Source organism: Balaenoptera physalus, assembly GCF_965194825.1.
Source record: "Balaenoptera physalus genome assembly, chromosome: 1".
Taxonomy (NCBI): Eukaryota; Metazoa; Chordata; class Mammalia; order Artiodactyla; family Balaenopteridae; genus Balaenoptera; species Balaenoptera physalus.
The window spans coordinates 183,899,031-184,446,205 of NC_138882.1; the positions used below are offsets into that span (position 1 = coordinate 183,899,031).

The 547,175-nt window shown below is 48.3% G+C and overlaps 16 protein-coding genes, 3 long non-coding RNA genes and 1 pseudogene across 71 annotated transcripts; 10 read left to right on the plus strand and 10 right to left on the minus strand.

Moving 5' to 3' along the window:
- The first annotated feature begins 1,018 nt into the window (after positions 1 to 1,018).
- On the plus strand, positions 1,019 to 28,752 carry EPHA2 (EPH receptor A2). Of its 6 annotated transcripts, none has more exons than XM_082423595.1 (17): positions 1,029 to 1,433; positions 6,107 to 6,174; positions 7,928 to 8,597; positions 16,868 to 17,023; positions 17,129 to 17,461; positions 17,999 to 18,114; positions 18,586 to 18,739; positions 19,221 to 19,320; positions 19,805 to 19,860; positions 20,107 to 20,232; positions 20,328 to 20,513; positions 20,607 to 20,746; positions 20,847 to 21,056; positions 21,261 to 21,410; positions 22,155 to 22,348; positions 22,952 to 23,107; positions 27,800 to 28,752. In XM_082423595.1, exons 1-17 carry the CDS (start codon positions 1,349 to 1,351, stop codon positions 27,903 to 27,905), a joined length of 3,006 nt encoding a protein of 1,001 aa, XP_082279721.1. In that variant the 5' UTR covers positions 1,029 to 1,348; the 3' UTR covers positions 27,906 to 28,752. The 6 variants fall into 6 exon arrangements, with proteins under 6 accessions (XP_082279725.1, XP_082279724.1, XP_082279726.1 ...); XM_082423596.1 differs by having other exon boundaries at positions 1,036 to 1,433; positions 20,685 to 20,746; XM_082423599.1 differs by lacking the exons at positions 22,952 to 23,107; positions 27,800 to 28,752 and adding an exon at positions 22,721 to 22,942 and having other exon boundaries at positions 1,019 to 1,433.
- A 33,834-nt stretch (positions 28,753 to 62,586) lies between these two features.
- FAM131C (family with sequence similarity 131 member C) lies at positions 62,587 to 82,958 on the plus strand. 3 transcript variants are annotated; one of them, XR_014253108.1, is made up of 8 exons: positions 62,587 to 62,951; positions 76,803 to 76,918; positions 77,813 to 77,848; positions 78,120 to 78,213; positions 80,722 to 80,904; positions 81,172 to 81,282; positions 82,096 to 82,419; positions 82,592 to 82,958. XR_014253108.1 is itself a non-coding variant. In XM_082423951.1 (7 exons), the coding sequence occupies exons 1-7, from the start codon at positions 62,930 to 62,932 to the stop codon at positions 82,365 to 82,367; spliced, it is 834 nt and encodes a 277-aa protein (XP_082280077.1). In that variant the 5' UTR covers positions 62,588 to 62,929; the 3' UTR covers positions 82,368 to 82,958. The 3 variants fall into 3 exon arrangements, 2 of the variants coding, with proteins under 2 accessions (XP_082280077.1, XP_082280078.1); XM_082423951.1 differs by having other exon boundaries at positions 62,588 to 62,951; positions 82,096 to 82,958; XM_082423952.1 differs by lacking the exon at positions 62,587 to 62,951 and having other exon boundaries at positions 76,801 to 76,918; positions 77,659 to 77,848; positions 82,096 to 82,958.
- A 490-nt stretch (positions 82,959 to 83,448) lies between these two features.
- Positions 83,449 to 96,245, minus strand: LOC309642405 (chloride channel protein ClC-Ka). The gene is made up of 20 exons (XM_082423978.1): positions 96,113 to 96,245; positions 95,458 to 95,564; positions 94,689 to 94,817; positions 93,828 to 93,956; positions 92,660 to 92,799; positions 92,241 to 92,318; positions 92,071 to 92,149; positions 91,398 to 91,523; positions 90,934 to 91,021; positions 90,721 to 90,822; positions 90,068 to 90,152; positions 89,632 to 89,805; positions 89,098 to 89,167; positions 88,818 to 88,928; positions 88,241 to 88,454; positions 87,216 to 87,349; positions 85,470 to 85,558; positions 85,239 to 85,322; positions 84,392 to 84,478; positions 83,449 to 83,905 (listed from the first exon to the last, which is right to left on the minus strand). Exons 2-20 carry the CDS (start codon positions 95,555 to 95,557, stop codon positions 83,858 to 83,860), a joined length of 2,067 nt encoding a protein of 688 aa, XP_082280104.1. The 5' UTR covers positions 95,558 to 95,564; positions 96,113 to 96,245; the 3' UTR covers positions 83,449 to 83,857.
- A 4,381-nt stretch (positions 96,246 to 100,626) lies between these two features.
- Positions 100,627 to 103,462, plus strand: HSPB7 (heat shock protein family B (small) member 7). The gene is made up of 3 exons (XM_082423977.1): positions 100,627 to 100,849; positions 101,319 to 101,452; positions 102,619 to 103,462. Exons 1-3 carry the CDS (start codon positions 100,666 to 100,668, stop codon positions 102,796 to 102,798), a joined length of 498 nt encoding a protein of 165 aa, XP_082280103.1. The 5' UTR covers positions 100,627 to 100,665; the 3' UTR covers positions 102,799 to 103,462.
- On the minus strand, positions 102,737 to 123,530 carry SRARP (steroid receptor associated and regulated protein). Its single transcript, XM_082423974.1, has 2 exons — positions 112,780 to 123,530; positions 102,737 to 111,473 (listed from the first exon to the last, which is right to left on the minus strand). Exons 1-2 carry the CDS (start codon positions 112,871 to 112,873, stop codon positions 111,043 to 111,045), a joined length of 525 nt encoding a protein of 174 aa, XP_082280100.1. The 5' UTR covers positions 112,874 to 123,530; the 3' UTR covers positions 102,737 to 111,042.
- Positions 123,531 to 123,637: 107 nt separating this feature from the next.
- ZBTB17 (zinc finger and BTB domain containing 17) lies at positions 123,638 to 155,035 on the plus strand. 6 transcript variants are annotated; one of them, XM_082423773.1, is made up of 16 exons: positions 123,638 to 123,774; positions 125,922 to 126,008; positions 148,721 to 148,927; positions 149,797 to 149,985; positions 150,624 to 150,764; positions 151,098 to 151,217; positions 151,834 to 152,072; positions 152,152 to 152,294; positions 152,379 to 152,679; positions 152,983 to 153,070; positions 153,152 to 153,268; positions 153,358 to 153,478; positions 153,703 to 153,833; positions 154,157 to 154,366; positions 154,485 to 154,574; positions 154,651 to 155,035. In XM_082423773.1, the coding sequence occupies exons 3-16, from the start codon at positions 148,723 to 148,725 to the stop codon at positions 154,932 to 154,934; spliced, it is 2,379 nt and encodes a 792-aa protein (XP_082279899.1). In that variant the 5' UTR covers positions 123,638 to 123,774; positions 125,922 to 126,008; positions 148,721 to 148,722; the 3' UTR covers positions 154,935 to 155,035. The 6 variants fall into 6 exon arrangements, with proteins under 6 accessions (XP_082279899.1, XP_082279901.1, XP_082279898.1 ...); XM_082423775.1 differs by lacking the exon at positions 148,721 to 148,927 and having other exon boundaries at positions 123,639 to 123,774; XM_082423772.1 differs by lacking the exon at positions 125,922 to 126,008 and having other exon boundaries at positions 123,644 to 123,774.
- Positions 155,036 to 156,449: 1,414 nt separating this feature from the next.
- SPEN (spen family transcriptional repressor) lies at positions 156,450 to 250,340 on the minus strand. Of its 5 annotated transcripts, none has more exons than XM_082423524.1 (15): positions 249,689 to 250,340; positions 213,172 to 213,492; positions 209,593 to 210,069; positions 184,663 to 184,823; positions 182,483 to 182,683; positions 179,074 to 179,225; positions 175,876 to 176,001; positions 175,414 to 175,527; positions 174,187 to 174,300; positions 173,111 to 173,211; positions 159,869 to 167,981; positions 158,972 to 159,445; positions 158,611 to 158,805; positions 158,115 to 158,273; positions 156,450 to 157,637 (listed from the first exon to the last, which is right to left on the minus strand). In XM_082423524.1, the coding sequence occupies exons 2-15, from the start codon at positions 213,369 to 213,371 to the stop codon at positions 157,506 to 157,508; spliced, it is 10,719 nt and encodes a 3,572-aa protein (XP_082279650.1). In that variant the 5' UTR covers positions 213,372 to 213,492; positions 249,689 to 250,340; the 3' UTR covers positions 156,450 to 157,505. The 5 variants fall into 5 exon arrangements, with proteins under 5 accessions (XP_082279650.1, XP_082279648.1, XP_082279652.1 ...); XM_082423522.1 differs by lacking the exon at positions 249,689 to 250,340 and adding an exon at positions 237,983 to 238,820; XM_082423526.1 differs by lacking the exons at positions 209,593 to 210,069; positions 249,689 to 250,340 and adding an exon at positions 237,983 to 238,823.
- On the plus strand, positions 230,038 to 307,701 carry LOC309642420. The gene is made up of 5 exons (XR_014253184.1): positions 230,038 to 238,025; positions 239,675 to 239,746; positions 277,056 to 277,186; positions 297,285 to 297,429; positions 304,987 to 307,701. It is a non-coding gene; the product is annotated as an uncharacterized lncRNA (long non-coding RNA).
- Positions 260,114 to 267,374, plus strand: LOC309642381 (dehydrodolichyl diphosphate synthase complex subunit NUS1 pseudogene; annotated as a pseudogene). The gene has a single exon. The product of its transcript is annotated as a dehydrodolichyl diphosphate synthase complex subunit NUS1 pseudogene (transcript).
- Positions 283,342 to 286,393, plus strand: LOC309642438. Its single transcript, XR_014253202.1, has 2 exons — positions 283,342 to 283,683; positions 285,833 to 286,393. It is a non-coding gene; the product is annotated as an uncharacterized lncRNA (long non-coding RNA).
- On the minus strand, positions 291,605 to 312,263 carry FBLIM1 (filamin binding LIM protein 1). 8 transcript variants are annotated; one of them, XM_082423853.1, is made up of 9 exons: positions 312,138 to 312,233; positions 308,392 to 308,508; positions 307,709 to 307,978; positions 303,534 to 303,709; positions 302,854 to 302,971; positions 300,385 to 300,554; positions 297,774 to 297,952; positions 296,832 to 296,949; positions 291,605 to 293,213 (listed from the first exon to the last, which is right to left on the minus strand). In XM_082423853.1, the coding sequence occupies exons 2-9, from the start codon at positions 308,408 to 308,410 to the stop codon at positions 292,833 to 292,835; spliced, it is 1,431 nt and encodes a 476-aa protein (XP_082279979.1). In that variant the 5' UTR covers positions 308,411 to 308,508; positions 312,138 to 312,233; the 3' UTR covers positions 291,605 to 292,832. The 8 variants fall into 8 exon arrangements, with proteins under 8 accessions (XP_082279979.1, XP_082279986.1, XP_082279983.1 ...); XM_082423860.1 differs by lacking the exon at positions 308,392 to 308,508 and adding an exon at positions 308,663 to 308,860 and having other exon boundaries at positions 291,605 to 293,128; positions 312,138 to 312,226; XM_082423857.1 differs by lacking the exon at positions 308,392 to 308,508 and adding an exon at positions 308,663 to 308,860 and having other exon boundaries at positions 312,138 to 312,226.
- A 10,120-nt stretch (positions 312,264 to 322,383) lies between these two features.
- On the minus strand, positions 322,384 to 326,866 carry TMEM82 (transmembrane protein 82). The gene is made up of 6 exons (XM_082412683.1): positions 326,149 to 326,866; positions 325,934 to 326,006; positions 325,559 to 325,733; positions 324,524 to 324,941; positions 323,122 to 323,309; positions 322,384 to 322,792 (listed from the first exon to the last, which is right to left on the minus strand). The coding sequence occupies exons 1-6, from the start codon at positions 326,234 to 326,236 to the stop codon at positions 322,703 to 322,705; spliced, it is 1,032 nt and encodes a 343-aa protein (XP_082268809.1). The 5' UTR covers positions 326,237 to 326,866; the 3' UTR covers positions 322,384 to 322,702.
- Positions 326,867 to 326,968: 102 nt separating this feature from the next.
- On the minus strand, positions 326,969 to 331,280 carry SLC25A34 (solute carrier family 25 member 34). Of its 3 annotated transcripts, XM_082412691.1 has the most exons (5): positions 330,644 to 331,258; positions 329,949 to 330,014; positions 329,696 to 329,848; positions 329,160 to 329,294; positions 326,969 to 328,514 (listed from the first exon to the last, which is right to left on the minus strand). In XM_082412691.1, the coding sequence occupies exons 1-5, from the start codon at positions 331,061 to 331,063 to the stop codon at positions 328,332 to 328,334; spliced, it is 957 nt and encodes a 318-aa protein (XP_082268817.1). In that variant the 5' UTR covers positions 331,064 to 331,258; the 3' UTR covers positions 326,969 to 328,331. The 3 variants fall into 3 exon arrangements, with proteins under 3 accessions (XP_082268817.1, XP_082268818.1, XP_082268819.1); XM_082412692.1 differs by lacking the exon at positions 329,160 to 329,294 and having other exon boundaries at positions 330,644 to 331,280; XM_082412693.1 differs by lacking the exon at positions 329,696 to 329,848 and having other exon boundaries at positions 330,644 to 331,266.
- A 1,559-nt stretch (positions 331,281 to 332,839) lies between these two features.
- PLEKHM2 (pleckstrin homology and RUN domain containing M2) lies at positions 332,840 to 371,692 on the minus strand. Of its 3 annotated transcripts, XM_082412650.1 has the most exons (20): positions 371,489 to 371,692; positions 349,285 to 349,391; positions 348,779 to 348,888; positions 348,101 to 348,200; positions 347,468 to 347,555; positions 346,426 to 346,612; positions 344,989 to 345,048; positions 341,675 to 341,903; positions 339,006 to 339,851; positions 338,625 to 338,694; positions 338,387 to 338,477; positions 337,996 to 338,060; positions 337,573 to 337,661; positions 336,838 to 336,970; positions 336,423 to 336,613; positions 335,996 to 336,061; positions 335,147 to 335,306; positions 334,623 to 334,802; positions 334,418 to 334,534; positions 332,840 to 333,770 (listed from the first exon to the last, which is right to left on the minus strand). In XM_082412650.1, exons 1-20 carry the CDS (start codon positions 371,546 to 371,548, stop codon positions 333,633 to 333,635), a joined length of 3,087 nt encoding a protein of 1,028 aa, XP_082268776.1. In that variant the 5' UTR covers positions 371,549 to 371,692; the 3' UTR covers positions 332,840 to 333,632. The 3 variants fall into 3 exon arrangements, with proteins under 3 accessions (XP_082268776.1, XP_082268777.1, XP_082268778.1); XM_082412651.1 differs by lacking the exon at positions 344,989 to 345,048; XM_082412652.1 differs by lacking the exons at positions 348,779 to 348,888; positions 371,489 to 371,692.
- Positions 371,693 to 381,028: 9,336 nt separating this feature from the next.
- On the minus strand, positions 381,029 to 424,147 carry DDI2 (DNA damage inducible 1 homolog 2). 13 transcript variants are annotated; one of them, XM_082423644.1, is made up of 10 exons: positions 423,845 to 424,115; positions 414,718 to 414,847; positions 411,886 to 412,122; positions 409,608 to 409,734; positions 406,364 to 406,491; positions 402,506 to 402,634; positions 397,504 to 397,607; positions 394,002 to 394,191; positions 389,117 to 389,337; positions 381,029 to 381,096 (listed from the first exon to the last, which is right to left on the minus strand). In XM_082423644.1, the coding sequence occupies exons 1-10, from the start codon at positions 423,980 to 423,982 to the stop codon at positions 381,052 to 381,054; spliced, it is 1,449 nt and encodes a 482-aa protein (XP_082279770.1). In that variant the 5' UTR covers positions 423,983 to 424,115; the 3' UTR covers positions 381,029 to 381,051. The 13 variants fall into 13 exon arrangements, with proteins under 13 accessions (XP_082279770.1, XP_082279769.1, XP_082279775.1 ...); XM_082423643.1 differs by having other exon boundaries at positions 381,029 to 382,672; XM_082423649.1 differs by having other exon boundaries at positions 387,805 to 389,337.
- Positions 423,861 to 434,176, plus strand: LOC309642431. The gene is made up of 3 exons (XR_014253195.1): positions 423,861 to 423,971; positions 425,377 to 425,609; positions 425,877 to 434,176. It is a non-coding gene; the product is annotated as an uncharacterized lncRNA (long non-coding RNA).
- Positions 434,177 to 442,853: 8,677 nt separating this feature from the next.
- Positions 442,854 to 487,965, plus strand: AGMAT (agmatinase (putative)). Of its 4 annotated transcripts, none has more exons than XM_082423917.1 (7): positions 442,854 to 443,167; positions 444,155 to 444,357; positions 446,853 to 446,901; positions 447,956 to 448,151; positions 448,590 to 448,769; positions 450,292 to 450,376; positions 451,122 to 451,323. In XM_082423917.1, the coding sequence occupies exons 1-7, from the start codon at positions 442,869 to 442,871 to the stop codon at positions 451,193 to 451,195; spliced, it is 1,086 nt and encodes a 361-aa protein (XP_082280043.1). In that variant the 5' UTR covers positions 442,854 to 442,868; the 3' UTR covers positions 451,196 to 451,323. The 4 variants fall into 4 exon arrangements, with proteins under 4 accessions (XP_082280043.1, XP_082280045.1, XP_082280046.1 ...); XM_082423919.1 differs by lacking the exon at positions 451,122 to 451,323 and adding an exon at positions 450,893 to 451,106; XM_082423920.1 differs by lacking the exons at positions 450,292 to 450,376; positions 451,122 to 451,323 and adding an exon at positions 484,755 to 487,965.
- Positions 452,309 to 490,115, minus strand: DNAJC16 (DnaJ heat shock protein family (Hsp40) member C16). Its single transcript, XM_082423844.1, has 15 exons — positions 490,004 to 490,115; positions 487,998 to 488,182; positions 483,771 to 483,837; positions 482,416 to 482,749; positions 472,689 to 472,873; positions 470,789 to 470,893; positions 469,944 to 470,102; positions 461,877 to 462,007; positions 460,025 to 460,208; positions 458,861 to 459,043; positions 458,642 to 458,718; positions 457,115 to 457,195; positions 456,925 to 457,023; positions 456,182 to 456,352; positions 452,309 to 455,677 (listed from the first exon to the last, which is right to left on the minus strand). The coding sequence occupies exons 2-15, from the start codon at positions 488,162 to 488,164 to the stop codon at positions 455,278 to 455,280; spliced, it is 2,343 nt and encodes a 780-aa protein (XP_082279970.1). The 5' UTR covers positions 488,165 to 488,182; positions 490,004 to 490,115; the 3' UTR covers positions 452,309 to 455,277.
- Positions 490,116 to 492,583: 2,468 nt separating this feature from the next.
- CASP9 (caspase 9) lies at positions 492,584 to 522,765 on the plus strand. 10 transcript variants are annotated; one of them, XR_014251831.1, is made up of 10 exons: positions 492,585 to 492,785; positions 496,462 to 496,858; positions 507,070 to 507,104; positions 508,028 to 508,204; positions 508,633 to 508,722; positions 509,900 to 510,047; positions 517,983 to 518,162; positions 518,797 to 518,906; positions 520,495 to 521,270; positions 522,158 to 522,765. XR_014251831.1 is itself a non-coding variant. In XM_082417346.1 (10 exons), exons 1-9 carry the CDS (start codon positions 492,654 to 492,656, stop codon positions 521,244 to 521,246), a joined length of 1,278 nt encoding a protein of 425 aa, XP_082273472.1. In that variant the 5' UTR covers positions 492,585 to 492,653; the 3' UTR covers positions 521,247 to 521,270; positions 522,158 to 522,765. The 10 variants fall into 10 exon arrangements, 9 of the variants coding, with proteins under 9 accessions (XP_082273471.1, XP_082273473.1, XP_082273474.1 ...); XM_082417346.1 differs by having other exon boundaries at positions 521,238 to 521,270; XM_082417345.1 differs by having other exon boundaries at positions 492,584 to 492,785; positions 509,900 to 510,076; positions 520,495 to 522,765.
- A 501-nt stretch (positions 522,766 to 523,266) lies between these two features.
- LOC309658823 (chymotrypsin-like elastase family member 2A) lies at positions 523,267 to 544,148 on the minus strand (the record flags this gene model as incomplete). The annotated part of the gene is made up of 9 exons (XM_082457846.1): positions 523,267 to 524,953; positions 525,935 to 526,080; positions 528,248 to 528,384; positions 532,019 to 532,147; positions 533,296 to 533,393; positions 538,595 to 538,683; positions 539,696 to 539,804; positions 541,033 to 541,166; positions 544,124 to 544,148. The coding sequence occupies 9 exons, from the start codon at positions 544,146 to 544,148 to the stop codon at positions 524,744 to 524,746; spliced, it is 1,077 nt and encodes a 358-aa protein (XP_082313972.1). The 3' UTR covers positions 523,267 to 524,743.
- Between the last annotated feature and the right edge of the window lie 3,027 nt (positions 544,149 to 547,175).

Below are 547,175 nucleotides of genomic sequence, written 5' to 3' on the forward strand. Positions count from 1 at the left end.
AAGGGAGATGTCTGGACCCGCTTCCCAAGGGCTGGCGCCAAGGCCGAGGGGCCAAGATGTCCACATCTGGCAGGGAGGACCTGGGTACCAGAGTAACTCAGTGTGGCTGTCTGGTGAGCAGGTCCAGGAGAGTCAAGAAGAGGATGGGGTGAAAGAGAACAAGGTGGGCAGAGGGGGTTGTAGCCTCTCAGGAAGCCAGGCTTGCTACAGCTTCTCCTCCTGGACTGGACTGGCCAAATGGCGATTGGGCAACAGGCAACCGTGGGTGGCCAGGCAGGCAGGAGAGAGGACATTTCCTGTTTGTTTCACTAGCACCAGCCACTTCTGTCAGGAGGGGAGATGAGCTCATGTCTGAGGAACCGTTGGGGAGAGGCCCCTTGAAGGGGCAGGTGGGAAGCAGGTGTCCTGTCCTCCAAAGTGTCAAAGCAGACCAACTGGTTCTACCATGCCAGGGTTGGGGCATAGGGGTGCTCTACCCAGCAGCCTCTTGCCCACCCTTTCCCAATATGGGCAGTGGTTAAAGCAGAGACTACCCAGATTCAAATCCTGGCTCTACTACCTTGAGCTGTGCAAACTTTGGGCATATTGTTTAAGCTGTTGGAGCCTCGGTTTACTCGTCTGTAAAATGGGGATAATGACATCTACCTCCCAGATGAGAATTAAAGGAGATCATGCATGTCTGACTCGTTTTTAGACGAGGTTGCTCTCAGATTACTGTATTCTTAGAGGCCCCTGAGCAGAGAAGCTCTCCCTGACCTCCGATGGTTTGGTGCACAGTTTAGAAATCCCAGGAAGAGGGGCATCTGGGTCTATTTTGGAGCTCTCTTTCCAGGCAAGCTGCTAAGCAGGCAACTGCTTCTTGACCCTCCAGGCCATTTCAGTTCAAGCCTTCGGGCCAACGTTGAGCTCGGTCCCAGAGTGCAAAGGGTGAGAGTGGGGGATGGCTCAGCGCAAAACCATCCCCACGTCTGGGCCGAGGATTCCCGGCTCAGAGATCCTCGAGGACTAGCCCTGGTTACACTGGCGCTTGGAGGCGCTCAAACTTGGAAGGACCTGGGGGGCGCCAGCGAGTCCAGCGGGCCCAAAGAGCCCCTCCAAACCCCTCGGGACTTCCCTTCCCTTCTCGCCGGGTGCCAGCCCGGCCCCTTTAAAGACATTCCTGAGGGCGTGGCTTCGTTGACGTCAGCGCGGGGCATGAATGAACAGGAGCCGGTTCTCACTCAACTTCCATTAAGCACTCGGGGCAGAAGTTACGCGCAGGCGGCAGGAGGGAGACGGACATCGAGGCCTGCGCGCGGGCGTGCGGGAGCCGGGCACGGAGAATCGGGCTGAGAGCGAGGACCGCGGCATGGAGCGTCTGGCACCCCGCGCCTGCCTCGCCCTCCTGTGGGGCTGCCTGCTGGCCGCGGCTGCCGCGGCGCAGGGCAAGGAAGGTGAGTGTGCGCGCCGGCGGCCACCCGGCCCGACCCAGCCGCGGCGGCCGGACCCCCGGACCCCCGCTCCTCCCGGAGCCAGGCGCTCCTGGACGCGCGCAACTTTGGAAACTGACCTGGCGCCGCCCAGTCCCGGAGTGCTGAGGTCGGGAGGACTTGCTGGCTGCGATCGGGATGAATCTGGGACCCCCCCCCCCCACCGGGGGTTATAGGGGCTCCGGGGACTAAGAGGTTGGGGCCCGGGCGCGCGGGGTTCAGAGGCCGCAGAGAAGGGGACCCGGAACTCTACTCAATGCTCTGTGGTGACCTAAATGGAAGGAAATGTAAAAAAGAGGGGATATATGAACCTATAACCGATTCACTTTGCTGTACAGCAGAAACTAACACAACATTGTAAAGCAACTATACTCCAATAAAAATTTACAAAAAGAAAGAAAGAAAGAAAAGGAGGACTCAGGGCGGCCACACGGTTGCAGCCAGGGTGGCGGTTTCAGGAACGCGTCCCGGTGGGGGCTCGGGGTCCCTGGGAGAATGGGCTACCTGGGGGCCTTTCCGCCGGCTCAGCTTCACGGTGAATTCGCTAAGCTGCTTGCCCCGATTTTGTGGAGAAGGCGCTTCTGTGGAGGCCCCTCATTTTGGGGAGGGGTCTCTTCGACAGGCGAGGAGACAGACCCCTGAAGAAGCCCCAGCTCCCTGAGATTTTCTCCACGCCCCCTTATGCCTCCAGTCGAGCAGGAGAGCTTGCGGGGAGTTTCGGGCCAAGCTGTCCACGCACAGCCTTCCCTCCTTCCCTCCCCGCACTCCCAGGCTCGGGGGGCAGGCTCGGGGCCGCGAGCGTGGACAGGAAGTCCCAAAGTCAAGCGTTCTGAGCAAGGGGTGACTCAGAACGAGGAAATGCGGCAGGTGGGGGCGCGGCCTCCCAAGGTGTGGAGCCGTCACCCCAGGGCCACCAGGGAGTCCGGGCACCCGGGGGTGGGGGACTGCATCACCCACCCCCGCCCCGGCGCTCCCGCTGCCGCGCTGGGCGAGGGGCCGCGGACTTTGCCCTGGGCGGGGCGGGTGGTGGGTGGGGACGTTGCCCCTCGGCTAGGGTCGCGGAGAGGATGGGGGCTCTTGCCCTTGGCCGAGGACCTTCCTGTCCACCCAGCCGAGGCCGGTTTCAGTTTCCGACTGAGAACGAGTTTTGCCCGCTCTCCGGGGCCGAGGGAGGTTTCCGCAGGCTCCACCAGGGGGAAGTGCGGAGGAAGCCCTGGCCCGGTGAGAAGTTTCCTTGAGCCTTGCCTTCCTTTTCCGCCTCCCAAACTGGGGTTGGAGGTTTTGCTGTTCCAAGTTGGGAGGAAAAGAGGCCAGAGCTGGAACTCTTGGAGGGTGGAGGCGGGGGTGGCATCCTGTCGCCGTCCCTGAATCACTCAGGGTTTCTAGTCCCAATGTGCTGGAGGAGTGGGCGGCAGGGATTTCTGTGATCCTCAATACCCGCCCCCACCCCCCAGCTTTTCGTCCTCCCCCTTCCTGGGGGATTGCGGTTGGAGAGAACGGGAGAGACAGCTGGATTCACTACAGGCCTTTCTTGAAGGCTGCCCGTGGCGGGTGGGGGGGATTAGGCAGGAGGGATGCTACTGGGCGATTGTTGTGCTGCAGGCTTGTCCTTGTGCCCCTCTGCCGAGCCCTCCCCAGCCTAGATGACTAGTGCCCCCCCATGGAACGGGGGAGGAAAAGGACAGGGGAACATTCTTCCTTAGGCTTCAAGAGTCCCTGTGAAGGACTCCCTAAGGAGGTGTGCCTGTAGTGGGGGGGTGGGGGAGTGATGGCCCAGCTGCCGGGATTCTGGCTGGATGTGCTGGATCTGCCTGGGGCTGGGTTTCGGGGTGCAGAGACGCAAGTCCCTTCAACCCTTCACCCAGGCTGCTCTTCGCTTCCCTTCTCCTTCCCCGTGAGTGGAGGAGCCAGGCTGCCTTGGGAGACCCAGATGGAGCCTGTTAAATTCTCAACAGCCACTGAATCTGTCCTCCTTTTACAAATGGAGAAACAGGGAGGCCCAAGCCCTCCCTCAGTAGGGCCCTCTGTATAGGGAGGGTTAGGTCTGAGCATCTGGCTTCTTGGGCTGCCAGAGCCCAGGGCCGCCGCACCCGGTTGTGTGGTGTGTTTTTCTGAGAAGTGAGAATAGCTGGGCAGGGGTGCAGGGCTTGCTGACTTGAGGTGCAGCTGGGAGGTGGGCTGGAGAGCACTCAGGAGGCCTGGAAAGTCCTTGGCTTCTTGATTCCGTAAGAGCCCAATGTGCCCTCTGTCCCCTTCCCTTTTTCTTCTTCATTCTTCCCCCTCCCCGCCCCCCAGCCCCCTGCCTCCCTGCTTCTGTAGGAATTAGCTGGTCTTGGTTCAGTAGGGATGTGGGGAGCAGGGAGGTGACACTAGGGGAGTGGGTGGTCGCACTGCCTTTGAGTAAAGAGCCCTAAAATAATATGGACCCAGAAGGATGACATTTATGATGGAACTTCAGACTGAGAAGGAGGTTTTCCTGGGGGTGGGAGGAGGGACGGGGGGCTCCTGGATGAGCCCTGCTTAGCCCAGGCTTCTCAGTGAAGCCTTTGGGGCCAGCCGAGGGGCTGTTGGCCCCCGCCCCTTCCAGGGGAGCAGGAGCCTCAGACCCTGGAAGCCGCACCCGTGCGTCAGGGTGGAGGGACCCGGGCTGGGCGCCTGTTCCTGGTGATCGGTTCTAGGGAATTTCCCTGGGAGGGGGCTCCTTCCTGTGTGAAGGCTTCTTTTCTTCTCCGATGAGCCCTGTGATATTTCTAGAGCCAGGCCTGGGTCTGGAAGGGCAACGAGCTCTGGCAGGGGTGGTGGGGGTCCCTCCGTGCCAGGTTAACCCTTCAGAGCCTAGGAGCCATGAGCCCCCATCCCCAGGGGCGCAGACTGCAGCTTCCCACCCCTCTAAGGAAGGGGGATGTGCAGGACCTTGAGGAACACTCACCTTTGTCCGCCTACATACCCAGCTGGAGCCAGGAGCCCCCAGATTCCTTCCTGTGTAGCCAGAACATTCCATTTGCTAGTGGGGTTAGTGAGTTTTCCAAGCCTGAGCCTTGGGCATGTCCGAACAAATCCCGGCCCCTACCAACCCCCCAGCCACCCTCCCCTGTCCCCTCAGCCTTGGGGCCGGTGCCACATCGGATTTCCTCTCCCTGTCTGGGCTGTGAGGCCCTTCCTAGAGAGACTTGGCCCGGGTCAGCAGCGGTCAGGTGGCAGTGCTTCATCCCCAGGCCTGGGGGCCTTCAGCCCAGGGGAGCAGGGCAGTCTGTCCTCAGGAAAGGGTTTCTCAGACTCTACTCAGGCCCCTCTCCCCCTCCCCTCCCCATCTCTCTAAATCAGGCCCATCTCTGCCTGCCCGGGATTCCACCCTTAGAGTCATTCTTCCAGGCCTAGGCCTTGAGGAATGCACCTTCTTGAGGCCGTATTCCTCATGCTCCAGAGTCCAAAGGAAGTAAGGACTTGGTCCCTTCCCCCCTCCACCTTAGGGCTTTACTCTCGGAATCCAGGGACCTTGTGTAGGGTTCATGCCTCAGTTTCTCCAATCTCGTTATCCTCCAGGGAGGGTAGCTTCTATTGGCAGCTACCTGGACCTTACTTGGAAATGGAGGAGGGGGCCATAATGGGGTCTTGGGTCTTGGGTCTTGGCTGTAGCCCCTGAGCCTGGCAGAACCCGGGGTGGACCAGTGGGAGGTGTCCAAGGGGAGGGCTGGATCTAGGGAAGCCCCTGGCAATGTGTCCTTCCCTCAGGCTCCAGATGCCTCTCTGGGGATAGTGTGGTCCTGGCACCTGGTTCCTCTGGGCCTGGAAGTCCCCTTTAAGGGTTTCCATCCCCGGTCCCCTAGCACCCCTGGCAGGGCAGTGGCCAGGGTGTGAGGGACGGGGGCAGCGGGAGCGATTTTCCCAGGGAGGGGACCTCGCCAGCTGTGTGTATCTTTGGGTCCCTCCTAAAGGCCCCTGTGGGTTCAGGGCTTTATCCTGCCGGCTCTGTGGCTTTTGTGGTGGGAAGATGGGTTTCCAGACACCCCCCACCGATCCTGCTCCCCTCCCTGGAGCTGTTCCCACCTGTGAACAGCTCTCTCCTCTTGGAGGGCCGTGAGACATGTGTGTACATACGTGTGCTGCATAGGCATGTGCTACGTGGCCTGGGTGGGGCTGAGGGTGTTTTGTGCTGTGTGTGTGTGGAGGGGACGTGGCAGGAGCGGACCAGAGTGCCTCCAAGGCCCACGTGCATGTGAAGTGCTGCGGAGGGGCCCCGTTTCAGGAAGCAGATGGGGCAGCGTGGTGTCACTTAATAGCCCTGCTCACCCCAGCTCTCTACCCAGCTGTTGTTCCCCTGCTGGGCCGAGCTCTGTCCTGCTCTGCCCAGCTGGGGGCTGCTGAGGGGGCGGCGTGGGCTGGGAGACGTGAGGCCTCACCCAACCTGCTCTGTGACTTTGACTAGGTCCCATCCCTTGCCTGGAGCTCTGCTTCCCTGTTTCTGGAGAGACGGGTCTCTTGGACATGGTGACCCTGCGTGGTGGGGTCTCTCTCTGAGAGCTGAGGAAGCCTTCAAGGCTTCTTGGGATTCCTGGGGGACTCTCATCTTTTCCACCATGACCTGACCCCTGAAGATACCCCCAAGCTCACCCAGTGCCCTCTCTCATCTCTTCCAGTCGTCCTGTTGGACTTTGCTGCAGCTAAAGGGGAACTCGGCTGGCTCACACACCCATATGGCAAAGGGGTAAGCCTTCAGGGTGCGGGTGTGGGCATGAGGAAGCTGAGACCCAGGGAGGATGGGGCCTGGCCCAGATCAAACAGCTCAGCCAGGGTTCAAACTCAGGTTCCTGCTTCTCACACCAACTGGGCAGGCTGGGGTTGGAAGGTGGGGAAGGGGCCCGAGAGGTGGAAAGAGCTGGGGAGACAGCTGAAGGCCCTAGCAGAGCAGGACCCTTGCTTGGATGCCCCAGAAGGCTGATGGTCAAGAGGGATCCCCTCTCGCTCCCTTCATTCCCCTCTTGGGTGGGAAGGGGTTAAAGGCTCCCCCTGCCTTTGAGGTCCCAGCCCAGGAAGTGAGGGGTGAGGAAGAGACAGGGAATGTGGGCTCCCAGGTCCCCACAGCCCCGGGAAACCAGATCAGGTTCCTTCCTGCTGGGCCCTCTCCCTGCTCCTCCAGCTGTTGTTTCCCTTTCCTGCTCGGGGTTGAGTTTGTTTTGCCTCCTTCCCACCCAAGTTCATTCCCTCCCCCTCCCTCTGCCCTGCCCTGCTGTGACCTGGACTGGTGGGCAAGACCCCAGGGTCCTCTCCCTGGCTTTGCCTGTGCCTACCGTGTGGCCTTGGGGAGGATACTGCTGCTCTCTGGGCCTCAGTTTTCCCCTTGTTGAATTTGTTCTGGGGCCTTAGCTGGGGAGAGCGGTGTCTCCAGGGGGATAGCTGGGGACAGTTTCTATTGCTGGCCAGATCTGCGGAGTCAGGCACTAGTCCCTGGTCACCTTAGCTCCGAGGAGGCCTGGAGTCCACTCTAGTGGACTTCCAGAATCCTGGAATGTTCAGCTGGGAGAGAACACAGATCACCTAATGCAACCAGTCATTATATAGAGTGGGAAACTGAGGCCCAAGGGCATCTGAGGCCCGTGTGACACAATGCAGCCCAGGTCTTTTTCCTTGGCCCCTTCTGGTTTTTTCATTCATTTGCTCATTCATTCAACAAATACTTTCCTGTGTACCTACTCCATTTCGGGTAGGCCCTGGGGATACAGAAATGAACTAGATGCAGTCTCTGCCCTAAGGAGCTCAGAATCTCGTGTGGGAGCCAGGTGTAGTTGTCACCACTTAGGTGCTAAGATAACAGAGACTGTGGGAGCCAGGGGGAAGCACTTGCCCCAGTCTTGGCCCAACCTGGGCAGTCTTCCTGGAGGAGGCTGAGCAATGTTCTGAGGAGTGATGGGGGATCATCCATTGTTTCTGACTTAACCTCTTCCCCGCCACTCACACACATCTACACAGTGAATTATAATGATAATAATAATAAGGATAATAATGATAATGATACCCGCTGCCTTGTATGACTGTCACCCACGCCAGGCAATGTGCTCAGCATTCGATAGACATTCTGTCATTTATCTTCACAGCAGTTCTGTGAGGTAGTTCTTGCCCCCATTGTACAATGGGGACTTTGAGGCTCAGAGCATTTAAGTGATCTGCCTGAGGTCACATGGGACCCCCAGCCTCCACCCTCAGCTCACTGTCTAATATATGGGTTCAGCACTGCAACACTGGGGTCAGGGACACCAGGGGGTCAGATCCAGCTCAGCCACTTGTAGTGTGTGACGGTGACTTGAAGCCCCTCCCTGGGCCTCAGTTTCCTTCCCTGTAGAATGAGGACAGCAGGAGCCATAGAGCAGCCTCCTGATGCCTAGCTCTGTCACCTGGGCAATGCCTCTGGGCCTCAGTTTCCCCCAGGCACCTGCCCACACTAACCTGTCGGCCCTGTGCAGTGGGACCTCATGCAGAACATCATGGACGACATGCCCATCTACATGTACTCCGTGTGCAACGTGGTGGCCGGCGACCAGGACAACTGGCTCCGCACCAACTGGGTATACCGCGGTGAGGCCGAGCGCATCTTCATCGAGCTCAAGTTCACCGTGCGTGACTGCAATAGCTTCCCTGGGGGCGCCAGCTCCTGCAAGGAAACCTTCAACCTCTACTACGCTGAGTCTGACGTGGACTATGGCACCAACTTCCAGAAGCGCCAGTTCACCAAGATTGACACTATCGCGCCCGACGAGATCACGGTCAGCAGCGACTTCGAAGCACGCCACGTGAAGCTGAACGTGGAGGAACGCTCCGTGGGGCCGCTCAGCCGCAAGGGCTTCTACCTGGCCTTTCAGGACATTGGTGCCTGCGTGGCGCTGCTCTCTGTCCGCGTCTACTACAAGAAGTGTCCCGAGAAGCTGCAGGGCCTGGCCCACTTCCCTGAGACCATCGCGGGCTCCGACGCGCCCTCCCTGGCCACCGTGGCTGGCACCTGCGTGGACCACGCTGTAGTGCCGCCCGGGGGTGAAGAGCCCCGCATGCACTGTGCAGTGGATGGCGAATGGCTGGTGCCCATTGGCGAGTGCCTGTGCCAAGCAGGCTACGAGAAGGTGGAGGACGCCTGCCAGGGTGAGTGACGGTGCTGGGGTGGCAGAGAAAGGGGGTACTGGGGTGGAGGCTGTGGTCCGGGATCTGGTCTCAGCTCTGGGATGTGGGGATCTTGGTAAGGTTGTCCCTGCTCAGACATGGAGTGGTTCTGTTAGTGAAAATCTCGGAGGCTTCCTGGCCTTATGATTGGATTCACTCATTCACCGAGAATGAATACATTGAGAAACAGTATGGAGGTTACGAGTGAAGACTCTCGGAAAGAATACCTGGGTTCAAATCCCAGGTCTACATTTAGCTGTGTGACTTTAAGCCAGTTCCTTAACCTCTCTGTGCCCGGGTTTCCTCATCTGTAAAATGGCGATGAACATAGTGCCCATCTTGTAGAGTTGTTATGATAATCAAATGACTTAATATTTGTAAAGTTCTTAGGTCAGTGTCTGACACATAAGCGTTTTTTTTTTGTTATTTTTGATTCATCCCACAAGTATATCTTGAGTATCTATTATATACCAGCACTGTGGGCACATAGCACAGTCCCAGGAGCTAGTACCATCTCTGTTAACTCCCTGTGTGACTTTAAGCAAGTCACTTAACCTCTTTGGGTCTCAGGCTCCTCTTTTGTACATGGAGGTGAGTGAATTGAACCCAGGATTCGCATCCCCTGGCTGCACATGACAGTCACCTGGGGAGCTTTTTGAAAAATGCCTTCGTGGAGGGGATACTCAGGATCTGCCCTCCCTACCTGACCCTCCCCAGGGCCATAGCCTCAGATCCTCCCATTGGGGCTTCTACTGATGACAGACTGAGCCCAGAGAGGGGGCCAATTAAATCAGACTCTCTCTGGGAACAGGGCCTGGGCATTAGTGAGCTCACACTGGGAGGCTGTGGCTTGGCCCGGCCAGGACCTGTGACAGCGGAAAGCTCTAGAGCAACGTGGAGTTTTTCAATGGGTGACTTTTTCTGGAAATGGCTGTGGGGCAGGGCATTTGTGAAATGTAGGCTGACCTTTGGAAAGCCAGCTCATCCCCCCTCTCTGGGAGCTTCTTTGCTGAGATAAGCAGGGTGTTGAGAAATTGGGGCGTTAGGCCCTATAGCTATACATACTGACTGAGTGACCTTCAGTAAATCTCTCTTCATCTCTGGCCTCAGGCTTCTTGTCCATAAGACAAGAAGTTCAACTATACTAGCAGACTGTATACTTGGTTTTTAGCCATGGATCCTGCAACCCGTGAAAGGGTTTCAGGTGTTGGAGGAGCCTGAAGCCCTTTCTCATGGGCTCCACTTGCCTCTTAAAACAAATCCTCAGAACCCTGCTTAACACAGTCTGCAAACCCCTGAATGAGACGTCCCCTCAGAGCCTTTCTGTGCCTGTGGTGCAGTCTCTGCTCTGGCCCTTCCCACCACCCTGTTGTCCTCCCAGCTCTCCTCTGCTCTTCGGGCGGCCCCTGCTTTAGGGGACCTCAAGTGCACACTCCCAGTTTCAGACAATGACTGGGGGGGTTGCGAGGGAGCCCAGTGGGTTGAGCAGACTCCTCCCACATGACATCCTCACACAGGAATGCAGGGGTGGGGGGTGAGGGGCAGCTGAAAACTTTCCACAGGCTGGTGATTCAGGCCCTGCAGAGATAAGTGGACAGTTGAGGTTGGGGAGGGGTGTCTCTCTCCAGGAAGGGGGGCAGGCTTCCCTCCTCAGGAAGTGGGGGGTCAGGGCCTCGCAGGCTTTGTTTGTGAAGAGTTGAGCCACCCCAGGGTAGGGAGGACGGTTTCCAGGAGCGAAATCTTTGACTTTGCTTGTGAGACCCTCTCCACTGCCGGCCACCTGTTGCCTTGGTTTTTCCTCCTTAGGATCCCTCTCCCAAAATTCCCTTCAACGTGGTTTAGGGACCCTCTGTGTGGTTGGGAACCCCCAGCCTGGCTACTCTTTATCTCTCCAGACCTTCCCCAGCACACCTGACTGGGATGCCAGTGGAGATAATAACAGTAATTCCCGTAGAAAAGTGATCTTCAAAAAAAAAAAAAAAGAAAGAAAAGAAAAGTGCTCTTCCAGGGCAGGCACGAGCTCGGCAAGCGCTTTATCTGGCTGTTCCTGCTGAATCTGCACCACCTTTCGTGAGAGGCAGGGACTGTTATCAGTCCCACTTAACAGACAGGAAACTGAGGCTCAGAGAGGTGAAGAGACTTGCCTGGAGTCACACAGCTAAGATTTAGTTGCATCAGGATTGAATCTAGGCGATGCAGCAGCGTCCAAGCTGGAGGATGGGTCAGGAAACGGGGTGGGAAATGACCAGTTCCTTTGGAATCCCTGACTCAGCTCCTGGCCCTGGGACAGACTCTCAGGGCAGGCCCGGGATGGTGGGTCCTGGCGCAGGATGTGAGGTGGTTGAGGGGCTCTTACTGAGCATGTTAAGGGAGAAATGGAGAGAGATTCAGGGTCTGCCCCCCCCTCCCCCCGCCTCACCCTCCACAGGGCCATGGACCCAGATTCTCCCATTGTGGCTTTTATTGATGACAAACCAAGCCCAGAGAGCGCACTGGGCAGGCCAAGGTCACCCAGCACCTGGTCCAGGTTATTCCCAGTGTTTGTTTCTCCTGAGAGTTCTTTCCCCAGGAAGCTCGCAGCTCAAGAAAGGGTTAAATGGACAACGGAAGAGAGGCACCTCCCAGGTGCTGTGCGGACAGGTGGGCACACTGCCCAGAGAGCTCTTGTGAGCTATGTCAGGAATGAGCCAGCTTCCCTCCAGCTCCGCCCCCCCACCCCACCCTCCCTCCCCAGGCCTGCCTAGGGGACAGTGGAGTCACTCAGGCTGACCGTCATCTCCCCCGGGGCGGCTTTGTCTCCCTGTTTGTCTCTGCTTCCTGTGCTGGCATCGGCAGCTGAGCTGGTGGGGCCCCGGCTAGCGCCTCAGCCGTGGGGACTGCCGGCCAGGTGAGCAGGTGGCCAGCGGCTTTGGCCAGAGGCTCAGCCCAGCAGCTGGGAGGCCAGAGCTGGAGGTGGGGCTGCAGGGTCAGGAATTCCCTCCTTGGAGGCTCCTCCTCCCTCCAGGGGCTCAGCCCCTCGCTCCTGCAGCTTCTCTGTCTCCCCCAGTTCATGGACACCTCATCCCACGCTGAGCATTTCCCAAGCGAGGTTTCCTTCTGTCTTCACAAACAACCCAGAGAACCTGAGGACTTTATCCTCATTTTACAGATGAGGAAACTGAGGCCCAGAAAGAGGAAACAGTGACCAAAAGAGCTGGGGCCTAGCATGGGGAGAGCTGTCCCCAAGTGCCCCTGGCATATATCTTTCTACCCACAAGCTGTGTGACCTTGGTGAGTCCCCTCTGGGCCTCATTCTCCCCACCTGTAGAATGGGTAGGTTGGAGCCTTGCTGACTTAGCGATCAGAGCCTACCTCCTGTGACTTTCTGCCGTGGTTCCTTTTGAGAATCTGGGTTGCTCTGGCAAGCTGCAGACTGGGTGACCTCACTGTGTGTGCAAGGAGCCGGGTCCTAGTGCTGGCATCCTGAGTGGCCCAGGCCTCTCCCAGGGTCCAGAGTTGAAGGGGAGGAGCTGGTTGAGGTGGTCCTTAGGCAGGGTGTCCCTGAGCCATGGCAGGGACTGTTCCAGGCAGGGAACTCTGTGAGCTGTGACTCTTGGGCTTGTCCCCTCCCTGGGGAGTGCCACCGGGCCTTATTTCTGTGGAGTTTCCTCTGGCCTGAATGGGGGGTTGGGGGTGGCAGCTCCCACCTCTGTGCCCTGCTCACCCTGCCCTCAGCTCACACTGGGGGCAAATTCAGACGCTGGCAGCTGCATGGGGCGACCCCTCCCTCCCTCACTGAGGTGAGTGAGTCCCCAGAACGGAAGGAAGGAGGCAGGGAAAGCAAACAGAAGATAAAAGGCTGGTGGTAGGGAGACAGCGGGAAGCAGAGGCTGTGCTTATCACAGCTTGGTTGAGGAATGCGCACAAAGATAATTCCCCAGGGTGTGTGGGAAAAGGGCAAGGTGCTAGCAGCAACTGGGCCACTGGGACAACTGCTTCCGTGGGGGCAACAGGGCCTGCTGGGGACTGAGAAGCTGCCGGGGTCTGGAGTTATCAGTTCCCCTCATTTGCAGGGTCAGTAACTTACGGGGTCGCCTTTTGCTGCCCGTCAGGGCACCAGACAAAGTCCAGGCTTCGCATCCTTGGGCCGAGGGGGTGCATGTGGTCGTCAGCTGGGCATGGCTTGGGGAGGTGACTGGCTGCAGGGAATTGTCACTGCGAACTCTTGACCCTGTGACCTCGCCACCGCCAGCCCGGGAGGTTGTTGGGCCTTGGGGGAGGGGCTCTGCCAGGGGCTGGATTTGAGTCATGCCAGAGGGTGTATGTCCCTGAGTCACACCCCATGCTGCCACCTGAGGGGTGGGCATCGGGAACTGGAAGAGCTGGGGTGCAGCCCTGGGTGCAGCCACCATGCCCCAGTTCCCCTGCTCGGAGTGGCCCGGGCCTGCCGGACGACCGGGGTCAGAGGAGTTCTCTGCAGGTGTGTCAGAGTCAGCCTCCGGTGCCAGGCAGGTGGTGTCCCGGTGCACCGTCCTCGCAGGGTCTCCCTGGGGACTGAAACGCCGCTCATTTCTGTGGCCCTAGAGCTCGTGTTTAATGAGCACGTGGGTTTTGTCTTTACTCACATATTCATTCATCCATCCAGTCAGCAAACACTAGCTGAGCACCTACTGCATGCCAGACCCTGTGCTGGGGCACGGGACACAGATAATTCTTGCTCCCCACGAGCTGCCAGTCTCATAGAGGATCCTAATATGTGCAGAAATCATTTCCAATGAAGGATGAAAGCCAGGCTGTGAATTCCCCTGGAGCAGAAACAGTGTTTATCTTGCCATGGTCTCCCAGCACCCAGCACTGTGCCAGACACGTAGGAAACGCTCAATTTCTATTTGGTAAACATAAGATTGAGTAATAGATGCCCTAATGGTTAGAAGGGGACCAGAAATTGGGCAGTCTGGGAGGGCTGCATAGAAGAGCTCAAGCTGAGTATTGAAGGATGCATAGGAGTTTGCTGGTTGGCGAAGGGACCATGGGTATTTTGTGTATGTGAGTATGTTTGAGAATGTGTGAACACCAAAAGTGTGACCCCTGTCCCCACTTGCCTGCCCAGCATGCCAGGAAATCCAACCAGGCTAAGTCAGGAAGACACAGGGGCCTGCTGGTGTCAGACACATGATCTCTGGGGCCCCTGAGCACGGGCACACTCTGGCAGGGCCCTGGGAAGGCCCCTTGAAATTCTGTGGTTGGAGGAGGGGGCACCACATTCTCGTCAGGCAAGTACATGCCTTGTTGGTGCTGCCTCTCCACTGTAATATCTGGCACATCCGCAGCGGAAATCTCTCCAAATTCCCTCTTTCCTGCCGGCAGCAGGCGGGCCACCCCCGGGCTCTGGGACCAAAGAATGGAACCCGCCTCTTCCCCCACTTCCGCCTCTTGGCATAGGGCTGGAGGCTGGGGAGCAACCACGTGGTGGGGAGTGGGGACATTGTGGGTTTTGCAGGTGGCTAAAACCTTGTGGGGGCTTGTGGTCCCTCCTGAGCCTGAGAGCCTGAGCGGGGAAGATGTGATCGTGTTCTAGGGGCCCCTGAGCACGCCTACTCAGTGGGGCCTGGACCACCTGGAGCCAGCACTCACCCAGAGTGTAAGCCCCTTGGGCGGACAAGTCAGGGCATTTGGGGGAATTGAGATCCCAGGATAAACATAGCCCAGCTTTCTGAAGTCTCATTTTTACTTGAAGATTTGGGGGAGGAGAGAGCTATTTTTGTATTGTAACAGATAAGTTATGAGGAGGAATGCAAAATACACATGGATTTCTTAAATACAATAGGAGACTTGAAAGACCTTTGGGCCTTGAAGGAGGCCACGTTGGCGGCCCCAACAAACCTCCACCCACCCCCCCGGGCTTGATTCTAGGCTTTTCTCCCCATAGGACATAAATGTGCCCAGTATGAGAAGACGTATGTTAAGAGGTGGCACAGCCCCTCACCCCGCCCCCCAGCTGCTCTGAAATTAGTCTTGGGATTTTCTGGCTGTTGAAGCGGGTCAGACCTCCTCTCCTCTCTCTTCGGGCTTGTTTCAGAACATTGATTTCTCTTTGCTCCAAACTGAAATGTTTGTGAGAAAGGGGGGAGGTTCGAGGTCAGGCATCCTGGGTTTAGGTTTTGGGTTCGTGTCTTAGGAGCTTGTTGACCTTGGCCAAGTTCTTCTGCCTCTCTGAGCATCCGTTTCCTCACCTCCAAGGTGGAATGAATGATAACAGTGCCTAGTATAACAGACTTATTGTGAGGACTAAATGAATGTCAAGTGCGTGGCCCAGGAACTGCACACAGCAGCTGCTGAATCAGTGGTCGCTGTTTGTAACTGGGGCTCCAGGCTCTGCACAGAGCAGGAGTCGGGTCCCAGGTCCCTTCTGTCCTGGACAAGCCCCCTTCCCTGCAGCATGTGCCTGAGCTCTTTCAGGGCCTGTGCTGACATTCTGAAGTGGCAGGACAGGCAGAGGAGATGAGAGAGACTTCTGGGATGGTCCCCCTGGGGCCTCCAGCAAGCAGTCATTAACGGGAAGTCACTATCCAAGACCTTAGGAACTGGGTGTCCTTTGAGTCCTGTCCCTTGACTCCCCACCTCTGCTGGCATAGAGGACTAAAGGAGGGAGACTGTCCACAAGTTTTTCTTGATAGCATAGATCTGACTGTGCCATTATTCTCTACATCAAACCTTCAGTGGCTCTCACTGCCCCCAGGCTAAAGTCCTTGACCTGGCATTAAAGTCCTTCCTCCATCTGGTCCCTGGAGATGGCTCAGCTTTATTGCCTGCCGCTCCCCTGATTTCCGACCACAAAGGCACTCATACTTCCTGTGTTAGTCTTGCTCTTTCTCACCCCCAACTCCTCCTCCCAGTATTTCTGCCCTGCTGAACTCCTACTCGGCCTCTAAACCCCAGCTGAAATAGCTCCTCTATGACTCCACAAACCTCTAGCCAAGGTTGTCTCTACCCCCTGAGCCCTTTGCCCACCCCTTTATTTATTTATTTATTTTAACTTTTTATTTTCTATTGGAGTAGAGCCGATTAACAGTGTTGTGATAGTTTCAGGTGCACAGCAAAGCGACTCAGCCATACGTATACATGTATCCATTCTCCCCCAGACTCCCCTCCCATCCAGGCTGCCACATAACATTGAGCAGAGTTCCCTGTGCTATACAGTAGGTCCTTGTTGCGCACCCCTTTATGGTGGACATTGTCACGTGCTCCTGCTCCCAGAGGTCAGGGGCTTTGTCTCATCTCGAGGTCCATGCACTGGGCTGGACGCAGAGTTGAGGATCAGTGTTTGATGAACGTGACACTTAGGGTGGATGTATCTCAGGACCCTCTCCAGAGTAAGCTGAGGGCGGGAACGATAATTGTAGGGTTGGGTAAGGGGTCCCTGGGTGACCCCACCCCATCTTGGCCACTTCAGCAGCTGCCCAGTCCCTGGACAGCCCTGCACAGTGTCTGGGTAGCTTCCTGTCTGTGGGACCAGGAAAGGGCTTGGGGCAGGGGCAGGATAGGGTGGTGGGAGGAAGGAGCCTCTGGAATCAGGTGTCTGAGCCCCGCCCGGCCTGGCCAGGACAGGACCTGCCACCGGGGGAGGGAGAGCTGCTTCCTGGCCACGCTTGTGAGTGGCGGAAATGACTGGGTCCCTGAAAGCAGGTCCAGAGAAAATGCTGGGGGCCTGGCCTTTCCTGCCTCCTGGTCAGCCAGCCCCGGAACAGGAAAGCGGTCAGGTCCCAGGGTGGGGGGAACACCTGCAGAGGTGGCATCCTGATGCCCCTGTCTGATCTGTTAGTCAGCAAACACAAATGGCGAAGAAGAAGCAGACACTGCCCTGGGCAGCTCGCAGTTCAGGTGGGGGCCTGCCAGGCAGGTCCGCACAGACTAAAGGAGATAAGGCAGGTGGGCAGCATGCTCTGTCCAATGCTGAGCCGGCTGTGAGATAGGATTCTTAGGAAGCTGGAAGGTGAGATGTGGGCCTTGAATGCCAGGCTCAGGGGCATGGAGCTTCTTGCAAGAGCCACTGGGGAGGGCTGCAAAGGTTTGGAGCAGGAGGGCAAGGCACTTCGTGGGTGCCTGGCCTGAGCTATGTGCTTAGCATGCATTTTCTCATCCCAAGACATTTTACCAATGACAAAACAGGCCCATAGAGGTTTAGTGACTTGCCAGGGGTCCCAGGGCCAGGGAGTGAAAGGTCGCTGGGGGTGAGAACAGGCTGAGCTGACGTCTGTCCCTGTGCCTGCCAGCCTGCTCGCCGGGGTTCTTCAAGTCCGAGGCATCCGAGAGCCCCTGTCTGGAGTGCCCCCAACACACCCTGCCATCCTCCGAGGGGGCCACCGCCTGCGAGTGTGAGGAAGGCTACTTCCGGGCCCCGCAGGACCCACTGTCACTGCCCTGCACACGTGAGTCTCACAGCGGGTCAAGGAGGGGTGACAGAGCTGGGCGTGGTGATGTTGACATGTCCAGGCCTACCGGGATCCGAGCTCTGACCTCTGCCCTCTGCACAGGCCCGCCCTCCGCCCCGCACTACCTCACGGCTGTGGGCATGGGCGCCAAAGTGGAGCTGCGCTGGACGCCCCCTCAGGACAACGGGGGCCGCGAGGACATCACCTACAGTGTCACCTGCGAGCAGTGCTGGCCCGAGTCAGGCGAGTGCGGGCCCTGCGAGGCCAGCGTGAGCTACTCGGAGCCACCGCACGGGCTGACCCGCACCAGCGTGACAGTCAGTGACCTGGAGCCCCACATGAACTACACCTTTGCCGTAGAGGCCCGCAACGGCGTCTCGGACCTGGTGGCCAGCCGTAGCTTCCTCACTGCCAGCGTCAGCATCAACCAGACAGGTGAGGGCCCAGGGGTGGCAGCTGTACCCTTGGGGCCCGCCCAGGTGGGGCTTCATGAGGATGGCCACTCAGGGTTTGGCTAGGTTCAGAGAGAGACAGCAGCAAGTGGTTAAAGGCACAGTCCCTGTAATCACTTCCAAGCTCTGTGACTGTGGGCGGGTTACTTAACCTCTCTGAGCCCCAGTTACCTCACCTGTAAAATGGGCGTTCTAGGGCTTTTGAGAGGATTTAATAAACTCTTGTATATAAGGCTCTTAGAACAGTGCCTGGTCCATAGAGAGGTTATAGCAAGAGTCAGATATTGTTTTGTTTTTATTATTTATGCACTCATAAGTACGCACAGGGTACCCCCGATGTGCCAGCCTGTGGTGGGGCCCAGCCTGGGGCTTTGTGCTCTGGAGCTGGAAGTTGAGAATCCCAGGTCGGGATCTAAGGAGCCTGGGCTGTGGATGGGAATGCGTCTGGGTGCATCCCCACTACTCCGCTTCCCCCGCGTGGCTTTTCACACCCCTCCCCTCCCCCCACCGCCCTGCCCAGAGCCCCCCAAGGTGAAGCTGGAGGACCGCAGCACCACCTCGCTGAGTGTCTCTTGGAGCATCCCTCCACCACAGCAGAGCCGCGTGTGGAAGTACGAGGTCACCTACCGCAAGAAGGTAACTCTCAAAGGGTTGGGGCTGTCCCCGCTGGGCTTCGAGCAGAGGACCAGCTGGTCACATAGACGCTCACTGCACAACACAGCCATCTGAAGAAGCGCTGTTCTGCAGATAAGGAAACTGGGGTCTGGGGTCTTCCTGAGAGTTGCCTCTCCCAGGCCAGCCCAGCAGAGATTTGTGGGAAAGAAGACATAGTGTTCTGGAATCCCCAGAATAGATAGTCTTGGGTGGTGGGGAGCCAGGTCTTGGGGATCAGACAGACCTGGGTTTGAGTCCTGGGTCACACATTTGCTGGTTATGACCTGGAGTGAGTCGCTTCACTTCTCTGAGCCTCAGCTTCCTCCTCTGTAAGGAGAGCATCGAGGTTGCTAACGTAGCTTGTCACCTTGCTAAGCTGGGGTTGCTCTCTGGTGGGCTAAGCTGATGGCCCTGCCCTCACTGTCTGTCCCTCCACCCGCCAAACACCCACAGGGGGACTCCAACAGCTACAACGTGCGCCGCACTGAAGGCTTCTCCGTGACCCTGGATGACCTGGCTCCGGACACCATCTACCTGGTCCAGGTGCAGGCGCTGACGCAGGAGGGCCAGGGTGCTGGCAGCAAGGTGCACGAGTTCCAGACGCTGTGTGAGTCGGGGACCAGGGTGTGGGCCCGGCCAGAGTCCTGAAACAACCGGGACATCGTGGGCAGAGGGAATGGCTCAAAGAACTTAGAAGTGTCCCCTTCCTGGTCGGCCAGGGCCTAGGACAGCCCAGTGTGGGTCGGCCCCAAGTCTGGGGAGGGGGCAGAATTGAGGGCTGGGGGTGTGGGAACCAGCTGTGTATCCGGGGCAGTGTTGTGAGAAGGAAGGATGTGGGCTCTGGTATCGGTGGGCCCAGTTCAAATCCTGCCTCGTGGAGAGAGTCCCACACACCTGAGACTACCTGCTGTATTCCCTGGGGAAGCCCTCTCATTTGCCATCTATGAAATGGGAATAAATATCCTCATGGACCATCACTAGTAAAGGCACCCGGCAGGTGTCTTGGGGCCCTAATATACAACCGGGGGTATTACCATGATTTGAAGTGTGGGGGGCTCCCTTGTCATCTGCTGGTCTCTCCCTGGCAGCCACGGAAGGATCTAGCAACATGGCAGTGATTGGTGGCGTGGCCGTTGGTGTGGTCTTGCTTCTGGTGCTGGCAGGAATTGGCTTCTTCATCCACCGCAGGTTCGTTGGAGCCTACGCCCCGGCTCCCCAAGGGCTTAGGTGGGACACAGGGGCGGGAACCTCAGTTTCCTGTATGGGAGATGGGGCTGATAGGAATCTAGTCCCTGCCTCCCGGGGGGGCTGTAAAGATGTAATGATCTGTAAAGGGCTCAGCACAGCACCTGCGAGGCTCAGGGCATGGTGGTCATTATGACAGTGCGTCCACACTTCCTCGGGACACGCGGGCAGGAAGCTCTGGGGAGCTCTAATGAGGAGAGCCTTCATTACAGCCACTTAAGGGGCCATTACGGGGTGTAGATCCCAAGGAGTGAGCCCGGCTTGCTCATTTCCTCTCCCCCTGGCCTTCCCCATGCCCTCTGCCTGACTCAGCAGAGGGCTGAGCACACCAGGCCCGCACGCCGGACCAGAGTCGGGTCAGGAAGCTCCCCGGCTGGGGCGGGTCACTGACCTCCCTGCGTGTTTGGTTTCCCATGGGGTCTCTCAGGAGGAAGAGCCTGCGGACGCGCCAGTCCTCAGAAGACGTTTACTTTTCCAAGTCAGGTGAGATGCAGCACCGCCTCCGTGCCTGGCCTGCTGTCCCCACGGGCCTCCCCAGCTCTGTGGTAGAGATGGGGGCAGCCAGGGCACTCCCTGGGCGTCCTCGGGCAGCTCAGAGGGCTGAGCCAGAAGCTCCTGAGGCGTCCGGACTGTTGCCTACTCCCCCTCGCCCTCCTCCAAGACAGCCCCTCGTAGGGACCCCTCCCCTCCCCAAACTGTCTATGACCCTGCCCTTCCTTCCCCTCCCAGAACAACTGAAGCCCCTGAAGACATACGTGGACCCACACACATACGAGGACCCCAACCAGGCTGTGCTCAAGTTCACCACCGAGATCCATCCGTCCTGTGTCACACGGCAGAAGGTGATCGGAGCAGGTGAGGTTAAGCGCTGGCCGAGGGGCCCGGTACGGGTTGGGAGCACCTGACGCCCGGGCTGACTGCGGTGTGTCTCCCCCGTCGCCCGCCTGCAGGAGAGTTTGGGGAGGTGTACAAGGGCACGCTGAAGGTGTCGGGCAAGAAGGAGGTACCCGTGGCCATCAAGACGCTGAAAGCCGGCTACACAGAGAAGCAGCGGGTGGACTTTCTCAGCGAGGCCAGCATCATGGGCCAGTTCAGCCACCACAACATCATCCGCCTGGAGGGCGTTGTCTCCAAGTGTGAGGCCCGGCTCCAGAGTGGGGTGTGGGGGACCCACGTGGGGAATGGGGGGGACTGCCCCCCGGGGCCTCTGATAGAGCCTCTGTTCATAGATGTGCCCACCCCAGCCCCGCCTGTGCCTCTTCCCTCCACCCATGGCCATCCCCTCACACCTGTGCTCACCCCTGCAGACAAGCCCATGATGATCATCACCGAATACATGGAGAATGGGGCTCTGGACAAGTTCCTTCGGGTGAGGACGTGGGCCGGGGTGGGCCGGGATCTGTGGCCGGCGCTTAGGGGCCCTGGTGGGCACGGGGCTGGCTGGCAGCTGAGGGCCTGTGCTCTGGCAGGAGAAGGATGGCGAGTTCAGCGTGCTGCAGCTGGTGGGCATGCTGCGGGGCATCGCGGCCGGCATGAAGTACCTGGCCAACATGAACTACGTCCACCGCGACCTGGCTGCCCGCAACATCCTCGTCAACTGCAACCTGGTCTGCAAGGTGTCTGACTTCGGCCTGTCCCGTGTGCTGGAGGACGACCCCGAGGCCACCTACACCACCAGTGTAAGGGCTGGGGCGGCTGTCACCTGGGATGGGGGCCTCAAGGTGAAGCAGCCTTCGCTCTGCTCCGGGGTCCTCTCCCCTACACACCTGGGGCGTGGGCCTCAGGAGGCAAGAATGCCTCTGGGGAGCATGGAGGAAGGGCCCTGACTGCGATCGTCCTGGGGGTGGCCTAAGGGACAGTAGTGACTGGCCAGGTCCCCACAGGGTGGCAAGATCCCGATCCGCTGGACGGCTCCGGAGGCCATCTCCTACCGCAAGTTCACCTCCGCCAGCGACGTGTGGAGCTATGGCATCGTCATGTGGGAGGTGATGACCTACGGCGAGCGGCCCTACTGGGAGCTGTCGAACCACGAGGTAGGCCCCCTCGCCCTGCCCAGCCCCATCCGGATTTGAACTGAAACCCTTTACTCATTCTCAAACCCCGGGGGCTGGGCAGAGAAGAGTTTTGGGGGCTAATCTTCATCTGGTACAGCCCTTCATTGGTTCGTTCAGTGAATGTTTATTGAGGGCCTACCATGTGTCAGGCCTTGTGCTAAGCTTCAGACCCAGTCCCTGCTTACACTCAGCAGAAGGACGAGGAAAGAAGTAGTGGGTGTGGGGGAAGTGTGTGCGTGCATGCATGTGTGTATCTGTGTGTGTGTGTGTGTGTGTGTGTGTGTGTGTGCACAAGTGCCTGGTGCCTCATGCAGCCTGGAGGCCTGGAAGGCTTCCCAGAGGAGGCCACGTCTCAGCTAGGACTAAGGCACAATAAAGCAGCAGCCAGGTGAAGACAGGGAGGGGGAAGAGCGCTCTGGCTGAAGGGAGCAGAGCGTATAGGCGCCCAGAGACCTCAGGGAGGCTGGTTGCAGGGCACAGAGCATGGCTGCTGCCCGGGGTACCCTGTGAGGGAACGAAGTCAGGAGACCCTTCCTCCTCTGGAGACACCCTCTTAGCACTCGTCCTTCGTGTAGCGCTGAAGGTTGTGTGTCGTGCCCAAGGAAGGAGGCCCAACCCCTCTGTTTCGGGGGCTCCCCTTCTCTCCTCTGCCAACCCCTGTGTATGGGGGAGTTTGGGGGCTGTGAAGGCACCCCTGACCATCCTGCTCGCCCCCTCCCCCAGGTGATGAAGGCCATTAATGATGGCTTCCGGCTTCCCACACCCATGGACTGCCCCTCCGCCATCTACCAGCTCATGATGCAGTGCTGGCAGCAGGAGCGTGCCCGCCGCCCCAAGTTCGCCGACATTGTCAGCATCCTGGACAAGCTCATCCGAGCCCCCGAATCCCTCAAGACCCTGGCTGACTTTGACCCCCGGTGGGTTCCATACCCTCTGTCCAGGGTGGCCCCCAGTTTTACTCCTGAGCCACTTCAGTGTAATGGACAGCCAGGGGTGGTGGGCAAGGGGCTCAGAAATTACACGTGGGCTTTACTTAGACTGGACCGGCTTGGCTCAGGTGGCACTAACGGAACCAATCTGCATATACGTTAAACGTGCCAGCGCGGCACTCAGCGCTTAACGTGTTTTAACTCATTTAAACAACTTAGGAGTTGGGTCCTGTAATCATCCCCCATTTGTAGATGAGGAAACAGACGTAGGGCAATTAAGTGTCTTATGTGCTGGCAAGTGGCCAGGCTGGGTCTGTGACTCTGAAAACCTGACTCTCTTAACATTTGGTTATTTTGTAGTAACTGGTGGTGGTATCGTCAGTAGAAGCAGAGGGGCAGCAGGAGCTATAAACACTGAGTGCTCCCGACACATCAGGCAGACTCCCGGAAGCCTACCTGACTTGGCTGCCCCGTTGCCCAGATGAGGAAACCGAGGCACAGGGCAGCTGAGTGAATTGCCGGGGTTAGGGAGCAGCATCATGGGCTAGGTGCTGCAGCCCCTCACTCGCGGGCCGGTATCTCCTGTTTCAGGGTGTCCATCCGGCTGCCCAGCACCAGCGGCTCAGAGGGTGTGCCCTTCCGCACGGTGTCCGAGTGGCTGGAATCCATCAAGATGCAGCAGTACACTGAGCACTTCCTGGCGGCCGGCTACACGGCCATCGAGAAGGTGGTGCAGATGACCAACGAGTGAGTCTGCGCTCAGGTCCCACCCGCGCCTGCCCTCTCCCGCCTCCTGCCTCCCCAGGCTGCCTCTGGCTCCACCACCCATCTGCTCTTCTCTCTACCTTCCCAACGCTCCCCTCTCTTCTCTTTCTCTCTCCTTCTCTTTTGGGGAGAGTGGCTTTGCAGGAAGGGCAGAACCAGGCTGGCAGCCAGCAATTCTGGTCACTTACTCGTGGCTCCGTCCTCTTCCTACATCTTTTTTCCACAGCGAGAAAATAATAGTAATTGTGATCATAACTGTAGCATTGATCGTGGGGCTGTGCCAGCTCTGTGCCTGAGCACTTTGAACCAGCCCTCGTGACAACTTGGCAGGTGGTCCCCGTCAGTAGTCCCACTGGGCGGGTCAGAAACAGTACAGCCCAGGGTCCATGGCCATCTGGGGGATTCCAGCCCTGGTCAGTCAGGGTCCAGAGCTCAGGGACCATGGAGGTCATTAGTGGAGAAACGGAGGCTCAGAGAGGTTACATGGCTTACTCCAGGTCCCACAGTTTGTAGCTGAGAGAAGAAAGGCTTCACTTCACAGCCATCACCTGGTTGAATTCCCTATTTGCCTTGTGAATAGGTGCTATTATTACTTCCCTATTTAAGTAGGGAAACTGAGGCTGAAAGGTTACATAGGTTGCCCGAGGTCACGCAGCCAGTTAGGGGCAGCGTTCCTCTCCAGGGTGCTGAGAAGAAATGGGCAGAGCCCTTGGACTTTCCTGGCTGATGCCGAGGAGAGAGGGCACCAGGCCAGCCCATCCCAGGCACCTCTCCCCGTGTGGTTGACTCAGCCCTGAGGTCCAGCTTGGCAAGAAGTGCCAGTTACCCCTTGCCCTGGCCCTGGGTTCTGCCTTTTGTCAGGCTGCCCCATGGGAGCTCTTCTCTCCTCCCAGCCCCAGCATCAGGGACCCTTCCCGGCATGGCCTTGGCGTGGACACCTCCTCCCACCCCAGGAGGGAGAAGACATTAGCCTCTTAGCCTTTTGTGCTTCTAAAAATACTGTTAGTTCCCAATAGCCCAGCTTGTGTAAGGTCCAAGGTCATGGTGGGAATGAGGCTTGGGGCTGAGAGGTTTTGGGAATCACATGGGAAGGGATGACCCAGGCGTCCCACAGTTCTGGGTCACAGTTCTGGGATTTGGGCCTGTGTCTGAACGTTCTCCAAGGCCTCTGAAAACTGCTCAACTGGGCTTCTGACCTGCTGCTCAAGGCCTCTCAGACCAGGCCCCGGCCTGTCCCAGGGGAAGGCCAGGATGAAAGTCAGGCAGGGACAGAGCTGACCAGAGGGCGGCCCGGAAATGTGGAGAGAAGAGACGGGCCCCAGGATATCTTTTGTTTCCAGCCAACTGCAGGGTCCAAAGCTTGGGCTCTGCAGTCACACCTGGGTTTGAGTCCCACACTGGCCACTCCCTAGCCGGTGGTTTTGGTCAAATTAGGTTCCATCTTTGAGCCTTGGTTTCTGTTTCCCCGTTGTGGGGATTGCATGGGTGTAATACAGATGATATGCCTGGTACGCAGTAAGGGCTTAACCCACGTCACTCTTCCCTTTTCCTCCATGCCCTTGCTTTCCACCCATAGCCCATGGGCAAATACCAGGGTTCCTCGGCTCCCTCCTCTAACCTGGGAACCTGGAACAGCCCCCTTTGCCCCTCCAGGAGCTCCCACCGAGGACAGTACAGTTTCTCTTCTGGGTGAGCAGAGCTGAGGGCACGGAGAAGTGCATACAGGAAACATATGTTCGTAGAAGCTTCCCGAAATAGCCCGGGGTGCTCCTCGGCCAATTCCTTTCCCACGAGCAGGAGCAGGGACAGGGCTGTCTTGGATCGGTGGAGGGTGTGTGTGCTGTGTTTTGAAAAGGCCTGCATAAAGGCAGGAAGTCGTTCCACGCTGCTTCTCCTCCCATCAGCTCCACTGGTGCTCAGATCTGGGGCCTGTGTGACTCACGCCACTGCCTCCTTCATTATTTCAATTAAATGAAAGAAAGGGGGGTCTCAAAGTGCTTTTTCACCCCGAGAGTTGTGTCTACACATGCTGTGGATCCCAGCGCGAGGCTCTGAGCCACTCTCAGAATTCAGCCCTTCTGGGATGGGGTCTGGGTTTCGGCTTCAATGCCCTTACCCCCACCTTTGCCTCCCTGCTTCCTTTGCCCCCTCCCAGGGGGCTGGCTGCTCGGTTCCCTGTGGTCCCACAGTGGCCACCTTTTCTCGTCTTGAGCATTCACCGTGTTATTTTGGAGTCACTTGAGTTTCTAGCTAGAGTAGTGAGTGGTTCTAAATGTGTTTCGAGGAGCTAATGAAAGCAGTGGATGTTACACCCCAGAAAAATACCCAGTCCAACAAAAGGCCCGTCCAGTGTGCGAGGCTGTGGCGTACAGCGTCCTGAGAGGGCGTGGGGACACTGGCTGATAGGTCTTCTGGTCTCCGAGTGCCCTCAGCACAGGCTTGGCTCTGATGGGATGTTTGCTGAGAGGATGAATGATCAGGCCACCTCTCCCTCCACTCTCCTTGCGCCAAGGGCCAGCGCACTGTCCGTGCTCACCGGGGAGGTTGTGGCCTTTGAATTCCCTCAGGCCAGGGCTGGCCTGGCGAGTGCTCAGGAAGAAGGTGGCCTCAGTCATGTGCTTCCCCACCCCTATGATGGGAGTTGATCCAAGGAAGTGACTGCCCTGGATCTCTGAGTGAGGAACTGAGGCTGGGGCAGGAACAGACTTGCAAGAGGCCGCAGGCATTGGCCGGTCTGGGAGCCTCATCCTGTGTGTGTCTCTGCTTATAGTTAGGAAATGAGGCAGGGAAGGTTTGGGGGGCTTTGTGTTGGAAGAGAATGGGGCTGGGGCAAGTGGCTTAGAAGCATCTAATCAGAGCCTCCTATTTTACGTATAAAGAAACTGTGGCCCAAAGACAGGACAGGACCCACCCGAGGCTCTGGTGGAATCCAGGACTAGAATTTGGCCTCCTGCCTCCCAGCCCAGGACTTCTCCTCCTAGATGGACCTCAGAAGCACCCTCAGTTCCCGCCCTGTCAAGTTAACTTCACCAACCTGGGAGAGGGGCCCCAGGCAGCCTGGGCAATGGCTCAGTCGCCACTAAAGTATTCATTCATTCATTCATTCATTCAGCAGACACTCCTTGAGGGCCTACTGTTTACCAGGCCTATCCTGGACCTTGGGAGGGGCTGGGGGTGAGGGGATGAGCCTGGGCACTAGGCCCGGCCGTTGCTCTGCTATAGCTAACATAACCCACTGGTCCTTAAACCATACATCAGGGTCTTTGGGATCTGATCAAATGCAGACTCCCTGCCCCACCTTCAGAACTTCAAAGTCAGTGAGTCTGGAGTTGGGCCCAGGATCCTGCCTTTTCAGTAAGTGCCTCCTTCCCTTCTGGTCCGAATACTTATCTGGGAGCCACACTTAGAGACCTACAGGTATGGGGAAAACAGTGCTTCTTTTCCAACACCCTCAACTGTATAGGTTAGAAATGGCACTGTAGTGTTAGGTTAGGAAGTTCTCCCAGATGTCTGACTTCTGGCCTTCCTGCTTCAATCCCTGAGCCACCCTCCCACACACCTGCTCTTCTGTGCTCAGCACTTCTCCAGGGGCTCCCAGAGCCTGTGGGAAAGTCATGTCTCCGGAATTGCAAATAGGAGCTTGCACCATATAATTAGCTCCCTTTACAGCCAGGAGAGGGCCCATAAAAACCTGGGTGTTTTCATGGGTTTGGGCTGGTGGACGAGGATGGTGAAAGAGGAAACTCCCAGAGTAAGCAGTAAGGTCTGCTCCAGGGCTCCTGGAGTGTTAGTGGTTTTACAAGGGGATGGAGGGGCATGGAAAGGAGGGGCAGGGAAGAGCTATGGGCTCCTTCTATCTGGTACTAATGCCTCTTTCTATCTGGTACTAATGCCGCCTTACCCCTCTGCCACCAGTATCTGGGATCTCCCACTTTCCAGTTAGGCACTGTTATCCCATTTTACAGGTGAGGAAATTGAGGTCCCTAAAGGGAAAACCCCTACCTCAGGGTAACCTAGTCACTGGATCTGGTCACCTGAAAGCCCCTCCCATTAGAGACCAGCAGAACTTTAACCTCTGATGGCCCCTCAGCAAGGATTTCCTGAGTCCTTCCTCCGTTATGAGAACTTGGAGGGAGTGGAGGTGAAATAAGGCGATGGCTGTGAAGAGACCTTGGGCAGAGAGCTTTGAGCGACACCCCCAGAGGGTCCCTGGCATCTGGTGATGGCATCAGTGCTGCCTGGGGAGGAGCCTTACCTGGGGACAGACCCCAGGGTGGGGGAGGGAAGCCTTTGTTCACAGCTGGCTTGATTCAGCTCCTCCACCTCTTAACCTGGGTCACTTTGGGCAAGTCACTTCACCTCTTTGAGCCTCAGTTTTCTAGTCTGCAAAATGGGGGCAAAAACAGCACCTACCATAGAGATTTGGTGCAGATTAGATTTTAAAAAAAACAAAGCTGCTCGCATTCAGCACTTCAATCATTTTCCAAATTTTGTCGGCGTCGGCAGGCTTTCAGGATAAGGATCCTCTCATCAGACCTCTGCCTTACGAGCTCTCTGCCCCCCAGGTGCCCAAGGCCCCCTCCCCGGTCCCTCTTCTCCCCCCGCACCTCCCTCCCGTGGCTGCCCACCTCTCCAGAGCAGGCCCCTCACTCTCCCTCTCCCCCTCCCCCGCAGCGACGTCAAGAGGATCGGGGTGCGGCTGCCCGGCCACCAGAAGCGCATTGCCTACAGCCTGCTGGGCCTCAAGGACCAGGTGAACACAGTGGGGATCCCCATCTGAGCCCTGACAGACCTCGTGACCCCCTCAGCTAAGAATACTTGAAGAAACAGACTGGCTTCCCTGCCAGCTCCGTGCTGGGCCACTAGGGACCTTATTTATTTCTAGTCGTTCTTTATTGATGCCACCCTGAGGGCTCTGCTGGGGGGTCTCGGACGATACCTTGGCCTGAGCTGAGGAGACGCTCAGGGACCTTGGGCAGGGGGGCCTCTTCACCTACAAAGGACAGACAGCCAAGCACTTAGCAGTCACCATCGTGTTCCCAGCATCCCCTGGGGCAGGAGCCCCGCCAAGACCTTTGGACACACACGTGGGACATTGCTAAACTGACCTCCTCTTCGCCGTCTCAGGAGGTGGGGCGGTCAGCCTGCAGCGGTCACAGGAGCAGGGTACCTCACGAGAAGAGGACAAACAGCAAAGTCCGCTGGGCAAGACCCACAGTGGTTCTCCCGTCCCTCTAGTGCCTTCCTCAGCCCCCCAGGCCCCATCCTCAGCCCCCACGGGCCAAACTCTTGCTTCCTCGGGGCCCTCACAGGATGCTTGGTTGTGTGGAGGGTTTTTTTTTTTTTTTTAAATATATATTTTGTACTTTGTGGAGAGAATGTGTGTGTGACGGAGGCCCGGCTAGGACTGGGGGCAGACAACGGCCTGTGTCAGACATTCCCAGGCTGGGGGCTGGCCCATCCGGCCTCTCACCCCTTTAGACAACATTTTCTACTCTGTCAGTATTAATGATTTTGTTCTGTTGGGTATTTTTTTTCGAACCTTAATTTATTATTATTTTTTTTATATTTATTGTTAGGAAATGACTTATTTCTGCTCTGAAATAAAGTTGCAGATTGTTCAAACAGTGGGGTTGGAGAGGCTTTGTGTCAGCAGTGGGTGGGGGAGGGCTCACCCCACCCAGAGTGTTTAAACAGAGCTTCTTACGCAAGGCACACATGTCATGGAACCATGGGAATGGGGTGGGTGGGAGGTGGGTGGAGGGCCAGGGAGCGGGCCCTGCCGAGTCCAGCTTCCATGCCAACAGGCCTCTGTCACCTTTGATCTCAAGGCTTCTGGAGGGCTTGGTGGGGAGGCAGGGGGAGAACGGTGAGAACAGCCATCAGCCTCCCTCCCACACATCTCCATGGAGTTGCTGAAATAGATTCTTCATCCATGTAGGGCTCTGAGGTTTACAAAACTTTTCACAAGTTTGGGCTTGTTGGAGCCTTAGCACTCCGAGTTTTGTGGGTAGCCCCATTTTACAGAAGAAGAAAACTGAGGCCGGGCCCAGTGACAGGGCTTGCCGAAGGCTACACAGTGAGTTAGAGGCAGAGGCCAGACTTGAAAGCAGGGCCTTGAATCCCAGTTAGATGCTTTTCTCACAGAGGGGCGACTGAGACTCAGAGATGTGCAGTGACTTGCCCGAAGTCACACAGCAGGAAGGAGCAGAGGCTTTGAGGGAAGCCAAAGCCCGGATATTACACCCCAAACCTTCTCCACTGTACCAGGTTGCTGCCCGGTATGCCAGAGGTTGTTCACAGTGGGCCTTAGGAAGGTGTCATACACGGGTGACCAGAGACAGGACCAGATGAGCAGAAGTGGTCTGGGGCACAGGAGGAAGCCTTCCTGGAGGAGGTGATCCAGAGCTAAGAGCTCAGGGACAAGTAGGAATTAACCAGTGAAGCACTGGGAGAGGGTGATGCAGGCAGAGTAAACTGTGGAGGTATGAAACCGAGTGATGTTGTAAGGAGGAACCACAAGCAATTTGGTGTTATTAGGGCGTGACGTAGGGTGCTGAAGAGGTCTACAGGGCCTTGTAAGGCAGTTCCAGGAATGGGGATTTTAAGTTGAGGGCAATGGGGTGACACTCAAGATTTGAAATAAGAAGAGACGTGATTACAGTGCCCCAAACAGGAGTCACTGGTAGAGGCAGGCCCAGAACTCGGGCCTCTTGACTCCCAGCCTAGAGCTATGGGGAGACAGGAGACATTCTGGCAAAGTTGGGAGGGCGCTCAGCTTGCCTTGGGGCCTCAAGATGCCTACTCTGCCCTGACTCCCTACAGCTGCAGGAGAGCTGTCTCCATGGGGAGCTCTGGGTCCTGGCCCACTGAGCATCAGTGTTTCCTGAAGTGTTGGGCAGGGCTGGGGCTGGGAAAGGTAAGGGAGGACAGGGACCAGCTCACCAGACCTTTCTCCCATTAGCACTGGGCCACCTGGGTGTGCTGGGCATGGCGGCTGAGTCAGGCCTTCCTGGGACCTGACCCTTGCCTGTCGTGCCCCAGGTGGCCACCGTGGCTCTGTTGCTGGGCTGTGGCAACTGCCACCACTGTTGACAAAGCTGTTGGTCCAGCAAGGAGCAAGCCTATAATCCCCCAGCGGTCTGGGCTGTGAGGGCACCTGAGACCAGGCTCAGTCCCATTCCCAAAGCGACTCAGCCACCCAGTGGCCCCACTGGTGAGCAGGAGTGGACACAAGAGGTGGCTCAGCATGGTGGGGAGGTGACAGCCTGTGTTCCCTCACTCACTCTCTCACAGCCCCAGTGGACATAAGGCCTACTAAGGGCATATGACATTGCACAGGCCTGTGGCCTACAGACTGGGTCAAAGGCCAGTGGGCAGCCATCTGGAGCCTCCAACAGACCCCACGATTGGCAAGAGGGGAAACTTAATTTTTTAAATGAGGGCAAACCCAGTTCTCCCCTCCAAAGGGCCTAGAAGCTGTGACATCCTGGTAGCAATAAGCACGTCCAGCCCCCAGATCTTGGTTCCTAAACACCACTCTCTAATAAAAGGAATCAGAGCTCCTTAGAGAAATGACTGATTCCAGGGCTGAGGCAGGGAAAAATGCAAGATGAGTCTGGAGCATCTTGCAGTGCTAGAGAGTAGGGAGATGCTCAAAAAATAAATAGATGGTGGGATATCAGAACAGGAGCCAACCTGAAAGAGATCCCAATGGCCAAACCTAAACCAGGATGAGCAACAGAGCAAATAACAGAATTAGATTATCATCCAAAGTATAAAATAAATATCCATGAGTCCATACTGATATAATGATTGAAGAAATAAATAAATGGGGGAGACTAGACGAATCTCCCTTACAGAAGAATTTCAAATAATTCATGTAGGTTTTCCCCCTCCAGGAGGCGGAGCTTAATCCCCGACTTCTCTGAGTGTGGACTGGACCTAGTGAAACCCTCCAAAGAAAGGAAGTATAAAAAGGGTTTAAAAAAAAAAAGAAAGAAAAAGAAAAAATTTTTACAGTAGAGAAACCTGGCAAACACCACCATAACCAAGTTAACACCATCAGTGAAAAAACAAACAAACCCAGGAATATGTTGCTTGAATTTGATTGGGTGTCAGCAAACACACAGGAGTTACCAGGTGCCGCCCACTGCTCCAAGTGCTTTGCCCATATTTACTCATTTAATCTTTCCAACAACCCTTCGAGGTAGGTACCATCATTATCCCATTTTATAGATTTGAACAGTGAGGCACAGGGAGGTTAAGTAACTCGCCAGAGCCACTGGCTCAAGCACAGAAGGAGCAGGAGTTGAGCCCAGGCAGTCCGGGGCCTTGATAAAGTGGTTTTCCGTTTGCCACCTTCAACTGCCAAGACAGGACATTCTCCTCTCTCTGCTATAATGGGCACCTCTGGAAACTGAGGCCACATAACCTGCCCAAGGTCTCCAAATACCACAGGGCCCCAACGCCCCAGGCACCCAGATTGGAGTGGGGAGGGGAGAGGATGGAGACTGCTTGCTGCTTCCTCCTGCTCTGGGCCATGCTGGGCATTGGGCCGGTAGGGATGAATAAGGTCCTTCTCTGCCCTCAAGGAGCTCTTAGCCAGGCAGGGGCAGCAGTGGCAACACAGCAGGACTCAGGCCAGGAAGGAGAGGAGCTGGGTATCATAGGAGCCAGAGGGGGGCACCTGACTCAGCCTGGAAGGTTCAGGCAGGCTTTCTGGAAGAAGAGAAACCATCCAAGTTGAGGCCAAGGTCAAGAGGGAGTCCATCAGGTGAGGGGGAGAGGAGGGTCCCCAGAAGAGCTTGTCCCTGCCCTCCATACTCCAGACCTTTGTGAGTGGGGCCTGAGTCTCCCTCATTTGACCAGGACAAGCCCTGCTCTGGTTCCAATGCCACCCTGGCCCCTGGCTGTTGCGCCATGAGCAGCCCTATGACGCCAGCCCTGCTCTCATTCCCACCCCACACAGAACCTTCATCTCTGGCCTCAGTCATCTCAGCTGGGAAGTGGGCCTGCAGCCCACTGCCCTCCCTGGGCTCTGAGCTGCAGGGGCCTTGGCAGCCCTCTGATGCACCCAGCAAAGCCCTAAAGGAGGCAAAGGCAGCAATTACAAGGATGCTGGGTGGGGAGTTGCCCTCTTTCTCTTCTGCTCCCGGTCTGGGTGGCAAGTCAAAACAGTATCACCAGGCACCGGCCTTGGGTCTTCTAGCAAACTAATAAATCATAAAGTAGTGGGCGAGCTCTCTGCCCCTCCTCCTCACCCCATTCCCCACCTCTAGCTGTGGCCCAGGGCTGAGGGTAGGGCCTGGTACACAGCAGATGCCACTAGAACAGGGGTTGGATGCTTGTGATGTGTAAAGTGCTTGCATTCTCAGCTCTGGTCTTCTGTGCCTTTGCACATGATCGCCATGCCTCCATGGCCCCCTCCCCAGAGCAGTGTTTGGCACCCACTAGGCCCTCAATAAATATTTGCTCAATAAACAAAGAATGAAGGAGAGAGGGGCCACGCTTTTGGGATCTGGGGGCTCAGTGGAGCCATATGGAGCCAGATTATTCAATATCCCCACATGTGGGTTGTGTCCGGGAGGCATGCTATGCCGACGGCCTCAGCTCTCGCTGGCTGGCCAGGACCACGCACGCAAGCAGTAAAGGAGAAGGGATTGAGCATTTCTGAGCACCCACTATGTGCCAGTCAGTGTGCTAAGCCCGAGACCCACATTGTCTTATTGAAAGATCACAATGACTCTGCAAGGCATGGATTATCCCCATTATACAGATGGGGACACTGAGGCTCAGCGAGGTTATGGTATCAGACCAAGATCCCACAGCCAGGAGGTGACACAGCAGAATATGAGACAAGGGCTATCTCATCCCACTGCCTGCTGCTGAGTGACATCTGGGAGTTGTGGGGTTCTTAGGAAGCAGGGCAGCAGGAAGACCCTTGACTGGAAGAAGAAGGGGGCTCTGTCACCTCCTGACGACCTTGCTGTGGGACCCTGGTCGTGTCCCACATGCTGCATCTTGGTTTGTCCATTTGTCATATGGAGGGTGTGAGGAAGTCCATCCAGGCTGGGCTGAGGGGCTCCTGCCCCCCAACCATAGATTGCTCCCCCCCACTCCTGGCACCCTCTCCCCAGGCAGCTCCAGGCAGCAGGCCCCACTCCAGCCCCTCGGGGTCTGGCTTTCTAATGCAAACCTTATCAGCTATTCTCTGTTGGCAGAACCAGACCGGGGTTTCTGGGAAGCCGCGGCTGCATCCCCCCTGCCAGGGGCCCCATTTCAGCAGCCTCATCACATTCCCCAGCAGCCTCGGCAGCCTGGATGGACGGATGCAGTTTCCACTCTGGTCTGGCAGCCAGGCAGCTGCATGACCAGGTCTCCTGCTGGGCAGAGGGGTCCTTCCCTCAGGGACCAAGCCTCGGGGCCAGGCAAACCAATCCCAGCATCTGGGCCCAGACAGTTACACTCCAAAGCCCCAGGACGTCTCCACACGCCTCTTCCCCCAAACTCCACACCTCTCCCATTGCTCCTTCCAGACACCCCAACCTGCTCTCAATTCCCCATCTGAGCCCTCCCCCATCTCCGCACAGACTCCCCTCCTTTAGTTATGCTTGAGGAAACTGCACTCACTCTTCCAGGCCCAACTCAAGTTCTCTATCCTCCAGGAGACCTCCAGAACCATTCCTGCTACCAACTGATTTGGAAAAAACCAGCCCCATTCTCCCATGTGGCTTCAGCACATGGACCACAACGGGGCTGGAATGACATTCAAGGTGGGTCCTTCTGTCCCTCACTCGCTCCTCTGAGCAAGTGAGGGACAGAAGTTCCCTCCATATCCCTTTCTTCAAGAACTCCATGAACTGGAACTGTTATCATCTACCCCATGGGCAGGGGGACTGTGTACCCCATTTGCCCATGATAACTTACTTGGTCACCCTACCGTGGGGTATACAGAAGGGAAAGGCTTGCCCAAAGCTCCGCAGCTGGCAAGTGGCAGAGTCAGGATCAGAACTTGGCACATTGGCCCAGAGCCCTGCTCCCCACTGATGGGTTTCTGAGTGAACGAGACTAGGCTTTCTCCAGGGCCTACTCTGTGCCACCCACTGCCTGGACCTCTTTCCCACACACCCTTGGCATGGCCCACCAGCTTCCTCTGACCTTTCAGCGCATGCATCACAACCTCAGAGAGGATCCCCCATCACCCAACTTAAAGGTACCCCTGACCCCCACCATATCTCCTTCATGCACTTTTGACTCTTTGCAGCTACAGGCTCACATGATATGATAATCGTCTGTCATAGACGCCACCTCCTGCCTGCCAGCCAGTTCCATGAGGGCAAGGACAGGCCTGTTTTGTGGCTCCTGGATCCCCAGACCTGACTCCTGTGGGCTGCCCTCACATATTTAATGTCGGAATCGGTGAATGGTTCTTGGTACTAGGGAAAGGGTGGGGAGTGGGAGAATCCAAGTGGTCCCCTCACAGAACCCCCCAACCCCCGGGCTGCCTGGGGAGAGACACTCATGGAAACTAGAATACTCAAAAGTTCAGTGCTGTGTGCTATGACCCAGAGAAAGAGCAACTTGGTCATTCTGGAGTGGGTCAGGGAAGGCTTCCTGGAAGAGGCAGCCTCTAAGCTGACTTGAAAGATGAGGTGGTAGGTTCATCTCAGAAGCCAAAGGACAGCCAGTGTGGCTGGCCTTCCGAGATGGTCTCGTTGCCCTCCTGGGGATTTAATTTTGATCCCGAGGGTGGCACCAAGGAGCAGATTCTTAACATGGGGGAGGGGGATGGGCAAGAAAAATCTCAACTTTTTTTTTTTTCAGGATTGTGTTGTCCCCTTGTAAAATTTTTTGCCTGCCGTTTGTAAGACCAGAGCCACTGCCTGCCTGGCCCTGCAGGGCCTGCTCTCCAGAACAGGACTGAGCCCCGGAGGATGCAGGTGTCCCGGTCCCACACCCTTCCCACCACATCTCCAGCCATCTGTGTGGGAAGGTCCATTGTGGTGGCCTCTGACATCACGGCGGGGGGCAGCATGATGTCACAGGGCCTCATTGTGGCCATGGAGGGGGAGGTGCCCCCCACCAGAGGCCCGCTCCCCAACCCCTGCCCAATCCTATTAAGCACGGGCTGGGGACAAAGGAAGTCGCTTTGTGCTTTAACCCTGTCTGAAGTGAGTCACTGGCTGCAGAGGGAGGGGACAGCAAGAGGTTGTGCATTCCAGAGCCTGCCACCTCCCCCGGCTGGGCCTCCAGGTCGGGCTGGAGGCCCTGCTGCCACCACCAGTCGCTGCCCCCATTGGGCTCCCAGCAAGTAGGACAGCAGAGATAGAGTCCAGGCCCTGCACCTCCTGCCCCAGGTCGCCCTCAGATCTGGGGCCAGAACCTGTGATGGGGAGGCTAGAGGCAGAAACCCCTTTTGGACCCCTGACATGACAATCAGCCTTGAGATGAGGACGGGAGGCCCTGGGGGCTCCAGGGGGCCCTGGGCGGGGAGAAGGAGCAGAGTCAGCTGGAGTCAGAAGGCAAAAGTCCCCGAAAGACGGACCTGGGGGAAGCAGCCTCTGTGCACAGATGGGGGACCGAGACCTAGAGAGGGACAGAACTTGTCACCCAGCAGCATCCGTGAACATTTATTAAATACCTACTGAGAGCCATACTAGTCTGTGCTGTGGGTTGGTCGTCTAATCCTTGAAACCCTGGACAGTGGTGGCCAGCACCAACCCCAGGCCTGGCCACTTTGGACAGGGACTCAGGGGTCCCTGAGGGAAGAGGGGCAGGACTCCTGAGGCTCAAGCTCTGGGGTCAGAGGACCAGGTTTGCAGTTTCTCCTCGGCCTATGCACTAACTTGCATACTCTCCCTCACTGAGCCTCCGTTTACACATCCATAGACTGGAACTAACTGTACCCCTCTCAGGAGTTGTCCTGAGGACCGGACGAGATAGTATGAGCACCCAGAACGCTCCTCCAAATCATTAGCCCACCCTCACCGCCCCCTCAGCTGGAGGTGGGGGCAGGGAGTCTCCTAGTCCTGGCACCCCAGCCCCACCTCCATCTCTCCTTGGGTTTCAACCCTCCGCCAGGCTCTTCCAGGCTGGCATCTGGAACCTGTCTGGGGCCTCGACTGCCGGCTGGGGACACCTAGGTGGGGGGAGGTACAGCTCCAGGAGAGGCCTCGGCACCACCCCTACCGCCTCCCAAGTAGGCTTCTCCATCCTTGGCAGAGTGCCTGGGCATGCAAAGAGGCCAGGGGTAGCTTGGTTTCGGACAACAAAGTCCTGTTTCTCCCCAGCCTGAAGAATGCCTGGCACCCCCTCCTGCCCCCGCCCCATCAATATCTATTACCTAGGCCTAGCGTTCACTCCATGGGGCCCAGGCTGGGCACTGGCTCTGCCCTGAGCCTCTGGGCAGCGCTGGCCCTTTACAGTGTGAGTGCCACTCCTGCCCCTCAGCAGCCTCCCCTGCCCACCATCACACACACACACTCGCACGTGCACACACACACACATACACGCGCACGCGCACCAAACAGCCCAGCCCTTGGGTCGGAGCCCTGAGACCAGCCCAGAATCCGAGGCAGTCTGGGGCAAAGATGTCTGCAGCAGGCTACGAAGGAAGAAAGGCCCCCAGAGTGTGAGCGCCCTGCCTCACCTTGCTGTTCCTGTGTCTTTGCACTTGATGATGTTGTTAAAAATATCCAAACTTGGCAAAGCAAAAAGTCACAGCCCCACCCACGCCTGCCCCTATTTTTTGAATTGGTATTGACATGTGAAATCCCAGGGTCTGAGCCCCTGATTCTGTTCAAGCCCCTTATTTTTACCAAGGAGGATGCAGAGGACCAGGATGGGCAAGAGGTTTGGCCAGGGCCACAGAGCCTTGTAGGCTGGGCCTAGAGGGAGCGTAGGGACTGGTGAAGGCCACACACACTCTGGTGGGATCTCATTCTGAGCCTAGCCAGGGGCAGTGGGGAGAACTGGCCTCCCTGGTAATGACTGCACCCTTTGTACAGGTGAGAACACTGAGGCTTGGAGGGGAGTGGCCCAAGGTTACCCAGTGAGGGGCAGAGCGAGGATTTGAGCTCCAGCCCTGGGGCCCTACGGTTGGGACTGGGACGGATTGTCAGAGATGCTGAGCCCCCAGGTCCCCTCCCTGGCCACCGCAGACCCCAGTACAGCCCCAGGCCTCAGCTAGGGCAGGTCTATAACTGGGAGGAGCGAGGCGGGTGTTCAGGCCCAGGCTGCTGCCCTGGTCTTGACCCCTGGGCGGGTTCTGCCCTCCTGCCACAGCCCTGGCCAGATTCTGCCCAGACACCTCAGGAATGTGGGGGGAGGGGGACTCAGGGGAGATGGGGCCTGGGGTCCAGGGGTGGACAGAACAAAGAAGCCACGTGTCTGGACTCTCCCTGCACCCTGGGCTGGACCATAGCTGGCAGAGGGGGACCCCCGAGGGTGGCTCAGGCATGTGTCCCTGAGTGCTGTGTGACCCTTGGAATGCAGCTACCCGTCTCTGGTTTCCCGGGCTGCAAAATGGAGTGCAGGAGCAGGGGCCTGCAGGCCGAGGAGCCTGCTGAAGGGCTGGGGCTGGGGCTTCTGGCAGAGGGGTAGAGAGAAGAGGGGGCCAGCCCTGCGGTGGGCTCCTCTCCCTGCCTCCTGCCGCAGCCTCAGGAATTGCCTTAATTACAGCGTCAGCCTCACTGTGCTTCCTGCCATAAACCCAGGAATCTAAATTAGAAGGCAGGAGGCTGGCTCCCCCTTCCCTCCGACCCCTCAAGTCTGCCGGGAAGTTCTCCTGGAGACAGACCGCTGGTGGGGGGCTAACTACAGAGGTGCCCAGGGCTTAGACTGGGGTGGGGGCCAGGCAGGCGGGCGGCTGCCCCCAGAATCCTCGTGTCTGTGTCTGCGAGTGCCTGCTGTGTGCCAGGCACGGGGCTGAATTAGCACATTTGATCCTTCCAGCAGTACTGCAAGACGGACGTCAAGGTCCATTTTACAGAGGAAGAAACTGAGGCACGAGCTTACGGTCACCCAGGGTGTTGGAGGCTAAGCCAGCTGGACCCAGGTTTCCAGCTCCCAGGCCAGGGCTGGTCCCTTTGTAGAAGGCAGAGGGGAGGGTGGGGGACAGTGGAGATGGCTAGTCCTTCCTGGGGAGTGGAGGGGGTACCCTGAACCGTGAGCCTGCCCCCGCAGCCCCAGGGGGAGATGGGAGGGAGGTGGCTGGGCGGGGGTTGAGGGACTGCTGTGCAGGGACCAGGCAGGGTGCAGGCCAGGCGCAGGGCATGTGAAGGGTTCTCCACCACCCTTGGACCTGGCCAGGTAGACCAGCGCTGGGGCTGGGGTCCTTCCGATTCTGACGGAAACCCAGCCAGGGACCAGGGTGCGTGCATGTGTGTGTGTAGCTTGTATTTGTGTGTGACAGTGAGTGTGTGTGTGCCTGCGTGTGGTGGGGTAGTGAGGTCATCTGGGCAGAAGGGAGCTGAGCTTGTCCAAACCACTGGAGCCACTGGGGGAGAGAGAGACAGACTCGGGGTGGGGGGAGGCAGGGAGTAGGGGGTGCTGAGGGAGGGAAAGAGACCAAGGCAGAGAGGAGAGAAACAGGGAAGGACAGAGCCAGAGCCAGAGGGATGAGGTGGGGTGGGAGGCAGACAGACAGACAGGATGATGGCGGGTGTCGGGTTGGTGGAGGGGAGACAAGAGATGCCCAGAAAGAGGGCGAATTGGAGAAAGAGGGAGCCAGAGCGCAGAGATGGGGGAGGGGTGGGACTCCCCTGGAGGGAAGGGGGCCGTAGTCTAGGCAGCTTCCCACCCATGCCTCCCCTGAGTGGGGGACCAAGGGAGGACCCCTTATGTCTGCTTTTGTTCTGGTCAGTGGGTCTAAGATCACCCGTCCATAAGGCAATATTTTTTTGGGGGGGAATATAACAACCATGATTTTTATTTTATTTTATTTTGAATCTTATTTTATTTATTTTTTATACAGCAGGTTCTTATTAGTTATCTATTTTATACATATTAGTGTATACGTGTCAATCCCAATCTCCCAATTCATCCCACCACCACCCCCCGCCCACCTTCCCTCCTTGGTGTCCATACGTTTGTTCTCTACATCTGTGTCTCTATTTCTGCCTAAGGCAATATTTTGAGGACCTGTTATCTGTGCATGCCAGGGTGTGGTCTACCTAAAGGAGCAAAAGCTCAGAGGCTGAGGAGGCCAGGGAGTGGTCCCAGAGTGTGCCCCGAGAGCATGGGGGGACAAAGAGGGGAGGCTGGCAGAGACAGGAGGGGCAATTCAGACGGAGGAGCAGCAGGGGGGTCGTCCAGGAGGCTGTGCAAAGCTGGGTCCGGGCCACACCCTGGCAGGGCTAGGGCAGGGACCAGGCGTCCGCTTCTCACCAGCCACGTCCCACACTGGGAGGGGCCTCCCAGTTTTTGGCTCTCCCACCATCCAACACCCCCTAAGTGGCTTATGAGGCGCCATGGGCCCGGCAACCTGGCTGACTTCTCACTGTGCGCACCCTAACCCAGTGGTTCTCAAGCGTGGTGATTTTGCCGCAACGGGACATCTGACAATGTCTGAAGACATTTTTGTTTGTCACAATTGAGGTGTGTGTGTGTGTGTGTGCGCGCTACTGGTGTCTAGTGGTAGAGGCCAGGCATGCTGCTAAACATCCTATAGGACAGCCTGTACAACCGAGAATTGTCCAGCATGCCCACCACCCTTCTGTTCCCAGGCATGCCACAGTTCCTGCCTCGGGGCCTTTGCACGTGCTGTTGGCCCTGCTTGGAATTCACTGTCCCCAGATCATCACGTAGCTGCTTCCCTTCTCATGCTTCCAGAATCTGCTTAAATATTCCCTCCTTAGAGTGGTTTTCCCTGACACCCCCATTCCCTCCTGCACTCTCCGTCATAAACCTCTGAGTATTTCCCTCCCAGCACTTATCCCCAAATCCTGAAGATCTTGTTTATTTATTCAAATCCTTATTTATAGTTTGTCTTCCCTCCACTTGGCTGTGCGCTCCACGAAGGCTGGGGACTTTGGCTCCCAGCGGGACCCAGATGCTGAGCACTGGGTGAAAGGATTGAAAGCTCACTTAGAACAGCAGGGGCTGTTTTAAGAACTTTGCTTAGCTCAGTCCTATGAGGTAGGCACCATTGTGATGCCCATTTCACAGAAGGGGAAACCAAGGCTCAGGGATATCAAGTGACTTGCCCAAAGTGACACAGCTAGCCAATGCCCAAGCTGGGATTTGAACCCCCAGGCAGTCTGGCTTTAGAGTTCATGCCCTGAATGGCACCAGGCTACAGCCTCTCTGCAAATGTGAGCTGAGTGGCTGTGTGAACTGGTCACCAGGATGCATGCCCCAGCAATCCAGGTCCCCTTCTCTCTCTCTTCCTGAGAAAGCCTCCCCCACCATCCCCTCGCTCCCCACCCCAGGTCTAGGGTGCTGCTGTCAGTGGAGCTGAGGCTTCTGAAAAGGAGGAGGTCAGGGAGCTTTCTCTCCACTCCGAGTCAGCAGGGAGATAAGGCTCATCTTTGCAGATTCCTACAGTGAGGAGACTTGGGGACCCAGACAGGAGGGCTCCACACCGTGGGGATCCCCCCCCGTAGTCACCACATGGGGGCCACATCCACTACCCCGAGTCACTGTGGACTCTGCCAGGCCCTCCTGGGCGCTGGAGAGGAGGTGTCCCCCTTCCTCGTGCCTCCCTGGCAGGGCAGGTTGGGCTGAGCCCAGGCTGAGTCTGAGGGCTGTGCTGAGCTCCACACTGGGGCCCTCCCTGCCCCAGCTGGCAGCCCCTAATGAAGAACTACAACCACGAGGGGCCATCACGGCAGGGAGAGGAAGAAGCTCTCACCAGCAAGCTGTGGGTGCCCTGGTCTGTCGGGGACGGGGAGAGGAACTTGGAAGGCTGCCCAGAGCTGTTTGCTGCCCAGATTCCTAGCAGGAGGCCCCTCCCAGTCCAGAGCCCACTGACTGCCCCTCTTCTCATATTGCTGGGCCCTCTCTGCCAGGCACTGGTAACTCTTGACTCAACCAGCAGCTGCATTGTCCTGTCCCATCTCCCCAAAACTTCTTTCCCTGGTCCTGTCCCCTCCCCCAACATCTGTGATGACAATCGAGTGACACTCTGGGCCTCGGATCTGCCAGGGAACTCCTTAATTCTCATTCATTCATTCGTTCATTCATGCATTCTTTCATCGTGTGGTAATTAGAGCATGGACGCTAATCCCAAGGGCTGAGTTGATATTTTGCTTCACCACTTACTAGCTGTGTGATCTTGGGAAAGTCCCATCATCTCTCTGAGCCCCCAGTTTGCAACAGTAAAAAGGGGGAAGAGGGACTTCCCTGGTGGCGCAGTAGTTAAGAATGTCCTGCCAATGCAGGGGACACGGGTGCAAGCCCTGGTCCGGGAAGATCCCACATGCCGCAGAGCAACTAAGCCCGTGCGCCACAACTACTGAAGCCCGTGCACCTAGAGCCTGTGCTCTGCAACAAGAGAAGCCACCACAATGAGAAGCCCACGCACTGCAACGAAGAGTAGCCCCTGCTCACCGCAACTAGAGAAAGCCCGCGCGCAGCAACAAAGACCCAACACAGCCAAAAAAAAAAAAAAGTGGGGGAAGATAAACAGGGGTTTTGGAGGTTTCACTGGGATGAGGCATAGAGCGTTAAGCATAGTGCCTGGCTTATGGTAAGTGTTCCAGCCTCAGGAGCTGTTCTTTTTTTTAATCCTTTGCAAAAACTTTCCTGGGGCATCTAGGGGCACACAGACCCCTAATGGCAACCCCCAGCCCGAACAAGACCTGATTCTGAAGGCCTCCTGAAGGAAACCAGGCAGGAGCCCTGGGTTCTGGTCCTGAGTTTGCCATTACGTTGCTGTGTGACCTGGGTGAGTCATCGCCCCTCTCTGGGCCTCAGGTTCCCTGTTTGAACAATGACCGGTTGACTTGGATGACCTTAGGCAAGTGACCTCTCTCCATCTGAGGTTTTGTCTGTAAAATGGAGCAGTAACAGTACCCACCTACAGGAATGCTGAGAGGAATAAGTGAATTAATACATGTAAAGTGCTTAGAACAGGTCTGATACATAGTGCTTCACAGATGTTAACCCTTATTATTAGCTAACATGATCTCTGAGGATCTTTTTAAAAATTGAGATATAAGTTACATCCTATAAAATTCACCCTTTTCAAGTATACAATTTAGTCACTTTTACTATATTCACAAGATTGTGCAATCATCAACACTGTCTAATTCCGGGACATGTTCATCACCCCAAAATGAAACCCTGTACCTGTCAGTTTTTCCCCATTCTCTCCCGTCCCCCACCCCTGGCAACCACTAATCTACCTTCTTTTTTTTATTTAAAAAAAATTTTTATTGAAGGATAGTTTATATACAACATTATATGTTATATGTGTACAATATAGTGATTCATGATTTTTAAATGTTATACTCCATTTACAGTTATTATACAATATTGACTATATTCCCTATGTTGTACAATATATCCTTGTAGTTTATTTTATACATAATAGTTTGTACCTCTTAATCTCCTACCCCTATCTGGCTCCTCCCCCCTTCTCTCTCCCCACTAGTAACCACTAGTTTGTTCTCTATATCTGTGAGTCTGTTTCTTTTTTGTTATATTCACTAGTTTGTTGTATTTTTTAGATTCCACATATAAGTGATATCATACAGTATTTGTCTTTCTTGTCTGACTTATTTCACTTAACATAATACCCTCCAAGTCCATCTATGTTGTTGCAAATGGCAAAATTTCATTCTTTTTTATGGCTGAGTAGTATTCCATTGTGTATATGTGCCACATCTTCTTTATCCATTCATCTGTTGATGGACATTTAGGTTGCTTCCATATCTTGGCAATTATAAATAATGCTGCTATGAACATTGGGGTGCATGTATCTTTTCAAATTAGTTTTTTTTCAGATATATACCTAGGATTGGAATCACTGGATCATCTGATAGTTCTATTTTTAGTTTTTTGAGAAACCTCCATACCATTTTCCACAGTGGCTGCACCAATCTACATTCCAACCAACAGTGTACAAGGGTTCCCTTTTCTCCACATCCTGGCCAACATTTGTTATTTGTGCTCTTTTTGATGATTGCCATTCTGACAGGTGTGAGGTGATATCTCACTGTGGTTTCGATTTGCATTTCCCTGATGATTAGCAATGTTGAGCATCTTTTCATGTGCCTATCGGCCATCTGCATTTCCTCTTTGGAAAAATGTCTATTTAGGTCTTCTGCCCATTTGTTAAATCAGGCTTTTCTTTTTTTGATGTTGAGTTGTATGAGCTGTTTATATATTTTGGATATTAACCCCTTATCAGTCATATCATTTGCAAATATTTTCTCCCATTCAGTAGGTTGAATTTTTCATTTTGTCAATGGTTTCCTTCGCTGTGCAAAAGCTGTTATGTTTAATTAGGTCCCATTTGTTTATTTTTGCTTTTATTTCCTTTGCTTTAGGAAACAGATCCAAAGAAATATTGCTCTGGTTTATGTACCACTAATCTACTTTCTACCTCTATGACTTTGCCTATTCTGGACATTTCATATAAATGGAATACACAGTTTTGTATCTGGCTTCTTTCACTTAACATAATGTTTTCAAGGTTCATTTACAATGTATCAGTACTACATTCCTTTTCACAGCTGAAAAATATTCCATTGTATGAATATACCATATCTCTTGATGGACATTTGGGTTGTTTCCACTTTTTGGCTATTATGAATAATGCTGTTATAAACATTCAGGTAGAAGTTTTATGTAAACGTATGTTTTTCATTCTCTTGGGTATCTCTGTTGGAATGGAATTACTGGATCACATTTAGCTTTCTGAGGAATTGCCAAACTCTTTTCCAAAGTGGTTGCACCAGTTTATATTCCTACCAGCAATGTATGAGGATTCCAATTTCTCTGTACGCTTGCCAACACTTGTTAATGTCTTTTTTATTGTAACCATCTTAGTGGGTGTGAATGGTGTCTCCTTGTGGTTTTGATTTACATTTTCCTGTGACTAATGATGTTGAACACCTTTTCATGTACTTACTGGTCATTCATATATCTTCTTTAGAGAAATATCCGTTCAAATCCCTTGCTCATTTTTAAATTGGGTTGTTTGTCATTTTTACTGTTGCGTTGTAAGAAATCTTTTTTTGGGGGGGGGGTCTGGCTTCAGAGCACTTGGTCTTTTTTTTTTTTTTTTTTTTTTAGCTTTGGTTGCGTTGGGTCTTCGTTGCTGCACACGAGCTTTCTCTAGTTGCGGTGAGCAGGGGCTCCTCTTCGTTGCGGTGCACGGGCTTCTCACTGCGGTGGCTTCTCTTGTTGCGGAATACGGGCTCTAGGCGCGCAGGCTCAGTAGTTGTGGCCCGCGGGCTCTAGAGCACAGGCTCAGTAGTTGTGGCGCACAGGCTCAGTAGTTGTGGCGCACGGGCTTAGTTGCTCTGCGGCATGTGGGGTCTTCCCACACCAGGGCTCGAACCTGTGTCCCTGCATTGGCAGGTGGATTCTTAACCACTGCGCCACCAGAGAAGTCCCTGAACCTGTGATTCTAAGGCCATCATTTTTGATAATTCCAATATATGAAGTCATTGTGGTCTATTTCTGTCATATTTTTTCAAACTTATTGAAATATATTTGACATATAACATTGTATAAGTTTAAGGTGGACAAGATGTTGGTTTGATACATTTATATATTGCAATACGATTACCACCATAGTATTAGTTAACACCTCTATCATGACACATAATTATTATTTCTGTTGTCTTCTGTTTGTGCTGATTCTTGCTCATAGTGTCTTGTTCCTTATGTACCTAATTATCTTTGATGGTGTTCAGCTCACTGTATTTGAATATTATTTGTGAAAAATAACATGAGGCCTAAGATGATGACACCTCCCTCCAGACAAGTGTTTTGTTTGCTTCTACCAAGCACCTGGAGACACTGCTAATCTAAGGCCACTGTAATTCAAGTTCAAGTCTTGAGTTTCATGAGTCACCCAGGTGACTGGGCTCAAGGCTTGGTTTTCTTCTGGTTCACCCTTATTCTGAGGATGTCTCTGGTTAAAGAAGATGTGGGATATCAGGCTCCCCATCTTGGACAAAAGGCTAGGCTTACCTTTTATTCTTCCTCCTTCCCTGCCCCCCTTGTGGCCATCAAAACCACAGCTCAGTTTCAAAGCTTTTTCTTCCAGATTGGCAAATGCCCTCAGGGCAAATGTGATCTCCACACTGGGCTTTCCTCTCTGGATTTTTGCCTTCTCCTAGAGTCTTACTAGGGAATTCTTGTTAATTGTTCGATGGTCTTAAGAACATGATCTTTGGGTTGGATCTAGGGACTCGTATCTTCAGCAGGAGGGTTGGTCCAAATTACATATCCCACCATTACTGGAGGCAGAAGTCTCTGCAAATCCATAATTTCCCACTGGCATTTCCTTACCTTTGCCCAGGCTGTGCCCAGGATATACCCCCTCCCTGCTCATCTCAGGCACTCCTACTCTCAAAGCCCTACTCAGAATTTTGCCACCAGAGGCTCTCCCAACTCAAGGTACCATGCTCTCAGCCCTGGTGCCCAGAGTCCACATCTCCATCACTGTATTTATTTACCATCAAACATTTATGTGGTACCCCCAGTTTGCCAAGCCCATCCCAGTCCCTGGGGATTCAACTGGGAACAACACAGAGGCTGCCCCTTACCCTCGAGGAGGGTAATAAACATTTGTTCGCAACCCAGTGGGATCAAGGTTGGGAGGAAGAAGCAGAGGGAGCCACGGAGTACATTGCAAGGAGGCTCAATCAGGGGAGGCTTCCAAGAGGAAGTAATATTTAAGCTGAGGCTTGAGGAGTGTGTAGCAATTACCCAGCAAATACAAGTGGAGCAGAGAAGGGCACTGCAGGCAGAATGATCATCTGTGAATGTGCAGAGTGGAGTTGGTGAATCAGAATGGGGTGCGAGGGAGGAGGAGACAGGGTAAAGCTGGGAGGTGGGTCCAGCACCCCTGCCTGCTTTATGGATTCTCCTTTTCCCTCTTCCCCTCCCAAAGACGGGGCTGCAAAGATTAGAGGACCCCACACTTGTGGGAAGGCAAACTCCCTTGACCTTCTGCACCAAACGATCCCTTTCAGGAAAGGTCACCCATCCTTGGCTCGCCCCAATCCCTCAGCTTTGGCCTCCTTCCTCTCTTCCTGCCTGGGGCAGAATGGGGAATGGCCACATCCCCTTGTCGCAAGAGAAGCAGGATATAGAGCTGAATGAAGCTACACAGACTGTCTTCCTCCACTGCCTCTGCCAGAGTCCTCCGTACAGGCCCCGAGGCCCTTCCTGCGGCACCTCCGGCTCCATCCTCCCGTCCTGTTTGGCTTGGATGTGGTCCCTGATCTAGGGAACTTGGAGGGATGGGGGTGACGGGGTGCAGAGGCCAAACCCTGAGCCCTCAGAAACGGTCACGAGTAATGCTCTTCTCTATCCAGCCAGAATTCTAGTGACTGGGGACATATAGGAGCCCCAGTCCCTCACCTGCCGCCAGGTCACCCAAACATCAAGCCTGGAAGGGAAATTTGGTTAACCCTCAGGGAACCAGGAGTCTAGAGGGGAGACTAGGAGATCTCTGTCCTGACCACTGAAGGGTTATAGCAGGGAGTTGTGTAATTGATCATACCTGGAGAGGGGTTCCTTTGTCCCACTCAGACCCACCCCCACCCTATTGTCCAGATGGATAAACGGAGGCTCAGGTCACATGGCCAATGAGAGGCAGAGGCAAGAGCTGAACCCAGGTCTCCTGCCCCTGGCCCAGTGCTCATTCCCTTCTCTGGTCGCCCCCAGCACAAATGTCTGACACCTGCCAGGGTGGGGCGTGGGGAGGGGAGGTTTCAAGGCTCACATTTGGGCTGTGGTGGATGGGATGGCAGGAATTAACCAAGGAGTTAACTGTTCTCCAGCCCCAGAGCCTGAAACTCGGCCTCCTGGGAACAGATGGTGATTACGGGCTCCTCTCCCACCCCGTCATGCTTCATCGGAGGCTGACACACTCCTGGCCTGCGGCTCTAGGGCCATCAACAAAATGGGCTGAACAAAACATGTCTTGTGCAGTTTTTCTAAGACTTTGTCAATGCCTTCCAGCCAGAGACCACCAGAAACACACCTGAACAAAGTTGGCTTTACTGCTCATTGCAACAAGGGAAGAAACCGAGGGACAGCTCCATGAGAGGGAGTTAGGCAGGACTTGGGACGGGATCTGGGCTGGTGTTAGGAGCTTTGGGGAGGGCTTGAGGGAGTGGAGCTTTGCTCTGGGTTGGATGCGTCAGGAAGTGGGGGTGATTCTGTGATTGGGTATCTTAATGGTTTTAATCTGGAAGGGAAGAGGGATGAATTGAAGCTCAAGCTGTGACTGGCAAAGAAGCAGTCGTCACTCATTCAGCTGGGATGTTTGGTCATTTTTGTGGTTTGGACCACATTCACTTTTTGTCTGTGTTCAGACATGATTACGGAGTGGTCTTGTTTTTTGTCTTGATCCATCGTGGTCCTTGAGGGGCCTTGTCTGATGCTGGTGATCTATGAAATTGCTTATGCTTAACAGGAGTGCACGGTGGCCTAGCCAGGAGCACCGGGCCAGCTCCTGGCTGTCAGGGGCTGCTTTTCTTTTTCTCAGTGTGAAAGGAAACAGCGCGGAGCCTTGGAAAGCTGGCCACGTCACACAGGAGACCCATAATGGGTAAATGTCAGCTATGCCTTGTGTGTGGGTCCCAAGGCTGCCGAGGAAGCTCAGTTGAGACAGGGAAGCCAAGAGCCTTTGGAGTCAGACCTGGGTTCAAATTCTGCCTCTGTTCATGCTCTTAGACAAGCTGCCTCCCCCTCCCTTGCAACTGCATCCACTCAACAAATACGTAGCAAACGCCTACTGTATGCCAGGGATGGGGGAACTTGGGCAAGATCCTTAACACTCTGGGACTCAGTTTACCCCTCTAGAAAATGGGAATGAGACTGGTCCCTGTCTATCTCCCAGGGTTGCTGTGAAGTTCAGTGAAAACTCGTGTGGAGCATCTCTAGCACAGTGTGGCAAGTGCCATCTGTTCTTCCCAGGGGTCCCTGACTCTCCCTGACCACCCCTGCCTTGTGGGCCCTGTTTTAGTGGGGAAGAAGGACAAGGGGCCCATTCCAGGTTCAGCCTGCTTTGGAGAGTGAGTCCCAGGGACCCGAGATGCCAGCTGGTCACCAAGCGGGTCTGGGGCTGCACAAAGCAGGAGAAGGTCCTGGTCCCTCCGGTCTGCATGTTCAGCTGCTTCCTGGGGCTGAACCATGTGACACCGCGGGGAGGTGGCCCCAAATCTTGGAATTGCCCTGAAGGAAGCCGAGCCCCCAGCTCTGCCCAGGTACCAGCTCTGGATGTTGCCCATTCTTTGGCCCAAGTCTGACCATCTGTACACTATGGGGTGCCCTCCCAGCACCAATGTTCTGTGGTGCTGATGTGGTTACTGGGACCTGGAGAGGCAGAGAGTGTGCCAGGACTGCGGAGGTAGAAGAGGGCATGCACCATCCTGCCTTCTCCAGGCGTGGAGGAGTGGGTGGTGACAGAGGAGGGTGTGAGGCCCGCACAGAAGGAATTTTACCTACCTGCCGGAGATGGCATGGGGAGGGCCCCTCACATGGGCTTAAGTGACATGGCAGGTGGGGTCTCTTAGCTGAGGGTTGTGTGTGTAGGTGTGTGGATGTGTGTGGGCAGGACTCTGACAGCAGGGGAGGTGCACCTGCCTGTGTGCCTGTGTGATGCCCCCACCGTGGTAGGTGGGTCTCAGAAACAGCCTGGGTTTAGGGCTCAAACTAGCCGGGGTCAATTCTCAGTTGAACGACCTTCTGGCTGTGTGACCTTGGCCAGATCACTTGCCTTCTCTGAACCTCATTCATTCATTCACTCCACAAGTATAACTTGCTCTCTTGCTGTGTGGCTGCCATTGGGGAGACAGGGACAAACAAGGCAGAGAGAGTCCAATCCCTCATGCAGTTGCTGGTCTCACCTGAGCTTCCCCATCTTTAAAGTGGGGGTGACAATACCCACCTTCCAGATAGTGTCTGTAAAGCACAGGGCATCGGGTCTTAGTGCTCTGTGGAGATTTGTTTTCTTCCTTGTTCTGGAAACCTTGGAGCTGCACCCCTCCTTCCAAGGGACACAGCTCTCAGCTGGTGGGAACGGGAGCCAAGGGGCCCCCTTCAGGGCACGATCCAGCTCCCAGATGGCACTTGTTCTGCCCTGCTGGCATGGGCCATGGGAGTGAGTGGCAAAGGCATCTGGGCTGGGGTGGATGAGATGGGGGGCCTCAGCATTCCAAGAACCCTGGAGCCTTCCCAGCACCAGCTGAGAGAAGATGTGGGGTTGGGACAGGTTAGGAGGAAAAAGATTCTCTGTGGGCCCCCTTCAGTCACCCCACACACCCACCCAGTATGGGCACAGGTGTGGGATGGGAACTCCCCCAACAAGTTAGGACACCCTCTTTTCCCTGGGCAGGGCTCCCGGGGAGGGGGCTGGGGAAAGGGCAGAGGAGGTGGTTGCCAACTTCCCGCTGGGCTGCTGTTTACACCCAAGCAATGAGCTGGCTCTTGGCTTGACTGTCTGCTCACCTGCAGGTATGCCAGGAGAAACTGGCTGGCTTCTGCCCAGCGCCAATCGGCATTCAATGCTCTGGCCCTGCTGGATTTGGGCACCAGAATGGACAGCCGGAGGAGGATGACTCCAGACTCTTGCTTAGAACTAGATGTCTGATTTTTCTCTCTGCCTGATTTCTGTCCTGAGCCCACAGCAACTCCTCTGAGTCTGAGGAACTGCAGATCCTCCTCCTGGGGGAGGCTGGTAGTGCTTCAGGGCACGCCTGGGCCAGAAAGGACGATGCCCCCGGGAAGGGGTTGATGACTTCTCTTCCACACCAGTAGACTGGGGGTGCATCTCAATAAGGGTGGCTGCAATTGCCAGCCCAGAGGCAGGTGAGGAGGAAACAGGCTGTAGCTAAAGTGGGAAAGATTCAACTTAGACCCAAGAGTCAGTGTAGCCCAAGGAGGCATGCTGGACTCAGCAAGGGAGGCTTATGGAGCTGCTGACCTGACCCCTCTAGGGTCTGCCTTTGGCAGGATTGGGAAGATGGGCCAGGAGAGATGTAGGTTGCGACTGAGGAGCCAGGTCACCTCTCCTGATACCAGGTGAAGGGCATGTGGATCCCGTCCCAAACCTACCCACCCACCCATTCCTTTCCACGTTGCCTGCCATCACCATGGAGAGAACCAGGGTTGGGAGTTGCTTGGTTAGAATTGCAGGGCAAATCGTTTTAACCTCTCTGAGCCTCAGTTTTCCTCTTCTGTATGATGGGCAGAGTGTATCTGCCTCTCAGGGTCTATGTGAGGCCACACCATGTCACACCAGCAGCCAGATGTGCCAGGCAATTTGTATCTGCCACGCATGGTTTAATTTATTCCCCCCATCGGCACCCTGAGGCAAGCATCACTGTAGCCCCATTTTACAGATGAGGAAACTGGGGCTTAGAGAGTCCAAGGCTGGTAAGCTGGGAGATATGCGTCCTGTGGCGGCCCCTGTTCTCTCTCAGAGAGCAGACAAGTGAGGCAGGGTCTCGGATTGTGGCCTGGATGTGTGGCAGTTTGCAGAAGGAGAAGAGACCAGCAGCTCCGTTCAGGGTTGCAGCTGGCCCCATCACAATGGGCTTCTCGTCATCCAGACAGGGTGTTCCCTTCCAGTCGCCTCCCTGAGTTTCATTTCCTTCAGCAATGGGTCCCAGCTGCACAGCTGGCTCCCCTAATGACACTGGCATCCAGACCCCACCAGCTGAGGTTCTACCCAACGCCCACCACCCCAGCTCACGAGGCCACCCTTGGCTTCTTGGACCTGCCCCATGGGACATTAGTTTCCTCGCCAGCCCCTCTGCTGTCCAGGCCAGAGCTCTGCCTCCCATCCTGTGCCGGTTCCCACTTCTTTATTCCCCCTTGTCCTGCTCTAGGCATCCTCTGGTCGGGGCGTTTGTGCTGGGGCGTCCAGAGAACGAGGCAGGGGGGTTTTCTGTTCTGACGCAGTTCCAAACTCACTTTTGTTTTACGTGCAAAGAACAAGGTGCAGGGGACTTAATACACCATCAATATGCCGCCATGTGTTACACAGCAGGAGGAGGAGCTGGGAGTGGACCCCAGGCAGCCCACTCCGGCACCCACACTTCCAACCTCATCCACTCGGCCTCTGTGAAACCTTGTTTCCCTCCATCCTTTTCCAGATCCCTGCTGCTGCCCACACTGTGGCCTCGCCTCTGGCCTCCCATCCTCCAGTCTGGCCCTTCCAGCAGCCTCATCTGACCACCACCCACCTCTGTGCTGGATCCTTCAGTGGCTCCACTGTGCTTCCTGGTAGCGTGCTGGCTGCTGGGTCTGGCCTCCAGGGCCCTCCCTGTGGTGACCAGCCCGGCCATGAACCAGCTGGGCCCACAGGGCCTTCTCCTCAAGCTGGGTTCCTGGTCCCGAGTCAGCCCTGCGTCCAGAGTGAAGGATGCAACTGTCCCCTCATGAGTCGCCAGGAGAACTGAGGCCCAAAGAGACACTCCACCATTCTCTGAACCCCACCCGGGGCCGCCCATCAGAGGCCCAGCCCAGGGCCGAGCCCTCCCCCTCTTGCCCCCCAAATCCCTGTAAACCAGAGCTGATGAGCAGGTGGGCAGCCTGTGCAAATCACCCCCAGGTGCCACAGGTGCCCACTCGCCCTGCTGCCCGCCTGCGTGCCCTCTCCTCCCCCAAGCAGCTGCTCTTCTGGGGAGCAATGAACAGACCAGCTGCCCTCCTGCAGGCAGGTTTGGGGCCCAGGGTAAGGCTGCAGCTCAGCCCGCATCTCCATTTCCAGGCAGGGAGGTCTCCGCCCTGGTGCCCACCCCTCTTGCCCTGCCCAGGCTGCCCCCAGCAGGTTGTTTTCTGGTGCTGGGCCTGGTTCAGCCTCCGGGGCCTGGAGGTCACGTAGCCAAACTCGTTCCTCCTTTCTGCTGCCCAGGCTGCTGAGCACAGCGTTTCCTGCTGGAGAGAGCACAATGGAGCCTGCCACACGGGAAGGCGCAGGCCTAGCCAACTCTGAGTGCTGTGTGACCCGGGACAGGGCCCACACCCTCTCTGAGCCATGGTTTCCCCAGTGAGAAGTGAGGGGGTGAGACAAGGTCATGTGAGGCCATTCTCCAACAAGGATAACAGCAAACTTTCCTTGAAGACTAAGTGCACGCCAGGTGCAGCATCCCCTAATCCTCACAGCCACCCCGGAAGCTTGGGGCAGAGCAAGGTTAACTCACTTGGCCATAGTTGAATCTCCCTTTGCAGTCCAGCATCCCAGAGCTTCTTCCCATCTCCTGCTTGGAGATCTGCTCCGCATTCCCATCTCCACCCTGCAGCCCCCGTGTCTTCCCCCTCCTCCTCTCAGGAGGCACCAAGCCCAGACGCTGGGGTTAAGAATGAGAGGAAGTGTTGGTCCAAATTAGATCAGCGGGCACTTGACCCGAGGTGGTCCAGGCCTGTGGGCCCCAGCTAGCCATGGGGGAGAGGGTTAGGGAGACATGGGAAGAGGAACTGAAAATGGGGGTAAAGTGTGGTAGAAGGGAGAGAGACTGAAAGCTGAAGATGGTCTGCAGGCTGGCCAGGGAGGGAGCCAGCCAGTTTGGGACTGAGAATCCCTTGACAAGTCCCCAGCCAGGGGGTTTCCGAGGCTGGGAGCCTGAAGTCCTGCAGAATTAGCTCCTGCCTCCCCGCCTGTCTTCCCCTCTACCACAGGAGCACCCCCAGCCTGGACAACCTCTTATTCACCTCCAAATTTGAACCAGGCTCTCCGACCCAAAGCCTGGGACCCAGGCCCTGACCGTGAACTAGATCCTCTCAGTGGTGGGGAGAGGGGAAGTGGTTACACTCCCACAGTGATACTTACCCAGGATGGAGCCCAGAGCCCCGCTGCCTGACTCTGCCGTGGATCAGGGTCTGCACAGGTGTGTTCCTGGGAAAGCAGGGCCCCCAGGGAGGGTCTTCCTCAGAGCAGTGCAGAGTTTTCTGGATGAGAATCAGGCAGCGGAGACAGCTTTCAGCCAGGACACTGCGGCTTCCCTGGGGGCAGGGGAAGTAGCTACCGTCTCCGCAGCCATGTCTCCCCCTCCTCAGGTTGTGTCCAGAGCCCGGCAACTCCCTTGATGCCTGCCTCTTCCCTAGCTCTCCAGGATTAGAAGGCTCTGGACCTTGCTGCTGGTCAGCCATGACCTTCATCCTGCCCCCTACCAGGGCTGGAAATGTCACAACTACTCTACTCTGAAGCTCAGGGTCCCCAAAGGGACCAGCCTTAGACAAAGCCCCAGTGACCCATCCTCACCTCCTGCACCCCATCTTCACAGCCTGACATAGAGAACACTGCCTCCTGTGCTCTCCTAGGCAGATAGGATATGGAATCCTCGCACTTGTCTCTCAGAGCCTCAGTTTCCTCATCTGTACAATGGTCCTGAAAATAACCCCCACTTCCTAGGCTGGTGATGAGGACCGAAAGGACAATGTGTAGAAAACCTTCACCCAGGGGACTTCCCTGTCGATCCAGTGGTTAAGACTCTGCTTCCAACGCAGGGGGTGCTGGTTCTACCCCTGGTCAGGGAGTTAAGTAAGACCCTACATGCCAGTGCTGCCAAAAAAAAAAAAACCTTCACACAGTGAGGTGCAGAATCCTAAGAATTTTTATTTTTAATTGAATTTACTTGCCATCCCTCTGTGTGTCTTTTTCCCACCCCGTCTTCTCCTGCACTTCTGACTTCCTTATTTCCGTGGTTGCCATGTCCTCGGCCTCCAAGCCTGCTGGAAGAGTCCCCCGTCCTCAGACAAACCCCACCCCAGGCCCTTCCCCAGATCGGCTTCTGCCTTTCCCAGCAGGCCCAGCTGGGCCTCCTCCATCTAATCCCCCAGGGCTTGGGGTCATCCCAAGGTTAGGGAATCAGGACCTGGGTGGCAGGGTTGGGGGGCAGGGGGCAGCAGGGCTCTGAAAGCTGCATGTTTAACCAGCTTCCCAGTGGATTCTTGTCCTCACTGTCCCACCTGCTGGAACATCTCACCCCTCAGGAGAGTCCTGGGGGCCCTTCCGTCAACTCCACCCTGACCTGGTTACTGCCCCCCCTGCACTGGGAAAAACACTTTCCCAGAGTGTCAGTTTCTCCCCCCACTCACCCCACCCACTTCTTGGGCTGGGAAGGCAGGAGTGGGCAGGGTAGGGCTGGGCAGGGCTGCAGAGACCAGCTGGGCTGTGTTTGTTTCGGGGGTTTTCCTCTTTGGCTGCTTTTCTAAACAAAAGGCCTGGGAGTCTGTGGGGCCAGAGCCAGACCCACCCCTCATGGGACCGGGGGTTACAGTAGAAGATGACAGGGGACATTTCCACTCCTCTCAGAGCCAAGCCATCTTAAGGAAGCCTTGAAGCCCTGTGATGCAGGAGATATTACCCCATTTTACAGAGGAGGAGACTGAGGCTCAGAGAGGCCCAAGGGCATGCCTGAGAGCACACAGCTGGGGGGTGGCTGGGAGGGGGTGACTCAGCAGGGAGTTTAGTTTGGGGCTGCACTGGGTGCTTAGCTACTCTTTCCTCCTCCAAACCCCCTCCTCCCCAATTTTGTGCTCCCCTCCCCCTCTCCGGCAATGCCTCTCTCTCCTTTTCCTCTTTCTTCTCCAGGTGGCTCCATCCTCCGCCCTGTCCTCATCAGTGGAGGCGAACCCCTCGTGGCTTTAGCTGCCAATGCCCAAACTGTCCAGTTCAGGTCACAATAGCAACATTTAAGGAACTTGCACGAGTCAGGCCCTGTTCTAAGGTGTTACCCAGGAGTAGCTAATTTAGTCCTTACAACAGCTCTGTGAGGTGGGTGCAATTATTATTCCCATTTTACAGGTGAGGAACATGAGGCCCAGAGAGGTGAAGTAACTTGCCTATAGGTGACAGAGCCAGGATTCAAGCCCAGGCAGCCCGTATGCCTCACTTCTCTGGCTGTCCAGCTCAGACCTCTGACCTCTGATTTCCCATGAGCCTCCAGCAAGGGGGTCACCATCCCTGCCTGGCCCTGCCATAGTGCCCATCTCAGTATTAAGGCCTGTTTGCTTCAAGTCCCCACCCCAACCCCATCCCTAGATTGGGAGCATCTCGGGTCCCATTCGTTCACAGCCGTGTCCCCACATCCAGCACTGCAGGTTAGGCACACCGGGGGGCCTCGATCTGTGTTGCAGGAGGGACAATGATTCCAGCTCAGGAGCTGGCCATAGCTTCCCCACAGTGCCCTCTGCTGGTCAGATCAAACACTGCCCTGGGGCCTTGGGACCATCAGCTCAGGCCCCATCCCCATCACCCTAATAACCCCCTGGGTTTATACAGCTCCTTTCTTCCCCTGAGCTCAAAGGACTTTCCCATCTGTGATCTGCCTAGCCTGGGCCCAGCCCCAGGAGTGTGAGAGGGCCCAGCATTTCTCTCCCCACTTTACAGAGACAAACCAAGGCCTGGAGAGGAATGGGGCGAGCCCCAGCGTGCTGCTGGCAGATCCAGAAAAGAGCTCCTTTCCCTAACCTTCTCCGTTACAGATGAACAAACTGAGGCCCAGAGGGGAACAGACTTGCCCAGATGATTCCTGGGCTAGAACCCTGTTGTCCTAAATACTGTCCAGGGCTTTCCCACAACATCAAGATCTCTGCCTGCAGCTCAGCAAGACTTGGCCAAGTCATTAAACATAACGAGCCTCTGTTGTCCCATTTGGAAAAGGAACAGTACTTCCCGCTCTGCCTGCCTCCCAGGGGACGAGGAGATGGAGGATGTGAGAGCACTCATGACTGACTCTGAGGCCTGGTGATGTGAGAATGAGGGCAGTGGCCCAAACTGCAGATTTCAGCAGGACCCTCACCTCTGCCATAAACACAACCCAGGAGGAGACTCCAGTCTAAGGCTTGACCTTCAGACGGGCCAGCACATTGTATATGCTGCCCACATCCTGCCTCCACTGACCTGATCAGGGTATCAAGGGTGGGAGGTAAGAAGAAATGGTGACCAGTCTAACCCTAAGTCTGAATTCCTGCCCCTGTTATGCCCCTCCTGGCACTTCTCACAATTTGTCAATTTATTATTTATTCCAGTGGCTTGCTTGTTTATTTATTTATTTATTGGCTGCGTTGGGTCTTCGTTGCTGCATGCAGGCTTTCTCTAGTTGCAGCGAGCGGGGGCTACTCTTCTTTGCAGTGGCTTCTCTTGTTGCGGAGCATAGGCTCTAGGTGCACGGGCTTCAGTAGTTGTGGCTCATGGGCTCTAGAGCACAGGCTCAGTAGTTGTGGTGCACGAGCTTAGCTGCTCCGCAGCATGAGGGATCTTTCCAGACCAGGGCTCAAACCCGTGTCTCCTGCATTGGCAGGCAGATTCTTAACCACTGTGCCACCCAGGAAGTCCCTCCAGTGGCTTGTTAATGTTTGCCTTCTCTGCAAGACTCTAAGCCAGGTGTTGGCAAACTTTTTCTGCAAAGGGCCAGATAGCAAATATTTTCGGCTTCAAGGGCCATAAGATTTCTGTTGCAAGTATGCAATTCTGCCATTGCAAGGCAAAGAGCCATTGAAAATAGGTAAACAAATGAGCATGGATATGTTTCAATAAAACTTTATTTACAAAAATAGGCTGAGGGCCAGATTTGGCGCATGGATCATAGTTTGCTGACACCTACTCTAATCTCCAAGACAGCTGGGACTTGTCTGATTACTCTCAACTCTATCTCCTTATTTGAGCAGACAGCACATTGCAGGTGCTGCTTTGATCAATATTTGATGAATGTAGATGGGAATGAGGAGGGAAACAGGGAAGACCTCTGTGGCTGTGACTTGAGGGATACATGTGACATGGACTAATCGAGGGGAAGCACACAGTCTGTGCAAACGTCCAGAGACAGGAATGGAGGCGATGCTGCCAGGTCCCAGGAGCTACCAGGCTCGTAAGCGCCCCCAAGGTCAAGACAGAGGAGGAATGCTGGGGGTCTCAGGGCTGCCCCAGCATGGCCACAGCTCGGACACACCTCCTAAGGTTACTGGGAGGATTAAACAGGACAGGACCAGAAAGGGTCTCAGCACAGCAGCTGGCACACGGGAAGGTCTCAGCTACCATGATTATTATTGTTGCTATTATTAATCCAAACACCTGAAACTGCGCCCCAAACCCCTACCAATGGCCCCACCAAGGTCAGCAGGGGGTGAGCCTGTAATGACCATGAGAATGTCTGTCTCTCAAGGAGTTGGGGGACATCGGTCCTAATGCTGGAGACACCTCACCACCTGTTTACTCACCAGGCTGGAAGCTTCCCGAGGGCAGGGGCTGGTGTCTCCCCAGTGCCCAGCACAGTAGCTGTGCCTCCTCCATCAGAACAGGGGCTTATTCTCTGTCCCTCCCCATCTAGTCCAGCTGGTTGCCTGGGAGAGACTCTGACCTGTCATCCCACTCCAGCTGGAAGCCCCCAGTCTTGAGCCTGGAGCTGAGAGTGGGCACATTCTGAGGTCAGCCTGTGGCCTTTTTTCTCAGGCTTCCTGAAAGGTCTCAATCCCTGGTTCCCGGGACCCCTAGGCAGGGCCAGGCCTCCAAGAGGTAGCACCTGGCACCTGAAGACTCCAGGGGGAGCAGGCAGTCCTGCTGGCTGTGGGGTTTCAGTCCCAGCTCTGCTACTAACTGGCCTTGGTTCCCTTGGTCTGTCTCCACATCTGTACAGTGGGGGTTAGGACCAGGTGATGTCTGAGCTCAGGAGTGTTGCTGGCCTAGATGGAGACTCTGTGCGAATGTGGGTGGTTGCAACCTTGCAGTACAGAGCATGGAAAGCAGATGACAATTTTGCGCTAAGGAAAAGGCACCCCATACTAGGGCAGACCCAGCCCGTGCCAGAGCTCAGGGCTTGGTGACCAGAGCACAGGCAGGGTTTCAGTGTCCTCCCCCTCGGCTGGGCACCTTTGTGCAGGGCACATGATGCACAGCCTTGAACCGTGGCTGGGTCTGAGTTGCCAAACATGGTACTTTCTGGGTCAATTGGTGAAGAGAGGAAGGAAAATGAAAGCAGTAAAGAATGATGCTGTCTCAGGCTGCCCCCTGGTGGCCATATGACACACATGGCTCAGGAAAAGCATCTCAGGTGAGCCTTACCCAGGGTCTCTACCCTGGTCCTAGCGGGGGGGGGCCTCCTCCCTGCCCGCAGAGATCCTGAGGTCCAGGAGTCAGGGTACCAGCCTCTGAACCCTGAGAAAGGGATTCTTTCATGAAGCAGCCACTGTAGACCAGGCCTGAGTCAGGCATTTTAGAGATGAACTCAGTGTACATGTTCACTCACCAGGCTGGAAGCCTCCCCAGGGCCGGGGCTGGTTTCGCCCCAGTGCCACCAGTGCCTATCACAGCATCTCCTCCAGCAGACTTGGAGGTCCCTGAGGACTCTGTCTTCCCCCGCCCCCCATCAGACTGTGGGCTCACCCTTCTCCCTCTCCCTATCCCACCCAATCCAGCTTGTTTCCTGGGGGAAGACGGGGCACTCTGACCAGTCACCCCACTCTGGCTAGAAGCCCCCAGGCCCAAGGCTGGAGCTAAGAGTGGACACATTCTGAGGTCAGCCTGTGGCCTTCCTTCTCAGGATTCCCAGAAAGGCCCCAAGCCCTGGTCCTTGGGCCCCCCAGGCCAGGCTGGGCCTCCAGAGAAACCGGGAACTGTATTGGGACCCTCATCTGGGCCTCGACAAACCCCCACCCCAAGAATAGTTATTCTTGGAAGGAAGGAAGGTCGGTTTGCAGATGAAGAAACAGAGGATGGGGCTTCCCAGTGCTCTCTGGATAAAGACCAGATCCCAGCGTGAGGCCCTGCAGCAGCCGGCTCCTGCCACCCCCTGCCCCTGGCTCATCCTCTGTGCTCCAGCCACCCTGGCCCTCTCTCCTTCCCGGGAATCGGACACTTCCTCCCTCCCCCACACCATTGCCTGTGCTGTTCTCTCTGCCAAGCCAGGTCCCATTCGTCTTTCAGCTGTGGACTCAATCACTGTCACCTCCCCTGGATGCTCCCTCCACCTGCGAGACCAGATCAAGTCCTTCTCTTCTACCCTCTCAAGAGCTCTTCCCTAGAACTTTCCAGGGCTGTGAGTCTCAATTTGCCTGGGTCATTATTGGGTTAATGCCAACCTCCCCAACCAGTCTGTTGTCCCTCCCCCAGTGAAGGGGGACCTGTCTCAATCATGCCGAAGTTTTAGCACCACTCAGAGCGGGGCATATAGTAGGTGCTCAATAAGTATTTGCTGGGTGAATGGGAGGTTGAATCAGTCCTGGTTGTAACCACTTTCAAGATGTGTGGCCTTGGACAAGTCTCACTTTCTTGCCTTCAGTTAACAAATATTTATTGAGCATCTACTATGTATTATTCTGGGCACAGGAGTTAAACCTAGATCTGTCTGGTTTCCAATTCTGTTCTCTTTCTGCTTATCCAGCTCTGCCTGCCTTTCCTGAGAAAACAAATATTGAGGAGATGTTTGAGGCTGGGAGGTGGGCAACTCCAGTCTGAAGTCTCGTCCTCTCCCGCTGGACCCCCGGATGTTATAGATGCCAGTCCCCCATGGGCTCCTCAGCGTCCCTGCCTCCAAGTCTTTGTGTACACGGAGCCCTCCTCCATCTCCATCTGCCAGCATCCCACTTAACCTTCAAAATTCCATTGCAGGGTCACCGTCGCCTTGAAACCATCCTCATGACCCTTGGCAGAAGCAACCCTCCTCTCACCACACTTGGCTGGCATGGGGAGGCACTGCTGTCCACCCTGACCCGAGTTACTTATGCACGTGGCTCCCCGTGCACCGCACCGTCCCCCCTCCCGGGGCTGCCTAGGCAGGGACTGAGTCTGATTCATCACTGTAATGGCTCCCGTTGATTAATCTCCCTCCGATCAAACCCTGCAGCATCTGCTCTCCACACTCCAGCGCCCAGCCCGGGGCCAGGCACTCAGGACTAGTGGATGTCCATTGTTGAATAGGAGTGAGTGGGGCAGGCCACAGGACAGGGGGCTCTGGCTGGGTCCCCCAAATCATGATGGGAGAGTGAGATTCACAGTGTGAAGGGCATGGCCTGGGCACTCTCCCCTGGTCCCCTCACCCACCAGGAGCCCCCTCTTCCCTCCCCCCGTGGATGGCTGGTGGGAGTGTAGTGGAAGGTCACTGGGCAGATGGGCTGTGGGCTGAGCTGGGAAAGGACGGCCTGCCCCCAGGGAAGGATAACATCTTGGAGCTGTCTGGGAATCGTCCACTTCAGCAGAATTCCAAGGACTGGGAAGGTGAATGTGGGTGTGCAAGGGGAGTTGCCCACCCCACATGGCCCAGTCTCAGGCTGGTGCCAGGGCTGGGCTGACAGGCAGGAGGCCTGGGTTCTAGTCTTCACTCTGCCGCCAGTTTACTGTGTGACCTTGGGCAAGCCCCTGCCCCTCTCTGAGTGCCCATCTGTACAATGAAAGGATTGAGTCAGGGTGGAACTGACCAGCACGAATGCTAGAGGCTAAGATAGCCAGACCCCCACCCCAGACATGTCTCTGAGTTGGTGAGCAAGGGACCCTGGGAGGGGCCACTGCCCAGACTCATTCACCTGTCTCTGTCTTGGGCTGAAGGGGGCACAGTGGGCTCCCCAGGCATTCTCTCCCCTGTGAGCTGCACATCCTCTCTGCCGGGGTCCCCCTCCCCGTCCCCTCTGTCCCCAGAGCTGCCAGGCTGCCAGCTGGGAGCATGTGCAGCTGTGACCAAGCGTCCTGCATCATGGTGAGTCAGAGCCCTCCCTCCAAGCCAGATCCAGTCACTCCATGACAGGAAAAAGAGAAAGGACACCTCTGCCTCCCCAACCCTGGGCCACATAGCACAGGACCCCAGAGCCTGGCTGCAGGCAGGCCAGTCTTTCCTTCTCCACACAAGGGCAGGCACACAGCTGGCACTGAGCAAGGCATTCGTCCCTTCAGAGCTATCCTCCCCCAAACCAGACTTGGGGGGTGGGGGAGGCTCGTCTGATGGGGGCAGAGCATGGAGGGCTCTGAGCACGCATTTCTGAGTACAGCACTGGACTCTAGGACCGGCACATCTGTCTTATTCACACCAGCACATCCACTGAATGGAGTTTCTTCAGGATTCCTGTGGGGGTAGGGACACTTGGTGAAGTAATAGTGTGTCACACCTGTGTTCACCATCACCGTTAATTATTTTTAGCTCTAAGAACCTACTATGTGTCAGTCATTTTGCACAATTATCTCATTGATTCTTACAGCAATCCCATGAGGTAAAATTTTTACCCCCAGTTAACAGACAAAGAAAATATCTGAGGCTCAGAGAAGTGAAGCAACTTGCCCAAGGTCACACAGCTTGTGTGAGGTGAAGCCACATTCACACCAGTTCTGCTGACACCCATGGCCAGGGTCACTCCCCATCAGGACTTTACTCTGAAGAGGGCACCAGGCCTGGGGAAAGAGAAAAACGTCAGCACCCACCCCACTGCTCACCCCACCACCACCCAACAGTCCCACAGGGCCCAGATCCTGCCCTGCTAGAGGCCTCTGGCTCCACCTGCACCCCTGCCTCAAACCTCGTTCATCCTTCAGAGTCCTGCTGGGCCATCACCAGGTTTTGGAAGAGAACCAGTGAACCTGGCTTCTTCCCTTGTAAAAGGGAAACAGTGACACCTGCCCTGCCTGGTGCACAGGTAGGTGTAAAGATGGAGTGAGACAGAAGGATGTGAAAGTGAGCGCTCAGATGCTGAAGAGCTGCGTGCAGGGGAAGGTTTGCTGTGGAGCTGGGGGGCGGGGGGGTGTCTGTGTGTAAATATGAGTGTGTGTGGCTGTTAGTGTGTGGATGTGCACGTGCAAGTGCGTACACGTGTGTGTTCGTGGGTAGGTATGTGAGAGATCAGAGGGGTCACTGTGGCCCCATCGGACGGCAGGTGCAGGGCTGAGGCAGCCCAGGCGGGCCCTCTCACCCGCCTGACCCCGTGGAGTGAAGCTTAACTCTCATCCGTCAGTGAGGCCACTGGCACACCATCCCCGCCCTCTGTATCCCCAGCCTGGGCCGCCGTCCCCCCAGTGAGAAGCTGATGGTCAAAAGTCGCTGTCCCTCACAGCTAAGGGACCTCAGGCAAGGCATCCGACCTCCGTGAGCCTGCTTCTTCCCCTGCAAAATGGATACAATGGAATTGTTGTTACTGCGCTCAGCCAGGTTGTGCCCCAAATGCCGGAATCTCACCGCCCTCTTCCCTGACCTTCAGCCCCTGTCGGCTAGTGGAGCGGGAGGCGGGAGGGCCAGAAGTTTCCCCTCTGGCTCCCCTTCCCCTCCCCCCGCCCCCCCCCGCCGGGCTCCTGCTTACCCCGCCGCCACCCCGCGGCCGGGCTGCTGCAACAGGTCTGCAGGCGGCGGGCGCGCTGGGGGCGGAGCGGCCTCGCGGGCTCCGCGCTCGGGGCTCGGGGCTCGGGGCGAGCGCTCCCCGGGGCCGCCCCGCCCGCCGTGCTGCCCGCGTCTGGCAGGGGCGGGCGCGGCTCGCGAGGCGGCGGCGCGAGGCGAGCCGGGCGCTGCGGCGGCGGCGTTGGCGGGGACGACCCGGCGGGAGCGGCTGCTGAGCCGAGCGGAGCCCCGGCCCCTTCTCCGCTCGTCCGCGCTTCCGCTGCGCCAGCGCCGCGCGTGAGCCCCGAGCCCGAGGAGACATGAGCGCCCGGCGGCCCGGCGCACCCAAGGCGCAGCGGCCCGGCCCCGCGGCCCCGTGATGGGCTCCTGCGTGTCGCGAGGTGAGGGGGCCGCGGACCATAAGGGAAGGAGATCGGGCGCCCGGGGCCCCGCGCCGGGGACGCGCGCACGTCCCCTCGGCCGCTCCGAAGAACCTCGGTGGGGGTCGGGGGGGCGACCCGCCCTTCCCGGCCGGCCTCACCCCACCCCCGCCGAGCCCCAGGGGACACGGTGCCCCGAGGGGGACAGGGCGTGAGGGGGGAGCAGCGCGGAGAGGGAGCGTGGGGAGGTCACCGCATCCCCATCCCCGCTTGGAACCACACCCCACCAGGCGGCAGAAGCAGGGTCGCTTCCTCTCCAGCAGCCAGCCACACACCCCCTGCCGTGTGCCTCGGAAGGGACGGAGGCTTCTACTTGCTCCTGGCTTCTCTGGGGGCACTGCGGGGCACCATGAGAGCAAGCAGACCCTCCTTCCCACACCCTCCAAGACACAGGCCTTAGTAGTTAAGTGTCCCCGCTCTGTCCCCTTACCCCATGCCCCTGTCTTCAGAGTCCCTGAACCCCATTGGCAGCAAGGGGTTAATGGAGATGAACAGGTTATAAAGGAGGTTCCCCTTCCCCCACCCTCATCCCTAACTCCTCAGCCCCACCCCCATCCTCGGTCAGGGGACAGGAAGGGACAGAGACAGCTGATGTTCCCAGTAACCCCTGGGCTTTTGACTGGGCACTCTCCTGCTCTCCTTCTGTGCCTGAGCTCCATGGCTCTCCCCAAGGTGGTCTCCAGGGAGCCGGAGTGAGCTGCCCTGGGGGGAAGGTTTGGGGGTGGCAGGGACTTCTACACAGAGCAGGGGGGATGGGCAGATGGGTCTTTGGAACCCTCCCCCCCATCAGTTTTCCGTCAGGCTGCTGAGCAACATTGTAGAAGAGGCTGGCTCGGTCATTCTCCCACCCTGGTAACTTCACCCCACAGTGGGACCAGTTGGGGGGCGGTGAGGTGAGGGGGTGACTGAGGCCTTGGCTCCAGCTCTGCAGGCTGAAGCCAAATCCACTGACCCCAACCATGGCCTTGGGGGGCTGCCACCTCACCCATCACCCCCAGTAGCTTACTCAGGTGTGGAGGGATGACCAGGCCTTGGGGAGGGGCTGGGCAGGCTCTGGAGGGGACCTTGTCCTGGGAGATGTTTGGGAAGGAGCGCAACCCCTCCCCCCATCCTCTGGCCTCTATGGGGCTCTGCCCACAAGTCCTTGTGGGACATTCAGGTAAGTGGCTCAGGATGTCTCAGGAGGGTGTCAGGGCTGGGATCATGGGTGGGGCTTAGGCTGTGTGAGGTTCATTCACTTATTTATTCATTAAGCTGATGTTGGCATGACACCTACTGTGTGCGAGGCGCTATGTACACGCTGGGCACCCAGAGGCGGTGAGCCCAGCACAGCATGTGCTCTGAGGCCTACAGCCTGGCCAGAGGGGAAGGTAGTGTTAAGAGTGAAGAGTATTTAGTGTTCTTTAGAACCCACAGGCTCAGTGTGTCTCCGGAAACCTCGAAGGCTCTGGGCAGGCTCCAGGTGTTGGGGATCTGGTGTTTCCTTGTTGACTGTGTCCCTCCCCCATCACTTGGCCATCCTGTGCCAGGTGCTGGAGGCCCAGCCCCAGGTGGACTTGCCTGTGACCTGCAGACCAAGGTCAGGCTGCCAGGTGGTGCCAGGATTGGGGCTGGGTCCCAGGTCCTCTGGCTGCTACCCCATACCTGGTGCTGGAACCCTCTGCCCTGCCTGTCTGAGGTCACACTGGCCTGAGGTGGGTCTTCTCCACCCTTCCTTCAGTGGCTTGGGCTCCTCGTTGTGTATTCTGACCTTGTCCCCATCCTGAGGGGTCGGCCTACTTCCAGTCTCAACATGCACGCAGGCGAGTTGGATGCTCGTAAAGAAGGTGTGAGACCACTTCAGCAGAGGACAACCATCGTCCCAGTACTCCGCGTTCTGGGTGGCCAAACCACTAAGTGGAGGCCACCCACCCCTCTAGTCATCACTAATGCTCCCAGAGTGCTTACGGCTTACCAAGTACTGGTGGGAACATTCAAGGCTCAACTAGCTAATTTGGGGTCTATACTATCACAGTCCCCATTTTTACAAACAGGGAAACTGAGCAGAGCCCGAGGCTGCATAGCTAAGAAAGAGTGGGGCTTCCCTGGTGGTCCAGTGGTTAAGAATCCGCCTTCCAATGCAGGGGACATGGGTTCGATCCTTGGTCAGGGAACTAAAGATCCCACATGCTGCGGGGCAACTGAGCCCTCGCGCCACAACTAGAGAGAAGCCCGCGTGCCGAGAAGCCCGCGTGCCGCAGTGAAAGATCCTGCCTGCCGCAACTAAGACCCGATGCAGCCAAAAATAAATATATAAATATTTTGAAAGAAAAAAGGAAGGGAGGGAGGGAGAGAGAAAGAGAGAGAGAAAGAAAGAAAGGAAAGAAAGAGCAGAAGTAGGACTTGAACCCAGTCACGCTGACTCTGGAGCCTGGGCCCTTGTCCTCTGCACCACACAGCCAGCCCTTGGACCCAGGGCCGGGCCATTCTACTCCTCTCCAGCTGCCAGCTGGAGCCCCCACAAGCCTCTGAGTCTCCACACCTGCACCAGTTGCTAACAACAGCCCTGTTACTCGAAGCACTTCCCTGTGTCAAGTGCTCAACCTGCAGCCAGGCCAGGAATTGCTGACCTCCTGCTGATGCCCATACCAAGTCCAGAGCCCGCACGCAACTGGGGCCACCCCAGACAAACCCCAGGTGCAAGCCACACCTGGGAGAGCCACCCCATCCCAGCACTGGGCAGCAGTTAGCTTCTGCGAGCCAGGCCTGGGAGGGTAAGAGTGCGGACTCTGGGAATTCCCTGGTGGCGCAGTGGTTAAGAATCCGCCTGCCAATGCAGGGGACACGGGTTCGAGCCCTGGTCTGGGAAGATCCCACATGCGACGGAGCAACTAAGCCCGTGCACCACAACTACTGAATCCTTCACACCTAGAGCCCAGGCACCACAACGAAGAGTAGCCCCCGCTCGCCGCAACTAGAGAAAGCCCGCATGCAGCAACAAAGACCCAACGCAGCCAAAAGTAGATTAATTAATTAAAAAAAAAAAAAGAGTGCGGACTCTGGAGCCGGCCAGCCTGGGTTCGCATCCCTGCTCCGCCATTCACTGGCTTTGTGACCTCAGCAAGTTACTTAACCTTGTATATGTATCTCAGTGTTCTCGTCTGTAAAATGGGAATAATACTGGTATTGACATCTTAGGGTTACTGGGAGGGGATTAAATGACTTAGTTCACGTAAAGCACTCAGACCAGTACCTGGCATGTAGTAAATACTGTAAGTGTTAGCTGTCACTTTAATTTTTAATTTTTATTATTACCCTTCTGTGTAGACAGCTAATCCAGACCCTCTTGGCTGGGAAGGGGCAAGCTACAGAGGCTTTGAGCACCGTCCTGCCTCATGGGAAAAGAAACAAGCATTTGAGGTGCTGAGAACATGGGGGAAAGTGATTGGGACCAGATTAAGACAACAAACGCTGTTTCTAGAGGCTATTTTGTGTTCATTATCTATTTTTAAGCTACCATTTGTTGGGTGCTTATCCTGAGCTGCCTGAGGCATCACTCGCCTGACCTCGTTAGTCCTCATTCAACCCTGGAGGGGGGATGTAAGGCTCAGAGATGGGAAGGGTCTTACCTGAGGTCACACAGCCAGAACACAGAGAGGCAGGATTTGAATCCAGGACTGTGTGATCCCAGAGCCTGAGCACGGAACACCTGCCCTTTGCTTTCTCATGTCCCCACATGGAGGGAGGTACCGAGCGTGTGGCCAATGCTCAAGAAATTCAGCCCTCTGGAATAACTCCAGTGTTAGCATTCGGTTTGGGATTTGCTACCACCGTTGGTGACAATCTGTACAGAGCAATCTCTGTCTATCCGCCTCTGTCCAGCTCCGGGTCTCTCAGTGCCCATCCCATACCCCTGGCTTCAGAACCTCTCTGCCTGCCCCTTTCCGCCCCAGCCCAATCCTCCAGACCAACCCATCAGCCTCTTGCCCCCCACCCTGGGGTCTAGCGCACCGGGCACTGGCGGGTGGTGAGAGCAGAAGTTGGAGACAGAGGAGTTCCTTCTGGAAGGCCAAGCATCTGATTATGTCTGGGAGAAGGCACAAGCTCTAAAGGAGCCGACCAGAACCACCCCCAGTACTCAGGCCCACTGACTGTGACCCCTCCATTCCCAGCCTCCCAAGGCCCGTCTCGCCTTGGCCCTAGCAGAGTCCGTGAGCAGAGTCCCCCTGGGCACGGTGGAGAGACTGAGGAAGGGGTAGATGGGGCCTTGCCCCCCCTTTTTAAAAAAATTTTTATTGGAGTATAGTTGCTTTTACTTTTATTGGAGTATAGTTGCTTTATTGTTGTGTTAGTTTCTGCTGTACAGCAAAGTGAATCAGGTACACGTATACATATATCCCCTCTTTCTTGGATTTCCTTCCCATTTAGGTCACCACAGAGCATTGAGTAGAGTTCCCTGTCTATACCGTAGGTTCTCATTAGTCATCTATTTTATACATAGCATCAATAGTGTATATATGTCAATCCCCATCTCCCAATTCATCCCTCGCCCCCATCGGCCTTGCCGTTTAGAAGCTCACAGTCTGAGGAGGGAGACACAGCCTTGCCCTTGGAGTTGTCTAGTGGGGGAGGTAGGACACACAGGTGGAAAAACAGCCTGACGACCCTCTCAGGAGATCAGCGCTGGTCAGTGGTTGGAGCACAAGCTTTGGCATTTCAGACTGGCCTAGGTTTGAACCTCATTTCTGCCACTTACCAGTGGGTGACCTTGCAGAGGTGACTTAACCTCTCTGAGCCTCAGTTTCCCCATATGTAAAATGGGCATAACAGTACCTACTTTGCTGGGTTGTTGTTAAGATTGAATCAGAGATAATGGATTGAAAGGCCTAGGATAGTACCTGACACAGTAGGTGTTCAATAAACAGTGCAAGCAAATCACTGTATGCCAGACTTTGCCCATTAGGGCTGCTGGTAAGGTAATAGCCTAATACATCTGAGGACAATCTAGGCAGGCTGCCTGGAGGAGGTGAGGCTAGATCAGGGTGTTCAAAGAAGTTGGGCCACAGGATGGCAGAGGAAGTAAAAAGGAGCTAGGATGTGTGGAAAGTCCTGAAGAGGACATGGAAAGGGACCCCTTTGGGCAGCTCTGAGTTGTACCAACTCACTTATGGAGCTACTGCTGTGGACCTGGTGACCTGTAAATCAGTGTCGTGGGGGGCGGGGGGCACTTTGTCTCCTAAAGGCCAGGCCACTGCCAAGTTCAGAGGGACGGACTGCGGCTGTGGCAGTGACTCACGAGGACTCACCCTTGGTGACCTCCCTCTGCAGAGTCCCCCAGGGCAAGCTCCAGCCCTGGGGAAGGACCAGAGGAGCGCTGCCTGAGATCTGTCCCAGGGTCCAGAAAGAGGATGTGAGGTCTGGGAGGAGAGGGGGACAGAGCCGCTGTCGTTTATGGAGTGCTTGCTGTGGTAGGTGCTTCATCCTCACGGCCACCCGCCAGTATTCTCATTTCACAGATGAGAGCCCTGAGGCTCCCAGGGGCCGCGTCACAGGCCCACAGCCCTGGGGCTGACAGTGAAAAGGCGGGATTTAAACCCAGGACAGGGACTGTGCAAGGAAGGCCTTGCCCGCTGTGCTCTCTTCGGTGCAAGGCAGGAACCTGGCATGTCACAGCTGAGTGGCACACGCCTAGGGCGCAGATGGCTGGAGGACTGCATCGTGCACTCGGCCGCAGGGGTCCCAAGAAGCTTAGGGGGAAGGCCCGTGACTGTCCAGGGAGGGTCATCACGAGGGGCCATCACAAGGGGCTTCGGCTGCTGCTCCGTTTACTGTGTGCTTTCAAGAGGAGGTCTACCCTCTCTGGGCTGCTGAGAAGGAGCAGGGTTAAGCCTGGAACCACTGTGTCCTCCTGGGGTGTGGAGCCCTGGGAGACACTTTGGGGGAGGTGGCAGCCACGATGACAAATGTGCTGGGACATAGGCACCAAGGAACAGCTCAAGGGGCTGGACGACTGGGAAGGAGGTGAGAAGAATCTGGGTGGTAATGTTGCAGACGCACCCAGGGAACGAGCAGAGAAAACCAGTGTGGGAGCGTTGCAGCCAGAGGGGTTTAGGTGAAACATCAGGAGGAGCTGCTTGGGCGGCTGGACTCTAGCAGATTGAGGAGCTGGCATGGGAAGGCAGGAAGCATCCTTGGTACGCAGAGAAGCTCCGGCTGAAGGCAGAGGGATGGAGGGGACATCTAGATGACACCCCTCTCCTTGAAGGATCAGGGTGGCCCCGTCCAGGCTGCCGTGGCAACCAGAGGCCCGTCACTTCTGTGGCCAGGGCAGGTGGGGGAGGGGGGGCAGTCTGAGAAGGAGCCTCAGACCTTGAGTTTGGGAGAGTAGGGTGTGGACTGGGAAAGGGGGTGGTATCCCCACAGCTCCCTTGGGAGAGGAAGGTGCCCACAGGAGCAGAGGCTAGGGGTCTCCTCATGCTATCCCCCAGCCCCCGCCCCACATGAAATGCTGTGTTTTTCCAGTTGCCGGTGGTGACGTGGCTGCCGGTCCCAGCTGGGCGAAAAGCAGCCTATGATTTCACCCTGGGCTGGTTCATTACCTGACGTCTCCATAGCAACCAGCCTGTGACATCACGGGGCCAAAGTCCTCAGGGGAGAAGGCAGCTTTGGCAGAGGCGCCTGCACCCCAACTGAGGTGGGGGGCAGGAAAGCTGGGGAGGGGGCTGGGAGCCAGGAGCCCACGTCCGCCACCGCGTCGAACGATAACTTTGTTCAAGTCACGTCCCTCCAGGCCTTCGACATCACCTGCCAGCTCCCCTTGCTCCCTGGCCTGTGGTTGCAGAGTTGTAAAACAGCTTCGGGCGATGGGCAGGGGCCTGGAGATATTCCCTCACCCTTCAGAGTTCCCAGGGGTAGTCTGTAGCCCGCATTACCCTGTCTGCACCTTGGAGGCCCCAGCTTGTGCATGCTGGCACCTTAAGAGTGTGACTTTCAAACTTTTTTGACTGGACCCATAAGAATAAATTATTTTGCTTCGTAATCCAGTACACACACATGTGCACACATGTGTGTCTGTGCAATTGAAACAGAGGCTTCGTGAAATAAGACTTAGCCTGTCTCTGCAGTGGGTTCTGATATTTTCTATTCTACTCAATTCTACTTCATTCTTTTAAAATGTGACCTAGTAAATTGCTTGCTTGACCCACTAAAGGATGTGCCCCTGGTTTGAACACCACCTTTGAGGGACCTGGAACGTTGCCTTTGTACACATGGAAACTCTGATGCCCAGAGAGGGGCAGGACTCTGTCAGGGTCACACAGCCAGGACTGGGCATGAAGAGCAAGATGTATTGCACACTGTGGGGTGCACGGCTTAGCCCCCATGATCCCATGCTGCCCTCGCTGCTCTTAGCACCCGGGTCACTGAGCTGTGGATTCAGGGGGTGGGGGCTTAACCTGGCTCCACTTCCCTTTTCTCCGGTCCCTGCTCCAGACAGTCTCACTTGAACCTCCCTGACCTGCCCGCCCGTAACAGCCTTCGGGCAGACTCCAGAACTCTCTAGCCTCTTCTGGACACTAACTGGACACCCAGTTTGGATGACAACTTTCATCTCGCATCCCATCTGACCCTCTCCTTCTCCCCTTCGGCCATGGCTGGCTGCTCTTTACTCTGCTGGCCTCCCTCTCCTCTCTGTGCCCCTTTCTTCTCTGACATGGTGGGGTCTGGCATGAGGAACTTGAGAAAAAATGGCCAAGACATTTGTATTTATCTGGAGCTCTAGTGGTCTCCCTTGGCTACCACTGGCTCAGTGATGAAGCCTCTGTGTTGTAGGCATGCAAATATTCATTCCTTCGTTCTTACAACAAATGTTTAATGAGCACCTACTATGTGCCAGGCCCTGGGCAGGTGCTGGGACTAACGTAGCAAATAACACAAGGTCCCAGCCCTCACAGAGCTCATGTTCCAGTGAGAAACCATGAACAAGGAAACAGGCACACACATTGTGGAGTGATGGTTGTAAAACAGGGTGAGGGGATAGAAAGAGTCGGGTGTCATATTAAATAAGATGGTTGGGGAGGCCTCGCTGAGGTTGTAACATTTGAGCAGAGACCTGAACGGAGGGAGGGAGTGAACCTGTAGGTGGCAGGAGAGTCCCAGATGGAGAAAAGGAACGAACGGCCAGTGCAAAGGCCCTGAGGCAGGAGTGTGTTGGAGTGAGAGAGGAGGAGAGGAGGGACATGAGGTGGGAGGGGGGCCAGGGTCTCTCGGGTTAGCACGTGTGAATTCTCCGGGGAGCCATGGCGGGCGGCGGGGAGGGGCTCCCCACTATAGAGCCCATGTCGTGGGAGATCTGACCTGGTTTGACCTCTTCCATTCCCTGCCCAATCCCCTTTTCCCCCTAAAGTGATCCACCCTGCAGCCTCTTGGGGCTGGGGTCCTCTTGCCTGCAAGCAGCCCTCTTAGGCGACTGCTCAAAAATGGAGCAAAAATGGAACCTTGGGTGGAACAAGGCTCAAACCTGGCCCCTTCCTCAGTGTCTACTTGACCCTTGACAACACAATGTTCCCCTTTGCAGGCTTCCCAAATTTCTGCAGGTGAGTCTCTGGGAGCCCCTCATTTAGCCCGTGGGGAGAAATAGGTAGAGTCAGAAGGGGGTTGACGGCTGGGGTAGCAGAGCCGGTTTCAGCCACTTTGAAGAGAGCGTCTGCTCCCCCCATCCCGCCTCCACCCCCTGACAGCGGCTTTCTTCAAAAGCGGGGCCCTCAAGGCTTCCTTGAGGTATTGGGAGTCTGAGCCTTACTTTTCCTGCATTATTCCTGTAGGATCAATTATGGGCAAATTCCTGAAGTTATAATTGTTTCTTTTGTTAAAACACTTGGAATGTTAAAACATTTTGAATGTTCAAAATTAAGTTTTATTGGAATTTGCTATTATTTGGATTACCATATTATTGTATCTTTTGTTTGGCCTTGACTTGGTAGTTTATTTGTAGCAACTAGAAAAAGAGAAACAAAGTTATTCTTAATGTAATTTAGTCGCATTAAATATTTTCTTTGGGTCAGTTTTTTATTGTAACTTAATGAACGTCTCAGTTTTTCCCCTCCAATCAAGATCTCATTTTATTTTGATGAGAAATTTCCTGGTATAATATCAGTTACTTAGTGAAATACTTTGAATTGCTGAAGATCATATGACCTCTTAAAAAAATTCTAAGCTTATTTAGTACCTTTTTTTTTAAAAATAAATTTATTTATTTATAAAAAAAAAAAAAAAAAAAAGCGGGGCCCTCAAAGCGTCTTGGTTCTCAGCTTGGATCCTGGTAGACAATTCTTGAGGAACAGGAGCAGTCTCCCTCAGCTGCCCATTTTACAGATGTGGAAATAGAGGCTTGGAGAGGCGAAGTCACTTGTTCAAGGTCCCACAGTAATAAAGGGCAGACCCAGGATTTGAACTGGGCAATCCGGAACCAAAGCTTCACCCAGCTGTCTTAGGAGCAGTTCCTCAGGAGCAGACCCTGAAACGGGGATGTGGGTACAGCTGGAATGTGAAGGAAATCTTACGGAGGAAACCAGTACAGGAGTGGAGAGAGTGAGGCAGAGGAGATGCAGCCAGGAAAGGGTGTCTGTCGTCCTGCGGGGGGTGGTTTCTGCCTAATCCCACAGGGAACTCTGGGATGAAAGTGAAGCTCAGCGTTTTCCCACCCAAAACAGAGGAGCTGGGGTCCTGCCCCTCCAGTCACGGGCTAAGGGCCGCTCCGGTGGGAGCAGCGTCACTTCTCAGTTTCAGCCCAGTTGCCTGCGGGCAGCCCGCCTAGAAGGAGCCTCAGGTGCTGCCTGTTGGAAGCAAAGTACGTGGGGAGGGGCCTGTGGGTGCACAAACACAGGAGAAACAGATCCACCGGGATCTGGGGGATTGGGTGCAGCAGCCACACCACCCCCTGCCACCCAGTTCTTCCCTCCCTGTTAACCTCCAAAGTCCCCGAGTCTCCAGTTCAGCCCACTCTCCTCCATCCACCAGTGGCGCCCCCAGCCCCGCCTCTGGGGTTGCCTGACGTCTCTCATCTCCAGCCTCAGACCCTCCCTGGCCTCAGCTTCCTCCAGGAAGCCCTGTCGGCTTCCATGCCATCAGCTGCTCCGCCTCTGCCCACGCTGGCCCAAGCCAGAAAGGGGAGGTGGGAGCCAGCGCCCAGGGCTGGATAGGCTGCAGGCTGGGACCAGTGTCCTGCAGAGGGCCCCCCTCCCTATGGCAGCCCAGACGCTGCTGCTCCTTGCAGACTCCTTCCAGACCCCATGGCTTCGTGCAAGCCCCGCCCACCCCACGCCATCCCCACCGTCTTCCCCCACCACCATCCCCACGCCCGCCTAGACCGCCTACCTCCTGGACAGCTCCCTGCCATCAGCTCTCCTGCGCAGCCCCCAATCCCCACCCCGAACTCATCAAAACTCTTTTTGTGCTTTGGAAGAAGGTGAACCTTGGCGTCAGACCCACAGGACTCAGGTCCTGACTGCCGGCGACTGGCTGTGTGCCTGGGGCTAGTGGCTTCCCCATCTGTGCCTCCGTTTCCTCACCTGCCAGGTTGAGCCACAGATTCCTTCCCCTCTAGGTCAAGGTGAGGACTCTGCCGTCACACTGAGAGGAGAATGTAGGAAGCAGAGCAGTCCTCTGGCGCTGCTGTTGCCCTGGCTCAGCCTTGTGTTTGAATGAGGGGCTCTGCGGGGGAGGTGTTCCTGCATCAAACTGTGAGCTCCCCGAGGGCAGGGATGGAGTTAATCCTACCTCGTCCCCTTGCACAGTGTAGACGTCCAGTAGATGGATGCTGAGAGAGTGACGGAATGAATGGCTGCAGGGATGGATGGATGGATGGATGGATGGATGAATGCATGAATGAATGAACGAACGATCATCCCCCAGATCTTCACATAACTGGGCTTTTCCTGATACTCAGGCCTCAGCTCTGAGAAGCCCTCTCCAGCCCCTCCTACTTACGCTGTCATTTTTTTCTTCATAGCTATTACTGTTTCCTAATGGGTCTTACTCATTTGTGAGTTTTTGGTTAATAGTCTCTCTCCCTCACTAGAACATCAGCTCCGTGAGGGCAGAAACCATCTCTGTCTTCATCACCATTGTGTCCCCAGTACTCAGAACAGCGCGAAGCGTGTAGTAGGTGCTCAGCTAATACTTTTCAGTGAATAGAAGAGTAACTAAATGCATTAATCAAATGAATGATAAGGGTGTTCTCCGTCATCCTGGGGGGCGGTGGAGGAGTCCTCTTCAATTTGGCCCAAGGATTCAGTCCAGCAATTCCGGTTGCTCAGGTCAAGGTGTTCATTCCCTCAGCAACGACTGTGAACCTACAGTGTGGTAGGCCCTGGGGATGCATCAGGGGCAGGCCGATCCCTGACCACCCCCCCACAACATAAATAATTTTACCAGACATCCTGTGCTAAATGCTGTAATAAGGGTGGAAATCATCCCCGCAGATGTTTACAGAGCACCTACTAAGTGCAGGCGGGGTTCTATGCTCTGGACACAGAGCACTGAGCAGGGCTGCCATGGTCTCCATACTCATGGTGCTCACATTTGTTGTGGGGAGAGGGGTTGGACTCTTAAATAAACAGAAATATCAGAGGGTGATGACCGTGAGGGGAGTGACTGGTGGCCGGCGTGGGGACAGGGAGGGCCACATTGAACAGCGTGGCCAGGGAAGGTCTCTCTTGAGCTGAGTCCTGGATGATGAGGTTCGGGAAGATCTGGGGAAAGAGTGTTCCAGGTGCAGGGGAGGGGACAGCAAGGACAAAGAACAAGCTTGGACATTTGAGGAGCAGCAAGGAGGCCAGAGTGGCTGAAACAGTGAGCGAGGGGGCGGGCAGAGGACTGAGGCCAGGAGTGGGCGAGCTGACCTGAAGGGCCCTGAAGGCCGAGGTGAGGGGCTGGCTCTTCTCCTAAAGTGCGATGGAAGGAAGCCAGGACACATGAAGACAGTCTGACCTGGAATGCGATGTCCCTGTGCTGCTGGGTGGAGAGTGGATGGCAGGGCCAGGAGGGGAAGCAGGTGACTGTTGGTGAGAGAAGGTGATGGGTCCCACCAGCGGAACAGCGGTGGGTATGGAGAGGGATAAATCTGGATTGGAGCTCTGAGAGAGAGCCAGTGGGACTTGCTGGTTGATTGGATGGGGTTGGCGGGGAGAGGTAGGGAAAGCAGGACTCCGAGAAAGCTCCTGGATTTTTTGTTGGTACAGCTGGGCGGCCCATTGCATCATCTTCTAAAATCGGGGAAGTAAAGGAAGATGGACTCAGGTTTGCAAGTTCCGTTTTGCCCGGGGTTTGCTTGAGATGCCTATTGGGCATCCACGTAGGGAGCTGGAAACTCATTCAAGAGCTCAAGCAAAGAGTCGGGGCTGGAGGTGTAAATGTGGGTGTCAGCCACATACGGGTGAGATCTCTTGGGAGAGAGAGAAGGGAGGCAAGGGGCCCGGGATGGAGCGGTGGGGCAGGCTCAGGGGATGAGCAGTGAAGGAAGATGAAGAAGAGCGCCATGGAGGTGGGAGGGAAGCCAGGAGAAGGGTGTGGCTGGAGAGGGAGGGAGGGATGGGCGACACCCTCGTGCCTCCTGGGTGGCCACCGAAGATGGGGCTGAAGAAGTCACCTCTGAGCTTGGCCCCGTGCAGGTTTCTGGCCACTTGCCAAGGGCTGTCTCATGAAAGGCTGGTTGGAACAGGCATAGGAGAAAATGGGAGAAGATGGGAAGTAGAGGTTGGACAGAAGTCTGGCCACGAAGGGGGCAGAGGAGTGAGCAAGGAGTAGAGGGAAGCAGGGGCCGGGAGAAGGTCTTTAAAGGGGGGAAGAAGGGGGGCTGGGGGCTGACCCAGAGGTGAGGGGCCTCCATGAGGCAGGAGAGAGGAGAGGGGATGCTGGCAAGAGTCCCTGAGCCGAGAGGCATTGCAGCCCGTGCCACGCTGATGGGCTGACTTGGTGGGGAGGGAACACAGGCAACACGAGAAAGAGCGCAGAAGCCCGCCCTGGAGGGAGGGCAGAGACGGAGCCCAGACCCCGGGTGGAGGGACTGGTCTTGGACCGAGGGGGGACAGTTATTCCTTTGTCACAAGAGGGAAAGCAGACGATGTGGCATGCCGGCAGGGCAATGATTTGAGGTGGAGAGAGTGGGGTGATGCCTTCTGAAGCCTCCTGGGTTGCATTGAGGGCTGGAGAGAAGCCAGCAGCAAGGTGCGGGGAGCAGCAGGGGTGTCAGTGTTGGGAGTTCAAGAAGGAAAGAGGATGAGGTAGTCAACCTCGCAGGACGCAAACCAGCAGGAATCAGAGAAACGTAGAAGGATCCTTGGGTTGCGTCCTGTGTGAGGCCGGCGGGCACCGATTTAACATGACGCCCATGACTTTCCCCAGCGACGTGCAGATCGAAGGGTCCAGGCACGAAGCAGGCAGAGGGTTAGACTATACAGGGTTAAGAGAGTCAAGGGTATCTGCAAAGGAGAGCTCGTAGGATACGCCAGGAAGTCTTAGCTGGGCCAGGAGGAAAGTGAGGACATGAGGAGTTAGAGGAAGGTAGAATAAATGGATTGGAGGTCTCTGTGAGGTCAAAAAATTGCTGGAGTGTGGGTACTAGAATTAGTGCAAATGGAGTAACAAGCAGATGGGCAAGTAAACCCCACTGAGGGGATCTGGCTGGACTCCTCACCTGCTGTGAGCTTGAACCTGTTTTCTACGAAATGATGTAATAATAAAGTAACGCCCATCTCTCAGGACTGGCTTGAACAAGCTTCATGAGCAAGAGAGCTCTGGGCTTTTCTAAGTTCCTTCTGTCTTTCTTTTTTCCAGATTTGCTCACAAGTACCCACAAGGACTGCCCCATGCCCCAGGGCACGGCCCCCCTGAACCCAGACTTGCCCTCCAGCCGCCCACCCATTGTGGCTCCAGACCATGTCACTGGCAAGGTAACTGGTCACGCTTCATCCACACCTTCACCCCCACGTATGCCCTGGTTCCTGGGCTGTGCCCTACAGCTCCCCACAGGGAGCAGAAACCATTTCAGCCTCCTCTGTCCCTGCCGAACTTGGCTGCTTCCTGTGGGATCAGGACCCCTCAGGGTTGGTATTCAGCTGGATGAAGGTCTGAATTGGGCTGGGCATCCAGGGACTGAACCAGACCTATTTAGAAAAGAGAGTCCCACGCTGAAGGGCTTCCCACCCAAATTAACTCAGCCTTGCAGATTAGATGTTCTGTTACCAGCCCATGGACTCCTTAGCAGCCTGCACTGCCAGCTGGAGAGTAAAGGAATGGAATTCTCAGTCCAGATAGATCAGGACGATCTTGCTAGGGCCTCAAATCCTGTGCATAATTTCCATCTTTGCCCCAGAGGTTGTGGCTTGAACCTACCAGTTGATATAATTACCTTTTTTTTTTTTTTGAGCACATACCACATGCTAAGCGTCGTGCTAGGCACTTTGCCTACGTTATGTCATTTACGCTTCAGCACAACCTGTGAGATGAATGGCATTGTTACCATTTTACAGAGGACGAAGCTGATGTTCTGAGATGTTAAGTCACTAGTCCAAGGATACCCAGGTAGAAATGGCAGAGTCAAAGGCCAGCCCAGGTCTGATCTATCCCCTAACCCACTGCCTCTCCTGGCAGAGCCATCATTGCACCCCCCGCTCCTCTCTCTGCATGCCAGGGGACGCCAGGGCATGACCCATGAATAGGCAGACCCCGACCTCAGGGACGACCAGAAGGCTGACCCACACCACCAGCCAGGGCTCCAGGATTCGCGCCATCTGCTGGCACAGTGGGCCAGACCCTGCCTGTTCCTCTTTCTCCTCTTGTTTTAGGACAAACAGATGGATTTCTGTTGGGATCCTTGGCAGGTCAGTGCACTTGCCCATCCCCCAGTCTAGCCAGCCTCAGCTGACACCATTGCCTCCCCCCCTCTGCTGGGCCCAGCCTGGACACACAGGGCTGCCAGCCCTGGGGGAGGGGGGCCTGATGGAAACAGGGCTGGGGATGGTCCTGTAGGGGGGTGGCAAGATGGCCAGAGGACGTGGGGAGGGTGCGTAATGGGGATGGGAGGGGTGGGGGGAAATCATCTTGCAGGTCTGCCTCACCCTGCTCACCACCACCCCCACCCCGTTTCTCCAGAGGTGCTTCCAGACCACCAACGGCTACCTGTCCGACTCCAGATCCTGCTCCAGCAACTACAACGTGGCAGCCCTGGCCACCTCGTCCCTTGTGGGTAAGCTCCAGCTGCCCTCTCCTGTCCTGGAAGTTCGCACAGCAACTCCCAGGTCAAAGCTGAATTGTAGCTGGAAGGACTGCGGCCCTGCTGGATTCAGCATTTTCTAAATGCCAGGCTCCGTGCTGGGCTCTGCAGGACTTAGGGCTCCTGCCCTCCCCCAACCCCGCCATGGGTTAAATTGTTGGGCTCTCCACAAGTTCTGAGGGGATGGCCCCAATTTTCCAGGTGTCTGCCAGGTATGGTCTCCCTGCTTCTCTGCAGCACATGAAACCTGCCCTTGTGCCGGCTTGGGTCAGATTCCCTAGAAACAGAGCCCAAGAGGGGAATTGTCGTGCTAGTGATTTCCTGAGAGGTTATTCTCCAAGGAAACCTGTAGGGAGCAAGGGCAGCAGGAAAGGGCAGGGGAGGGAGCTCAGCAGAGGTGTAGTTGCAGAACTCTTGTCTTTCTCAGCCTGATCCCATGGGGAGCACAGGAGCATGACTTGCACCACAGAATTCATGGCACTTTGAGGCGAGGTGGCTGGGTTTTTTTTTATAAATTTATTTATTTGTTTGTTTGTTTTGGCTGAGTTGGGTCTTCATTGCTGTGCACGGGCTTTCTCTAGTTGCGTGAGTGGGGGCTACTCTTCTTTGTGGAGCACGGGCTCTAGGCTCATGGGCTTCAGTAGTTGCAGCATGCGGGCTCAGTAGTTGTGGCTCGCGGGCTCTAGAGCGCAGGCTCAGTAGTTGTGACGCACGGGCTTAGTTGCTCCGCGGCATGTGGGATCTTCCCGGCCCAGGGCTCAAACCCATGTGCCCTGCATTGGCAGGTGGATTCTTAATCACTGCGCCACCAGAGAAGTCCCAAGGTGGCTGGTTTTATATTACTCCTCCATTGGTCCATCACTGGCTGCCACCTTCCGAGCACCTCTGGGTGAGGCAGCTCCCATCAGCTAAGGGCAAGGCTCCCAAGAAAGGCACAGGTGTGAGCCGGCAGCAGCACCTGCAGTGGCAGGGGGTGGGCACGCCGGACCAGCACGGCATCTGCCCCACGTTGACCACAGCACCGGCCCTTCTCAGCCAGCCAGCCTCTGCTCGCAGCTTCGCTCCTTGATCCTCAGGCTCCCATTTCTTTACATCCCTCACAGCTCCCCAGAAGGCCCTTGCTGCCCCCGCACATTTGCCCCTGTCGTTTCCTCCACCTGAAACCCCTTCCCTCCACCTCACCTGCCCTTCGGGGGCCACTGAACCTCCGCCTCCAGAAACCTTCTCTGGTTGCCAGCACTCCCTAACCTGGGTGGGGTCTCCCCCTTCTTTCCACCTCCATCTTTCCCATTTTGCCAGAGTTTTATGTCTCAGTTGCCTTCATGGATGCCTTTCTTTCTTAAATATTGCTGCTCCTCACGTCATGGCTTCTGGGACCAGTGACTCCCAGATCTGTGTTCTCAGCCTGGGTTAAAGGAGATGCCGAATCATTCTTGACGACCTTCTATCTATCGTCTTCCACATCCGACCGGTCTACTCACAAGAACCCCTCCAGGCCCTCCTCCCCATCTGCCCAGCCCTGTCCTGTCTCTTGCTGGATCCCTTCAATGGCCCCTAATGTCCCCCTGTCTCCACCCTTGGCCCCCAATCCTCTAATGAGGATGTTCTTCCTAAACGACAGATCTGGCTTGTCACTCTCTTGCTCATTACCGTGCTGTGGCTCCCCATTGCTCTAAGGAGAACAGTGGCGCCCTCAGTCTGGCTCGCTTAGCCCCCAGTCTGGCCCCTGTTGGGCTTCCCAGCCTCTCCTGCTTCCCTACTCCTGGTGTTGCCCCATGTCTTGTCCCCAGTAGTCCTGGAACCACGCCAGATTCTTCTATGCCTTCATCCTCTTCTCATCTCTGGAATAGCCTCCAGTCTTGCCTCTGTTTATCCAACTCAAGCTGCCTTCAAAGCTGGACTCCAGTCTACCTCTTCCAGGAAGCCTTCCCTGCCTGCTACAGGTCTCACCCTCAGCAGAGCGGGCAGTGTCCTAGGCACAGGGGCTGCTCTCTCGGAACTTGTTAACTAGTGGATACAGGGAGGGTTGGGTGGATCTTGAATGGATCCTTGAGTGAATCTCCTTGAGCAGAAGGGTCTAAACTTGGTCACAAAGGGAATGAAGGGTGTGACAGGTCTGGAGAAGAAGCACCAGGTGGGCAGGAGCATTGATTGGGAGCAGGACACAGTGGGGGTGGGGCATGGGGCCTGCAGATGGGTGGGGAGCATCTACGTGAGAGGGCCTCAGGCTGTGGGAGGGCGTGGGGCAGGCGGGCCACGGGCACGAGGTATTGTCCTGGCGGGAGGAACTGGACAGGTACAGGCACTGAGGGTGTGGGGCTTTGCGGACGCAGGGCACTGGGAGAGGACGGGGCGCTGAATGGATGTGCGGTACAGGCCATTGGATTGCCCTGAGGACCTGGGAGGCCTGGGGTATTGGGGGGGGGGCCTGAGCTGGGCCTTGGGTCAGAGCCATCACTCAGCTGCCCTCAATTGCCCCAGGAGTGGTGCAGAGCATCAAGGACCACATCACAAAGCCCACGGCCATGGCACGTGGTCGCGTGGCCCACCTCATCGAGTGGAAGGGCTGGAGTGCCCAGCGCTCAGGCTGGGAGCTGTCCGCAGCCGAGGACGAGCATTACTGCTGCCTCCCAGATGAGCTGCGTGAGGCCCGCTTTGCTGCAGGTCAGAGGGGGGAGGGGGAGCTTGGGGACGGGGACTGGCCGGGGCTGTAGTCCTTAGGGGACCCAGGGTCACCACCTGGGCATTGTCTGGGCAGGCAAGAATAATGCCATGGGGTGGACGGGGCACCGGTGGGCACAAGCTGATCAGCATGCCCGGGCATGGATGGGCAGCCCCAAGAGGCAGTGTCTGGTGCCAGCCTGACCTGGCACCGGATGCCCCCCACACCCTCTGCCCGTGCCCCTGCTGAGCCGGGTCCGTCCCCCACAGGGGTTGCCGAGCAGTTTGCCATCACGGAGGCCACACTGAGTGCCTGGTCCTCGCTGGACGATGAGGAGCTGCACCCAGAGAACAGCCCCCAGGACATCATCCAGCTACAGGGTACAGCCCGGCGGGCGCCAGGGCGGGCTGGGTGCGGCAGAGCTGGGGCTGCGTGCCTGCTCTGCCCTGTGACCTCAGACACAGCCCCTCTGTCCCTCAGCCTTAGTTTTTCTTCATCTGAAAAATGGGGCTGGTGATCCTTGCCCTGCCCATTGCCCAAGGAGCGCCCCGAGCATAAAGGAGAGAAAGATAGATGACAGACAGACAGATAACAGGAATTAAGTGCTCACTGTGCCAAGTGCTTTACGTGTGTTATTTCACTTTATTCTTATGACAGCTCTAGGAAGTAGATGCTGTTATCTCCATTTTACAAATGAGGGAAACCGAGGCATCCAGAAACTCACCTCAGATTACACAGCTACAGGCATCAGAGACAGGATCTGAGCCTTAACACCAAGCACAGTCAACCACCTTTCTAGGACCCCAGGTTACTACCGAGGGCTTCAGGGAGCCTGGGTCCTGGGTGGCGCCCGCCTACCCACTATCTCATTTGCTCCTCCCTGTGATGGTGAGGGGCGGGAAGGGAGTGGAGGCCTGGGAGGAACGCTGGCTGCCTCACTTCTCCGAGCAAGCCTGCTCTTCACTATTCTGCTCCTGCCACCACCACCCTGTCACTCCCCCAGGGAGAAACGGGCTCAGAGAGGTTCAGTGACATGACCAAGGTCACACAGCTTGGCAGTGACAGAGCCAGGTTTGGAGGCGGGTCTTCTGCCCCTCTCCCTGCCTCACACTCCCGGAGAGGGTGAGGAGCCGGGTCTTCTGAACTTCATTCCTCACCTCCCCCCCCCAACCCCCCGCCTGCTGCTTTTCCAGACCTGGAGAGCATCTACCTTCAGGACAGTCTTCTGAGTGTCCCCTCGCAGGATGACAGTCTTCTGGCCTTCTCCTCCCCCGATGGATGGCCCTCACCTGACGAGCCCCCCACCATAGCCTCTGGCCCGCAGCCCCCCAGCCCCGAACAGCAGCACCGGCAGCGGCTGCTGGGGGCCCCGGGGCCCGAGCGGGGGGCCCGCCTGCAGGGCTCCCTCCCGTCGGTGGACAGCGGCTCCCTCTCAGAGGAGGAGGACGAGGTGTTCTATAACTGAGGCGGGCGCCGGAGCCTGCTCACACCGTGACCTGGCCCGGTGGGCAGCCCAGGTGCATCAGGACGCCAGGGTCTGGCTGGGCATCTCTTGACCCCTCAGGGCAGGCACAGGGTGGGTGCGGCAGGGCTGGGGCCCAGCATTCCTTGGGGACCATTCCGTGCCTCTGTGGACCTGCCCCCCGCAGCGGGAGCCGTAATCCCCTTCTCCCTCTTTACTTGGCTCAGGCGGGCACCTTCCCCTGCAGTTTCGGCCATCAGCGAGCTCAAGGACTCTCAGCAGACACCAGGCAGGCCGCCCAGAGGGGCCAACAGCCAGCTTCCCAGGCAGACAACCAGGGAAGGGCCTGGGAGACCCGCCTCGACCCCAGGGCTCGGTTCCTCGCCCCTCCCCTCTGTGCTTCTGCCCCCCATCAGAGGCGGGGTAGCCTCTTGGGGTACCTAACGTCTGCTCCTTAGTGCTCTTCACGAGGATTCTGTCTGTGGAGTGTCTGTCTGTCCCTCACTCTCTGGATCTGCTCCCTGGTGCCCTGCTCCCCCCTCCCATCTCCCTGAAGGTTCTCTGAAGACATTAAAGTGGTGGATTCACCCTGGAGGAACTTGGCCTGGTCTCTGCTGGGGACGGCATGTCCTCAGGCCCTGGCGGGGGGAGCTCTAGAAGGACTTTGGAGAGGGCCCCTACCCCCAAAGTACACAGACAGCTGGTCAACCTGCTGCCAGCAGCCAGGAGGGTCCCCGTGGAGGATGCTTAGGGATGTGGGCTCTCCAAAGAACCACACGTGGGGACCCCGCTTTGTCAACCCTGGCTCAGCCAAGGAGGAGGCTGAGGCTGCTGGGGTGAGGGAAACTGGGCCACAGGGTCGTGCTTACACATGAGGACAAGCATCATAAGACCTGGTGGGAACCTGCTTTCATAACTCCCTGCCAGGAAGGGAGACGTGAGGAGGCGTGGGAAACCAGGGCCCAGGCCTGCGATGCCCACATGACCACCAGGGGGCCCCCAAGAGCTCACTCAGGGCCGGCGAATGTGGCCTTGCTAAGGAGGCAAGATAACGCCCTGGGTGCTGAGATGAGGGACAGACGGCTCTGGCAATCAGCTTTATTCTTTCTCAGGAGCCTCTGGTTGGGAGTCACACAACCCTCAGAGGGCATCTCTGCGTGCCCTTGGCGACAGAATGTACCAGTGTCTTCATTCGTGAATTTGATTCTTTCATGGAGCACCTACCACGTGCTGGCTTTCTGCTGTCTTGCATTCTGAGTTCTGTCCAGAGGGGGATTTGTCCTTCAAGGCAGGTAGCCCTTGTTTCATGGAGAATGGGACGTGGTGACTATGGGGCCTCTTCAGTGCAAGCTTAGCTGCCTACTTCGCCGAGGAGTTGAGCTGGGCTGGAGGGGAGGGGTGCGTTATGATGGGGAGGGGGGAGAGGCAGCGTCTCTGCCCCATCTCCTTCACCAGGGCAGCTGAGGGGCCCTGTTGCATCTTGCCAGGCTGGCTCACTTTGGGGCCGGAGGGTTTGTCAGGTTGGAAATTGCTTTCTTCAACTAGAACAGAGAACAGAGTGGGGAGGATGTAGAGGAGATTGCAAGTGGGGGGGCGCCAGTATAGTTTGACTCCCCTAAGGGTTGATTCTGGATTGAACTTTAGAGCCAGTGCCTCCCTATTGCATAGATCAGATCATTGAGGCCCAGAGAATGGCAGGGCTGGCCACAAAATAAGGTAGAGGTAGCTGGACCAAGTGTCTGGCTACTCTGGGCCAGGAAGTGAGGCTCATCAGAATCCCATGAGGCCCCTCCGAATTTTTTTTTTCTTTTTTTTTGGCCATGCTGTGCGGCATGTGGGATCTTAGTTCCCCGACCAGGGATCAAACCCACGCCCCCTGTAGTGGAAGAGCAGAATCTTAACCACGGGACCACCAGGGAAGTCCCAAGGCCCCTCCAAATTTGATGGCAGAATTTTGGTGCCCCCCACCTCCCCAGCCTGTTCGAGCATGGCTCCTCCCCTTTGCTCCACCCTCGGGACCATGGTACCTCCACCCAAGACACGAAGCCCACAGCTCTGCCATGAGACGTCACGAAGAGGGACTGAAGTTTCAACAGCTCGAAGAGGTTGTGTGCCTGCAGGGGGGGCAGTTAGGAAACACTGGAGGATAGGTGACACCCACCCCAACCCTCTGGCTTCAGTTTCTTCCTAGCTTGGCAGCTTTGAGCAGAGGTGAAGGCCCGGGCCAGGCTCTGTCCCAGTGGTGCCCACCTGACCTTGTTTCTGAGCCTGGGAGGGCTGGACAGCTGTGATGGTGGGTGGGAGACCAAGACCTGGGCCTGCAATGTCCAATGTGACCACCAGGGGTCCCCAGAGTCCACACAAGGGACTAGGGGAAAGGACCCGTTTTTCAGCATCATCTGGCATCATCCACTGGCACAGAGGGATTGGGGCCACCCTTAGGTCCCCAACCTGCTTCTGTCCCTCCATGACCCATGTGCCAGGCTCTGCGCTTGCAGGGGGGAGAGGATCAGCATTCAGAGTGATTAAGTACTTTGCCCAAGATCACACAGGCAGAATGTGGTGGACCTGAAATTGAAACCCATGTGTGCCTTGATGAAAAGACATATTTTTAACCACTGTTTCTCTCCATCCAGAATCTTCTGTTTCCCAAGCTCTCCCTCTTCCCTAGTCTCTGCATCATCCCAACAGCCCTGGAACTGAGAGATAGAGAGGGCGGGAACTGCATGCCCATTCCACAGGTGAGGAAGCAGGCACAGGAGGAACAGAGAGCCACATAGAATGTCCAGGAAGCTGGAGCCAAGTTTCCCTCTCAGGCTCTTCCCCTCTATCCCAGGGCCCCTGTCTGCCCACAGCCCAAATATTCCCCATTACCTGGTGCAGGGAGGTCTCCGGGGACAGCTTCAGGGTCACTGGCTCCACGGGGCAGCCCCCAGCCAAGATGTCCTGCAGACACTGCTGGGGATGGGGGAAGGGTTATGGGGGCCTGGGACAGCTCCCCCTTCCCCAGGCAGCCCCTCTCAAACCACAGGCTATCAGCTGGCCACTCCCCTCACAACCCTGCTGACTCCCCATCTTCTACTGACACCTCATATGTGCACTCACCTGGTGTCCTGGAACCCAGGAGGATGGCTCAGCCTGGAGGGCCTGCACCAGCTGTGCCCTCTGCACGGTGCCCACCAGTATCTGAGACTCTGGACAAGTGGAGAGGGAGAGGAAAAAAGCCACATTATGAAAAAGAATTTACGTTTACTGGACAGCTACGATGTGCCAAGAACTGTGCTGGGTGTTCTCATGACTCTTGGGAACGTACAGCACCTATGGGTCAGGAACTATTATCACCCATTTTACGGAAGAGGAAACCGAGGCTCAGAGGCACAGAGAGGTTAGTTATCTTGCCCAAGGTCACTCAGCTTCTGACATGGAGTAGTGGTAGCTGAGGGTGGCCAGGTAAGGCTGCCAGGGGGCCGGGAGGTAACCTGCCCACCCCAAGATGCCCCACCTGGCAGGGCCTCAAGGCAGGAGCAGGTCTGGGACACCTGCATGAAAATGTCTGTGCGTCAGGGCTGGGCTTTGTCCCTCATTTCCCATGGGAAGTTTCACTGGCTCAGGCCAGTGAAGGCACGAACCCGGAAGGCCACCGTGTTCCGAGGTCCTCCTGTGTGCTGGAGGCTTGGCAAGCCTCACTCCAGGGTATCACTGGAGTCTGCAGGTATTTAGTTTTGAGGGACAGCCTGATATTTTTGCTTTTTGTCCAGTAAAATAAAAACTTTACAACTGGACATACAAATGCTCCCTGTTTAAAAACAAAAACAATTAAAGCTATTTCTTGGATGAGCAGCAGGGTCCCACAGGCTGGGCCTGTGCTGGTTGGGAACTCTTTGCTTCCTGTGGCTCTAAGGGTAGAAGTGGAGTTTGTCTTGTTCTAGCGGGGCCGGGGGCGGTGGTGAAGCTTCTTGAGGGGTCATCCATGTGCAGGTATTTTCAAATGTGATATTTGGCGTGTTCTATGGGATAATGTTATAGATGTCCCAATTTGGGTGGGGAGAAGGGCCTGGCCTTTGGGATGGGAACGTCTGACAACTCTGTCCTCCCTACTTTCCAGATGTGGCAACTGCAGTTCATAGAGCTTAAGGGATTTATCTACAGTTCTGCTGCTCATAAATAGCTTTATGCCTCTTGGGGTAGGTATGGGGATGACCCATACCGTTGTATGGGTTGCTCACTGCACAAGTTACCTGCCCAAAGGACAAGTGGGGGTCAAAATCCAGCCGTGCTATGCTTGCCAAGTGTGCATTTTGTTTCATTTGCACAAAGGGGACATATGGGCTGACAGTGGCCCTGAGTGGGGCATGGCTGTCCCCTCCCTACCCCCCAGCTTATCTTTCCCACTCATACTGTACTTGTCCGAGAGGGAAATGATGCTCTAGCTAGGTCCTCTCCCAAGATTCAGCTTATGTGTCTTTTAACAAGGGCCCCCACTCATTTTTCTCTAAAAGGATGTCTTTCTCATGGCAACAGGGTTGAGGGAGGTGACTCAGTTGGGGAATGCCTGAAGGGGAGACTGAGGGATGGAGCCTTCTGGGAGGCCCTAGTAGTGTTCCCATCATCCTACCCCTGCTCCCCAAGTAGGATGGCTATTACCTCCATTTTACCAATGAGGAAACTGAGGCTCAGAGAGGTGAAGTGACTTGCCCAAGGTCACACAGTTGCAGAGCCTGGTTTTGGATCCAGGTGCCTGATAGGTACAATGCCCTGCTTACCCATTCCTGGGCCTGACCCTCCCAGGTCCAAGAGGAAGGTAGAGGGAATGCCCCCTCCCCATTCATGCTCCCCCTTCCTGTCGGGCACCTGTGCTCTCCACCAGGGGGTACTCGGCAGTGTCTGTGGCGGTCACGACCTTGACCACCTCCTCCTGCGGTGTGTCCTTGGCCAGCGTGGTGATGGTACGGTTCATGAAGTGCTCCACAGTTACATGGTGAGAGCTGGGGCAGAGGGATGCTCCCATCAGGTCCTGGGGTGGGGGGTTATCCAGACCCCTGGACAAGCTGGGGGGACCCGGGAGGAGTTTTGCCGGTTCTCCAGTGTGGGCAGGGTCTAAGAGATTCCTGGGATGAACAGCTGCTAGCACCACAAGGTGGGGAGGGAGGAACCTGGGGACCAGCTGGCCTATGGCCTGGCTCTGGATTCCCAGCCCTCTGGACCCCTATCTCCCCCCTAGACCAGCTCTACTTTGATCTGTTTTATTCAGAAGCCGTCCCTGGAGAATTTCATTTGAAGAAAAGTTTTATGGCATAAAGGGAAAAAAGAGCTTTAAAGTTTGAAAATCACTGGAGTAACCACCCCCATTTAACAGATGGGGAAACTGAGTCTGGAGAAGGGGGCAACTTGCACATGTTTGCAGCTGGGCCTTGGACCCAGGACTCTCAGACCCTCTTAGTCCTCCTTCTCTGGGGACAGAGGCTGCTCGGCCCTGTCTGGTTGAGTAAGGACCTCAAAGCTCATTTCCACTGCAGTATTCCCGTCCCACCTCCAACTCCCAACGCCCCAGTGAGGACAGCAGAGCAGGAGCAGGGGGAGGGGTGGGACCTCCCAGAGCTGGTGCTGACTCTCTGTGTGACCTGGAACAAGACATGGCACCTCTCTGAGCCCCACCTTCTGACAAATGGGTGATATCTGTCCTCCTGTTGTGGAGACCAACTGATGACCAGTAAGACACTGAGGCCAAGGACTCCCCCAAGGTCACACAGGGAGCTGGAGAGAACGGAGACTAGGGAGCAGCCATGTGTCGGCCCCTCCCACACTCACCCATGTCCAAGGTCAGCCCACCCAGACACCATCACCTCAGTCAGCCAGCCTGAGCAGACACCGCTCACCTAATTTTTCGGCACCGGATCCACGGAAGGTATGGCAGTTTCTTGACAATGATGGTGCCGTCATAGAAGGAGGGCTGGAAACTCTGGGTGATGGCGTTGGCCGCCAGCACCGCCATCAGCACAGGTAGTGCGTGCACAATCTGGCCAGTCAGCTCGAAGGCCAGCAATGCTGTGGAGATGGTGTGGGTCACAGCCCCTGAGAAAGCCGCAGCCCCTGCAGGGGGCAGAGCCAGGGAGCGGGGCTCAGGCCAGGAGACAGCTTCATGCAATGGGCAAGGCTGCTGTGACTATGGCCATGGGCTGGGGTGGGAATTGTCCAGAGGCCACACATTGGCCACTGTTGGAAGTGCCCTATGCCTGGGTTTGGTGAGGGAAAGAGCAGTAGGGAAGAGGTGGCATCAGAGACAAGACAGGAGCTAGAAAAAGTAATGGAGGCTAAGGGGAGGGGCTCAGGGAAGGGTGGGGCTCACTGGGAGGCTCATGACCTCCCCATGCCCTGCAGAACCACTGGCTGATTCTCCGGGTCCAGCCCAGACCCACGATGTTTGCCCATCCAGTGGGAACCCGGTTTACTCACCTGCCAGGGCATACCCCCCAGGCATGATGGGGTTGGTGACCCCTCCAGCCACGATGCCCTCTGGGAAGGCAACAGAGAGGGCTTCCCCTATGAGGCGCCCGATGGCAGCTCCTGGTCACAGATTTAGGGTGAGGACAGGGAGCCAGGCTGACTCGGTCCCCACAGCCCTCCATCCCTGGGGATCAACCTCAGTACCATCCTGGGGAGGTGGGTGGACCAGGAGCCATGACCCTGTCCCGATAACCCCGAGTCTCTCAGACCCTCAACACCCCAGACTTACCGAAGATAAATATGGGCATGAAGTACCCAGAGGGCATGGGGATTGTGGTGGCCAGAATTATCATCCAGAACTGTGGGTGGTGGGAACCGAGGGGGCAGAGGTTACAGGCAGCTGGACAAGAGTAGGCAAGGGAAGGACAAGACAGGGGACAGGGGGGTTTCCCAGGGAGAAGGAGGGTGCCCAGGCACACGCCCATCGCCAGTATCTAGTGTGAGGGAAGGTGTGCCCAGGGGAAGGATCCCCACCCTGACAAAGTGCCTACTGTGTGCCTGGCACTGTGCCAGAGATTCTCCTTTCTTCCCTCTCAACCTTCCTTGATGTGAGCACAGTAACTAGCCCATTTTAAAGATGAGGAAACTGAGGCTCAGAGAGCTGAAGCAACTTGCCCAGGACCACACAGCGGGCAGAGGTCAGGTCAGGGAGTCTGCGTGAAGGCCTAGGCCCTGCGCTACGTACATGCTACGGGGAGGTACCCCCTCCCACCCAAGGCTGGCCTCAGCTCTGTGCACATCCCTGGGGGCCCCGGGAGCCCACCTTCATAACCAGGAAGAAGGTGAGGGTCCCAAAGATGGTGAACCGTGGGTGGTACCATTCGAACCATAGGTTCTGTGGGTCGGGCTCCGAGGGCCAGGGTGGGGACGAGTTCCGGGTCATCAGCGCCCACGAGTTATTGTCGAACAGTGAGTCCAGATGCTCCCTCATGGACAGCTGGAGAGGGGGGCAGCTCGGAGTTCTGCGTGAGGACCGGGCAGCAGTCCCTGCCACCACCCCCCCCCCAACTGCCTGACCCTGCCTCGAATCCTCCTCTGCCACTTCCTGTTGGGGGGAGACCTTGGGAAGGGCTCTGGCCCTCCTGAAGCTGCACAGCCATCCCCGTATAGGCGTTGTGGGGATTAAGGGAGATGATAGGCACCAGTCGGACCACGACTGGGCATTCCCCCCCTGGCCACCCCGGCTCAGCGCCCCTTACCCGAGAAGCCATGAAGCGGCCCACGCCAGGGGGATAGGTGATGGAGGCGAGAACCAAGGCCGCCAGAGCCGAATACAGAGGCTTGCTGTGGGGCAGGGGGGTGGGGGGGGTACAGCGCCAGCTCCAGTGCCAGCCGTCCTCTTCCCCTCCCCCCACCCCACGGAGCGGCCCCGCCACCCTGGGGGCTGATGCTGAGGCAGGAACGGGAGGAAGAGGCACAGGAGCAGGGGACGTGTGGGGGTCAGCCCCACACCGCTCGGGTAAGCAGGGGTCGGGGCTCATAGGAGAGCTTGGGACAGAGGCAGGCTGCCTGCCAGGCAGGTGGGACCAGGGCAGGACCGGCCAAGGTGGAGGAGGGCTGATTCTGAAATGCCAATGCCAGGGGGCAGACAAGGTTGGGAAGGAGAGGGGGCTCAGTAAGGGGCCTGGGGCTCCACGGGGAAGTAGGGGTTCAGTGATGGGGGAGGGGGGTTAGTGAGGGAGGGAGGGCTCAAATATTGGGGTATTGGGGTTGGTAGCCTAGTAAGTGGGGGAGCAGTTACTATGCGGACCTGGACAGGGGTGTTAGTGAGGGGGTGGGGATCTCTATATAAGGCTCAGGAGAGTCTAGGGGCATCACCCTGAGGGGTCCCTGGCCCCCATTCAGAGCCCACCTGGTGGCCAGCAGTTTGGAGAGGACCCGATTGGTCTTGACAAAGCCGAGGAACGTTCGCTGACAGAAGAGGTAAGCACAGCTCAGGATGCCACAGATGGCCCTGCAGGGAGGGGAGGGGAGGGGAGTCCAGAGCCCCTCGCCAGAACCAAGGGCAGCAGTTCAGGCTGGGGGAGGCCCTCAGTTGGGCTCTTGAGGGGCCAGAGGCATCCACTCACCCCACGCCACAAAAAAGAAGATCTCTGGCAGGTCAAAGGGGACATCTACCCGGAAACTGGTCTTGTAGAGGGAGGTGATGGTCTCTGGGGAAGGAGGGGAGTGGGGATCAGGGACCACACTCCTACCCCAGCCAAACCGAAGGCTCAGAATGAACAGGCAGGAGCGGAGGTGCTGCCACGTCCTGCCCCCAAATACCCTTTCCCTGGCCCTGCCTCCCCGGCCAGCTTCATCCTCTCTACCCTCGGGGCTCCCATCCTTCGTGCTCAGTACAGGTCAATTCGTTTCCACACTTCTAGAAGGAGGGGAGTGGAGAGGAAGAAGAGAAGAGAGAGGAGAAAAGAGAGAGGAGGGAGAGGAAAGGGAGGGAGGAGGAAAAGGGAAGAGAGAGGGGAGAAGGGAGGGGAGGAGGGAGGAGGGAGGGAAGGCGGGGCAGGGGGCAGGGTCTAGGGCGGGGCTCACCCTGCTCGCTGTTGAAGACAGCCAGGAGGCGGAACATGAAGGCCCCACAGGTGGCAGCGAAGAAGCCCCTCCAGTAATCCCAGACCGAGAAGTGGGAGGACATGACCTCGATGCTGAACAGGACGCCTGGGGGCGCCACTGAGCTTAGACAGACACCACCACGCCCATCCCAGCGCCCTGACCACTCCCGTCCTGCTCTCCCACAGCCCGGACAGGGCCACCCCTTCTCTTTGGTCCTGAGCTGAGGGGAGGGGAGGGCAGGGCGAGAGCCCCCTGCCCAGGGAACAGGCTTGTAGGCGCTCCTCTCGGCCATCTCAAACCTTACAACAGCCTTTGGGGTGGGGACGATTACAATCCCCATTTTACAGATGAGGAAATGAGGCTGAGAGCTGAACTCACCAGCCCAGGGTCACGCAAGGGGAGCTGAGTTTCAAACCCAAGTCTGTCTAATGTGACCGTGAAGCATCTCGACGCCCACCCCCACCTCCACCCTGGGGCGGCTCTGCCCTCCCGGTAAGACTGAAGTAACAACCAAGACCGGATTAGCCGTCATCCTCCCTGCAGGTTCCTCCGCTGGGCGGGGAGCGAGCTGGTCAGTCTGCCAGGGGAGGGACGGGGGATGGGGGGGTGGAAGCCCGGGGTGCAGGGGGAGGGCCGTGAGGGAGGGCCTCACCGCTGAAGGGCGCTGCGAACACTGTGGCCACGCCCACCGCCGCTGCCGCCACCAGCATTTCGTTCTGCTTGCTCTTGTTCTGGGGGGATCCGGAGTCCCGGGCTGAGAGTCAGCCCCCGCCCTCCCCTCCGTCTCATTCCTCCAAGCGGGGGGGCCCATGAGCCCCTTACCTCAGACTCCCCAATGGCCTTGGTGCGCATGCGGCCCAGGTAGGCAGCGATCATCACAGACAGGTGCACGAAGGGGCCCTGCCAGAGGAGGTGTGCGCACAGGGCACAGGGTCCGCCCCTTGGGGGGAGCCGGGCCCTTGCTCCTCCCCTTCCTCCCCCTCCGGGCCCAGGGTTGGGGGGTAGAGGGAGCCTCATCCAGAGACAGCTCGGCTGCCCCACCCACTCCCTGTGCCTCCATCTCCCCAGTTCCTTTGTCACACTCTGGGGACCTGGCCTGTCTCCTCCCCAAGACTGGGCCCCGCGAAGGCAGGCCCTGGCCTGAGTTCCCCCTGACCTAGCTTCGGTGGGGATGGAGAAAAGGCAGAGGGGGCAGGAGGGCAGGGTGGGGCGGGGTGGGGTGCTCTCATGCCCTTCCATACCACTTTGCCCAGGAAGATGGTGCTGCCCGTGGCCAGGGTGCAGGTGAGGCCCACCACCTTGGCCCCGAAGTTCTTGATATCCAGGTAGTCCTCCAAGACCACGCCCGACAGAATGGTCTTCAGCTCCGGAATTCCAGAACCTTGGCAGGGGATGGATGGACGGGGTGGGGGTGGGAAGTAAGAGGGGGGACAATCTCTAGATAAACCCCTATCACTTTACCCTGCACAGGGTTTCACATCATGATCTTGTCAGGTCTCCTAAACCCTGTGAGTTAGGATTCCTAAATTCATTTTGCAGATAAGGAAGCGGAGGGTTAGAGAGGGGATGTGAATTGCCTACGTTCTTCCAGCTGGTCCTGCCAGTCAGCTATTGCAGGATGGGGGGGATCCTAGGAGAGAATCTCAGGCCACCCAGATGCATCCCTGCAGCTCCCCTGTGCTGCTGGCCTGGAGCTGAAAGCAGAGCTGAGAGGCCTAGAAGAGATGCGCCCCTCCGTGAGCCCCTCCCTGGGGAACCATGGTGCCGGCCCAGAGGAGCCCTCAGAAAGGGAGCAGAGCCAGCAGTGACCCGAGTCAAGCAAGATCTGTCCTTCTGGGGCTTCCCTGGTGGCGCAGTGGTTAAGAATCCGCCTGCCAACACAAGGGACACGGGTTCGAGCCCTGGCCTGGGAAGATCCCACATGCCACGGAGCAACTAAGCCCGTGCGCCACAACTACTGAGCCTGCGCTCTAGAGCCCGCGAGCCACAACTACTGAGCCCACATGACACAACTACTGAAGCCTCCGCGCCTAGAGCCCGTGCTCCGCAACAAGAGAAGCCACGACAATGAGAAGCCTGCGCACCGCAACGAAGAGTAGCCCCCGCTCACTGCAACTAGAGAAAGCCCGCGCGCAGCAACGAAGACCCAACACAGCCATAAATAAATAAATAAATAAATAAATAAATAAATAAATAAATAAATTTATATAAAAAAAAAAGATCTGTCCTTCTCACTGTGTGACTTCAGGCAACTTACACAACTCTTCTGAGCCTGGCTTCTCTGGCTGTGAAGTGGGGTTACTGTTTCCTGCCTCCCCCCATCAGGAGCCCCGAGGGACAGGAAAAGGCTTTGGGCAGTGGGCACTGTGGGGCAAGGCAAACAGATGAATGGCGTGGTGATGGGCTTACCTCCCGAGAAGGGCGTGATGCTCTGGGAAAAGCCTGAGGAGAAGGAGACCAGGGCCACAGGGTACACGGTCCAGGAGAGATACCGGAGTAGGTGGCTGTCCCCAATCTCCCGGTACAGCCACTTGTGTGCTGGGGACAGCAGGGAGTCAGGGAGCCATCCACAGGCTCTGCAGCCCTCAGGCGCCCACTTGCTGGCCAGGAAATGGAGGCTCAGAGAGGAGTGGCCCAGGGCCACCCAGTAAGTGGCAGACCCCCAAGAGGAGGCAAGAGTAGGACCCTGGATCATATCCCAGTGTTGCCACTCCCTAGCTGAGTGACCTTTTGCAAGCCATTCAACATCTCTGAGCCTCTGTTTCCCCATCTGTCAAATGGGCTCTCAGATGAGGTCTGGTGCATGGCAGGTCCTTGTAATGCCACCTGAGCAAGTCTCCCAGAGAAGGTGTGTTAGACACTTCCTGCCCCGTGCCCCCTCTTCCAGGGAGACCTCAGGGTGGAGAGAGCCTGCCGAAGCATGGGGAGAGAATGTTCTATGCCTGGTGGTCTAGACAAGTGTTCTCCCCCACAGTTACTGAGCTGAGAGCAAGGAAGGAGAAGAAGGAGCAGGGGCGGCAGGAAGCGGTGGGCATAGAGCTCAGAGGAAGAAGGAATATTTGGTCTTTCACTCATTGTGCAGATGAGGAGACTGAGGCCCAGAGAGGGGCAGGAGCCTGCCCAGGGTCACCCAGCAAGTCAAGAGCAAAGCCAGGACCAGACCCAGGCCTCCTCCCCACCCCCGCTGCACCTGGCGGCCCATCTGGCATCCCGAAAGCGTGCTCGAAAGCCCCGGGTCCAGAGCAGGCGTGCATGCCGGGGAGGGGTTACCTCGGACCACACGCCCGACAGTGAAGCTCATGGTGTAGCTGATCAGGGCCATGAGCACCCCAAGGGTCATCAGGAAGTACCAGTCCTCACCCATGCGGAACAGCTTCTGCTTCAACCGCTCGAGGCCGCCTGGGGCAGGGGCATCGGGTCGTAGCCCAGGGCCCAGTGAGGGCACGGGGCGGGGGCGGGGGGCAGGGGCTGTGTGGGGCTGGGGCCAGGTGGTCGAATCCAGGGAAGCTGGGAGGGGGCTCTGCCTCACGTGAGAGACAGCAGGATTTGTGCAAGTGAAGGTGGCAGCACGGTGGGCGCCAGGAGGGGGGCTTTGACCCATCTGCCCTCCCCACCCCTGCCCCTTCCTGAGGTACTTATGGAAGAATGACAGAGGGGGCAGGGTGTGGAGGGAGGGCTGGGAGCTACACTTTCTCCAGCATCTCCGCAGGGGCCATAGCTTAGAGGACACGAGAGTCTAGAGAGACTGCTCTGCTGTCCCAGGACCGGTGGGGCTGTCCTGGTGTCAGGCCAGAGAGCACCCACTGGGCCCCTAGCAAGGTCCCCGGCAGAGTGGTCAGGCCTGGGGGCTGCGTTCCCAAAAGGCAGAGAGCAGACATCTAGCACGTCTGACCCACAGACTGGCAGACAGATCCCTTCCCTCCCTGCCGCCCAGGAGGGGGGCAGCTCTTGGGCTCCAAGGTGGGTGGGGAGGCGGACCCGGGGAGGCTGATGTCCCGAGGGGTTTTTGACAGGGAGCGGAAGGGAACCTAGCTGTCACCTCGGATGCCTCGGCGGATGCGGGGACACGGGCCCCATAGCTCCTGAAGTGTCACAGGATTCCCCGAGGAGCCCTCACGAAGCCCTACCAGCTCCTCCATCAGGTCCCTGAGGGAGTGGACAGGCAGACGGACCCTTGGTGAGCTGCTGTAACGCCCTTAGCCAGCCACTGGGCCCTTCCAATACCTACTTCCCAGATAGAAGGGAAAGGTGGCATTTTCAGGAGGGGACATGGGTCTGGTGTGCCTTCATTCCTGAGGGGGTGGCCCCGAGGGTGCGAGTGTGTGTGTTAATGTTTGGGATAAGGGCGGTGGTTCCTAGCTGTCCCCTCCATGTCCAGCAGCAGGTTGATCAAGGCAGGACCCCAGGCTCAGAGCCCCCTTCCCCATCCTGTGGCCACCACTCCTACCCTCCCTGGACGCTTGTCTGCCTCCACTGCTCAGAGCAGTCTCCTTGCCCAGGGGAGTCACTGTCTCACTGTGGGCTCCCCATGGACCACTCTGACTCCCCATGCCCATCCCTGAACCTCCTCCCCCTCGGCTCAGGCCAGAGTCAGGAAAACCCCAGGCCCAGAAGGAGAAGCCGTGAGGGTCAAAAGGAGGTGCTGGCTCCCTGCCCCCCAGCCTCCTGCTCCTGCCCTGCCTGCCCTGCCTTACCCTGGTCCTGGCAGGTTCCATCCAAGTCCCTGCCCCAGCTCTGCACCCGGCGGCCCCTCACCTCTGTCAGTCCGCTCTGCTGTGGCCCCAGGCAGCCCTCCTCTGACAGAGACTCCTTTGCTTGCAGCTCAGGTGCACCTGGACAGGTGTGTGTTCCACCAATCAACATCCTGGCCCCCCCTCCTCCCCGCCCCACCCCGCCGGGGTTTACCCTGGCCATTAAGAATGTCCTTGACAAACCAACTGGAACTGCCCCGGCCAGCTGAGTAGTGCAGGCCAGAGCAGCCAGGAGGGACGAGGGGCAGGGGCTCCCCAACCTACCAGAGCCACACAGAGGTGGGTGGCACCCAACCCAGCTACCAGCTGGGGTACACAGGGCCTGGGAGGGGGAAGCTCATGACACAGCAGGATGGTGAGGGGTCATCTGCAGGGGCTGAAGGTCGGGGCTCTGGGTTCTCAGAGCTGGGCATGGGAGGGGTTTGAAAGAGCAGAGAAGGAAGAGGAGAAGGACCAATAGGGAAGGGGTGCTATTATTACTGCATCTTTGCTGTATGCCCGGCACTGTGCTCAACCCTCCTCCAAATCAGTGAGTGCTCAGAGAAACCCAGCGAGGTGGGCAGTATTAGGCCATTTTAAAGAAATGGAGTTTCAGAACTTCCCTGGTGGTCCAGTGGGTAAGGCTCCACACTCCCAGTGCAGGGGGCCAGTGTTCGATCCCTGGTCACGGAACTAGATCCCGCGTGCATGCCACAACTAAGAAGTCCGCATGTTGCAACTAAAGATCCCGCATGCCACAACAAAGATTCTGAGTGCCACAACTAAGACACGGCGCAGCCAAAATAAATGAATAAGTAATAAATAAATAAATATTTAAATAAAGAAATGGAGTTTCGGAGAATTGAGGCTGCTTGCTTGCCCAGGGTCACAGAGGCTGAGGGACAAAGTCAAAAGTTCCATCCAGGTTTGCCTGACTCCAAAGGCTTCACACCTCTCCGAGGTCCTGCCTTGAAGACCTGCCTTGCTCAGAGCTGGGGAGGGGGCCGACAAGCTGGAGCGGGGGAAGGGAATTGGGCAGAGGGGAGGCACTTGGGCTGGATCTTCATGTCCAGACCCTCCAGTCTGAGAAGACTGCCTCAAACCACAGCACCCAAGGGGCAGTGGCTCTGCTTGGGGCTTCTACGTAAATGCCACAGACCCTGTCCCACCCCAACGGAATGTAGGAACATGCACATTAGGTCTGGAACCCAGTTCATCCTCCCAGCACCCTTGTGGGTCAGCGACAGCATCACCATTTTGCAGATAATAAATGGAGGATCAGAGAGGTGCAGTCACTCATCTAAGGTCACAAAGCAGAGGCTGAACCCAGACTTAGATTCTGTGGCTCTCCCTCTTCCCAGAGCTCCTCCAGCTCCTGTGGCTTAATCCTTCAGGGCAAGGGTTTTGGGCACAAAGCAGAGGATTTGTGCCTGATACCACTTTTAGAAGATTTGGGCAAGAGATCTGGGACAACTCCCCCCCCCCCTTCCAGACAAAGCCCCCTTTCTGAAAATCACGATGGCCCTTCAATGACTTGTTAAAATCCTGAGGCCCTGAGCCACCCTCTGCCCCTAGATGTCAGCCAAGTTAATCCCAAATAGGAGCATGTGTGTGTTGTGAGCGGTGGGGTGGAGGCTTGCTGCTCTGCATGGACCTGGGCCCACCGTTGCCTCGGCGGCCCCAACCTGTGTATAGTAACAGGATAATTGGCCGCCCTGTTGACATCCCAAACCCGTCTCTGGTCTCGGGTAGCTGCTGGCTCCAACTCATAGCCGGCATCGGCCAGCCAGCCAGCACCGCACGTCCACACCCTCACCTCCGGCCCTGTGAGCATCAGGAAACTGGGAAGAGGGAAGCAAAGGGACATGGTGCTGGTGGCAAGTCCCTCCCAAAGCCATTTCCCCCTCATGCCAGCCCCCAACTTCTCCCTCTCCTGCATCAAGCAGTGAAGGGTGAGAGCTTGATGCCAGAGCAGCTCTCCCATCCCTAATGGGTCCTTCACCACTCGGAGCCTCGGTTTCCTCTTCTGTCCAATGAGGGGAGCCTGAGAGCCATGGTGGCAGGGCCCTTTCTCTGCCTCGTTCATCACGAGTCCCCCAGAGCCTCAACGGTGCCCGGCACATAGCAGGTGTTCAGTAGATACCTGCTGAGTGATGAGTGGTTTCCGAACACTGGCCTGTGGGCTGGCTGAGTGGGGACCTGATGGGAGCCGATTCCTGGTCCCTTCCCAAGACCCCAGATCAGAATCTTGGGGTACATGAGAAGAGTCTGTGTTTGTTGAAAGTCCCTCCAAGTGATTGGGATGCCCTGGCAGGTATGGGATTCAAGGCATTGGATCATCTCTGAAGCTCCTTCTGTCCCCGGGATCTGAAAGGAGAGACATGCACAGAGACAGGGGGATGGCCTTGATGACCTTTCAGGGTCCCTCCTGGCCATTGAAGTCAGTGGATCCAGTGCATGTGTGGGTGATGCCTCAGGGATGGGGGGAAGAGGGGGGAGGAATGGTGGGCGGGGGTGGGTAATGAGATCTGACGTCCAGGAGCAGTGACTCAGGCCCTCAGTGCCATGACCTTGTGTCTGCATTTAGCCACTGGCTCCTGTTTCCCTGGCTGGCGGCAGGCTTCTGGGTCCCACACCCCCACCCCCACCCCCACCCTCTTTCCATCTCACCTCAGTGCTGGTAACTTCCTGGCAGCCCTACTGGAACCCCATGGGTCAGGATGGGTGACACAAGCCAGGCAGGAATCTCCACTAGACAGACAGACCCCTTTGGCTCCAGCCACCACCCTGACCCCACTTCACAGACTACCGGCACCAGCGGTTACCCGTATTGATGGACCCCCCAGCCAACCGCCGCAGGGAGGAAGTGTTGTGGGAGCCAGAGAAAAGAGAAACAGTCCCTACCTTCAGGGGCCCCCGATCTAACGGGGAGACAGGCGAACCCCTAACCCAGGGAACTGCCAGTCTGATAGGGGAGAGAGGACCCAGGAAGACCACGTCACACTCAGGTGCTGGGGTGGGCAAAGCCAGTTGGTACAACGGGCATCTGGGCAGGCCCCCCTGTGTGGGCTGCAGCAATCAGAGAGGGCTCCATGGAGGAGGAGGAACCGGAGCTGATCTGGGAAGGAAGGGCAGGATTTGGAGTGGGGAGCAGAGGCCCCACACTGCAACCTGGGCAGCAGAGGACCCCCGGCCTCCCAGAACGGCCTTCCCTGCTTCACCCCCTGATCCCGCATGATCTGTGCGTGGGCAGAGGGGCTTCTCAGGGGTGTTCGGGACCAGAGTGTCTCCATACACGAATGTTCAGGTCACCCCGGCCTCCTGGAGGGTTTGGATCAGATAAGACAGGGTTCAAATCCCAGCTCTGCCACCTGCTCGTGTGCAAGCCCCAGGCTATCTGTGAGGCTGTTTCTCTATCTATAAAATGGGAATACCATCTCCTTCTTGAGCCATGCGGGGATCAAATGAGGCCATGCTGGAGAGCTCACAGCCAGGAGCCGGTGCCCAGCAGGCACCTCAGAAGTCAGAGCTAGAACGATTGTCTTGCGGAGCTCTCCTTTACCTCTGACTGAGACCCTGCCCGATGCCACCCCCAGCATCTCCTCTGAGCTGGAGGTCAAGCAGGCATTTCCTGGGAACATAACCTTCTATATTGTTAAGGACCATTACTAAATTATCTGCTCTCCTCCCCTGAGTCCAGGCCCAAGCCCCAGCCTGGCCTCAGCTTTCTCCTCTTGGGTCCCAAAATGTTCCAGAGTTGGGATGTGGTGGGGGGGGGAGGTAAGTATGAAATCTGGGTCCCCGTGGGAGCTGGCAGGGGAACAGCTGCACATTCTATACCCCCCTCCGGGGCTGTCTCAGTCCTTCCTAAGACATGGCTGTGAACGTTATCTGTCCTGAGGGAGGGAACCCCTTGCCTCACACAGGGGTCCAGCAGGTGGGGGTCCTCCACGCACCCCTGACCTCCTGACCTTGCATCTCCCACTCTCCCCAGAGCCAGGGGCTTGGGCCTTTCTGCTCTGATCACCCACACCTAGATCCCTCTCCCCAAGGGCTGGAACTTTGGGGGAGAGGGGATGGAGAGAGAGAAAACCCTGTCCTCAAGGAGCTTGCAATCTGATGGGGGAGACACAGAAACACCGAACACACACAAGGTCCTGAGGCTGGCCCAGGGGCCTGAGTGGCGACAGGACAGCATGGGTCCCCACCTCGTTGCCATGGGAGGCTCCGGGGCTGGAGTTATCGGCCTGGAATGCCGGGCAGTGAGCTCAGCCTCATGGGCCTGCCTGTGTTGGACTGTCAGCAGTGCCGTCTCACTGGAGAAGATTTCCAGCCCCTCTGGGCCACCGAGAGGACTAAATTTAGCTGGTAGACAAGGGGCTGGCCCCGCGCCCAGGGGCGGTCGGGCCTTATAAAGGGGCGGCAGTCGGGGCCCGGCACGCTCCCTCCGAGCCTGCTGCCCACGCGCCCTCCTGTCTACCCTGCCCACCGGCCAGGGCCCAGCCGCCCGCCCGTGGATGAGCCACAGGACCTCCTCCACCTTCAGAGCGGAGAGAAGCTTCCATTCTTCCTCCTCCTCCTCCTCCTCGGCCTCCCACACCCTTCCAGCCCAGGAGCCACCCATGGAGAAGGCGTTGAGCATGTTCTCCGAGGATTTCGGCAGCTTCATGCGGCCCCACTCGGAGCCCCTGGCCTTCCCAGGCAAGTCCTCCGTGGGGAGGGGAGGTGCACAGGGAGGGGACACCTGCTCCAGGGCACTACCCGACGTGGCTGCAGCTGCCGAGCTGCCGGGAACAGGTGCCGTACAGCTGCAGCCGCGTGTGACCACTGGGACAGATGCGGCCAGAGAGACAGATGTGGCCGTGAGAACAGGCAGGCCTTCAAGAAACAGCTCTGGCCTGGGGGTCAGCTACACTCACCCCCACTCCAGGCCTGGGGTGGGTCACTACAGACATATACACACACCCACCCCACCTGTGCTGGGTAAGGCCCCATCCCCCCAACGGAAAAGGTAGGCTGCAAGAGGGCGGGTGGCAGGGCGGTTGAGGAGGAACAGCCGAGGGGGAGGTCAGGCCCGGGGCCAGCCCCTTCCCTCCGGAGAGGGAGCCGGAAACCTGGGTTCTGAGTGCCAGCCTGCCCTCTGCTCTGCTCACGGAAGCCCTCCCCACAGCCCATCCCGGGGGGCAGGGCAACATCAAGACCCTGGGAGATGCCTATGAGTTTGCCGTGGACGTGAGCGACTTCTCACCTGAAGACATCATCGTCACCACCTCCAACAACAATATTGAGGTGCGAGCTGAGAAGGTGAGCCCACTCCCCGCCCCCAGACCCTGGGCCCCACGCCTGTACCCTCTGCCCCGTGTCCCCACTCTCGTGTCCCATCGCGGCACCCCGCACTCTGCCCAGTACCCCCCAACCCCCAGGACAAACTAGAGGCCTCGCTCCTGTAGCTGGTGGGCCACAGGACCCCCGTCACTGCCTCTATCTGCCCCAGGCTCCCAGATCCTTTCTTCCGGAGTCCAGGGGAGCTGAGGAAGCCACAGGGGATGGGGGAGGTGGGGGAGGGATGTTGCGGGGAGGTGAGAAGGGAGATGAGAGGAGGGAGATCGTGGCTGAGGCAGGATAGCCCTTCCTGTGGGCATCTGGATAGGTGGGGGGCTCACTGGTCCCTCACCTCCGGACCCCTGAATTAGGCCCAAGGTTGCGCAGAAGCCCTGCAGTTCAGGGTCACACACACCCCAAACCCCACACTCCCTCCACCCACAGGTCTCAGGGTCACTTGGTCACTAGGGTCTCTGAGTCCCAGCTCCCAGGAGGCCTGCACCCTGGAGGAGGGTGTGGCCCTGGCTGAACAGGGATGCTGCCCCCAGTGGGACGGAGCCACTGCTGCTCCTTAGGGAAGAGGGTCGGCCCAAGGCTGCCTCTGGATTCCCCTTGGCCTGGCTTTCTCCCCTGAGCACAGGAGGCTGGATGCCCGAGGGGCGCCTCTCAGGGCAGCCAAGGACTGTGGGCACCAGGACCAGTGGGCAGCACGTGCCAGCCCTGCCATCCTCACCAGTGACTCAGCCGCCCCAGGCTCCTCTGGACACTATGTGCTGGCTGAGTCACGCAGGAGGGGCCGCCGGCCGAGCCCTGACGGTGGACACCGTGTATCCGGGTATCCAAGAGGGCTCAGCTCTGCTCTGTGCCATCTCCTTGCTGCTCAGGAGCCCCAGATTCTGCCACTGAGTCTCCTCCCCATCTGAGCTCCCCCACCAAGCCCTTGCCTCTCCCCCGGGACCACTGGAGCTCCTCTAAGCACCTCGGCACCTGTCCCTGCTCAGCCCTGGCCAGCCCCTAGGCCGGGCCTCTGCACCTGAGAGCAGAACCCCTCGGCACATGGGGGTCCAGCTGGGGTTAGACTGGGGAGCAGGGGCTGTGGCTTGACGTGAGCAGGACAAGCCTGCCCTGACCCATTACTCCTTCCCCAGCTGGCAGCTGACGGCACGGTCATGAACACCTTTGCTCACAAGTGCCAACTGCCGGAGGACGTGGACCCCACATCGGTGACCTCAGCCCTGAGGGAGGACGGCAGCCTCATCATCCGGGCTCGGCGCCAACCACACACGGAGCACGTCCAGCAGATCTTCCGGACCGAGATAAAAATCTGAGGGCCTCCCCCTCCCTTCCCCCAACTCCCCCATCTTCTCCCCCACTGGCTGGCCAGAGTGGCTCTCCTGACCCCCTCATGACAGCTTCCGGGACATCTCAGCCCAGGTTCAGGCCCTGACACCTCCACCCCAGGCCCCAGGTGGGTCATCCCCTCCAAATGTGGCCTTCTGCTCTACCCAGGGCAGGCCAGGGTCCCCAGATTCCAGATGTGGCCTCGTTCACTTAATCCAGAATAAAGGGATTGGGATGGGGAACAGGAGATCCCGAAGAACCCAGTTTGGGGAAGGGGGATTGGGACAGGCAGGATCTCTGGGCAAATAATCTGCAGGACAGACAGACAAATTCTGATCTATGGAGTCTCTGCAGGGCAGGGGCAGGGGGACTGGGGACCTGGGGACCTGGGACCCCCTTGGCCAAGGGGAGCGGGAGAGGCAGAGGGCGATCACAGGCAGAGGTGCCCAGCTAAACTGAACTGCCCGGGTACAGGGAGGCCAGAGGAGACAGCCATGATGGTCCGCTTCCCCTCTGCTGCTCTCCAAGCCCCGAACCAGCTGCCAGACTGTCTGCCCACAAGGTGCCCCAGCCAGCCAGCTGTGCCAGCGCAGGGCCACATTGTGTCTGTATATAGATGGGGTTTTTCCAATACAGCTGGTTCGTGATAAACTGTGTGAACCGTCTGTTACCTGCTCATGCCCCCAGGTAAGCCTGAGCCAAGGGGTGGGGCTGATCCTTCTCCCTCCCACCCAGAGACCTGGGCTCCCGGGGCTGCCTCCACTGCAGACAGGTTACCCAACAGAGGAAGCACGGATGGGGCTTTGGGTCCTCAAGGTAGGACCCCAGCTTCCTGCCAACCTTCCCTTGTGGCCATTCGCCTCCCCCATCCTGCCCTCTATAATCTGTGAAGCTATAGGCTTGGTGTATGTATACACACACACACACAAACACACACACAGACAAACAGGCATACACACATGCACATGCACACGTGCACACTTATCTTTGTCCTTCAAATACTAAACATTACCACTGGTTAAAGCCAAATTCGGAACGTTCTAAAATCAGATTTACAATCTCCATTCTTCTCAATGGGGACAGAGTCTGAATAGTTGAGCGCCCAGCTTAACCACTGATGGTTGGATTTGAACCCATGATGTCAGAAGCTGCTCTCAAACCACCCTCCCAGCCCTCCGTGCAATGGGGGTAGCTCCCCTCATTCTGCCTCTCAGCCTGTGCACCCTGCGCCCACAGTTTCCTGCTAGAGAATGTCCTAATCACAGGAAGAGTCCCCAGCCCAGTTCCCTCCTAGTCCCCAGTCCAGGGCAAGGACCTCCCGTCTGCCTTCATTCTGGGGAGCCCCAACTGCCCCCCGTGACCCTGGCTCAGTCTCCCACATACAGAAGCAGGGTGATGGGTAAGGGTGGTTCCCAGTTAGTCGGGGCCCCTGGAGCAAGTGGCAAGGCCAGCCTTGGCCCTCTGCACCTCTTTGGTCAGTGTTCTGTAAGGTGCCCTCTCACCCCTGCCATTCTGGGGCCCTTAGGAAATGACTGGGGGTGGGGGCAGAGGAGGGTCCTGGCATTGTACCCTGCACACACAATAAACAACAGAATCATGGACTTCTGGAGATCACCCGCCTGAAGTTCTCAAACTTGGGATGGGGCTGGAGGTAGCAGAGTGCGAAGGCTGGGGATGAACAGACATACCTTTCTTGAGATTTGGGGGCAGGGGTGGTAGCTCAAGCAAAGTTCAAGACCCCACAGAAATGTGGGTGTCCTTCGGCCTCCTCCTTTGGCTCCCAGGCTCACCAGGGCAATAATCTGGGAATGATTTCTCTGGAAAACCTTGCATCGCCTTCTCTTCCAACTGCCAGCCCCTGCTACTACCTGCCAGGCACTGTCCCAGGCACAGGGACACCAAAGTTGGGCCAGCTGCACTGGGTTGCTCTTGAAGCCTATTTCGTACCAGATGGGTTCTGAGGACCAGAGAGGCCGAGTGACTAGCCTAGGGTCACACAGCCCCAGGGGCATAGCCCGGCTGAAACCTGGCTGGGAAGCTGACTGGTTCAGGGAGTCTGAGTACCCTTTGGAGGGACTCACACACACCCCCAGGCGCTACTGAAATCGGAGATCCAGGCGCTCCTCAGCGCAGCTCGGTGCAGATGGGAGGAGGGGAGGGAAGGGGGGAGCGCGGTATTTCCAGCCTCTGTGACTCACTGATTCCACTGGGCTATTTGCAGCCCGACACTCATCAGCGAGGAGTTGGGGGGAGGAGCCAGACCAACTTTCCCCTTCCCTCGACCCCCACATGGGGTCAGGCTCACCTTGGCGTCCCGACCCCAGCGGCGTCCCTCCCTGGGCCGGGCTGGCAGGAAGCTGGGCTGGGAAAGGGGGCATTTCCCTAGTGGGACCGAATACTCCCCACCCCGCAGGCCCCAGCAGCCCCCTCCCCAGATCCCGGTTTTAGAGGATGAGGGCTGCTCCGCGGACAGAGCGGCCGCTGGGGACGGGGCACGTCTAGAGTGAAGGTGCCCTCCTGCCAAGGTGACCCTGCGGAAGAGGAGGGCGGGGACGTGGGGACTGCAGGCTTTCTTTCGCTGGCTCCGCCCCCTGGCGCCTGGGCTGGCCGCCACGCTTTGTCTCCACTGGCCCCCCACACTTTCTAGGCTAAATATAGGCCTGGCTGCGGGCCCTGGGCCCCGCCCCCGCCCCGTGAAGAATAATTATAACAGCCCCATCCATTGAGCACCTAGTGTGTGCCAAACACATGCTCATCCCCAGAACAATCGCAAACGCAAGGTAGGTACCAAGGAGGACAGGAGGTTCAGAGAGGTCAAGCAACTGGCCCAAGGTCACCCAGCTTGGAAGTGGTATGGTTGGAATTTGAATCATTGTCTGTGACTCTAGAAGGTCCTCTGCTGGGTCACCCCAGATCAGTCCCCCACCACCAAAGGGCCAAGGCAGCTCCCCTGCTCCCTTCCTGTAGAGGGAAGGGGAACTCCTACATCTTAGAGCTTTTAGAGTGGGGGTGGACAGGAGGCCGAGGCGGTTGAAAAGATGCAGCCTTCTAGGGCTAGAGACCTGGAAGAAGGTCCAGGTCAGGTGGTGTCAGAGGGGTGTGGAGGACTTAGGAGGTTCCATCACTTTCAAAGTCCTAGCCCAGGCCAAAAGCCTCCTTCTCCAGAAAGCCCTCCAGAGCTACCAGCTCGGAGTCACAGACAGAGCCCAAAGAACCCTAGGTCCAAAACTTGTCTTTAAAAGAAGCTCAAATTCAGATGAAAGGAGGACACGCCTGGGGGTGAGGGCAGACCCTGAGGCTTGGTTGGCCAGCCCTGTGTCCTCTGGGAGTCACTCCAAACTCCTCATGCTTTGATGGTAGGACCTAGGCCCAGGGAGGGGTAGGATCTTGCCCAGCGTCACACAGCAAGTCAGTGGCAGAGATGAGGTGAAGACCCAGGACTCTAGAACTTCAGGCCAGAGCTTCTCTACCAGACCAAGCCCCCATCCCCAGGCCACCCTTCCCTGACCCACCTCCAACATTGTACCCCTCCATCTCCCCCATGCCCCCATCCTCTTCCCAGTCTGCCTTGGATCCCAGTTCTGCAATGGCAGAAGATGCCTTATTCTGCCCTCTTGCTCCCAAGCCTGGCATGGGAGAGAAGCTAAGTAAATGCTTGTAGAATTTTTTAAAAAGCTAAGAAGCCTCAGTAAAGGGTGGAGGGTCAATTGCGGACTCTGGAGTCACACCGCCTGGCTGCAAATCTTGGCTCTGCTGCTTCTGAGCTTTGTGATCTTGAGTAAGTAACTTAACCTCTCTGTGCCTCCGTTGCACCATAAAATGGTGCTTAATAGGATCTACCTGCTGTGGTTGTTCTGTAGTTCACTTAAGGGGCTTGGCACATGGTGGTTGACTCTAGCCCACATATGCCATGCATTGAAAATGCCCAGAAGGGCTCATTCAGAGGCCTGTTATTTCATTTAGATTTGGATCCTGACACCCCCAGTTCACCCACACTGTCTCTGGCTCCATCAAGACCAAGACTTGGGGGACTTCCCTGGCGGCACAGTGGTTAAGACTCTGTGCTCCCACTGCAGGGGGCCCAGGTTCAATTCCTGGTCAGGGAACTGGATCCCACATGCATGCCGCAACTAAGAGTTCTCGTGCTGCAACTAAGTAGCCCGTGAGCCACAACTTAGGAGCCCTCCTACTGCAACTAAGGAAGACCTCCTGCCGCAACTAAGGAGCCTGCCTGCTGCAACTAAGACCTGGTACAACCAAATATTAAATAAATAAATAAATAAATAAATAAATAAATAAATAAGACCAAGACTTGGGCTGGTAGGGCAGAGGAGCTGCCCTGTACCTGGGGTCTTCTTTCCAGGAAAAGCAGGTGAGGCGGAGCTAGAAGGTAGGTTCCCCAGGGTCCTCTCAGAAGACCTGTCTGGGCCCTGGGGGTAGAGGTGGGGGAGAAAAGCACATGGAAGCCTTAATTTCTCAGCATAAACAAAGATCAGGTAACCCCCTCCCAGGGCTTCTGTGAGCAACCAGAGAGAGATGGTGTTTTAGTATAAGCTCAATAAATGCTAAGCTCCTGTTAAAATCTCTGTGCTTGTTTTCTGAACAGGGAAAACCAAGCTTCTACCCTCTGGCTCTGCCCTCAAACAAGAGAGGGTCCTGAGGGGCATGGTGACTTGAGTCTGCTAGGTTGGTGCCTGAAGCAGGAGCCTCTGGGCAGGGGAGGAGGTGTTGTTTACAGTCAGCACAGCTGGCCTGGGGCTCACCCTGGGCAGCCAGCCAGGCCAGTCCTGAGCTCTGAGGCCCTCCAGGGCCTGGACCCAGGGTCAACCTTCCATGGGAGCCTGAGGGCTGCTAGACTGGGTGGGGGCCCTCTGAGGTGCCTCCCTGAAGGGCACAAAGCGAGGCTGCTGGCCCCAGGGAGCCAGGGAGGAGAGAGCAGGACAGCAAATCTGCCCCTTCAGCCCTGCCTTCCTTCCTCCCTCCCTTCCTTCCTTCTTTCCTTCCCACACAATTCTTGACCACCTATTATGTACCAGGCACTTTTAGGGCACTGGGGACACAGTCCTGATTAGGCATGACTGCCAACCTGGAAACACATTCACTGATTCACACATTCCACTCACTGGTTCACTAAAGTCTTTCATCTCTTTGTTGATTCATTCTCTCAACAGCTTTTCAGTAAGTTCCTGCAGTATTGTGGGTAGGTAAAGCTCGGAGGGCAAACTACCTCCATTTCAACCCTGGCTCTGCCACTTACTATCTGTGTGACCTTGGGCCAGTTGCTTAACCTACCCGAGCCTCAGTTTCCACATCTGTAAAATGGGACAGCACCTCACAGGACTGTGGTGAAGAGACTGAGCTGTTCTCTTCCACCTGTGTGCCCCCAGCTCAGTGAGGGCCTCACTCACGTGTTCGACCCCCAAACACTCCCTACACACTGCCAGGCCCTAGGCTGGGTCCTTGGAGAATGTTCATTCTTCCTTCCTTCACTCATTCAACACACATGAACAGAGCACCTACAGCATAGTACAGGGTTATGATGCTATGACTACATAGTCACACTGCCTGGGATTGGGATTTGGGCTCTGCCTCTTTCTAGTTGGTGACCTTGGGCAAATCATTTCATCTCTCTGTGCCTCAGTTTCTTCCCCTGTAAAATGGCAGCAAAAATTATACCCACCTCATGGGTCTAGTGTGAGAGGAACTGAGTTGGCATGTGGTGCATATAAAAATATCAGTAGCTATTTTTCTAGATGAGAGGGATGCTGGTTAGAATGAAAGTCTGGCTTCTGAAAACTTGACCCCACCGGGTGGCTGGCCCCATGGCGCCAGCCCCTCGGCGCGCAGGTTCCCGCCCTCCCCACCCAGACCAGGAGGTGGTGCCTCCATTCTGATGATAGGGCGACACCTTCTGGCATAAAGCTAGACCTGCAGCCCCACACTTTTCCTTGTGGGTCTAACTCCCTTTGCAGCGACGTCTTTGGGCTCTTCTAGTCCAGTGATTCTCAGCAGGAGGAGGAAAGAGGAGGGGGTATATGTGGTCCAGACTATTCTCTCACCACCTCCCTAATCCTGACTACCACCCCCTTTGCCTGGATTAAGGTGCAGCCTCCTCAGCTTCCTCCCCTGCCTTCCTATCCCAGCGCAAGAGCTAAGGAATTTTTTTAAAGGTAGGTCATGTTGCTGTCTGCTCACAATTTTCAATGATCCTCATCTTAGAATAAAATAAAAAGACCTCAGGAATTCCTGGTAGTCCAGTGGTTAGGACTCCGTGCTCTCACTGACGGGGTCCCCGGTTCAGTCCCTGATCGGGGAACTAAGATCCCACAAGCCAAGCCAAGCCATGCAGCACTGCCCAAAAAACAACAAACAAACAAACAAAAAACAAAGACCTCATCGTGGCCTGCAAGACCTCACATGATATGGTCCCTGTCACTTCTCCAGCCTCTCTGTTTCGAGTGTGTACATGCATTGTCTCCCCCAGCTGGAGAATAAGCTCCTTCATGGCAGGGCCTCGTCTGTCTATCACTGCTCCATCCCAGGGTCGAGCCCAGAGATTAGCACACAGTGGGTGCCCAACAAATACTTGGTGAATGAATGAATACTCCAGCCAGACTGAATAACTTTGGTCCTTCTCCTTGGAACACTCCCCATCCCGGCCCCCTTGCCTTTGTATGACTCACCCACTGGTCAGATTTTAGTTTAGATGCCACTTCCTGCAGGAAGCCCTCCTTGATCTCCTCTCCCTAATGGGCTGGGCATCCTCCTCCAGCCCCAACATCATTCTCTGTGCCCTTACTGTTGCACTTACCAGAAGCTATTGCAATAGTCACCTTCTTCTTGCCTCCCCCACCAGGCTGTGAGCTCGTTGAGGACAGGGTCTGCTCTCTCTAGATCCCCTCTGTTTAGAAGAGACCCTGCCAGGACGAGAGGCCATCTGCTCTACGGTTAAGAGCAAGAACTTGAGCACCAGGCTAGCTTGGGTTCTAATCCCAACTGTACCAGTCTATGGGACCTTGAGTGCATTCCTCAACCTCTCTGTGCCTCAATTCTCTAACCTGTAAAATGGGTACAAAACAGTGCTTCCCGGTACTGACACTTGGAGGATGTCACTTCCCTGGCACAGACCAAATGGTCAGTACATGTTAGCCACTAGTGTTTGTAGGAACCTAGTAAAACAGTCATTGAATAAATGAACATTCAGCAATTTTAATCCAAGAGCCTTGAGACACTCTTCCTCAGATGAATCTCACACAGCTCTGTGCATCTCTTAGACCTACACCTCCACTCACAGCAACCCCCACTTCCTGCTGAGGACAGGACTGCCCTGCGGGGTAGGGACAAAGCCCCCAGCCCCCTTTTCTGTATCCCTAGAGGCCAGTATAAGCCTGGTATGCAGCTCAATAAATAATATCTCTTATTTTCATTCATTCAAACATGATACTCCATTCCCTTTCTGAGCACTTCTGCCCCCTCTTGAGAAGCCAGTTCCCCTTACTTCCCATCCCACCTGGGCCTTTGATTCTCCCATCCTGAGTCCTGTGCCCTCCGGGTGATCCCTAGTGACCTACACACTTGCACGTGAGCTGACAGCAGGCAATGTGCTACCCCTGCCCATTGTGCTGGGAGATTCTGACTCCTGCTCTGGGATGAGATGCCCACCAGGTGACCCTAGGGAGGATGGTTTGCAGTGCTGGCTCCTTCTCATCTTTTAGATCATACTTTGTTACCCACTCAGAGAGATCTTTCCCAATCACTGTATCAGAAAAGCTCTTTGCCCCATCATTTTCCATCCCAGCACCCTGTTTCAGTTTCTACACAGCACTCATTACACTGTTCAAAATCATCTTTATTAGGTTGTTTAACCTTTCTTCCCCACCCCCAAGAGTACAAGCTCCAAGAATGCTGTAGTATCTTCTTTAGTGCTTTGCAGGGCCTGGCATGTGGGAGATGCTCCTTCAGAATTTGCTGTGTTAGTGAATTAGTCTCTTTCTATGTGGCGTTGCCTTATCCTGCTTCCGCTGAAAGGTGAACAAAGATGGAGAGGATGGAGAAGTAGGATACTCGTGGCTGTTTCAGATGTCCTTTAGGGATCTAATGCTCCTTCCTTGGCTCAAGCACAAAAGACTTCTGCTTGGTTGGGGAAGAGGGAGTAAACCCTGGGAACTGCATCTGCTGAACTCTGGAGCTTGGGTTGCCAGCCCTTTCCTCCCTTGGCCAGGCTCTTCCAGTTAATCAGCCTGCCCACAGACACAGGAGGAGAGGGCTTTGAGCGAGACTATGACCGTTCCCCAAGCTGAAGACCTCGAGGACACAGTCTTCACAGGGCCCCCCTTGGCTTCAGGAGCACCCTGGAGGCAGAGTGGGCTGGCTGGGGAGGAAGCTGGGGCCGTAGTCTCTCTGCAGGGTGGCAGGGGGCCCCTGGTCTGGGCAAGGCCTCCCCCACCTAGGGGAGCCTCCTGCGTTACATGGCGGGGCCGGTTTTCCCCGCATAACAAGATGTAAGTCTTCATTGGAGGGATGACAGGTCCTAGGTTGGGACTAGGGACGCGGGGTGGCCCTGGGAGTGCTGCCAGGGAGATCTGTTTCCCATGAGTACAGTCGATAACAAAAGTTAGGTGAGCTTTGGGGATGGCCTTCCGATGGCGGGCCGGCTTTCCACCTAGAAGGAAGGAAAAGACCAAAGATTTGTGTTAGCACTGAAAGGGATATGGTTCCATTAATTCATGTGTTCATTCACTTGTTCATTCATTCAACAGGGATTTTTTTAAATTTAATTTTTATTTTATATTGGAGTGTAGTTGATTTACCATGTTGTGTTAGTTTCAGGCGTACAGCACAGTGATTCAGTTATACATATACATCCATCCATTCTTTTTCAGATTCTTTTCCCATATAGGTTATTACAGAATACTGAGTAGAGTTCCCTTAACAGGGATTTAACTGCGTGTTAGTTGACACACAAAGATGGGAAGACAGTGGGGCCTGAGAGCGTGGATTTCAGCACTGGGGAGACCTGGCTTCCCCCCATATCAGCTCTCTGCCTTCCAGGAACATGGAGGCCACTGCCTCAGAGCCTCTCAACCCCACTGTGCCCACGAGCTGCCTGAGCATCTTGTTGACATGCAGATTCTGGTACAGCGAGTGGGTCTGGGGTGGAGCCTGAGGGTCTGCATTTCTAACAAGCTCCCAGGGAATGCCGGCACAGCTGGTCCACGGGCCACACCGTAGTGAGTAGTAAGGGGAAAGCCCCGGCCACCTCCTACAGGTGAGGAAACTGAGGCTCAGCTTGTACAGATGTTGGTGGTCCTCAGGGAACATCATGCTGCTCTTTTTCCTTCCCCACCCATAATCTTGTCTATCGGTCCCCTCTGCCCTGGGGATCCCTGCTCTGTCCACCCCACCAAACGGGGAGAAGCCAAGAACCAGTCAATCGATTTATCAATGAAGCAAGTGCCAGAGCACGTCTCTCTGAATCCACAGCCTGTGCTCTTCGAAAAGTAACGTTTCAAGTTACCCAAATAATAAACAAATCCATCCTCTTACCTACGTGCTCTTCACTACGACACAGGCTTCAGAAGGAAGCTTCTGTGCTGGTAGGTTAGTAAACACAGAAAATACAGTTGATCCTTGAACAACATGGGTTTGAACTGCGGGTCCACTTATATGCGGATTTTTTTCAATAAATACCAATTACTACACAATCCGTAGTAGGTTGGATCTGTGGATGTGGAAACTCAGATACGAAGGGCTGATTGTAGTTACAGGCGGATTTTCTACTGCGTGGAGGGTCAGCGCCCTTAACCCCCAAGTTGTTCAAGAGTCAACTGTAAATGAAGGCCACCCATGGCTTGAGAATACTGGCGGCCCCGGAGGGGAGGGTGTCTGCCCTCTGCTGCTGGCCCCCCCGCCAAGCCTGCCCAGCCTCCCTCAGCTGCAGGGCTGAGGCACCCTCTGCCACCCCTTACCTGAGCTAGTCTCCAGGTCCGTCTCCAGGCCCCTGACTTGGGGGCAGGCTCTCAGGTCTCTGGGGTCTTCTGTTGGGACTGCTACTGATTCCATAGCGCCTGGCTCAGCACTGGCAGAGGCAGCAGTTGTCAGCAGCCTTTTCCAGGATGCAGCTCCCACCCGAGGACCAGACGTTTTATATTTACCAGCTCCGGATCCGCTGAGCGAATTCCACCACGAGCCACAGGAACTGGCTTGGAGCAGTTGGGGGATTGCTTTGATCAGCGGGGTTATGTCAACAGGATTGCTGTCGGGTCACTGGGAGGTAGGCCTTCTACCAAACAGATACTGTTTCCTCCAATTCCAGCTGCTTCCTCACTTGAGACAAGCCTTGGAACCTTCTCATCCAGGCCTCAGTTTCCCAAACCTCAGTCATTCTCTGGCTGCATTCCCAGTTTTTAGTTGTTTTTAGTTTTGTTTCTTTCCTACCTAAGAACTATATGGAATACTACTGACAATATGTCCATGTCTTAGTCGGTTCGAGCAGCAATAGACTAGGGGAGTTAAACCACAAACGTTTGTTTCTCACGGTTCTCAATGCTGGGAAGTCTGAGATCAAGGCACCTATAGATTTTAGTGTTTGGTAAGGACCTGCCTACTGGTTCATAGATGGCTGTCTTTCCACTGTGTCTTCACCTCACAGAAAGTGCAAGAAAGCTCTCTGGGGTCTCTTTTACAAGGGCACTAACCCCATCATGAGGGCTCCACCTTACCTAGGGCCAGTATCCTGTTTTTCTCCATCCTGAATCCCTTCAGGTTGCACTGTTGGGGTGGCTGCATTGGCTGGTGGCTTGATGGTTGCAACATCCTTTGTTTACTGTTATGGCAGGTGACATTCTTTGTCCACAAGAGGAAACTTGGTATGGCTTCATTAAACAGAAACAGTAGTACTACTATAAATAGTAACTATGTATGGTAGAAGATGGTACCCCAAAGATGTCCATGCCTTAATCCCCAGAACCTGTGAAAAATGTTACCTTACACAGCAAAAGCGTCTTTGCAGGTGTGATTAAGGGTATTCCAATTCTGACACCAGTTCTGATGTGTTTTGTTTTGTTTTGTTCCACATTACCAACCAATTAATTCATTTCTGACATTACCTACCTGGAGATAGCTTCATATCTCACAGGCTAAGAGTTCAGTCCTACAAGACTGCCCCTGCCACAGACATCAATCACAAGTCCTGGTTGTCACCTGTGCTTCTGACCTACAGATGGGAAGGTCCCACAACGCACTCCTTGGATTTGATCAGTTTGCTAGAGCAGATCACAGAACTCAGAGAAACATTTTACTTACTAGATTACTAGTTTGTTATAAAAGAATATAACTCAGGAACAGCCAGATGGAAGAGATGCACAGGCGAGGTATGCGTGGAGGGCTAGGAGCTTCCACACTGTCTGAGAGCGCCACTTTTCCCCAATCTCCACGTGTTCACCAACCCAGAAGCTCTCCAAACCCTGTTCTTTTGGGTTTTAATGGAGGTTCGTTACATGGGCACGACTGATTAAATCACTGGCCTTTGGTGGCCATCAATCTCCAGCCCTGCTCACATCCCGGAGGTCAGTGGGTCGGTGGGACTGACAGTTCCAACCCTGTAATCACGTGGTTGGTTCTCCTGCCCCCATTCTTAGGTGACACAGGGGCTTTCCAAAAGTCACCTCATTTACATAACAAAAGACACGCTTTTCACTCTTCTGACTTGGGAAATTTCAAGGCTGTTAGGAGCTCTGTGCCAGGAGCCAGAAGACCAAATATATATTTGGTCAGAGGTGTGGACTTTGAGATAGGGATATTGTCCTGGATTATCTGAGTGAGTTCAATCTGATCACACTAGTCCTTATAATTGGAGACCTTCTCCTGGCTGGGTTAGAAAGAGATGTGACAGGGACTTCCCTGGTGGCGCAGTGGTTAAGAATCCGCCTGCCAATGCAGGGGACACGGGTTCGAGCCCTGGTCTGGGAAGATCCCATATGCCGCAGAGCAACTAAGTCCGTACACCACAACAACTGAGCCTGCCTGCTAGAGCCCACGAGCCACAACTACTGAGCCCGCACACCACAACTGCTGAAGCCTGTGCGCCTAAAACCCATGCTCTGCAACAAGAGAAGCCACCACAATGAGAAGCCCGTGCACCACAACGAAGAGTAGCCCCTGCTCGCCGCAACTAGAGAAAGCCCACGCGTAGCAACGAAGACCCAACACAGCCAAAATTAATTAATTAATTAATTAATTAATTTTTAAAAAAATGTGACAATGGAACGAGGCCAGAGACCTATGAAGTGAGGGAGACTCAATCTGCCATTGCTGGTGTTAAAAGACAAACTGGTGGTCCAGTGGTTAAGAATCTGCCTAATGCAGGGGACGTGGGTTCAATCCCTGGTCCGGGAACTAAGATCCCCCACGCCGTGGGGCAACTAAGCCCGTGCGCCGCAACTACTGAGCCTGCGCTCTCTGGAGCCCGCGCACCACAGCTAGAGAGAGGCCAATGCAGCCAAATAAATAATTTAATTAATTTTTTAAGAAAAGACAAACTGGGACATAGTAAACATTTTAAGAGTTTATTTGAAGAAAAATGGACTTGAATCAGGTAGCATCCAATCTAGAAGATAGAAAGGAACTCTGAGGAGCTGTACAAAATGAGAGACTTATAGGCAGAAAGGAGCAGGAATAGGAAGTTATACTAGGCAAAAAAGCGGGTTGGTTATCACAAGGTTACTTTCCTTTTTGGGAGGGCAGGGGTCTATCAGGCACCTAGCTAGTGCCAATCAGGTGTTTCCTGATTGAATGGTTTAAGATTCCATTTCTGGGAGAGCCAAAACTGTAATTAAGTTAAATCTTCGTTTGGTGATGTGAGGCTTAGCATAAGCAACTCCATTTCAGGCTTGTTGTCTTGCTTTGTTTTGTTTTTGTTTGTTTTTATTGAAATATAGTTGATTTACAATGTTGTGTTAGTTTCAGGTGTACAGCAAAGTGATTCAGTTATACACACATAATATATATATTTCCTGATTCTTTTCCATTATAGGTTATTATAAGATATTGAATATAGTTCCCTGTGCTATACAGTAAATCCTTGATATTTATATATATATATGTATATATATATAGTTTATATATAGTGGTGTGTATCTGTTAATCCCATACTCCTAATTTATCCCTTCCTCTCTCTCTTTCCCCTTTGGTAACCATAAGTTTGTTTTCTATGTCTGTGAGTCTGTTTCTGTTTTTTAAATAAGTTCATTTGTATTATTTTATTTTATTTTGTATTATTATTTATAAACCAATTTTTTACTGAAGTATAGTTAATTTACAATGTTGTTGCTTTATGGCCGTTGTTGTCTTGTTTTTAACACTGGTTTCGAAGAGGTGGAGGGAGGCCATGAGCCAAGGAATGTAGGCAGCTTCTATAACCTGGCAAAGGCAAGGAAAGGGATTTTCCCCTAAAACCTCTGTAAAGGAACCATCCTGCCAACATCTTGATTTTAGCTCACGTTGGACATCTGATCAACTGATGATAAATTTGTGTTGCTTTAAGCCACAAGACTGGTAATTTGTTACAGCGGCAGTAGAAAACCAATATGCTATATAAATATCAAAGAAAATTTAAAATTACATGCACTCCAATGTTCATAGCAGCATTATTTACAATAGCCAAGACATTGAAGCAACCTAAATGTCCATCAAGAGATGAATGGATAAAGAAGATGTAGTATATATATATATATATATATATATATATATATATATATACACACACACACATACAATGGAATACTACTCAGCCATAAAAAAAGAATGAAATAATGCCATTTGCAGCAACATCGATGGACCTAGAGATTATCATACTAGGTGAAGTAAGTCAGAAAGAGAAAAAAAAAAGAAATAAAGAGATATGATATCACTTATATGTGGAATCTAAAATATGATACAAATGAACTTATTTACAAAAAGAAACAGACTCACAGACAGAAAACAAACTTATGGTTACCAAAGGGGAAAAGAAGTGGGGGAGGGATATATTAGGTGTTTGGGATTAGCAGATACAAACTACTATATATAAAATAGATAAATGACAAGGTCCTACTGGTTAGCACAGTGAACTATATTCAATACCCTGTAATAAACCATAATGGAAAAGAATATGAATATATCTATATCTATATAACTGAATCACTTTGCTGGACACCAGAAACTAACACAACATTGTAAATCAACTAAACCTCAATAAAAAAATTTAAAAAACAAAGAAAATCAAACAAAATTAAATTCTAGCTAGATATTGTTGCCTGTGTTGGATGATTTAAAAAGTGACTGGGCAGTGTATATTTTACCACAATTTAAACCAAAGTGACTGGGTACGTGTGAAGAGTATGCACTCCTGATATCATGTGATGAGAAGGGCACTTCTCATCTGTGTTCTCCTTCCTCAAAACCCATAACCCTGGTCTAATCATGAGAAAAACACTGGAAATATCCAAACTGAAGGGCATTCTGAAAAATACCCACCCAGTACTCTTCACAGTGTCAAGATCATGAAAAACAAGGAAAGACTGAGAAACCGTCACAGACCAGAGGAGGTTAAGGAGACCTGATGACTACATGCCATGTGGGATCCTGGACTGGATCCTGGAACAGAAAAAGAACATTAACGGAAAAACTGGTGAAATCCAAATAAAGTCTGGAATTTAGTTAATAGTCATGTACCAATGTTGTTTCCTCACTTTTGACAAATGTTTCATGGTCAAGTAAGATGTTAACAATGGGAAAACCGGGTGTGGAGTGCACAGGAACTCTCTGTACTATCTTTGCGACTTTTAAATAAATCTAAAATTATTTTAAAATTTAAAAAGTATTTTTAAAAAGTGAGTGGGTCAATGTTCATTGCAGCTCTATTTACGATAGTCAGGACATGGAAGCAACCTAAGTGTCCATCGACAGATGAATGGATAAAGAAGATGTGGCACATACATACAATGGAATTTTACTCAGCCATAAAAAGAAATGAAACTGAGTTATTTGTAGTGAGGTGGATGGACCTAGAGTCTGTCATACAGAGTGAAGTAAGTCAGAAAGAGAAAAACAAATACCGTATGCTAACACATATATGTGGAATCTAAAAAAAAAAAAAAAAAAGGTTCTGAAGAACCTAGGGGAAGGACAGGAATAAAGACACAGACGTAGAGAATGGACTTGAGGACATGGGGAGGGGAAAGGGTAAGCTGGGACAAAGTGGGAGAGTGGCATGGACATATATACACTACCAAATGTAAAATAGATAGCTAGTGGGAAGCAGCCACATAGCACAGGGAGATCAGCTTGGTGCTTTGTGACCACCTAGAGGGGTGGGATAGGGAGGGTGGGAGGCAGATGCAAGAGGGAGGAGATATGGGGATATACGTATATGTATAGCTGATTCACTTTCTTATAAAGCAGAAACTAATACACAATTGTAAAGCAATTATACTACAATAAAGGTGTTAAAAAAAAAAATGAGTGGGTACACACTGCTATATTCAAAATGGATAACCAACAAGGACCTACTATATAGCACAGGGAACCCTGCTCAATATGATGTAACAACCTAAATGGGAAAAGAATTTGAAAAAGAAGAGATACATGTATATGTATAACTGAATCACTTTGCTGTACACCTGAAACTAACACAACATTGTTAATCAACTCTACTCCAATATAAAATAAAAAGTTTTAAAAAAAGTGAGTGGGGAGGACTCTCATTTGATGTTAGTGGACACCTTCTCTTTTCTCTGAAAATTGAAAATTCAAAGGAAATGAACATCAGGAAGAGAGACAATCACAAGTGTTAGTGAGGATCTGGGGAAACTGGAACCCTCTTAGATTACTAGTGGGATTGTTAAATGTTGCAGTCACTTTGAATGGGGGGGATAAATTAGGAATTTGGGATTAACAGATACACACTACTATATGTAGAATATATAAACAAGGACCTACTATACAGCACAGAGAACTATATTCAGTATCTTGTAACAACCTATAATGGAAAAGAATCTGAAAAATAATATATATATGTATAACTGAATCGGTTTGCTGTACACTTGAAACACTGTAAATCGACTATACTTCAATTTAAAAAAATGGTGCAGTCACCTTGGAAAACATTTTGGCAGTTCCTCAGAATGTTAAAGATAGAGTTATCCTAAGACCCAGCAATTTCACTCTTATGTATACACCCAAGAGTGAAAACATATGTCCACCCAAAACTTGTACACAAATGTTCATAGCATCGTCATTCACAATAGCAAAAGTGAAAATGATGCAAATGTCCATCAACTGATGAATGGACAAACCAAATGTGGTATATTTATACAGTGGAGTATTATTTGACCATAAAAAAAGAGTGAAGTACTGATACATGTTACAATGTGGATGAAGCTTAAAATCTAAGTGAAAGAAGCCAGTCGTTAAAGACCACATGTTGTATGATTCCATTTTATAAAATGTCCAGAATAGGCAAAGCTGTAAAAACCAAAAGTAGATAAGTGGTTGTCAGGCGTTGGGGGAAGGGAGGAATGCGGAGTGACTGCAAGTAAGTATGCGGTTTCTTTGGGGAGTGATGAAAATATTCTGAAATTAGATAGCAGTGTTGGTTGCACAACTGTGAATATACTAATAACCACTGAATTGTATACTTTAAAAGGGGGAATTGTATGGTATGTGAATTATATCTCAAGAAAGCTGTTATTTTTAGAAAATGAGCTCTATCCAGTCTTCCCTGAATGAACTATTTTTTTCTAGGTAACCATATGGCCCTAGTTGATGAGGGAAAGTTCTTGTTTATAGAAGAATTCCAGCTAATAAATGTGGAAAGAATGATAGGATCAGAAATGCATCATTTTACAACCTCTAATGAAATTATTGACTCAGACAAGCATCTTCAAAGGAAGAAACTATTACATGGAAGGTTGATGAGGAACTTTCCGAAGAGGGAATCAGGCTGCTGCCACCCAAACCCACCAGCCATCTTAGCAATTTTTTTGAAAAGAAAGGAAGGATAGGGACTTCCTTGGCGGTCCAGTCGTTAAGACTCCGCACTTCCATCGCAGGGTGCACGGGTTCCATCCCTGGTCAGTGGGGAGAACTAAGATCCACATGCCTCACAGTGCAGCCAAAAAAAAAAAAGAAAGAAAGAAAGAAAGGAAGGATATCCTAAGTACATTTAGCAAAAGTTAACTGTTGAATCTGGGTAAGAGGGGTATAGAAAATATTTCGTTATTTTCACTACTCTTGTGTACTTTACAAAGTTTTCAAAATGAATTTAAAAGTGTCAAGGATGTGTGCCGAAGATGTCTGTGAAGAGTAAAGGAAACCATTACATGAAAAGTGAGCAGAGAAAAAAAAAGTAGCATTTATAAATAAATACACTGTTACATAATTCATGATTTTTAAGATGTTTATAACTAAATTGTATAAATAGACATTTGTCAGTTTATCTACAGCACTTCAAGTTTATATCCACAAGTTGGCCAACCAGTTAAAAAAATCTCCTTATTGGGAAAATGCAAGGTAGCCCATGTGTAAATAGTGACTGAGCTTTGGGAAGACTTTAGGGTAGGGGGTGGATGAGGTTTAGGCCGGAGACTTCGGAGATGGTGACGGGCCCTGTGTGTCACTCTGAGGGCTAAGGGGAAGAGGGGGTTAGAGGGGGAGGACCTCGGGGTGAGGGAGCCAGTTAGTAATACACTGGAGGAATGGCCCCTAGTGAGAAACCAGGCAAGTCAGTCCATCACTCATTCAATTAACACATGTATACTTACTCCTGCCCTGTCCCAACCACCCTGCCCAAATTTTTGCATTTCTTCCTCTCTGTTACTCTAAAGAGTTTCTGTCATCTCACCGTTATTTAATGAAGACCACTATGGGGTCCAGATTTTATTCAACCAACTGTGCTGTTAGAACCATTCTCAGCTGGAACATTAAAACACCGAAATCTCTGTAATGTGCATTTGTATTGAGACATTCTGCCAAGTCTAATGTAATCTCCCTTCCTCCTGGACCTAGCACCTTTAGAATCCCTACACCTATATTCCCCAGGTTTCAGCTCATTTATTAGTTAAGGTGCTCTCGCTCTCTCTTTCTCTTCCTCCTTCCCTCCCTCCTTCCTTCCTTTCCTTTCTTCCTTCCTTTCCTTCTATCCCCCTTCCCTTCCCGTCCTTTCCTTCTTTCTTTCTTGTCTGTAAGCCATCTCCATAGTCAGACTCTGTGCTTGTTCCCTGGGGCATTTTGGAATTAGACTCTCTTTATAGATCAGAGACAAATGAAGGATGGTGGAGTGGTCTCTGAAAGGAACCAGCATCTCCTTGCAAAATAACTTCCTACTATGAGGTTATTACATGCTCTCCAGGGAAAGCAGGATCAGCCCATTCGATGGGAGGAGGGGCTGCTTCTGTGGCACGGGAGTTTCATTGAATTCTGGATTTGGGGAGTCAGGGAACTCAGTCATCTGCATCCACTCAAACATCCCCACTTCGATTCCTAAGTGTCCCTTGTTCCCAGTCAATGCATCTGGCCCGTTGCAGTTATACTGCAATTATATTACAACTTACACTGCAATTATATTGCAGTTTAGCAACCCACAGGATCAGTTCCGTCCAATTTTTGACTGCATAAGCCCTGTGGCTACAAGAGATGAGAAAACATATTTAGAGTAGTCAGGAGTGGGCCCTGGTTCTCTGGCTCTGTCTTGAGCTGAGAATTTAAACCCTAAATATTTCTTTTTTGAAACTCTTCAGTGTAATTATAAACAGCCAGTTCACCCCACAGGCCTTATAGCCCTGACTCTCACCATAATGGTCAGTTGCAGCAACTGCTCCATCTACAGCCTTACCTTCATTAGGCACTTTCCTCTAGGCAACAGTACTTATTGTGATGAATGATAACTTATGTAACTATTTTTTGCCTGCGTGAAATAGACTAGATCTGCATCACCTTCAAACTTAGTACCCTGATTTCCATCTTTGAGGGTCAGTTTCCTGCAGAAATAGAAACCTCGCTGGACTTTCTCTTTAATTAAACTTTTTATTTTGATATAATTGTAGGTTCACATGCAATTGTAAGAAACAATACAGAGCAATTCCATCCCCCTCCCCATCCTTTACCCAGTTTCCCTCAATGGTAACATCTTGCAAAACTGTAGTACAATATCACAACCAGGATATTTATATTGACATAGTCAAGGTACAGAACATTTCCATCACTGCAAAGATCCCTCATGTTGTTTCTAAGCTTATTTTAACTAGAAATGGATTTAATACAGAGAATTAAATGTTTATAAACTTATTGGAGGGGCTGAAAGAATGGTCTCTACACTGGGCTTTTATTAATGGCTCCCAGAATACCATAGAACTCACCAATTAGGAGCTATTACTTCTGCCACAATCAGGAAGATGGGGAATTGAGAGGCCACCACTGAGATTATTGCACTCAAGAACATATCACCACAGCAAGGGTCCATGGATCTAAATTTGGGACTAGAAGCTGGTTCCCAGGCACTAGAATGCTGAGTTCGGCTGGCAACATCTCACAGATGCTTCTGAACACTCACGAAGCTGGAGACTGGCCACAATGCACTGCCGCAACCCCCCACATTTGCATGACCTTTCTTGTCAGCAAAAATCAGCTAACATCAGCAGGCCAATGGCTACTCCCTCTCTTCCACCCTCCAAATCTTACCTACTGGCAGAACCATCTGCATCTGGGATTCTAACTGCTGCTGAGTCTGGGAAATAAAATTTTAACTTTTTTAATTCTGGAAGGAATGGATGCCGAGTCTCAATTGACTACGTCCGACACAGATGACTCAGAAGTAGATTTGCATGCTTAGTATTGGGAAGACAGGAGAGTTCCTATCAGATTTGCTATCATTTTCCTGTAAATAAAAGGGTGAAGTCAACTGCTGCTGAGTTTTTTAGTTTCTTTAGTTATTGTGAAGAGAGGAGCAGTCAATTGGCCAGACTGACATTTGTTGAAGTCCCTCTTAAGGCTGGCAGTCATGGATTTGTAGGGAACAGTCTGTCCCACTGGGTACTTTCTCCAACTGTGTTTGGCTGTTTAGGTGTCGGCAAAGGGAAAAGGAGCAGTTGGATTCACCCAGGGTTGAAATTTTTACCAAATCCATGTGACAAAAAGACAAAGAGCAAAGGAGTTTTGGATTGTGGCAAGAGTGTTTTTAAAATTATGGATCATGAAAAATAAACAGGGTCGGAAGTGAAGAAAGTAGAAAGCCGAGGAACTGTTTGGAAGTAGAAAAGTCAACGGCCTGAAGGTGCTGAAACGTTGGAAAGAGGCCACAGAATGGCTGGTCACGTCTGCAGGCAGACTTTTGTTTCCAGGCACCCTCATTCACATCCAGGCTAATCCTGGATCTCCTCTAAACAGGGAAGCGGGTAGTGGTTGGCTCAGAAAGTAGAAAAACATAATCGTGGTTCTGCAGCTTTGATGCCACAACTAGGTTCACATCTCTGCTTCATCACTTGTAAGGTGCGTGACAGCTGGCAATTCATTTACCCTGAGACTCCGTTTTCCCTTCTTCAAAAGGGGGACAAAAACTTTATCGTATGTTGGTGAGAGGACTTGAGATAATGCACGTAAAGCGCTTAACACAGTGCCTGGCACACAGTAAGCGCTGAACACGTAGGAGCTGTTATTGTTATATTTGGAATAGAAAACCAAGAAACGGTTACAAGGCGAACAATTCTAAGTGCAGAAGTACTGTATTACAGTAGGCGCATGCGCCTGTCCACGAGCTACGGCTAGGGGGGACGCTGCGCATGCGCCGGAAGTTGCAGACGGGAAGCCAGCGAGGTCGGTTCCGCCCGACTCTAACATGGCGGCGCCCTTTGTCTGCTCTGAAGTGCTGTCCCCGGCCTCCTCGCGGCCGTGATGCACCTCCCTCTGCGGTGGGGTCCAGGACATGGCAGGTGAGGATCAGCAAGCACCCGGGGCTGGAGGAGTCTCAGGAGTTGGGCAGAGGCGGCGCAGGATGGGGCGCGGCGGGACGCCGGGGACGGTTGTGTGGGGGAGGGGAGGGAAGTGGACTGGGAAGGAAACCCGGACTGAGGGGATCCCACAGGACAAGAGCGTGCGGGGCAAATGGGTGGGGGGCGCCGCCCGGCGAGCGGGCGGGGAGTGGGCGGGCGGACCGGACCCGCCGTCCCGGCGAGGGAGCGCGAGTCGCCTCCGGGCTGGGTGACACCCCAGCTGGTAGCATCTCCGCCCCCGCCGCCCGGCTGTCACCGCCCCTTGACCCCGATGCGCCGCTGCTGGTGGGCGTCCTGAGGCCGCGAGGTGGCGGGGTGCAGGCGCAGCTCACTTTGGCCATCGGGGCCCGATGGCACAAGCCTGTCAGGGCCTAGGAAGGAGCTTGCCGTGTAGGAGGCCGACACTGCCCCCGTATAAGATTATTTCATTCATTCGTTGGTTCCACAGACGGTGGTTCAGCTCCTGATAGGTTCTGAGGATAGAGAGAGCGATCCAGACTGGCATAGCGGTTACAAAGTTTAAACTGTGGAGCCGGGCAGCCAGGTTTGAATCCCGACTCTGTGCTTGCCAACTGTGTCCTTCGTTAGTTTCTCGCTCCCTGTCTCGGTTTCCTCATCCTTAAAGCAGAGTTAAGAATAAAATCTGCTTCCTAAGATGGTTATAAAGATTAAATGAGGTAATAGGTGTAAAGTACCGAGAACGCTTCCTGGCACAAAGTAAACGCTGTATGTGTTCGTTGCTGTTATCTTTCGTATCAGCATCATCACCCAGAGCTCAGAGATTCATGTGGGAGACATACAGATACATAGGCAATTCTGATATGATGGAAGAAAAGCAGAAAAGTTCTTGCTCTGGAAACACTGAGTAGAGGCACCTCACTCAGTCTAGGCGAATCCAGGGAGGCTTCTGTTCCCCAGGAAACTGAGACCTGAAGGATGCTTGGAGAGCGCGGGCAGGAGAGGGGAAGAGTATTCTCAGTTGAAGATAGAATTTGTGAGAAAGCTGGGAAGCCAGTGTAATAATTAAATGAAGTTCTCTGCCTAGAGACAGAGAATAAAGGTAAGACTAAAGAGGCAGTCTGGTCTGGTCCTAGGGGGCCCTCCCCACTTTTCTTTTTTTTTTTGGCCACCACGCGGCATGCAGGATCCTTAGTTCCCCGAGCAGGGATCGAACCCGTGCCCCCTGCAGTGGAAGCCGGAGTCTTAACCACTGGACCACCAGGGAAGTCCCCTAGAGGGCCTTTTAAACTTAGCTGTGGACTTGAAATTTTAGGTTAATGGGACTCCACTTAAAAGTCAGATTTGTGGATTAGAAAGATCACTCTAGTTAAAGAATGTATTAAAGGGAGTGGGCCCAGAGGCCAATTAAGAGGCTACTAGAACTATCAGGTGAGAAATGAGGGTGGACTTGAGTTAGATTAGAGGCAGAAGGTGGGGAGAGATGGTTTGGAGGTAGACCTGACCAAAGTTGGCGGTTACTTAGCTGAGGGGTTTAGAGGCAGGGAGGAGTCAGGTTGACTCCACGTTTTTGGCTGCTGGCTGGTGGTGCTGCTCCGTGGGACAGGGAGCAGGACGCAGAGCCGGTTTGAGGAGGGAAGATAAATTTCGTTTTGAACATGTTGAAAGTAGGTGCCTGTAAAACGTTCAAGTGGAGCTGTCCAGTGGTGATCTAGCATCCAGCGAAGGTCACTAAAGTTGTGGGCAGGGGTGTGTCACCTGGGTGAGGGTCTGGAATGAGAAGCACGGTGTCTGGGACATCCCAGAGGAATGCTAACGCTGTAATAATACTTGGGCACAGCCTCATTGCTTTTGCTTATCGACCTTGTGTTATGTCTTTCGGTCAGCAGGCGTTCCTGAGTGTAGGGAATGGGACTGGGTTTATTGATCTTTGTGTCTCCGGTGTCCGGCACAGGGTCTGGCATGCAGCGGGCCAGTAACAATCCAATTTAACACTTACTGAACACTTTGTGCCAGGCTCTGTGCTCAGTGCTCTGCATTTGCCTGTGTTTGGTGAATGAAAGGGCAGCTCTTAGGGAGCAGGTACCCTACAGTTTCTCATCAGATTTTCCACTTGGTCTTCGATTCAGGTAATGAGCTGGAGGAGGAGCGCCAAGCTGGAGTTGCCCGAGACAAACTGTCAGAACAGAGTAGCCTGGGCTACTTGGAAATCTGAGGTATGTCAGTAATACTCAAAGATGAAACAAACCAGGTCAGTTTGTTTGTCCTTCTTCTCTAGGCTCAATGTGATTCAAATCACCCTTTCAAGATAGCTTTTTCTCTAAAATTATACAGTAATGACAAAATCCTAGTTAGTTTGGTTGGGAGAATGTTGATAATATTATTGTCGTTTTACTAAGAAAGATCATGCTAGGTTAATCCCTGGGCAATGTTGACACCTTGTTTTAAGTAGGTACAAACCAAAATGCTCCAAAATACAGTGGCTGAAAGGAAATAGAAATTTATTCCTCGCTCCTTCACAGAATGGAAGTAGGCAGTCCAGAGCCGGTCAGGGCAGCTCACTCTGTTCCATGAAGTTATCCAGACACAGGGTTTCATTGATCATGTGGCTCTCCTTGCTCAAACCCAGGCTTCCATCTCATGGACTAAGCTGGCTGCTCTAGCTTCTGCCATCATGGATGCACTCTGTCTGGCAGAGAGGGAAAGACAGAGTGGGGAGCACACGCTCATTCCTTTTAAGGTTCTAATGTTTAGAGATACATATTTTTGTACAACGTGTCCCCAAACACAAGCATCTGGTGTACAACCAAAGGAGGAATCATGACTATTCCAATGCTAGAGAGAAAGCTGGCTGACAGAACCTGCTCTGTCCCCAGTGTGACTGGATTGCTGGCTTTGGGGGTTGGGCCCAGCCCAAGGGAAGTCCACTGCACTGGTGAAAGAGGTCGGGGTGTGTTCCCCAGGCCTCTGGGTCCCCAAGGCAGGCTCCCCTGGCTTTGGGTAGTTTGTGCTGCTTGGGCCCAGGGAGTCCAGGCTTGTCTACCCATTCAGTGTTTTCTGTGCCTGACGTGTCAGACACTGCGCCGGGGGCTCGGGATGTGAAGATAAGTGAGACTGGATCCTGGGAGCAAGGAGCTCTTAGCCACATGGGTGATCACAGTACAACACAAGAAACGCCACAGATACCTGTTCAGAAGTGTGAGGTGTACAGAAGGAGGATGACTGATGTTGGAAGGCTGTACTGAGGTGGTGAAGATTCAGAGTACATGACATGTTTTGGATTGATAACTATAAAGGTCCCCTCAGATAGAGGCGGCAAGGACGCTGGAGTTGGGTGTGAATCCCTGCTTCCCTGGTTAGTGGCTCTCTGTTCTGAGGGTCAGTTACTTCATTCCTGTTCCTCAGTTTCCTCATCTGTAAAATAGGGATAACAATGTTTACTTCAGAGAATTGTTTTGAGAATTATGTGAGGTCAAGCATGTAATTCACGGGATCTGCTGTGAACATGTCAGTTGCCTCCTGCTGCAAGGTGTGGGGTGGTTCGAAGCCAGAGAGACCAGTTAGGATTGCAGTTGAAGAACGCCCAGACCGATAGGGAAGCCAGGTTGCGTTCTGTCCCTGTTGAGGCAGGAATTATCCAGGTTGTACTCAGAGGATCAAGGACTGCTCTGTGCACTCCCTGTTTTTCTCAGGAGTTCCACCAACGTTCTAATTAAAGTTGTCAACCTGGATTCTCAGAGACCATACTCTGAAAGCTCTGGTGAGGGGTCCTTTGGGAAGGAAAGGATTCCCTCTGCCTGGTTAACTCCTTCAAGCTCAAATGCTTCTGGGAAACCTTCTCCCAGCCCTGCCCACCCCTGCGCCCCCGCCCCAGCTGAGTTTGGACCCCCTCCTCTGTGATTTCTTAGCATCCTGCAATGACCTTGCAGTACTTTTTTTTTTTTTTTTGGCTGCGTTGGGTCTTTGTTGCTGTGTGTGGCCTCTCTCTAGTTGCCGCAAGCGGGGGCTACTCTTCGTTGTGGTGCGCGGGCTTCTCATTGCGGTGGCTTCTCTTGTTGCGGAGCACGGGCTCTAGACGCGTGGCTTCAGTAGTTTTGGCGTGTGGGCTCAGTAGCTGTGGCTCGCGGGCTCTAGAGCGCAGGCTCAGTAGTTGTGGCGCACGGGCTTAGTTGCTTCGCAGCATGTGGGATCTTCCTGGACCAGGGCTCGAACCCATCTCCCCTGCATTGGCAGGCGGATTCTTAACCACTGCGCCACCAGGGAAGCCCCTTGGAGTACATTCTTACCTCCTATGATGATCATAGGTTTTCTTGCCTGTCTCCCTGTGAGACCACCAGCAGCTCGTGGGCGGGGACAGGGTCTTATTTCTCCTGGTATTCCCACTGTGTAGGTCATTTCCTGGCACGCAGTTGGTGCTCAGTAAACATTGTTGGGTGAATGGGTGATCGGCCAGTGGGGCTGGAGAGACCTCCAGTGTGATGAGGGTTTGGCATGCTATTAATGAAGAGAGGACAACCCAATGGTTTATTTGGTGTCTGGGTGTAATATGGGATGTGGACATGGTGAACTATGACCTAAACTATGAGAGTTTAGTTCAGAGACAGTTTCTCTGTCTTTCTTTTTCCAGTAGAGCAGGGTTCCTCAACATTGACATTATTGCCATTTGGGGCTTAGTGAGTCTTTGTCTTGGGGGCCGTCCTGTGCACTTCAGGATGCGAGTAGCACCCCTGGCCTCTGCCCACAGATGCCAGTAGCCCCCACCTACCTCCAACTATGACAGCTGAAATGTCTCCAGAGGAGGCTGTACGTCTCCTCGGGCAAAATTGCCCCCAGCTAAGAACCCCTGAGGTACAGGGTGCTGGTTAGAAGCATGAACTTCTAAGCCAAACGTACCTGAGCTGGTCCTTATACTTACTAGCTGTGTGCCTTTGGGCAAAGTACTTGACCTATCTAAGCCTCCACTTCCTCGGGTGTGAAGTGGAGATAATGATGACCTCACACTAACTTTATTGGGTGGAATTATTAATGAGGTAATGCATGTAAAATGCTTAGTCAAGTCCTTGACTCCATAATTGGTAACTAGCATTATTATGTGTTAGGAGAGGATGACCCTGTGAGGGTCAAGAAAGAAAGTGTGCAGAGTTGAGGAAGAAAAAAATGTTTAGGACAGGAATACATGCATGAGGTCCAAAAATCAGAAGGTTCTAACAAAAGTACTGGGGAAAGTAAGTCACCCTCCCACGCCTGACCCGGTTCCCCTCCCAGATAACTATTAACAGCGTTTGTGTGTCGTGCCCGGGCTCTTCTGTGCGTATATATGTCTGTATGTATATATAGGGAAGACCATTTTTAAGTGCCAAATGGCTTAATTTTGTTGCACATATACTGAACCTTCCATTTAGAACACTGAAAGGGCAGCCTCTGTGGGCAGAGCTTCAGTTTTAACAGTTTGCCACAGGAGAGAGCAGGTGGCCCACTCTCTACCGTCCTGGAATTCCCCCAAGATGGTGCCGCGTGGGTGGCACGGAGGTACTCAGACATGGTGTCTGGCAGGGTAACAGACACCACAAAAGGGAGGGACCCCAACCTTAGAGGAAACGAAAAACTCCCAGTACATTTTGTGCACAAAGCATATTGTCCTGGAGACCATAATCTACCTCTTTTGCTGGCCACATTTTTAAATGATTGAAATCATAGAGGTCACAAAGAGTAGGCATTTTAGCACCGAGTGCTTTCAGCATTTGCTGCAGATGTGTGTGTTGAGTGTCAGCATAGGTGCCTGGCACTCTCGGAGGTCCTCATGGGTGTCAGTAGCTCAACAGTCCAAGGACCAATTAAGGTTGACCTCAATAATATAGTCACAGATACGTACAGAAAACCAGAGCATGGGCTCTTCCATTCAAACCTGCTTGTTATGAATTGGAGAGATCAGCCTTGAGCTTCAAAGGAAGGAAGCAAAGGGCATGGTTAGAATTGAGAGTTGTTCACTCATGTCTCAACCGCAGAATGCAGAGCCTCAGAGGTGGCAATTCCAGCTGAGAGTGGGGACCTAGCCCGAAGGGAGGCTTGGTGGGTTCATTGTAACATCAAAAAAATACTCAGCTTCTGGTCTTAAAAGGTCTGGCAGCAGAACCTGTTCTCCCCACCCCACCCGCACTACTTCCTGTACTGGCCGATTAATCTAAGCAGTAATTTTCCTGTCCTGAATGGAAGGCTCCAGGGCTCAGTGGGAAGTTATATCTCTCCGGATTCGGAGCCAGCCAGGGTGGTGAAGCACTTCTCATTACTATAGTCTCAGGGCCGGGTGGGCCCCTGTCAGGGACTTTCCTGGCTTAGTGTAACTCAGTCAGCTGCCCAAGTTAATGCTTCAAATCATTGCTTAAAGTCAGAAGGAACATTGTTTAATTTTGTAAATTGTCTTTTTAAATAGTAGATACAAAAGAATACTGTATCATATAAAGGAAAAGGATACAAGGAATACCCACGTGCCCATGTATGCAATTTACAAAAAAGAATGTTACCATTACCTTTGGAGTGCCCCTCCCTGATCCTGTCCCATTCCCACCCCCACCTAATCACTGAATTTGGCTTTTATCATTCTCTTGCTTTTCTTATTTTTACTTTTTTTTTTTTTGGCCGCACTGCGCCTGCTTGTGGGATTTTAGTTCCCTGACCAGGGATTGAACCTGGGCCACAGGAGTGAAAGTGCTGAGTCCTAAGCACTGGACTGCCAGGGAATTCCCACCTCTAGCTTTTCTTTATAGTTTTACCGCATGTGTTTGTATTGCTAAGCAATGTATTGTTTAATTTTGCATGTTTTTGAACTAAATAAATCATTTTGTTATTTTTCAGTGATCTAAATTTTTTCCTTAACATGTGTTCTTGAGATTAATCCACGTTACATATAGGTGTATTTCATTTTTACTGATGAATTATGTTCCATTGTATGAGAACATATCCGTTCTGTTGTTGACGGACATTTGATTTGTTTCCAGTATTTTGCTGAGACAGACAGTGGTGCTGTGACCATTCCTGGGACACACATGTACAGCCTCTCAGGGTACATCCCTGGGAGGAGGACTGGATCACAGGGTGCGTGCATCTTCAATTTGACCAAATAATACCAAATAGTTTCCAAAGTGGTTTCCCCAATTTACACTTCAACTGACAATTCTGTTTGCTTCACATCCTCCAAACAATGGTATTATCACATTTAAAAATTTTTACTAACCTGTTGGAAGGTCAGTGATACCTTATGTGGTTTTTTCTTTTTTAATAAATTTATTTTATTTATTTTTGGCTGCATTGGGTCTTCGTTGCTGCACGCAGGCTTTCTCTAGTTGCGGCGAGCGGGGGCTACTCTTCGTTGCGGTGCATGGGCTTCTCATTGTGGCGGCTTCTCTTGTTGCGGAGCACAGGCTCTATCTAGGCGTGCGGGCTTCAGTAGTTGTGGCATGCGGACTCAGTAGTTGTGGCTTGCGGGCTCTAGAGCACAGGCTCAGTAGTTGTGGCGCACGGGCTTAGTTGCTCCGCGGCATGTGGGATCTTCCCGGACCAGGGCTCAAACCCGTGTCCCCTGCATTGGCAGGCAGATTCTTAACCACTGCACCACCAGGGAAGCCCCCGCTCGTGGTTTTGATTTGCATTTTCATGATTATTAGTGTGTTGAGCATCTTTTTATGCACTAATGGATCATTCAGGTTTCAGCTTCTCTGAAACAACTGCTTAAATCTTTTGCTCTTCTTTTTTATTGAATTGTTTGTCTTTTTATTTATATGTAGACTTTTTTTCTTGTTTTTTGTTTTGATACTAATCCTTTGTCAGTTAGATGTGTTGTAATTATCCACTTCCAGTTTGTGGCTTGTCTTGTCACTCTAGTTTTTTTTTTTTTTAATGAAAATAACCTCTTTTTTTAAAATTAATTATTTATTTGGCTGCGTTGGGTCTTTGTTGTGGTGTGTGGGCTTCTCATTGCAGTGGCTTCTCGTTGTGGAGCACAGGCTCTAGGTGCACGGGCTTCAGTAGTTGTGGCATGCAGGCTCAGTAGTTGTGGCTCATGGGCTTAGTTGCTCCACAGCATGTGGGATCCTCCTGGACCAGGGCACGAACCTGTGTCCCCTGTATTGGCAAGCAGATTCTTAACCACTGCACCACCAGAGAAGTCCCCAGTGAACAGAAATTCTTAATTTTAATGTCATTTATCAATTTTTTAATAGTTAGCACTTTTTGTTTCTTTTTAAGAAGTTCCTACTTCAAGTTTATAAAGGTATTCCCCCATATATTGTCTTCCAAACATTTTATGATTTTGCCTTTTACATTGAGTTCTTTAGTCTGTTTATAATTATTTTTGTGTATGGTGTGAGATAAGGAGCTAATTTCTTTTTCCTTTTTTTTAAAAAATTAATTATTTATTTATTTTTGGCTGTGTTGGGTCTTCGTTTCTGTGCGAGGGCTTTCTCCAGTTGCGGCAAGCGGGGGCCACTCTTCATCGCGGTGCGCGGGCCTCTCACTATCGTGGCCTCTCTTGTTGCGGAGCACAGGCTCCAGACGCGCAGGCTCAGTAGCTGTGGCTCACGGGCCTAGTTGCTCCACGGCATGTGGGATTTTCCCAGACCAGGGCTCGAACCCGTGTCCCCTGCATTAGCAGGCAGATTCTCAACCACTGCGCCACCAGGGAAACCCTTCCTTTTTTTTAAATAAGCACATCAGATTGTCCCAGTACTATTTATTGAAAAAGTATATCCCTTTCTTGTGGGCCTTTAATGTCACCAGTAACCATTATCATACATCAGGTGTCCACAAATGTATGGGTCTATTTCTGGCCTCTTTACCATCTATTCTCTATCTGTGTGCCAGTATCACACTGACTTAATTTCTAAGTTTTCATATAATAATTCTTGGTATCTGGTAAGGCTTTGGCCCTTTGCTTTTCCATCTTCATTTTAGATTGTACTTATCAAATTCATAAAAATTGTTGGGGTCTTTTATTAGCATTGCTTTGAATTTTATTAGAATTGAATTTATTACATATCAATTTGGATAGAGTTGACATTTTTATGATACTGATCTTCTGATCCACGAATATGGTATATCTCTCAATTTACATAACTTACCAAATTCTAACATTAGTTAATGTCTTTACACTTTACTCTCAAGCAGTTAGGACCTTAACGCACTTTAATTCCTAACACTCCCTTCTCAACTTTTATTCTATAGGTGTGTATGTTCTTTTTCAATTTTAGAAGACGTCATTTGTTCAGTATTTGTTTAGATTTACTTATTTCTTACTTACTACTTTAGTTGGTCCTCACTCCTTCTTGCATTTAATACTTTCATTCTGGGATCACTTTTTATCTACCTAAGTGTACCTTTTTTTTTTTTTTTTTTTTTTAATTTAGGGAAGGCTCTTTTATTTATTTATTTATTTTTATATTTATTTTTGGCTGTGTTGAGTCTTCGTTTCTGTGCGAGGGCTTCCTCTAGTTGCGGCAAGCGGGGGCCACTCTTCATCGCTGTGCGCGGGCCTTTTCACTATCGCGGCCTCTCTTGTTGCGGAGCACAGGCTCCAGACGCGCAGGCTCAGTAGTTGTGGCTCACGGGCCTAGTTGCTCCGCGGCATGTGGGATCTTCCCAGACCAGGGCTCGAACCCGTGTCCCCTGCATTAGCAGGCAGATTCTCAACCACTGCGCCACCAGGGAAGCCCTGAAGTGTACCTTTTATAATGTGTGAATTTGGGCTGTAGTCCATTTGGGGGCCATCTAACGGTTACAGATTCTCCCAGGGAGAATTTTATACCCCTCCATTTGGTGCCAAGATTTCATATAGGCTTTTTCTGTGCCATCTTCTTTCCACTAAGATATAACCCTTTGGGGCCAGCGTTATTCTGGAGGGCCCTCCCGAGAGACCTCCCTTCTTGGCGGCAGGGCGAGAACTCGAGCTTGCTCAGTTCTGCAGATGCCTTCGCTGCCCACCCTCAGAGCTCCGCTTGCTCTCTGGATTCCAGCCTTTGCTTAAGTTTGTTTCATCTGTCAGTAGTCCTTACTGACTTGCCGGTTCTTCGATGTATTTTAAAAGATGTCAAACAATTTTTCTTCAGTATTTGTAGCCGTTCGTAATGAGAGCCAGCCAGGGTACCTGGTGTGCCGTGCTTCCAGAAATTAAGATGCTTCAGAGTTTCAATTTTGTGTTTCATTTAGCAGCAACAAACTCTGCAGGTTAGAACTAAGACTTAGTGATGTTCACTTCTGGCTTTTTTTTATAACATGTTTTGTGACACTGATTAGTATAAGGAAAGGGAGTTGGTAAGTGCCAATTAATGACAGAGAATTTGCCCTTTTGGGACAGACTAAGGACCTGGTGAACCCAGAATTCCGTGTCTGTTCACGGAAGTTTCGTCCTTGTTTAAAGTGAAAAGAGGACACCTTATAGAGTGTGGTGGACTTTGGCCTTGAATCTGGGCATGTCGTTGAGACCTGGGTCGGATGACAGCCCCTCTAAGCCTCATTTTGCTCATCTGCGCAATGGGGGTGATCATATTAATGCCCTCCCAGAGGACTATTGTGGGTATGGATGAGGTAGCACGTATACATGAAACACTTTGCAGGCGGGTTGCCACGGCAGCTACTCCAGTTACTCCCTTGGTGGCCCCTGTTAGACGTGTGCTCTCCCCAGGTCGCTGCCCTTGGGAAACAGCGAGCCTACTCTTTCTCTTGGCAGTGACCTCCCCTCAAGCGTTTAGCACGGTGGGACTTACTATTAGCAAGACTGTGTTTTCTCTAGTTGCCGTCCCACAGTCCCACCCACAGTCCTGTACCAGGACTCACGATTTCCTTACAGCTGCGTAATACCCCGTCAGGCTGGGAAACTGTAGCCTCTGCATGGTGGACTGTCTGATCAGTTACTTACATCCAAGCATTAATTTGCACCTAAGCAATGAATGTATTTGGAGTTTACATCGGTATTGACAGGTCTGACCCAGTGTACCACCCTCTGCTCCTGCTCGCTGGGGACGTGCACTGACCTACAGTGGAAACTCAGTCTTTGCCAGTTTGAAACTGGAGGTGGTAACTTGTACTTATTCATATTTCTTTGATTATTAGTGAGGTGGAACATCTTTTTTCTGTATCGAGTATATTGACCACTCGTATTTCTTCTTTTGTGAATTGCCTGTTCATTTCTCTGACTCATTTTTCTGTTGGGAGATTTTCTCTTGTTGTTTAATTTTAATAACAGCTTTATTGAGACAGTCACATACCATACAATTCACCTATTTTTTTTTTTTTTTAATATTTATTTATTTATTTATGGCTGTGTTGGGTCTTCGTTTCTGTGCCAGGGCTTTCTCTAATTGTGGCAAGTGGGGACCACTCTTCATCGCAGTGCGCGGGCCTCTCACTTTCGCGGCCTCTCTTGTCGCGGAGCACAGGCTCCAGACGCGCAGGCTCAGTAATTGTGGCTCACGGGCCCAGCTGCTTCACGGCATGTGGGATCTTCCCAGACCAGGGCTCGAACCCGTGTCCCCTGCATTGGCAGGCAGATTCTCAACCACTGCGCCACCAGGGAAGCCCCACAATTCACCTATTTTAAGTGTACAATTCAATGGCTTTTAGTTTATTCACAGGGTTGTGCAACCATCACCACCAGAACATTTTCATCATCCCCCAAAAGGGACCCACCGCCCATTAGCAGTCACTCCCCATTTACCTCTATCTCCCCCAGACCTAGGCAACCACTTTCTATCATTATGGATTTGCCTGTTCTGGGCATTTCATATAAATGGAATCACGCAACTTGTAGCCTTTTGTGGCTGGCTTCTTTCATGTAGCACAATATTTTCAAGGTTCATTCAGGTTGTAGCACATATCAGTACTTTTCTTATTGTCAAATAATACTCTATTGTATGGATATACCATGTTTTATTTATCCGTTCATTAGTTGATAGACATTTGGGCTGTTTTGACCTTTTGACTGTTATGAATAACGCTGCTGTGAACACTTGTCTACAAGTTTTGTGTGGATGTACGTTTTCATTGTTGATTAATTTTAAGAGCCTTTTATATATCAGGACTATTAACCCTTATTTTCCATATAGGCTGTAAACATTTTCCCCCAGTTTATATTTGCATTTGGGAAGTTGAGAAGATAAGGGTAGAAATGTGAATGAAACAGAACATTTAGGTTTCTGACCAGTCTTTCATACCCCTAAGAATTAAGTTTGTGTACCCTCACTTCCCCACCCTAGTCCCCATAAGCAGCCCCTTGGGGCTGGCCTGCTTCCTTACATGGCCTTGCGGGTGCTGTCTCTGTCTCTCTTTCTCTGTGTCTCTGTCTCTCAGCCTGCCTGCCCTACAACCAGGCAGCACTTAGGGCGCTTTCCAAGTTTCTCTCAGAAGCTCGCACTTCAAAGTAGCTGGCTGAAAACCCGCCAGGGTTGCAAGTCATCCATTAAAAGGCCTCAGGCCGCTGCAGGTGGTGGCTGGGAGGGGCGGGAGGTCCGCAGCGCTGTTTCTTCAAGGGCCAGCGCTGGGGCCTGAGCCGCTTCTAATCCTCCCAGGGCTGCCGTCCAAACACTCTCTTCTGGAGCGACACTCAGCAGCTGGATTTGAGTAGCCTCACAGTTTGAAGAAATCCTTGGAAATTGAGACACTGAATTCTTGACCACTTTGTGTCCAGGCCTATCTTAAGTTTTTGAGGTCTCCTAGAATATTCCTCTAAAATAGCCTCTTACACATTTAGTTTTGCCCAGTCAAGTTTTACAGAATATTAACTTTAGTTTAATCCTATTCGGAATAGTAAATGTACAACTTGATGTTGGCTTATGTAGTTCATAGATGTTCATATACAGTTTGTAGTTGATGTTCATGTCCTGTATATAGTTCACGTTCATAGTTGGAAATCTTAAGATTTCCAATATAGGGAAAGTTTTAGATGAAAAAAAAAAACTCTGCTAAGTGCTAGATAAATATCTCATTTTTATTGTCATTCACATGGTGTCTGTTATACTTCAAATGCATGCATTTGTAATCTGTAATCTTATTAATGAAATCATTTACTCAACGTTTATTAAATCTTAACAGTAGAAGGGACCTTCACAGTTACTAATCGTAATGAGGAAACAAACCCAGAAAAAGTCAGTCACATGAAAAGCATGTGCTACATTGAAGTCCATATACATCTACCTCCTAATAATTAGTATTCAACCTACTTTTTTCTTTTGCTTTGTATTCTTGATCTTAACTAATACCATGGGACAACTAATCCTTCCTTTGGAATTGTCATATTCTATCCTCTTCCTCAATGAAAGCCTCATTGCTCCTCCAAAATCATCGTGTTCTTTGTAGAAAGAAGGTAGCGGGACTTCCCTGGTGGCGCAGTGGTTAAGAACCCGCCTGCCAATGCAGGGGACACGGGCTCGAGCCCTGGTCCAGGAAGATCCCACATGCCGCAGAGCAACTAAGCCCGTGCGCCACAACTACTGAGCCTGTGCTCTAGAGCCCACGAGCCACAACTACTGAAGCCCGTGCGCCTAGAGCCCGTGCTCCGCAACACGAGAAGCCACCACAGTGAGAAGCCCGCTCACCACAACGAAGAGTAGCCCCTGCTCGCCGCAACTAAAGCCCACACACAACAATGAAGACCCAACGCAGCCAAAAATAAATAAATTAATTAATTAATTAAATTTTTTTAAAAATTAAAAAAAAAAAGGTAGCTTTTGCCTTCAGGTACAAAGCACCTCTGCCTTGCCTTCTGGTTACGGTTGAGTGGAATAAGCATTGCAGTTTGCAGGGCCTTTTCCTGATCTTTTTTCAGGTTGAAGCTTTATCTGTCGTGGGTGCCGGGGTTACTGATGAGATTTTACGTCCATTTTTGGAAGATAGGGCCGGGAGGAGAGCATTGGGTTCCCCCTTTTCCTGTAATAGATCGATGTTGCTGGCATGGGTTTATATGTAGTCGTATAAGAATAATGATGGCCAGCGGCACCTCTGTGAAGTGGAAGCTTTTATAATCATCTGCATTTTACAGAAAGGAAATTGAGGTGCAGAGATTTAAGTACTCTTGCCCGAGGGACTTAACCAGCTTTGGCTGGATTCCAAGGCAGGAGTTTTATCCGGGTGTGGGGAGTCAGTCAGCCCCCTGAGTGTGTGTGACTCTCCCAGGAGAGGCCTTCAGTGCCTTCGAAGTGTCGGAGGGGTTCATCTGGGTCTGGAAAAGGCTACCAGCTGCTCTTCTAGGGGATTTTCCATTTTGTCCCCTTAAGGAATTTTTGCTCATCAAGTTTTCCCGAGTGACACATTCTTTGTGCAAATTATCATAATTTTCCATTTCCCTTATGAGAAATTTTTGCTGTTGAGAAGTTTTCAGTCACCAAGTCTTGTAGAAAATGTCTGAAAGGTTTTACGGTGAATAGAAACAAAGAAACTCTGACTTTGTGGACATTTTCTTTCTTTCTCTTTCTTCCCTCCTTGTTTTATTTTCTCAGTTTTAATATTTTAATATTAAAATATCAACATTTACAAATGGTAAAACAAAACAAACAAACAAAAAACCCAGAAAGGATACAGAGTGAAAAGTGTAAGTCCTTTCCACCCTTCCCCTGCTGCTCTGAGGGGATCCCCGTTACCACTTTCTTGTATGTCCCTCCAGAGATGTGGGCGTTTTCTTTGAAACGTGAGTAAGAGGTAGGAATTCTCAGCCTGGGATGTGGTTTTGGACAAGCAGCATGGCCCAGCTTCTCCCAGGAAGGGTCGGGTACTAAATATTAAGGGACGTTGAGGCACTCGAGGAAGAGGTACTTAAAACCTCCAAAGGATGTTATAATATTCAGCAGGAGGGCCGCTTGCACAGGCTGCTCAGAAAGATCCACAGTAATTGCGTTGGATTCTGGGCACCAGCCAGATCCTCCTGGTGCCAGCGGGGGGTGATGTTGTCCCATGCTTCGCGTCCTGAGGGTCCAGCGCTGCGGGACGTCCTGAGTTGTTTTTCTGCTTCTGCTCTTGCCCTCTCAGCCTGTTCTCCATACTCATGCAGCCAGAGTGACCTTTCAGAAATGTGAGTCTAACCGTGGCTCTCTCTTGCTTAAACCCCTGGTGTGACTCCCATCAGCTGGGGATGAAGCTAAGTCCTGGTGTGATAGGTGTGGCCTCCAGCCTGTCCCTCCAGCTGCATTTCTCACCACTTTTTCCACTCACTTGTTACTCTCATGATGTGAAGCGTGCTGTTCGCCGCCGGCCCAGTCCCCAAGCGTGCACACCACTCTTTGTCAGGCATCCACACCATTGCTTGTGATCTTTACCTGGACGCCCTTCCTGCCTTTGTTTGTGTGTTTTCAGATGTACTAGGCACCACTACCTTCCAGGTTGGCACTCACTGGCACCTTTCAGCTCTCATCAGTGGGGAGTGACAGTCTGGGTCTTTCTCTCCGGGGGAAGGTCCTCGAGAGTGGGTGCCCAGACAGCCTTGGCCTTACTCCCCTTGGAGCCGCCAGCTCCCAGCAGGGCACCCGCACTAGGTAGTGCTCTGCAGTTGACTTTAAAGTACTGTCCACTACCCTGTCCCCTCAGCCCACCACATGCAAAGATTGGACCCCGAATCCATCTGTATTTAACCTGAGTGGGTGATTCTTCCCAGGCTTTCTGCCCTAAGTCACACAATCACAAAGACCTGACGGCAGAAGTTTGAAGCCAGGTGGGAACAAAGTCCATGTGCTTTTTTGTCACATTGGACCAGAGTGTGGCTACTTTGGTCTCCAACTGCCTTCCCGAGGCCTTGACCGGCTGCCTTGTCCAAAAGGAGCTATGCGATTCACTGGTAAAGGGACTTCACTGGGATAACCTGGTTTGTTTTGTTTTAATTAATTCATTTTTTCCTTGTTTGTTTCACTGTGTATCAGTCACAGACTTTGTTAGAGAAAAAATATCTAATTCTACTTGTGCCAGTATTTGTGCACTACTCCCTGTTGTTTATCTTCTTTAATCCTCACAGTCACTGTGTATATGGTGGTTCTCCAGTTTAATGGGTGAGCAGTCTAGAACTCAGGGACGCTTGCTTGAGCCCCCCTGGCAATACTGGAGCCAGGATTCAAATGCATGTGCTTGGAGTCTCAGTCCACAGGTCTTGTCTCTTCTTTGTACAGTAATCTCTCCCAGGGTGGTCCCATTCCATCTTGTGGCAAAGACCAGAATGAAGTGAAGAGATCTGTTCAACCACCTCTGCTGTTGACATCTCAACTGTAATTGGCCAAAACAGAACTCTTGCTTTCCTCCCGCTAAACCTTTGCTCCCACAGTCATTCCTCACCTCAGTGAGTGGCACTGCCACTTGGCCAGGCTAAAACCTTGGCCAGGTTTCTCAGGCTAAAAATTTTGGTGTCATCCTTGACTCCTTTCTTTTCTCACAACCCACATCTACTTGATTAGCCATTATGTTGGCTCCACCAAAACGTACCCCTAATCTGACTACTTCTTTCCACCTTCGCCTTGGTGGAGGCCACCTCCCTCTCTTGCTTCTTTCCTGGTGTTCCTGTGTCCACGCCTGCCCGCTTGCAGTCACCCTTCTGCTCTCAACCCTCCTAGGGCGCCCCACTGGCCTCTAAAACCCTGAGGGATCTCAGCCTCTCCTGCTGCCCACCTCAGCGCTTCTCATCCTCCCACTCGCTTCCTCCTTTTCAGGCACGCCAGCCCCTTTTGCCAAGGTCACACCCGTCTTAGGACCTTTGCATTTGCTCTACCTTGTACCTACTGTAATGATCCCTGGGCTTATGGTAGCATGGCTCACTCTTCATTCTGGTCTTTGCTTAAGTGTCACCTCCTCAAGAGAGGTCCTCCTTGACCCTCCTCTTAGATAGTTAATAGCCTCTGCCTCGGCTTGCTTTGGTTTTCTTCACAGCACTTAGTATGTGACATTATGTATTATATTGATTTATTACCTGTCTTCCCCGCTAGGCTCAAAGTGAGAATACTGTCCCTAAGGTGAGCACAGAGTAGGCACTCATTAAATGTTTGAGAAATTCTTTGGTCTTTGTTTATATCTGTTTCTTAATTTATGGACTGAGGACCCCTAGGGGGAATGCAGTAAGTATGAGTAGTTGTGCAGCTGTATCACACCACAGATCTTCTGTATATTAGGGGAGATTTATCACTCGCTTACATAGAACTGTTTCTCAAATACATATTAATGCTGCTGTGATTAATAGACTGGAGATTCATTTTTCATAGTGGTTTTTGTCTATAGTTTTTCAGTTAACAAGCACCAAAAGTGCAATGATCATTTCATGAGGGTCCACAGAATATGTTGACCTTGAGTTGGTCATATTCAACAAGGCCAGGAATTCGTTCTATACCAGGCCTGTTCCCCAACTTGATTTGAGGGCGAAGTCCTAGGGTAGGTGCTGTAAACAGCTGTAAGGAAGAAGCAAGAAGTCGGCGTACCCGGCAATGAGTTTACTGAACTTGGTAGGCGAGTCCACCTACCAGTATAATTTCAGGCTGTGTCCATGTGCCACCACCACTCAGGGAGTGCTGGGCAGAGGGGAGCAGGGCGGACGTTGGAGAATGATCAGACCCCATGCCAGTCCCACATGTTCTGATTTTGTCTTTTTGGTAGCAAGGCCCTTGATTTATCCCGTGTCAAGCTTCAAGAGTCCCCAGAGCAAGTACTAGCATGATGGGTTCTAAACTGGCACAGGGGGGCTTCCCTGGCGGCGCAGTGGTTGAGAATCCGCCTGCCAATGCAGGGGACACGGGTTCGAGCCCTGGTCTGGGAGGATCCCACATGCCGCGGAGCGACTGGGCCCATGAGCCACAACTACTGAGCCTGCGCGTCTGGAGCCTGTGCTCCGCAGCAAGAGAGGCCGCGATAGTGAAGAGGCCCGCGCACCGCGATGAAGAGTGGCCCCCGCTCGTTGCAACTAGAGAAAGCCCTCGCACAGAAACGAAGACCCAACACAGCCAAAAATAAAAATAAATAAACTGGCACAGGTGCTGGGATACAGGACACACTTTCTTCAGGGCCAGCCAGCCTTCCCGCTCAGCCACGTTCCTAGAGCAGTGGGGTCCATCGGGGGTCAGGGAAAGGGATATCCACTCCCTCTTCAGAAGTGTGGTTAAATTTAGAGATAGTACAAGTTGTATAGTTTGAAAAGCAAAGTCAGTAGCACAGTTTAATTTTATATTCAGACATTACTTTTAGATTTAGAAAAAAGTCAGTGTTTTTTATAACACAAACTTCAGCAAAGCAAACGGTACTGAATCTTGGCAGGGTGCATTCTGTAGAAGGAAGCAGTGCTTTTCAGGGTGGGGGCCACTATTCAGGAGAAGATGAAGCGTTTGGGGCTGTTGGGAAGGGCTGAGTCAGGTTTGTGTGTCTCTACAAAGTGGAAATGGACTTTAAAAGTTTGAGAAACACAAGCTTAATAGAAGAGCTGTGTTTGCTGGGCGAGGAGGAAAGTTCCAGTACGGTTGGTTTTGTTGATATTTGCTTCTTTGCCACGTTGCGCTGAAAAGGGACGGGTTGTCACAGCAGGTGGGTTGGTGGAGTTGGGCAGGCAGCTGTCATGTTTGCAGGGCTGGCCTGCTGGGAACTCCGTTCCCTTGGCCTGAGTTGGTGTATGCCAGGCTGTGTACACGAGCCACCAGTATTTCTGGAAAATCAGGAACGCTGATCCCTGTCACCCGCTCTCAGGTGCCTCGAGGCCCTTGGGTGGCTGTCTCCTGTCCAGGCCTGCAGCTGGCACAGCCTGTCCCGGGAGCTGGGGACTGTTGTTCGTCAAGATTGGCGGGCGTCTCCTGGTGGTAGGCCAGTTGTTTCCTGGCTAATGGTTTCCCTCTGTGCAGCAGTTTGGAAATGCATGCAGTTCAGCGCTTGCTAATAACCTGGGCAATATTTCATGTTTGACAGGTGCCCATTTGACTCTGAGATGGAGCGTTGCTCTGTGGACCCACGTAGAGCTCTGGGCAGGCGCTCCAGCCTTCAGCCAGGAGCACCCTTGGGGTTTATGGAACAGTTGTTCAACATGAAGTGCTTCCCTGACAGAGAAAATCGCTCTGAGTGGTTCTTGCCCAGTGCCCCCTGTCTCTTCATGTTAATTGGGCTCCGGGATTTTTCCAGACTGCATTTAGAAGGAATAATGGGTTGTGATTACAACATCTAAACAAGGTTCAAGTCACCAAGTAGTTTTTGAGTATACCCGAGGTGCCCAGCATAAAAGGATACGTAGAAACCATCTGATGTGGTCTTTGGCCTAAAAAAATAGAGAGAGTCAGCATCTCTGCTTCCTGGTAACAGTCGTTTGCTGAGTGCTTACCACATGCCAGGCACTGGGCAGGCCCTCTGCCTATGTTACCTAGCTTGATCCTGTAAAGAACGTGGGAAGTAGTCCCACTGGCTCCACTATGCCAGAGGAGAGCTTTGCTGTAGGTCACCTGCGGGTGTGGTAGGTGGCAGGACCTGGAGGTGAGCCTACTTGGCTTTGGCCCCAGAGGCTCTGCTGCCTCCGCGGTGCCGTGCTGCTTCTCAAGTCCTAACTGTTGGAGGCAGCAGGGCGGAGCTTGGGGCCTGGTGTAGCCATGCTCTTAGTTTTTAGGTGATTGGACCGTGCCACACGTGGTGCCATGCCGCTTGGTGTGTTGAAGACCCGCCATAAATGCCATTTTGTTGTTACTGTGGGGATCTGGGATTCAGGTTTTGTTGAATTGAGCAGAGTGGATTTCACGACCCAGGGAGAAACTTTTCTCATGGCAGCAGTCTGTGTGTGGATGTTTTGGATCCGAAAGGCAAATGAGAGGGATTGTGTTTTCTCCGGCGCTCCCCCACCCCCCGCCCCGCACTCCTGTCCACCTTTGTGGCTCCTTCCCCTCCTCAGGGCAGCCCTGGCCAGAGCGTCTGGGAACATGGTTGGAAACATACCATCTCTGCACGGATTGAGTGTGGCACTTTTACCTCACTTTTTTCTTATTACAAATTTTGTTAAATTTTGAAAAATGTTCCCGTATAAAAGTATATGAAATGCACATATTTAGTTTAAATAATGAATTTAGGTGCATCCAAATAAAGAAATAGAGCACGCCCAGTATCTCAGAAGACCCTAATTGCTCCTCCTCCCATCCAGAGAGAATTGTTACCCTGAAATTTTTTGTTAATCATCCCCTTTTCTTTACAGTTTTACCATCTGTATCAGTTATCTCTTGCTGTAAGCAAACCACCTCGAAACTTAGTGTCTTTAACCATCAGCAGTTTATTATTTCTCCCCATCTCGTGGGTCGACTGGGCAGTTGTTTTTGTTCTACAAGGTGTTGAGGTCACTCGTGTGCCAGCATTCAGCCGGTGGCTGGGCTGGAGCCCTGGTGCTGTCAGCTGGGGCACCTCAGCTCTTCTTCAGGGGCCCGTGCACATTGGTGTCTCCTCCAGGGCCCCTCCATGTGTCCTCTCCCCCCAACAGGAGCGCCCGGGCATCCCTGCAGTGGGGTGGCTGGGTTCCAAGAAAGCAAAGCAGAATCTTCCAGACCTCTTAAGGGCCAGGCCTGGAACTGGCACAGAGTCACTGCATCCTGTTGGTCAGAGTCATCCCAGGGCCACCCCGGTTCAGCTGGAGTCTCACGGCAGGTGTGGTCGGATGGGAGGGATTGTTGGCGGCCGTCCTCAGAGACTGCGCCCACGGTGCCCACACATACACATCCATGTCCGCGTTGCCTGTTTGTATCCACACTGCGGGGCTTCCCCAGGTCCCTCACGTTTTCGCTCCCAAATGAATTCCTTGTGAGGCTGGCCAGGGCTTGTGTCCAGCTAGGCTGCTTGTCCTCAGGGGAGCATCCCACCTCTGACACCGAGGTCTGCCCCGTCAATCAGGGATATGGATCGAGCAGACAGCAGTGTCATGGAAGGTGCCCGCTCGGAGGCCGGAGTTGGTCGGAAACATGAGGGCTTTGGGCTCGATGGGCTCTGCGGTCTAGTTCTGTGTGAGTTTTCTGTTGTGCTAAGTTTAGGGGGTCTTTCTTAGAAGCAGCTTTAACTAAGGCCCACACGTAGCACCCTTGAAGCAAGATGAAACGAGGAGGAAGGGACCCCACTCTCGTGCTTAGCGGAGGGCACCGCACACCACGGGTGGGCCGGCGGAACCGCACTCGATCCCCGCCGTGGGTAATGAGCAGCGGGCTGGCTGCTGATCTTGTTACTGTGTTCAAGTCCCCTCAGACAATGCCCCCTCCTTGCGTGCACTTCGCCGCCCGCCCCTGGGGCCCCCACGTCCCTCTGTGTGGCCCAGGCAGGTGCATCCTGCCCCACGCGCTCACCTCTTTTCCTGGTCCCCTCTAAGCTTGGCCAGATCCTGGTGGGTTCCTTTCACTGTAGAGTATAAAAGAGGAGACAGGAGACAGTCAGAGGACTGCATGCTCATTCTAGAACAACAGTTCACCTAGGTTTGGAGGTGGGGCACGGCCTGCTTCTAGCTCAGCCCCTCTGAGGGGAGGACCGAGCCGGCTGGCCCCTCACCGGCTCACCGCACCGTCTTGGGGAGAAGAGAGGGGCTGTTGGAGCTTTGTAGCAGGCAGGCAGCTGGGGGAGGTGAGTGGGTGAGCACTGGACGACAGCCTGGAGGCTCTGAGCTCCACTGCCCCTGGGGGCTGTGCGGTTATAAGATCCACGGTGCTGCTGACAAGTGACACCATTTAGCACTCGGCAAGCCCCCCAAGGGCCCTCACACCCCCTGGGGGTGCCGATCACAAGATGGGGCTTGTGAGTGCATGTTTAAGCGCTGTTTATCTGTTTGTGGGGATGGCCTTTTTTTTCCTTTTTCCTTCCTTCTAGTTCCTCTCCCTACTTCCCCTGTCCTTCCCTGCTTCCTCCTTCCCTTTTATCCTTGTGTGTTTTCTCTCTCGTCCATTTCTTTCTTTGATTTTGTCAGAACAGATGCTCTTTTAGGACTGTTTCTCTTGTTGGAACAGCTTTGGAGGCTTCAGAGGGATTCCAGAAGCCTCTGGTGTTCTCCCGACACCCACATCTGGGGAGGAGCCCACTTCTGGGCGGGGTTCTCGCATCAGAACACTGCAGTTAGCTTTGGGTGGAAAACATTACTCGTGGCGCGCAGCTGCTCCCCTGTGTGGGGCGGGGAGGGGCTGGGGTGCTGGGCCACCGCCCACCCTCTCACAGGGACCTGTACCAGCCTTCTCCCAAGGCCTCTGGAAGTGAGTACACCCCGCCCCGACGTGTCCCCGCCGAGGGCTCGTCTCGGCCTTGGTCCCAGGCAAGGCCAGTAACCACCTGACCTTGGAGCTGGCAGGTCCCTTCCACCCTGTTGGCCAGGAGTCTTTTCTCATGTTTATCTTCCCAGCAAGTCAGATTGCTTTCTGGCTGGAGGGTTCTGCTCTCAGCAGGCTCCAGCCCAGGGGCCTGGGAACAACTCTGTACCTCTGGGGGGGGCGGGGGGGGAGGGGGCACAGGGCATGGGTGTTCAGCCAGTGCTCCCCAGTTGTTTCTGAGCCTGGGAGGTACTTCCTCCCAGTTCACTTCTTGGGTTGGCTCCTGGTGAAGGTGAGGGAGCCAGGCCCACTGCCAGGAGGGAAGAGTTTGGATCTGATTGGAAAGTTCTGAAGGGGATTATTCTGCAGCTGATTGAGAAGGCACCTGTGGGCCCTGGTGGTCCCTCCCTTTCTGCACTTGGCGGGTATTTCACCTGAGGACAAAGAGGGTGAACTGGTGATTGGAACTCAGGGGCTGCCCATGCACATGTGCACACATTTGTCTGCTCACGTGGCTTTTTCCACAGCAGAGAGAAGACAGCTCAGGTCAGTTTGGCCCAGGCCTCTCCTTGCCACCTGCCTTTGGTTCCATTTACACCTTGCCTGTGTGTACCCCCTTTAGGTCCTAGGCCTAAGTGCCCGGCCCGCCTGTTTAACCCTACAGGCTGGACACTGGTTCTTTTCCATGTCCTCCAAAACTTCTCTGTTTTAGCTTTGACCTGCTCAGGAACAGAACAGCCGAACTTCTCCCTTGCATCCCTTGAGGTCACGAATGACAACTTGCTTTTTCTAGGGACTGAAGACCTAGAGAAGGATGCCTTTATGGGGTGTCCTGGTCAGTAGTAGCCTTTGCTCCGGCGGCTCCGTGCTGTGCCGGCTGGTTTGTCACCGAGCAGGTTGTTCAGCAGACGCAGAGGGCCCAGCCACCTTGCGCCTGACCTCTTGACTCCAGGGCTGGCTTCCGGCTCTCCCCTGCTTATACCTACGAGCTTGAGCCTCAGCCACTTATGATCTGAGCGGTCCAAGAAGCTGTGCCTCTGGCTGGGAGCTTGTGTGTGGAGGCTGGGACCAAAGGACAGTCCTGGGGACGCTGGAGGGAGACAAAGGGTATTTTCAAGTCTCCAGCAGCAGCAACTCTGAACTCATGACTCAGGGGCTGGCACCCCATGGCACACGGCCTGTTGCCACTGCCTGTCCCCCCTTACTTGATGGAGCCCTACCCACCTACTCGGTGACTTCTCCCAGTTCAGCAAATACACCCTTCCACTTGTGAAAAGTTTCCAGACACCATGGGTGGGTGGGCTTTGCATCCTTCAAAGCCGATCTGTGCTGGCTAAGCCACGTGCGCGGGGGCGTGGCTTTCGTTATGTCTCATCACAGCCAGACAGCCATACATGGTCACTGCAGCTCCAGAGCTGCAGCGCGGTGACTCAGCCCCGAGAGGCTGATGTAACGGGAACAGCCGGAGCCAGTGAGTGGCTGCTGAAACCTGGAGGCCGAGAGCCTCCCAGGGTCATGCTCACCTGCCCAGAAACCACCTGGGGCAGCTCTGAGCAGACCCAGGCCTCAGAAGAAAGGTTCTAGAAGAACTGGAAGAGAAACCCCTGCCACTTATCAGATTCCAGGCCAGGGTGTGACAGCCCAGCCCGGTTGGATCTATGTAATGTGGTCCCAGGAGTGGGCGCTGACGTTTACTTAGAAATGGGTCTTTCTTGAAAGGAGAGTCTGCTTCTTTTCCCTAGAAAATGCCGATCCTGAGACTGACTCTGGTGTGGTGTTGAGGGGGAGGGGAGAGCCGTTTTAGATACTTACTTAGTCCTGGCTTGTGCAGTTCAGGACGATCTGGCACCAGGCCTTGGAGTTTTTGTGAGCATTTTTACTTGAGACAGTTGTGGAATTTCCAGGCAGCAAGTGAGGCCTTTGACAGAGAAACTGCAGCAGGCCAGCAGCTCCTGGGCTCAGGATCAGAGTTCATTCTTTCTCCAGGGACAGCCTAGAGAGGTTTCTGGAGGCAGAAGACTCACCAGCTCTTGGGTAGTTCCCTGAGCCCATGAATCAGAGGTGGGGGAAGTGGGGGAGAGATGGCTCCTCACCCCCGAGGGCCAGGCTTTGCCGAGGACGAGGCAACCTGCACAGACCCCTGTGGGTGCAGCGGGAGAGGGGCTGATTCCTGAAATGCTGGATGATGAAACGTCTGCCTTCCCAAGCGCATATTTCACCTGTACGTGACAAACTGAGAAAAATAGAAACACAATAGAAAGGTTTTCATGAAGCCACATGTATCCAATCGAAAGATCTTTTAGTCTAAGATTATGTCATGCATTCTTTTTGTAAAACAGAAAGTTAAGCGACCATGTCTTTTTTTTTTTTTTTTTTTTGAAATGCTGACAGTAATCAGTGTTTTGTGTGTGCTTGGTTTTTGATTTTTTAATGTCATTACCTGGCAAGGCACAAAGGTGGCTGTTTTGTGTTGGTCCCTCCATGCTTTTTGGGTTTTGGAACTTTCCTGACCAGTTAGCCCAGGAATCTAGAAGCCAGCCCCTGGTCGGTCTGGGCCTGCAGAGGCACCTGCCCTTTGTGGATTTGGTTCCACCCTCCCACCCATCCCCCTGCTTCTCGCCTGGGGGTGCTGGGATTGCTGCTGGGGCTGGTTGGTGTCCTCCCTCGTGCTAACTCGAGGGCTCTGTGGCTTTCCCCAGCCATGGATTTTCCCCAGCACAGCCAGCATGTCTTGGAGCAGCTGAACCAGCAGCGGCAACTGGGGCTTTTGTGTGACTGCACTTTTGTGGTGGATGGTGTTGACTTTAAGGCTCACAAAGCAGTGCTGGCGGCCTGCAGCGAGTACTTCAAGATGCTCTTCGTGGACCAGAAGGATGTGGTGCACCTGGACATCAGTAACGCGGCAGGTACCCCACTGGGTCCAGGGCCGAGCTTGTGGCGGGCCCCGTGCCACGCGAGGCCCTCCTTTGAGCAGCACCTTCCAGCTGTGGGGTGCGCCAGACCTCCCACACAAGACTCGGCCATGAGTGCGTGGGTACCAAGTTCTTACCACGTTTGCGGGGCCTCTTTTGACTGGGAGCAGGGTGGAAGGGGAGAGCTGGCAGGAAGGGCTCATGATAAGCTCCGGAGTGAACACAGGACAAGCTCATCAGGAGGGACAGAGAGCGGGAGGGCTCTGAGCCCTGGTCCCTTTCCATTGCTGAGTCAGTCCTCAACCCCCTACCCCAGTGCTCACCTTGATGGGAATGGCAAGGGTTGGGATCGGGAGGGGTGTCAGGAAGGTCTTGGGATTGAGGAAGGAGCTAACTGGTCCTAGATTCAGGTTCCCAACCCAGAATGGCGTGCCATGCCACCAGAAGTTCGGGCAAGGTGTCGTTCCCCCATTTTACACATGCGGAAACTGAGGCCCAGAGAGGTCAGGTGACTGGCCTGGAGGTCAGGTAGAGAGTTTGTGGCAGAGCCCTGATGAAAGCCAGTGGTGAGAGACTCTGTCCTCTGGTGCTGAAGTGCAGTGGATGGGCAGAGAGTGTTCAGGGTGGGCACTCACACCCTCCGCCCTCTATGGGTGTGCTTCTTTTTGGAGGCTGTTGTCTGGGTTGAGAATCCCCAGGTTGCCCGCCTCTCCACCGGCGCAGGAGATGGGGAGACAGTGGGCTGCCACCGCCACTCTGCTTTTCACAAATCCCTGGATCCTGCCACGGAGTGGAGCAGCTGGACAGGCTGCTGGTGCCAGGCCTCGAGGTGGGTCCGTGATGGCTGTCTGTGTCCTTGGCAGGCCTGGGGCAGGTGCTGGAGTTTATGTACACGGCCAAGCTGAGCCTGAGCTCTGAGAACGTGGACGATGTGCTGGCTGTGGCCAGCTTCCTGCAGATGCAGGACATCATCACGGCCTGCCATGCCCTCAAGTCACTGGCTGAGCCGGCTGCCAGCCCTGGGGAGACTATGGAGGCCTCGGCCTTGGAAGGTAAGATTCTTGGCAGGCTGTTCCTGAGCAGGTGGCTTTTGATGGGAGCTCTGCCCCCGCCTCTCTCTGTCACCTCTTTGGCCTCGCCTGTGTTGTGGGGAGCTCGTGGGGAGGAGCCGCAGCAAAGTCTGAGAACGCCTCTCAGTGGGGCCCCGTCTGCCCTCCCTGCCTGAGGGCACCGGCAGCCACGCCTGGCTCAAGGCCTTTGCACAGGACTTCCCTCTTCCGGCAGGTCTCCTCTCCCACACCCTTCCTCCTGCTCCTCTTAGTGCCTCAGGAAAGCCCCCTGAGGCCCAGTGTGGGCCAGATTCCTCGTGGCACACTTTCAGAGAACCACGCTCCTCTCCTTGTAAGCACCGATCTCTGATGAGCGTCATTTCACGTGTGACGACTGTCTCCCCGACCAGTCTGCGAGCCCCATGGGAGCAGCAACCATGACTGTTGTACCCCAGGCCCAGCGGCAGCCTGGTGTGATGTCGGTGCCTATGAATAATCTGTTGAATGAGCAAACCAACAAACCGCTACTTAGATGTATCCCCAGGGAGGTCTGGAAGAGCTGGCAAGCTCTGGGCTACCTCACCCCGCCAAGTGGTGGACACTTGATGGGAAATGGCAGGTCTGTCCTGTTCCATCTCCAGTGGGGGACAAGAGAGCCAAAGAAGAGAAGGCTGCTGCCACTACACTGAGCGAGCTGGACGTGGCCAGAAGCAGGCCGCCCACGGGCCTGGGCCGGGAGCCCAAAGAGGAGCGGGGCGGCCAGGCCGAGAGCACGGCCAGCGGTGAGTTGTGCTGCTGAGGACCTGGCTGTCCGTCACCTGCCGGCAGCGTGGGCCCCAGCGCAGTGAGCAGCTTTCTCAGGAGGCTCCTGGGGGAGGGCGGGAGGGAGGCACAGGCAACTGCATCCCTTGAGCTCAGGTTACCCAAAACCACCGGTTATTTTTTCTGGGGCATCTGTTAAAGCCAGAGCAGAGGCTCAAGCAGCCCGAGCTTGGATGTGCTCCCCCCACCCCCGGGGCCATAGCCGCTTCCAGGGGTCTGGTCCAGGAGAGCCGACCGGCCCCTGGACAGAGGGTGCCAGTCCAGCCCCGGATGCCCCCACACCTCTACCCCAGGTGCAGAGCAGACGGAGAAGGCCGATGCCCCCCGGGAGCCTGTGGAGCTCAAGCCGGACCCCACAAGTGGCATGGCTGCTGCTGAGGCCGAGGCTGCCTTGTCAGAGAGCTCAGAGCAAGGTACCCTCCGCCAGCCGGGGCGCCCGCCCTCACACAGGCATCCCCCACTCACACGTCACCCCCCCCTCCCCCCCCGCCCCCCGCCAGGGGCCCTCTCTTCCTCCCTTAGCTGATCTCACTGTGAGTCACTCACATCAGCTTTTGGGCCGACATCTTTCCTCATTCTTGAATTTTGACATCAGTTTCTTGGTTGTACACCCTGGCCATGCTTCCCTTTAGCACAGAAGTATCCTTGTCGTAGTACTGGCCCTGCTGTTTTTCCCTGGGCTGAGCACCGTGGCGGAACTTGGCCGCCCATGGCACCCACCCCAGCCCCCGCCCCCGCCCCCAGTGCCTGTTGGCTGACAGCACCCTTCCCACCTGTGTCGCCAAATACGGGGCCCCCGTTGGACTGAGGCCCATATGCATCCTCCAAGCGGCAGCTGTCCCGGTCATTGGTCTCCCCGGGGCTTGCCCTGGCGGTGCTGGGGACCATTTATCTGCGGCTCCCAGACATTGCCCTGCCCCTGCGAGGCGCCCACGCAGAGAGCGGGTGTGTGCAGAGATGAGCTGTGCCCAGGCCTCACTTGGCCAGTTGCCAGGTCGGTTTCCTCAGTACTTGCCCTTCTTGTGGCAGAAATGGAGGTGGAGCCAGCCAGGAAGGGAGAAGAACGAGAGGAGGAGGGCGCCGTGCCCGCGGTGGTCAAGGAAGAGGGGCCGCCGCTGGAGAAGGGCGAGGCCCCCGAGGAGAGCGAGGAGTCGGCCAGCACGGACTCGGGCCAGGAGCTCGGCGCGGAGGCGCGGGGCCTGCGCTCGGGCACCTACGGCGACCGCACGGAGTCCAAGGCCTACGGCTCCGTCATCCACAAGTGCGAGGTGCGCCGCGGGCGGTGGCGGCCCCGCCCCGGCCCCCCGCCCGGCGCCGCCCCTGACACCCAGCCCCCTGCGCCCGCAGGACTGTGGGAAGGAGTTCACGCACACGGGCAACTTCAAGCGGCACATCCGCATCCACACGGGCGAGAAGCCCTTCTCGTGCCGGGAGTGCAGCAAGGCCTTCTCTGACCCGGCAGCCTGCAAGGCCCACGAGAAGACCCACAGGTAGGCCCCGCGGCCGCCCCCCATGCCCGCCCGCCCCGGCCCCGCGAGCCCCGCGAGCCTCCTGTCCCCGCGTTCTGCCGCCAGCCCGCTGAAGCCCTACGGCTGCGAGGAGTGCGGCAAGAGCTACCGGCTCGTCAGCCTGCTGAACCTGCACAAGAAGCGGCACTCGGGCGAGGCGCGCTACCGCTGCGAGGACTGCGGCAAGCTCTTCACCACGTCCGGCAACCTCAAGCGGCACCAGCTGGTGCACAGCGGCGAGAAGCCCTACCAGTGCGACTACTGCGGCCGCTCCTTCTCCGACCCCACGTCCAAGATGCGCCACCTGGAGACGCACGACACCGACAAGGAGCACAAGTGCCCTCACTGCGACAAGAAGTTCAACCAGGTGGGGGGAGCCGGCCCTGGGTCCCTGTGCTCCGGCGGCTTCCGTCTCGGGGGCCCGGGGCGCCTGGCGGGGAAGTAGGTGGTGTTGGCTGAGCAGAAAATGACCCTGCCGGGTGGAGCTCTTGACTGCTCTGCCGAGCAAACTGGGAAGGCAGGCTGGGGGGACGGGCGCGGGCCAGGAAGAACTGAGGGGGGTGGTTTTCCCATTTCCCCCGGCCTTGAGGAAAGGGGGAGCCCCGCACAGGCCCCCGGGAGGACCGAGGATCGGTGGTTCCCTGCCGTCTGACCCCCTGCCTGGGCGCAGGTGGGGAACCTGAAGGCCCACCTGAAGATCCACATCGCCGACGGGCCCCTCAAGTGCCGGGAGTGTGGGAAGCAGTTCACCACCTCAGGTAGGGCCCGGCTGGCCCCGCCCCCGGCCCCGCCCCCGGCCCCGGGCGCCCGTGCCAGGCCCACCCTCGGTCTCGCCACAGGGAACCTGAAGCGGCACCTTCGGATTCACAGCGGTGAGAAGCCCTACGTGTGCGTCCACTGCCAGCGGCAGTTCGCTGACCCCGGCGCCCTGCAGCGGCACGTCCGCATCCACACAGGTGGGTGAGCGGCCCGGCGGCGCCCGGGTGCGGGCACAAGGGAGGCGAGCAGGCGCCGACACCTTCCCGTCCCCTGCCTCCATCCCCAGGTGAGAAGCCATGCCAGTGCGTGATGTGCGGCAAAGCCTTCACCCAGGCCAGCTCCCTCATCGCCCACGTGCGCCAGCACACCGGGGAGAAGCCCTACGTCTGCGAGCGCTGCGGAAAGAGGTCCTGCCCTTCCGGCCCCCAGCCGGCGCCCTGTGGGGTCCCGGCACTCGGCGGGTGGAGGGGGTCAGAGAACAAGCCCGGGGCTCGGTTGGTAGCCGGGCAGACTGCTCCAGCGCAGGTCCCGGGGTCCTCTCGGGTCTAGACCCTGAGGTGGGAGGCCCCAGCCCAGCACCCCGGCCCAGGCCTGGGCGGTTCTGTGCAAGCCTTTCCTTCTGGCCCTGCAGATTCGTCCAGTCCAGCCAGTTGGCCAATCACATCCGCCACCATGACAACATCCGCCCTCACAAGTGCAGCGTGTGCAGCAAGGCCTTCGTGAACGTGGGGGACCTGTCCAAGCATATCATCATCCACACTGGTGAGTGCATGCCACCCGCCTCTCTGTCCCAAGCCCTGACTCTGGGGCACATGGTGGGGTGGGAGGTGCCCTGGACCCCAGCCTTCGGTGCCGGCACTTGCTGAAGGCGACCTTGAAAGCAGTTTAACTCCAAGGAGGGCCCCATTTTCTCAGAGCTTCTGGAAGGTGCAGGGGCCACTGGAAGCTTCCCTGTGCCTCAGGTGGCCGCCCCAGAGCTCTTCCTGCTGGAAAAGACAGGGCTGCGGGGGAAGCTGGAGGCCACTGAGGTCCTCCCCCCCTGCACCCCCCCCAATGGCAGGAGAGAACCTTGCCTCCCCCCCCAGGAGAGAAGCCTTACCTGTGTGACAAGTGCGGTCGCGGCTTCAACCGGGTGGACAACCTTCGTTCCCATGTGAAGACTGTGCACCAGGGCAAGGCAGGCATCAAAATCCTGGAGCCAGAGGAGGGCGGTGAGGTCAGCGTGGTCACTGTCGATGACATGGTCACGCTGGCCACTGAGGCACTGGCGGCAACGGCCGTCACTCAGCTCACAGGTGCGGACCATCACTCAGCTCCCAGGGCAGCAGGGGGTGGTCACAGCAGGGGTTGCCTCTGGGGTGGCAGCAAAGGGGCAGGTGAGTCTGGTCTCAGGCCCTGCCGATGCCCCCACAGTGGTGCCAGTGGGGGCGGCGGTGACCGCCGATGAGACAGAAGTACTTAAAGCCGAGATCAGCAAAGCTGTGAAGCAAGTGCAGGAAGAAGGTGAGAGGGGCCGCCTGGGGGAAAGCTGCCGGACCCAGGGGCCCTCCCTGTCCTAACTGCAGCCCCACTCCCACAGATCCCAACACTCACATCCTCTACGCCTGTGACTCCTGTGGAGATAAGTTCCTGGATGCCAACAGCCTGGCCCAGCACGTGCGGATCCACACGGCCCAGGCACTGGTCATGTTCCAGACGGATGCGGACTTCTACCAGCAGTACGGGCCAGGCAGCACGTGGCCGGCCGGGCAGGTGCTGCAGGCTGGGGAGCTGGTCTTCCGCCCTCGGGATGGGGCTGATGGGCAGCCGGCCCTGGCAGAGACACCTCCCACAGCCCCTGAATGTCCACCATCTGCTGAGTGAGCAGGCACCCCCTCCTCCTGTTTATTTAAGGTTGGACGGCACCCTAGAACTGAGAGGGGTGAGCCCATTCCCTAGAGAGAATAAATCTGATTATTTTCTAACGCTGCCTATAGCTCCCTGTGGGGCTGGGGCGGGGAGCTGGCAGCTGTGGCTGATGCCGGGGAAGGGTTGCTCCACCCAGCGACCAGTCGGCAGAGACTTGCTTGTGGGGAAAGCCAGGCTGTCCCTTTGCAGAATGGGACTGGAGCCCCGGGACCCGTCTAGAAGCAAGCTGGTTGCTTTGCCCGAGTTGGGGTGTGGGCAGCACACTCAGGCCAGAGAAACTGCGGCTCCACGAGCCCCATCTGGCCTCCTCTTTGGAGGCTTCTCCTCGGCTCGGCGTGAGGATCGGACCTCCCCTCTCCACCTCTCTCCGCTGTGGAGCCACAGCTGTGACCCTGCGCCCCTGTGTTGGGAACTGGGCCCACAGGGCTTGGCCACAACTGCTTACCAGGATCCAGGCCACCCGTACAGAGTCCAGCTCGGGGGCCCATTCAGCCAGAGCAGCAAGGTAGGCAGAGCACCAGACCCAACAGGCCGCAGGCCTGCTTCTGTTGGGCCTAGGGAAGAGGGAGAGCTCCACACTCGCTTCACGGTAACCCTGGCCGCAAGATCAGGGCCAAGCCAGTGTCATCTTTTGAGAACATTTACTTGCCCTGAATCAGCGGCGTCTCTACAAGGCTGAGAGCCTGGAGGGACAGGAATGAGCGGCCAGGAGCTGTGATGGGGAGGTGGGAGACGGCAGCACTGCTTAAACTAGGAGCAGCAGTGCGGACGGTGAAGCAGCTCATTCTTACCTCTGTCAGCAGGGAGGCATGAGATGCCTTCTCTGCCGCTTTTCCATACAGCTTGTCCCCAGCAGCTGTTAATTCCTCACCCAGAGATGGTACCATCTCGCACCGAAAGCATAGCTCTATTTGGAAGAGCCCCGGGGAACTACAAGTGAGACCAGCAACTTTGTGGTCCTTGTGTTCCCGTCCCCCACGCCCAACTCCCCAGCTTGTGGTGGGTCCAGCTGCTGGGGAAGCTTGGCCCACCAGTGCCATCCTCCTACTGGGAGGCAGCTGCTGCAGGGCCAGCCTGCACCATGCCCGGAGGAGGAAGGGAGAAGAGGCAAGACCCCAAAGCTTCCTTAAGATGTTTCTGAGTTTGAGTGGGAGGTGGCTTTATTCTTTAATCAATCAAATTTGAAGTGCCTTCGACATTACGCAGGAGCCAACTGGGACCTTGAAGTGTCAGATAAACACCACAGCACTGAAAAACAAACAAACAGTTTAAGTTCAGCCTGTGATGAAAATCTTCTTTTGTACAAGATAAAATGATCCTTGGGGAGGATCAGTGGCAGAAAGGAAATAATAGGTTCCATATACAGACTTGGTGGGGGGTTGAAAGCCAAAGGGGGACGAAGGCTAGCTGTTCCCATAAGCCAAGGACCCCTGGTCCTCCCATCCAAGTGACAATCACATCCACACTTGACATGTTCTGTATTTTTTAATAAAGTTTGTAATCCAATGGACACATAAAACAAAACTGCGCTGAGAAAAACAGTTTTCATAAATTAATAAGTGTTTGTTAGGAAGTTGGGGGAGAGGTCAAGGTCACAGGAAGAAGGGAAGCCAGTCTTTTGTACAGTCTTTTTGTGTGTGTGACACTTCCAAGTTGCGGGAGCAGGGCCCGTGCTGTAACGAAGCGCACTTATACAAATGAGTGACAATACAAAGTCTGAGTATGAAAATAAGATTTTCTCTGAAAACACATTTTTGGCACAGATTAAAAAAAATGTATGTCGGGGAATTTTGATTTTTAAGTCAGTATTATATATATTTATATATATTATATATTTATATATACACACATCCCAAGTTCTGCATATTCCACCAAGAGAGAAAATCCTTCCGTTTGCTCTTTTCTGATTGTAAACTGTACATCCTGGGTGAATCAAAGATGGTGGCGCAGGAGAATTAAAGAGAGGTGACATCCAAATGAGCAAGGGGAAGGGACGGGTGGGGACAACACAGCCCAATGAAATGTTCCTTGACCCCAAGGTTTCAGCAGAAGTTTGAAGTCCTCCGTGAGAGTCTGCGATGTGTGTGCCATGTGTGTTCACGTACACCAAGACATCCAGAGTGTCACAGCCTGTCTTCACTGTGCAAAAGTCCAAGTCACTAATTTAGTGCAAAGGCAGTTCTGTTTTGTTTCTTAAAAACAAAAACAAAAAAATTCCACTGCCCTGTTCCTTTTCTCCAAAAAGAGGAGAGAGAAACCCAGCCTCAAGGTGTCTGCAAGTCCATTGGTTGGTGGTCTGTCCTTGGGCTAAATGTCATGTAAACATACGAGTAGCAGCACCACTGCCCAGGGGGGTCTGTCTGACTGAGCCGGGCGGGCGGGCGGGTAGGAGAGCGAGGCTGGCCGTCTGGCAGTGGAGTCTGTCCCCCTCAGCAGCTTCTTCCTCCCCTTGGCTGGGTTGTCCTGTGTTTTATTTTTTGCTGCAGAGCCTCAGGAAGATATGCCGAGTGGTGACCATTCAGTGGCTCACACAGAGGCAATGACGATCATGAGGTGGGGAGAAATGTTGGAGATGCTGGCCAGGAGGTCGGGGGCCAGACGGGACAGGTGACTCTCAGAGAACTCGCAGGGCGGGAAGATCTGCAGCACATAGGCGGGCTGGAGAAAGGGACAAGAGAGAAAAATGGGACCGCCTGTCTTCACATCACCCACCCCACTACCACTCTTCCCTAAAACATTTCCAACTGGGGGCGCAAAGGCCCAACAGAGAGCCAGGCTGAGTCAATTTCCCAACCAGCTAAGGTCTCCAAGACTCTGTCCACCAGAAGAAAACTAGGTATCAGAAAACTAACATGAAACTAACCCCTGAGAACTTCTTCTCTATCATTAAGCTAAAGAAAACCCTCTGCTGCCTCAGCCGTCCATTGACTGTCTCCAGGATGGGCAGCAGTAGTCCGGCCCATGCACTCCGCTGGTTTCCTCTATCCAGAATGCCCCTTTGTCCAGCTCCTCTGGGAAACTGTCCTGACTACTCTAGCTGGCACGGGCAGCCCATGCCACCAGATCAGTCAGACCGCCTGACCAGCCGAGATCAGCCCCAAGTACGTGTGCACCGAGGCAGGACACTGGGCTGACCTGATTGGAGCCGGGGTTGGGAACGTTGATGATGCCTGCCGCCTGCTTGGCCTGCAGATACGTGATGAAGGCAGCCTTGAGGGACTCGGTCTGGCTCACGACGTCCTCTTGGTCACGGCCACAGGGCAGAGCCAGCAGCAGACAGTAATCTGTCTCCACCTGGGGAAGAGGAAGCTGTCGGTGATCCTTGGGGGAGGGGCACCTCACAAAACAGCCCAAGAAGAGGCCTGTCCAACCCAGGTGATTCGGCTCCTAAATCCCCACCTCTACGATGACCCTGAGGGCCATCCATATATTTGCTGAATGAAAAAAAGCCTCATCTCTGGATCTAGAGGCACCTTACACTCCTAGTGGAGACAGAACATGCCCTTCATCATCCACTCCAAGAAAGCCATTACTGCACCCCGTGACAAGCCATGGAGACAGGCAGTGGGGGCCACCCGTGCCTTCCCTTGCTGTGGGCGGGGCACTTGCTCACCTGGGCCCTGAGTCTTACCGTCATCCTTCGGGCAACCCCCTCCAGCTGTGAGGCCTCCAGCCGCATCCTCTGGGCGATCCTTAAGGGGGGCCCTCCTTCAGAGAGCGGCAGGGACCGATGGGCCAGGACATTGTTGCCAGAGACGAAGTGGAGCTGCACAGCAGCTGTGTCGTTCTTGAGGGCCAGTAGGCCCTGCCACACGATGGGGTACTTCTGCTCACAGGGAAACAAACAGAAGTGAGCTCACGGCTGGAGAACACAGCTGTGCTGGCCACGGCCCCAGGCAGCAGCTTGCTGATCTAAGTCAAGTGGGGCTCTCGGGACACTGACAATAGCACAAAGCTCGGAGGGTGGTAGGGAAGGCCCTGCTCAGGCTTACCTTCAGAAGCTGGACCATATCCACAGGTCTCTGGGAAGTCAAATGTGGAGAGGAATCTTGTTTGGAGGCGGGCTGGGCTTCAGTATGCGGCAGAGCCAGTCCTGGAGGGGGGCTGGGGCCTGAGGGTGTAGGGACAAACAACGGCTGCTTTGGGGCAGCCTGGGCAGGAAGAGGGGCCGGGAGGTCAGGCTTCATCGAGACAGACACAGGGGAGGGATACGAGGTCTGGCTTGTTTCCGCCTGCGCCCTGTGGACCTGGGCATGAGGCTCAGCCGGCCTGTTTCCAGGTACATTTGGGAGGCGCGGCTGCTCTACTCCTGTCTGGGTGCCCTTTGCCTCCTGGGAGACTGGAGGCATCTTGCTGCTTGGTGGCTGGCCTGGCTGGCTGAGCTGGGAGGGCTGCGTGGACTGGGCCGGCTGTGCGGACTGCGCAGGCTGCAGAGGCTGCGAGGGCTCGCCTTCAGGAGGGAGGCCCTGGAGTTGGGCGGGAAGAGAAAGGAACAGAGTCAGAGTCTGTTACGCACCAACAACATCCTGCCCCAACCAAGCAGCCGTGAGCCCCTGGGCAGGTCAGCTGCAGGGCATCTCCCGTAGGCCAGGCCCCCGGAAGGGGCTTTAACCAGACGGCCATGCTCTCGGGCATTCAGGATTGAGGGTTCCGGTAAAAGGTCACCCGTTCCCTACCTCCTCACCCCCCGCAGGCAAGAGCCGCCACGCCACCCGCTCCCACAGTGAGCTCCCTCCATGTCCCTGGGCTCTCCGTGCTGTGATTCACTCCTCCATCCTGAAATTTAGGAAGCGCCTCTTTACATCCACAAAAAGGACAACATACTTTAGGGACCTTACTGGCACCTCCACCACTATTCGGACCAGAAGGCAGATTTCTGGTGCTCTCACCTGAGCAGGAGCCTTGGTCCGGGAAGGCAGGCCAATGGAGGCAGCAGCAGGAAACTGCGTGTGCGCGAGCTGAGCTGGGCCGTGGTAGGTGCGGATGTCCCCGTACCTGTACTCCTGAAAGAGCTCCCCGCTGGAGTGCACGATCTGCACCCCGTGGGTCACCACCACAGGCGGGGTCAGAGGCAGCCCCTGCAGCTGGTTGCTGGGGGTGACTGTGAGGATGCGGGCCTCACCGTGGGGGGCGGGGGTGGGGGCGGGGGCGGCTTTGGCATCTGCCATCTTGGTGGCTTCTTTCCCTGGCTGCTGAGGGGCCTTGCTGGCCGGTGGCACTTTCACCACCCCGTCCACTGCCCGGGGCTGCTCGCTGACGGCCGTCACGTGAGGATGCACCATGATCCTCACATCCCGGGGCACGGTGTACGGGTGTAGTCGGTACTCAGACTGCATGACCAGCACCTCCGACTGCACAGGGGCTGCGGCTCGAGCAACGGGGAGGTGATAATGCACTTCTTCCTCTGGAGGGTGCTGGGAGGCCAGGGCGGGCACACCAGCTGCGGCTGGCTGCGGGGTGCCCGCACGCTGCGGGGCCCGGACCTCTATTTGCTGGGGCTGCAGGGGGGCCCGAGGAGAGTGAAGTGTCTCTGGCCGGATGCTGTAGGTGATGCTGGGCAACGTGGGCGTGTTCATCCTCACCTCGCCCTGTGACAGGTGGCTGAGCGACACGGTCTGGGTGATGCTGTGGGGTGGCATGATGACGGACTGCTCTGGGTGGATGCTAGAGATGAACTGCGGCACAGGGATGCCCGCAGCCAGCATGACCGTGGCATTAGTGGAGAGCGCGGCGGACGTGGTGCTGCTGGGGTGGCATGCCCTCGGGAACGGGGACGGAGCCGGCCCGCTAGGTCGAGGGGAATGCACATCGGGCTTGGTGGCTGCCAAATGGGAGACAGTCCGATCTGTCGGGGTGCTGGGCCCCGAGGTGACGTGGTTCACTTCTGCAGGCAGTTTGCTGGGCAGAGCAGGAGGGTGGTGGGGTGTAAGAGTGGACCCCAGGTTTGCTGGCTGAAGGACCTTGGTCTCTATTTTGAGGGTGACAGGGTCAGCAAGCTTTTTGTTAGTGGTGACTATGCTTGGGGTGAGGACCAGCTGGTTGTGAACCAGCACCGGGGGTGTGTTTATGCCCTGGGTGAGGACCTTTACTGTGCCACCCTGGGTGACGGGTGTGGACACAGAGAGGTGAATGGGCTCAGGCTTCTCCAAAGACGGACGGTCGGCCTTAACCGATGAAATCACAGGAGATGCGTTATATGTCTGGGCAGTTAGTACCAGAGTAGAATGGGTGGCCACGTTTGCATAGCCTGAAGGAGCTTGAGGGCCCTTGGGCGGAGGCTGAGACGGCGCGACAGAATCGGGTCTGACCTGGGACTTGGACACCGACTGCTGAAACTCAATGTCCGTCGCACTTGCTGGGGGGACCTGGCTGATCTTGGCACTGATCCGCTGCGGGCCCTCAGTCTTCTGCCCCGAATAGCTCAGCAGCACAACCCCTTCTGAAGTGTTCACACGCAGCCCAGCGCCAGAGCCTGTGTCTGCCGGACGGTCGTCAATCACAGACATGGACCCTGGGTGGAACCGACTGTTGTCATTAGTGCCGGATCTCTGTCGGCACTTTGCGGATGGCGCAATCACCGCACCTGCCACAGTCACTGCACCTGTTGTCGTGGCAGTCACAACCCCAGATGCAGCAGTCACCGCACCCGCGGAAACTGTCACCGCACCCGTGGCAGTGTTCACTGTGCCTGTGGCGGCATTCACTGGAGCCGTAAGAACATTCACGGGCCCCGTCAGAACATTCACTGGCCCCTTTAGGACGTTCACGGGGCCAGCGGGAGTGTTCACCAAGCCTTTCAGTGTGGCCACTGAGCCCTTCACAGGGCCTTTCAGGGCATTCACTGGGCCGGCCAGCGCATTCACTGGAACCAAGGAGACATTCACCAGGCCGGTCAGGGCGCTCACCAGGCCAGTCAGGGTCTGGGGAGCTGGTTTTGCCAGAGTTATCTTTTGCGAATTCTCCAAGTCAATGCTGACAGGCATCCGGCTAATAACAGAAGTAATTTTTGGAGCAATGACTGGAGTCACCTTTTCTTTGTCAGTGGCCACTGGAACCTCTGAGGCCTGTGTGTCGGAGGTGTTAGTTACTGGAGCTGCTGCTTTTTCTTCTAAAAGAGGCTTTTTAGATTCCACTGGAGGGGGCAGTGCCTCATGCAGGCAAGGGGCAGCACTGACAGGCTCTGCAATGGCAGTTGTGACACTTGTGGAAGTGACGCCCGTGGCAGATACGTATTTAGGGTCCATGAGGATCTTCCTCAGCGTACTGGAGCTGGTGTCTATGTCAGAGGCCTTCGTGTCTGGTGGAAGGGCCGGAGATGGGGTGGATTGCGCCCGTGGCTCCTCCTGCCTCGTGATCCACTCTGTCACCTTCGTCGGGGGACTCTGGTGTGGGATCCCCCCAGCAGTGACAGGGGGTGGGAGCTTTGCTATCGTTACAGAAGGAATTGGGGGGGTGGGCATGCTTGAGTCACTGGGCGGGGTCACCGGGTCACTTTCAATGATGGAATGCACCTTGAATCTGGCTCGAGGCTCGTCATCCGCGGGGGCTGGCTGCGAGGCCGGGGGAAGGTCTGGGAGCGCAGATGCTTTGGTTGGAGTCTTTTCTTCAACGCTGCTTTCTTGGGACAAATTTCCCTGGGATGTAGTCTTGCTTGGGTCAGAAGCACATGACTCAGGGGGAGTGGACTGGGGCTTGTCACTCTGCTTTTCTTCCTGTGGAGTTTCTGGGGGCTGTACCGTGGCCCCCTCACTCGTAGCAGGGCTCTTGCTTTGAACTTGGTCAGGTTCAGAGACATGGGTCTCTGTAGCGCCCCCAGTTTTCTTGTTTGTATTCCGTTTGCGGCGTGATCGAGTGGTCTTCTGGCGCCCTTTGTCTTTCCGAGCAAGAGTAACTTCTGCTTCTTTTGATCCTTTGACTTCCGGCACTGGGTGGGAGGTTTCGCTGCTGTTCTCTCTGGCTTCCTTGGTATCTGCTGGGCCTGCTGAGGGGTCAGGTGCACTGCCTGGTGGCCTAGAAGATTCTGTAGCAGCCTCAGTCTCCAAGATGCCAGACACAGCCTCATCGGTCTCAGGCTCCATTCCTTCCTCAGGAGACTGCAGATCTGTCTGAGACTCTGCAGGGTAAGGTGGAGGTGCTGGGAAGTTTTCTGGCTCCCCAGAAATGTCATTGATGATGGAACCGATGGCCGCAGCCAGCTCTGTTTCGCTGGCTTGGTGTGCGGGCTTGTCCCGGTCCTCTGTGGAGAGGCCCTCTGGGGCATCTGCAGCTGCCGCCTTGAAAGCCGTGGGGGTGGAGCTTTCCGCGAGCTTCTCGATGTTCTCCACGGCCTGCTCCAGCTCCATCTGCTTGGCTAACTGATTTGCTTCTGGGGACGGCTTAGAGGCAGACCCATCTTCCTTCTCTGGTTCCTTGTCCAGATCAGCTGGCTCACTGTTCAAACGCAACGGTAAACTACCCTCCTCTTGGGGACTCTCGCTCTTCTCAGGGGAAACTGCCACGACCGCAGCCGCCTCCTCCGCTGGCAGTGCCGCAGGGCCTGCAGCCACGCTGGGACTTACAGCGGCTTCCGCATTTCTCAGATTTGCAGATTTGTCCACCGCTGACCTAGAGTTTCGAGATCTTCCTCTCTTGGACTTGGAGTTTTTCTCAGGGGCTGTTTTTTTCTCCACCACTTCAACTGGGGGGGTTTCGGGTGGATTTCTGTCTGTGCTAATTTCTTTTCTATCACGTTTTTGTTCACTTCCTGCTTCTTCTTTATCAGCCTTGGATTTTGTGCTGTTTTCTTTCACGTTTAATTGGGGACTCACCTCAGTGGTGGCCTCAGGACGTTCAGCATCAACTTTTGGTTCATTTTTCCCCCTTTTCCCTTGCTGGACACCAGCAGCTACTTTTTGGGATCGTGGGGATCTCCATCCCTCAGCTGGTCTGACTGTCTCCACTGGCTCTTTTGCCTCGGTCTCATCATCTTCGTCAGCTCGACGGCGTGTTTTTGGAGGCCTCCCCCTCCTAGGGGTTGTAGGAACCACTGCGGCCTCCTGAAGCTCCCGCTCCAGTCTCTTCCTGGTCACTCGTGGTTGCTCAACGGGCTCCTTGACTGGAGAGCGGCTCTCATGGTCACCCATGGTTGCGTAGACACTCCTTACATTCCGGCGCCTGGTTCGGCTGAGGGGCAAGCTTGGCTCAGGGTGTTCAGGGTCCGCGGATGAGTTTTTAGAGGCAGCCCTTGTGATCTTCTCTGCCTCCATCTTCAATTCTAAAAGCTTCTGTGCCTCTCCCCGAGGAGAACTGGACCGCTTGAGCTTTTCCCGGTCTATCCTCTCACTCTTCCTTGTGACAGGCTTCTCCACGATACTTGGTGCAGCTGCCTGAATGGGGGTCTTGGAACGTTTACTTTTGTTCGGCTTTTTATCTTTTGCAGCAACTGGAGGATCAACCTCTACACCTTCAGTAGCTGGAGGCGGGACCTCGTGAACATCTTCAGCTTTTTGACTTGCATTAGGTTCCACATTAGCAGCTGAGTCTGGCTTCTCCACTTCTGGCTCATCGGCTTCCTCAGGCTTCTGAGTCGGTTTTGAAAGTGTCTGGGTACTGGCAGGCTCTGGATCTACACTGATCTCTACCTGGGAAAATGAGGCCCCAGGAGTTGGAGGCTTGGCATCCAAATAAGGCAGCTGATCGACTGATGAACTTTCTTCAACAACTAAAGGAGTCTCAGCAACGTCTTTCCTGGCGTCCACTCCTGGGGGCAAGTCTACTTGTTCAGGTGGTTCCACAGCGATGGGAGTCAGATCAGATACAGGTTTTGCTTCTTCTGAGACAGAGGCTGGCTCAGTGGTCTTCTCTTCTGTCACCAAAGGCACCTCTCCTGTTTTTTCACCAGCTGTCTTCTCCAGTGATGATGCTGCAGACTCTGGAGCTACAACTGTGACACAAGGAGGCCCAACCGAAGGTGGAGTTTTCAGTTCTGACTCTTTATTTTCAGAAGCAGATTCTGGGGTCTTGGGGTGATCCTCTGTATCCTCCTGTTTCTCGACCTCTTTGGGGTTTTGGTCTTTTTCTTTTTCTTTCTGTTGCATTCGTGTGAGTTCCATAAATCTGCTATGGAAAAGAACTACTGGCTCTTGAATCAAATCAGTTGTGCTATTCACTCCATCAGATGTCTGCCTCCCATATAACCTGCCAGAAACGAAGTCAGATTCTTCATCTTTTCTCTCTAGATGCTGCAATCGCTTGGAATCTTGTTCAAAGATTGAGCTGTGTAAAAAACGAGAAGCAAATAATTCTTGCCTTTCCTGTTCTTCTTCTTTATGGTCATCTTTCTTATCATCCATTTTTCCTTCTGAATCAGTCCGAATTTTCTTCTTTTTCATGTACCAGGATGGAATAGGTCTTGGAGCAGAGTCAACCTTTTCTTTATCTTTGTTGTTTCGAAAATTAGCAAATCGGGAGTCCCAATCAAGAAAAGACCAATTTTCTTCTCGAGATGAAGACAGGGATTTAGCTCTTTCAAGCAAAGCCTTAGTGTCTGGTGTGATTGTCTTATCCAATGCAAAAGAATAAAATTTGTTCCTTTCTAAAGAACTGGAGAGTCTTTCATCTCTCTCACGTAGTTTGTCTTCTCTGTCCCTCAATAAAAAAGACAACCGAGAACTTTCAAATAATGCAGAGGCTCTGGGTGAGTGAGATTTGTGTTCACCATCTTCATCAGAATCAGAAGGCACCTCACCAGGTTCCAAGTCACGTACAGACCTCTTTCGAAGGCTGTCTCTCTTAATTATGCTGTTTGGGAAACTCACATCAAATCTGCTGGCATCTTGTTTCATTTGAGAGTCCCACCGACTTAGTTCATCTTCAGGATTCAAGACAGATAGCTTTATTTTGGCCATGTCTGCCATCTGTTCTCTCCTGCTAGAATCATAAGGATTAAATTTTAAGGACTCTTCTCTGACTGTTATATTAGAATAGGGGAGACCTTTTTCATCTACTTTAGGAGACCCTTTTATTGACATTACCCTAGGGGAACCAACAGGGTCATCTTCCTCATGGAAGGAACCATGTCGGATACTGGGGGAGCCACCAGTCCTTTCAGAATCTTCACTGATTTGGCGTGAACTTCTGTAGTTCCGTTCTCTCTTGGTGCAGATGTCAAAATCAACATGGTCCATCCTTTTCTTTTTGCTGGGAGGAGAGTCGTCAGTGACATCCTGAGGGGGTTTGCCGACCTCGTGAACAAGACTACGTCTTTCATATTCATCCACATCTTTTTTAGGACTGCCAAACTTTTCGGACTTGGCTATTTCCATCTCCATCTGTTGTTTTCTACGACTCTGCTCCATTTGTTTTCGGTAACTCTGCGTGTGATCAATATCAATGCCAATTTTTTCTTCAGTATTTACTGAATGTGGTTTATCTTGGCCTGATTTACATTCAAGTGGTTCATCACGAAGACTGCAATAGTTTTTCCTATTATCTTCTCTCTCTGGTCCTTGATCATCTAATAGCTCCAGCTGTTTGAGTGGTGGTTTTGAAGGAGTGGGTTTTTTTGACTGGATTTCTTGATTTTCCACAGATTCACCTACTGGTTCTCTCAGCCTTGCTTGCAGATCTGAGTTGGGCCTTGATACAGGCCCAACAGAAATACTGGCAAGCTCCTGACAGTCTTTGGGGCTGGGAACAGCATTAAGTCTGTCTAGTTTGATTTTTTTAGATTCTCTTTTAAGAATTTCTTTCCTCACCGTCTTTTTTTCAGACTCTCCTTCCCTCAGTAGAATGACATCTCTAGATGATATGTCAGGCTGTTTCTTTAAAAGCACCCGAGCATCTTCCATCTCTGGGCTACTTTTCTTAACATCTGATTTTTGCCTTTCTGCTTTCAAATTGGAATCTGCAAAACGCCTTTTCCTCGCTTCCAGCTTCTCCAGATCCACAGCACTTACCCCATCAACAGTTTGCTCTGGTTTTAGGTGCTTCCTGGGTTTAGGCCTGCCTTCCTTATCTACCACTTCTACGTGGCTTGAAAGCCCCCTTTCCTTTGGCGCTTTCATTCTAACAGATTCTAGTTTAGACAACTCAGATTTTGCAGGCTCTGTCTGAGAGACCTGAAGTTTCTGATCTAAGGCAGAAGACTTGACAGTGTCATTATCAAGCTTGGCTTTCAGCTTTTCCAAAGGAGTGTGGTCAATCACCTTCCCCTCTTTTTCTTTCACTCGAGTCAAAACCACGCAAGGCATGAGTTCCAAGCGGTTTTTTGCTACTCCTTCTTTGTCAGCTTTCTCTCTGCTCAGTTTATTAGAACTCCTTGATTTTTCAGGGCTTTGTTCTCTCTCATTTTCTTGGTCTGTTTCTGAAGACTGAGAACTAGGGGAATGAACTTTTCCTTTCCGTTTCTGCTTGTCAGTTTTGTCCTTCTCCACCTTTTCCTTCCTTATTAAACGTCTCTCTCTTTCCACTCTCTCAGGATCAAAAGTTCGTTCTTTATCTGTCTTTTCATTTTTTGTATAGCGTTCCAAACGAGGTTTGTCAAGTTTATCGTATCTTGGAGGGGAAAGTGAGCTACAGCTTCCACTCCGGTCTGAGGACCGGCTGTAAATCCTCCTCTCGGAGTCACTGGGCAGCCTCTCGGACTGTGAGGGTGACGCTCCGGGACTCTGCGGGCGTCGCAAGTGAACTGGACTCTGACTGCGTTCCATCGGCCTCCTCTCGTGGTCTCTGTCCCGCTCGGACTCAAACCTTTCACGTTCTCTTTCTCGTTCCCGTTGCCTGTAACTGTATTCCCGAATATCTTGTTCATAAGGATCATTTCTGTAATCCCTATATTCCCGGGGATCATCGTAATATCGTGATTCGTAGTAGTCTCCTTGGTAAGTTTCCCATTCTGAATAAAATTCTCTCCCTCGAGCTGGATAGTCCCGCCTGGAATCCTCAGCGTATGCGCCTGGAGTACGAACATTCTCATAATATGTACGATCTTGGCTATAGTCATACGATCCCCTTCGTTCTTCTCTGCCAGAGACAAAAAAGAATGTATTAGTTTTCTGTTTCCTCGTCACTTACACATTAATCATACATATGAGATTACAAAGTCCTGCTTCCAAAAATCTTTTCCATTTTTTAATCATTAGAACTGCACTGTCCAATACCATAACCACAAGCCACATGTGGCTACTGAGAACGTGAAATTTGGCTAGTCTCAGTTGAAGTGTGAGTGTAAAATATAGACTGGATTTGGTAGACTTAGTTTCAAAAAAAAAACAAAAAAAACCACTTCAATAATTTATTCAGATTGAGTATATGTTGAAACAGTATTTCAGACATATTGGGTTAAATAAAATTAATTTTACCTTTAGTTTTACTAGAAAATGTAAAACCACATATACAGCTTGCATTACATTTCTATTGGACTTGGACAGCAGTGCTTCAGCCCCTTTTTATTCTTTTGGTATCAGTTGTTGTGACTTATGATGAGCACTAGTATTAAACAGTATCACATCGCACATTTCTAAGTTTTTCATAATTACTTTCCTGCTGAAAGATATTCTTACCACAACTTGGGAAACAAATGTACTGTTTGAAAAGACAGATAACAATTTAACTAAAATCTTCCCACCTATGCAACCTGTATATCGGTAACACCTCTACCTCAATTCACAATTTAAAAAAACACACTGGGGACTTCCCTGGTGGTCAAGTGGCTAAGAGTCCACGCTCACAATACAGAGGGCCCGGGTTCAATCCCTGGTCAGGGAACTAGATCCCAGGTGCCGCAACTAAGACCCAGCGCAGCCAAATAAATATTAAAAAAACAAAACAGAAAAAATCCCCACACACACTGGGGGCCAGTCTCCCTGGGCTCAGTCTCCTCACTTACAAAATGATAACTCTTCTTCACAAAGCTCTTAAGAAGATTAAATAAGATAACATTTGTAAAAACTTTCCTAACGTAATACAAGGCACATACTTGGCCTTCAGTAAATGTTACTTTTCCCCAACCTGCCAACTAACAAATTAGGTGATTACAAACTGTGTGAGATAATTCCTTAATTGTAAAAGAATTCACCTCAGATTTTCTCCCACAGTGACACGTCCCAGTGCATTCAAAATAGGATTAAATTTACATGCAAGAACATGTATGGTGTATAAAATGAAATTCACCTGTAAGAGAGGCCAATTCCTTTACTCTTGTTCACTTTCCATTTTTGTCTTTCAAGCAGGTATGGCTTACTCTGTCTTTCAAGCAGGTATGGCTTACTCAGTCTACATAGTACTGTCAATGACGGCTCAATGAAACCATAACGAACCTAGAACTTACACCTCTGAAGGCATGAGCGTTTGTCTTCTTGGCTCACAGCAGGTACTCATTTGTTGAAAAAAAGAACCTTAGAAAAATATGTCAAAGTTGCTATTGGGCAATGTTCTAACCCATTTTCAATAGCAAATGAAGCATCTAGACTTACCATTCAAACACTGGAAGCATCAATAACACATTATTATATACATTTATACTGAGCTTTCTCATTTCAAAGAGAATAGTTTATGACATATCTATGATATCTGACTTAATTGGATTCAAGATGATCCTTCTACAGTTCCACAGGAATCAGATTCTTTGCCTCAATACTGGCCAGCCATCTTGCAAATAGATGTTACTAGGAATGAAATTAGGCTAATTTAACTCATTACCATCATAAATACAAACTCCAAGGAAGCATCACTTTCATATGTAAAGGTGAACACACTACAAGCTTTCTTTTCTCCTTTCGCCACAGCATTGCTTGTGGGATCTTAGTTCCCTGACCAGGGGTTGAACCTGGGCCCCTGGCAATAAAAGTGCCGAGTCCTAACCACTGGACCGCCAGGGAATTCCCTAACTTTCTAATATAAAGTGGTTAAGACACCTAGAATGGCCACTAGTTTGCTGCCTGCATTAAAAGTACATTTAAAAATGGTTTCCAGATATTTTCTAAAATAAGCAAACTAAAACTGTATCCAAAATATGAAAAAAAAAAAGTTACAGAAGTCAAAAGGTATACGTGTAAACATTAGTGCTGCACTGTTCAGTTTAATAGATGATGATTTTGTACATATTTTTCTGGGCTGTACCAAAAGAAATGAGCATTCCTGCCACCAAGGAACTCAACTTATGCAAGAGACAATACAACTGCACACTGGTACTATATACAAAAGGCTCTGGCAGGACCCTGAGGAACTTTGAAATGTCAGGTTTTCAGAGAACTCTGTTCCCATGACTGCACAATATCCAAACTACCGTAAGTAGGTGGGAAACTCATCTAAAGCATAATGTGACCCTATAAATGTCCTGAGAATCACTTTGGTAAACTGTAAGGCTCAATGCATTAGCAGGTAGGAGCCCTGGGTTTACCCCCAGCCCAACCACTTACTAGCCTGTGACCTTATCAGCAAAGTCATCTGATCTTCAGTTCCCACCATAAGTAATATATGACAAGAGCCACGGCCCTATTTCCCTGACACTGTATTTAAAGGAATAAAAGAAATATTACTTTTAAACTGCAGGGCCCTATGTAAATGGGTCATCATTTGCATTCCTGAGCTGAACTGTCATTAGGGGTAAAGCTTTTTTTTTCCCCACTTATTCATCAACTATTTAGTGGGATGACTTCCTTCCACTCTATGGAAAGGGCAAAGATTCTCAAGTTCTACTGCAAGGAATGCATTCCAGAAGCACTGACATCTGAAACCAAATGGGGCAAAACTGGGTCACAGTGAAGTCCCACACCCTCCTGCTTCCCACTTTAGTAGGAGATAAACTCCATTCAACAGAGATAAATAACCGCAGGTAAGAACCAAAGAACAAAGCCAGAGCCAGATCATCAGTAAAGTGAGTGAATTTAAGTGATAATATACAAAAATTAACACCCACACAATATTATCCAACCCTCACAAGATACCGTTCTTTGAAAAATATTTAATGTGCACGCAGAGAATTTTAATGGAATTTTTATGTCTTAAGTGCCACTGGACCATCAACACACTTTCCACTCACTTATAGGTAAGAATTCCTATAAGCACTTAAAGTATTAACAATGACTTCAGACTGCTGGGGTGGGGGATGAGGGCCGCCAAGATGGAGAACCCTCCCTACAGACACATATGTTCTCTTACATATGTTCATTCTCTCTGTCTCACACACACACACACAAACACACAGAGAGAGAGAGAAATTTAGAATGTGGATTCCAATCCACTAGTGAAAAACCATCGAAACCTTAGAAGTTCAACCTTTTGGAAATTTGGCTGTAGGGGACATTTTTCATTAAAAAACCTCTCAAGTATTCAATGATCATTACACTATACTCCATGAGGAAATGAAAAAGAAATATATACCTTCTATGATTTAAACAAAAATGAAGTGGCAAGAAGAGGCAGTAAAAAGGGAATGCATTCAACAGGTTTCTGGTAGCACGATCAGGATTTGCCTCATCCTTGTCATAAAGCCCTTTTATACTTGAACTTGAGTGTCTAAAGGCATTTGTCAAACGGTCTTTTGTCTAACACACATCTACAGGGGTGGAGAACTAGTAGTAACATTCCAGGAGACTTAATCAGAGGCATGTTTGGACAAACAGGTTCTTCAAAAGGATGATAGTTTCCATTTTCAAACGTGATCAGCTACTGAAGAACCTGGTGACACTGTTAGGAGTTTTAATATATTTAGTCTAAAAAAGAATCAATCATCAGTTCTGGGGCAATTTTTAAGCTAACGGAGACAGCCTGATTCAGACTGTGAGACCTTAAACGATTGTGAAATGTTCCCACAAGCTGCAGAAAAAAATACTACAGTCCCATGACTGAAAACATTAACAAGGAGAAGTAAGGTTTACTCTTCTTTTCTTTTTTTTTGGTCGCGCCTCATGGCTTGCGGGATCTTAGTTCCCTGACCAGGGATTGAACCCAGGCCCACGGCAGTGAAATCACCCAGTCCTAACCACTGGACCACCAAGAAATTCCCAAGGTTTACTTTTTACACAGCTAAACTTACCAATTTATATCAGCTTTGGCTTACTGATTCAAATATTTGTACTGATACAAATTTAAGAGATCTGAATTTAAAACAAAGCTCTTGACAGTCTTTTGAAAGTTTGTTTTTGTTTTTTTAAATTAATTCCATGAGCTCATGCATGGTGACAACCTGGATGTTGTCACTACTAAATTCACAGGGCATTTAATAGTTTACAACGTGGGGCTTCCCTGGTGGCGCAGTGGTTAAGAATCCGCCTGCCAATGCAGGGGACACGAGTTTGAGCCCTGGTCTGGGAAGATCCCACATGCTGCGGAGCAACTAAGCCTGTGTGCCACAACTACTGAGCCTGCGCTCTAGAGCCCACGAGCCACAACTACTGAGCCCACGTGCCACAACTACTGAAGCCCACGCGCCTAGAGCCTGTGCTCTGGAACAAGAGAAGCCACCGCAATGAGACGCCTGTGCACCGCAACGAAGAGTAGCCCCTACTCGCCGCAACTAGAGAAAGCCCGCGCAGCAATGAAGACCCAACAAAGCCAAAAATAAATTTAAAAAAAAAGTTTGCAATGCATTTCAACATATTATATTTAATTTAAAACTGTAAGGCAAAATGATTTGTACATAGTTATAATCTGGAAAACAGTAACTCTTTTAACGAGTATTCTCAGGGAGAAAATACCCCAACTCCCATGAGCTGGAGCCATAAAAATCAGTTTTTATGTGTGTTTGTTTTTGTTTTGTTTTTTTAAAATATTTATTTATTCAGCTGCGTCAGGTCTTAGTTGCGGCATGCGGGATCTTTCATTGTGGCACGCGGGCTCCAGAGGATGCAGGCTCAGTAGTTGCGGCACGCAGGCTTAGCTGTCCCACGGCATGTGGGATCTTAGTTCCCAGACCAGGGATCGAACCGGTGTCCCCTGCGTTGGAAGGCGGATTCTTACCCACTGGACCACCAGGGAAGTCCCTTTATGTGTTTTTTATGTGTTTCTTTCTGTATGTGGGGATAAAAGGGATAAGTTTGGGGGGAATGAGAGTAGCAATAAGGGGTAAAAAACAGAATTTAATCCCATCTAAATTTTATGTATTAGAAATTTTAAAATTCAAGCTACGCTGATAGGTTTAAAATACATACCTTCTTTCTGCTAACATTTCATAAAAGTCTCTGATATCTTGACCAGATTTTTCCATACAGTGATAAAATGCCAGCTGACTTTCCCGATTTGCAAAATCCACCTTAAAAAAAAAAAAATACTGCATGCTTAATGCAAGTTTCAGATTTTAATGATGGAAAGTGTTACCAAATTTGAAAAATTCTTCCCAACATAGCCTTCAGGATAAATTTCAAGAAAAAGTAACTTATCTCATTTAAGTGAAACAGTCCTCATAACTAAAACTGTATTTTGTTAACCTGAAATCTCTCTCAAATTCTACACAAATCTTGATAAAGAATTACAATTTAAAGTTCTAGAACCCAATCCTGAGGAGTGGAAAAAGCAATATGGAAAACTGAAACATACCTATCATGATTCTAGGTTGTCAATTAAATAATCAGACCAACTAAATCCAGTAATCTATTGTGCATAATTTGCTGGAACCACAGTTAGAACATAAAATAAAATATGGAAGAACATTTGAACTTTACTCACAGCCAGGCCTCAGAGTCACTAAAGCATGATACCCACCATCTATCAATATCTTATTTCAAAAAAACTGATTTCAATCTAACTGTCATAGTTATTAAGTGCATAAATTCCTTCAAACTATCATAAACAAAAGTTTCTAAACAAAAACACCAGACAAATATCGTGCTTTCAGTGGTTACCCACTTCTTTAGGAGAGGAGGAAAGAAGATGAAGAGAGGATCATTCAAGGAGCTGGAATGACACTTGGAGCTCCAGGGTGTGCAGATACCCACAGGTGACTGTGGGCCAGCCTGCACTAAGAGCACACAAGTGAGCAGCAGGTACCTGGGGCGTAGAGAAGCACACGTCCTTGAATGAGAGGATTTTTAGGGAAGGTTCTATGGCTAATGGTTTAAAAGACACTGTGCCCTTAAGTAGCTAGCCAAATATAAAAAATGTAATATCGCCCTTAGAAACTGAGGCCATATATACTGCATGTCCGGTAAACCAACAAAATGCCAATTATTAAGAGGTTGGGATCTGAACACGATTTTGTTTTGCTTCTGTTTGAAGTTATTCTGCACACCTTAATTTTATTCCCACCGATTTTCCTCCCCTTGGTCTCTTTTACAGCTGCTTGTGCATATTCAATTTCATTGTAGAGAACCAGGGCCATGCCTTTTAAGCGGTCAAACACCACCTGTAAAAAAAAGACAACAAAAAAAAACAAGAGGCTCATCCACTAGACTTAGTGTCAGTCCCAACAAAATCCTAAATCACAAAGACACTGCTAAGAAAAAATATATATATTTTTTTATTCTAGAAAAAATTTCAGGCTTTTCCGATGATGCATGATATACTGAAAACACAACAAAATGTCGTAGGGACCATTTAGAACCATGGAAATTGTGGCTTGAGGTATATTATGCCTTTACTTTGTTTTTCTGTATTTACTTTATTTTACTGTATTTCTTTATTTTATGTTGACTAACTCATTTTGGCTCAAAAACACAACACCCCTGAAAAAAGTAAAGAGTACTGAATCAACATAAATTTCATATTGTACATCCACTGTACTTCAGCAAAAAAAAAGAAAAAGAAGAAAAAACTACACTATAGCAAAGGAAAAATAAGAAAAAAATAGTAAGTTGCAATGAATTTTGGTCATAAGCAGCACTACTGTCTTAAAGCTTCTAGATTTTTTATTTATACTAAAAGTCTTTAAGATGTGCTTCTCCAGACAACAAAAGCTACATTTAAAGAAATGTCAAAGTTATGCAACATACATAACATACATACATATGTAAATCTGCTTTCAAGAAGTTAAAATCTTTACCTTCACATAATGGAATGGGGTCCAGAGACCCTTTTCCTGTTATGTTTGTGAATGTGTTACATAACAAACATTGGTTAGATGAGTATTCTGTTGTTGTGTCCCTTTAAAGTCATCATGGTTTTAAAAAAAATCAAGTCTAATTACATATTAGTGTGAATGTAATTATATAATTAGACTGTCTAATTTTAATGTGAGATAAAGTTACAGAAATCCCTAAGAAACATTCTATTTAACAGTATTATGCAGATTAGTTCCAAAATTAATCATTTTGGCGGGTTCTAGATAGTTTCTCAAAATACTCACAAGCTAATAGATGCAAATGCTCTTCTAAACCCAATTTTGGAAAAGAGAATTTTAATGTATGAGTTACTAAAGAAAAGAAAAAGTCAGTACTAGAAACTGGGACTGAAAGGACAGAATACCAAAAAAAGGGAGTCAGAAGTAACTTTAAACCACACAACCAAACCTCCCACCTACCTTCACCACAGGCCCATATCGGCAGAAATGTCGTGTTAAATATTGATCCGATACGTTTGAAGAAAGCCCATCTAACCACACACAGTTTGTAGGCATGCTCTTTCCAAAACCCAGCTGAATACAAAAGGCAAAATTTCTATTAGTTAAGTCACCAATTATTCAACAACAAAATTCTGAGAAAACTTGTCTTCTATAGGAATCTTATCAAACCAACACCTCAAGTGGGAACCATCAGGTTAAAATCAAACAGAAACTGACACAAAAATTATCCTGCCTGGCTAAGCAAGGATTAACTCAGATTACAGTATAACAGGATAAGGATGCAAAGAAGTTTATCACCTTTATGGTTATCTAACTGTACTACTACAATTTTAAATAATCAGACATATGAACAAAAAACTCCAAATCTTAAAAAAACGTAGCAGCTATTAACAGCACAATTACTTATGTAAATTCCTTTACCTTGAGACGATTATTTCCAAGGTATTCCCCATCCATCTTCTTAATAGCCTTACAAACGCTGGCAATATCACAGTATTGCAAGAACGCATACTGAGGAACTCCATTTACTTTCTTAATATCAATATCCTGAAAAAGCCAATGGATGGATACCACTTAGTGATATGCCAATAAAAAAATAAATCAGAATAAACCAAGTCCATATGAGCTACGTATTTCTCAAAATAGTCATATTCCCCAAAATCATTTTCTTAGTTACAATTATACATCTTAATGCAACTGTAAATTAACAGCCTAAAAAACTACTCAACACAGCATTTGTAGTCACAAACCATGAAATCCTTCTCACGTGAAGCTCTTTGCAGAAGAGCAACTGCAGTGCAACTCAAAACTCAAAATTTTAAATCCACAACACCTGTGTTAAAAGAAATTTATGATAAGAAAAAAAGGCAGCCTATTTAATGAAAATCTAAGAAATAATTCCCTTCTGCAGTATCTAAAATCCTTATTAGGGGTAAGCCATTTAAAATATAGTATCTGGGAAGAGTAAGAATGATAAAGAAATCAAGTTTTCAAAAAGTGATTTATAATATGCAATCCTAAATTAGAAGACTCATTCTATCAGTATATCTAACTGAATCAAACCTGGTGATGATAAATGTGGTAATAATCTCTCATAACCAGAATGAATGGATTATATAAATACCTGAACTACTCCGTGAAGATGCATTAGAACACCATCCCTGGATTAAAGAAACACTCTATAAAGGAATACCCCCCAACTCTTTGGAATGCCCAAAACCTGTAGTCACATCTGACACTCCGGTCCTGCCTACTAAAAGGAGGTAGTGAAAAAACCTGGCTTACACAGGAAAATGGTCCAGAGAAACCAGACACTTGGATGGCAAAACTTGTACTTAAACAATAATGAGCTGGGCCATATAGTGCAGATCATGTATTGTGATTATCTAAGCCTCCTTAAGGGTCACAAGCCAATAATCAAAACCCGAAACAGAGCAAAATGAGTAATGCATTTAAAGAGCTGTTTGATGGGTCTTTAAAAAAAAAAAAGCAATAATTTACACTCAAAATTTTTCTAAGTAATGGTAAACAGAAGCTGTTTTCATCATTATGTAGAATGTAATAACCCAGGATAGGTCTACTTAAGAGAAATGTTTCAAAGAAATATTGGTGGGTAGACTCACTAAATAGGTGCTTCCGGCTATAGCATAATCCGTTATCAATAAGCAGAAGACCATGTTCTCAAAGTTCGTATGTCATTAAAACAGTGACAATCATGAGCAATTGCAAACATGGTAAGATAACAGTTTTCAAACAGAGTACTGACATGTCTACCTTATTGAGAAGCATAGCTCTTAAAACACAATAATCATCCCATTTTTAGCAACCCTGGTGATGAAAATGTATCCATGTGACCAAATAATACAACTTTTATACTCCTCCAAAATTTATAGTAGCAGCTGCATTCAATAAAAGTATGTTCGAAAGTTTTATCAATTCAAAGCCTCATGAATGCCAAACAGCAAATTAAATAACAGATCGTGGTCTAAAGACAGAAGCAGCTGGAGCCCAGATAGGTAACTGAGCATCTAGTCACTCATCCAGGTAGGCAGTAGAGCTGGAATTAAGAGTATACACTACCCTCTGGGCTTCCCTAGTGGTGCAGTGGCTAAGAATCTGCCTGCCAATGCAGGGGACACGGGTTCGAGCCCTGGTCCGCAAAGATCCTACATGCCGTGGAACAACTAAGCCCGTGCGCCACAACTACTGAGCCTGCGCTCTAGAGCCCGCAAGCCACAACTACTGAAGCCTGCGCGCCTAGAGCCTGTATTCCACAAGAGAAGCCACCGCAATGAGAAGCCCGTGCACCACAACGAAAAGCAGCCCCCACTCGCCGCAACTAGAGAAAGCCCACGTGCAGCAACAAAGATCCAATGCAGCCAAAAATAAAATAAATAAAATGAATTACTTTAAATTAAAAAAAGAGTATACACTACCTTCACAAAAATAAGAAACTGAGAAAAGTCGAAATAATTGAAAAAGAAAGATGAATGTTTTGCTGGTATATCTAAATATACAGCTTCTCTGTTTTTTCTTCACTTCTACCAACCACTTCAATCTCTTGCCTCAAGCCCCTAAAGATGAGGTTTAGCTCAGCCACAAGCACAAGTAATGTTTTATTCACAGGACTAGATTATGTCATTAAAAAAATTAAGAATCTTTTGTTTAGAGCATTAGTGTATAAATACAGATGGACAAATGGACATCACACACACCCCTAAAAGATTAACAATAGCTGTTTCTATCCAAAACATTTTTTTACTCTCCAAAGTCCAAATATACTAGAGTACTTTCTTCACTGTTATTAATATAGAGAAAATCTAGGAAAACAGAAGTATTTCCCTGTTTTTTCAAACACAAAACAAAATAGTATATCCTAAGGGTACAAAGCTGCAACCAAACTATTTTCACTATAATTTGACTCAAGTTTTAAGTCATGGGGAATAGAAAAATCCTTCTAACCCTAAATCTAACAACGACTTGCATAATTTAAAAAATGATTCTAATTAGAATTTCAAAATAGAACTGAGTTTCCAGCATGCTATCCACATTCTAGTAATCCCCAAGGTACTTCTGATGTGCATTGTGATAAAAATAATCATACACTAATCTGCTGCTTCTTTCTTCCAAACACGTTTTCTCTTCCAGATTTTCCTTTCAACCCACAGGACTAGAGATGGCATTAAAACAGCACCAGATGGACAAAGATAAGAAAAGTGGAAAGGAAAATATATATGTAAACAAAATACAGACAAATGTATATTATATATGTTTACATACACACATAAAGCAGTCCCTGCTGGGTTTTGCCAGATCATCTTTTAGCAGCAGTTAAAAACACATAGGGTGGGAGATGCAAGAGGGAAGAGATATGGGGATATATGTATATGTATAACTGATTCACTTTGTTATAAAGCAGAAACTAACACACCATTGTAAAGCAATTATACTCCAATAAAAAAAAGTTAAAGAAAAAAACACATAGGGCAAATGGGAAAAACATTCATTACACGATCTAAGTATCGTTTTTCCAAATATAATCTCTGCTATGCTTTATGTTTTATGACAAAGATCTAACACTGTTTTTACTGTAAAAAAACAAAACAAAACAAAACATACCACAATTTCTCCAAAGCGCTGGAAGATGTTGCGAAGATCGTGATAAGTAGTGGTTTTTTCAAGGTTACCAATAAAGAGGGTTCTTGTTGCTTTGGGGTGAAATTCATCTATCCTTTCATCCAAAGGGCGAAATTCATTTTCACTTTCTGTTTCTGTAAGTGGGATGGGGACAGAGAGTGTTTTAATGTATTCATATATCATGGGAAAATCTACTTTAAAAAATTAAATCTCTGAAATACTGGGATTAATTCTCATATAATCTGAAAAATTATACACACCATCAGAAATAGCTCCAAATCAAAAGAGAAATACAGAGGCTAGAGAAACTTGTCCAAAAAATTAAGAGAAAGTTAACACCCTGATCTTTAAAATAGAAAAGAAGACTGAATTTCAATCTAAGTTGATTTGTTTTAAAAAATAATCACTAATACAGAAATAGGTTTTAATCCCCAGCAAAAAATAGTAATTATTTGAGCCTAATCTTAGGTTCTAAAATTATGTGGCAGGCTCTGAATCTGGAGTATAAAACTACAATCTGAAATAAACATAAAATTCAGCTAAAAATAGTCCAGCTTCATTATTTAATTTACATTTCAATATTTTATAAAATAGTTAGCATTTTATGTTTGTCATACCCAATTGTCTAAATGCAGCAATTTTTAAATACACGAATAATACTTGTATGAAAACTGACTGAAGTAACGCTTATGAAATACCTTCTTTTGGTGTTGCATGGTACCCAATGACAAACAGAAAGAGACTAAATGACTCTTAAGGTTTCTATTTCTTATGATCAAAAGCCCTGGTTCAACGTCTAATTCAATCACAGGCTTTCTCTGAAGCTCCATTTATTAACTTCGTCTAGGGCAGGGACATTCAACGTTTTCTGGATAGTAATTATAACAGCCTGTATGTTCTCGCTCTCTTTTTTAATGTAAAACAAACCCATCCCAAAAAGTTAATATTTGATCAACCTGACTAAAACAAAGTGTTTAGTGCCAGCCACTGAAACATTACTGATGATGTCAATGACAACACCGGTATTAAAAAGACTCAACTTCTGAGATGTTGGGTGAACTCAGCCAGAATACATCTCACTCCTGATTCCAGTTTGATAGTTCTAATGGCAGCTCAGCTTAATCTTACCTGTGTCATCAGAGAGTACATACTTTTTCAGTCAGGTGGACCCAGAAACTGCCCAGCGCTCATACACCTATCTCTACATTTTCATCTTATTTCACAGGGGTATATCTCATTTTAAGCTCAACTAGGTCTTCCTAAAATTATGTAACTAATAGAGGGCACATACTTAGGAATATTTCATTTAAAAGGAGAAAAAGAAAAAAATAATTCAGGCACATCTTGAGGTTTGTACTTCAAAAGGCAGAATCAGGGGAGTTCCCTGGTGGCCTAGTGGTTAGGATTCTGGGCTTTCACTGCCATGGCCCACGTTCAACGCCTGGTTGGGAAACTGACATCCTGCAAGCCACGTGGCGTAGAATTAAAAAAAAAAAAAAAGGCAGAATCAGAAGGATGAAGCATGATTTGCAGCCATTAAAATCTGTAATGACTTCATTTCTACCAAATAGCTCACTTAAAATTTCAAAATCAGAAATTCAGTTGGGGGCAGGGAGGGAGTGTCTTTTCCACATGTAATCTGTTCAACCTTCATGACCAGTTTTAAGTCTTACTGTCTACACATCATTGAAAAGACTGTTTTATCCTGCAATTTCATGTTTAGGGGATTGTAATGCTGTGCATAGGAGTAGAAAAGCACAATCTTAGAAGCCACCAGAGGTCTGTCTACAGAGTTAGGTTTCTTGGATTTGGATCTTTTTAATTCCAAGACGTCCTTGACCTAAGGAAGCAATCAGCTCCATACATTTCAATATAAAACATTTATGACAACCATCCAACAGCATAATTCCAACCAAGTGTCCCTACTCAGCTTTCAAATATCCCATTTAAACTGGTGTTTCAATGCTGTCCCATCTGGAAAAGTACCTTCAGCTTTCCGATGCTTGAACCAATCAAACTTCTCAACATCTTCAGTGGCAGGTGGTTAAAAAGCCCAATTAACATCCTGGGTGCTAATTAATCAGGTAAAATGATTTTTTTTTTACAATAAATATCTCAAGCTAAGCCCACTACTTGGAGATTAGAAAGTCACCTATTGATAATGCCCCTGAGTTAGATCCTCACTAGTTAATAATTATATATGGCTCTAAAAACTTATACAGATGATATGACATTCTAAATATTATTCCTCAAAGTCAGTTCTGACCTGTTCCATTTGTGTTAAATAAGAACTCCTGAGTTGCTCTTAGCCCAGTACAAGTTAGGGCAGTACATCTCAAACTTTGTAGAGGAGGGAATGTGAAGGCATAACTTGTAATTCCTTTGAAAAGATAGTATGTCTTTGAATTCCTGTGTTTTATCATAAAATTATGCACACTTTATAGTCTTCACTCTAAAAACCCTGACTGTGCCTGTTTTAATATACAAATGACACATTCTTATCAGGGAAATTCTATTTTTTTCCTCTTAATTGTCACATAAAATGAATATTCCAAGAAAATGGGCTATGTTTACCCTATAAATTCCACTCAAAGTTTTAGTCTTAAAGTTCAACTGTCCCACACACATAATGTGAATGCATAATTTTAACATTTCTATTCATTCTTCTACAGATTTACTCACAAGTAAATCAGGGGTTTTTAAAACTTGAGTATGCAAATTCTGAACCAGTAAGCTGGGGTATGATCAGAGAGTCTGTATTCTAAACAAGCACTGCAGGTGGTTCTGAAACAGGAAAAACACTGACCCAAGTCATGCCTGACAAGACTTCCTGCCTTAGAATAGATATGTCTTACAGGTAGGTTCAAGCAATAAAATGTCCCCTTGAAATTTTCAACGGGTTGCACTCAAAAGACTTAGTCCTGCCACTCTGTCACTATCTTTCAAGGTCATGGAAGCTAGAATAACAGATCCAATTTGTGCTGGGCATAATGGAAAGAAAACTGGTCTAACTAGTTCCTCAAATTGATATAGTCTGTTTTCTAATTCAGAATAATTCTGTTGTCATTCTCCTCGGAACTATCACCTTATCTCAATCAACTCAATCCTTTTGGGAAAGCAGGATTCAACAAGGGACTGTACTTCGCCTTTCACACCTCTTAAAAGTTAGCATGCTCTCTAACAGAAACAGAACAATCTTTAACCCTTCCTAGCCAAAACAACCTATTTTATTAAGTTGAATGACAAAATGTAACCACTCTTTAAAACAGAAGACACTGAAAGTATGTTTTAATAAACAGAGCTGGAATAGTGTCCACGTTCAGGATAACATGTGGCCCTTTCATATAATGGAATAAAAATTACACTAAAACTCAGCTTCTTTATCTCTTACCTGGCCCTATCCATGCTGTTACTTCAATCTGCATGCCAAAGAAAAGTTTTCCTTTTGATGCAGTCAATGCTTTTTCTTGGTCCTCCTGCTGCCGAAAGAATACCAGACCATACCTCTCTTCTGAAGTTCCATGTATCTGCACTGAAGTCACCTTTCCAAATTTCTTAAATTCATGGAAAAGGCCATCTTTAAGGCTTGTATCTAAATCCCCAAACAAAAACAAGTTGCTTATTTTTCTAATTTAGTTACAACTCAAAGTGTAAGCTACTAAATCTTTAGCCTGATTTTTGACCTAATTAGCATTAAAACTTTACTTTTTCAAATAAAATAACTCTAAAAATGCATTTTAGAGACAACCGTACAATTCTGAAAATAAACTGGGGGTTAGAAGATATTACTAGTTATTTGTTAGGTAAGAATGATACCATGCTTATGCAGGAAAATACCCTTATATTTTACAAATAAATACAAAAGTACAGATCTTTTAAGTCAAGTGTGAAATGATGTAACATCAGGGATTTACTTTAGGATAAAAAGGTAACAAGGAACAGGAAAGAAGGAAGATGGAGACGGACGAAGCAAATGTGGCAAAATATTGATGATTTTTTTAATCTGTGGTATGGTATAAGGGGAGTTCATTTTGCTACTCCTTCTACTGTGGGTATGTTTAAAATTTTCATGATAAAAACTATACAAACACACATATATATGCATATATAAAACTTTAAAGACTTAGAAAGAAAGCCATATTTCTAGTTTTCCAAGCATCATGTTGATGATAAAATTGTGTGGGAAATGGCCTGTAACATGCTAAACAATGTTAAGGCCTTTTACAGATGAATTATACTATCTGGAGGTCTTGTGTTAATTTGCTTCCTTATAAAAATTAAATTGTAGAGAAAGACAAGCCAATTATAACCCCTGTCCGTTCCTAAATTACAAAGTAATCTAAATTAAAAGTTCACCAACATTTGTGTCTCAATATCTCTATTCATAAACCTGGTATGTAGGTTTTATAGGCTGTTTTAATAAATAATTTAAGTAATCATTAAAATGCACTTAGCTAAGAAATGCTTAGTTTGGCCTTTGTTGGTTTGACCATCTACTAACTGTTGTTTAGACCATCTACTAACAGTTGTTTACATACTCAATATGCCTGACATAGAAATAAAAATATATTATGGCCAAATGTCAATCAAAAATATTAGGAATAAAAGACAACGGTATAGCTTTTAACTATATAAAGTCATTATTCATGACTTTCCTCATTTAAAATGTTAATATTTTGAAATGGATTTCCTATCATAATTTTTTATATCCAAGTTATTTCACACAGGACTCCAGACCAATATAAATCTAACTGAAAATAGTATTTCTACAATTTCATCGTACCAAATTTTCCCTAATATCAAAATATTTAATCCAGAAAGCATTTTTATTCAAAAATGAACCATGCTTTGGGACTTTCCTGGTAGCGCAGTGGTTAAGAATCCTCCTGCCAATGCAGGGGACACGGGTTCAGGAAGACCCCACATGCCACGGAGCAACTAAGCCCATGCACCACAACTACTGAGCCTGCACTCTACAGCCTGCGAGCCACAACTACTGAAGCCCACATGCCTAGAGCCCGTGCTCCACAACAAGAGAAGCCACCGCAATGAGAAGCCCGCGCACTGCAACGAAGAGTAGGTCCCACTCGCTTCAACTAGAGAAAGCCCATGCGCAGCAATGAAGACCCAACGCAGCCAAAAAGAATTAAAAAAAAAAAAAAGGTACATTCATAATAAAAAATGAACCATGCTTTCTTTACATAACACACACCATAAAGTCTTTATGTGTGTATATGTATATGCATATAATATGCGTAATGTGTATTTATATATGTATGTGTATATAATTAAGTACAAGTAACATGAAATCTTTACATATATAACAATCTAGAAACTACATACAGTTATAATCACTTGCTTTTTATTACATGGCATTAAATATCAATGAACCACAAAAAGAAAAAGCGGGAGAGAGTCAAATTGAAAGACAAATAGAAAATATTACCAACACAGTCAGATAAGAAAGAGAGCTATTTAAACAAATTCTATACAAAGTATAGAATTTAAGTTGCTCAATCTCTCATTCCTCAATAGTAGAAGAGAGGAAAGGAGAGTAACACAAAATTTTACCTGTAGAGCGTACTGGAAGATTCTGGACCTTGATCCCAAAACTTTTACGGGGCTCATCTTTTTCCAGGGATGAAAGCAACTGGGAAGTGGGGGCTGGGACTGCTGCAGATTGAACTGATCGGGCTGGAGAGTCATCACTTGAACTACTGCTGGAATCAGTGCTACAAAAGGGGGGAAAAAAACTTACGTGAAAAATCAAACAGAAAATGAGTCGCATATAAAACTTCTTAAAATTAACAAATGGCAATAATTAAAAGGTCTAAATTTCAGGTCTGGGATTTCTAGACACCCTACCTTCTCCACATCTATTTCATACTCTACCTTCAGAGATGGCAGAAGACAGCAAATACCAGCCTGGGAATGTGGAAGTAAACGTAACAATCTTTTACCACCACATGCCACCGAAAGACAAACGTTTCGTTCTGCGCAAAATGTGAACAATTTTTTCCAAATGAAATATGACTAGTAAACACAACTGACTTAAGGGTAGTATCAATAGAATAGTGGATATATGGGTTTTGGATTCAGAGATCTCGATTCAAATCTTGGCTCAGACATACAGCATGTATCCTTGGACAAGTCACTTAACCTCTTGCTAAGCCTCAGTTTCTACATCTGTAAAATGGAAATAATAACAGCACCTATCTCACAAGGTTAAGAGTTTAATAAAATAACACACAGGCTAACAGAGTTTGGAATATGATAGTAATCCATAAATGAAGTGGCAATGCTCTGTTACTATTACTGTTACTACTACTACCACCACCGCCTCATGGGTAAATTAATCTTTAGGAAAAAACAGACATCCAAAATAATTACCCAGGTAATTTTAATTTTTAAATTTTTGAAGGACTAATAAAGAAATATTACATAAGTTACTTGAGTCTTGTTAGTTTAGGCTCTTTTCTCTGCGAATAATGTGGGAAATGAGAGGCAATGAAATTTAATTTCTCTCTTCAGTTTAATACAAACCTCAAAGGGAGAGACAGTCACAGTTGAAAGACAAGGAGAAAATATTACCAACATGGTCAGAACAAGTTTATTATGCCCAAGAACCATGTGAGAAATATTAAATTATTTCAGTACTGCATGTGCAAGACTGCTATGGTTTTAAGTTCTTTTATAGCATTCTCAAATACATTAATAAAAAGCTATTTACAGGTTTCTGAAATTTTGCTTCATACTCTCCCCTCCTTGCTGCAGAAGACTTAATTCTAAAAGCAAATAACTCGGGGTGGGGGGCGGGGAGTGCAGGCAGTTAATCCACTTTAGGCACACTCCATAGAGGACAGGTTCAACAGTTTTTGTCATTTGCGTCCAGACTACAGCTCTCACATCCAACACAAACTCTAAACCAGCCAGATGAATAAGTCTAACTCCAGGATCTGAGACAAATTTGCTATTGCTTTTTAAAAAAAGAAATACCATAAGAAAACAGAATTTACATAGCATTTTTATTTAGCTCTCACATGATAAGGCAAAAGATAAAAACTTTATGAAGTTACCAGAACTTTCTGCAGTTTGAAACATAAAGAAATAAACCTATGCCAGTAAGAGCCAAAAGGAGATACCTGAGTTACAAAATACAAACTACTATGGATAAAAGCCTCAAGGCAGAACCACAAGTCATCATTGCCAGGTCTCCTAGAAATGACTGGGTTTCAATTTTCCCAACAATAAAAATAAATTTTTTTCCGTATCATTAAGCAAAAGTAGTATTACTAGTACTAAGTGAACAGGACATTGTACTTTCTGAAATTAAGGGTTAACAAAATTAATTTATCTTCTGTTTTTAGCACAGAAAGAAAAAAATGTTCTACATGTGTAACGTACTCCAAGCAATACAAGATTATTCATAAGGCCACCAGATGACTACAGTATAGAATATGTATGTGACTTATCAACTTAATTCCAAGGAATCATAAAATAACCATTAAGGAAAACACTATAATTACAATACCACCAATAATATATACACCAAAATTCCTTAGCAGTAGTGGGTAAAGAATTAAACAAATACAGGCAAGAGCAGAATTTCTGGGTACTAAAATAATGAGCCAACAAAGTTCTGTTTAAGTCCATATTATAAAAATGTAGAGGAATCAATGGCAGTAGTGGGTAAAGAAGTAAACAAATAGGGGCTGCCCTGATGACACAATGGTTAAGAATCTGCCTGCCAATGCAGGAGACACGGGTTCGATCCCTGGTCCGGGAAGATCCCACATGCCACAGAGCAACTAAGCCCGTGCGCCGCAACTACTGAAGCCTGCGCTCTAGAGCCCAAGAGCCACAACTACTGACGCCCGCGCGCCTAGAGCCCATGCTCCGCAACAAGAGAAGCCACTGCAATGAGAAGCCTGCGCACCACAATGAAACGTAGCCCCCACTCGCCACAACTAGAGAAAGCCCGCGCGCAGTAATGAAGACCCAATGCAGCCAAATTAATTAATTAATTAAATTTAATTTAAAAAAAAGAAGCAAACAAATATGGGCAAGAGCAGAATTTCTGAGTACTAAAATAGTGAGCCAACAAAGTACTGTTTAAGTCCATATTATAAAAATGCAAAGGAATCAATGGGAGCAATGATTTTAAAGTATAAAATAGTGACAGAAATTAGTTTTGTTATAAATGTCATCACACTTTTGGTGAATTCCCTGCTACCACACCAATTTTGAAACAAGATGTAAAATTTAACTGGCAGAAATATCTGTTGACCAATTTGAAGTTATAACTAAAAAGAAGGAAAGGTTTTTAAATAAATTATGAAATGATAAAACGATACAACTTTTGAGTTCACATTTTAATATGCTAACCCAAAACTGCAATGTATATTTCCAGTGTAGTCTATTAAATGTACTATGGATTTTAAGGTCCTGAATCAAAACAGGGGCACAAATTTAGACCCCCAAATACCTTTTAGTCCTATAAACTGAAAGAAAATCCAAATGCCCATAATATCTGTGTCAATTTTAACTTTAAAAAATTCTTATTTTCAGAATCTTGTTAAAACTGAAGAATCACAAGAATTCACCAAAACTTATGATATATAGTATTTTAGTTGTTTCTTAAAAGCCAGAAGTAGTTAATAAGAAGCTTTTCAATCTAAATTGTCTAAAGTAGTGGCAATGATGGTGCATCAACTAATAGTTTTAAGAAAGTGAACTTTAAATTTACCTGGCCACAAGAGGCACATGAAAATATCTCCAACATCGCTAATTATGAGAGAAATGCAAATCAAAACTACAATGAGGTATCACCTCACACTGATCAGAATGGCCAACATCAAAAAGTCAACAAATAATAAATGCTGAAGAGGGTGTGGAGAAAAAGGAACCCTTCTACACTATTGGTGGGAATGTTGATTGGTGCAGCCACTATGGAGAACAGTGTGGAGGTTCCTTAAAAAACTAAAAAGAGAGCTACCATATGATTCTACAATCCCACTCCTGGGCATATATGTGGAGAAAACCATAATTTGAAAAAATACATGCACCCCAATATTCATTGAAGCACTATTTACAATAGCCAAGATATGAAAGCAACCTAAATGTCCACTGACAGATGAATGGATAAAGAAGATGTGGTATATTTATACAATGGGATACTACTCAGCCATAAAAAAGAATGAAATAATGCCATTTGCAGCAACATGGATGGACCTAGAGATTATCATACTAACTGAAGTAAGCCAGACAGAGAAAAACAAATATATGACATCACTTATATGTGGAATCTAAAAAAAATATGATACAAATGAATTTATATACAAAACAGAAATAGACCCACAGACACAGAAAACAAACTTATGGTTACCAAAGGGGAAAGGGAGTGGAGGGTTAATTAGCAGTTTGGGATTAACATATACACCCTACTATATATAAAACAGACAACCAAAAGGACCTACTGTATAACACAGTGATCTATATTCAATATTTTGTAATAACCTATAAGAGAAAAGAATTTGAAAAAAAAAGATATATATGTATGTATAACTCAATCTCTTTGCTGTACACCTGAAACTAACACAACATTGTAAATCAGCTTCACTTCAATAAAAAATTTATAGGGACTTCCCTGGTGGCGCAGTGGTTAAGAATCCGCCTGCCAATACAGGGGACATGGGTTCGAGCCCTGGTCCGGGAAGATTCCACATGCTGCGGAGCAACTAAGCCCGTGCGCCACAACTACTGAGCCCACGCGCCTAGAGCCCGTGCTCTGCAAAGAGAGAAGCCACCACAATGAGAAGCCCGTGCAACACAACGAACAGTAGCCCCCACTCGCCACAACTAGAGAAAGCCTGCGTGCGGCAATGAAGACCCAGTGCCGCCCAAAATAAAAATAAATAAATTTTAAAAATAAATAAATAAAATAAAATAAAATAGACTTTGGAGCTTCCTCTCCAGAAGCAGACAACATCTTGAGGTATTTGGCTCTCCCGATATCATGGATGAAGATCTTTGTCTCCAGTATGAAACCTTTATTCCGTTTGCCTTTTTGCCTCTTGCTTTTGCTCTCTGTAAATGCACAGAAAGACAATGTTCCTTAACTCTGGCAACTGCCTCTAAATCTACCACTAAGGCCATAGCTCCACAACAAAGTCCCTAGAATTTCTTGCTAAGGTGGTTTTGGATAATAGCATTGCTTTCGATTACTTACTGGCAAAACAAGCCATAAGTCTGTGCCATAGCAAATATCTCCTGCTATAACTGGATCACACCCTCCGATACTATAGCAAATACAGGAAATTAACAAAGAAGCCTCTTGACTTAAAACAGGTTGATGGCCCTTCGGGTACATTCTTTGCTTTATTTGATAAGAACTTGTTTGGTTCATAGGGAGCCGTAAGGAGCATACTTAGTCTCTTGGTATTATCCGACTGACCGTCATCATTATAATCGCCCTGGTAGGCTATGTTCTCTCAAGGGTCTTAAATTCATGTCTGTAGCCATCACCAATACATCAGATGGTCTCACTGCACTTGCAGAGAAATAAGACAAACAATGAGATGAACAGCAAAAACAATTCTTCCACAGACCAGACTCATAACCTATGAGTTTCACGACGAGACAAAAACAACAACCTGATGGTGACCAAGAGTGGCACTATCACCAAATTTTTGGTTAAACTCTCCGATATGAGAAGAGGGCCAAAAGGAGGGGTTAATGTGTTAAATTAATTAAACAAGGAGACCATTAGACTGAGGTGGTTCTAATACCTTAGCAACCCTACATAAGCAAACAAAAACCTAAGCCTGTAACTGCCTCAAGGCTAAGAAATCACACCTAAGGACAACCAATAACAAACAGCCAATTAGGCTTTTCCAAATAAGGCAAACGCTAAAGCTGTAACTGATCAACTAATTTTTCTGCTTTGCTTTTCTCTCTAAAAGCTTTTCCCCCAGCTCCTGTTGATGGAGCACTCCTAACCATTTCCAGTTTGGCGCTGCCCAATTCAAATAGATATTTGCTCAAATAAACTATTAAAATTTAAAAGGAAAGAAAAAAGTTATGGAGAATTAATAAAATTTTTAAATTAAAGTTTAAATTTCTAATATGGTAAATGTCAATAGATATTACAAAGTAAACAAAAGCTCAATAATTTAAGAATGTAAAAGGGTCCTGAGCTCAGAAAGTTTAAACTAAAAACAAAAACCCCACTAGCTTAGTAGGCATTCTGATGTTATCTTAATTCCATTTTCAACTCTACCACTTCTGATACAACCTGAATTAAGTCTCTGTCTTTTTGGTTTTATAAGAAAATCAGGAAGGAAATACTCAACTGTTCAGTCTGGTAAGGTACCACATTTTGCCTCTCTAAACTTTAATTTCCCTCGTGGGTTATACCAGACCTCATGACCTTCAAAGGTCCTGCTAACTCTAGGGTTCTATGACTCTCCACCTACCTCCAAACCTTCCAGCTCTGACAGCTCCACATTGTTCAACAAGGGAGAGAGGGGACCCTTTACAACTTGGCCCCAAACTAATTTTCTAGTCGCTTATTCTCATTCCCTTGTCACTCTTTATCCTACCCACTAATGATCTATCCACATAAGAGTATACCAGTTTTGGGAATTCCTTGGTGGCCCAGGAATGGCCACCAAGTGGTTAGGGCTCTGCGCTTCCACAGCAGGGGGCACGGGTTCGATCCCTGGTCGGGGAACTAAGATCCTGCATGCCGCACAGCGTGGCCAAAACAAACAAAAAAAGAGTATACCAGTTTCTAATCATGGGCACCCCCCTTTTTTTCTTATTAGATATAAGTCCTTGGTTAAATTACTTCCTCTATAATACTTCACTTTCTTGTATGTAAATGGTGATAATACCTATCACTTGCGAGGGGCTATGGTGAAAATTTAATGAGCTTGTGATTGTAAGGTACTTAGCACTCTGCCTAGCACACAGCAAGAACATGAGAGCTCTTGTCCATACCTATTCCTATTGAAGACGCCTTTCTGTCCCTCCCTGCTTGCCCTGCCTTCAAGGATTAGCTAGCTCCAATGTTAACCTCCTGCTCTGCAGCTGTTCTTGACATCCCCACCCCAACCCATAGCATTCACTGATTTCTTAGTTGTGTATTTCTAAGCCTCTTTTACTACAATGTCTATCTCAAACCCTTTCACTCTGTATTATAACTACTCATTTACCAGCCTCTTAAAAGTCCAAGACTAGATTCATCTTTGTAAACAGAGCCTAGCATGGTGCCCAATATGTAATGGATGTGTGACTCCAGAAAATTATTGATTTGAATTATCCAAGCAACTGAAATTAATGCCTAGGAAAGTACACCAAGCTCGATAAAGTGAAGGTATTAACTACATTCAGTATCTAAGAGTGAAATGAAAATTTCTGAGAAAATATTACTTTGTTGGAAACTGCAAAGTATGTCTTTCTTCTTTAATGTTTGATTAATTATTCAAGAAAAGTAATGGCTGTTCTAGCCAAGACTCTAGGACTTTGACATATATTAATAACCTGACTGAAAAATCACTGGTAACTGTAAAAACAAAAACACTTCATGGAGCCTGTCATCTAGAACTTTGTAGAAGATGATTTTTTTAAATAGACATTTTTCTGGGATGAAAGCAAAAGCACAATTATAACACATAAAACAGTGCTTTAAATATCTGACAAAGTCCAGAGTGTGGATTTTGCACTATTCTATTTCATTCATAAATCCTATAATTGTGAATACCTGCATCAGTGGCTCTCAACTGGGGCCATTTTGCGCCCCAAGGGACATTTCTGGTTGTCCAACCGTGGGTGGGTGGGGAAGCTTACTGCCATTTAGTGAGTAGAAGCCAGGGATGCTGCTAAACATCCTACGGAGCACAGGACAGCCCCTCAACAAGGACTTATCTGGCCTCAAAAGTGAATAGTGGGGGCTCCCCTGGTGGAACAGAGGTTGAGAATCCGCCTGCCAATGCAGGGGACACGGGTTCGATCCCTGGTCCGGGAAGATCCCACATGCCGCGGAACAACTAAGCCTGTGCGCCACAACTACTGAGCCCGCGTGCCTAGAGCCTGTGCTCCGCGACAAGCGAAGCCACGGCAATGAGAAGCCCACGCACCGCAACCCCTGCCGCAACTAGAGAAAGCCCGCACGTAGTAACTAAGACCCAACACAGCCAAAAATAAATAAAATTAAAAATAAATAAATTTATGTTTTTTTTAAAGTAAATAGTACTGAGGTTGAGAAACCCCAGCCTACATTACCTTCTTTGACCGCTTTCCCTTCTTTTGAAAATCCAACATGCTAATTTTAAGCTGCAATTCAAATGCAGGATCCTTACAGTCACTGTTCTTCCTTATTACTAATACATCACTTCATAAAAATCTTTGAATAAGTCCAAAACTTACAGGGGAAAAAAAAAAAAGGTCAACTTCTGAAGATTAGACTGAGAAGAAGCTGGGATCCAAAATGTTCTGATGTCACTCGATTCTGGCAAACATGACAAAAAGAGAAACTGCAAATAGCTTTTTACAGTATGTGTTTTGCCATGTCAATAGCAGGGTCAAAGTATTTGTAGACAAAACTATTTTATAATTTTGAACAAATAACGGGTGAAATATATAATAGTACTGCTACCCCTACTCTAGTAAGGCTTACATCAATGATAACTATTCCAATTCATGTTAAAATTGTTTCTCAGCTCAATAACTTTGTTTACCCTCAAACTAGGGACTTAAGATGGTAGTTTAGTATCACAACTAGATTTTTTCTCATCAAGTACCATGGTCAGAGAATGAATAAAACTTCTATTCTGCATAAAGAGCTTAAGGGGGTATTTTGTCTTATAACTTTAAGACATTTTAAAATTTGCCTTTAAGAATGACAACATAACTCAACAGCAAAAAAAAAAAAAAAAAAAAACCAATCAACCAACCAGGTGCAAAAATGGGCATCTTTGAACCTGAACAGACATTTCTCCAAAGAAGACATAAATGGCCAAGGCACACATGAAAAGATGCTCAACATGACTGTTAGGGAAATTCAAATCAAAACAACAGCAAGATACCATTTCACACTCATTAGGATGGCTATTATCAAAAAACAGAATATAACAATGTTGGCTAGGATGTAAAGAAATTGGAACCCCTGTGCACTGCTGGTGGAAAAGTAAAATGGTGTAGACACTATAGAAAACAGTATGGTAGTTCCTTAAAAACTTACAATTGCCACAATCATTCAGCAATTCCACTTCTGGATATATAACAAAAAGAATTGAAAGCAGGTACTTGAATAGATATTTGTTTACCCACATTCATAGCATGTTTAGCAGCCGAAAGGTAGAAGCAACCCAAGTATATAGCGACAGATGACTGGATAAACAAAATGTGGTATCTATATACAATGCAATATTATTCAGCCTTAAAAGGGAAAGAAAATTCGGCCATATGCTAAAACTTGTATGAACCCTGAGGACATTATGCTAAGTGAAATAAGCCAGTCACAAAAGGACAAATGCTGTATGATTCAGTTTTTTTGAGGCAACTAGAGCAGTCAAATTCATAAAGACAGAAGGAGTGGTGGCATAGCCTGGGGCTGGGGAAGAGGAGAATGGGAGTTGTTTAACGGAAAGATGAAAGGGTTCTAGAGATGAATAGTGGTGACTGCTGCACCACAAGGTGAATGTACTTAATACCACTGAACGGTACACTTAAAAATGGTTAAAATGGTAAATTTTATGTTATTTTAACACACACAAACACACACACATACAAACATGACCTAAGAAGTAAAGTACAAAATGAACTGTTCTTCTTGGGACTTCCCTAGTGGCGCAGTGGATAAGACTCCGCACTCCTAATGCAGGGGGCCCGGGTTCAATCCCTGGTGGGGGAGCTAGATCCCGCATGCATGCCACGACTGACAGTTCACGTGCTGCGATGAACGAGCCCATGTGCCACAACTAAGACCCGGCTCAACCAAGTAACAAATAAATGAATGAATGAATTAATTAATTAAATATTTAAAAAAACAAAAACAAAAATGAACTGTTCTTCTCTTTGCGCCTTAGAAAAAAATGAGATTCCGAACCAGTCAATGTAACAGGCTACCTGCTGGGCTTTGTCAATAAGGCTCTGCTGAATCAAGAGGTCTCACAACCTGGCTTATCAAGGTTAAAAGTTCCTCAGAAATGATTTCAGAGAAATGAGTCAGCTCTAACTGGTGATTCTGCAACTACTGCAAAAGAAACGGGGAAAGCACTTTAGGACTTGACTGTATAAATGATAAATTAAACTCTTTAGAGCCAAAGTTAATGAAAAGTTGTCTAAATTCTTGGTATTTAGGATACCTATTGAGAAAAACTGTATTAATATATTAAACAGTGAAAATGCATTTTTAAATTATGGAACCAATATTTTAACTTCAATTTTGTTTTGGTCCACATATTTCTTCTTCTATCATTAGAAACCACAAAGACTTCTAATGGGAAAAGATTTGATTTAAAAAATTATGACTAAATAAATTAATAGAGTAAAACTGACAACAGAGAAAGTTTTTTTCTCCTTGTTTTTTTCATTTGTTTTTTTCTAATTGAAGTATAATTGATTTACAATGTTGTGTTAGATTCAGGTGTACAGCAAAGTGACTCAGTTATTTATATTCTCTTTTTCAGATTCTCTTCCACTATAGGTTACTACAAGATATTGAATATAGTTCCCTGTGCTATACAGTAGGTCCTATTGTTTATCTATTTTATATATAGTAGTGTGTATCTGTTAATCCCAAACTCCTAATTTATCCCTCCCCCCTTCTTTACCCTTTGGTAGCCATAAGCTTGTTTCTATGTCTGTGAGTCTATTTCTGTTTTGTAAGTAAGTTCACTTGTATCATCTTTTTAGATGCTACACATAAGTGATATCATAAGATATTTGTCTTTCTCTCTCCGACTTACTTCGCTTAGTATAGTAATCTCTAGGTCCGTCCATCCACGTTGCTGCAAGTGGCATTATTTCATTCTTTTTTATGGCTGAGTAATATCCCTAAGTGTGTGTGTGTGTGTGTGTGTGTGTGTAAGTCTTCTCTTAATAGAAACAGGTAGAAGCAGAAAGAGAGCCATAATCCACCAGCAGTACTTTTTCCTTTCACTGCAATCAGTTTTTATTGCTGATATAAAAAAATAATTTATTTCCTAAGGATTTCTAAGTATAACAGAAAATCTAGACCTCAAAAATTAACTTTTCTTGAGTTCTAGTTTCCACCTAGCCTTCCCCTGTGAGCATTTATAAATATCAAGCATGCCTAAACCTTAGACAGGTACTGGCTCCATTTTATAGGTAGATAAGATTAAACATGTTTCGTGTTCATGGTCACTAAAGTGGTGGTAAATTCAACCACAGTAATTAAAATAAATGGTTTTATTTATCTTCCTATTCTAAAGTCCAATAGTTTACATAAATGAAGGAAAAAACAAAATCATTAAAGACAGATTTTTAAAGAGCACCTTATTTTGGTGGAAAATACTGTTTAAAATTGAGCTTAAATATGCTATGTGTGGTTATGCACAAGTAACTCTTTGGGATGCAATTACAGCTACAAGTTAATGTTTTTAAGCTTACTACTATTTTTAGTAGAATTAAACAAAAGGAATATGGAAATAGTTAATCTATAGGATGACTGCTGCATAATTAAAGGTTACCCCAAAAAAAGCCTGAAGGAATATTTTTCAGTCTTAAAAAGGAAGACAGGACTTCCCTGGTGGTGAAGTGGTTAAGAATCCGCCTGCCAGTGCAGGGCACACGGGTTCGAGCCCTGGTCCGGGAGGATCCCACATGCCGTAGAGCAACTAAGCCTGTGCACCACAACTACTGAGCCCACATGCCTATAGCCCGTGCTCCACAACAAGAGAAGCCACTGCAATGAGAAGCCCACGCACCGCAATGAAGAGTAACTCCCGCTCGCCGCAACTAGAGAAAGCCCACACGCAGCAACGAAGACCCAATGCAGCCAAAAATAAATAAATAAATAAATAAAATTATAAAAAAAAAAAAAACCAAAAACAACTTAGATCTAATTTCAAAGAAAAAAAAAGTTAAAATGGTAATTTCACATTATGTATATTTTTACCACAATTTTTTAAAAATTGAAGGCTTACAAGTTTTGGCATTAAAACCATAATTTCGTGGTTTCAAATCTAAGTGTTCTAATAACAATAGCAAAAATGGAAAGCGGCTATGCTCTTATAAATCTATTACTAAGAATCGCGTGGCGTATTTGCTGGTGGGCTTTATGGGACCCTAAAAAAATTCCCTAGTTAACTTTAAGAATTATAAGATGATGGGTTAGCAGAGATCTAGTCACAAAGTGCAGCTTACCTTTTTTTTTTTAAAACAGATTTTTGGGGGGCAGATATGAGATCAGATTCTGCTTCAGACAGATTCTGCTAAGTACAAAATTCACAGAGGATAAAGTGAAAAAATTATTTTTCTACATATTCTGTGTCCAAAACACAGCCCTTACTCTAGGGCCAAGAGTACTTCTGCCTTAAATTCCAAAGAGCCTAGGCCTGCAGTGTCATTACATTCTTGGCAATCCCTTAAGACTCACAAAACCTGCTACTCAGGTAACTCGAAGCAAAAACCATCAAACATGCAGGCGCCCTAGAAGTAATAAGCAGATATAACACACCTGCCTAAGGAACAAGAAATCTTTCTGTACGGCAGCAAAGCCCTTAGAACATCCATGGGATGGATGCCTCACTCAAGGGACAAACTCAGGAGAAATCTAAACTGTTAATTGTAACAGTGGGATTTCTTACTTCCTTAACCACATGCAGTATAAAAACTAGATATATTTCTTATATGAACAACTAAATGGTTTAAAAGGGCATAAACCAAGAAAGCATACAGATCACGTGAAACCATTTTGTTGTTGTTGTTGTTGTTTTTAAGTTCCAAATGGTTATGTACAAATGCCGTAGCCTTTACCACACCTGCAAGTAAATTTGAACTTCGGGTTTTGCCTTTTTCCAATTTAACTTTGGTGCTAATTACATCTCATTACTATCCAGAATAAAAAAGTTTGCTATTTCCCACTTCTGAACTCTTTATTAAGGCAGCTCCGTACTCAAGAGGTTAGAAGGGCACCTAACTCCCCACCAGGAAGCCTAAAGCCACCCACTGTTTGATGCACTTGTTTAATTATTTACAAATGACTTCAAATTACTCACTAAGAAACTCCAGCCTAAAGTCCTTCTACTTAAACAACTCCTCTGCAGTTTCTTCCAGTGGAAACAAACACAAAGCTACACTCCAAATGGCTCCAACCACCATGACACAGCACATTCAGGAAGCTACTGTGCCCCTCCCCACACAATCAAAAATAACATTCAAAGAACCATGGAACTCCCCAGGTGTGGTTACATAAATCATATCTAGAAGCAAGACGAGCATCTATAAAATGTGTGTCTTATTCTAATTCCAACACCGGAACTCCATGCCTGTTAATAGACACATTTTAAACCTCTATCAAAAGTATTAGCCATCGCTTCAAAATTACCTTCAGATTAAGGGTTTGTGTGTGTGTGTGTTTCTTTTTTAATTAAAAAAAATTATTCTGGTTAAGATGACTTAATTTTCTTCTTGGGGGATTAAACTAATTTATTTGGGGACTTGCATATTAAAGTTTTTCAACAGCTGAGACATTCCCTTGGCCACCCTGGAAATCAACATGCATTTTAATATTTTAGCCTGACCAATCCTAAATTTGTTAAAGACAGAATCTGCAAAACAGTTCAATATGTATTTTAAGCTTATAAGTCCCAAGAGCCTTTTCCATTAATCCATAATTTCAAAAGAATAGAAGGGTCTTGAGAATAAAAATAGTGGACTCTATTCTTTAAACAAAATGAAAAGCAGTAAATCAACGCATAAATTACTCCATGACATTCTATCTTGATAGAGCTCATTTCTATTCTGTGCTGTCCAACAGAAATTTAATAGAAGTCAAAAATGTAATTTAAAATGTTTAAATAGCCACACTTTAAAAAGTAAGGGACTTTTACCCACTGGTGGTCCAGTGGGTAAGACTCTGCACTCCCAATGCAGGGGCCAGGGTTCAATCCCTGGTCGGGGAACTAGATCCCATATACATGCTGCAACTAAACATGCCGCAACGAAGATCCTAAGTGCTGCACTAAGATCCGGCACAGCCAAAATAAATAAATAAATAAATAAAATTTAAAAAGTAAGAACAGGTGAAATTTAATGTATTTTATTTAATGTAATATACTTGAAATATTATCTCAACATGCGGTCAACATAAAAACCAGTAATACTTTTTTTTTGTGCTATATCATCAAAATTCTGTATTTTTAAAAATAGTTCTACTGGGGCTTCCCTGGTGGCACAGTGGTTATTAAGAATCCTGCCAATGTAGGGCACACAGGTTCAATCCCTGGTCCAGGAAGATCCCACACACCGTGGAGCAACTAAGCCCAAGTGCCACAACTACTGAAGCCCACACGCTCTAGAGCCCGTGAGCCACAACTACTGAGCCAGTGTGCCACAACTACTGAAGCCCATGCGCCTAGAGTGCATGCTCCACAACAAGAAAAGCTACCGCAATGAGAAGCCCACACACCACAATGAAGAGTAGCCCCTGCTCGCTGCAACTAGAGAAAGCCCGCGCACAGCAACAAAGACCTGATGCAGCCAAAAATAAATAAAATTTTAAAAAATAAAAATATAAAAAATAAATAAAGGTATACAATAGTTTTTAGTATATTTATGGAATTATGCAATCATCACCATAATGTAACTCTGGTACATTTCACTGCCCCAGAAAGACACCTCATACCTATTAGCAGCACTCTCCATTCTCTTCCATCCTCAGCCCTAGGTAACCATTAATCTACTTTCTGTCTCTGTAATTACCTATTCTGGACATTTTACATAAAGAGAATCATATGATTCGTACCATCTTCTTTCACTAAATAAGCATTTTTTTGAGGTTCATCCATGTTATAGTGTGAATCAGTATTGGTGCAGAGACTAGCCAAATTTCAAGTGCTCAATAGCCACATGTGGCTAGTGGATACAGTACTGGACAACCTAGTTCTAGAACCAGAAAGCTGCCCAATAAACAAGCATATCAGCCTTAAATAAGAGACCATGTTAGGAACTTCCCTGGTGGTCCAGTGGTTAGGACTCCAAGCTCCCAATGCAGGGGGCCCAGGTTCGATCCCTGGTTGGGGAAATAAGATCCCACATACCGCAACCAAGGTCAGGTGCCACAACTACTGAGCCCATGTGCCACAACTAGAGAGCCCTCATGCCACAACTACTGAGTCCATGCACTCTGGAGCCCATGCATCACAACTAGAGAGAAGCCCACAAGCCACAACGAAAGATCCCATGTGCCGCAACTAAGACCCAACGCAGCCAAATAAATATTAATAAATAAATAAATTAAATTAAATTAAAAAGAGTGTAACTCAGATTCTTAGGAAAAACCAACTCTGTTTTCGCAAAGTTAATTTTAAAATACATTTCACTATCTTGTCTACCTGGAAAGAGGAAGTTCATTCATCCTACAAAGCAGACTTTTAGGAAGATGTTCCACAGAAGTGACTTTATACAATTTGTAGCAGCAGGACACCCTAACGGCATTTAGATTAAGTAATGACTAATAATTTAAGTAAATAAATTATCAGAGGGTGCTCTTTCCATTTTCTCATAGGAGAAACAATCACAAAACTACCCTTTATAGATAAAGGCAAGCACTTAGTTTGTAGTCTAAGACACAGATTTTTTAAAAAAAATTAAGGAGAGGGTGTGGGTAATGAAATCGTGGCTAATTCTGAGCTTCAGAAAATGCTAATGTTTATTTTAAAATGAGAACACCACATTTTCCTTTAGTTCTGTGCGTGGATGATCCCTTTGTTCAGGGCAGGGTAAAATGATACCATGACTTCTGAGAATGACCATAGAAGGCCTCCAAGTGAAAACAACCCAAAAAGGATAAAAGAGAATAACAAGGTCTCTGAAACTGCTCTGAGTAAACTTTCACCCTAAGTAAAAAAGACTAACAGAGGTTTCGATGTCATTCCAAAAGTTTAAAACATAAGCAAGGTTATAGGAACTTACATTTTCTATATAGCCCTGGTGCTGATAAAGACAAAAATAAATGTACCCCTTTATTTGTGGCTTTAATATTTCTTAGTGACTTCGGAGTGTTCTCTGATCAGGAATTAGGCCATGTTTAACTCCCTTGTCAAAGAGGAAAGCTGACATAGAGGCTATGCACAAAGCAGTCATGACACTAAAAATATGCAATTTAAGCATTTTTTTGTAAGAGTTTGCTTCTAAATCAAACAAATACAATCTAGCATAGCATTTTTAATTTTAAAGTTTGTTGTTTAGGACTTTAATGTGAATTACTTTTTGTTAATTTTTAAGGCAACATTTAAAAAATTTACTTCAAGGTTAAATTAAAACTCACAAGATACCAAGTCACAAGTTTACCCCAGAAACCTATTTTCATTCCTTCCACCTAACAATCAATCAAACCAAAATAAACTCCAGCACAACCCCAGTGGAAAGAATGAAAAGGGGCATGGGAGAGAGTTCTTTACTGCAAACAGACTAACAACTAAAAGCAAGTTCCTGGGGAACTTTGGTAATTAATTAATTTTTTGGTAATAAATTCTTTAATACTAAACGCAGACCATGCTGTGATGTACCCAAGCAGCAGCATGGCAGAAGCTGTTTTTCAAGCCTTAGTTTCTAAGGGGCATAAGACAGAAAGTTACAGTTAAAGCAAGGGAGTAATAACGGAAAGATGCACTGAAAATAGTAGCATTCACACCAGCTTCCAGTCTTCGGCTCCTCAATCCTTTATTTGAAGTGCCTCCTTCGCGTGAACAAACCTGGGTTAACTGGCACCCACTTCACAGCCTCTCCTCCCCTAAGCGGCAGGTCACAGTGCGCAAGCCCCGCCCCCTGGGCTGAGGGCCAGGCAAAAACTCTGGCAAAATAAGGAAGCCTCTGGGAGGTGGCAAGCAGCCAACTCAAACTGGATGATTCCAGTTTAGTCTGGTTTGAGTCACAAACAAGCAGTTCCTAGCTTTCCCCACCATATTCAGAGGCACTGGCTGCTCAGGCTGCGCACAATGAACTCTCCTCATTTATTCTCAGATCTAAGCCTACCTCATTCTCATTTCCCTAGCAGCAGAGGCTCGAAATGAAAGCAAGGTTCCCAATACAGCAAATATGGGTCAGTCCCGCACTTGTTTCCGAAGCCAACTGCCCATTCCGCACAGAACGCTAAAACTGGCAACAACTACACCTCTCAAAAGCCTTACTGAAATGCTGTACTTGACAAAAAAGGAAAAACAGAAAGGAACTAGTCTGATTTATAAATCTCCATAATGAAAGTTAAGCCCACCAGAGCAATTAGAAAGCAAACACGTCCATTTTCCATATTTAGCACAAAAAAAGGCTTGGCTGGCTAACGTGACCCCAAAAGACAGAAGTGTATAGCTTACTGCCCAGTAACAAACTACACAATAGCCTACAAAGGAATGTTGTTTCCAAAATATGGGCTCTTCATTTTGCCTGCCACTGATGAGAATGGAAAAAAATACTACCAATAAAATAAAAATAAAAATAAAAATAGGGACTTCCCTGGAGGTCCAGTGGTTAAGACTCATGATTCCAATGCAGGGGGCGGGGGTTCGATCCCCAGTCGGGGAGCTAAGATCCCATATGCCGTGCGGTGCAGCCAAATAAATAAATAAAAATAAAAATTTATGTATACATTAATATATATGGGGGGTGTATTTCTCTTCAAAGCACACACAGCTAAACAGAAATTATCTACTATTCATTATTATAGATAGGATCACCTTTGATGATAAAACTTCAGACAAATGTGTTTTTATAAGCATTGCAACGATCACCAAAAAACCCACTAATTATTAATTCCTTTAACAACTTTAAGAAACTGACTCTTACTTCATATATGTACTTGTTAAAACTGGTGCCGTATCTGACAGGTTCTAGCACGTAATATATATCATAACAAATTATATAGCCAGGTAATAAAATGAGCATTCCTTCCCCCAATCAACATTCTAAATAAGCATACTTTAAGAGAAATGGAAAGTACACTGTCACTATCACTCTGATACATGCATTGCCACCATATCCAATAACCACTGGGAACTACATTTTCAGCTTCATCCATGTTCTTCCACAAAGCTTCAGAATGACAGCAATTTTGAAAATTTTTCTACATGAATTTGAAAGGAAGTTCTCTCTCATAAACTAAATAAACTGCAAAACTTCCTCATGAAATCAGACAAAAGGATATTTGAATACCAATTCCCCCTCTAAGAAACTGTAATCTAAAACATCTAGATCAGGACTTCCCTGGTGGCGCAGTGGTTAAGAATCCGCCTGCCAATGCAAGGGACACAGGTTCGAGCCCTGGTCCAGGAAGATCCCACATGCCACGGAGCAACTAAACCCGTGCACCACAACTACTGAGCCCACACGCCAGAACTACTGAAGCCCACGCACCCTAGAGCCCGTGCTCTGCAACAAGAGAAGCCACCGCAATGAGAGGCTGCACACCACAACGAAGAGCAGCCCCTGCTCACCGCAACTAGAGAAAGCCTGCGCGCAGCAACAAAGACCCAGTGCAGCCAAAAATAAATAAATAAAAATAAAACGTCTAGATCATTCACAAGATGATTAGCAGAATTGGTCTTTATTAAAAATATATATATATTAGGGACTGTCGTCGTGTTAATACTTATTTAGTTAAAAGGGTCACATTTCTTTTAACTTTAACTGTTGTAAAAATCCAGAATTTGGTCAATATTCTAATTACTATTTAACTATAATTCAGGTAAAATATTCTTATATTGTCTAACAGAAAAAAATTAATATGGTTGTAGACAACTTTTTATATATTTTATTCAAAACATATAAAAGAAATATACAAACAAGTTCTACAAATAATACCAGCAATAAGAAAGACTTTTCATTTCCCTTTCAATAAAAAGTAATATTCTAATGCAAAGCTAATATACTGGACAAGAGATGGGCATAAAGCATGCCATTATCTTAATATGGCATCAGAGTTGAAAAGTCTGATTGCCTGCAGGTCTATGGGCTTTTCTTATTACATTAAACAAACACCACAAAGACTATTTTACATGCTAGTTTTCCTGTCCTGGAACTGATATTGTATGTGTGTCTTTTTCTCCTACTTCCTGTCTCCAAGCATCTTCCTTATATATTCCAACTTATGAACCCAGGCCCTGGGCAGTGAAAGCATGGAGTCCTAACCACTGGACCACCAGGGAATTCCCTACATACAGTTTTTAAATCAACTTATTTCAATTCTTAAAATCTACTTAAGAAGAAAGCTTGCTCTAAAATTCTGATTTTTTCAAACAGGTAAACTAAGCACAATTTAAGGCCACAGGGCTTACTGAAAGCCACAGAGACAAGAGACAATGAGATGTCACCCACTACAGTTATTTTCATGTAGTTTTCTGTGCTTACTCCTACTACATTTATTTTAAGCGTTTCCATCTAAATGCCTATTTCTGTGATTAGAAAGAATAAAAGTCTGTAGGTTACTTGACATATTCTTCTTTAGACAAACCAAAAGGATTCAGAGGAACAAAAAGAAAAAGGCTGACAAGACACCTCCAAAATTTTTAAGGGGGCAGAAGACGGGGTTGCCTTTGATAAAACTGTAAAGATGCACCTAGTCATAGACACCCAGGTTAATTTAATTACATGTTAACTCTTAATTAGACATATGTAGATTTTGTTTTGGATTAGCCACAGCCAATGTTTAATCCAAAATGGCTCTATTCTTGGGACTCCATACAACCAGCTATTTTATTTCATAAATTTGGTGCAAAAAATAAGCAATATATGTTAAACAAATAGATGGATGAATATAAACTCAAAAGTTAACTTTAGGACTTCCCTGACGATCCAGTGGTTAAGACTCCACACTTCCAATGTAGCGGGCGCAGGTTCGATCCCTGGTAGGGGAGCTAAGATGCCACATGACTCACAGCAGGGGCCCCCCCCCAAAAAAAAGTTAACTTTAGCCTGAAAGAAGATTTAGGGAAGTAATCTACTGAGGGGGAAGGGATAAAAAAGAAAAGGTTTTGGATTATCCAAATCTCAACTCCCTCCCATTACTTTTTCATCCATTTCCCCTCATTCATTCTGTAAACCTTTACAGGATATAGAATCAAGGGCTAACTGCAGCTCCAAAGGAGCCAGGACCCCTTTTCAGCAATCTGGTGAAGTCTATGGACTCCTTTTCAGAATAATGTTTCTAAATGCATAAAATAAAATAGGAATTAAATGGAAACAAATTATACTGACATAGTTATTAAAATGTTTTAAATTTTTGTGATATAGTAATGTCTTTATTAACATTAAATAACAATACCTAACACTTGAGTTTAATAACTATTTCCCAGTAATGATTAATATAAGCCCAATTTTGAGATCTCTGCAACTATAATAATCATAAATTACCTGTGTATTTATACTGAGAACAAAGTCAGTCATATACTGTTAATCTACTGTTTTTTTGTTGGCTACTTTCATATAATGGGAGGCAATGCTTAATTCACTTTCAGGTTAGTGAAAAGATGTAATTTTTTCCCCTGCATCTAAATTCAGGGACCAAAAAAATAATAATAATAAAATTTAAAACGGGAATTCCTTGGCAGTCCAGTGGTTAGGACTCCGCACTCTCACTGCTGAGGGTCTGCATTCAATACCTGGTCAGGGAACTAAGATCCCACCACAAGCTGCGCAGCACAGCCGGAAAAAAAAAAGGTTCAGGGACTCTGAGCCAGCCTAATCATCTTTGGTTGTGATCAAAGTAAACAATGGAGAAACAAATCTCAGTTAAAATTACTTTAAGATAGTACGAAAGGATATTATGAACTAACTTAATTTCAATAAATTCTTCAACTCCTTTAGCAAATTCTTACAAGATGATAGAAAAAAAAAAACTGATAGGGAACTACAGAAATAAAATACGTTCAACTTCAATCAAGGACTTTTAAAATAAATGCTTTTGTGGAATTTATGTATTTAAATTTTTATGTTGAAAAGCAAAGGGACTCCCTAAATGACCAAGGCAGAGAAAGAAATAGACATACAGCAGCACAGGGCTGCACACAGGAAAGTGTGTAACATTAAGCCCCCCTCCTCCCCCAAACTTCTCACCAGCTAAATACTGTGAATAGTTTGGCAGAAACATTAAGTGTATCACTTATAAGGACTTCACAACTAGACTGTCATCAATCCCACGTTTAGTCATTTGAAATGCACTGCTAGGAATCTGTTCACCAAAGCTGTAACAATTAAGGGGGATGGAGGATGATTAATTTCCCAGTCAGTCATACAGAAAGAATAGCAACTTGTTTTTATAGATAAAACAAGCTATATTTTGTCTACTATAACATGTTGCTTTTAAACATTTTTAAAGGACTTGGAATGTCACCATTTCACAATCATGTTTTAAAGATTACAAAAAAGATCTTAGTTCTTCCAAAAGGGCATTAAACATTCTGAGTTGACATAACACCTCAAAATATTACATTCTGAAATCAATATAATTATAGAGGAAAAGAGGACATCTGATAAAAGGGGGGATGAACCCAGGGATAATGGATATACTCTGAACCCTAAAGGATTTTATTTCTCTGTACTTGCATCAATCACAATATAATGACCAAATCTTTTAACTATTTACATCAATTTTGTTTTTACCTTCCTACTAGCTAAGAATTATATCTAAGTATTTCAACTATTTGAACATGTACTCAGAGAAGGGCAATAAAAACACTTGGTTGGGCTTCCCTGGTGGCGCAGTGGTTGAGAATCTGCCTGCCAATGCAGGGGACACGGGTTCAAGCCCTGGTCTGGGAAGATCCCATATGCCATGGAGCAACTGCGCCCGTGAGCCACAATTACTGAGCCTGCGCGTCTGGAGCCTGTGCTCCGCAACAAGAGAGGCCGCGATGGTGAGAGGCCCGCGCACCGCGATGAAGAGTGGTCCCCACTTGCCGCAACTAGAGAAAGCCCTCGCACAGAAACGAAGACTCAACACAGTCATAAATAAATAAATAAAAGAACGTGAATTTCTTAAAAAAACACTTGGTTGGCTCTGCAGTGTGCACAAAGGAAGACCTGGCCCTATTCTTAACAGCATGACACCAAAAGGCTCATCATTTGGTCATATCTTCAAAAAAAGTTGATGCTGTTCTTCATAAATCAACATAATCTGATTCTTAATACAATGTCCCTTCCGCTTTTCCCAAGTTAGGCACTCTCATAGTCCAAGTGTGCCTTCTCCAAAATACTGAAAGAGTCTCCTAACTGGAATCTCTGTCTTTCCTATTCTCAGTCCCCAGATGCCTTTCTAAAGCAGATCTCAACAAGGTATTTCCCTTCTCAATCCTTCAACGGCTCATCTCTGCATAAAGAAAAAAACCCAAAAACATGAGCATGGTTAAGTCATACTAAATTATTTGCTGTTCTGAAAACATTCTTCCACCCACTCGTGTCTCTTCAAGTTGTTCCTTCTGCTCACAATGTTCCCTGTCTAGCCTAAAATTCGTCTCTTCTTGTTGAAGAGAAGAATACATACCCTTCACAGCCCTAAATCATAAAAACTGCCAGCCCTAAGTATGGATCAGGCAGCTGACAGAAGAGAAAATATCCTCTATGGTTGTAATTTAGTCCCCATGTAGATTTTCCAAGCTCATCCTGCCTTTGTGGCAGTTATCTTTCTAAATGTAAATATTCAGAAGCATATAACTGTTTCTTTTGATTATGTAAATAGGGAATTAGCTCCATCAAATTCATCAGATCACCTCTGGGTTCAAGCTTCTGAGCCCACAATGCCAAGGGCCAGATCTCAAACCACTGTAACTCCCACCAAAAGTACCATGCCATCCTGAAAGCTGTGAATTATGTTTCACCTCTAACTTCCACACTTCCACAATTGGTTGGCTTCTCAAAAAGGTTTGATCCAGGGCTTCCCTGGTGGCGCAGTGGTTGGGAATCTGCCTGCCAATGCAGGGGACACAAGTTCGAGCCCTGGTCTGGGAAGATCCCACATGCCGCGGAGCAACTGGGCCCGTGAGCCACAACTGCTGAGCCTGCGCGTCTGGAGCCTGTGCTCTGCAACAAGAGAGGCCGCGACAGTGAGAGGCCCACACACCGCAATGAAGAGCGGCCCCCACTCGCCGCAACTAGAGAAAGCCAAAAATAAATAAATAAATTTATTTTTTAAAAAAAAGGTTTGATCCAGTGGAATGCAGTGCCATCCCTTTAATGAGGTAGGTCTGGGGAAAATGACTAAAAACTTGAGTATCTTAGACAATTCTACGCAAAAGAAAGTGAATCATGACAAGATTTTATAATCAGTTTATAAAATTAAAATGAATACTGTCAATCACTTAACTCAATAATACACCAAATGAAATCAAAAGAAGTTATGGGTTTTACCCATGTCACAGAGCTGCAAAGCTGGAGCCAGAAACTAACTGTCCTGACTTCCTAACTCTCCTGACTTCCTAAACTAAGTGCTTGTTTCATTATAATATGCTACATCTTCTAGAATGTTTGAATTATATCTAGATAGACAGACAGATATATAAAATGTTTCCATTTATTATTTTGAATTTGAAAATTTAGGAGGCCTAAAAGGAGCCATTTATCAATTCCATGATCATTTACTTTTCTTAAATTAATTCTAAACAGGCAATACTAAAGGAAAAATAATCTGGGCATTTTTAATCAGGTTGAAGAATCTGTATCTTGTAAATTTAAAACACACACCACCTGGGACTTCCCTGGTGGTCCAGTGGTTAAGAATCGGCCTTGTGGGGCTTCCCTGGTGGCGCAGTGGTCGAGAATCCGCCTGCCAATGCAGGGGACACGGGTTCGAGCCCTGGTCTGGGAGGATCCCACATGCCGCGGAGCAACTGGGCCCGTGAGCCACAATTGCTGAGCCTGCGCGTCTGGAGCCTGTGCTCCGCAACAAGAGAGGCCGCGATGGTGAGAGGCCCTTGCACCGCGATGAAGAGTGGCCCCCGCTTGCCGCAACTAGAGAAAGCCCTCGCACAGAAACGAAGACCCAACACAGCCATAAATAAATAAATAAATAAAATTTAAAAAAAAAAAAAAGAATCGGCCTTGCAATGCAGGGGATGCCAGTTGGATCCCTGGTCAGGGAACTAGGATCCCACATGCCTTGGGGCAACTAAGTCCTCACACGCCCCAACTACTGAGCCTGCGCACTCTGTAGTCTTCGCAACACAACTAGAGAGAAGCCGGCACGCCGCAACGAAAGAAAGATCCCGCGTGCCGAAACTACAACCCGACGCAGACAAAAAAATAAAAAATAAATAAATAATATACACACCACCTAAATTTAAAAGTAGAATATCTGAGATTAACAGATTGAATAACAATCACTAGAAATGGGAAATACTCAAAAGACTATCAACATGTGAAGTACTGAATAGCAGTAATTATAGCTAGCAGTTATTAAAGGTTGTATTTATTTAACATATATGGGTATCAAGCTAAGCACTTTACGTATTTTTTTCATTTTAATATTCAAAATAACTTTATGAAGCATGGTTCTTATAAAAGATGAGAAAGCTGAGTCCTAGAGAGCTTAAGTAACTTGTCCAAAGATTATAAAAGTAGTATACTGTCTACCTTGATCTATTATTTCAAAACCCATATACCTAACTTCTAAGCTGTTTCTTGTTAAGATTATTTTCAATTTATTATTTTCATCTTTGGAATAAAACTCCTTTGTAAAAAAATTCCCAACTAATGAAATGAGCTTACTCAGCCTTAGTGAACAGCAAAGTTACAACCTGAATTTAAAGAAAGCTTTCCTACTTGAGCTTATAAATTGACTACCAGCTTGATGTTAAAATTAGTTAAAATGTACATAAGTTAATTTATACATTGATAATAAACGTGTCAACAATATATTTCACCAATACATCCTTACCCAAACAGTGCTTTTACAAATTTTCAACCAAATAATAGAAATAGTATTATATACCTAAGAAATTAAGAACTTTTAAAAGTTCATTATGTGGCACAAGATTTGCTTCATACAACTAACGTTACCACTTTTCTTCCTTTTTGGCAATTTTAGTATTGAGCAACTGGAGGATGAAACAGTATTTGCAAATCATCATTTAGCTTTAAGTACTTGGGAGAATGGTTAATTCAATGGCCACAATGCTAATCAAAGTTTCTTCATTCATTATATACATGATCCAAGATTACTTTCTTTTAAAAATATTACTATACTAAAAATCAGTACCACTGACAGTAGCAAATTTGCAACAATTTATTCAACAGCTCATCTGTTACAACAAAAGGCTGTTAACCTACCTGTCACTGCTGGTACTACTGCTGCTGCTGATTGAATCACTACTGGAGGATCTACTCCTAGAGCCGCTGCCGCTAGGGGACCTTGTGGGTCTAGACGCTTGGCTAGCCAGCCTCTGAGGAGACTGATTTCTAGACTGGGATGAATGTGGTGAGCGACTTCTGCTGTGCTGGTAATTCCGCTCTGGCCTTCTGCCTCGTACCTCCCGGGTAATATCATCCCTGTAGATATCCCTGTGTACCACACTGGGCAGTGTAAACTGCTCCCGAGCCCTAGGTTCGTATCGGGGGTCATGAGCATCAAAACGGTTTGGACTTCGACTCCGAGAAGTATAATAGAGCCCATGTTGTAAAGTCCGCTCGCGAGGATCTCTATAGTAATCCTGATCGTAATGTCTTGTCCGATCAAATCCTCCCGTCCCCCGTTCATGGTGTCCATAGGCACTATGTTCATAAGCACGCTCCCTGTTATCTGAAGCCCTGCATTTAGGAGGGGGGAAAAATATTTAATCAATCAGAAAGGGGAAAGCAAAACTAAAAGCAAGTCATGCAAACATTCACTTGAGCATTGTCTTTGTCTTTGCAACTGGTCATTTTCTAAACAGCATTAACCTACTTAGTAAGCAAACACTAATAAGCTTAACATTTTACTTGACTCCAAAACTTATTTTCACAGCTGAGAAATCACTGTTGTAATTGTACATTGGACTTTCATGACTAGTGTTCTGCAAGTCAGTTGTTCTTTTTATTAGGGATTTTCTGGCTTATATACAGAAATATACATATGCCATCTCCTTTTTATTTTAAATTTAATGGAACAAGAAGAGACTTTCATTTTAATATGAAAGTTTTCTATACTTTCATCTGATTAAAATATATACCAAACTTTATTTACTTTGCAAGTGTATTTCATGCAAAATTTCCATGATAGATTTTTCACACAGACATGAAAGCCCCATTGCAATGCATGCCCATGTCCCAGCAACAGGAGGGCATTTTCAAAGAAGTACAGAAAAAAATGTTAAGTGTAACTTTTTCTCATTAACTTTCAACTTCTTGGGTAATTATAAAAATTACTAAATTATGTAAATTGTTGTGCCCAAACAATCACATTTAATAATAAAAATGGAACCTTAAAAAAGAAAATCAAACCAAAAAACCACTTGGGATATAAAAATATTGGGCTGCCACATGCTATTCTATGATAAACTTAACTAATTAAAGAATAATGGTTATTTTATCTTCTTGTGCTATCAAATTCCACATAATTTTTAAAATGCCTATTCCATGATTCAGTGTGTTAATGTATTACTTAATGGTTACAGGAAATATATCCTCTTAGGGTTCAGCTATATTCAAATTGCCTCTGATGAAATAAGTCAACTTGGGAAACCGTAAGATATGCTAAAGACTGCTATTAGCAATGGTTTAACTTTAAAAAATCTTCCTGTAGGGCATGAATACTTGTCAATCTAAGAGTACAAAACTGTTGCATGTACAATTACACACATGCAATTATGTGTTAATATTAAAAACCGATTCCAATCCTACAAAGAAATCTTAAGTTCTCTACTTAAGAGAGTTCCTAAAAGACAATTTCACTTGAATCTCAAACATGAGGTTGAGTCTCTTCTCAACCTTACCTTTGGGTCTATCTTCTATCAAAAGTGATTAAGGAATCATGAAAGACATAGAAGAATTAGAATCTCTCCAAGGAAGAATATGTGGCAAAATCTTACAACTAATACTATGTCCCCAGTACGTGCTTAGATTACAAATCTCTCCACTAACCTTCATTTTCACCCACCATTTCACTTAGCAACCATACCTTCTCCTAGGCAGTTTTTTTTTTACTGCTATTATTAAAAGCAACTGGCATGGCAAAAATTCAGTATTATCTTTCCTACTTAAATATATTAAATGACTTTCTCCTTTTTTATTCACTATTTCTGGAATTTTAATAGATATTTCAACGTCTAACAAACAAGAGGTGTTCCTTTGAGACAAGAGAAAATTTCATAAATAATTCCATTAGTACCCTATCAAATGTTAATCAGTAAGAGCTGTTATTAATGATATAACAGAAGCAACAGGCAATAGTTCTAGGAGAATTACTGCTACAGCTGATATTTTATAAATATGCAAAGTTCTTATCCATTAGGAAGATATAGAAGGCAGGCACAAGAGCTAGCAGAGCTGAAATCTAATAGCTATTCTTTGATTCATCTATTAGTACTAAATGATTCTAGAGTTAGTGGGAAAAAAAGAAAGTTTGACTTGGGTTAGGAGAGGGGCTAATATACACAGGTCAGGACATACCAACCTTTTCCAAGTGTGGAAACACGACCTATAATCCCAATTAAATCTAGGGAGAGAATTGTGAACATAACTTCCCCAATTTTGGCCCCTCTTATGGGGGTAATCCACCTTCTTAATGGGTAAGGGTGTCAAATGATATTTAGATGAACCACAAGGAAAAAAAAAATCTTAATGACCAGATAAAATAATTCCACAGGAAGCAAGCAGTCCCAGACAAACTGTAACTCTCAAACCCCCAGACTTCTTTCTTGAGATAGCAGAAAATTATAAATTGATCCACATTCACAAAAATGTCCAGCCCTAAGTATGAATCAGGCAGCTGACAGAAGAGGAAATATCCTCTACGATTCCACAAAATGAGGAAGGCACAGTTGCTGGCCAACAGTTCACCTTTGTAGCCATCCAGCACAGTCAATTTTGATTGCTGTATCCACAACTGATCGTCACCATGTGTTCAAAGCTAAAGTACCTTCAACTGGACAGCAATTTGCTTAAGAAACAAGATAGTAACCCTCTTCTCCTGGGCTAATGGGATCTTGACGGCACGACATCCCATACATTCCAGCAAATAGAAAAGAATGGCTATATTCCAGAATTTAGGAACGTCCATCATCTCAATTTTTCCCCATTCCATCAAAGAGTATAATTCCAACATGGAAACTGTGTAGATCCAAAATGGGAAAATGAAGCACTGCCTTCACTCTTCTTCATCCAAGTACACATTTCCAGGTTAAAGTATTGTTTGTAGAATCCAAGAGGTTGAATCATATGGTCTGCTAGGTTTTTTGGTGACAATCCAATTCGTTTGTACACTTTGTGTAGTGAAAATTGAGAGCAGATATCAAATTCTAAAAGAATCTGTAGGCTCTAATATTCCAGAAATATTCCATATAGTACAACCACAAAATCTGTAGCCAAGGAGCTCCATCAGGTAGAAGGGATATATCCAAGGAAAGACTTAACATTATCCAAGAGAAGGAATAATTAATTCTAGAAGACAGGTAACTCCAAAAATGATGCTGCCATACAAAATCTTCCACCACTTTATATCTCAGGAGTAGATATCCAACCAGCTGCAGGAAATATCCTCTAGGATTCCATAAGATACCAGCCACTGGGATAGAAATCACTTCCGTTTCCAACCCAAATTAGGAAACATTGAGAATGCCCAAAACTTTAAATCCATCTGGGGCCCCTAAATATGAGTTTCTGTTTCACCATATCAAATACAAAATACCTGCCTACAGAAACCTTGGAACTTACCCATCAAGTCTCCGCTCATAACGTCCTTCTCGTGCATGAAGTGATGGTGGGGGGCCATAAGCAGGCCCTCCACCACCTCCTCTGAACCCAGAAACCTCTCTACTACGAGATGCTATGGAAACTGTATCATCCAATCCCCGAGCAGCGCTCGGAATGGTGCCTGGTTCATTATAATCCGTGCGTAGGTCTCTATCTCCCATTTTGTTGACTGAGTTGTGAGCCTTCTGTGCACTTTTGATGTCCACAAAATCCACAAAGGCAGCCACTCCTCCTTCAGAACCCCTCTTGGGGAGAATTTTGACACTTTCCACGCGGCCATATCTGAAAAAAAATAAAGTCAATGTTATTGTTGCATAGTAATAATTTTCCAAAAATAGTTTTATAAACTGTTTGTTATTTTTAAACAATTTACATTATGCATGTACGGGGGAGGGGTTGCGAGTTAACTTAAAATGGCTTTTAAACTCGCATTTTTCTTTTTTGAGGCAAATATTTACAAACATTTTTACCACATCATTTTATGGCTTTCATTTTTTAAATATAGTATTTACTATAAACTGCCTTTTACCTTTCTGGAACACTTAGCTGAAATGACTCTCAGAAGTTTTTAGGAATTTTTACATTCTAAAAAAGGATATTATACCTAAGATAATCAAAGTAACTTACCAATCTTAAGAGATTTTCATTAAAGTAAAAACTGTAGCTAAAAATAGCTATTTTATAGATCTCATTTTAATTTAATTCATTAAGTGAAAATGATCTTAGTGAAAAAATGAGATGACTTCAAACACTCCTTACTGGAAGGCAAAATAAATTCAAATATTTTGTGCATTTGCAAGTGTCAGTCTAGTTTTTAACATAATCTTTTACCGTTTAATTCTCTTTTCCAGGGGATTAAAAGAAAAAGTGTAAAAATTTATAATTTATGTATAATTGTTATTTATATAAATTAATAAATCAGAAAATCTTTTGACAGACTCTTATGTATACTTATAATTTGGCATTTTAGAAAGAAGGGCACAGCACTTTTAAATATAGCACTCTTATATGCTGGCAATCCAAGATCATAATTTTTTTTTTTTTTTAATTTATGGCTGCATTGGGTCTTTGTTGCTGTGCACAGGCTTTCTCTAGTTGTGGTGAATGGGGGCTACTCTTTGCTGCAGTGCATGGGCTTCTCATTGCGGTGGCTTCTCTTGCTGTGGAGCACAGGCTCTGGGCACACAGGCTTCAGTAGTTGTGGCACACAGGCTCAGTAGTTGTGGCACACGGGCTTAGCTGCTCCGCGGCATGTGGGATCTTCCTGGACCAGGGCTCGAACCCGTGTCCCCTGCATTGGCAGGCAGATTCTTAACCACTGTGCCACCAGGGAAGTCCCCAAGATCATAATTTTACACTTCCCCTGAAGAAGCTGACAACATTATCAGAAAGCCGAACTTTCCTTTTATATCCTCCAGTATGATTTAAGTTATTACCTCTCACAAGGGAAACATAATCTTAAAATCCAGTTTCATCAGGCAACTGAACTAGATGTAACGAAATTACTTGGGGTAAATTAACTGATGAAAGGATCTCTTAAATTTGGGGGGAAAATGATAGAAACTGAAATAGTTCTTTCCATACAAACATTAAAAAAAAATACCTTCCAATGTATCTGACAAAGGACTTGTATCTAGAATATAAGAAATCTTACAACTGAACCCATTTTTAAAAAATAGGGAAGATGGGCTTCCCTGGTGGCACAGTGGTTAATACTCCGCCGGCCAATGCAGGGGGCATGGGTTCAAGCCCTGATCTGGGAAGATCCCACATGCCTCGGAGCAGCAGCTGCTGAGTCTGCGCTCTGGAATCTGCGAGCCACAACTACTGAGACCCGCGTGCCTAGAGCCCATGCTCCGCGACAGGAGAAGCAACCGCAATAAGAAGCCCGCGCACAGCAGCGAAGAGTGGCCCGCGCTCGCCACAGCTGGAGAAAGCCCTCGCGCAGCAGCGAGGACCCAATATAGATAGATAGATAGATAGATAGATAGACAGACAAACAGACAGACAGACAGATTCGTAAAAAAAAAAATAAAAATAAAAAATAGGGAAAACACTTCACCAAAGAAGAAATACAGATGGCAGATAAGCACAGAAAAAGATGCTCAAAATCAGTAGTCACAGGGAAATACAAATCAAAACCACAATAAAATACCACTTCACACCCACTAGGATTGCTATTAGAAAAGAGAACAGAACAGAACAAAACAAGTATTGGCAAGGATATGGAGAAATTTGAAACCTCCTGCATAGCTGGTGGAACTGTAAAATGGTGCAGCCACTATGGAAAGTGGCATTTTTCTCCAAAAGTTAAGCACAGAATTACCATATGACCCAGCAATTCCATTCCTAGGTATATACCCAAGAGAACTGAAAACTGGGGCTCAAAAAGATACATTGCACGAATGTTCACTGCATCATTATTCACAAAAATCAAAAGATGGAAACAACCCGACTGTCCACCAATGGATGAATGGATAAACAAACAATGGAATATTACATTAAAACATAAAAAGAAATGAAGTTTCGATACACACTACAACATGGATAAACCTTGAAAACATCATACTAAATGAAATAAGCCAGACACAAAAGGACAATTAGTTTATGATTCCACTTACATGAAGTATCTGGAATAGACAAATTCATGGAGACAGAAAGTAGAACAGAGGTTAACAGGGGCTGGGGAGACATTGCTTAATGACACAGAGTTTTTGTGTGGGATGAAAAAAATTCTAGAAATAGATAGTGCTGATGGTTACATAACATTGTGAACGCACTTTTTTTTGGCCGCGCCAAGCAGCTTGTAGGATCTTAGTTCCCCGACCAGGGATCAAACCTGGGCCCTGGCAGTGAAAGCGCCGAGTCCTAACCGCTGGACCGCCAGAGAATTCCCTGTGAATGCACTTAATGCCACTGAATTGAACACTTAAAAATAGTTAAGATAATAAATTTTGTATATTTTAACACACACACACAACTTATCACTAAGCCCAAGACCACATAGGTTTCTCTATTAGAAAGGAGAAAAAAGAAAAAAGAGGGAAGCATCAGCCAATTCCCCATCAAAAAAGTCAGTCAGCCAAAGCCTAATACGGGGAAAACAAATATTTAAGCTTAAATTCTTAATAACAAAGAGCTAAATGCAATACTGCAAAGAAGGACCAAATACTTAATGCACAGATTATGCGTGTAGAACAAAGTCAAATGGCCCTCCGTCCTCAAAAGGGTGGGCTCACGGTTCCCATAATTTTTACATAAGGAGAATACACTCTGGAAACAAAATATGAATTTATCTCCAAATTTAACATAAGAGAACTTTATCAGGTATTACATTACTCTTCTATACTGAGAAGACTGGAAACTCCCAAATTAAAAAAAAAAAACCTGCTTAACTCCTCACAGCCATGAGAACTCAGCTGGTAAATGTAAATGTGATGTCCTGATTTTATCTACTCTTTCCAAAACAACACAGTTCCTATAGTATTTAAGTATTCAAATGAAACATTTACTGACATCTATTAATTAAAAAAGAAAAAAGAGCAAAAATAATAAAACCACAGTTAAATAGTATTTCTTTTTTTTAAACATCAAGCCTTAGTTACAGGTTTTCAGAGAACCTATGGAACAGTCTCCAGTAATATGCACAAAATATTTTCTTAAATTACATAGTCAAAGGTTGTAGTAATAAGTTAACTCATTTGTAATTTTTAAAGAATCAAGAAAACCTAATTTTTTTTAAATGAGAACATAAAATTAAGAAAGTGTGCTTGATTGCTACAAGCTGCAGTATATAGCAATCTAATGGGTTTGTCTTCAAAAACACAATCAAAAAACAACATTAAATTGGCTTCCGTTTGGTCAAAAATATTCACCATCAAAAAATATTAAATTGATCAACATACACTATAATTCTTCTACGTTTTTAAGAGAGAATTTTAAAATAACCCAAAACAATGCCAGATTTGCTGAGATGTTTGGTCTTTCAACATGTGACTATTTATATAGTTAAATTTATATAGTCCTTAGCATTTCCTTGAAGAATATAATTGCAGTGTATTAATGGCCTCACATTTTACATTTGAGAGCATCATGACATACTCTAATGTTTTTCCTTCACTATGAGAAAAGAGTAGGGTTCTAATCCTGAATCAATTATTTTTAATTTTATGGTTCTTAACAGGTACTGTTGTAGGCACTTGATGCATATCAGGGAATAAAACAAAGATCCCTAGTCTCATGGAATTGATTTATTTACAATTTTCAGCTCCTTGATATGTGAAAAGAAGATTCCTCCTATTCTAAACTTTTCCTCAACTCTACAAGAAACTTACTTTGTTAATTTCCAAAGCAACACCAAATACATAAAGCTAAAGATCATTAGTATGCTAAAACCCAATGAATTCTCTCAATACCCTTTCTTTCTAAAAGTTACTACATTCATCCATTATTAGCTGGTTTATCAATAAGAATGCAATTATTAATTTTAATCCTACCTTTTTTTGCAAGTGACCCTACTAATAATAAGCAATAGCAAAGAATAGCCACTATTCGTTTTCACACAAGTCCTCCTACTACAGAAAACAATCCTCCCCAAGTCATTCTTGCAACATCTACCTGTTATTCAGGATAGACTTACAGAATTGTAATGAGGAGAATATCAGCCTCTTTGAAGACGCATGCAATTAACCTAAAACACCCATTCATCTAAAACCCAACACATCACTTTCCAAAGATTACATATTTTATCAAACTATCAATTCTTTGTGTATTGCCCACTTTTCCACCCTTCCACCCCATCATGGCTAAGCTGTTCCTTATTCAAAAGAAAATGATCAGTAAGTATGAATAGACAGAAAGCGAAAAGCAAATGAGCATGCTGTAAGGGATAAAAAGGCCTAAGAAGGGCTTCCCTGGTGGCGCAGTGGTTGGGAGTCCACCTGCCAATGCAGCGGACATGGGTTCAAGCCCTGGTCCGGGAAGATCCCACATGCCGCGGAGCAACTGAGCCTGCGTGCCACAACTACTGCAGCCTGCGCGCCTAGAGCCCATGCTCTGCAGCAAGAGAAGCCACCGCAATGAGAAGCCTGCTCGCCGCCACTAGAGAAAGTCTGCGTGTAGCAACGAAGACCCAACACAGCCTAAAAAAAAAAAAAGGGCCTAAGAGATGAGTATTACAGTCTGGTTGGGTGACCTTTAATAGTAGAAACAACAAATATTTGTTTTCTTATTTTTTATATTATGAAAATATTGAAAATCATTCCTCTTCCAAACTCAGACAGTTGGGTCATAAATATATCCGTTACAACTACCAAATTATCTCCAATAATGCAGTAACATCAACACTTACTTATATAACCCTTTTATAGTAAAAAATTTTTATGAAGGAATTACTAATTTATAAATCAACCACTTGATCCTATATTTAGATCAAAAGACTGGTTTCCCCTATGTGTTAGACCTTTATTTTATTTCCTATACCAGTGACTACAAATACTTCAAGAATGCCAAAAGGCAGAATCCCCTAGAAACTTAAATAATGCATCATAACAGCATTTAAATTGGATCTGGCCACATTTTTCCTACATAATCACAGGTCAAATTTTTTATTGTGATAAAATATAACATAAAATTAGCTATTTTAACCATTTTTAAGAGTACAATTCCAATCTTTTCAAATTAATCACAGCTATTTCTTGTCATCAACATAGTAGAGGTAGACATTAAAGCTACCTCATTCACAATTACTGATACCCCCCATACTTCAAACCATTAAATGTAGTAAGTAGCTCAGAATCATATAGATGGCAAAACTCCTGCAGTTTGGACATACCCAAATAAGATGGTAATATTTTTAATATGTCATATGTCTCATTAAATCAGTTAAAATAAGTTAAAATCCAAAAGAAGAACTTGTTTTAACAATTATCTAGAATGACAAAGATAAATTTAAATTGTTAGCATGACAATGATAAACTACAAGTTAACAGTTTTACTCTATCCAAAGACAATGATCAAAAATTGATATAAACCCAGAAAATAGAAAATATTTGCAAATTATTTATCTGATAGGAGCTCTTACAACTCAACAATGAAAAAGACATAATGCAATTTAAAAATAGGCAAAGGATATAAATAGACAATTTCTCTAAAAATATATACAAACAACCAATAAACACACAAAAATTTGCTTAACAACATTAGACTTTAGGAAAATAAAAACCAAAACCACAATGAGATACCACTTCACACGCAACAGGATGGCTAGAATATTGATAAAAGCGACAGACAATAACAAGTATAAGGAGAAATCTAAACCCTAATAAATTGCTGGTGAGATTGTAAAATGGTACAGCCACTTTGGAATTCAATTTGGCAGTTCCTCAAAATGTTAAACTTAGAATTACTGTATAATCCAGCAATTCTACTCCTAGGTATAAACTGAAAAGAGAAGTCCACATAAAAACACATACAGAGGGAGGGCTTCCCTGGTGGCGCAGTGGTTGACAATCTGCCTGCCAATGCAGGGGACACAGGTTCGAGCCCTGGTCTGGGAAGATCCCACATGCCGCAGAGCAGCTAGGCCCGTGAGCCACAATTACTGAGCCTGCACGTCTGGAGCCTGTGCTCCGCAACAAGAGAAGCCGTGATAGTGAGAGGCCCGCGCATCGCGATGAAGAGTGGCCCCCACTTGCCGCAACTGGAGAAAGCCCTCGCACAGAAACGAAGACCCAGCACAGCCATAAATAAATAAATAAATAAAAATAAATAATTAAAAAAAAAAAACACATACAGAAATGTTCACAGTATCATTATTCATAATAGCCCAAAAAATGGAAACAAACCAAATGTTCAACTGCTGAGTGGATTTTTTAAAATGTGGTATTATGTCCATACAATGGAATGTCATTTGGCAATAAAAAGGAATGAAGTTCTTATACATGCTACAACATGGATGAACCTCGAGAACACTATAAGGGAAAGAAGCCAATCACATATTTTATGATTCCATATATATGTGAAAGGTCCAAAACAGGCAAATACACAGAAATAGAAAATAGATTAGTGGATTCCAGGAGATGGGGAGAAGGAAGAATGGGGAATGACTGCTAATGGGTATGGGGGTTTCATACTGGAGTGATGAAAATGTTCTGAAATTAGTGGTGATGGCTGCGTAACTCTGCAAATATACTAAAAACAACTGTACACTTTTCAAAGGAAAAATTTTATGCCATGTGAATTATATCTCGTTAAAACTGTTATTAAAAGAAAAGAGACAAAAAATAGTACCTGTCACTGTCTTTTATATTTATTTATTTGGCTGCACCGGGTCTTAGTTGTGGCATGCGGGATCTTTAGTTGCGGCATGTGGATCTAGTTCCCTGACCAGGGACTGAACCTGGGCCCCCTGCACTGGGAGCACAGAGCCTTAGCCACTGGACCACCAGGGAAGTCCCTGTCACCGTCCTTTAATACAACAGATTTTACCTCTCCTTTAGTCACAAGTGTCTGCGTTATCTCAATACAAATCAACTGTCTGCCATGTTTCCTGTAAATGGGCACATTTAAGGAAGACATTTTCTATTTCAAGCATGCCTGCCTGGGAAGATAAGTAACCCATTAGATGACAGCCAAAACCTATCTTCATTTCATGGAGATACAGAATTCTTTCAGGAAATCTACTGTGAAATAAATTTATGTATAAAAGATTTAAAAACTATTCTTAAATAATTAATATATTCCCCTTTAATCACTTTATCTTTGGAGTAAGTACAAATGATTACTAAAGATGAAAAAAACAGACTCAGAATCCGTAAAGCCAGCAAAGGGCAGTCAAACACAGGCCCCTAGCCTCATTTTAGAAAAAGCTAATATCCTAAAATGTTTCTCTACTTGGAGGAATGGGGGAGAGGTGGAAAAAGAAGGGGGAGGGGAGAATGATTTGTAATATTTTGCTGATTTGTGTTCTCTCTCTGCCAAAATATATATATATATATATTAGTTTGTTGTAGTCTTCGGTCTGGAAAAGACACTCAGCCTGAGATAAAAGCTCTATGTCATAAAGGAAAAGACCATATAAATTAAACCATATAAAAATTACAGCTCCTAAATAGCAAAATACAGTCAAAAGACAAATGGGGAAAAATACTTGCACATGAGAAATAAGTGATTTCCTAAATATACAAACTTCTTCCAAATCAAGGGAGACAGAGGTCCAAACAAAACAGAGGCAAAATACCCAAATAGGAAATTTTTTTTTTTAATATTTATTTTATTTATTTATTTGGTTGCATCGGGTCTTAGTTGCAGCAGGCGGGCTCCTTAGTTGTGGCATGCGAACTCTTAGTTGAGGCATGCATGTGGGATCTAGTTCCCGGACCAAGGATCGAACCCAGGCCCCCTGCATTGGGAGCACGGAGTCTTAACCACTGCGCTACCAGGGAAGTTCCAGGAAATTCTTTAAAAATACACCCATACACACAAAATGGTAAACAGAACAAACACACTCAAAAAAGCTGCTCAATTTCCACTCAAAATTTCAAAAATCCAAATTTAAAAAAGTGCCATGCAACACAAAGACCTAAATTTTAATAATACCTAGATATTAGCTAGAGTCTAAGAAAATAGATACTTTCATAACACTGTCTGCAGGAGTATAAATTAGAGAAACCTCTTAGGAAGACAATTTGATAGACTGCTTAGTAAGCAACACTGTTTATAACAGTTAAAAAAAAAAAAAGAAAGAAAGAAAAAAAAAGAAGAAAAAAAAAAAGCAACGCACCATTCCACTTTCTCTATGAATTTGACTGCTCCGGGAAACTAATGTAAGTAGACTCATACAATATTTGTCCTTTTGTGACAGCCTTATTTCACTTAGCATAAAGTCTTCAAGGTTCATCCATGTTGAAGCATGTGTCAGAATTTCCTTTCCTAACATAATATTGTAAATCAACAATACTGCAATTTAAAAAAGAAGAATTTCCTTCCTTTCTAAGGCTGAATACTCCTCCATGATACATATTTTGTTGTCACACATTCTGTTTATCCTTTCATGGGTCATGAACACTTAGATTGCTTCTACCTTTTGGCTATTGTAAATGCTTCTATGAACATAATACATTACTTTTTAAAAATGAAAAACGATTCATTGATTCTAATTAGAAAAGGTTTAAGAAAACTTGAAGACTGAAGATAAGCTTAATTCAACCAACAAAACTATGGTCAGCTGTTTATCAAATCCATGGTTAGCGCCTAGATTCCTGTACATGAAAACTTGATGACTACAACTCTTGGGAAAAGGCAATGTTTTCAGTAAAGCTTTGAATGACAAAATTCTTCAGAACTATTACCGGCACCATTACTTCAGTGAAAAAATACGTATATGCATTATTTTGCACCAATCTAATGGTGCAAAATAACTATTTACTAAGTAAAATTAATTGTTAACAAAAAGATAGTGCGCAACTGATATGTAAACCTCTGAAAGATTATCCAATTATAAGGAGGAAAAAATCCCAAAGATTCTATGATCTTTAGATGTTACTGGTTACATAAAATAGGAAGCCTGAATCTTTTAGACAATCTTAGAAAGAATTCATAAGGTACTTCTTCAGAGAATAGGAGGGAAGAGTTTACACTCTAAAAGTCAAAATATATAGTGCAGGGGACTTCTCTGGCAGTCCAGCAGTTAAGACTCTATGTTCCCAATGCAGAGGGCCTGAGTTCGATCCCTGGTCAGGGAACTAGATCCCGCATGCCGCAACTAAAAGATCCCGCATGCCGCAACTAAAGATCCCACATGCCGCAAAATCCCACGTGCCACAACTAAAACCCGGTGTAGCCAAATAAATAAATAAATAAATAAATACATACATACATACATACATACAGTGCAGGGATACAGACAATGATGGTGGCCACTAAGTTAACATTTGGACATTTCTTCTCACAATAATTCATGAACAACTTCATAAATGTGTCTGATTTACATAGTACTGAGAAAAGCTCAAGTATAATTGTAAAGAGAATGCAAATGACCATGATTAACCATTTCTTAAAGTAATGGCAGTAAATAAAATAGTTAGATGAAGAAAAAAAGGAGCAAGGCAAGTTGATCAGAAGGGGAAGGCTGGAGAAAACAAAGTTGAAGTAGCAGAAGCCAAGAAACTAACAAAAATCCACATCAAGAGTCCGGGGTGTAAATGCAAAGGACTCTTTGAAAATGTGCTTCCTACCTGGCTTAACAGGACTATTACAGTACAACTGCTGAGAAGGAAATTAACTTCTAACCTATGGCTTACTTCTTAGTTAAACAACAGTTTAAAAAAAGACTTTGAGAAATTTATAAATTCCCTCTAATATTTCACTTGATTAGACTTCTATCCTTATTTCACAATATATGGTTACTTAGAATCAGGACAAATGTGATCTTTTTGTAATATACATAAATTCCATATTCTTTTCATCCACCACTGTATTTCTGTAAATCTTTAAAGACTACCTATATATCCAGATTAAGGAAATGGGTCTTCTTTATCACTCTTTAATCTTAAAAGGTCTTTGGGTTTTTCTACTCAATTCCAATGGTTTATAAACTTTTAAATAATCATGCTTCCCAATAAAAACTCTACATGAAATTAAGCCTATTAAATTAAGAAATAAGTCACCAGTCTCTATGCCAATCATTCCTGAAACTTATTAAATATGCAAACTTCTCCAGTCAACACTTTATTCATTAATTATAATCTCTAGAACTAAAAAGCTTTTCTTTACAAGCAAAAACTTTATACAAATTTCCAGTAAGATCAACACAAAGGAAATCAAATGTCATAACCCTGTGAAACCCCAAGCTGTGATGAAAGTTCCTTTCATACATCTACTTTTAGACTGGCACAGCAAACTTATGCTGAAAAGGAATAATCTGTGTCAAAAACCACCATGGAAAGGGCTATTTCATAAAAAAAACAATAACAGAGAGGTATAAGTGACAAGAAAAACTAGAGTATATCCTTATACACCTTAGATTAGTATAACAAAGCACAGACACCATTTTTTTAAATTAACTGCAATATAATTTAAAACTATTTGAAACTTTACAAATGCCACTTAAGTCTGAACCCCAGAAAGACTATTTTTGATTGATGAGCATAGCTGGTTAGGAGAATGATTCATCTGAAAGGAACTGGCACACCAATGTTTTGTATGATGGCTACACAGTATTTCTAGATATTAAGCTCTTTTATAATCCAACTAATCATCAAAATATACTTTTTTAAAATCTTCACAGCATTCCAGTGACCTTTATGCACTATGAAGAATGGGTAGAATGAGATTTTCTTTTTTTTTTTTGCATGAGAGAGCTTTTAATATTATACTTATTCATCTCTCACTTTAGATTTTCAGTTATCAATGGAAACACCATTTGTATCAAAAGCTGACACAGTGAGCATATACAAAGGAGAGTCACGTATAGATTTTCACTGATCCCATAGAGATGTTACATGTCCCATTTTACACCTTGTTTTGTCATTTAGTATTTTTCCATGCCAATAAAGACCCTTTACCAGTTCTAACATGGTGTGCCCTAGAACAAGATTTTCTAAACCAAAAAGACCTTAGAAATCTTTTTTTTTTTTTTTTTTTTTTGGCTGCATTGGGTCTTCGTTGCTGTGCGCGGGTTTTCTCTAGTTGCAGCGAGCGGAAGCTACTCTTCATTGTGGTGCTCGGGCTTCTTGTTGCGGTGGCTTCTCTTGTTGCGGAGCTCTAGGCGCATGGGTTTCAGCAGTTGCAGCACGCGGGCCCTAGAGTACAGGCTCAGTAGTTGTGGTGCACGGGCTTAGTTGCTCCGCGGCATGTGGGATCTTCCCAGACCAGGGATCGAACCCGTGTCCCCTGCATTGGCAGGCGGATTCTTAACCACTGCACCACCAGGGAAGTCCCCTTATAAATCTTATAATCTGACCCATTCAATTTATGGGAGAAAATAAATGTACCTACTTTAGATAATAAATGTGTTACTGGGAACTTCCCTGGTAGTCCAGTGGGTAAAACTCCACGCTCCCAATGCAGGGACCCCGTGTTCAATCCCTGATCAGGGAACTAGATTCTACATGCATGCCGCAACTAAAGAGTTCGCATGCCGCAACTAAGAGTCCACATGCTGCAACAAAGATCCCACGTGCCACAACGAAGATCCCGAGTGCAACAACAAAGATCCAGCACAGCCAAAATAAATATTTAAATAAATAAACAAATAAATGTGTTACTGAAGAGTTAAGGTGTCTTATTTTGTTTTTGTTTTTGTTTTTTTGGCCGCGCCGCACAGCTTGCAGGATCTTAGCTCCCGGACCAGGGATTGAACCTGGGCCTTAGGCAGTGAGAGCACAGAGTCCCAACCACTGGACTGCCAGGGAATTCCCTATCTTTTTTATATACAGCATCACATACTAACTGAATTTTAGATACTCTCTATAAATTGAGATTTTTGCAAATCTAGTTTTCTTTGACTAAGGCTGAACCCACCCATATAATAGAAATTAATATCTATTATGGCATTTAATTCTAACATTGGATGTGCTTGAAATTCATTTCATTGAAAGAATTCAAGCTGACTAAAAGGAACAACTTTTAAAAATCTAAGGATTCCATGATTTATATGATAAAACTGGGGGAGGGGGGCGGTGGATGAAAAAACAGAAAAAAATTCCCACAAGAAAAACAGCAATTCTAATCCTATAAGTTTACAAAGAGGAAAAAGAGGAGGGGAAAAATAAAGCTATTCACAGGACACTAACTTTGTTTTGTTTACTAGTCTTAAAGTTTTTCAGTGATTCTTAACTTTATAACCTCAACCTTTTTATGTCAAAGCTAAAGTAAGTACTTAAATATACTGCTAGCATTCTATTCTTAACATAATGGTTTGCCTAAACCAATATTTCTTACACTTTTTTCCACGGACTGCTTTGACAGCCAGTGAAACCTATAAACCCTTTCTCGGACTATTATTAAATTAATCAAGTAAAATGCACGAATTACAAAGAAACCAATTATATTGAAATACGATTATCAACTTTTGAACATACAGGAAATACAAAGAACAAAAGGTGATGTTAATGTATACCACAGGACAGGCATGTAATCAGCAAAACACACACTGAGAAACTCTACAACTTGGTTTCCAACAAATTAGTTGTAAGCAGAGAGAGAGATTAAAACCTATGGATTAAAAAAGGTTTAAATAGTCCCATGTCCATCAGTAAGTAAATAAACTGTGGTATCCTGACTGTGGTGGTGGTGATTACAAGAATGCCTACATTTCTCAAAATTCAACAAATTCAACACTTGCAATAGGTACATTTTACTGTATGCAAACTATACCTCAATAAAATTTTTAAAATATATCTTATGTACCTTATTTAGAGCCTGGGTGAAAAAAAAAAAGATTCTTAAAACAATTACAAACTCGAGTACTGGCTGGATATTTGAAAATACTGACTGGGTATTTGAAATAAGGATATACCACAGTATTGCTGAATATCTTTAAAAAGTTCTTATCTTCTAGAGATAAACACTGAAATACTTGTGGATTAAATAAGATGTCTGGGATCTACTTAAAAATAATACCAACTATACACATTGTAGGGCTTGTGCAAAGGAATAAGATTCTTAATTCATTAAGGAACTCTTTGGACAGGGGTGAAGAGTAGTGTCTGAGGGAGCAGAAAAAAAAAGTTGATGCAGCCACTACGGAAAGCAGTATGGAGGTGCCTGAAAAAGTTAAAAATAGAATTACCATATGACACAGCAATTCCACTTCTGGGTATATAACCAAGGAAACGGAAAACACCAATTTGAAAGGATATGCATCTCCATGTTCACTGCAGCATTTTATTTACCAAAGCCAAGATACAGAAACAACCTGTGTCCAGGGATTGATGGATGGATAAAGAACATGTGGCATATGTGACACACACACGCACGCACACACACAATGGAATACTATTCAGCCGTAAAAAAGGAAATCTTGCCATTTGCAACAACATGGATAAACCTTGAGGCCATTATGCTAAGTGAAATAAGTCAGAGAAAGACAAATACCATATGAACTCACTTATATGTGCAATCTTAAAAAAAAAAAGTCATTGATACAGAAAACAGATTGGTGGTTGGGGGTTGGGGTGATGGGTGGAATGAAAGGGCTCAAAAGATATAAACTTCCAATTATAAAATGAATAAGTCATGGGGATATAATGTACAGCACAGTGACTACAGTTAATATTGTATTGCATATGTGAAAGTTCCTAAGAGAGTAAATCTTGAAAGTACTTATCACAAGGAAAAAAAAAATGTTTTTTGTAACTATGTATGGTGAGGAATGTTAACTAGACTTATTGTGGTGATCATTTTGCGATATATACAAATATCAGATCATTATGTTGTACACCTGAAACCAATATAATGTTATATGTCAGTTATACTTCAGTTAAGAATTAAATTAATTAAAACTTATTAATTTAAAATTAGTATTAAAATTTTTAAGTTAAAACAAACAAAAAAAGAAATAAGGTTGAGGTCAATAAGCTTGGGGGGAAGTAGGGCGAGGGCAAGATTTTGCTGAGATACCACACAAAGTGAGTGACTGACGCCCAAATAAATGGAGCAATGATGATACCTAAAAAACAAACTCCCTTCTTACTAGCCCCTCTTCTGAATGACTCAGCATATAATACAGCTCATACTGATCCTGTGATTAACCTCATGTCATAAAGTCAGTGGTGGAAGTAAAACCAAAAGTAAAATTTTAAAAGTGGGGTAGCTCTAAATCTGCTTACAAATGGCACCAGAGGCAGGTAATTCATTCATCCACAAGTTGTCTCCTATGAGAGAAAAAACTGAAGATAAAAACATGCAAGTCATTTCCAGCCCCACCTTCCTTTTCTTGCCTTGCCTTCCACCTCCCCCACAATGTTGGTTTCCAAAGAGAAAAGGCAAGAGGGAGGTGATTTGACGCAGAGGCAGCAGGGGCGAGGTGCCCAGAGGTGGCAGGCAGAGGTGGGGGAGGCAGAGTGGTTGGCCTATTAGTTACACTGAGAACATACTGGGCAAGTAAGTAAATATATTGAGAATAATGAGAGGTTTCTCACTGTCTGAGAAGGGATTTATAAACATGGAAATGGGGAGGTTAGAAAGAATCCTCATGTACTGAAACATGTGTGAACACAGTTTCAAAATATATTATATAGAGATACATGTATTATATATACATGTAAACATATATACATGTGTACACACACAATACATATCCTCTTAGCTCTGCAGCAGTGGGTAAACTGTGCACCCAGATCTTGCGTTTCTAAATACCATCCCTCCCTAAAAGGAACCAGAATCTCTTGGAGAATGGCTGATTACAGGACTGGGAAAGGGAAAATACACGATGAGCCTTTGTTGTTGCCAGAAATAAAGAAATGCTTAAAAGAGTAGTGGGGCGATATCAAAAGGACACGGTAGCCAGTTTGAAGGAGCTCCCACTGGTCAAATCTAGAATGATTTCGGTATCAAAATAAGCAAGTCCTGAATTAAAACCCATTGAAAAAAATGGAAATCATATATATGAGTGTGTGTATATATATTTCCAAATATAATTATGGAAAATTCTTACCTACAGCAGAATAAATGTATAAGAAATCACAGTAATAGATTCTCATTTGGCAACAATCACAGCAGTATATAATACAGTCAAGAGTTATCAATGGGGGACTACCCTGGGGGTCCAGTGGTTAAGAGTCTGCCTTCCAATGCAGGGGATGTGGGTTTGATCCCTGGTCTGGGAACTAAGATCCCACATGCCACGGGGCAACTAAGCCCGTGCGCCGCAACTACTGAGCCCGTGCACCAAAACTAGAGAGAGAAGCCCGCATGCTGCAACGAAAGATTCCACATGCCACAACTAAGACACAATGCAGCCAAAAATAAATAAATGAATAAATAAATATTAAAACAAAAGTTATCAATAGATGCTAAGGCTACTGGGTTTAGGGTTGATGATGGAAGAGACTAACAGTGTAATACTGGAATATCTCCCCATAAAATGCTAATCAAATAAAGGGGGGAAAATGGTGAAGACACTAACTTTACTAGGTGATCAAAGTTAACATCACCAGTGGTGGGATGGATCCAGTACTGTCTCCATATTCTGGAAAAGCACAGAATCACTTCTCTGGTATTCCTGCCAAGACTGCAAGACCTGATCTGGTCATGAGGTAATACTGGACAGACCTGGGTACAGGGTCAGCCTGCAGAATGAAAGAATTATGCTCTTGGGCTTCCCTGATGGCTCAGTGGTTAAGAATCCGCCTGCCAATGCAGGGGACACGGGTTCGAGCCCTGGTCTGGGAAGATCCCACATGCCGCGGAGCAACTAAGCCCGTGAGCCACAACTACTGAGCCCGCGTGCCACAACTACTGAAGCCCGCGTGCCTAGAGTCCGTGCTCCACAACAAGAGAAGCCACTGCAGGCTTCCCTGGTGGCGCAGTGGTTGAGAATCTGCCTGCCAATGCAGGGGACACGGGTTCGAGCCCTGGTCTGGGAAGATCCCACATGCCACGGAGCAACTAGGCCCATGAGCCACAATTACTGAGCCTGCGTGTCTGGAGCCTGTGCTCCGCAACAAGAGAGGCCGCGATAATGAGAGGCCCGCGCACCGCGATGAAGAGTGGCCCCCACTTGCCGCAACTAGAGAAAGCCCTCGCACAGAAATGAAGACCCAACACAGCCATAAATAAATAAATAAATAAATAAATAAATAAACCCAAAGTTTAAAAAAAAAGAGAAGCCACTGCAGTGAGAAGCCTGCACACCGCAAAGAAGAGTAGCCCCCACTCGCCACAACTAGAGAAAGCCCGCACGCAGCAACGAAGACCCAATGCAGTCAAAAATAAATAAATTAATTAAAAATAAAAAAAGAATTGTGCTCTTTAAGACTATCAGGCACATGAGAATTAGGGTAAGAAACTGTTCCAGACAGACGACACATGACAACCAAAGGCAATACATGGTACTGGCTAGGATCCTGGACCAAAAAGGAAAGAGGGACATTGTTGGGATGGCTGGCATCATTTGAATGAGGTCTATGGATTGAGTAATAGTGCTATACCAATGTTGATTTCCTTGCCGAAAATACTGTATAGTGCAATGCAGTTTTGGGGAGATATACACTGGAGAATTTAAGGATGTCATGCCAGGAAAAGACAAGAGAAGGTAATGGAGCAAATGGGGCAAAATGCTAACAACTGAGGAATTTGTGTGAAGGGAATGTGGGAATTCTTTGCACTTTTCCTGAACTATTTCAAAATAAATTTTAAATGAAAAACAACAACAACAACAAACAAACACACAGGAAGGCGAGAAGTGGATCTAGGTGTATGGATAGGCCTTCATTCCTGTGTATCAAATGCCATATTTTCAGAGGCCTTCCTTGTCACTCCCACCCACATTACTCTACATCCCCTCCTCTGCTTTATTTTTCCTCATAAGGCAGAATACGTCATGGTTGATGGTCACTGGGGCTGAACGATGGGTACATGAGATTTATTTACTATTTTTCTACTTTTGTGTATGTTCAAAATTCTCCAAGGTAAAGTTTTAAAAGTATATCCACAACACAGATTGATCATACAGTAATATATATATGCATCTTCATTGATGCATTAAGTATTTAGCAGCAGGTCTAATAGCTACTGTCATTTCCAAGTTGTGATGAGCATAAATGAAATATCTGCAACAACTGTAATGTAAAATATGAAAATACATCTGACTGGTGTTGGTGGTGAAATCATCACAGGTACTACTAATACTATCATGTTGGTACTACACCACAATATAGTTATAATTGATGGAAATGCTGAATTCTGATTAAGAAGTTAGTGAAAATAAAGATATACTATTTTCCTATCCAAATTTAAGTACCTCCTCCTAAGTTCTGGTGTAAATAGTAATAGTTTTCATTCTAACATCCTTTTGATATAATAAAGTGATAAACTTTTAAAATCTTTTTTCTTTTCATCCGAGGTTACTTAAATAATCTTAAGTGGGGAATTCCCTGGCAATCCAGTAGTTAGGGTTCCTTGCTTCCACTGCAGGGGGCATGGGTTCGATCTCTGGTCGGGGAACTAAGATCCTGCATGCTGTGCCACGTGGCCAAAAAATTAAAATTAAAAAATTAAAAAAATAAAGAATAAAAAAATCTTGAGTGAAAAAGAGCCTTTATTGCAGACAGCATAAATTTTAAAAATTAATGGTTGAAACAAAAATCCACCACCTACTAATTTATTGACTTACAAAAGATGCAAATCACTATACATCAAATGTAGTTTGTAAAATACAAAGTGTTTTTAAGTAGAGTAAAAATATCCTAGTTTTTTAATCAAAGGAATAAAGTGGGGTATTTTTTTTAAAAATCACTGAGTCAACTTTAAGAATCAAAGAAACTATAAATGTATTACATGTAAAAGTACATATACTGTGTGTAAACATAAGAATGTTACAAAGTCAAAGAAGACATAAACAGAAAAATCATTTCATTTGTCAATGTAACCCAAACTCAGCACCTAATACAAAGATACAAAGACATACACATACCCCCAGAGTTTAATGCTGGACTAAAAATCTAGCACCAAGTACATAACACAAGCAATAATAGGTGTCTTCCATTTGAATTTTCCCAGAAATATTCCTTAGCTGTAAGAGGTGGAGCAGTTCTTATATAATAAAAATCTTTAAACATGCTAGATTTCAATTCATCCCTATACTCAAAATGAAATCCTAAGTAATTAAATCCAAAAATTCACTAAATTTAAGTTAGGGTTTTATAGAGATATCCCGTTGTGGGCTTTTTTGGGGGTTTTTTGTGGGTTTTTTTTTAGATGTTTATAATTTTCAACTTGGCAGACAGTGACACATGTAGAGGGAAAAATCGGAATATTGCAATACTTTAACATTATACCAAGAACATCTTTTCACTGCAAAGCGTATTTCCACACACTAAAAACCAGCTAGACAGCACACAAAATTATATGATTTCTAATAAATTGATTAAACATCCTAATTGGTTTCCAAAATACAGTATGCTATTTTCATTCAAAATATGAGTAGCGGGCTTCCCTGGTGGCACAGTGGTTAGGAATCCGCCTGCCAATACAGGGGACACGGGTTCGAGCCCTTGTCCGGAAAGATCCCACATGCCGCGGACCAACTAAGCCCGTGCGCCACAACTACTGAGCCTGGGCTCTAGAGCCCGTGAACCACAACTACTGAGCCCGCGCGCCTAGAGCCCATGCTCCACAACAAGAGAAACCACTACGATGAGACGCCCACGCACCGCAACAAAGAGTAGCCCCTGCCTGCCGCAACTAGAGAAAGCCCGGGCGCAGCAACAAAGACCCAACGCAGCCAAAATATAAAATAAAAGAAAGAAAGAAAGAAAATTAAAAAAAAAAATTTGAGTAGCTGTAAGACATATAATAATAAAGAAAACATTAAACAAAACAAACAGTAAAGGTTAGAATTTGAACTACAGAAAAGTGTTCCTTTGGGCTTCCCTGGTGGCGCAGTGGTTGAGAATCTGCCTGCTAATGCAGGGAACACGGGTTCGAGCCCTGGTCTGGGAAGATTCCCACATGCCGCGGAGCAACTAGGCCCGTGAGCCACAACTACTGAGCCTGCGCGTCTGGAGCTTGTGCACCACAACAAGAGAGGCCGCGATAGTGAGAGGCCCGAGCACCGTGATGAAGAGTGGCCCCCGCTTGCCGCAACTAGAGAAAGCCCTCGCACAGAAACGAAGACCCAACGCAGCCAAAAAACAAAGAAAAGTGTTACTTTATTTAGTCTCCTTGTTCAGCAGACTAATATGTCAGTTTAAAGTTGATGAACAACTATTTATTTCAAATCATCCAATATCAACATTCAGGAGCACAATCTGAACGAATATACATACTCAAGGTATTTTTCGGCCTGCAGTGTTTACTCTAAATACTGTGACTAGTTAAATACAGCTCAAACACTAGGGAGTCTTAAAAGTAAAAGCAAAAAAATATATAGTCCCCAACTGGAATATGCTAGTTTTCATGAAATATTTCAATTTTTTTTTTTAATTTAGGCAAAATTTCAAACTAAGAGAAAAATGAGACCTGGAAGACTATTTGGAAAAACTTCCACATTACCACTATCTCTATAACTTCTATACAAATCTTTCCAAACCATTAGTGCTTACAGGATTAAAAATGTCTCCTAAATCAAGCCCGAAATCTCTTCATAAGCATACCAAACAATACAACGCCTGAGCAATCAAGAGTCCACAAGAAAGGTAGTTGGGAAAAGGTGCCCTCTACACAAGTCAAACACCATCATTCTTCTTGGCACTGAGCCGTATGTTTTCCTCCAATCTGCCAGAAGCATTCTAACTCAGGAAATAAAATACAACATCGCAAGCATTCTGTATTAGTTTCTAATGCTATTTCTCAAGATAAGTATAAAATTATTTTACTTTACTTTGTTTTAATGTTCAAAAAGCCTGTCATGAAAATAGGTATTCAAAATTATAACATTAAAAAACAGAGGTGTTTCTTCAAAGAAATTGGCTCAGCTCAAAAGAATAAACCATGTAGCAGTGATGCGGGCTAGGGAGTCCAATTTGTTTAAGTCTAAAAGTATCTCTAGTTATAGGAGTATGTAAGGACAAGGAAACTTTACCACAATACTTTATATTGTGTCCCAGAAGTAAACCAAATTCATGTAACATAACATATATTCCAGCTATTTAAACGCAGGAAAACCATTATGATTGGACATGTAAAGTTAGCAAAATGAGGGAGAAGATATGCGGATATATGTATATGTACAGCTAATTCACTTTGTTATAAAGCAGAAACTAACACACCATTGTAAAGCAATTATACTCCAATAAAGATGTTAAAAAAATAAAGTGACTGCAGCAAGATAAAATAAAGTTAACAAAACAAAACACTTTTAAATAAGTTTCATTCTTTGACAAAATTGTTACATGAGCTGCTACCTTGCTCAACCTCTGCATGATCTTTAACTTATTCTCTAGAACTGGAGAATGGATGGGAAGAACCTGAATATGTGATTTACTTCAAACCTGAAAATAAGATACAGAGACTTTTATGTCCTTTAAAGGGTTCTATTCATTTGCTCATTCTAATTCAGGGAGTTGCCTTTGCACACACCTCTCTCCCTCTAACAACTAAGACAGCGACCAATTGTTGTATAACTCCTCCCTTCCCCCTTCAATCCAGCTAACATACCATACAAAGGAAAGGACTTTCTCTATTGTGCAAATTCAGCCCCTGCAATGGATCTTTGTTAACTAAATCTGATTCAGAAATACTCATTTAATTCTTTTCAATCAGCATACTGAATGCTGTTAAAATCATGAGCACAATAGATTACTCTTATTGCAAGAAGGTAAAGCCAAATTTTGAAAATGGTCTGATTACATTTTAAAGGTTTGCTCTTTCTTTGGCACAGAGGGAAAAAAAGCCAAATCAGCCACCTTCCCTCAACCTATTTTCTACCAAAAACACTGATCAAAATATAAATAAAAGAATTGGCTCTGACCCTCCCCCATCCCAAAATGCCTCTTAAACTGCCCTGCTCCCAAAGCTGGCTCATTTAATCATTTTTTAATCCAAATACTTACTACAAAAGCCTAATCACCGTTATGAGAACATTCATTTTGAAAACATTTTATATGATGTATTCCCAGTGTACACCTCTTAATTCTGTAAAACAGTTATTAGTTAATGTTGAAATCAGCTAGGGAAAACGGTAAAAGTAGGCACTTTAACCTCAGTTTTAGTATAGGTATTGCATGGTTTTTCTCATTATGATTTCTAGAAGACATCAGAATTGAATGTTCTTAAATTTTCTTGCAGAACTCTCATTCTGGTACGGAACGGAACTCTCATTCCGTTTTATCCCTTTTACTTAAATTATTCACATTTAGTTTTCCTCCCGGTAACAACCACACACTTTACAAAACATTTTCTACAATAAGGATAAAAGACCTTGAATTTCTCCAAACAAAGTCCATTTAGCTTCACAGCTGGATCAGCAAGAACACTTCTTGTACCCGTTTTAAGGATACACAAGAAGCCAGAAATAGAGATTACCTGTTAGCGGGTGGAGATGGGAAGGGAGAGTGGGAACTGGAATTCCCAGGGTCGGGGTAAAGAGGAGATTTTTCTCTGTAAACCTTTTTACACTCTTTAAACCCACTAAGAATGCACTATCTACCCAAAGAACTAAGCAAACTTGTTTAAAATTTCCAAAAGTCGCTTTTAAAATAAAGGAATTTCAGGGACACTAGGTCTACTTAGTTTTAAGATAATCTTATCAATAGCATCTGCTTTTGCTCTACAATAGGTAACACACTCCTTTAAATGCAGTCGTGAGCAATGTGCCAGCTAAGCCCTCTTTAATACAGCAACGTTCCTCCAGACCGCCGCTTTCCAAGGCAGCTCGCATCCTCTGCCCGCTCCTCCCTCTGTGCATTCTGAGATCTGCTCTGCTGATTCCCACTTAAAGTGGGTCCTGGCCGCCATTTTAGAAAGTCATTCACACAAGCCGGCCGGCAGCACCATCCACTTAAAAAACCTTCCAAAACTCCCTCAGACGATTTCCTCTTTCCTCTTGAACCCCTCATCTTGCAGAGGGGTCAAACTCCCCGCGATAGGCATACAGTGTCTCTAGAATCTGCATAATGCGAAATGACACGTCTAACCACATGATACGGAGGGGGCAAAGCAAATGCTGCAATGCACGTGTTTGCACGTCGGTGCATACGAATTTCCCAGGCAGACACCTACAGAGAAGGTCCACAAGGAGATAAAAGTGAGCACATCTAAGTGGCTTTTCCAGTCCAGTAATCTGCACCTAAATGATTTTTCCACCAAAACACTGAAGATATGGGTCCTCCATATGGGGTAAGGGGTGGAGCAGCGCCACGGAGAGTTCCCATCTGTTTCCCCACTGAGCCCGAGATCTCCCCTTTGTCACAGGCGACAGAGGCGAGTTTTTGCTCCTGCCTTCCCGCTGCCTGATTTCTCAGCACAACGTAGTAAACACCGGGAGTCCCTGGAAGCGCGCCTCCCCCAGTCCTGCCGAGGACAGCTTTAGTGGGTTATGAATGGCCTCACTATTCCAGGCTCCTTTTCACACGCGGACACGCGCAGACGCGCGCTCCAGCGGTGAAGATTTAATACCCCAGTAACAGCAACCACCAACAGAATCAATGATCCTCCATTTGAAAGAGCGGAGCTCCGCTGCCTCTGCTTCCATTTCCTTATGCAAGCTGCTCAAGAGCAAGCGACGAAATCTATTTTTCCCATGGTGACTCACTAATAAGGGCGCTCCATAATTTCCCCTTCACTCACTAGATAGTAAGAGGAATTTAGAGTATACCAAACTTAAAACCTTCCGAAGTCTTTAATATCGCAAGAAACAGTAATTTTCGAGGACAACCACATATCTGCTACAGTCCTTCTCAATTTACACCAGTGTAAGTAAACCGTCATTTTCAGTATTTCACATGGAGAGCTCTATCAGCTATGACCCACATAGATTTCACAAAACAAAAACAAACGGTAAAAGCTACTAAATAAGTAAAATGTATCAAGAACATTCATTCCTACTACGCCATGAACAAAAAAAATATTCTGGGAAGAACCTTTTTAAAAGCTACATCTTTTTTTAAAAGAGCTACATCTTCTAATCTGAAAAGGCATGCATTTTTTAACCACTGATTTAGGAATTCTGGGTGGGAGGGAAACACCATCCTTTTAAAAAAGGCTCTGCAGTGTTAACGCCGGCGCGGCCGCAGCAGCGGAGATTCCCGAGGCTGGGAGCACTGCGCGGTGGGGACTCTGCTACATGAGGTGGCTCCTCCTCTGCGAGCACTCGGTCCCCACCATCCTCCTCACCCAGGGACCCCAGAGCGCTGAAGGGAGGAAGGCGAAAAGAGCCGAAACAGACGCACCAACTTATTTTCAGACACCACCCTCCACCCAACCCCACATAAACAAGGAGAAGAAACCAAAACATTCGCGTTTGCCATTTCCATTTAGTTTCTAGGTCTGTGAACCCTCCGTGAGAGGTCCCTAGAATCCAGCAGGGTCTTCCCAGTTCCGAGACATCCCTACGATACCTACCAAGACTTTTGTTTTTGTACAACCTTTCCTTTCCCACAAAACCCTCTCTAGGTCAGACACGTCCACGCGTTCGCAGGGCGAGGAGCGCGAGTTGCTGCGGGACTCTGGTGTTGGCCGGGCCGGGGGCTGTCGGGGCGGGGTAGGGGTTCGGGTCCCGGCCCGGCGGCGGCTCGGTTCCGCCGCATCTGCCGGGCCGGCGGGGGCGGCTGCTCGGAGCCGGGGCAGCGGCGCGCTAGGACGCGACCCCACCGCCGGCTGGCCAGCCTGAGGGCACGCTCCCGGCGCCGGCTTCGCGGAGGCCGAGCGACAGCCGCCTCCTTATTGGGAACGGAGAGGGCGGCAGCCGGGCCCGCTCCGCCGAGGCCCGAGGCCCAACGCTGCGACACGGGCCGAGCAGCGGCCAGGCAGCCGTGCGCCCCCCGCACCCGTCCGTGGGTCTGGCCCGGGTCTCCTCACCAGTTCCGCGCACGGGGAGGGGCCGGCAACGGGCCGGAGAGGGCAGCGGCGCCCGAGAACAGAGCGCGGCCCCGGGCCTCGTGTCACTCACCGTTTGAAATGCTCGATGATCTTCTCTTCCCGCACATTCTCCGGTAAGTTGCCCACCCAGAGGTGCCTGGTTTCCCGGACCATGCTGGGCGGTGTGCCGGCGACCGCTGGTGCGGGTTCCCCCTCGCCGGCTTCGTACGAGCCCGTCAGCGCTGGGAGGCGGGCGCCGAGGCGGCGGCGGCGGCGGCTGCGGCGGTGGCGTCGGCAGCGGCGGCGGCTCCTCCGGCTCCCCCCCGTGCAGAGACCATCCCTCTCCCCCAGGTTCTGACTCTCGGGCCTCGCAGCTCCGCTCTGCCGCCACCACACACCCGAAGCCGACCCCCGCGCTCCGGCGGCGCATGCGCCCGGGCGGCGGCGGGAGGGGGAGCGGGTAGGAGGGGCGAGCGAGACCCGGGCGGCAGCGACTACGACGGAGCTGGCGCTGTGGCAGCCGGACGCTTCCCACCGGCGCGCGCGACCCGCCTCCCTCACCGCGGGCGCGCGCGCAGCCACCCGACAGACCGCCGAGGCTGAGACGCCGAGTTCCTCCCAGCCGATGCGCAGGCGCGCGGGGGAGGGAGGAACGCAGGGCCTGGAAGGAACGCTCGCGCGCTCGGTCCCGGTGCGCAGGCGCGCAGCACTCTGTTAGGGCGGGCGTACTGTCAGGCCTGGGGTTCAGCGCTTGCAGAGGCAGGCATAGCCTCCAGCCCCTCGAGTAGGGGTCCCAGGCGCTGGCCTGGGGGAATAAAAGAGAGAAAGGGGGTTGGTATTCACAGGGCTGCGTGTCAAAGCGGCTGCCAAGGCTTCTCTCCTAGAAGCCAGGACCTCTTCCCCTGCTCACCTTTGGCCAGCTTCTGGCGTTTCCGGGCACTTAGAGCCGCGCCTGCTTGGGAAAGTGTCAGAACAAGGCCGCCCTTCTCACGGCCCAGCTAAGCTGTGACGGCTTCAGAAACACATCCCTCCCAAGAATCATTAGCTTGTAACATTAAGCAACTTTATTTTATATAGAATCTTGCGAAACCGTTTGCACGTTCTCTTTGCTGATCGTTATGGCATACCAGGAATAGAACTGAATGAAGTGAGACGGTTACATGTCTGATGGTGTTCCCCTCAGAGGATTTGCTATAATTTAATATGTAAGCCGAGGAGGAGATTAGAACTCCAGCCTTTCCAGGCCTAAAAGCTTTTAAATTTTAAAGGCTACTGTTGAACTTTTCAGTTTACAGAACCCCGGGGAAAACCCACAAAATTAAGGCAACAGTACTGAGTCCAGAAAAATGGACTTTTTTAGAACAGTCAGCAACTCAGCTTTCTTTTACATTTTCTATCTACAGAAATAAAATATCACAGGTGTAGTGCTTTAGGTACAGACCAGATTTTAAATATTCAATCTCATTCACTTTCTCCATAAATATTGATACAAGCCAACTTATTATCAAACTGTGCTATTTTGAATTGGAAAATATGGTCACCATAATAAATAGCACTAATATATATGGGGTCACCTGTGCATAAATTGTTTCTTTAATTCCACAGATGGTAAAGCTCCAAGTAGTTTTTTTGTTTGCCATATAGTTTAACATAAGCTTCTTAATGATGTGTCAGAGAGTCACATCAACTTTTCTTGTATTTGGTTTAATAGTCTATACTATACTTAAACTTGATCTCAGCAGGTCTGCTCAACTGAAATCATCTCTCTTCCTTCCTCTCTCAGGATGTTAGAAGGCTAAGCAAGCCCCTGTCTTACACAGTTGCAACAATTACAGAACAAGATGTGCTAGCTCAGGTAATAACCTTACCATCCATTGAAATAATATTTGGAATTTTGACAAGTTACTTCTAAAAATTCTAGATTCTGAGCCAGGTAATTTAATTTTTTTCTATGCTATTTTTCTGGCTTATGTTTACATTTTCTATTTCAACGCACTTTTTTTTGAGGGGGGGGCGGCCAGTAACAGGCAGAAACGGAAAGAGGTGGTTTAGAAAAGTTAGAAAAAGCACCACCACAATAGTGGCACTCATTCATAATTCAGTTAAGGCCTTTAATGCCACCACAGAGGTTGACCTTGTCTTCATGCAAATCAGAGTCATTAAATTATATGGAAATTTTTGTTCTTGAAAATATTATGGAATTGATTCCTCAGTAAAAGTGAAAGCAAATCAACCTACATTCAGATGTAGGATTAGCCATTTACATTTGCCACAACTATCACATAAGGAGTGTCAGGCCAGCACACTGTTAACTAAACTCATGAACTTCATAGTTCTGTATGTGTGGCTGCAGTTAGTGTTGAACCAATGGGCATTTTTCCACGAAGCATAAATTTCAATATTAGCAACCACAATTTGAAACACATTTTAAAATATTATGTAAATTACTCATTTAAAACCTGATAGGCGGGGCTTCCCTGGTGGCGCAGTGGTTGAGAATCTGCCTGCCGGTGCAGGGGACACGGGTTCGAGCCCTGGTCTGGGAGGATCCCACATGCCGCGGAGCGACTGGGCCCGTGAGCCACAATTACTGAGCCTGCGCGTCTGGAGCCTGTGCTCCGCAGCAAGAGAGGCCGCGATGGTGAGAGGCCCGCGCACCGTGATGAGGAGTGGCCCCCGCTTGCCGCAACTGGAGAAAGCCCTCGCACAGAAACGAAGACTCAACACAGTCATAAATAAATAAATAAAAGAACCTGAATTTCTAAAAAAAAAAAAAATACGGTAGCTCTATCTTTAAAAAAAAAAAAAAAAAAAAGAATCCGCCTGCCAAAGCAGGAGACACGGGTTCGAGCCCTCGTCCGGGAAGATCCCACGTGCCGCGGACCAACTAAGCCCTTGCACCACAACTACTGAGCCTGTGCTCTAGAGCCCTCGAGCCACAACTACTGAGCCCATGAGTCACAACTACTGAAGCCCACACACCTAGAGCCCGTGCTCAACAAGAGAAGCCACCGCAATGAGAAGCCCGCACACCGCAACAAAGAGTAGTCCCCGCTCGCCGCAACTAGAGAAAGCCCGCGTGCAGCAACGAAGACCCAACGCAGCCCAAAATAAATAAATAAATAAAATAAATTTTAAAAAATAAAAATAAAGTAAATAAAACCAGATAGGCCCTGAATTAGCTGCATCTTCTTGGTGTCACCAGGAAGAAGAGAAAAGGCTGAGCTCAATCACATTAAAAGGGGCAACAGACAAAGAAGAGGATTCAGAAAACACTACCTTGCAATTAGAGAAATAAAGGGCATATCTCACCTTGAATGCAGCCTTCAGTTAAAATCATGCTGAAGAAAATTCAAGGGCTGAAAAAAGGGGGTGGTGGGGCTTTTAGAGCAAAATCATTAGAAGAGAGCCTAGTTAGAGTCATTATTAAATGTGGTATTTTGTATCCATCTATGACTCCCACAGAACAGTAAAAGGATACGCTAAAACAAAGAACCAATTAAGAGGTATTTATACTTTCTCCATGACACAAGAATAAGGAGACATTAAATGAAAATTAAAAGCAACATGTTTGCCAGCTAAATTTTTTTTTAATGTAGTTCTCTTAGATTATCCTAAAGGTCTTGTTACAGCAGTGCTGTTTCCCCATGTAAAAAGCAGAGTAGATACATAATTTTTATATAAAATTTAATTTGAAATGGACAAAGTTGTTTGCAAATACTTTCAAGCTCCCCACCTTTGGGAGGTAACAGAAGAGAAATTGTGGTGGAAAATTATTAACATACAAATTGTTAAACAAAGTTGAGTTAAAGTTCTCCCAAAGACCTTTAGAGATCACAGGATATCAAAAAGACGATTAGCAAATGCCAAATTAAGTTAATTATCATTTCTCATTTTACCAGAGATTTATCAAACAACTGAGAAACCGTCTCTGTGTAACAATATAAAGGCTAGGGAATTCCCTGGCAGTCCAGTGGTTAGGACTCCACACTTTCACTGCCCAGGGCCCAGATTCAATCCCTGGTGAGGGAACTAAGATCCCACAAGCAGCGAGGCACGCGCCTGCACGCGCACACACACAAACACACACCACACACACTATATATATATATATATATATATATATATATATATATATATATATATATATATATGCTAGCAGAATTCCATTAAACATCATTTGATAGCACCTCATATTCAGATTCTCTTGAAGTGTTACTTTCATCAAAATACTTGTTTTCAGAATTACAAGCACCAAAAATAGCATGCAAGGTGTTCATTTTAGTTTCTTGGGTTTTAAAAAATCTGATACACACTTCTCAAAAGAGAATTCTCAGTTTATAAAATGTCAATACATCAGCTTAAATAGACATGCAGATTATTTAATGTGTAAAACAAATTTCATTTCTGTTCAAATTTTTAATGTGTTCCTATGATGCCCCCAAAAATATTATTCTAATTTCAATAAGGCAGATTCATTTGAAGGAAAAATAGTTCACATTATAGATGCTAAGTTCAAATGAGCAATTCAGGTGGGAATTCTATCCATCTCTATAAAAGTTAATATTTGCAGGTTAAAAGTAATGTCCATGCTCCTTACAGATTCTTTCAGCATAATGCTACTTGACCTTGAACTTTGGGGGATACTGAAAAACACTGATGGTATGAATGAGAGACATTATAGTATAATGGAAGTACCTCTGGGTTAAGAGTCAAAAATTACAGGGGCTTCCCTGGTGGCACAGTGGTTAAGAATCCGCCTGCCAATGCAGGGGACATGGGTTCGAGCCCTGGTCCAGGAAGATCCCACATGCCGCGAAGCAACTAAGCCTGTGCGCCACAACTACTGAGCCTGCGCTCTAGAGCCCATGAGCCACAACTACTGAGCCCATGTGCCACAACTACTGAGCCTGCGCTCTAGACCCCATGCTCCACAACAAGAGAAGCCACCGCAATGAGAAGCCTGCGCACCGCAACGAAGAGTAGCCCCCCGCTCTGAGAAAGCCCGTGCACAGCAACAAAGACCCAATGCAGCCAAAAATGAATAAATAAATTTTTTTTAAATAAATAAATAAAGAGTCAAAAATTCCAGTTCCAATTTTCTCACTGGCTATATGGCCTAGGTAAAATCAATTAAATCCTCAAAGTCTCAATACCCTTATCTGCAAAATGAGGATAAAAATATCTGTTTTCTCTACCTGGTAAGGTTGCTAGAAGTATCAAATGAGATAATATATGTAAAAGTATTTGGAAGTAACACAGCATAAAAGTATCATGAATACTATTAAGTTGACTGCTAATTTCATATGAATATCAAAAGTAAGCATCAAAAAAAAAAAAAAAAGTAAGCATCAGTTGAAGATAAAAACATACCATGATCAATTTATAACATTTTCAGGATTATAGCCAGGTCGTATAATCAAATCAACATGCAGTGATTGCATATCAAGTACGAAGTTCCTTGCACTCTTTTGCTGACTTTTTCTATTGCAAAACTCTTAATAACAACAAAACTGATAACTACATGCCCATTGCACAGCCCCAAATCAAGTGTTGGGTATTCTCAGTGCTTTCATGTTTATTGGCAATGTAACAGGAAACACTGGGAAAGCTTTTTTCTGTTTCTGTGCTTGTTACAAATATTTACAAATTTTTTTCATAAGCGTTTATTTTTGTATGTTTTCAATAGAAATACAACCCACTCTTATTCTGATTTTTTTAATTTAGTTTAACAATTAATAATTGACGCTCACTGAAAACGATCAAAAAGTAGGGTGTGATCTCTTCTCTCATCTATGATAAATGGATGGTGAAGTGAATTTCCCCATTTGAGTGTGAAAGATAATTCAGAAAGGTGACATTAAAGCAGAGGCATTTGCAAAGTGGAATTAAAACAGATGTGTTTTTAATCAGGTCTTACTTTCACACTGTGAAGAGCACCTGTATTTAGCATGCTAGATGTGCTCAAAGAGTTCAGTCATGCATAATGGAAGCCCAGTTGGGGAAAGCATCTGAGCCTCAAACTCAGGCTCTGAATGCTAACCTAGCCAATAGAGCAGATAAATTACTATCACCATTTAAACAGGAGAACAGAATAGTTACCAGATATTTAACAAAAATTTTGTTACCAATCGAGTTCCACACTATTAAAATTGAACTGTTTCATGAGAAAACATATATTTAAAATATAAACACTGTTCCTAAAGGCATCATATAAAAATATATTAACTAGCTCTAAAATGATCAAAGACCCAACCATATGAGAACTTGTCAATACTAACAAGCTCCTATTATTAGAATCAGGGTTTGTTTTTTGTTTTTTGCTTTTTGCTTTTTCCTAAACAGTAGAAAATAAAACAGACAACACTAATATATTATTGTCAAAGAGTGTTTGACATCTTGCTAGTTCTGAGGGTCAACTAGTGAAAAAGACAGACCAGTCTATTTATGGATTTATTTTGATACAGCAGGCTCACTGTAGTGAAATTATGCATACATAAATGATCAAAACTTCAATCAGTTGAATAGTATTAGCTAGCTAGTCCTTCTCGAAATCATTCTTTCAGCATAACACTTCATAATCTACTTTACTGTTCAATTCTCTAAGAAAGCTAAATAATTTATTCCACATTGTTTTTGGTTTTCCAGAAATGAATATAATGGCTGATATTTTCTTTTTTAAAAAATCAATTTTTATATTTCCACCATTTCCTTGGAAAGTTGCTAAAGGTAACTTTCTTCCTTCTATGAGGAAATACTGCTAATATACCTAACATTTATTTTTTATTTTTTTTTAACTTTCTATTTTATATTGGAGTATAGCCGATTAACAATGTTGTGATAGGGACTTCCCTGGTGGAGCAGTCGTTAAGAATCCACCCGCCAGTGCAGGGGACACGGGTTCGAGCCCTGGTCCGGGAAGATCCCACATGCTGCAGAACAACTAAGCCTGTGCGCCACAACTACTGAGCCTGTGCTCTAGAGCCCGCAAGCCACAACTACTGAAGCCCACGTGCCTAGAGCCTGTGCTCCGCAACAAGAGAAGCCACTGCAATGAGAAGCCCGCGCACCGCAACGAAGAGTAGCCCCTGCTCGCCAGGACTAGAGAAAGCCTGCGTGCAGCAACGAAGACCCAACACAGCCAAATAAATAAATAAATAAAAATTTTTAAATAAATAAATTATAACAATGTTGTGATAGTTTCAGGTACATAGCAAAGGGACTCAGCCATACATATACATGTATCCATTCTCCCTCAAACTCCCCTCCCATCCAGGCTGCCACATAACTTTGAGCAGAGTTCCCTGTGCTATACAGTAGATTATACCTAATAGAATTCTGAATACAATTTACTAACGTTTATGGCACTGAATAAAAGATAGACTGGAAGGATACTTGCAAATATTAATGATTGTTGTGCCTATGTGGTAGAATTCAATTTTTTTTAAGTTCTTATTCATCTGTATTTTCTAAACTTTTCTTTGGTTAACATATATTGCTCTTATAATTAGAAAAAGTTACAGTAAAATGAGCTGGAAGTCAGCATCTGGGTTACTTTAGTTTAGGGCTCCTCTGAAATGCTGATACTTCACTACATTAAATGAACATATTTATGTTAACAGATCCCACATGAACAAAACGTTATTATTCTCTATGTTAATTCAGAGAGTTCATTCAACCTTTTAAAATTCTACTACTAATCCTCATGTGAGAAAAAACTTAACCTCTTCATTATAAGTGATATACAATAGCAAAAACACCCCAGGTCTAAGAGATTGTCACTTAAACATCAGGAAGTCAGCAGAATACACATAATGCAAATCAAGGCTACTATTTAATTCAGAGAAGACTATCAAAGTGTACTTGATGGAATCTCAAAAACAATAATACCAAATAAAATATATTTAGTAACTTATTACATGTGTCTTGACATTTTCAGACTTAGGGTGTTAAGCTCCGCTACTACTCCTCTGAAAGCCTTGCTCTAGTTTGAAGTAGAGAATTCAAAACATCATGAACTTGTTCCAAATATGTTTTAAAACTGTTTTTGGGCTTCCCTGGTGGCGCAGTGGTTAAGAATCTGCCTGCCATGCAGGGGACACAGGTTCGAGCCCTGGTCCGGGAAGATCCTACATGCCACAGAGCAACTAAGCCCGTGCGCCACAACTACTGAGCCTGCTCTCTAGAGCCCGCGAGCCACAACTACTGAGCCTGAGTGCCACATATACTGAAGCCCATGCGCCTAGAGCCCATGCTCTGCAACAAGAGAAGCCACCCAATGAGAAGACCGGGCACTGCAATGAAGAGTAGCCGCCGCTCGCCACAACTAAAGAAAGCCCGCGTGCAGCAACGAAGACCCAACGCAGCCAAAAATAAAAATAAATAAATTTTTTTTAAAAAAAGCTGTTTCCATTTTAATTAAATTATTGCTATTTAATAGTTATGTCCTTTATTTATTTATTTTTGGCTGTGTTGGGTCTTCCTTGCTGCATGCGGGCTTTCTCTAGTTGTGGCAAGCAGGGGCTACTCTTCATCGCAGTGAATGAGCGGCTTCTCTTATTGCAGAGCACGGACTCTAGGCACACGGGCTTCAGTAGTTGTGGCACATGGGCTCAGTAGTTGTGGCTCGCAGGCTCTAGAGCGCAGGCTCAGTAGTTGTGGCGCACAGGCTTACTTGCTCCACGGCATGTGGGATCTTCCTGGACCAGGGCTCGAACCTGTGTCCCCTGCATTGGTAGGCAGATTCTTAACCACTGTGCCACCAGGCAAGTCCCAGTAATGCTTCTTTAAATCACGTAACTGCTTCAATATTTTGCTATTAATCTTCAGGATGGTAATGATTGCTAATTTTACATAATATTCCATAATTAGACACTTGAAACCTTTGGCTTAAAATAAAACCACATTCTGTTTAAAGGCTAGGTAGGACATGATGCATTTCTGAGTTAAATGCTGGAATTATTGTTAAATGTATATTTAAAAGTTAAATTTCAGTATTTTGATAAAGGAAGTAATAGAATTTTTTCAGGCTATATACTACAAAAGTCCTAGGAACCATCCCTTACAGTTTTATTTGGAAAATTCTTGGGTTGAAAAGCATTCGCCTCAAGATAATTCTCTCTTATTTATTTATTTATTTATTTTTGGCTGCGTTGGATCTTCGTTGTTGCGCCCGGGCTTTCTCTAGTTGCGTTGAGTGGGGGCCACTCTTCGTTGCAGTGCGCGGGCTTCTCATTGCAGTGACTTTCTTGTGAAGCACGGGCTCTAGGCGCGTGGGCTTCAGTTAGTTGTGGCACGCGGGCTCAGTAGTTGTGGCTCGCGGGCTCTAGAGCGCAGGCTCAGCAGTCGTGGCTCACGGGCTTAGCTTCTCCGCGGCATGTGGTATCTTCCCAGACAGGGCTGGAACCCGTGTCCCCTGCTTTGGCAGGAGGATTCTTAACCACTGAGCCACCAAGGAAGTCCCAAGATAATTCTCTTTGAAGATAGGAGATTAACTTAAAATGTTTTTTTCTAAGAAAACAGAACCAGCAAGAGTCACAACTAAAGATTTCACTGTATACTGTTAGCTGGTGGGAGGGGCGCGGTGAGACGAACTAATAAAAGGGGTTTGTGTTTTGCCCACCCCCACAAGATAATTTAAACACACACCCAAGACTAAACCCTTTACTTAAAAAACATTCACCCGAAAAAGTGGCTTTAAACCAGGTTACTTTTGTTCTCCATAGTTTTCAACTTAAATACATTGTTTCCCTCGAGATCAGTTTCCCAAGATTCTAATTATTAGACAGCACATAAGAACTTTGATTTTATGCCTATCTAAAATTGCAAAACGTACATACTCAAATTTTTCTCCCCCTTTTTTTGTAGCATTATCCTTATTGTAGGAACTTTGTCTTTAAATACTCTCATTAACCATAATTTGTTAAGGCAGAATCTCTAACGGAAGTTCTGCAAATTCAAGGGACTCTTGATCTGGTCATTTCCAAGCCTCAAATGACAGTATAGCCTTGTTAGCAAGAGTAGAATTCTATTGCTTGCTAGAACTTCAACAGCCTCGAGATAGCTAAGAGTTCCTGTTAGTAATCTGGCACCAACTCAAAATTCCCACCAGGAAGAAAGATCTCCCTGAGGTAGGACCCACTGAGTGGCTCCGCCCATAGCGATGACCTGGACTGACCTCGGACTCGGCGTAGCGAGTTAGCAGGTGCTCGCGACGATAAAATGCCAAATTGCAACCACCACGTCAGTCTTTAGGAGCCCCGAGAGGTGCCTTTTTCGCAAACAAGCTCCCTCTTTTAAACCTTACATCTCTGAGGCTTTGAAGGTACGTTACACGGCTAACGAATATAGGAAGACAATTACTCCACTGGGGAAACGAAGGTACTTCAAAAGGAAGAGTGGCAAGGAAACAAAAAGCTCAGACTGGAAAAGTGGCAAGCCTCCATGCTCTGCCAAGACGGCCTTACTTAACCTTTCAAAAACGGGGTTGGGTGGAAGTGGATTACACGGCAAGGTAAAGAGCTTGGGGCGGGAGGGGGGGGCGGGTTAAGAACCTACAACTCTGGCAGTAATTTCCATCACACTCCTAAAGGAAGAGGAAAGGAGAACAAAACAATAGGCACCTTAAGAGAGTAAATGCGGTTACTATGGTTACCACCCTCCAAGCTCAATTCTGCAAATGGAGACAGAGCAGTACGCCAAGGCCCTTTCTTTGTCTGCATCCACACACGGAGAACCAACCCAGCAGCCAGCCCCGCCAGCCCGAGCAGAGGCTGGTGTTGAGGACCAAGGGCAGCGTAACAAATAAAGAACACCTTTATTTTGGCTTAGTAAGCAAGAACTGCAGGCAGTTCCTGATGGAAGCCAGCGCGGCCATCACCCAGTCCTTCGGCCAGGGCTGTTTCCCCCACTTGGGAGAAGGCTCCAACACACTCCAGTCACCGATTCCAGTCTGGGGTCCTGGCACAGGCAGGAGTGGAAGGGGGCCAACGAGACACGGTGCAACCTTAGCCCTGAGACACAAAGGGAAGGCCAATCTCCAGGAAACCCGCGGGACGTAATTAATAACCCCTCAAGAGGCTACAGTTTCCGCGAGGGGGAATAGAGGACACAGTGAGTAGGGCACAACCGAGGTGTTCAGACACACCTCACATCAAAGACACTACCACAAGCTGCGCGGAAAAATCGCGGCCAAGACAACCCAGTGCGCAGGCGCGCGGAGCAGCGACTCGAGAGCTTTGGGCCTGCCCCTCCCCCACTACTCTCAAAAGGCCAGGGGAGTTGGCTCAACGCGCTTGCGCAACGACGGAACGTTGGGGGAGGGGAGGAAAACCTATTCCCTTCATTGTGAGAGAACCGCCCCGCCCCGCAAGGCGAGCGCGCGCGCGCACACCTACGACTCTCACACTCGTACACTCGGGCGTTGAGCTTGCCGCCCAGTACGTCGCGCATGCTCCGGGAGGAAGGTGGTGTTGGAGCCTACGGCTTTTTGCTGAGTGCCCCTGAGAAGTTTCTGGAAAGACGGGGCTCAGGAGAAACTGGGGGATGGGGAGCGCAGGGAACCGAGCGTTTGAGAGAAGGAAAAGCGAAAAATCCAAAGCACACCGCCTCCACCCTGCCTCCATCAAGCCACGACCAAAGCAAACCCCATAGCCCACCGAGACCCTCACGCCAGGGGAAAAAGCATGGGGACCACAGCAGTCGCTCCTTCCTGTACCTGTGCCCAGCCCCCGAGGCCCCTCACCACAGGGAGAAGGGAGAGGGCAGCGGGGAACGATGAAAAACCTAAAACGCTCACTGGATGTTTGCGTGGTGGAGGGAAAGCCGACATCCGCGCTCTGGAGCTGCCCGCGCACGGTGGGCCACCAGCGGCTCTTCGCTGCGCTCTCGGGTGTGGGCTCAGTGCGTTGGGGTTCGACGTGGATGCTGAAGGAGTGGTCTGGGGCTTTCGCCCCTGGTTCCTTAGTTCCCCCTCATTTGGGGGCCTTTTTGATCACCCCTTTGCTCTCTTTACTTTGGTGACCTGGAGCTAAAGTTGCGAGTGTGGAGACCCTAGGAAAGGTTGCTCCCTCCCCGCGCCCGGCCCGAGGGGCGTCCTGGGCGGGCAAGGGTCGCCCGGCAGCTGTGCCACGGTCAGTTCTTTCCAGTTTGTACCCCCTTAAGTAAGAGCCTCCTGAAGAGGGGCCCGTTTGGAAGAGCAGAGGCAGTCCAGGCATAAAGCCGCTGCGTCGTTTGGACTCGAGGCGGGGTGGCGGACGGTGCTGCCTGGCAGGGCGCCGTGGGAAGGCCGTGGTGTCTCCGTGCGGCCACGGAGGCGCGCCGAGGCCCCCGACTGCCATCAGGAGAAAGCTCGGCCTGGCATTGCTGCGCTGTGGGGGAGGGGTCCGCGGCGCCTTTCATTTCTCCGCCTGGGCCCGCTCGGGCTGCCATTTTGTGGTGTGGCCGCCATTTCGCGCAGCCGCAGGGGCGGGGGCGAGGGGCGGGGCCGGCGACAGCGCGCGGGCTGCCTCCGGCAGCGAAGGCGGGCGAGTCCCCTTTGTTCTTCGCCTCTGGGCTCGGGGCTCGGCTCGGGCTGTGCCGCGACCCGCCCCGGACACGCGCCGGGTGCGCGCGGCGTGTGAACCTCTGGAAAGCTCCGAGAGGCGTGCACGGAGTCCCGAATTCTTCCTGCTCTCTAAGCCCTTGAAAAGTGGGATTGCTCACCCCCACCCTTGCAGTGTGAAAGGGATCGATTTTACAAGGCAGTGCTCAGAACTGGAGCGTGGGAAGCTGTAATTTCACCCTGAGAGTGAAGGCGCTTTCTGCAGCCCTGTGCTGCCGGGGGTACTAAGCCCGCTGGAATGCCATGCCTTGAATCACAGTGGCGTTCCGCAAATAGAAGTTAAAACTGCAGAGCTGGGAGACCCAACAAAGGTGCTAAACGCCAGTGTAACCGAGAGGTTGGTCTCTTTAAAAAAAAAAAAAAAAAAAAATAGTGTCTTTGGAGGGCTGTCAGCTGTAGGCGAAGCGAGACATTGCTTTTCATTGGCTGGCTTTGAAGCACGCACTGCGCAACTATTTTCAGATCAGGTTTTATAGCCCATTTATATCTGAACTATAAACTGGAACAATAGATTGGAATGTCTTATTTCTGTCTGTTGAGAATATCTTCCATTTAATTTCTTTTTAAAATCCTTTGTGAGTATGTGAATAACAAATTGACAATAAAATCTCCGTTGTGCCTTACAGTATCATTTGAAATCCTGAAAGAGTTATTTTCCTGATTTCAAGGGACATATTTAAATATGAATCTTGGCATTATTAATCTTAACTTTGCGACTCGAATCAACAAAGCCAGGAAATTCAACAGTAATGCTGCTGAATTTGTCTTCTAGACTTGCTTTGTGTACAAGGTATTTTTGTTTAACTTTTTTTTTTTTCCACAGTAGCCTGAGTTCATAATTTAGCCAGGCTTTTCTGGCTCAAGTTTTTTGGTGTCACAGCTACAGTAGTTTTTTTTTTCTTCTTCTTCTTCTTACTAAGTTTAATTATAGGCGGTTATCTGTTTCAGTAATAGGGGGCTAAGCTATAATGATAGGATGGAAATGTAAAAAATATGTTTGTTGTTGAGGGAACAGATCAGGATTTGATGGCTTCCAGATGAAAGAAGTGTCTGAGGAGTGGATGTTAGATTCCAAATTTTATTTCAGTTCCGGTAAAAGCACTGCATAGAGTTTTGATTTTTTATACCCAAGATTTCTGTAAAGCAGAATACTGTACATTCTTTTGGTTGTGAGAGTTTATGAAACATTTTTTTTCTTTTTTAAATTTAATTTTTATTTTATATTGGGGTATAGTTGATTTACTGAAATGCATATTTTTTAATTAATTTATTTATTTTTGGTTGTGCTGGGTCTTCGTTGCTGCACACGGGCTTTCTCTAGTTGCAGCGAGTGGGGGCTAGTCTTCGTTGTGGTGCGCAGGCTTCTCATTGCGGTGGCTTCTCTTATTGCGGTGCACGGGCTCTAGGCACGCAGGCTTCAGTAGTTGCGGCACGTGGGCTCAGTAGTTGTGGCTCCTGGGCTCTAGAGCGCAGGCTCAATAGTTGTGGCGCACAGGCTTACTTGCTCTGGGGCATGTGGGATCTTTCCGGACCAGGGCTTGAACCCGTGTCCCCTACATTGGCAGGTGGATTCTTAACCACTGCGCCACCAGGGAGGTCCCTGAAATGTGTTATTTTTAAATGCTGTTACTTTTTGCCTACACAACCAAAATTAAATAGTATGAAACTATTAGTTTTATTGGGAAATTAGAATATGGTATCCTAATAATGCAAACAAAATATCATGCCCCTAATTAGCCAAGCAGTTGAAATTCAGAGAATGATTGCACTTCTTTCACTTTGTACAGACATAGAAGTATCTGTTTAAACAATTCTAATTCGAATTTTTTTAATTTATAAAACGAGTACTTATTTCACATCTTTAGCTATTACATTTAACACAAAAGCACATCCTTTTTTACACAAAAATGTTTGCAATTCGTATATTTTTTTTTTTGCACTAATCCGATTCATTTTATTTTATTTATTTATTTTTGGCTGCACTGGGTCTTCGTTGTTGAGTCTTAGTTGCTACACGTGGGCTTTCTCTAGTTGCGGCGAGCGGGGGCTACTCTTCGTTGTGGTGCGCGGGCTTCTCATTGTCGTGGCTTCTCTTGTTGCAGAGCTTGGGCTCTAGGCACGCAGGCTCAGTAGTTGTGGCTCGTGGGCTCTAGAGCTCAGGCTCAGTAGTTGTGGCGCACGGGCTTAGTTGCTCTGCGGCATGTGGGATCTTCCCGGACCAGGGCTCAAACCCGTGTCGCCTGCATTTGCAGGCGGATTCTCAACCACTGTGCCACCGGGGAAGTCCTGCAATTTGTATATTCTTAAGAGTAGGTAGTATCTATGTATGTACTATATGATTCCAACTGTGTCCTAGAAAAGGCAAAACTACGAAGACAGTAAAAAGATTAGTGGTTGCCAAGGGTTAGTGGGGAGGGATGAATGAATAGGCAGAGCACAGGGGCTTTTTAGGGCAGTGATACAATAGTGGATGTGTGTCATTATATGTTTGTCAAAACCCATAGACTTACAATACCAAGAATGAACCCTAATGTAAACTGTGGACTTTGGGTGATGATGTGTCAATGTACGCTCATCAAATGTAACAAATTTACTGCTCTGATGTGGGATGTTGTTAGTTGGAGAGGCTGTGTGTGTTCAGGGCACGGGGTATATAGGAACTCTGTACTTTTCGCTCTATTTTGCTGTGAACCTAAAACTGCTCTAAAAAATAGTTAACTTAAAAAGTGATATCACTTTAAAAAAAAAAAAAGGTAGTGTCTTGCACTGTTCACATCTCCCTTATGACCAATGCCATACATTTGCAAAACAGTCGAACAGAAATTCAGGAATAACTCTCCTCCCCATTCTCCCCTTCTCCTATTGTTGGCCTCAAAACATTTTCCAGCTTTTCATAGTCTCATGATCTGCCTCAGGAGTGAAAATACTTTTGTATATGTAGTCCTGGGTCTCTTCACTTTGTCAAAGCAGGCAGGACTAGTGAATTCCGGGATTAGCAATCCATTGTTCCTTTAGTTTTTCTTTCCTATTCTAAAACAGGTTTTGAATTAATTTGTAGCAGCTTGTGTTCCCTGAAAGAAATTAGGTGTTAACCAAAACCTTTAATTATACCCAGATCCTTAAAACAGCAGTGTAGAATTGAAGTGGTATGCGCTAGGCCCCTTTGGCTCATGCCTTTGATTTTATTTTTTGGCATTTGGTGAAGCTTGTGTGCAACCTTTCTAAACAACATATAGAAATATTGAATATCTCTATTCATTGTTCCAGGAAAGGATAGCTTTTCATGTCAAACTCTGGCATAGAAGCAAATTTAAGACAATAATAACCTTTTCCTAGAAAAGATAAATGATCTTCTTTAAAGACTTTAGTAATATGAGAAGTTTTTCAAAATATTTTTGGCCGTAGTTAAGCACTTCCACATGCTGCAATAGTCTCTTCCCTTCTGAGGCAAAACTGAGAAGTTCAGCACTTCAGAAGTACTGGAGTTCAAAGAACAAATCCTTGCAGCCCACAGTATATTTTTTAGAAAAATAGAAATATATCTCTACAAATTAAAAATACTCCTGAACAACCCAACATTTGTTTGTCCTGCCAGAGTATATATGGTCATCCCTAAAACAAGACAATTGTGCAGATTATATGAAACCTGTAGGCTTATCATTTTGGCATCCCAGTTTAAATGGCCTAGTTAGACAATACATCAAAAAGACTTCTAAAATCAGGGTCTTCACTCAACAAATAATTTTTGAGCATCACCCTTGTGCCAGATCCTATTCTAAATACTTAAGATACATTGCTGAATCAAACAAATACCTGTTCTCATGAAGTTTATTGTGGGGGAGAGGGGAAGAAGAGGCAATAAATATAATAAAAAGGAAATTAAATAATAGCAGTAAGGTGGTGAAATATAAAGATAAGAGAGAGGAAGCATGTGTTGTCATTTCAAATGGGGCAACCAGGGTAGGCCTCAAGAAAATACTGAGACTTGAAGGAGTTAAGGGAGCAAACTATGGATATCTAGGGAAGAGCTTCCAGGGAGAGGGAACAGCAAGTCCAAAGACCCTGAGGTAGAAGCATGACTGGCACATGAAAAACAGCAAGGTAAACCAGTGTGGCTGAAACAGAATGAGCAAGGGAGAGAGTATAAGATATGATGGATGTCAAAGAGGTAAAGGGAGTGAGAGGCAGATCTATACTACTTGATAGGCCATAGCAGGAACGCTTTGGCTTTTAATTGGTGAGGTGTTGCATGATATGACTTAGGTTTTGAGAAGTATTGAGAATAAGAGATCAAGGATAGGGGCTTCCCTGGTGGCGCAGTGGTTAAGAGTCCGCCTGCCAATGAAGGGGACACTTGTTCGAGCCCTGGTCCGGGAAGATCCCACATGCCGCGGAGCAACTAAGGCCGTGCGCCACAACTACTGAGCCCACGCACCTAGAGCCCCTGCTCCGCAACAAGAGAAGCCACTGCAATGAGAATCCCTCGCACCGCAACGAAGAGTAGCCCCCGCTCACCGCAACTAGAGGAAGCCCATGCACAGGAACGAAGACCCAGTGCAGCCAAAAATAAAATAAATAAATTTAAAAAAATAAAAAAGATCAAGGATAGAAGCAGGAACCTAGAAAGGAGGCTCTTTCAGTAACCCAAATGAAAAATAAGAGCGCTTTAATGACTAAGGGATCCTGGATATATTTTGAAGGTAAATCCAAGAGGACTTTTTTTTTTTTTTTTTTAATTAATTTATTTATTTATTTATTTATGGCTGTGTTGGGTCTTCGTTTCTGTGTGAGGGCTTTCTCTAGTTGCGGCAAGTGGGGGCCACTCTTCATCGCGGTGCGCGGGCCTCTCACTATCGTGGCCTCTCCCGTTGCGGAGCACAGGCTCCAGACGCGCAGGCTCAACAATTGTGGCTCACGGGCCTAGTTGCTCCGCGGCATGTGGGATCTTCCCAGACCAGGGCTCGAACCCGTGTCCCCTGCATTGGCAGGCAGATTCTCAACCACTGCGCCACCAGGGAAGCCCCAAGAGGGCTTTTTGATGGATTGAATACAGAGTTCATAAAAGGAGGAGTCAAGGATGAGCCTGAGGTTTTTCACCTGGGCAGCTAGAAAGATCAAGTTGCAATCATCTGAAATAGGAAACACTAGACAGAGCAATTATCCAGGGGAATATTAAGAGTTCAGTTTTGGACATGTTCAATTTGAGATATTTATTAAATATTCAAATGGAGACATTAGGTAGGCTGTTGGATATGAGTCTAGTTCAGGATGAAGTTCTGAAGATATGTTTTACATATATATATATAGAATGCATAATCGTGTGTGCGTGTGTATTTGGGAGTTGTCAGCATATAAATGGCATTTATAGTCTGAAACTGAATGACATCACCAAGAGAGTAAGTGTAGATACAGAAGGAAAGAGAACCAGGAAAGCCCTGAGGCATTTCTCACTTAAGAGGTCTCAGAAGAAAGGAACTTGCAGAGCAACTGAGTAGGAACAAACCAGTTAGGCAGGAGGAAAACCAAGAGATGAGTAGTGTTGTGGAATTCAGGTGAAGAAAATATCTGAAGGAGGAGGAAGTGCTCAACTGTGGAATGCTGCTGAGAGGTTAAGGTGAGGCCTGAGAATTGACTCTTGGAGCAACGTGGAGGTCACTGGTGATCTTGGCAAGAGCAGTTCTAATGGAGCAGAGGGGACAAAAGCTTGATTGGACTGGGTTGAAGAAAAAAAATGAGTATATGAAGTCTGACCTTTGGAAAAGTACTACAGTGGACTTGGAGAGAAAGATGCCAGGGACTATGATGATATAAAGTACTGTCAAGTTTCAGAAACTTCCTGGATCCGTGCAAGAATCAGAAACTCAAAACCTTTAGGCTTTTGGAAGAATTATTACACTCTCAAGATATGGCCTGCTGTTAGCCTTGTATCTGTTCCATAATGATCTGAATAATACACAATTTCTTTGGGAAAGAATACGATCTTATAAAATCTGAAAATTCTGAACTTGGAATTTGGTCAGTACTTAGAAGAATTTGGTTAGCAGGACGAAGAATCTAGCAGAGAGATTTTCCTGGAATTTATACAAGTATTGGTGCTCACCAGTAGTCTGATTCAGCCAGCCAGTCACGCAGTGCTTAGTGATGCAACAAGGCAGACTTCACCCTGCTTTCTCAAGCGTATACTTCAATAATTGTTGATGACCTTGCAACTTCTGTTGGACTTCCTGTAAAAGTATTAGAACAATGACGACAAACTGACTCCATCACAAGAATGGTAATGCCCTAGAAGTTAAGTGCCCAGAAGTTTCCTTTTAACAGGTTTTCTCCACCTGTCATATTGGAGCCTGCTGTAGTTCCCCAATGAACAACAGTTAACTAGTTTTGCTACGTGCTTTATTTGAAAATGTGTCTATCATCCTGGACTCAAGCTCCACCTTCAGAATCTTGTGTTCTGATAAATACAGATGTTAAAATTTTTACCTTCAACTGTATTACTTTATCATTCCTTATTGGAGCTTGTGATAAAATATAAAGTATTATGTATATTTTATCCTGAAACATTTATGCTTAATAATTGTTGAAACAGTTTCTACTTATGAAGCCTAGCTCATTATGTAGTGTATATTTTCTAATTACTCTCTTGTACTAGCACAGACTATATACTTCCATCAATTCATACTGATTTGTACTGGTAAGTGATTCATTCAGGGGTTAAGGGGAGACTGTCTCCCCAGAATGGAATATCAGAATTCCAGGAATTCTGATATGTCTGCTTTGTAGGACTTTTCTCATACCTCCTGAGAATCCCTGATGTGAAACTTAAAATATAACTGAGGAACAAAAGAAAATATAACTGAGGAGCAAAAGACCACTTCCTTAACAAACCAGTTAGTTGACTTGAGATGTATTTCTGATGGTATGAGTGCATCAATTGCTGGTGTGGAGGATATGTCATGAAAAATCGACTTCCTTGGAAGGTCCAAGAATACTATTTTTTTAAAAAAAGATATCTCATTTCTTACCTTGAAAAAGTGTAGCATCCATTGTATTGGAGAAATTGAAACTATATGTGCAAATATTATGCTGGATGTTTCTAACCAATGGTTACAGCTCTCCCTTTTGGAGAAATATAAAACCAGTTTTGGTTTTTTTTTGTTACAAGTTCTCTGAGTATTCAAACTTACTTATCTTCATGTGAAACATTCCTAGTTCATTTATTCTGCATATGTTCCATAAATACTTATTTGACTTATAAATTAAAAGAATGGGAGCAGTTTGCTGTGAGAGAAGAGAAGAAAAATGGAGTGGTCACTGGTAAGGGGAAAGTGGCTGGGGGAAATAGGATTGAGAGAAGTTTGTTTTTATTTTATTTATTCTTTTTCTTTTTGGCCTCACTGCACGGCTTGCAGATCTTAGTTCCCCAACCAGGGATTGAACCCATGCCCTCGGCAGTGAAAGTGTGGAGTCCTAACCACTGGACTGCCAGGGAATTCCCGAGAAGTTTGTTTTTAAGGGGGAAGAAATTACAATACTTTTTTTTTTAAGACTTATTTCATTTATTTATTTTATTTATTTTTGACTGCGTCGAGTCTTAGTTGCAGCATACGGGATCTTTCGTTGTGGCGCGCGGGCTTCTCTCTAGTTGTGGCATGCAGGTTTTTTCTTTGTCTAGTTGTGGCGCACGGGTTCCAGAGCACGTGGGCTCTGTAGTTTGTGACACTTGGGCTCTCTAGTTGAGGCGCGTGAGCTGAGTAGTTGTGGCACTCGGGCTTAGTTGCCCAGCGGTATGTGGGATCTTCGTTCCCTGACTAGGGATCGAACCCACTTTTCTCCTTTGGAAGGCGGATTCTCAACCACTGGACCACCAGGGAAGTCCCAAGGAATTGACTTTAGCTGGAAGTATAAAATAGTTGATCTAGTGGAAGACCAGAAGCTGGAATGTATGGGAGCAAATGCTGGTGAGCAAGTCTATACAAGAAATGCCACTACTGTACTAAGAGACAGAGTCAAGATAAGTAAGTTTTCTTTTTTTTTTTTTTTAATTTATTTATTTTATTTATTTATTTTTGGCTGTGTTGGGTCTTTGTTGCTGGGCGCGGGCTTTCTCTAGTTGCGGCGAGCGGGGGCTACTCTCCATTGCGGTGCACGGGCTTCTCATTGCGGTGGCTTCTCTTGTAGCGGAGCACAGGCTCTAGGCACACGGGCTTCAGCAGCCGTGGCACGCGGGCTCAGCAGCTGTGGCACGCGGGCTCTAGAGCGCAGGCTCAGCAGCTGTGGTGCACGGGCTTAGATGCTCCGTGGCATGTGGGATCTTCCCAGACCAGGGCTTGAATCCGTGTCCCCTGCATTGGCAGGCGGATTCTTAACCACTGCGCCACCAAGGAAGCCCAAGTATGTTTTCCATGCTCCGTTTTTCCAACTGAGGATGGGAACAGTCAAAAGGTTTTGGATTTACTTTCTATGGTCTTGGGCAAATCACAAACATTTTTTGCAGGCTCTTGGTGTGTTTTATTTTCCACTGAATGGTCATTATCTAAAAGAGTGTCTGTACCCAATAATTTTATACTGAATGTACACATTGCCTTCCTTAAAATAATCTCAACATTCAAAATATCCTGGGCAAGCATGTGGGTAGTGAGAAAAGGCATAAAAAAGATTCAAAAGAGCAACAAAGAAAGGAGGACAATAGCAGCTGTTTATGTTAAAATTTGAATTCAAAGTGATATTCCTAAAAGGAAGCCAGTAAAAATTCACTCCAAGTAAACCTTATTAGCAGCTGTGTCTACATTCTGCATGTCAGCTGCTTTCTAACCTATTATCAATGGAGAATCTTCCTAAAAAAAAAATTAAAAAAAAAAAAAATAAAAGAGTGTCTGGCAAACAGTAGCCATTCAATAAATATTCATTGAATTAATTTTTGGAAATTAATCTATTAAAGAACTGTACTATGTATGCCATACCTACCCCACAGGGTTGTTCTGAAGACCCAATGAAATGAGAGAGTGGATGTAAAAGTACTTTATAATCTGAGAAATGCTATTGAAATCCAAGGTATTATGTTAGAAAGAGTTGGAGTAAAGTCCACTGAGTTTTTGACTCCTTAAATGAGAAATACAATATAAATATGGAAACAGAGTCATTGTTAAGTTGGATTTTTTTTTTCCTTTGAGGGATATACCAAGACCTAAAGATTCTGTCAACTGGTTTGAAATTCAAAGGTGGAATACAACCTTTGTATTTGAATTTGTAAAATAGGATTTGATCCTATAAACCATGTAACATTACAGAACTGACAAAAATATACAGGGCTTCCCTGGTGGCGCAGTGGTTGAGAATCTGCCTGCCAATGCAGGGGGCACGGGTTCGAGCCCTGGTCTGGGAAGATCCCACGTGCCGCGGAGCAACTAAGCCCGTGAGCCACAACTACTGAGCCTGCGCGTCTGGAGCCTGTGCTCCGCAACAAGAGAGGCCACGATAGTGAGAGGCCCGCGCACCGCGATGAAGAGTGACCCCTGCTCGCCGCAACTGGAGAAAGCCCTCGCACAGAAACGAAGACCCAGCACAGCCAAAAATAAATAAATAAATAAATAAATTTATTTAAAAAAAAAAAAAAAAAAATATATACAAAGGCCAGAAAACCAAAACCATCTAAGTCAATTAGCTTTATGCAATGTCGTAAATTAAGTTCCAAGTTATATTTACAATACTGGGCACATGAGTGGTATAATACCTCTCTTTTTCTTTTCTTTCTTCCTGTCTTTGTTTTATTTTCTGGTAATTTATAATTTCCAAAGTAAATACAGTATTGGAGTTGTGGATTTACTTTTCTAGGTAAAAGAAAAAAGGTTTAAACATAATGATATTTCTGCTGAGGATTTCTTAACATACTCCAAGTACACCAGACTATTTTCATGATATTTCTGTATGGTCTTCCCACGTTATAGGACTGATTTGGAACAGAGTTGTGACTGAAAAAAAAAAAAATCCCGTTCAGTTCATTTCCATTTTCTTTTCATTCCAGGGACTAAAGTAAGTAATACACTTAATTGCTAGAGTTTGAAAGCAATTTCCTATATGCTGAAGTTTTATTCCTAGGTGAAGCCCTAATCTTTGGTCCTGATGGAATACCTGCAAGGAGAGTGAATCAGCTCATGCCATCATTTTCAATTTTTCATCATTATCTGTGGTGATTAGATATTACATAATTAACCAAGGTCATACAAGAGGATTCAGTGGAGCACTTTAGGATTAAATTTAGGAATTAGACATTAGGAACTCATTGGGATTCCCATAAGTGTTTTTAAGTATTGCAGTATTGGGATGCTTAATTAGGCTACCAGCCTAGTTCCTGCTGTTACCCAGCACCAAGCCTTTTAGGATTACTTAGAAAAAATGCTCAGTTCTCAGAAAATCTCAGAAGTCAAGCTCGGGCTGAGGAAAATATTTGCTGAGTAATACAATTCAGTCCCCTTCCTTGTAAAGTCGGAAGTGCCATATGTGTTTTTCTAATTAGCCCCACCAGATTTCTTCCAGGCATGATTATGTGTCATGAAACTAACCATTCTGCCTCTGAGAAATTATGCATTCTTGGGGAAATTTCTCTACACCACCTGATGTGATAGTCTGCCTATACAGGTTCCTGTGGCCCAGGTCTGGGTCACGTTGAAAGACTGTGCCACCTGGTCTTAACCTACTTTTTCTTCCCCTGACATCTCAGTAAACAACAACAGTGGTGACATCCACTGTTGTGGATGACATCCATATCTGCCCTCACAGTAACACCAGTCCATCTTGCATCTTGCACAGGGTCCCTTTTAATCTGAAGGATCTTACAGCCCACTGCAAGTATTAAAGATACTTCATAAATACCTCATAGATACTAGGCTGTAAGCCTCACTAGACACATTTTATGATTAGACATCCCCCAAATGAAGAGATGGAACCCCTTCTTCAGCCCACTCAGAACAAGGACAAATCTGGGTCATGAGCACAGCTCCACTCGCCTACTTAAAGCTGTCCCTAGGGCTCGAGGAGAACTAATTTCCTCTCCATGTTCCCCCAATACTCAGAAAATAGATTTTTTTTTAATGTGTGGGTGCTTTTCTCTGAAATGCCTACCTTTGTATCGCTGCCGATTTGGCTTTTGTTCTTTCAATTCCAGCTAGATGTGGGGATTTTCTGAGCTTGAACTCACCTTTGGCAATTTGTCCAAAAAAAAAAAAAAAAATTGAAAATGTCTTACATTTGCACTAGTATGTATGCATGTCATCGTCAAAAGCAACTCAGGCCCTTTTTGACCTGCTTTCTTTTTTCCTTTTTTTTTTTTTTAAAGTCGGGACAATGTACTCTATTTTGGTTATTTCTTGGATAAGAGGTTGCACTTTGGAGTCACCTTAACCAGTGCTGCCCTCTCGAGGTTACAGATGCAGCCGCCCCTACTGAAACCTAGGTTAGGCCTGCGGGTGAGAAGGAGCAGATATGCAAGTAAAAGGACCAAGCAGACATTGTCATGATAAACTGAGAAGCTTTTGCTTTTATGTGATGGTGTAGTGAAAAGAACACTAACAGGGCACCGCTGAGTTCTCATTTAAGCCACTGGCGGACTGTGTGATCTCAGGCCTGTCATTTCTTTGTGCCTCAATTCCCTACCAATAGAATGGGAACGACTGGTCAGTGCAGGAGTCAGCCAACATTTCCTGTAAAAGAGCTTGGTGGGTCATTTTGTCATTGTGGCAACTCTCGTTGTAGCTTAAAAGCAGCCGTAGACAAAATGTACGCAAATGAGGGTGGAGGTGTTCTGAAAAAACTATTTTATGGACACTGAATTTTGAATTTCATATAATATTCACGTCATGAAGCATTATTCTTCTTTTAGTTTTTGTTAACCATTTTAAAATGTAGAAACCATTTTTTAGCTCTCAGGCCGCAGAAAAAAAACAGGCAGGGACTTCCCTGGTGGCGCAGTGGTTAAGAATCCGCCTGACAATGCAGGGGACACGGGTTCGAGCCCTGCTCCGGGAAGATCCCACATGCCGTAGAGCAACTAAGCCCGTGCGTCACAACTACTGAACCTGCGCTCTAGAGCCCATAAGCCGCAACTACTGAGCCCACGTGCCGCAACTACTGACACCTGTGCACCTAGAGCCTGTGCTCTGCAACAAGAGAAGCCACCGCAATGAGAAGCCCGCACACGACAACGAAGAGTAGCTCCGCTCGCCACAACTAGAGAAAGCCCACGCACAGCAATGAAGAACCAACGCAGCCTAATTAATTAATTAATTAATTAAATTTAAAAAACAAAACAGGCAGTGAGCCAGATATGGCCCAGGGCTGAAGTTTGCCAACTTCTGGACTAGGTCATCTCAGAGAGCCCTTCCAATACAATCTTTTACAGTTTAAAAAGTTGACTTAGCTATAGTTCCTTTTCATTTCCTTTTCTTGAAGGATGGCCTAGTACATGCTTATTTCTTGTGACATGAGGGATGTTAGAAGACATCTTGTCCCCAAAATGATGTCTGCCAACTTCACACTGGTCAGCCTCAAATACTAGCAATTCTACTTCTAGAACTGCACTGACCAAGACTGTCCAAGCTACAAGTCGAGTTGAGTACTTGAAATATGGCTAGTCCAAACTGAGATGTCCTTAAGTGTAATACGCACACCAGATTCTGAAGACTTAGAATTTAAACTGTCTCATTAATATTTTATATTGATCGTTTTAAAAATATTTTTGATATATTGAATTAAATTAAATATATTAATTTAATCTGTCCCTTTTTATTTATAAAATGTAGCTACTAGAAAATTTAACATACGTGGCTGACATATTTCTACTGAACAGCGCTGCTCCAGAAGGTTACCTGTTTCATTGATTTAAGATTTGTTTCACATTCAAATGCAATATTCTTGCATTTGCAGTAATACATTTAACTATCATCATCATTGTGTGGGTCTGGAAATGGAAGGTGGGGAGTCAAGATACAACTGAAAACATAAAGTTGGGGTGAGACAGAAGTAAGCTTCTCCCCACACATCCGCTTTTTAAAGTCCTGACCCTAATATCTTGGAGTTCACATGACAGTCTTCTTTAAGGAACAAGCACTCGTCTGGGGGTCAGGATAAATGGGTCTCAGCCTAACCTGTAGCTCACTAGGTAAAGGGTAAGGCATTTCACTAAGTTTCCTCATCTACAATATGAGAATAAAAACGATCCTCTGTACCCCACAGAACTAGGAACACGTGTGAGAGTTTGTGAGCTCTACGATATCCCGACAGTGTCCAGAAAGCAAGTAGCAATGACAGGTGGCTGCCTCTAGCCTCCCACTGACTAGCAGGCTGTACTCTTCCTTCAACTGCAGCGCTGCTGCTGCTGCGGCTGCCCTAAAATCCCCACAACCTGATTGGCAGTTACAGACCAAGGATCCACCCTTCCTTGAGTGACAGCTAATCCAAGCCTGCCAACTTTAGTTGTCCCAAGTCACATTCGCTGACTTATTAAACCATACCTGTCAGTTCCAAGGAGTGCCTCAAGGGGTTAAACCCTCACGCCTCACCCAGCTGAAGAATTGCCACCATTCCTTGCAGTGGTAATTCAAATATGCAATGCTTATTCCCGCCTCAGGACGTTCTCTTTGCTGTCTCTTCATCTAGATTTGCACACACAAGTCTCCTTGACATCAATCAGATCTCAGCTAGCACTTCCTTAGGCCCTTTGTGACCATCAAGAACACTCCCACACCATTGCCCTATATCTTTCCCTTATGTTTTTGTTTTTTGTGCTTATTTCTATCTGCGATCTCTTGTTTGTTTTTGTCTACCTCTCCCACTGAAATGTAAGCTCCAGTGCCTAGAAGAAAGTCTGGCAATAAGCACTCAGTAAAGTGAATCTCTCCAGCCTTCTCCTTCTCGACCTAGCCACCTCCCAGAGTATCCCTGCCCCAGCCAGACCAGTCTCAGTGCTATCCCCCCAATGAGTGTTTGTGCCTTACATGGGTCCAGGGCCTCTTCTGGGTGCCCAGTGACTACTTCTATCACCATACAATGCATTTTTTAATTTATTTTTTATTTTTTAATTTTTTGGCCACACAACGCGGCTTGCGGGATCCTAGTTCCCCGACGAGGGACCTAAACAGGGCCCTCAGCAATGAGAGCTTGGAGTCCTAACCACTGGACTGCCAGGGAATTCCCATATTGTGTTTTTTTTAATTATCAATTTGTCAAATGCTATATCAGAACAGTTAGGAAAAACAAAAAATAGTCCAAGTAGTTCAAATAGAAGTGAATTTTATGTAGGCAACTGATAGCAAAAGGGTTGAGAGGACTGGAGGAGCAAATGGAGGAAGGAGCCCAGAAGCCCACTCTTGTCATGATGCTGATGGACCATCCTTGGGTCAGGTTTCCACATACTCCAGTGGATCACTGCCCTGGATCAAAGAACAGCCTACCCTGTTGTCCACAGAACCAACCAGTTTGAAGAGGAAGTCACTCACCTGACACCAAGATGATATTTCAGAATTTCTTCAGGACTAAAAGACTGATTTATGTTTGTATCTGCCCCACAGATGCACTCAGTAAATGGTTGTTGAATTGAATTCCAACCTTGGATAATATCATCCATTGCCACTTGCTACAAATGTATTTTTCTCTTCCCTTTCCCCTTCCCAATCCAACAAACCCCTCCAGCTTCACCTCAAGATTCACCTCCAAGAATGCACCCTTGGCTTCCCTGGTGGTGCAGTGGTTGAGAATCCTCCTGCCAATGCCGGGGACATGCGTTTGATCCCTGGTCCCAGAAGACCCCACATGCCACGGAACAACTAAGCCCGTGTGCCACAACTACTGAGCCTGTGCTCTAGAGCCAGCGAGCCACAACTACTGAGCCCACATGACACAACTACTGAAGCCCACACGCCCAGAGCCCGCACTCTGCAGCAAGAGAAGCCACCACAATGAGAAGCCTGCTCACCACAACGAAGACCCAATGCAGCCAAAAATAAATTAATTAATTAAATAAATTAAAAAAAAAAAAAAAAGAATGCACCCCTCTCCAGCTCCCACTGGTCTCTGAGGTCGTATAGCATTTTCTTCATTGTCACTCATTTTGGCCTTTTTTCTACAACACGTTCATGTTCTTCACGTCTTATCTCCCTAATTAGATTGTATGCTTCTAGAGGCAGGAACTCTTCCATGTAGACCTTTACAGTTGGAAGAGATCTTAGTGTTTATCTGGTCCAACCTCTCACCTAATGTCTGAATCCCCGACATCTCTGGCAACTTCTGATTCGGTTTCTTGAAGACTTCCAGTTCCCGGGCTCTTCTTACCTGAAGAAGTCTGGCTCAGTGTAAGAATATAAGAAGATGCTAAATACAAAGTTGCTGCTGAATTCATGCTACTTCTGCCTTACGACTGAGTCAGTCCTTGGATGGGTGTGGGATGCAAAAGAGGGAGAACACTGAGGAATGAACAACTTTTTAGCTAAAAATGTTGGAGAATGTCTCTAGCAAGCGTTCGTCCAGGCTGTAATTCACGTGTTGTGATTCAGCTCTTGCCCAATGGTATTAGGGTAAGTGAATTACAAAACTTACTCTCAAAAATCTCTTTTTTCTTGCTTAGGAAAGACTATGGAGAGTAATCTTTTGGGATGACGTTCATCCAGAGGTTAGACGGACATCTTACCCATCTGGCTAACATTTGGTAGGAGCTTTAAAATTTACAAAGCCCTTTCCAATACTTCGGCTCATTAGAACTGTCTGACGGAGGCAGCATTATCCTAACTTTATAAAGGAGGAAACTGGGACTCAAATTAAACCCTTAGGCTGGCAGAACCAGTGTGCAAACTCAGGTCTGCGTGGTTCAAACAGTCTGGTGTTGGAGGGAGCTAGCGGCGGGGGCGAGGTGAAGTGCTGGCAGCAGAAAGGGGTTCGGAAAAAAAAGTGTATAAAAAGGGGTTCGGGGGCGGGGGGCGGGGAACGCGGGGCGATGGCCGGATAAGAAGCGGTCTGGCCGCGGGTGTGGGAGGGGGAGGAGAGGACGCCCGGGCGCCACGAGAGTATGACGGGGCTACAGGCTCTCCTCGGCCTGCACCGCACGCTCACCTCCCGGCTCCGCTTGCGGTTCGGCACCCGGAACTGGACCTGGCGGAGCTACTGCTGCGCCGCCTCCGCCGCGGTCCTAGCGCCGCTCGGCTTCGCGCTCCGCCAGCCCCCGGCTGTCGGCGGGAACAGCCTTGACCACAGGCATCCGCGCAGGGGGCCCGCCCCGGTCGCCGCCCACCCGCGGCTGCAATGGCACGAGGACGCCCGTTCCTTGAAGAAGCTGCCTGTGCACGTAGACTTGGTGATCACCGAGGAGCAGGAGCCCAGCTTCTCCGACATCGCAAGCCTCGTGGTGTGATGTATGGCAATGGGCACTTCTTACATTAGCGTCTACGACCACAAAGGAATTTTCAAAAGAAATAACTCCGGATTGATGGATGAAATTTTAGAACAACAGCAGGAACTTCTGGACATAGATGGTTCCAAATACTCACCAGAATTTGCAAATCGTAATGACGAAGATTGCCATTCGGCAGTGAAGGTGCTGTCCCCAGAAGATGAAAAAGCAGATATTGTGAGAGCTGCTCAAGACTTTTGCCAGTTAGTAGCCCAGCAGCAAAAGAAATCCACAGATTTGGATGTAGATATATCAGACCGTTTACTTAGTTCGAATGGTGCCCGTGGTCCTGATTTAGTACTGAAGTTTGGTCCTGAGAACAGCACACTAGGCTTTCTGCCCTGGCACATCAGCCTGACAGAGATTGTCTCTTTGCCTTCCCACCTAAACTTCAGTTATGAGGTATATATATATATATGCAGCCTGTGAACAGCATCTGGGAAAGCAGTGATCCTTGGTTGTGATAGAGACAGAATAAAGGGACAAATTTAGGTAATTAAATAGTCAATCCCACTAGGGGATTGTAAGTAAAGAAAAAAGTATGGGAGACCCTCCCTAAGTTAATGATCACTCAAGAAAGCAGGTTTACTTATCCACGAAACCAAGCAGGCTTGCTTAGCAACAAAACCATGCAACAGAAGCACGAGACATGCCCCAAAACAATAAAACAATGGTGGCATGAGACCCACATCCTGCCCAGTGAGCTCAGTAAGTTAATGACCCCAGGACATGCTCTCTGCACACATAAAAAACAATAATTTATGGAAAGGTGACATTTCAAAGTGAAAGACCCTCATTATACTAAGACCTAAAATAATTTTTCCGTAGTGCCATGACAGCCCTAGCTTGACCATGTAGGGACAAGAAAACTCCCTTGCCCAACCTGGAGAAGGAGCTAATGATGGAAGCATGACATCTACCCAAGAATGAGGCAGAAGGTGGTCTTTTCCTCCTCCCCACTTTTCCTTTGATTAGAAAAGTGTAGCCCACTAATTTCTCCCGGGCAGCACCCTCTCGCTTGCCCACTTGTAAGCCTCATAGCATCCTATTCTAATAAATCACTTCTTATCTATCACTTTGCCCCTCACTGAATTCTTTCTGTGCTGAGACATAAAGGACCAGAGCTCTTCGGAGCCCCCCAAAAGGACACCTAACAGTTTCAGCTGTGTAATTTGATTTCAGGCTTTTGGAGAAAAGGACTCAAGTGACTCATGTTGACAAAGCACCTCTGAAACCCTGTACACACCTAGTTCATAATCCTCATAATTTATCAACAGACACAAAAAAAGCGTCTCACTTGAGACTAAGAGCACGTGTGAGTGAGTATGTGTGGGTGTGTGCATGCATGCATGTATGGAAATAAACTTATAAGTGGGGGAAGTATTGGAGAAGAAAATATGTGGATTTGCACTTTTGAGCAAAGAGCAGCAATGTTTTAGGAGCTGAAATTTCAGATTTCAACCCCAACTACCTCCCTGTTTTTGTGGGGAGAGAAGGAGGTGATTAAAGCTCTTTTGTTGTTGTTTGGGGGGGAAGGGGAATAATTTTTGTTCAGTCTTTCCTAGTGATCCAACTTTAATTTTTAAGAATAATATATCAGGGACTTCCCTGGTGGCGCAGTGGTTAAGAATCTGCCTGCCAGTGCGGGGGACACGGGTTCGAGCCCTGTTCCGGGAAGATCCCACATGCTGCGGAGCAACTAAGCACGTGAGCCACAACTACTGAGCCTGCGCTCTAGAACCCGCAAGCCACAACTACTGAAGCCCGTGCGCCTAGAGCCCATGCTCCGCAACAAGAGAAGCCACCACAATGAGAAGCCCGCGCACTGCAACAAAGAGTAGCCCCCACTCGCCACAACTAGAGAAAGCCCGCACGCAACGAAGACCCAACCAAAAATAAATAAATAAATAAATAAATTTTTAAGAAAGAATAATATATTGACTTATTAAATGGAAGCATTCTGAGTTTGAGGGATCGCCAGAGGAATGGAGTTCTGTGTTGCTCACATGTTAAAAGTTTGCTCACCTTTGGAGCGGAGGGAATACCTCTTTTCAGACATCCGTCCATTTTCATCTCTTCATTGCTGTCAAACAATATGACTTGAAAGTGTTGCTCTTTTGTCTGTGTTCTGAAAATCAATTGAAAAAGAACTCTTACAACATCGAAATGCAGTATTTTTAAAATTTATTTATTTTTTTAATTTTTGGCTGCACTGGGTCTCTGTTGCTGCACCCGGGCTTTTCTCTAGTTGAGGCGAGCCAGGGCTACTCTTTGCTGCGGTGCACTGGCTTCTCATCGCGGTGGCCTCCCTTGTTGCGGAGCGCCGGCTCTAGAGCGCAGGCTCAGTAATTGTGGCGCACAGACCCAGTTGTTCCGTGGCATGTGGGATCTTCCCGGGCCAGGGCTCGAACCCGTGTCCGCTGCATTGGCAGGCAGATTCTTAACCACTGCGCCACCAGGGAAGCCCCGAAATGCAGTATTTTAAAAAATTTAAAAATTGCACGAAGCAGTCAAAAGAAGGTGAAAAGCTTGTAATCTTAAAAGTAAAGGTGGAAAGTTTCCTGAATAAGGAAAGAAAGTTTTGATTTCCTTTTCTGTTTGGTGGGCCTTGTGCTCTGTAATACCCAAAGTTGGTTTACAAAATATTTCCATTAACTATGTTTATTTAAAATAAGTATTTGCAGGAGGTTACCAAGGCAGTTCTTTTCCTCAAAAGTCACCTGTTCCTCTTTGGAATAGAACATTTAGGGCCATGTGAATACCCACGATTTTTACTCAGTAAATCCTGATGGTGACTTTGCATAAAAAGATCTTTAAGTAAGATTGAGGTCTGTGTAGGTAATAAAATATTACCGAAGTCAACAAAAGTAATTTAATTTTGCATGTTCACGGATTCTGTTGTTTTTTAAATGAATAAATGATTTTTTTTTTTTTTGGCTGTGTTGGGTCTTCATTTCTGTGCGAGGGGTTTCTCTAGTTGCAGAGAGTGGGAGCCACTCTTCATCGCGGTGCGCGGGCCTCTCACTCTTCATCGCGGTGCGCGGACCTCTCACTCTTCATCTCACTCTTCATCGCGGTGCGCGGGCCTCTCACTATCGCGGCCTCTCTTGTTGCGGAGCACAGGCTCCAGACACGCAGGCTCAGTAGTTGTGGCTCACGGGCCTAGTTGCTCCGCGGCATGTGGGATCTTCCCAGACCAGGGCTTGAACCCGTGTCCTCTGCATTGGCAGGCAGATTCTCAACCACTGCACCACCAGGGAAGCCCAATAAATGATTTTTTGATAGGTGTTTAATATTTCTTCCCTCATTGCGGCTTGCAGGATCTTAGTTCCCTGACCAGGGATCGACCTAGGCCCACTGCAGTGAAAGTGCCAAGTCCTAACCACTGGATCACCAGGGAACTCCCCCCAGAAGTGTACATTTAGAATGGAGTAGTTTAGCGAATTCCCTGGCGGTTAGGAACTAAGATCCCGAAAGCTGGACAACGCAGCCAAAAAAAAAAAAAAAAATAGAATGGAGTAGTTTAAATATTAGGTCTCAGAGTATGAAAAATAACAAAGAAGCAAGGTCTGGAATAGCTTGTCAAATTCTGAAGATATGAAGAATAAATGTTTTGACTTTGGATTACCAAGCCCCATTTATGTTTTAAAAATACACTTGGGGGCTTCCCTGGTGGTGCAGTAGTTAAGAATCTGCCTGCCAACGCAGGGGACACGGGTTCGAGCCCTGGTCTGGGAGGATCCCACATGCTGTGGAGCAACTGGGCCGTGAGCCACAACTACTGAGCCTGCGCATCTGGAGCCTGTGCTCCGCAACAAGAGAGGCCACAATAGTGAGAGGCCCGCGCACTGCGATGAAGGGTGGCCCCCGCTTGCCGCAACTAGAGAAAGCCCTCACACAGAAACGAAGACCCAACACAGCCATAAATAAATAAATAAATTAATTAATTAATTTTAAAAAAAAGAAAAGATGACTACTATCTTAAAAATAATAATAATAATAATACACCTGGGCTTCCCTGGTGGCACAGTGGTTAAGAATCTGCCTGCCAGTGCAGGGGACATGGGTTCAAGCCCTGGTCAGAGAAGATCCCACATGCCGCGGAGCAACTAAGCCCGCGAGCCACAACTACTGAGCCCGTGTGCCACAACTACTGAAGCCCGCGCACCTAGAGCCCGTGCTCCGCAACAAGAGAAGCCACCACAATGAGAAGCCCGCGCACCGCAACGAAGAGTAGCCCCTGCTCAGCGCAACTAGAGAAAGTCCGCGCGCAGCAATGAAGACCCAACGCAGCCAAAAATAAATAAACAAAATAAATAAATTTATTTTAAAAAAATACACTTGAAATAAAATGATTACACTAAAAGTCTAGTGTTCTGTTTTCAATAAAGTAGACAATTGTTCATCTAAAAACACCTGCCACTCTAAGTAGAGTTCATTTTTGTGCAAAGGCTGAATTTGGCCCTAGAGAAAGGATCAGGGGACTTCCCTGGTGGCACAGTGGTTAAGAATCCGCCTGCCAATGCAGGGGACACGGGTTCGAGCCCTGCTCCGGGAAGATCCCACATGCCGCAGAGCAACTAAGCCCGTGCGCCACAACTACTGAGCCTGCGCTCTAGAGCCCACGAGCCACAACTACTGAGCCCGCGTGCCATAACTAATGAAGCCCGCGTACCTAGAGCCCATGCTCCGCAACAAGAGAAACCACCGCGATGAGAGGCCGCGCACCGCAACAAAGAGTAGCCCCCGCTCACAGCAACTAGAGAAAGCCTGCGCACAGCAACGAAGACCCAACGCAGCCAAAAATAAATAAAATTAAAAAAGAAACTAATCAAAAGATATCTTAAAACAGACGTTCTCAACTCTGGCTGCACATGAGAATCACCTGAGGAGCTTTTTAAAAATCCTCGGGCCACATGCCCTCTGGGGGTGGTTCCCGGGCACAGCCTCATCCCTAACATTTGCAGGACCTGGAACTAGAGTACCACTGGAGATTCATATACCGGAGTCTAAATACTTAAAATTCAAGCAAACAAACTGTTAAGTCAAATATTTTTCTATTCTCCCATCTTGACAAATACAACGTCATAACAGCTTGGAAGTCCAGGTTCAAATGTACAGTTCTTAGACTCTTTGGAGTTCCAAACTAGAGGTGGCAGCTGGAGGAGAGTCGGCTCTTGGCCTGCAGCCTTTCCCCCTTTCTCCTCTTCCCACCTCTACTGCTCTTCCGCACCTAGAGCCTCATGCACACAGGTGTGGGCACCCCAGCCTCCGCGTCTAGGAGCTAGCCATGCTTCCTACAAAAAGAGCCCTGGACTTCCTTGGTGGGTGCAGTGGTTAAGAATCAGCCTGCCAATGCACCACAACTACTGAAGCCTGCACGCCTAGAGCCCGTGCTCCACAACAAGAGAAGCCACCGCAATGAGAAGCCCACACACCGCAATGAAGAATAGCCCCCTCTAGCCACAACTAGAGAAGCCTGTGCGCAGCAACGAAGACCCAACGCAGCCAAAAAATAAATTAAAAATATTTTAAAAAGAAAAGAAAAGGAAGAACCCTCTGAAGAGATCATCTGTGACATTCTTTAAAAGAAAAATAAAAAATAAAAAAGAGCCCTTGACCGCTCCTCTGGCTTAGGGGCCCACACACCAGCAAGACAGTCAATATTCAGAAGAATGGACTCAGGAAGAGTCCGGGGAAGGCCTGGGAAGTTGACTCAGAGTATAGGGGCCAGAAATTCCAGAGTCCCCGGTCCCTGGAACAAGGTGGAGAGGTTGGGCCACGGGCTTTGGGTGGGCTCATCCCCTGGGCTCTGGGGACTTGCCACTAAGCAGGGTCTTCTAAAGCAGAGCCCAGGGCAGGGCTTCCTCCTACACTGGTCTTAGGACAGAACTATCTGAGCACCTGTCCTCTTTTTGTTGTTAACTTTCTTTTTTTTTTTTTTTAATTTTATTTATTTATGGCTGTGTTGTGTCTTCGTTTCTGTGCGAGGGCTTTCTCTAGTTGCGGCAAGCGGGGGTCACTCTTCATCGCGGTGCGCGGGCCTCTCACTATCGTGGCCTCTCTTGCTGCGGAGCACAGGCTCCAGACACGCAGGCTCAGTAATTGTGGCTCACGGGCCTAGTTGCTCCGCGGCATGTGGGATCCTCCCAGACCAGGGCTCGAACCCGTGTCCCCTGCATTGGCAGGCAGACTCCCAACCACTGCGCCACCAGGGAAGCCCTGTTGTTAACTTCTGATGGATGTTCATACATACAGATAGGAAAGTACACAAGTTGTAGGTATACAGCTCGATGAATTTTCACAAATATATTGGTCAAGGATGTATGCATTTATCATAAAAATTATGTTTTATTTTATATTTAAAAAATATTTTTTAGGTAAGAAGTGGATTTATTTAGAGAGATAAACACCCCATAGACAGAATTCGGTCCATCTCAAAAGGCGAGAACAGCCTTGGGAAAAACACACTCCACAGACAGAGTTTGGGCCATCTCAGAAGGGGAGAGGCCAAAAATTATTTTTTAAAAGGGAGTAACAGGGCTTCCCTGGTGGCGCAGTGGTTGAGAATCTGCCTGCCAATGCAGGGGACACGGGTTCGAGCCCTGGTCTGGGAAGATCCCATATGCCGCGGAGCGACTAAGCCCGTGAGCCACAATTGCTGAGCCTGCACGTCTGGAGACTGTGCTCCGCAACGGGAGAGGCCACGATAGTGAGAGGCCCGCGCACCGCGATGAAGAGTGGTCCCCACTTGCCGCAACTAGAGAAAGCCCTCACACAGAAACGAAGACCCAACACAGCCATAAATAAATAAATAAATAAATAAATAAATAAAATTTAAAAAAAATAAAATAAAAGGGAGTAACAATAAAAAGAAAAGAATATTGAACACAAAATTTATTTATTTATTTATTGGCCACGCTGCAGCTTGTGGGAATTAGTTCCCTGATCAGGGATTGGACCCAGGGCCCCAGCAGCGGAAACGCACAGTCCTAACCACTGGACTGCCAGAGAATTCCCTGAACACAAAATTTAGAATAGTGGTTTCCTCTGGTGGGGACTCAGGGGATGGGACAGAGAAAGACACATTATCAGTAATGTTCTAATTCCTAAATTGAGCAGCAAGTTCACAGTTTATTATGCTTCTTGATACATGTTTTCTTTTGTACATCCTAAAATCAACTCAAAGTCCTGCAGTCTGGGGGCATTCTGCTTAAAGACAAATTAATGCTGCATATTTCAAATGCTCCTGGGAGCATTCCTGTAATTGATCATCTTGACTCATTCGGAAACAAAACAACTCTCTATGAAGAAAGGAAAGAGGAAAGCACACGAAACACTGTAAGACAATTCAATGTAAGGTTATTTTTTATCTTTTCTTTACTGATTACAAATATGCATGACATAATACATAAAATTTAAGCACCATATAAACCCAAAGCAAGAGAAGTAAAATCTCCCTAAAATGCTCTTTTCTGCAGAGTCAAGACCATCAACAACATGGTGTGTATTCCTCAACCTTTTCTATAAGTAGTAACATTATTGATTTTTGCAAAAATGGGATCATTTTAGAGAAACTCTTCTGAACCTTGCTTTTTCACTTAGCGATAGTCTCTTGAACAGCCTTTTCCCTCATAATGTCCTTCAGAGAGAAGGGCAGATGGATTTCCCCACAAATCCCCACCCCACTCATCTCCCTAAATCCAGCTCAAATATCACCTCCCTGAATTCACAGGGGGCCAGGGGCCAGGGACACCATTGATCTACTAATCTGTCCTGGGAAATATCATGCCCTAGGGAATTTAGTCTCTTATCACTAAATCCAACTGTGTGTGTGTGTATGGGGTGGGTAGCCTCATTTATGTGAACATAAATGAGTTCTTATAAATGAGGATATCTTATACCCATTCATTTAACCAAAATTTACAGAGTGCCTACCATGTGCCAGTCAGGGGTGAAGTGGACAGAGATCTCTGTCTTGTGGCACTCTTATTCTAAAGGGGGCATTCAGCAAATCAGGAAACAAATGAGACTTTTTTTTTTTTTTTTGGCCGTCCCAGGGACTTGCAGGATCCTAGTTCCCTGACCAGGGATCGAACCTGAGTCCCCTGTATTGGGAGCGCAGAGTCTTAACCGCTGGACCACCAGGAAAGTCCCTCATGTTTTTTTGTTTGTTTGTTTGTTTGTTTTGCCAATAAGACTATTTCTGATGGAGGTAAGTGTGGAGATGAAAACCAGGTGTGTGATGTGACAGAGGACGGCCATTCAGGGGGAGGCACCAAACATTCTCTACTGTGGCTGATATTCCCAGGCAGGAGTGAAAGAAGATATCCATCAGACAACTATGAACTTGTGTCCCATTACCTGGCCATGCAGCCTGTGGCCTCTTGTGCGTGAATATTTTTATAATTCCCATCATATTGTGACTAGCATAATTGCATTGTGATATATGTGTGTTTTAAAAGAGTTTGTTTAGGACTTCCCTGGTGGCACAGTGGTTAAGAATCCACCTGCCAATGCAGGGGACACGGTTTGATCCCTGGTCCAGGAGGATCCCACATGCCGTGGAGCAATTAAGCCCATGCACCATAACTACTGAAGCCCGAGCACTTTAGGGCCTGCATGCCGCAACTACTGAGCCTGTGCTCTAGAGCCCGCGAGCCACAGCTACTGAGCCCGTGTGCCACAACTACTGAAGCCCGCGCACCTATAGCTCGTGCTCCACAACAAGAGAAGCCACCACAATGAGAAGCCTGTGCACCGCAACGAAGAGTAGCTCCCGCTCACCACAACTACAGAAAGTCTGCACGCAGCAATGAAGACCCAAGGCAGCCAAAAATAAAATAAAAAATTTTTTTAAAAGTTTGTTTAATGTAAACATTTAGAACGTACTATAATTTTTGTAAACCTATTTCAGCATCCCTTCATTGGGTAATGAACTGGGAGCCACCCAGAATGCAAGCATTCTAGGGCCCTCTTGGCCTCTACAGAACCCTAAATTGCAGGTACTTATCTCTTTTGAACTTGTAATTATACATTGTCAGGTCCTTGAAGGCAAGAAGTATTCCTAACATTCTATCCACGGCTGAGTTAATATTTGTCTGGGAGATCATTATCAAAGAGAGGTTGGGAATTTGCTGGTGGCCCAGTTGTTAGGACTCCACGTTTCCACTGCAGGGGGCCCGGGTCAGTGATAAATGGAATATTTAAACAAAGGATTCACAGTCATCAATGATTGCAGCCCTCCAGTGTGAGCCGGTGAGCCCTGAGGAAGCTCAGGGCTGAAAAGAATACATGTGGGACTTCCCTGGTGGTGCAGTGGTTAAGAATCTGCCTGCCAGTGCAGGGGACACGGTTCGATCTCTGGTCCGGGAAGACCCCACATGCTGTGGAGCAACTAAGCCTGTGCGCCACAACACCTAAGCCTGCGCTTTAGAGCCTGCGAGCCACAACTGCTGAGCCCATGCACCACAACTACTGAAGCCCTTGCACCTGAAGCCTGTACTCTGCAACAAGAGAAGCCACAGCAATGAGAAGCCACCCGTGCAATGCAACAAAGAGTAGCCCCCGCTCGCCCCAACTAGAGAAACCCTGCAAACAGCAACAAGACCCAATGCAGCCAAAAATAAATAAACAAACAAACAAACAAATAAATAAGTAAAATAAAAAATAAAAACCCTTCCCCCAAAAGCCATCGGGGAGCTTGGGTCTTTAAAAAAATTAAAAATTAAATTAAAAAAAAGAATACTTGCCATCTAGCAGCCATCAGACTGCAGCCCTGTGGAAACTCAGGATGTGAAAACATGGGATACAGGCCCCGAATAGCTGAGGTGCATATCAAAGGAATGATTTCATTGAGCCCAGACTCTTGCACGTCCCCATACATAGAAAACCGCTAAATTCCTTAACTTGAGATATCTGGTTTTCTTTAATTAACAATAATCTTTTGCTATTCAGACTACCTGCTTTTTGTTATAAAACTTCTTTATAACCTGGCTCTCCCCGTCACCTCCTTGGAGCAGTTTCTCAGAGCTATCTGAAATGCTGTCTCCCAGGGTAGAGTTCTCATTTTGCCTCAAATAAAACAACTTGGAACTCTCACATTGTGCTTTTTTTTTTTTTTGTCAACAGTTACGGCGACCACCAAGGGACCCAGAGTGGACTTCTCTCCTTCACCTGAACTCTACGAGGAACTGGAGCCTTGGTACCAGCAGAGGCCCCTTGCACTCGTCTGCTTCCTTGGAGAGAGCAGATGAATTTGGGTAAGTCTCTCCTGGTTCTCGGATCTCCTGTGTTGGTTGATGATCCTGAGTTTTATTTGGTGGTGTATAGAAGGTAACTGCTCCCGATCAGTTGAAAGATACTGTGTGGGGGGGAGGGGGGTGGGGCTTGGTTGAAATGTACCAGGCAAATACCCACCCAGGTGAAAGATACTGGGGGCGCCTGGTTGAAAGATACCAGGGTTTGCTCAGTTGTAGGAGACTGAGTGGTCTTGGCTGAGTGGTTAGGTAAGAGGTTGATCTGACGCTTTTCCTCAATTCAGCTGTCTTAATAGAATTTGTCGGGATAAAAGTGAAGATATTACATGAGAGTGTTGCTCCAAAGAAAAGGGACAAGACTCCTCCCGGCCAGTTATGGCTTTCTCAGGAGACTGATAAATTTACAGGAGTGGTGGAGGCAAAGGCCTCATACCGTGCAGTGGTCCCACAGGGAAACCCACTCATTAATCAAAACACTTACTCGTCCAGGGGTCACAGATAAAAATTGGCCATTCAGTGATCTGAGCACCCACGGTAGTCTTAGACCACCAAAGGGAAAAACTGAGACACATAAGGGGGCTGAAACGACTCTAGGGTTACGCCTAGAGGAGTTAAGCTCACAAGCAGCACACTGGCCGCCACACAATTTCACTAGTAAATTTTATCCCTGACAAATTCAACTTAAAAAGGGAACTAGAACCTCTCAAACACAAAAACGAGGGGTGTCAGAAAAGCAACCTCCAACTAACACCCCAGCCAGATTCATGTACAACACTGTACGGAGCTTATACGTGCAAGTACCTAGTTAATTGCGGAAATTATGCTACAGGAGATCTCAACCTAAAATAGCCAAATCAGGGTTCTTCTGATAGTCCCAAATTGCTATAGTTGCGCACACAGTTAAAAAAAAGCCAGCTGTAAGATCAAACAGACTGAATGAATGCTTACGTTGATTGGTACCTAGAAGCTTCTAAAAGAGAAAATGATAGAGTAACGTTTTGAAACTATGTCGGAACTAAAAAAGGCTGCTAGCACCCTGTCTCTGACTCTGTCTCTCCCTCCGCTCCTCCCACATGTCCTCTTCTATCAGAATTGCCTGGCCCAGAGGCTATCTCTTTTTCTCTTCCAACTCTTCTGCCTCCTGCTGTTCCCTCTTCCCCAGCAAAGGAGGATAAAAAATCAGAAGTGATTATAGCTCCGTTTAAGGAGAAGCCTATTACAGGGAGAAGTGAACCATCCTCTGTGCTTACGTACACACCCTGGACCCAAGCAGAACTTCGAGCCTTGGCTAAGGAATTTCCCGATCCGATTCAGAATCCATTGGGATTTGCTAAGGAATTTGAGTTAACCATCTGGACCTGCAAGCCTGGGTTTTCAGATCTATATCAATTAGTATTTACTTAACTGGAAATTAAAGGAAATCTCGCCCTAAAAATGAGGAGGCTCTTTTATTGCATACACAGTTAAATTAAGGTTAAAAAGCTGGCTGGATAGAAAAATTTTTTCAGAATTCTGACTTTAAACAAAGGCCTTCTGGGGGAAACTTGCATTTCTCTTTCTGTGCCTTTGAGATGTAAGTATCCTACCTGATCTTCCTAAGATGTTCCATGTATGTCTATGTGTGTATGTACGTGTTTTGAAAACTTGACCTCTGCCGTACTATTTTTGAGAGTAAACTCTCCAGATTTTACTTAGGTTACATCCTCCCCTGCTCTCTTATGGGGAAGCCTCTTGCATCTTAATGGTTTGAATCACTATAAATATATATACTTTATTAATGGCCAAGTGATGGATCCTTTTAAAGTTGGAGAAACTAACAAATTGGTGAATCTAGCACTCTCATTATAAACAGTCGTTTTATTGGTACCTATAAAAACAAACAAAAAAATCAAATTAAAGGTGGAAGAAAGAAATATATCAAATTATTAACCTAAGAACTTCTTTAATTTAAAACAAGTAAGAAAAACTGGTTTGGGAAGCTTCATTTGTGGTCTTTACTTTCCCTCAGTGGGTCTCACAGATGCTAATAAAAGCGTTAGAATAATTAATGTTAACATGAAAAATCCTGTAAGGAAAGTCTAGATACTATTTCCAATAAGGTAGAAATTTTAAAGGAATTATGTCAAATGAATAAAGAAGTCTTTAGATGGTTATTTAAAATTGGATAAATAAAATGGACATTTATGTGATTAAAACACAAAGTTTTGATATTACTACACTACCTAAGGTTAAATGGGCCAAAAGGGACCCCCTACTGGTCCCCACCATTAAAAGCCAAACAAGTCTGTTCTATTTACCCCAATTTTAAAAGATATTTAAGGGGCTAGAAAAATTTGTTATAAAACTTCTATATAACCTGGCTCCCGCCTCACCTCCTCTGAGCAGTTTCTCAGAGCTATCTGAAACGACGTCTCCCAGGCTACCGTCCTCATTTTGCCCCAAATAAAACTTAACTCGCAACTCTCACATTGTACATTTTTTTCTTTAGGTCAACATCAGGGAACTAGATCCCGCATGCCACAACTAAGACCCAGCACAGCCAGATAAATAAATAAATATTAAAAAAAAAAAGAGAGGTTCACTACCATGTCTTTGTGGGATAATGAGGCAAGTAAATCTTCCAACAGAGCCAGACATTGGACTTGAGTTTTATTTCCCCAGACTGCTCTGAGAACACAGCCCAGCTCTCTCCCATCCAAGGGTTTTGTTTATGCTGTCCTGAGTGTGTGGTCATTATGGGTTGGTAGCCCATGAAGGCTGAGCCAGAGAGAGAAAACCTAGCTTCCAGAGACAAGCCTGGATGTTGGGAGGTAATGGACTGATCTGAGGGACAAGCCCCTGGCATCAGCAGGGCTTTTGACCTTTGCCCCTAAGGAGACAGCAGTAGAGAGCTGGGCATTTGGTCTCTAAAGCAGATCACCTATTCCCCACTTGTGGTCACAGTTGCTAGATACTATTTCTACTGCTCACATGACACGTGGGAGAAGAAAGAACAACATAGGCTTGGCAGGTGCAGTGGCCCCTGCACTGTGGCCTGGCAGGGAGCCTCTGGCTGGCTGCTCTCTGGGTTATAAGCCAACCAGCCTATACATCACCCTCTTGTTAATTTTTGTTTCAACTGTGCAAGTCCATGTTGGTCTTAGTCCATAGGGGTTGCTATGACAAAACACTATAGACTGGGTGGCTTATAAACAACAGAAATTTATTTTGTCACAGTTTTGGAGACTGAGAAGTTCAAGGTCAAGGCACTGGCAAATTTGGTATCTTGTGAGTTCCTGCTTCCTCTTTCATAGATAGCCATCTTTTTGCTGTATCCTCACATGGTGGAAGGGGTGAGGGATATCTCTGGGGTCTCTTTTATAAGGACACTAATCTCATTCATGAGGGCTCCTAAAGGCCCCACCTCCTAATATCATCACCTTGGGGATTAGGATTTTCAACACATGAATTTTGAGGGAACACAAACATTCAGTCCATTACAAAATTCATTGTAAAAAATTAAAACAATATATATCTTAAAGTGGGCAAATGATAATTTCCTTTTTTTTTTGCCAGTATAAATAGTGCTGGAATAAACATCCTCATACATCCATGCTTGCATACATAGAAAGAAGTCTGGATGATTATTCTTTTAAAAACATTTATTTTTATTATTACTAAAGAAATTCATGTTCGTAGTAAAAAAAAGTCAGAATGAAACAATGGAAAATGAGGATCGCCCACACCTAATCCCCAGTCCCAATCCCCAAGATAATTAATATATGGTCTTAGAGATTTTCCTCTGCCTGCATTCAAACATTTAAAAAAAAAAAAACAAAAAGAATCATCTTGTGCATAACATTCTGCAATGGCTTCTTTACTTGCTATTGCAAAATGCTTAGGTTCATTCATTCCACATTAGGTTCATTCATTCCACAACCCCTGCTCAGAAGTTAGGGACCCAACAATGTTCTTGTTTTCAAAGAATGTACGTTCTAGTGGATGAGACAGACATAGACAAGAAACAAACAAGAAGTAGTAATGAAAGCCAAGAAGGAGATGATAAGTGATACAAGCTAACAGACAGTTTCTATAGTTTTAAGTCATCTTTTAGCAATTCCACTGTGTGCAATGGAATTTCTAGTTCTTCTCTGTTATAAATGCTGCTGCAGGGAACATCTTTGTCACATAAATTTTCATGTTTGTGGGAGCAGCTCCTAGGGCTTAGGTGTCTTTAACCCCTTTTCTATCTAGGGCTAGCAAATATTTCCAAATCCAAGGCTGAATGGCGGCTCCAGAGATGCAGGAGAGAGAGGGAAGTGGGAACCGAGCAGTGTCGGGGAGCGGGCACTACGTTTGGAGTCAGACCGAAGAACAAGCTGTAACTCTGCTTTGTCCGCCCTCTCTGAACACGCCCCCACCCCCCATTTGGGAGCTGATGAATGGATAAACAAAATGTGGTATATTCACACAATGGAATATTATTTGACAATAAAAAGGAATGAAGTATTGACGCAAGCTACAACATGGATGAACCTTGAAAACACGCTAAGTGAAAGAAGCCAGATGCAAAACACCATGTAGTGTATGATTCCCCTGACAGAAATGTCCAAAATATGGGACTTCCCTGGTGTTCCAGTAGTTAAGAATCCACCTTCCAATGCAGGGGACGTGGGTTCGATCCCTGGTTGGGGAACTAAGATCTGCGTGTGCCTCAACAGTGCACCAAAATTTGTGATAGGGGAGAGGTGAGGACGGGTTGGGAGCCAACTAAGATCTGCGTGTGCCTCAACTAAGACCCAACGAAGCCAAATAAATAAATAGATATTAAAAAAAAAAAAGAAAGAAAGAAATGTCCAAACTAGGCAAACCCATGGGAAGTAGATTAGTGACTGCCAGGGGCTGAGGGGATGGGAAAAGGGGGTATGGGGTTTCTTTTGGGGGTGATCAAATGTTCTGAAATTAGATAGTAGCAATGGCTGTACAATTCTGTGAATATACCAAAAACTACTGTTAAAAAAAAACCCAACTTCAAAAGGCTGAATTTTGTGGTATGTAAATTATAGCTCAATGAAGCTGTTATTAAAAAACCACAGTAGAAAGAGGAAAGTCACCCCACCCCAGACTCCCCCAAGTAGCCACTTATTCACTCCATAAATATTCACGGAGTGCCTGTTCCCTGCAGCCTGTGGGATGAGGACACAAAGGGAAGCAAACAAGTCACATCCTGCGAGCAAAGGCTGCCCCGATGTTCAGAGCCCCAGAACCAGGGCCTGCACCGCCTCCATGATTTCCACTGACTGCCCTCTGCCCCTCACCTCCTCCCTTCCCTCTGGTACCCCAACCCCAGCGGTCACGGAGCCCACCCCCTGCTCACTGTTCCTCAGCCCCTCCTTCCTCCCTGCCCTTCCTACCCAGTCACTTGACGCTTCCACCAGCTTCCCCAGCTTCCCCGCTCCTGACCCCAACACTAGTCAAACCCAGCTCTCCGCCCACTCTGCGCCTCCCCTGGGCAGCTGGATGCGCCTGGAGCAAAACACGCCACCTTGCCAGACGCCTCACTTTACTTTTTATTTTTTTGGCGGTGCCAGGCGGCTTGTGGGATCTTAGTTCCCCCACCAGGGGTTGAACCCGGGCCCTCGGCAGTGAAAGTGCGGAGTCCTAACCACTGGACCACCAGGGAATTCCCCCAGCCGCCCCCACTTAAAAAAAATCCGTGACCTGAGTCCCGAGTGGGCCCTCGGGGCTGCCCGGATGTCACAATCCTTCACTCCCCATGACCGTGGCCCACCTTCTCTTCTCCCTGTAAAATGGGGACACTAGTATTTCTGCCTCTTGGGGCTGTTGGCTGCGTTAGCACCTGACACATAGTAGGCCCTCAATCGGTGACAGCCACGGGGGATCATTATCTCTGGTCCTCTGTCCAGGGGCTTCCGGGTGACCTGGTCTCCGAAGAGCCCTACCCTGCAGTCGGTGTTTTGTTCCGCGGGCTGGGCAGCCACGGGTTCTTCGCCGGAGCGGCTCCTCCTCCGGAGAAAAAGGAGGGGGCGTGGCCCCGGGCAGAGGAAGCGTGGCTGAGCTCAGGGTGGGAGCGGGGAGGAGGCACCTTCCTGCGGCCAATGTCCACGTGACGGGCTGAGTCTGAGTCAGACCAGGGGCCAAAAGGGAAACTTACCAGGGCCTCAGAAAGGGAGTGTGCAGGAGTTGGGGATGCAGATGGCAAGGCACCCCAGTCTGGACCTGCCCGGAAGGGGGCCGCCCCCAGGAATTCAGGCTGTGCCTTCTTCCAGGGAACTGAGACCAAAGCCCAAAGGAAGGAGGAAGTGCGAGCCTTGCTCCCCAGTGACTCACTACATCCTTTGGGGCAAGTCAACTCTCACCGGGGCAGGAAGCCTGCCCTCCTTCCCCCAGGGGATCCTCTGCCCTGGGTCAGCCTATTCAAAACACCGGCCCAATTCGCCCACCCACACCCTTCGTTCTTCTACCTCGAGATGTTTGCAGATACCTGCTTGGGTCCACAAGTAAGTCTTGGAAGATAATAGAGACAGTGGGAGGGGCGGGAAAAAACCTGTTGTGGAAATCAGGACACCTGGGCATGGTGCTACCGTGCGTGCGGTGTGAGCCTGGCAGGTCTCACACCCTCTCTGGGCTCCAGTCTCCACTTCTGTGAGAATGGGCAGCTGGATTCCACGTCCTCTGGTTCCCTGGCTCTGGATTTCTACCAGGGCTTGGGGTTTCTCCATCCGGCCATTGCCCTCAGGGATAAAGTCCCATCCTCTCCACACAGCCCAAGGGGCCCTTGCTGACTTGGTCCTGACCTTGGCTGGACCTCATTCCCGCCCCTTGCCATGCCCCCAGCAACATGCAGCTGCCCAGCTCAGAGAGCAAGCACCTGGGATACTCTGGAATAGCAGCTCGCTGGCTGGCCCCCACTCATCCTACAGTGGACGTCACGCTCTCTCCAGCTTTCCTCTCCTGACCTGCCAGTTATGTCTCTGTGTCCCCCAGCAGAGGCTGTTCTGTTTTCTCTCTCCCTCATTAAACTGAGTTCTGTGCCAAGGGCAATGACGGCATACAGAAGGGGTCAAGGAATGTTTGAATGAATGAATGAAAAAATGAATGAAGTGGAAGCTCCAGGCAAGCTGCTGTGGCCATCCCAGAGCTGTGCCCTGCCCAGGAGGTGGGGGTGGGGTGCTGAGAGGGGTGTAGATTTTCAAGGGAGGTTCCAGCTGGGCTCAGCCAGGCCACAGCCCCAAGCTGACTGGCCCATGACTCACAGGCCCCAAACAGAGCTTTCATAACCCTCCCTGGCCTTTCTGCATCTGCCTTCTGATCAGGCCCTCAGGCTAATACCTCTCAGGTTTCTCTCTTGCTCCAGCCAGTCTCTCCCTGTGAACTTGAACTTTGCAAGAGCCCCGCTGGCTTTAAAGGACCAGCTCAAGATTCTTGGGCTGTATTGTATTTTCTTTCCCAAGGAATTCTTGCTCTGTTTACAGAAAGGAAAAAAATTGCCATCCACGCTGGTTAAAGCTCACCCTGATTTTCTGAAACCTCCTCTCCACCCACCCCTCATTTGGCATCTGTCTCCTCGTTGCTGGCGTGGTCCCCCACCACACCCCAGGACTCCCAGGCCATACGGAGACCCCCTGGGTTGGGGAATGACAGCCCCAAAGCTTTGTTTACACTGCCTGCCTGGCCACAGCCATATGGAGCCACCAGGGACTTGCTCTGATCCTGGGAACTATTGAGAACAGAAATCCACATAAATTGGGTTGGGTCCCCCACCTCTCCTTCCCTGCCCTCTCTTCCATCAGTAGATTCCCTCCCCCTTTTGCAGACGTTTCCCCTCCTCCCAGCCAAACAGATTCATTTGCAGAATGGCCTCCTCTTGTCCTCGTGTCTTCCTGTCAGTGATGGGCAGTGCCTCCTGGAGCTCACAGCCTTCTCCTTTGTCCAGTTACTTTTAAAATAATAAACTTTTAATTTTAGAATAAATTTTAGGTTTCCAGAAATGTTACAAAGATCACAAAGAGAGTTATCTTACACATTTCACCAGTTTCCTTTTTGATAACATCTTACGTAACTACGGCACATTTGTCCAAACGAGGAAAACAACAGTGGTACAAAACTATTCACTAAACTCCACACTTTATCCAATTCACTAGTTTTTCCACCAATGTCCTTTTTCCGTTCCAGGATCCAATCCAGAGAACCACATTGCGTTTAGTCATACGCTATTTGTGATGAGGAAATTATAAGTATCTCTGTTTTACAGACAAAGGGAGAAGAGATCGGAGGAGTAAGTGACTTGCTAGGCAGCAAAAGCAGTGGAGGAAAGGGATTTAGAGCTGGAAGCCACTCGTGGTGTGACCTGAGCCTTAGTTTCCTTGTCTGAAGGGTGGGATCACAGGTAATTACTTCATGGCAGGAGCAAGGACTAAAAGAGACCATGTCTATGTGAACCCATGCAACTCAGATTGGGACTTGAACCCACGTGCTGGTGTAACAGGGAAGAGCCAAATCTGACTTCATGTTGGATCTGTTTCTTTCACTTTAACCTTTGCTTCCCATTGCTTTTGTTCACTAAGAGGATACTGTCTATACACAATGGCCTGCCTCAGGGAACCCTGCCCCTCTGCCTGAATGTTAAACCAAAGTGCCTTTGTTCAGGGAAACATCCTGACCCTGTCCACCTGTGGATGGCTGCAAGAAAGAAGAAATTGGGACTTGCCTGGTGGTCCAGTGGTAAAGAATCCGCCTTCCGATGCAGGGGACGTGGGTTCGATCCCTGGTTGGGGAACTAAGATCCCACATGCCATGGGGCAAATAAGCCCGCATGCCACAACTACTGAGCCCGCGTGCCTCAACTAGAGAGAAAAAAATCCCACACGCCACAACTAGAGAGAAGCCCGCGCTACAATGAAAGATCCCAAGTGCCTCAACTAAGACCTGACGCAGCCAAATATAAAAATAAAATAAATAAAAATAAAATAAATAAATATTTTTAAAAAAGAAAGAAAGAAGAAATGAACACATCCCCTCCCTGAGGCTGGCCATTCCAGGGGACATTTGCAAATCTTATGGCCTTTTTACTTGACTTCCTCATCTCCTCCCCTTCTCTGTTCTGTAAAAGAAACTGGCATCCAAACCCCGCGAAGATGGTTCTTCGGAGACATTAGTTTGCCATCTTCTCGTTCTGCCGGCTTTCCGAATAAAGTCGTTAATCCTTGCCTCAACGCCTCATCTCCGATTTATTGGGGGTGAGCAGAGCAAGCTTGGACTCGGTAATACTGGGACTCGAACCCAACCAAAACCCAGATTGGGACTTGAACCCACGTTCTTTTAACTGAGATCACACACCTGGTCTCAGGACTTAATGAAGCTCAGGTTCTTGATGTCTCATCGCAGAAAGAATTCAGTGAGAGCCAAAGTGATGGGTAAGAAGTGGATTTATTTAGAGAGAAGCACACTCCACAGACAGAGCGTGGGCCATCTCAGAAGGTGAGAAAGGCACCAGGGTGCAGGGTTGTCAGGTTTTATAGGGGTGGGTATCATCCCCCAATGAGTGGGAGGAGTATTCCAGCTATTTTGGGTAAGGGGTGGGGATTTCCAGAAATTGGGCCACCACCCACTTTTTGACCTTTATAGTGGGCCTTGGAACTGTCCTGGCGCCTGTGGGTGTGTTATTCAGCTTGCTGATGTGTTACAGTGAGCGTATACTGAGGCTCAAGGTCTAGTGGAAGTCGACTCATCCACTCATCCGACATCTTGGACCTACTTGGTTCTAATCAGTTTATGTCGTGTCCTCGGGCTATGTTATTCCTTTAAAGGTTGTGCCCTGCCCCCTTCCCTCCTGTTTCATACGGGCATTTCCTGCCCACGAGATGGTAGCTGCTGTTATTACTGTCAGCGTAATCATTACTGAGAAGCCCAGATCTCTTCAGCTCCAAGTTCTTGTCAAGGTTTATGTCTAGAGGAGGCCCTGCCCCTCACTCTCTGGGCCCCTTTACCGGGGAAGAGGACAGGCCCTACCGACCTTGCTTCGAGCAGGCCCTAAAGATTGAGTTAGAAATCCCAGGGTATGGTCCCACTGTGGCCGCTGGCTGTGCATGGCATCTCCCTGGACCTCAGCTTCCTCAGCTGTAAGGAGGGGATGTGAGGCGATGTGGGGAGGACTCTGGGGGACAGGGGCCGGCCCCCCAGCATCAGTTAGTGTGGGCCATCCCGGGCCCCCTCGAGTGGCAGGTGGTCACAGCCTGGGCCTCCCAGTCAGGCAGGCCTGGTGCCCATCCCAGGTCCACCTCTGTCTGCTTTGTACCCTTGCTGAAACCCTGTCAGGGATCATCAATCATCCCCAGCTCTCCAGCCTCGCCGCAAACAAGAACTCAGAAAGGCAGCTCCCTCTGCCCTTCCTTACCCTCAGGCCTAAAGAGGTTGTGTTTTCAGATCAAGTAGCTGGTTAGAGGCTTAACCAGAGGGAGAGCCAGGTCTCGCTAAGACCGTGTCCCCGTGTCCCACCCACCGGAGCACGGCCCCCCACCCTGGCGCCACTCATTCAGCGACTGCTCTGGGGAGCAGCTGCCACCTGCCTGCTGCTTCTTAACTACTTAATGAGGATATGCCCGCAAGCCACCCACCACCTCCCCCGGCCGAAAGGAGCGTCCAAAACACCTGATGAAGGAAGTGTTAAAAGATCGTTTTCAAGAAAAAGTAAAATCATGACTCCCATACGGATAAAAAGAAAATGAATACGTGTTAAACATTTTGTTTAACTCAGAAGGCAACCAGGTGGATGTTACAACCGGCAGCAGAAGGACATTCACGTGTATAAGTCAGGAATATTGAAATGAATGGGCAGATGCAGGTGAAACTGATTTTTCCACAAGGGGATGGGGGGGGAACCTCTAAGGACGGGATTTATCAGTTACTACAATTTACAGAGTTGTAAAATAGCTGAAAGACAATGAAAGGCTAGAATCCAATAACCAGGAAGATGGTGCTGCAAGCAGACAGTCTGTAGTTTTCCACTGAAGTGAACATTTTTTTTCTGCAGAAGGAAGGTCATGGTAGGGCACAGTCCAAGGTCTCTAAGCTGATGATCATTCACGAGATTAGTGTGATTCACACACTATAAATGCAAGAGCCTTTCTGAATGCATCCGGGAAAGTACATCTCACTTGCAAAAGGCCTGCAGCCTAAAATCAGCAGCTCTTAAGATAAAGGGCTCAAAACATTTAAGAATATTTTCAGATGGATTTTGGCATCTGTGTTACATGATGGGTTCTGGAACATTCTAGAATGTGGGTGTTTCTGATCTGCGTCTGTAGCACTGGCCTGTAGTTTTTACTGGACCTGGTTTGATCCTGATTCTGATGTGCAGCCCTAGGCAGTTACACCATCTCTCTGATTCTCTGATGTGCAGCTTGTCTTTGAATCGGGATATTAACAGTAGCTACTTTGTAGACTACTATTTTTTAGGAGGAGCTATTCGCCTTATGAGAACTGTATTGTAAACTGATAAAACCATTTCTTTGCAAATGTCCTGTGGCCACTAGGATTCTTCCTTATCAGCCCAGTCTTCTCTTCTCTCCCCAAACTTGATCCCCTTCTGCTCTCCTTTAATCCCTCATTTCCACCATTTGTGTCCCTAGCAGAGTAGAGAGCAGCATTTGGTTGCCCTGGAGGGGTTGGCACGTGCCGGGTGTGGCCTCGGGTTAAGGGGGACTCTCGGGACAGGGTGACAAACTGGAAAGCTCAGGGTTTCCTAGCAACTTCACGGCGTCCCTTGTCCCAATTCTATGCTTACCGAGCCCAGGTTCCCAGATATAGACTTGCAGGGGTGGCAGCATGGGAACTCCCAGGGGACCCTCCTAACAGGTAGGGGTTTGGGCAGATGAGAAATTCAGTCTCTTGACGTGGGTCTCCCTCCAAGACCCATGTTCCGCTTGCAGCAATTCCACAGCCACATCGCTCACTTTCTAGTTTTCCAAGTCGTTTTGTTCTCTCAGCCTCACTGCAACCATGTGCAGTGGGCAGGCAGGAATTATTCCCATTTTGCATCTGGAGAAGCTGAGGACCCCGTGAGGGGCATGAGAACGTTGGCTCCCCAGGGCTCAATGTCTGGTTCGCTGGCCCATGCTGCCCTCTAGTGGCCGTGCACAGCACCTGCCTTCAGGAAGCCCAGGTCAGCCTGCAGCATCTCTCTCACTGGGTTTGCACACAGTAATGGACAGCCTTCCTAGGACCCCAGTGTGGGGCGTGGCACGTCCCCACCTCGGGACTCTTACACCACTTTATCAGCTCCTCACCCTGTCTCCAAGCATCCAATTATGTATACTATTTAACTGTGGTAAAATGTACATAATATAAAATTACCACCATAACCATTTTTTAAAAAATATTAACTTATTTATTTGGTTGCACTGGGTCTTAGTCGCGGCAGGCAGGCTCCTTAGTTGCAGCACGTGGGCTTCCTTAGTTGCAGCAGGCTGGCTCCTTAGATAACCACTTTTTTTTTTTTAAACAGATGTAACTGTATTTATTTATTTATTTATTTATTTATGGCTGTGTTGGGTCTTCGTTTCTGTGCGAGGGCTTTCTCTAGTTGTAGCAAGTGGGGGCCACTCGTCATTGCGGTGCGCGGGCCTCTCACTGTCGTGGCCTCTCGTTGCGGAGCACAGGCTCCAGACGCGCAGGCTCAGTAGTTGTGGCTCACGGGCCCATTTGCTCCGTGGCATGTGGGATCTTCCCAGACCAGGGCTCGAACCCGTGTCCCCTGCATTGGCAGGCAGATTCTCAACCACTGCACCACCAGGGAAGCCCTAGATAACCACTTTTAAGTGTTCAGTGGCATTAAGTACATTCACACTGTTGTGCAACCACCTCCCCCCATCCATCTCCAGACCACTTTTCATTGTGCAAACTCACATTTTGTACTCACTCAACAACTCCCTAACCCCCCTCCCTGTAGCCCCTAACCCACCACCCTTCTATGAATTTAACTACTCTAAGACCTCACATATGTGGAATCATACAGCACCTTGTCTTTTCCTGACTGGCTTATTTTACGTTGCATAAATCTCCCTAGAAGTGTCCCCTTATGGAGTGATTTATGAATGTGCGGCCCAGAAGACAAAGGCACCCCTCAGAATTTCATCCAGACACCACCCTTCCAAACACAAGCAACCAGAAATAGGCTGGGACACGAGGAACCACAGCACAAGATGACAATTTTATGACAAGAAAAACCACACCAAACCAAACTTGGCGACTAAGAGAGAAAAGTGGCCTGACAACTGGGAGCTGCTAGCCTGGCCCTCACCTCTGGGCCTTGGTGAGCTCCAACCTCACAGAGCACTGTAGGCGTGTCCTGGAGCCCAGGACCTCTGGGCTAGATACAAAAATGGCCAATATCCCTCATCCTATGAGCCACTGCTGCTCCCCTACCAACCATAGCTACAGCGCCACATCCTAGATAGAAAAGAATCAAGCTTCTCAACCATAGAACGCCCCTGCTTCCTGACAGCACACATCCGGAGCAAACCCCTGCTTCCTTAAATCCTCCCCAAACCCCTCAATACCTACCCAAGTTCTAGGAGCCCCCCAACTCTCGCTTACTGAGATGCCCTGCCGTTCCCCATGCAGTGCGCCCCGCCCCCTGCAGCCAGCATGATAAACCCAACTTTGCGAACTGCGGGCATGTCCCCAGTGGTCTCTGGTTGATGGGCTTCAAAAGGACCGTGGAGGAACGCTGACAGGAGTTATGGCTAAGAACTGCCAGCCAGCACCAGACGGTACAAGGGACTCACGAGCTTGTCAGAAACCTCACCAGCCCAACACTTCTATCCCAGCAATCTTCTATGATAGATACTAGTGTTGCTTCCATTTTAGAGATGAGAAAAGCAAGGCTCAGATGATTAATAACTTGTCCACACTGTAGAGCAGCAGAGCCAGGTCTGAGACTGGGGTCACCTGCCCCCAGGTCCAGCGCCCTTTCTGGCCCCGTATCCTTCTCTCCGGAGCTGCGCTCACCAAGCCCAGCTGGTGGTGTCCGAGCTGCAGCGGGCGAGCAAGCTCACGGGCAGCGTGGCCCACGTGCAGAGAGCACATCCTGAGGGCGGTGTTGACTCTGCTGAAGGATTTGGTGGCCTTAGAGGGCCTCCTGCAGGGACCACCCTGGTCACCCAGCAGCCACCTCATTGCTGGTGGGTGTGTCCAGGAACAGTGCACCTGTGAGCTGGCCAGTGTAAGTCTTCATTGCTGGGGATGAGGAGGGACAGGAGTTTCTTGACCTGCTGAGAAGAGCCGCAGTTTGGGGGCAGGGGATACAGGCACTTGCTGGACATTCATGCCACACTGAGCAGATGCTCAGACATTTTTCTGGTGCTACTATCAAAGGCCAGCATTTACCTAGGTGAGGTCTTAGTTGGAACACAGACAAACTTCGAATAGTTATGCATTTATTTTCATGTATAACTAGCACATCGACATGTGACTGCATGGATACATTGCTTAGTTAACCTAAGACTAAATCGGTGAGTAAAAAAAAAAAAAAAGGACGTTGAGTTAAAGAAAATATTAAGGAGATAATAGAATAGGAGGTCCTTGTATGATAGAAATTGTGGAGGTATGGGAAGGCCTGGAGTTTGCGACTTGCCGCTCTAAGCTTCGGGCAAGAAGCTGTGCTCTGGTCTGAAGCCCTTAAGGGGCCCTACAGAGAAACTCTCCTGGTACTTGGAGCCCAGGGCACCCTCCTAGGAGCACATGGTACATCGAGACAACCCCAGGGAGGAAAGAACATCTTGTTTAATGTGTTCATGTTCCACAAAATGTCTTAGAAGTTACAAAGCAACAAAAATGATTTTCCTTAAAAGAGAAAAAGAATCTTCTAGGTGTGGCCTTGAGAAGGCAGTGGTCACAGGGCAGCCTGGGCTGGAGGGCCCAGGTAGGGGTTGGGGGACATCCGTGTTGCTGTCCTGGAGGAATGTGTGTGTGTGTGTGTGTGTGTGTGTGCGCACGCGTGTGCACGGCCGTAGTCAAGGCTGCTGCAGGAGGCACACTCAGAGCTCCTGTACTCTGCTCCCCAGCATACAACAGGCACTCAATCCATGTCTGTTGAATCACTGTTGCACACAGAAGGAGGCACCGGAAGCCAGGGTGCAGGTGTTGCTGACTTCCTTGGGTGTCAGTGTGTCATCCTTCGCTCCTGCCTCTGCTGTTCAGGTTCATGCCTGGGCCCCACGTCAGCATGACATGTCCCCAGTGTGGGAAGTCCATGGCCACGCCACCAGTAGGTCACAATCTTGTACATTTATGAACAAAGGAAGGCATTTTCTTTTAAGATTCCCACCTCCCCTCCAAAAAATCTGAAGAATGTTTCTCATCACTTAAACTTCAAATTTTAAAAATAGTGCTTTTTAAGGGACTTTGCAGTTTTCCTGAAATAGTTCAGTCCTGCAAGGCAGAGCTGGTCTCAGCACCCCCAGAGCTAATGTGTCATTGCTAAGGACACAGGGTGCCATCTAGAGACTCACCCCAACTCACCCCTGGAAATGGAGGTCAAGGCCAGTGCTCAAGAGGGGCCAGAGTCGTGGAGATGGGACCCCCAGGCACGATACTCATGGTACGAAAGCCTCCCGGTGCCCAGAGGAGAGAAGGAACAGCTGAGAGTCTAAAGGGCGCTCTGACCTGGGAGGAGGCCTGGGTCCCGGACATGAGGGGCAGGCCTGCAGGCTGGTCCCTGTGTGGCTCGGAAGGAAAGTGTGCAAGAGCAGGTCAGGAAGGGAGACAGGTTGGGGAGGGACCCCCGAGCGGGACTAGTGTGCGACCACGGCCCCCAGCCCACGGGTGCCCTCAGCAGCACCCCGCAGCACTCCGCTTCACGTGGCACGGCTTGCAGAAGAGACGGTTGTTCAGAGGGTAGCAGCCTTGGTCCGTGGGCTCCACAGACAGGAGGACCCTGCAGTCCTGCGGGAACAAGGCACATGCGGATGGACCCCAGGCCCAAGCACTGCGGCGTGGAGTGTGCGCAGGTGGGACTCGCCGGCGTCCACTGAGGAAATTAACGCGATCAGCTGAGGGGAGAACCGAGGACACAGGGAGAAGAGGAGGCCCTCTGGTGGAGAAGCCCCCTGAGGGGCCGTGGAAAGGGCTAGAAGGGCCTTAGCACCCTCCCTGAGGCCCGGGGAGGGGTGCGGCCTGCCCCAGGTCACACAGCTGGTTCCAGAGCTGGGAGGGGACGGGGTCTCCAGGCTCAGAGTTCAGGATTCTTTTTGTTGTTCCACTGCCTGAACAGCTTCAACACTAGCACAAACCTTAATATTTCTAATTTTCTAAATCACCAAAAGATTTTACAATGAGGAGGATGGGGACTTGGGGCCCAAACTTTGCCAAATTCACCGTTCTGCCACAAGCCCGCACCTCATCTGGGCCTCACCCGGGCACACGCGGGAAATAACAGGAACAATTAATGTCCAGAGACCCGGCTCAGGGCACGGCTGGCGTCCCCTGGAAGCTCCATTGATCAGAACAGAGGGGTTGGTCTCCACAGAGACAACTTCGGGGTCACAGGTGCCATCCTGACCCAGCTCGGCCAGCTGGGGAGGACACCCTTGTGTGTCTCTTCCCTGGAACTGCACCTCGAGTGTCTCAAGGGGACTCTGGGCTATTCCTAACAGCCACTCGTTCGGCATTCTGAGAGCACCAAGTGCCAAACCTAAAGTCCCGCAGGGGCACATGTGACCTCTTCTAAATGAGAATCAGCCATGACCGAGTCGCACAGTTTGCGAAGGAGCTGTCAGGTGGCAGAAAGCTGGCCAAACCCAGCCCAGAAGAACACGAGGCAGAACCACTTTTCTCACCCTCAGTTTCCTCATCTTAAATGGAGACGGGAACTCCCATATCGAAAGATCATCATTAGGATTAAATAAGGTGATGTGCATGAAAGCATTTTATATATTAAAAAATACTAGCCGAGGGCTTCTCTGGTGGCGCAGTGGTTAAGAATCTGCCTGCCAATGCAGCGGACACGGGTTCGAGCCCTGGTCCGGGAAGATCCCACATGCCGAGGAGCAACTAAGCCCGCGTGCCACAACTACTGAAGCCCGCACACCTAGAGCCTGTGCTCCGCAACAAGAGAAGCCACCACAATGAGAAGCCCGTGCACTGCAATGGAGAGTAGCCCCCGCTCACCGCAACTAGAGAAAGCTCGTGCGCAGCAACGAAGACTCAACGCAGCCATAAATAAATAAATAAATAAATAAATAAAATAAATAAGTAAGATACTAGCCAAGTATGAAGGTATCGTTACCTTTCCAGCAATAGTAAGAAATAACATGGACCACAAAGTAGGCAGGAATGGGGAATTCCCTGGCAATCCAGTGATTAAGCCTCCGAGCTTCCACTGCAGAGGACACGGGTTCGATCCCTGGTCAGGGAACTAAGATCCCATATGCAGGGCCGTGCAGCCAAAAAAAAAAAAAGTAGGGAGGAATGGTGAAAGGAGCGTGGATGGCATCTTGAAACCCATTTCCCTTCCTAAAGAAACAGCACCCACATCTGCTTAGGCCGCTGTAGTTGGAGACTTACAGCCTGAAATACAGCTGGTGGAGTCCAAACTCTGACTCATGGCAGAGCCTGGGCAATGTTCCTGGTAGCCTCAGCCAAGCTGAGCAAGGAGGAGCAGGGAGGGCTTATTTGCTCACCAGCCAGGCCCGGGCAAATGCCAATCACCACTGGATCTAACGTGGGCTATAGCGATAACAGCACCTGAATTTCACCATTGTTCTTTCAAGATGCATTATCAGCCGGACTTTCAACTAGAACAAATCAACATAATCATGAAGCAATGTGTCAACTTCTCGACTAAACTCCCTGGTCACCCTGAGCGAAAATGCTTCTTGGTTCTACATATCTGTTTTTATTATTATTATTATTGTTTTAATTTTGGCTGCATCACGAGGCTTGTGGGATCTCAGTTCCCTGACCAGGGATTGAACCCGGGCCATGGCAGTGAAAGCGTCAAATCCTAACTACTAGACTACCAGAGAACTCCCTACATATCTGTTTAAATGTGCGTAAATAAATGTTTGGAATCACTCACTGGCTGATTAAGAGATTTACTCTGTTACAAACTATTACAGATAGGATAGATAAACAACAAGGTCCTATTGTATAGCACAGGGAACTATATTCAGTATCTTGTAATAAGCCATAATGGAAAAGAATATGAAAAAGAATATATATATGTATAACTGAATCACTTTGCTGTACACCAGAAACTAACACAGCATTGTAAATCAACTATACTTCAATTAAAAAAAAGAAAAAGAAAGAAAAAGAAAGAAAAAAAGAGAGACTTGCTCTGGAGTCCCCACTTAGGTGACACCTTTGTCACCATCACCAGAGGAGACAGAAACATCGGTGACATGGAGGCGACAGGAAGAGGTAGGGGAGGACTCTTACAGCCTCCCTAGCAGGACTGACTATATAATTTGCAGGGTTCAGGGCAAAATGAAAATGCAGAATCCCTTAGTCAAAAATGACGAATTAAAAGAAAATGACAGCAGAGCTTCAAAGCAAGCACGGGACCCTTCTGAGTGTGGGGCCTGTGAGACTCCCCAGGCATTTCTTGCTACACCAGCTTCTAACCAGCCTCCCCACCTCAGCCTCACCACTCCCTGCAGCCTGAAGTCCAGACTCCTTCGTTTGGCAGAGGGGGCCCTTTCCTTCTCTCTGGCCTCACTGTTAACCACCACCATCCAGCACTCTACACTCCAGACACTCCTCGAAACTTCTACTTCCTCCAATTCTTCAGGCTGTTTGTGCCACAGTAGGATTTCACAGGCCCATACCTCTTTTTGGACTTCATTTCCCCTCTCTGAATACGTGGCAAACTCCTACTCATCCTGCAAAACCCAGGTTAAGCACTGCCTCCTCTAAAAGAGTGCCTTTGATTGCACCAGCCTTGATCACTTGACTTGATCACTGCCTTCTTTGTCCCAAAGCTGATTTATACATGCTCTTTCTTAGCACCTGAAAAGGACATCTGTGGTGTGGGCCTGCCCAGCATCCCCCAGTCTGTTTCATACAGTCCTGCCTGCCTGGCCCCAGAGGTTATCAATCATAGCTCCTGGCCACTGATTGGTCCAGAATGGGCATGTGACCCATGCTGGGTGAATCAGAGGCCTTCTTGGGACTGTACGGGATCCCTAGATGGGGTTTCTAAGTTGGAAGGATATAAACCTGAGCCAACCATGGCCACGCACTGTACCCCCTGCCCCACAGAGGATGCCAGCCCACAGGAAGAGAAAATGAAGCAAACACACAAGAAAGGCAGAACCGAGAGATGGAGAGAGAGCCTTATGATATCATTTGATGTCATCAATGATATCACCATCAAGAGCCTTCCCGTAAGATCCCCTTTCTTGCAGAAAGCAGGTTGAGTTTGGTTTCTATCATTAACTCAAAGAGTTCGGATTAATAGAGCATATTTGTAATTATTTTCATTTTCATTTGTCTCTGCTATTGGATGGTGAGCAATCTGAGAGCAGAGCCCCAGCCTGGACTTGTCCCGGCCCAGGGCCTGGCACACAGCAGGCTTTCAACAGGGCTTGTGCGGTGATTGAACAGGATCAACTGCATCTTACTAAATCAGCACTGCTCTACTCACCTCACACCTGTAGCAATTCTCATGGAAGTTTCTTCCCATGCACTCGATTTTGAAGGCATCCTTCCCGTCTCGGGGGATGATGGGATTCTCACAGATGCTGCACACAGGGGCGAATTTCCTAGAGGGAAAGAAACTTATGCTCAGGAGGCGTTCACGCCAACAACCACAGAAATTAGCTGTCAGAACGCAGGCCAGCTCTGGTTCACCTCCCAGAGCTATTTCAGACCCGTTGCTATCTAACTACACCTGGAGCTACAACCACACACGCCTATTTCTTCCTGGCAGGAGCGGATGGAGAGACCTGTGTAATCAGACCCTGCTTCCCAGGGTATAATTAGCTCAAGGCAAGTTAAGTGATGGGAACATTAGAATTTAAGGAAGCAGAGGGGCACCCATTTCATTTGTCTTGTATTATAGGTCACTGCTTTTCCTTCTTCTTTCCTTTTTTACTAGGCACACCTGTCTCTCCCCTTGGGCAGCGAGCAACTCGAGGGCAGGGACGGGGCCCTGCAGATGTGTGTCGCTACCACTCCATACGGCTCCAGCTCTGAGGGGAGGCACTGCGGTCTGGGGTTTGAGAGCAAGGCCTGGACATCAGGTCAGTGGGGGTTTGAATCGCAGCTTCCATACTTACGATCGGGGAGACTTTAGGTACTTATGTACCGCATGCCTCAGTTTCCACATTTGCTAAAACAGAACCTTTAATAGTGCCTGCCTGTAAGACAGTTTTGAGATTAAATGGCCTAAACCCAAGGGGAATTGCTCAAAAAGTGTCAGCTGCAAGCAGGTGCTAAGTCCAACACAGGGTATGTGGAACAGGCAGTCCTGGATTCTGCAGGCCAGCTCTGACCCAGCCCCCAGCACTCAGGCTCGGTTCCTCCATCCCGCCTGAGCCCCACCCTGTCCTCCGTGCCCCATGCAGTGCATGGACCCCTCTTGTACCTGTAGAAATCGTCCAGGCAGTACACCTCATTCTGACTGTCCAGGGCAAAGCTCTCATCCCCGATGCACCGGGCGCAGGTCACACACGTGAAGCAGGTGGGGTGGAAGGCCTGGCCCAAGGCCCTGATGATGTGCTCCCGGACCACCTCGCCACACCTGCCACACTTCTCCAGGGTGTCCTGGGACAGAGGGCCACTGCCTCAGAGCCATCCCATGGGTGCGCCCACTCCAAGCCACAAGGGGCATCAGACTGGCTACCCACAGGGGCCCAGAAGGCAGAGATACGGAAGAGGTGCTCACATTCATGCAATTGGCCTGGAACTACTACTCCCAAACCTCCACATTGCTTAGAGGGGATCGAGTTTGGCACTATATCCCTGGTGTACAGTCAGGAATCCTGCCATGAAGCTATGACTGCATTTTTTTTGTTACTAGGAAATGCTTGAGGCCAGGGTCCATGAGGGCCCATAGGAGAAATTTCTCTAAAACTTCAGAGCCAGTAAAAGGCATTCCCAGAGGAATTGCTGTGCTTTTTATTTTATGGACGATAAACCTTGAAACTTATTACCTTTTTCCATTTGGCCACTTGGAAGCTCACAGTCCAATTCCATGCTCCACTTTTAGGATGAGTACAGGGGTCTTTCATTCACATATTTTTGGGGTACTAACTGTCTACCTTGATTTTCCTCTGTTTTATCTATTTATTTTATATCTCATGGTATTATATGTATCCTCTAAAAATTTTTTTTTATGTTACTGTGGTAAGAATACCTAATATGAGATCTATCCTCTTAACAACGAAGTTTTAAGTGTACAACATTATTATTATTTTTTGGCTGCACCGTGCAGCATGTGGAACTTCCCCGACTAGGAATTGAACCCATGCCCCCTGCAGTGGAAGCACGGAGTTTTAACCAGTGGACTACCAGGGAAGTCCTACAACATTATTATTGACTACAGGTATATGTGCGTTCTTATAAGCTGCCTCAAATCCTTTCTGGAATGAGGAGGGATGAGAGAGAGAGAGAGACAGAGAGAGAGAGGGAGAGAAAGAGAGAGAAGGAGAAAGAAGGGGGTAGGTATCACTGAGGCAGAACAGAGGGCCTCTTGCTAACCCATCCACCTTTTCCCCTGCATGTCTCTTCCCCTTCCTGTTCATCTTAACCTGATTTCCTCTGGACAGATACGTTTGGTGGGGGCAGCAGTTCCCGCTGCTTCCCCCCTCCACCGTCCTGGGGGCAGCCCTTGTCTCACCAGCACACTGCTGAAGCCCCTCCTGGCTGCTCCCAGCTGTAAGCCCACCCTCACCCCTTCTTCGCCTCAGTGCCTCACCCCTGCCTGGCTCCAAGCTGGGGAAGAGCGTAAGGACACCCCCCACTGTCATGTTGATGGGGTCAGAGGGTCAGGGTGGGATGGGCTGGCTCCCTTCTCCTTCCACAGCACCTTACTGCCTGGGATCAGATCATTTTGAGCTTTCTAAATAGTCCCGATTCCAAATATTCTAACACCTCAAATCAGTAGTTTTCAGACTTCAATGTGTATCAGAATCACCTGAGAGACTTGTTAAAAATGCAGATTGCCAGGTGCTACCAATCTATAAGGACAAGGTGAGATCCACTGTACCCCCAGGTGATGCATACGTGGGAGTTCTGTATACAACCTGGAAAAACGCCACCACATGCCACTGGAGAGTTAGCAATTCTAACACCTTGGCATCCAAACTAGTTCTCTCAGACTGTCTTTGGTATCCAGAGATGCCCCGTCACACCGTGTGGCTCTAGGTGAGGGAGCAGCAAGACCACGGGCAGGATGGGAATTCCCTGGTGGTCCAGTGGTTTGGACGCGGTGCTTTCACTGCCGAGGGCCCAGGTTCAGTCCCTGGTTGGGGAACTAAGATACGGCAAGCCGCGTGGCATGGACAGAAAAAAACAAAAACAAACCACGGGCAGGGTTCAGAACCAGAGAGCTCTGGGGTGACAGTGTAAAAGGCTGAATGATGCCCCCAAAGATATCTGGATCCTAAGCCCTGGAGTCTGCGACTATCTTGCATGGCAAAAGAGACTTTGCAGATGTGACTGAGTTAAGGATCTTGGGATGGGGAGATTATCCCGGGTTATCCAGGTGGGCCCCAAATGTCATCGCAAGTATCTTTACAAGAGGGAGGCAGAGGGAGATTTGACACAGAAGGAAAAGAGGTACTGATGCAAGATGCCACACTGCTGAGTTGGAAGATGGACCAAGGAACCAAGAAATATGGCTTTAGAAGCTGCAAAAGGCAAGGAAATGGATTCTCCCCTAGAGCCTCTGGAGGGAGCAAAACACTTTGATTTTGACTCAGTGAAACTGATTTTGGATTCGGACCTCCAGATCCATAAGAGGATAAATGTGTACTGTTTGAAGGCACCAAGTTTGTGGTCATTCGTTACGGCAGTCACGGGAAATGAACACACCTTGGCTGAGTTCCTTCCCCTCCCTGAGCCTCAATTTCCTCATCTGTAAAATGGGTCACTAGTGCCTACCTCCCCAGATTGTTGTGGAGAAAGAGATGATACCACGTCTTCCAGGTGCCCAGCTCAGTGCCAGGCACTTGGGGAACTGCCCTGGGGCTTACCTGGTAGCAGGGTTCACAGAGGGGCCGCCCATCCTTCTGGTAGAAGCTCTGCCCGGCCAGCTGGCGGCGGCAGATACGGCACGTGAAGCACTGGGCATGGTATTGCCTCTTCATGGCCTCCACAGCCAGCTCTCGAGGGGACACGGTCTTGTGGCAGAAGGCACAGACGTCTGGGGTAGAGGAGATACAGGCCATGACCCGCCCAGCCTGGGAGAACTGTACCCAGTCGCCACCCAGAACCGGCTGGGAGTGCCAGGTCTCTGTCTCAAACCCCCGGGCGTTGTAAATGCAGCCTCAGCTCACGGGCAGGGTCATGAGGGACATTAAAAGGAAGGTGGGGGAACTTCCCTGGTGGCGTAGTGGTTAAGAATCTGCCTGCCAGTGCAGGGGACACGGGTTCGAGCCCTGGTCCGGGAAGATCCCACATGCGGCAGAGCAACTAAGCCTGTGTGCCACAACTACTGAGCCTGCGCTCTAGAGCCCGCGAGCCACAACTACTGAAGCCCGAGCGCCTAGAGCCCATGCTCCGCAACAACAGAAGCCACTGCAGTGAGAAGCCTGCACACCACAATGAAACGTAGCCCCCGCTCGCCGCAACTAGAGAAAGCCCACGCTCAGCAACAAAGACCCAACGCAGCCAAAAATTAATTAATTAATTAATTAAAAAAAAAAAAGAAGGAAGGTGGGGGACTTCCCTGGTGGCACAGTGGTTAAGACTCCGCCTACCAATGCAGGGTACAGGGATTCGAGCCCTGGTCCAGGAAGATCCCACATGCTGCGGAGCAACTAAGCCCGTGCGCCACAACTACTGAGCCTGCGTGCCACAACTACTGAAGCCCATGCACCTAGAGCCCGAGCTCCGCAACAAGAGAAGCCACCGCAATGAGAAGCCCGCTCACAGCAACGAGCTGTGAACTCGTTAGTAAAAATTAATAAATAAATAAAATCTTACTTTAAAAAAAAAGAAAAAGAAGGAAGGTGGGGAATTCCCTTGCAGGCCAGTGGTTAGGACGCCATGCTTTCACTGCCAAGGGCCTGAGTTCAATCCCTGGTTCCCTGGTTGGGGAACTAGGATCCCACAAGCAGCATGGCCAAAAGAAAAAAAAAAAAGGCAAAGGGTCTTTAAAAAGCTAAAATCAAGACACATAGTGTGGGACTTCCCTGGCGGTCAGTGGTAAAGAATCCACCTTCCAATGCAGGGGACGCGGGTTCAATCCCTGGTCAGGGAACTAAGATCCCACATGCCGTGGGAGAACTAAGCCCACAGCCACAACTACTGAGCTCGCGCGCCTCAACAAGAGAGCCCGCATGCCACAAACGACAGAGCCCACGCACTCTGGAACCCGCATGCCACAATTACAGAGCCCGTGTGCCCTGGAGCCTGCACGCCACAACTAGAAAGAAGAAGAAAAAAAAAAGACACATAGCATTAGGACAACTGGGTTGCCATCTGCAGAAAAGGCAAAAGAAGGAACTCTGTCGTGACACCTTACACCCAGATAATTCCAAACGTATCAAAGATCTAAATGTGAAAAGGGAAACCATAAGAACGCTGGAAGAAACCAGAGGAGAATTATTTTACAACCCTGGACTAGAGAAGGCCTTGGCACATGGTAGGCACTTAATAGCCATTTATTAAATAAGTAACACACGGTGCTGGAGAGTCTGTGGGCAGACGGGCACTCCGACGCTGTTGGTGGGAAGGTAGATCTGGATGACCAAGAAAGACAACTTGGCAAAAATATCACAGTGCTTCCTCTTCTAGGAATTTATCTCACAAACTTGCACCCAAGCAAAATGATCAGGTGCAAGGTTCACTCAGCATTACCACCTGAGCACCTGTCCACAGGCAACTAGTTAAATGCATGTGGCTGGGCCCTGCTAAGGAATACTACACAGCTGTGAAAAAGAACAAGGAGCCTCTTTATGTTCTGATGTGGAGCGAGCTCTAAGACTACAAAGGAATGAAAGCAAAGTGCAGAACAGCACAGAGCTTGCTACTATTTGTGGGGAAATGGGGGAAGGATATGTTTGTATCTGCTTGCATACGTGTAAGATATCTCTGAAAGGATATGCACAAGGTATTAACAGGTTGTCTATCTGGAAGGAAACTAGGTGATACAGGGATGGGGCAGAGGAAAGACTTTTCACAGTGTGCCCTTTTGTGCTTTTTATTCTGTACTATGTAAGGGTGTTATGTATTCAAAAAATTACATAGTGAAAAAATTTAGGGCATTTTTGCTATCATGGCAAATTTTGCTGATCAATATTTAAATGGATTTTAGTTATAAAGGAAAAAAGGTTAATGCAATAAAAATAAAATTGATGCACAACTATAAGGCCCATCACCATACTGTGAGCTGGGACAGACACGGTGGCCCCTCCCTCCTGGTTCCCCCTGGAAGCTCATGCTGGCCGCACAAGGGCCCCTGGGGGTCACACACAGTCCTGCCGCCCCTGTGCCCATACCTGTGGAGGCCTCTCTCTCGGGGAAGCCCACAGGCTCCTCTGGGGGAGGCGGCAGCTCCTCTTCTGTGGGTCTGAGATGATTGGGCCGAGGCTGCAGTGGAGGCCCCTCCACGAGGGGCTGCAGGGATAGAAGGGGAGAAGAGTCACCCAGTGGGGACCGCACACGGCCCTCTCAGCTCTGCTCCTCATCTGGTGGCACCAGGCTCAATTAGCCCCTTTGTACAGAGGCAGAAACTGAGGCCAGATCTCCCAGCTCCTTGCCCTGGGTTCCTTCACCCAGGGAAGTAGCTTCCTTCAAAGCTACCTCCCTCTGCTTCTAAGGAATCTCCTGGAATCAGGGTTTCCCTTGGCCTGGAACCTCTCCCATTTCTACAACGCCTCTGTTAAGGGCAGAGGATTAAATATGGGTTTTCTATGCAGCATAAGGGATTTAGGTTAGACACAGGGGAATGCTGTCCTCAGAGATGAAGGAGGCACTTAGCGGGGGAAGGGTGTGGCACCCCTTCTCCAGGGACCTTGAAAACCACGCCTAATTTTTACCAGCCTGAAAGAGTTTTGAAGAGGGACTGCCCTGAAGTAGGAGAAGGGACCAAACAACCTCCAGGCCTAGAACCCCGAAAGGCCCCGACCCTCTCTCCCCAACCCACGGGGCTCCGTCAGGGACCAAGGGATGGCGGTACCTGCGGCGGGGGTGGGGGCAGCTGCTCTAAGTCTGAAATGAGTGACGCCCCCATCGGGGCAGGGGGCTCCTCGTCGGGAGGCAGGTACACTGGAGGGGGCGGCGGCGGAGGTGGGAGGAGGTCCAGGTCGGGGAGTGCGTCCTCGCCATCCAGGGGAGGGGGAGGAAGCGAACATCCTGCAACCAGAAGGGGAGGGTGGGTTGGCCAGAGTCTCTGCAGGTGCACAGAGGAGGGGACACTTGCCCAGAAGGCCGTGCAGCATGGTGGCTAAAGGCTCAGGTCCAGGGTCACCCGGACCTGGGTTCCATCTCTGACTCTGCCACTGACTTGCTGTGTGTCCTTCGGCAAGAAACAATCTCTCTGAGCCTCAGTTTACTCAGTTGGAACATGGGTCTCAATGGCTTAGGGCTGTTAATGAGGATTAAGTGAAATGATGCAGGTGAGGGCTTGGCACAGTGGCTGGCACGTGGCACAGGCTCAGAAAACAGTAGCCGCCAAAGCCCTTCCTAGCAAGCCTCCCCTACCCGGGTGCTAGAGCGCCTGAAATCCCCGCTGGATGGGCCTTGTGCAGATGTAAGCAAAACTAACCCCTGAGACTGTGGTTCCCAAGGTGTGGCTCCTGGACCAGCAGCATGGCACCACCTGGGACTTTGTTAGAAACACAACTTCTCGGCCTGCCATGCAGCTGCACAATCAGAAACTTTGGGCTGGCGCCCAGTCATGGGGTGTTTAAAAAGCCCTCCAGGTGATGCTGATGTCACTCAAGGGTGGGAACCACCACCTAGTTAAATAATAGAGTCAGGTAATGACTATCAGGTGTTGAAAGTATCAAGCGGACAGTTGGTGGCGAACTTTCCAAAGGAAAGGTCTAGCTATCATCACCTGAACCCACTGATTAACCTCAGCAGACATCAGGGGTCTTCTGACTCGTGTTATGTATAGGAAGGGATGGGCACCATTGATGAAATGTCCTTATTAAAAAAAAAAAAACCTAAAACATAAAAAAAACCCAACTCAAACTAATCAGGTTTCTAGAGTTAACTCCATTTATAATAAATTTGGAAAACAGAGGGGCAAGTTGGATGAGACCACAGGGAGGCAAAGGGATAAATCAGGGTATGGGACATTCTACAGAAATGGACCCTGTTTCTTCAAGAAGTTAATGGCCTGGGAGAGACCAAGAGAGGAGATGTCCCTAGAATTAAGAGACCTAAGAAAAATGACCATATATAATGTATACATCTGTGCTGTCCAGTACAGAAGCCACCAGCCACATGTGGCTATTGAGATGTGCTGGAAAACTTAGTACTAAAAAACAATGTGAAATAGCTCATTAATAATTTTGATAATCATTACGTGCTGAAAAGATTATTTTATATATTATTTTATATATTGGGTTGCATAATATATATCATTAAAAGTAATATCATATATTTCTTTTCATTTTTTTCAGTGAGGATACTAGAAGATTTTTAATTACACAGGAGGCTTGCATTTGTGACTTGCATGATGTTTTTATTGGCCAGCACTGCTATGGACCTTATCTGGATTCTGATTCAAAGGATTAATCATCTCATTTAATTCTCCTCATTTTGTAGACAAGGAAAAGCTAAATATTCCACTGAATGATACAGCTCAAAAGAAATACAAGACACAATGTAAACCATCCTCTCCTCTACAATCCAACAGTTAAAAGGCATTTTAATGACAATTTGGGGAAAATTAATTATGGATAGACTATTAGATAATCATAAGGCATTCCTGTTGATTTTGTTATGCATTGTTTGGCCTTGGGGTTATGTAAGAAAAAGGCCATATTTAGAGATGCACCCTGAAGAATGTGGGGCTGAAGTGACTTGATTACTGGCATTTCCTTTTAAATACTTCACGAAGGAAAAGAAAAAAAGGAACAGATGAAACAAAGGTAGCCAAATCTTGGTAACTGTTGAAACTGGATGTGGGGTATACAGGGTTCCTTGTACTGTTTTCCCTACTCCTGTGTATGTTTAAAAGTTTCATTAAACAGCAACAACCCAACAGCAAACACACACACACACACACACACACAGGACAGGAGTGGCATGGCGTGGGGCGATGGCGGGTGGGGAGGTGGCCTCCACCCCATCTGCCAGCCAGCGGGTGCTCCCGGCAGGGAGGGAGGAGGAGGGGTGGAGGGTCGCCTCCATCAGGAACACTTACTATAGTGTAACCCCACCTCTGCAGGCTGCCCAGACAAGGGGCTGTCCAGCTCCCTGGGGAGAGGCAACTGGGCAACTCGGGAGAGAAGCCGCAGCACAGGGCTGTGCCCACTGCCACACTCAAGGGGAGCGCTATTAATAGCGCCCCGGGATAGAGGGCATGGAGGCACTCTGCCCACCTCCTGTCATGGGGGCACAAGGCAGGCCAGGCTCCAGCGAGGTCAGACCGCCCTAGACACCCAGGGAGAGCAGACAGAGAATGTTCAAGGCCCTGCCGCCTAAAGACCTGGGCTCTGGTCCCATTCCCTGCACGTTCGCTGGGGCACCTCTCTGGGTTCAGGTTTCCCACCCATTTGACAAAGATAAGAACCCCTCTGCCCAAGGGCTATACAGATGCGAAGCTTGTTCTGGACCTGTGAGTCTGCCCCAGAATCGCCTGGGGGCTTGTCCAAACGCAGATGGCTGGGCCCACCCCAGCGCTTCTGCTTCAGCAGGTTTGGGGTAAGCTCTGGGAATTTACCTTTTTGAAATTGCGTTTTGAATATACACTAGAATTTACATTTCCTGGGTGATGCTGACACTTCGGGTTCCAAGGCCACACTTTGAGAACTACTCTTCTCCTCCCCAAGTCTCACCTATTAACGCCTTTGGACTGGAACAGTCGTTCTCAAAGTGTGGTCCCCAGACCAGAAGAGCATCAGCATTAGCTGGAAACATGTAAGGAATGCAAATTCTCGAGCCCCACCGCAGACCTGCTGAATCAGGAAGGCCCAGGGTAGGGCCCAGCCGGCTGTGTTAGGACAAGCCCCCAGGGGATGCTGATGCCGCTAAAGTGTGACAATCTGCTGTACGTGAGCTGACTGAGTCAGGAACCAGGTCATGAAGAGACAGCAGGAGAGCTGAGGCCTCTCCCAGGACCTGCCTGAGGTTCTAGACATTCAGCTGTGAAGGGTGGGCAGGTCCCAGCTAGGGCAGGAATTCAAGAGAGAGATGGAGGGGATCTCTGCCAGGATGAAGGACACCTGACTAGACACCTGAGGACTCCAGGGGGTTCACGTGCCATCCTGGGCTGGCCTCTCGCACTAAGCGTCTCAGTGCCTCCTTGTTTGAGCTGGTGCCCTATCAGACGAGGAGCCACCTCGGGCCCCTAGGTTGTCATCCTTCCTTGCTTCTACCCAACAGTTGAGATTTCACATCACATACATGACCAAATTTCCATCTTCCAGAGGAAGAAACCGAGGCCCAGAGTAAGGAAACAGCTTGCCTAAGACCACACAGCAAGTGAATGGCAGAGCGCAAGAGAAAACAAAACGATCTTTCAGGTCCTTCAACTTGCCAAATTCATTCCTGCCTCAGGGCCTTTGCACTTACTGTTCCCATTTCCCTTCTAGCTCCACTCTGTCATTTAGGTCTTAACTGCGCTGAGATGTTACCTTCTTTGAGAAGCCATCCTGACCACCCCATAAAAAGTTGCACCTCCCCAGCTCTTCACTGTGTTCTATTCTAGTAGAGTGTTTGTGTCTTCCTGATGTTATATTTTATGTTTTTATTATCTCTGTTTGCCCCACTAGGAGGTAATTTTCATGCAGGCTGAAAACCTTCTCTCTTTTCACATTCCCAGTGCCTGGCCCAGAATAATAACAGTGGGTATTTGGCACTTTCTACACGGCAGGCACTGGGCTCAACACTTTACATATGTATTAAATCATCTAATCCTCACAAGGATCCTTTGAGGTGGGTACTATCATTATCTCTATTTTACAGATTAGGAAGCTGAGGAACAGAGAGGTTAAGTGGCCTGCCAATGTCACACAGTCAAGAAGTGGGGGAGCCAGGATTCGAACCCAGGCAGGTGGGTTCCAGAGGCTGCCTGGGACACAGTAGGTGCTCAACGAGTGACCTCAGAGCCTGCCATTTCCTCCCCGCCTTGGTGATGCCTCTCACCCGGTCTCCCACCCACCGCCCTCACCCTCTTACCTCCACTGGAGAGCTGAGGTGGAACAGCTGGCACTGGAGCTGCAGCCCTGCTGGGGGGTGTCCAGGAACGGAGCCTCCCCGCAGAGCCAGCCCCGGGTGCCTTCGTGGGGGCAGGAGATGCCCGGGGGCAGCCAGGCCGGGCCTCACAAGCTGCCCGCCTCACCTCCTCAGCCACAGCCTCATCTCGACGTGGAGGTGCCAAGGTGATAAAGACAGACGAGGCGACCCTCTTCTCAGGCTTTGAGGCCATTGCTTCAGCTTCTGGTGGGGCTGGGGACAGAGTGAGGCGCAGGCTTGGGCAGGGTTCGGGGCATGGCAGGGGCGGGGGCAGAGGTGCTCCACCTGGGCACGCAGACACCCCCAGGGCAGGGAGCCTCTCCCCTCCCAACAAGACAGGAGCAGCCACTCCACAGTGCCAGCGCCCCACCCAGCCACGGAAGGAGCTGCGGATGTCCCACAGGGAAGGGCAGGTGCCCACCACGTGACTTGGCCACAGGGTGGGACCCAGCAGTCCTGAATACCCCTCCCCCGGACCTACACACCTGGAGGAGCAGAGGGCAGACCTGCCCTGCTCACCTCACAAATGATTAATTTCCTTCCTCTAAGGAGCGTGAGGGAGGGGCCGCTCCTCCAGCTCCCCACTCCCAGGGCAGCTGACTGCCCGTCCCAGCCCAGGGCCGCACCCCAAGTTAACTCCCTCATCTGGGATCTGGATTTTCCTGGGAAAGCTGACGTCCCCAACGTTCAGGCCAGCTCCACGGTAGGTGGGAAACAGTGTGACTCTCGTCAGAACATCAGGGCTGGATTCCAGGAGGGAAAGGGGACAGAAGAACAATGAGAGCTACCATTTACCAAGACCTATTCTGTGCCAGCAGGGCCCTAAGCACTTTCTGTTCATTAACTCACAGAGCCTCCCACTGCTGCGGCGGAGAGGCACTATTACCGCACAATTACCGTGCCCATCTTACAGATGAGGAAACCCAGGTGAAGAGGTGGAAGTCATTTGTTCAGGGTCATGCAGCAGCAGACCTGGGATCTGAACACAGAGCCCATGCTCTTGGCCACTTGGCTCTTCTGCCCTCTCCCGGCCCAGCTCACAAACCAGCATCCTTTTCTCCGCCATCAGAGTCCACATCCAATCAAGTCTTGATTCTATGGCCAGAACGTCTCACTCAGTCTCATCTCCAGAATCACAGCCCTGGTTCAGGCACAGGGGTGAGGGTGCCTCAATGATCTCCAAACCTGCCTCCTACCCTGTCTCTGGAGTGATCTTTCTGGAGCATAAATCTGTTTCTCTTCTAGTCAAAAGCCTTCCATGGCTCCCTACTACCTTCAAGATAAAGTGTAAATTTCCCTGGCCTCAACCTATTTTTGACCACCCTGGACCACGCACGGTTCCTGGACCATCTTTCTCCCTTACTTGCCCTGGCATGTTTCCACCACCTGTTTGTCCTCTCCTCCCTGCTGCAGGGTGAATTTCAGTTTTTCCTTAGAAGCCTAGCTCAAACATCACCTCCTCCATGAAGCCTCCCCTGATTCCCGACTCCAGGGCGGTTGTCTATTCCACAGGGCAATGACAGCTGACTCACCATCACCATGTCTGCCCGCCCCCCCAACTGACAAGTGACCTCATCTACCTTCAGTTGTGTCTGTGATGTTTGTGTGACCCAAGTCCGGCTCACAGTAGACATCAAAGCATGGATCTGGGAGCGGGGCGGCATCCCCACCAGGGAGAGCCCATTTTCCTTCTCTCAGGTGGTTCCTGCAGAGAGTAGGCTCTGGGGCTAGGGATGAGGTGGGGTCATGGGCTGGGTGAGTCGACCACACTCAGCTCAGGACTGTGCCCTTTTTCTATCTTACTCTCCATATGGGCCACGCCGACATGGCCCCAGAGCCCGGCGCATAGATTCATGGGGAGGAGAGTAAATAGGGACCCAAAGAGTGAACCTGGAGAGGTGGGGCTGGGTGGGTCAGGGGTGAGGCCCCAAGGGACCCTAATGTGGACTTGGAGCCCGAGTGGCCACTCAAAATCTTCCCTCCACTGGCCACCGTGGGCTCTCTTGGAGACTGATGGAGAATAACAATAACAAAAACAACAACATATGCTCCTAAATTCCTTTTAAATTGGTTTATGTTTGGTTAAAACCTGCAGCTCGTTCTGATAAGAAACCTGAATAAGAAACCAATATATGAATAAAGCTTTAAAGTACTTCTCTTTTGCTTCTTGTTTTGTAAGTGATGTTTGGAAGTACATCTGCTTCTGTTGGTTGTCCTCGACTTCAATTTCATACTTTGTTACAAGTTTAAGAATCTATTTTTGCAAACAATTTTCAGAGTGCATTTAACCTTTAAATGCAAGAAACAAGGGCACTCACTGATAAAGTGCTCGCCCTGTGCCAGGCACTATGGAGAGTGCTTTCCCAGCCTCAAAAGTCACCTAATTCTCAACACAGCCTGCGTTATGCCCCCACTTTATAGATGAGGCCAGGTGAGGCCCCAAGCAAGAGGTTGCAGACTTGGAATTCTAACAGAGCACCATGCAACCTGGAAGTCCAGGGGGTATCCTTGAGCCTGAGAGGACACACTTTTTCTTCCCTGGATGGCTCAGGGGTGGGGGGGAGGGGTGGGGCAAAATTCCCAGGCCTGTTCTTACCCCAGGGTGGCCCAATCCTGACCAGTTATCTGATGGTCAGCATATCCTGGGCTCATCCCCAGAGACAGTTGAGGATGCCTCCTCTGCCTCCCTCCCCTCCTGCCCTGAACCCCACTCCACCCCAGCCCACTCCCGCCGGGAAATCAGATCTGCTGGTTTCTCAGAAAATGTCCAAGGCGAACGTCCCAGCACTGAGACCAGATGTTCACAGCTGGGCAGCACTCCCCCACCCCCATCCCTCCCCTGCGGTTCCGGCAGGGACTTCAGGCCCCAGGGGAAGGGGCCGGGCTAGGGATTTTCAAAGCCCCGTCAGTCAGCCCCGGGGAAGGAAAGGGAGCCCCGGCTTCCCCCTGGTCCCACTGCACCCCAGGTCACCCTAGTGTGGGGTGTGGGTGAGAGAGCTCCCTGTGGGGCAGCCTCCCAGCCAGCCCAGCCCAGGGGACCCTCGGCGGCCACCCTTCCTCCCCGAGGGCGAATCTGAGATCCAGCTGGGTAAGCGGAGAAAGTGGAAACAAAGGGAAGGAAAGTCATTTCCTGTCAAGAGGAAGGAAGGAGGCTGAGATCCAGTCACCCACCCAGCCGGGCTTTCGGCTGCGGCCCAGGGCAGGGCCCAGGCTGGCTGAGCCGGAGGGCCTCCAGGGGTGGGGAGTGTACCCCACCTCACCCCGCCGCCATACTGTCCACTGTCATACTCCTTCTAACCCCCTCCAGAACCCTCTGGAACTACCTTTAAGCTGTAGACTAGGCTTGGTTGGGAGTTAAACTTTGCTGGAGGTGGGAGTGAGACTGAGCCCCACACCCCCTGAAGGGGACCTTGCAGCCTGGCACAGGAGGTCCCTCTTCCTTTCTCCCACCCCAGGGAAGCAGAGGCACAAAGGGCTGAGTTCACCCTGGGCCCCTTCTTTCCTGCTGGGCGACCCTGAGCAGGTCACTGAACCTCTCTGGGCCTCAGTTTTTTCATAAAGTGAGAATAATGAGGTCTTTCCGGAAGGGTGGCTGAGAGGATAAAAGGAGAGGGGGTACTCAAAATCTTGATACTTGGTAGATGCCAAGAAAAAGCTAACTGGTTATTCAGCCCCAGAGGGGGAGGAGGAGCCCCTGGGGGGCCTGCAAGGACCAGGACTTAGCTTCCATCATTATGAAGAGCAGGAATCTGGGCACTGCCCACCCTCTTCCCGGGGTCCTCAGATCCGGGCTGCAGGAGGACCCAGGCCAGGATGCCCCAGGCACACACCTTGGGAATCGCCCAGTCCCACCCCTTCCCAGCCCCCTAGAGGATCTGAGGCCCAGAGAGGGGCAGCCCTGCGGCCACTCCTTCCCCTCGCCTGACCCTGGCTGGGTAAAGGGGCCCGGAGCTCCCCGGAGCTCCGGAAACCCAGCGCCCTCCAGCAAGCAGCCCGGCGGGGCGGCCGGCCGGGTCACTGTGGGGCGCTGCCGGGGACTTTAATTCGATCCATGTGCGGGACGCTGTCCTCTTTGTGCGGGAGCTTCCGCCCTGCCCATCCCTTCTCTCCGCGTGCCGCTCCCGGGCAGGGACCCCAGCCCTCCCCCCAGAACTGCCCTTCCTCCACTCGGAGGACAGAGACCGAGGGACTGAGACAGAAGGACAGCGCCCGCGGCCCCTCGTCCCGCGGGGCCCCACCGGGAGCGACGGGGCTGGGGTCCCGGCTGGGGAGCAGGGTGGGCGCCGGCCGAGGGCTGCCCGTGCTGTCACCTGTCTGTCGCCGGGGCGGGGACGGAAGGACAGGACCCCCACCCCACCCCCGCCCCGCTTACCTGGGCCGCCCGCGCCCCCGGCTGCTCCGGTCGGTCACCCGATCGAGCAGAACCAGGAGCGGCGCAGCGCCTCCCGTCCCTCCGCCCTCTCCGCCCCCTCGGCTCCCTCCGCCCCGCCGCCCCGGCCTCGTTACCATAAAAGGTGAAGCTTGGGGGAGGGGGCCCGGGATTCCCGCCGGGCGGAAGCGGCCCCTACCTGCCCCCCCACCTGCCCGGCCGCGCCCCGCGCCGCCCCCTCCCCGCTCCCTTTGTTCCCTCGACCACTCCTCCCTTCCCCTCGACCCAGGCCTGGAGGGTGGGAGGCCTCCTCCGCTGCCCACCCTCCTCGTCCTTTGTGAACCCACAGTGGTCCTTCCCCTCCCCCTCCCCTAGGTCACCGGGGTTGGTGGCTCCACCAGTTTGGCCTGGGATCTCCCAAGGTCTTAAGAGTCAGGTGGATCTGGATTGAATCATGTGACCCTAGGCAGTCACTCCACCTTCCTGAGCCTCAGTTTCTTCGCCTCTAAAATGGGGGTAATGACCTGTCTGGGCCCTTAAGCCCTCTGCAGGCGGGTCCTAGAGTCTTGGGGGGGACAGGCTCCTCCAGGAGGCCTGGTAGACAGGGCCCAGCTGGCAATCAGGTCACCCGGTTTGCCACCCTGGGCCCTGTATCTGACCCCCTCCCGCCTCCTGCACCCCCATCCCCCAAACGTGGAATGGGTAGGGAGAAGCCGAGGCTGGGCTCTGGGGCAGGAGATGGAGCCTGGATGGGCCGCCTGAGTCCCTGGAGGCCCAGGGAACATTGCTGGGAAAAGGAATCTGGGTCTGATTCAGAGGCAAACAGATTGTTCTTTTGATTAAAGCCACAGTGGCTGAGGCCAGAGGAGCGCGGGACCCGGCGCCATCTGTGGGGAGGCCAGGCAGGGTCTGGCTCTTCTCTGTGGGCCCAAAGCTGCAGTCATGCTGGCGGGGAGGGCTCCGGGGCTGCTCTGTGGGGCTCATGCTCTTGGGGGTTGGGGGGGGACCTGGACACCATGTCCCGTGCTCCTCCTCCTCATCCCGCCTCCTTAAATCCCTCACCTACGTTTTGTCGCCGCTTCCGTCCCCCTTGTCATCCCTTTTTTCATTCCATCCTCTCAGCCACTCTACAATAACAACAGTAATAACAGTAGCTGCCGTTTATAGGGGCTTTCTATCTGATGCTCGGCCTACAGACCTTTCCATTTAATCCCCGGGAGAGCCCTATGGGAAAGGGCCGATTATCCCTGCTTCACAGATGAGAAACTGAGGCCCAGAGAGGCTCAAGGTCACACAAGAGGCAAGTGGCAGAGCTGGATTCAAACCCAGACCAGCGGGTGCCCCCGGGCACACACGTTGCCCTGCCGTCCCAGGGGCTGGTGCAACTGCCACCCTTCAAGACGGGAAGAGAGGTGACTCCTTTGCTTTTTGGCAGAGGGAGACTCACACTCAAGGCTGCCTGAGCCCCAGCTCAGGCTCATTCTCCAGCTTGGCAAGGTCACTTCCCTTTGCAGCACTGCTCAGAGCAAGATCCCTATGCCTTCCCCCAGGAGGAAGGAGGGAACCACTGGACGCCAGCCATAGGAAGGACCCTAAGGAGGAAGTGCGATCCAGGGGTTTTCAGACACTTTCAGCCATAGAACCCCCTTTTTAAGTGCTTTGTGACCCAGAAGCTTATTTAAAACAAATAAAAATGGAGCTGCCCTCCCTCTCCTCCATGATACACCCCAGAGCCACCTACTGCATCTCCAGGTGGGACAATGAGGCACCGAAGGGTTGAGCTGGAGCCTTGTCTAAGGTCACAGCAATTCCGCCTAGGACCCAGGCCTCCCCACACCTGCTCTGGGCTAAGACTGGCTTGGGAGGGGGGGAAGGTCCAAGGGGTATGTGAGGTCCAGCTGCCACCACTTACCGGCTGTCCAACACCCCTGGTCGCTTGTCCCAGCTCTGCCGCTGCTCCAGGGTGGAGAGGAGCGTCCCGGACAAGGGACTCCCGCACCAGCCCTGGTGTCGGTGTCACCTTAGCAGGTGCCCGGCTTCCTGCAATGGAAACCCAGGAAGTGCGCTGGATGAGGACACACGCCCTTTGTCTGCCAGCTCAGAGGCCCTGCTCCCCTCCTCCTGTCCTGCCAGGCTCGAGCAGCTTTCTGCCAAGCCCCTGAGCAAGGGGGCTCAATTGTCTATTAGGGTCGTGGCAGCTGAGACCCTGGGTGGCAGGGAAGGGGTGGGAGAGAGGGGCAAGATCCAGGGCAGTGGGGACATTTGCTGCTGTCCAGTGTGCTGGGGAACACGGCACCTACTGCCCACAGAGCAGTCGGGCACCTACTGTGTCCTCGGCTGCCTTGCGGGCTCTTAGTTCCCCTACCAGGGATTGAACCCCAGGCCCTGGCAGTGAAAGCGCTGAGTCCTAACCACTGGACCGCCAGGGAACTCCCAACAAAAATGAATATAATTACCAGCGGTGATGTGTGCTATAAAGGAACGAGCAAGGGGCTGAGACAGAATAAGGGGTGTGGGTGGGGCTAGGGCAGGCCTCTCCGGGAGGAGAGCCACGAGAGCAATAGGGGAGGGCATTCCAGGGAGAGGAAGGCAGTAGGGAAAACATGGGCTTTGCGGTCAGACTTAGGCTTAACTCCTAGCGCTCTGGTGCTGGCTGTGACCTTGGACAAGTTCCTTCCCTCTCGGAGGCTCTGTTTCCTCACCTGTAACATGGGGCAGCTGGACTGATTGACCTCAAATGAAGACACGAATGCTCCCCTTTGCAGAGCTGCTGGGGACAGAGGCAGGGAAAGGGCGCACCAGGGCCTGGTCCAGAGTTGGTGCCTCACCAGTGGTGGCGCTGGCTGTTCCCACATCACTCTCACCTGGTTTCTAGAGCTCTCTGCTCACAGGGTCCCTTTGCTCTGCAGCTAGATCCAAGAAAAGTGACAGGCCTGGGGAGAGTGGCACGGAGGTGTCCTCCCCTCTGTGATTTTCCTCTGAGGCTCCCTGAGCTGCAGCCCCCAGGGAGCCGGTGACCCCAAGGTGGGGAAGCACCCATTGGTCCAATTGCCTTTCCCCTGGACAGGCTCCGCCTGGGCCAGGTCAGAGCAGAGCTGTCAGCCCTAGCCTAGGGGCGCCCACGTGTGAAGCTGCATGAAATGATACACCCGGGTTGGGGTCGGGGGTCTACTGCTTGGCAAACAGCCTCAGAAACCCCCCTGGACCTCCCTGGCCTGGTTCTGCTCCTACCCCTCCCTCCATCGTCCACTCTGCCTGCTTGAAGTCAGGTCAGTTCAACACTTGTTTCCTGAGCACCTACTGTGCTAGGGGCTGGGCAGGGGTGCAGCAGTGCAGAGAAGTGGGGGCTCCCACAAACTGTAGCAGGGGCAGGCTGCAGGGGGAGGGGGGCAAGCACAGATATGAGTAACATCAGTATCTGTGAGCGACTGCAGCTATTGCCAGCCTATTACCTTGGGCAAGTCACTTCTCTCTGAGCCTCAGTTTCCTCTTGTGAACCTGGGATAGCAATACCTCCCTGTGGCTTTGTGAGGATTTGTTGGGATGAATGTGGATAAATATTCCTGGTGCTTAGTAGGTGTTCAGGTGAGTTGCTTTCCTCTTCCCATGATATAGAGGACAGAGGTTTGGGGATATTATAGTGAGATGGACAAAAGTGCTGAAGGTAAGAAAGACTTGGTTCCGCTGGAGAATCCAAGGGACACCATGGTTCCTGTCCGTTAGCATCACTTTCTCGGGTTCTGGTAACAGCACCCAATTCCTCTTTGGGAAAGCTCACTCCCACTCTCAATGCCTGGCTGGAGCTATGTAGAAAGAGGCAGTATTTTTCCAGCGTGACAGGATGCAAGCTTGGCACCATTTATGCCAACACTTGGACCAAGACAGAGGACAGCAGGGCAAAGATGATAGAGAAGGAGACCCAAATCTATAATGGGCTTCCCTGGTGGTGCAGTGGTTAAGAATCCGCCTGCCAATGCAGGGGACACGGATTCGAGCCCTGGTTCGGGAAGATCCCACATGCTGCGGAGCAACTAAGCCTGTGGGCCACAACAACTGAGCCTGCGCTGTAGAGCCCACGAGCCACAACTACTGAGCCCGTGAGCCACAACTACTGAAGCCCGCGCGCCTAGAGCCCGTGCTCTGCAACGAGAGAAGCCACTGCAATGAGAAGTCCACACGCCGCAACTAGAGAAAGCCTGCGTGCAGCAATGAAGACCCAATGCAGCCAAAAATAAAAAAATAAAATAAATAAATTTATTTTTTTAAAAAAGGAGAGATAACTGATTACATCACTTAGGCTGCTGGATCCAGCCATGCTTGAAGTCCTACCTCTGGCTCTCTGGAGCCAATGCATTCTCCTTTTTCTTGATTTTTCTTCAACCAGTTAAAACTATTTCTGTTGCTTACAGCAAAGTCATGAGGAATATTGGTGAGACTCCATGGGTCTGGATCATCTCTTCCTCCAAACTCTGCACCACTGTCACCACTTTTGAGAAGCCTGCCCTGATTCCTCCAGGTGTCAGGACTCATGTCAATCCTAAGGATTCATTTCAACGCTGCTGGGTTGAACCAATATGCTTTACCCACCAAACTGGGAGCAGGGCTGTGTCTTATTATTCTCCATGTCTCCAGCACCCAGCACAGTGCTTGCCACATAGTAGGGTCTCAGTAATTCTGATGAAATGCAGGAGTAAGAGTAGGGGGTCTTAAGTAGCTGCATATGCAAATCACATGAGAAGTAGTAAAGGGTAGTGAGCCGTTAAGAAGCCTGGGTTTTGGAGTCAGACCCACTTGAATTTGGATGTTGGCTCCCCCACTTATTAGCTCTGTGACCTTGAGCAAGTCACTTAATTTCTCTGAACCTTGAGTGTTCTCCGGGAAGATAGAGAAAGAACAATCAACTCCTTACAAGGTTGTCCTGAAGCCTGGGGGAAAATAATGCAAAAAAAAAAACGTAGCTCAGGCTTATAATTCCTCATGCAGCTCTTTGCAAATAAAATGCAAATGTGCTTCTTCTTTCTCTACCTGGGGAGCAGTCTGGTGGACAAAACGGGGAGGCGGGAGACCTCTTCATTCTCTTCCTTCGCTGAGATCCATTCCTGCTTCTGCCGCCTGAGCCAGTGCCTCCTTCCCAGTCCCTCTTACTCAGCTGTGTTCATTGACCCTTCACATCAGAAGGGCTTGGCCGAGACTGAGGTGCAGTCCCTTGTGGGGAGGGGGCGATGGGGAGGGCACTAGAGGCCACAGTCAGGCTCCAGTCTAAGTGCCCTACCTCCATCATCCTGTTCAGTCCTCTCAACAAGTGGGGAAACTGAGGCACAGAGAGAGTAACTTGCTCAGGGTCATCTCCGTTAGGAAGCTTCTTTCAAGCCCATGTAGTCTAGCTCCAAGCCCTTTTACTAAACAGGCCAAGCGCGTAGGGAAATGTTCAAAAACCAAGCAGGGAGTAACCAAGCCACAGTTACAGCCACATGGAGTTCCCCACTCTCAGGCCCCAAGCCTGTGTCCACTTGGGCCAGGCAGGGCCCAGCCTCTAGACCTGGCCGTGACAACAACGTCTGGCTCTTAATCCCCTCCTGGTCCAGTGTCCTGAGCTGGCTCTGGCCAGACCCCCTGGTTCCCACGGCCCCCCCTCAACTAAGCACACTTGCACAGGCTTCACGGTGAGGGGTGGGACGTGTGGGGTGGCCATGGGGGGTGGCGTGAGTCTCAGTGGGCTGGAAAGGCCCTTCCTTGACCCAGGCCTTGAAGGTCAGAGCCCCTTCTGTGAACAGAGGAAAGGAAGTCCTGGCATCACTCACTTGGGAGGGTCACTGAGCCTGCCCCAAGCCCAGCCCCGTTCCCCCACCGACCCCAGGCCCCTCCTTGAGCTCCTAATTCACTGCGAGCCTCCACCCCTGGCAGCATCTATCCAACACCTCACTGCTCTCTGACAGTGAGGACCCCCATCCCTGAGACCCCTCCTTACTGAAGTGTAATGTGGCCTAGACCCTGCCAGGGCCCCTCGCCAGCCTCCCCACTTCTCTCTTCCGCAGAGGTGGGCTTACTGTGAAGTTAATGAAACTTAAATTCTCAGGCCTCTCACTTGCACGGCCCCTGTGAGGACTGGGGTCTCTGGAAGATATGAAGTGTTCTAGGAGGGAAGGGCAGCTAGGTTACCCTCAAGAAACATTTCTCTTTAAGTGTTCCTGGCAAACTGCCCACAGAGGTGTCAGAAGAAGGACCCAAATCTCCAGGGTTCCAGCAGCTCGTCCTCCTTGTCTTTCTCATTCTCAATCAATATTCACTTTCATATGAACTTTGTATTCTTTTTTCTAAAGGGGACCCTTTCTTTTTATTTTTGGCCGCACCATGCGGCATGTGGGATCTTAGTTCCCCGACCAGTGATCAAACCTGCGCCCCCTGCCTTGGAAGTGCGGAGTCCTAACCATTGGACCGCCAGGGAAGTCCCTAAAGGAGACCCTTAAAATTGGATTCGCCCTGGTCTTACTCCTTACAATCCATTCTCCAAGCCGGCCAGGCCATCTCGCTAAAGCAGCATGTGGTCATCACAGGCCCCGACACCCCTTCTGTGGCTCCCAATGCTCTTGGGGAAAATGCGAAACCCCTCCCCTGTCCTGGCGATCCGGCCCCAGCCCACATCCGTGGCAGCATCTCCCGCCACTGTGCCCGTTGCCTCCTCGGCTCCAGCCACACTGACCCGACCCCTCCTCCGTCCCTCAGGCCACTCAGGAACCTTGAGACCTGCCTGGGCTTCACCACCACCCCATGTCCTGGGAACTCCCCCTCAACCTGCAGGACTGGTTTCTGCAGCTCTTTCTCAGCGAGGTCTCTCTGAACTCCAGACCACATCACACACCTCACAACACCTGGACCCTCCACTGATGCTGACCACACCTGCTTGAGGTAACCCTGCTCTGTCCCTGGAGACCCTCATCTCATTCACCCAGTTGTTCAGGCCCCAAATCAAAGAGTTCCCAGGATTCCTCTCTTCCTCTCAAGCCCACATCTAATTGACCAGGAAATCTTATCCATCTTTCAAAACGTGTTCAGAACCCAACTACCCTGGCCACCTCCACGGCCACCACCCTGGTCCAAGCCCCCGTGCTCTCATCTGGGTTGTTTCAAATGCTTTCAAACTGGTTTACTGTTTCTACACTGTCTAGTCTAAAAACAGCAAGGAGAGGAATCCTTTAAAAACGTAAAAGTCAGATTATGTCACCTCCATGTGCAAACCCTCCACTGGCTGCTCATCACAGGGGAATAAATTCCTAATGCTGGCTGTGGCCCTGAGCGATCTGGTCCCTGCCCACCTCTGTGACCTCATTCCTGCCACTCCATCCTCTCTGTGATGCTCCAGCCATGCTAAATTTCCTGCTGTTCCTGGATTCTCCCAGCTTGTTCCCACCTCAGGGCCTTTACCTGTGCTGTTCTCTCAGCCTGGGGTGTTCTTCCCTCAGCTTTCCGCTTGGCCTGCTCCTGCAGTCCATTCAGGTCTCCTCAAAGAAGCCTTCTGTGGAAGCAGCTTCTAGAACGGCCCCCTGAGGACCCCCACCCTCTACCATGCCCTTGTGTAACCCCTTTCTCTAAAGGCTGGGCTAGACCCAGCGGCTTGCTTCTAACCAATAGAATACAGCAGAAGAGCGGGATGTCGCTTTTAACACGGGGTTACAAAGATGGTGACTTCTATGGTGACGGTGACTTCCACAGTCAGGGAGCTGGCTGCCATGTTGTGGGCTGCCCTGTGGAGAGGCCCACGTGGCAAGGAACTGAGGGAGACCCTGGCCAGTAGCCAGAGAGGAACTGAGCCCCTCGGTCCCCTAGCCCATGAGAAACTGAATCCTGCCAACAGCAATGTGAGTGAGACTGGAAGTAGATCCTGCTCCAGTCGAGCCTTAAGATGACACCATAGCCTTGGGTGACACCTTGACTGTGGCCTGTGAGACTCTGAGCCAGAAGACCCAGCCAAGCTGCACCTAGAGTCCCAACCCCCAGAAAAAGTGAGACAATAAGTGTCTGTTGTTTCACGCTGCTGTTTCAGGGTCATTTGCTACATAGCTGTAGATAACAAATACACCCTCCTTCACCCCTGTCACTCTATCCCCATACCCAACTTTTTTTTGTTTTTTTCCAGCACCAGTTGCTACTTGTGCATCTTGCTCATCCTCAGTATTTGGCCCAGAGCCTCGCCCCCTGCAGATGTTCAGTAATAGGGGAAGGAATGCAGGACATCAAGAGGGACAATGCCATAGCTCAGAAAACCCACAGGTGGGGGGGCTCAGGAGGGAGGAGGAAGGCTCACCCCAATCCCAGGTGCTCCAGAGGTACCATTCCCTCTTAGCAGGGACTGGGGCTCGGGTTTCCTACCTCTTCAGAAGGATGCTGTTTCGGGCCCAGGATTTGGGATCTCATGGTCTGTGGCAGAACAAGTTCAGCTTCATGCCCCTGTCGCAGACCATACCTTTTCGATTTCCTCTGCCCTCTGGACTTCAGGCCTAGTTCTCTTTGTTTGGTAGGGCTCACTAGAGTGATCGAATTTTTATACCCTTGTCAAGATTTTTCACAAAAATAATTTAACAGATAAGAAAAGAATACTATTCCAGCCCACGTGGCCCAATTTTTGTTTGGAAAACAGTCCCTGTGCCCATAAAAAGGAAAGGACTGCCAAGTCCAATCTCCTCCCAGCCCTGTCCCCACTGGGTCCCGGGCTGTATGGGGGTGCTGGGAGGCTAGGGAACCTTCCAGCAAAAACATCAGACCCGAGTTGGAACCCGGCGTCCAGTCTGGCTCTGGCAAGGGGCTGGCCCTGTGCTCACCTAACTGAGCCATTTCCTCCCAGACTGGGGCAAGTTTCCTGCCCAGAGGGAACCAAGCACACTCCCAGGCAGAGGTGGGCTGGGTTCTGTATTGGGGGAGGGGACATCCACAGGCACTTCCCCCACCTCAGCTACTCTGGGGCTGAAAGGCCCCTCCTGGGGGTGGGATGGAGAGCAGGGGATCAGAGGTTGGGCTCGAACTGTCTGTTGGTGGCCATGAGCTGAAACCGCCCCATCCGGCCTTGGGACCAGCCTGTCCCCGTATCTCAGGTGCACCCAGGATGGGGAGTGGAATCCTAGGCCAGACTCTGTCTGCTCCAAAGCAGTAGACTTTGGGTGACCACAGTGGGCTTTGCTGAGAAGTGGGACCCATTAGAGCCCGGAATCCTCGAACAACCTTCTCCAGGTCCCACCTCCTCCCTGGTGCCTCCCCTGCCTCTCCCAGACAACCTGACCCTCACAACCCCTTTGGAAGCCCCCTGGCTGGGAGTCTCCTTTGCTCTGTGGGGTCCCTCCTGGGAAAGGGCCCCTGAGTTGGGGTCCTCAATCCCCATGGACACAAACTGCCTTGTGGGCTGGGTGCCTGGGCCAGGAGAACATGGGTGTGGGTAGAGCCTCAGGCTAACCTGGACAAAAGGTGGTGGGAACAACATTCCAGAACCTACCAGGAATGGACCTGCCGTATTTTTTATGCTCACCTCTGTTAGTTTCCCTGGCCCCAATTCTTCAACAAGAAGTGGGTAGCAGGGAACATGCACAGCACTTGAACTCTGCGGGTCAGGCTGCCTGATTCAAATCCTGCCTTGCCACCAACTAGCTGTGTGTCCTTGAGCAAGTTACTTAGTCTCTCTGAACCTCGGTTTCTGAATCTAAAAAGGGATAAGAGTACCTGCCTCTTGGGGCTGATGTTGAAATGAGATAATAAAAATGCTCAGCGCAGTGCCCAACACATGGTAGTTGTTCTTCTGACAGGCTCAGAGAGGGGCAGTGGCCTACCCAAGGCCACAGAGCAGGTAAGCAGAGGAGCTGGTACCCAACCTTTTTCCATATACTCTGTGGCCTTCATGAGCTGGGCCCTGCAGGGGATACAAGGCTGAACAGGGCTGAGACGGGAAGGATCCTCGTGTCAGGGTCAGAGGCTGGGGACCAAGGGCACCGACAGAGGCCTAAGCATCGTACTCCCTCCAGTTGTTTCTTAGCCTTGGATGGGACAGGATGCGGGCATCATCCACCCAGGAAGCAGGTGAGTCCTAGACCATGTGCCCATCCACGCCACTGCATCCCCGTCACCTCCTCAGCCACCTCAATATTACATTCCTGAACCCCAGGGACCCAGCTGGCCCATATCCCAGGGGCCTGCCTCAGTCGGAGAGCTTTGTGGCTTTAGAAAAGCCCCTTCACCTCTCTGTGTGTTCATGATTCTGAGACAAATCTGAGAGAATCACCTTTATTGTTTGTGGAAAGGGCAAGGGAGGTTGGTAAAGGGGGAAGCCATTCTGAGGATACAATCTCTCCCCACCCCCCAACGCTCCGGGAAGGCAGGGCTGAGGGGCTGTATCCATTGCCCACCCTGAGAAAAAGAGGGTTAACCCAGCAGCCTCCATGTGTCCCCACCCTCTGAGGGGCCCAGCCCCAAATCCTCCCCTCCCTCCCGGGGGGTCCCCAGTGCTCCAGGTGGGGGGCAGCCCTGCCATTCTGCTTCCAGGTGAGCCCGGGCGGCTCTGAGAGACTCCAAGTCCCTGCAGAGGTAAGTCAGGAGGGGGCCGTCCCCTGTGGCTGGGCAGGTGCTGAGGGCTGGGGCTGGCTTGGAGCTGACGCGGAAGGCCTCTGGGGTGGAAAATCCTGAGGGCAGGCAGGGAAGAAAGGATGGAGGGCGCCACTCAATTCCCCCATCCCGCAGGGGGGCCTCAGCCTTCCGATTTTCAGGGCCTTCCTCCAGTTCAGGGGCCTCTGGGACACTGGATAGGGTGGGGGGCGCCCGCCCCGTTCCTAGTGACCCTGGCTACCGAGGGGTCAAAAGTTAACCCCAGGTGGGAGAGGGGATTCCAGCTGCCTCCGACCCCCACCCCAAGAAAGGTCACCCCGGCTCTTCTGAAAACTTGTCGAGGCTCCCAGGGCTGTCTGGAGCGGGGCTTCAGTGTCTGGGGCACGTTCAGGGAGGGGGTGCCCACCTGTATCTGGCAAAGATCAAACAGGGTGCGGGTGCCCAGCAGACACCAGAACTCGCCCAGCAGGGAGATGAGGATGCCCAGGAGGTCCAGCCAGCGGCCCACGGTCAGCAGCAGCAGCAAGAGGCTGCACATGCGTACCAGCACCGTCTGGACCTGGCTCTGCAGGCCAGGATGCCGCTGCTGCTCCTCTACAGAGACACGGTCCCCGTCACCGTCACCGTCTGCCTGCCCTGAGGTCCAGCTGAGTCGGTTGCCTGGATCCCCCAGCTCCCCCTCCCGCTTTCTTCAGCGCGTGCCTTCCCCTCCCCAGGCAGCCCCGCTCCCTTCCTCCTCACCCACCCCCACTCCGAGCAACTACAGGGGCGCTTCTTCCTCCCAGGCCTCACTGCCCACCCACAGCCTCCCCCTGCAGTCAGGACAGGAGTTGTCCTGACTCCTCTTTCCTGCACTCCCTCGTGCAATCCATCAGTAAGCCCTATGAGCTCTTTCTGCCAAGTACATCTGGGTCCCAGCCCCCTTCATCTCTCACAGCAGGCTTCTCATTGGGCTCCCGTCTTCTGATCTTGACCCTACAACTCAGTGTGTACTCAGCAGCCGGTAGCCTTCTCAACACACTAACGAGATGAAATCATTCCTCTGCTTATAATCCTCCCAGGATTTCCCACTGCATTTGGAGTAAACTCCAAACTCCTCACCTTGTGAGGTCCTGCCCCATGTGACTGGAGTCCCCTCTCCGACCTCATCTCATCTCTGACTTGGTCCCCCTTGCTCTCTAGCCCCAGCGATCCAAGTTTTCACCAAGCATGCTAGGTTCATTCGCACCTCAGGGCCTTTGCACCTGCTGCTCTGCCTGCCTGACTGCCCTTCCTTGTCCTGACTCTTCCACCCCATCACTACCCTGCAGCCAGGTGGCTCCTCCTAGAGCCCAGATCTGATCAGGCCACTTTCCCCTGCTTAAAACCCCGCAGTGGCTTCTCATCAGACTGCCTTGCCTGGATGATGACAGCTCTCCATCAGGCCCCTGTGAACCCAGCCAGCCTCATCTGCACCACTTGCCTCCGTGACAACACTCCAACTGTTTTCACGCCTTGTCTCACTTCTGGGCTTTGGCATTTATGGTTCCCTCTGCCAGGATCTCCTTTGCTCCCTCATCTCTCCCAGGGGCTCCTGCTTATCCTTCAAGGCCCAATTCAAGTACTGTGTCTCCAGGCTCCCCCTGCACGCTGCACCCTTATCTGAGCTGCCCCACTGCGTGGCCCCTGCTAGCAGGCTGGGTGCTCTGGGGTGGCAGGGGCAGGGTCTGAGTGCCGTCGGCCTCCCCAGGGCCTAGCGCAGCGCTGGGCCTGGGTCAGACGGTGGGATGTGAGTGCCGAGTGAATGAACTGCCGCCCGCGACCCTCACCCTGCATGTAGATGAGCAGCAGGGTGTAGCAGATGGTGAGTGGCATCCAGAAGCGCACAGCCTCCGAGGTGGTCAGGAAGTCCCGGTTGAGGAGGGCCACGGCTGCCAGGTTGCCCACTGCAAAGGTCACGGCCAGGGCGCGGCCCAGCAGCCGGGGGAGGCCGCGAGCGCCGGCCAGCAGGCCCAGGCAGACCCCACAGTAGCGCTGGCTGCTGTGCAGCTCGTAGAGCTGGCAGACGTGGCGGCGGAGGCGCCGGGTGCCCGAGCTGAGCAGCGCGGCCAGCCCCAGGCCCAGCAGCAGGTTCAGCGTGCGCTGCGGGGTGCCCTCCTGCAGGAAGCTCAGGCTGCAGGTCAGCCCACAGCCCAGTGAGTACTGGCACAGTAGGTACAGCTGCAGCCTCTCGGTGCCCCGGGCGCCCTGGGCGGGGGAGGTGGCAGAGAGGGGCCACGATTGTGAGGGCTCAGGCCACTCCTCACCGCGCGGGGACCCAGAGGGTGTCAAGGTACAGATGGTCCACTCTGTGGGAGGCCGGGGCCCGAAGGAACCTCAGGGGCTGTTCCCAAAGAGGGAATATTGCCTTCAGGTCAAGCCCTACTGGGATCATTTCTTTCAGCTTAATTTCAATCATGATGATTACTTGGGACCTATCTGCCTGCTGAAGGGTGGTGGCTCAAAGCCTTCGAGACCTGGGTTCAAAGCCCGACTCTACTTGCTGGTTGTTGGCCACGGATAAGCCACGTAACATCTCTGAGCCTTAGTTTCCCATGTGTGAGATCGGGATCACAGCAGACTTTTACCCCCTGTGGTTCTGAGGATGAGATGATGCACTCAAAGCATCTAGCACAGGGCCTGGCTCATGGGAAGCTTTCGACATCTGGGAGCTGCTGTGTTATCTTCTTGGACTGGGGTGGTGTCCACTCTGAGTGGAGACTCGGCTTTGGCGGTGACAACTGGGCCCAGTTTCCTGTATTTGGGGGTGAAAACTAGGGCCCAGGGCCGGGCCGTCCTCACCCACCACCTGCCTGTGGTCTTACCTTGTCCAGGGAAAGCAGCATGGAGACAGCCCGGAGGGAGAACTCGAGCACCACGAGGGCGGCCACCCGGACCCCCACGACGGTCAGGATCAGGGCCAGCCCTGCCAGGTGCACGGTCTCCAGCGAGGCCCACTGGGCCCGCAGCCGCTCCTTTTCAAGCCGCCGCTCCGGGTCACTGTGGAGGCAGAGGGGGTGCGGGCAGAGGGGCAGAACCACCAGCCTCGTCCCTGGAGGGGGTCCCGGTGCCCCCAGCCACACCCTGGGGGTTAGGGACGGGTGGTCTCTTCCTCCCAGTCCTCCCCTCGGAGGAGGCCGGAGTCGCATGCAGTGTGGGCTCCAGGGGGCTGGGAGGGGGCCGGGGAGGCGGGCACTCACTTGGTACAGCCCACGAAGAAGTAGACCTTCAGGAGGTTGTTCAGGACGGAGACTCCGCAGGCCCCGACGAGGCCTGACGGGGTTAGTAGGGAGGGTAGGTAGCTTGGTAGGGTTAGAGGAGGGAGCGGTGGGAGACGCACGTGGGTGGCGTTCGTCTTGCGCTGGGCTGGTGTCCCGGAGGGGGCGGGGCTGAGGGGGATGGGGGAGGCGCTCACCTTGCAGGAGGGCGTCGAGGAGGCTGGAGCCCCACTCAAGGGAGGGGAGGCTGGGGAGCCAGGAGGGGAGGGACAGCAGGGAGAGCATGGCCGCCAGGATCCAGCCCCAGCCTCCGGCCTGGTCTGCGCCAGCGAGACCGCAACGTCACCACCACCGGGCAAAGGTGGTGGAGGCGAGGGGAGGGGCTGGGAGGGGTCAAAAGCCCAGGCGAGGGGAAGGGAGGGGAGGGGAGGGGAGGGGAGGGGAGGGGAGGGGAGGGGAGGAGAGCCAGGGCCTTAAACCTTTGGGCTGCTGGGTTAACACCGCTCCCCAGGGACTCCCCATTTGGGCAGCATGTGGTGGGGGGCATCTCTGGGTGGGCTGGTTCTGTCCTGCTTTTCTCAGGACAGAGACCAACCCACCCCTGGGCCTTGCCACCCACCTCTTCCTGAAGCCCCAGGCCTCGCCTCTTCTGCCCTCCCCCAGCCTCCGGTCTGGGTCCCCCCCTCAGCCCAAGGTCTGGAAGGGGGGCTTCGATCTCCCCACAGCCTGAGGTCAGGCTCTTCCCTCTCAGCCCAAGGTCTGGAGGGGGGGCGTCTCTCCCGCCACAGCCCGGTGCTGGGATCCAGCTCTGGGCCCTCCCCTCCTGCGCCGTAGGGCAGCCCGCCTTGCCGATCCTCCCCGTGTCCACTAGGTGGCAGGCCTCACTTGGCCTGAGGGGCGGGGCTGGCTCGCCCCCGTTCTTTTGGATCCTCCTTTCTCAGACCGAGGAGAGAGAGCCACGGGTGTGGGTTCAGGGGTCGGGAGACTGAGGCTGCCAGCAGAGGGGAGTCGTTGAAGTAGACAAAATAGAAAACTTTATTGGTTTGGAGTGTGCAGTAGGGCTGCCCCTGGGGAGCAGCTCTTTGCAGACATGGGGGGTGGCAGGGAAGGTAGTTCAGGCTGCTTGACCTCTCGGCCAGTCCTGCCCCTTCAGGGACTCAGCATCCACTTCCCTAGAACAAAGGTCGGTGCAGGCCTTAGGAACACGCCCATGGTGGGAGGGTGGCTGCAGCGTGGGGAAAGAGCCTGGGATGAGGACGCCCAGCTCTATCTACTACCTTGGGCAAGTCACTTCCTTTCCCGGGACCTGAGTCTGCTCCCCTGAACAATGGGCACCATCAAGCGCTACCTTTCAGGACTGTCGTGAGAATCTGTGCAAATGTCCACAGTGCTGGGCACCTAGGAGACCCTCAGTAAAAGCCCTCAGTTGATGCGCTGAATTGTGTCCCCTCCCCCTCCCCAGATTCGTATATTGAAGTTCTAACCTCAGAATGCGATTCTTTGGAGGCAGGGTCCTAAAGAAAGCAATTCTCCAAGGAAGTAATGATGAGTAAGTTAACATGAGGTCATTAAGGGTGGATCCTAATCCAATATGACTGGTGTCCTTATAAGAAGGGACTAGGACACAGACACACAGAGGGAAGACCATGTGGGGACACGGAGAAGACGGCCACCTACAAGCCAAGAAGAGAGGCCTCAGAGGAAACCAACCCTGCCGACACCTTGATCAGACATATGGCCTCCAGAATTACGAGAAAATAACGTTGTGTTGTTTAAGCCGCCTCGTCTGAGGTCCTCTATGATGGTGGCCCTGCCAGTCTAACACAGACGATGACATTACAGCCTCACGATGCTCCCCAGGGCGTCCCCACATGTACAGTGATCCCTCAGGGGCACCCCAGCACCCATGGTCCTGGCTCTTGCCAAGGGCACAGGTCTGGGCTGGGCAGAGCTGGGTTCTCTGCCCCTTCAAAGCTGTGTGGCTTTGGTCAAAGCACTTCACCTTTCTGAGCCTCCGTTTCCGAATCAGTAACAGCATTTTACTGTCTCGTACTGTGTGAGGACTAAGCGAGCTGGTGCACGTAAGCGGCCCAGCTCACGGTGATGTTCACGCCCTGGAGCGGTTATGAGAACACTGAGATAAGGTTACTCAGGGCAGAGAGGGAAGAGAAGCTTTCTGGAGAACAGAGTGGGTGGTGATTCAAGGCGGATCCGTTGGCCCTGGGTGGGCCACGGGGCTGGGTTGACCACAGCTGTCTACACCCTCCCCGAACCTGCGGCAGGGCCTGGGCCTGGGCGGGCTCCGGGACGGCCATTCCCAGCTGGAGCGGGCCGTCGCTTCCTGCCAAGGGCCCGGCTGTGTCAGGCTGAAGGACGCCGCCTAGCTGCCCTGGTGCTGAGCCCGCCCGGCCAGTTTCCGGAGCTCATCCCAGAAGAGCATGCTGAGGATGGTGTGGGGGCCCAGGCGCAGGTAGGTGGGGCCCAGACCCTTGTAGAGCGCCAGGGGGCCCTCCTGCCGCCAGATCTTCACCAGGCAGTCGGCGAGGCCGCCATACAGCCGGCCCTGGGGACAGACACAGGGCAGACATCACTACAGGCGTCGTGGGGCCCTGGCTGGCACAACGGGGTGTGTCTGTGTGTAAGGGCTTCTGTGGCACATCAGAAAGGGCACTCCCCCAAGCTCGGCAAATCATATAATAGTAACCCTTTGGGCTGTGAAAGTTAAAAAGGGGCCTCTTCCTCCAGGCAGCCACAGCCCCAGGCGAGGGGCTCAGCTTGGTTAGTGGCATGCAGGTGGATTTCACCGCTAACTCAGCCCGTGGAGGGCACCTTTGTGTTGGGCACACCTTGCACCAGTGTACGTGATGGCCCCTGTGCGTCTGTGAGGCTGCGGGGTCAGGACTCAATTCCAGTTCAGGCTCCTCCACCTACCGGCTGTGTGACCTCAGGCAAGTCACTTGATCTCTCTGAGCCTCAGTCTCCTCATCAGGAGAATGAAAGTTGTTGTGAGGACAGAATAGAATCCAGGTGTGAAAATGCTTAGTACATGCTTGGGACATAGGTGTTCAGCAAACAAGCCGAATTAATGTGTGTGCGTGTATGTCACACTTCTCCGTGTCTCTGGCTCTGTGTGTGTGTGTGTGTGTGTGTGTGTGTTGGGGGATGCTGTCCAGCTCCCACGCCCTCCCCCACTCTGTCCCCTGCTCACCCTGCCCGCTCCGTCCACAGGCTGATTGTACAGCCGCGTGCTGACCACGTCGAAGGGGGTCATGACTGTGACCACAGCTACGCTGCTAATCATGCCCCCGGCCAGGGCCACCAGCCAGCTGTCCTCTGGGAGCCACTGTGGGGACGTATGGCTGCTGAGCCCTGTAGTGCCCTCCACACCACCACATGGTGCCCACCCCATCCTCTCAGCGCCCGGGGGCTGCAAGAGCTAGGGAAAGGGGGCCAGATGAGGCCCCTCCAGCCACTCCCCCACCCCCACCGCCCACTGCCCTGAGCTCCTTTGCAGCTGGAGGGTTCACTGCTGACTCTCCACTCTTGCTGGACCCGAGGGCCAGAATCACGGCCCTGAGGGCAGAGTCAGGGCCCTCGGCTTTCTTAAGGGGCCTGTCACCAGCCCCTGGGCTTCCCTGCGTGGGGTCCAGCTGGAGATGTGGAGGCGCGATAAGGGCCCGGACAGAGAGGGAGAAAGGAGGCCGGAGGCCCTTGTGCTCCTGGGTGTGGGTGGGAGCTCCTCACCTGTTGCTCCTGCACCCAGGCCTTGGCGGAGGCGAAGGTGGCCAGCTGAGCAGCCGAGCCGACCATGACCCGGGGCACGGCCCCACCCACACCCTGCCACAGCCCCACCAGGCCCCGCTGCCTCCAGATGGTCCCCAAGGCATCCAGGACGTTCTGCAGGGAGAGGGCACAGGGTCACCGGGCGGCCCCTGCCCGCCCAGGGGCCCATCCAGCCCACCCAGCCAGGGAAGCTCCGGGGAGTGACGGTCCCCACCTGGTGAGGGTGCTGGTGTCCCACAGCCATCGCGGCCACCGTCTGGGCCTGCAGCTGCGTTTTGACCTGTGAGAGCAGAGGTGACACGGGGCCTGGGGACGGAACCTTAGAAGAGCCAGGACAAGCTGTGCATGTTGAGGGCACCCCTCCCTGGGCCCTGACACCCACACCTCCCTGAGCCCACACCTGCAGCTTTGTGGGGGGGGTGTGGAATAGGGTTGGGGGTGAGGCTCTGGCGTCGGCTTGGGTCTGCATCTGGGTGTGACCTGGGACAAGTTACTTAACCTTCTCTCGGCCTGCCTGCTCACCCTGGGAAGACTGCTCTGGGGACCAAGAGAGATGATGACTGTAGCATCCAGGCTAGGATGTGGGGCCCTCTCTCGATGGAAGCTTTATGCTTAACTTGCACAGGGCACGCAGGAAGACAAGTGACCACGTGGGTCTGAGCCAGCACACCTCCTGCCACCCTCTGCCCCCTCCCCCGGCTCAGGACCAGTGGGGCGGGGACCCCAGGGGAGCAAGGTTCAGGGTGAGGCCCTGGTGCCCTGGACCAAGGGGCAGATTCCAGACCTGGGCAGGGACGTCCCAGGGAGCAGCCCCACCCCATCTGCTCCACGGAGGCCAGCCCAGGAGGCTGCAGAGCCCCCATGGGAGCTGGGTCACAGGGTGGGAGCAGATGGAGACAAGGCACTCACCAGGTAAGCAGGGCTCCCCACGAAGGCTCCCAGTGCCCCTGCCACCGCGCCCGCGACCACGGTGCCACCCGGCTGCTGGGCGAGCCCGGCCTGGCATGCCAGGCTGTAACAGTAGAAGCGGACGCCATTCATGAGGCCCTGGTACAGGAGGCCGGCAGCCAGCCCCTTCTGCAGGCCGCACAGCCCATCTGCACGGGCCACAGCGACCACAGAGGCCACAAAGCCCCGGTAGTGCCGAGGATAGGTGCCCCGGGCCTGCAGCTCCCCCTGCAGCTGCAGCCGCGTCTTCACCACCTCCAAGGGGTTTGTGAAGACACAGGCCAGGCAACAGGCTGAGGCGCCCAGCACCAGGTCCACAGCTGGAGCCACCGTCTCCATGGCCTCCGGGCCAGGGGCCGGCTGTGCCCGTGTCAGTGGCATGGGCACGGGCCCTGGGGTGGCGGTGCTTAGGCTGTCTTCACCCCCACAGGACCACAGGGCTGGGGATCGAGGGAGCCTGGGGCCATGTCTGGAGGGCAGAAGTCCCGGTCAGAGAAGCCGGCTGCTGCCAGGCGGCCCTGCTCTATCTCAGCAGTCCACCTGCTCTGCTCCTTCCTGGGAGCCTGGGACACGCCCCCGCCGGCTCTGGACCAATCCCAGCTGCCTACGTCCCCCACACCTCCCCGCTGGGGAGGGCCTGGACCCTGGGATCTGGGGGAAAGGTCACCGGGGCCCCAAGGGAGACGCGGGGTGGGGGTGGGGGTGGGGGTGGGGGTGGGGTGAGGTGGGGCAGAAAGTGCCAATCAGCCAAGACGCCTCCTCCTGCCCCTCTGGTCCTCCAGCCTTCCCTCTGTCCCTGGGGCAAAGGGCTGGTGCTGCTGCCCTCCCTCTGGCTTGGCCAGTCCTGCTGTAGCTCAGGGCCCTGGGCAAGAGGCAGCTGCTTGGGAGGCTCGTCTCAGCAACTCAGCAACTGCCCCCCCACCCCCACCCCTGCCACCGTGTGCCGTCCCCTTTCCCGGCCTCAGTCTTCCAGTCTGGCTCCCACGGTCTGTGGTCCCACCGCCAGTGAGGGCAGAGGGCTCCAGAGTCCTGGGGAACTGATCTGGAATCCCAGGAGCTGCTATTATGTGTGCCCTGGGCAAGTCAGTTCCTTTCTTTGCGCCTCAGTCTCTCCATCTGTAAGATGGGGATATGGATACCCACTGCAGAGGTTCTTTGGAAGATTACAGATGTGTGAAGAACGCCTAGCACAGTGCTTCACTCAGTAATAGGCGGCCCACATCCCCCCCTGCCTGGGGGCCCTGGGTGGGTAGGAGATGGAAAAATAAGGGCCACTGTGTCTCAAGGAGTGACCTTGTAGCTTTGGTCGCTCACCTGGTAAGGACTTGCCCCCTAGTCCTGCCCCTCCTCTTGGTGGGAGCCGCTCCTGGGCTGTGGTTCTCTGGAGCAGAGGCCCAGGCATGGGAATGGACCTTTGTGCCTGGTGAGAAGGGACCTCCCAGCCCTGGGCACTACTGCCAGGTGCCAGGCTGCTCAGGTGGGGGGCCAGCACCACCTTGCCCACCACGGCCTCTGCCCCATGGTACCTCTCTCCTGCCAGGGCCACCCTGCATCACCCAAGTCCCAATCAGAACCAGAGGCAGGGCCGCCCTGCCCAGAACCCCACCTCTGTGGCCTCCACACCTGCTTCTCCCAGGTGTCCACCCCTTTCCTCCCAGCTGTGAGGCCCTGGAGGCCGCAGTGCCGAGGGGCTTGAGGGCTGCAGAGCTCCTCCTAGGCCTGGCAGGCTGGGCACCCTCCGGCCAGCCCCGGGGTAGCAGCTCAACAAGAGGTCTTGGGGACGGCTTGGATTCTCCCGGGTTGATCCCGAGTGGCCGGCACTCAGCCCCCAGAGCTGGGGAGGCAGGGCGGGCAGGAGCGCCCTGCCCTGGCAGTGTAGACACGGCCTGGGACTCGAGCTGGTGGCTGCCCTGCCCTGGCCACTGCAGGAAACAGGAAGGAGGGCGAAGGTCCGGCCAAGAAGCCCCCAGGGCCCGAACCCCTCCACACAGTGCGTGTTGGGGGCAGCCGCCAGTGATCTGGACCCCGGTGTGGGCACAGAGCCTCTGATGGAAGAGCATTTGTGGAATGAATGAGGAACGAAGGGCCGAGCGGCCTGAGAGGAGGCGCCGGAGATCCCTCACCTCCACCCTGGTCAAAAAGGGCCAGTGACAAGTCTTGGCAATATAACATGTCTGTTTTATTTTAAAAAACAAAACCCAGGCCACCTGACCCCTTCCCCCAGAGGGCCGTCTTGGGAAGGACCTGGCTCCAGCCAGGCAGGGGACACAGGCTGGTGGGCTTTGCTCCTCTCCAAGCCCTCCTCCCTCCCCTTTGCTCCTGGCAAAAGGAGATGGCCTGATCCCTGGGTCCTACAGGCACTGCCAGGTTTGGAGGAGGGGAGGTAGGGGGCCGTGGACATGCAGGGCCTCCTGGTAGCCAGGGAGGGCCATCCCGGCCCCCTGCAACCCCCCGGGCCCTGGAAGGCAGGGAGCAGTGTGCTTGGGGATGGAGCTAGTGAGGAGAAGACATGCACTGAGACCGCGGTGTTCCAGCTTCCCTCCCAGCCGGGTGAATGTTCAAACATGAACAGGGATGGCCGGGCACTCAGAGCCCCCAGGGCGGCCTAAGCCTCTGCCCGGGCCCCTGACCCAGGGGAGGAAGAGGGGCTCCTGCCCTCCCAGTCCTTCTGCCCCCCTCGTGGAGTGAGGCGGTGGCCCCGGGGAAGGGGGCCGTGCATCTGCAGAGCCCATAGGGCTCGGACCCTCTGCCCCCAGCACTTCCCAGTTGCCACCTGCCGGGCAGGAGGCCCAGGGTGTTGAGCACCCGTTCTGGATCCCTGGGAGGGAGACCTTGTCTCAAGCCCCACTCGGTGGTTCTGCTGCCCGGGAACGAGGGTGGGAGCCTGGGCCCGAGCAGCCGCTCGCCTGCCTCCCTCTCCTGCCCCTCCAGGACGCCAGCCAGCTCCGCCTCAGCACCAGGGGTCCCGGGAGGCTCTGCCCCGGCACAGGCTGTCGCTCCGCTGCCAGGCGCTGTGGATGAGGCTCAGGGCGTCCTCGAACTTCTTCTTGTTGGAGGCTTCCTGGATGGCCTTACTGGGGAGGTCCACCTGTGTGGGGCGTGCAGGGAACCTGAGGGCTGTACCAAGAGCCCTCAGGGAGCCGAGGGGCCGTGGGGTCCCCCCGCACCAGGTGTAACCTTGCCCTGGAACTATATCCACGCTGCTGAGATCTCCTGCTGCTCAAGGAGGGGCTCAGGCCAACGGGGTGAGGCTCCCTGAGCCGCCTCCTTCCAGGGAAGGCCCCGGTTCTCGGAGGAGGGGTCTGGGGGTGGGGCTGGGAGGCGGGCCATGGAACTCTGCCCAGGGCTGGTCCGGAGCTTCCGCGGGGCCGCGCAGCACGTGCTCAAACTGCGATCTGTCCAGGCATCCGATGAGGCCCTCTCAGCCTGGTGCTGAGCTCCGTGCCCCCATCATCCGGGCACAGCTCTAGCCCCACCGGAAGCACTTAATGCCGGCTTTTTCATGGGAACTGAGAAGGTCAGGAATGGCGTTTCCTGGGCTCTATGCTTAGCTTTAGCCTCACACTCACTGGGAGGGCAGGGTCTTGCCCCTTTGGTTTTACACGTCCATGTCCATCCCAGAGCTCCTAGTATGGTGCTGCCCTAGGCCCCCAACTCCTGCCTCGGTCTGTGCCGTGCAGGGCTCCTTTCCCTAGGAAATGGCTCCGCTCTGCAGGGGCCTGGGCAGCCGGGTACCTGGTAGATGGTTTTCCACCCGGAGTTCAGTGCAGACAGGAATCGGTCCAGTTCAGATGTGCAGCTCAGGTAGATGACCCAGGGTGGGAGGGGCTGCTGGCTGTCCTGGGAAAAGTCCTGGGGAGAGCGGGGGCCCCAGGTGAGCAGACACAGCGCTCCTTCGGCAGGGCCTGCCTCCATTGCCCATCCCCCACCACCGGCTCACCAACACACAGTACTCCTTGCCCGGCTCAGTGGAGACGGCGCTGATGTCGGCCAGCTGGGCAGCGCCCAGGGAGCGGAAGAAGCTGGTCTGGCAGTCCTCGTGGCACGTGAAGAGGCGGTCATCCGTGATCACCAGGCAGCAGGGGATGCAGGGGCTGGGAGTTACCCCCTGGGGGATGACCTGAAGGGCACCGGCAGAGCGGAGGGGAGAGGCAAGCTGGAGCTCTCCAGGGCTGATCTGCACCAGGACTCCCCGCGTCAGGGGCCAGACAGCCCCTCTGCCCCTCCCTGCAGAGGCCAGGCAGGCTCCGCCCACCTCAGGAGTACAGGGGCCGACAGGGGTGATGGTGGGAATGTCAGGCCACAGGCGGCCCTAACCTCCAGGGTTCACTCCTGGGCTGGCCCCTGGAAGTCCCATCTTGGTCCTCAGAGGCTGCTGCATGACTCGCGTGGGCTTGGGGAAGGGACCCCAGGGACCCGGGGTCGGGTTGGGAGGCAGTGAGCGGTGGGGCAGGAGGCCCTCACCCCTTTGGACACGGCCTGGCAGAGGTGCTGCATCCAGTCGGCCATCTCGGCCTCGCTGCCGGCGCTCAGCTCCAGGCAGGGCCGGTCAGCGAGGATGACCTGGAAGGCGTGGGGCCGGTCCGTGGTGCTGGATCTCCGACAGCCACCGCACTGCTCCCCCCTGGGCCAGAGGCGGAGGGTGAAACGGGAGCAAGGGGGCAGGGGGGCAGGGGGCACGGGCGGAGCCCCTGGGGTTGGCCTGCCCCGGAGTCCCGAGGGCTGGAGGACACCAGAAGGTGGGCCAGACCCCTCCGGGTCAAAGGAGAGGCGCAAAGCTGCTGGGCAGCCCTGCCCCTTTTCTGTGTAACACCATTTATCTCCACAATCGCCAAGGTTCGTCTAGATACCTGACCAGGGCCAGGTGAGGGGTTGAGAATCAGCTCTTGGCTCCTGCGCTCTCAGAATCAGTGCACATTCATTCCTGCTCCCCTTACGGGCCTGACGTTTCCTCCAAGCGTGTGTGTGTCCATCCTCCCCATCAGGTCAAGTGCTTCCCAGGGAAAGGACCGCCTCCCCTATCAGATCGGGGGACTGCCTCCCCTACCTGACGGGATCCTTTCCGGGCAGGGGGCTCCTCTTGCTTCCCCACCCCCTCCCCGTGCACCCAGAGCTCAGCAGACCCCAGGGCACTAAATGGGGGTGGGGCCGAGGCGGGGGGGGGGGGGGAGGCTGAACTGACAGGAGGGAGAGCCAGTTCAAGCCAGGGAGGATGGGAGCCCTGAGGCTCAGGCCCAGCTGGAGCCTTGACCTTCAGGCAGCGACACAGGCCCCGACACCTGCCCGGCACCTCCCATCGCCCAGGACACTCACCCCATGTTCACCGAGAGCAGGGGGGTGACATCAGTGCGGTCGGGATACTGGTAGAGGATCCCGTTGCTGCAGGGGCACAACGTGGCAGGGGTGAGGCCTGTCCAAGGAACTGGGGGCCGGGTGGAACCCAGATCCCAGGGACCCCCACAAGCTGGGGCCTGAACCCCAGAGGCCAAGGAGCCCGGGGCCTGCCTTCTACGGCAGGGACGGTGGAGGAAGAACTGCAGAGGCACAGCAGGAGCGCGTGCCCCCAGCCCGGGGGACAGCCCGAGTCTTCACCTGGGGCATTCTGGGCTTCCTCGGGCCCCAGATGGCTGGCTCCACAGAGAAGATCTGGGATCCCAGGGGATGTGTACTCCAAAGCCCTTGACGGGGAGGGCGCTGTCCCCCATCCCAACCTCCGGGCCAGAGCTGCGGGGGCTCCCACCTGAGCACCACGAAGCACGTCTTCCAGTGCTCCTTGCCCAGGTAGGAGGTGCCCGCCTTGTAATGCAGCATGCCTTCCTTGGTGATGGCACCCTCAGGGGGTGAGCAGTGGCAGGGGATGCGGCCCAGGGACTCATCCTGGGGGTCCTCCCAGTGCACAAGCCCGTAGAAGCGCACAGTAACGGTGGTCGCCTGGGGAGGGGGCAGGGCACAGAGCGGTGAGGTCTGGGCCAGAAGCAGGAGTGGCCGCTGGCGGGGTAAGGACACAACCCGAGTGGGGAGGGGGACAGGCCGGGAGGGAGAGCCCCTCCCAGGTGGGTGACGGAGAAACGCTAAAGACAGCTATTTGCACCTCTTGACCCTAATACCAGGGCTGTCATCTCGGGGACAACACCCCCTCCTCCCCAGGTGCTTACCTCACACTTAGATTCCTGGGCCACAAATTTGGCCAGTGCCAGCTTCTCCATGGTGGCGTCAGTCAGGACGCTGGGGTAGGGTGGTTCCCGACAGCCCTTGATCATGGCTGACTTCAAAGAAGCCAAGAAGAACCTGTACGTGGAGTGGGGTTTGCTGTCAGAGGCCCGAGGCCCCCACCCCTCAAAGGGACATGGCATAGTCCTGGGGACTTCCGGCCTGAAGGGGTCACAGGATCTTGGGGGGGAGGACCTGGCTGGAACCAGAGCTCCGGGTGGCGGGTGGGGCAATGATGCGGCAGCAGTCCATGGTCATCAAACCGTGGCCGGGAAAGGCCTAACCCTTCCCAGTGGCCGAGGGGTCTTGGGTTGTGACCTCAAGGGAAGCAGCAGGACTTGTACGAAGACCTGATCTCAGGACAGACAGTTTCCGTATGGAAGCACAGGGGGCACGTGTGGCCCCAAGGCCCCGCAGCCGGGCTTGTGCTTTCTCTCCTGTGGGGATGACTCCTGCCAGCCCCCTTCCTCTCTGTGGGCCACTGAGGGTCTGAGGGCACCAGTCGGTCAGTGTGCCTGTCACCTCCCTGCTTCTCTGCCCGGCCTGCAGGCTCCAGAAGGAACTTATCTCTGCTTTCCACTCCTTCGTACCCCACTTCCCACCCTCCAGCCCCAAGGGTGTGGCCAGGCCAGTGGCGGATGCTGATTCTCCAGGCCTGCAGAAGGGGGCGTGTCACTCACTCGGCCAGGGCCACGTCTGCCGTGTCCAGCAGAAACTGCTTCCTGCGGTTGGTGCACACCAGCTTCACTGCCTGCTGGTCGAGGCCCACCTGCCAGAAACCACACCCTCACATGCACACGGGGCTTGGCCGCAGCTGCCAGAAGGGGCAGCCGTGGCCAGATTGAGGGCGGGCTGGGGAGGGAGGCAGTGCGCTCTGAGGTCACCACAAGGTGGGGAGGGATGGTCAGATGTACAGCGGAGGAAGAGGTACCCTCAAGCCTGCTCCTTATCCCCGGCATCAGGTACAGAAGCTGCTTGGAGTTAAGAGCTGGCACCCACCCCCGGGGCTGAGGCAGGGGTCAGCCTTGCTCTGCGGGGCTGAGGCGGGGCGGCCCGAGGAGCCCTGCCCTACAGCACACACCAGTCACGGAGCCTGAACTCACCGACACATAGTCAAGTTCACTGTAAGAAACAGCCTCTTCCACCAGGTATGGCTTCTCTGTGGCCCCTGAGAGAGGAGACCCCAATGTCTATTACCCGCAGTGGCCTCTCTGTCCTCCCGCTGCCCCTTTCTCTGAGACCTTTTCTCCACGAGGACCCGTCCCTGCCCTGCGATCTGAAACGATGAGGTGGGAGAACGACATGGGGTGCTCATGGAGGGGCCCCAGGCTCGTGTCCCGGGGCAGCTGGGACTGCTGACAACCCGTTTCATCACCACGTGCCCGGCAGCAGGGAGACACTCGGGGCGGGGGGAAGGGAATGAGGGCGGCGGCCAGTCTCATCCTCCACGTGCCCTCGGCGGCTGCCCTGGCCTAGCCCGGGGGCGGCGGGCACCTTTCCGGAGCAGGTAGACATAGCAGTCTGTGAGCAGCACGTACAGCAGCTGCAGGTTGCCCTCCATGTGCCCAGTGCTCATCCGGATCATCTGAGGGGCCGAAGCAGAGAGGTCAGGCACTGCGGCGCCCGCCCTGCCCCAGACCGCCCGCTTCCCCTTCGGAGCGGAGGCGGTGGCCCATGCGGCCTCGCCCTTGCTGTGCCGGCTCTTGCTCAGTCTTGAGATCCTGGGACTTACTTTGAAGAGCTGCTCTTCGTTTTCTCGAAACACGTGGAGCATCAGCAGGAGTAAGTGATTGTTGTCTACGCTGTGAGGGGGGCAAGTGCGGGGAGGGCGAGGTGTCAGGCTAGGGCAGGGGCGCGAGAGGCCACACGGGTGCACAGAGACGACACACACGCACGGGGGCGACGCAGGCACCCCGAGGTCTCATGTTTGCAGTGGCTCTGCCCCCCAGCGGGAGCCAAAGTGAGGGAGGGGAGGACCGCACCCCTTCCCACCTCCCAGCCCAGGCTAGGTCTTCCGGGAGCTGTGCTTGGTGTATCTGGAGGGCAGATGCCCGACGTGCCCTGAGCAACGACAGGGGCACCTCAGGCAAGCGGCATAGACAGACTGGCTCACCTGAGCTCTGCCGAGTGGCTCATCTCAGCAGGGCTCCCCTGCCCCTCATCCACCCCAGAGTCCTCGGCGCTGCTCAGACAAGGGCTGGGCTGCTCTCGCTTGAGTCGGCAAAGGGTTTCCTGGGCCCCAGGCTCCCGCTCAGGCACAGGTCCCTCGCCGACCAGGGGCAGCCGGGTCTCCAGCTCCTGGGCCTCTGGCTCCCGCGTCTCCCCCGGCGTGTCCTCTAGGGGCCGAGACGCCGGTCCCGGTCCTCGTCCTCCTCCCTCTTCTTCTTGGCCAGCAGCCGCAGGGCTACCAGGAACATGCAGCGGTTGGCCAGGCCCTGCAGGGTCATGGTGGCCGCCACCTGATGCAACAGTGCTTGGACTCTCGACGGTAAAGCGGTAGAAGTCCATTGGGGCTGGAAGCCCCTCACTAAAGTCGCAAAATGGCGGCCTCTCCGGGGCGTCCCCGGGAGAGCCAGTCCGAAAGGACTGGTTGGGGGGCTCGACGTGGGAGCACCAGGCGCTAGGGTCCAGCTGCCCGTTGAGCTGATCAATGACCTTACTCAAGGGCTGCCCCACGCGCTCCATGGAGGTGTCCTTCATCTCGGGGATGAGCAGGCCCACCTGGCCGGGCTCTGCGCGCTCGCTGCCCTCGGCTGTGCCGCCGGGCCCCTCTGTCTCCTCCCGGGCGGAGGCGAGGGTCTTGTCTGGGGAGACCCGCCCGGGGCCTGGGCTGCTGACGAGGGTGTCACCACTGCCCCGCCTGGCGCATGTGTGCTGGGTAGAGGCCGGGTGGAGTGGACTTGCTTCCTCATCCGATCTGGGCTTCTTCTTCTTGCCAGTTTTCTTCTTCTTGGTGACCCTGGATGGTAGTGATGGGGAGAGGTTTGAATCTGAGCACCCCAGTACTGAGGGCAACGAGACGGGCTGGGTCCAAAGAGGTGATCTGGGACTTCCCGGGTGGCTCAGTGGTTAAGAATCCACCTGCCAATGCAGGGGACACGGGTTCGAGCCCTGGTCTGGGAAGATCCCACCTGCTGCGGAGCAACTAAGCCCACGAGCCACAACTACTGAGCCCGCGTGCTGCAACTACTGAAGCCCATGTGCCTAGAGCCCGTGCTCCGCAACAAGAGAAGCCACCGTGATGAGAAGCCTGTGCACCGCAACGAAGAGCAGCCCCCGCTCGCCGCAACTAGAGAAAGCCCGCGTGCAGCAACGAAGACCCAATGCAGCCAAAAAATAAATAAAAATTAAAAAAAAAAATCATTTAAAAACAACGTCTTTCAAAAGAGGTGATCCTGGGCGAGGGACCTCTGAGAGCACAGCCAGAGCTTCAGTGGTCCCGGGCAGCACTAGGTGGGAGGCCCTGGGCCGGGGGCTGACAGCGGCTCAGGCCCCAAGTACTTCCCACTGCCGGCAGAAGCAGGGCCAGCACGAGGGAGGCACAGACGGCAGCGGCCAGAGGAAGTCCTGAGCGGGTCCTGTGAGTTCTAGCTGATGGCACCACTGGGCTAGCTGTGCTCTAGGGAACGAAAACAGGCCATGGCTGGTCAGACCAGTGGCCCCCCACTACTCAGCCTCCCCCTAGGATGTGGGCAGCCGACCCTGAGCTGACCCTTCTTTCCGTTCGGGGTCATTATGGAAAATTCAAAAGAATCAAAGCCTTTTGAGCTCAAACTCCTGGCACCTTGGTTCCGAGTTGGCTGGAGTGGGCCTGGCTAAGCAACCCTGGGTCTGAAACCACTCAAGCTGCTCTAGACTCCAACCAGCCTGTGGGAGCTGGACTCCTGGCTCCAGTCACTGGGGAGCAATTCCCCCACCTTGGGCCGGCAAGCCTCTGGGAGGGCTGACATGCACATCTTCTTATTCAGGGCGGAGAGACTCAAGAGCCGGAGCCGGGGAGGTCAGGGAGCCGAGGAGGCTCGGGGCCGAGTTTCCCAACCTGTCATCCACCTCCTCCTTCCCTGTTACGTCCCCAGCAGTATGATGAAGGTGCTCTTTTTTTTTTTTTAATTTTATTTATTTATTTATGGCTGCGTTGGGTCTTTGTTTCTGTGCGAGGGCTTTCTCTAGTTGCGACGAGCGGGGGCCCCTCTTCATCGCGGTGCGCGGGCCTCTCACTGTCGCGGCCTCTCTTGTTGCGGAGCACAGGCTCCAGACGCGCAGGCTCAGTAAATTGTGGCTCACGGGCCTAGTTGCTCCGCGGCATGTGGGATCTTCCCAGACCAGGGCTCAAACCCGTGTCCCCTGCATTGGCAGGCCGATTCTCAACCACTGCGCCACCAGGGAAGCCCCAAGATGCTCTTCTTTCAGCAAGCCATGCTGAACTAGAATTAGTACGAATCTCAGAAATTGTGCTCTAATAGCCAAGAACTCCCTTGGAATGAAGTCCAGGCTGAAGGTGCTTTCTGGATGGACCGGACAAATGCCCCAGCAGTCTGGGCATGGCCCCAGAAGCCAGCCATGTTGATGCCTGTGTCACCCATCTTCCAGGCTCGGGCCCTCTGTTTCCTCTTGATCAAAGAACTACTGAGCAGGGGAGAGGTACCTAGTCTCCGGGAAGGTGCCCAAATGCCCTCGGGGGGAGGAAGGTCCTAGTCTGCGTGGACTAAAAAGTGATGCTAGGAGTGGACAGGACGGACACCAGGACACTCACCCAGCTTCTCGAGGCCCCTCCCCACTGACCTGATGACCTCGAGCTCTGTGCAGGTGTCTGGCAAGTCCGGGGTGTGGGGCTCCCCCTTCTCCTGAGAGGCGGTGTGCACAGGGGTGGTGTCGGAGGAGGACACAGTCTCTGCCTGGTCCTCATTGAAGGGGTTGTGGCGCTGGGTGGGACTCTTGGTGGAAGCCTTGCTGCTGGTCGGGTCCGAGGCAGTAGAGCGGGGGCCACTGACAGTGTCTGTGAGGTCTCCATCTGGGAGAACAGGAAACACGAGACAGCCCGTCAGACACCAGCTGGGGAAAGCAGGCCCCCAAAGCATGCCTTATCTCAAGAGGGAGGCAGGTGAGTTCTTTTCAGGGAAATCTGATCGGGGTGGCCTTGTTTTAGGAGTAGAAGCCCCAGGCCAACAGGACACGGGATTTGTGCTTTAAGAGCAACTTGGAGGGATGCCATCACCACCACCACCACTGGGGGCCCCCGAGAGCTCACAACAATGTGGCCAAGTTTGAGTTAAGAGCTCCAAGGTTAAGCAGCCTCCAGGCTTAAGCCCCTTGGGGATGGTGACCTTGATGCCTCAAAAGATGGGCTGCACACCTCTCAGGCTAACCTTAGAGCCTCCTTTAGCGCCAGACACCCCTGACCAGACTGAGATACCCAAAGTCCCCTGAAGGGTCCCCCACAGTGGCAGATACAAAGGAACCAAGGAAGAGAGAAGAGAACCAGGATCAGAGAAAATGAGGGGTACAGAGGCTGTGAGGCCAGGCTAGGTAGTCCAAGGGTGAGGAGCGGGGGGGAGGGCAGGAAGGAGGGCCCAGAGCGCGGTGGAGAGGGCAGAGGAAGTAAGAAAGGTGCGCAGAGTGACTGCCCCCTCGCCGCCACAGATGCCTTGTGGGCCCTTCTCCCTCGACATCCCAGCAGGCACCCCTTTAAGGCGGGTGCTGCCAACTCCATTTCATCCAAACCTCAGCTTGCCTACTGGTCCTCTCTGGGCACACTCTCTCCCAGGGCTCTACCCTGGGAGATGACGCAGCCCCTCTAGAGAGAAGCTGGTTTAACGGCTGCCCTCACCTCCAACCGTCCATCCCACGTCACTGGAACGGGACACAGAGGGGAGGGAGTGTCAGCACGAAAGCACATAGGGTGTTCATCCAGGGGCAGATGGGAGGCCGCCCATGCTGGCAGAATAGCCTGGGTGACAGTTAATGGCAAAGCACACAGGATGTTCACGCTCCATCTGCAGCTCGCACACATCTTGCTGGCCTGTATCTGCCAAAGGAGACGTGGCAAACATGCTTCCCACCCTCAGCCTCATCTGGAAGGGCCAACCTGCTTAGTGGATCTTGGAAACCACTGGGCAGCTGTCTGCTGGCGCAGCACATCATCAAAAGTACACTGTCTTTTAATATAAGGACAAAGGAGGGGACAAAAAACAACTCCCAGCTCTGCCAGAAAAACACTAGTGAAATATGAGACTTTCTTCAGATGTCCAGGGACCCGAGCCAGAGCCCTAGTTCTCAGATGCGGAAAAGCCTGCCCTTCAGTCTGAAAGAAGCCTCCTGCCAAGCCCACGTGTTCCTGGTCCAGCCCGAGATGTGCGGTTACATCCCCCTTGGGGAGGGGGTCCCAAGAGGTGGGCAAGCAGATCATCGGACGTGGTGGGGGTCAAGGCTGCGATACCCACCAGTTCTTTTTTTTGGCTGTGCTGCGCAGCAGCATGCGGGATCTTAGTTCCCCGACCAGGGATCAAACCCGTGCCCCCTGCAGTGGGAGTGCGGAGTCTTAACCGCTGGACCACTGGGGAAGTCCCTACTCACCAGTTATGTAAATGAGCCAAGGACCATGGAAAGGCCTCCCCAATCCCCACCCCAGGGCCCAGAGCTGCCCTCCAAATCCTGCTCTCCTCCAGGTCTGAGGAGAAGACAAAGCCTCCCCAAGTAAGCTTCCAGAACCGGCTCAGGGATTCTTCAGTGCTCTAGGAACTCAGGAAAGCAGGAGATCGCTGCTGGGACAATCTTAGCCCGCCCTGGAGCCTGGCCCGGCCCGAGCAAGCAGTGTGAGTGGGCTGTTAGTTCTCAGGCCACAGGGAGCTCTGGAGGGCTGCAGACGAGGGTCAGGCCCTGCTTGTCAAGTGACTGCAACAGGCAGCAGGTAGCTGGGTCAGGAGGGGGTTAGTTGTTAGATTGGGGGTGGGGGGGCGGGGGGGCGGGGAATCAATGCCCAGCATGTGCGCTGCGAGAAGAGAGGCTGAAAGGATGAATGATGTTGTTATGATGGAATTCTGGATTTCAAGCTAATCTTAACTTAAAACAGGGGACTCTTCCATGGTACTCTGTTGGCCAGATGACATAATTTATTTTTCCCAATGCGGTATCTTATTTCCCTCAAACTTAAGCTATTGCACACTTGCATTACTTGGGAAAAGATCATCTATCACCCATGACTCAGATGACGGCTCTGACAACACGGGGCTCAGCTCCGAGCAGCAGGGAGAACCGCCGTCCCGCGGCTCCGGGTGACCAGTCGGCACCTCCTCCTCCAGAGGCTGCCCCCGTGCCCCCACCCTGGGTGGAAACGGCCCACAGGGCAAGAGGCTGTTTAGTAAGGGGGGTCTGGTTATGGCCTCAGCTTTAAGGAGGACGGATTAACCTTCTCAGAAACATGTCCCCTGCTTGGAGTGATCCCGGGAATCCTGGGAATAGCTCACGACTGTTCTCAAGCCCAGAAGTGGCGTCACCAGCAGAAAAATGCCCAAGCATTGCTGCCACCTAGCGGACAGGGTGGGAGGGTTGACAGATTTTATTTTAGTCGGCCTTAAAACTTCAAAGAGAATCTCCCTAGAGGGAGTTTCAGTCATGCCAGGGCAATTTCCCTCGTTTGGACCTCAATCTCTTTCAAAAACACCCGAGAGGAAGCCATTAAGAACAGAATCAAGCCCTCTGCCTTTGCTTCCTGATGCTTCTGATACAGAAGCGCATCGGACCTAAATAGGAGTTTACAACCCACATGTTCCAAGGCAGTGTTTCCCTGCGCACATCTGGTGCGTTGAGTGGCACTGGAATCAGGAAGGGTGATCCGTGTGTCCCCGGAACGCAGACACTTAGCGACTCCACAAGGCCACTGCATAAAGGCAGGAGTCCTGTACTGGGAGAAGGGGTTGGCCTAGGACTCAAGGTCAAGTTCTCCTACTGCAGAATTCCATCTATCAGAACACCAAACTTGGCTTTATTATGATCATTGACAGTATTATAAATAATGAGCTGATTTTGAATCATGCAGCAAGCTTGGTATGGAAACATTGCAAAACAGGAAAAGAGGGTAACAGCGGACTCTGTCCCACCTTCCCAGTCTGTGCTGGGTACAGACGGCACTGCTGGAAACACATCTCCAAAATCATAATCTATAAAAATGAGGGACAAAACTGAAGATTAGAAACACAGGCAGTGGAAGGACAGGGAGGGTGGGGGCAACAGGGTGGGAGACATTGGGAGAAAACAAGAGAGGAAAAATTAAACTTTCTACATTTTATCTGACAACCTCAGGGGAACTTATGAGGACCCCAGCTCCTTCTCTGCTCCGGTACTGGCCCAGTAGCCTCTGACCAGCTAGAAAGACCTGGGGGCAATCGGTTCCAACCCCAGAAGAACATGGCTCCCCTGTACCTAACCTCCTTTCCTGTCCCTGCTTTCCTTCCCTCCACACCCAGCAGCTGAGATGCGGTGGGCTCAAGGAGACACTTCTTCCCCTGGGCAATCTGGCCACTCTCTGGAGGCGGGCTCAAGGGGACACTTCTTCCCCTGGGCAATCTGGCCACTCTCTGGAGGCCCGTCCCTCCGGCTTCTCGGCGGCAGCCCCTGAGCCCAACCCAAGGAGACTGAGCTGCCGTCTCCTGCTTCTACAACGAGCAACACAAGCCTTGCTGACAGTGAGTCCATGTCCCTCCCTGGGACACAGCGCCACAGCACAGGCAGAAATAAAGAAAGAAGGTCAAGGTCTCAATGTTAATGCAATTCTAGGGAGTCCCTGGGGCTGCACTTGTGCTTGGAGCCCCTTCCCTGGAGGTGGGGTGGGGTGCCATAAATGAAGAGTTCTGGTTTCCCACAGGGGACGAAGGTGGGAAAACAACCAGTTTTATTAGATGAACACGGAGGCCGAAGGTTTGGAAGAAATCAGGCCGTCCCAACCAGTTGTTGGACCAAGATAACAAATGACCTACAGGCGTGAGGACATTCTTTTTCAGTCTTTGATGGCAGGAGTGTGATCACCTCCAACATGCTGGCAGGTATGGGAGGGACTCAGAAGTCGATGGACCCATGGGAAAGGGGGGGCGAGTCTTCCTCCAAACTTTAGACCCATCGGGTCCTCCCTCCTCCTTCTAGGGGTTGCGTATAGCCTCTTTCCACCTAGAATCGAGGGTAGGATGAACTCCCCCGAAGTGGGTGGCACTCACCCCTGGAATGTCAGGAAGAGTTTCCAGGCTGCCCTGCTAATCCCCCCGACCTCAGAGAACTGCCCTGGGCACATGGCTACAGGTTTCTGGAAAAGGGTCTAACATTCATAAGATCTCATTTTGGCTTTTTATCCCCAATATCAGTTTTTGAGCCACCACAGGGACTCTGAGGAAGTGAAGATCTGGGAAACGACTGGCCCCGTTTCACTCCGAATTTCCACCACTGGACCAGAAGCAGCCAAGAAAGACTCCCCTCAGCCAGGCTTAACGCGGCTCAGAATCCGTTTTGCCACAGAGGCCAGACCCCTCCCTGCCCTGGGCACTCACCCTCACTAGATGGGGCGATGGCACTGTCGTCCCACTCTAGGGTGGTGGAGGTGACAGAGTTGAAGGAGTTGAGGGAGAGGCTGTCCGAACCATGGACCGAGCTGGGGAGGCGGTCTTCAAAGTCCAGCAGGTACTGGGGTTTGTAGTAGTCGGGCATGTAGGGGGCCAAGTCTAAGTAGGGGGCGTCCTGGGGAGAGAGGGGGAGAGGCAGGTTTGGGTGACGGGAGGCCTCGGTGGGCCCGAAGGCACGGCCTTCCGAGGATCTGCCTTCACACCCTCCCAGGCCAGTGTTTCTTTGGCAATCTATGTCCTTAAGGTACTACATCCAGAAACAAGCTGTTAAAAGGAGGACTGTGAACGGCTGTGGTTCATAAGGCTGTGGACTTGGGGCCCAGAGATGACAGTGCCCACTGGGCCTTCTGACCCTCCTAGACCTCTTGTATATTAGAGTCGCTCATTTGCTCCAGTTTCTACTACTTTTCAGTAGCCAAGTTCCTCTTCTGGTCTGTGCTGCCGGGGTTGGGACCTAGGCTGGTGACCCGATTAGGACGGGGTGGCTGCGTGCATCTTGACAAGACTGCAGAGGAGCCTCTGCAGCTCCTGGGCCGCCCTGCACCTCTCCAGTGCGTGACCGTGACCGTGGCCGTGGCCGTGAGGGAGGCCGGGAAGCAGGGAGCTGAGAGGCTTGCAGGATCCCGGGAGGCACAGGGGTGAACCCGCCTCGTCTCTCGACGACTCACGTCCTGATCACGAAGGAGAATACTCCAGTGCTAAAATACTCCAGGCAATGCGGCTTTTCTCCAATTTGGGACAGAGAGACAGGAAGGAGTGCCCCAAACCAGGGATTCTGGCCAAGAGAGAATCACCTCAACCCCACACCGTTCCACTGGTCGGACCCTGAGCTGTTCCCTCACCTGAACGAAAAGGACGGCGCTCAGACTCAGCCACACCCGTCAGGCCCCCTGAGCGGGACCACGTGCCCACCGCGCCCACCGCGCCCACCCCTCTGCCCCCACGAGCAGCGAGAGCCGTGGCGCCTCACCAGGTCCAGGTCGAACCGAATGAACTCCAGCCCAGACACCAAGGTCAGGAAGAGGGTCAGGTGGTCATGGCTGCAGACCAGGGCATTCCTGCGAGACATGGGAAGGGGCGAGGGTAGTTCTGGGTCTGGTTACCAGCGCGGCCCCGCCTCCCCCGCAAGCCTGCTGCGCTGAGGTTCGGGCGTGTGACATTCCTCCACCCCAAGCTTGATGCGGCCTCCACCCACTCCCTTCCAGCACTCTCCGGCTGGCTTTGGAGCCATACGACACTTTACTGCCCGTGTCTTCAGATACGGGGCCCGCAGCACCTCTCGGCAGCTGCTCTAAATCCTCTGTTCCCGCGGCAACCCCAGCAGAGGCTGAGCGCTCCAGTCAGGACTGAGGCCAGGGTGGGATCAGGCAGGGGCTGACTAGGCACCAAACGGCTCACAGGAGCCCGGCCGGAACCAGCACACCTGGCCAGAGCCGTCACGGGCAAGCTCCGCTGGCCCTCTGGCCATCACTGACGTGTCCTCAGCACACACCGCCAGGCTAGGCCTCGGGGTGCCACGGTGTGCTGTCTGCGTGTGACAGGAGACTTTGGGACGGGGCTCGGGCGCTCTGCAGCGGCGTGAGATAGCGCTCCGGACACTCACTTGACGTAGTACTTGTGCAGGAGACCCAGGTTCTCCTGGAACAGCCGCAGGTAGCTCTCCAGGGAGTTCTCGTTGAGGGCCAGGTACAGCCAGGCCCGGCCTGCAGACAAAGGGCAGGAGTAAGGAGAAGGAAGGTCTGGCAGGGTGCTGGCTTCCCTTGGCCCAGCAAGGGCAGGAGGGGCAGGAAGAATGGCCGAGGGGAGCGGGCACCCCAGCAGCCTTCTCTCCTGACGGAGCGCTGCACCCTGAGATCTTGATTTTCCCCGTCAGACCCTAGCCTGTAACTGGCCAGGAAACTTGGATGAACGGGGCAGATCGCAAACTCCAGATGGGCTGAGAAATGCAAGGACTTTTCACTGATCCTGTAGCTGACACTGACCCTGGCTCAGGGAGAGAGGCGAGAGCCCTCACTAGGTGCTCGGGCTGGGATCTGGTAGGAGCCCAGCTCTCTTCAGCGTCTCACTTTGCCTCCTCACAGCCACGATGCTCCGGCCAAATGTCACGTGCGGGAAGAAGAGAGGCCTCATGGAGGGCGCTGGCGTTTTAACAAGCCTCTGCCATTGGACACCACAAGGCACTCGGCCTCCCAGGCTGGCCCTGAGGTCACACCTGAGCCCCAAGCTGCCCACAGGGAGGGCGGGACCGGTCCCTTCGCCGAGTCCACCTAGTGCTACTCACTGCGTCCCAGGTTGGTGGCCACGTGCTGCAGCACCTCGATCTGCCTGATGGCCTCTCTCCGGGTGAAATGCACCACGAGCACCCAGTAGCCAGATGAGAGGTCTTGCAGTCTGAGAAAATAGGACAGGAGCTGCTATGACCTAAACGGGGCCACCCTGGGAAGCTGCAAGTCGGTTGGTCCACCAGCCTTCGTGTCAGGAGGAAGCTCAAGGCTGAAAGCAAGGGATTCCCAGCGGGACCCACAGGCAACCGCCAGGCCTTCACACCATCATTTCATCTGTCGCTAATCCTTTCCCCAATCAATCATGCCCGCTCAGAGATGGATTACTGGGATAACCCCAGACAGTCTGCAGCCCACCCGAGTGAGACAAATCGTTTTCTGCTAAGGGAAAGAAGAAATAAAAGGCAGACAAGGCTAGGGACTTCCCTCTGGAGGCTACTCACGGCCTCAGGGGTCCTGCCCTGCTGCTCCGTACAGCCCTCTCCAGAAACCACCTCCTTCTTACCCATAGAGCAGGGCGTGGTCCAAGTGCTCACACAGACGCTGCAGGACCTTATCGTGGTTCCGGATGGCAGGGGTCTCGTCTTCACATGCAGCAAAGTAGCTCTGCAACTGAAAGGAAAAAAAAAAAAGTTCCCCCAGATTAGAAATGGATAATAAAGAGGAGGGCCATGGAAGTTCTGGAATCAAGAAGGTAGCTGAGAAAACCAGTCAAAGAATGTATCTGTGTTGACCAACAGAGAGTCGACCTCAAACTGCCTACACCAACTGCTTATCCAGTACTGCATGTTCCAGAGGGCACAGGAGGACACTTAGAGCCCAGGCCCCACGAGGCACTCAGTAAGTGCTTGGCACCATGACAGCTTGACGCTGGCGAGGAATTCATGGTCTATGATGTGGGTCTCCGGTGGTACCAGGCTTCAAGCCAGGGCCACCGAGCTACACAACTCCAGGGGCACGACCTACAGTGCTATGTACATAAATGAACACTCAGTGCCCAGTGTAAATCCCCCTGCCCCGCCCCTGGAGTTGGCCACACAGTGGCCCTGCCTGGAGCTGCCCCTCTGCACAAACTGAGGGCCGATGGACGTGGGCACCTGCTCCGACGGCCTTCTTGCCAGAGGCTGACATGGGACGCTGGACTTACCTGAGGAAGCCGGCCAGGCTGGATATGGACCCAGGTACCTGGCAGGCTCAGGTCAAGCCCCTCACCAAGAAGGACACTGTTCCCAGGCTGGACTAAAAAGAGGAGATTTGGCCAGTAGGCGAGATGAGCTGCAGCGCTGAGGAAACCCCAGCAGGCCGATGGAGGCGAGGGCAGCTCGCTCAGCTCTGTTAAGGCCAAGAAAGCCCAGGTCAGGACTGAGTTCTCTGCAGCCACAGTGAGGAGGGGGCCCTGTCAGGCAAAGCGCCGGGAGCAAAGTCTTTCCCACCTCATTGCGGCCACACTCTGGTCTGCTGCTGCCCTTCTAATGGCCAGAAGGGGGAAGAACACACAAAAAAGAGCACTCATCCCTGTACACCCGTCTCAGGTTTAAGCTCCTGGCTCTGGGGAAACGCGCTCTCAAGTTTTTTCTGGAAGCAGTGGTAGAGACAGCAGCAGCAGAAAGGACACATCGACCACACCAGCAAGCACGCGCTCTTGGCGAGAAGCCAACAATGCAGCTCCCACAACAAAAATAGCTTCTCTTACTCTGTGGCCCGGAGTAAGCCCAGCAGCTCTGCTGGCCCTGGACAGGCCTCGGTCCTGCAGGGTCTGCCCCTCCTCCCAAGAGGCAGGAAAAACAGAGCCCCAGGAGGAGAGGTTTCTAGAACTGAAAGAAAGAGCAAAGAGCCTACGAAAACTGCAGTGGCCGAAGGTATGCCTGCACGGGTTAGTACTGAGAACCATGACATCGGGGGCCAGCTTTTTTTTTTTTTTTTTTAATTTCAAAATCCAAGGAAACCTGAGATCAGAGATTCTTAGATGTTAGAACTGGAAGGATCTTTAGAGAACTAGTGCAACTCCCTTATTAAAGGAGGAAAACAGAGGCTTATTTATTTTCTTGATTATAAAAGTAGCCACACCCACCATGCTTGAAAAACATGGAAAAGTTTAAAATTTTACTGATATATTTTTAAACAGAGAAGGTGACTAAGGCCAACAAAGGTTAAGTCCTTCACTATGATTTTCAGCTAAGTGAGGGAGCCACGGCTGGAACTCGGACTCCTTTTTCAGGTCAAGATACCTTAAAAAATAAATATTCTGAAAGCGGTATTTGCTCATTGTAAAAGTTTAAGCAACATGGAAGTGTGTATAAATGTAAAGACCTCCTCTCCCTTGTCCCCCACTGTGAACAGCCTGTGTGTGTGCCCTCCCAACTCTTTTCCTGCATACATAGACTTAAAAAAAAAAAAAAGTGAAATGGGATCACGCTGTACTCATTGTTCTGAAACCTTCTTTTTCTTAACAATACGTCAAACGTATACTTCCGTATCATTACATACAGATCCACTCCATTCTTTTTTACAGCCACAAGTGTATTCTAAAATATGCTGTACCATGCTTTAACTGTTGTTAGATAATAGCTGTTGTCTCTACTTCTTTGATATCACACATAATATTGCAATGTACATCCGGGGATGCCTGGGTGGGTATTTCTGTATGGTGGAACAGTATATAGAGTGGAAACACAGAGCTGAAGAACACACATATTTACAGTTTGGCTGGGTCTTGCCATTTGCCCTTTTCAAATGTTGGATTGATTTACACTCCATCATGCTGGCCAACACTGGATATAATTAGTCTAATTTCTGCCAGTCCAGTTGGTGACAAAGAGTATCTAATTGTTTCAAATTGTACTTCTCTGATCACTAATGCAGTGGAATATCCTTATTAGCCATTTATATTTCTTTTTCTGTGAATTGCCTATTTAGACCTCTGCCCAACCTTCTCCTGGTTGCTTTTTTTTTAAAGGGTACAGCCACTCTGGAAAACAGTTTGGCAGTTTCTTTCTTTCTTTTTTAATTAATTAATCAATTAATTAATTAATTAATGGCTGTGTTGGGTCTTCGTGGCTGCGCGCGGGCTTCCTCTAGTTGCGGCGAGTGGGGGTGTTACTCTTCATTGCAGTGCGCGGGCCTCTCATTGAGGTGGCTTTTCTTGCTGTGGAAAACGGGTTCTTGGCATGCGGGCGTCAGTAGTTGTGGCTCGAGGGCTCTAGAGCGCAGGCTCAGTAGCTGTGGTGCACAGGCCCAGCTGCTCCTTGGCATGTGGGATCCTCCCGCACCAGGGTTTGAACCCATGTGCCCTGCGCTGGCAGGTGGATTCTTAAACACTGCACCACCAGGGAAGCCCTGCTTGTCTTTTTCTTATTGCTCTGTTGAAGCTCTTTGTTTGTTAAAGTTTTAATCTTGTATGTTGCTATGTGGGATGTTTTTGTTTTCATTTGTTTTTGCCCAGTGTCAACTGACCTTTCTTTTTTTCTTTTATTTTTCAATTGGCCTTTAAACCTTGCTTATGGTGCTTTTTTTTTTCCTGTTGAGAAATTCTTACTTTTTTTGTATAGTCAAATCTGTCAATCTTTTCCTTTATAGTTTCCCATTTTTCCCAGGCTAATATTACAAAAGTACCTTTATTCTTCTATAGTTTTAGGACTTTCTTGGTTTCTTTTTTAATGTTTAGATCTTTATGTGTGGCACGAAGTGAGGCTCCAGCTTTATTAATTTCTGAATGGATAACCCATTTTCCACATTTATTAGCAGTCCCTTACTGATTTGTGATTTAATAAGCCATTTTTCTAGACTATTTTGTTTAATTGATCGATTGTTTCTTCCACTGCCGGTCCCCTACTTCTAAGTATTTTCACTTTATTCAACATTTTGATATGGACAGAATGAGGCCACCCCATTCCCCAAGCATTCTTTTTCAAAACTGTTTTGACTACTCTGGCACATTCTTTTAGAATAACATTTCATTACAATTACTTTCTGGATTTGGAGGCGAATTATACTGAATCCAGAGATTATTTGGAGGAGTAATGGTATTTTTGCAAAACTGAGTCTTTCCATCCAGGAACATGGAATTTTTTTTTTCCATTTATGCATGTCTTCTTTTACATCCTTTGGTAAGTTTTCCAGCTTTCTCTGGCTAGGTCTTGCACATTTGAAGGGGAGAGGCTGCATACATACACATGGTACTAAGAGTCAGGAAACAGTCTGTAACCAGGAGACAATTAACCAGGAGACAATTTCTGCAAAAAGTATAATAGAAAGAGTGTATAACATGGTGGTGAAGAGCAAGGGCTCTGGACAGGAAACATGGGTCCAAAGACTGGCTCTGCTTCTATAGAGCTGAGTACCTTTGGCAAATTACTTAACCCTCTGACCCTCACTTTTTTCTCATTTGTAAACTGGATTCAAAAGATTGTTTAGAGCTGAGCTGTCCAATACAGTAGCCACTAGCTACATGTGACTATTTGGATTTAATTAAATTTAAAATTAAACAAAAGTAAAAATCCAGTTCTTTAGTTGCACTAGCCCCATTTCAAATGTTCAGTGGCTAGTGGCTACTGTACTGGACAGTGTAGATATAGATAACAGTCCATTATTGCAGAAAGGTCTATTGGTTTAGGGGATCAAATGATATAAAGCATGCAAAAGGCTTAGCATAGATCCTGGTAAGCAGCGAGTGCTCAGTAAACATTAGCCAAGATTCTTTTATCTGTCTATCTATCTATCTATCTATCTATCTATCTATCTATCTATCTATCTATCTATCTACCTATCTATCGGCTGCATTGGGTCTTCGTTGCTGCGTGCGGGCTTTCCCTAGTTGCGGTGTGTGCGGGCTACTCTTTGTTGCGGTGCGCTGGCTTCTCATTGCGGTGGCTTCTGTTGAGGAGCACAGGCTCTAGGTAAGTGGGCTGCAGTAGTTGTGGCTCGCGGGCTCTAGAATGCAGGCTCAGTAGTTGTGGCGCACGGGCTTAGCTGCTCCACGGCATGTGGAATCTTCCCGGACCAGGGCTCGAACCTGTGTCCCCTGCATTGGCAGGCAGATTCTTAACCACTGCGCCACCAGGGAAGCCCCTAGCCAAGATTCTTAAGAATAATGAAGCCACGGTGACGGTTCATGCAGCATTATTTACAATAGCCAAGCTATGGAAGAAACCTGTGTCCATCGACAGATGAATGGATAAAGAAGTGGTATATATACAATGGAATATTACTCAGCCATAAAACAAAACAAACAAACAAACGTAACAAAACAGAAACAGACTCATAGCTACAGAGAACAAACTGGTGGTTTGCTAGAGGGGAGAGGGGTGGAGGGATGGGCAAAATAGGTGAAGGGGACTAAGAGGTACAAACTTTCATTCATAAAATAAATAATTCACGGGGATGTAATGTACAGCAGCAGTCCCCAACCTTTTGGCACCAGGGACCTGTTTTTTGGAAGACAATTCTTCTACGGATGGGGGCAGGAGGATGGTTTCGGGATGATTCAAGAGCATTACATTTAGTGTGCACTTTTTTTCTATTATTAGTATGTTGTAATATATAATGAAATAATTATACAACTCACCATAATGCTGACAGGAGGCGGAGCTCAGGCGGAAATGCGAGCGATGGGGAGCGGCTGTAAATACAGATGAAGCTTCGCTCGCTTGCCCGCCGCTCACCTCCTGCTGTGCAGCCCGGTTCCTAACAGGCCATGGACCGGTACCGGTCTGTGGCCCAGGGGTTGGGGACCCCTGATGTACAGCATAGGGAATATAGTCAATAATACTGTAATAACTTTGTATGGTGACTTATCATGGTGATCATTTTATAATGAATAGAAATGTCGAATCACTATGTTGTACACCTGAAACTAATATAATATTGTAAGTTAATTACACTTCAAATAAATAAATAAATAGAAGAAACAGTGAACCCATATTCTTAGCCACACCAATAACACACCACTTAGCTAAACATAAGTTCAGGGGCAAAGAAGACTCAGTGATGTTCTCTGCTCTCAAGAACCAGTATTCTGTTCACCAGCTCATTAGCAGGTGGTTCCAAAGCCTATTCTTTAACCACTCGTTTACAGCAGGTTGATAAAAATTTTCCATTATCTCAGGGAACAAGGAGACCTTCAATCAATGTGACAACCCAGCACAGTTCTTGAGAGGAGCAGGAAGGCGAAAGGGACTGTCTCTGAGTCAGTGACGGAAGAATTTCAGGAGCTCTGTCAACAGCCTGAGCTCACACTCTGGGAGCTGGTCAGAAAGCACCACATAAAGATGCACAGCTGAAGTCTTCTTCCCCCGCCACGGAGAGGCAGCTGCGAGGAGCCACTCACGGCACCAGGAAGGTCACAGGCTCTGAAAGTGGGAGGAGAGCAAACATCGAGGCCTCATTTGAGGGCCCCTGAGCAAGCGAATCAATGAAATGAGGATAATGGACACAATGCTGCCTGGAAGCACAACTGCCAAATTTTATTCCAAGTTACTCTTCAGTTACACACAATACTTGCCGGTGGAGCTACCACTGGCTGTAATTAGAGCCGTCATTTATTGAGTGCTTGTTACGTGCACTAGGAAGGCGGCAGACAACTTGGATTTGAATGTGGGCTCTGCTACTCACTCACTGTGTGGCCTTGGGCAAGTTACTTAACCTCTCTAAACTCAGTTTCCTGCTCTACAGCCCTATAGGTTGTGTGAGGGTTCAGATAATACCTTAGCTGTTTATCAAACAGCACGATGCCTTGGAAACACTTCATAAATGTTAGCAGCTGTGATGACGTACTTCCCAAACACTTCTTCACTTAATCATCACAGCAACCCCATAAAGTAGGTCACAGAGCTAGTAAGTGGCAGAGGCAGATTTTAAAGCCAGGTCTTTTCATCCAACCTGGCTTCAAGATCCCCGAGTGAATGACGTATATAAAGTGTTGTTCTAATATGCTGTTCTAATATGTTGTAGGAGAACCCAAGAAAGTGAAACACAGTCCCCTCTTTTTTAAGTCACAGGAACTAAAAAGCCCATGGTGCACATGAGACCAGTGTCTTCTGCAGCTCTGCTTCTTGGAAGATGGATGGAGGAGAAAGGCTGGTGCGGCTCCTTTAAGAAGAAAGCTTGCCTGCTCTCTCCATCCTTTTGCCCCACCTTGGCCTCTTCCCAGCAGTGACGAAGTGTACTGTTTGGTTAAATCAGCCACAGTTGCTCCAGGAGGAGCTTTCCTAACTTCTGGGAAGAAATTCATCCTCCTGATCAGACTGCCAAGTGGTTTTGAGTGTTTCCTTTATGCCCATGAAAATTTGGGGAAAAGGCTGAAAATTTCAGAATTAGTAGGGATCTAGAGCAGGGGTCAGCAAACTATGGCCAGTGGGTCCGCCTCCTATTTTTGTAAATAAAGTTTTATTAAAACACAGCCACACCCATTCGTTTTTATTATCTACAGCTGCTTTTGCACTGTGATGGCAGAACTGAGTAGACGAGACAGAGGCTGTATGGCCTGCAGAGCCTAAAATATTTACTATCCGGCCCTTTACAGAAAGTTTGCCGACCTCTGGTCTAGAGCCTTAAGCAGAGGTGACAAGGAATGCACACCTGTCACAGGCTGGGCCAGGAGATGTCTCTTGCCCAATGCTCAGTTCAGCAGTGGCCAGAAGAGGAGGCTCGAGCCTTCAAGATTCATATATTTCCACAAAGATTTACTGAGCACCCACTATGTATACACCAGCTGCTATTCTTATACAGAAGTCCCTGCCCTTGTAAAACGTAAATCGTATGCAAATATATAATATAGTGCCAGGGATTAATAATGCTATAAAAAAACAAAGCAGGGATCAAGGGTCTGTTATAAATATGGGGTCAGAGAAGATCTCACTGAGGAAATGACTACTGAGGTAACTAGGGGAAGAGTATTCTAGTTAGGACAGCATGTGCAAAGGTCCTGGGGCAGGGGGCAACCGTAAGGAGACTGGTGTGGCAAGGATGTGAGTGATACGAGCTCAGAGAACAGCCAAGGGCCACATCATGTGCAGGCTGTGGTAAAAGACTTGGCATTTCATTGCTAGTTTGATGGGAAGTTATTGGAAGTTACTGAAAACAGGGAGGTAATATAATCCAATATGTATGTTATGAGGCCACTCTAGCATCTGTGTGGTGTATATACGGACTCTGGAAGGCCAAGGTGGAGGCCGAGAGACTGGCTGGGAGGCTATCACCAGTGCGGATGGATAATGGAGGCTTGGAGCTGGCTGTAGCGGTGGAAGCGAAAAAGGGTTAGATTTAAGAGCTACTCTGCAGGTGGTGCCCCAGGGACTTGCTGATGGATTAGATGTGGGGAAGGAGAGAAAGGAAGCTGCCAAGGATGATTCTAAGGTTTTTGGTCTGAGCAACTGATGGCAGTGCCATTTCCAGATCAGGTGGAGTTCTGCGCCGGCCATGGTTAAGTTTGAAACATCTATCAGGTATCTAAGTGGAGATGTCAAGGAGACAGTTGTATAAATGGGTCTGGAGTTCAGAGAGAGGTCAGCGCCATCAGCCTTTGGATGGTATTTGAAGTTGTGGAATTGGATGAGATCATCTTAGGAATGCAGAGAGAGGAGCATCTGAGCACTAAGCCAGGGCGCTGCAGTGTCAGACCAGGGGTCCTCTCCCAGTCTGCACAACAGGGCCACTTGGGGGACTGGAGGAAAAGAACAATGGCCCAGGCGCCTCTCCAGATCAACCAGAGCAGAAACTCCGGCGGTGGGGCCCAGGAACCAGCATTTCTTAGTAACACTCCCCAGATAATTCTAATGCCCAGCCAGGGCTGAGGATCACTGCTTTAGACTGAGAAGGCACAGGCAGCAAGGCAGGTGGACAGTCCGGACAGTGTGTGCTCCAGAAGCTACATGAAGACAGTCTGCAGAGGGAGGGAATGATCAGTCCATCGGGTCACGCACCCACATAAAGGGAGGGGCCGGGAACCTTGATGAAAAGCAATCGGGGTGAAGAGGTAGGGAAGAAAGCCTGGGAGGAGTCCGCCAGGGAGAGTCCGAGCTTTTTTGGATCCTGTTTCAAGCAAATGAGGTATTTGTAAACTGAAATTGATGAGGCAATTGGAACTTGAAAACGGGAGATGTTTGATGACACGGGGTAAAAATTATTATTCAATTTGGTTAGAAGAGAGAAAAGAAGAGGAGAAGGAAGGAAGGAAAAAAGAGAAGACAGCAATACAGAAAACCCCTTTTACCAGCTTTGCCAAAAAGGTGGCAGGAAAATGGGGGTGGAGTAAAGGAGCCAAGTCCTTGAACAGGAAAGACGGGGTGGGATCCACTGCCCAGGGGAGGGGTGGCCACAGATGGGAGCCCAGGTGGGCTGGTGAGCTTGATGGTGGGAGGATGAAAAAATTCTCATGCGAGGAAAATTTTAAAATAAGCAAGGCAGGGCTTCCCTGGTGGTGCAGTGGTTAAGAATCTGCCTGTCGATGCAGGGGACACGGGTTTGAGCCCTGGTCTGGGAAGATCCCACATGCCGTGGAGCAACTAAGCCCACGAGCCACAACTACCGAGCCTGCGCTCTAGAGCCCGCGAGCCACAACTACTGAGCCTGCGCTCTAGAGCCCACGAGCCACAAGTACTGAGCCTGCGCTCTAGAGCCTGTGAGCCACAACTACTGAGCCTGCGCTCTAGAGCACATAAGCCACAACTACTGAAGGCCACCGCAATGAGACGCCCACGCACCTCAACGAAGAGTAGCCCCCGCTCGCCGCAACTAGAGAAAGCCTGCGCGCAGTAACGAAGGCCCAACACAGCCAAAAATAAAGAAATAAATTTATTAAAAAAAAATTGTTTTTAAAGCCATGGTTTCCTGAGAGTCCTTGAACTCAGGCCTCGTCTCCAAGTCATGCTCCCAGGCCACAGCCGGACCGGCTAAGCTGCTCTTCTTTCCCTGTTCCCAGTTCTCCGGGTGCACTTGGGCACCCAGGCCAGGAAGAGCTGGGTTCGGCTCACCCCAGACTCTCACGGCCAGGAGGCCGGTGCTCCCTGCTGAGCCCTCTGGGAAGACTGGCCATCACGAGACTGTGCCAGACCCCGTGGCTGCAGGGACATGGGGGTGGCGCGCTTCCGCAAGCCAAGAAATGCCTGACTCAGGGCATTTTAATTAGGGTTAGTCCCACTCTCCACTCGGAGCTGCCACAGCCGGGCCCTCTCGGTCTTGTCTCTCTCGTGGATGCATAACCATGAAACAATTTCTAGTTCTGTGGTCGGTACCAAGAAATCCTTCCAGAATTGGTCCCTAATAGGTAACTCCACGGCAGCTGTGAAAGATTAAAAATGGCCAAGGGAAAAGGAGCTGGTTCCAGGTGCCCTCCTTTCCTTCTCCCTGGTCAGCTGAGACCAAAGAGGACGTGATGCTGCTCAGCAAACAGCCGGGGACCTGAAATCTCGCTCTGCTCACAGCCTGCACTGGGGGGGGGGAGGGGGGCGGGGGCGGCGGCGGGGGCGGGGTGGGGGGGTCCGCAGGCCTAGGTTTACAGAGCAGGAGAAAAATCCCCGTCCCAACAAAGGCAGGAGAGTCCGTGAGGCTGGACAGACCCAGGCTGTCGACATGACATGCCCATGTGAGCCGCCCAACCACCGTGGGGCTCACTGCTGGGCCCGCTCCATCCCTGTTCAGCATGCAGAGGACACCGACCTTGAACACGGGAGACTCTCCCGCTGCTCAGGGAGGAGGTCGCCAGGTAACAGCAGCCGCTCTACTGGCTCCACGGAGACCAGATGTATTTAGACGACAGAGTATTTAGAACAGCCTCCCCAGTGCAGGCCTAGGAAGTAGAAATCCAAAAGCAGAAAAGACCCCAGCTGGAGAGAGGTGGACCGCCAGCCGACCTCAGAGCACCTCTTTTACAAATTAAACCAATGATGGCCCCGGTTACACGAGCTCAACTCAAACTCGGAGCTACCCTGAGCTGCAGGACCCACTCGGACACCTCGTCCCCGGGGCTGCCTCTCACCGGTTGCAGCTGGGGTGCGGCACGGGCGAGGGACAAGGCCTGCGGGAAGTGGGAGGCCTCTGCCCGCCTTGCCTTCGGAATTCTAGCCACCGGGGGGGCCCCTGCTGGGTCAAGCTGCACCTGCGGGCCTCGCGGACACTTGCTCTTCTTGCTGAGGCAGACCCTCCGAGGACAGGCAGGGGTCAAGCTGTGTGATACCATTTATTACTTTTGGAGTTAGGATGGCTCCAAACCTTGATGCCTGGACGCCCCCAGGGAGAGGGACCCCATGAGGGCTCGTCCATGGCAGACACGGCTAAAGAAGGGCTGGTGTGGCCGCCGAATCAACGTCCCCACCCTGATCCAGCACCAGTAGTTCGCACTGGCTTCAGACACAGACTCTCATGGATCTGAAGAGAAGGCCAGTGCTCGTCAGCCGTCCTCTCAGAAATAAATGTAAACAAATAAATAAATACTAAGGCAGGCAGGCTGGACTCTTTTAAATCTTAGCAAAGCTTCTTAAAAACAATAATGCCGGGAATTCCCTGGTGGTGCAGTGGTTAAGAATCCGCCTGCCAATGCAGGTGACGCGGGTTTGAGCCCTGGTCCGGGAAGATCCCACATGCCACGGAGCAACTAAGCCCGTGCGCCACAACTACTGAGCCTGCGCTCTAGAGTCCGTGCGCCACAACTACTGAGCCTGAGTGCCACAGCTACTGAAGCCCGCACGCCTAGAGCCCATGCTCCGCAACAAGAGAAGCCACCGCAATGAGAAGCCCACACACCACAACAAAGAGCAGCCCCCGCTCGCCGCAACTAGAGAAAGCCTGCACGTAGCAACAAAGACCCAACGCAGCCAAAAATAAATAAATAAATTAATTAATTTAAAAAAAGAGCAATAATGCCTGCTTTACATGATCCAAGGAAAGGAAGGCTACTGTTGACAGCATTTCTGGAAAGACTCTCCGTTGGAATCGAAGACAAGGCTGGGCGCTGGCCAGGATGAAGAATTTCAGAATCTAAGGGCATAAGAGCCCTTAGAAATCACCAGTGGTACGAGGATGGAGTAGAATCCTGAGTGTGGCGTGTGTTTTCAGGCTGTTGCTTGGCTTCCAGGTCTCTGGTGTTTGCGCAGGGACCTCTCGGGAGGGCCTCTTACTGTCTTCCTCTCCTGGAGCCTCTCATTCAGGAGGGTGTGGGGGCCAGTTAGAGTGAGCAAGGGAGGAGCTCCCAGTGAATGGAGCTTTAACCACTGAATGCACTGAAAATCAGAAATATAATCACTTAGCCAGAACCCTCATCTCGTGGGTCTGGGAGGCTGGGGCCCAGGGAAGTGAAGACACTTCCTGCACCTCCTGGCTTTGTCCAGTGGTCCTTGTGCTTTACTGCAGCGTCTTGGCCCGGTGTGCTCAGATACCACAGAGGTAGCTATTCCTGGAGCCCCTTCTGTCTGCTTCCATCCTCCCTGGGGATAAAGTGAATGTCAGGGGCACCTGCTGTGACCATCTGAAAAGTGCTCATCCCAGCGTCTTACTGAGGAGGACAGAGCAGTAGGGGTCTTGGGCCACTCCCAGGGCTCTATCGAATGGGAGCTGGGAGTTTAGGGGGGCGATGTTGGGAAGGTTCCAGTCACTTCCTTCCTAGACAACATGAGAATGTCCACAGAAGCTAAGGCCCACTGGGTGTCCAATGCTCCACCAACTCCAGGCAACCGCAATGTTTCTGACTCATTCTCTTCATTTTAAAATCCCTCACCTGAGATCCCACCCTACCTTAGCCTGGAAAATAGCTCATTCCCAATGACAATCAACTATAGTAGATTATAGAACTAGAGAACCCAGGCATCACCTCTGCACAAGAACCAGTCAGAGATCCTGCCATTCAGAAACGATGGGCCTGGTTTCTCGGTGGGCATGAAAAACACAGTCCTGCAGCCAATGCCCCCACCCGGGAAAGGCTTGTGCCCAGACTGGTGGCATCCTGGGACTGACTGGCACCACCACATGTAGGGTTGCCCTAAAGGGTGTGCTGTTTGTTTACCATGGGCCTGCACCGTTCCTGAAGCAAGTTGGGTGAAATCAATGCTTCTTAACCATTCATTTGCCACTAAATACACCCAATTATTCAGCTTTCTTTCCCACCTCCCAAATCACTGCTCACTAGCCTCTTTGCTGGAGTTGGCAGGCTCTCTGCTTTACTGGCAGCTCTGTTGAAAGATATACAGGGGAAAAGCTGAAAAGAGCAGGTACTTGGGAATTCCCTGGTGGTCCAGTGGTTGGGACTCCGTGCTTCCATTGCAGGGGACCCGGGTTCAAACCCTGGTCAGGGAACTAGGATCCCACAAGGCGCACGTGGCATGGCCAAAAGAAAAAAAAAAAACAGCAGGTACTTGGATTATCCATGGATTTCATTTTTTGCGCTTTCTTTGGAGTGTTGGAACAATGACAGCAGGAGGGGACTAGCCTAGTTGGGCACAGATCTCTTGGTAACTGGGTAATCTGACAGAATATGGTTTCCAAAAGCAGTTAAATGCTCCTCCTTCCTGGCAGGGGAGTGTCCCAGCCCCGAGGTACTACAATTGTTCTGCCTCTGAACTCAGCACAGGGTTGACCTCTGATGGAGGGGCCAAGGGGTCCTTTCAGAGTGGAGAGGAAAATGTAAGAGGCCCTCCCGAGAGGTCCCTGGGCAAACACCAGAGACCTAGAAGCCAACCAATGGCCTGAAAGAACACACCGCAGGCAGGATTCTACTCCATCCTTGTACCGCTGCGATGGAAGCAGAAGCTGGCAAGAACGCTGCTCTGTTTTCTGAGCGCTACATTCAGTGCTGTGTGTAGCACCAGCGGGCAGGAGGGAGGGAGTTTTTCAAAGCCTCATTTTACTCAGTCTTCCAAAGCCTGGGAGCCTCCATTGGCTCTGTGTTCATCTTTCACTTCCCTCTTCCTCTGCCGTACCTGCAACGTGACCTCATGAGTACTTCCCCCACCCAGACAACCATACCGTTGCTGAGGAAAATGGCCATCCAGTCACTGTCTAAATCACGACTTAGGTTGAAAGGACACCCTTGCCTCCTCCCAGGCCTGTGTGAGACAGTCAGAGACTTTAGAAGCTGAAGCTGTAAATACAGGGTCAGGAAGTATGCCGAGAGCACCATGGATAGGTTCCTGAAGGGCATGTGGGAGGGCCTGGGGCAGGGCACACGCCCCATCCGCTGTGATTTGTTTAGCGCTGGTCTCGCCTTCTAGAGTGTCAGCCCCGAGGGGGCAGGGGCTTGGTGGGCTCTGTTCACTGCTGATTCCTAGTGACTGGAAGAGTGCCCGGCACGACACAGGCACCCACTTGTTAAATGAACGGGTGGTTTTATAGCGGACTGGCCCACAAGACTGACCTGCGGGGATGGATTATCTGTTATAATTTCCAGACAGACATGATGGAGATGCAAAAGGCTCAGAGAAATGGAAAGAGCAAGAGCGAGAAACATGGCTCAAATCCAGATCTGCCCCTTATGAGGGTTAGAATTTCAGGCGAGTTACTTTTCTAAACCTCACTTCCCTCATGTATTAAACTGGGGTCATGACCCATCCCGCAAGTCTGTTGTGAGCCTGACTGAGGAAGTGCGTGTGAACAGCAGGTGCGGAGTGCATTAAGTGTAAGGATTCTTCTGCTATGATCACTCCCCTTCCTGTTAGCGCGTCTGGGCGTTTCACGCCTCAGTAGTCTGTAACACCAAAAATAAAGAACTTAGGGTGACGTGTGAACAGAAGTTGACTACTTTGAATTAAGTGTGGATTTCAAGTTTCCATTAGTCCTTCCCTTGCTCTTACATGTTACTGGGTTTCTTAGACTCTTTTAGTTCTAACTCTTAAGTACAGATAGCCAGGGAGGAGGGGTGATTATAGGAAAGGACCACTTTCTTCCTTATACATTTCTATAATGTTTGTGACTACTTAGGAGCAAAAGGAATAAAGATGAATTACAAATATATAAGATGGGAGAATGTCTCTGTGGCAGAACCAGCTGCTTTGCTAGAAAGACAGAGAAGGTGCTCTTGGCACCCTAGGTGGTCATAACAACCAACAGATCAATGACCTAAACTCTCAGCTCCAGCCAAATGGACTCTCCCAGAAACTGTCCTTATTCTCCTGCCTCAAATGGAAGTTCTAGGACATCCAGACATCAAGCAAGCAGCAGTGAGGAGGAGGACAGGGCTGGAAAGGAACGGTCACCCAAACCAGCCCCAGGGAGGAGAGCTCTGGGCCCAGGATCGCTCACTTCACCTTGTACCGGGGGTGGGGTGGGGTCCCTGCTCCATCAGCATTGAGGTCACCCGGGAGAGCTTTTTATCCAAGGGGGAAAAGCCCCGTTGCTTTCCTTGGACATAAGGGCACCGCCAGCCTCAGTGGCACCACACTCTCCTTGCCATGGTGGCAAATCCTGATGCCAGAGATGAGCACTGAAGACTCGAGGGGGGGAGAACGAGCCACCCAGAGCCCCTCCCGGCACCTACAAACGCCAGCTTTCTCCTCCCACAATGCTCGCACCCAGAATACCAGCTCCTTTCTTTCCACGTGGAAACATCTTGACCACTCCACCCTCATTCAGCATTAGTTTTTAGGCCTGACGTTTCTGTCAGCCATCAGCAGCCTTTCAGTTTTGCAGGGAAATTTCTTTTCCCAATGGGCTCCAGCCGGATGAGTTTTGAGGGGGACCCGCAGGAATCACCGCTGCTCTCTCTGACACTCCGTGTGTCCACTGTGATTACACAGACGGCTGGGGCCCACCCCGACTGAACGGAGCTGCCGCTGCCTGATGCAGACCTGTTTCTGCCTGGCCTCCAGTCATCAAACGGGGTCCTTCGAGGTGGCTGAGCCTAATGCTAGAGCCAAGGCACGGAGAAAGAGAGGGCCTGGGGTGTCCTCTGATGGGGTGGAAAGGACCACAATGTCACCAGCCTTCCAACAGAGCCCTAACATCAGAGAAGCATCTTGCAAAAGGAGAACCACAGGAAACCTCAGGCAGGGCTCAGAAAAACCAGTGACCAGTTCTCCACCAGCGTCTCATGCTGGGCCTGGGTGGGGTCACTCGGCGGGTCAGGGGCACACCTAAGTGGTTCCCGCTTGGGGGCCCTCAGGCCCCTCACATCCCTCTCTAGGTAGCCTCCGTGATGTGAGAGAGGAGAGGAGCAGAGAGACAGCTCCTGCCAACCTCAGGACTCGGGCAGGGGAGGGGGAGCCCTTAGCACTTCTGTTTATAACATGTGTGTGTGGATATTTATTATTTTATCGAGCTCTTTGCCCGGGTGACTCAGGTCATCAGGGGTTTTCAGAACGCTTAAGATTTTAAAACTCTGAAGAGTTTTTCCATGAAGCCAAGAGAACAAAACTATTGACTGAAATCAAATGATGAGTGTAATTCCCACACAGATCTAACTACCAGGCCCTCTCTGGGAAAGAGCTGCCTTAGCTCATTTTTAATGTACTGGCAGATCTAACCTCTCTGGTGGAGTGGAAAAATGGGGGCAAAAAGCCCACCACCGGACCCAGCCGTTTCAGCTGCACTTCCAGGCGAGGTTGAACAGCTCTTAGACCAGCGTCAGCAGACCCCGATCGGGAGACCCCCGCTCAACGCAGGGTATGCCTGGCCAGAAATAGAAGGCCCCTCAGAGCCCACCCCGGTGGGGCAACCCGCCCAGACTGAAGGCGCTGGGGACCTGGGTTGTCCTCGGTGAGAGAAGGTGGTCCCGACCTAGGAACATTCTCTCAAGGAGGGTTACCTTACCAATATACATCTATTCACCCTGTTTAAGGGGATCCAAATTGGGGCTGAGGAGACAGAGAAGTGGGGTCGCTTACTTTTCCTTTTATACACTTCTGAGCTATTTGCGTATTTTTTAAAACAACTCCTCGTCTTCCTAGACTAATGTCTCACTCTCTCATCCTAGCCAGTGTCCCTTGCTGGAAGCAATGTCACCTCTTTGGCAAGTCTTCTCTGGCCACCCCCCTCTGCAGCAGATCCTCTGCCAGCTCACCACCTTTTCCTTACTGAGGCCTTCAGGACACATCACAATCTGAAGGTCTTTGTATTGGTTTGTCTGCTAACTTATCACTTTCTCCTCCTGAAACAGGAGGGAAGGAGGCAGGGCACAACCTTTGAAAGAATAACATAGCCCGAGGACATGACATAAACTGATTAGAACCAAATGGGTCCAAGATGGCCCACTAGACCCCGAACCTCAGTATACGCTTTACATCAGCACGCTAAATGACACACCCACAGGGGCCATGACAGTTCCAAGACCAACAGTAAGGATCAAAAAGTGGGCGGTAGCCCAATTCCTGGAAATCCCCGCCCCTTCCTGAAATAGCTGGAATACTCCCCCCACTCATTAGCCTATGAAATTACCCACTCCTATAAAAACTGACAACCCCCATACCCTGGTGCCTTTCTCACCTTCTGAGATGGCCCATGCTCTGTCTGTGGAGTGTGTGTCTCTCTAAATAAATCCACTTCTTACCATCACTTTGTCTCTCACTGAATTCTTTCTGTGATGAGACATCGAGAACCTGAGCTTCATTAAGTCCTGAAACCAGGTGTGTGATCTCACTTGGAAGACTGTGGGTTTTGGCCGGGTTCAAGTCCCAGCCTCGTAGGTTCAAGTCCCAGCCTCGTAGGTTCAAGTCCCAGCCTCGTGGGTTCAAGTCCCAATCTGGGTTTGGGCTGGGTTCAAGTCCCAATCTGAGGTGCACAGTTTCACTCCTACTGGAAATATCCACTCCAGAGATCTTATCTGCCTTGCTCACTTCTACCCTTTCAGGGCCTAGGACAGTGAGGACAGAAGGAAGGTGATCAGTAAATGTTTTTGAAAGACAGGATACATGGACACACATCCAGTGGTATTTACGAGTGTCCATATTCATTCCACAAGCCTGACATAGTGCAAAAACCCAGTGACAATAGAGATTTCGTTAACTATGGGACGGGCCATCACACCAGCTTCTCTGAAAGCGATCCCTAGCCTACCCTGGGGAGGACATTTTTGTGCACAGATACAAAGTCGCTCCGGGCCAAATCCAGCTACATCTATGGATTGTCTGTGGTTGCTTTTGAGCTACAACGGCAGGACTGAATAGTTTCAACGAAGACCACATGGGCTGAAAATATTCACCATCTGGTCTTTGAAGAAAAAGTCTTGACAAACCATGAGCTTGAAGAAACAGAGAAGTGTAGTGTAAGACTTTGAAAACTGCACAAGAGAAAATGGCAGGGTTCACACAGACACTTGCAAGTGCTAATGGTAGCTAATACCTTACTCAGGGCTTGTTATGCGTGAGATCTTGTACTCAGTGCTCTGTGTGTGTCATCTCCTGTAATTTCATTCTCATTACGACTATGAGTAGGTTCTGACTGCTGAGGCTAATTGAGGTCCAGTGATTTGCCAGGGTCAACATGGTCAGTGACAAACCCAAAGTTCAAACCCAAATCGAGGTCTGTGTACTTGTATTTGTATCCTGCGTTTGTAACCTGCATTTGTATCCACTGTGCTGGGCAGCTTCCATGGAAAGCACCTTCCAGCCATATCGAGGAGAACCCTCCACACTGCTGAGACTGGTCTGTCTCCTCACTGTCCTCAGAAGGCCACCTGGACGTCCCCACTGCCTTGGGGATGTTGAATGCCCACTACTTTCCATCTTAAATGCCCACTTCTTCTCTGTCTCTGAATTCTACCAATTTGTCAAGACTCAGTTAAGCTCGCCTTCTCTGAGGCTTCTCCTTGCCTTGGTGACTTTTTAAATCCTCCCTCCAACCAATATGTGAACTGTTGGAGGGCAGAGGCTGCCTTCCACTGCACAGAGCCTTTGCTCAGACTGCAAGCGTATGCAACAGACGCGCTCCTCAGAAACAAAACAAAACAAAACTCTCATGAAAACCACTGCCTCCCCTCCCCTGGAGAAGATGCTATTTAGTAGAACCACATGCCAATTCAAAATGCCAACACTCTTTGACTTGGACGTCTCTCTTTAGCTATTAACAAATCGGCAACCACAAGCTTTATTGTCTGCATCTGGGATGTTTCATATGGCACTTGCCTTTCATTGTTTTCATTGTCATTTAACTGTGCTAACTATTAAACTCTCCAATTCTCTCTAACCCCCAGGAATCCTGCCTTCATATCAGAACACGGGTTCCCTGGATCAGCTACTGCACTGGTGTTACAGGACATGTTCAGCATCACAAAATCTAGGTGTGAAAATAGCTGAACTCAACAACGCTGCTTAGGAACAGTGGTTGCACTTGGGGGTGTAGTTTCTGGGATGATGGCTGTGTCCACTTCTTGCTCTAGGAGCTGGATATGTGGATGTGCTCACTTTGTGAGAACTCACTCAGCTCTACATTTAGGAGTGTACGTATATGCTATTTTCTGTAGATATATTCTATTTCAATAAAAAGTTCTCAAATACCCTTTGCAAACATAGCTAATACACATGGATCTTTTTTTTTGCAGAAATTACACCTCATTTTCTTCATGCAACGTCCTCATAAAAGGATCGGTTAGACCATTTTACTAGCGGTAGGATGGACGAAAAAGGCGAAGCAACTCTCAAGGTGCCATATAACAAATTTAGGAGGGATTGGTGTTCAAGGTCAAATCCAACCCCAAGACGGCTAGCCCTCAAAGCCTACTGCTGTAGTTGAGCCAATTCCTATTAGAAGCAGATACTCTGACTCAGAAAACCAAATGCCCTTCATACGCCAGAATCATAAAATAGTTCTCTGAAACGCAACATACAAAGGAAGTGGGTAACAAGGCCAAATGGTATTTAGCAATGTCTAGGTGGTAAGGTTGTTAGCCATCTTCAGACCTTGTGAAAGGGAGGAACTGGCTCTACCACAAACAAACAGAAAAAGCGACCACTTATGCTATAGCCTGAATGGTTGTGTCCCCCCACAAGTTCATATGTTGAAATCCTAACCCCCAGTGCGATGGTGTTAGGAGGTGGGGCCTTTGGGAGGTGATTATGGCATGAGGGTGGAGCCCTAATGAATGGGATTAATTCTCTTATAAAAGAGACCCAGGAGAGCTCCCTCCCTCCACACCCCCATGTGAGGACACGGGGAGAAGTCAGCAGTCTGCAACCCAGCCCGAAACACAGCCCTCACCAGAACCCGACCATGCTGGGACTCAGTGTTTTCAGGCTTCCAGCCTCCAGAACTGTGACAAATAAATGTATGTTGTTTACAAGCCACCCAGTCTATCGTGGTCTGTTACAGCAGCCCAGAGAGACTAAGACAGCTTATTAAGACTGGGCTAAGCACCACGCTAAACACTGTGCATACATACTCTCATCAAAACTTCACAACATCCCTGCTTTACAGATGAGAAAACTGAGGCATGGAGAGGGTAAGGAACCTACCCAAGGTTACAGGGTTATTCATTGGCAGGGCAGGGATTCTGCCCAGGCCACCAGACTCCAGAAACCACGTTCTTATCCACGACGCTAGTCATGCCTCTTGTTGCGATTCACCCGCGGATGGGTTTCCAGTTTCTAGGGTGCGACATACCTTCTGATGCACCCTTCCTTGTCCAAACGCATCCAATGATAAGCATCTTGTCAAGCACACCCAACTCCTTCATAAATGGCAGGCTGGTTCACAGAGTGGATCGCTGCCCTCAAAAGATTTGTGCTTACACACATGTCCACCCCTTTTCTACCCGGACTTTCCCCATTTATTTATAAGTTGGAAATCTATAGATAAAACACGAGGCCTACGTGAAGCCATAACCAGCCCAGATTAGATTAGAAAGGTCAGCAGTCTTCCTTTGTCTTCCATTACCAAAGATGGATTGCTTATTTATTTATTTATTTAAAAAATTTATTTATTTATCTATTTTTTTTGGCTGCGTTCGGTCTTTGTTGCTGTGCACGGGCTTTCTCTAGTTGTGGCGAGCGGGGGCTACTCTTCGTTGCGGTGCGTGGGCTTCTCGTTGCAGTGGCTTCTCTTGTTGAGGAGCACAGGCTCTAGGCGTGTGGGCTTCAGTAGTTGTGGCATGCGGGCTCAGTAGTTGTGGCTCACAGCCTCTAGATCTCAGGCTCAGTAGTTATGGCGCACGGGCTTGGTTGCTCCCTGGCATGTGGGATCTTCCCAGACCAGGGCTCGAACCCACGTCCCCTGCATTGGCAGGCAGATTCTTAACCACTGCACCACCAGGGAAATCCCTGGATTGCTTTTAAACAAATTATTTGCTCATCCTACACTCCTTGAGTAAGCAAAAATAATACCCCATTGCATTAGCAAAGCTCAGGAAAACTAAATAAAACTTTCGTTGGATGTTTGCAATGTTGCTTTTAGTTGTACTTTTAGAGGAACCTTTTAGTAAGAGCACATTTTGAATCTACTTTTCTTTTTATGCCACACTGATCTTTATGAAAGGTAAGACTGCTTGCCTATGTTGCTTTTGAGGAATTTAAGTCGGGGGAAAACACGGTTATTTAAATACAAGGGTTGATTTGGGACTTCCCTGGTGGTCCGGTGGGTAGAACTCCACGCTTCCAATGCAGGGGGGGCTCGGGTTCGATCCCTGGTTGGGTACTAGATCCCGCATGCATGCCGCAACTAAGAGTTCATGCCGCAACTAAGGAGTCCACATGCTGCAAGGAAGATCCTGCGTGCCGCAACTGGGACCCGGCGCAGCCAAAATAAATAATTATAAAAATAAATAAATAAATATTTAAAAAAAGCAAATATAAGGGTTGATTTAATGAATTCTCTTCATTTTGGTCTGTTGAAGTAATTAAACCAATCTGATAAGCCTCCTCCTGCCCATCAAGTCATCCCTGCCTCCACCACCATCTCATAGTTTCTGAGACTATCGGGTGAACTAGGAATTCAAATTAGGAAAACATTCCAACAATATTCCTCAAATGATTATCAATTCTGGTTTGGTTTTAAGTGAATATGAATTCTACCTTTTGCCCCTTACCTGGGACCCTTCCTCAGATAAGCTGACTCCTTCACACATATAGTTACATGCCCTTAATAGGTCATATTTTTTCTCTACCTGGAATTGGGACATTGATCTCTACTGCAGGGAGCCCCATACACCGTAGTGTCACCAAGTTCCACAGGTCACTGTCCAAAATGCAAGGTACTTTAGGTTCTCAATCAAAGCTCTGAAATAAGCCTCTTCAAAACTGCCATCCTTAGGCAAGATTTTTCAAGGAACTTCCCAAGACCAGAGGCAGTGTCACCCAGAACTGCGAAGACTGGAAGCTGCTTATCACGGGCCTTCACCCAGACTGCCACTGCCGAGATGCAAACACAGGGGAGATCGAGGATGCAGCGATGCCGCCCAGGGATGCGCTGCAGGTGGGGCCCTCCCAGAGCTTTTCCGCTGCTACCCCCGGAGTGGGGGGTCCTGGCGGGTGGCGGCCCCTCTAAGTGACTCAGGGCCCCTGGGCCTGGCCTGTAGAAGCTCCCAGGATGCTGACCTCAACTTTGTTTTTTAAAAATAGCTCGGAGGCAGCGGCGCTCACGTGAGCCGCCGGGCTTCCCCTCCAAAATCCCGGGGCTCCCGGAGGCTCCTCGTCCTCGGGGTCGCGGAGGGTAAGGGCGGTGTCCCGAGCCCCGGTGACAGGAGGGACCCCGGCCCGCGCGAGCGACCCGGGGGAAGAAGGGGGCGCTGGATGGGGTCGGGGGCCTGGACAGGGCGGGCCGGGTTGGCCTCGGGGCCCGGGCCGGGGAGGGCAGGCCGCGCTCACCTTCTTCACCGACAGAGAGATGTTCTCCAGGATCCGGTCCTTCACCTCCCGCGGCTCCATGGCGCCGCCGCCGCCACCGCCCCGCCGCCGCCGCTTCCCGCGCCGGGGCCCCGGGGCCGCCAGCAACCGCTGCCGCCGGCCGTACGGGGGCTCCGTCGTGCCGGCCGCGGGGCCCGGCGCCCGCCGCCCGGCCCTCGCCTCGCCCGGCCCCTCGCTCCGCCGCGGCCCGGCGGCTCTGGAGCGCGGCCGGCGGGGAAGGAGGCTGCGGGCTGTGCGCGGCGGCGGCGGCGGCAGGAACTGATGTCAGGCGGGGCGGCGCCAAGGCCGGCGGTCTGGCTGGGACGCCGGCGCCGCGCCCGCGCCCGCGCCAGTACAGCCGGGACCCCGGAGACGCCGTCGGCCCTCAGACCCAGGTGCCCCGGCCTTTCTTAGAGACCCTGGAGGCCCTCCTCCGCTCTGCTCGGGGCCCACGGAGGCCCCCTCGGACCCCAGGGATCTGGACACCTCGCCTCTCGGAGACCCCCACGGCCCAGACTCCATCGGTAGCGCCCCCTTCCTTAGCCCCGAGGTCCCCGAGACCCCTCAATGCTCAGACTCCGGCTCTCAGGCCCCTTGGCTTTTGGCAGCGCAGAGACCCCCTCCCGGACCTGCCCATAGACCCCAGCCGACTCGTCCCCACCGGCCAGCCCGGCCCTCACCAACCCAGAGGACCGGGCCACTCCTCTCCTCGGTTCCCCACCCTCACCTCCCGGTCCCAAACTTTCAGGCCACTCCGGGTCCTCGGTACCCCTCCCCACCTCCAAAACACACCCTCTTCGCCTCACCTTCATCTTCAGTCCTGATGCCCCTGCCGGTTCTCACCCTGATACCACTTCTTCAGCTGGTCCACATAGCCTGAGGGCCCCCCACTGCCACCTGAAACCCACCGTAATAATTCCCCTTCTCCCCACACAGCACTCTCCCCAAATTTCACCATGTTTTGAAGCCACTTAAAGTTCTCAGTCTCCTGCCTGGCTCACTTACTCATTTGGTTCCCAAATAAGTATATACCTGATACATCCATTAGTCCCTCCTTTCTATTCCTTTTTGTTTTGTCAATATATATCATTGTATTTATTTTTTTCCGCTTTTTAAAAGTTGAGATATAGTCATATAACATATTAGTTTCAGGTGCATGACATGATTCAGTATATGTATATATTGTAAAATGATCGTTGTCCTTTTTATTCTTAAGATACCCCAATTCTGGGCTTCCCTGGTGGTGCAGTGGTTAAGAATCCGCCTGCCAATGCAAGGGACACAGGTTTGAGCCCTGGCCGGGGAAGATCCCACATGCTGCGGAGCGACTAAGCCCTTGCGCCACAACTACTGAGCCCACGTGCCACAACTACTGAAGCCCATGTGCCTAGAGCCCGTGCTCTGCAACAAGAAAAAGCACTGCAGTGAGAAGCCCACACACCGCAACTACTGAAGCCCGCGTGCCTAGAGCCTGTGGTCCGCAACGAAAAGGTGCCCCCGCTCTTTGCAACTAGAGAAAGCCCATGCACAGCAACAAAGACCCAATGCAGCCATAAATAAATAAGTAAATAAATAAAATTTATTAAAAAAAAAGATACCCCAATTCTCAGCTATAGCTCCCCAGTTTCTCCTCTTCTCTGCTCAGACTACCCTTCCCTCAGCCTCCCAGACCCAGTCACCCCAGCACTGATCTGAAACACCGATTGTACAGCTTATCCTAGATGTACCCCACCCTATACACACCAGAAAGATACCTCCCTGAGAGGAGAGAGGTAACTGAGATCCCTCAGTTTCCCAGGAAAGACCCAAGATGGTAGTAGTTATTTTTTGTTTTTATGTGACTGAATAAGGGGACAAAAGTATGTGTCAGGAAAAGGAAGGAGAAACAGATTGCTGCATTCTATTACCACCCAGAATCATGATCAAGGGCAAGAGTTCTTAGTACCAACAATGATGATAATGATGTGTTGAGTTGACTATGTGCCATGAACTGAACTAAGTGCTTTCCATACATTTGTCTCATGTATCCTCAAATAACATTTATTTATTTATTTATTTATATTATTTTTGCTGTGTTGGGTCTTTGGTGCTGTGCGCAGGCTTTCTCTAGTTGCAGCGAGCCGGGGCTACTCTTCGTTGCGGTGCCCGGGCTTCTCATTGCAGTGGCTTCTCTTGTTGCAGAGCACGGGCTCTAGGCGCGCAGGCTTCAGTAGTTGTGGCACGTGGGCTCAGTAGTTGTGGCTCGCAGGCTCTAGAGTGCAGGCTCAGTAGTTGTGGCTCGCAGGCTCTAGAGTGCAGGCTCAGTAGTTGTGGCACATGGGCTTAGCTGCTCCGCAGTATGTGAGATCTTCCCAGGCCAGGGCTCGAACTCGTTTCCCTTGCATTGGCAGGCAGATTCTTAACCACTGCGGCACCAGGGAAGCCCCTCAAATAACAATTCTTGGGACTTCCCTGCTGGTCCACTGGTTAAGACTCCATGCTCCCAATGCAGGGGCCCTGGGTTCGATCCCTGGTCAGGGAACTAGATCCCACATGCTGCAACTAAGAGCCCACATGCCATAACTAAAGAACTGGCTCAGTCAAATAAATAAATAGATAAATATTAAAAAAAACCCCACTCAAATAGCAATTCTTGTACCCATGAATAAACTGACGGGTGAGGGTAATTTGCCTAAAATCATACAGCAAATTGTGGAGCCCAGAAACTATTTGTACCCTTTTCTGAGCCAAGGATCCCTTTACATTTCTTTGTACTATTCTAAGAGGTAACCCTATAGGGACTTGGTCTAACTCTTTAGGGAAAGAAGTAAAATCCCTAAACCCAGGGTATTTTCTTTTTTCTTCTTTTAAAATTAATTAATTAATTAATTATTTGGTTGCACCAGGTCTTAGTTGTGGCAGGCGGGCTTCTTAGTTGTGGAATGCATGTGGGATCTAGTTCCCTGAAGAGGGATCAAACCCGGGCCCCCTACATTGGGAGTGCAGAGTCTTATCCACTTTGCCACCAGGGAGGTCCCCAGGGTATTTTCTTAATACTACTGAGTTCAGGGGACTTCCCTAGTGGTCCAGTGGGTAAGACTCCATGCTCGCAATGCAGGGGGCCCGGGTTCAATCCCTGGTCAGGGAACTAGATCCCACATGCATGCCGCAACTAAGAGTCCGCATGCTGCAACTAAGAAGCCCACATGCCACGACTAAGAAGCCCACATGCCGCAACTAAGACCCGGCGCAGCCAAAATAAATAATTAAAAAAATAATAATATTACTGAGTTCAGGAAAATAGGAGATAACCGCCTCTGTGGAGCCAGGCAGAGGGCAGAAGGACAGGTGGGGATTGAGGCTGCAGTCACTGGACAGGTAGAGAAAAGGCTGAAGGCAAAGGACACGTTACTTTGAATTCGGAAAGAAATAGCCTGGTGTCCAAAGGTGTTTGTGGCAAGCAGGAGGAAAGCCGGCTTGAATGACCGGTTGGTCTAACAGCTTTGGTGCACTCCCTTCCCACTCCACCCAGACAGGGTGTCTACAGGCCCCAACCTATCTGATGCAACTCCAGCTTCTGAGAATCCATTCAACCCAAAGTGGAACAAACTAGCTTTGCGATTCCTCCCTGCTGTTAATAGCAAGCCATCTTCTGGGCAGCGTCTTCTGCTGGTCACCACCTTCCTATAAATGGCTTGGGCACAAGACAGCTTCAACAGGTGTTATTATCACTTGTGATAAACAGGTGTGATGCAAGATGGTGGCATTTCTGCCATATTGTTTTTATCTTCACGCATTGGGGGATGGTCAGATTCAACTTTTTACAACATTCAGGAGGAACTTATGGTCTCACTACCTAGCAAATTCCTAAGGTTTGCATAGGTATGTGAGTGGGTGGGAGAAGTGAGGTATATTTTAGTCTCACAAGACTTCTTGCAGGGAAGGGGATGGGGCCCAGTGTGTGTGTTCATGTGCAGATAATTGCCCCAGGCCCAGAGCTCAAATGTGGAATACATCCCCGCCTATCAAAAACAAGAAAAAGACGGGACTTCCCTGGTGGCGCAGTGGTTAAGAATCTGCCTGCCAATGCAGGGGACACAGGTTCGAGCCCTGGTCCGGGAAGGTCCCACATGCCGTGGAGCAATTAAGCCTGTGAGCCACAACTACTGAGCCTGTGCTCTAGAGCCCGCGAGCCACAACTACTGAGCCTGCGTGCTGCAACTACTGAAGCCCGCGAGCCTAGAGCCCGTGCTCTGCAACAAGAGAAGCCACCGCAGTGAGAAGCCCGTGCACTGCAATGAAGAGTAGCCCCCGCTCACCGCAACTAGAGAAAGCCTGTGCACAGCACCAAAGAACCAACACAGACAAAAATTAAATAAATAAATAAATAAACAAGAAAAAGAAAGAGAAAAAAACAGAGTGCCCATCAATCTGGGTATTGGGAGTCATTAAGTTCAAAATTGAAACCTATTCATTTATTGCACAAGACTTTGCTGATCATGTGGAAAGTGCACGAGACTCTGAGGCATCAAGATCCTCGACTGAGTCACTCTAGGGCCTCGGACAAATCTGTCTTAGTTTCCAAACCAGTGACACAGGAAAAATGATCTTTTTTTTTTTTTTTAAATATTGTCCGCACCTAAGTCTATGGCTGAACACCATCAGATGAAGGAAGAAGTAGGGAAGGCAGGTAAGGTCGTAAAACTACCATAGACCTGGCCCACCAGGTCTCCTCTACTCTTCTTTCCAAAGGTGTGTATTGCCACAGAGAGGAAAAAAATAAGAACAAATTCCAGCAACTTCATCTTAAAAGATAATTGGAGGACTTCCCTGGTGGCACGGTGGTTAAGAATCTGCCTGCCAATGCAGGGGACACAGGTTCGATTCCTGGTCCGGGAAGATCCCACATGCCACGGAACAACTAAATCCGTGCGCCCTAACTACTGAGCTTGTGCTCTAGAGCCTGTGAGCCACAACTACTGAGCCCTAATGCTGCCACTACTGAAGCCCACGTGCCTAGAGCCCGTGCTCTGCAACAAAGACAAGCCACCGCAATGAGAAGCCCGTGCACCGCAATGAAGACTAGCCCCCGCTAGCCACAACTAGAAAAAGCCCACACGCAGCAACAAAGACCCAACGCAGCCAAAGAAAAAGAAAAAAAGAAAAAGATAATTGGAAGTGGAGGATGGTTTAAGGGACTAATTCCTCCCCTCCCCCCAACTCAAGGCAAATATATTTATAGTTCCAGAGGAGGGAGTAAATATTTCCTTGGCCATCAGCCTTGTGAAGCTGCTCTGCATCTGAGAAGGGGAGGGAGGAGGGGCTGATTGTACAAAACAGCAATGGTCCAGGTTCCCACACCTTAACTCCGGCACCTGCAAATGCCAACAATCTGTAACTCCAGAACTGGGGAAACCAAAACAAGGCAGCTTTAATCTAGGGGATTTTATTTTAAAATGTTGAACGTCCAGTTCCTTCCTCCTTATTGTCCAGCCAGCAAGATGGGTTGGTGAAAATTGGGATATCATTCAACCTCCCTGCTTCAAAGGCTCCAACAGCTTCCTGTCAGAGCATCTGGAATGACATCCGTACTCTTCTCTGGCCTCCGAGGCCACAGCTGATCTGGTTCAGCCTCTCCGCCTGACTCATCTCCTAATCTGTCCGCTGGTGTGTGCCAGCTCCCACCAACCTTCTGTTCCTTAAACAAGCTTGTGTGTTCACATCTGAGGACCTCTGCTGGGAAAGCTCTTCCCCAGGGCGGCAGAAGCCTCTAGCCGTTCACCAAAATCTGCTCCCTCCACAGTGACAGCTCTGTAGCCAGGCAGTGCTAGACCGTATTTCCCAGCCTTCTTTGCAGCAGGCCTGGCTACATTATCACGTTCTTGCCAACGGCACGTGGACAGAAATAAAGTGATCCACGTCCAGGCTGGACTGTTAAGCCAGTGGGCGTTCCTCCTCCATGCTGGCTCTTCTTCCACCAGGCAGGATGAAGCGAAGGGGATGTCAGACTTACAAAACGAGAAGAGGCTGCTTCCCTGAACACTGCCTGGAGGAGACCTATCAACGAGGAACACTTGTCTTGGACTATATAGCATAGGCAAGATAAAAACTTTGTAATAAATTACTGAAATTTTTGGCCTCTTTGTTCCCTCAGCCTAGCCTAGTACAGTGCACCCCAAATCCTTACCTGGTAGGAGCCTAGCCAGCCAGCTCTCAGTTTAAATGTTAGCTTCTCAGAAGACCTTTCTCCTTCATTACTCCACATTTAAATAGCCTCTAATCCCTTATAGCACGCCCACCTACTAAATTTTCCTTGTAGAATGTATTACTTTCTGCATTTTCTTGTCTGTTGTCAGTCTTCAGAGAGACTGCTAGAACATAAGCTTCACAGGAATATGCACCTTTGCTTAGTTCATGCAATGCTGCATTCACAGCACCAACTCAGTGTCTGGCACATGATACTCAATGTTTATTGAGTTAGTATCTTTTGATTAATTTTTTTTAAAATAAATTTATTTATTTATTTTTTGGCTGCGTTGGGTCTTTGTTGCTGCAGCGGGCTTTCTCTAGTTGCGGCGAGCGGGGGCTACTTTGCGGTGCGTGGGCTTCTCATTGCGGTGGCTTCTCTTGTTGCGGAGTACGGGCTCTAGGTGCGCGGGCTTCAGTAGTTGCGGCGTGTGGGCTCAGTAGTTGTGGCTCATGGGCTCCAGAGCACATGCTTAGTAGTTGTGGCTCACAGGCTTAGTTGCTCCACCGCATGTGGGATCTTCCTGGACCAGGGCTCGAAACCGTGTCCCCTGCATTGGCAGGCGGATTCTTAACCACTGCGCCACCAGGGAAGTCCCTGATTAATTTTTAATTCAATAGGGATGCAGAAAAATTTTTAGCTGGCCTTAGAAGTAAAAGAACAGAAAGAGAACTAGAGCCAAATATAAGGCTGCTTCTCTTTACATCTGATTTGGGCCTTTTCTATTCTAGGAAGACAATGGATGAGGAATTATGGCCCAAGTCTGTATAACCATTAGCAGAGAGGTGCTGTTTGCCAACGTCCCGAATTAGTCTTAGATGTGGGTCTGATAAAAAGTACTAGCTCACATGGAAGCCTGCAAACTTACTAACCTCAGAATGTCATCCGCCTTTTTAAAATTTTTTTTTTTTTTTAAATTATGCTTTGGCCGCACCGCACAGCTTGCAGGATCTTAATTCTCCGACCAGCGATTGAACACAGGCCCACGGCAGTGAAAGTGCCGAGTCTTAACCACTGGACAGCCAGGGAATTCTTTGTCATCTTTTAAAATCCACGTTAAACTCAAGGTCAACAGTCATCCTGGGCTAGAATCCCTAAACCTGAAAACTGACCTCAGTGACCTGGCTGGGTTTCAGGCCGTTTGTCACTCTACTTATGGGCCTTTGAGATGATAAACTGTGGAAGCATAACGCTGCTCACAGATTTATTACTTCAATACATATCTGAGGGCCTAGTATGCACAAGGCAAAGTTCTAAGCACTGGGAGATAGCAGTGAAAAGGAGACATAAATCCCTACTCTCATGGAGCTTACATTTTAATGGGGGAGAAAGATAATAATTAAGAGACAGAAGTGAAATGCAGAGTATGGTAGGTAGTGTAGGTGTTAAGCAGAAAAATGAAGGGAAGTGACAAAGATAAAGCAGACAGAGAAGGCCTTACTGAGGTGGTATTTGAGTAAAGACCTAAAGGAAGTGAAAGAAAAACCCATGAAGCTGTTCGGGGGGGAAAAGAACATTCCAGACCAAGGAAATAGCAAATACAAAGGCCCTGAAGAGAGCATGGTGAACTCAAGGAATATGGAGTTCAGGGTGGCTTAGCGAGTGAGGGGGAGGCAGGCAGGAGGTGAAGGCAGAGAGGTACACAGGGGCCTTGGAGGCATTATAAGGGCTTTGGCTTTCACCCTGAGTGAGATGGGGGCCCATTGAGGGGTTTTAAGGAGAGGTGTGATCGGACTTAACAGAATCATGCTGTCTGTTGTGCTTAGAACATTATGTAGACAAGGGCAGGAGCAGGGAGACTTAATGCGATAACCCAGGTGAGAGGTGATGGTGCCTTGACCACGGTTCTAGAAAGGATCAGATTTCGAATATATTTTGAAGTGGAGCCAACAGGATTTAGGATGGGTTGACGTCGTCATGAAAGAAAGGAGTCAAGATTTGACTGAACAACTGGAAGGGTGAAGTTGCCATTTACTTCCCAGGGAAAGGCACAGAGGAGCAGGTTGGGGCAGTGAAGTATTTCTGGCTCAGGGAACTTCAACTTCAGGTATCTGGAGTTGAAAAGGGAAAATGTTGACTTTTAGTAACTTTCTAGGAGGAACCAAGCCACCCTAGCTCTAATTTTTTTTTTTTTTTTTTAGGACAAAAATCCATAGATAAGGACTGGTATAGTTAGTTGGTTAATCCCATTAGAACACTAATAGTTCTGAACAGGGAAGCAGTATCTGGTGACAGTTTAGCGCTTTTATGTAAGATGGCAATATGTTCTGCTTAATTCACATTCTGAAATTTAGAACTATGTTCTTTTTTGAACTCTTTTTTCCCATTTCTCTGTATTTCTATTTTTAAATGTATATCCTACCCTTTTCTTAAATTTTCCTCCTCCAAGCTGTAGATACATAGATTCCTGCCATAAACCCCCCAATGCATTTATTTCCCTGATACTTTTTAAACCTTTTTTTTTTTTTTTTTAAATAAAGATGCAGTGAATTCCCCTTTCTCTGTGCCAAGGACCCGGAATTCTTTCCACCAATAACTAACGTCTCACAATTTCCTACCACTCTAACAAGTACTAGAAATCTCATTTCAAGTGAACTGATTACCAAAAGATTGAGATCTGAACAATGGCAAAATAATTGGTACTTCTTACCTCCAACTAGAAGTAGGCTTTGCTCTCAGCATTCTTTTTATATAGGCAAGGAAAGATAACAGAACACGGGGGGATTTGTTCAAACTACTCCCTGTATATACAAGCTGATCCATGTACATTGGAAATCCTTTCAAATAAAGGCCCCACGGCACAAACTCATGCACAAAGCAGTAACTCCACACTAGTTAACATCCCAGGGTGTTTCCCACTTACTCACAAACCCCTACGACCACCCCAATAGTCCCCCATTTTATAGACAGGGAAACTGAGGCACAGAAAGTTTAGGAAAGTTACCCAAAGTCACACAGCTAGCAAGTGGCAAAGCTGGAATTCAAACCCGAGCAGCCTAGCTCTAGAGACTAGTCTGAACCACAATACCCTGTCACCAGTGTTGTTTCTATTGCTGTGCATCTACTGCTTGTGCAGTCACCAAATGCACACATTTCACATCAGCAGATGGCCATGTCCTCCTGCAGTGTTTATCTGGAGGTGACTAATGGCTTGGAGATGCCCACTTCTTCTGGCGTTTAGGTTCATGGCCACAAGTCACAGTGCCTGGGTATAAGTTATTTAAAGTGCAGGGAGAGAGAGACAAGGACAAAAGTAACCAACCATCTCAATTTAAAAGAAACTGATCAAACAAGAGTTTATGATAAAAACTTTATTGTCTTAAATATCAAATGTTTTACACATCACTTTTTCTTCAGAAAGTTCCTATTAAAAAAAAGAAAAATAAAATAAAGTATTTTGATTACTTAGGGCTGACTTACATTTCAGTATCTGACAAAAACTCAAACCCAAATGCATCTAGTTCACTCAGCTGCAGAGAGGTCCTATGTCTAGCCTCTAAACCAATGGCACAATGCAACCAACTGTGGGATTCCTGAGTTTGGTTCCCTTAAGTTCTCAGAGTTTTCCCAACTCTCAAAACCAAAGCGTTATGGGAGTAAAAGAGCTACTGATTGGCAAGCCTATTTTGCCAACTTGCCTAGTTGTTCTTGTAAGATGCAGTAGTCTCAAAGCTTAAAGAAAAATCAGGAAAGCAATAAAAGTACAATTGCAAGAACAAAGGGGAAAAGAGGGGTTTCTATTTGCTAAAATTTGCCAAATATGGCTACAAAACTGGTAAACAAACCTTACTTGAGTGCAAAGCCCATTAGCCCAACTTGCCATGGAAATAAAATTTTGAATAAAAATGGGCAAGTCAATGTTCATTGTAAGCGCATAGTAAGAAAAAAGCAAATACATTGATCTGAGTATATCACCAGAACTATTTCGAAAGGATGATCAGGAGAATAGAGAATGGAAATATTATCATTCAGAGGGAAAGGTCTCAGATGGGAAGCATAAACTCAAAGCTGTGGGGCCTTCAGGGAAAGAAAAAGAAGTCTAATTACCATCAGGTAATCTCAGACCAAAGGAATCTAGAAACAAACTGATGTGACTGCCTCTGATAGGAAATTACAGAGGTCTTCCTTTCTTTAAGTCACTGATGCATCATTCAAAGTTGTATGTAAAACAAACTCATGGTAAACAAAATAATTTATTAGTCATGCATCTTCCCAGGAAAAAAATATACCAGCATGCCCCTTCCCCAAGTCAGCTAATGAAAACCTTCCTATGGTATGTATTCAAAGAAATATAATTCTGTAAAAATTATTCTAATTCTGTATTCCACACCCCCACCCCAAGTCTTCTGTAGTTTGCTTAACTTTTTTTAGGTAAAAGAAATATCCTCTAACTCCTATGCCCTTGCACCATTTTCTCTGTAGCTTTCATTCCCTAAGATTGTGCTCTGAAACTTATCTGCTATATCTTCTCACCTTTCACAGCCCCCAGAGGGTCTAGATTACCAATCACCAATACATAACAGATAAACCTGTGAGAGTTTTCTAACTGTAAACCTCAGAAGTCACTAGCAGTTAAGGTCCAGAAATTCTACCTGTATCCTTCAGGATTACTACATACATGGTGATGTTTTAAATAATGGGTTAAAGAATGTCCTTTTGATGGAGCTGTCCTGTAGAAACATTTGGTAGAGCCTTGAATCTTCTTGTAAGTAAATTTTGCCCACCATCCAGTCCCAGAACCACTGCTTGCTACATTTTCTGCTCTTGATTCCTATTTTCACATCTTGCACTCAGCTGCTTTAAAACAGCAAATCTTCCAGAATCCTCTGCTAAGTCCTGTTGGCCCAGATGGTTAGTATTCCAGAGCAGCCGTGCTCAGAGGGGGAGTGGGAAGGATGCCGCAGCACACTCCGTACTTCTACCCTGCATGGAAGGAGGTCCTGATGGAAGGAAAAGTTGACTGTCACTGGTGCATATTAGGTCATCTTCCATTTACTTGCACTTGCACTTCTATCCTGCCCAATTCCCCCTCCACCAACAGTATACATTGATTTCTGAATCCTTGATCTCTTCAAGCGTTTCTACCAAATGTTAGAACATTTTTTGTTGGTTTCTCCGAGTCCATTTTTTAAAAAATATTTTTAGCAGTTTTAGGTTCACAGCATCTAATTCCATTTTGAGCCTGATTTTCCCAGTTTTCTCTGAATTTGAACCAAATCATCCTAGTATGACTTTTAAAATAAATGATGCTAATAGGCAAAAATAGATCTTGCACTTGAAGCTAAAATTTGTTTCATGTCTCTTTACTAGACTGAAAGCTTCACAAGAGCAGCTTCCAGTCTGTTTTAGTCACTCCTGTATCCCCAGTGCTCACCAGTACCTGGCACACAGGCACTTAATGTTTGAATGAATAATGAACTCTTATTCAAAGATTCAAACTGCATAGCCTTCAAGAGAGTAAACGTTTCCTGTAATATAAGATTTTCTTGAACTTTTGCTCTGCCTTCACCACAATACTGACAGTGCAACAAAGAACATAATAAACACTTAGAAACCATTTTTTTGGGTATACCTGATACAAAAAAGCCATGTCATAATCCTTCTACCTGGGGAAATCTAATGATTTGGTGCAGGACAATTCTCAACCAACAATAAAGGTGAGCCTTAGGACCACTCCATGCATGCCTATCTCCAGGAGAGCCGTTTTCAGACTTCCCCGCTGCCCCCCTCCTTCCACTTTTATTCCCCACCCAAATTTGATGCCTCTGCTATTTGGAGAAACTAAGGCACAAGAGAAAATCAAGCATATCAAAGGTTCCTCCCCTAAGTTCTTTGATTTACTCGGTGAACTCCTAGTAACATCTACTGAGGGACCACAAAGGTAGAGAATTTGAGCCATGATTTTACATCTCTGGTTCTCAAGGACATGCTTTGCATTTACTTTGTTGTTAACAGGAATTGGCATTTTTAAATCTTTCAAAAAGAAAGCTATTTTTATTTCACAGAACTAAGTTAACATTCATCTTCTCGGAAGGGAACTCTTGAGAACTCTGTCTCTTTCTAGTTCAGCCGCGGACTACACTAAGTCACCAAATACAAAGGAGATATTTGGCTTTTTGGTATCTGTGCTAGAGAATGCATAATCCAGTTAGCTTCTCTTATGATATGTTACCACTGATAACAAGTTTGAAATACGCAGCAGTTCAATTATCCTGCTTATACTCTCTGCAGGTGGCAAAGAGATAGGAAAAGGAAATCAGAATGTACTGCAACTCTTCTGGCCAGTTACTTGCAAGGCTGTTTTTTATATACATAAAAACCACCATAACTGAAGACTACATCTGTAGATATAAAAATTGTTTGCTTTTTAATCTATGTAAAATTAACTGTAGGATATCTGTCTATCACACATGTATATATACACATGAACTGATGGTTAAACCAACTAAATTTTTATGGCTTTTACTAGGGATAGTAAGCTGTGCTAAGGGAAAAACAGGCAGATTCCACCTTAGCTGGTTATCATAGAATCAGTGACACAAAGTCTCATATATCTTTCCATGTAACTCTCTTACTGGAGAAATGCTCTGGGAAAAAAATACAAGGTGTGTGTCTCCCTTCAGTATATATGGAGACAAGGAGCTCTGGAAAGTTCTGTAGGCTGCAAGGCAGAACAGTTTTCATACACACTCACCATCTATGTAGTTCCCATTGCAAGTGGTAATCTTTATATGTTAATGGCTAAAGCCCAAACTGTGGGATGAAGGCTACCGGCTGATGTCTGGATGCCTAAAGAGGTACGAGTGGAAGTAATTCTTACCAGCTGCAACGGCAAAATCTATAGCCTAGGTATAGCTGTCTGGTTACCAAGCACATTCTTATACACAGGAACCAACCAAAGGGAAACTGCAGAAGTCATATAGGTAAATCTTCTCCTCTCTTTGGTGAATAAACAGATACCACCCTTGGAGGTACCTGCTGACCACAAGGCTGTCCATTACCGGTTATGGCAAAGGAGCTATCCGGTAAAGCAGCCCATTACTGGTTACGGCTGGCCATTATCAGTTCTGTTGGCAACCAGAGGAGTTCACAATGATTTTATCTTATTCTTGGAGAAGTTAATCTCTAATTTCTGCACTCTGAATAAAAACTGAAAACGAAGGTTCACTAGTGTCATGTTCCTGAATTCCTTTTGTGTTTTACAACTGCTAAATTTAAAAATGATTCAAAATCTTGACAATGTCAACAACTTGACTTTCATACAAACGATGGACAGGAAGATTTAAAAAATCAAAAGCAATTATAAGTTGAAAGCTAAATGATGAAAAAGGACAAGGATATTTGGCAAGTGGGTTAAGCTCAAAGTATTCCTAATAAGAATACATGTACAACGATAGGCCTATCCAATTTTCTCCTAGAAATAAATATACATATACATACAATAAAAGCTATCGTAATGAAACCTTTCCCAGATTGATATTCTATATCCCACCTGGGATTGACTCCCAAATCTCCACATTGTGAAAATTCAGTGGCTAAGCCTCTGAACAGTAGTCAGAGGAACTGCTAGTACAGAAAACTCTGAGGCCCATCTTCATACAGAAGGCCTTTTTGGAGGAGTCTACTGTCATAGACTCACCCCACTTTGTAACCCTACACTCATCCCACTTTGTGACCCTAAAGATTTATAAGCTTAGAATAAATTCCCAAGCATACCCATAACGCAAATCAGGGGCCCATTGCATTGTTACTAAATTTTGCTTCAATCATAGCACCACTACTTAATTACAGTTACAGCTCTAAGAGTCAGTTGACAGAAATTCTATCAGCAGGTTCCTAGTGCATCTTACATCTTTGGTGTAGGGCAGGCAAAAGGATCTACAGCACATGATTGTCTAAAAGAACACTTTAAAGACAATCTGGCTAACTTGTTCTGAGCGCCCTTCTGAACACAGTAAACTACAACTTTCTGTCAACCATTCCCTAACTTCAGAGGGTCATGAGGAATCTATGCAACTTTCCATCATATCACTCAGGCTCCTAACACACATACAAACCTCACAGCTAAAAGAAAGAACATGGAATAGGGTAAAAGAAATGTCTAAGTGCCCCCAAATCAAAAATTTTAGAACTCCTGAGATATGAGCCTCCATTTTGATTGTGCTCAATGACGTGAATTTTGACAGAAAGAATAAGCTTTTAAAGAGAGTAAGACTTTAGACAAAAATCACTTAAAGTTAAAAGTTCACAAATCACCCTTTTGAAGCTTCTGTTTCAAACACATTGCAAATTATAACCTGGAATAGGGAATTATCATTCTCAAAATTCTCTTCAATAAAACCAAGATTTCAGATTCCTGCTAGGTACATAAGAGGGTTTATTTTCCACGAAAAAAAGTATCTAAAATCTACCCAGTAGAATTATTGCACAGTGGGGCCCACAGGACAATGATTTCCAAGGGCTAGTCCTCATATAAAAAAAGGCCACAATAAATACATCTATATACTATGCCCCACTCTAACTTGACATGTGTAAACACAAATATGACGAACCTTGCTTAAAAAAAGAAACTCCTGAGGAAAGAAAGGGATGGAAAACTCTACCAAGGCCACTTGAGTCAGAAACTCCAATTACTATTTCCACTGCTATGAAAGACACTCACCAAATACACTGACCATTCCAAGCACCAAGATAAACCAGTGACAGGGTTATTTATCACACTTGAATATTTCACTCAGATCACAGCTCAAACTGAGCTTTAGAAGAACTTCCTAGAAGAAGATGAGTTTGGAAAGGAAATAAACTGCTGGCAATCAACCCACTAGCCGAACATAAGTTCATCATTAGTCATTAAGGGTTGAGTTGTGATCAGTGAGACGCTACCAAACCCAGTCACTAGTTAATTCCAGTGTTTAGGCCATTATTTTTCACTCACAGTTCTTGAAACATCACCATGACATTTGCAAATGGAATTACAGTTTTTTCTCTCTTTTTTTAAATCTGGGTAGCACCATGGTTCACTCTAATGTTAATTCCCTCACAGTATCCCACCCAAGATATCTGGCAATCCACGCAGCAGCCTGTGATGTACAAAGCAGCCCAAGTTTTAAACCCTCCCAACTCATCCCATTAAAATGTCAAATCCTAACCACACGAATAAAAACATACCACTCTAGGAGATATTCTTCAATTTCCTGTTACAACTGATGAATCATAATACATAAAGCACTAAGTATGATTCCAAACACCAAACCATGTAATCAAGTTTGTAAACCAAAAATTGAGTCAACAAGCCATACCTTGCCTACAGCACAGAAACAGCCAAATTATGAAGTTGATCTGTTTTTAGCTGCATGGGTGGTGGGATTTCTCACGGCTTCTGCTTTTTAAAGCATTCACTCTCATTCTAAAATGGTATGCTATACACAAAACCACCAATTTTATTCCAGAATACATCATCTTAATGTTAATAAAAAGCTTCTGTATGCACATACTGCCAATACATTTAAAAAGGCCCAAATTTTAACAAATAGACAAATTCATCAGACAAGAGATCATAAATTACTTTGGCCGAAAAAAATCTTTAAAAAAAAATCTGGCTCAACATTCTGCTTGCAGGTTTCTACATATACGTGTATGTGGTGAGTGTGTATGTGTAGATATATAGCTTTTTTTTAAGGGAATGGAGTATGGTCTAGCCCACTTTTCCATGGTTATGTAGGAACTACAATGTTCTTTGCTAGCAAAACAAGAAGTGCAAGGTCTGCATTTCCACCAACTCGATGCAAAGCCCCAAGAGCTTCCTGCAAAGTAAAGCCGGCACGGAGAATCCGGTTAATGTCCGCAGCAGGAAAAATTAATGGTGCAAGAAAGGAGGGACTTGATGATGGATGGCCGGTAGGTGGTACAAATTCTAGAAGTGGCCCTGCAGCTTCAGAACAGACATTTTCTCTAGTCTCAGGCCTGTCTGTCACTGGATTCTGTGTGCCCTGACCCAAATCTTTAATCAATATGAAACTGGATGACAAGGACTCAGTTTGCTCAGAAGTCTGACTGAGTGCATCCTCCTCACCTGCTAAAAGTCCGGGTGAAATTTCTACACCAAAGGTGCAATGTAGTTGGTTGGACGTTTCAGCTGAGGCTTCAGTGACAGAACTGCTCTCATTTATTGACTCCTTAGGCTTGGGGACACCTTCCTTATCAGTTAATACGCCATCACCTGGACCCCTGAAGTTAATATTTTCTACATCTTCTACTCCAGCGTCAGTTGAAGTGTATGTTAATTCTTCTGTCTTCACTGTTACAGATACGGCCTGATGAAAGGAGACCTGTGAACAGTGTTCACTCTGGGTAGCTGTAAGATGCTCATTTTGGGTCCATCTCTCAGAAAGGTCCTTAATACCTGTTTGGCTCTCAGTTACTGTCTCTGATTGACAGATAACTTCTTCCGATGTGTTTTCTGAAGCTGGTTTACTACTAATGACCAAAAGTTCATGAAGTTCCTTCAAGGCTGCCGTTACAGATGAGCAAGATTCCTCTGTGGACTCTACAGATGGCTGACAACTGCCACAGAGACTTATTAAAGAGGAGGGGCAATTCCCGTATTCTTTACTTGTTCCAGACATTTCAACATTACTTTCTGGAAGCTGTAAATCCTGAGTGGAAATGGAATTACTCAAAATTTCAGAGGAAGGGTTACATTTTGATGTTTCTACTTCCATCAAGGGATTATCTAAGGTGAGATCAGATGCACCGATGTTCCTGACACTGGTATTCTGACCACCTGCTGAATTAAGCACAGCAGCTAGGGACTCTTCAACTATATCTACTTCCATAAGTGTTTCTGAACTTGAGCAGCCAAAGCATCCTGAAGGTAGAATATTTTTCTCTGTACCCGAAAGGTCCACAGTCTGCTGTAGCCTGTCTCCTTTCATTGTAGCTTCCGAACCAATACTTCTTTGTTGATCCTGTTGCCTTTCTCCAAGAAGTTCAAGGTCCCCTGTGTTACAAAGATGTTCTCGGTCATGTAGAGCATTCTGTTGCATAACCTCATGCTGTTCATTCCTTGGTTCTTCATGCTGCTGAAGGCCACTCGCTTGACTCAGGTCCTGATATTCTGGATGCCAACCCTTTTCATCTTTTAGCCTCTGTGGTTCTTGCATCCTAGTGACAGATAAACTAACTTCCTGTCTTGTGTGGAGATGAGATGTGAGGCCCTGGGTGCTTCTTTCAGCAGATTTCTCTAGATTATCTGCAACAATGGCTTCTTCGAGTGAATTCTGCAAAGGCATAGCTGGACTCTGGTCTGCTGGAGCACTGTCTGCTGAAGAAGCACAATCAGAAAGATCCTGCAGAGGAAGATGTTCTTTCTTTTCAGAGGTTACCTGGAATTCAGCTGAAGCCTTCAAAGCCTTCAGAGCTCTAGGTTCAGTGCTGTCTGGGTCGCTGGGCTCAATAGGGCAGACTGAAGCAGAGACAGAGTGAGCAAGACTTGAAGGATTACCGATCTCAGGACTCTGTCCTGAAGGATGGGCTTGATGGTTAAATCCATCTGAAGTTGGTAATGATGACATTCCCAGTGAGGTAGTTTCTTTACCGCTTTTCTCTATATAGAACACAGTGAAAGGAAAAAAGATTAATTAGCAGGTTACAAAGGCCACTAAATTATCAGAGAACACAAATCTAAACAGGACACAACAAAATCAGGTCCTTAAACTTGGGTTTGTCTTATATTTATAGACTTTATACAAGAACCATTCCAATCATGGTGGACAATTTAACATCATAGCATCAGGATAAGAGGTAGGCATGTTCTTAACAAAATATGTGTACTGTCATTCAATATTTTTATTTAAGTACCACATAAGGGCTGAGTTAGTGCTCAAGACTGAAGGACATTTATGTATCTTTATTCTCAGTGGGTTCAGAACTCTAGAATAGTTTCTCCAAGTGTGTTCTCTCTATCACTTGCCCTAAAGTCACCTGGGATGTTTCCTAAGCATGCAGATTCTGGATACCATCCTTGGGATAAACCCAGGAATTTGTATTTTCAGTAAGTTCCTCAGGTGATTCTTAAAAGCACAATACAATCTTGAGGATTTCAGTACTAGAATGATTCTCGTGCCAACTCACTTTCAGAGTGTCAAATGTGAACATTGCGAAGTCTAAACCAGGTATATCTGGGACAGAGCAGGAATTATAAAGAGAAATAAGAGTGTGATACTACTCAGGGACCTTCAGAAGACAGAGGAGCAAACATTCTATTTATTTCTATCCAAACATTCCAAAAACTATGTGAGCTTGACTCAGAACAAAAAAAAGTGCTGAAGATCAAACAGATTAAATCCCAATTATTATCTTACCAAATAATGCAATTTTAAAAAGGATTATCAGTTACTTTATCACATTAACAACTAAGTAAGAATATTTAAGTACTTTAAGGGCAGGGAAATGTGGGCAGGGGAGGGCAGTGGAGGGATATAGTTCATAAATTTTCCAATAAGCAATAACAATTTAGATCCACTGCAACTTACTGACCACTCGTAAAAAATGGAAGGATTAAATACCACACCTCAATGTAAACATCATGATGTCTTTAAACATCAGTTCCAACTCTCCTTTTGCCACTAATCCAATTAAAAATTGACCTCTATGCAATTATTACAAGATCTTTAATTAAAAGTCAAAGGCTGGTAACAAAAATGACATCACAATACAAACTATTAGGACAGATGCAACTCAAATGCTTCATGTTGACTGTACCTTAAGAAGTCATGAAGCAATGCAGTTATGATTCAAAAGGCTCTAAATCATTCTAATCCAACATAGGTTAACAGCTTGAAAAGATAAAGCACTATGTCAGGAAGTTACTGACTTCTTGTGAAATAATCTTATAGTTTAGGGATAAACAGGAAAACAGCGTGTATCTCAGTGCAAACTATATTCATTAGAGTCTAGAAACACAGTTATTAGTTTTATTTATCAATCTCTAAGACTGACTCTGAAAGAGGTTCAATTTTGAGTTAATGGGAACACAAAGATGCACTGTAGTGAAATATCCATGTTATTAGCAGCACAGAGGTGGGCAAAGGTAATGGCCCTCTGGCAACGGTACGTCAGTTATAACAGCTGGGGGAGGTGAAGGTGAACATGACCTCAATGTACTCCGTACTCACTATGAAAGCGGCATATAGTCCTCCTGTAGCTGAGATGGTCAGTTTCACTGGCCTAAGTCCTAAATGTAGGGGAGGACTGGGTCAGTACTATAGGACAGGAGAAGAGGATGAGGACAACGGACATTAATAATTAAAGATGGCTGCTTTTAACCCATCCTTACAAGGAAAATGAAAGAAAGAAGTAATTAAATGCTATATATCTAATTACAACCAGCCTGCAAACCCCTATAAAGTCCTAGGTTGATCGTCTAAAAAGACCACTTTTCCTTCTTTTAATAGATCAGTCAGTGCACTCAGGCTGACATTTATCATATCTGCACTACAGAGATATGGAAGCAGAGAGCCTCCTGTGGAAAACTGTCAGGCTAGGGGGAGAGGGAAAAGCGAAGTTTCAGCTCTTGTTGGAAGATTAAACTTCAGTCCTGCCTATGTTATTGACTCTGTGACCCTGGCCAAGTCACCTGGCCTGTTTCCGTTTCTTCTTCAACAGAATGAAAATTTCAGCCCCTCTATAATGCTGGTAGTTGTGTGCAGTAATGTGAAAAATACACTTTCAGTTTTTCAGAAGAAAGGGACTTATAAAATCCCTGATAACACAGTCATCTCCAACAACAAAGTGCTGTGATGCTAATATTCTTGATCTGATATTCACAATGGTCATTTGTTATTGCTGGGATTTTTTTCCCCCTCGAACTGTTCTAATGACTGATACAATTTTAAATAGGAAACCATGCTTAGATATGTATGTATGCCAACATACAAATACACATACAGGCTAGTTGTAACCAGATTAAACAAGGTGAAATGGTGAATGACAGAAGCTAAATTCTAGAACCGCTGCGGATACGAAGTCTTTCAGACCACAGACGATGACTGGGTGGAAGGCTTAACGTGGTGTCTATAAATACCTGGTCTGGGGCCCACTCCAGCTGCAGTACACACACACTACATGCATCATGGCTTCTGACGCTCTGTTTGAATTAGGAAACAGACAAGCAAACTCGGGTTAACAATGCAAACCACACAGCATGCAGGGTTATAGTCTCCATTCCTTTGCCATCTTTAAGATCAGGAACTGGCAGAGTCAAAGTGGGGGAATGTTCCTGTAGTTTGGACATCAAAAAGATTTGCTGGTTGCTTTAATTCTCTCACAATACATAAAGCAATGTGTCAACTTCAACAGGTTTTCAACAGAACTTGGAAAGAAATTAATTTTACACACCTACACAGAGAATTCATGGGCAAACATGTGAAATAGGTGAAAAAAAGTAGATCCATAGACGGAATTACATGATATGGAAATCCTATGGAGTAAAGGTGAGCGAACACATATTATAGAAACTTTCAAATTTTCTTTTTCAGTTGAGATTTATTTTTAGAAGAAAAACAAACCAAACCTGATTACTTATCCTGGCTTACCTTCTTTATTTTTTACTTTTTTGAATTATTTTTTAATCAATAGAAAAGATAAAGATATTCTGCTGTAGAGTATCCACCAAAGAGACAGTTTTTAGCAAAAATACGTTCACCTACTATGTCTAGAGGTAGGTGATTTTGATAATAGTGGGAAGCTGATGTTCCAAACAAATAGAATCTGATGTTGAAGAATTATCTATTTAAACATTACAAAAATTAGCGCAAGCCATATATTGTCAGTAACAAAAGGTCACATGGGTAAAGAGCCACTTCCTTCTCATCCTTTAAAACTGGTACGCCCCCTTCACTATGGCTGAAAACATCTGTGGTTTCTATTTTAATCTCTTCAACTTTTTATTAAAAGAAAGTAATTACTCAAAGAGGGTAACTGTTAGTAGGTTATAAAGCACTGCTACCGTCAGCTAGTGTTTCTCCAGTAAAAGCACCAGAACTGTGGTGGGAACAATAGAGGTTTCACACAATGATAACATATCCTCATTTTATTAATGTATAATATTATGACTAAGCTGACAAGTTACTAAACAAAACAAAACAAAAAGTAAAACCTTCTAAGTAGATATGTAAAACTCATTCAAGCTTGCCTTGTGGGTAAGGTTAAAACTATTAATTTATTAGTCTTTCTCTGTCTGGTTGTTCAAAATTCTCCCCTTCCTACCAAATACTTAAATCACAACCCAAACTGTACTTCATATGTAAAACTGAGCCAAAAGGTGGTGGTGGAGCAGATTCTGAACAAAGCCAGCTTGGAAACTCCATCTGCTACTCACGCTCATTCTAAAAAGTCTCAAGGCTAGACCACTGGATGTTCTCTGGTGATACACACTGGCAAAATCTGGCTGCTTACTGTTAAAGCTCTTATCTTTTTTGTCCTTAGGAGAAAGCTACTCCCTGAACTTGTAGCTCTAATACATTTTACTATATCAGCAAATGCAATGTGTGATATTAGTCACTAATGAAGAATTACAGCTCAAGACTTTAAAATAACTCAAACTTAAAAGTTAATTCTCTTTAGCTTCTAGAAAATATATTCCAGAGTCACTGTTCTGTAACAGATGGGGAAAATTTATCCACAGAAGTGGGATTTTGGCATAACTGTGTCCCTCCATTTTACCCAGAAAACTTGGTTTGATCTTTAGAATTAAAGAAGCTACAACAACTGAGACTTAGGAAAAAAAAGTATTAGGTAGCTTCATTTCGGTGGCAGCACTTTCAGTAGGTATTAAAAAGCTTAGTGCTGCTTAGTCACAGACACAATGTCATCCTCCAAAATAAATGGGCCTAAGAAAAGAACAAGAAAATTTCCAGGAAATGTTGAACTCAAAAGGAAGTTTCTGCTTACTGTTATAATCTTCTTCAAGAAAAAAAAAACCCACAAGATTCTTTAGGAATCCTACCAAAATGTGCCTAAGCAAAGAACTCCCCACTCTATCTTGGACACAGCAATGGATTGCTATTTCTGGATCTATTGAAACACGGGAGTTTTTCTGTACTGTATTTAGAGATGGGAGGAGGCAGTAAGAAGACAAGGAACATACCTACAACAGGACGATGAGACTGATTACGACTGGAAAGGTCCCTATTCCCCTCTGAAGCTCCAACTTCCCTGGCTCACCCACCAATAACGAGTATTATTTAAGAGCTTCGCCACTCCAAATACCTGCATCCTCTACAGATTTTTGAAGGGCTTCTGCTAATTCTTGGTCTGCAATCTCCTCTGGCCGTACTTCCTCTCGCCCGGCCCCATATGCCAACCGGGCACACTCTGGTAACTCCCCCTCAGGAAGGAAGGTGGTCTTTGAGCCTGTGGTGCCGATCACGAGTACATTTTTCTTGAGGTCAATGGAACACTTAGAAAAAGAAACCAAACACTGATGATAGCAGATAGAACACGATGCAGGAAAATTATGATCTTGAATTTAAAACTCCATTCACAAAGAGCAACACTGACAGAGATGGCTCAAAAAACCACTTTTATCTAAAAGTATTTAAACTTTAAGCTATGTGACATTGTTAATTTAGAATCTATATCTATATATATATTTTTAAAAATTTAATTTAATTTATTTATTTGTTTTTGGCTGCGTTGGGTCTTCGTTGCTGCGCACTGACTTTCTCTAGTTGTGGCAAGCAGGGGCTACTCTTCGTTGCGGTGCATGGGCTTCTTTCTCATTGCAGTGGCTTCTCTTGTTGCGGAGCACGGGCTCCAGTAGTTGTGGCACGTGGGCTCAGTAGTTGTGGCGCGAGGGCTCTAGACCGCAGGCTCAATAGCTGTGGCGCACAGGCTTAGTTACTCCGCGGCATGTGGGATCTTCCCGGACCAGGGCTCGAACCTGTGTCCCCTGAATTGGCAGGTGGATTCTTAACCACTGTGCCACCAGGGAAGCCCTAGAATCTTTTTTTTTTTTTTTTAATACATTTATTTACTTATTTTTGGCTGCACTGGGTCTTCGTTGCTGTGCGCGTCTTTCTCTAGTTGTGGCGAGTGAAGGCTACTGTTCGTTGCGGTGCATGGGCTTCTCATTGCGGTGGCTTCTCTTGTTGCGGAGCTCAGGCTCTAGCCTCGTGAGCTTCAGTAGTTGTGGCACATGGGTTCAGTAGTTGTGGTGCACGGGCTCAGTAGTTGTGGCGCACGGGCTCAGTAGTTGTGGCGCACGGGCTTAGCTGCTATGCAGCATGTGGGATCTTCCCAGACCAGGGCTTGAACCCAGGTCACCTGCATTGGCAGGTGGATTCTTAACCACTGTGCCACTAGGGAAGCCCCCTAGAATCTTTTTTAATATTTAAATTGTATAGCAGAATGATCTTTATGGGATACAGTTTACACTTCTTTGTCAAACACATTAATTGTTCATGTCTGAATTCAAATGCAATACATATTCATTGTACAAAATTTGGAAAACTGCATGCCATAATCAGCAGCCACACCTTTTAGAAACATATCAGTGACTTTTTAAAAACTAAAACTGAGACATACCATTTATATAGGTCTACATTTTTGCTTTTTGCTTAGTGTATAAAGTACAGCTTATATTTAAAGTCTATGCCAATGGTCTCAAAAGTGATATATGGACAAGACGAGCTCTACAAAAGTATTCTGTATTTCATACTTATGCTATCCTCTTTTTCAGTATATATATATATTTTTTTTAATAGTTACTTTATTTATTTATTTATTTATTTTATTTTTGGCTGTGTTGGGTCTTCGGTTCGTGCGAGGGCTTTCTCTAGTTGCGGCAAGCGGGGGTCACTCTTCATCGCGGTGCGGGGACCGCTCTTCATCGCGGTGCGCGGGCCTTTCACTATCGCGGCCCCTCCCGTTGCGGGGCACAGGCTCCAGACGCGCAGGCTCAGCAGTTGTGGCTCACGGGCCCAGTTGCTCCGTGGCATGTGGGATCTTCCCAGACCAGGGCTCGAACCCGTGTCCCCTGCATTAGCAGGCAGATTCTCAACCACTGCGCCACCAGGGAAGCCCCAGTATATTTTTATAATTACTTAATATAGGACAGTTACACACATATATTTTGAATCCGTAAAGCTGGAGACTGCTAGTCTATACCATGACTTAAAAATAGCAATAAATAAATAAATAAATAGGGAGAGATTAGCAACAAGTTAATAAATCAGGTTTTATTTATATGTGCATTCGCTCATTCCTTCTACTTAAAACTATGCACCTGGATTTGAATATCAATGCAATATATTTCAATGGGAATTTAACATTAAACATTTAAAAAAGAGTATTAGTGTGCTTGCTTAGGCAGCACATTACTAAAACTGAAACGATGCAGAGATTAGCATGGCCCCTGCGCAAGGATGACACGCAAATTCGTTAAGTGTTCCATATTTTTATATTACTCAGCCATAAAAAAGAACGAAATACTGCCATTTTCAGTGATGTGGATGGACCTAGGGATTGTCATACTGAGTGAAGTAAGTCAGACAGAGAAAAACAAATATATGATATTGCGTATATGTGGAATCTAAAAAAAATGGTACATATGAACCTATTTACAAAACAGCAACTGAGTCACAGATGTAGAAAACAAACTCATGGTTTCCAAGGGGAAAAGGGTGGGAGGGATAAATTGGGAGATTGGGATTGACATATACACACTACTATATATATATCGATAAGATAGATAACTAATAAGAACCTACTGTATAGCACAGGGAATTCTATTCAGTACTCTGTAGTGACCTATATGGGAAGAGAATCTAAAAAAGAGTAGACAGCTGAAACTAACACAACATTGTAAATCAACTATACTCCAATTTAAAAAAAAGAAAAAAAAGAATATTAGTGACATAAAAATGTTGACTAGATATGAAACCTTGTTGGGAAAATTTTTACTACCCAAGAGCACAATAATTGCTTCTTCAATGAGTGAAGTTTAATCTTTAAACAAATTATTAGCCTTCAGAATGGAAATATAAAAATCACTGCAAATGAAAATATTTATAAATCATTCTCCCTGTACTAAATAAACATTTCCATTCCCAACATCTTATGTACACCTTTTTCCTTAATCTCGAAGCTCTTCTCCCCAAGTATTGTTTGACCAGCTACTAAGGATTTACTAAACTTAGGCTCGCAGTAAAATCATCATTGTGTATTATGTACATCTCCCTACAAACCCATCAAAAAATTACTTGAGGCACTTCCCTGGTGGTCCAGTGGTTAAGACTCTGCAATCCCAATGCAGGGGGCCTGGGTTCAATCCCTGATCTGGGAACCAGATCCCGCATGCCGCAACTAAGAGCCCGCATGCCACAATCAAAAGATCCCGCACTTGGCAGCGAAGATCCCACATGCCACAACTAAGACCCAGAGCAGCCAAATAAATAAATATTTTTTAAAAATTGTTTTAAAAAAATTACTTGAGTTCTAATCAGAAACTAAAAATTACACAAGGGAACCAAATTGTCCATTATAGTCTCAAAACAGATGGCAAGATTCAACAGATTCAGAACGATTTCACAAAAAGGTTCTATTTCTACTGATACAGAATTTCAAACCTTGTATATGACAACATCACCAATTAAGGACCTTTCCAGGTTTGAAGTCATGCTTCTTAGTTTTGCAGTATATACAGCCATGATGGAATAACCATTTAACACACAAAAAGCCAACACAAAAAGAAAGTGAAGCTCTTAATTACCTGATGCCGTTTCAGCATGTCCAGTCCCAAAAGCATGTCCATGGGCTGTTCCTCAAGTATAGAGAAGGAACACGCCAGGAAATCTCCTTCAATTTGAACCTGAGCTAAAGCACATGAAGAAAGGAAGAGGTTACTGATTTTTCCAGGGAAGGTCTGGAAATGTATCTATCATTCTGTGTCTTTCTTCCTGCAATCAGTCAAAGTCAAGCCAAAGCATGCAAACAAGTGAGTTAAGTATGAAAATCCAGTAAGACCAATAATCAGGTTAAAAGCCAATGAAGGCACCAGCTCATAAAGTGGATTGGGTAGAACTACTGCCCACAAGACCTGGCTTGATATATGATACACGCTCAGCTGGTGAGGAAAGCTGGCATTAAGAATTAAAAAAAAAAAAAGAAAAAAAAAGACCAAGACCAATTCCTCCAATATTAACCACCTGCTTCCTGTACACTTACAAAAGGCTTTCTAAAAGGAAAATAAAATCAGTACACTTTAAACCTTTTAAATTAAGCTCCAAGAAGTAAACTGTTTATTACTGCCTGTTATAACCAAGTTTCTTTGCTTGAAGTCTCCTGCCTTGTTGCTTTCCTCAATTACTCCTCTTATTTCATATGTAAGATGTTTTTAAAAAAAAAGACTTTGTCATTAACTATGTCTTATGAGCAGAAAAGTATATGAAATATATATATATACACTGTATATATATATATATATATATATATATATATATATATATATATATATATATATACACACTGTATATATATAGTATAAAGCATAATAAAACAAATACCCATGCATCTATATTCCAGGTTAAGAAACAGAAAACTAAGAAGTTTCCTGTATGTCCTACTGATCATAGCTTATTCTTTGCCTCCTCCAACCCTCCCAACTATCTTGGTTTTTATGTTAATCATTCCCATCTTTTCTTAGAGTTCTTACCATTTTTATATGATTTCTAAGCAACATTTTGGTTAGTTTTGTGGTTTTGAACTATGACTTGCTTCTTTTACCCAAAAGATATTTTGAGATATTTTATTCCTGTGGGTGCACATGACTATATTTCTTTCATTTATACCACCCCTAAGAGTAAGTACTGTAATGTCTAAGACACCACCACTGATTTATTTATCCATTCTGCTGCTATGGAACTTTTGGGTTGCTTCCAGTTTCTGCCGTTGTAAGCAATGCTAACGTGAGCATTCTTACACTTGTCTCCTGGTGTGCCGTGAGTTTCTCTAAGGTATACTCTAAAAACATACAGGGTTCTAGGGGATATTAGCTCAGCTCTACTTGATGCTGAATTATTTTCCAAAATGTTTCCAGGGGTTTTGTTTTTTTTTTTTTCCAGGGGTTTTTGGAAAGTTCCCATTGTTCCACATTCTCCCAACACTCAATATTATTAGATTTAAAATCTGGCAAGTAATTCTCTATTTCCCTGATTAATGAGATAAAGCAATTCTTCACACACTTATTAACCATTTGAGTTTCCTCTTAAGTGCTTGTTCAAATGTTTCTGCAATTTTTTATATACCAGTTTTGCTTACTGAGTTGGAGGATACACAAACACACAGAATACATATATATTCTAAATATGAATCTTTTATTAGTTATACACGTTACTAAGTTCTTTCTTAGTTTGTGTTTGTTCACTTTCTTTAAGATGTGTTTGATGAAAAGTTCTTAATCTTAATCGGCTGTATTTATCAAATAATTTCCTTCGTATCTTTTAAAGAACCCCTTCCCTACACAAGACATTCTCCTGTGTTTTCTTCTAAGAGCTCTGACTTTGCCTTGCACATCCAGGCCTTTAATCAACCTTGAATTGACTTCTGTGTGTCATGTGAGACAGGGTCCAATTTCCAATTTATTTTTTCCACATGGATACCCAATTGTCCTAGCACATTTCCTGAAACTTTCCCACTGCTCCATAAGATTTCCCCTCTCATTTACCAAGGTTCATGTTAAGCATGGGTCTGCTTCTGTTCTAGTCCTTTGGTCTTGATATTATCTAGAAGGGGAAGTTATTCCAGAGTATCTTGACTACTCCTGCCATAAAGGGCCTACATAAAATTTAAAATTAACACATCAGGTCTCACAAACAAAACAAAACAAAACAATTTATTGGGGTTTTAAATGTATTACAACGACTCTGTTGACGAATGTGGGAGAACTACCACCTCCAACATACTGAAACTTCCTATCCATGGTGTAGCTCTCCTTTACTTAGACTACCCTTATTGTTATAAGGTTTTCTTGATACCTATCATAGCCAAAGTTGCAAAATGGTACAACTTGTGCAACCAAAAGAAGGACATAAGGGATTGATATTTTTTGTCTCCTATTATCTTCTCACTAAAAACCATGAGAAATCTAGGAACTCAGAATCTGAAGCAACTGGTTTGTGGTATTCTTACCCAATTTCAGTCCTACTGTGTGTAAGAAAGTACATAAGAGGTAAGGTATTTAAACTATCTTATTCTATAGAAATCAATAATAGAAAACACGGAGACTTCTAATAATAGACAAATGTATTAAAACAGGAAAAATGAAACAGATATGAAGAGGAAAACAGGTAGAAAAACTACCACTTGCAATGAAAGAAAAGTAATTTACAGTAAAAAAACCACTTTTTTATCTGCAAATTAAAGGGATAAAACTAAAAATACTTGATTGTATAAGGAAATTAAGGTGAATGTTCAATCAGTGCTGGAGAAACTAGATTGGTACCAGTTAACAATATCAAGAGCCTTGAAGGGTATTCATAATCTTGGATTTAGTAGGTTCACTTATGGGAATTTTAACTAAGGGAAAAAAAAAATCAGTTTGCACAAAACTACACAAAAATGCACTTCCATGTTACAATGACAAAATATTGGCAGAAAAATATATCCCAAAGGTTGACCATTAAACCCATACAACAGAATGCTATGCATTTATTTAAGTGATGCTTATGAAATTTATAATGGCAATTGGAAAATGCTCTTACTTTTTCTTAAAGCAAAGTATAAAAATTCTATATAGTATTATATGATCACCTTTTATAAGAAAACAATGCCAGAAAGAGATATGTCCAAATGCTACTACTGATTGATTCGCACCTAAAAGAATCATTTTTGCTTCTTTTCACATTTCTATACTTTCAAAAGTCTCTACAATGAGCAACTAATTAAATGGATAATGAAAGAAAAAAACAAAGAAAAGAACAATTCTGATTAAAGATGGAGGACTGAACACATGTATTTAACTTAACTTACTCCTAAAAAAAGCACAATAAAAAGTCGTTTTTCTTCTAAAATGTACAGATTACTAAGGCCAAAAATAATGGAAGAAATAACTGAAACACAGTTTTGGAACTAGAAAGCAGATGACAATAAGGAAAACTAAGCAGCAACCCTTTTTAACATCACAGAACTCCCAAGAGGCTGATGAGCTCGCTGAAACAAGTACCTCTGCACGCAGGGGTGGAGTGAGCCCAAAGCAGGAGCACTGGTTAAAGGTCTATGGAGGCACAATTGGACCTCGGGGCTCCTCTCCTGCACTCTGCTCAGCCAGGTGACTAGCGCCTCACCCCAACAGTAGACAAGAGGTTTATTTTCTCAAGAGGCTGAAACAGAGGCTCTAGTAAGAGAGGTGGGCATGAAGGAAGACAGAGATACAACAACAAGCACCAAACTGAAAACTAGAGGGGTTAAATGGAAGCTTACTGAGACTCTAGCCTTTTTCTCTGTCCCAACTTCCAGATCACCCACAATCAGCATGGCTGCCCACCCAACTAATCTTCCAAATAGCCTTTTGGTGTCCCACTCTTCAAATATGAGCAGACGCCAAGGATCACCAGACACTTGAGAAAAACCATCTAACATGAAAGAAAACTGTACCAAACAGAAAAGAAAGGTTAGAAGACAAAGTTGAGGAAATCTCGTTAAGGACCTCCCAAAACACAATGAAAGAAAGAGAAAGAAAATAAAACTAGAGGACACGTCCATGATAGTAGATTATCCTACCTGAATAACAGACATCGCAGAGGGGAGGAAATCATTATCAGAACCATTTTTCCAGACTGAAAGGTATCTAGCACAGTAGATGAAAAGAGATCTACTACACCCAAGTACATCATTGTGAAATTTTAAAACACTGAGGTCAAAGAGAAGATCTATAAGCTTCAGAAAGGGAAAAGAAATCTGACACATAGAAGATCAAGAGTCAGAATAGCGGCCAGCTTCTCCAAAGCCACACTGACAAAAATCATGACGGTAAGTGATTTCCAACATAGTCAGATGGGTAGAATGTTGGAAAAAAAGACGTGTTCTGATATTTAAGGACTCAATTTACTCCTGTGCACTTCTTCTCAGAAAGTTACTGGAAGATGTACTCTAATAAACCAAGGAGTGCAAAAAAAAGAAAAAAGTGTGGGATCCGTATCCTCCAATGTAAGACGGGAGTGAAAGGCACCCTTCAGGACCCAGATTCCAGAGCAGCAGCTGTGAAGCAGCCTTGAACCCCTAGTCCCGGCTGGAAGAAGCATCTTCAATAGGATGACGTGTATAAGGGAGACTTACACACTAGGTAAGTGTTTAGGGATGAGTAACAACCAAAAAACCGAATGACACACACATACAAAAGACAAAAATTTCGAGAAAAAATACTAGACATGAAAGGAAAAATAATCTTTTTCAATTAGATGGCTCAGCTCTCAACAGTATTTACATAGTCCTGTCAGTAAATAGCACTATAAATGTGTTACTTAGAAATATGGAGGTAAGCACCACAAGAAATCAGCTAAAATAGTGGAAAGGGATCATCTCTAAAGAGCAGGAAACAGAGGTACATAGGGGACTGGTGTTCTTTTGTAACCAGCTAAACGATGTTACATTATAACTCTGATAGACTATAGGGTTTAAAATTGCTAGGGACTGAGCGTGCTGGATCAGACGCCCCTATCCAAAAGGAATTTTTAAAGTCCACTACCCTACAAAGACTCCCAGTGCCCTGCACTCACCTAGATGTACCCTTCCAATAATCTTCTGGGTGCCCACTCCTTTGGCGATCCCTGCCCACCGACGGTCCACCAGCCTCATTATATTACACCTTTCTGCACAAGCTTGGCTCATAATAGTCATCTGGGCACCTGGAGGTGGAGGGAAACATCAGGTAACAAAGACAAAATCCACATGTGTGGGAAGATAAAAAAATGCAGCACTAAGAACAGGGCAGAAAGCAAGTATACTCCCAAGCTTCTGTCTGTGTACAATTATTCCTACCTAGCGGGCTTCCTGCTACACTTAGTTCAACTTTCAGTTTTACATTGCAATCTGAAACAGTGTAGAAACTTCACATTGAGGGAAATAACATTGTTTAAATGTAATAATTAAATGATATTTTAAAACTTTAAAAAAACAGCAAAACTACGTGGAAAGGATTTCCAAAAAGTCAAACTATGTCTACAGATGGAAACACTCAATTAAGCACTACTGCACCCTCAGATCAGTTTTCACTGTGTATCTCTAAACATCTTACCAAGTTATTTTTATTTCAAACTTTGGGACACTCTAATTTACCAGTTAAAAAATACATCATGCAGTCTCTCAAAAAACTAGAACTGAACTCTCCATTCTCTGCTCCAACAATTAGACCCTCTTTCCTATCAGGAAGAGGGCACTAAGGTCTTTTCTCTCCTGGTTACATACACTCACCCACAGAGCTGGAGTCAGCCTGTGCAGAAGACAGACGTTTCTCTAATCTTTATCGAGGGTCCTAATCTCTCCCACAGAATCTAGTTCCACATTCCTGTGTGTCTGGACATGTCTATCTCAAAGCCAATAGGTATAAATACTCTTTCTCCCCAAATAATTCTCACTTCGGATTTCTCTCCTTGCCAATCGAATTCTTTTTCTTACAACCATAAAACATAGGCAACTGTTCACTTTCGACCCCTCTTCTTATAGCCTTCTCCCAACTCTCAAACTCAGTTCCAATCCTGTTAATAAATTCTGGGCAATTTCTGACCTTTCTTCTTCTAACCATAGCAATTAACCTGGCTCACACTCTATCCCTCTAGCTAGTGGACAACTTCTCTGGTTTCCAATCCTCTCTGTGGATATACAGTTTAAAACAAGGAAATAGTTCTGATCCTTAGGGGTACAGAATACTCCAGAACTGCCACTGCCTTCAATCTTCTTAAAATACCACCTTCTTCAGATCCCTTATTCATCTGCTCAAAGGTTCCTACTGTTTACAAGATCTTCAAACCCACATCACCACAGCCTCAGATCCCACCTCATCCTGGTCCAACTATTTCCAGCTGCTATAGACTGAATGTTTGTGTCCCTCCAAAATTCAGGTTGAAACCTAATTCCCAATGTGATGATATTAGGAAGTGGGGCCTTTGGAAGGTGATTAATTAGGTCATGAGTGTGGAACCCTCATGAATGGGATTTAGTGCCTTTATAAAGGAGACCCCAGAGAGCTCCCTCTCCCCTTCCACCGTGTGAGGACACAGGGAGATGTTCATCTATGAACTAGGAATCAGGTACCCAATTTGCCAGCATCTTTTTTTTTGGGCCACGCTGCAGGGCATGTGGGATCTTGCTCCCCCACCAGGGATCAAACCCGCACCTGCATTGGAAGTGTGGAGTCTTAACCGCTGGGCCGCCAGGGAAGTCCCTCTGCCAGCATCTTGATCTTGGACTTCTCAGCCTCCAGAACCGAGAAATAAATCTGTGTTGTTTATAAGGCACCTGGTCTACGGTGTTGTGGCAGCCCAAACAGCCTTAGATACCAGCCTTACAGCCTGACTGCTCTAAACCTTCCACTTTACCCAGAGGAATGTGTCTCCTTTGTCTCTTACTCACTCTGACCCTCCTGTAGAGTGCCCCTTCCTCTACTTTCACTTTCTTTGAATTCTACTTATGCTTTTAAGGCCCAGCTCAAGACCCATCTCCTCCCCAGCTGACTGTCCTCTCCCACTGATCTCTCCTCTCATTCAATTCCAACACTTCCTGTTCATATTACCCACAGATAACTTATATTTTATGGGCACTTAAAGCTCTTGGCATTTGAGGAAGGTTAAGAGTCAAGAAGGCCCAGAAATAATGAAGGAAAAGGGAATTTGGGAAGGCAATTCTTTTTTTTCCCCCTTCCTCACTCCACTCCTCATAAGCTAGTTACTGGTGTAAAGTCTGCAAACCCAGGATGAGAAGGGTCCCTTTCACTGCTCTCCTGCCTCTTCTTAAGAGTCAGGTCAAAGCCCCCATCTTCTCTACCCATGGAGACAGCTCAGCTCAAACGCCGTCTCTTTGGAGAAGCCACGCCTGAGCGACCCAGTCAGAGTGAGAATGTGGTCTTCATGTTCATCCAACACGCATCTGGTTTTTGCACAGTGGTTAAGAGTTCTGGCTTCAGGCAGATCTGGGGCTGAATCCAAAGTCTACTGTTCATGAACTCTGTATACCTGGAAGAGTGATTTCCCCCCTCTATGTCTAAGTTTCCTCATCTGTAAAACAGGGATAATAGAACATAGCTCATAGGGATAGTCTGAGGATTAAATAAAATTGAAGATGATATACTAAGCACCTAGCATGGTGCTTGGCACATAGTAAGGGCTCAATAAATGCTGAGTGTTATATCAGGGTCTCTTATGAATTTCTCTCTCACTCATAGGAGCCCTATGAAGCTCCAGTCTTACCCCCAAGCACTCAGCACAAGGTCCTGCACATAGCACTCAACAGTAAATAATCAGCAGATTTACTCCTCCCAGGAATATATGCATCTCAGGACACAAACTCCTTTTTTTTTTTTTTTTTTTTTTTAGTTTATTTTATTTATTTATTTTTGGCTGCGTTGGGTCTTCATTGCCGTGCGTGGGCTTTCTCTAGTTGTAGCGAGCGGGGGCAACTCTTTGTTGTGGTGCGTGGGCTTCTCATTGCGGTGGCTTCTCTTGTTGCGGAGCACAGGCTCTAGGCGCGGGGGCTTCAGTAGTTGTGGCTCACAGGCTCTAGGGCACAGGCTCAGTAGTTGTGGTGCACGGGCCTAGCTGCTCCGTGACTTGTGGGATCTTCCCGGACCAGGGCTTGAACCCGTGTCCCCTGCATTGGCAGGTGGATTCTTAACCACTGCGCCACCAGGGAAACCCAGGACACAAACTCTTAACAGTTGAAACCTAGCATGTGCTCAGGGATTTGTGGATGAACGAGTGGAAGAAAACCTACTTGAGCAGGGGTTTTTACTTCTCTAGGAACACACTCTACCTCATGGCCTCAAGAGAGATACCTAGAATGAAGGCACAAGACCACTCGATTACACTCACATGGTGCTGCTCTGTGTGGTCTTACTCAAGAGCAAAGTGTTGTTACTGAGAGAAAAGGTGCCAGTGAGTACAGGCATAATCTGAATGCTCAAGTGGGGAACTCTGGTCTCCTGACCTGGCTGTTAAGTTCTTTAAGGGCAAGAACCATGCCCCATACACCCTTATACTCCTCACAACTCCCGGTAAAGTGCTGGCACGCAGACCAAGCTGAAATATGTTTGACCTCTACTCTCCACACCTCCTTCTTATAGCTCCTTATTCTAAACCCATTTACTCCCGTTTCTTATAGAGGTATCCTAGAAATTAGGATGCCAATTAAGGGGAGGTAGGAAGATAAAGGAGACACTGCAAAATACAAAACTGGTTAAGAAATAATTAAAGAAAAACCCATTACAAAGAAAAGACTGGCAAGTGAAACAATAACCCCTGGGCTTGTTAGTCAGCTGTCCAAAGGACTACTGCCATCTTTAACAGACACCAGTCTCCCCTTCTCCCTGTGTCAGGTCAGAATGTTGGATGTAGAGACAAAGACACAAAAGATGGAGACATCACCTGAGTCAACAAAGGCTTTCACAGGATGTCCATTCACTTTGCAGTTAATATAAAGCATCACTACTTGGCCAAAACTTTCCGGAGCCTCTTCCATAGCTATTGTCATGTTTTCCTCAATGTTCTGTTGCCTGTAACAAACCAAAACCAGGCACACTAAAAGCATTATTTCCATGAAGAGCAATCTGTTTCAAAGTCACAATATTAAAAACAGACCTGTACATATCTTTTGCTCCAACTATAGCAGCTGAGTCATGGAAATGGAAATTGGTGCTCTATCCTGAAATATGTGATTTAGTAGGAGGAAGTGAGATACATAATTGGCAGAAAATCTAAAGGCATACAAATCACCTTCATGTAAAAACAATTATGTTCCCTTTACAAGCTCAGAAACAGGAAAACAAACTTCTGGAGAGTAAGGGTCACAACCCTTTTTATCCTGTAGAATATCAGAATTTCATCAATGCTCCAATTTAAACTGAGGATTTACTGGGTATCTGGGTACATTTCCTATGTCCACTGCATTAAAAATAGTTTGCAAATATAATACGCAGATGCTTCAACTGCTTGTGTTACATCTGCTGCTTAATTTCCAAATCTGTAAAAAATTAGATTAGTTTCTAATCTGTAAAACGGGAACAATAATTTCTATCATAGGATCGCTGAGAGGTATAAAGCATCTAGTACACAGTGCTAAGGTAAGAGCAGATGCTCAAAAATATCTAACTACCTGGCTGTCACTCAGAAAACTATACACACACACGTGTGTCATAGTTCACCTGGTCCATCAAAACATTTCTTCAAAATTGAATGTATTCTAATTCTCACATGAGAAAAGCACATAAAACGGAGTTCCAGCTTACTCCAGCATCTCATGTCTTCCTCCCCAACTCTTCTAAAAACATTATCAAACACTACAAACGTTAATTTAAACTAGGGTTGGGGCCAGGCAACTTTGCTGAAGACTGAGACAATTACAGAACAGGGTCCAAGGTGGGATCAATTACAGCTGTAAGCCAGAGGCTGGCAAACCACAGCCCACTGTTTGTTTATGGGAACACATCCACACCATTCACATAGCTGCTTTCACACCGCACTGGCAGAACTGAGTGCTACTGACAGAGACTGCACAACCGGCAAAGCCTAAAATATTCACTACCTGGCTCCTTATGGAAAAAGTCTGCTGACCTCTATTCTAAACTGTAGCGCCGGTCCCTTCTGTAATAATACTTTAGCTCAATTGTACTGATGGCTTTATCAGCCAGTCTATAATAAAATATTAAATTTCTCAGAAAGTCAAAGGTAAACTTGTTTAATTTAGCCCGGCAAATATGCAAGCTACTATATACCTCAGTGTACATGTACCCTGTGTAATCACTGGTGTAGCATACCAAATAAAACTGCTATAGGCATTCTATACAATTACACAGCTTTTCTCCTAGGTCACATTATTAAATTTAAAAATAACCTAAAATTAGTTGTGCACTCCTGGCCTTACACTGACTCCAACCAAGATACATTTCAGCAAAAAATCATCTGAAATAATACCAGTTACTTTGGCTACCCTGGGCTCTATGTCACTTTACAGGCACAAGGTTTTCTCCTTTAAAAGAACACATGCATTGCCCCAGTTCCCCTACCTCACCCCTGGGAAGAAACATGAGCCCTGTGGATGTGCCTCGTTTCTCCTCTCTTCCAATAGCTTGGTGTCATGGTTTGGCTATGACGCCTCCCCACTGCCCCGCCCACCCCTCCGGCTTCCTGGCTTGAATGCAACTGTTCTTGAGAGTTATGTCAGGCTCACTTATAGCTGCAATGCGGTCTAGTTCAGAAAACGCAAATATCTTCCCATTTCTCTGCGTAGATTTAACTAGCGAGATGTTTCTCAAAGATAGTTATTAGTATCCAATACAATTAATGGGAACACTATACAGACAAGAACACAAGTGAACGGCTTAGGGCTATCAATTGATTCTGGTGTATTTACATTTCTCTGATTTCAAATGTACTCAGAGAAATAAGAAACCCTTTATTTGACTTCCAAGTTAACAGTGTAATATAATGACCAAGTTAGGCTTCATTTAAGTAACCAAAGATGACGATCAGGCCCCTGAAAGGAGCAGCCTCACAGTTACTGTTCTTAGTTATACTAAGGCCTTCACAATTAGCAATAAACCGAATCTGGGATGGGGGAAAGAAACTGTTCTTTTATTCAAAGGGACTGACTGAACAGCTTCTTGCTTGTGACTAGTAAGGGGACCAAGGCTGGCACTAGCATCCTTGTACCTGCTTAGGCCCCACCCCTTAAGATTCTATCTATCTATCTATCTATCTATCTATTTATGGTTTTGTTGGGTCTTCGTTGCTGCGCACGGGCTTTCTCTAGTTGCGGCGAGCGGGGGATACTCTTCGTTGCGGTGCGAGGGCTTCCCATCGCGGTGGCTTCCCTTGTTGTGGAGCACAGGTTCTAGGTGTGCGGGCTTCAGTAGTTGTGGCGCACAGGCTTATTTGCGCTGCGGCATGTGGGATCTTCCCGGACCAGGACTTGAACCCGTGTCCCTTGCATTGGCAGGCAGATTTTTAACCACTGCGCCACCAGGGAAGTCCCACCCCTTAAGATTCTGATTCATCAGGTTTGGGAGTAAAGCCTGAGCACCCGCATTTTTAAAAGCTTCTCATATGACTTTAATGCTGCCCCAGGTGAGAACCACCGCATTAGAGAATCTGGAGCTGGAAACCAGTCCTGCAGTCAGTTTATCTGCTGAGGCCAGTACAAGAACTGTGGAAGGAAAACGGACTTAGGACTATCAGGCTCCTCTTTGTACAGTTCTCTCTAATTCAGTCATGTCCCAGCCCTGGATTTAATCGGGGCTCATGCATTATGTCTAAGGAAAGAGAGTCCAGTCAGTGTGAGTAGCCAGCCTAGTAGTCTCACCAAACTGGGGGCTTCTGCTCAGTCCTGGGGTCATCTACCTGGAGTTGCCTTAATAATGTGCTGTGGGCTAGTCAGGGAGTCTTTATCAAAATTTTAGAAAGTCATTAAGTTAGGTAGCTGTATTTTTGTAACGTTGAATCAAAATGCAAGGAAAATGGAAGAGGAGAGAATAAACTAGAAGACCGAAGCTACTACCTCAGATGCAAAATAAGGAATCTACCTCAAAGCAGATGCCCAACAAATACAAGATGACCTGGAGTTTGGGAACTCCAGATTCTCTAAATCTTGCTCTTTGGGCAAAGGAGTCATTACCTTATATCTTCTTCTATCTTTGCCTGAGCTTCAAGATCAAAAGGGTCCGCAGAAAAGAGACGAATCCTCTCTTGCTCTCTCCGGGCTCGGTCCTGCTGCTGCTCCACCAGGACCCTAGAAAATTTCTCTGCAACAACAGCGGGCAAAATCTTAAAAACCATTATATTTTCATTCTTTATTAGTATTTTTCCACACTGAACAATTTCTCAAAATACAACTAAGAGATGCAGAAAGGATGGCTAAAGATCATTTAAAATGAGCAATTACGTTTACTTTCTATTCTCTGAAGAAAAGATTACTTCTTCACCTAAATTTAGTGTAAAGAAATACTGTATTTGCTGGGGCTTCCCTGGTGGCGCAGTGGTTAAGAATCCGCCTGCCAATGCAAGGGACACGGGTTCGAGCCCTGGTCCGGGAAGATCCCACATGCCGTGGAGCAGCTAAGCCCGCGCGCCACAACTACTGAGCCTGCGCTCTAGAGCCCACGAGCCACAACTACTGAGTCCACGTGCCACAACTAATGACGCCCGCGCACCTAGAGCCCGTTCTCCGCAACAAGAGAAGCCACTGCAATGAGAAGCCCGTGCACCACAACGAAAAGCAGCCCCTGCTCGCCGCAACTAGAGAAAGCCCGCGCACAGCAACAAAGGCTCAACATAGCCAAAAATAGAAACAAACAAATAAATAAATAAATTTATATATATAAAAAAAAGAAATAATGTATTTGCAGACATCATCTCAGAGATGATGCCTTTTCAATTTAAATCAGTGTGGCAGATAAATGATGCTACCCCTCCCCTCCCCACTGCCCTTATTATCCTATTACCTAGAAATAAAATAGAGCGCTACTAACCCTCTTTTCCTCTTCTACTTTTGTTTCCTTTAAAACACACTCTGCCTTAAAGCAGATAAATTAAAAGCAAACTACTGTTAGTCTGTCTATATTACCCGATGGATACTAAGCAGGAAAATTAGCAAAGAGAAAACATTGCTTGCTGTAAGATGGATGTATGTTACAAGAACCTCCTTTATTTGCTATTTCGTAAATGTGAGTACATTCAAATGTATAAATGTAAAAGTGCCATCATCATGGTCTTTGGCAATTAGATACGCTGCATAAGACATTAAAGAAACCAAAATAATGGTCATAGGAACTAATACACACAACATGGATGAACCTAAAAAACACCGAGTGAAAGACGCCTGACACAAGGGAGGACATACAATATGATTCCATTTACATGAAGATGAAAATTAGGCAAAACTAACCTATAAGTATCAGAATACTGGAGCCTATAAGGGGAGGAAACTGACTAGAAGAGAACATAATGGAGCTTTCTGGAGTGAAAGAAATGTTCTGTATTGTGATTGGGGTGCTGGTTACATCGGCTTGTCAAAATTCAACGAACTGTATACCTAAAATCTAAGTATTTCTCTGTAGGTAAATATTACCTAAATTTTAAAAATGGTTATTGAGCAATAAGTTATTAAGTATCTGTTATGTTTTAAAATTTAATCAGTAGGGTTTCATAACCCAGGAGTAAAACTGGAGAAATGTACAGAGAAAACTTAATTCATAACGATGACTAAAAACAAATGTTCTGTTAAATACAAGAATGGCTAAAATATAGCCCCAAATAAACTGCTGGTGACAACCGCACTACTGTTAAATTTAGGGTGAATGAGAATAAAGGGGTTGCACTTTGCCAAACAGGCTGATGGCACTGGACCTGTTTTCCTGGAACTAAATCATTTTAACTGGCATCAGCTGGTTAACTGGTACTCTCTTTAACTGAGGTTCTAACTAAACAGGTTAAAATATCAGTACCTGGTCATTACAAGATATTATCTGCAAAAAAAGAAAAACCACACACACAAAAAAACAAACAAAAAACCCCCTGAATCACTATGCTGTACACCTGAAACTAACACAATATTGTAAATCAATTATACTTCAATTAAAAAAAAATCTGTACCTGGGTTATACACTGCTAAAATAATTAGGGAAAAAAAAAAAAAAAAAGGAAGGAAAGGAAAACGAAGGGGCTGGTTGAGCTGTTTCAGAACTCTACATAGTCCTAAAATTCTGTCACTATTGCCAACTAACTCAGCCTCTGGCATCAGCACTAATTTACCTCTCACAGACCAACTGATATGTTCAATACAACATGCGACACAGTGGGCTGAACACACCAGTTGCTTGAGTTTCTCCACATTTGCTGTGATACAACTATTCACCTCAGGTTAGCTCGACAGCCTTCCAATTTCAGAAGCTTACCAAGATCTCCACTGAGCAGAGCATCTGCCAAGGGTGGATTGCGTTCCTTCAACAAGGACAGCTCATGGGGGTTGGCCAGCAACATGTCTCGGAGCAAGGCTGGATTGTCCAGGCCCTGAGGAGATGAAGCTACCTCTCCAGGAGACGAGTGGGACTGCTGAGCTCCTGCTGGCTGGCGCTGCCGGGTGTTGGACGTGCCAGGCACAGCTATGCTACGGAAGTCTATTCGGGGTAAGTCTGTTGGGGAAAATCGATTCGAAGTTTACTTCAAATGACTCCATAAAAACAAGTATTTGAAGGAAACAGCAGATTTGCAAATATGTGGTATGCAATAGTAGTAGATGGTAATCACAGACATTCCGAATGCCCTTTCCCTGGTTCTTTCTCACGCTGACCTTGAATACAAAGACTGCAGTCCGAGAGTGAATAGGTAGGAAAGAACAGAAAAACAGGGGGTTGGGGAGTAGAGGTAGGGATAGGAAGACAAAGGTAATAATCCCAAATTCTTGGCTTATAAAATATCCCAGGATAATAAGTTTTTACTTACTTATGTCTTTAAAAAAGCAAAGCCAATCTCAAACATAACCATGCAAAGTGGGATGTGGTTCTTAAGAAAAATCCTAGTCTGCTTTCACATATGCTCCAAAGAGCCCTGACACCTTGGGTAAAGAATACCATACATATCAAGTGAACAGCATAATGTTAGATGTTAACTTCTACAAGTATGTGCCACACTTATTAGTTCTTTGAATTTACACTTTCATCTGTGCATCACTGCTAACTCTTCTCATACCCTGGGAAGCTAGTAGGTGTAATCATTTCACGGGAGAGAAAAAAAGAAAAGAAACCTGCACAGGTTCTCAGTGCTGAGTACACCAAAAGATTTAACAGGTTCACAGGCCACACTCCCAGGTTCCATACTCCAGGGTGAGCTGACTTTATTAAAATGAAAGGAAAATAAAAGGGAATCTTACCCAAAGGACCCACATATTGTATGATTCCATTTATGAAATGTCCAGAATAGGAAAATACAGAGACTGAAAGTAGACTGATGGTTGCCTAGGGCTAGGAGGCATGAGGGAAGATGGGGAATGACTGCTAATGAGTACAGAGTTTCTTGTAAAGATGATGAAAATGTGCTAAAATTGATCATAGTGATGGTTAGGCAATTCTGAATATACTAAAAATCACTGAATTGTACCCTTTAAATGAGTGAATTGTATGGTAGTGAATGATATCTCAATAAAGCTGTTATTGAAAAAAACAGTTGTATTTTTAAATAGGAAAAAGAAAACAAGAAACATAAAACCCTAGGTATAACCAGAATGACGAGCTAAGACTGAGTGAATCCACATTTCTTCAACCCCAAAATGTATCTGATGATTGCACCTGCTCCAAGTCTGGGGCTGTCCTGAAGCCTTTTGGACTTCAAAGAGAAAAAGAAAATGCTTAAACTCAGGAGTAAGGTTTGTGCCTCCTACCATGGGTTCAACTAGGCACTTTTCTTCAAACAGACCTCAGCTGGCAGTGTGTGTGTGTGTGTGTGTGTGTACGTGTACATGGACATGAACTTCGAACCAATGAAAAAGTGAAGTGAATAAGATGATCTTTGTGAGGTAGTTAATCTAGGTCAACCAGCAAAACATATGGGTGGGTCTTCCTTATGGGTTGAGAAATTTTTATCTCAACCCTGTTATACTTATCTTGAGAGTCCACTCACTTCCGAATAATTTTGAAAAACTTGTTTGTTTACCTTATAGACCAGAATTGCCTACCCTCCCCCACCTACTGGCTCTCTTGTCCCTGTGGCACAGCACAGGAAAAGCAAGAAACAGTGAATCTCAGAACTAACAATTTCACCAAATTAACCACAGGAAGATTTGGGCTTTACTGATTGGTTTATTTGAACCCCTTCCCTTTCTAAAGTTTAACAGTAGCCCCAAGGGAATAATGTAATCTGGATATGAAAGTAACAGGGCTTGATGGTCTCTTATAGCTCCAGTTGCAGGCTGAATGGAAGCACTGTGTTCTAAACTGGAGTCAGTCATCACCCAGACACCTAAACTCCTTTGAGTATCAGAAGCAAGCTATGGACCCTCTCCCCATCAAATGCACAGACGCCCACACAATTCTGCACACTACTTCAAGGACACAGAAACTTCCTAATTCCCAATGCACAGATTCTAGATGTAGCATCTAAGATAAATAAGTTTCTTTTTACATGATTAACAAAGATGGTGGGAAAGAACCAGAATTTGGTGGTCAGCTGCTTAAGGTTCATAAGGCTCAGTGTAACGGGAAAAGCATCAAGTTTTAAATCCTGTGCCTTCACTTACTAGCTATGAAGATATTATTTAAAAATTGTCAAGAGGTATCTCTTCCCTACAACAGTTATGAGATGACTTGAAATGTGGGTGCAAGTGCCTGGCTGACTGCCAAATGTTCAGCAAAGGCCTATCACTGAATGCCAGACACAAAGCAGCAAAAGTCAGCCAGGAAGCACAGGCATATGCAGCCTCTCAAGTCCTTCTCAAGGATAAAATGATCACTGATAACAACAGAAGCTAATATTTACTGACGGCTTGCTATGTGCTGAAGGTTTTACATGCATTATTCTCCCATCAACCCTAGGAGTTACGGTTAATTATAGCACACATCTTACAGATGAGGAAATGGACTTAGAGTGTTAACTTGTCCGAAGTTACCCAGCAAGCAAGTGGCAGAGTCAGGATCTGTACCCTGGCAGTCTGAATCCAAGGCAAATCCAAAACTCTGAACTATGCTATCTACTAATGCTTGCCAGGGCTGTGAAACCATTATGAGCTGCCTTACTTGGGAACTGCACCGAAGGGCGAGGGTCTGCATTCTCCTTCTGTCGTAAAATCACAACGTCGCCATCTTTTAAGCCATAAGAAGCCAGTGATCTGTGGTTGTCTGTGAGAGGTCTTTCAGCGTAGACAATCTGCAACCAGAAAAGATTTAATAGTATAAAGCACCGAGAAGTAACATGGCACAAAACAGAAAGACTACAGTCTTCCTCTTCATTAGAGAATGTCACTCCCTGCTCAAAACCCTCCAGTGATTTCCCATCACACCTAGAATAAAAGCCAAAATCCTTCTCATCAACTACTAGGCCCAAACAATTCAGCTCCCTGGCTCCTGCATGACCTCATCTCATACCATGATTGCTATTCCTCAAATAATACCAGCAACTTCCCCCTCAAGGCTGTTTCACTTGTTGTTCTCTCTACCTGAGGAATGTTCTTTCCCGGGTCATTTTTTTAAGGTCTCTGATCACATACTACCTCTTCAGAGTCCTTCCCTAATATTTAAAATGCACCCTCACCTCCCATATTATATATTTTTTCTTCATGGTCTCTCTGTCCCACTAAAATGTAAGCTACGCTGAGGACAAGGACTTTACTTTTTTCACCATATCCCAAATGCCTAGAACAGGGGCCTGGTAGATAAATAATGCCCAAGTATTTGCTGAATTAAAGGACAAATAAATCTATGGGAAGTAGACAATTTTAGATTTAATATTGAGCAGGGAGGGAAATGGGAGTGATTTATTCCGGGGATGACAACTGCAATACTATTAAATGATATGTTCACTCCCCACCCACAAGTTTTAGTGACATATAACTGACATACAACACTGTATTAGTTTTAGTTGTACAACATGATGATTCGATATATGTATATATTGTAAAATGATTACCATGATATGTTTTGTTAACATCCATCACCCCATATAGTTATACATTTTTCTTCTTGTGATGAGAACTTTTAAGATCTACTCTTAGCAACCTTCAAATATATGATACAGTGTTAACTCCAGTCACCCTGCAGTACATGACTGTACTGTGTCCACTTTTTTAAAAAAAAATTAATTAATTAATTTATTTTTGGCTGTGTTGGGTCTTCGTTTCTGTGCGAGGGCTTTCTCCAGTTGCAGCAAGCGGGGGCCACTCTTCATTGCGGAGTGCGGGCCTTTCACTGTTGCGGCCTCTCTTGTTGCCGAGCACAGGCTCCAGATGCGCAGGCTCAGTAGTTGTGGCTCACGGGCCTAGTTGCTCCGCGGCATGTGGGATCTTCCCAGACCAGGGCTCGAACCCGTGTCCCCTGCATTGGCAGGCAGACTCTCAACCACTGTGCCACCAGGGAAGCCCTGTGTCCACTTTTAAATGATCTCGCACACTGGAAAGTCTGAAAGGTTCCCAAATGCCAAACTTCCTGAGTTCTTCCTTCTCTTCGACCTTCCCCAAACTTTTATCACTCTTATGTTTATGAGTGGAAGATAAAAGTGGAAGAAATTTAAAAAAGAACAATTAAACACAGATGGAAAAAAGGATCAGGGATGTATTACTAAGGAAAATATTTTTATGATGTGCAATCAAACACTGAAGAAAGCCTGAGAGCATAAAAATAGATGAAACAACGGGCTGTGGAAAGAAAAGGGACAAAGGGCATACTATGATTTCACCATGAAGGAACACAAAACCTAACCTGCATTATGACCTACTCTGTAGAGAGGCATTCAGAATAAACTCTGGCTTTGAAAGGTTTTCTTCCTAACAATTCACTTTCCACGAGGCCACTGGCAAACTGAGGAACCTGAGTTCTGTCCTGGCTCTGACAGGGCCCCCGTCACTCAGCTGGTTCCAGGCTTCATAGTTCACATTTGTCAAGCAAGCAGTTGGGGCTAGATAATCATTACACCTATCCTTTCCAGGTCTTTCTGCTACACTACCATTTTACAATGTTTCCTCAAGTGTCCTCATAACTCTCATAGTAAAATTGCCTGACACAGAACCTGAAAAATACAGGACTTAAACTGGAAAAAAAAAAGATCTGTCATATCTGCTCTCAGAATTTGCAATGACATGAGAAATAGAACAGGAAAATCAATTTAGTTCCTTCCAAAATCAAATACTTCTGGGGTTGAACAAAAAGATGATCTGCAGAATTTGTAGGCTGAATTATATTTTTTAAGTTCTATACAGGACTAGAAAAAGTATTGTTAGTTCTTACCCTCACCTGCAAAGTCGAAATATGTTACAATAGATTGCAACTGTCATTCTATCAACCCATTCACTCTCCCTTATTTAAGCATATATCTCATAGTAAAAGTATACCAGAATCAACATAGATGGTTTGCAATACAACCTGAGAGTCATATTATAGCTTCTGGGATTGCTTTAAAAACCACCACAAATCTGAAGTGACAAGTGTCATGGGTTGAGGTGTGCAGCAAGAAAGAGGCATGCAAGAGAAATGCCATGCAGGCAGCTCCTACAAGGGGGCTTCAACTTTGTGAAGCAACCATAATGAAAGTACCAGTGGCCTAAGGCCTACTCCTTAATTTTCCAGGGTCAGGAATTCAACTATCAGTATATTTAGAGACACATGATCAGTCAACGTATTCTAACTGTACTTATAAGAGAACATGTACTTATCTACAACGAGAAATCAAACTCAGGAGAATCAGAATGCTCCTATTCACAAGATCACTGAATTTTCTTCAGGCTGGAAATGCTACCTGGAAAGCCATATTAAAATAGCAGACGGCTACCACTGAGTGAGCTCCTACTAGGAGCCAGCATCTTACTAGGTTCTTACAGTCTTCCACTTAATCCTCATATCCTCTCGTTTAAGTCTCATAATCAATTTATGAAGTAGATATTAACTGTCCCATTTTATGTACAGGGAAACAAATTACAGTTAGGTGACCTGAGGCTCCATAGCTATTGAGAAGAGAACTGGGATTGGAACCACATCTGCCTGACTTCACAGCCCATACTCTTTCCTAGTACCACATACAACTTTCCCAAATATTAAGTCCAAAGTGGCATGGTGAATTAGCTGGGTGACCTTTGCAAGAGCTATTAAACCACCTATCACTACTAAGGGCCTCTACTCACCGGGGGATCAAACACTGTCCACTGCTCAATGTATCCCCTGCCCTGAACATGAAGAAAGAAGCACTACCAACCCCTCACTCTTTGGATTCCCATTTTACAGATGCCACACATCATTCCATCACTGTTCAGCTGAACAGTTTTTCCTCAGCAGACAACATAATTTTTTAAAAAGAAGGCGGCCTGATCTAAGAACAAAAATGTAAGATCCAGGTAGTCAGTACCATCAAACATGTAACATGAAGTATGGAAGGTTGCTATCTGCCCCAATCTCCTAAAAATACTAGACTGGAGAATGTGGGTAAGGATCAAACATTCTTCATAATGACAAAGCAGCAGGTGTATACCATTCTAGTCCAAGGACATAGATGAGATAAACAGTAGCTTAGATGAAATTATAACTGCCAAAAAGAACTGTTTTTTTTGTTGTTGTTGTTAAAATAGGCTTAAGAATCTAAGACAATTATTCTGCAGCTTAAGTTCCAGAATAAATCTGAATGATTTTCCAACTTAATGTGAGTATCTAGTAGACCAATGGTTTCAAATTTCTACCAGTCAAAACAAAATGAGTTTTGTTTATGGCACTGGTGATACTTTCTACCATTCATAATACCCAGCTCAAAGGTTATAAGGCTCAAAATTCAAGTTTTGCCAGTTATAAGAACTTACAACAGGAAAACTTATACAGCTACAAGTCTTAATCTCCAAAACTGGCACAACTGCTAGTACTTCTCCAGAGGAGGCACCCTAGAGACTGAATTCTCATCTTAACCAATATTTAACAATACACTAATTAATACAACTCCAAAGCCTTTAGGCATGATGTCAAATGTTTTCTGGTCTCTGAATGAGAGATTTCAATCAATCAACAGATATCGTAACAGTACATTTCTAGCATTAAGGATCATAAACTGACCACGAAACCCTTGGAATCACATTTGAATGGCTTCATAATAGTATCTACCATTAGCTGAAAGCCCACTATATAACAAGTGATCTACACATACCATCCCATGTAATAGTCAGCTTGACTTTTACAACCCTTCTGGAAGATAACTTGACAGTAGTTACTAAAAGCCTCCCAAAAGACCTGGCAATTCCATATCTAAGACTTTATCCTGAGGAAATAATCAGAAATGGAGACAAAGCCTTAAGTATATAGGTATCCACGGACATGTTACTTGTAACTGCTTCCAAATGTCTCCAATTCAAATGCCCAACAAGGGACTTCCCTGGAGGCAAAGTGGTTAAGAATCCACCTGCCAATGCAGGGCACATGGGTTCAAGCCCTGGTCCGGGAAGATCCCACATGCTGTGGAGCAACTAAGCCCGTGCGCCGCAACTACTGAGCCTGCACTCTAGAGCCCGCGAGCCACAACTACTGAGCCTGCGTGCCACAACTACTGAAGCCCGCGCACCTAGAGCCCGTGCTCCGCAACAACAGAAGCCACCACAATGAGAAGCCCGTGCACCGCAAGGAAGAGTAGCCCCCGCTCGCCCCAACTAGAGAACGCCCACGTGTAGCAACAAAGACCCAATGTAGCCAAAAATAAATTTTAAATAAATAAATAGTATACCATCACAAACTCTCTTGTCTCCCTCCCTCCCTCCTTTCCTTCTTTTTTTTAAAGGTATTTTTAAAAAATTTATTTATTTATTTTTGGCTGTGTTGGGTCTTTGTTGCTGCGTGCGGGCTTTCTCTAGTTGCTGTGAGCGGGCGCTACTCTTCGTTGTGGTGCACAGGCTTCTCACTGCGGTGGCTTCTCTTGTTGCAGAGCATGGGCTCTAGGCGCCTGGGCTTCAGGAGTTGTGGCTTGCGGGCTCTATAGAGTACAGGCTTAGTAGTTGTGGCGCATGGGCTTAGTTGCTCCGCAGCATGTGGGATCTTTCTGGACCAGGGCTCGAACCCGTGTCCCCTGCATTGGCAGGAGGATTCTTAACCACTGTGCCACCAGGGAAGCCCTCCTTTCCTTCTTTAAAAAAAAAAAAAAAAAAAAAAGCCCAGCAAAAAGAAAACAAATAAATTGCAGTACATCTGTATGATGGTATATTATGCGGCCATTAAAACGATAAATTGCAAGAATTTGAAATGTTATGGGAAAACGCTGACAACGCAGTGTTGACTGAAGAAAGACATGAAATTGTTTATTACAGTTCAGGCCATATGTTTTAAAGATATATTTTAACTATATAAGAAGAAAAAAGCTTAGAAAAAAATACATTAAAAAGTAAACTGCAGTTATCTCTGAGTTATAAGGTAATAAGTAATGGTGTTATTTTCTCCTTTTCTATATGTTACAAGTTTTCTATAATGAATATGTGGTATTTATCAGAAAAGAAATACAAGAAAATTACCCGTGAAAATAAACATGGCAAAACCAGCTACAACAGAAATTCTCAGTTTCTACTGGCTTAAAATAGTGTTTTGGGCTTCCCTGGTGGCACAGTGACTAAGAATCCGCCTGCCAATGCAGGGGACACGGGTTCGAGCCCTGGTCTGGGAAGATCCCACATGCCACAGAGCAAATAAGCCCGTGAGCCACAACTACTGAGCCCATGTGCCACAACTACTGAAGCCCACACGCCTAGAGCCCATGCTCCACAACAAGAGACGCCACCGCAATGAGAAGCCCACACACCGCAACGAAGACCCAACACAGTCAAAAATAAATAAATAAATTTACTTAAAAATAATAACAATAAATAAAATAGTGTTTTACAGGGACTTGCCTGGTGGCGCAGTGGTTAAGAATCTGCCTGCCAATGCAGAGGACACGGGTTTGAGCCCTGGTCCGGGAAGATCCCACATGCCGCAGAGCAACTAAGCCCGTGCGCCACAACTACTGAGCCCCCGTGCCACAACTACTGAAGCCTGAGTGCCTAGAGCCCATGCTCCTCAACATGAGAAGCCACTGCAATGAGAAGCCTGAGCACAGCAACAAAGAGTAGTCCCCGCTCGCTGCAACTAGAGAAGGCCTGTGTGCAGCAACGAAGACCCAATGCAGCCAAAAATAAAATAAATATACAAATAAATAAATAAAAATAAACAAACAAAATAGTGTTTTACAAACCATAGATCATGCTGTGTGCAGAGCTGCATTTCCAGGATCATACAGTTCCTGCTATTATTTGGTATTTAAATATTCCTTCATTTGAGAGTTCTTATACATTCTGCACACTTTTTTTTTTTTTTAAAACCACATGCCACCTACAGGGGTAAATTACAACAATCTTTCAAAAATGCAAAGATATTAATTTCAAGTGAAGCTAAGTTCTTAATAATTGTTTGAAGTTCCTCTAGCCAAGTCTGCATCAAAGCATCAAACAGGGCCATGCCTGGCTTCCAAACCCACACTTGTGTTAAGAGATGGAACATGCCCAGCTTCAATCACATGTGCAAGTAGAGATTGTTCCTATTCTAAATTTGTTATCACTGCATTATAACTACTATAATCAGACTAGAGCTGTTAAAAATTAACACCCTTTCCAAGCATATCCTTATGCACAGTCGATGCTGATGTTGAAAGACTGAATTATAAACCAGTGATCCTTAATGAGGGGCCGACATACGACACAGTTCTTTAAGGATGTAGGAAGAAAACAGAAAATAATTAGAATTTGCATTTCCATTTTAGTTCATCCTTCCTTAAATTCTATCCTGTGCCTGTTTATAATGACCTAAGGTATTACTTCATGTATATAATTGATGTTTACAGCTATTACATACATGTAATATACATGCATTTATATTATGCATATGCCATTAGTTCATATATATTATTTATTATATACATCACAAAGATGCATGTTCCAAAACATTTTACTCAGAGGGATACTTGACCAAAAAAGTTTGCAGACCAGTGGTCTGGACACACAGTAACAGGAAAGAATAGCCAGGAACAAGAAAAAAAAAATCCCCATTAGAAATGGAGTCAGAAATGGAGGTGAAGGAACGAGAACAGAGAAGGGAAGAAAGAGGAGTAAAGGTAAAGAGACCAGGAGAACTTTGAGAGGAAGGAGGGGAAGATGAGTAATATGGGAGAACCCTGGGAGGTAAAGGAGGGGTGGGGGGAGGCCCCAAGTAAGTGAAAATGATATATTTGTGCATAAAAACTACAATGATGTTTACTATTATGATCTGGTGAAAGGAAATGACTCAAGTGTCTAGGGTGGATCCTGTTCCTGCTTGATGGGCAAGCAACTGAAAGACAACGGACCACCAGACATCCTAAAATAGACACTGTGTTAGGTTACAATGGAGCCAACAGAACAAACTTGAAAAACAGGAGCTGTTTACCGGCTATGTAATACAGGCTTAACACTAGTTGGAGCCCAGGTTTCCATATGCTAATTTGGCTTGGGAAGGAAGTAAATGCCAAAACATTGACCTAATGAATAAGAAAGTATTTGGAGTTAGCCTAACCGTTCAATTAGGAAGGTACTGCTAACCTTCCGCACTGGCAGGACAGTGCCTACCTTACCATACAATTAATCGTCTTTCAATCTGACACCCTCTTTTGGCTACAGCCATCTCAAAAAGTGCAGGAATACAGAAATCACAATCTTTGTCTTCTCCCAAGCCCAACAAAGTCAATTTACATTTTAATTTTTTTTATTTCCCTTACCAGCTGGTGATTATAACTAGGGTAAAAGAACAGCCAGAGGGAAGAGAAACAATTGAAAAAGCCACCTTCAAAAATCTGAGTTGATTTTCCCTCCCTACTTAAACTTCTTTTCTAGCTCTCTACCTGAGGGATTCATTGACAGAAACTGGTTCCTGAGTTTTTGTGGATTCTTTTTTTTTACAGAAGTTCCAAGAAATCCCTTTTGCCAGAATGCCTATTTGAGTGACACCTTGTGCCCCCAAATAAATTCTTTCTTGATATTCAGCTTATGCCAAGGTTCTAAAGTTCAAAGTGTAAAGGAATCATACTCACTTCTGAACAAAATATTGACACACTTGTTTACCATAGCACAGGGCAGAACAAGCTGTAGTGAGGCAATAGTTTTTGGAACTATTTCATAACTGCAGTAGGAAATCAAGATTTACCTTCTGGGGCCTTGGACGACTTCTATAATCTTCTTAATGTTTAGACTATGCCCTCCGAGGCCCACTTATCAAGTCAGGATTTACATGTTTCAGTGTGAAGGCCACAGAGTTATTGCCACCAAATCTGTTTGGTGGCAGCATCAGAGCATTTTGAGAATAAATTACTTTGCTTACTTAAAATGTAAGAGCAGCTTAATTTCTTTCCAGCAGGATAAGGGAAATGAAACAACCAAATCACACTGAGGCCATTTTTAAGCAAATATCCTCATCAAGCACTGAGCTCTAAACTCACCCAAACTCTGAATTGTGACCTGAAAGAAAGAGGGATCTTGGCCTACTACCAGGGAAGAAACCAGAGAAATAGTTTCGGTTTAACTAATAATTACTTTAAAAAAATAATGATTTAACCAGAAACGCATGTGGTAGGGAAAAGAGCATTTCCAAAGGCTTCAAAACAAGGTGGTGCAAGTCTCAAACTTTTCCCTTCACTTCGAGCGCAAATCTCTACACTTAAAGGTAAATTACGTTTACTTAGGCAGGAGCCCTCTCCAAAAATGCAGATGAACATCCATCTCCCACAGTGATCCAAACTGGTATTTCTGGTTGGGGAAGCAGAATGTATGAACTCTTGCAGACCTACGGCTTCTTCTTAGGTCTACGCCGACACCCCAAACTCGAGAAATTAGAGAAGGGGTCAAAGAGCCACACGGTGGGGCGGGCCGCCCGACAGTCCACGCGCTCCTCAGGCTGCAGTGGGTGCGTCTGCGGTCAGGTTCTCCGCTCTCTCCCCCAGCACCCCACCCCACGCTTGGGGCGTATGGGGGCAGCCACCGATTCCAGCTCCCTCCCGGATGCGGGGGTGGGCTGGGAATGGCCATCCTGCTTCCCCTCCACCCCCCAATTCCTCACCAGCAGCAAAAGGAGTGCGTGAGGCCCCGAGGCGGGAGGGCTAGCTCCGGAGGGAGGCCCCACTCGCCGCTCAGCGTACCTGGCTCTCGGCTGCGGGGATGCCGGACTCGAGCTCACACAGCGCGCGGAAGTTGTGCAGCTCGAAGTCGGCGTCGACCTGGAGGGAAAAGGTCACCTCGGAGAGGTCCCTCCGCACACAGTACACGGTGAGCAGCATGGCCCGGGCCCGACCCAGCTCGGCTCGGCCCGGCCTCGGCGCGGGGCGGCGGCGGCGGCGGGGCCTGGCTGGTGCTGCAGGCGGACGGCTTGGGCTGCTCGCTCGCCCGCCCGTTCGCTCCTTCCCTCCCTCACACACGCTCAGTGACTCACTCCCTCCCGCCCTCACCAGCAAGTACAGCCACCACCACCCGCCTGCAACTTCGTCTGCCTGCCTGCCTGCCGGCCTGCCTCCCACCGCTGCCGCCAAGCGCGCCAGCCGCCCGGCGCCCCGCCCCGCCGCAACGCCGATGCCGTAAAGCCCGCCTGACCCGCTCCGCCTTCGCGGCGCAGCGGAGGGGCGGAGCTGGGAAGGGGAGGCGGGAAGCAGGAGAGGATTGCAGGGCTCTTGGGACGGGAGAGGCAGGAAGGGCGAGGAAAGGGGAGCGAACGAAGAGAAAGAAATAAGTATTAATTGCTTGATTTAGTAAGTGACGTCGGTGGAGGACTCCAAAATCTCATTTATTCATCCGACAGGCATTTATTGAGCGCGTGTTGGCAGATAGCCACGTGGGTACAAAAATGCGTAAAAATACAGGTCTTTGCCCTTAACGAACTCTCAAGCTGATACAGGAGACTGAGAACCTAGCAGATTGTTCTCAGACATATTTTCCAAAGTAGAAATTGAGGCTCAGACAGCTTACTTTTCTTCTTGTTCTGATGATTTAGGGTTAAAATCAAAATCACGACCCTGCCTGGATTATAGAACCCCTGCTCACTGACCCCTGCCTTGCTCTTCAGCCCTGCCTCCTGAGCCCTGTCTGCACTCTGCCCTCCCTGCCACATTGTGACTTTCAGTTCTTCCTAAGCTCCATTCCCCTGCCTCGTAAATAGTTTTCCCTCTACTTGGACTGCTTCTTTCCTAGTCCTGGCAAACCCCAGCACCTATTGCAGTGCTTTTTATTGGGCACAGCTTAGAATCCACTCGATAAAATATGTGCTACTTTACTGGCCTGTTTAAGGCCACATAGCTGATGAGAAATAGAAGCCCAAAACATGAGGATGAGTCAGAAAACCAAAAGGGAAAGAGGAAGATACAATGGATACAAGATTGGCATCTCCCCATTTACCCCCCACTCCCCCATCCACGGAGTAGGGACACCCTCTTCTATTATAACAGGAGGGAAGGAGGGGTCAGGATGGCTATGGATGCAGGTAAGTGTAGGTAGGTTTGGTGGCAAGAAAGTAAGCGAAAGACCAGCTGAAGATGTATCTCTGTAAAGGAAGAGGGAAGGTTTTCTGGGGAGCATAAAGACAGAAGGTGGAGGAAGGGGGCGGGGTGGAGAAGAGTGGTTGTTATCAGCTACAGAAAGCCTATCAATGGCTTATGCAAGTGAGGGTTTATTTTTCTTACAGGATAGGAAGCCTGGAGGTAGACAGCAGCATTGATTCAGTGACTCAATGATACAAGGGACAGTATTCTGGCAAATCCTTTGGCCTTTCCCTGAGGGTCATGATATAGCTGGTTGCCTCCACCCCATGCATCATTTTCTTGTTCAAGCAAGAGGTTGCCCAGGAGTCCCCCAGTAGGTTTCTGCTTACATCTGGCCAGAACTGTGTCACACAGATGCAAGAAAAGGCCAGGAAAAGTGAGTGTTTAGCTTTTCTCACCTCTTTAAAGGGTATGGATGGGGTGCGGGGGTGGGGGGGGAGGCGGGGGAGGGATTGTAACAGGTTTTAGGTGAGACATACCTACCATCTACTACAGCAGAGAAGGTTTGAAATAACCATTGTAAGTTGAAGCAAATTGAGTAGAGAAATGATGTAGAATTGCCAGATGGTATCAAGGATTCAGCTGAAGTTGGAATCATGAACTGACTGATTTTTGTGTTACATTTTTTTCTATTGGTGCCCAGATGTGACAGATTTTATTTTCCAAAGATGGCCACGGCAATATCTTCCATCTTATATGTTCATCCTATAATGTAATCATGACATTCCTCCCATTAAGAGATGGGGTGTATGTCCCTCCATTTGAATTATGGCAGATGGACTTTGGCATAAGTGTCACTGTGTGACTTCTGAGGCTAGTTCATAAAAGGCAATATAGCTTCTGCCTGATTCTCTTGGAACACTTGCTCTTGGAACCCAGCAGCCATGCTGTGAGGAAGCCCAAACTACCCCAGGCAGTGAGACTACATGGAGATAACATGTATAGACGGTTCAGGCAACAACCTAGCTGAGATCAAAGCCAATTACCAGGAAAACCCTCCTAGAACATGAATGAAGACACTTCCAGTTGATTTCAAATCAAATCAACCCTAGCTGTTGAATCATCTCCAGCCTTTGAGTCTTCCCAGCTGAGGCCCCAGACATCATGGAGCTGCCTCCACTGTATTCTTTTTGAATTCCTGACCCACAGAATCTGTGAGCATAATGAAATGGTTATTTTACATGACTAAATTTGGGGTGGTTTGTTACAAAGAACAATAATTGGTACACTGAATATAGGCACAGCCAATAAACTCCTAAAAAAAAAGAGAGAACTTTTTATTGCAGCATAATGCACAAAAAGTGCATGCATTTTAAGTGTATATGGTGAGATTTCACAAACTGAACATCTCTGTTCAGAACATTATCAGTACCTCAAAAGCCTCCCTTATCCTTCTTTCTATAATTAATAGTAATCTTTTAAAAAAAATATTTATTTGGCCGTGCTGGGTCTTAGTTGCAGCACGTGGGATCTTCATTGCCGTGTACGAGATCTTTAGTTGCAGCATGCGAGATCTAGTTCCCTGACCAGGGATCGAACTCGGGCCCCCTGCATTGGGAGCTCAAAGTCTTAACCACTGGACCACGAGGGACGTCCCATAGCCTTCCTTCTAATCACTAACTCTCCCTCCCCAAACCCCTCCAAGTGTAACCAGTATCCTGACATTTAACAGCATAGATTCATTTTTTTTTAAAATTTATTTATTTATTTTATTTATGGCTGTGTTGGGTCTTCGTTTCTCTGAGAGGGCTTTCTCTAGTTGTGGCAAGCGGGGGCCCCTCTTCATCGCGGTGCACGGGCCTCTCACTGTCACGGCCTCTCTTGTTGCGGAGCACAGGCTCCAGACACGCAGGCTCAGTAATTGTGGCTCACGGGCCCAGTTGCTCCGCGGCATGTGGGATCTTCCCAGACCAGGGCTCGAACCCCTGTCCCCTGCATTGGCAGGCAGATTCTCAACCACTGCGCCACCAGGGGAGCCCAACATAGATTCATTTTGATTGTTTTCCTATCACATATAAGTGGACTCACACAGCATGTAGTCTTGTGTCTGCCTTCTTTCACTCGACATTAAGTGGGTTTTGTCCATATCATTGTATGTAATTATAACTTGTGCATTCTCCTTGTATTTTGTTTGGGAAATACACCATAATTCATCCATTCTGTGGCTGATGGGCATTTGAGTGAATACATTTTTCTTTGAACCATTTTGACTTATGGTTTTCAAAATTCGCAACCAAAAGAATCCTAATTAATATAAGCCCACAGCTTTTTACCAATCAGACCCTTTCGTCTTGGGCCTCACCCCTTTTGCACTCTGATCAGTTGCCTCCTGTGATCTGGCTCACAGTAGCTCCTCCCACTTCTCTCGCACCGCTCTATGAGATGGACTTTGCATCTCTATTACTTGTGACCACAAATAGCTTCAGACATCTCTGGTCCTTAATTCTAAGTCAGGATGGGGTGGGTTGGACAAGGCCTAGACAAGCAGGGCTACCAAGAAGTTCCATGATCATTGCTGTTTGTCAAGAACCTTGCAAATGTTTGCTAACATTTGCAATGCTCACTTCTTGCCAGGCACTCCTCCATGCATGTTATGCGTGTTGAGTCGTTTAATCCTCACAACAATCCTGTGAGGTATTATCTCCATTTTACAGATGAAGAAACTGAGGCATAGAGAGGGGTCAGTCACTTGCCCAAGGACACACAAATGGCAGCTCGAATTCCAGTCAGGCAATCTGACTTGAGTCTAGGGATTTCCCTGGCAGTCCAGTGGTTAGGACTCCATGCTTCTGCTGCTGAGGGGGGAGGGCGGGTTTGACCCCTGGTCGGGGAACTAAGATCTCGCAAGCAGCAGGGCATGGCCAATAAATAAATAAATAAATAAATAAATAAATAAATAAATAAGACTCAAGTCCACAGTCTTAACCATTATTTTAAACTGTTGAATGTGAGACCTCATTTTATCCTTCTAAAAGCCCTCAGAGATAGGAACTATTAGTATTCATTCCCATTTCATGGATAAGGAAACAGGTGTGGGGATTTTAATTAACTTACCCAAGTTCACTCAGCTAGTGAGTGGCAGATTCTCCAAACTGGAAGAAACTTGAAGAGTGAAAACATCAGTTTGACTAGAACACAAATGCTCTGCCTGCACTTTAAATGTGGGGAAACCTTGCTGTCCAAAACCCTGACTTTCCTCACCATTTGGTCACCACCAGCAAAGTTGCTGTCTACTTCGAGATTCTTGCCTAATTCTTCTCTATTAAAAAGAGCAAATCAGTAAAGATATCTACCCTAGTTGATTTTAAAAATTCCACACAATAGGAATTAAATCTCCCAAATACTGTAAGTACTTGTTTGATATTTGTGCCTGCTTTTTTTTTGCAGAGGGAGGGGGCAGCGCTTAACAGTAAACCATTTAATTCTCATAGCTCTGGAGGTTGGGAAGTCCAAGATCAAGGTGCTGACAAATTTGGTGTCTGGTGAGGTTGCCTTTTTTTTTTTTTTTAAAGCAGGTATTGATATATATTGCTCTTTAAAACTTTACTTCCTCATCAGCTCCTGGTTGCTCAAAGAGGCCTATCTGTCCTTATTTTTCCTGGCACGTCAACTGATAGCAGATGATGCTCCATTTTTCTCATTTTACCTTAACACAAAAACTCTTTCGGTTTCCTGTTTCTTAGGCTGGGATCATGTGCATATGTATAATGCAAAGCCTCCTTCCTTTCCTGCTTATCTTTCCTAAAATCTGATAGCGTTTCAGTCCCACTACATTCTAGGTCAATTCTTCCTCATTGCAGATGCACCTTGTACTCATTGGGCTATCAAAACATTTCAGGTAAATATGGCTGTAATTTCAAGCACCATAATTTGCCTACTCAGAAGTTTGGAGCTAGAGATCAATATATACTTTGATTACTAGAGTCAGCCCTGGGCAAAACTACAAAATAAGCCAAAGTTTGTCCTTGGCAAGCTCAACTTTATGCTCCTTCCTTGGCTTCTGAACTTTCTCTCCACCTGTTCCTCTTACTTCTCATGTGCTCCTACTTTCTTCACTTGCCTTTTCAAAACTTGCTCGCAAGAAAGGATTTGGACTAATTCACACTAAGGTACTAGTGACAGCAGAAACTCAATATGATCTTTCTTAGGGTATTTGCATTTTAACAGGGTATAAATCATCAGCTGCAGATTTCTCAGCTTCAGGGAATTTGTTGGGAAGGTCAGTTTTCTCAAGAACCTTCTGGATTGACACAAACCTATTTCACCTACTCTGCTGACAGCTGAGCTGGGCTTTGCTGATCCATCCTTGACGTATCTAGTTCAACACTCACCTTGGCAGTTAAACTGCTCTTTTCTATTCTTCTTCCTCTTCAAGAAACTCCTGGTTTTACATGAAAAACTTGAGTGTCTTTCTTCTTGGGATACCACATCACCATTGTGGAGGAATCTCAGGTGTCATGGCTAAAAGTACAGAACCAGCTTTTAAGATACAAAGTGGATACAAAGCATTCTGAGAGTGGGCACTGCCAATGTCAGAATTATTACAATACTGTGGATATGTTCAAAGTCCTTTAGCCACATGGAGCAACTTTGGTCCACTCACCATAATCAGCAGTAGAACCATATGGGGCATAGACCATTTATTTATTTCTTCAACAAACAATTATTAACACCTACTGCATGCCAGACATTGTTCTAGGTACTAATGGTACAGCAGGAAACAAGGCAAAGTGCCTATCCCCTTGGAGTTTACGTTCTAGTAGGGGGTGGCAGACAAAGAACATATAAAAATGTGTTAGGTGGTGATAAGTGCTATATAGAAAAAAAAAAAACAAGCAGCAAGCAAGTGTTTGGGAGGGGTGGGGAATTAGGGCACACAGTGGTTGCTACTTTACACATGGTGGTCAGAGAAAGCCTATATTACAAGGTGACACCTGAGCAAATGAATGAAGTGAAGGCATGAATCATGTGGATATCTGGGGAGAATACTCAGCACAGGCAACAGCAAGTGCAAAGAACTAAATATGGAAGGATACTGGCCCTGTTGAAGAAACAGCATGAAAAATAGCACTTGTGGAGATAAATGAATGAGGAGAAGTGGATAGGAGCCCATCAGACCAGATTATGTGATAAGTAATTGAAAGGACCTTGGCTTTTACTGACTGAAATAAGAAGCCACTGGAGTGTGTTGTGCAGAGATGTGACATGAAAAAAATCACTTTGACTGACTTGTGGAGGAAGGCAAAAGTGGACTAGTTAGAAGGCTATTACTGTAACTCAGGTGAAAAATCATGGGGGAATCTAACCAGTGTAGTAGCTGTGCAAGTAGAGAAAAGTGGAGATAGTCAGATTGTGAACTCATTTTGAAGGTAGAGCCAATAGGACTCATTGATACATCGGATATGGGGTGTGAAAGAAGACCCAAGGACAGCTGCAAGGCATATGCCAGTAATACTTTATTTTTTTGGCATGCAGAACTTCCCCGACTAGGGATCGAACCTCTCCCCTGCAGTGGAAGCACGGAGTCTTAACCATTGGACTACCAAGAAGTCCTGTGAATAGTACTTCAAACCCCTCTGCTTGCTAGAGGGACATTTGTTAGAATGAAAGGATTGCCAACAACCTCCTGGGCAGTTTTTAAAAAGAAGAGCTGGGCCATCCCAAGTTCTCTCTTCAAATCCCTTTCAAATTAGATTTTTTTTTTTTTCTTTTTGGCCAGGCCTCACCGGCCTGTGGCAGGGTGCCCACACATCGTGGTCTGCACGCTGGGACCTAGACTTCATGAACTGACGTGTGGACAACTAGGCTCCGCCCCTCACTCAAGAGAAGCTTTATTAGTTCTCTAAATTCACAATGTAAGTTCTACCTTTTCAACAACTACTTCAGCAAGACAGTCTCTCTACCCGCGCCCCCCAAAAAAACTCCTCTTGCCCCAGATGCAGTATCTCTCTTTTAGCCAGCGCTGAATATACTGCCCAATTTAGTATCCTTTATATCCCTAATTTTCACCCCTTATTTGTCACGAAACTTCTTGGCATCCTAACATTCGCTCGTGTTAAACAGGTTGGTCAGAACTGTCTCTGTTTCGGAAGGCAAATTTCAGCATCTGACAAGTCTTATTCTCAGGAAATGCTCCTGCACGACCAAACTAGACCCTTGAGCCCAATTCAGCACCGTTTCATCGCTTCGCTATAGCCGGCGCAGAAATGCCTCAACTGCCGGTTGCGTTTCTCTTCGGTCACGGGAGCCAAAGCCAGGACTTCTTACGACGCCAGGGCGGAAACCCCAAGAAACGACCCTCCAACTCCATCACCACGCCCGCCGTCCCAGAGCCTTGCGGAAACGCGCCTGCGCCGCATCACGTGCCTGCTTTGTGATCTCCCAGTGGGCAGTGGCGTCTGATCACGTGACGCGCGTGACCAATGTCTGGCGTCCGCGCTCTGGGCTGCTGGTTGCTAAGTGACCCCAGCTCCCGCTAGTTTGCGCTGCTTGGCTTTACCCCGGGAGGCAGTGGTGGAAGCTTCAGACCTGGCCCAGGCTCTTGGACGCGCCAGTGGAGGGTCTTTTGCGGCTGCTGCCTTCTCTCTGGCGGGATCCCAGATGGTGGCCCCCACACCCTCGCGCCTTCAAGGCTTGAACCTGGGCTTCCGGGCATCCGCGACCAGGCGGGCTCCGGTTCCTCTGGGACTAACCCGGCGGCTGGGGTGCTGCAGGGCCGCACTGGGTGGACCCGGTCCACACTGCCTTGGCCACCTCAGCCTAGAGAACCGGCTCAGACTCTAGTTCCGGCAAGGGTGTGACTGAGGCAGTGGCTGGCTGAGAGACTAATGCCTGTTAGTCCCTGGCGTGGCTTCCTGTAGTTTCCTTCCTTGCGGCTTATGTGAAGACTTAGGCTTGTTGCTTTGTCCAGAAAAGAGAAATAGGAACTCTGTGTGCTGTACTTGCTTGAAACGACTGTGTCTTGAGTACTTGTAGACTGAAGGATAACAGATTTCGATTAAAAAAAAAAAAGAAAAGTTACTCCCAGAAGTCAAAAGAGTCAAATACTTTAAAAAAAGTTTATATATTTAACATTTTTTAAAAAAAGACTTGTCTTTGGGATATCTAGTAACATTGGCAGTCTTTTTGCTGTTCAGCATTTTTAATCCAGAAATACTGTGGTGTGCCTGGGACTTGTGTGTACTGCTTGTTAGAAAGTTTGATATTTCATGTGTTCCTAACTTATATTTGGATTGGGTTTCACTTACTTCATTCTAATCATCAACTTGTGAAATAAGGTGGGCAGGTTTTGCTTTTTTTTTTTTTTTCATGCATAAGGAAACATGATCAGAGAAACTATTTGCCAGACACCAGTGCTTCTCAAAGTTGAATGTGTATAGTAACCACTTGGGGATCTTGTTAAAATGCATATTATGAGTCTTCAGGTCTGGAGCAGGGCCTGAGAGTTTCTGCATGTACAGGAAGCTCCCAAGTACAGAAGAAGCTGTTGGCCTGATGCATTGTTCGAATAGCAGTAGTCCTAGGTAATTGCTATTCCTAGTTAATGGCACAACTGCCTCCTTTCTGTATCTGATTTTATGCCACAACAACAATTTCTTAACATCTGTGAACTTTCAGTACATATGAAGGGAAAATCATAGGATGGAAATGACAAACAGCAGATAGTCTACATAGAATTTCTATTCAGTACGCATTTTAGTTAGTTAGTTTGATCTTCTGAGGATTTAAAATATTTGAGAGAAAGGGCTTAAAACTATCAACCTTTTTGTTGTTAAAAAGGCTTTTAAATAGAGAAGGTGAAATTTCTCCTGGCGTTGAAGGACATATTTAACTAGGAGAACCCATATCCAGAGTTGACTCCCACTGACTCACCACGCATTCCCAGTCCTTTGTTTCTTTTAAAAGCTTCATCAAATTAGAACACACGTGCAGTTCTGAACACAGAGACTAAGCAGTGAAGACTAGCCAATTTATCCTGTGGTTAAAAGAGAAGAAATTTTAAATGGAATAAGAAAAATTAGATATCCAGGAACCTAGCACAGTGATCTTTAAAATTAATTAATTAATTAATTAATCTATTTATTTATGGCTGTGTTGGGTCTTCTTTGCTGCGTGCGGACTTTCTCTAGTTGTGGCGAGCGGGGGCTACTCTTCGTTACCGTGCGCAGGCTTCTCACTGCAGTGGCTTCTCTTGTTGCAGAGCACGGGCTCTAGGCTCGCAGGCTTCAGTGGGCAGTGGCGTCTGATCACGTGACGCGCGTGTGGCACACGGCTTAGTTGCTCCGTGGCATGTGGGATCTTCCCGGACCAGGGCTCGAACCCGTGTCCCCTGCATTGGCAGGCAGATTCTTAACCACTGTGCCACCAGGGAAGTCCCTACAATGATTTATAGAATTGATGGTGCTTCATATATGTAAAAATTAATGAAAATCATTATGTTGTCATTAATGAAAGATTTGAATGTCCCAACTAGGCTCTTTGACTCAGGTATGGTGCTGTGGTTTTCTTAATGTTTCTTGTGCTTGGGGTTTATTGAGCTGCTTAGATCTACGGTTTTCATTAAATTTGGAAAATTTAAAAAATATTTATTTATCTATTTGGCCACACTGGGTCTTAGTTGCGGCATGAGGGATCTAGATCCCTGACTGGGGATCGAACCCCGGCCCCCTGCATTGGGAGCTCAGAGTCCTAACCACTGGACCGCCAGGGAATTCCCAGTGCTGTATATGTTTGTATTCCTATAAAACTTGAGCTTTGTTCTGGGGTGTAGTTAAGTTACTTTGGAATTAGTTTGATTTTTTTTGCGTCTTGCTTTTTTAAAGATTTGTTAGGATGAGAGCAGGGCTGACTCTGGGACTGATTATTCCTCCTGAGGCAGGACCTCTATGAGTACTCTTCCCAATGCTCTGTAAATTATGAATTTTTCTTTTCTTTTTCTTTTTTTTGGCAGCGCCACACAGCTTGTGGGATCTTAGTTCCCCGACCAGGGATTGAACCCGGGACCCTGCAGTGAAAGCGCCAAGTCCTAACCACTGGACTGCCGGGGAATTCCCAAACTATGAATTTTTCTAATCTGACTAGTGGGAATAGGCACTATTCCCAGCCGGGTATAAGAGTCAAGCACCTTTCCCTCCAATCCTTTCAAGTGGTTCTTTCCCCAGCCTTGGGAAGTTTTCTTGTGCACAGGTGCTAAGCAGTACCTTGGTGAATACTAGAAGAAATCTCTGGGGTTTTTTCTTTCTCTGAACTGCTCCACCATCTCTGTCACTCTGTCCTATGAACTCTAGCTGCTTTGGTTTTCCTGGACTCAGCTCTGTATGCCGGACTCAGGGACTCCACTGAGCTCTGCCTTCGTTTTCCGTTCTTGCACTGTAGCCTGGAAACTCAGGCAGTTCTGGGGCAGTCCCAGGGCTCATCTCATTTGGTCCTTTCTCAAGGATTACTGTCCTTTGTGGTCTGATGTCCAGTGTATTAAAGACCATTGTTTCATAATTTTTTGTTCCTCCTTTGGTTGTTTTAGGTGGAACAGTAAGTCTGGTCCCTGTTTCTCTATGGTGACTTCTGGAAATGGAAGTCCAAATATCACACCAATTTTACCACTTTTATCACTCAAACCCATTGACTATTGAAACTCTTAGGTTGCATACTGTTGAACTCACATCCAGTTGATTCCAGGAGAAGACAGCTATTCTAGTTTTTATATTCCTACAGACTTAACCAACCAATAGCCTGGCACTTGGCTGACACTCAGTAAAAGCTGGAGTGGATGAATAAACTATTTTGAGCAAACAGCTGTCGATCAGCTTGTGGTGTTTTCTTCCAACATGTGTTGATGGGCTTTTGCAATTTTCTTCTTGCCTGCCAGCAGCAAATGAAAGCTAGGCAAAGTGGAAATTTCTGGGACTTGTTATTCATGATTGTAATTATCCACAAAAATGCACCCTTTAAAAAAGCTTATTAAGAAGCATGAGGGAAGTTTTTGGGGGTGATGGACGTGTTCTAGAAGTGGGTTGTGGTGGAATGGCTGCACAAGTTTGTAAAAGAAATCACTGAATTGTACACTTAAAAAGAGGTGATTCTTGTGGCATATAAGTTACACCTAAATAAAACAGTTTTTTTAAAAAAACGCTTATCTTGAAGATTCCCAAGGCATTTCAAGGTGAAAAAAGGAAGTTGCCAACCAATTTATACAGGCTAAACCCAATTTTGATATTATCTTTTTAAAAAGTATTTATTTATTTATTTGGCTGCACCGGGTCTTAGTTGTGGCACTTGGGATCTTCATTGCGGCGCGTGGGATCTTTAGTTGTGGCATGCGGGATCTAGTTCCCTGACCAAGGATGGAACCCACGCCCCCTGCATTGGGAGCTCAGAGTCTTAACTGCTGGACTACCAGGGAACTCCCAGTTTTGATATCTGCAAAAGCTGCATATGCATTGAAATGTAACCTTGAGCAGGTAGGGATAGACTATGGTGGACTTTCACTTTGTACCATACACGTGTATTAGTTTTGTAATCAGAAAAAAATAAAGATTTTGAAAGGAAGATTGTATTTTTTCATTAAAGGAGAGAAAATCAAGTAAAAGGCAAGAAAAAAAAAATGTGTATTTGACCCATCCACAAGGTAGTAGACAGGCTGTTAGATTAGAAATCAGAAAGCCTGATAATAATTCTTGTTCTGTTTTTGAACTCCAAGCTAGGACAGATTATTTAGCTGCTGGCTATTGTTCCAGAAACCAGGTTTAAGTAATGAAGTGCATATTTGGAGTCTGGATCTTAAGTGTCAAAAGTGGAGCTCTGAAATGAGTTTGAAAGTAGCTATGGGAATAATGTCAATGCAGGGGAATCCTTTTATCCTCTTAGCTATCCAGTAAATGATGAGATTCCCTCCCTCTCAACCACTCTGACCAGAGCCTTTGACAGGTAAGATAATCTCTAGTTTGGGATTCTAGGGAGGAAGTTGCTTTGTAATATGCAGTAACATCACTGGCTTAGCACTTCAGTTTCCTTGTTAAATATAAATAATATGTCATATTTATTTTATAGGATAATTGGAAGGACAAATGAGATAAAATATAGCAAGTGTCGATTTCAGAAGGAAATTGGAATGTAAAAACAAGTCATCATGAAACAGAACAGATACTTTATCATACCACTGATTTTATTATACTACAGGAAATATTGTATCACACATGCTTTATTTGTATGAGATCTCTATCTGTACTTCAAGCATTGATCTGTATCCTCCAAACACGTATATGAAGATGTTCTGGGACTTCCCTGGTGGTCCAGTGGGTAAGACTCCACTCTCCCAATGCAGGGGGCCCGGGTTCCATCCCGGGTCAGAGAACTAGATCCCACATGCATGCTGCAACTAAGAGTTCGCGTGCTGCAACTAAGAGTCCGGGTGCCACAACGAAGATCCCACGTGCTGCAACGAAGACCCTGCGCAGCCTAAATAAATAAATATTAAAAAAAAAGAAAAGAATGAATGCATCGGAGACTGGCCGGGGCTTTGAAAAATCTAAACATTTTCCTCAAGAAAAAAATCAAATGGTGTAAAGATTACATTAAGATAGCCTATTGTATTATCAAATTGTTGAGGTGTCAGGATGAAATCTGATTGACTAAACCATCTAAACTGTATGTCACCTGATTGAGTGATTGAATGAGAGCTCTGTCCATTTTCTGAATTCTCCTCCTTTCTTTGTTAGATGATCAAGAAGAAGTTTTCTGTGCCCTCTCCTGGTTTGACTTTGAAACTGCATAACAGTGATGTTCTTTAAACTTCATTGGGTGGGGCTTTCCTTCAGTAAATGCATGCTCTCCCTCCCCTTCCTCTTGCCTTCGAAGGCTCATTTTGAACTATAGAGAGACAGAGGGGCCAGAAGAACTGTTCAATCATTCACTCACCTACTAAACATTTATTATATTCGGGTTTTTTTAACAAAGCACTGCCCTTGGAGGTCAGCCAAAAGGCAGAAGCAGATATTGGAACTTAAAATTTACTAGAACAGAGCTTCGGAACCTTTTTCCTGTCACAGCACACATAGAAAATTACACAATTTTAAGAACCTAAATGGGAAAAGAATTTGAAAAAGGATAGATACATGTATATATATAACTGAATCACTTTGCTGTACACCTGAAACTAACACATTGTTAATCAACTATATTCCAATATAAAATAAAAATTAAAAAAGATTACACAATTTGTATTTCCCACTGAGGTAAAGGGGAAGGAGGGGGAGGAGGGATTTAGGGGCATCTATATGGGATTTGGTAAAAAAAAGAAAATTCCATTTTCTACATATTGTATAATTATGATTTGAAAAATAAAATGAAAGTATTAGAGACAGCATTAAATATTGAGCTTATATAAAGTTTCCAAATAAAATATTTTGCAAATTTTCACTTCTGTGAATGTAACTATTTTTTCTTTTTTAATTTTCTTTTTAAATTTTCTTTTGAATGTAACTTTTAAATATCAGGTTTTATGCTTAAAATGGTTACATGCAATAATGACCAGAACTTTTCAAGAAGGATCTCTTCAAGTTCTTTTTTTTGTTTTTGTTTTTTATTTTATTTATTTATTTATTTGGCTGCGTCAGGTCTTAGTTGTGGAACTCAGGATCTTCGTTGAGGTGTGGGGTCTCTTCGTGGTGGTGCTTGGGCTTCTCTCTAGTTGCGGCATGTGGGTTTTCTCTCTCTAGTTGTGGCACGTGGGCTCCTGGGAACATGGGCTCTGTAGTTTTGTGGCATGCGGGTTCTCTCATTGAGGCGCACGAGCTCAGTAGTTGTGGCCCGTGGGCTTAGTTGCCCCACAGCATGTGGGGTCTTAGTTCCCTGACCAGGGATCGAACCCACATCCCCTGCATTGGCAGGTGGATTCTTTACCACTGGACCACCAGGGAAGTCCCTCTCTTCAAGTTCTTGATAGCCATGAACAATTAGAAACTCAAATAGATAATACGAATTTAAAATTTTAACATTAAAAAACTTATAAAAGTTAAAATATTTAAAGAAATGTCTTATTTTCTTTCATTAACAATTGTACAATTGAAAGTTCTTGTAATAACATTAATGGATCTTGAATCCAGTCAAACTCTTTTGTGTCAAGCATTTAAAAATAATGACACGGGACTTCCCTGGTGGCGCAGTGGTTAAGAGTCCGCCTGCCAGGGCTTCCCTGGTGGCACAGTGGTTAAGAATCCGCCTGCCAATGCAGGAGACACAGGTTCGAGCCCTGGCCCGGGAAGATCCCACATGCTGTGGAGCAATTAAGCCCATGTGCCACAACTACTGAGCCTGCACTCTAGAGCCCACGAGCCACAACTACTGAGCCCGCGTGCCACAACTACTGAAGCCCGTGTGCCTAGAGCCCGTGCTCCACAACAAGAGAAGCCACTGCAATGAGAAGCCCGTGCACTGCAAGGAAGAGTAGCCCCCACTCGCCGCAACTAGAGAAAGCCCGCATGCAGCAACGAAGACCCAACACAGCCAAAAATAAATAAATTAATTAATTAATTAAAAAAAAAAAAAAAAAAGAGTCCGCCTGCCAATGCAGGGAACGTGGGTTCGAGCCCTGGTCCGGGAAGATCCCACATGCCGCGGAGCAACTAAGCCCGCGTGCCACAACTACTGAGCCTGCGCTCTAGAGCCCGCGAGCCACAACTACTGAGCCCTCGTGCCTAGAGCCCCTGCTCCGCAACAAGAGAAGCCACCACAATGAGAAGCCCACACACCACAATGAAAAGTAGCCTCCGCTCGCCACAACTAGAGGAAGCCCACGCACAGCAACGAAGACCCAACACAGCCAAAAATAAATAAATAAATAAATAACAACAACAACAACAAAAATAATGACAGCTCTGATTTAAAGCACATTCCTTCAGGCGTGATATCCACCTGGTATGTACTGGTATTCACTGTTAATGGCTACCTGGCATATGTTCTTTTTTTTTTTTGGCTGCGTTGGGTCTTCGTTGCTGCACACGGGCTTTTTCTAGTTGCGGTGAGCAGAGGCTACTCTTCGTTGCGGTGCACGGGCTTCTCATTGCGGTGGCTTCTCTTGTTGCAGAGCACGGGCTCTAGGCGCGCGGGCTTCAGTAGTTGTGGCACGCGGGCTCAGTAGTTGTGGCTCGCGGGCTCTAGAGCGCAGGCTCAGTAGTTGTGGTGCACGGGCTTAGTTGCTCTGCGGCATGTGGCATCTTCCCTGACCAGGGCTCGAACCTGTGTCCCCTGCGCTGGCAGGCAGATTCTTAACCACTGTGCCACCAGGGAAGCCCCTGGCATCTGTTCTGATTGGTCAATATCTGTTCCATCTCAGATGTTAAATATTTTTAATGTCACCCTGCCCATAAGCATTGTTAAAGCGGTCACCCTGAAGTTAGCTTGGATACTGCTTGGACACCAGCCAAAAATGGACAGAAATATCTGATACTATGTGAAGACAGATTTGGGTCAGCCATCTGGGGCTGCTCTGGCCAGAGCCCTCCAACCAGTGTCCTCGCCCCGCCAGCCCTGACCAGCTGCATCTTGGTTTGCTGCTGCTCCTCCTTGGCCCCTGGAACTCACTTCCTCTAGCAGGGCCCTGGGCCCTTGTCTGTAACGTGCAGCGGCGCACTCTGCAGCTGGCCTCTGAAGTTGATGGCCAGGTGGTAACACATGGCAAACAGCAAATGCTCCTGATCCTTCTGCCTCCTTGTAGAGATTGAAAGGCAGAATGTCAGACTCTGTTCTGCTTGGATCATATCCGCAGGAGCTCCCCATGGGCTGCATGCACCCAGAGGTGTTTGGTCTAGCTGGCAGCCCCAAGGGCCATGGGATCTTTATGTTGTATCCAACCTGTAACCCAATTGCAATATACCAGTGTGCTATGACCATGGTGAGGAAACTCTGCAGGAGAGGAAGTAAAACATGCGATGATAACACTACCTATTATTTATCAATGTATGGTTTACAATGCTTTCACAGTGGACCTCATTTAACCCTCATAAGAACCACCAGTAAAGATTATCATCCCATTTTACAGAGTAGGAAATAGGTTCAAAAGGGTGAGTTGCTCAGATTGACATGTTAAGTCCACCCTTCCCTGACTGGGGTGCCTTAAGGATGTACACATTGGTGGGCTAGGTTAAATGATGAGTTATTGGAGTGACAGATTTACTTGAAAGTTTTTGGGGAAGCTTTTTTTTTTTTTTTTTTTGGCTGTGCCACGCAGCTTGCAGGATCTCAGTTCCCTGACTACTAAGCCACCAGGGAACTCCCTAGGGAAATTTTAACTGGTAAATTATATAGGTGTTTCTTTGTTTGTTTTTGTCTTGTTTTGTTTTGTTTTGGCCAGCGCTGCCCGGGATGCAGGATCTCAGTTCCCCGACCAGGGATTGAACCCATGCCCCCTGTAGCGGAAGCTCGGAGTCCTAACCGCTGGACCGCCAGGGAATCCTTTAACTGGTAAATAATATAAAATATTTGGAAATTCTGCCAACAATGACTGAGATTCACTGATAGTGGACCAAAGATTTAAGTTCTTTCTTTTTTTAAAAAAAAAAATTTATTTATTTATTTTGGCTGCGCCGTGTCTTAGTTGCCACACACGGGATCTTTGTTGCAGCATGCAGACTTCTTAGTTGCATCATGCATGCGGGATCTAGTTCCCCGACCAGGGATCGACCCCGGGCCTCCTGCACTGGGAGCACGGAGTCTCACCCACTGGACCACCAGGGAAGTCCCAAGATTTAAGCTGTTTCTGATTCCAGATCCCAACTTATCCCAGGTAGAAAAGTGTTAAGGTTTTATGAGAGTTATGGAGAGAGTCGTGTAAGCATGGGTTTCAGCTGAACATTGGGCATGTGGAGATGGGAGCTAGAGAGACAGCATTCCAGCAAAGGAAAGGAGGCAAGAAAGTGGGGCTGTGTAAGGTGAACAATGGCTGGAGAGATAAGTGCGTGAAGGTGCATAATAGGAAATACGATTAGAAAGGTGGATTGGCTTCAGGAAGCTTTATCTGGAAGGAAAGTCTATGTGATACTAGCAGTGGTGAGACCAATTGGAAAGCTAGAGGTGGGAAGACCTGAACCAGAGTAGCCGTGGAGAGCTTTCACGTGGGAAACCATCACGACTTACCAAAGGATGGTGGGGGAGACAGGCAGGATCAAAGAGAGGGACGTGAGAAGTTGCTGGCTGAACTTGTAGCCCACCTGAGGTGTTGTCAAAACATCCAGGTAGGGAGTTAGCAAATGGGTGACTGGAGCCCAGGGCTGGGATTTGGGTTGTGAATTACCTGCCTCTAGGTGAAAATGGTTACCTTGATATTGGAAGAGACTGCCATCAGAGAAGGAGCCATCGGAGAGCAGGGTCACACCTGATCAAAGAAGCCACCTGCGGAAAATTTAAAGGAAGGGCGTGTTCGGCAGTAGCGAATGATGAAGAGGGAGGCTGGAGTTGCTGTCACATAGTGCCTGGCACATAATAGGCACGCAAATATTTGTGAGAAGAATGAAAGAAAAAAAAAACAGTAAGAAAATGATACATTCAGGACAAGCCATATGAAAGAAATAGTGGTAGAATCTAGGCATAAGGGTGTTAAACTAGTAAGGACCTACTGTATAACACAGAAAACTCTACTCACTAGTCTGTAATGACCTATATGGGAAAAGAATCTAAAAAAGAGTGGATATATGTATATGTATAACTGATTCACTTTGCTGTACACCTGAAACTAACACAACGTTGTAAATTAACTATACTCCAATAAAAATTACTTAAAAAATAAAAAGGTGTTAAGGGAATAACCAAGAGATTGTTGCATTTGCTCCAGAAAATGGCAGGGACCTGCTCAGCAGCCTATTGCCACACTGAATACCTGTTATTGATCTTTAGGAGACTTTGCCTCACCCTGCAGGGTGGTGTGATTTAATGTGTGATTTTATATAAAGGGACAAATTTAATGCAAACTTGGGCCTTTTCCATTCAATCTCAAGTTCTAGAGATTAAAAAATATATAATACCACAAAATGGCTCCCATAACTGCATTACAGATCACTTCTTTTTTTCCCCCCCTTAGGGATAAAGAGGACTGCACATTAGTGGGCTCGCCTCTAAGTCCTTTTTAAAAAAGGTTAATTTAGAAAGACTCTGCTTCCTGAGACTCCCACCCAGACATTTCTTGGTACATTATTTTTAAAAAAATGCTCCAATTTCTCTCGCTTAGAGAAAGGTCTTAACTCTTCAAATCTTTCAGGTTTTTGTGGGATCTTAGTTCCCCAACCAGGGATCGAACACGTGCCCCCTACAGTGGAAGCCTAAAGTCTTAACCACTGGACTGCCAGGGAAGTTGCATTAGGTGTTACTCTGGGAGAAGAAGCTGCCAAGGGCCTGATTTTGGTGGGGAGGGACCCACGTGGGGCAGTGCGGTGGACGTCAGTAGGGAGCCGAGGGCCTGGCTCTATTTACGAAAGAAGCTAGAGGCCGAAGTCCAGAAAGGTGTGCAGGAGAGAGGGCGGCCCGGTCCCTGGGCCCCTCCCCCCCCCAACCCCCGTGATCTCCAGGCGCCCCTGCCCTTTGAGCCCGGGGCGTCTCGGGCGCTGGCACACTCGCCCCGGCCGCTGCGGGGACCAGCGGGGCGGGCGGGATGCTGCGGCTGCTGGCGTCCGGCTGCGCCCGGGGCCTGGGGGGCGGCGGGGGCGCGCGGGGCCTGGCTCCCGGGGGCCGCGCGCGTCCTGCCGCGGGGCTCTGCGACCCCGGCGGCAGCCAGAGCCGCCAGGCCTCCGACGCCCCCCGGAACCAACCTCCCAGCTCCGAGTTCGTGGCCCGGTCGGTGGGCATCTGCTCCATGATGCGGCTGCCCGTGCAGGCCTCCCCCGAGGGGCTGGATGCCGCCTTCATCGGGGTGCCGCTGGACATTGGGACCTCCAACCGGCCCGGGGCGAGGTAAGCCCCGAAGGACTCGGGGACACGTGTTGGGACAGCCTGGCGGCCACTGCGCACACAAAACTCATGGAGAAGCGCTTTCCCTCACCCAGGGTCGAGTTGGAAGCCAGTGCCTGGCTCCAAAGTGCCCCTAATCCTTTGAGAGACAGCTGGTTTCCCTCAAGCAACCCTGAGGGCTCAGCCGTGTCATCCATTGGTAAAGAAAGGGGGTTCAAGGACTGAGCCTTCTCCCTGCCCCATTCCCTGGCCTAGCTGGGATGGTGGCTGTGGGTATCCCCGGTTTACAGAAGCAGGGGACATTAGGTTTGAGAACAGAAGCTGGTTGCCCCTTCCCCAAACCTCTAGATGTCACCTGACTCAAGAATTTGCTCCAAATAAGGCAATTTTTTTTCCTTTTTTTGGTCACGCAGCCTGCGGGATCTTAGTTCCCCCACCAGGGATCGCCGCATGCCCCCTGCAGTGGAAATGCGGAGTCTTAACCACTATACCGCCAGGGAAGTCCCCCAAATAAGGCAGTTTTCCTAAGATCAAGGTAGAGGAAGTAAAATCGATTTTTCTAATTATTGAACATCAGCTATTTAGATTCCGCAGCAACAGTTTAGGAAACTGAGGCTCAGGGAGATTAAGAAATTATCTAATGCCATTTAGTAAATTGGTGATTGGTGGGCTTCTAAGTCTGTACCTTTAATCTCTTCACTATATAGCCTAGATCAGTGGTCCTCACCGTGTGTGTGACTTTTTCCCCCGGGGGACATTTGGCAGAGTTTGGAGGCATTTTTGGTTATCACAACGTGGGGGAAGGGGTGCTACTGGCATCTAGTGGGTAAAGACCAGGGTTGCTGCTAAACATCCTGCAATATACAGGATGACCCCTACCCCCTGCAACAAAGAGTCAGCCAGCCCCAGCACAGAGCCTGGGAAGCCCCGGCCTAGGCAGAGCCTCTAAACCTTTAGGGATGGCTCACAGGCTGATTCTTTCTCCTCCAGATTTGGACCCCGACGGATCCGCGAAGAATCAGTGCTGCTTCGGCCAGCCAACCCTAGCACAGGAGCCCTCCCCTTCCAGTCCCTCATGGTTGCAGACCTAGGCGATGTGAATGTCAATCTTTACAACCTTCAGGACAGCTGCCGCCTAATTCGAGAGGCCTATCAGAAAATTGTAGCAGCTGGCTGTATTCCTCTGACCTTGGGTAATGGCATCTGCAAGGGAGAGGGTAGTTCTCTGAGCTCAGGGTCTATTTATCATGAGCTGGAGTACAGTTACTTCTCCAGGGTGAGCCACTGTCAATATGGAGACAGTAGGAAAGGGAACATTTTTAGTTCATTTATTTTAACCCCTGGGGAGAGGATATTTACATTTTTGGACTAATGTGACTGACAGGGATGGACCAGGGTGAAACAAGTGAGGCATTCACCTTGGTGCAAAATTTAAGGGGTGCCAAAAAGTCAGCAATACATATTACTGATTTCCCTTTTTGCCTCAGGTTCCAATGTGGCTCAGAACAGCACAGTTGCTGATCCTATCTTTCTTTAAAGTTTATCACGGGGGACTTCCCTAGTGGCGCAGTGGTTAAGAATCCGCCTGCCAATGCAGGGGACGTGGGTTCGAGCCCTGGTCCAGGAAGATCCCACATGCTGCGGAGCAACAAAGCCCATGTGCCACAACTACTGAGCCCGCGTGCCTAGAGCCCATGCTCTGCAACAAGAGAGGCCATCGCAGTGAGAAGCCTGCGCACCACAAGGAAGAGGAGCCCCCGCTCACCGCAACTAGAGAAAGCCCACGCATAGCAACGAAGACCCAACACAGCCAAAAAAAAAAAAAAGGGACTTCCCTGGTGGCGCAGTGGTTAAGAATCCGCCTGCCAATGCAGGGGACACGGGTTCGAGCCCTTGTCCGGGAAGATCCCACATGCCGCGAAGCAACTAAGCCTGTGCGCCATAACTACTGAGCCTGCGCTCTAGAGCCCGCGTGCCACGTCTACTGAGCCCACATGCTGCAACTACTGAAGCCCACGCGCCTAGAGCCCGTGCTCCGCAACAAGAGAAGCCACTGCAATGAGAAGCCCGTGCACTGCAATGAAGAGTAGCGCCTGCTCACTGCAACTAGAGAAAGCCCGCGTGCAGCAACAAAGACCCAACGCAGTCAAAAATAATATAAAATAAATAAATTTATAAAAAAGAAAAATAAATAAATAAAGTAGCGCGGGCTTTTCATTGCGGTGGCTTCTCTTGTTGTGGAGCACGGGCTCTAGGCACGCGGGCTCAGTAGTTACAGCATGCAGGCTCTGAGGTGCATGGGCTTCAGTAGTTGTGGCTCTCAGGCTTAGTTGCTCTGCGGCATGTGGGGTCTTCCCAGACCAGGGCTCGAACCTGTGTCCCCTGCATTGGCAGGCGGATTCGTAACCACTGCGCCACCAGGAAAGTCCCTATCATGGATTCTTTTTTTGCATTGATTTTGATTTTTAAAAATATTACATTAAAATAGTATTTATCTTGATTACTGAGTAGTTTTTTTTTTTTTGGCCACACAGCTTGCAGGATCTTCGTTCGTCCCCTGGCCAGGGTTGGGACCCAGGCCCCCTGCAGTGTAAGCGCAGAGTCCTAATCACTGGACCGCCAGGGAATTCCCCAGTTACTGAGTTTTTTTGGTGTCCCTTCAATTTTGCATCCGGCAAGTGCCTCTATCCACCTCACCTTGTCCCAGCCCTTGATGCCAGGCCTGAGGAGGCTGCCAGCAGGGACTTAGTTGTGACTTTTTAACTATTCCAAGGACGTTGTTTCAATGACTTTATTTGAGAGAACTGCAAGGGGGTCTTTTCCTCTTGTCAGGGTCTATGTCAGTCTATAGAGCAGCTTTCCTCTTACCCTCCCCCACCCTGCCCCACTCTCACGGTAGCAGTTCTTTCTCTTCCCGTTCACCAATAGTCAAAATAGTACCTTTTTCTAAATATCCAAATTTATTTTTGCCAAATGAGAGGGCCTAGCCTGCAGAGCATAGTGGTAAGGAGTGGGGTTTCTGGCTGACGTAGTTTGAAATCTCAGCTCCACCTCTCACTAGCTATTCATGCTTCATTTCCTTATCTGTAATATGGGAATAAAAATACCACCACCTACCTTCTTATATTGTGTCAGGGGCATATAACAAAAGTGCATATAAAGTGCCCAGCTTTGTGACTAGCATGTTTTAAGCTTCCATAAATATTAGCTATTGTTGTTATTAATAATTATCAGTGGTAATACTTTTCTAGGTCTGTGCTGTCCATTATGGTAGCCCCCAGCCACATGTGGCTATTTAAATGAATTACAATTAAATAAAATAAAAAATTCAATTCTTCAGTTGCATGAGCCACATTTCAGTAGCCAATGGCTAGTGAGCACCATGTTGGCCAGTGCAGATACAGAACGTGCGTGTCACTGCAGGAAGTTCAACTGGACAGAGCTGGTCCGAGCATTTTCCCTATAAGCCTTAATTTAATTTCCTCTTTTAAATGACAATGTAATGTCAAACATTTAGTGGCCATTTCCCCACCACTGAACAAGACCATATTTTAGCTGGGGTTATAGTTCTTCCAGTCTAATCGAAAGGGTGGCAGAATTGGGCAAATTAAAGATCGTTTTAGGTGATACATGGTCCTCGAATCTTATCCACGTTCCAGATGTTTTCTTCTTTTTTTTCTCCTTGAAGGTGGAGATCACACAATCACCTATCCTATATTGCAAGCGATGGCAGAAAAGTAAGTCCCAAAAGGCAGGAGCTGGGGAATGAGTTGTTTTCTGCTAGATGGCGTCAGGCGACCTCTGCTGGCTCAGGTTATTGGGGATGATAGGAAATTCCCCATTGAGTTGTTTCTATGGATCAAAATTAAGGTCGAGCTCCAGGTGTGTCTGTCAGTCACCAGATGGGAGCCAAGACAACTTATTATTAACACCCTGGCCACCCGCCCTTGCCCTAGATCTGCTCTGGTATACGCACTCAGCATCTGCCTCTGTTTTTGGAAGATGAGCCCCTAGTGAAATACACAACCCCAGTTAACTTCAGTTTCTGTTTTGCTGCAAAGGCCAAATACGAATACTGACAGGCACAATGGTGTTGCTTGCTGAGGAGAGGCCCTGTTTTTTCCTGAAAGGGCCCCTTTCCCGGAGGATGAGAAGATGGATTTTTCCAGTAGTGAAAATCTACCAGGGATTGACTAATTTTGGTTAGTTAGTTTGAGAAATAGACAGATGGGCCAAGGTGGTGCAGCTCCAGAATTCATATAGAGGAAAGCTATGTGGGTGGCATTCTGGTTGGAGGTGGGTGGGTGGGTACAAGGCTTTTCTGGAAGCTGTGTTTGCCTGGCACTGATTTGGATTGTCTGTTTTTTTTTTGGGCGGCTGGCAGGGTTGATGGGGATTATAGAGAGAGAGCTGAGTGGAAGCTGCTTCTTGGTACCGCAGTTGGAGAAAGGGTGGTGCTGGTTAGTTGAGCCTTCAGACGAGCTCACCTGAGCCGCCACCCTTTATTTTCATCCTCCCAGCCCTCTCCATCTGTCAGTGAAGAAAATTCTGGGTGAGAGGTAGGAAGTGTCAGCTAAAGCACATGACTATTTTCTGCCTGACTTCTCTGAGCTTATTGTTCTTCTGAGAAGCTAAGCGGTTTGAAGACAGAAACCAGTTGCAAGGCTGGTAACTGATGCCAGGTCCCCCCTCCACGGCTATGAATTGTCATCAAGTTTTGGTGGCCTGGAGGGTGGTGGTGTTCAGGCCCCACTGGGAGGCCTGGCCTCTGAACCGCCCTGTTGTCATCAGGCATGGGCCTGTAGGGCTGGTGCACGTGGACGCACACATGGACACGGCGGACACGGCCCTGGGTGAGAAGCTCTATCACGGGACGCCCTTCCGCCGGTGCGTGGACGAGGGACTCCTGGACTGTAAGCGCGTGGTACAGATCGGCATCCGGGGCTCTTCCATGACCTTGGATACCTACAGATACAGCCGGAGCCAGGTGACAGGCCGAAAGCCCCTCCCTCTGTCCCCGGCCCCAAAGTGCCTTCCTCTCCATTGCCCACTCAATGGAGGCTAGGGATTCAAAGGGACTTTGCTAATCAAGCTCAAAGTGGGGACAGAAGGGTGAGTTTGCATCATGTGGAGCAGATAGGAGCGGGGATGGTAGTTCACGAGGCAGAGGAGGCCTCTTATCGCTGGGGAGGGGTGACACGCAGAAACAAACCAAGCCCTTGGATGCTGCTGGCTTGGAAAAGAGCGGAGGAGGTCCAGACCCAAGGCGATGGGTCTGATATGGGGATGATAGTTCACTCCTCATGCAGATCAAGGGTCAACTTTGAGGTGCACATAAGCTGAGCACGGGGTAGGCCTATAGGAAATGCCCAGTAAATGCTGCCAGGCCCAAGTGTCAACTTTCTGCTCTTCAATTCTTTCTCAGGGCTTCCGGGTGGTCCTGGCCGAAGACTGCTGGATGAAGTCACTAGTTCCTCTGATGGGAAAAGTGAGGCAGCAGATGGGAGTCAGACCCATTTATATCAGCTTTGATATCGACGGCTTGGACCCTGCCTATGCCCCAGGGACAGGGACACCCGAAATTGCTGGTCTCACCCCTAGTCAGGTAAGGAGGCTCCACCAGTGACACTTCCTGTGGGTGAGGATACTTAGCTCCCCACTTTCCTGGGACTTGAACTGAGTCTTTAGAAATCAGGATGGGCTTTTAAAATCAGAGCACCTGGACCTTTATTGCGCTCAGGGCTGATCACAGGTTTGGATTCTCCCTTATTGATGAGTGACTGATTTTGGCAAGGGCCCTCGTTTCTTTTTTTTTTTTAAATTTATTTATTTTATTTATTTATTTTGGCTGCGTTGGGTCTTCGTTGCTGCACCCCGGCTTTCTCTAGTTGCAGCGAGCGGGGGCTACTCTTCGTTGCAGTGCACAGGCTACTCATTGCGGTGGCTTCTCTTGTTGCGGAGCACGGGCTCTAGGTGCGCAGGCTTCCGTAGTTGTGGCACGCGGGCTCAGTAGTTGTGGTTCACGGGGCCTAGAGCGCAGGCTCAGTAGTTGTGGCGCACGGGCTTAGTTGCTCCACAGCATGTGGGATCTTCCCGGACCAGGGTTTGAACCCGTATCCCCTGCATTGGCAGGTGGATTCTTAACCACTGTGCCACCAGAGAAGCCCCCTCGTTTCTTATCTGGGATATAATAGTCCGTTATTTGGTCTTTCTGCCTCTGGTCTACCTGTTCATGGGGACAATATTGTAGTGCCCCCTGTTCAGACACCAAACTTACCTTTTTGGGGTTAAATTTTAAAGGTATGCACAGTGGGATTAACACCTCCCAGGGTAGTTCAAGAGTTTTAGAAACCCCCGAAGAGAGCTCCCATGGTATGCTCAGCGTGAGCACAGGGAGGCAGAGCTGGAGCGTGGCTGTACCGAGAAGGAAAGCCCCAGGGGTGGACCTGTGCTCTGTTCACTACTCTCCGAGTCGAGGAGAGTGTCTGACGTATAAGCAGGAGGTCCTCACAGATACTGGAGTAAATGAATGAAGACTGCTTGAGCTAATCAACTATCTTCTATCCTCTCGGAAAGGAGGATGGTCATAACTGGCTCTCTGAAGCCTTTCCCAGTTCCCATCGGCTTTTTAGAACACACTTCTCATTCCTCGGCTTCGCATCCTTCCCGCTTTCCACCTGCAGAACGGAAGCAAAGTGACGCTCTTCCTGCCACCCCCCTCACTCATCCTATCTCCGGCCACGTCTGACTACTAGTACTTCTTCCGTCTTGGCGCCTTTGCATGCGTCTTTCCCTCTCCCTGGGCTGCCCTCCCCCTACTCCTCTGCTTGGTCAGTTCCTTGAGCTAAGTGGTTGCACCTTGGGGGAGCCGTACCCAGCCTCTTCAGGCTGCGACATGTGCTCATACTATTCCTGAAGCCCTTCATGCTGGCATTGAAGCGATTGGTTTGTTTGCCTCTGTGATCCCACCAGGGTGCCTGGTGGTCAATGAATGGTTATTGAGGGAAAGCGACAGTTCCAAGTCGAAGGGGAGGCCCGTGTTGGGAGAAAGCCATGGAGGCCTCTACTGGTTGCTTTCTGTTGTCAATGATTACCTCTCTGGACAACTCAAGCTTCATCTTGGACAGGCTCTGGAGATCATCCGGGGTTGTCAAGGCCTGAACGTGGTGGGTTGTGATCTTGTGGAGGTTTCACCGCCGTACGATCCTTCTGGTGAGTAAGGGAGACAAATGTGATCTGTAGGCAGCGGCTAGTTTAAATTGTATTAATCTAGTTAATAAGTAGATGGATGGGTCCCTTTATATCACTCGGGAACCGGCTGAGTATGTCCTACAGTGAAGAAAATAAACCTATTACTGTACACCGTACAGATGTGAGCTAATGAACCCTAACAAAACCCCTGGGAGGCGGCTGAGGGTTGTTAGCTGGCCCACCTGTCAGCAGAAGAGAGAGAAAAACCAGCGTGCAGTTCAGCGATAGGGCTGCCCAGTGCCAGCTGCCTTGGATATTTCATTGAAAAGTGAGTTCTCAAGACATAAATGGTATTTATTAATATTGATAAAGTGGGGGAGTTAGCTGGTTTAGGAGAGAGATTCAAAGCCGATGCCATCCCAATAATTTTAATCTAGAAAAGCTTACAGGGTTAGACCTGTTAGCCTTAGAGGATAGATAGTAAATACGCTACACACCAACATGATAGTTTTTCCTTTGGGGGAAATCTGTTCTCAGAATAAACAGAGAGCCTTCTGAATTTTAAAATACCATTTCTGAATGATGCTTGTTGGAGAGAACGCCAGGGAAAGCATGTCTACGGGGCGGTGGGGAACCGCAGAGGAGCGCACAAGGCAGGACTCTGGAAGAGGAAGCACAGAGGGACAAAGGCTGAGGAGCCCGAGAGGCTCGGCCTCGGGAGGCGGTCTGGGCGGTGTTCACATCTGGGTTTTTCACTGCTTTGTAGGAAACACAGCCCTCATGGCGGCTAACCTGCTGTTTGAGATGCTGTGTGTTCTCCCCAAAGTGACAGTCGTCTGAGTCTTGTGCTACAACGTTCAAGATAAACAAGAGCTTGCCTGGATGACAGGTTCTCCACAAGAGCTTATGTGCAAGCAATCCGAGCACTAAAGAGTTTATGCCAATAAAATGTTCTGCTAAAAGTGTCATTGGTGGCTCTACAATCGGGGCTTATGGTAGAACTCTAATCCAAACAGCTAATATTCCTAAGGTGTTTGAATTAACTTAAAAAAAAAATGCACCTGTCCTGCTTTGAGTTTTTTTTTTTCCTTTGATGAATGGTGATGGAGGATAAAGGGGAAAGGGATGGAGAATTTAGTTTAAGATTATCTAAAATCTGGAGGAGGGGCTTCCCTGGTGGCACGGTGGTTAAGAATCCGCCTGCCAATGCAGGGGACACGGGTTCGAGCCCTGGTCCGGGAAGATCCCACATGCCGTGGAGCAACTAAGCCCGTGGGCCACAACTACTGAGCCTGCACTCTAGAGCCCACGAGCCACGACTACTGAAGCCCATGCGCCTAGAGCCCGTGCTCCGCAACAAGAGAAGCCACCGCAATGAGAAGCCCATGCACCGCAACGAAGAGTAGCCCCCGCTCGCCCCAACTAGAGAAAGCCCAGGCGCAGCAACAAAGACCCAATGCAGCCAAAAATAAATAAATTAATTAAAAAAAAAATCTGGAGGAATGAAATGAAAAAACCCTATGAAATAATACTGTAGAAGAACATTCCATATTTCTATAGTATCTTCCTTTAAAATACAGCCCCTACTCTGAGGAGCATCTTGGTTTTAGGACCATCGTGAACATAAAAAAAGTTTGAAAGAAAAAATAACATGCAGATCCTAATAAAGAAACTTCCCACTCAAAAGCCCAGGAAGATGCACGAATGTCTTCTAGACCAGGTGACATCAGCTGGCTCTTAGTGAGCCTTCCTTAACCCACTCCCTCTGAGCCTCAGTTTTGCATTATCTTCTCTTCAAGCTGACCCACCCTCTACAACAGCAATTCCCGAAATCTGCAGTGGAGGCGTAATGACCTTGAGCATGTGTTGAGTTACATGCGAATTCAATTTCGTTGATAATGTGTCCACGGTCAAATCATCATCTCGTGACATAAGAGCTACCCATAATCATCACACATTAAAATAGTTTATTTCTGTTTCCAGTCTGTGATATTCTTAAAACAAAATAACATCAGCTTCAGTGCCTGTTCACAATACAAAACAAAAACAACATAAAAAAGACACCATTTGCCAAATAAGTTATTTGTTCCTAAGAGTATCAAAAGTGCAAAATATTCACCTTCTTTTCAGGTCTGTCTCGAAAGTATAATCATCCTCCTTGACGAACTGAACAGATTCGGCAGCAGACACGCTGCGTTTGTTTCAAGGGACAATGTCAGGTATTTGGACGTGACCAGCGTTTCAGCTGTAAAGAATGTTTTGCATCAGCTTTTCAAGAATTTTACTTAGAAAAAAATGTTTGAGTGTTTGCTCCTAATCCCTTTCCCCAAACAATGCAAATCACTTAAAACACATTCAGATCCCACTTCTTTTTATAGCAGGAAAACATTTATGTACTGAATAAGGAGGGAATCAACCTATTATTTGAAACCACAACCAAGTTTTCATGGTCAATAAGCGATGGCAGCAAGACTGTGGTGCCTAATGGGAGTTAGGGCAGGCTTGCTTGCTGAAATGTTGCCCAGTTGGAGGTGATGAACTCTGTGTTAGATTGTGCCACCGACACCTGGGCTAATAAAACAAATTTTTTTTAAATGGGTGCGTATATCTACAAAGGCTTGTTTTAGGCCAGTTGTCCCCATCTGCTCAACATGATGCATAGCCTGTATCAATCAGAAGAACCCACCTCTGAAAACATCAACGTTGTCAGTTTCAAGATACTCGAAGACTAGGAAGTTAACTTAAAGCCAAAATTGGGTCTGTGTGATTACATACGTGAGTAAGAAAAATGGTGGCATTGGCTGACCAGGACAATGGCTCATACATTTGACACAAAAGTAAACAAATTCATGGAAATGACATTTAGGAGGAAAGGCTTGGGTGGTCAAGGGTAAAGGTCAGTTTAAAAGCTTCCCAGTTTCCTCTTGGGGGACGTAGCTACCAGCCCCCAAACGGATCTGTAGATGATTTTTTTGGATTGAAATATTTCCTAGGAACGTTTTCACCATTATCACTTTCCTTTCTTTATACAAATGAAAGGTGCAGCTGTCTGAAGGTGCTTTTTATTTTAATGATACAATTTTTTAAAGTGAACGAATCTGGGGTGTTTTTGGTTTTCAGAAATTAAGGTCAGGAATCCCATTAGTACCAGAAATTAAAAAAATAAAAACCTACCACTGAACCAAAACACTACTCATATAAGCAACTTGGCCATAACAGATGCAGAAAATAATTTTGAGGACTTGGTGCATCACAGAGCCAAAAATGAATTCCTTGATCAGTTCTACCTAGGCCAGGTGCCATGAGATACGGCAATCAGAATAAACATCCACTTTTAGAGGATCATGTGGAAAAATAAAGCCTGGCAGTGGCTTATTTTTTTAAATAAAGCTATAGATTCCATGAAAACTAGGAATTTCTGGGCTCAAATAATCTGTTACTTGCCACTGTAGCTCAATCCAAATGGCTTAGTTTAAAGCAATTACGATTAAAGAAAATATTAACCTATTTTGTCCCATCACTGATTTTGACCCTTCACTTTACAAAAAGGCAATTTGTTTTGACATTTGAACTCTTTGAGGTTGTCCAAACTCCACTGGTGTTGTGCTCTAAAAAGAAAAGGTAGGCTCTCTAACTGGCTGGTAGGGCCCCGCCTGGGGTCCATCGTTCACTGGAGCTCAGCGAGCTCGGGTGCTGATGACAGGTCTGACCCTGTTACTGGTGAAGCAGTTGTAACTTAAGAGTGAAAACAATTAAGATGAGACATCAAAATATAGGCCAGAAGCTCAAAGTGAGCAAAACAGGAGTCTAGAACGTGTCTTGGCTCACTTGTCACCAAAGAGGACTTGAAGATACAGCACTTTTGGGGTAACAGTATTCAAAATACAATTGCTGAGAAATTTTAAGTTCCTTGATACAAAGATATGTCTGATATTTTACTAAAGAGACATCACTGTAGGGAAGAGGTTCCTTGAGCCTGACTCACGGCAGGAATAACGTGTCTTCAGTTTAACATCTACTGGCTTATAGCAGCTTATCTCTACGTTCAGAGAGCAAGATTACAAGTTATGGCTCCTAATATCCATACCCTACAACTGACAGAGGCAGAAAGGCATCTGAAAACATACAGGTAAATGGCTCAAGGTCATTACAGTACTTCTTGCCACGCGGATCCCTCCCCGGCTACCTTTAGTGTTCGGGAGGGGGCTGATAGGATGCTCACGAAGGCATCGCTCAGGCACTGCCCAGCCCTCCCTTCTCTTGTCTTGGGAAGAAAACCAAACGTACGTGCAGAAACCCCACTCATTCCTAACCTTTTAAAACCGTGGCTGACAAGCTGTTGTAGGAGGATACCCCCCAAATATACTTTTAGCCATTTACTACCAAAAAAACCATTAACGTAAGATCGCTTGGAACTAGGCCTCTTTTGAGACACAGGGCCCAGAAGCTGCGGTGGGTTGTCCCACCGTTACAGCATGCACCGCGGCAGAAGCACGGCCGAGGCTGGGTCGGGGAGAGATGGCCCGACCAGCACACCAGGCTCGCGAGGTCCCCCCAGGCTCTGCTGCAGGGTCCAGCCCTGTGCTTCTCCCACAGCACAGAGACAGGACAGGGGAAGGGGGGGCGGCGAGCACGGGGCGGGGCGACAAAGGAAGAGGGAATGAGCAGTCTATTTTAAATAGTGTGGCATTCAAATGAGGAAAAAAGACCCAAAGGAAAGTATTCTGATCTGGGGAATTTAGCGTGTGGTGTTCTTCACTCCTAGGTTAGAACAGGACAAAGGAAAGATTCTTCTAGCCACTGTTCTGGAAGAATAATCTAAAATCTATACTCTGTCCATTGTGATAGTTTGAGTCCTGAAAATACCTGTTCACAGGGGCCTGTTAAAAAGTCTGAAGAGTTCGAGCCTCTTTTTGAAATTCTCAGTCTAGTTCAGGCCATGACGGGATATAAAACCTCTGTAAGGAGCCTTCCAGCAGCCGTTCCATCCATAAGGACAGCTTGCTCAATTTTCCTTTGATGGGCCTGGATCCAAGGCCAGAAGAAGATTTCCCTCGAGATTCACCCAGATGGAGGGAAGAGTCAAGGTCACTGCACGACCCCATGGCTTCCTCCTCTTCGACTGTTTTTTGGGGCTTGAAGAGGCAGAAGTATTTCTTGTGGCCGTTCAGAGCCAATACGTAGCCCGTGTAGTCACGCTCCATGAAATGCTTGTCGTACTGGTTTGGGATCGGGGCCACATCTTGAGCAAATTCTAGTAAGTATTCCAGCCATTCTCTGTGTTTATCTAGACTCAGGAAGGAAAAGTGCAGGCAGCTGCTCCTGTAGGAAGGACAGAAGGAGCATTTAGGGTATTTCCCGACACATTCAGTCGCAGGGAACACAAGTACCTCAGTCAGATTTTAAATAATAGGAAAAGGCTTTGTGTTGGGTGGGGCCTGAATACGGAAGAAACGAAGGATTTCTGCGGGACCCGGAGGGCTTCTACAATGGCGGCAAGAGCCCCTCATCCATTTCCTGTCCCTTGCTGGGTGTCACTCACATCACTCTCAGTGTCTGGCTTCAGGAAAAGACACAAGAGCTAGAGAAGAGAGTTTCCTGAAAGGGCTCAGGGAAGACTGAGTTCAAGCTCTTCTGTTCAGAACCAACAGTCAAGGGGAAGAAAGGTCCCCACATGATGGCTTAGAGGTCTGGGCTGGAAAGGTCACGGGCACATCATGCTGCGTGGATAAAGCCCCTCCAGCTCCCTCCTTACCCAAGAATGCAGGCTCTCCCCCTCCTCCTTCCACACCCCCCGCCCCCTCTCACGTGCACACAGGAGCTCACCCAGTGAACGTGTAGACCTCCAAAGCGAATTTCTGCAGCAGGCTGGTCTTGGTGGAATTTGACAGGATGAGGACCACGTTGATGTGGCCTGGCCTCAGGCGTACCAAGTTACTGGTGTACGTTACATCTGTGAGTTCGGTCACCTCCACAAACCCTTTTTTAGGAATCTTGCTGTGGAGAAAAACTGAGGAATTAAGATCTTGTAGGATAAGGGAATGCCATGACTTTTAAAAGGAACAAGTGGAAGAAAATGATATGTTCTAACCAGACTAGATATGTTATTTAATAGTCTCGAGCCTGACACATGGGCAGGGCAGGACTGACCCCGATTTGGTTATCCCGGGCCTATAAAGAGCCTTGCCGGCGCTGCCGTTCAGTTGGTGTAGAAGCGGCTTTAGGACAGGACGAAGGCCGTCAACACAGTTAGGGTGACGCACCGTTCTCTGCTTCTGGCTCATCTAGCATCTCCCTGACATGCTTCTTTGCTTCCTTCCCGCCTTCATTATTAAATCTGGGATTGAGGAACTCAGGGTACTGAGGAGAAGATAACTAGTTCTGTGTCTGAACGCCTAGGCAGTCTCAGTCAACGCTCCTCAGCTGCGACTCTTGCCTAAATCCACATCTCACACAAGGAGGGGAGCCAGGGTTCTTAGCTGTACTAGACCCTCGGACGCTGCTTATCAGACCCTGCGGTCTGCAGGGCTGCTACTGAGGGCGAGGTGCCGGCGTTTGGTTAGGGCAACCTGCTGGGCTCCTTGGTGAAGCTTGGCTCTGTCTTCCCGGTCTTCTCGTGAGCTTCCTCTTTGTCTGGAGGGCTTGACTCTCGCTCCTCATTTGAGTCACTGAAGTAAGAAAAGGGAGTTTTACAGAAGGTTTGTAAGGTTTGGGGCGCACCCTTCAGACACGGCGCTGAGCAGACATGGAGGTGCTTACCTGAAAGCCTGAATGATGACAGTGCCGAAGAGGATGAAGAGGGCAGAGAAGACCAGGGACAGAAGGGGCATCATTTCCCGCCTAAAAGGAAGTTCACAGGCTCTGGTCAGCTCTATGTGGGCTGCTGTGACGTGCCAATTAACGGTTTTAGGTTTCTTCTCTCTGGCTCAAAAAAACCCCTAAACGACCCCAAACCAAAAAGCTTTCACATCAACAAACACCTTTTTTTTTTTTGGCTGCGCCGTGCAGCTTGTGGGATCTTAGTTACCCAACCAGGGATCGAACCCGTAACCCCTCCGTTGGAGGTGCAGAGTCTTAACCACTGGACCGCCAGGGAAGTCTGACATTTTCTAATCTTATACAAATAGAGGGTTTTTTGGGTGGTGGTGGTGGTGAAAGCAGAGATTTTCCCCTCACTGTTCTAATGCACAGATCACTTATTCAAAAAGTTTTTGTGTCTCAGGCTGTGCTGAATAAATTCTGCAGAAGGAAACAATAAGAGGGGTAACAAACGATTTAAGTTGTGAACATGGAGGAACATTCTAATGTCAAGGGTAGTATCAGGTGACTAAAAGGTCTGTGGAATTATTTCCTTTGATTTTTATTTTTATTTTTTTTTTCTGGCCAGAATAATTCAGATGTGGCCCAGAGGGGAGGAGAAGGGAGGAAAAAGTTGACTTCTCAAGATCTCCACTAGGTGTTCTGAAATTTTATTCACCCACAAACACCCATCAAAGGCCTGCTGTTTTTCAGGAGCTGGGCTGGGGGCCAGGAAGCACGAACTTGAGTGGGACATGGTCTGTCCTCAGGAGCTCATGGTCTCATTGGGGTGGCAGTGGTGTAGCCCTCCCTTCTCCGATTAATTCACTGATTCATCTGTGCGTCTGTTCACTGGACTCCATGTGTGTCAGGCCCTGTGCTGGACACCAGAGGTGCTCTGATGAAGAGGATGGTCCCAGGCTCTGCTAGCTGGCGGGGCAGCCAGGGCTGATCGTTTCTTTCCCCACCAGTGGGAAAGGGTCAATCAGCAAATATAAAAAAAGGGAAGTCGGGTTTCCCTGGTGGCGCAGTGGTTGAGAATCTGCCTGCCAATGCAGGGGACACGGGTTCGAGCCCTGGTCTGGGAAGATCCCACATGCTGCGGAGCAACTAGGCCCGTGAGCCACAACTACTGAGCCTGCGCGTCTGGAGCCTGTGCTCCGCAACAAGAGAGGCCACGATAGTGAGAGGCCCGCGCACCGCGATGAAGAGTGGCCCCCACTTGCCACAACTAGAGAAAGCCCTCGCACAGAAACGAAGACCCAACACAGCCATAAATAAATAAATAAATAAAAATTAAAAAAAAAAAAAAAAAAAGGCAAGTCACTGAAACAAAGAAAAAGGGGAACAGTTGTTGAAAATATGTAAACACTCTTCCACCTGCCTATGGAGTCCACACTGAAATCAAAGAAGAGTGGACTCTTTTCAAAAGAAAAACAGCAGTCCTGGTAGTAACAGAAAGAAATTCAAACTTGGCAATACTCCTACCAGTTGCTGTGAAATATGCTGTCCCAAGAGTCTGAGATGTAGTCAGAAGCAGAATAGAGCCACCGAAGGAGAAAAATCTGTTGAGGGAGAAAATGGGTGACGGTCAGGCCTGGACCCCTGAGCCCCGGAGGGAGAAGTCCCCCGCCTCCAACATGGCACTGTTGCTCTGGGGGCTCAGGAGCCCTGCCCGGTGCCCACTCTCCTGGGCTACGTGCTTACAGGGGCAAGTTCATCGGTCAAGTCGGGGAGCACAGCTTCCGAGGACAGAAGAGCTGGGTCTTTCCGCAGTTGGTCAAGATAACCCAAAAGGATGAATTTATTGCTCTCACTCCCGGTCCAGGGATCCTCCAGGGTTTTATACACCACCCTCCCTGCTGTGTTGCGCCTTTCTAAGATAGACACCTGGGAGAAAAAGAGAGGAAAAACCATGAGAATTCCCAAAAGAATGCGAAGTTACTGTTGCTTGGGTTTTTTTCAGGGAGGATGGAAAAAATGGGTCTAGTGAAGCCCAAACACAGGTATGGATGAGTATACAATATTTGCAAGAGATTTACATTTTTCTAACAAAAGAAATTAGTTTTATGGTGACTTTCCAGAGCTTTTGCTAAAGTTAAAGCTCTTTCTTCTCAATAGACTTTGTTCTATAACTTCTGACTTAATGTCATAAAGAAGGAAACCTTTGTTTTTTCGAGAGATTTTTCCATAATTACCAAGATGATGAAAAAGACAGAGAAGAATTTCATGCTTCTGCAGAGAGTGATGATGAAGGAGGGGAAAGGAAGATGAGATCAATAAGGATGAAGTAAAAGAGGCAGAAGCACAGAAGGGAGACATTTGGCAAGCCTATTACTGGTAGCCTAAGGAAGAGCCTACAAACTAGGTACTGTAAGCCTAGACCTGCCAAGGGGAAAGGCTGGTGAAAAGGGCTGACGCTCTTTAATCTTTACCCAGAGGGAAGATGCTTTCTGTGAAGGTCCAAGGCTGAAAATCTAGGAGGTGAAATCAGCACGGTAAAAGACTAGTTTAGGAGTGCTTTCAAAACAGGCTTCGGACAGCACGGGGAACTACACTCAATATCCTGTGATAAACCATAATGGAAAAGAATATAAAAAAGAATGTATATATGACTGAATCAATCTGCTGTACAGCAGAAATTAACACAACATTGTAAATCAACTATACTTTAATTAAAAAAAAAAAAGAAAAGTCAAATGGCTTCCAAGCACTCGGAAAACATAAGGCAAAACAAAACAGAACAAACAGGCTTCAGAGATTCCTGGACTTCCTGGAATCTATACTGAAAACTCCTGAGAAAGGAGGACACGGAATTAAGTGCCATGTGCTTGTGAAGAGCTCGAGACCAGGACAGCATCCACGACTCACCGCTGATTTTCCGTGAAACGTGTCGCTGTCTGGCAGTAAGGTGCTGGCAAACTCTTGCTGCCGATCGCTGTAGACGTGCACGAACCTCACTGTGTCCTGCGTGTTTGCCAGAGCAAAGGACAGGAAAGCCTCGAAGGGTTTACTCATCTTGGTAGCCTCAGCGGTCAGTAAAACCACACAGTACCTGCATGTCAACAAAAGAGAAGACTTTAATCCCTGAGGCCATGGCTAGAACCTGAATGGCAAGTGAAGGTGAAAGAGAGGAGACGTTCATTTACAAAGTGAACGAGCATGTTTTAGGAATGAAAGCTTCATGGGGGAGCCTCTAATGAGAGAAAATGTCCAAGGCATTAAGGGCCTGCTTCTTTCTAGACTGGTGATGCTCTCCCCAAACCAAACGTCACGACATTCAGAGATGCCTTTGAAGGCAATGGTCACTGAACCCTTGATGCAGAAGGGCCTCGCAGAAGGCACCTGTTCCAGTTCTCCCACCGCAGGCAGGGCTGGTGGAGCCTATCTGAGGCCAGGGCCACTGGGCCTCATTCTGAAGGGCTTCCTTTGTAGTGGTGCCAAGGGAAAGTGCATCTAATCATTCATTCATTCTCTCAAATACTACTGAGCACTCAATAGATGCCAGGTAAGACAGAATGTTCTTGCCCTCATGGAGCTGATATTCCAGTGTGGAAGGCAGATAACAAATAGATAGATGGATAGATCATGACAAGTAGTGACAAGCGTTATGAAAAAAGAAAAGAAGTGAAGGGGAGAGAGTCAAGGGTGGGCTGGGAGTCACGCTCCATCAGACTGGCTGAGCAGAGACGTGAAGGAGGTGCCATAAGAGGAAGTGGGGTCTGAGCACTCCAGGTAGACAGCACCGCAAGTGCAAAGACCCTGAGACTGGGGGACTCGATCCAATTCACAGTGTTAGGAGGATCGCTGGCTGACATGAACTGACTGAGGGTGGGAAAGCGGAGTGGAGGCAGAGGAGGTTAGGAGGCTAACACGGTGGCCTCGACGAGAGGTGACAGTGACCTGGCTAGGCTGGCGGTGCTAACAAAGGGGAGGAGCGCGTGGATTGGGGATATTTTCTGAAGGCGGTATAAATAACAATCCTTAAAGTCCAGGATCACCTGCCTTACACTTAATTAAAGTCTTTCTCCTCTTAGTCTATAAAGGAAACTGAAAAGTCTGGAAACATAGGGAATTTTTCCTATTTTAAACAATATTTTAGTTGTATTTTCACATAACGTGATCAAAATGTTTTCCTTTCATATCCAGACAGCTTTCACAGATGAAACAGCCTTAAATTTAAAGGCACTGATTCATTAATCTGCAAGAGGTATAATAAGTATTTTCCCTGTATCTCCAGACTTTAGACACTGTATGAATAAGTATGCCTCAGCCTTGCTATTCCCATTCAATTATTTTACCATTTCCTCAGTACCCTCACTTCTCTACTGTTTAGTCATTAACCTGGCTCCTCTCCAAGACCTTCTCCAAGACCCCCAGAGGCTCACCCTGTGTGAAATACTTTGGTAGGAAGAGTAACTCTCTCCTACTCCATGCTGCTACAGTGACCCAGGCTCTCCTTGACACCCGGCAAAATCTACTCATCCTTTAGGGCTCAGCTAAAGTGTTACCTCTTAGGGGGATCTTCTCTGGCACACCCAATAATTTGGTCCTAAGGTGCCCTGGGCTGTTATACCCCTCACTGTCATAGTTGTTCATCAATATTTGTTCCATGAAGAATAAATTCTGACTGTCTCAGGGTCGACGTTTAATTGCCTTGTAGTAAAACGCAACATGCCCCTCTGCTGCACTGATGAGCAGGGGCAAAGCCTTCAGTCCTTACTTCCTCTGTCGGAGAGACCGTTTCACGGGGCAGAGCTCATGGAACAACTTCTGGCTGGTGAGCCTGGCTGCCAACAGATACTTGTTTTGGGTGATAAAGTCATCAATGACCTGTTTCTTCATACCTCGGGCCTGGAGAAAAACCAAGAGACAGTGGATTCTGATTCAGTTTTCTCACTGAAAATGGGCTTTACTTACAGCTTAATAAACATGTAGCTGAGGGACTTCCCTGGCGGTCCAGTGGTTAAGACTCCGTGTTCCCAATGCGGGGGGCACAGGTTTGATCTCTGGTCAGGGAACTGAGATCCCGCGTGCTGTGCAGCACGGCCAAAAAAAAAAAAAACAAAAAAAAGAAGTGCCTGATCCTGGCTAAAGTAATAAAACCACGTAAGTCAGACTCATTTGAGCAGATAAACATGTGGTGATCTTTTTAAAAAATGCAGGGCTGGGACTTCCCTGGTGGCGCAGTGGTTAAGAATCCACCTGCCAATGCAGGGAACCAGGCTCTAGCCCTGGTCCGGGAAGATCCCACATGCCGCAGAGCAACTAAGCTCGTGAGCCACAACGACTGAGCCTGCACTCTAGAGCCCACGAGCCACAACTACTGAGCCTGCGTGCCACAACTACTGAAGCCCACGTGCTTAGAGCCCATGCTCTGCAACAAGAGAAGCCACTGCAATAAGAAGCCTGCTCACCGCAACGAAGAGTAGCCCCCTCTCGCCACAATTACAGAAAGCCTGCGGGCGGCAACAAAGATCCAACACAGACAAAAAAAAAAAGAAAAAAAAAAGAAAAAAAAAATGCAGGGCTGAGAGCAATGACGTAGCTATTTCAGGTCAAAGGAAAAATCAAGTGCTCTTTTCACTGGACAACTTTTGTATACTGTTTTACGCTAGCTGATTTAATTCTTTTTTTTTTTAATTTTTATTTATTTATTTATTTATTTATGGCTGTGTTGGGTCTTCGTTTCTGTGCGAGGGCTTTCTCTAGTTGTAGCAAGTGGGGGCCACTCTTCATCGCGGTGGGCGGGCCTCTCACTATCGCGGCCTCTCTTGTTGCGGAGCACAGGCTCCAGACGCGCAGGCTCAGTAACTGTGGCACACGGGCCTAGTCGCTCCTCGGCATGTGGGATTTTCCCAGACCAGGGCTCGAACCCATGTCCCCTGCATTGGCAGGCAGATTCTCAACCACTGCGCCACCAGGGAAGTCCTACGCTAGCTGATTTAAAAAGTCAATAATTTGGAATTTTTAGGCAAATTTACTGCAAGATTGATAGGAAACTGAACAATTGAAAATAAACTCCCTGGGACTTCCTGGCATTCTCATGGTTAAGACTCTGTGCTTCCACTGCAGGGGGCACGGGTTCAATCCCTGGGGAACTAAGGTCCCGCATGCCTCGCTGTGTGTGGCCAAAAAAACAAAAACGAACAAACAAAAACCCCCACAAAACTCCAAAGTAACAATGTTACTGAGTATAAAAGGCGGACAACAAAACTGTAATATGACCACTTTGTTATTACTAACTTTCATATATTTCAAAGGACTGAAATTATATATATAGTAGCTTCTCTGACCACAATTAAACAAGAAATCAATGTTAAGATAGAAACCAGAAAATCCCTTTTTGTTTAGAAATTAAGAAACTCTGAATAACTTATTGATATAAGAAGAAAGCATATCAGATATAAGAAAATATTTTGAATTTGAAGTGATTAATGAAAATACTATTTATCAAAACTTTGGGACTCAGATAAAGTATCAGTAATACTTGGAGAGTAATGTTAAAATGAATATAATAGAAAAGAAATTAATGAACTAGACATCCATATCAAGAAGTTACAGCAAAAATACAACCGTAGAAAAAAGGAAATAGTAAAGATGAAAATAGAGATCAATAAAACAAAATAAATATATAAGAAGAAGAATTAACAAAACCAAAATTGGTTCTTTGGAAGAGCTAATAAAATTGACAAACCTCTGGTAAAACCAATCATGAAAATAAGAGAGAAGGCACAAATAACCAACCATTATCAAGGATGACGAGGGACTTCTCTCGTGGTCCAGTGGCTAAGGCTCTGCGCTCCCAACGCAGGGGGTCCCAGTTTGATCCCTGGTCAGGGAACTAGATCCCACATGCCGCAACTAAGAGTTTGCATGCCGCTACTAAAGATCCTGCATGCCACAATGAAGATTCTGCACGTGGCAACGAAGATCCCAAGTGCCGCAACTAAGACCCGGTGCAGCCAAATAAATAAATATTAAAAAAAGAAAAAAAGGGATCTACTTGCTGGCACAGTAGATAAGTCTCCATGCTCCCAATGAGGGTTCGATCCCTGGTCAGGGAACTAGATCCCACGTGCGTGCCAAAACTAAGAGTTCGCATGTCACAACTAAGGAGCCTGAGTGCTGCAACTAAGGAGCTGGGGAGCCACAACTAAGGAGCTCTGGAGCTGCAGCTAAGGAGCCTGCTGCAACTAAGACCTGGAACAATCAAAAAAATAAATAAATATTTAAAAAAAAAAGGATGACGAGGAGGAATCACTCCCTATGTTGTAGAAACTAAAAATATATACATATACATATATATACACATGTACATTTAAATTTGAAAATTTAGATGAAACAGAAAAATTTCTAGAAAAATAAAACAATATCTGAAAAAGAGAAGAGTTAAATAGTTCTATAACCATTAAAGAAGATGAGTCAGTAGTCAAAAATCTTTCCTTAAACACAAACTCAGGCTGAGATGGCTTTACATAGGTGGTCTTGACCAAACTTTCAAGGAGGACAATCTAATCTTATACAAAGTCTTCCCGAGAAGAGAAAAAGGGAGAACACACCCCATCTCGTTTCATGATTCAAATCCTCACATGGGCATCTTGAGAAAGAGAAGTTAAAAGTCAATCTCATTTCTGAACATAAATATTAAAGTCCTAAACAAAATGTTAGCAAACTGAATACAGCAATATACTGAAAGCATAATATAAATAATGATCCCGAGGGAGGGAGATGCAAGAGGGAAGAGAAATGGGAACATATTGTATATGTATAAATGATTCACTTTGTTATAAAGCAGAAGCTAACACACCATTGTAAGGCAATTATACTTCAATAAAGATGTTAAAAAAAAAAATAAAATAATGATCCTGTTGGATTTATCTCATGAATGCAAGTTAGGTTTAACACTAGAAAGTGATTAATATGATTTAGCGCATTACAGAACATGAAAGAAGAAAACTCTGGATAATCATAATGGATGTGTAAAAAGTATTTGATAAAAATCAACACCATTCATGTCAGAAAAATTAAATTGGTCTAGTGTTGGCAAGGATATGGAGCAATGGAACATTCACACATGATTGGTGGAAATGTACTTAGGAAAACACATTAGCTAGTAAAGTTAAAGATATATATATATATATATATTTAATCATTTAAAAAAATAAAGCCATATATGTTAACATAAATAACTTTTTTTAAACATTAAAAAAACCCAAAAAACACATAATTTCCAAAACCAAAAAATGTTTAGTGAGAAGATTAACACTGCTTTACATTTTTACAAATCTTTTTAATGTCTGGTTTCATAGAAGAGATAGGTGGATTCTCATATCTGCTCCTATACACAATCGGGGGTCATATATTGTTCTGGTTGAAAATCCAGCCTCACACAGATACATAGTTAGAAAAGGGAGGTTTATTTTAATAGCTTTTCAGATAACTATGGATATTTTTCTTTGCCACTACACCGAAACTGGACAAATGGTAGTTCCTTAAAGGTTAGTTGCTATATGGAGTCAATGAACTTTTTTTTTTTTTGGCTGCGCTGCATGGGGGATCTTAGTTCCCCAACCAGGGATCGAACCTGTGCCCCTGCAGTGGAAGTGCAGAGTCCTAACCACTGAACTGTGAGGGAATTCCCATCAATGAACTTTTAGTACTCTGTTAAATTAAAATTCACGGATCAAAAATAAAGGAAGTAAAATTCACTGATCGCCTTGCACTTAGAATGGATCTTTTACTCATGCATGGTCATTCGAAAAATATTGGTTCACTGATCTCCCAGATGCTGACAAACTTTCTTATTCATATGAAAAAATGCATCACATCGATGAACCAATCTCATAAGAAAGTTTGAGAAGCTATCAAGGTCATGATGGCTGATACAAATTTTTCAAAATTATAATTTCCTTGGAAGCCTGGATTCTATCATCGGCAACAGATACTGTGAGTTGTTTCCCTTAAAATGCCAGGCTCACTTCATTCATTTTCAAGAAAATGTCTGCCTAACTCTGAGTAACCATAGTTTTCCGTCAATTATTCTTTCAAGTAAAAAATGATGTTCCATCAAAAAAAAAAAAAAAGAAAAGTGGCTAGTTCAAGACTCCTGAGTTAGGCAACCACACAAATATTTGTCCTCAGGACACCCTCTGCACCTTGGCCTGCAGCAGAGCTTTCTGCATGCTTCTTGTTTTGTCACAGAGAACATTAAAGATACCAGAAAGACGTGGACTTGAGTGTCAATTTACCTATTAATAAAATTCATACTTCTTACTGCTTCATCAAGGCTATTCAGTGAAATGAGTGTTGATCCTCTGTGTTGTTATGGCGAGTGCTTAGGAGTGAAGAACACAGGGCCACCGGCAGCCTGGTGCCCGGGCCTTGGTGTGTGCACTTGGTGGTTATGCACTGGAAAGTTTACCCACCATTGCTTTTGCACCATCGGTGCAAGCGTCAACACAGAGAAAAGACAAATTATGTCTTAGTGGTTCCTGTGAAGACAGCTTTGATCTCACAGACTCTCTTAAAGGGTCTTTCGGACCCTCCCGCCCCCAGGGGTCTGTGAACCACATTTTTAAAACTGCCGTCCTGTAGAAACTTGTGATTGGGTACACTGGGATACACGTGATGTCCACGGCATCACTGGTCCTAAAGCCCCGAAATGTCCATCCACAGAAGAATGAATAAACCCATTATCATGTGGCCGTAACCACTGTACAGCAGATGAAAACAAATTAACTAGAGCTAAGAGAAACCACTAGTGCTACTAGTGTTATACTAAGCCCCTTGCCATTGGGAGGACTCAGTTTATGTTAAGAATGTAGTTTTATATTCATAAAGAGCAAACTGGTAAAGCATCCATTGTACCAGTAATTTTGTTAACGTATTTGATTAATGATTTTCCCCAGGGAATAAATAAATAACAATTCCCAAGAGTACAAGCTATCACTAAAAAGCAATTTAGGAAATCTTACAGATTAATCTTGGATTGAGATGACCTTCTTTCCTCTCTTCCACAACTGGCATTCGTTTGCTTCCTGACTCTCTCTTGGCTCCTTCTTAGTCGCCATCAGGCATCCCCTCTTTTTTTTTTTTTTTTAAAGCAGTTTTTTTTTTTTTTTTTAAACGTGATGATCCATTTATTTATTTATTTATTTATTTATTTATTTATGGCTGTGTTGGGTCTTCGTTTCTGTACGAGGGCTTTCTCTAGTTACGGCAAGTGGGGGCCACTCTTCATTGCAGTGCGTGGGCCTCTCACTATCGTGGCCTCTCTTGTTGCAGAGCACAAGCTCCAGATGCGCAGGCTCAGTAATTGTGGCTCACGGGCATAGTTGCTCCATGGCATGTGGGATCTTCCCAGACCAGGGCTCGAACCCACGTCCCCTGCATTGGCAGGCAGACTCCCAACCACTGCGCCACCAGGGAAGCCCCCCTCTTTTTATTTGCTGGTGATTGTCCAGAGTTTTGTCCTTGGCTGCCTTCTCTCCTTACTTTACATACGATGCCTGGGAGATCTCCCCACACTAAAGACTTCAACCTCTAACCAGTCACTGATGATTGACAAATCTCTATTCCAGCCCCTCCGCCTTTCCTTGGATCTAGATCCCCGCCTGATGGACATCTCCCCTTAGATTTCCTAAAGGCAGTTCTAATTCTTATGTCCACAACTGAACTCATTACCTTCTTCTTAAACCTGCTCTCCCTTCCTTACCATCCACTTTCCCCATCTGGTTCTGTCACACGCAACACCCTTACCCTAGTCCCATAGTCTCAGGACCCCTTCTACGTCCACATGGCACCCGGAGGAACCCCACATCTTAGTGAGACACTTACTACAGTGGACGGTCTTTCTCCTCCCCTGACTGTGAGTCAAAGGAAGACAAAGACTAACACTGGATGTCAGAGCTGTTCTGTATTTAGTGCTCAGCAGGCAGGCAACGAATGTATTGAACGAATGAAATAAAGGATTTTATAGAATTTCTCTTTCTTCTCATTCTAGCCTCCTATAAGAGAAAGTATCAAAGGGTTCTTGACGATTTAAAAAAAAAAAACATTAAAAATATTAAAAAATACATGTTCATTATAGGGATTTTTGAAAACCTAAATATTGAAATAATGTATAATTCTGCCATCAAGAGATAACCATTAATGTTTCGATGTATTTATTTCTAGTTTTTTTCCTATGCGTACACATGCACACATGCACTGACTTTACAAAACTGAGGTCAGTGAATAAACTGCATATACAATTCTGCATCCTGCTTGCTCTGTAACATTATGTTAGGAAAATTATCCCCATCATTAAGTATTCTCGAATTGCCATCTTAAATGGCTATATAATAGTCTCTGGGATGTACCAGTAATTATCCTGCCGTTGGATGTTTATATTTCCCCCTCATTTTTCGTATTATGAATGATACTTAACATCTCTGTATGAAATTCTTTGCCCGAGTTCCTATTCCTTTAGGATAGAGTCCTAAAAGGTAATCTCACCTCCCTCAGGTCTTTACTCGTGTCACCTTAATGAGGCCCTTCTTGGCTGCTCCACCTTAAAAATGTGAGCCCTCTCCCCTAATACCCTACGTTCCTCTTCCCTGTTTTATTTTTCTCCTTGGCACGTATCACTACATAACATACCACGATAGAGTATGTTATGCTGACTGTCTGTCGTCCCCACTAGAACACAGGACGGGGAATTCTGTCGATCTTGTCCGGGGCTGCACCCCCAGCACAGAAAGCAGTGTTTGGCACACAGTAGGTACTCAGGGGTGCTCTTCTGCTAGGCAGTTGATGTTCCATCACCCGATCGCTTTTCTGAAAACTTTTGAGGCTTCTTCCAGCAAGGCAAGAAAGAGAAGTGCCTGTTTCTCTGTAGTCTCAACTCTACTGGGTATTTTTCCTTCCAAAATCTTTAACAATTTGATGGGAGAAGAAAATGTTTATTTTGCTTTTCTCTGATTATTAGTGAGATTTATTTTTTTAAAGGTGTTTATTAGTCACTTGAATCTCTTCTCAGGATTTTGTTCCTTTTGTTTTGGGGGGAAGTTTTAAAAAATTTTTTAAAAATTGAGGTAAAATTCACATAACATGAAATTAACCATTTCAGTGTACAATTCAGTGGCATTTAGTACATTCAGTGTTGTGCAACCCTCATCTCTATCTAGTTCCAGAACATTTTCATCACCCTAAAACTCTGTACTCATTAAGTGGTCATTCTGTACTCATTAAGTGGTCATTCTCAACAAGTTTTGGGTTGATCTCCTTGATTAGAAGAAGCTCATTAGAAATTAAAAGTAATGATCCCTTTTATATTGGTTGTAATTACTTCCCTTATTGTTTAATCAAAAATTCTTAAGTATTTATATAAAAATTTAAAACTTATAATCAAGTTATTAAGATTTTCCAACAAGATTTTCCCCAATGTTTTTAGCCCTTCCCTATCTTAAGATCAGATAAATATTCATTGTGTGTTCTTTAACTTAGTTTATGGGTTTTTTTCTTTTTTTCCAGTGATGTTATTTAGTTAGTTAGTTAATTAATTAATTAATTTTTTGGCTGCACTGCGAGGCATGTGGGATCTTAGTTCCTGACCAGGGATCAAATCCGCACCCACTGCAGTGGAAGCGCGGAGTCTTAACCACTGGACCGCCAGGGAAGTCCCTAAAGGAAGAGATTAAAACTAGTTTCTTCTCCTCTCCTGCTTTGCTCGATTTTGCTGTTTATTTATATGACACCCTGAGATAAAATGGGAGGGCCATCTTGAAACAAGGTGACACTCACATACCTGGATAACATCTGCAGGCTTGTGTATGTGTTCTTTAAAGATCAGGATGGTGGGGGCATAGACATTGACGTTGTATTGCCTCGTCATCTCTTCCGCCCCTCTCAAACCGACATACACGTATCCAAATGACAAATAATCTTTATATGCAAAAGCAGTCAACTGTTACGGCATAACAGAGAGGAAGAAATGAAATTGATAGCACAGCATCTAAATTAAGTGTGACTTGTTCTCATCAGTGGGTGGAGATGAACGCTAGCTTATACAGCCCCACTCAGGCTGCTACACCCTCATACCCTTGTAGGAATTCTATGGTGCTCCATGAACAAAAACCATACCAACAAAGCTAAACAACAACTAATTCTTTTTTTCAGACAGACCAAGATATTCATCTTACTGAGATCTGTACTGGGTGGGAGGTTTGAGGAATTATGTAAGATGGCAGTGACCATGCCAACCGTTTAGCACTTTCCTCTCCCATCTCATGTCACGGTGATAACCAGAGGTGTGCTAGATAGAAGTATAGTATATATTCAGAGGGCAGGTTTGGAATCAGACAGGCTACAAGGGAATCGATATTCAACATGGGAGACCTTGGGCAGGTTATACAACCACTCTAAGCTTCAGTAAAAGTAGGGATAATAATCTGTATCACTGGGTTCTTCTGAAGGTTAAATGTTATCATGTGTGTGGAAAGTACTAGCACAGTAATAGCATCAGTAGGTCCTCAGTGTATGGTGGTTAAAGCAAATTTCTGGTCTTCAAGCATTTCTCTTGGGATGAGCTATTACTCACAAAAAAGAAAATCACCAAAATAAGAGAAAACATTACCCCAGCACCTAAAGTACCTTGTAGAGCAGTGGTACAACGGGCATTTGGTCAAACAGAAGGACACGCGGTTTATTCTCTTGCTGCCAGCCAGAGAGGAATCTGACATAATTTTTATCTGTAACCTTAAATTGAATAAAGGATGTTAGTTTCAACATTTAATTCTTAACAACTGCATTATAATCCAGTCAGGAGATAATTAAACAAAATCAAATATGTGTAAAAGATTGTTTTGTAAAAAATAAAAAATGCAGACAACTAATTTTTTGCCTTTATTTGACTAAAATTAATTAAAAGAACAGAGATATTGATTTCATATTTTCATGTGATCCAACCCTTACAGACTGAAATCATAATCTTTTCTGAAACAATTACTGACCATATTATAAAAAAAAAATGAGCTTTCAAAGTTGGTTCTTGCTCAATTATAGACTGCACTTTTTAATCTATTAGAAGATAATGCAACAACTGCTCTTTTAAAATGGCTTAAATAAAAATAAGTGGGCCCACCCCACCTATACATTACATAAGTTCATTCACTGCCATCTGAATTGCTACTTTTGTGTTTCCCTGTTTATGCCTTAAAATAATCCCAAGAAAACAAATTAAAAACTTGAATAAATTAAATTTCTATCTAGAAAATGTTCATAGTAGTTCAAAAAAGTTTATCTTTCCACTTTGCTTCCAGAATGATCTATATAAAACCTCAATCTCATCGTTTCACCCCACTGCTCAGCCCCTTTCAATGGCTCCATCACCTGCAGGCCAAGTCCAAGTTCCTTCAAGGAGACCCTCACAGTGAGATTCCCGTTAACCCCTTTAATCTTGTCTTCTCCCACTCACTAATGACTACTTCATACAAAGCAGGCTACCTCTGTATGCCTGGAACTCATTCCCTACTTCTCTCTCACCTGGCAAACTCAGTACAGGGGTCATTTCTGCCAGGAAGCCTTTCTCAAATCTCTAGGATGGGCACTCTACATATCGGATGGGAACAATCACCTACTAGACTGCGAGCTCCTTGGAAAGTGTCCTCAGCACTTATCATAATGTCTGACATACAACAGGCATTTTAAAAAGGTTTGAGGACCTGTCAGGACAACCTATCATCATTTTAGGAGGCTACGATGCTCTCTGACAATTTCAAGTTAACTCCAACAAATATTTCTTCTGTGGAAAATGATCCTGGTGGGACAGGCTGTGTGGAAACAGGATGGAAGTATCTGTATGTTCACTCTCCTTGGTTCTATTAAAGGAATGAATCATTTTCATTTAAAGCAACATCAGAGTCTTCTTCTAGTTCCTGTGACCTCTAACCTCAGATACTGAGGGAAAAATGCTTCTTAAATACAAAAATCATAGTTTATAGTTTGTGTGAATTGCTGTGCCTGGTTTCTCTAGCTCAATCTTTTGTTTGTGAAATTTATTCACACTGTTGTATCGCTGTATGTTTTGAAAGTTCCAAAAATAATATCTGATTTCATGGAATCTGGTGTTTTCAATAGATGTAATCGTTATATATATAACCAAATATAACTTAATTTGAATACTCTCATAAGAAAAGTATCTTTAAACGAACAAATGCATGAGTTGGAAAGACCTCCTTCATCCCATGTCGTGATCTAATTTTTTGCTGAGAAAATAAGAGGCACTCTCATTTTAGGCTCAGATTCCTATGACAGTGTAAATCTTCCCAGCGGTTTTGACAAGGATGATTCTTTCAGTCTCTCTACTTCGTCTGTTTCAATTTTCAGTCTCTGGCAGACTTCATTTAAATGATTTAGTTAGAGTAATTAATTAATTAATATGTGCCTTGCCCTGCCCAAAATCAAACTCAGGTCTGAGGATGACCACAGGAAGAGTTCAGGGCAGCCAGCAGTCCCAGGAGCCTCTTAAACTACTTCTCAGCCAGGTACTTACTTTCTCCACCAAGTTCCCTGGAAGAAGACTCTCTACAAACTGTCGCAGGTTCTCACGGACAACTGCATTATGGAAGAAGGAGATTTTCCCATTTATGATTCCTAGGATAGCTGGTGTGCTGTGTGCTCCCAGGTGATGGGCCAGGCGTCTCTCGTAGCCAGCGTGGACCACGCCGATTCCTACGCCTGAAAAATATGGAAGACCTCCATGAAGACTTTTTATGCCCCCACGGCAGGTGAAGAAATGCTGCTAAGTAATTTTTTGGTGTGAAACTGAAATCCCGACTTAGTAGGAGGGGATATCTTTCCTGATAGACTGTCTGGCATTCTATCACTGCTGGAATGCTAAATCGGTTCAGTTTTTCTGCAGAGCCATCTAGCAATGTTTAAGAAGGGCTATAAATCTTTATATCTTTCAGTCCGTTGTTTCTAATTTTGGGAGTAGATCATGAAGAAATACTTCAAAAGAAAAGAACAATCTGGCCACAGTGTTCCTATTCATAAAGAACACCACCTGTAAACAATTCAAGGGTTCATCAACTCTGCAATGGTTGAAAAAACCTAGAAGCTAACGATGGGCTAGAATCATAGTCTTCTCACCTTTCAGAGCACATCTCCCTTTTACATAAACTATTTTATAGAGATGTTGTACAGATTCTCAAAAAGAGAAAGAGATTAGGTTAAAATCACTTGGTCATATCCCACATAACTATTGTTAGTATTTTGGTATCTGTGCCTTTTCTTACACAAATATGTGTGTGTGTATGTACACACAGGTATAAATAAAATAAAATGGGATCATCTGACACTTATTTCACTTAGTATTCGAATAACTTTTCTTGTCTTTCATTCAACCAATGTATTTGGAGGGCTAGTTCCTCTGCTAAACATTGGAGATACAGTAAATGTTAATAGCCAGTAAATATGCTTTTTCTCTTGGGTGTCTAACAGACTTCTAAGTATAAAGTTTTCAAAAACAAACTCCTGATCTCCTCCCTCAAACCTGTTCTACCCTGGCTTTCACCATTTCCGTTGATGGCGGCTCCCTCCTTCCCGTTACTCAGGACGAAAGTCTTAAGAGTCATCTTTGACCCCTCTCGTCTCTCACTCCCCCCATCCGATCCATCAGCAAGTCCTATTGGTCCTGTCTTCAAAATACAGCAGGAATCCAGCTGTTTTTCTCCACTTCCATTGTACCCCGTCTCTTACGCATCTTCATCTCTCTCCCCTGAGATGCTGCAATAATCTCAATGGTGTCGTGTTTCTCCTTGTCTCCCTACTGTCTGTCCTCAACACAGTAGCCAGACTGTTCCTTCTAAAACATAAACAACGGATCATGTCGCTCCTCTGCCCCAATCCGGCAAAGCCTCCCCATTTCAACTCAGAATAAAACCACAATCTTCACAAAGGCCGACAAGACCCTCTGTGACTTGGCCCCTGGCCCCCCGACCCCCTTCCTCTCCCACTCCTCATGCTCTCTTGCTCTAGCCCCCAGCATCCCTGTTCTTCTTTAAACACACTGGCACGTTCGTTCCTGCCTTCGGGCCTCGGTGCTGGCTGGTGCATCTCCTGACATCTGTGTAGCTGGCTCCTTCACCAACTGCAGGTCCTTCTCAATGAGGACGACCCGACTCCTATATTTAAAACTGCCCTTCCCACACTCAGGATCCCCTTCAAGCCTCTCACTTTCCCTTTTCCACAGCACTTACCATCTTCTAACACACCGCCCAAGTTCCTCATTCTGTGGATTTTTTATTGTCTGTCTTCCCCTGTTAGAATGTAAGCCGTTTGAAGGCAGGGATCTCTGTTTAGTTCTCTGATGTACCCCAAGCACCAGAACAGAGCTTGGCACACAGTAGGAGCTCATCACTGAAACTGGACTGTCAATCTATTTAACCCATTCTTTATTGCTGCACATTGAAATGGTTTCTGGCTTTCACTATTATAAGGCATGTTTCGATAGGCATCCTTGTACATCTCTGTATACACATCTTTGTGTACTTGTGTGATAACTTCTTAATTGATAGATAAATCCCCCAAATGGAATTGCTGAGTAAATGGCAGCGACCGCAAACTTAATACTTTAAAATTGCTGAGTAGGCTAAACAAATCTATCTGCTGGCCACCTGACCGTGAGTATCTCAAGGGCAGGAAAGGAGGCACCTCAGACATCACATAGTCCACTCCCCTCATTTTACAGATAAAGAGACTCAGAGAGGTGAACTGGCTTATCCCAGTTTGCAGAGGTGATAAAATTGCAGAAAAAGAATCCCAACTTGATGTTCTAGAGTCAAGTCTAGTACACTATTCTATCACACTAGACACATTAAAAATAACCACAGAACAATGTTAGTAAATGAAAGTGCACCTAAGATTGTGTGAGCAGGAGAAAGAACAAGAACATAGCAGGCACATACCTGAGAGACCCAGTCTCATGTAAAGCGAGAAGAGACGTCACCTAGCAAGGTGAAGTGGCCACACAGCAAAGGTCCACGGGGGGAATCAACGTGTCTTGAGCCCTTTCTAAGATAGGCAGCATGCCTACAGCTTTATATCCGTTATCACTCTTCACACCCACAACCCTCCTGAGTGGTTAAGTATTGTCATCTTCATGGATGAGGAAGCCGGTGCTTGGAGAGGCTGAGCCAACCTAGCTGGCATCACAGCTAGTGTGCAGTAGGACCAAGATTTGAGCCCAGGCCCAGCCGACTGCAAAGCCTGGCTCCTTCTGTCTCCAGTACCCTCTTCCACCCTAGGTTCTGAATTGAGGGATCAATTTCTTAGAGACGGACCCACCATCAATGGCCTTACCAGGGATTGCTACATAGGCCAGAAGCCACTGTATTTAACTGATCCTGGGGAATATGCCTTTCCAGTAACTGCATCATTCAGCAGTGCCCTCTACCAGACTTTGGGACTAGAATCAGTAATTAGAATGGTGGCTGGTGGGCCCAGAATCAGGACAAGGGATGCAGGAGTCTTGGGAGAGCAAAGGAAACTGAAGAGATCTTTTGCGCTTGCTGTTCCCCCCCCACTCTTCCCTCAGATATTCCAGAAGCTCATTCTCTTGCCTGCTACGGGCCACCTGCTCAGTGAGCCCTTCCTCATCTGCCTGATTTAAAATTGAAGCCTCGGGCTTCCCTGGTGGCGCAGTGGTTAAGAATCTGCCTGCCAATGCAGGGGACATGGGTTCGAGCCCTGGTCTGGGAAGATCCCACATGCCGCGGAGCAACTAAGCCCGTGAGCCACAACTACTGAGCTTGCGCGTCTGGAGCCTGTGCTCCGCAACGGGAGAGGCCGCGACAGTGAGAGGCCCGCGCACCGCGATGAAGAGTGGCCCCTACTCTCCGCAACTGGAGAAAGCTCTCGCACAGAAACGAAGACCCAACACCGCCAAAAATAAATAAATAAATAAATTTATAAAAAAAAAACTGAAGCCTCTCACCCCGGCATTCCCTAGCACCCAGCCTTTTTTATCACACTCTACCACCATCTGGCAGGCTGTATATTTTATTTGTTTGCCTCTCTTCACTAGAATATAGAAGCTCTATGAATGTAGGGGTTTTGGGCTATTTTGTTTACTGCTGTATCCTTAATATCTAGAATAGTTCCTGGCACTCAGTTTTTTAAAAACAAGTAAATGAATAAAGTTTTTAAAGTCAGATCCAGATTCAAATTCCAGCTCTGCTACCCATTAGCTGTGCAACCTTAGGCAAGTCATTTAACCTCTCTGAGCCTCAGTTTCCTTATTTGTAAAATGGAGATAAATTGTTGTGAGGACTAAATGACATAATATAAAAATAAGCCTAGCCCAGAGCCTGGAATATAGTGGGCACCTAATTAATTACAACTCTTATTATTAAGTATTATATCATCCAGACCATGTGAAGTCTGATCTAGAGACTTGTCTCTTACGTGAGTGGAATTTTAACCTCCATGAGACTCTCTCCCTTCCTTGTGTGGAGTGGGATAAACAACGTTACACTCTCACTCTTTATGTCATCCTCCCCCCACCTTTCCTATGCTCCGATCAATATAGCTTTTTTCTAGTTAAAACAGAATACAAGTGATTGGTTTCATTTATTTTACTTAAAATTACCATTGAGTCCTTGGAATTACCTACATCACCTTCATCAAATGTAAGCATTTCTCAGTCTATAAAAGGCTGTTCCTTGGGTCATTTCTACAAAGGACTTCGATTCTTAATATTATAATCCGATTTCTAAACTCTGAAGGAATGTTACTTCTTTCCTATAGATTGACTATCACACGAATTAGAATAGCATAAAGAATGATACATATTTGGTGTTTAAATTTGTGGTATTTTTCCTCTTGAAAAGATACTTAAGATTATAATAAGAATACCGAAATTCCTTAAAGTCCAGACCTAACTAATCCCTTCCTCTCCCTCTACCCAAGCTGGGAAGGAAGAGTCAGAAAAGTCGATAGCACTGTTTTCTCCCTAAGACTCAGGCTGGGAAATGACCACTATGACTGGTGGTGACTTAGGGTCTCTGAGTCACAGTGAACAACACAATTTCTATCGTCTCCTCCTCTGCCTTCAAACTCTCTACACTCCAAAGTTCCGGGTTCATAAAGCGAGCTCAGCAAGTACAGTTCTCCTATTCTTATCTTGATTCAGCATAATCTGGCTGGATAACAAGGACACACCAGAATCCACACGAACTTGAGTAGCAAATTTAAAAGAAAGGCAAAGCGTATGTTACCTTTTTCAGAAACATTTGATTTTTCTACAGATCAATGTTTCAGGCTAATTTGCAGATCCCGGGGAATTAAAAATACAAATATCTTCTCCTCTTTTTGAGTTTGTAAGAGGGTGTTCTTTCTATAAAGTACTAAAGATCTCTCTTTTGAGGTGTCAAATTATATTTGCTTTCATTATGCAATCCTAAACGTGTATCACGTCTTTTAGGGAAATTCTTTCATTTCCCCCTCTGTCGCATACACATATTCATCTTTCTTTCAACTTTTCCATATGCCTTAAGGGATGGTACAGAGCCAACTGAAAGAACATGGCACTGTCAAATCTGGCTAAATACAAACCTGTTAATAAACAAACTACTAAGATGCAAAATGATGTGAAACAATACAAAATCAAGAACACGGAGCTTCAGGAGGAAAAAAAAATACTTTAACCAGTATCTAGGCAGATCGTTTTCCTACACAGTATGAAGCTGTTATACACTTAGCTATTTTTAGGAATAATTCCTTGAAAGAGAGGAATTATTCTTTCTTTTAAAATAAGAAGTCATGGTGGATAAACACTACATGATTATCCAAATTGGGTTTCCCTAAAATGATATCTGATTTCAAGACACGCAACCTCCTTGACGCCCTGGTAACTGTCTGCACCTCCTGGCGAGCACTGAGTGTGCTGTGATGATTCAGGTGTGTCTCTTAGTTGAGTTTCCTGGGTGCGAAGACCAGGTTTTACTTATTTCTGAGCAGTGCAGCACAGTGGTTAAGACTGAACCCCAGAGTTAGACTACTGGGTCCATACCCAACACTGCTGCTTATGAACAGTGTGACCTCAGTTGTTCCTTAACCTTCCTGGGCCTCAGTTTCCTCATCTGTAAAATAGGGATAATAATAGTCTCTCCCTCGTTGGGTTACTTTGGGGATAAAGACAATCCATACAAAGCATTTAGCACAATGAAAAATAAGTAAAATGCTAAAAAAAAAAAGTTATAATATTTACTTTAGTGTTTAATATAGTACTTGGTCCACTAAGAAAAAAGTTTTTTATTTTTTATTTTTTTGGTCATGCCACGCAGCTTGCAGGATCTTAGTTCCCGGACCAGAGATTGAACCCAGGCCATGGGAGTGAAAGCACTGAGTCCTAACCACTGGACCGCCAGGGAACTCCCAAGAAAAAAGTTTTAAATGAGAACATGCAATGAATTCCTTATCATCTTCTACTTATTCCTGTAGTACTATATTATTCTGTACTTGCAAATGTGAGGTTGGTGTGAATTTTCCGGGTACCTATTTTCTCTTCAATTAACAGTAAGCTCCTCAAGGTCAGGGGCAGTGCTGACTATTTCTGGACCCTCCTCCACAGCGTGGTTGTCTATAAATGTTGGATGCTTTTGCACACTAGTTATTACCAAACTGCATGACCGTAGATTCCATCTAAATAGCTACAACATTTCTTCTCTGGGTGGAACTGTTCCATTTCCTTCATTTACTGCAATTCAGCATTTTATGTTATTCTGAGATAATGTCCAGGCTTCCCCAGACCACCCAGCTAATCTTTAAGATTGTCCGCTCTTTCTCTCAACTCAGAATAGAAACATTTTCTGCAGTAACTGTCTTAAAGGATAATGCTGCCTTGCTCGGACAGGGAGCGGCCATGGATACTGGCCATGGATACACGGATACAGGGATATCTCATCTCAATGTCACCTAACATTCCAAGTGGAACTTGACTGTCAGGAATCTTCAACAAATCCGAATGTTCCAAAGAGGAAAACCAAACTAATACATTTAGTCAAAACCTGCTTTCTAGGATACTTGCGGGGTGAGGTGGGGGAACAGACTAAATTCCTATAAACATTGCTTCTATGGATCTAAATCCATCTTCTTCCATCCTTGTCATTTTGAGTCCTGACTTATGAGGATTATACAGCACAACAACCCCAAAGGATGGCAAGACCTTCAATCATCACAGATTTAAGGACCCTGAAAGGCGACAGGGCATCGTGTTCACCACGTGGATTACAGAGCCAGACTCCCTGGGTTTGAATCCCAGCTCTGCCAAATACCAACTGTGGGACCTTGGACAAGGTACCAATATGAGCCAAGTCTCTATAAAAGCGGGATGACAACAGCACCTGCCTCAAAGAGTTGTTTATGAGTTGATACTCACATTAGTGCTTGGCATACGGTAAACTGTCAATAAATATAAGCTATTATTATTATGCTTATATTATTATTGTCATGTCATTGCACTTGGTATGTCCAAACCACAGTCATTATTTAGAATCACTTCTCCCCAGTTCAACTCTTCTCTGTATTTCCTGCCCATCCAGTTGCTCAAGTCAGAATGCAGAGTCAATCTTGACGCCCTCTCTTTTCATTTCTCACATTTAAATGGTCCTCAGGTGCCAGGTCCCTTCATGATCCTACCCCTGAAATATCCGACACTTGTCCCCTCTCTGTTCCTACTGCCCAAGCTCAGGCCAATGGTTGCTGTCTTGCCAGGACTGGTAACCTCCCTGCCTCTATTCTTACCTTCTTTAATTTGTCCTTCACGCAGCTTGAACAGTTAGCTTTCTAACGCACAGATCTGATTAGATCACTCCTGGCTTTACTACATACTATACAATAAAGTCCAGCTTCCTTAGCCTGGACTTTAAGGCTCCTTACCACCTGGCTCCCAGCACGCTCTTCCTGCTTCCTCCACTCTCACCTGCACTCAAGTCACACCTTGCTGCTGGCTCTTCTGAGGATGCCCTTTGTTGCCCTGCCTGCACTGTTCCCTCTTGCCTGAATGTTACTCCTCCATTTCCCGTCCAGCCAGCTTCTAATCATCTAATCATCTTTAGCTAAAAATAAGGCAAAAGTCAGTGCCTGACAGTCTATGAGCTGAAGAAAACTAACATTTAAGGAAGATTTTTAAAAGGAATTTACAAAATAGGTGCTTTCAAAAATTTTAGTTTGGTAAACCAGAAAACCCCGTTAACCAGAAATTCTCTAAGGTTCATTTATTAAGTACTTCATATATATCAGGCACTTAAAACACATTTTTTCTCATTTAATATTCATAACAATCCTGTTGGTTTGACATTATAACCCCATTTTAGAGCTGAAGAAACTTAGGCTAAGTAATTTGTCCAAGGACACAAAGTAGTAAATGATACAGCTGAGATCTGAAAACTGGTCTATCTGACTCCAAGGCATGTGTTCCTAACAGCTGACCACTGTGCTATGTTGCCTCACATCATGTATGTTTGCCTGTTGGCTCTGATCTGACCTTGGTGTAAATGCATTACCGTTCTAAATTATGCACTGGGTCAATGTTTATATTCTGCTATGGGGTTTTAATGTCAGCTCCTAGACTGAAGAGGTTAAATGATTTTCAGCACACCACCTGGCATGGCACAAAGTGCAGCTGTGCTGTGTGATGAAGAAGCTGTCCAATCCGGTGGCTTCCGCCTGACCTCGGCCTCGCATTCGTTCATCAGGCGCCACAGAAAGCATCTACTGACCGCCCGCCACGCGTGAGACGATGTGCTAAACTTACTCCCTTGTCTTCCAAGAACTTGATTCCATCTTAGGAAAGCATTCTGGCAAATCTGAGTACCTGAGTGCCTCTGGACAACAGGTTGAAATTTCTGTTTTAGAATAAATGAACTGATGGCTTTCAGTGGTGCACGCTCTCCAGAGAAATCCAGGCCCCTCAGCCCCTATGGTTGAGTTTGTCCCTTTTTAGTTACTCAATAGGTCTGCGAATGCCTATAAAACACATACATACAGGGCTTCCCTGGTGGTGCGGTGGTTGAGAATCTGCCTGCTAATGCAGGGGACACGGGTTCGAGCCCTGGCCTGGGAAGAGCCCACATGCTGCGGAGCAACTGGGCCCGTGAGCCACAACTGCTGAGCCTGCGCGTCTGGAGCCTGTGCTCCGCAACAAGAGAGGCCGCGATAGTGAGAGGCCCGCGCACCGCGATGAAGAGTGGCCCCCGCTTGCCGCAACTAGAGGAAGCCCTAGCACAGAAACAAAGACCCAACACAGCCAAAAAAATAAATAAATAAAACTCTACCATGAATGTAATATTAATAAAAAAAAAAAGAGCTAAAAAAAAAAAAACACATACATACACACGCACACACATTTAATTCAGTAATTCCAACTTTTAGAAGTTATTACAATAAATATCCTTCCTGGATCACTAAAACTTTCCTGGCGCTAAGTGGTGCCTATGAACAAAGGAAAGGCTAATCTGTGATCTGAGAGTGGTAACCTATGACCATTAGAACACTATGGGTTATAGGCTGAATTGTATGTCCTCAAAATGCATAGGTTGAAGCTCTAATCCCCAGTACTTCAGAGTGTGATTATATTTGGAGACAGGGCCTTTAAAGAGGTAATTAAGTTAAAATGGGGTTGTTAGGGTCACAGAAAGAGTGTGATACACCAGACCCAGACACATACATAGAGACGACCATGTGAACACACAGGGAGAAGGTGACCGTCTGCAAGCCAAGGAGAGAAGCTTCACAAGAAACCAAACCTGTCGACACCTTGATCTTGGACTTCTAACCTTGAGAACTATGAGAAAATAAATTTCTGTTGTTTAAGCCACCCTGTCTGTGGTATTTTGTTATGGCCGCCCTAGCAAATTAATACACAGAGTGAAATCACAAACACCATAAGGATAACCTGCAGATCCTACCAGCATTAAAACTGGTGCTCGAGGGCTACTTTGTTCAACCAATAATTTTTAAGTTTTTCCTCTATATTAGGCCCTCAACTAGATGTTAGGAGACTATATAGATAAAGCTTCAAGTTAGTAACGCAGGATGAAAGTGGCTTACACATTTCCCCTCTCTGAAAATGTGTCCCCGGAAAACACCAGTCACCATGAATTTGTGAAGAGAAGTCACATTAACTGTTCCTTCTCCCAAATATCCCATAAAATTCAAGAGATGTAAAAGTCACCTTCTCCTATACGAACATCTTCCAAGGAATAAAATGATCTTACCCAACCCTTCCAGTTCTTGAACTACTTCCTTCCAAACAGGCTCAATATGGATACAGCTAAAGCACCAATCTGAGGTGATCTTAATGAGGTAGGGTTTCTTGAAGCTATCTGGAACCACTTCGTTCACATAATGTGAAAAGTGCAATAAATACTTTTCATCAATTGAGTCTCGCCGTTCAGAATTAAAAGGGAAGTGAAAAAATGGTTCATCAAAATAAAAATTCTCATGGAAATGGCGGAAGCGATACTCTCGCTGCTGCTTCTGGTGGCCCTGGTTCTCCCCGGCATCTCCATAGTGATCATAATGTGATCTCTTTTCTTCATTGGAAAGAATCTATAAAGAAAGGGGGAAAAAAAAATAAGAAATCCGGGAAACGAAGGAAAAAAAAAGAGATCATCTAAAGGACTTTCCTGTAGGCAGCTTGGAAGACATAGGAAAAAAATAAATGTAAAGATACAACACAATTAGATGTTTTAAATGCAATCACTCAATATACCATGAAACACTTCTCTTAATAGAAAAATTAAGTATTTCAAGACCAAAATACTTCAGTTGTGTAGCTACTCATGATCATCTTGGCTTTAAAGATTCTGAGCTATCACACTACTAAATATGTCAATAAAGCAAAGAAAACTTAACATAACTTTGATCGCTAGGGCTCAACTTCGAGAACGTTGACTCAGTCATACCATCTAGGTTGGAGTAATTCAAACGAAGGTATGGAAAGCTGTGAACACCAAAAAGTAGTCACAGGATTGAATTCTGTGACTGTATGTTAGCTGACTTTGTCTTACTTAGAAGTAACTTTGAAGTCTAAAATTCAAGAACCTGTTTTAGGATGAAGCATCATTCTATAAGCTGAGCACTGTCTGTGGAAGAGCATTACCCTACACAAATCAGGAAGCCATGGACTTATCTTTCTTGCATATTCCAGACCAACTTACTTAAGCTGATATGTTGGAAAACTGTTAAAAACCTTGTGTTTAAATGTATTTGTAACCTTAACTCACTTTAATAAATATAGGCAAATTGTTCTGTGATTCTTTAATATAAGTTTCTAGTAAATGTGCTGCCTAAGTGAGCATGTAATATAAGGAAATAGAGACATACGTTCAGGGTGACTTCTAAAATTCCAATTAAAGCCTTTAAAATAGGCCAGTTTTTCTAAGAGCTGAGTGTGCAGGTACTAGTTTCAACATATTGGATGTGGCCAAATATGTTGTCTCTACCATCACCTAGAAACGGGGTCAAGGGCATGGGGAACATGCCCTCTCCCAGAGGACCTTACAAAACTGATCACCTAAGATATATTTTATAAGAGCTAAAAGATACATCACAAAGTTTGACACGATACCTCGTAAGCCTTGCTAATTTGAATGAACTTGTCTTCTGCTCCAGGATCTTTGTTTTTGTCAGGATGCCTGAAACATAAACGGGCAGGCAGTGAGGATGGATTTAATGTTCTATACATGGTCAATTAACATCTTCGTATACACAGAGGCAAATGGAAGGGCATTTTGTTAGGACAGTTTCTTAAAAATGGGAGAAGCAATTAGTTGCTTCACGTGACTATAGTAAATGAAACTGTGAAACAGGCCATTTCTTCCCAAAGCGCTTCAGCTGGGCACATTTTCAAAGCACCAGATAGCGCTCCAGGCTCTCACTGAGGAAGGTGGGATATGTATCTGTCTTTACACTGCTCCCAAACACTGCTGGAGCTCAAGGTCAAAGTCACTTATCCGTAAGAACCAACTTCTTTCCCCAGGATGGCAGCATTTCATCCCAATGTTAGAATGATAGCAATGTAGGTATTTCTTCTGACAACTCAGGTAGACAAAGCCAACAGTTTTTAGGATACTCCATGAATTTGTTTAGTAACAACCATGTTCCAAATGGTATCTTGCTGCTGATGTTCAAATTAGAACATTTTAGTTTTCACTCTTCCCCTGGTTATCCCATCTGCCTGACTGCCTACTTACAAATGCATAATAATTACAAGGCCACATGTTTTAAAATGTGAGAAAAATCTAGTTTACACAAAGTGATTTCAACTAATATTGGAACTAATATTTGCTATTATACACAGCTGGCAATTAACTGTATCCATCTTGCTGCCATATATTATTCTGTAATCTTCTTGTATTTGTACCAAATTCAGCTTTGGGGATTCTAAAGTTTTGGAAAGTAGGGGCTGGGTTTTATTTCCTTAGAACCGCCTAAGATCTAAATCAGTGTTTTATACCAACTGATTTTTCAATGTTCATTTTATTAAGAGATTCTATTACAGAGCTTATTTTTTTGTAATAACTCCTGCTAACTTCTAGTACATTTCCTCTAGCAAAGGTTCTGGAAAGAAACAATCCACTGGGAAGCAAATGACAACTAAAAACAGCACCAAGTACATCGGAATAAAAAAAATTTATAACTTGACCAACTTATTCTAGCAGGAACATGTTTGAATGAATTATACCAATGTTCTGACTTCTCTAAAAATAAAAAAACCTTCAAATTATTGGCTGTTGAATTTAGACATCATTCTTCCCTTAAATATTTAATCCTGTTAAGAATATTAGTAGGGAAAAAATCTCAGCTAGATGTCAATGAAAATAATGACTTAAGGAAACAAGATGGTGGTTCCAAAGTATGTTTCTGGATGACTGGAAAAAAAAAAAAGTGCTTTCAATATTCAAACTTAGGCCAAAGGCTGAGAAGATAAAAATAATGCAATTGCACAAATGAAGATTTAACATACAGAACTCTGTAGGGGGAGAAGGGAAGGGTAGGAAGGAGCTTTTAAGGAGACTGAACCAAAGACAGACTATTGAGAGCTGGGTTAAAACCACAGATCCTGAAACAGAGGAAACCAAGGCCCAAGAACAGGGAGGATACCATAAGATGGTTTTAGCTTATAAGGAATGTTTTCCTTATTATAGGAAGATACCACAAAGTTGAAAACATTTAGAAAAGGATAAATCAGCTCTAGGAAAGTACCATCCAATGCTATTTTCAGTGTATATGAAACATTTCACAGACTACAATATTATACACACCCTTTAAATTTCAAAGTGAAGAAAATACTGCACTTGGTATCTACTGCTGTCTAGTGCTACCTTTAAGGGAATAAAAACGAAGGTAGAAAAAGTAATATAGGAAAGTATCAGACAAATCAATTATTGTTGAGCTGACTGACTACATTACACCCATTTGCTTCAAATCAAATTTTATGATGCCTTTTTCTTGGGGTGGGAGGAGTTATTCTGCCAGTGTAGATGACAAAAGAAAAGTACCTATAATAAAACTTAATTATTGGGAGAGAAACAGTTTTTCTGAGATAAAAAGTAATTTAATATGGTTTCTGGACTACCTGCCCTTTGTTGCAAAACCTCTATATATCCTAGCTCCCCCCATCGCCTCCTCCGAGCAGTTCTCTCAGGATTACTTGAGATGCTGCCTCTCGGGCTTTAAGTCCTAAAAATTCTTGCCAAATAAAACTCTCAAAAAAAAAAAGAGAAAGGTTTCACCAAGCAAAGGGAAAGCTCTTGAGCAATGTAAGAAATACTATTAAGTGGTAAAACAGCAGAGGAAGGTTACAAGTCCAATTCAATAATTAACCATTCCCCACTGTGATAGCTCATTCTGAAAAGTCAAACTGGGAAACTGCTATGTCAGTGTACAGCTGACCCTTGAACAACATGGGGCTCAACTGAACTGCACAGTTCAAACCCATGTTGTTCAAGGGCCAACTGTATATGAAACCATTATGAAATGAAACCAACTGTTTCATTGATAAAATGCTGCCAGAGCCAAAACAGCAGAAAATAATAGTACAGTGAAAATACAAAGGTAAAGTAAAATTTTAGACTTTCATTGGATGATAGTTTATTTATTTCTATGGTGACGTATTATGCCTAGAGAAACTCTAACTAAGGAGGAGAAGCATATGATTTATTTAATTAATATCACAACACCCTTTTTTAGCTCTGGAAGATAGAAAAGTCAGAGCTGTACATTTTAATAGATCCCACATAACCAAGCTATCATTTCTGCTTTCAAATTTTGTCAAAGGCCATATCCTGTCCAAAAGAATATTGCTACCTTGTGAATTAATTCAAAGGCCATACTGTGTCTAAAAGAATGTTGTTACCTTATGAATTGCAGATTTATGTATTTTGCTTTAAATGCAAAGAGGCAAGAGTCTGAAATGATGTAGAAAAGAAAGCAACTTGGCTGTAGAGTCCCTGGAAAGAGGCCATGCGTAATCAGAGATTGTGTTTTTAGTATCCAATTCTGGGTTCCTCATGATATGAATATGGTCTAAGATAGTTACATATTCAAAACATTCAAAAGTATATTTTATACTATCTTTCACCTTTACTGCAACCAACTGAATACTAAGACGCATCTCTCACTGAAGAAAAATGGTGTCAGGCACGAGTCATACACAGCCTGCGGTGTCACCTGCACGTGGCAGCTTTGCTCCTGCATAACTTCCTACCCACCCAGACACTAACCCACTCACTCTCACTTCTGCCCAGATGCGTAAGTGATTAAAAAAGAAAACAGCAATAAACTACCTGCTGGTGCAGAAGGTCAACCTATGGAACCCACAGGTAATACAGACTTAACCAACTGTGAACCTATTTCCTCACCCGAAAAACAGGGACAGCAATATCCGCCCTCAAAGGGTAATTATAAGGTTTAAATGAGATAAACAGCATAGAACCTGGAGCGCAGCATGCAGTAGGTACTTGATGATGGCTCCCATCCCAAACTGTCTTTCCTTACTTCTGGTTGGTTCACCCAGCTTTAGTCGCCTGTGTCCTCACCATCCTTTCCTCTTCCGGCTGCTCCCCTCCAGCTATATAACCTAGCGCTTCTACTTTGTCATGTCCAAGGCATTGGTGGAAGAAACCGATGATGTTTGTCCAAAATAAGTTTTAAATTTATTGCTATCCTGCTAAATCACAAACACTTGCTTATTCCCTAGCATATACAATATCTACAGGTAAAATTAAGATTTTTCTATGTGATAATTTTTTAAAGTAATGTACTCAGTTCCTGAATATTCTTACTAAGTTGAGGGCAAAAAGCTCTTACTATAAAATTTTTTTGAAAGCTTAAAAATTAATAATCTAGACAATAGGACTGAATAGTGTTCCCTTTAGCAATGGCACTCATAAAGAGTTACTTTATGAATCACGGGAAGGGCAGCTTATCCACTCTTGACTATATATATTATATATATATATATAATTTATATTATATTAAAAATATATGTTTATTAAAGTTTCCTCCTACTTACTTTAACATTAAATAAGTGAACAGTATCAAGGCAATTCTTTAAGCCACAGAATTCCTAACAGGGGGTTTCATAGTAACAGAGGCTTTGGATCTCATCACTAAAAATTCTAGAATCATATGAATATAAGTCCTCCCACATAAAATACGTTAGACAAATATATATTATATATTTAATGAACATAGAAACAGAGACAAATAAAAGCTAACCATAATTTAGGCTTCATTCTCCTGCTAAAACTGCTTAGCTTATTTTAAACTGCTATTTCTTTGTTTCACCTACCATTCCCGGGCGAGCTTCTTATAAGCCTTTTTAATATCAGCCTGACTGGCTGTTCGGCTGACCCCTAGGACTCTGTATGGGTCAAAATCCAACGCAGACAGAATTTGCAGGATCAGAACCAGAACTATCAAGAACTGCCAGGAAATGCTCAACTTTTTCACTTCCATTTCTCTTCCTTTCCAGAGCTGAAATGATTGAAGAGGCAGTAAGTTTTAGTGGTAGAAATCTGGAGAGTCTTGCTTTCTAGGTAAAGGTATAAGATATACAGATGAAAAACAAAACAAAAGATATTTTGCAGGAAAAGTGCCAAGCTGTTTGACCACATCTTCTTAAATGAACACTCTTGCTACTGTTTTTGAATATCACAAATAAGAACTATTATAGATGAAGAAATGAGCAATAAGAATAGCAACTCTCCAAAATCCTTGTATTAGAAAAGCTTCAGAAATGACTGAAAATGAATGAGAAGAAGAAATAATAAGCAAACGTGGGAAAACATACACAGGGAAATCAAGGCAACTACATCTCAAATACACTATTTCACTTATTCTGACAATAAAAGTTTAAACTTAAAATATGTGGTTAGAGAATACCTCACTGAGCACATGCTACACAAATTCATGAAATCTTAAGATTTACCATGTGCAAAACTACAAAATGAGATAGTTATGATGTTCTTGGGAGTTAAATAAGTATAAGAATGAAAGTGAAATACTCTAAAAAAACTGCAGTTACAACTTTGTGTGCCCCAATTCTATTCTTTCTCACCATGCCCATTCAAACAAGAAAATAAGAAGCTGTTCTTTAATCACTAGCAATACTGTCATTATAAATGGAGACCTCAGATGAAAAAAAGTGGTGAGAAAAATTTGAGTTTGCCACGTGAAGGGGGATTAATGGCAAAGATCGTAGACCAGGCATGGTCTTCAAGTGTTAAAGCTCCAACTCTGGTGAGTGTAGTGACTGAATTCACTGTGGATTTTGGAAATAATCCTGACTGGTTAATGAACAAGGTAGTGCTGTACTGCAGGGACATTTACACTCCAGGAGTATGATCTTTGTGATATCACACAATGATTTTTCAAGGGCCATATTTATCTTGGTTTCTCACAAATCACTAAAATATTAAGGATCAAGTATCTAATGTGACATCTTACTTCAGGGAAGCAAAGCTGTAACATTGTGGATTTTGACAAGTGGGAGTCTAAATCCTCAAGACATTGACTAATCTGATGCCACTGTTTAGGACTGCAAGCATGCTGAATAAAATCCTAAAACAAACCAGTTTCTTCTTTGTAAAGGCAATCTATAATCTATTCTCTTACAAAACACATACAGCACGCTAAAAATTGAGGTGATGTAGCTACTAATTAAGCACATGGACTCCGTAATCAGACTAACATTGGGATCTGTCCTCTACCACTTTATGACTTTCGACAAATTACTTAAAACTTGCTAAGCCTCATGTTCTCCTTCATAAAATGGGGGTAAATAATACCACCTTGAAAGGATCAAAATGGGAGTTAAACGTATGTAAAGGAGTTACTGAGCACGGGGTCAGCAGCCAATAAGCGGTATTTACTGCCATTATTTCTTCTACCATGCAGTGCAACCAGTGCCTTATTCAACTGTGTCAGTCGCCTCCACTTAGAGGGCCCAAGTGCCGGGGCGCTGTGTTCTTTTGCTGACAGCTCGACGGTGCCGGCCTCAAGGCAGGAAACAACCTGCCCAACAGGTAGGCTATCGCCTTCGGGCAGTATCCCCCGGATCAGGCAGCCGGTCCCAGAGCTTCGGCCCCGCCTCGAGCTCCCCCCGGAGGTCGCAACCCTCCAGGAGACAGCCGCATCCCTCGCCGCCCCAGAGAACCCTGGGCCAGGCCCTATCGGCTCCGGGTTCCCCCCGGGCCCAGAGGGGACCGGGAACGAGAAGGAACTGACGGGAGATTCCTGAGCCCGCCCGGTCCCGCCGCATCTGCGGCTCCGCGCGTCACGCCGGGAAGTAGTTACCTGGAAAGGGCACCGTCCTAACAGGCTGCAGCGTCCGTGCTCCAGTTACTCCGCGGGGCCGAGAGCCTCCGCTCCACACCAGCGCTCGCCGGGTCCTGGGGAGGGGAAAGAGGAGGGACAAGCCGGAGGGCAGTCACGTGATACTTAAAGGCCCGGCGCACCAAAGGCGCGGACTGAACATTTCGAGGGCTTCAACTTTGAGAATCTGTTTTGACCCTTGCCACCCGCCGTCTGCGCGTGCACCTGGCGCGGTTGTCATAGGAACGAGGCTCGCGCTCCGGCTGGATCCAAAAGGATGGTGGCGACCAAAGAGGCTAAAACGTGCCTCCTAGCGAGGCGAAGTCGCGATGCATGATGGGATGCCAAAACACCTCCCCTATCCAGGGAGGCGTTTCCACTTCTACCAGGAGATGGCCCTTGTCTAGCAACAGTTGCTGGGGTGGGGAAGCAGTCGCTGGTCCCTATTCTCTTTAACCCTATTCATAGAATCCTAGAGCGTCAGAGCTGGAAGGGACCTTAGGGATCGTTTCTAGTCCAACTCCACCGTATCCTGATGGGGGAGACTGAGACCCAGAGACGGGCAGGGACTTGCCCAAGGCTTAGAGTCCAGGACTCCTAATCCTATATACCAAAAAGCAATCTCCACTCTAGAATGTACAAGGTCCTGTCCTAAGCACGGGAAAGGGATATGTGTATGGTGATGCTGGTGGGGGCGGTGGAGGAGAGGCACAAGTGAGTGAGGTAAACTTTCATTGAGCCAATGACATAAGTTCCTTGGGGATATAAAGAAAGAGATTTCATGTCCTCCTGTTCTGCTTATTTAGTCTTATCTCCTTTGCATTTATCACTATCTAACGTACTGTATCTTTTATTTATTTATATTGTTTATAATCTGTCTCCCCCCACTGGAATGTAAGCACCTAAAAGGAGGGCTTTTTGGACTTCCCTGGTGGCGCAGTGGTTAAGAATCCACCTGCCAATGCAGGGGACATAGGTTTGATCCCTGGTGTGGGAAGATCCCACACGACGCGGAAGAACTAAGTCCATGCGCCACAACTACTGTGCCCGCGCGCCACAACTGCTGAAGCCCATGAGCCCTAGAGCCCACACGCCTAGAGCCTGTGCTCCGCAACAAGAGAAGCCACCGAAATGAGAAGCCCGCGCACCGCAACAAACAGTAGCCCCTGCTCGCTGCAACTAGAGAAAGCCCGCGCGCAGCAACGAAGACCCGACACAGCCTAAAATAAATAAAAGCAGGTCTTTTAAAGTCTGTTTTGTTTGTCTCTATATTCTTGGTGCCTCTACAGACCTTGGCACAGATAGGATCTCAATAAATATTCGTGGAATAAATGAATGGGGCTGAGGTTTCGCTGCTCAAGAGAATACATTCTAAAGTGGACTCCCGGTTGTGTGTGGACTTTGAGTTGGGCTCGGGTTTAAATCCTACCCGCCTCTGCCACTTACTACCTCTGTGATCTTGAACAGTGACTTCACTTCCTACAGCCCCAGCGTCCACATCTGGAAAATGGAGGAAAAGACTATCACCCTGGTAGGATTGTAGTCAGGGAGAAATGAGGCAATACAGTGTAAAGTGGCTAGCACAATGTTTTTTTTAATTGAAATATTGTTGACATAGGAGCAATTTTTTTTATGCTTAATCTTGCTTCCTCACACTTTTATAGGTTTTTTTTTTTATATTTCATATATTTATTTATTTATGGCTGTGTTGGGTCTTCGTTTCTGTGCGAGGGCTTTCTCCAGTTGTGGCAAGCGGGGGCCACTCTTCATCGCGGCGGCGGGCCTCCCACTATCGCGGCCTCTCTTGTTGCGGAGCACAGACTCCAGACGCGCAAGCTCAGTAATTGTGGCTCACGGGCCCAGCCGCTCCGCAGCATGTGGGATCTTCCCAAACCAGGGCTCGAACCCGTGTCCCCTGCATTAGCAGGCGGACTCTCAACCACTGCGCCACCAGGGAAGCCCAGGAGCAATTTTTGAAACGAGGAAATGAGCCGTACAAACTGATTGTTCAGAGGACAAGATTTCTGCCGGTTATTTTCTTTGTGGGAGGTGCTAGGGTGGGAAGGAGGGAAGAGGGGAATGGGAGACCTATAAGGTGGGCTTGGTTGTATGAGACAAGTTTGGCAAAGTAAACCAGGATATCTGGGCACGGGGCGGACACTTATGGTTTCACTGGGGGCAGGGCAGGGGGCTAGAGGGGAATCATGCCCGGGAGGGGGTCGAATGGGGCGGGACAGACCATGGCTCCAGGCATGACAGTCTCTCTTACTAGAAGAGTAAACCACTCCGAGTCTCTGCGAAAGCGAAGTAGCAATCAATTCCGGCAGGGGCCCGTGACGGAGATTCGCGAGTGTGTCCTGGGAGCGGGTCGTGCCCTGCGGGCGCGGCAGGGCGCGAGGACGGAGCCGAATGGGCTAGAGGTAGTGAGGTGGCGGGGCCTGGGGGCGGTGCAGTAACGCGGGGATGGGTTTCGAGGGCGGTGTCTGTGGGCGGGACCCAGGGGCGTGGTGAGATGGGGGCGGGGCGAAACGCGGTGGCAGGTCCCGGGGCAGGTCCTGGGGAGGGGGCGGGGCTCGGCGGCCGAAACCCGGAAGCGGTCAGAGGCGGCTGGGGCCTCTGCCGTCTGCCCGACATGGACGAGGCGGACCGGCGGCTCCTCCGGCGGTGCCGGGTGCGGCTGGTCGGTGAGCTGCAGGTGGCCGCCCTCTGGGACGCTCTGCTGAATCGCGAGCTCTTCACCCCCGACATGATCGAGGACATCCAGGTGCGGCCCCCACCCCACCCCCAGCCGGCGCCCCCAGATTCCCGCGTCGTGCACACTTCAGGTCACAGATGGGGACAGCGAGGCCGCGCGGAGAGGGTTGCTGAAGCCACACCATGACTTAATGGCCGAGCTCCCGCCCTCTCCTCTCGCGTCTGTGCCACGCAGTACCCGCTCCCTTTGGGGAACCATTGTCAGGGAACCCCGTTTTCCCGCAGGGCGTCGAGCTCACTAAATTGCCCAGAGGAACCGAACAACCCCAAACACCTTTTCGAGGGCTTGCTAAAGCGATTCCACGCCCTGCACCATCAGAGTACACCGTTAGCTGCTGCAGCGGTGTACTGTTTTTTCCTCCTCTAACGTGGAGGTTCAGGAAACCCACTTGGGAGGTCAGACTGCCTGACACTGTATCCTTTTCGATCCGCAGTGTCCTGGGCTGTGAAGTGGGGACAACAGCATTATTGCCCTGAGGGCTAAAAGAGATAACGGGTGTGAAACAGTAAAGTCTCAGGCACAGAGTGAGGGCACATCATATGGTAGCTGGCTGTGCCGTGTCCTCCTTGGCCAGCCCCTCATGAGTTAACGATTATGTTTTGTAAGGGGTTTGGAGATGAGGGGCCAACTGCAGGTAATGAAGAGAATAATAAAGTCAAACATTTGAGGTTCTCTTTAAAAGCACTGTCATGTCTTTGTCTTATTTGACTCCCACCACAGGCCTGTGAGGTCAGGAGGGAACAGGAGGTATTTTTTACCACAAGATACAGTGGGAGCGTGTGGCTTCCTAGAGGCCCTTGCACAGTGCCCTGTGGGCTGCTTGCAGGCCAGTTTCTGCATCATCCAGGAACTTGGCCTGATCCAGTGAGGAAGTCTTTAATAGGATAAATATCATATGGAAAATTGCCAATGAATAATAATATTAAAAGAAGTCTTATAAGCATCTGCTGTGTACTGAGGAGTGGAAATGACTTGAGGCCATACCCGTGCCATCAGGTACATTCACAGGAGTCATAAACTCGAATGTCCTTGGAGGCCCAATGGGTGGGCACTAGAGCGGGCAGCCTCTGCCCTGCCCCCCAGCTCCAGATGAGTATGGTCATACCAGAATGCTGGCCCAGTGTTGCCAGGTTAGGGTTTTTTTGTTTTTGGTTTTTGCCTGCGCGGTGTGGCTTGTGGAATCTTAGTTCCCTGATCAGGGATCAAACCCAGGCCCTTGGCAGTGAAAGCGCGGAGTCTTAATCACTGGACCACCAGGGAATTCCTGAGAAGCTGGAAATCTTGATTTTGATGTCGAGTTCCCTGATTTTAAATGTTAGCAAAAATAGCACAGGGAACTCTTCTCAATATTCTGTAATAACCTAAAGGGGAAAAGAATTTGAAAAAGAATAGCTACTTGTATATGTATAGCAGAATCACTTTGCTGTACACCTGAAACTAACACAACATTGTTAATCAACTGTACTCCAATATAAAAAAAAAAAAAGTTCGGCCGCGATAATGAGAGGCCCGCGCACTGCGATGAAGAGTGGCCCCCACTTGCCACAACTAGAGAAAGCCCTCGCACAGAAACGAAGACCCAACACAGCCATAAATAAATAAATAAATAAATAAAATAAACCCAAAAGTTAAAAAAAAGTTAGCAACAAATTCGCAATTTTTAGAGAATGTCTTATGAACAATGGGCCACCATTTTGCCACCCCTAGTATGGCGGAACCACGTGGATCTGGGCTGTCATACTGGCTTTGTTACATATTAGCAAGTTGCAGCACCTTTCTTAGACTCAGTTTCTCTCATCCATAAGGTGGGGATAATTGTAATTTAACCCCTTAAGGTTGTTGAGGAGGACTAAATGAAATGATGCATTTAGCACAGTGTCTGTGAGTGTTCAGTAAATGTTGAGAGAAACCAAAACACCACCATTTACTTGCAGAGAAGTAGGCATGCAGCTAATTTTGCTAGTGAGAATTACCTTCTCAATGATACTATAGGTCTGTGCTATTCAATATAGGAGCCATTAACCACATGTGGCTATTTAAATGTAAATATGAAGTAATTAAAACTGAACAAAAAATGCAGCTCCTCAGTCATATAACCCAAGTTCTCAGTAGCCACATGTGGCTGATGGCTGCCATATTGGACAGCACAGATAAAGAACATTTCCATTATCATGGAAAGTTCTCTTGGACCATGCTGCTGTAGGATATTTGAGGACAGGGTGGTGTCTTATCCCTGTGGAACTTGCCCAGAGCTGGGCCTCAAAGGACAACCAGCAGATAACCAGATCCCCGCCTCTTTGTCTGGTACCACCATCCTGACACCTGTCAACCTGGACCATTCCTGCAACTTCACAGTCCACCCAATCAATGCCCAAGTCTTGTCAATTTCCACTCCTTCTTTCTCTGGTATGTCCTCTCGCTTTTCTCCATTCCAGCTGCAAAGTCTCTGCCACCACCTGACTTGGCTATGGCCCACTCCCTGCCATGGTCCACCCTGCCCCCAGGATGATTTTTAAATTTTTAATATTTATTTATTTTTAATTTTTTAATACATTTATTTATTTATTTTTGTCTGTGACAGGTCTTTGTTGCTGCGCGCGGGCTTTCTCTAGTTGCGGCGAGCGGGGGCTACTCTTCATTGCAGTGCATGGGTTTCTCATTGCGGTGGCTTCTCTTGTTGCGGAGCATGGGCTCTAGGCACGCGGGCTTCAGTAGTTGTGGCACGCGGGCTCAGTAGTTGTTGCTCGTGGGCTCTAGAGCGCAGGCTCAGTAGTTGTGGCACTTGGGCTTAGTTGCTCCGCAACATGTGGAATCTTCCTGGACCAGGGATTGAACCTGTGTCCCCTGCACGGGCAGGCGGATTCTTAACCACTGCACCACCAGGGAAGTCCCAGGATGATTTTTAAAAAGGCATCTGACTCTGTCACTCCCTTCTTTTTATTTGTTTATTTATTTGGCTGCGCCGGGTCTTAGTTTTGTCACTTCGGATCTTCATTGCGGCTTGCGGGAACTTTTAGTTGCAACATGCAAACTCCTAGTTGTGGCATGTGGGATCTAGTTCCCTGACCAGAGATCGAACCTGGGCCCCCTGCGTTGGGAGCACAGAGCCTTAGCCACTGGCGCACCAGGAAAGTCCCCGTCACTCCCTTCTTAAAACTCTTCAGTGGCTTCCACAGCTTTCTTGACACAATGGTGCAGAGGTCTCCTCTCTCTGTCTCCCCCCTTATGTGTCTCATTTCTCTGAATTCACTACTCACTTCCTAATGTTCCCTGGGGTCTCAGCTAAGATAGCCCCTCCTGGAGGCTTCCCTGATGCCCCAAGGCTGAGTTGAGTGCCCCTGTACCCTTCCAGCCCCATGTCCTTTCCCTTCTGGCACTTCTCTCTTTGCTGTGTCGTTGATGTGTCTGTCCACATCCCCCGCTAGACGTTTGGTCCCTGAAGACTGCGACGCTTTGCTGCTGCATTTTCAGCACTTGGCACAGTGCTGGGCCCACCGCAGACACCTCCAACGTACTGATTGAAGAGATAAAGACTGGCAGGTGGCACACGCTCAGTGCAACTACAGGCTCAATGTTTGCAGAGGTGCCTGATTGTTTAGACTTAGGTAGATGGGGAATGGGGGGACAGGGTGAGATTCACAGGAAGGCACGTGGATAATAGTGCCATGTCTTTCTTTCCAAACAGCGGGCAGGCTCTGGGTCTCGGCGAGATCAGGCCAGGCAGCTGATCATAGATCTAGAGACCCGAGGGAGTCAGGCCCTTCCTTTGTTCATCTCCTGCTTAGAGGACACAGGCCAGGACACGCTGGCTTCATTACTGAGAACCAGTAGACAAGCAGCAAAGCAGGATCCAGAGGCCATCAGACCCCTGGACCTGAAGCCTGTGGTGCTCGGACCAGTGAGCCTCAAACCAGAGGAGCTGAGAGTGGCGAAGCAGGATCCATCGCAGCCGAGCCAAGGAAAACTCGCTCCAGTGGTGCTGGGGCCTGAGGAGCTCTGGCCAGCCAAGCTCAGGCCCGAGGTTCTCAGACCAGAGGCACCCAGGCCAGTGGACGTTGGTTCTGGAGGATTCAGTGAAATCCGTGAGTACCAAGAGTGGGTGGTGGGTAGGTGTACTGAGCGGTCATTGAGGAGTGACCAGTGGTACAGCTGGGTAGGGTGAGGTTTAATTTAATTTTGGTGTTGTCTTTCTGAGTACTCGTAGGGGATGGGTGGACTGTTCTGGTAGGTCTTCAGGAGAGCCCCTGCTCTGAAAAGCCCGTGTTGAAGTCTGTTTTGGATGTTGCAGGTGTTGATCAGTATTTCCAGATCAAGCTGTTGTTTAGGATTTGCCTTTGGGTCCAGGTGGGTAGTGTGGACTAGCCCAGGCCTGGGGCAGGAGGGAGGCAGCTGCCTGTTAAGAGTCTGCCCCAAGCAGGCACCGTACAGACCCTTACCTCCTTCCCTCACAACAACCCTGCAAGGCACGGGAAACTGAGGCTCAGGGAGGTTAAATCATCACCCAAGGTCACAAAGCTGCATCCGGTAAAATGCAGAAATCCAAAGAGTGCAGCTGGATGATTTTTACCTATGTGTACACACAGATAACCAAACCCCAGATCATGAAGACATAGAACATTCTATGGGGGTGGTGGGGGGTTGTGGTGGTGAGATGAATTGGGAGATTGGGATTGACATATATACACTAATATGTGTAAAATAGATAACTAATAAGAACCTGCTGTATTAAAAAAATAAAATAAAATTAAAAAAATTGTATTTTCTACTTAAGGAATTTAAACAAAACAAAACAAAAAACAGACATAGAACATTCTGGTGTCCTATAACACTCTCTTGTACCTCTTTCCAGTCTATTCCCACTCTTACCCCATCCAAGGGAATCACTATTCTGAGCTCCATTGTCATAGATCCCTTTTGCTTGTCCTTAAACTTCAATATAAATGAAATCCTATGTACTCTTTGAGTCTGGCTTCTCTTGCCATCATGTTTGTGAAATTCATTCATGTGGTTGTGCATATCAGTAGTTAGTTCTTTTTCATTACAAGGTAGTTCTTATTCTGAATCATCCACAATTTATTTAACCATCTCTTGTTGATAGACATGTGGTTTTTTGTTAGGACTTCGTTTCCATGGCAGCACATGGAGATCCAGCACATCCTTTTTCATGGATGCCTAGTGGGCCATTGCATGGATGCTAATAATAATAATAGTAGTAATGGTTAACCTTACTGAGTGCTTACTTTTTGCAAGGCACTGTTTGGAGTGCTCAATAAATGATTTATTATATTTATTTATTTATTTATTTTTGGCTGTGTTGGGTCTTCGTTGCTGCACGTGGGCTTTCTCTAGTTGTGGCGGGCGGGGACTACTCTTCGTTGCGGTGCTCGGGCTTCTCATTGCGGTGGCTTCTCTGTGTTGGGGAGCACGGACTCTAGGCGTGCGGGCTTCAGTAGTTGTGGCACTTGGGCTCAGTAGTTGTGGTTCGCGGGCTCTAGAGCGCAGGCTGAGTAGTTGTGGCGCACGGGCTTAGTTGCTCCGCAGCATGTGGGATCTTCCCGGACCAGGGTTTGATCCTGTGTCGCCTGCATTGGCAGGCGGATTCTTAACCACTGCGCCACCAGGGAAGTCCCCTCAATAAATGATTTAATTTAATCTTACCAACTCTCTTGTAAGGTAGGTGCTACAGTTTTCCCAGTTTACTGTTTGTTTTGTTTTGTTTTGTTTATGTTTTTTGGCCGCGTCACTCGGCTTGCAGGATCTTAGTTCCCCCACCAGGGATTGAACCCAGGCCACGGCAGTGAAAGTGCAGAGTCCTAGCACTGGACCACCAGGGAACTCCCCAGTTTACTGTTGAGCAAAGTGAGTGACAGGTTGAGAAATGACTTGCCCCAAATCACATAATGAGTGAGATGTGGAAACAGGACTGCAGTCCAGGCTTCCCCACTGTCTGCTCCACTGTATGGTCTCACATGTACTTTGTGCTGTATTTCATTTATCCACCCTCTGTTAATGGACATTTGTGTTGTTTCTGCAGTGGCCTTGCATGTTCATCTATCTCCGACTGGGGATACGTTTCTAGAAATGGAATTGCTGGGTTAAAGTGTACATGTTCCCATCTGATAGATGCTGCCAACTTGGACTTCAAAAACATGCTATTTTATAATCACACCAACCGTGAATGAAGGAGACCTTTTTCACACACTCTTGCCAACAATGAGTATTAACATTTTTTCCTATGTGATGGGCAAAAAGTGGTATCTGTTTTCTGTGCTGAATAACTGCATGATTTTGGATGACTCATTAACGCAGAGAAACAACATACATACTGAGGGTCTGGGGAAGAAGACCAGTTCTGGAATTGTTCATGTGCATTATTATTCCACCATTAGGGAGGGAGGCAAAATACAAAGTCCAACTGTTGCTATCTTGTTCGGGGAAATGTCAGTTTGAGTCATTTAGGGCCAACAGTCTTGACTTAAAGCTTCCTGGTCTTGTGTGCGTTATTTTATTTCCTGTTTGTTGTGAATATTTTTTCCCAGTGGGAGCTTAAATCTGAAGGGTAAATGATAATAACAATAATAAGATCACTTTAAAATGTATATATTGATACACAGTGCTTTTTCAGGTCATCAGAACAACTCTGTGCAGTGGTAGACAGGGCAAGCTCCTCTGTTATCACGCCCCATTTACAGGGGAGGAAGCTGGGCTCTGAGAACAACTCAGTCACAAAGCAAGTTCAAGGTCAGAGCTAGGACTTGGGCCTTGGTCTCCTGGCTTAATAGAGCGACTGCCCCATCTACGCATGATCTGCTGAAGGATGTCCCTTTTAGGTGCTGGGCCGGAGGCTCCTAAGTACTGCACAGGAATGTTTCCCAAGGTAGGTTTCACGGTGACCCACAAAGGAAGAGTTCTGTAGTCATACCAGTGGATGAGTAGGATTAAGGCCACCAGCTGGACTTCTCAGAGCCTTTAATAAGTTAATATGGGAAAGTGTGCCCTAGGTCAAGGTTTCTCAAGGCAGGGGGGCGATCTCCCCTCCCCCCAAGAGACATTTGGCAATGTCTAGAGACATACTTGGTTGTTACGACTGAGGGTGGGTGAGTGCTGTTGGCATCTAGTGTAGAGGCCAGTGATGATGCTAAACATCCTACAATGCACAGGACAGAACCCCAAACAAGGAATAATCTGGCTTAAAATGTCAAGAGTGCGGGGGTTGTATATACGTACTGCTCTGGAGTATGAGTGTTAATAATAATCATAGCTAAGCTCACTTTTCTTAAGCTGTCAAATGTGTCGGGTTTTATGTACCTCACATGTACTAATGAACTGAGGCATCATCACCGCAGCCCTATGAGGTTGGTAGTTGCTCCTCTTATCCCATAATACAGATGGGAACCGTAGAGCCCCCGAGACTGAATAACTTGTCCAATGTCACGCAGCTGGTAAGTGGTAGAGTAGGGATTTGAGCCCAGGGACTCTGGCTCCAAAGTCCAGATCCACTCCGTCTACTGCCCCATAAAGAACTAATTCTCTCATCCTCTTTCTTGTCCCTGTTTTTGTGCCATTTACTCATTAGTTCGCTCAGATATTTACTGAGTACTTGCTGAGACCTAGGCGTCAGCTTGGTGTTGGGGCCGCAGCATTAAACAAAGCTGCAGAGTCCATGCCTTCACATGGGAGGGTCAGACATTCAATCCATGCCTGCATAGCTGGGTCTTTAAATCACCGCTGTGGTTAGTGCCTCAAAGAAATTGAATACAGTGCTTTGGGGGACTTACCAGAGTGGGTGGCTTTGTCTTTTGATGTTCGGTGGGAAATGCCTTTTCCTTCAGAATGGAATTAACTTTCTTAGTTTTGGACATGATGCCTTGTTTGTCACTGCTTGTCTCAGCCAGGACCGCCTGCAGGGGGCGGGCTGGGAGAGCTGTTGGCGGCTGCATGAGTCAGGGTTCTCCAGAGAAGCAGAATATAGATATAGGGATGTATAAAGAGATTTATTATAAGGACTTGGCTCACGTGATTGTGGAGGCTGAAAGGTCCACAGTCTGCTCTCCTAGAGACCCAGGAAAGCCCACGGTGTATTTCTGGTCCAAGTCCAGAAGCCTGAGAACCAGAGAGCTGATGATGTACATTCCAGTCTGGGGGCGGAAGACCCATGGCCAGCTCAAAGTCAGGCAGAGAGTGAGTGACTTCTCCCTTCCTCCACCTTTTTGTTCCATTCAGGCCCTCAACGGATTGGATGGTGCCCACCCACCGTGGGGAGGGCGATCTGTTTACTCATTCTGGAGATTGAAATGCTCATCTCATCCAGAAACATCCTCCCAGACACACCCAGAAATAATGTTTAAGCAAATATCTGGGCATCCTGTAGTCCAGTCAAGCTGACACATAAACATAAAATTGGCCATCATGTTGGCCTTCTCTACCTACTTACCTGGGCTAAAACTTTCTTGAAAGTTGGCTTTTTAGCCCTACCTGGTCTCCTGGCCCCTTCACCGTGGAGCTGGTGACTGTGTTCACCTTCTATTAACAGTCAAGCTCTCTGAGTCTCCGGTTCCCCTCTGGCAGCTGGGGATAAATGACAGTTCTTCGCAGCCGCAAGGCCTGCTCCGAGGAGTCAGTGAAGCCATTCTTGGAAAGGACTTCACACGGGGCCTTGCCTCGGGTGAGCACTCAGGCTGGTTGGCTTCCTTCTGTGATTTCTGAGTTGCCAAGGGCCAGCGCTAGGACATCTGCCCCTCCCTCCTTCCCCTGGGCAGCAGAGAGGATGTGCTTCCCCCCTTCTCTTTGTGCTGGAGACATGGGCACATGCCCAGTGACGCTCAGGCTATGACTGATTCTTTTGCACACACACTTGTCCGTGTGTGCCTCTTGTCGCCACGGGAGCTGTCATTTCAGGAAAAACGGCTTTCACGCATGGTACATCTGACCATGCGTCCTCCGTGAGGGTCCCCAAGCGTGCCATGCTCTCGTACCCCTCCCTGCCTTTGTTAGTGCTGTGACCGCTGCCTGGAGCCTTCCCTACCTCTTTCTTTTGGTACCTTTGTCCGTTTACTCCTTCTACATGCCCCGGTAGCCTATGGACCTCTCAAGAGCAACCATTTTGCTTTGTGTACCTTTTAAAAATTTTTATTTATTTCTATTTTATTTTTTATTTATTTTAATTTTTTTTTACTTTTTACTTTTTTTTTTTTTTGGCCACGCCATGCAGCACGCGGGATCTTAGTTCCCCGACCAGGGATTGAACCCCTGCCCCCTGCAGTGGAAGCGTGGAGTCTTAACCACTGGACTGCCAGGGAAGTCCCCCTCTTTTTTCAAGTAAAAAGTAAAAAAATTTTTTCAAGCTTTATTTAGATATAATTGACGTATAACATTGTGTAAGCTTAAGGTGATGATTTGATACATGGATATATTATGGAACGATTACCACGATAAGGCTACTTAACACACCCATTAACTCACATAATTAACACTTTTTGTGTATGTGTCATGAGAACATTTAAGATTTACTTGCTTAGCAACTTCCAACTATGTAATACAGTACTGTTAAATATAGTCATTATGCTCTACATTAGATCTTCAGAATGTATTCATCTTAAAATTGGAAGTTGGTACCTTTGGCCAACATCTCCCCATTTCCCCAGCCCCTAGCCACCACCATTCTACTCTCTGATTCTATGAGTTTGGCTTTTTTAGATTCCACATGTAAGTGAGATCATATAGTATTTGTCTTTCTCTGTTTGACTTATTTCATTTAGCATAATGCCCTCAGGGTCCATCCATGTTATCACAAGAGGCAGAATTTCCTTCTTTTTTGTGGCCTAGTAATATTCCATTGTATATATACCACATTTTTTATCCATTCATCCTTCCATGGACACTTGGGTTGTTTCCATGTCTTGCCTATTGTGAATAATGCTGCAGTGAACATGAGGGTGCAGATAGCTTTTCAAGATCCTGGTTTCATTTATTTTGGATATATACCCAGAAGTGGAATTGCTGGATCATATAGTATTACTATTTTTGATTTTCTGAGGAACCTCCATACTGTTTTCCATAGTGGCTGTACCAATATACATTTCCACTAACAGTGCACAAGGGTTCCCTTTTCTCCACATCCTTGCCAACATTTGTTATCTCTTGTCTTTTTAATAATAGCCATTCTAATAGGTATGAGGTATATCTCATTGTGGTTTTTTTTTTTAAAGTTGCGTTCTTAATTATTATTTATTTATTTATTTATTTTTGGCTGTGTTGGGTCTTCGTTTCTGTGCGAGGGCTTTCTCCAGTTGCGGCAAGCGGGGGCCACTCTTCATCGTGGTGCGCGGGCCTCTCACTATCGTGGCCTCTCTTGTTGCGGAGCACAGGCTCCAGATGCGCAGGCTCAGTAGTTGTGGCTCACGGGCCTAGTTGCTCCACGGCATGTGGGATCTTCCCAGACCAGGGCTCGAACCCGTGTCCCCTGCATTGGCAGGCAGATTCTCAACCACTGCGCCACCAGGGAAGCCCTCATTGTGGTTTTGATGTGCATTTCTCTGATTAGTGATGTTGAGCAACTTTCATGTACCTGTTGGCCATTTATTCAGTTCCTCTGCCTATTTTTAAACTGGATTATTTGGGTCTTTTGCTATTGAGTTATATGAGTTTTTAATATATTTTGGATATCGGTCCTTATCAGATATACGGTTTGCAAATATTTTCTCCCCTTTTGTAGGTTGCCTTTTCATTTTGTTGATTTTTTCTTCTGCTGTGTAGAAGCTTTGTAGTTTGATGTAGTTCCACTTGTTGATTTTTGCTTTTGTTGCTTGTACTTTTGGTGTCATATCCCAAAAAGTCGTTGCCAAGACCAGTGTTAAGGTCTTGTGTTTTCTTCAAGGAGTTTTATGGTTTCAGGTCTCACATTTAAGTCTTTAATCCATTTTGAGTGATTTTTGTGAATGGTGTAAGGTAGGGGTCCAATTTTATTCTTTTGCATGTGCATATCCAGTTTTCCCAACACTATTTATTGAGGAGACTCTCCTTTCTCAATTGTATGTTCTTTGCTCCTTTGTCATAAATTAATTGTCCATATATATGTGGGTTTATTTCTGGGCTCTCAGTTCTGGTCCATTGATCTGTGTGTTTTTCTGTCAATACCATGCTGTTTTGTTTTTTTTTTCATGCTGTTTTGATTACTGTAGCTTTGTAGTATAATTTTAAATCAGGGAATGTGATACCTCCAGCTTTGCTCTTTTTTCTCAAGATTGCTTTAGCTATTTGGGGTCTTTTGTGGTTCCATATAAATTTTAGGATTTTTTTCTATTTCTGTGAAAAATGTTGTTGGGATTTTGATAGGGGTTGCATTGAATCTGTCGATTCCAATTTTATGTTTTTGATGTCACAATTTATATCTTTTATATTGTGTATTCATTAAAAATTATTATAGCAATAGTTATATATAATATTTTTGTCCTTTAACATTTATACTAGAGTTAAGTGATTAACACTCCACCACCACAGTATTAGAGTATCTGATTTTGACTATGTACCAGTGCGTTCTATATTTTCATGTGTTTCCATGTTACTAATTAGCATGTTTCATTTCATCCTGAAGAGTTTCTTTCTGCATTTCTTGTAAGGCAGGTCTAGCAGTGATGAACTCCCTCAGCTTTTGTTTGCCTGGAAAAGTCTTTCCATTTCTGAAGGACAGCTTGGCTGGGTAAAGTATTCTTGGCTGGCAATTTTTTTTCTTTGAGCACATTGCATATGTCATCCCATTCTCTTCTTGCCGGCAAGGTTTCTGCTGAGAAGTCTGCTGATAGCTGTTAGGTGGTTCCCTCGTATGTGAGGAATTTTTTTCTTTTGCTGCTTTAAAAATTCTCTCTTTGTCTTTGATTTTAGACAGTTTCATTGTAATGTGTCTTGGAGAAGATCTTTTTGGGTTGAAATTGTTTGGGGATCTGTGAGCTTCTTGAACTTGGATTTCCAAATCCCTCCCCATATTTGGGAAGTTCTAAGCCATTATTTCTTTAAATAAGCTTTCTGCCCCTTTGTCCCTCTCTTCTTCTGAGACTCCAATAATGCATAGATTGTTTCTTTGAATGATATCCTACAGGCTTTATATACATAGGCTTACTTCGTTCTTTTTCATTGTTTTTTCTATGTCCTCTTCTGAATGGGTAATTTCAAATGACTTGTCTTCTACACAGGTTCTTTCTTCTGCTTGGTCACGTCTGATGTTGATGCTTTCTATTGCATAGTTCATTTCATTCATTGTATTTTTCTGTGCCACAGTTTCTGTGTGTGTGTGTGTGTGTGTGTTTAAGATTTCCATCTCTCTGTTAAACTCCTCATTTTGTTTGTGTATAGGTTTCCTGATTTTGTTGAATTGTCTTTCTGTCTTTTCTTATAGCTCACTGAGCTTCCTTAAAACAACAATTTTGAATTCTTTATTGGGCAAATCATAGATTTCCATTTCTTTGGGGTCAGTTACTGTGGAAAACTACTGTATTCTTTTGGTGGTATCTTATTTCCTTGATTTTTCATGTTCCTCAAAGTCTTATGTCGCTGTCTTTGCATTTGAAGAAGGCGTAACCTCCTCCAGTCTTTACTCTTCAATGTGTCCTATATAATTGGATTTTTGCACCAATGGTGTACTGGAACTTCTCTGCTGGACTCCTGGACTTCCACAAAGGCACTCTTGTCCATGGGTGATTGTGAAAATTGGTGTTCTTTGGGAGGGGGAAGGTGGTAGAAAACTCTTATTCTGCCATTTTGATGATGTTACTCTCTCACTTTAGGGATCATTACTGCTAATTCAGGAAATGAATACATTTTTCAGTTGTAGATAATGGTATATTTTTGGGGTGCAGTGGAATTTTGGAAATGAGCAGTTGTTAAAGAATTAAGTCTGTGGTCTAATAGGAGTCTTCAGGCTAGGTAAAACCATTTCTAATTTAAAAGATGGAATGTAAATGCATTTCTGGCATGACTTTTTCTGGCAGTGGCTTCTCTTGTTGCGGAGCACAGGCTCTAGGCACACAGGCTTCAGTAGCTGTGGCACACGGGCTCAGCAGTCATGGCAAAAGAATAGTTCCCAACAAGGTCCAGGCCCGCTCTGAGCAATGAATGGCACCATAGTTGGATCATGAGAATAGTCTCCAGTGTGACTTGGAGATGGTCGATGTGTTCTATTTGTTTAAAAAAGAAAAAGTCCCGTAACCTTGTAGGCTGGTGACCAGTTGACTTCTTGCTAGTTGAAATGAAAACTCTTTTGATACTGAAGGAAAAATGACCATCTTTACTTATTTATTCATTCTTCAACTACTTCCTGAGGACCTACTGTGTGCTGGCTCCATGGATTCCACAGAGAGGGAGCAGACCTGGAGCTTCCTTATGTCTTTCTGTTCTAGAATTTCACATAAATGGAATCACACCATATATACTCTGCTGGCTTTTTTTTACTTGGCCTGGTGTTTTTGCGGTTATCCATGGTGTTGCATGTAACTCATTCCTTTTTAGGCTCTGTGGTATCCCTTTGTATGGCTGTATCACAGTCTGCTTACCCATCAACTTGTTTTTTTATTTTTTAGTCTTTTAACAACTTTTATTTGTGACATACAGCAGCATTAATCATCTTTATCATGTTGTACATTACATCCCTAGTACTTACTTATCATTTTTAATTAATTAATTAATTAATTAATTAATTAATTTTGGCTGTGCCGGGTCTTAGTTGTGGCACACAGGATCTTCGTTGTGGCATGCGGGATCTTTAGTTGTGGCATGCAGGCTTCTCAGTTGCGGCATGTGGACTTCTTAGTTGTGGCATGCAGGCTTCTCAGTTGCGGCATGTGGACTTCTTAGTTGTGGCATGCATGCAGTATCTACTTCCCCGAACAGGGATTGAACCCAGGCCCCCTGCATTGGTAGTATGGAGTCTTACTCACTGGACCACCAGGGAAGTCTCCCCATCAACTTGTTGATGGACGTTTGGGTTGTTTCTGGTTTGGGGATTATGAATAAGTCTTCGGTGATCATTCACGGGCAAGTCTTTTTGTGCCCATTGTGCTCATTTCTCTTGGGTATGTACCTGGGAGTGGAGTTGCTGGTCAGAGAGTAGGTGTGTGTTTAACTTTATTGGAAACTTCTAAAGAGTTCTCCAAGGTGGCTGTGCCGCTTGGCTCCCACCAGCAGTTCCTGAGGGTTCCTGAGTTCCTGCTCCTCTGTGTTTCTGTGGGAGCTGTCCTCACAGTGTCCCTTGCCCTTCCCCTGTTGGACCCCGACATTCAAGTTTTCCTTTCTCTCTCTCCAGGTGCTCAGGACAGAGCCAAGGGAAATGCCGACTTGGTGAGTCTTCATGTGATTTGGGGCCAGTTGTGTTGGCTTTGGGTTCTTCTGCTCTCCACTTCCCAGATCCTTCCTGCAGCCGTGTCAGGAGCCCAGGGAACTCAGCCCAGCTGGAGAGAGGGTCCCAGTCCCAGGCCCCCTACAGCACCCTGGCCCTGGTACAGCTCTTCCTGCAGCAGATTGTCTAGCCCTGCTCTTTCCTCGTCTGTGAAGTTTAGATCTAACGAGGGGTGGGCATCAGAATCGGCTGCAGCAGCCACCCCAGACCAAGTTACTCTCTGTCTTAGTCACAGCATTTATCGTGTGACTCCTGTGTGTCAGCCCTGGGCTTCGTGCTAGGATACCTGGGAACAGACCACTCGAGTTTCTAGCCCTCATGGAGCCATCAGCCTAGCAGAGGCTAGTCACACAAAGAAATATATAAGTATAAATACTGTTAAGTACCATAAACGAAAAGAACAGGCTGCTGTGAGAGAGAATTACTAGGGAAACGTTGAACCTCTGGAGGAAGTGGCCTCAGACTCTCCGAGGGTGGCCCGGGCGAGAGTCTGCTGGTAGAGCTGACCACACGGTTCTCAGGTGCTCCCCTGGACTGGGCGACCTCCAGGTCCTTTTGGGATGAATGTCTAGGGGAGTTGGATTTCTAAGCTAGCAGCTCCCATCCCTGAATACTGCGATGGGAGCTAATCTTTGGTCCCAAGTTTAGCTGTTCGTCTGTCACACAGCTAGTGCGCACCCTAGTCTGCTTCGCAGTCTGGAATGCTGGGTGTAGATCCCAGACCCCTCCTTCAGAGGGAGGCAGACTGCATGCTCTGTCCCATCTCTCCAGACTGTCTACCCCATGAGTGAAACCCAGGGGGTCGCCTTCTCTCCCGAGGAGTGCACCGAGACCCCGGTTTACATTGGTCCCTGTGCTTGGGCAGGCATACGTCCTGAACGCAGACCCCTGTGGACACTGCCTCATTATCAACAATGTGAACTTCTGCCACGAGTCGGGGCTCAAGACCCGCACGGGCTCCAATATTGACTGTGAGAGGATGCAGCAACGCTTCCACTTGCTGCATTTCGTGGTGGAGGTGAAGTGTAACCTGACTGCCAAGGTATGGTCCCTGTGCACAGAGAGAGATTGGGGGCGGGCGGGGTAGTGTCCAGCGAGGGACCCTGGAAACATATGACTCCCCAAGACAAGCCCTTCGGTCCGTAGGACCATGAGAGGCAGTATGGTTCAGTGGTTACCAGTGCAAGCTTCAGACTCAGAGACCCGGGTTGAGGACTGGCTCTCCCACTACCTGTGTGACTCCCAAGCCTTAGCTTCTTTGTCTAGACAGCGAGAACCATGCTCACCTCCTAGGGTCATTGTAGGAGTAAATAAAGAGTGCCTAGCCCAGCATCTCTTCCCCAAGGATGGTGGCTATTGTGATTGCTGTGACTGTCATTACTTCACTATTGGCCCTGGGAGCAGGGGGCAGGCCCAGGACAAGGACCTGATCCGTCAGCGGTCTGGCTCACCTTCAGCCCTCTCTTGTAGCAAATGGTCCAGGCTTTGGGGGAGCTGGCGCGGCGGGACCACAGTGCTCTGGACTGCTGCGTGGTGGTCATCCTCTCTCATGGCTGTCAGGTAGGCGGCCTCACCTCCTTGGGCAGGTGCCTGGGAAGGCTGCCCTGAGAGGCTGTGCCGAGCCCCGTCCTTTCCTGTGTCCAAGACACCCTGGCCCTGTGGGAAGAGCCGCGGGACCCTGTCCACCTCCCGTTGTTTTCTCGGGAGCCATTTGCCCTCTGAGGAGTTGATGCGCCTCCTGGGTGGCACGGTGTCCCTGGGAGAAGCTGTCTGGGAGAGGCAGGAAAAGACAAGCTGGATTTTGTTCAGAGCTGGGCTCAGCTCATAAGAGCTCCCAGTTCCTGCCTCGGTCCTGCTTGGTGTTTTTCCAGGCCGTTTGCTGCTGGCTGGGAGTTGGGACACTGGGACCCACTCTGGGCTTGGCCACTAATGTGCTGGGTCATTGTGGCCACGCCCCTCCCCCTTCCTGGGCCTCAGTTTCCCCAACTTTTGAGTTGAGGGGCTGGACAGAACAGAGGTAACAACCCCTATGGGTTGCACAGTGTTTTCAAAACTGGCAACTTTAGCACAAAAAATCAGGATTTCCGGCTTCTCTTGAAAAGCCACAAAGGTCTGACCTTATCAGGCCAGCATCCTCATGGAGCAAAACTCTGGCCTTTGGCAGGGCAGGGGCTGCCCATTTGGTTCTTTCATTCACAGTGTGGCCCCTAGACTGGCATCCTGGGCATCACCTGGCAGCTCTTGAGAATGCAGACTCTCATTCAGAGCCTGCACCTTAACGAGATCCCCGTGCACATAAAGTTTGAGAAGAATTCGTCTAGAATAGTAGTTCTCAACATTTCGCTGCAAGAGAGGTGCCTGAAGGACCAGATGGTTGGTCCCACTACAAGGGATTCTGATTTAGGAAGTCTGGGTGGGGCCCAGGAATTTGTGTGTCTTACAGGTTCCCAGGTGATGTTGATGTTGCTGCTTCAGGGACCACACTTTGAGAGCAGCCGATCTGGAGGTAGCTGCCCAGTGTCCTCGAGTTAGGCTATCTGGTGCTTATAGGCATGTGAGTTTCAGACCCCTGGAGTAGAGGTGGACCAGGGGCCGCCCGGAACCAACCTGCTGTAACTCAGCCTTGTGCCCCTGGGTGGGGCCTTCTAAATGCTTGGCCCCCACAAAGCCTCTGAACAGGCTGTTGGATTCCTACCCTGACTTCTTGGGTTTGTCACCAGGATTCATGGTTTTCTAGGCCAGCCACCTCCAGTTCCCGGGTGCTGTTTATGGCATGGATGGATATCCCGTGTCTGTCGAGAAAATTGTGAACATCTTCAACGGAACCGGCTGCCCCAGCTTGGGAGGGAAGCCCAAGCTCTTCTTCATCCAGGCCTGTGGCGGAGGTAGGCCGGTCCTCAGCCTCCCTGCCCCTGTGAGTCTAGTGGGGAAGCAGCCGCCGCCTACTCCCTTCTCCGTCGCTCCTCTCGATGTCCCGGGGGTTGATCCAGGCAGCCGGGGGCGTCCCAAACATGGTCACTGCTGTCCGAATGTGGCACCTCCGTCTAGCTGGAGTAGCTTCAGCTCTGTCCAGCCTTTAGAGGTTTGCGTCTTCCGTCTCGCAGTGCCATAGCATCAGGGGATCATTCAGCTGTGGCCTCTTCAACCCCAGAGACTTGGCAAAAACAAACAACGCAGAGGAGAGAGAAAACCTCTTTCATTTTCCTTATCATCATTCCCCTGACCTCCATCAACCAGACTCCCTTCCCCCTTTCGCAGAGAAAGGGAGGCCATTGCTGAATTAACTACTGGAATTCCCAAAGGCTTAGGTCCTGGGGATTCAGTAATTTTTAAGGATTATTTAGATTGTTTGTAGTTTTGCTATATGTCCTGATTTTAAACCTGAGCCCTACTTCAACGTTACCTGGTTTTCTTATAAAATAAAAAAAGAGGGAAGAGAGAACACCATTATGTGTCCTGGACTATGGGACATGATGGCATCTCCAGGGGCAGGGATGTCTGAAAGGCATATCACTTCCTTGTCCCTTGGCCTGATCTGCCAGAGAAGCGGGCATTGTTATACCGTAGAGCTGTCGGCTTGCATGCCAAGTGTGCACGCCAGTGACCTGTAACGTGGGCACCTGAGGCATATTCTTCTGCACACGGTGATTTGTCCCATACTATTCCACATTGGCGGGGGAGTCATGGGAGAGATTGTCTAGGAGGGCAGGCTCTGGTCGTATGATTCATCCAGTAAGTTTATTGACCGCCTGCTGTATACACCAGACTGTAGAGATGCAGAGGTGGGGTCTCTGTCCCCCGGAACTTATAATTTGACTGGAACTGTGTTAAGTCACTATCATGACCCAGGCCTATAACTTGGCCATGAGTGATGGAGAACACTGGGTTAAATCCTGGGTTAGCTGCTCCCTGCACAGCCACGGGCCAGTTAATCTCTAGAAGTCTTGGCAAATAGGGGTAGTAGCAGAGCCTAGCTCTTACTGTTACTATCTCTCACATACTAAGCAGTGTGGCTCTTTTTTTAAAAAAATTAATTTATTATTTATTTATTTGTTTATTTATTTTTGGCTGCGTTGGGTCTTTGTTGCTGTGCGTGGGGTTTCTCTAGTTGCGGCGAGAGGGGGCTACTCTTCGTTGCGGTGCGCAGGCTTCTCATTGCTGTGGCTTCTCTTGTTGCAGAGCACGGGCTCTAGGCACGCGGGCTTCAGTAGTTGTGGCGCGCGGGCTCAGTAGCTGTGGCTCACAGGCTCTAGAGCGCAGGCTCAGTAGTTGGGGTGCACAGGCTTTAGTTGCTCTGCGGCATGTGGGATCTTCCTGGACCAGGGCACGAACCTGTATCCCCTGCATTGGCAGGCAGATTCTTAACCACTGCGCCACCAGGGAAGTCCCTAGTGTGTCTCTTAACACACTTAACACATTGCCTGGTTCATTTTCCTAACTGGAAACCTGGCCTCCCTCCTCCTGCTGACCCCAGAGGACTCAGTGTCACATAAGAGCCCCACCCCTGTCACCAGTGCAGTTACCTCAGAGTGATGATGACAGGTGGATGGAGAGGCTGCTGTTCTTGGGTTGAAATCCTTTGTAACTTGTCTTTCTTCTTATGATCCAGAATGTGTGGTCAAGTGATATTCTTACTCAGAAGTGCATGGTCCCTCTTTCTCCTGTGAATCAAAGGAAAAACAGACTGAAGGGTGAGCTGGGGTGCCAGCTTTCTGGGGAAGATAGTTAGCCGGTCTTCTGGGCCAGGGCCCACCCCACTGTCCATTCTCAGCAGCGAAGGAGGATCTTTGTGGTTTTACTCTTTGGACTCCTTAGTGGGGCTGCTGGGCCCTTGATCTGGCCCCGAACTCTTCGCCTCCCCCGACTGGCATGCTGTGCCCACCCCAGCGCTGCTCAGCCTTCCCAGGACACCAGGGTCTGGCTTACTCCTCAGGCTTTCTATGTGCCATTCCTCTGCCTTGTCTCCTGGCCAACTCTTAATCATCCATCCTTCTGGTTACAGCTTATTGTCACCGCTTCCAGGAAGCCTTCCCTGAACACCTCGTTCCTTGCACAAAGTCAGGGTTCGCGCCGGCTGTTGTGCTCCTGCAGCCCCCGTTCTTCCCTTGTCTTAGCACTTTCACCTTGCATTCAGATGGCCTCGTCCCCTGGTCAGGTCTCTGAGGGCAGAGCCAATCCCATCTGCCCTGCAGCTGGGTCCCCAGCCTGGCACAAAGCCCACAGTATGCTTCCATCTTATGTGCATTCTAATTGTTTGAATTTGAAATAGAACCATATAAAAATATGGTTTGAAGTAATGTGGACTCCTGCCACTAAAAACAAAACCAAACAATTCACTGACAACAGCAGGATTCCAAAGCTGGAACGCAGTGGTTAAGGTGCCGCTTTTGGAGTGGCGGTCTCTGCTTAGCTCCCTGCTGCGGGATCTTGTGTTTAACGCTGTTGCCACATGGTGGCGCCACCATCAGCTGAGGACAGAAATACCCAAATGTCAGTGTCTGGTGGGGTGTCGTGTTGTTTACAGGTCTCTGAATGTCTGCCCTGGATTTTGGTGACTCTTGTGTTGCTATTTTAAGATTCACTGTTGTTACAATTTAAAAATCTTCTAAATGTCATCCGCCCCTTTGTTAAGAGGTAGTGCGGGCACCAAGGTGGAAGAACGTGCTTCAAAGTCAGTAACTTTGGTGTGAAACTTCAGTGTTAGCATGATGAACTCAGCCAGAGCTGAGTGGCCTAAATTTTGGGGTGACCCCTCCAGAACTTTCGAGATCATGCTGAGAAGCTGGAAAGGAAGAATGATGTACGACAGTGGTTGTGGCTTTTATGTGCTGAGGGAATGGCTCGTCTTCCCACTGTGTATTTATTCTTATGGGATGTTACTCTTCCTTGCAGGGAGTTTTGAATCAGTGAGCCTCCTTAAGAAGAAAGCAATGGCTTAAATGCATAACCCATAGGCGAGGCCTTCCCAGCAGACTTGTAGGAGGATGACACGTGGATGGAGACACAGGCAGCATCCCCTGTCTGACCCCTTCTTCCTCTGACCCCCATCCTCCCCTCTCAGATCCCATCATCCCATTTTCACAGGCAGCCCCTCTGGTCCCCCCCCCTCCCCCCCTGCCCGTCTCCTTAGGCCCTTCCTACGGCATCCCCCACTGAAGCGCTCCCTCCCCTGCTGCACCCTGCTTCCCCGGGCAGACCCAGCGGCAGCCCCAGGTTCCCATCTCAGGTCCCCTCCCCTGTCCGACTTCACCTAGGGCAGATTCCAGAATCTCGACCAAACAAACAACCGGAAGCAGTGACCTGAGACAGCTATGCCATAGTCCAGCTTTCACAGATCTAAGAGGCCCCCTTGGCAGGCTTGGGAAGCAGCAGGGTAGTTGAGAGGCACAGAGCCCTGGTCCCCTGCGCATTAGGTGTGAGACCACAGACAAATTACCGAGTTTTCTGAGCTTTAGTTGTATGGGGTGAGAGGTCAATAGATTTTTTTTTTTTTTTTAAGGTTTTACTTATTTATTTATTTTTTGGCCACACTGCGCGGCACATGGGATCTTAGTTCCCCGACCAGGGATCAAACCCGTGCCCCCTGCAGTGGAAGCACAGAGTCTTAACCGCTGGACCACCAGGGAAGTCCGGTCAGTAGATGTTGGGGTTATTATTATGGGGTTGCCAGAACCGTCTTTGTCCTGTCTGTGTCCCCTGTGGATGGGCCCCCAGCTTCCCTGGGTGAACTGTGACCTCCCTCCCTCCTTGCTATTACCCACTGTGGATCTAGCCACACAAACCCTCCAGCTCTCCTGCCCAGAGACCTGCCCGACAGGTGCTGCTTCTCCCACCAGGATTGCTCTCCCTTCTCCCATGGGAGCCTGGCTCACAACCGCCTGCTCCAGAAACCCTCCCCTGCGGAACCCCGGGCCCCCCAGCCCTCTGCCTGTCTTTGCTGAAGCTCTTTTCAGCTGCTTCCTTTCTGAAGTAACACTTTGTACTCTGCAGTGAGCTCTGCTTTGGAGGAACTCATCCCAGGACATGTCCTGCAGCGTCACCACCCCAGTGGCTCTGTGGTTGAGCTGTGTGTGGCCCGAGTCCTGCCCTGAGTCCTAACCCTCTGTTTTCCAGGCCTGCCATTGCTCTGGGGGAGTTTGGGTTTTAAAACAGGAAAGACAGAAAATATGGCAACTTTAAAAATAGAAACATCCAGAATCCTACGAGCCCGACATGGCAGTCTCATTTTGCCTCTTACCTTTGGATCTTGGCCGAGGGGCACAGTCTGCATTTCTCATTGAACCTTATCCCTGAAGCATCACCCCACGTCTCCATTGTCACTGTTCAAATGGCTTATAATCTTGCATTGTAGTGATACTCACTCACTTCCTAAACCATTCCCTAGTGTTGGCCATTTTGGTGGTATCCAATTTTTGGCTCACATGACCACCAATGTCTTTGTACTGAGGGCTTTTGGCTTCACTTGAATTATTTCCTTAGGAAATTACTGAGTCAGGGGTGTAAACATCTCCATGGATCCCATTACTTATGACTTGATGCCTTCTTTGGTTTCCATAAAAGGGTTTTTGAGGTAACTTAAGGAAGTACAAGTGATGTAGTTGAACAAAATACAGAGAAAAAAAAATAAGGAGGAAATAGAAATGCAAGGAAAGAAGAGCAGTAAGTTTGGCATCTAGAAGTGCATCTTGTGAGGTTCTGCGTGCTTGCTAGAGGTGGCCCGAAAATTGGCTTTGTGCTTTCCAGCCGCCGAGGCACGATAGGGTGAGGTAGAATCGCTCATAAGATCCACCTTATTTGGTATTCATAAGACAGAATTGCCAAGAATGGCAATTTTTCTCCCCTCGGTTGTCTTAATAGGGGACACTGTAAGGTAGTGGACAGTTGCCTCAACTGTATACCTACCAAAAAAATAAAAGAGATCAATTTTATATCTTTTTTTTTTTTTAATTTTATCTATTTGGCCGCTCTGCACAGCATGCAGGATCTTAGTTCCCCAGCCAGGGATCGAACCCGTGTTCCCTGCATTGGGAGCACGGAGTCTTAACCACTGGACGGCCAGGGAAGTCCTTTTTTTTTGTTTTTTTTTTAAAAAAATCCAAGTCTCAATGTAAATTGAGGGCAGAGTTTTTTCAGTTTGGGTGTTTAGCTCCCCAGACAGGATCCCATCTTCTTTTTCTTTTTTTTTTTTGGCTGTGCTGCTTGGCTTGCAAGATCTTAGTTCCCCAACCAGGGATTGAACCCGGGCCCTCGCCAGTGGAAGTGCGGAGTCCTAACCACTGGTCCAACAGGGAATTCCCCCATCTTCTTCTTATTTTCTGTCTTCCTCAGTGCCTGTGTTGGTGCTCTGTACCCCAGGGGTACTCCGTATGTACGTGTCTCTGCCGTCTGTGTCATAAACCATGATTTTAAAGAAGCTTTTATCGTAACCTGAGGAAAATCCTCGTGATGCCCTGATAAGGGAATAAAGCATGATTAGTTGAACCTGCAAATAAGCAGGTGAAAACAAAACACAAAAGATTGGAAGGAGGTGCAGCAAACCATTAGCCATGGTTGTCTTTGGTTGCTGCCAACATGGCCAGGCTTTGTTTTGCTTTGAATCATAATGTTGAGATTTAATGTGTGTTTGGGGAAGAAGCCACAAATATGGTTAAAAAAAATCAACAAGGACAAAATGATCAAAGTACATAATAATTGGTCGGTAAACTCATGAGATCAAAAGTAGTTCATGCTGGGCTTCCCTGGTGGCGCAGTGGTTAAGAATCCGCCTGCCAGTGCAGGGGACACGGGTTCGAGCCCTGGTCTGGGAAGACCCCACATGCCGCGGAGCCACTAAGCCCGTGTGCCACAACTACTGAGCCTGCGCTCTACAGCCCGCAAGCCACAACTACTGAGCCCCTGTGCCACAACTACTGAAGCCCGCGCGCCTAGAGCCTGTGCTCCGCAACAAGAGAAGCCACCGCAATGAGAAGGCCATGCACCGCAACGAAGAATAGCCCCCGCTCGCTGCAACTAGAGAAAGCCCGTGCGCAGCAACGAAGACCCAAAGCAGCCAATAAATAAATAAATAAAATAAATAAATTTATTAAAAAAAAAAAAGTAGTTCATGCTCATTAAAAAACAAACAAAATCAAAGTCCTCCGAGGTGTATAAAGGTGAAAAGTCAAAGTCCTGGGCCCATCCCTACTCCCATTCTTGTTCTTCAGAAGAGCCACTGTTAACAATTGGTGTTTCCTTCCAGACTTTTCTCTTTCTCTCCTGTCCATTTATCCATCATATCTATGCCAAACAGGTCATACGTTATATACTGTTCTGTGACCTTTCTGGGGGTAATTTTTTCTAATTTAAAAACTTTGTGATAAAATACACATAAAAGTTACCATGGTAAGCAGTTTTAAGTGTATAGCTCTGGAGTGGTATTAAGTACGTTCACGTTGTACAGCCATCACACCATCCATGTCCAAAACTCTTTTCATTTTGCAAAACTGAAACTCTGTACCCATTAAGCACTAATCCCCATTCTCCGTTCCTCCAGCCCCTAGTAACCAGTATTCTGTTTTCTGTTTCTATGAATTGGGTTACTCGAGGCACCTCATGTAAGCAGAATCATGCAGTATTTGTCTTTCTGTGACCGGCTTATTTCATTCAGCATAATGTCCTCAGGGTTCATCCATGTTGTAACATGTGTCAGAATTTCCTTCCTTTTTAAGGCTGTATAACGTGACTTTTTTTTTTTAATCTATATGCTGTTTTAATTAATTAATTAATTAATTTATGGCTGTGTTGGGTCTTTGTTGCTGCGCGTGGGCTTTCTCTAGTTGCGGCGAGCGGGGGCTACTCTTCGTTGCAGTGTGCGGGCTTCTCATTGCGGTGGCTTCTCTTGTTGCGGAGCACGGGCTCTAGGCGCGTGGGCTTCAGTAGTTGTGGCCCGTGGGCTCAGTAGTTGTGGCGCATGGGCTCAGTTGCTCCACAGCATGTGGGATCTTCCCGGACCAGGGATTGAACCCATGTCCCCTGCATTGGCAGGCGGATTCCCAACCACTGCACCACTAGGGAAGTCCCAGTGTGACTTTTTAATGACATAAAATTTAGCATTTTTAACTATTTTAAATTGTACAATTCAGTGACATTAAGTACATTCACAATGTGTGTGACCATCATCACCATCTAATTCTAGAACATTTCATCTTTCCTCAAAAGAAACTCCATACTCGTTAGCAGTCACTCCATTCCCAGCCCCTGGCAACTAATCTGCTTTCTTCTCTCTGGATTCGCCTCTTCTGGATATTTCATATAAATGGGATCATATTCTATGGCCTTTGGTGTCTGGCTTCTTTCACTTAGCATGTTTTCAAGGCCCATCCACATTGTTTTCTGTGTCAGTACTTCCTTCCTTTTTAAGCCTGAACAATATTCCATTGGATGTTTATACGACATTTTGTTTATCCATTCATCTGTCCCTGGACACATGGGTGGTGTCTAGCTTTTGCCTGTTGTGAATAATGTAATGAACATTGCTTCACAAGTTCTTGCTTGAACACCTGGTTCCCATTCTTTTGGGTGTATATCTTGTAACTTATTTTTATAGCTGTTTTAAAAATTTCTGCATTCTTGCCCTCACCCCCAGCTTTACTTAATGAATGTGGAAAACTCTTGTTATAGTAAAAGTAAAGCTCCTGTTCTGGTTTCCTGCTCATGTTTGTCCAGCACTAGGCCCCTGGCTCCAGAGGAAATCAGGCCTCTCAGGCTGGTGGCACCAAGAAGTGGGAGCTCTGGTCTGGGTGTTTTCACTGGCAAGTGTTGTCTGTTTCTGTTTCCTGCAGAGCAGAAAGACCAGGGGTTTGAGGTGGCCTCCACTTCCCCTGAAGACAGGACCCCTGACAGCGACCCTGAGCCAGATGCTACCCCGTTCCAGGAAGGCCCAGTCACCTTCGACCGGCCGGATGCCGTGTCTAGTTTGCCCACACCTAGCGACATCTTGGTGTCCTACTCCACCTTCCCAGGTGAGTGAGTGGGTCGTGAGAGCTTGTCCTTCCAACCAGCAGGTCCCCCCATCTGCCCTAGAAGCAGCTGTGTTGTGAAGAAAAGACCTGTGTGTGAGACTTGGTTCTGCCTCTTGTGACCCTGAGTAAGTTACTTCACCTCTCTGAGCCTCAGCTCAGGGCGAGGCAGTCACGGTGCCTAGAATGCAAAATGTAAGGAGGCATGCATTCTTGTGTTGGTGTGCCTCACTCGCTTCACCCTCGTCCTGGCCCTGCCTCAGTCTTCTCATCTTTAAAATGGGTATATTCATTGTACCTTAGGGATCGTCATGGTGATTTTAACAAGGTGGCTGCTCCCCCACTGAGCACAGTGCCTGGCACATAGCAGGTGTGACAAGTGTTAGTTTCTTTCCTTTCTTATCCCTCGGGAGAGTCACTTGACTTCTCCGAGCCTTGGTTGCCTTGTTAGGAAAATGGGAACCATGACCAAAGTCACAGGCTAGTGGTGAGGATGAAATAAGATCACGATGGGACAGAGCACAGAGATGTGGGCTGCTGCTGGCTGTGTACATCAGTCAAAGTGTGGAGGTGGGCCCGTCTGCATACGTGGGGAGGGGCAGCTTCCCAATGAAGTTCAGCCTTTCTCCTTCGGCAGGTTTTGTCTCCTGGAGGGATACCAAGAGTGGCTCCTGGTACATCGAGACCCTGGACAGCATTTTTGAGCAGTGGGCTCACTGCGAGGACCTTCAGACCCTCTTGCTCAGGGTGAGGCTGGTGGGAGGGCCAGTGTGTTCTCCCCAGGGCAGGTGGTGGGGCTGAGCAGGGCCCCAAGCCCAAGCCAGAGGTTTCTTCTGCACCCGGGCTTGCCCTGAGACTTGGTGCTTTTGCTTCTCCTAATGCGAGAAGTTACTGCCTGCAGTGACATTTGCCCATCATGCAAAAGACTGCTTTCCCCAGCCTCTGAGGTCCCAGGCTGACACCTCAGTCCGCCCACTAATGGAGCCAGTCCTCAGTGCCAGGGTGGGATGGCCCAGTGCCTGAGTGTGGCCCTGAAGGCAGGTCGCGGGGCCTGCACCCTTTCCCCACTGCACGGCCTTCTACTCTTGACCCTCGAGAATCATGAATCCTTTTAGTGTCTCCCCTTCTGGAAGGCCGTGGTGAGAACAGGGAAGGACAGCCGGATAGGGCCCCACTCAGAGCAGTTACTTCCTCCACGCATCTCGGAGCACGCATGGGCTCCTCCTGCTCTGCTCAGGTATTTTGTGCCGTGAGAAGGAGCTATAAGGGCTGGGATCTCCTCCTCGGGAGGCTCCGGCTCTGAGCTTTGCTGAGCAGAGGAGAGAAGAAAAGCAGGTGCAGGGCCACCACGCAGCGCGACTCCAGGGGGCGCCATGAGCCATGGCCACGGATGAGCAGGTCTCAGAGGCAGCTGGGGGCCCATCAGGACTAAGCAGTGCACTCGGCTCCTGGGCCCAGTCTCTTCTCTCAACTTTTCCTCATGCAAACCTTTCAGTCTGATTTGAACTTTGTGAATTTCTGAGTTTTCAAATTCTGAATTTTGAGTTTTCTAAACTTATGAGTTTTTGAGTTTTCTAAACTTATGCTTGAGATGCTTGTTCTCTAACCCCTCCCCCACCCCCACCCCCGCCCAGCGCGTGCGTGTGCGCGCGCACACACACACACACACACACACTCAAGGAGGCTGCAGCTAGAGTTTTTTTTTTTTTTTTTTTAATTAAGTAATTAATTAATTAACTCATGGCTGCATTGGGTCTTTGTTGCTGTGCGCGGGCTTTCTCTAGTTGCGGCGAGTGGGGGCTACTCTTCGTTGCGGTGGGCGGGCTTCTCATTGCGCTGGCTTCTCTTGTCACGGAGCACGGGCTCTAGGTGCGTGGGCTTCAGTAGTTGTGGCACGCGGGCTCAGTAGTTGTGGTGCACGGGCTCTAGAGCACAGGCTCAGTAGCTGTGGCGCACGGGCTTAGTTGCTCTGCGGCATGTGGGATCTTCCCGGACGAGGGATCGAACTCATGTCCCCTGCGTTGGCAGGTGGATTCTTAACCACTGTGCCACCAGGGAGGTCCCTAGAGTTGTTTTTAAAGTTCTGACTCGGTGGGGACTTCCCTGGTGGTCCAATGGTTAAGACTCCATGCTCCCAATGCAGTGGGCCCGGGTTCGATCACTGGTCAGGGACCTAGATCCCGCATTCCGCAATTAAGACCTGTGCAGCCAAATAAATAAATCAAAAATAAATAAAATAAAATTCTGACTTGGTGGACGCTCCCCCAGCCCTTCTTTGGAATTCTTACTTCAGTCAAGAGAACTCACAGGCCTCCCTGTGGTCGTGTTTTCACAGGTTGCTAATGCTGTTTCAGTGAAAGGAATTTACAAACAGATTCCTGGCTGTTTTAATTTCCTCCGGAAAAAACTTTTCTTTAAAACGTAACGAGGCTGGGGCCTCTCACCCTGCCTTACCTTTCACCCCAAAAACCTTCCTGCTCCAGCCCTGGTGGCAGCTGAGGCCTGGACTTTCCTACAACTGTGGCTGACAGCCGTTGAAGGATTCTGTAGCCTGTAGAGGTCTGCTCTTTCCCCCCCGGGCTGCAGACGGGCTCCTAGCAGCTTTCCAATTGGAGCCAAATGACCGGCGATGGAGGAAGAGGAGCAGAACGCCGTGGACGCCACAGGGTTCTTTGCCAGTGGCCCGTGCCTGGCTAGCGGCTGTGGCCTGTGACCCCTGTGTTTTCTCTACATCAGGGCTTCTCAACCTCAGCACAGCTGACATTCGGGGCCAGAGAATCCTCAGTTGTGGGGCCGTCCTGTGCACTGTGGGATGTATAGCAGCATCGCTGGCCTCTCCCCACGAGATGCGAGCAGCACCCCTTCCCCGAGTCGTGACAACCAAAACTGTCTTCAGACATTGCCAGATCTGCCTGGTGGGCCCCCACTGGAGAACCCCTGAGCTACAGGAAATTTTGGTGACAAACAGACCAGCATCTCTTTTAGATCAGCAGTTTGGGGCTACTAGAGTCTGAAGAGTTAGAATCTGTGAATCCTAAATGAAGTTTTAAAAATTACCAATTTTTGTCTATATCGCAGTGTTCTTAAAAACAAAACAAAACAAAACCTTAGGTGAGTATCGACTCTCTTTCACCTATTTCCCCCCCCCCCTCCCCCCCTCATTTTGCTCTAACTCTTTATTCTTCCTTATATAAAGGGGACTTTGGATTTTTGGGAAACATTTCCCCAGCTCTTATTTCTTTTGACCTTCCCCCCTACCCCATCACAGGAAGGTGACTGGGGTGGGAACCGTGTGTTCGGGGAGGTTAAGTCACCTGTCCAGGGAACACAATTAACGAGTGGAGAGACCTGGCCAGACCCAGGTCTTCTTGAGTCCAGCCCGTCCCTCCAGGTGCCTTCCTGGCTGCAGGACCCGCACCCTTCCCCCCGCCGCCAAGGCCTTTAAGCTGCCTCGACCCCAGCCTGTTTCTTGCTTTCAGGCCTCTAGATATGAGGACGATTTGCTAATAAAACTCTCACCAAGATGTGATTCATGTAGTTGTCACTTTATTATTATTTTCCTCCTGTGACCTTTCCAAGTCCGAAACAGTCCCGGGGACTTCTGGTGGTTAGTTATTTTCAGTCACCTGCAGGACACACACAAGAAAATAATCAGGTTAACCCAGCAGAGCAGAGCCTTGCTTGCAGTTTCCTGGCTTTCTCCCTCCCCGCTCCGCGCTGCCCGTGTGAATCAGGCGGCCCGCGTTGAAGCAGCTCTCCCTAGGGGCTCTAATGATGCTCCAGAGAAAAGATGTCATCACAGCTGTACACTGACCTGTTGGGGCTTCCTGTAAAAAGGAGTCTTAGCCTGGAGCTCAGTTTGGGCTTCAGGGCGGGGGGCCTGGGAACTCTTAAAAAATTATACGCCAAACGTATGGACGGGCATGTTTGTAGATTTCATTTGTTTCTCAAAAGGTTTAAGAGCCCCGAAATTGTTAACAATCCTTCCTGTTGTCAAGGCACCGTCACGTGCTGAGAGTGGGGCTGTAACCCTGTTTTCAGAGGTGGTTTGGCATCTACTAAACATCCTAATGTGCCGACTCCGTGATCCAGTGACGCTGCTGGATCTCTGTAGCATAGATGCTCTCATCAGTGTGCAAGGATATACGTCCAAGGATGTTCACTGCAGCCATGTGAGAGTGGAAAATAGGAAACAGATGAAAGCTTCATTCATTATATTCATACTATGGAATTTTATTTAGCTGTTCAAAAGAATGACATAGATATATGGGCTCACATGTATAATATGATATGGTGTTAAGTGAAACGACTAAGCTGCAGAATAGTAATGGAGAGTAAAATCCTATTTTTGGTTAGAGGACAGTATGTTTATATGTATGTATATAGATATTTTATAGCTGCACCGAAATAAATCCAGAAGACCACACACCAAGCCATTGGCTATGATTATCTCTGGGGGGGATAGAACTGCAGATGTCATACAAGGGGGATGTCTACTTTTTTACTTGATACACTTTTAATACACTTGATATGCTTTTAATATTTTTACCAAGAGTATGTATTACCTTCTAAAATAAAAATAAAAATAAAGCTGGTGAATGCTGAATATTCATGTGTTGCTGTCATTCAGCGAACATCTGTTGAAAGGATGAATGCCCTTGGCCACCTGTCTCCTATCGCTTCCCAGTCCCTGACCTTGGCTCGTCACTTGTCTGGGTTTGGAACTCCAAGCTGCACACGGTGTGCCCCTGGGCTGGGACCACTGCAAGGCTCCACTGGCCCCTCTGCAGTTGCCGGGGCGGCCTCTACCAGAGGACAGCTGGCAGCTTGGCTCTGCTGTTCCTGGAACCTGTCACGGGCACATGTGCCTGCCCTGGCTGCTGTCCCGGGAACCTAGGGCCTCTGCCCGGCTGCCTCGCAAGGCTAGCTTTCCCCATTGATCCCCTCTGACGTCTGGCCAGGCTTTTGGCTGAGACCTGCCCTGTTGTGCTTGTGTCTGTGGCTGGGAACAGCTGATGCTGGGTCCAAAAGACAGGACAATTGCTCCTGGCCCTGCTCGGGGCCCCCAGCGTGCTGCCAGGGCAGCCGCATGGTGACTCACGCGGCAGCTGGGGCTGGAAAGGATCCTCGGATTTGGCTGGGAAAAGGCCCTAAGCACCCTCCCACCTAATCCGTCTCAGGCCAGGCTCTTTTGAAATGCTGGTGGCACCCCCAAAGCTGGACTCAGGTTTTCCTCTGCCAAAAGGGGACCAGAGCTTTCCCCCAATGGACTGAAAAAACCTTGTAAGTAACGGCCACTCTCTTCCTGATTTTACCTTTTTCTGCAACAAACTTTTCTGGAACTTCTGGTGCCTGTAACCACTTGTTGGCAGAGAAATGCCAGCAGGCAGACAAATGAACAAGGAGCCCTCAGGTATTAATGGGAAAACTCGGAGGCAGCCAACTGCTTATTTTGACAGTGCCCATTTGACAATGTCCTTTTACCCCTGGGACTGCAAGCTCACGGCTGTGACATCACATTTGATTTTATAATGGAGTGTCGGTTTGATTTAATTAAACGGCTCTCTGTAAATTCAGCTTGAAATAATGAAACCAGATGCCAGCTTTCCCTTCTTTGGGGGCTCTGTCACAAACACCACAACCCCGACTTGTTCTGCCTCCTAAAAAAGTGGATGAGTCCTGGTCTAGTTCAAGTCCCATTTTACAGAAGAGCAAACCGAGGTGGTGGCACTGCTGGGAGGTGGGTAAAAAAGTGCCCCGATCGGCACGGTGTCCTCCTCTTCCCCTCCAGCATCCATCACCAGGCACGATGCCTCCTCTGCCCTCCCCCAGGTCCCCCCCCCCCGCCCCCCCGCCGAAGGCCTGCCCTTCCTGTGACAACTCTCCCTGTTCTGGCTGCTGCCACCTACCTCTGATTGTATCCATGGCTTCTCCCAAGATTGGTGCCAGTTTTGGGTTTTTTTTTTTTTAATAAAATTTTTTTCTGGTTTTCATTATAGATGAATGTTTATTCATTGTTTTTAAAAAATAGGAATTGAGCTGGTGCGGAAGTTTGTGAGGCACTGGTTTTGAGCTAAAGGCTAAAGCTCTCTGGGGACACATTCACAGTCATAGTGGGATCAGCTCAGCCCCATTTACCTGGACTGCCTTGGTCTAAAACAGAAATTCCTGCATCCCAGGAAACTTCCCAGTCCAGCGCAAACTGAGATGATTGGGCACCCTACAGAACAGCTGGGGGACCCTTTAGAATGACTAATTTCCAATAATTAAGGCTGTGGGGATCTCAAACGACCGGGTTTTGGGCTTTGCAGATAAATATAGCATTGGACAGTGGGGTCTGGGCCTACACGTAGATAAGCAGAAACAAAACACCCCATGAATCCTAGGGAAACTGCTATTAATGCTGGAGGAGTAACCTTTATTTTCAACCTCTTTGGACAAGACCACCCTCTATGTGCCTTTTCACTCAACTCACACAGAAATTTTGGGGCCTATGGGGGATCCTGCAGGGGTTGCCCAGGTCTGCAGCCTCCTAGCTCTCAAGAGGAGGGAGGGGGTCCTCAGAACTCAGGTGGGCATGGCCCTCATGCGGCCAGGGCCAGGGCAGGGCCTGGGGGGCACAGGGCTGGTCCGGTTCTTACTGAATTGATCCAGTCAATGTAGTTGGAGAACTGTGTGAAGACGGAGGGCTTGTGGTAGTAGTTGCAACTGAGGGAGGACCCGAAGCTGACCACGCTGTGCACTTGCCACTGGCCATTAGCCGCCTGGCAGTTCAGTGGTCTGCCGGAGTTCCCCTGGGGAAGGCCAGAGTTCTGTCAGGAGGGGCCTTTGAGCTTGGGTGGGGCGATGGGAGGGGAAGGGGCTACCCTTCAGAGCCCCGTGTTTTACATGTTGGCAGTGCATTTATATTGTTCCACGGTGGGTTGCCATGTTCTCGGAGGCCAGCCCTTGCGGTCACAGCTCAAGATGGCACCATAATACCAACAGGAACTAGCATTTATTCTTTCTGTGTGCCTGGAATGGTGCTAAGCACTTTATAGGCCTTATCTCATTTAATCTTTACCAAAACCTGTGAGGTAAGGGTTGCAGTATCCCCATTTCATCAAAGAGGAAAACAGAAGCCCTCAGACTGAGGCTGTGCAAGCAGTAAGTGAAGGAGCTGAGATGTGTCCCAGAGTTAGAATGCCACGCGCTCAATCACCACCGGCCATTTCCTCCCGTTGACGGAGTTTCCTGGGGGCCCGTCTGCCTGGGCAAAGAGTGTAGGGGCCCAGTGTGATCTGAAGGACACATGAAGCTCCTTCCTGCTCTGTCCCCACTCTGCTTCAAAGTCCACCACGTAGCAAGTCCTTTTGGTTATGACACTGTATCAGAAAGGCTCCGTGGCAGCTACCATGAAGGGATACGTTGGGTCATGAATGGGATTAGATAAACTTGAAATCACCTTAGAAAGGTCCTAACCCAGCAAATATGTCCCCTTGGCTCCCTTACTACACAGAGGAAAGAATAAGAGAGATGACAGTAATGAGAGACCTCAATGAGACCCAAGGAAGGACTTCCCAGCAGTGAGAGGGTAGACACTACTACAAGGAGAATCTCAAAACATCTTTTCTGGAGACGGCAAGGACAAAGGTCAGGGTTCAAATGTATGAAGCTGTTTCCCAGTGCTTTTGCCTGCAGGTGGGAGGATGGAGTCTAGGACCCTGAGAGACTCTCCCAATCCTCAGCCTCATTTTGTCGGTGTGTGTGTGGGGTCACCTACTTCCTGCACTCACATTGCAGGTGGAGATCACACCATCACCCCCAGCACAGATCATATTGGTCTTCACAGTGCTGCCCCACCAACCAGGTTGGGAGCACGTGGCAGAGTCCACAGCCAGCAGCTCGCCCTGCTGCAGGATGTCAGGAAGTGCTCCGCTGGCTGCATGAGACAAGAGAGAAGGTGTTACAGGGACAAAGGGACTCCTGAGAAAAAGCAAGTAGTGGATGCCCAGCCCCTTTCTTTCTGGTCCCTCTTACTTCCCTCCATCCATAGGGTTGCCATGGGAGCAGCCATGTTTGCCCATACCGTATCCTCACAGTTGATTGGGTAGTGTTCTGGCCACTGCTGATTGGTTCAGGGGTGAACACCTGACCCCAGCTAAGCCAATAAGCTCCTTTTCCTGGGAATTTGGGGGTGGGACTAAGAAATCCCAGCCAGAGAGGATATAAACCTGGGAGCTGTTGGTAGTGGCTACCATTTTCTTCTAGGGAGAGAAGGATGAAGTAGATCCACGAAGAAAAGAAATTCTGAGAGAGGGTTTCCTGAGTTCCTCATAGTCTTTCAGCCCCTGATTCTCTCCTGTTCCTGAAGCCTGGCTGTCTCGGGCCTTGGCTGAGTCTCTTAAATCCTTATAACAAACTCTCCATTTTGCTGTGCTGGCTCCATGGTTTCTACCACTTACCTTAAATATGACAGTGAGCCTGCTGGCATTTGGAGACCCAGCTTGGGAAAAATACTTGAATGCGTTGAAAGTAGAGCTTTCCTAATGGCTCCCAATGACACTGCCACCATCACTTTCATTACTATCATCACTGCTACTCATGTCAAAGACTAATAATATTCTTCACTTGCATTTTATTAGGCCGTTCAAGATACTAAGCTAATCCTCACAGTAAGTATTTATTCCTATTTTGGACATTGGGACAGATGGGACATTGAAGCCAAGAGAAGTTAAGCAGCTTTCCCAAGACCATTCTAATTAACTCTAGTCTAACCTGTATTATATTTTGCAAGTGTATAAGCATTTTCACATCTCTTTTGTCATCTCTTTTAATCTTTGCCAACTGTATTTCCATTTTACAGATGAGAAAATTGAAGCTAAATTTAAACAGCTAGTGACCAACAGAGCTGGGAATAAAGCCAAGCATTTGGACCCTTCCCTGGCTCTTGCTGCCTCCAGTGAAATACTTTCTGCCTGGGTGTTTTCTGATAAATGAACCAGTGGTTGTGCTTGTATCTCAATAAGCATGAGATACATTTCCCACTTCTTACTTCTGCTGAGTTTCCATGTATCCATGTTTTTGCAGATAAGCCAGGCAAGAGGGTGATGCTAATTGGAGTGTATGTGTATTGATGTACCTCTGTAAAAAACGTGTCACTTACAGATATATGTCATTATGAAAAAAAAAAAAAACCACTTATCTGCATGAGCCTTCCTAGAGTTTTCCAAACCTCTGGTGATTTTACAAGGGGAGGGCAGGTCCTCTGTTCCTTCTTGGTGGCCTACTGTCATTGGATTTCTGACCCTTAGGGCTTATGTCAAAAGGAGACCCACATGTAGCCAGGGTCTGAGCAGCAAGGTCAGGTGGCACGTGGGACAGATGAGTTTTGAGATGGGGAGCAGAGAGTCTGATGAGGGCCCCAGGGACCTTTGTGGAGCTCTGGAATCCTGAGGTCACAGAGTGAATGCTATTTTGGACTCTGGCTTTGGGCCATAAAGAGGGACTTCTGGGGACTTCCCTGGTGGTCCAGTGGTTAGGACTCTGCACTTCCACTGCAGGGAGCATGGGTTCGATCCCTGGCTGGGGAAGTAAGATCCCACATCCCACATGCCACGTGGCATGGCCAAAAAAGGGGGAGAAAAAAAAAAGGGACTTCTAAAAAAAAAAAAAAAAAAAAAAAGGGACTTCTGTGCCAGAAGTCATGTAGTCAATATAACCCTCATTCTGTCATAGCGACAGTGACAACAATTAACACACACACCTACTATGTGCCAGGCGCTGGGCTAAGTGCTTCCCATGGATTATTGACAACTCTGTGATACAGGTGCTGTTATTATCCCCATTTTACAGATGAGGAAACTTCAGTGTGGAAAAGCTAATTAAGTAACGTGCCAAAGGTCACATAGCAAGTAAATGGAGGAGCTGGATTTGAACCCAGGCAGTCTGAATTCTTATCCATCTAGGCTATCCTGTTTCTCCAAGGCAGCAGCCATTTTTTCCAGACTCCCTGGATGATGAGTGGGGAGACAGCCCCTGACTGGACAGGGGTGACATCACCTCCCTTCCCTCCCTTGGGATCCTTGGGGTTCCCGGCACCCACTTACTCTGCAGCCTTCCCCAGCCCATGACATAGCAGATGCAGTTGTTGGGTAGAACGGCGCCAGCGGGCGGTAGGCAGCCTAGCTGGATCTTGTCAGTCAGGGCGATGGGGTGGACCAGTCTGAGCAGGGCAATGTCGTTCCTGGGTTGGTAAAGAGGCAGAGCATAAAGAGAGGGTTGGGGGCTTCCCTGGTGGCGCAGTGGTTGAGAATCTGCCTGCCAATGCAGGGGACACGTGTTCAAGCCCTGGTCTGGGAAGATCCCACATGCCGCGGAGCAGCTGGGCCCATGAGCCACAATTACTGAGCCTGCGCATCTGGAGCCTGTGCTCTGCAACAAGAGAGGCCGCGATAGTGAGAGGCCCGCGCACCGCGATGAAGAGTGGCCCCCGCTCACCGCAACTAGAGAAAGCCCTCGCACAGAAACGAAGACCCAACACAACCAAAAATAAATAAATAAAATTAAAAAAAAAAAAAAAAAAAGAGAGGGTTGACTGGTCCTGCCCCAATTATATTTCTGATTCTAGCCCCAGCGGGGACCATTGAACCCCCTCCTCGGCCAGCCTGATGGTGAATCGTCCTTCTGTTGGGGCTATGAGGGATTGGGGAGCAGCTGTGGTTAAACCCCAGGATTGCATTTTGTCCCTGGTGGAGCTTGGAGCCCTAAATTCCCCTAAGGCCTTTGAGGGGACTGTAGAGAACAGGGAGGGCAAATAGGTTTGTCTTGCAATGTCCACTGTGATGGATTAGTTGTGGCTGCCTGGCACGCTGTGTTGACAAGGATTCTGAGGCTCTGTCCAGGGTCAGCAAGGAAATAAACCCATGACTGCTTGGTAATGTCTGTCCCAGCCGTATGCTTCCTATGTTTGGTTTAGGAAACGGTAGATGTTCAGGCTGAAAGGCCTTTTTGCCTTTATTCTTTACTCTCCCTTCCACCTTGAGTTCTGCTGCCAGATTTATCCATCAGTCTCATGTCCTTGTCTAGGAAACCTTTAGTGATTGGCAGATTACATTTTCCACGATGGCTACAATGAGATCTGCCATCCCATTGGTGCTTGTTGCAATGTGATGTTGACACTCTGTCCTTTGAGAGGAGGGGTCTGGGTTTCTTCCCTCTGGTTGAGGGGTGGGGGCCTGTGATATAGAGGAAGTGACACCATGTGACTTCTGAGACTAGGGCATGAGGAAATGCAGCTTCTGTCTGGTCCTTCAGGATTCCTGTTCTTGGATCCTAACCTCCGTGCCGTGAAGAAGCCCAAGCCACATAGAGAGTCCACGTGTATGTGAAAAGGCCCTTCTTCACTCTCTGCCCACCCATCTCCTCCCCATCTCTTAAGGCTTCCCTGGACCCATTCTGTGTCATTTTACGGCTTTCCAGCGTCTTGTCTGTGTGTATTTCATCTAGTTGACAAGTCCCTTTGGGGGCAGAGACTGACTCATGACTCACGGACACCCCGCGTCCTTTGTGCACCATCATTGGTGCTGGACCACAGCAGGCTGCCTGGATGAAGGATCACAGGGTGTTTGGCCACAGGGTGTCCTCCTCCTCTCCCCAGGGCTGTGATGCGGAGTCTTCTGGAAGATTTGGCAGAGTGAACTTTCTGGGCAGCCATTCAAGAGTGGCATCTTGGGCTGCAGAAGAGGCCTTGCATGTGGATAAATTATGCAGATTTGAAGAGATGGCTGGGGTTCTTCTTTCTAAAGGCCCTTCTGGAACTGCAGATCTGCTCTTGGGGATTGGGAGAGGATGATGGATACCTCTGGGCTTCGGGAAGGTGATGGGGAAGCAGGAAAAGGGAAGATAACTTTCTGTCCCCAGAAAGTGGGGCCAATGACGACAATCATGGTGACAATGATGATGAGAGTGTATTGAAGATGTGCTCAGATCAGGCCTCTGCTGGGCACATCACACCTGATTTAATGCTACTTTCTGGATCTGTAACTTCAGGCAAGTTCCTTCACTTCCTAGGTCATGGTTTCCTCACCTGTGAGTTGGGGATAATAACAGTACCTCCCGCCTGGGGCTGTTGTGAGGAATAAATATGATAACACTCAGGAAACACCTAGCACAGTGCCTGGCACAAGGAAAGCACTAAGTGTTATTTGGCGTGATTGTGCAAACTAACTCCTGGGGGTGGAAGAGGGCTCACTGGGAAGGCAGCCCGGACTGTGAGGTTCTGGAGGGTTGGCGACCCCCACCACTCCTGCCCGTCCTAGTGGAAGACCTGGCTGGCTGGGCACAGTCTCTGCTGGTCACTGGAGTGCCTATTCTTGCTTGTGTCATCAGAAAGGGGGAGTCCCCTGAGCTGCAATGAGATGCTCGGGTTTAGGCGGTCCCCTAAACCCCACAGGACTGGGGCCTTGTGTGTTTCACTCACTGTTGTTTCCTGGTGCCTAGAACAGGGCCTGGCATATAGTAGGTGCTCAACAGATACCTGTGGAATGAAGGCGTGAGTGAACCCATGGCTCTGAATTTTGTTTAACACCACCTGGATCTCAGGATTAGTGATGATGAAAGAAGTCTGATGTTCCAGCAAATATTCCCTGCCCCTACATGTGCCCGCTCCCTGGGATAGGGGGTGGAGATTCAGGGGTGAATCAGGCATGGCCCAGCCCTTGCAAACTTCTGGCTAGAAGGGGAACTAGACTTGAATTAATCTCTAATGCACCTTGAGAGTGGACCGGGCGGGAGGGAGGGGTTGATTCCGCCAGTTTTCTGACGGGCAGAGAACCTTCCCGTCCTCTTCTTCCTCTCCCTCCTTTTTTCCACTTCCTGGGACCACTCCCCTCTACTTCGATGGCTCAGACATAGATCCCAGCGCTTACACCTCTTTATTGCACCATTATTGTACTACTACTGCTAATAGCCCACACATATGGTTTCTATCATGTGCCAGGACTTTTTCTAAGTGCTTTACATACATTATCTCATTTAATCCTCACAACAACCCTAGAGGTAGACACTATTACTGTCTTTATTTTACCAAAGAGGAAACTGAGGCACAGAAAGGCTAAGGAACTCGTGCTGGGCCACGCGGTCAGTATTCGTATCTAAGCCTCCAGGCTCCAGAATCTCGACCCCTAACCACCACCCCGCACTGCCTCCCAGCCACACTTCTGGCCATGGGCTCCTTGAGAGCTGATGTGGTGACCTGCGCATCTCTGTGCGTCCAGCACCCAGCACGGCGTGTGGGACGTGGCGGGTGAACATAGGATGGTATGTGCTTGTCTATGAGGAGGTGGGGGAAGCGGAGTTGCCATCTCCCTGCAGGTGGGGGAACAATCACTGGGGGGCTTTGCAGAGCTCTGCGCCCCTTGCCAGCTTCCTGTGTGTGTTACCCCAGGCTGTCCCAGCAGAGTGTCACGGAATCCTTGAAAAATGTCAAAGGCGTGTTGGGAGGGGGCACAGAGTAGGGGACAGCGGAGGGACTGTGTCCTACTCCACTCATAGACTCCACTCATAGTGGGGCCTGCAGACCTATCCCTGTGTCCCCAGGACTTGGCACAGAATAAATACAGGGTCAGTGAGTGCCTGCGGTGGACGGGGGAGCTGCAGGCTTAACTGGCAGGAGAGCCAGGTCGCTCTGGCAGTCTTTGCCTCTCCCTCCCCTAGTCACACCCCAGCCCAGGCATCTTTGGGGCCGAGAGCTCCTCCACCGTCCCTACAGAAGGAGCAAAGGATGGGGCAGGGTTGCACCCACTGCCTTCTGGGAGACGCCCCACCCCCACTCTGCACCCCTGCCAACCCACCCCCCAGCGCACCCAGACAGAACACACCCTTTGGAGAGCTGGTTGGAGTTCCATTCCTCTTGCACCACAAGCTTGGAGACCTTGACGACCAGCGAGCCGGGCTCATGGGTGGCGAGGCAGTGCCGGCACAGCACCACGCGGTAGGTCCTGGAGGAACTAGGAGAGAGGGGGCCGAGCGGGGAAGGTAAGCTCTGGGCTGTCCTTTGCTCTCTCTGGGCCCCTATGGGCAGGGACACCCCAATCAATGCACTGTCTGGAGGCCTGGCTCTGGGAAGTGCTGGGATGGGCCCAAGTCAGTGCCTGCTCCAAGAGCTCCTAGTTGGCGCTGGGAATTTTTCTTCCCTTTGGGCAATCGGTTAGTTATAATAACTATAACCAAACAGTAATTACAACTATATTATACCAACTATAAACTATGATATAAAATAAAAGTTATAATAATATAAACTCTGTGTTACTGTGGGGGAAGTGAGATGGATACAGAGATAACAGCAGTCATTTACCCTCAAGGGTATCTTTTAATTTAACCCCTCACCTCCCGTTTTTAGATGGGGAACCTGAGACTAAAGGAGAAGTAAATGGTCCAGAGTCTTGCAACTCGTTAGTGACAATTCAGAGCTAGAACCAGGACTCCTGATGCCCAGGCCTCTATTATTTCCCCCCGCCCGCCTCATAGAACTTGTAAATCAGGTGAGGAGAAGGGACCTCTCCTGGCTATGAGAGCATCACGTTGGCCCAGCGGAAACTCCAGTGAGCACCAGCCAGTGTGAGATAAGCAGAGGACGTAGGGAGGGAAGAGGACAGGTGAACAACGAATGTCACAGAGCCTTTCCTGTCCCTTGTGGGCCTTTATAACGGTGCTAGTTCACTTTTATTGAGCACTTACTAAGAGCCAGCCCCTTTAATGCATCATCACATTTAATCCACACTAAATTCCGTTACCTGATTGTTAGCAGGTGATGGTATTGAGGCTTGGAGTAGTTGTTCAAGTTGCTCAAGGGAACCCAGTTCCAGATGTGGAGGCCACACCTAGTTCCCCCAAGAGGACAGGAAATGGGCCTCCTCCCTTTCCATAGTCCCCCTCAGCGCCCCGCAAGGGATACTTAATCCATGTCATGTATGGGCCCATCAGCTGACCAACAGACTGAACTATAGATTGATGAGAACTTGTTTCTCGGCTGAGGAAGTGGTTATGTGCAAGGCTCCTTTATACAGGGTGGTTCAGGCCATCTGGGCTCCAACTCTGAGAGATGAGCACTGCCCAGTGGGATGAGTGGGCTGGGAGACTGGGGAAGAGCATTTACCTGATGTAGTGGGCAGCTGTCAGGACCCAGTTTTGGTCTATCAGAGACCCTCCGCAGGTGTGGCGCCACTGGCCATTGGAGCTGTACTGCAGGGAGACCTGGGAAGAAGTGCAGGTGCTCTGGTCACTGAAAGGACCAGGCTCCTCTGCTCTGCAGCTTCCCAGCCCTGAGAGCAGGGCCAGGGTAAGTTGAGCAAGGCACTCACCTCAGGTGCAAAATCTAAGGGGGCACCAAGAAACTCAGTAATCAGGATAAATAACATTTTAATAATCTGTAGAAAATTAGCACAAAAAATCTCTGATGAACAAAATGTCAAAAATTTAAATAAAGACACTATTAAAAAGTAATTGTTGGGCTTCGCTGGTGGCGCAGTGGTTAAGAATCCGCCTGCCAACGCAGGGGGCATGGGTTCGAACCCTGGTCCGGGAAGATCCCACATGCCGTGGAGCAACTAAGCCCGTGAGCCACAACTACTGAGCCTGTGTGCCACAACTACTGAAGCCCGCGCGCCTAGAGCCCGAGCTCCACAACAAGAGAAGCCACGACAATGAGAAGCCTGCGCACCGCAAGGGAGAGTAGCCCGCCGCTCGCCGCAACTAGAGAAAGCCCGCGTGCAGCAAAGACCCAACGTAGCCAAAAATAAAATACATAAAAAGTAATTGTTTTGAACATCTTTCGGCAACATGACTTGTTGGGGTTTCTCCCTTCTTGGGAGCTATTTCTTTAGGACATATTCCTCCAATTTAATATGTGTAAACCAAAATTTTGATTTCCACCCCCCCAAGTCTGTGCTTTCCCATCTTGGTAAATGGCAACCCCACTGTACCTGCTGCTCAGGCCAAAACACTTGGCAGTGAATTTGATGCTTCTCTTTCTCTCAGATGCCTCATTCTAATCTACCAGCAAATCCCGCCAGCTCTACTTCCAGAATATGTGGACAGAACGCATTCCTCTTACCACCTCAACTGCTGGTCCCAACCATCTTTAACTCTCACCTGGATTATTATTGTAGCTTCCTATGTATTCTCTCTGCTCTCACCCTGGCCCCTCCCTCACCCCATTTCTCAACACAGCAGCCAGAATGATCCTTTTAAAATGTAAGCATGATTATATCTCTTCTCTGCTCGAACGGCCAGTGGCTCCCCCTATTACACAGTGTAAAACCCCAAACTGAACAAGGCTCTACAAGTCTCTACATGACCTCCCTGACCTTATAGGCTCCCACTCCCTTCTGCTCCAGCCACACTGACCTCCACGAGGTTCTGGAAATACACCAAGCCCACTTCTGCCTCAGGGCCTTTGCACTTGCTGTTCCTTCTGCCTGGACTATTCTTCTCTTATGTATTAGCATAGCTTTCTCCTTCACTTCCTACAGGTCTGTGCTCAAGGTTTTCTTCTCTGTGAGGCCTTCTGTGACCTTATCTAAAACAGAGTATGCACACTCATGTGCACACGTACATCCTTACACACGTATGCACACATATGAACACACACGTCTCTTTTCCTCTGGTCCTGCTTTATTCGTCATCATAGTATCTATCATCACCTGACGTTATGAATTTACCCATTCAATTGTTTATTGTCTCACTCTCCCACTTTAATATAAGCTCTGTGAATTTTTTTCCCACTGCTGTATTCCAGGTGCCTAGAACAGTACATGTCTCATGGTGGGTCCTTAATAAATTGAACAAGTGAGTGAATCAGCAAATGAATGAATGAATGAGTGGATGAGTGAGTGAATGAATGAAAGTAGACTCACCAGGCAAGGGTCTGGTCTTTCCTGCAGAACTTGTCACCTGTTGCTCTAGTTTTTCCCTAAGACTAAACCCACTCATAGGAATATGAAAACACATAAGTGTACCTTACCCTACAGCTCAACTTTTAAAAAATATTTTTGTATTTTTTAAAAATGTATTTTATTTAATTTATTTTTAGCTGCATTGGGTCTTAGTTGCTGCGCCCGGGCTTTCTCTAGTTTCGGCAAGTGGGGGCTACTCTTCATTGCGGTGCATGGGCTTCTCATTGCAGTGGCTTCTCTTGTTGCGGACCATGGGCTCTAGGTGCGCAGGCTTCAGTAGTTGCAGCATGTGGGCTCAGTAGTTGTGGCGCGTAGGCTTAGTTGCTCTGCGACATATGGGATCTTCCCGGACCAGGGATCGAACCCGTGTCCCCTGCATTGGCAGGTGGATTCTTAGCCACTGCACCACCAGGGTAGTCCTTCATTTTTTTTTAAACAAAAACGTGTTTCTATTTAGATTTGATAGTTTAAGAGGTGTGGGTTGAAACTTTAAGGCGGTTGCATTTGGCACTTCTTGGTTCTCTGCCAAAGCTGTCCCATCTCCTTCCCCTTCCTTTCAAGTCCTTGCCAAGGCCAAGCAGAGAGGAGGGAGGTGACAGCAGAGCATTGTGTGCTCTGACCAGGGTTCCCATGGAGGAAAAGCAGGAATGATGCCTGCTTTTCTCCAAACATCCTCATTTCTGATTATCTACGTGGTATTTTCTTGTTTGCTTGACATTAAGAGGCCTTAGATGAACTGGCTTTTTAAACAATGCTTAAAATTAGATAAAATTAAAAAAGATACCTAAAAGGATGTCCCCACCCCAAAAATCTGAAAATAGGCTGAAACCATCCTACAGATGTGAAAATTTGAAATAATATGGAAACATATAATTTGTGGGTAGCTAAGTGTGGGCAAAAGAGCAAAGGTTGAACCAAATTTGAATCTCCACTTTCCCCCAGGCTAACGGGGTGACTTTGGGCAATTATGTAACTTTTCTGAGCCCCAGTTACCTTGTCTAGAAAATGGGGATCATAATGCCATAATGCCTGTCTGGGGCTCTTGGGATGATTAACAATTACAATAGCTAACACTTTAAATGTCTAATAATTTGAACACTTACTATATACTAGACACTGTTCTGAGCTCAGAGTGTGAATCAGCTCACATCCTAATCACAGCAATCCCATGAGGCACTATTATTATTCCCATTTTACAGATGAATAAACTAAGGCAACCGATAGAAATTTGTACAATGTGGTCCACACCATAAGGGCTGTTATACATTTTTAATATTACCCACCAAGAAAGGTAAATTGAGTTGCTCCACTCATACAGCTACTATGTGGTAGAGCAGGGATCGTCTGGCTCCACAATCTGTCTGGAAACTTTACACATCCTACTTTAATTTTGAATCACCTAGCACTTTATTTTCGAGTGTCTGGTGGGTTATGATCTAGGATCATAATCTTGGGGTGAGTGTGGAACAAAAGAGACCTCTCAGGCAACTCAGAGCAAATTATATTTGTTTAAAATTTATTTTGTTCGTTATGAAAAAGTTTGATTTTTTAAAAATATTGCATTAAAATATTCATTTTGGTTACTACTGAGTTTTGTGGTGCCCCCTTAGATTTTGCCCCCAAAGTGAGTGCCTTGCTTGCCTCACCCTTGTCCCCACCCTGCTTGACCTGCCCACCAACCCCAATAAAAAAATCTCCCAGGGAAGCAGAAGCAGGAAGTGTAGAGAGACACTTCCAAGACCAACATTAATCGGTTCCCAAGGCAAGGATGCGTTTGTACCAGCAGTGTCAACGGGTCCAGAGGATGAGGAAATATTTTGGTAGGCAGCACTGATTGGTTCTCAGCACAAGGGTGACTGACCTCTGCTTAAGGGCGAGGTATAGGATCCCTCTTCCAACTTCCCAGAAAAAATATATTATGGGAGTGTGAGAGAAGTGCCAAAAGAATTGGCAAAATACACAGAGCCAAGTGTATAAATTGCGAACTCTCAGTCACCATCTATGATTGAAGCTCTCTTAATTGAGGGGAAGATGAACGGATGTTGCCATTCCCTCGGTGAAACACACTGATGGCTGTATGGGGCGCCCTGAACACTCACCGCTCGCACTCACCCCAATTCAACCTTTTTGTTCCCAAACCTGTGTATGCCAGTTGTGCTCGTATTGTAATTATGTAAATTGATTAAACATGTAACCGATGAAACATGAGTTCAAAAAGTGAGTTGTGATTTATTTGGAAACTAAGTTAAATGCTTGGAAGAGACCAGATAACCCTGACTTTAAAAAAATTGCTGTGAAATTAGGCATCGACGAGAAAACTGAAAAACTGAGAAAATAGGTCATAAAAATGTGGAAGAGCTCATTCCGATGGCTTCTTGAATGTCTCACAGTCATTGCTCTATTCTAAAGAAATGGAATTATAGATGATGTGTTGGGGGGGGTGGTTTACACAAGACGGACTGGTGAACAAATATATATTTACAAGTTTTAAATTAAAATAAAATGTTTAAAAAATGTATGTGTGGTTTCTAATAATTTCGCTATAACCAACCTTTCAATTACTCAGTCCCAATCATGTCAGATTAGAGAGATTTTACAATATTTATTTATGTCAATGTAAGCCTCACGTATTTTCTTCGGGAGTCCTACCACTAACAGGTCCTGGTCATTTATGCCCGTACCCCAACCAGAATTTTTAGTCTCCGTATCACTAGGATTATTTTAAGGTAAGGAAGCATTTATTTTCATTGGTAACATCTACTTGCCTGTAGTTAAGAATTAATTTGCGGGACTTCCCTGGTGGCGCACTGGTTAAGAATCTGCCTGCCAGTGCAGGGGACACGGGTTCAAGCCCTGGTCCAGGAAGATCCCACCTGCTGTGGAGCAACCAAGCCTGTGCACCACAACTACTGAGCCTGCACTCTAGAGCCTGCGAGCCACAACTACTGAGCCCGTGAGCTGCAACTACTGAGCCCACGAGCCTAGAGCCCGTGCTCCGCCACTGCAAGGAGAAGCCTGTGCACCGCAATGAAGAGTAGTCCCTGCTCGCCACTAGAGAAAGCCCGTGCACAGCAGTGAGACCCAACGCAGCCAAAAATAAAAAAAATAAAAAATAAAAAAGAATTAATTTGCACTGGTTGGTTCCTTAAAGCAAGGAATGTTTGCATAGGGGGTGATGAATGGTTCATAGGATAACAGTACATGTGTAAGCAAGCGTCTGATTGGTTAACAGAGCAAGACTGTATTTGTGAATTTGTGTGTATGGGTTGTGGGGTAGGGCAGGTCTTTATCGAGGCTGGAGAAGGCACCTCTCCCTCCACCCCCAAGGTTGACCAAGGGCACAGAAATGTACTTTTTATTGGCGAATTTTCCCATCCTGCCCTCTGAGTCCCCACCAATCCTCATCTTTGCCAGTGCAGTAGACCCCGTGGTGGAGGGCAAAGGGGTGATGTGAGGTAGGTAAGGGCAGGGGGGCAGAAGTGGAGGGGTGGGGGGACTCCCCTGCCAGGGACAGCTGTTGGCTCTCACATCTTCACCTCCAACCACCCTGGGCAGGTTGGGCAGGTAAGTGGGGAGCCCACAGCTGAGAGCTGTGAAAAGAGAAAGGGTTGTGAGCCCAGGAAGCAATGACGCAAACGATGTAACCTACACTTGCTGAATTCCCAAATCCCAAATAGAGAATCCCTGTTCTGGAAGGATCCCCACAGGTTGTAGAGTCCTGCCCTTTGCTCCACTTATTTGGAGCTTCACTCCAGCTTTCTTATAACCACAGGACTGAGTCCAGTGGGTACAGGGAGGTCCCATCCCCAGTCCCACCAGGAGGCTGAAAAAGTGCCTCTGGATGACAGGACTTACCTCCAGCCACCAATGTAGACAGCAGTAGGGCCCTGATCATGGTGTGTCTGTAGGAGCCCGATATGTGTGGCCCTGGCTAAGGCCCTGGTTTTATGAGTGAGCTTATCGGCCAGAGATACACTAGGAATATGCAAGATGGGGATTTTCTCAAAGCCCAATGGAAAAATGGCCTGTGTCCAAATATTTTTTTCCATTTCCCCCACCTGTCACCCTGGCACTACTTTGAAAAAATGCCAAAGGTGGATATTGAAATATGGGTTCTGTCTGCTTTTAAGAGATTATGTTATGTGTTAGGGGAAGAAGAAAAATATTGTTGTTGGTCCTTGGAGTTGTGTTTTCATAGAAAAGATTAGGTTGGCGTGCTGAGCAAACAGCATTCTAGGCCAGTGGTTCTCAATGGAGCTGGTATTGCCTACCAAGGGGACATCTGGCAATGTCCAGAGACATTTTTGGCTGGGGATGGGGTATTACTGGTATGTAGTGGGGAGAGTCTAGAGATGCTGTTAAACATCCTATAAGGCCCCGGGCAGCCCGTCACAACAAGGAATTATCCCACCCTGAACATCAGTGGTGCCGAGGTTGAGGAAGCCTGTTCTAGGCCATGTTATGGCTTGCTGTGTGACCTTGGACAAGCCGTGGAAGTCTCTAGGCCTGGGGCCTGCCCTTCTGTGAACCAGGCAGAGAAACACGTGCCCGGTCTGTTTTGCAACAATGTGGTGAGGATTTGAAAAACACGAACGTGCTTACCCAGGAGAAGCACAAAACAGACCCACACAGGTAGGGTTTGGCAGTCCCAGCAACGGGGAGGAGGGGGTGCTGGCCGAGGAGGGCTTTGTTGGGATGGATCAAGATGTATCTATCATCTCCTCCTAAGACGACAACAGTTTGTACTTCTCCAGTAACTTCATCTGCCAAGTGGGGTCAGAGCAGGAACTTCTTAGAAAGGCAGGCTGACACTCACCAAACATATACATCAGATGCACTCACATGTCTTACCTAATCTAAGCCTTACACAACCTTGCAAAAGGGCCCCATATTTCAAGCAAGGAAGCTGAGGTTCAGAGAGGTAAAGTGACTTGCCCAAGATCACACAGCTTCTAAGCAGCAGAATGGGGATTCCAACATAGGTTGGTCTGATTTCCAAGCCCCTTTACTTGATGCCGCTGAAGGTGGCCTTCCAAATGTCCTCCTAGCACTGCAATAAGCCCCTTGTTTTTGGAGGGGGTGGGGGAAGGGTGGAGAAAATGAGCAAGGGTTCCTGATGGATGTTCTTGCTCTGCCTTAAACCTCCACTCTTATTGCTTGTGGTTTGAGCATGGTGCCGGGCAGGCCAGGCTCTGGTGAGACAGTCCTGCTCTGTGACCACAGATTCTACCTTTTGCCCAGCTAGGAAAGCAGAGCAGAAAGTGGACTCCATCTGTTAAGATCTGAGTTCAAGCCCTCACTGAGTCAGATCTGAGCATTATAGCTTGGAGGGACAAGTCACTTCTCTCCTGGGCCCGAGTTTCTTAGATAACAATCCAGGCCTGATTGCAGGATCATTGTATGGGTGAGAAAATGGGCGTGAGAAAATTTTGTAATCTCTCACGGATCATGAGGAAGGTGAAGGAGGCTGGGGTACAGAATCCCGTTGCCCTAGACGTCAGAATATCTGGGTTCTAGTCGCAACTGCATTCCCTAACTCCTTTAACAGTTTGGGCTCTTGTTTATAATCTGTAGCAGTCACTACAACAACAAACTATTTCTAAAGTTTCCTATTTTATCTTGAATTAATGTGACCATGCCATTCTGTTCCATGTATCTGTGTTTGTTTTAGTATAAAATAAGGTTTTCCCTGTATGAGGTCACTGGACGAATACCAGTTTTGTGCATGCCATGGGCTTGCCATGTGATCCTGGGCAAGTCACACAGGTCCTCTGGCCTGGGGCTGCCCATGAATGAAACAGTGAGAGGGACATATGCCTGGCCTATTTCACCACATTGCTGGGAGGGTTTGAAAGTGACAGAAAACTTCATCAAACAGGCTTAAGCCAAAGAGTCATTCACTGGGACACAAGATGGAAAAGTCCAGGAGCAGGGCTTACTTCAGGCACAGCTGGATCCAGGGCTCTGGTGATGTCCCTAGGACTCGGCTTCTCTCCAGCTTTTGGCTCTGCTTTCCACTGTGAGAGTCCACTCTCAGGCTCCATCAAGTGGCCTGTAGAAGTTCCAGGTTGTCCTATGGGGACAAGAGGGCTACAGAATCTCTGACCCAGGGTTTCTCAACCATGGCACTATTGACCTCTTGGGTGATGGTTCTTTGTTATGAGAGCTGTCCTGTGCATTGTAGGATATTTAGCAGCAATCCTGGCCCCCACCCACTAGATGCCAGCAGTCCCTTCCCTCCATTTCTGGTCGTGACAACCAGAAATGTCCCTACACGTTGCCGAATGTACCCTGGAGCGCAAAACCATCCCCTCTTCCTCTTTCCCCCATTTTGCTGTTCTAGCCTCGCATCCCTCATCCTCAAACACATCAGGGAATGAGTGAGAGCTTCCTGGTAGTTCCCGCAGAAGTCCTGCAACTCTCTCTGATTGGATCTGCCTCAGGTCACATGCCCATCCCTGAACCAATTGTTGTGGTGGAGGAGGGACTGCTAGGGTGGATTGGCCAGGCCTGGAGCACAAGTCCCACCTTTAGATCTGGGCTCCAGGCTCCTGATGGAGGTGCGGGGGAGGGACAGCACCAAATAACAATGGAGGCTTCTGGAGGCGGAATGGAGGCTGGGAGAGAGAGTGGGTTTTACAGCCCACTTCCCCCTCTGGGGCTCGGTCCCCCATTGATCTGTTGTGGGACAACAAGGCAATCTGTAAAGTTCTAGCCTCGGCTGGGTCTTTGAGGTCTCAGCGGGAACAGGGAGATGCAGATGCGAATTTCTCACGGGACATATGACCCATTCACAAGGGTTCCTCTGAGAAGCCATATGCTCAGTGGTTAGAGGCTTGGGTTTGCACCCCTGTGCCTCCCGGTAGTGACTCTGGTCTGGATCGTCGCTACTCACAGAGTGGTCTGGACCAGCATAGCTTAGGATCTGGTTTGAAATGGGGACTCGGGGGGACTTCCCTGGAGGTCCAGTGGCTAAGACTTCGCCTTCCAATGCAGGGGCTGTGGGTTTGATCCCTGGTTGGGGAGCTAAGATCCCACATGACTTGCGACCAAAAAGCATAAAACAGAAGCAATATTGTAACAAATTCAATAAAGACTTTAAAAACGGTCCACTTCAAAAAAATCTTAAAAAAAAAAAAAAAGGAAATACAGACTCAGGACTTCCTTGGTGGTCCAGTTGTTGAGACTCCGCGCTCCCAATGCAGGGGCCCGGGTTCCATCCCTGGTCAGGGAACTAGATCCCACATGCCGCAACTAAGAGCCCGCATGCCTCAACGAAGATCCCGTATGCTGCAACTAAGACCTGGGGCAGCCAAATATATATATGTGTGTGTATATATAAATATAAAAGAAATGCAGACTCTCCCACCCAGGCCTACTGATTCAGCATCTGCAGTTTAACAAGATACCTAGGTGATTCTTCTGCACATTAAAATTTGAGATGACCTGGGCTAGAACAATTTAATCTCTTTAACTCAATTCCTTCACTTACCAAATGCAACAATAACAATCCCATCTATCTCTTAGGATTGTTGTTAGAATTAAGCAACGTTTTATTCATTTAAAACACTGAGAATCATAAATGTGCAATAAAATGTTCACTCTTCAAGCCTTAGACCTGTAGGCCTCAGCTATCAGAATAGCACAGAATTCTTCAAACTTTTCCATCAAAGAATCCTAGGAGATCAGGGGTTGGCAAACTGTTTCTGTAAAGGACCAGATAATAAATATTTTAGGATCGTGGGCCATACGGTCTCTGTTGCAACTACTCAACCCTGTTGTTACAGTGCAAAAGTAGCCCGATAGGCATAGCTGTTTTCCAATAAAGCTTTATTTACAAAATAGATTTGGTTTGCAGGCTCCCGTTTTCAGTAGATTAATGATGTGGGGTCTAGCATGCAACAGTCACCACGAGAGCAAAATGTCTCCGGAGTCTCATTCCTCATCTTGAAAGCTTGATCTGAATTTTGCAGCTTATTTCATAGCACAGCTGGGTTTATTTTAATGTGCATTTTTTTCTTCCCACACAATCTTCATAGGAAATCAGTGCTTTGGGAAGATGCTCTGTGTTTATTCTCTGCCATTACCTGCTCCCCAGCCCATCACCTTGTGAAGCTTTGCAGATAGGTGCCCCCCACCTGATGAGAGTGAGCTTCAGAGGACTGACCCCCACGGCCTGCTGGGAATGCTTCTCCTAAGGAATAAAAGGGAGAGGGAGGATTTCCTAACAGGGGTCCAGGTGTGAGGTCAGTAGTAGTAATGATGCCTCCGATCGCAAGCCTCTGTTATTTTGTTGGCTCCCAAAGGGAGGGAGGGAGGGATGGAGGGGAGGTGCCCATTTTACAGATGAGAAAACTGAGGCTCTGAGAGGTTAAGTGACTCAGCTGCTGTCATTGCCTATCAGTGGCAGAGTTCAGAGCTCCAGCATAGTGACCGCCTTCCCTTCTGCCCTGCCATAGTTTATGCTATTAATTTGTGTCCAAGATAACGGAGGGTGTGGGAGATTGCCAGGATGGCTCTGATCCTTCACCCCTCCCTGTATCCACGCCTTTTGTTATGTAACTTTGTGGTGGCCTCCTGGGAGGAGGATGAGAGCCCTGTGGAGCTGAGCTGCCCCAGCCAGACCCAGACTTGACCCCTAGACATATGAGTGATTCCAGCCAAAATCAACAGGGCCACCTAACTGACCCCAACTGACCCCAGGTGTGTGAGCAATAAATACTTGTCATTGGATGCCACTGAGCATTTGTGGTTGGTTTTTACTCAACATTATTAATTATGCTGGAAGTAGCTGATACAGTGGGTTTTAAAAGCCTTTGTGAACGTCTTTGAGCAACAATTCTCCTCTTAGGTTTCTGTCTACGTGGGCTCATTGCCAGCTCCGCTCAAGCTTGTCAGCACACGTGCAGCCTCCACCCTTTCCTGGCAGGGCCACTCGAGGAATCAGTGTGTGAGGGGGGGCCTTGAGATTTCGGGATTAATGGCAGAATAACATGGTTGTTAGTCACACAGGCTCTGGAGTCAGACTACCTGGGTTTAAGTCCTGGTGCCCCATTACTAGCTGTGCAATCTTGGGTGAGGGTTTCTTTTTGTTTTGTTTTGTTTTTGAGCAGAGAAAGGTTTATTGCAGGGCCAAGCGAGGAGAATGGGCAGCTCATGCTCAAAAAGCCTGAACTCTCCAAAGGTTTTTGGGAAGAGTTTTTATAGGCAAAATTTGCAGGGAGGGCTCCAAGGTGTGTAACCTTCCTCTGATTGGTTGGTGGTCAGGTGACAGGGTGGTGTTCCAGGAATCTCCAACATGAGCCTTCTGGCTCTGACCAGTGTGCGGTCCACGCTTGGGCTTGGGCTCAGCCTGAAGTTACCATCCTCTGCCTGGGTGGGGGCCTTAGTTCCTGTAAAAGAACTCAGAGGTAGGTATTAAATTGTTATTGGGTGAGTTTTTAAACCCCTCTGAGTCTCAGGTTCCTCATCTGCAAAGGGGGATAATAATCAGGGTTGCCAGGATTATTAAATGAGATTGAGTATATAAAGCCCTTGGATGGTACCTGGCACACAGATTACCAAGTGCTCAGTACACACTAGCCACGGCGCCTGCATTAGACACACAATGGCACTCTAGTGGGTCATTGGCATGAGGGCTCTCAGGCCCCCAGGCCAGGGGAACTCCTGCCGAGGCAGAAGGTGGAGGTGGAGGGTCACTGCCTAAGTGCCCACTCTCCCTGGCTCCCAACCACTGGTTTGTGACCTCTTGGACAAAGTCCACAGATCCTTGCTCTCATCCCAGCCAGATCCCAGGGAGTCCTTCCTGACCCCTCCTTTGCCTCCCTCTTACACTCCCCACCTCGTACTTTAGATTTTGCCGGAAGGGAGGAGTGATGGTGTATTTATCTCCTATTGCTGCTTTAACAAATTACCACAAATACAGTGCTGAAAACATAAAAGTGTACTTTTTACAGCTCTGGAGGTCAGAAGTCCACAATCGGTGTCACTGGGCTAAAGCAGGGCTGGTTCCTTCTGGAGACTCTAGGGGAGAATCCTTTCCCTTGCCTTTCCCAGCGTCTAGAGGCTGCCTGCATTCCTTGGCTTGTGGCCCCTCCCTCCATCTACAAAGCCAGCAGCGTCGCATCTTCAGACCTCCCTCTGACTCTGACCCCCTGCTTCTGTCCTCATACCTCCTTGTGACTAATCCCTCTTATAAGGACTCTTGTGATTCCACGGAGCCCGCCTGGATAATCCAGGCTAACCACCCCATCCCAGGATCCTTAAATTAATCACATCTGCGAAATCCCTTTTGCCACATAAGGTAATGCATTCATATGTTCTGGGATCTACGGCATGGACATCTTTGGAGGGCTATTATTTTGTCTACCACAGATAGGCATTGACCCTTGTATATAACAGTGGATCTTGTCCCTGAATCTGAGAATTTCACACTATTGCTGAACAGACAGAACTGTGGCTTATGTTTTTACCATTTATTAGCTAATAAAAAGTAGCTTTGATAATCCAATCACATTCCCAAAAGTTATATAGATTTGGCACCGGGGGGTGGGGGATGCTGCTGTCCAACACTATACATATGTCTCTTAAATAATTACTGAATTATTACTGAATTACTGAACATATCTCTCCTTTCCATCTGCAGCTTGATGGTTGGGGCCCCATTAATTCTGGCCTAGAACATTGCAGCAGCCTCCTAACTGGCCTCCCTGCCTCCATTCTTGCCTGCTCCAAATCACCCTCCATATAGCTGTCAGATGAATGCTTTAGTGTGTACATCTGACCACAGAGATCACTTCTCTATCTAAAACCACTCTATGGCTCCCTGTTGCCCTCAGAATAAAGTCCCAACAACCCTCTACCATGGCTACAAGTCCTTCCAGGAAGGGCCTTTCTCACTCTCTAGCCACATCTCTTGCCCCTCCCTGTTAGGGTGACTGACCATCCCAGTTTGCCTGGGACAGCACTGAAAGTACCAGTTCCTAGAAAACTACTCAGTGCCAGGACCACTGGTCACCCAGTCCCTGCCCTGTGCCTTATGCTCTAGCAATACCTTGTGCTTGGAAATTCTTCCAAGCAGTTACCGTGACTTTGCTTATGGCCTTCCCTCAGTCAGGAAAGTGACCCCTTATGTTATCCCCCAGGGTATCAGTTAGGACTGTGCTGAGCTGCAAGTAACTGAAAACTGGACTACAGTGGTTAAAACAAATGCAGGTTTATTTATTTCTTACATAACTAGACATTCAGAGAACGGTTGCTGGCATCAGATCTGCAGCTCGATGATGTCTGAGCTCACGTCTCTGTAATTCTCTTCACCACAAGAAGGTTGCCTTAGTTCCAGGCATCATATCCATATTCATATTCATCACAGGGCGGTAGAGCATGGTGGTCAAGAGCATGGGCTCTGGGACCAGATGAACAAACTCTGGATCCCAGCTCCATCACCTCCCAGGTAAATCACCTTGGGAAGTCACTAACCATCTCTAGCCTCAGTTTTCTCATTTGTGAAACGGAGATGATGTTAATAACCCATGTCTTAGGATTGTTTTGGGGATTAAGTGAGGTAATACATGTAAAACCTGTAGAACGGTACCTGGCACAGAGTAAGTGTTCAGTAAGTGTTAGCTATTACTTTGATATTATAACTGCAAGGGACCTGGGGACAGCAAGAATTTAGCATTTTTAGCCTCCAGTATAGAGACAACTACAAAAGGAGGAGGCTGGGAATGAAGTTTGGGTCAAGCAACCAGCAGCATCTTCTGTATTTTGGTACCTTCTATTCAGATGTAAAGAATACATTACACTGGGCATCACCACCTCTAGGAAGCCATCCTGGACTCTTCCTGCCAGCTCTCACTGGTTTAAGTGTCCCTTTGCTATGCTCCTGGACTGTATTCCTACCTTCACACTTACAGCAGGAAACTCAATGATCTGTTTATGGGTCTGTCTCCTGCAGAGCAGGGATCTTGTCTGGACCATCCCTGGATTCCTATGGCTGAGCTGGTGCTGGGCTCCTTGTAGGCCCCATTGCTGGTTGAGAAAATAAAGTATTTTTTGAGAATGAGCTTGACATCGTGGGAGG

What these genes read in the sequence shown, in the direction of transcription:
- EPHA2 (XM_082423595.1), top strand. Translation starts at nt 1,349, where the DNA reads ATGGAGCGTCTGGCACCCCGCGCCTGCCTCGCCCTCCTGTGGGGCTGC. An exon ending in CACACCCATATGGCAAAGGG is followed by an intron (nt 6,175 to 7,927) that starts GTAAGCCTTCAG and finishes GGCCCTGTGCAG; the next exon opens with TGGGACCTCATGCAGAACAT. An exon ending in ACTGTCACTGCCCTGCACAC is followed by an intron (nt 17,024 to 17,128) that starts GTGAGTCTCACA and finishes CCCTCTGCACAG; the next exon opens with GCCCGCCCTCCGCCCCGCAC.
- FAM131C (XM_082423951.1), top strand. Translation starts at nt 62,930, where the DNA reads ATGGGCTCCTGCGTGTCGCGAG. An exon ending in TCTGTTGGGATCCTTGGCAG is followed by an intron (nt 77,849 to 78,119) that starts GTCAGTGCACTT and finishes CCGTTTCTCCAG; the next exon opens with AGGTGCTTCCAGACCACCAA. An exon ending in GGCCACCTCGTCCCTTGTGG is followed by an intron (nt 78,214 to 80,721) that starts GTAAGCTCCAGC and finishes CAATTGCCCCAG; the next exon opens with GAGTGGTGCAGAGCATCAAG.
- LOC309642405 (XM_082423978.1), bottom strand. Translation starts at nt 95,557, where the DNA reads ATGGAGGAGCTGGTAGGGCTTCGTGAGGGCTCCTCGGGGAATCCTGTG. An exon ending in CCATCTTCCTGGGCAAAGTG is followed by an intron (nt 92,319 to 92,659) that starts GTATGGAAGGGC and finishes CTCCTCTGGCAG; the next exon opens with GGCCCCTTCGTGCACCTGTC. An exon ending in CCTTCTTCCTGGTTATGAAG is followed by an intron (nt 89,168 to 89,631) that starts GTGGGCTCCCGG and finishes CACCACCCACAG; the next exon opens with TTCTGGATGATAATTCTGGC.
- HSPB7 (XM_082423977.1), top strand. Translation starts at nt 100,666, where the DNA reads ATGAGCCACAGGACCTCCTCCACCTTCAGAGCGGAGAGAAGCTTCCAT. An exon ending in GGAGCCCCTGGCCTTCCCAG is followed by an intron (nt 100,850 to 101,318) that starts GCAAGTCCTCCG and finishes CCCTCCCCACAG; the next exon opens with CCCATCCCGGGGGGCAGGGC. An exon ending in TTGAGGTGCGAGCTGAGAAG is followed by an intron (nt 101,453 to 102,618) that starts GTGAGCCCACTC and finishes CTCCTTCCCCAG; the next exon opens with CTGGCAGCTGACGGCACGGT.
- SRARP (XM_082423974.1), bottom strand. Translation starts at nt 112,873, where the DNA reads ATGGAATCAGTAGCAGTCCCAACAGAAGACCCCAGAGACCTGAGAGCC. An exon ending in GGACCTGGAGACTAGCTCAG is followed by an intron (nt 111,474 to 112,779) that starts GTAAGGGGTGGC and finishes CCTTCCTTCTAG; the next exon opens with GTGGAAAGCCGGCCCGCCAT.
- ZBTB17 (XM_082423772.1), top strand. An exon ending in GGCCGAGAGCACGGCCAGCG is followed by an intron (nt 150,765 to 151,097) that starts GTGAGTTGTGCT and finishes CCTCTACCCCAG; the next exon opens with GTGCAGAGCAGACGGAGAAG. An exon ending in TGCGAGCGCTGCGGAAAGAG is followed by an intron (nt 153,479 to 153,702) that starts GTCCTGCCCTTC and finishes CTGGCCCTGCAG; the next exon opens with ATTCGTCCAGTCCAGCCAGT.
- SPEN (XM_082423522.1), bottom strand. Translation starts at nt 238,065, where the DNA reads ATGGTCCGGGAAACCAGGCACCTCTGGGTGGGCAACTTACCGGAGAAT. An exon ending in TATGAGCGGAGACTTGATGG is followed by an intron (nt 210,070 to 213,171) that starts GTAAGTTCCAAG and finishes TCCTAAATGCAG; the next exon opens with GGCTTCAGATAACAGGGAGC. An exon ending in ATATGGTCCAGCTTCTGAAG is followed by an intron (nt 158,806 to 158,971) that starts GTAAGCCTGAGC and finishes CCCTGTGAGCAG; the next exon opens with AAGTACCCCATCGTGTGGCA.
- FBLIM1 (XM_082423853.1), bottom strand. An exon ending in TGCCCCCACCCCCGCCGCAG is followed by an intron (nt 302,972 to 303,533) that starts GTACCGCCATCC and finishes CTATCCCTGCAG; the next exon opens with CCCCTCGTGGAGGGGCCTCC. An exon ending in TGCCTGGACGATTTCTACAG is followed by an intron (nt 296,950 to 297,773) that starts GTACAAGAGGGG and finishes CTTTCCCTCTAG; the next exon opens with GAAATTCGCCCCTGTGTGCA.
- TMEM82 (XM_082412683.1), bottom strand. Translation starts at nt 326,236, where the DNA reads ATGCTCTCCCTGCTGTCCCTCCCCTCCTGGCTCCCCAGCCTCCCCTCC. An exon ending in TGCTGCTTTCCCTGGACAAG is followed by an intron (nt 324,942 to 325,558) that starts GTAAGACCACAG and finishes TCCCCCGCCCAG; the next exon opens with GGCGCCCGGGGCACCGAGAG. An exon ending in GCTGCTCATCTACATGCAGG is followed by an intron (nt 323,310 to 324,523) that starts GTGAGGGTCGCG and finishes GTGTCTCTGTAG; the next exon opens with AGGAGCAGCAGCGGCATCCT.
- SLC25A34 (XM_082412691.1), bottom strand. Translation starts at nt 331,063, where the DNA reads ATGCCACTGACACGGGCACAGCCGGCCCCTGGCCCGGAGGCCATGGAG. An exon ending in CCTGGGTGCAGGAGCAACAG is followed by an intron (nt 329,295 to 329,695) that starts GTGAGGAGCTCC and finishes ACGTCCCCACAG; the next exon opens with TGGCTCCCAGAGGACAGCTG. An exon ending in CTGTGGACGGAGCGGGCAGG is followed by an intron (nt 328,515 to 329,159) that starts GTGAGCAGGGGA and finishes GTCTGTCCCCAG; the next exon opens with GGCCGGCTGTATGGCGGCCT.
- PLEKHM2 (XM_082412650.1), bottom strand. Translation starts at nt 371,548, where the DNA reads ATGGAGCCGCGGGAGGTGAAGGACCGGATCCTGGAGAACATCTCTCTG. An exon ending in CATCGCCCCATCTAGTGAGG is followed by an intron (nt 345,049 to 346,425) that starts GTGAGTGCCCAG and finishes TCATTTTTATAG; the next exon opens with ATTATGATTTTGGAGATGTG. An exon ending in ACGTGCTTCGTGGTGCTCAG is followed by an intron (nt 336,062 to 336,422) that starts GTGGGAGCCCCC and finishes GTGCCCCTGCAG; the next exon opens with CAACGGGATCCTCTACCAGT.
- DDI2 (XM_082423650.1), bottom strand. Translation starts at nt 423,982, where the DNA reads ATGCTGCTCACCGTGTACTGTGTGCGGAGGGACCTCTCCGAGGTGACC. An exon ending in AAGATAGAAGAAGATATAAG is followed by an intron (nt 406,492 to 409,607) that starts GTAATGACTCCT and finishes GGTTTGTTACAG; the next exon opens with GCAACAGAACATTGAGGAAA. An exon ending in AAAATCTGTAGAGGATGCAG is followed by an intron (nt 389,338 to 394,001) that starts GTATTTGGAGTG and finishes TGTTCTATATAG; the next exon opens with AGAAAAGCGGTAAAGAAACT.
- AGMAT (XM_082423918.1), top strand. Translation starts at nt 442,869, where the DNA reads ATGCTGCGGCTGCTGGCGTCCGGCTGCGCCCGGGGCCTGGGGGGCGGC. An exon ending in CTGTATTCCTCTGACCTTGG is followed by an intron (nt 444,358 to 446,852) that starts GTAATGGCATCT and finishes TTCTCCTTGAAG; the next exon opens with GTGGAGATCACACAATCACC. An exon ending in ACAGATACAGCCGGAGCCAG is followed by an intron (nt 448,152 to 448,589) that starts GTGACAGGCCGA and finishes ATTCTTTCTCAG; the next exon opens with GGCTTCCGGGTGGTCCTGGC.
- DNAJC16 (XM_082423844.1), bottom strand. Translation starts at nt 488,164, where the DNA reads ATGGAAGTGAAAAAGTTGAGCATTTCCTGGCAGTTCTTGATAGTTCTG. An exon ending in CGGTCTCTCCGACAGAGGAA is followed by an intron (nt 460,209 to 461,876) that starts GTAAGGACTGAA and finishes GTTGACATGCAG; the next exon opens with GTACTGTGTGGTTTTACTGA. An exon ending in TTCACCAAGGAGCCCAGCAG is followed by an intron (nt 456,353 to 456,924) that starts GTTGCCCTAACC and finishes TTTTCTCCACAG; the next exon opens with CAAGATTCCTAAAAAAGGGT.
- CASP9 (XM_082417343.1), top strand. Translation starts at nt 492,654, where the DNA reads ATGGACGAGGCGGACCGGCGGCTCCTCCGGCGGTGCCGGGTGCGGCTG. An exon ending in CCAAGGGAAATGCCGACTTG is followed by an intron (nt 507,105 to 508,027) that starts GTGAGTCTTCAT and finishes GTGCTTGGGCAG; the next exon opens with GCATACGTCCTGAACGCAGA. An exon ending in TCCTCTCTCATGGCTGTCAG is followed by an intron (nt 508,723 to 509,899) that starts GTAGGCGGCCTC and finishes ATGGTTTTCTAG; the next exon opens with GCCAGCCACCTCCAGTTCCC.